Source organism: Gopherus flavomarginatus, chromosome 3, assembly GCF_025201925.1.
Source record: "Gopherus flavomarginatus isolate rGopFla2 chromosome 3, rGopFla2.mat.asm, whole genome shotgun sequence".
NCBI lineage: Eukaryota > Metazoa > Chordata > Testudines > Testudinidae > Gopherus > Gopherus flavomarginatus.
This window is the reverse complement of record NC_066619.1, coordinates 87,077,081-87,653,796: the sequence shown is the minus strand read 5'-3', so window position 1 is coordinate 87,653,796 and position 576,716 is coordinate 87,077,081. Positions and strand designations below refer to the sequence as shown.

The window sequence follows — 576,716 nt, the reverse complement described above, 5'->3', positions numbered from 1 at the left end:
ACAGAGCTGTATGACCCTGAGGATGTCACATGGGCTACAAGTAGCATTGGTGCAGCCCACAATGTTAAATAGGCTGAGAACCACTGCTACAGAAACTGAATCACACATGGTTATATCTGTAAATTCAATGGGATCAGCTTCCACGCATGATACTAGCCTGAACAAAAGACCTGCAATGATGTACACACAAAGAGCAAGCCAACGTTCCAAGAGCAAGTTACTAGCATGATTTACTTTTGTATTATGGAATCCATGAAAATCAGCTACTATGTTAAATTAGTAGTACATATTATAAGATTCAGTAATTCACATCCAGAATAATGAGAGGATAGCTGAAGTTACCAGAATGATCAGTGTAAATAGGCTGTGCCAAGACTGTATGTGAAAATTAATTATGGCAATCAATCAATTAGTAATGGACAAGTACTTTCAGATAGGTAACAACTTTTCATTAAAAAGGAAAGATAATTGTAGTACAAATGTCAAAAACAAAACTTTGAATTACAGAGCATGCAACTATGAACTCCTCTCTCTCACACTTCCCATTGCCATAAGTGGAACTAATACAGCTACATAAGAACTGTTCATTCACAATGAGTCAGGTCTGCAGGATCAGGCACAAAAGACTGTCATGCTTTCTAGATGGTAGTGCTCAGACTCTCTAGCAACATAGAATCAGATTTTAATTTATAAAATGGAAATGCTTCTTTGGTTAGTGGCTGATTACATATAGACATTTAAGGTTTTGTCTGTTTGATTAATCACCATTTCTCAATGTTGTGTCCAGAATGATTTTACTTTTTTTAAGCAAACATTTTTCCAGAAAAAAAATGCTATGGGAAGTTTAACACAGTCCTTGCATTTCATTTTTTAAACATCCAATATTGACATCTGATTAATTTCTTATGTAAGTCTCATTTGTGGCTACAGGTGAGCTCATAGATGTAAATGAATACTCTTTCCTTAACATTCACTTGTAACTCCTTCAAAATACAAGTGCAATCGTGTGAGCTTTTACACTATAGAGGGACACTAGTCAAGTAATATGCTCCAATACATCTGTTAGTCTATAAGGTGCCACAGGACTCTGTTGCTTTTTAGTCAAGTATTGAATACCCTTGTATCTCTATAGAACCACAGCAGTTCTGCACGTGTCTTAATAAATTAGCTAAGCATGCTTTTGAATAAAACTATTAATTTACACATATTTAATCCATTATGAAATGCTTTTCTAAAGCTGCAAGTGCAATGTTTCATTCTTATTAATATTTCAGTTAAGAATGTGGAAAGTAGTCAGCCTCCAGAGGCCATTGCCAGCACTGTACTGTCTGTATATCATCTGTCATAAGGAAAGCAGTGGTGTGATGCTTGTAGTACTGAAGAGGTTCCACAGACAACCTGGGATGCCACAAACAGCAAGAAATATTCAAGGACTCAATTAGAGGGGAAGTAATCTATCACCTGGGAAAAGCTTCTAGCCCCAACATTTTTCAGTATCCACAGTAATTGCTACATGCAAACAAAAGCAAACTGAACAGCTGGAAAAAAATCCATTTCAAAGCAAGGTGAACATTCCAAGTTAACAATTTGTTAACATTTCAAGGTGGGACAGCTAGGTCAAGAGATTCCATATGCAGGAATGGCCTTAAGGACAATCATAGCAAGCAATCACTTGTGGTCTTGCTCTCCTGTGTGTCTCCTATACCATGCAACTCATAGGCTGACCATATCTCCCTGGCAGACAGCACAGCGGGGAAGTAAGTATAGTATTATCAATAAACATGCCTTCACTCATATATAAAGATTAGCCACAATAACTTTACTCTTTATATAATGAAGACATCCTTTGTATATCAGAAGATTCCCTTGTATTGAGAGCTGGATGCCTCAGCTGCCTGCTAAAGGAAGTTTCAAGTGTCCTTTACTCCATTGGAGCAATGTAGAGGACACTTCGATGGGAGAGGATCAATCTCTATGGAGAACTTCTCATTAACTTCAATGGTGCAAGATCAAGTCCTTGGGACTGTCATAAACAGATAGCTAAGGGTTAACATCTCTTTCACCTGGAAAGAAGTAATCTGAACACCTGACCAGAGGACCAATCAGAAAACAGGATTTTTTTCAACTCTGGGTGGAGGGAGTTTTGTGTCTGTGTCTTTTCTTTCTGCCTGATGCTCTCTCAGCTATGAGGAGTGATTTCTATTTCCTGCTCTCTAATCTTCTGTTTCCAAGTTGTGAGTACAGAGATCATGTATTTACATGTCTATAGTTGCTGGAGTGCTTTGATTTGTATTCTTTTTGAATAAGGCTGTTCATTCAATATTCTTTTAAGCAATTGACCCTGTATGTGTCACCTTAATACAGAGAGACCATTTGTATGTATTTTTTCTTTCTTTTTTATATAAAGCTTTCTTTTTGAGACCTGTTGGAGTTTTCTTTTCTGGGAAACTTCAGGGAAATTGAGTCTGTACTCACCAGGGAATTGGTGGGAGGAAGAAGTCAGAGGGAGATCTGTGTGTGTTAGATTTACTAGTCTGATTTTGCATTCCCTCTGGGTGAAGAGGAAAGTGCTTTTGTTTCCAGGATTGGAATTACACAGGGTAGGCTCCCTCTGTTTAGATTCACAGAGCTTGTGTCTGTGTATCTCTCCAGGAGCACCTGGAGGGGGGAAGGGAAAAGATTTATTTCCCTTTGTTGTGAGACTCAAGGGTTTGGGTCTTGGGGTCCCCAGGGAAGGGTTTCGGGGGGACCAGAGTGCCCCAAAACACTCTAATTTTTTGGGTGGTGGCAGCAAGTACCAACTCCAAGCTGGTTACTAAGCTTGGAGGTTTTCATGCTAACCCCCATAGTTTGGACGCTAAGGTCCAAATCTGGGACTAAGTTATGACAGGGACTTCATCCAAAATTCAGGGAGGACAATGGAAACATCAGGCCTATAGTGAGAGTTGATGATATGGTCCACTGTCTTCTCTTTCAGGTGCTGCTATTCCCCAGCTATGTAAGCATTGATTTTAATTTTTAAAATTAGATTCTGCTCTCAGGTTTTTAAAGGGATGTACATGCTGCTGTGCTCAGTGTTGCAACACCTAAATCTCATTTTCAAAAGGGATGTAGGTACTTGGGAGCCTAAATCCTTTTTTGCAAATGAGCCCAGCAACACCTAAAGCCCTTTGAAAATCTGGGGTTGAGTGATTTAGGAGCATAAACCCCATTAACAGCTGTCACTTCCAAATGCATTGATCCCTCAAGCAGGGGAGATATTTTGTGACTCAAACCACCATGTTTGGATGTTTCCAAGTCACTTGTCCTGTTGAATGATTACCTATGGAGTAGAACTGCACTGCTATTTTCTCCATGAAGAAAATACTTCTGGAATGAATGACTCACATGTGCAAACTGTCACACTGAATGGCATATGGCATCTTCAAGTATTGTATGCTTTATTGAATAGAGCTGATAGTAGGAATTATTAGAACCATTTGTCAAGTAGTGATACAATCGCAAATTATACCTACTGTTTTAAGAGGCATTGATTAAATGTATTTTAAGTGTAACCCCAAATGCTTAACAAGGTCATAACATTTTATAAAGATTCAACCATTGAACAATCTTTTAAATACAGGGCAAACTTTTCCAACACATTTTTTCTGCATGAAAATTTTAAACTGCAAGTGTTAATATCTGGATCCCAAATTGTTTATTATGCCTTAAAATATGTATGTTTTAATTTCAAGGCTCATTACATTAGGCAAGGGAATGCAACTAGCCTTGTAGAATCTCTCCGCTTTAGGCTGCAGAAGACATTTTAAAAGAAGCAATAAATCTCTGGAGATCATACCAAAACCCACACAAATGATTTGAAATGGAACTTGTTAAAGGTCATTGAGCCTGAAAATGATGCACTGAAAGTCTATTATCAAAACTTTGTAATGATGGCCACTTAACCTTTTCATATATTAATATGAAGTTCATAAAGTCCTCCCTTAGAATGACTCTTAAAGCTAAACCAATCCTTATGCTTTCTTACATTTTCTGTCCAGGAATTTGAACATGCAAATATGTACAAAATTTGCACAGTTTTACTTCTTTTAAATTTTCCATATATCAATTCCAATAGGACTAAACAAAAAAATATGCCATGAACCATTTCCCTGCCAGAGGGATGGTTTCCTGAATAGCTATTCAGGGATTCAATGGGAGTTTTTCTCACTTCTTTTCCCCATGATGTTGAATACCATGAGGACAGACCACTTAAATACTGAGAATTCCTTTCTGTCCTATCTTAAAGGTTTACTAGATCATAATCATCAAAGTAAACACACACCAGTCTTGCTCTGCATATCCGGCTTTGGGAGGTTTAAAGCATTGCAAATTTTCATAAAGAACACCTAAATAAGTGGCTTGTGCTTACAATTCCAAATTTGCTGAAAGTTAGTTATCTAAGTAAAGTACCTGACTTTGAGCAGGTCTGGGCTGCTGTTGATGCAATGGGAGCTGCAGATGCTCAGTATCTCTCAGAGTCAGGCTAATTATTCATGGGCCAAAATGTGCATTGAGACTTGTAACTTTAAGCAAGCAACTATTGACTCTAGATACTGCATAGGTAACTAAAAAAGTTGTTCTCATTCTCATATTCTGCTTGCATGAGATGCAATTATTGAACTGAAACTTAAAAAGACAGCAAAGTTAGCTCCAAATACCTAGTTGTCATAGCTCTTCTCCCAGTAACTTTGGCTGAAAACAGTTGTACTGTCATACAAAAGTGTTTCACTGAAAAAAAGTATTCTACTAAACTAAACAAGCTTTTAAGATACTCTGCTAATGTCCATGCTATTTTAGCTGAGCTTCAGAAGGAAAAAAAACCCGCTATCAGCAGAAGCAAGATCTATTAACAGGATTAACTCCACTTTCTATTAAGCCAGAATTTAGCAGACCAGAAGGAAGTGTAAGATTACCATTTGGATCAAAGGGTTTGTGAAAGATAATACTAGAAATTTAATAATGGGAAGAAGTGTAAAAATATTCCGTTCAATCTTTGTCCTTTCTGAAATGTATGGTTCTGACCTGGGTAGCCTAATGTAAGCCATTAGGAGATTTCAGCATTACCTGTCCATACCAAAAAGGAAGATAAGAATATCTGTTAGTCCCTTGTTAAAAGTCTGAATTCAGTGGGCTTGGTGTCACAGAATTTTTAAATACATTTTTTTCTTCTGTGAAACTGGCTTTAAAGTTAGAAATAAAATGTGTTCATTGGTTTCAACAGAGTCTTTAATGGACCCATGCTTTTCATTCTCTACCTTATACAGATGGGACTGTCTCTGCCTATATTGCTAACCATCAGCACCCACAATTTCCCAAGATTACATCGTATGAAGAAAACTGTCTCCAGTGTCAAGCCGCTACATTTCCCCCTTGATGGAGTCCGCACTGGCAGCGAGAGGAATAGTTTTACAGAAATTTGAGATACTTCCACAAGAATCCCTGAATGCCATTTTGGGCATTGCTCTGAAAATTTCCCCAAAGTTCCCATTTTGAAGAACTCTGAGGGAAACAATGGGATACTGGTAGGTGTTTCAGGGAATCCCAGAATCCACTAATGCAAAAACAGCAGACAGGGAGAGCATCATTAGATGTGCCAAATTGGTTGTTTCAAAAGCTTAGTTGCTGTGGGGATGTGTTGCACTAGTGCCAAGACAACTGGAGCAACTGTGCAATCTATGTCCCTAAAAAGATGCACTTGCTTATTTTTAAATACCACCATACTTGGGGAGGGGGCAGAAAGAAATCTATTGGACCTTCCTTTTAAGGCAGTCAGGAAACATCTTCACATGAAGGCTTTAGGACTTCTTTCTACCAAGAGTCTTTGGGGATAGCTCTACGCCAGGAGTTGGAAGTGGTGTGCCGAGTCTTCATTTATTCATTCTCATTTAAGGTTTCGCAAACCAGCAATACATTTTAACCTTTTTAGAAGGTCTCTTTTTATAAGTCTATAATATATAACTAAACTATTGTTGTATGTAAAGTAAATAAGATTTCAAAATGTTTAAGAAACTTCATTTTAAAATTAAATTAAAATGTAGATCCCCCCTGGACTGGTGGCCAGGACCCAGGCAATGTGAGAGCCACTGAAAATCAGCTCGCATGCCTCCTTCGGCACTGCTCTACACCCTCATCTAACAGTGTAATTCCATAGTGTTTCCCCATTCCCTCAAGGTTAGGCAACAGCAGGCTCAAGGAGGAGTCTGGACCCTCTCTGCAGAAGGAGGTATTGCTAACACAGAGAAGGATCAGGATGTCATATAGGAAGAGCTGGATGACCTTGTAAATTGGAGTAATAGTAATAGGATAGAATTTAATAGTGAAAAGTGCAAGGTCATGCATTTAAGGATTAATAACAAGAATTTTAGTTATAAATTGGGGACACATCAGTTAGAAGTAACAAAGGAGGAGAAGGACCTCAGAGTATTGGCAACTCATAGTCATTCTGTTATCAACCAATGTGATATGTCCATTAAAAAAGCTAATGCGGTCTTGGGATGCCTCAGGCGAGGTATTTCTAGTAAAGATAAGGAGGTGTTAGTATCGTTATACAAGGCACCGGTGAGAACTCATCTAGAATATTGTGTGCAGTTCTGGTCTCCCATGTTTAAGAAGGATGAATTCAAACTGGAACAGGTACAGAGAAAGGCTACTAGGATGATCCGAGGAATGGAAAACCTGTCTTCTGAAAGGAGACTCAAAAGAGCTTGGCTTGTTTAGCCTAACCAAAAGAAGGCTGAGGGGAGATATGATTGCTCTTTACAAATATATCAGAGGGATAAATACCAGGGAGGGGGAGGAATTATTTAAGCTTAGTACCAATGTGGACACAAGCACAAATGAATATAAACTGGACACTAGGAAATTTAGACTTGAAATTAGATAAAGATTTCTATCCGTCAGAGGAGTGAAGTTCTGGAACAGCCTTCCAAGGGGAGTAGTGGGGGCAAAAGACATATATCTGGCTTCAAGACTAAATTTGATAAGTTTATGGAAGGGATGGTATGATGGGATAGCCTAACTTTGGCAATTAATTGATCTTTGATTATTAGCAGGTAAATATGCCCAATGGTCTGTGATGGGATGTCAGATGGGGTGGGATCTGAGTTTCTACAGAGAATTCTTTCCTGGGTGCTGGCTGGTGAGTCTTGCCCACATGCTCAGGGTTTAACTAATTGCCATATTTGGGGTCGGGAAGGAATTTTCCTCCAGGGCAGATTGGCAGAGGTCCTGGAGGTTTTTCGCCTTCCTCTGCAGTGTGGGGCACTGGTCACTTGCTGGAAGATTCTGTGCACCTTGAGGTCTTTAAACCATGATTTGAGAACTTCAATAACTCAGACATAGGTTAGAGGTTTGTTACAGGAGTGGGTGGGTGAGATTCTATGGCCTGCATTGTGCAGGAGGTCAGACTAGATGATCATAATGGTCCCTTCTGACCTTAAAGTCTGAGTCTGAGAACCCCTTTGCTAGTGTGTTTAGTCTCACATGAAGAACACTATCTGGCCTGAACCAGCTGTGATTAAATGAACATCACCGTAGAGAAGATAAAAGAAGGAAATTGCATTTGCCACACGGCATTGATGTACATGAATGTGCAATATTTTTAATGGTGTTGGGGCACTAGAGTCAAGACTACTCAGTGCTCTTAACCTATCAAGGAAGATATTAAACTCTTTGCCAGTCACTAAATGTGACTATCACAGTCAGATGTCTTACCTCATTGCAGTCAGTGCTTCTGGTTTTTCTGTATAAAGAAATGCACTGGGCGTCTTCTTCAGCAACTACAATAGAAAGTGCAATTAGGGCAATTAGTGTTGTAGAGGATATGTTCCCAAAAGATTTGCAACCAACCAGAATAATCAACCTAAAAATGAAATAACCTGAAAATCTGAAAGCTTTGATTGCAATTCGTAGAGAGAAAGTCTAATGGTACAGTAAACTGTTGTTTTTTGAGGAATTTCTGTAGTGCCCGCTGGATAGTTCCCTAGATGCTTGTTTTAATGCCCATGAGAGATTTTAGGCATGGAGGCTTCTTAGATAGGCTAGACACCAACACATCAGAGAGGGTCCTAGCGGGGTTATTGCTTGGATGATAGACACGTATTGAACATTTTTATTTTTTAATTTATTTTATTTTTTGAAGAATGTTCACAACTAAGGAAGTCTCAAAGTGGAGGATTTATGCAGGGATGCCAGACAGTTTGTATTTATTGGTTCCCTCTGGATACTAGTTTCATTCCTTGTTGCAGTTAATTAATTAAATGATAGTTCAGTGTTAAAGCTATACAAGGATTCTGTGTGAATTTTCTCATTTAATGTTGTCATTTCTTTAACTAAGGTTATTGACTGTTATAATTTTGGATGCATAGTTTAAAATCTGCTTGTTCTTTTATTAGGAAAACATGTTTTTTCAAATTTTCCCTCAGAGTAGGAGAGCATTATTCTAAATTTAGTTAGGATTAACTTTATCAGGCCCAATATTTTAAGAAAATCACATTTAATATTAAAGCTCCCATTAATTTAAGTGGGAGCATAGTTAGTTAGTTAGAACCCATTATTCCTCTGTTGTTTAGGACAGTGACAAAGCTCCTCCACTCCTGTTTGTTTCTGGTAAGTCTTTCAATGGTTCCTGTCAAGGTTCCTTCCCCACTCTGAACTTTAGGGTACAGATGTGGGGACCTGCATGCACACTTCTAAACTTAATTACTAGCTTAGATCTGGTATGACTGCCACCATCCAGAACTTTTCCCCCAAAAACCTTCCCCTCCCTGGGTAGCCTTGAGAGACTCCTTCACCAGTTCCCTGGTGAGTCCAGATCCAAACCCTTGGATCTTAAAATAAGAGAAATTAACCATCCCCCCTCCTTTCTCCCACCAATCCCTGGTGAGTCCAGATCCAATCCCCTTGGATCTAAAACAAGGAAAAATCAATTAGGTATTAAGAAAAAGGCTTTTAATTAAAGAAAAGAAAGGTAAAGAAAACCCTCTGGGAGAGAGTAGCATACCAGCTACTTTCACAGACAACAGATTCAAAACACAGAGGATGTTCCCCTGGGCACAAATTTAGTTACACAAAAAAAATACCCAAATACCCAATTTTGATAATTCCCTAATGATGCCAAGACAAATCGCAAAGAAAATAAACATAAACCTATTTATTCCTTTTTAAAGCTTACTACTCTGATAAGAGGCAGGTTCCTTGATCTTTTTCACTCCGGCTGAAACTGAACTCTAAACAAAGGAAAAACTTCCCTCCTTCCTTTTGAAACATCTTGTTCCCCCATTGGTTCCTCTGGTCAGGTGTTAGCTAGGCTAGGTGAACTTTTTAACCCTTTACAGGTAAAAGAGGCATTAACCCTTAACCATCTGTTTATGACAGTTCCCCAGCTATGTCCTGGGTTTTTCAGCTCAGCTTTTATAGCTCTTCGCCATGTTTTTTTGGGCGGACTCATTTTCACTTGCCTTCAGGTGTTCACCTTATTGCTATTCTCGTGATGGAATCAGTTTCCACCCAAAGCACATGGCCAATCCCTCTCCAAAGCCACTTGATAATGATGCTGCTCATCTCTTCTTGGCTGCACTGTTGGTTTGAGATTGTTCTGGGCCAAAAGATACGGAAGATTTTTCTGAGGTAGGTTGTATGGAATGAAGATAGTCTGGACATGTCATATTTTGTCATTCCCCAATATCCTGCACTATACTGTAGTGTTGAGAGTACCCAGCTGTGATAAATCTTGAGTTTAGTTTTGGTGTTACATTTTGATGATTTCCAGACTGTATTTAAGCTCCTGAAGGTGTTCCTGGCTTTATTGATTTTGTGGCGGATATCTTGTCTTGTTCCACCATCCTGGCTGATGGTGCTGCCAAAGTATATGAATGTTCCTACACTGGTGAGAACGTGATCCTCTACTCATACTGCAAACAACCCTGTTCTGTTTTTTTTTTTTTTTTTTTTAATATAGAAACAGTGGCAGAAATACCACAAGCACTATAGCAGGGAACAACAGGAGGTCAAACGACTTGTAAGAGTGGACAAACAAAATGATATTGTAAAATAAATAACATGTGGGAGCATAGTTTAGCTGAAAACTCTCGTTAGCTGAAATGAGAATGTCTTGTGCCCACATTTTAGTCAGCAATTGGATACTGGTTTAGATAGTGCAGGAGTTCAGCTAATAGACGAGTCCATTAGAATTGAGAGGAGGAGTCCAAGGAGGAGAGTTCCTGGGAATAAGCCAAAGAGCTGAAGACAAGAGATGAGTGAACTAGTCACTAGCACTCTTCAGATGTTGAAGGCCCTTAGCACACACTGGCTTCAGTACTTCAGTGCATAAAGATTGCTATACACTTTTTTTTTTTTAAAAGATCAATAGCTGCCTGTCATCCTAGCAAAAGCACAGCTATGAGCCACACAGGAGTTTTAGGCTTGTGCTCACATAAGATTCACTTAGTGGCAATCGTGGTAAGTATCCTATTATTATTAAAGTGTAAAAAATGAGTACATGTAACTCTCTAGTAGGAGTTGTTGGCCTAAACTGTTCATCAGAGTCAAAAATTTTACCTTTCATTTTACTATTTTAATTACATATGCAAATTAAAAGGTTTTTTTTTAAATAATACAAATAATGAAACCAAGGAAAAAAACCTAATGCTTAAGCACATTAGTTTTTCAGCACATCTGGTGACTTCAAACCAAAAATGAGTGCAGAGTTTAAAAGTAATAGATTGGGGCAGGAACTGTCTCTTACTATCTGTGTGTTTAGTGCATAGCACAAAAGGGTCGTATCTTGGTTAGGACCTTTAGGCACTACTATATTGAAAGTAATAAATAGTAGCTATTCAAGTATTCAGATGTATCCCAACAGGGAATATTCTTGAAACTTCACAATCAAGTTTCTCAACTGCTCAAGGATGTTACAAATTTAGAAAACATTCACAAGTCTAGGATGGTTCAGGGCAAGAAAATTAACATGAAGTTAAATGGGAAACCACTGCGGTCCATATGATATAGAAGGAGTCTTTTCCCCCTCCTCAAACACTGTGATGAGACCATGACAAGGTCTGGAAAGCCCCAGACTTGTATTGCTGTTTGCACCTGAGGGATGCTAACATGCAATGTCTTACAGAGTTGCTGACAGGAGGGTTCATTCTGCGGGAACAGTCTACACATTGCACAGTTTAGTTGAGATGCTGGGAAGATGGTAAAGTCTAAAAACTACATATACTGGGAATGGAAAGTGTTGGATGGTGGCTGGAGGGGACCACTTCCAGTATGGACCCAGGGAATGTTATTTTAATTGACCTATGTGCTGTTTCACACCTGAATTTCCTGTGGTGACAAAAACGTGATATCCCCTCACAATTTTTATAATGTAATTGAAATATTGGAAATGTTAAAATTGTACAAGGATACTTTTAGAGCAGTACTCAAGTTTGGGCATCCTGTTCCTCCTTTAAACCTGGACCTTAAAAGCTTAATGGCAGAACGTCCAAACACATTATTATTATTAATAATACATAATGTGTTCAAGGCTACTGCATGTGATATATCCAGTAATAACCTTTGTAATTTGTTTAGTTTAGGGAACAGAAGAAATAAAACAAGGGATTGGCAGAACACACTTTGGAACAGTTGATGCCCATCAACCAGGTCATATTTGAACAAAATAATGTGGTGGACTCCACCATTCTAAGTCTCAATCCTGTAGTTCAGACATTATATTTGTTTTTGATGGTTGTACAATTTGTAACCACCATTGTAGTCCTGGGTGTGTATTTTTAGGTAATAAACTCTTTTTTTTTTTTTTTTTTTTGGAAATGTAGGCCTTGAATGAACAATGAAAGGTAAGAGAGGCTAACAATGAACAAAGCATGAATTCATAAGTGGCCTTGTAAATAATATGTAGCTAGTAGATAAACAGTAAGAAGAGGAATGTGTGATAAGCTTGCAGCTGTGCATACTAGAACACTTTGTAGCACATGGACAGCTCATGATCTATACAGGAATTGGTTCACAAAATTAGTAAGCCAATCAAAGTGTGTGAAACAGTGTAGAATGTAACATGCATGTGTTGGTCTGTTTTATAATTACGTACTTTGGAGTTGTAGTGAGCCCTAACCCAGTCCCGTACATCTGAGCCTGGTCATCTGAGGCAGTGGTCCCCAACCTTTTTCGTCTGGTGGGTGCCAGACGATGAGCCACGGAGGACTGTGGCGGCGGACAAGTGACAACATCAATAGGCGTCACCGCCGAAATGCTGCCAACAAACGGCAACGTCAATAGGCATCACTGCCAACAAGTAGCGCCATCCAGAGGCATTGCCACCAAAATGCCACCGAAAATTGCCTTTGGATGATGCTGCTTGTCAGCTGCATTTCGGTGGATGCTTGTCTGCTGGCCAGTACGTGGGCACACTTAGACGCCCTGGCGAGTGCCGTGGCACCCGTGGGCATTGCGTTGGGGACCCCGATCTAAGGTGTAGCTTTATGAAATGTCAGTTAAAAAAACCTCAGTGATGAGTCTCGATTCAAACTGACATTCTGCATTCAAGAGAACTGGCTAAAGTGTTCTCCCAGAACTGGATGAGGTGTTCTGGATAACCCAAGTGTATCCCACCAGATGGGAGAATGGATTTAATTAAATTCTAACCCAAATCATACATAGGCCTGGTTCATTCTCCCAGTACAAAAAAGTAGCTTCTCAGAATGATCCTCTTCCTTGCATGCAATTAAAACGCATTAGACCAAGCCAAAATCATTTCAGAGGCCTGATGATTTTGCCAAGAAGTACTTTGCAGTGGTCAGTACTGATAGTTAACATGGTAAAAAAACTGATAATGAACATCAGTATCCAAATTAAAATATGAAGGCCAAAACCTGTTTGCAGGGATCAAGACTGTGATCCAAAGGCTATTGAACCACCCCTTTGTTGCCTGATTATAGGGGATTAATAATATTGTTTATATGATATTGGTCATATGCTCACCAATTAATCTGATCAGAAGATCAGATTTTTGTCCCAGAATCAGGCTACACAGAGTTTTGCAACGACCTTCGGGAAGTATGATCAAGACACTCACACTGAAAACAAAATACAGCCTTAAATACTTTTATTGAGATAAATTGAATAATAATCAAATGGAAAAGTAATCAATCATAATTTAAAGGCAATAACATTGTTCTAGGGGTACATGTCGTATTAACTTTCTAGATCAGTGGTCTCCAAAGTGGGGGAGCACAAGAGGATTGTTGGGGATGTGAGGCAGGAGGACCAATTTTTTTCTTTTTTTTTTCTTTCGCAGTTCGGGCAGGAGTCCTATTGATTTTTTTTTTATTATTTATTTTTTTTGTTTTGCTTTGGCGTGGCAGGGGGTGCATGCTCAAAAAGTTTTTACTGATAGGGGTGTGCGATCAAAAAAGTTTGGAGACCACTGTTTTAGACTAATACATTCAAACCCTTCCTTGATAATCTGGTAAGAGACAAAGAACCAGGTTTGCCTCTGCTATGCCAAAAGAGTCCTATGGTTCAGGTTCTTCAATTCTCAAGAGGGAGATGCAGAATTTAGGAGAAGCTAGAGAGCTAATTTATCGCCTGACTATAACTAACTAACTAGTTAACATGGTGGGTTGCCCATTTTATCAACCCTGAGCACTGTGTGCCCACTTCCCATGTCCCAAACTTAAGTTCCTCACCCACAAAATATCAGGGTATGCTTACTCTATAGGCTGGTATGACCATTAGCTCATTCTCACATCTGTTATTTCCAGCCTAATCAGTTATTTATATGTTCTTTGTGGTGTACCTGTTCAGATTAAATAGGGCATGAATTTAGGTAGCCATCTATTTATGCCAAAAGTCTAATTTGCTTTAATTCATCATCACTTATCTAAACTAAAGGTCCTGAACATATGTATGCTAACTTGCTTTAGCTCAACATACAGAATGTAGCCTGTAGACCCCTTGCATTATGGCCAAAATACTCTAGTACAAATCTATAATATATTATAACAAAACCAACAATCAAACCCAAAAGAAAAGATCTAAGTAAGCAAGCACCCCTTAACACACACAACAATTAATTCAGTGGGCTTTAGATCCAGTCCACTAAAAAGGTAGCCTAATAGAAATTCAGTAGTAAGTAAAGGAAAAGAGAAGGCAGGCCACAAAAAGACAAGGAGAGACAGAGAAAAGGGTTAGAAAGAAAATTAAACACATTGAAGATGTGTTGGCTCAGTCACAGCGAAATATAAGAGACAGATTTTGAAGAGTGAAGGCTGAAAATTATAACCTTATGGGGAGTCATCATTTTAGTTAGAATGGGCAAAACTCAAAGGATTAAATTTTAGTTTGTGGTCTAATCTTATCCCTGAACCTCTTTTTGTTGAGAAATTACACTGAAAATGTAAGAAGTCAGAGTGTTTTATTATAGTTCTAGTATGTCTTTGTTTCAGCCGCGCTAGGATATTATCTCCCTCATTCTCTTTTGGCAATTCCAGTTATACAGACACTGCAACAAGAGTGAAAATATTACCAAATTTAACCAAACTTCCTTGCTTTGCAGAAGTTTTAGTTCTGGGTCAAGGTTTAGGTCAGTTCTTATTTCTTCTGAAGTGACTGGTTTCTAGTTTATTACCCCCTTGAAGATCATTTCCAACGAAAAGTGACGGAAGAGTTTTTTCAACTGTCTGTCTTCTCCCGATGGGAATCAAATGTTTAATGTCAAGCATTGAACTGTTACATTTACAACTGTGTGGTGAGAATCCACTTCTCTTTAATTTTATAGTTCATATGAAAAAATGTTTTACATGTTTCACTTTGAGGTTCACTGGATGTTAAGAAACTGCAATACTATCTCCTTAAAAATTATTCAGTTATGTTTTTCCTCCACTGATGATGCTAGCCAGAAAAATCATAGAGGACTATTGCTTTATCTTCATTACCAATGAAGATTATTAATATATCTACAATTTATAAAATATTCTTAATGAAACAATAACAGAAGAAAGGTTTCCACAACATCCCAGCACTAGTGAACAAGACAATTAGAGGCATTTGGAAGTGTTTACGGTTTTTTGCCTCATTATTTAGATAGAAGTGAAAATCCTTGTTCTGTATAAACAAATTGGCTAGATATTTGTAAGCAGCTTAAAGTAGTGTTGACAAACTCCAGAGATTCAGAGGTTTAGTTCAACCAAGAACCACAAAATCCATATCTCTCTCCAGACTTCTCAGAGCATCGTCAAAGCATCCTGATTCATCAAAATAGTGCTGAAAGTCTCATAAGCAAAATTACAGGGCTTTCATGTGGTTTATGATGCTTCTTGTTTCTGGTTGGGGAGGAAAGGACATGATACAAGCCTCTTACAATATTTCAAATTCCTGTACTTCAGACAGACTCAGAAAGCGCAAGGTACAAACAACAAAAAAGTTTTTGAAATCAGTAAATCAAACAAGATTTCTAGACCACCCACTTATTCCTCCCAGCTCTTGGAAAAAAAAGTGGTAAGTGGAGATTTAAAAAGGGATTTGGTAAAAGATGCAGATAGCATCTTAATTACCCACATTAGTTTCCCCAGTCCAACTTATTATCTATTTTTAACAGCTGCCTTATTCCATCATCAGAGAGGTACAGACCTGCACGTGTATCCCAAATAAGTGCTGGTCTGTACCTCTCTGATGATGGAAGTAATGCAGCTGTTAAAAATAGATAATAAGTTGGACTGAGGAAATTAATTGTATATATCTGAGGAAATCGAAGTGGGTTGCAGTACAAGGGGGTGAGAGTTTTCCAGCGTAATTTTTTGGCAGCCTTTAAAATGTCAATTGTAATTGTAAATGTACATGACTATTAGTGATTTTATTCTTTCAGATATTTTATCAAAGTTCCATGGAAGTACACTATCGAGAGATGTGTAATCCACAAAAAGAGTGATAACCGCAAACAGGGAGCACTCCTGGAACAATAGTCAAACAGGTATTTTGTTGAAAGGAAAGAACAGTATGCTTTAAAATGTGAGATACAGAAGAGGGTAATGCCTGTTCACAATAAAGCAACAAAAATGTGGATTCTTTTCTGATACAAATAACTGAGTCGTTCAGATAGTAGCCGTAAGTCTGACAAGCATGACACTGGGTCAAATTCTGATTTAATTACACCCCCACCAAACTGTAGTCAGTGAAGTTGCCCTGATGTAAACAAGAACAGATTTTGGCTCATTACATGTATGGATGCCCCAAAAATGCATGACATTTGAACTGAGCCACAGTTAACCTGACCTGTAAAATGTTAATTCAATTGTATTGAAGTATTGTCACTCAGCAACCAAAAAAAGTATGCTTTTTACTTAGCAATGGTTTACTGCTAAGGATTTAAATGAAAGTTGGTGTTCAACAACTTGCAGAAGAGACTCAGAGTAGGCAGGATTGCGTTTTAATAATGCGGAGAAAATAGTGATACTAGAGACATGAGGTGCAGAAAGACTTTTATGTTCGATAGGTCTCTCAGTTGTATGGGTGAAGTCAGTGAGGTTACATTTGGAGTCAGAAGAATTTGGCACAATAACTAATGAATATTCCTACAGATCTAGGAAATGAGTGCTGGGGAATTCTTGCTCATGCTGGGAAAGGCCTTGGGTAAGCAGAGTAAGGAAGGCCCAGGGACAGGATTGGTCCCTGTGGTGAACTGTGGGGAAGAAAGGGGGAGAGATGTAGGGACAGACTGTGGAGAAGGCAGGACACTCCTGTGGAGGGAACCTTGCAGGAAGCAGAGTAGGCTCCTGTGGGAGTGAGCCGTGAGATATGGTTTCAGTAGCCCGAGTGCAGAATTATCCAGTTTTGTTTGGACTTATTTATGATATCCTGGAAGGTGTCTGAACTTAAGTGATTTGGTCAGAGGGCTGAGCCACAGATCTAGGGCTAGATGCAGGCAGCCTGCAGGAAGTGCTCGAGCCAAAGATAGAGGCAACAGCTCTGCAGTGATGCAAGTGGGGTGGTTCAAGTGTGAGTGAGCACTGCCCATCATCTCTTTCCTTTTTTAAAAATACTGACATCTGCTTTGTACAGTCGTAACTGTAGTGTAAAAATCTATCTGTTGGTAGGAGGTCAGTGCTTCAGCAGGGTCATCTTAATTCAGGATTGTCCAATCCAATTTGAGCAACTTTTAAGAATAAGATTTTAGGAGAAACTGTATCAAATGCTTTACTGAAATCCATTCTATTACATCTATTGCTTTCTTTTCATCCAGTAATAGTTTTATCCTGCTAGAACTCTGCCACAGAACTCTAACTGAAATTAATGGGATCTCCATGTTTGAGTGCTTCCCTCTTGTACTACAGGGTAAATGTCTGACTTTTAAGGGTATTAGCTCTAACACTCCCACTGTAATCAGAGTTAGGTGTCTAAATACCTTTAAAAATACACTAAAGGATTTAAGCATCATAACTTCTAACATTTATTTACCTTGCCACTCAGTGGAATCCACAGCCCTAAGTTAGTCACCTAGGGTCCTTACACAATGCATGGGGAAATAAGTCACCTAAGAAAGGGTTTCACAAAAGCCAGCATGCTCAGAATAGAGCCAATTAGGTGAGGCAAGAGAAGATACTGAAGAGAAGGGTTTGGCCTAAGCCTGGTGAGAGGCAGACACCCTCTCTACTTGTGATTCACATCTGTGAACCCGCTCCCGGTGTTAGGTGCCTGAGATATTTCAAGAAAGATAGAGAGTGCACACCTAAACACAACAGGTGGGGGAAGGCTGGCAGCAAAGGCCTCTCTGATAACCCTTATGCCAATAATTAGGGCCTTGTCTGGGATATGGAAGAGAGAGGTTCAATTCCCCTACTCTCTGATGTGGAGAAGGAATTTGAACTTGGCTTTCCCGTCTGTCAGGTGAGTGCCCTAACCACCAGGCTGTAGAATCAATCAATATATCTAGCTAGTTCTCGCTCTCTCCCGCACCCCCATGCATATTTAGTTATTTATATACAGTAGAATAGCTTCAACAAGAGAGACTGAACCCCTTCCCCAGCAGAATAAGCCACAGACTAATGCAGGGTCTCAAAGTTCTGGTCAATGGGCAATCTGCTGCCTGAGAACCTCCCCACTGCGGCCCACTGCGGGTCAGTCTGCTGCAGGCACCACCCCCACAGCTCCCATTGGCTGTGGGAGAGGGACAGAGATATCATCATTAGTTGCTGAGCCGAGTCAGCCATAGAGGCAGCATCAAATTTTTTCCATAATGAATATAAACAAGTCAAAATACCGAACACAACTATCTGAAGCACATCTTGCTGCAATCCTGAAGGTTTCAACTGCTCAGTCACTGAGGTCAAACATCAACAAACTGACAGAACTGAAGCATTGCCAAGTGTCTGTCTGGAAAACACTAAAAACTCTCTGGCAGGCAAAGAATTGTATAAAGTTGTATGACAGTTTTATTTCTAGAAATTAGAAATAAAAATACAATATAAACATTTTCTTTTCTGAACAACATCTTCAGTGACATTATTCGCCCATTGGAAGGATTTGAGGACTGGCACTGGCCCTAGGTAAATTGAGTTTGAGACTCCTGGTCTAGTGGTTAGGGAACTCATCTGAGAGGTGAGAGGCTCGTTAACAGTTGTGTTCATATTCTTTCACCACATCAGCCAATGGAACTGGAATCAAAGTGCCCAAGTTCCCTGGAGGTATGGTCACTGTGGGGACACAGGAAAACAGCAGAATGTGAGGAATTAGGCTGGAAGAAGCTCAGCCATAGGGACAGAGCAATGCACAGGGTTTGACAAAATTCCACTTGTTCAATTTTATCTGCACTCAGCTTCACCCTTTGCAAATGAAACATTGACAACTCTCAGCCCTTTCTAGACATCACATGACTCCTTCCCAGATAGTGTGATGATCAAATGCAGGTGGCTGGTCTGTAGCTTTTAAAGAGGCAGACCACTCTGTTACAGCTAGTTCTACATTTTAAAGGGACAATAGATTCCTAAAAACTTCAGTCCTTGCCCTAGGAATCCACAATTCCAGGTGTGGAGCATGACTAACTGGGATTTTATTCTTTGCCTTGCCAGGGATGGGAGTTAAGCTCCATCACAGATACATTTATTTTTAGTTGTTGTTTTTGTCAGAACAGAGGAGTTTCATCTATGTGGGGGGAAAAATCTTGAGTCATGTGTATGACATGACAGGTTAGAATATTGACAAGAGGACAGAAATGAGGCTAACAGTCCATGACAAAGAGATGCTGATAAACATCAATATGACAATTAGTGGAGAAAGCCAGGAATTGGTGTTTAATCCATTCTGATTCAACATAGAATCATAGATCATTAGGGTTGGAAGGGACCTCATGAGATCATCTAGTCCAACTCCTTGCTCAATGTAGGACCAACCCCCAAATTGCCCCCTCAAGGATTGAACTCACAACCCTGGGTTTAAGCAGGCCAATGCTAAAAACCACTGAGCTATCCCTCCTCCCACATAGCCATAATGATATGGAAGAGATACAGCCTAACTCAATCTGTAGCTGACATCATTTTAGGAGAAGTTGTGACAACCTGTGAGGACCAATAAATAGTTCAGGAGGATGTAGAAATCTTAGAATTATGGATAGACAATAAAGTGATATTTTGGTTGAAAAATGCAAGATTATATAAGAGAAAAATAATGGAAAATAAAAAGACTAAATGAGAGGGAAAAACTTGAAAAGCATTGATGCTGAAAAAGACCTACAAGAGAGGTGATGGTGACTCAATCTTATTACAAACCTTAAAAGTTCTAAACTCACCAATCTGACCCAATAATGATGACATTATTAAATGATTTTTATGCCAAGCAAACAACTTGCTATTTTTCAGCTTCTTCTCTTTTAAACTATAAAGAGAGTCTTTACTAGAGTGACCAGTTGTCCCAATTTTAGGGCCTTTTTCTTATATAGGTTCCTATTACCTGCCCTCACCCCCATCCCAATTTTTCACATTTGCAGTCTGCTCCCCCCTAGTCTCCATCCCCAATTTGTGTGTAATCATTTCAGATTCAAAATTCAAATTTTAAAAATCACACACAAAGCTGACCTTCCCTCTGTGGCAGCTTACAAGGGTACTTCACTTACCCTCTGCCTGTCTTCTGGGATGGGAAAGCAAAAGATTCCATCTCTCTTCCTTGTCACCCTCCTGCCTCACTGCACATTTTCCCAGCTTCTGTCCACATATTCAGCGATGTGTACCTCCCTCTTTCTCAGTCTCCGCTCTGTCTTGCCAAGTATCCTGCCCTATATGTCTCTGTGCCCCAGCACATTTTCCCACTCCCTACATCATCTTATTCTTCTCATTCTCTCTCTGTATTCCCCAGTCCTGCTCTTTTCATAATCCCCTTGACCCTACATGCTGCTTCTTCGCTCCTCTCCCCCAGGAATGTTCGCTGAGGGCAGCCCGTGGTTTGTTGCATTGGGAAGACAGGCACCTGGTAGCAATCTTTATTTTAGTCACAATAATGAGAACACTCCTAATATTCTTAATAATTAAAGAGGAAAAAACAACAAAAATCAACAAAACCCCTTTAAAATTGTGATATTTGTGATAACATTGCGACACTTGGCAACTCTGTAGACACACGTTTTCAAAATGCAAGAAAGTCAATGCTATTTCAGGCTGCACAGTCATGGAACAAGAAGGTAATGATTCCTTTCCAGACAGCTCTATTGCAACTATACCTCAAATACTATATTCACTTGTGGGTACCTTATTGTTATCTGATATTGGCAAACTGTCAGGAACTCAGAAAACAGCTGCAAAATTGCTCCGAGCTGGATGGATTGGTTTATGAGTAGACATGAATAGCCTGGTGACTTAATGATGGACAGTGAATATTTGTAAATTGTAAATGCTAAGGAGGGAGTGGAATTATTTAGGGTAGTAGTAGAGGGCATATATTAACTAGGAATAAATGGGATAAAATTAAGGAAAATAAGAACAGTTAGGTTGACTATCAGGTAAAACTTGTATGTTATGAGACCTATGTTAGGCTGTGGGGCTGTTTCCTAAGGGACTAGTGGATGCCCCATCACTTAATATATTTAAAACAGTAGACTGGATAATATATTAGAAAATATAGGCAATGATTCTGCATTGGCATGGAGACAGATAAGTAGGTTCCATTTCTACATTGATTTCAACTGGACTTCCAGGAATAAAGTTAAAGATAGGTATAAATCTGTGAGATTGGGCCCTAAATTATCCTCACATCCTAAAGCATGGCTATTACAATCTTTGAAACTGAATACTTGTTGTAGGCAATAAATTTATGGGCAGAGTCTAATCCCAGGTATCATCAGAGTAAATCTGGAGTTACTATCTGAAGTGGAATAACTCTGGATTTACACCAGCAAAACTGAGATCAGGGTCTGTTCTATAAGCTCTGAGACAAAAAAAGTTACCATTTATAAATTTAATAGGGCTTTTATTTTAGTGGTGGTGAAATTGTTCAGAGGAGACCTGCTGTGTTTTCTCCATGCATTAATCATTTGAATGTAGCTCTTATATGTATGAGAGAATATCATAACTTTATTTAATATTACAGGAAACCAGCAAATGATAATTTATTATAGACTGCTTTAACCCACAGCTTGAAACTGTGCACCTTTATTTATTATAAAACATTCTGCAATTTTCTGCTTCTCAGAGATAATTACACAGATAGTGATTTAAGTACAACGTGATATGAATAATTACTCTTTCCTTAATTTATCAAATGAAAGAATTTAAATAGTTTGGTTTTTTTGAAAGTTAAAAAAAACATAATTAAAGTCTGCCTCCAATTATAATATTTATAATAGAGACTAAAAGAAAAAGCATAGAGTGAGCGCTGACCTGTAAGGCTTAATTTGCAACAGCATTCTGCCACTCTTAGAATGACATGGCAGCTTCTTTTTCTTAGAGATTTCATGTGTATTACCATAATTAACAGTTGAGAGTATTGAATATCAAGGAAGAACTTACATTTTGTAATACATTTTTTCACTGAGCCCTCTGGAACTAAAGGATCAAGCTGGCAAATACCCCAGCAGGTAGAAGCTCCAAGAACTTATCTATAAATTTTCTAGCCATGTATTCAGTATAAATGAATGCACTTGACATTATCTTCGGATTATGTGAAAGTCATTCTTCTGTCTTATGGACAATTTGTTCTTAAAGGTAGATTTGATCTGAGCAAACTATACCTCTAATAAAGAGTTTCTGCTTCATTTGGATCCTGCTATTAAAGAACTTGGATGACAAATTCTGATTGTCTAGTCCTGCTATATTTCCTTAGGTAAGAAATTCCATTAACTGCAAAATAATATATTAGTAGAAAAATGGAGGGCCATATTTTTTAAAAAAGGGGGTGGGAAGGGGGGTTTTGGCTCCTGGGTCCATTTTTAAGCATCTAAATAAATAGCTTGATTTTTCAAATGTGCTGAGCATCTATCAGTTCCTTTTGAAGTCAATTGCCCTCACTGGTGCTTAGCATTTTTGAAAATCGCGTCTTTATGTAGGATCCTGATTTTTAGATGCCTACTTTTGAAAATCTTGGCCTTAGAGCTTAATTTGTGTCATCTATTTTGAACATCTTACATGAGATTAATTATTAAAGGTTAATATCTTCTGAACTTGAAGTCTTCCCACGCTGTCAAATATTGTTTAAGGCATGAACAAAACTCCACCATCCCTTTGTTTCTTGGGCTGTTTTTCCAACTCCTGTGTGTTAAATCTTGTAAGTTTTCCCTCTCTAAATATTGTTCAGAGGGATTCTTTCAGTTGGCCACTTTTACATGCCCCTCCAGCTGCCCACCATTGGCACACTTGTCACAGCAGATGCTCTGGCTTTGCCCTTAACATATGTCCCAACTATTTTCATCTTCTTTTCTGGATAGCTTTGTAGATAAGGAGTTGAACTTTCTAATAAGTTTTGGCATTGGTTATAAATTCATTTCATTTAGTACTTAGTATTTTCCCAAGACATTTGCTTTCAAAGGTATTTAGATGTCTCTCTGTACCACTGGTGGATTTCCAGATTGAATATCTATATCTTGAAGTGGAAATAACATTTGAGTTTATGATTCATAGTTGGATCTTTAAATTGTAAATTTTGTATGACCAAATCTTAAGCTAATGAATGCATATGCCAGTTTGCCAACCTATGACATTATTTTCTTCTGGACATCCACTTTACCATGGCAATAGCATGCAAACCATGTAAATTGGCTCTTCTCTTTTATACCTTTGCCTTCCAAGTAATGCTTGATCTGGGAGTAGCTGGTTCATTGTATTTGTATTTGTTCATAACTGCTTATATTTCTTATGATTCTGGACAATCTTTCAGTCGTTGCCTACATGCTAGTTGAACTGCCATTTAGAAAAGCTAGGTCATCTACCTAAATCTAATTTCATTTTGGCCAACATTAACATAGCAAAGTGCCTGCCTAGTTTCAAATTCAGATATTTGCTCCTTTGCTTCCACCAAATCTGCTGGAGATTAAAAGTTATTCAGTTTGAACATCTGGCCCTGGCCATTCAACAACTATTTTCCAAAGGTTCCACAGGTACTTAATATAGAGAACTCCTGAGTGGGAGAAGAGCTCATAATAAAGTTAGCCACAGAATACAGGGTCTAAAGGAAAAATTGAGGATGCATGCTTGAGAAATTGAAAATACTGCTTATTTCTTCTAACATTGATTTTTATCTATCCATTAATATTAATAGCAGTATTTGTAATGTGATATCACATACAGGCACCAGTCAAGAACTATGTCCTCCTTGTGCTTGGCACTGTTCACATATGAAACACAAAGATGGACCCTGCTTGCTAGGGTAGCTTCTGCAGTATTTAAGACTAGACAGATGATGAAGACCTTGATGTAGTTCCTATTGACTTCAGCGTGACCAGAATTTCATCCTTTTACTTTTGCTTTATTCTCGTTTTTTTTCTCTTCATAAATTTGTTGTTAGGTAGACCACTAGATCATAGAATGTTTTGAGGAAAAGTTTCATGGCATGTTCTATCTGAGAATTTCTTGAAGACCAGCCCAAAGAGGTAAAATAGCGGAAATTGTTTGTGGGGTGTAGTGGAATTTTTATGTTTTTGTTTTTGCATTTGAAAATAAAGACATATTCAACAATATTTTTTAGGTCCAGGATGTAATTTTGTGGTGTTTAGATGTTGCTTGAAATTATTAGAGCACTGACTGTTGGGAATCTGAAAGGATAGGAAACAGGAAGGAGAGGGGAGGGGTTGAGGAGGCAGAGTGAGAGTTACAGAGGGTTCAACAGCAGCTTAGAAAAGCGGTTTCCACTTTAAAAATAAAGTCCTGTTGAAGTTTGTTAGTACCTTGCCTGGTTGATACAACAAATTTCTAGTCAAAAATATGAGGGTGAGAGAAACCCTTGCTAGAGGGTACGGCATTCACTTAGGTTGTGGGTGCAAATCCCTGATCTGAATCAGGCAAGTGAGTGGCCTAATGGATTTTCTGGGCTGTCTCTATGTGTCTGTCCATCTCTTCTCCTCCCCTCACTCCTTTTCTCTTTCCCCTATCATTGAAAAGAAAAAATCAGAACAAAAACAAATGTTGAATATTCACAATTTTTCACAAACTGGAAATGTTTTCCAGCCAACCCTAAAAGTTGCTTTCCTCCTTGTTTTCTTTTTATGGGTCTCTGGAGAGTACTACTTTGGGACTTCTTGGTCAAAAACAAGTTAACTAAGGGGCCATTTCCTATAAGGTGTCTTGCAGTCAGACTGCAGTCCTCTGGATGTACAAGGAACTCGTCTATAGGTGGCAGATGAGAACTGATTTCAAGGGGCATAAGCTGACCATGCACTTGAGCCTTTTAAATCGAAACTTAGCTAGAGCTAGACAACATTTATTTTTAATTAAAAGGTATTTTCAATGGAAAATGGACTTTCGATAAAACATTCACAATAAAATGTCCGTTTTCCTTGCAATGTTTTGAGTTAAAAAAGGGAAAAAGATATTAAAATAATTTTCTTTTAGTAGAAAAATCATACTCACCTTTTTTAAAAGTAAAAATCTCACCCCCTACTGGAGAAAGAGGAAAAAGTAAACATGTCTGAGAGTTCATTTCCCCCCCTCTGAAATGAAACACTATATTTCAAATAAATATCAAACAAAAATTACAAAGTATGAAAAAATTCAAAGAAAATGATAAAAATGTCCCTACATTTCAAGATATATTTACTTCCCCTTCTCTCCCAACCGGCTCTAATTTATCTATACTTTTTCAAAACTGTTTTCATAGGAAAAGTTGGTCTCAGGGAATGTATCTTTTTAAGGGGTTGTCTACACTTGAAATGCTGCAGTGATGCAACTGTAGCACTTCAGTGAAGACCCTACCAGTGACAACAGAGGGGTTTTCTCATCCGCATAGATAATCAACCTCCCCAGGAGGCAATACCTAGTTTGATGGGAGAATTCTCCTGTCAAACTAGGTATTGCAATCAACCTAGCACTCTGGGGGTTAGGATGGTTCAACTGCATCACTCAGGGGAGTGGATTTTTCACACCTGAGCAGTGTAGTTACTGAACTAATTTCCTAGTATAGAACAGGCCTTATAATCAGAGCTAGTTAGGATGGACATGGTTCAATGAGAAATTTCACTCTCCTGCAGAAACTTTCTTTAACTCAATTGATTATCTCTACACCAGGCATTTGGTATAGTAAACAAAGTCATTGATCCTGGGATGATGTTTTACTATGTGCCCTGCTTTGAAAATAAACACTTCATCTTTGCAGTAGGAGACCATTGTCCCTTTTTATCATCAATTTAACACTCAGATACTTCTATTTGTGTGTGTGGGGGGGAAGGTTAAGAGTGTGTTCACACTAGAAAGATAAATTAAAGTAAATAGTATTTTTGAGTGAATTTTTTGTTTAAAATATCATTAAACTTGCTGAGGATCACCTCTAGACAACTGAACGACAGCCTGGAACCATTTTACAGGTGTTAAATCATGATTTTAAAAGTCCTATGTTGCCTAAGAAAGGATGATTTTTCTCCCCTCAGTGGTCTGGATTATATAAATTACCTCTATTACTTAACAAATTATAAACATATTTTGTGATTGTTGTTCCTTTCCTTTTAAAAAGAAATCTCCCTTCTCCCCCACTTTTGAGGAACTACCAGCTACTAAACCCGGTTATAATCTGGAATCAAAATTTTAAAAGAAAATACTTGAGTAAAACCAAAGTATGGCTGCTGGGAAATTAATTCATGGGGAAAAGGTGTCAATTTAGCAAAGTTCATTATCCTGTGCACTAAAATTCTCCCCTGTGCATGTCTGATGTAATTGGCGTGCTTACACTCTGCCCAAACTGCTTAGAGGTTCATATTGCAACATATTTTACAAATATTTTATCATTTCCCATAAGAAAGCCCAAGTCCATTCAATGACTCTCAAGACAACTGAATATTATGAAAAAAATAAATCTTGTCTTGAGCACACAGGCCCCAGTTCAAGAAAGCACCTAAGCATGTGGTCACATGTTTTTCTGAATAGGGATAGATTTAAGCATGTGCTTAACTGCTTTCTTGAATTTGGGCCACAGAAGTCAGCATTTGCATCAAGATCTTAATCTAGCTACACAGTGAGCTTTAATCTCTTTATTCTTTAGAATTAAGTGGGCAGCTGATTATTTCTATTCATTTTAATAAGAACTGAGGCCATGATCCTACAATGCTTTTCCGTGTGCTTAACTTTAATACTATGGGTAGTTCCTTTGATTTCTCTGGAACTAATCATGGTGCTACTGTTAAGTACATGTACATGTGTTTGCAGGATCAGGCCTGAATGGCAAATTTTGTTTCACGCCCTGATAAAGATTGATCATAACTGTTGAAATTTTTGAAAACCAATTATTTCTTAGATTTACATAGCTGCACTTGTTTTCTTCAGATTAACTTGGGTTTGTGTTAATCCTAATTCTTGTGTACACATTAGCCCGTAGTGACAGCTCCTCTGTAAGCAAGTACATAGTGTACAGTACTAAGAAATTAGAACAACTCAGTCAATACAAAATAAAATGTTTCACAATTAAAAACAAAATCCAGAGTATTTCTTATAAAAACTGAGTTTTGAGAGTCCAAAACTCTGATTTGTAATTTTAGACAAATCTTGACTTCTAAAAGGATCTGACATGGCTTCTGCCAGCACGTCATTGTTCCTTTATTAGCATATATTGTAAATGCTAAGAATTAACATGTTTTCTTCAAAGGAGCACTTTTTTTTGCCTGCATCCTTATTGGACTTGCACTATTCTATGAATATTCTATTTTTTTTTAAACAAGGTATTTAAAATAGTCATAATAAAGAAAGAACATTTCAGCCATGTGGAGATGTGGTTTCAATCAAAACAACCATATTAAGGAAGATTTATTATTTAAATGGTTAAATTAAACAAGACACAGTTAGGCTAGCTTAAATGCTTTTCCCAATTCAAAATTCTCATATGTATGAGTTTATAAACCATATAAGGTGGACCAAGCACAAAGATACCTTAAGACTTAAAGTTGTCTTAAAGAAGTCATGTCGTGTCTGTCATTTTCTAACTATGGAATAAATTTTGGAGTACTGACAGCTTTAAATACATTTACTTTAAGGAGGATACATTTTTTGTGGGAGAGGTGTTTGTTTAAATATTAGAGAGTAGCTGCAAAGGAGATACTAAGGTGAAATGGTAAATTTGCCAATGGGGGAACCTATTTGGAAAAAGTAGAATGATACTAACAGCAGCACTGCAGAATCTGATGAGCTTTTCCCCAAATTTTAAGTGATGGGTTTGAAAAATCTAAACAAATTGAAAAGTCAAAAATTAAACCCATAGGATTTGTTCCCCACCTGAAATGACCACAAACTCCATTCCCAATAGACATACCCTGCTGCCATATACAGAATATTCAGTATGACATCATTGCTGAAAAGTACGTGCAACATACAGAAAAATGATCAAAGAAAGGTTGGTTATATCTGCACACCAAAGTTAATTGGTGAATGTTATGTCAGACTTGTGAATGTAAAGACTGTTCCATTAGGGACCAATGTGCCTCACATGCACCTCAGATTTCTTTTTCTTTTGACTAATTGTCTCATCATGTGCAACTCATTCCTCTTTGAAGTGCACATCTACTCTGAAAAGGGACTAGACAAACAATATTGTGAGGTTCTGTGTTCATGTTGTTTCATTGATTCCAGATCACATTCTCCTATATTTACAAATTAAAAGTTGTTCCTCTGGCTAACTGCCAGCCCTGAAAACTGGGAACTCAGCCAAACTGTTTTTCTAATAGTTTCTGCTGGTTGAACAAGGCTGGATTATTGCAATACAATGTATGATTGCATGAAATGCCTAGAAAAAAGCTGCAGTAGTTCAGAAAGTAACAAGAGATCTCTTCACAGCTATACAGAGTACTGAGAACACATTCCCTTAATCTTTGTTCAACCAGCTCCCTGCTGAACGCAGAGTCTTCTTAACCCTTATTTACAATACTGTCATTCATTTTTTGTTCATTTCTATGTGGTAAACAGAAATGAAAGAAATGTCTAAGGGAAAAGTGCAAAATGTGAAAGTGAAATTCTAAATTTAAAGACTATAAAAAGTACTTAAGCTGTTCCTTTAAAAACAATATGTACAATTACACAAATTTTGATTCTGGCATGAGCATTAATGTCAAATCAAATTTGGGGATTACTTTAGAAAAACAATTTAGCATTTTTTTCCAGAGGTGTATTTCATAAACTGATAAACACAAAACAATATATGGAGCCTCAAGGAAACTAAAAGTAATAAAGCTTTTTTTATTTTTTTGAACTTTGGATTTTATTGTATAAACAGCTAAATATCCCCTTATTTCTTCCCATATTTCAGCTACATTATTGGGTTTATTTAATTAGCTGGACCCATTAAAATACTGTGGATGGCAATCATAAGGTTCATCTTGCAGAAAATATTGCTAAAAAAGCATTTCATATCCTATTACTGTACAATGATATAGTTGCAGTTTTTAAATGTTTGACAACTTCTGATCCAAGATTTATACTCTTTAGATGAACAAATAACTCTTATTATCACATATTCAGATAACGCCAATTCCAGTTTCAACAGGATTCAATTTGGAATTGATTCTCATTTAAATTTGTAGCTTAAAGAGTATACCATAATTTTGTGATAGACTCTAAAAATAGCAGTAGGCACCATTTACCATATGGATATTTATTTCGTTGGGAAAAAAAAACCCGAGGAGTCCTGTGGCACCTTAGAGACTAACAACTTGTTGGGCCTGTCTTGTAGTAGGTGACTTCTTGGTACTTTTCTGGCTCTGTCAATCTGTTTCTTCACTTTGAGAGCTTTGTTGCCTTGAGGCCCCATACTTCTAAGCTGATTTGATGTAGACACTGTATCACTGATTAGTATGTTCACTTGGCCAATCATCTGTTTTCTTTATTTTATAACCAAATTTAATATTTGTGTTTTTTTCAAACTTTGCTTCAGTTAATTCCTGTGTAATCTTTAAAGATCCAATACTAGCTAAAGGAGTTTTATCACTGACTTCAGTGGGAGTAGGTTTGGGCTCTGGATGGTCAGCTGCAAAGTAATTTGTAAACCTTTGCATGAGCTAGAGCAGATGTAGTTACTTCACATGGCTCAAATTTATGATGTTGGTCCATTTGAAAATAGATGTTGTTTGATACCATTTCCTATTCTCCTTACTGTTTGAGATCCCGAATCTTGCCTTTTAAATTTAGAAGTCTGGATAAATACTATACAAGGATTCATTTTCAGTTTTTATTTTGTGGACAATTTCACATGAATTTGTCAATGTTTATTGCAAAAATTTAAAATGGTGAAAAATCAGTGCAAAAAATTAACTTCACAGTTTTCTCGGTAAATATCAGAGGGGGATGAGAGGATAGAAAAAAGCAACAAATAGTATTACTTAAGAGTATTGAAAGTATAAAGTTTAATGCTGTGGTTTATTTCATGAACTGCATATTAATAGTATGTACATCTATGCACAAGCATGTGTATGCAGGGGAATCTTCTGCCACATTATCTTACTTTAACAGATAGCATCCCTGTGGCAGGGTGCTGCAGGGGAAGCCCTAATCAGCTCCTGCCACTCCAGCCCCAATCAGGGGAAATGGGTTGGGGCTGGGTAACTAGCTAGGACTGGCCTGGAAACTGGCCACACCTGCCAGCCTCATTAACAGGATCTAAAAGCTTGGGAGGAAGTGATTGCCCCGGGTTGGAGGGGAGGGGGATGGCAAAACCTGTAAATAAGCTGTAAACAGTTTGGCTTGCTGGTGGGGACCAGACAAGGAATAAAATGCACAGGCGTTTCACCAGCTTGAAGTTGTCCTGACTCATTGAGGAGCTGGGCCAGGAGGCTGAACCCAGCATGGCATGATGAGCACCCCTTTGCACTCACATTTACATGCAGACTAATTTATTATTGACATAAACTCATCTACCTAATGTACTGGATTTTCTTAACATAATTTTCATGTATTTGAGTGGTTCAAAATTCAAGTGAAAGTCAGTAAAAGCCAAATAATACCTGCTGTAAAACCCAGGAATTTTTCAGTAAAAACTGAAAACAGAAGTTCTTAATACCACACCAAAATTCCCCAGGAAGCCAACTTCCTTTAGTTTCTTCTAAGTTTCTCATTGACAGAAGTCCATTTGTTTCTGCTAGGCCAGATGAAATTCAATGTAGCATTCCAGAAACAGGGTAGCATAACATTTGAGGGCACCTCTGACCCTGGAAAGCTCTGAAATGTGCAGTATAGGAATATAACAATTGGTCAGAATCCAGCAGAGAGACTGCTAGACCCAAGAGTTAGAACCTTAATCCCTCAGTATGATACAGCAGTGGTAAAGGGCCTTTTGTGAATCAGAGCTAGGGAAGTATTGGGGTGAAAATTACATGACCTGAATCTATTCTGTATAATGAAATAGGGAGGGCCGTAAGCATGAACGTTTTCTCATGAAACTCTTTAAATATATAATTGAATTCAGTCCTATCCAGGTGCCACAGCAGGGGATATATAAAGCTATAATGAATTGCAATATCATGGTACTGTACATTCTTCAAAGCTTCAACTCAAGGAGCAAAACAAAAAAATGTGGCAGCTAGCCAGTGGAGTGCATTAATTACAAAGACAGTGGCCTCAGTGTGTTTGAAGTTGACTTACCAAGTTATATATCATACACATGTATTTTGAACAGCATCCAATTGATTAATCTTCCCGCCTCTTCTGAGCCTTCTATGCATCCAACTCTTTCTTTAGGAACACTAACCTGCTCCTTTCCCTGGCTCCCCACCATCCTCTTTCTTTATATTACACGGCAAAGCTCCATATAGCCCTTCAAAGAGCAGAAGGGAAGATTTGTAAAGGTCTTTATGCAGCCTAAAGATGCTGAAAGTACCTAGGCTTTTGAAAATCCCATTAGGTGCCTATCTACATCTTTAGGCACCTAAAGACCTTTAAAAAACTGACCCTGAGTGGGGGATTAGTTTTGCTTGCCTGACATTTAAATCAATTGCATTTCAGAGCACTCATCCCCTGGATGGAGGCATTCATTCACCTACAGGTTCAGGCCCCAGAGTAACTATAATGAAACTCCATTTATAGTGAAATGGAATGCAAGACCCATTTGATTTGCTGCAATGCAATGTGAAATTCTAGTTACAATGAACTAAAGTAGTGAATTTATTCCTTTTTAAGAGGAAGAGCGACTTCAAGACATTTTTGAATTCCATAATCTTTTGATCTTCTACCCTTGATGTGTATTTTTCCATAACTCAAAGCCTAGTCTCATCATTCTCGCTCAGGGCCTGATCTAACTCTCCTTAATTGAAAGACTTCCATTGGATCAGCCTCAAGCAGGAATGAGTTCAATAGGATAAGATCATCAGAGGGTCTATGGCCAGTAGCCATTGTACTTCTGTGAAGAGCATGGAAGATACTTGTCTTCTTTCTTTCTTATGAATACTGTGTGTCTATTTGGTGGAGCTCTGTGGTGTGTCTGGCTAGTAATTCCAGCTGGAGCTTTACACCTGTGACCAGGAACTAGGCAATGACCATAATTTAATTGCCAGAACTTGATGAACAATACAATGAAGTAATTGCTGGAAGTCTATCACCTGGGAAGATACATGCACTGGATTGATCAGGTTCAAGTACCAGAGGGTTAACAAAGGACTTTTATTTGAATAAAAGTCTGTATGAGAACTCAGGAAGAAAACTGATTGGTCATCAGACTTAGAGGTAGAGGTTGGATTGGTAAACTGCCTCTTCCAGCCCACTGTTGGGGGAATGGAACTCCAGATACTTTGATTACACAATGCATACTGCTTGCAGCACAGGATACAGGATGTTTGGCTGTACACAGATTGATTATGCAATGTTTGCAATATTAAATTTGGAATGCCTTTTTTGTTTCAGTTTTCACCAAAAAGTTTAGTAGTGATAGGACAACATCACTAGTTAGATACCTTCAACTAAACATAGTAAACATCACTAGTTAGATACCTTCAAGTCAGCAGGACCTGGCAAAATACATCCTGGAATACTTAAGGAACAGGATGAAGAGATCTCTGAGGCATTAGCAATGATCTCTGAGAACTCATGGAGGACAGGAGAGGGCCTAGAGGACTGGACAAGGTTAAACAGAATATAAAAAGGTCAATGAGTATAATTCAAGGAATTAAAGATCAGCCAGATTAACTTTAGTCCTTGGAAAGACAATGTAGCAAATAATTAAGCAATCTGTAAGCAACTTGAGGATAATGTGATGAGTAACAATCAGCATGGATTTGTCAAGAACAAATCACCTCAAACCAACGTAATAGCCTTCTATGGCAGGACAACAGGCCTTGGATGATGGGACGCATTAGATGTAATATATTTCAACTTTAGTAAGGCCAGGTCTACGCTACAGACCTATATTGGTGTAACTACTTAGCCCAGGGGTATGGATTTTTCACACCCCTGAGCCATGTGGTAATACCAACCTAACCCCCTGTGAAGATAGCATTATGTCGGCAAGAAAGTATCTACAGTCAACATAGTTACTGCCTTTTGGGGAGGTGGATTAACTATGCCAATGGGCGACACTCTTCCATTGGTGTAGTAGTGTCTTTACTAAAGTGCTACGGCCATACTGTTGTATGTGATTGTCATAAACAGATAGTTAAGGGTTAATGTCTGTTTTACCTGTAAAGGGTTAACAAACAGTGAACTGGACACCTGACCAGAGGACTAATCAGGAAACAAAATACTTTCAAATCTCGGTGGAGGGAAGCCTTTGTTTGTGTTTTTGGATTTTGCTTTGTTCTGTCTGGGTCCTGGAAGGGACTAGACGTGCAGCCAGGTTTCTTGCCAATCTCCCTGCTACAGTCTCTTATATATTCAGAATAGTGAGTATTAAGTAGAACAGGCGGGTATAGTCTTTTGATTTTTTTCTGTATTTGCAAATGTGTAGTTTGCTGGAAGTATTTTAAATTGTATATTGCTGGGGGGAGGCTTCTTTCTAGTGTCTATAAGCTGAAAGACTCTGTAACTTTTACCATCTAAATTACAGAGACAACTTTTACTTGTTTTCTTTCTTTTTTTTAAAAGTTTTGCTTTTTAAGACCTGTTTGATTTTTTCCCCTTGTAAGGTTCAAAGGAACTGAGTCTGTACTTACCAGGGACTTGGTGGGGGAAAGGAGAGCGAGGAAGGCAGGGTGGCGGAGAAGGTAAATTTCCTCTTTGTTTTAGATTCACGAAGCTTGAATCTGTATTGCCTCTGGGTGAGGGAGAAAGGGGTTTGAATAACAGTGATCTTCCAGGGTAACCCAGGGAGGGAAAGCCTAGGAGAGGCACTGGTGAGGGAAAGAGTTTACTTTCCTTGTGTTAAGATCCAGGTGGTCTGAGTCTTTGGGGTCCCCAGGGAAGGTTTTGGGGTGACCAGAGTGTATCAGGCACTCCAAGTCCTGATTGGTGGCAGCTATCAGATCTAAGCTGGTAATTAAGCTTAGGGGAATTCAGGCTGGTACCCCAACTTTTGGACTCTAAGGTTCAGATTGGGGAAATATACCATGACAGTGATGACAACCCTAAATCATTTGATACGCTCTCACATGAACTTCTCATAAGCAAAATTAGAGAAATATAGTCTAGACGAATGTTCTGTAAGGCAGGTAAACAACTCATTGGAAAACCAAACTTGGAAAGTAGCTATCAATGGTTCACAGTCATGCTGGAAGGGGATCTGCAGGGGATCTTTCTTGGGGTCAGTTCTATTCAATATCTTCATAAATATTGTGGATAATGGCATAGAGAATTCACCTATAAAATGTGTGGACGATACCAAGGTGGGATTGTTGGAAGCACTTTGGAAGACAGGATTAGAATTTAAAATGATCTTGACAAACAGGAAAAATGGTCTGAATTAAGTAGAATGAAATTCAATAAGGACAAATGCAAAGTACTACATTTGGGAAGGAATAATCAATTGCACAAATACAAAATGGTAAATGACTGCCTAGAAAGGAGTACTGCAGAAAAGGATTAGGGGAGGGGATAGTGAATCACAAACTAAATATGAGTCAACAATTTAATAATGTTGCAAAAAAACACCCAACCACCCCAAATATCATTCTGGGATGTAATAGCAGGAGTGTTGTAAGCAAGATACAAGAAGTAATTCTTCCACTCTGCTCAGCACTGATAAAGCCTCAGCTGAAATACTGTGTCCAGCTCTAGTCATCATACTTTGGGAAATATGCAGACAAATTGGAGAAAGTGTGTGGAGAGCGGAGAGCAATAAAAATGATTGAAGGTCTAGGAAACATGACTTGGGAGGAAAAATTGAAAAAATTAGGTTTGTTTAGTCAGGAGAAGATAAGACTGAGGGGTGACATAACAGTCCTCAAGTATGTGGAATTTATTATAAAGAAGAGTGTAATAACTTGTTCTCCTTAACCACTGAGGACAGGATAAGAAGCAATGGGCTTAAATGGCAGCAAGGGAGATTTAGGTTAGACATTAGGAACAACTTCCTAACTGTGAGGGTAGTTAAGCACTGGAACAAATTACTTAGGGAGGCTGTGGAAACTCTGGCTTTGGAGGTTTTTAAGAACAGGTCCGACAAATCCCTGTTGAGGTGGTCTAGCTCATACTCTCTCCAGCCTTGTGCAAGGAAATGGACTAGATGACCTATTGATCCCTTTCAGTCCTACATTTCTATGAGTCTGTGATTATAACAAGGCCAGTTTTGAGAGGGGGAGTTAAGTGCCTAAATATCTTTGAGGGTCTGGGCCTCTGATCTTCACTGCTGGCCATGCTTCTTATTTTACATTACAGAGAATAATTTTCACAGTAAAATTTTATTGTCAGGCTAGGATTTTAAAATCCCTTGTTCATGCATAATAATATCACTGAGATTTATCTTACTACAATAAAATGTATATGCTCATTTTGCTCACTATCTCATAACTCTGTGGCAGATTTCATAAACTACCAAACTTCAGATTAACTAAATGGACATGAAAAAAAATATAAAAAATTGACTGACTGAAATAAAGAATACCTGCTGGCAGGAACAATAAAGAATGATAATAGAGCAGGTTGAAACAAATGTTTTAAGTGAAAAATTTTGATGGAAAACAAAATCTTTTTCATTTTGGTTTACATTTTTCCTTGAACATACCAATGGTCCATCTAACCTGGCATCCTGTAATCTGATAGTAGTTGGTGCCAGATGCTCCAGAGGAAATGAACAGAACAGGGCGATTTTAGCAAGTGATCCATCTCCTTGCATCCAATACCAAATTCTTGTGGTCAGATATTTAAGGACACCAAAGGCATGACCATTTGGCTAATAGCTGTTGATGGATTTATCCTCCATGGATTTACCTAATTCCTTTTTAAATCCACTTATACTTTTGGCCTTCACAACAGTCATGACAATGAATTCCATATGTTGATGGTGTATTGTGTGAAGAAGTACTTCCTTATGTTTGTTATAAACTTGCTGTCTATTAATTTCCTTGTGTTAGCCCTGCTTTGCATGTTACTGAAAGGGAAAATAAGACTTCCTTATTCTTTCTCTACATCATTTGTAATTTTATAGATCTCTATCATATCCTCAGTCATCTTTTTTTCATCCAATGTCTGAACAGTCTGTCTTTTAAATCTCTCCACATATGGAATCTGTTCCATACTTTTTGTTGTCTTCCTTTGTACTTTTTCCAATTCTAATATACCTTTTTTTTTTAACTGAGGGTGACCAGAACTGGTTGCAGTATGGCAGGAGTGGGAGTATGATGGAGTTATATAGTGGGATTATGTATCAGAGGGTAGCCGTGTAGTCTGGATCTGTAAAAGCAGCAAAGAATCCTGTGGCACCTTATAGACTAACAGACGTTTTGGAGCATGAGCTTCGTGGGTGAATATCCACTTCTGAGGAAGTGCAGGCATCTGAGGAAGTGGGTATTCACCCACGAAAGCTCATGCTCCAAAACGTCTGTTGTCTATAAGGTGCCACAGGATTCTTTGCTGCTTTTATAGTGGGATTATGATATTTTCTGTATTGTTTTGCATTCCTTTCCTAAAGGTTCCTAAACATTCTGTTATCTTTTCAGACAGCAAATATTTTTCAGTGAACTAGCCAGGATAACTCCAAGATCTTTCCTGAGTGGTAACAGCTAATTTAGACCCCATGATTTTGTATAAGTAGCTGGAATCACGTTTTCCAATATGCATTACTTTTCATTTATCAAACTGAATTTTATCTTTCCTTTTGTTGCCAAGTCATGTAGTTTTATGAGATCCCTTTGTAACTCTTCATAGTCAACTTTGGATTTAACTTCTGTGAATTATTTTGTAACATTTACACACTTTTCGCCCTCACTGCTTCTCTCTTTTTCCAGAATATTTATTAATATATTGTACGGTGCTGGTCTCAGCACTGATATTTGAGGGGCCCACTATTTACCTCTCTCCACTGTGAAAACAGACCATTTATTCCTATCTTTTGTTTCCTATCTTTTAACCAGTTATTGATCCATGAGAGGCCCTTCCCTCTTATCCCATTACTACTTAAGAGCCTTTACTGAGGGACCTTGTCAAAGGCTTTCTGAAAGTCCAGGTACGCCATGTCCACTGGATTACCCTTGATCACATGTTTTTTGCACCCTCAACGAATTCTAATAGATTAGTGAGGCATGGTTTCTCTTTACATAAGCTGTGTTAACTATTCTCCAACATACCATCTTCATTTCGGTGTCTGATAATTCTATTCTTCCCTATAGGTTCAACCAATTTGTCTTGGACTGAATTTAGGTTAACCAGCCTGTAATTGCAAAGATCTCCTCTGGATCCTTTTTAAAAATGTGTCATCCATATTAGCTATCCTCCAGACATCTGGTACACAGGCTGATTTAAATGATAGGTTACATGCTACAGTTAGTAGTTTTGCAATTTCATATCTGAATTCCGTCTGAACTCTTGGGTGAATAATATCTGGTACTGATGACTTATTTTTTAATTTATCATTTTGTTCCAAAACCTCTTTGATCAATACCTCTATGTAGGACAGTTCCTCAGATTTGTCACCTTGAAAGAATGGCTCCCATGTGGGAATCTCCCTTTCAGCCTCAGTGATGCAAAGAATTCATTTAGCTTTTCCACAATGGCCTTGTCTTTCTTGTGTGATCTTTTAGCACCTTGATAATCCAGTGGCCACTGATAATTTGGCAGGCTTCCTGATTCTAATGTACTTAAAAAGTATTTTCTGTTAGTTTTTGTGTCTTTTGCTAGTTGCTCTTCAAATTCTTGTGTGGCTTCTTATACTTATACTTACTTACACTTTTACACATGACTTGCCAGAGTGTGTGCACCTTTCTATTTTGCTCAGTAGGATTTGACTTCCAAATTTTTAAGAATTGTCTTTTTGCCTCTAACCACCTGTGATGGAGTGCCTATCCCACACAGGCATGGAAGGGGTTAATGGAGGCCAGAGGGGCCAATTAACCTAGCAGACTGAAGGCTGAGAGAAAGCCCTAATTAGAGGAACAAGCTTACCTGTACAGGAGCAGACGGGGCCTGTATAAAGCCAGATAGCTGACTCCAATCACTCCCTGAGTGGAGGGAATGGTTAGGCTGGCAAACCGAGAGAGTAGGGGGGGAGCCAAATAGGTAGGAAGAAGCCTGGGGAAACAGCAGTTCAAACTATATAAGGACCATGGCTACTTGTTATAGGGTATTTTTTTTGTCTTGCTTTTAAAAAAAAATGGAGCATACATTTAGTTTGAACCTCTATTATGGTGTTTTTTAAAAAGTTTCCATAGAGCTTACATGCATTTTACCCTTGACTGTTTTTATTTCCATTTAAGCAGCTTCCTCATTTGTGTGTAGTTCCCCGTTTTGAAGATAAATGATACTGTGTTGAGGTTCTTTGGTATTCCCTGCCCTCTCCAAGGATGTTAAATTTAATTGCTTTAGGGTTGCTATTACTGAGTAGTTCAGCTATAGTCAGTAATGCTGTCTAGAATTTTATCTCTGCAGACCCATCCTGAGGTGACATATATCCAATCAATGTGGGGATAGTTAAAATCCATGCTCCCCTCCCCCCATTTTATTAGGTTTTCTGTTTTTTGTAGCCTTTCTAATCTCCATGACAATTTCACAATCACCTTCCCCATCCTGGTCAGGTGGTTGGTAATATATTTGTACTGCTATAATCTTATTGTTGGAATTTGCATCCATAGAGATTCTATGCTACAATTAAGTAAAACATTACGATTTTTACTATATTTGACTCTATGCTTTCTTCTGCATATAATTCTACTTCCTCCCAACCTGGCTTTTTTCTGTCATTCCTATATATTTTGTATCCTGATATTGTTGATTATCATTATTCCACCAAGTTTCTGTATTGCCTATTACATTAATGCCCTCATTTAATACCAGACACTCAAGTTCACTCATCTTAGTATTTAGACATCTAGCATTTTTATATAAGCACTTACAAAATTTGTCAATATTTAGGTGTTTGCCTTAATGTGATTTTTTTTTTCATTTGACTATTTCTCTTCAGTTCTTTCCTGTACTTTATAAACTATCTTCTCCTCTTTACTAAAATGTAGAGTATCCACTTCAATAAATCCTCCCTGAGGAACGGATCTGTCTGAACTGCTTGTTCCTCCACACCTGTTGGCTCTCCCCTAGCCCTTAGTCTAAAAACTCCTCTACAACCTTTTTAATGTTATATGCCATCAATCTAGTTATTTGGTTTAGGGGAAGCCCATCCTTCCTGTATAGGCTCCTTCTGTTCTAAAGTGCTCCCCTGTTCCTACTAAACCCAAATCTGTCATCCAAGCATCATTGTCTCATCTATGTATTGAGACCCTGCAGCTTTGCCTGCCTAACTGGCTGTGTGCTTGGAACTGGAAGCATTTCAAAAAATGGAGGTGCTGGACTTTAATATCTTATTTAGCTGCCTAAATTTGGCCACCAGGACCTTTTACTTACTTTTCCTTGTGTCATTGGTACGTACATGTATCACAACTACCAGCTCCTTCACTGCACATACCTATCTAGATGTTGAAAAATTTCAAGCTTTCTTTGAAAACCTTTAACCTGAAAAATGTTCACAGTATATTTTGAAAACATATGTTCAACTGGAATTCAACTAGTTTATAACTGAAACAGCAAATAAATATGAAATGATATACAATTAAATGGTATGGATTTTTTTATTTACTTATTCATAGGAAATATATCGTTAACCATACGTAAAAGATTTAGATCATATTAATAACGGCTTTGTTTTCTGTAGCCAAGGTACTCTCTAAAAAAATAATACTCTCCGCCCAATCAAGTAGAAATGGACTTCAGTTTCTCAGTCTGATCTTTGACAAATTTAAATCATAGTCCAACTCTTACTGTTTACAATGTCCCTTACAAGGGACCCAGTCATTCTAATATAAAAAGATCAAGTTAGGGGCTTGCTGCTCACCAAAATAAAAAATATAACACTAACCCCCAAACAAAGCAGAAAAGACTATTGGGGAGGTCTTTCTATGATTGTTTAATATCTATTATAATCTTTGATCTTCTAATATACATCCATTTCAAAGTTTTGTAGTTTGTATAGTCCTAATTCTTCATGTTTTATAAAATGCCAAAATAATCCAATCTAATTTATTCCACACTACGCTACTTGGGTCAATTGAATATATTAGTTACATAAATTTTCTGATCTTGAATGAAAGACACTTTTCAGAATGCATATTTTATAAGGTTTTAAATATATTTATTATATTTGTTTTTGTTATGTTACTAGTAATCTAAAGCAATTCTGCAATGCAGTCACCCACCGCAATCTCTAAGCGACCACAGTTAGTGCTATTTGAGAAATCTGCACATGGAATCATTTAAAGCACCACTTAATCTAATTTTTCTTCCTTCGACTGTTTCAAAACAATCTCATTGTCCACATTCTTATTGAAAGTCTGTTACTCCACAGCTGATTCTCCAAGCATGTTGACAGATGTCTACTTTATAAGTACATGTTTTTGGATGGCCAGAAAGTCAGAGAGATGTTAAAATATGTTGTCAACTGCTGAGATGTGCTGAGCTGCTAAGTAGATGTGAACATTGACTGCCTAGTGACCTTTGAGTAGCAATAGTAACGTTTTAAGGTCATGGGATTTATTCAAGCTCCTCAAAACTGTTGACATTTTACATAAGCCAGAAGAAATTCTGGACTGATTTTGTTGCCTAGGAAACATCTCCCTTTGGTAGATATTAATGTGGGTGAAAGTCATTCAGAGTGTAACTGCATTAAATCTAACGAAGTTACACCTTGAATGAATTTCTAGTGGTCTCCTAGGCATCAGAGATAAATGTGCCCCATTTGTGTGCTGGACAGTCATTGTAGTTGGTCAAAATGGGTATGTTTAGCTGAATTTATACTGTATTTGCTTTGATCATTAATTCAGTTCTGAATAATTTCCTTTTTTAGAACGTGAATTTCCTTTTTTAGAAAGTGAATTGTAAACGTATAATATTTCTTCTTTTTATCGTTTCCTTGCCCTTTGCACTTGTTCTGTTAGGGATTCTCTCTAATTTGTTCACATATTCTGGTTTACAAGGTTAAAAAAACAGAATCAGAAGTTGAGCCATACTCTGTTTCTGCATACATCTCCCAACTACTACTAACTTCAATGGGTCTTCTCCTCTCACATGTATGTGCACAAATTGGCCAAATTTTATTTGGCTGTGGATTTATTTGGCTGCAAACAACTCAGTCACTGGGTAATATCTGCTCTCATGTCCACGCATATCCCCATGTACCAATTAATATTATTTTTAACTGAACATGGAAGTGCCAGCTTCAGAAAGAAAGAAAAAATATTTTGGTTTGGGACAAACTGAACCAATCAAGAACCATTACGGTTTTTAAATCTTCAAAAAGCCATTAGCAAATTATAATAAAAGTGGCTTTGGTAACATCTTTTCTCGGTGGGTTATATAAATGTTTATGACCTAAAGACCTCAATTATTATCTTTCTAGCATACATGAGGGCCCAAGCCAAGGAAATTCATCTTCTCATCTGTTTTTTGACATTGCCCTGGAGCTCATTGTCTTAGTCATTAGGCAAAACAAACTCAGAATATATGGAACTCAGTACAACTAGCATGACTAAAACAGACTCTGTACTAATGGTATTTTATTTATAACAGAGCTTCAGTCTGTCCCTGGGTTTCTTCAACTTATTAATGAATTTTATCAATTTTTAAAGCATAAAATAAACTAAAACAATCCTGAGTTCATGCCCATTTTGGTAAGGTGCTTTACATCTCACTTTGTGGAGTTGAATTTTAAATGGGAGATGAATGTTATCTAATATCCTGGGATTAATATATCTACTAATGATAAATCTCTGGTAAAATTGAATCTTGACACTCCCTACCCTGAATTGGCCTCAGTAAAAATTGATGTTGAATGACAGGATCAACTGAATTTGACCCTTGAGAAAAATCAATATAATTAAAATGCATATCTTCCCAGGGCCATTGTATTACTTTATCTCTCTCGCAATACATGTTCCAAGATCTTTTTTTTTTAAACTTAAGATAAGAAAAAAAATGGGAAAAAAGTCAGTGTTTTGTATGCTAAATTTAAGCAAGGTCCCAAGCTGCCAAGTTCAAAACTCAATCCGCATATTAACTTTCCCAAAGTTCAGGGATATTGGGCATGGGGTTTTGATTACCTCAGTATAGAAATAGCACCCAGTTGCAAATTTCAAAATTTCCTCAAACATGAACATATTTGCAACAGAGACTTTCTTCTGAGCCTAACTCCATAAAAATGTTCTTGCCTATGGAGGAAAGTAGTTTTGAGTTTGTAATATCTCTGGAAAATCACAGATCTGAATGTTGAGAAATGTTAAGTGAGCCTCACTAGATCTAAAATCGAAACTAACAAGGCTCAATCAGTATCATAAAGACCACTGCCAAAATGGGAGCTCTTAGTCCCCAATCCTACAAACAGCACAATGCAAATACAGGGGTGCATCTATGCAGGGAAAAAATGATACAATATATGAACTATAAAAACTAGGAATATAGCAGGGAGCATAACTTCTCACCTTACAAAATGATTAGCATGGATATAACTTTAATTCTAACCTGTAACAGTGGCAGGAAAAATCACCTTGATGAGTAGTTGGTCGCTCATGCTGAAATGAGCTTTTAAACAAAGATCAAGTGTCTGTATGTGATACAGTCTGTAAAAGTTGAATTCAATTTTATTGTAATAAGATTCTTTATCAATTATTTTGGTTCCTAAACATTTAACACTTAAGTTATGTGGCAGCCTAAATTTAAGTTTCCAAGAGTCAGACAAAGTTTAAATATATTTGCCATTGCATAATCTGGTAAAAATGAGGCTCAATGAAAGAATGACACCATTATTTGTCTCATTATTATCCTACCATATATCCTGCCCTTTGAAGTTTAGCTAGAGTGCCTCCTGATGCATTTTTTGCTTGCTCCAATTTAATTTTCTGCTAGGGATTTAATTCCATATTAATCTTGATAAGTCTGTGCTGTTCCTCTGTCCCCATGTTTTTTTCACACTGTACAAGTTCTCTCATAATTTTTAATGGTTTCCAGTTTCTTTCTGGAAAGGCGATTACTGCTAAACTTTATTCCTTCATTAAATCCTGATTAATGTCCCTTATTTTAATCCAGATTCAGTGGTGGAAACATATTATTTGGCCCCAGTAAAGACTTATTTTTGATGCTCTGGCCAGAACTCTTGTTAATTTGATCACCTCATACATTAAGCTGAGGTGGGGAATTGTTGATGGAGGAAGGTATGTACCTCTTTAAGGGGTTAAAGAGGCATGCAGTGACTGTTACAGCAGCTGCAGAGCAAGTCATCATGCGGATGCTGACTCATCCCTCCACCCAGGTGACCCGAGGAGAGTGGGGGACTATATAGGCCCATTGCAGGCAGAATAGGCATTTGTTTACCCGGACTTGGAAGAGCATCACATACCCTCCCATTCATGGAAGAGGTCAAATACCAAGTTTGGTGAAATAGTATTGTGGGCATTGCACTAATCACTCCTTTCTCTGCAGGCTTGGGAAGGAAACTTTTCCCTCACCGCCAGATTGGCCAAGATGAAGTGGGGTTTTTCGTCTTTCCCACAGAGTGTTTTTTTTTTTTGTTTTGTTTTATGGAGAGGGGTCTTAGTTGGGATGAATGAGGAACTGATGTTAGTCTATGATGTTGTAACTCATTATGTAGGGCATATGTCCAGGGCAGGTACTCTGTAAGGAAGGGATACAGTGGTCAGATACAATGGATTTGTAAAGGAGTTAAAGGAGGTGTTTGAAATGAATGGAATGGGCATGGCTGGGATGCCTACCCCCTTCCTTTATAGCCCCAGCTTGTCTGGGATCCAGGAAAGGTAAGGGGGAGGACTGATGGAAGCCCCCGGGTATATAGGGTATATGATCATGGAATTACCTGCACTGTGTGCTCTTATCTGCTGTGTACGGTAAGACAGGTACATTTTGCCCTAATTAAATCACATCTAGTACCTTCTGTCCTCCTTCCAGCATAGCCGGACAAGTCGTCTTTACATTTTTTCTCCTCCTCCCCATCCTTTTCTCTTCCTCATCAAGTAAGACAATTAAAAGTTTTTATGACAATTAAAAACTAAAATTCTGAGGTGCAAATATTTCAATACATCAGGAACAAGGCAGCAAGGAAATGGAGTTTTAAAACTGGTTGGGAAAATAGACATCATTCAATTTGGACTTTGTCTGGAACAGGAACAGTAACTGGAACAGAAGCAAAACTCAGTTTGTAAAATATTAAAAGGCCCAGTTTCTTGAAAAAAATGGTGTAATAGTAGCCACAAAAGAACTCTTCTGTATTTACTACTTTTCACTGTAAATTTCTTGTTTTTCCCCAAAGCTCAGCCTTAGCTAGTACCAAGAAACAGCTCTTACAGCACAGCAAAAATCTCTCAGTTCTGTATTACTTTCCCAACTGTCACTGTCCTACTGACACCTATAATAAGGCAGCATATTGGGGTATTGTGGGAACACACTAAACTCTGGCAATCCCTAGCCAGTGTAATGGCTCCTCATGGAATGGTCAAATGAGTGAATGTAACTCAAAGCAAGCCAAGCCACCCTTGGGACCGGAGGGGCAGGAAGGTAGAGGACAGCTTTGTCCTTTCCCACCCTTTTTGGGTGTGCTGAGCACAGATCTGATGCACCTGATGATTGAAACCAAAATATTTATGAACCCAGTTGCTGATGATCCAAAATACCTCAGACCACTTTGCATGGTGTAAAAGACTATACAAAGTATAGAGCAACAATGAGCCAGTCCCACTGAGTGAGAACTATTTTTGTGTGTGTGAATTATTTGTACTTAACATGGAAAATAAACAGTGTGTTTTTGATTGGAATAGGGCCAGACTGCAACATTTGTAAACTGCCCTACTTTGATTGTATGTCGAGCTGTGGGAGAGCTCCAGAATGGATGGGTGGGTACACCTATCTCACCCCCAATGAATGGGTAAAACCAATAATTTTATAATTGTCATAAACAGACAGTCCAGAGTTAATTCCTCTTTTACCTGTAACGGGTTAAGAAGTTCACATAGCCTAGCTGACACCAGACCAGAGGAACCAATGGGGGGACAAGACGTTTTCAAAGAGGGAGATGGAAAATCAGTCTTTGTCTGTTCAGAAAAAGTTTGTGCTGGAGTGAAGGATCCAGGAATCAGCTATCTAACATTTCTTAAAAGTAGTAAGTATTTAGAGAAGGAATGTATTACATTATGTTTATTTTCTTTTGTGACTTTGTTTTTCATAAGAGGGAGACTCAAATTGGATTTCTTTGTGTAACTAAGGTTTTTGCCCAGAGGGACATCCTCTGTGTTTTGAATCTGTTGTCTGTGAGAGTAGCTTGCATGCTAATCTCACAGAGATATTTCTTTCATCCTTTTTCTTTAATTAAGTCTTCTTTTAAAGAACATGATTGACTTTTCCTTGTTTTAAGATCGAAGGGTTTTTTTGGATCTGGGCTCACCAGGATTTGGTGGGAGGTGAATCAGTCTCAATCTTGCCAAGAAAAGGGGGATAACGACTGGGGAAATATTTGGGGGGAGGCCAGTGTTTCCAAATGACTCTCCCATAAATGTTTGTTTAAACTATCGGGTGGTGGCAGCTATTAGATCTAAGCTGGTAAATAAGCCTAGGGGTTATCTCATGCAGGTCCCCACATCTGTACCCTAGAGTTCAGAGTGGGGGTGACACCTTGACAATAAGAGTTACAATAATAATCCATGGAATCCTTGTTTATATTCAGGCACTTGAGAAAGTTCATGTTCCTTTACTATTTTATGTATTTATGTTTGCCTAATCATCATTACAAAACATTACATAGCATTCTTTTAGCCCACTTTCTTAAAAATCCAAAACTAAATTATTTAAACAACACCTTCAATTTAAATATTTTGGCTTCAGAACATACAGCTTAGTTATCAGTGGAATACTTCTGTGTGAGCTTTAAGGGAGCTTGTTTTGAGTATTACTAAAAAAATCTTGAAGATTTCATGCTTCCCAGACACACAGTATTACAGTGCTTATGTAAATAAAGATTCTACTGATGTCAATGGGAGCTTTGTCTGAATAGGGACTCAGACTTTAGATGAAGATCTTCATCTTCGATGATGGAAGGAACACTAGTTTCTAGAAGATGCAAACTCATGTATGTAATTAATACCTTTTGGACTTAAAACAGATCAAGGTGTCCTTCAGTATGGCCATCGCATCAATTTTGAATATTTAGCTAATAGTGTTTGTTAATTGCATCATATAAACCCACCTTATTATGTAACAATTGCCTAAAGGAAGAGAATAAGTATAGAAAAGTCAGACCATTTCCTCAAACAGGGAATAGGTGAAACTTGGGAAAGAATGAGAATGTCGTCTTTCCCCTTGGTAGACATAGTGGGCAAAGTTTGACTCTCATTTGCACTCAGATAAATTCACTGATGCCAGGGGTATTTGGATAAGTGTCAGAAATTCACCCAAACACATGTGAGAGTATGTAGGAGAGAGATAAAGACAGAGAAGGGGGACACAAATAGATGTGTTTACTAGAACAGAATGGAGATTTACAGTAGCAGATGAAGCTGAAGATGTACAAAGTTTCTGTGGTACTTAAGCCATCATCTATGTAGTTTATTTACAGTACACATCAGACCACATAATAACAGAATGTAGCATTGATTTATATGCCATGACCTCAACAAACTCACCCAACCTTGCATGCCCTCTGTGCACGGATGGCTTGTGAAGTCAAGCCCAAAAGCTCCAATTCAAAGTGAGACAGTAGCTCTTAACTTATTCCCACTGATTGGATACATTACCTTGAAGTACTTTATGAATTATTCATCAGATTCATATTTAAATTTCCTTTATGCCTGTGGCTAACATCCATGCAGACTATGTAACATTTTGTACCGCATAGAGTGCATGCTGGTTGAGACAGAGACCATCTTTGTGTGCCTGAAGAGTGCCTAAATGGGGCCACTGGGTGTTACTGCACTATTAAAAACCAAAACAAACAAACCAACCTCAGCAATTTTTAAATAACAACAACAAAGTTTTCATTTACTTTAAACAAAAAATCCTCCTCTGGAATAATTCTGAGTGACTTCAGTCTGTTTTGTTTATATGTCCCGTGAAAGGAATTAGTAGGAAAGAACCTTGTTAGACAATCCATTTGGATATTACCTCAATTCTTGGCAGGAATTAGACTTTCTGTTTTATAAGATCATCATCAAAAACAAACAATTGTAAATAACCTGACTTTTTAGTACATTTTTTTTGTTTTATTCTGCCACCTATGGCAATTCATAATACCATAAAAATCATGTCAGAAAAATTAGCAGAGTTATGAGTCTAGAAATCACCTGCCATGACCCTTCAGTTTCAATAGCATCTGCAGCTCTATGTGAGCTGATGTCTTGCAGCTAGACACACTGTTTGCTAGCTGCCTGTGTGAAATAATATTGAGAAAATGAAACTGATATGTAAGGAAGTTGAATCAGTGATATTTCTTTGTCAATCTCCTCTTTGTCTTTTGTTGCAGATATATATACCTAATGGATGTGATTCTCCATTGTCTTGCGTCTTATCTACATCTGTGCAATGTGGGTGTTGAAGACGTCAAAAGGTGCAATGTAGCGATGTCTCAGGCCCAATATATTTTAAAAACCTGAGCACAGAAGCTCAATGTATAAAACATGCTTTTTGAAATAGCTCATCTTCAGAATAATACATTTCTTTCTTACTCAGAGGAATCAAAAGTACAGAATAAAAGCAGCATCAGATTTTCAGAATTTGGGAAAATCCTAGTATTCTAATCAGCATTCCTTCTCTCACTGAAATAGATTGTAATGCCTTGGGCCTTGTGTACTTCATTGTTGAGTGCATCATTTGGTCTCCACTGACTGTCTTTATCCATTGGTCTCTGCAGCATCAGAATTTAACTCAAAACTTTCTAAAGCACTTTTATGAATGTTGATTTTCAAAGATATTGCATATAATTGTACATATAATTAAACACTATTTTGTTTTTAACATTTTATTATTTCTTATTCATTTTTATGCATTTAAAACATAAAGGACCTTTCTTTTTCCTTCCAGCCAAAGGTTTTTTAGCCATACCAGTAGCATAGGCAATTGCATATTCAGGCAGATGCAGAAAACAAACCTACATGAGCACAAAAACAGGAAATGTGTAAGGCATGTAGGTGATTTATGAACCTAAATTGGGACCAAGATCCAGATTTACTAAGGTATTTAGGCACCTAAAAGATGCAGATGGGTGCCTATTGTGATTTACAAATACATGTGTAAATCTAGGATTTAGGGCTAGACTCACAAAGGATGACTTGGATGTCTAACTGCCACTTTAGGGGCACAAAACTACTTAAGACCTGATGGCACTGAGCTGCTCAACACCCTAACAAATGCCTAAACTCTGGTGGGATGCTCCAAAACAGATCAGTGAAGATTTGAACCAGGCTCTCCATATCCCCCAGGTCAGTGCTCTAATGACTGGCCTATTGGGTATAAGGACACCAATGTCAGTGCTATCATTATTTGTGTGAAAGAGCTGACACAGCTCTACGCACCTAACTCCAGGAAAGGGTTCACAGATGTGAATCACAAGTGGAGAAGGTGTCTAACTTCCTTTGAGAGGTGAGGCTTAGACCACACACACCCATCCTCAGTATTTCCTATTGGCTAACTTAGGCTGCTGTCCATTTAGGTTGTTGGTTTCTTGGAATCCCTTTCTTAGGTGACTGATTCTCCCCATGCATTGTATAGAGATTTCCATAAAGTGGCAGGGTGCCGACAAGTTAGACACTGAAATGCCTAAGTAACTTTTGAAACTTGCATATATATACCTGCCCCTGGAAATTTCCACTACATGCATCCGACGAAGTGGGTATTCACCAACGAAAGCTCATGCTCCAAAATGTCTGTTAATCTATAAGGTGCCACAGGACTCTTTGCTGCTTTTGAAACTTAGACGTTTAAGTTACTACAGGCGCTTTTGAAAAATTTTACCAACATGCTTCCCTCTTATATAAACAATAACTTACTATGTCTTTCCAATTAATGTTTGCTAGTTCATCTATCTAAATATTTAAGATGCCCATACCATCAGAAACTTGGCTTGTGCAATTCAAATGCCTGTGTTTGAAACTTCAGTCAAAAGTAACAAAGGATCAGTGTATCAGTTGGTGTAAATCTGTACAGCACCACTGAAGTCCATGGAACTACATGGATTTTCACCATCTGAGAACCTGGTCCAATATTTCCAATCTAAAACAGTAGAAAGTTGAATTCTCTTGTAGTTTCTGAAACCTAGGGTGCAAAGCCTTAAATGGCAGTGTACTCACTGTAAAAGTTTGAGCAGTTAGGGACACATGCTCCCATGTAAATCCTGTCCATAATAATCATGAAAGTCTTTTCTGGGGAAGTTATCTTAAAGTAACCACTAGGCCTTACCCATGCAATTTTCCCAGATAGCACAAGAGGAACAAATAAATGGAGATTGAAAGAATGATGGAAAATTTAAAATAATGCAAATTTGTGCAGAATCCTTCCTCTTGTGGCTATTTCCAAATGAGATTAGTAAAATTCATTTAACTTTTTATAAACTTAATTTAGTTTCCCTGTAGTGGCCTATAACATCATTTCCCTTTGATGTAATTCATTTTCTACTAGTCTTATGCTTCCACAACATTATTTTCTCCCACTTTGCAATTTAGGAATGTGATATGTATGTCTGAGGTTTTGTAATTAAAAAAAAATCTGCACACAGTCAGCTTTCCTTTATTCCACTAATGTTTAACTGGTTGGCCCAATGGCATCTCGAAGAAACACATTGCATTACTGATTATCAAACCAAAATTTAGGGGGGGAGGTAGTGTCCCATATCAAATAATTTTTCTATCTATTTAACAATTTTGACTTCTTTGGTTTAATCATTGCAAGGCCCTTTATATCTAAAGATGCTCTTTCCCCAAATCATTCCCACCTCATATCTTCCTTCATATTATATCAATATGATTTTTATACTTGTACTTCTGTAATTTATAAATGCTAATGGAAATAGCAGCATCCCTTAACTCACCCAAGTTATGGGTACACTTTCTAAGAGCAGGCACCATGACCAACGGATGTTTGAAACCCAGTGGCAGCATTAAGTCGGGGCCATTTCTGGGCAAAAAAAAGTCATGTACTAACATATCTAATTGTCATCATCTTCTTTAATTTCTCACACAAGATATCACCATCTCCAGAAGAAAATACCCGAAACAGCGTTAATACTACTGGCATTACTGCAGAAAACTTGCTCTGTTGTACCAGTGATATTGATGTCACTGAGAATGATCCATTTTCAAGACAGGTTGTGCTGAAAATGATTTTAGTCAGATCCAGATTTTTTTTCCAAATTGGCTTGCTTTTAACTACACAGGGAGAGAAACTTATAATGGTTATTTCAGATGGTTGTGCCATTTTCTTTTAAACTTTAAGGACCTACTTCCATATCAAGTGAGAGTCTTTCTTTTGCTTTTAGTCAGTATTGTATCAGTTTACATGTTCTAGATATTAAAAAAAACCACCACCACCAACAACAACAACAACAAAATAGGCTGAAGTCCTCATGCATAAATTCCCCTAGATTAATGTGCCCACAGTTATGCAGATAAGAGGTCAAAAACTTTCAGTGGAAACTGGCTTCTACAGAAAGTTGAGTTTCTGACTAAAAGTGTTTTTTTGTTTTGTTTTGTTTTGTTTTGTTTTTTTTATCTCTGTCTGTGCAAAACTTTGACTTTTGGGGGAAAAAAATCCCCCCAAAAACTGAACACTGAAAAGTTTTCAGTTAAAAATAAAACTCTTTGCTGCAAAACAAAAAATAGATATATATCCAGAAATGAAACCACAGTGTTTCATAGGAGTTCAAGTTCAGTTTTCCCAGCCTAACTCCCTTTGTGATGTTTCATTACAGCCAGGGAATTCCTTGAGACACTCCAGTGGCTCAGCATGTAGAGAAGATGAGAGCTAGTCTGACTAGAGAGTCTCATAGAGGCAAATGGGGGAATGAGGTACTCAAACTATAACTCGTAAGCAACATCACAGCTGTATTTCCAAACTGAAACATTGTGAAAAGTGAAAGATTTGGGCTTTCAAGTTTTCACTAAAAAATCAGAATTTCTTCAGGACAAAAATTTTCTTGATCAGCTCTGATAACATATACTTGTACAAATGTAGGCCTCTCCTCCTCCCCTCTCCTAAGGGGCTCAGCTAATTTCATTCTCAGTGATCACAGTAAGGAATTCAATTTATTTTAATTTCTGAATTAACTTTTAAAATACAGTTGCAAGTTTTGGAAAGGTCATAAAAATGATATGGCAACAAATAATGATGATAGAACTAATAATTGTCCAGAACTAAAACCGGAAGTGTTAACTTACTTTAATAAACTCTATTTGAGCAAGATTTTCAAACCAGTTTATGCATATGATACATTTGGATATGCTCAGGAAAAGCATAAAGAACACATGCTTGAGAGGTCTCTCACACTGCTGGGAGGTGATAGTTCTTAACATCACTCAGAAGGCACACAGGATTTTGCCAGATTGAACTCTACAGATTTTGGGAGCCTAGCAGAAGTGACTTTCTGAATGGGTCACTCCCAAGCCATGGATCCAAACACTGTTAGAAATTTTCAGTTGTGTGCTCACTTTGAGCCTATCGTATTTTGTCTCTACCTAATCTATCCATGCATAATTTTACAGCATGACTGGCAAAATTCTACTTGTCTAGTGTAAACAAACTGTTGCTGGGTCATGCATTTAGGAATTAATAATAAGAATTTTGGATATACGTTGGGGGCGCATCAGTTGGAAGCGACGGAGGAGGAGAAGGACCTTGGGGTACTGGTTGATAGCAGGATGACTATGAGTCGCCAATGTGATACAGCTGTTAAAAAAGCAAATGCGATTTTGGGATGCATCAGGCGGGGTATTTCCTGCAAGGACAAGGAGGTGTTAGTACCGTTATATAAGGTGTTGGTGAGACCCCATCTGGAATACTGTGTGCAGTTCTGGTGTCCCATGTTCAAGAAGGATGAATTCAAACTGGAACAGGTTCAGAGACGGGCTACGAGGATGATCCGAGGAATGGAAAAAACTGCCTTATGAAAGGAGACTCAAAGAGCTTGGCTTGTTTAGCCTGGCCAAAAGAAGGCTGAGGGGGGATATGCTCGCTCTATATAAATATATCAAGGGGGTTAACGTTAGGGAGGGAGAGGAATTATTTCAGTTTAGTACTAATGTAGACACGAGGACGAATGGGTATAAACTGGATATTAGGAAGTTTAGACTTGAAATTAGACGAAGGTTTCTGACCATTAGGGGAGTGAAGTTCTGGAATAGCCTTCCGAGGGAAGTAGTAGGGGCAAAAGACTTTCCTGGCTTTAAGACAAAGCTTGATAAGTATATGGAGGGGATGTTATGATAGGATCGTTAATTTGGGCAATTGATCTTGAATTACCACCAGACAGGTCTGCTCAATGGTCTGCGGGGAGATGTTGGATGCGATGGGTACTGAGTTGCTGCAGAGAATTCCTTCTTGGGTGCTGGCTGGTGACTCTTGCCCACATGCTCAGGGTTTAGCTGATCGCCATATTTGGGGTCGGGAAGGAATTTTCCTCCAGGGCGGATTGGCAGGTGCCCTGGAGGTTTTTCGCCTTCCCCTGCAGCGTGGGGCACGGGTCACTTGCTGGTGGTTTCCCTGCAGCTTGAGGTCTTCAAACCATTTTTGAGGATTTCAATAACTCGGTCCTGGGATAGGGGTTGTTATAAAATTGGATGGGTGGGGTTCTGTGGCCTGCCTTGTGCAGGAGGTCAGACTAGATGATCAGATTGGTCCCTTCTGACCTATGAGTCTATGAGTCTATGAGTCTATAAGTAAAATAGATTTAGTGTTGTTTTTTTTCTATATCTTAAAAACTGGAAGAATAGATTTTGTTCCTTGGTAGGTACCTTTTCATGATAACTTTACAAGGTTTGTATAGAGTCAGTTACCCTTGTGCAACACCACTACAATAAATAGGATCAGAATCTGGCACTTTGTGTTTGCTGAGGGCAGGGAATTGGTGCCTTTCTTTTATTCTTCAGTATGTTAAATATAGTAGACACTACTTGAGTTACTGTGAAAGAAAGTGTTGTTCAAAAGAATTCAGCCAAATCCCAGGAGAAAGTGAAAATAGAAGCTAATTAGCATAAATAATTCCACTCAAGCAGCTCCCCCCAGTGATATTCCTCCCAAATGAGCTGTAAACAATAATTAGCTATCTAGGCAGTGTTCAATTAGTGTACCTGTGCTTGTAAAAAGTTTTCTGGCATTCCTTTTAGATCAGAAGTGAAGGTCTCATTTAACTGTATAATCTTGGGAAAAGTTATAAATAATAATATAAAAATGAGTGATTTCGTATTAACTGGCAATATCTGTACCTCGCCATGCCTTCACTCCCAATTCAAACACAAATCCCAAACTTAAATGATGTGGTTTCAGCTATTCCCTAAGGAGACTACTTGTCCTTTGTAAAAGTAGCATGCATACTTTGGCACAATTTTCTGTGGTTTCTTAGAGAAGGCCATAATTAAGTTATGCTGACTACAGAGAATAGTCTCTGGGTCAGAGCTGAGGTTAATGGAAAGACGTTCATATGGCATTTGTGTGCTCACTGAGTCTTTGAATAAAAATGGGACTTCACTTCCTATTTCTTCCAGTACGCCTTTCAAGAGCAAACATGCACATATTTAAAACTGAGTAAAGTCTGAAATATTGCAAGAAATAGAAACTATTTCTTCATTACTCTAAAGAAGCTTTTATGTAAAATACATGAAAATTCAAACCACAACAAGGGACAAATCCTGTTTTTGCCTCTGTGGCTACAGAGGCTGCCTTAGCAGTGGCACCAGTGAAATTTGACTGCACAAAAGGGAGACTGGAGTTTGAGGAGCCTTACAGGGGGTACAATTGCCCTCTGTGATACAGAGCTAAGCCTTGCAAGGGCCTACGGCTTGGCAAAGCAAAGGGACAAGCGAGTGGTGAAGTATGGGTGGGGTTATGAATAGGGCAGGGAAAGTCACTGATAAATGTTTGTACCCATGGGATCAAACTGAGTATATAGGGGGGTTGCAGAAGCCATTAAGATGGAGTAGCCTTTCCAGGTACATCTGCCCAGAGCCTTATGTTTGTTGCTGGACAGAATTTGGTCCCAATAGAACAACTGGAATAATAATCATGTTAGGGACATGCTGAAAAAGGGCTGGGTCTGCTGTTTATATTTTGATTTTATATTCGTCACTGTCAAGGTAAAAAATTATAATATTCTAAATATTCCCTGTGGTGGGGACTCTTTCACAGTAGGCCCACCTCTTAGTAGTGAAGCCATCAATCTCATGGACCACATCTCCTCTTGCCTTCCAATAATGCTCAGACACACACATCATCCCTGTGCCCAGTTGTGATTGTATCGCAACTATAGAAAAGCACAATTAATAGAATGCAGTAAAATTCCTTGTTTGTCCTTTCTGAAAAAAGAATCTATCCCTTTTGTTCCTCTTTTCAGCACTCCTCCCCTTGCCACTCTCAGTACATGCTACTCCTTTCTCTTTCTCCACCCTTTCAAAATCAAGTCTCCCCCAAAGACAATTGTTGCCCTGTATACAATCAATTTCCTCCTTAGGCAAATCAATTCACTTCATTCCCCATGCCTCAGTAAAAACTATTTAATGAATAGAAAAATACAGGGATATGCACACAGCATCACAGGCAATTCCCTGACTCTGAAATTTAGTTCTATTTACTTTTCCACAATCACAAGCCATCCCCACTGTCACTATGCATCAGTGGGTCACAGCTGAGAATACTAGCTTCAGGACAAACTGCTGAGAAATGTAGACTCACTCCCAAACTAAGTTTTGTTCTACCATTAGATAGTAACAAAAGTAAACATCTGTCTCACCACACTGATTAACACAAAGTCAAAAATGCAGTCTTCTTGGGCATTCCAGCCCTTGTCCCACCACTAGATGCTGGACTTCATGATGACTAGCTACTGAAAACCAATTTAATCACCCATAGGGTTCTTCTAATCCCAAGAGATTAGCCACATAGCTATCTATAACTCTAATTTGACCCAATAATTATGCTGCCATCACTCCTTTAGTCACTAACATCTAAAGGTTTAATAAAAAGAATAAAGAATAAAAAGAAAGAACAAGAGTTAATAATGGTTAAAAGATCATATACATCAAAATATTTGCAAAGGTCTTATATTCATTTTTTAGCAGCAATGGCATAGACTGCTGGCTTGCAAAGTCTCTCTGGTAACTTCCAAAAGATTAGAAAATCCCCAGTCCATAGCTGAAATGCTTTTTGTTGTAAATCTACAGTCCATAGAATCAGGGATGGAAAGAGGTAAAATGGAGAGATTTCAGGGATCTTTTATATCCTCTGCCATGTGCCTAGAAATTTACTGTCTCAAACAAAGCTCAGAGCCCAGTATGCGGAAAGCTACTGGCTCAAGATGGTGTCCAGGGTCACATAAGCATATCACATATACTTACATGGCTTGATGACTCACCAGGGGTAGCCAGTGGCACCCTTAGATGCTGAGGCATCTACAGGAAGGCTTACTGGGATGAGTTTCTTCTATGGACCATTATTAAACTGAAGTGTCCTTAATGTGTAGGGCCCAACCAAATTCACCTCCCAGTATGATCAATTTCACTGCCATAGGATTTGAAAATTGGTAAATTTCATGTTTTCAGCTGTTTAAATTTGAAATGTCAATGTGTTGTAATCATGGGGGGCCCAACCCAAAAGAGGATGGTAGGGGATCACAAACCTGTTGTGGGGGGCAGGTCACAGGATTGCCACCCTTACTTCTGTGCTTCCTTTGGAGCTGGACTGTGAAAGCAGCAACCATGGAGCTTCCTGTAGCCACAGGAGGTTCCCGGAGGTGAGTTTGATCTTCCCCCATGCTGCTGGGCGCACCACAGCCAGGGGCACCTAGCTGCTAGTCATGGCTGTCTTGGGAGGACAAGACTTCCTCTTCCTCTGCATATTTGACTTGGATATCTCTCCCGGCTGCAGAAAAATCTGCATACCCTTCCACACTCCTTGGCTCCATCACTCCACAGCAAGGGGCAGGGGGTGAAGGAGGGAATGGCTCTGTACAAGGTGCACCTCCCAGTCCAGATGCAATTATTAGCTTGTTTCAGTAAAATAAAAAAAGGTCATGTGAACTTGACAGGATTTATTGATTGACACTTTACAGCAGCAAATAACACTCAGGGCTCAACTCCCTGATTGGTAGATTTGGGCATCTGAGACAGTTTTTTAGGGTTGTGATCTCAGCTGGTAGCCTCAAACTTGAGAACCACAGCCTTAAGTTAACAAAAACAAGTGAAAAAACATTCTTGTTTCAAATGTCCTTAATTGAATGTCAGCATGGAGCATCCAGCAACTGTGTCTTTCTTCATTCCCTGACTCTGTGCTGAAAACACTTGTCCATGTTTAGACACTGCTCTCTCTGCATCCACAGAGTTTGTTGCAATTGTCAGTTAGTGCTGAGCTAGCTTTGCAAGATGAGGGATTCTGTCTTCCACTGGAACTCAGTGCATGGCAGAATCCCCCATCTTGCCTTCCACTGCCATCTTGCACTGCTTTCCACTGAGCACAGGCAAACTACAGTCCACTTCGTTCATAATATTTTTGTAAGCAGGCATCTCCAGCCTACAATTTTTATCAAAGCAAGGAATTGCATTAAGCAAGGTTAAATGCACCACCAGCAGGTGCATTTTTGTTGAGTCAAAACTACACACTGCTTTTAGGACCCCTGCTGCAGGTTGTTGAAACTTTTGAGCCCCTTTTGCTACATTGCTTGACTCTTTCCCCATAGAGGTATTGTTTGAGTTTCTTTGTCATGCAAGAAAAACACCTTCTGAGTACTGGCATTTGACTCAGCATTGTCAGCGTGCTTTTCGTTTGACTGGGCTTCTGCCCAAAACAGAGCATCCATTGCTTTGTTGTACGCTTGATGGATTGTGACTTGTCGAGATTCAAGTCAAGCGATTAAGTTCATGAGTTCTGTGGCATTCTTGGCAATGAACTGACTTTCCTCATTCAGCTAAGCATTGTTTAGAAGAGTTGACAGTTCTGTTAAAACCTGCGTTTTCGGTGTCATCGTCAGCTCTTCTGAGACGAATGCAGCGTAGTACTTCAGGTGAGCTGAATGGTATTGTATAGCCCGAAACCAGGAAGTCTAATGAGTAATTACTGGCTCAGGGAAGTGCAATTTTTTTTGTTTCCCCCATTTCAGTCGTGTTTGCAATGTGCAGTGTATCAAAGTTTTCTGCTAGGGCCGAGCTTAAAGATCATTTTAATGTAGCCGACCAGGTATTAACTTTACCAAACTTGCATCTCCACAGCTCACTGACAAGAAATTCTATGTGCATTATATGTAATATGGACAGCATTTGGCATTAGATCTTGGAGAACTGATTTGAAAGATTTCATGATGTAAATTGCATTGTCACTTATAAAAGCAGAGACTTTTGTCAAAGTTCGCACTGTATTTTGAAACTGAGTGTAGTTTCTTGAGAAACTGTAGTGTAGTTAACAGCATCTCAATAAATGCAGTCAGCGAGCACTGTTATTAGCTTTCCTGACTGCTCGTCTTCGACCTTGTCAGAAATAAAAGCAAACAGAACATGCATTACATAATTGTCTTGCTCATCTGTGGACTCATCGGAAATAATTGCAAAAGACTCACATCAGTTAATCTGAGACTTCATCGCCTCAAAATGTGTAGCAAAAACTTTTGGAAAGTAGTCCTGTCATAGCTTGGTAAGCAACCGGCATTTTGTACATTCGGTTGAATGAACTCTCGCAGCTTTAGGTGATCAAGTTTTAAAAGTAGCTAAGGTGGGATGGGCCCTGCTCCTGTGGGATGGATGATTGGGAATGGAGGATGGTCAGATCCTGCCCCTATGAGAGGTCCAGGGAGGGGCATTGGAGAGCCACACTCACACCTAGGAGGTGGCGCCTGTTGTGGGGCTGACTGGGCTCAGCTTCCCACACTGGGTGCTATGACCTGGACTCTGGCTAAAATTTGGCCTTCCTGCCTCCTGTTACAATTTCAGCTGGCTAGTGGGACCTCTTACAATGTGATTCCTAGGTGTGAATTGGAATCTAATACACCTATTACAAAAAACAGGCACTATGAAAGCATAATGCAGCCAATAGGAAAATGTGACCTCATGGTCACCGAACTAAAAAATAGGCACCTACTGAAGTTTGTGGTGATGGATAGTAAGTACCACTGACCCATCTTGGGGAACACAGTGATACCAGCCATAGATCTGATCAAAGTGAAGTTCAGAATTTTTTCGCTGCAGTGCAAGGAGCAAAGGAGGGTGGCCCGTGGACAATGAAGACACCTTTAAAGTATATGGCATGTTTTCAGAGGTGACAGGTGCCTTGAAGGAAAGCTGTAAAAAAAAAATATGTATATATATATACCCACTGTGGCTAGCCTGTGTCAACTTACTCAGGCTAAATGGCTCTATAACTGCTGTGTAGATATTTGGGCCCATTCTGGCATTCTCGCTGCTCTCCAGCTCCTTTGGCCTCATCTGGCTTTGTCTCAAGTATCTTTTGACTCACTGATGGTGGATCTTTCCATGGTTTTCTCCCAAGTACTTAGCCATGCAGCATTCTTCATGGAGCTTAAACTAAAGAGTTGGACACCATTACTTTTTCCGTGTGAGATGATTCCTTGATGTAGCAGCTCAGTAGAAGCAGCAGCTTGTGGGTGGAGAAGACAATTATAACTTGTATGAAGCAACAGCCCTAGTGGCAGCTGTAGTACAATATAGTTATAGATGTAGGCTTACATAATTGAGGCCAAGTCAATAGTTTACACAGATGCCCACCTCTTCACAGATGAATATTTTACAATAGAAGGAAGTTTAAGTAACACTGCAGATACTGACTTGCCTGTATGTATTAATCTGAAGCTGTTCAAGCCACGGCCTGCCTGTTTGCACAGGGTCTATCACAACAACAGGGCCATGACCCTGACCCTGATCCCTGATGGGGTACTACTGCAACATAACATTGAAATAGATAACAAATAAAACCATGGCAATTTTGCCTTTGTTAAGGGTAACTACTGTATAAAATTGCTTCTTGAGCAACCTGAGAAAAAGAATGATCATCAAATACGGTATTCTTAAAGCACTAGAGATTTTCACTTTCTTTGCATTCTCTTTGTTGATAGCCTCTATTTCTGGGTTCTATTTTGGTACATCATTCTTTGAGAAATTATTGCTTCTGTTCATCTTTGTTATAGAATTTTTATAAAGGAAAATGTAGATCTATTTCTATGTGAGAGGTTGAGCTGAGAGAACACAAGATTTATAGAGTTACAAACAGGATGCTGAGGTAAGCAATTCTTGCTTTTCCTTGGCATCAGTGTTTCTTCAGCACTAACAGCAGCATCATTATGCTGTATTTGTTTCAAAAATATCTTTAGCTTTTAGGAAGCTCATATTGCAGCATTTCTAGGTTATGTGAGCAGTCTTTACACAAATCATCTCATTGATGGCAATGGACAGTTTGAATGGGTTAGTACTAGTCACAAGGAACAAGGGTTTGCAGGATCTTGCCTCTACACCTTATCTAGCACCCACATTGCTTATAAGTGAGTTACATTTTTCCATTGATTTAAATATATTTTAAAACTAATGACAACTTACTGGTTTCCTTTGACATTCCTCAATACTTTAAACTTAATTTTGTGCCTTAATTTTGAGTGAGCTGTCACCTTCAAATGGCTGGGGCTCAGTTGCCCCGTGCCAGATCTAACCCACAGCCCTAGCTGGAAGAAATTAATACTGTCAGGAGCTGGGAAGAATGGGAGATGGGAGAAAGGCAGTAGAAGGGGGAGAGCTGGCCTGAGAGGAACTCATAGAGGAGCAGTCCGAGGAGTTGGTTTGCTATAAGAAAGTCAGGAAAGACCTGCAGACAAGGATGTCTAACCCTAGAGGGTTGGAAAAGCCTGTCAGAAGTGAAGACGAGCCCCAAGAAGGAGGTCTATGAGTATCCTGTCCTAAGCAAAAAGGCATTTGAACCCAGGATTGTGTCTAGAAAAGACCTAAGGGAAAGGACTCTCCAGAAAGGATAGGCTGGTACATAGGAAGATGCCTCGGTAAAAAAAATGAAGTGAGTTTGGATTTGAGTTATTGGGCAGATAGCCCACTTGTTTAGCGTTCCCAGGGTTGTGGAAACCCAGAGCAGAGGGTGAGTGTAGGTTTCCCCTATACCACAGCACTGATAGAAGGTGCAGCAACCCCTATTGTTAATTGGAAGGAAGAAGAGAATGACTTGAGGTCAGAAAACATGGACGCTGAGCCCAGGGAAAAGAGACTGGAGACTTTATGCAACTGGAGAGCCCCTTAGAGGAAGGACTGCACCTGCCACACATCTGGGAAGGAAGGTTGATGTTTTTCCTTTCGATTTTATTACCCTGGAAGAAATGGACCTTTTTCTTAACTGAAATGCTAAGTCACCTCAGCAACAGATCCAGGCTGAGAGAATCATAGAAGATGAGGTGAAACTAATGTAGGGTGGCTGCAGTGCCATGCCATAATGGGGCATACTCTGGGCCTGCACCCTGCAATGTGCAGGGGATTGGACTAGATGACCTCCTGAAGTCTCTTCCAACCCTGATTTTCTATGATTCTATGATATCTGATTCTATGCCTATCCCAGGATTTTGAACGAATTCTGCTCTTAACTACAACTTCATAAATGACCTGCATCTAATCCACCATAACTACTACAGATTTATGTTTGTATAGTTAAGAGCATAATTTGGCCCATTCTCCCTACTGTTTTAAAGTATTTAGTCACTTCCATTTTCAAAAATGTTTAATGCATTTGGCATCACAACTGATTTCCTTATAAGATGCTCCATGCTAATATGCTGGCAAGACCCCATCTATCAGCCTGACAATCTTAGGAGAAGGAGTACCTTACTTTGTGAAAAATCAAAGGAATGACAGAGGGAGCCAGGTACTACTGAATATAAGGCAGTGTATTGCAATATCTTTCTTGAGGGAGACAAGACAGGACTTAGGTATAGTGAACACAACATAGATTTTTTTTACTTAGGATGTTACACATTTTCAGATCTGTATGCTCCTAGGCACTGTAGTTCACAGACTGAGCAATATAGCTTTGTGATGCCCACTGTTACCACACAAGAAAGGTCTCAAATCTGATCTGTATGGAGTAGATTATTGACTACACTACAGAACAATCTGGTTCTTTAGGAAAGAAGGTTGGAATTACATGAACTTACTGTGTGAGCTTCTTAGAGGTGAAGAACAGAGGACACAGCCCTGGGGCTGGTCTAACAGCTGGAATAGCCCCTGGCATAATGTACATCACCTTGAGAGTCAATCAGGCAAGGGGAATCTATTGTCCATGGGCTGGATTCAGTCTGTTGCTCAATTTCAACTGGCCCACACATGGACGGTGGGTCCCATAGGCTGGGGAAGGCTCCCCAAACAGCCAGGAATGGATCAACCCATTCTCCGCCCTGCCCAGACCCCACCCACCCTCCTGTTTTCCGCCATGCTGCAGCGTATGGCTCTTCCAGTTCCCCTGTGCTCCGTTTGGGGTTGGAGGGGCTGCAACAGTACCGCCCTCCTGGCACTCCGGGACTGGGGAGGCTAGCATGCTGCTCACCTTCCCGGTGCTCTGGGGCTGTGGAGGCTGTGGCCCCACCTCTTCCCAGAGGCCTCGCCCTGCCCTCTACTCACTCCAACCCACTTTCCCTCTGTCATTTGCTCTCCCCCGCCCTCATTAACTTTCCCTGGGCTGTGGCAGGAGGTTGGGTGTAGGAGCAGGTGATGGCTCCAGCTGGGGGTGTGGGCTCTGGGGTGGGGCCAGAAATGAGGGGTTCAGGGTGCAAGAGGGGGTCTCCTGGCTGGGGCAGGGAGTTGAGGTGCAGTAGGGGCTTCAGCTGAGGGGTTCAGGGTGTGATAGGGGGCTCCAGGCTGGGACAAGAGGCTGGGGTGTTGCAGAAGGTGAAGGCTTCAGCTGCAGGGCTAGGGCAGGAGGTTGGGGGTGCAGGAAGGGGTGTGAGCAAGGGATTCAGAGTGCAGTAGGGGGACCCGGGCTGGGGCAGTGGGTTGGAGTGCAGGAGGGAGTGTGGGCTTTGGAAGGGAGTTTGGGTGCAGGAGTGGGTTCTGACCTGGGGCAGGTGGTTGGCGGCTCCTGGTTGGTGGCACAAGGGGCTAAGGTACACTTTCTGCCTGCCCTTGCTCTGCGCTGTCCCTGGAATTGGCTGGCATGTCTGGCCCCTGGGTAGAGGCATGGCCAGGTGGCTCTGCAGAATGTGCACTACTCACGCCAGCAGGCACTGCCCCTGCAGCTCCCATTGGCCACAGTTCCTGGCCAATGAGAGCTGTGGAGCAGCCCTAGGGGGCATGCAGAGCCAGCATGTGGAGCTTCCCCTGCCAACTGGACTTCCAATGGAGCCACCAGGATTCATTTTCGATTGGGCATTCCAGTCAGAAACTGGATGCCTGGCAACACTGCTGGGATTGGGAGGGCTAGCCTGGGGCAGGCATTGGGGCCAGGGGCCGGTGGCCATGGTGGGGAGGGCTTGGGCTCAGGTTTGTGGCCCACAATTAATTTCTTCAGTCAGTCAGTTGCCTGTGATAGAAAAAAGGTTCTTCACCCCTGGTCTAAGTTATGGTAGTGTGTCTGTGAGTTGCAGAGATGCTTGAAATCTCCACTGCAATCCTTCCTCCTCTTGCCCCTAGTGCCACCCCAGCACTAGGGTTTGCAAGGAGGTTGCAGTGCAGTGCCAAGGGACAATCCTGTTCTGGAACCACAGCTATTAGGACCCCTGTATTATGCTCCAGCCCTTAGGGTCTCCAGCAGAAAGTGCTTGATACTCTCTGAATTGCACCAGACATATCATATACTTCCTGGCTTCAACATCTATTGACCAATTAAAAATCAGAAATTCGGAATACCATAAAACATTTTTCACTTTTAAAACATAACAAATGGACTTCAAAAGAAGTTATTTGTAGTCTACTTACTTTCATTCTGCTTTGTTTATAAACTTCTTCCAACTAGTTGTATTATTTAGCTTTATATAGGGAGCTAATGACTTGGCAATAAAGCAATAAACTACAACTCAAAAGACCACTGTTTTTATATGTACTTACCTCTGCAGAAAAAATCTAAAAACTGATCTGCTGAATCCCTCAATTTATTTTGATTTGATTCTTCACACTCAAATATGACTGATTTTGGTTGGTTTAGACATCTGCCACAGGGCCATATTCTGCTCTGATTTACAAAATTGCAAATATGAAATAACCCCATTGAGACTCCAGGAAGCTTCATGACTCCATCAATTCAAGGTTTAGTGACAGCTATTTATACTAAAGATGTCTGCTGTTTCTTTGAGGCCATTTCTAAGTTGTTGAACTTCAAGAAAGCACATGACAAAGTATTAGTTTATTCAGCATCACAAATCCAGGACAGGGATGCTCTTAGAAACCAGAACGATCAAATCCCTCACAAAAGAAACATTCCAAAGCTCCTTTCAAATTCTTCATGGGAGAAATTTTGACAACTTCCTGATTTATTGAACATTACAGTAGTTCAGTTCCCTAAAAAGATGTCTTTCTTTTTTTGGCTTATAAAATGGTTTGTCAAGTGGAACTGCTGTGTGCTGTATGTGGCATGCCCTTTAATATGGCCCTATTTTTGCTATTTAATTTTAACTTTATTTCTTAAACATAACCTCATATTAAGTTAAGAAAATTCTACCTAAGCCAGTCCTCATTCATGAAAAGATTAAATTTCTTGCCCATAAATGGTATACAGCATGCATTATTTTTGTTAGCATTTTAATACAATTAAAAACAAAAGAAATGGACAAAAACACTTGTGGAAGAAGTCAGACAATAATCCCATAACTTCAGGAATTCAGCTGGAAAGGTTCAGCTGGGTCATATGATTCCTGCTGGTAAATTAGGTTTTGGAAAATAACAATAGGTCCTTTGACCTACTAGCTCCTGGAGCTACAAAACTTCCAAACTAAAAGACTCTCAGATACAACAATACTGTTTATGGTATAGTATAGGATCTTAGCTATCTAGTTACCAACTAGTAGACCCTAACAGAAGCCAGCAGAAAAAGTCTGATAAATGCTATTGACATGTTGACCAGGTATTTAAAGAACAAAACTTTTTCCTCTCTTTTCGATTGTCCATTACTGACCATGTTGACTGTTCCCTTCACAACCTAACCTGTCCTAAAGGCATATTGAGGATTCACTCATTCAGCTCATACGTGTAAAGCAGCTATTATATAATCTCCAGAAAACAAAAATTCTGTCTTATCTAATAGGGTTTATAATACAGTCTTCAAGATTTCCTTGATAGTTTTATTTGTTTCAAACGTCTTCCAGCTCTTTAACTATGTGCCATAATATAACAGAGTTGTGAATCACCATCAAAACAGCACAACTACATTTCTATCCTAGGGGGTGCTTATCAGTATTCTTGTTTTGATAGTGTTATTGTGTAACTACAAAATAAGCCACCCAGTTCATGAGGTTCATTTTCTAGACATGAAAGAAAGAAAAACCCAACCAACACAAGACCCTCCACTGCACATGTTTCTCCCACAGGGGACAGGGTGAGTGAACAATCAACATCCAGAACTGGCTCCAGGCACCAGTTGAGGAAGCACGTACCTGGGGCAGCACATGCTAAGGGGAGACCTTCTGGGCATTCTTGGCATGGCATAGTCCGGGTTTTTTTGGTTTTTTTTTTTGATGGTGGGAGGGACAAAAATGGCAGAGCCAGTCCTGTCAACATGTGACAGATGTGTAATCATATTGCTGAATGCCTTATAGGCAGGCGTTCAGATACCATGGTGATAAGCACATTATAAAAACTTACATAGAATAGAGATAGCTAAGTTTACGCTGACCATGACAGAGTTTTTGACCATCACTCAGGATTTCTTATCCTTTAACAGAGAAGTTCCCAACTTATTATTTCTCCCCTCATGCTTAGAGTTTCCTGTCCCCTGCATGCTCCCTTGCCACGGGAAACAGGTGAGGGATCAATTGGCAATGCTGAGGAGAGTGGAAGGCACAGCGTGTTTGGTGCCAGGAGGTGGGGGTGCCTGTGGGAGGCAAGGGGCTGGCTGGCAGTGGGTGCATTTGTGAATGCAAGGGATTATAGACATTGGGTAGCAGTGCAGGGGGAAGACAGGGTCACCCCCAGTTCACTCTCACCCACTACACCACACACACCCTTGTTAGGAGTGGATACCAGGTGCCCAGACATCTCTATCTGCAGCGAACCCCAGAAACTATTTGCCACTCCTGGGAACACTCTGCTTCCTCCTTGTTGCTTCTTTCCAACAGCGTAAAGCTACAGCCCTCTCCTCCAACCAAATCTGGCACCTTTGCAGTGCACAGGAGCCTCAATGTTGTCACTGTGCCTACCTGACCCCAACTGGAACAAAACCCCTTCCTGGAACCCAGGCAAAATTTACAGCTGAAAGTGGCAAGACAAAGTCAAAAGTGAGGCACTTCTATGTCTCTGGGCCTGATTCTGAGCTTGGATCTCTGGGCCTGATTCTGAGCTTGGATCAGTGTAACTCAGGATTAGGGCCACTGAAATCATAAGAGTACCACCAATGTAAAGACAATCTGAGATCAGAATGAGGCCATGTATTTCATAATATCGTTAATGACTTTGTGGAGAAGGGAGTAAGAGGCCTCGAATGCTGAATCTTTTGCATGAAAAAATACATTCCCATTGTAATTCCTTATCATTTATTTTATGCCTAATGGGATTGGTCCTGTATAAACATAAAACAAAACATTTTTATTCCTTGTCCTAGTAGTTTACTATGTAATTCAGATAACGGTAATATAACTGAGACCAGAAGAAATAGCAAGCTTGAAGTGGAGTTGGTGTTATGGAGAAATTATCACTGAAAGGCTTAACAGAAGAGGTGAGAGGTATTAAGGATGGATTTGAAAAGAAGAAAGGGAGGTAATTTGGTTCTTGAGAAGATTCAAAGCGTTTGTCTAAGCATAACAGATGGTATGGAAAATGGCACAAGAACAAAAATGGGAGAAGCATACGAATGCATAGTTGCTGAGCAAAATGCATAGGCATAGAGCTGAGCAAATCATTCACAGTGGTTTAGTCACTGAATTTCACCTCATTTTTTTGCAGATGGTTCACAGAGGTCTCAGAGTACTCAAAACTATTTGTGAAGTTAAAGATTTAAATCATTGCGAAATGGAGTCAATAGGAGTTAAATGGTACTCAGCACTTTTGAAAAATCAAGCCATATATTTAGGTGCCTAAACATAGCTGTAAAAATCTATTTTTGAAAATCTTGGCCAGTGTATATACATACATTTTAGTGATTGTTTTAAGGCAAACTGCACCATTCCTCCTGAAAGCACTGAGAAGAAAGAACAGGAAATAGAACTAGACAGTATCAGTAAAAATATTGTTTGAAAAATTTATTAGTCAAATTTTTTGAAGTGCTAGGCTGGATAGCCCCGAATTGTACACCCTTTTATTTATCATGCCAGAGGAAGATGATGTTCCATTGTCACCTCTAAACTTTGTCTGTCTTCTATAATACAATTAGTTAATCTGTAGTTTAGATAATTATGTAGATACTGAATCATATATTGAGAAGGTAAAACACATAATTTCATTACTAGTAAATGAGTTTTCTATGTTTTCTGTGGGAGAGTTATGAATATTTTTATATATGGTGCTTTGATGATTTTCTAACTGATTTGATTGGCATTAATTGATTTATTTCCTACTTGTTGAAGAGTATAAAGGAAAGCAGGGAGTAGTTTGTTTAAAGGAAGAAGCACAGGGAGTGACAGCATAATTTGTGCAAATTGTCTGAGGTTGTGCTAAAAGACAGAGTTAAAATGTTTTCTGGTACAATGATTTGCTTTTTACCTTTCCAAGAAATGCTTTAAAGATTTAGAAACATGAAATCTGTTTGATTTTTTGTATTGCAACTTAAACAAAAAAACATTATTTTCATCTTAAGCACAAGTTGTCACGTGAAAAGAATAAGGATCATTTTCAAGTATATTAGCCCTTCAATGTGAAAGTATGGGTACTACAAATATTTTTAAAATAAAGATAGACTGGAAGGGATTAATCAACCAGTCTGGAGAATGGGGTGGGTGGGAAAGGGTAAGGAGAACTTTTCTCCTCTTTTTTTAAGGATGACCATGATCACAGATCATTAAATGAGATAAACAAGCTTCCCACGCCAACATAGCTTGGTCAGAGATACCACGGACTGCACTCTGCACGAGATATGGGTAGGGTTAGGTTGCTTGTCAAGAACAGCTTACTTGAGAAAAAATATATAAATTCAAAGCTTTATGAGATTGTTTTGTTAATTTTTAAGATCTGAGGACCTGAATCCGATCTTACATCAGTCTCACAATGTCATAACTCCACTGACTGCAATATAGTTAATTAATTGGAGTCGGAATCAGACCCCAAGAGTAAGTACACTAACCCAATAGTTCAGTATGTGATTGTGTTTGCTATAGATCTGAAGTTAAATTTTCTCCCTGAAGCTGAAATAAATCCAGCTAATATTTGCAGAAAACATTGTGAAGCACATACATAAAACTTATATGGATAGAGTATTTAGTCCCCTTAAGGGCTTTGAGAGCATAACATTTTTATTTTTTCTCCCCTCTGCACCGAGCAGCCTGCCAGCAATCATTTTATGGTCCTCCAAGTCACTTTATCTGAAAAGATGAAAGCAGAATTGGCCTAACAACGCATCAGCATACAAAATTATTTAAGAAGTTGGTTTCCTGTAGTTTGGCAGCCTTTTTTCTTTTGAGCTATGTTATTTGTGACTCCGGCATATGCTAAGAACTTTGCTTTGCCAAAAAACTAAAGCAAAGTTGAAAACAAATCAATTGTGGATTAGTTGAAAACCCAGCAATGTGCTTCCTCTGTAGCGTTGGTCTTGCTATCTGTGACCATTATCTAATTACCCTCTTTTGAAAGCTTTCACTCCTTACTCCTGTCTTATGTTTTAAATGTGGTATTTTTTTTAAAGGCCACATATACATGAAATGGCTGCAACAAATATCCTTTTTATATTAACTAGCATTCAGGGAACTTATCTGATGCTGCTTACCCAACTTTACTTTCTAACAGTTTATACAAATGGAATGTATTGGCCAACATATAATCAGGTTGCACAGCTGAATAATTTACCTCAGGCTTTGAAATCTGCAGTCCTTATGCACTTGTAATTCCAATTGCATTCAACAGGAGCTCTGTGTATATAACATCTTCAAGTTCAGAACCAAAAGGATTGGACTGTATTTTATTTTGTTTATTCTTCTGAAAAAAATCCCTAGTTTATTTTTTTCTGATCCACCCTGTTTTTTTATTCTCTGTTTTGCCACACTTATAACTTTTCCCCTTCCTACACTACATAAATCTTCTTTCCATTATTTACCATGTATAGATTGCAACAGTTTTTGATGTCTTCAAATAAGCCTAAAAGTGTTTCCACTTGAGACAATTACAAACATCTTCTGCCTCACCATCTTGGCTGTTTAATTCTTACATTCCTGCAGATAAGTAGGTTTTACAAAGAAATAAGATGATAACAGCTCTAAAAATACTCTTTTAGATTTTGTTGAGTGTTGATGTAAAGGTAAGGTTTCAGGCAGAAGGTTGGTGGCATGAATTTGAAGAGTGAAAAGTGGATGGGGAAAGGGTTAGGGAGCTGAAACGTGTGCATTGAACAATTCACGTAAAAAAAATCTACAGCAAAATTCTCTTTGGTTTGTTGTGTATTTAGATTATGGTGGAGGGTGTTACAGCCTATACCAGTCATGAATTCTCAGAAACATAAGTAAACAAAGACAAGAAGATTATTTAAATGTTCCAAACTAAATGAATTGTTATATTCTGGGAAAGACAGTAACTAGCTGATCTCAGTGTTAATCTAAAGTGTCAAGGCTTTGATACAAAATGAAAAGTCACCACTCAAAATACATAGTTAATACAAGATTAAACATGGATCCTAACAGTGCCTGGTACTGTCGCTGTTATATTGTAGTGAGCTGGGTGAAACATTGTTATGGGTTGAGTTAAAACCATATTGAAAACTGCTCCTTTTGTCCTTGGGTCCTTCTGGATTCAGAGACACAGGACTTTGTACATTCTTTGTAAATAAAACTGCATCAAAGAAATACTTATCACCAATTTCTACTTCCAACTTGAACATCCACAGGGAACCCATGCTCTCACTAGCCACATTATATTTTTTAAACATTCAGTTTCCCCCAGGCCTGCAGTATCTCTTGCCAGAACTCCTTTGGCACTCTAGGCAGAGGAAGACCACAATGCCCTTTTCCATGTCCTTTCTCTCTTCCTTTCTCAGTCTCCCTTGTTAGACCAGAATATTTTGTTTATTCAATGAGGTAGAGCTGATTGAAACTCGGAATTCTCATTTCACGGGAATTTTCAGCATTTTAAAATTACTTTTGGTGCCATTATTTCATGAAAAGTCGGTAGTAGTAGCACATCAGATACACTTCTGTTAATGAGATGTCAGATGTGACATAGTATAAGAGTTGAAATATTCAGTTTTTATCTTATTCTATTTTTAAAACATTAAGGGCAGCTGCTTAGTACTGATTGAAACATCTTATCTTCTTTTCTAGAACAAAGTGTCTCCTGTTTTGTGTGACAATGAAACAGTTTGACACCCACAAATGATTTTAAATGCTGCCTCTAATGGCCCTCAAAAAAGAAAAAAATAAAAATAATAGAGTATTTCAACTTATTATAATATAGAACAGTTCAGTAGTATGTCACATTATGACATACTAGTAGTAGCTGCTGACATGCAAAGAAATGTAAAATAATAAAAATATAAAAATTACAAAAATTAAAATGAAATTCAAAATGAAATCTTAAAATACAAAATTATGAATTCTCCCCACTCCCCAAAAAGATTCAATTCAGTTCCCCTACCACTTGCAGGAATTTTTGTCAAAGTCAACAAGTTTTTCAAAACATTGCAATTTTGACAAAAATGGCATTTTTCATCAAAAAACATTTTGAGGCAATATTTCTGACCAGTTCTACTCTGAGGCCACCCAATTAGTCAGCACTTTAGTTTAGATTTAAATGAAAGAGAATTTCATTGGCAATTGTATAGAAACAAATGCACAACATATAAAGAAGAAATATGTCTGAGTGAATAAAAATCACCAAAGCAGTACTAAACTTAAAGAATATCAAAAATTGCCTAGAATATGACAGACCGTTGCCTTATCACAGCCTAATTTGCTCTTTGCTCGGTGAAAACTTAAAGCAGCATGAAGGAGCCATTGCGGACCTGGATACAGCTCCCTCATATTCTGTCTAGCTCCACCCTAGCCTTGGCTTAGATTAGAGCAGCCTGGGCACTGCCAGCTGGACCATCCATTAGTTGGAGCACAGTGCACTCTTGACATTGCTCCTGACACTTGGCAGACATAGGTAGCATAGCAACCAGTTACATGCCTTCCTGCAACTCTGAAGGAAATCTTTCATATCTTTCATATCAAAAGGAGCAAGAGGAGTGGAACAGGACATTTAATCTGACCATAATTGCCAGTTATTCTTTTGTAGAGCTAACGAGTCAAAACTCTAAACCACAACCATATGATGAATCATATGGAGGAAGAGGCTTTGCAGTCAGTTTACAGTGGGTTCAAGAGAGCTGAATTATATTTGTAAGAAAAATTGCACGAAGAGCACCAATTATTAAAATGCTCAGTATTTGTACTGTACAGCCAGTCAAATTATCAGAGAGGCTGGAAAACTTCTGTCAGTCTGTCTGTATAAAAAATCTTCTAGTTCAGTGAAATCCGCTTCAAAATAACTTGGCAACTGTAGAATAATGGATTACAGTAGGCAAAACCTCATTTCCCAACACAAAAAGTTAAAGCCAGTATAATGGATTATAATAGAAAGAGACTTCAGTATCAAAGCTGTAAGAAAGACTGGAAGAACACTAGTGTGCCATTTAAAAAAAAAGGGGGGATAAATAGGATGACTGAGGTAGTTTTAGGCCTGTTAGCCTGACATCAATCTCAGGCAAGAGAATGGCGAGGCTGATATGGGACTCAATTATCAGAGAATTAAAGGAGAGTAATGTAATTAATGCAAATCATCATGAGTTTATGGAAAAGAAATCCTGTCAAACTAACTTAATATATTTTTATTTATGAAATTATAAATTTGTTTGATAAAGGTAATAGTGTTAATGTTAATAGTTAGACTTCTGTAAGGTGTTTGACTTGATGCTACATAACATTTTTGATTAAAAAACTAGAATGATATAAAGTTATCATGGTAAACAATAAATGGATTAAAAACTGGCTAACTGATAGTCTCAAAATATATTTGTTAACAGGGAAATGTAATTGAGCAGATGTGTTTCCACCCACAGGGATCAGCTCTTGGTCCTATAATATTTAACATTTTTATCAATGACCTGGAAGAAAACATAAAATTGTCACTAATAAAGTTTGCAGATGACATAAAAGTTGGAGACATAGTAAATAAGGAAGAGAACAGGTCACAGATTCAGAGTGATCCAGATCACTTGGTAACATGCATTTTAATATGGCTTAGTGTAAATGTATACATTTAGGGACAAAGGATGTAGGCCATACTAGATGGGGGATTCTATCCTGGAAAGCTGTGACACTGAAAAAGTGTTGGGGGTGTGTTGGATAATCAGTGGAACATGAACTCCCATTATGACACTATGGCCAAAAGAGCTAATGTGATCTTTAGATCCGTAAACAGGGAATCTTGAATGGAGTAGCTAGGTTATTTTACTTCTGTATTTGTCATTGGTGTGACTGCTGATGGAATACTCAGTCAAGTTCTAGTGTCCACAAGTCAAGAACGCTGTTGATAAATTAGAGATGGTTCAAAGAAGAGCCCTGAGAATGATAAAAGGATTAGAAAATGTTCCTTATAGTGATAAGCTAAATAGACTGAGTGCTCTGAGCCTAACAAAGAGCAGAAAAAGGTATAACATGATGCAATAGTTGGAAGTTAAAGTTAGACAAATTCAGACTAGAAATAAGATGTATATTTTTGATAATGAAGATAATTAACCATTGAAAGGTATATGGCTTCTGTATACACGAGGTCAGAACACAATAGTCTTGGACTCTATGAATCTATTCTTCTGAATCAAAGTTGAGTTTAATTTCATACCTAAATTCTTTATTTGGAACAAGTAACCTTAATGGAGAAACATAGGGTAGCGGTGGCGATGATGCATGTGTTCTTCTTGGCCAAACGCAAAGGCCATACTCATGTTGACAGACTTCCCCATAATATTTCATATCATCTACCATGGAGACCTAATACCTAGTCTTGGATGCATGGCAAGAGTTGGCAGGATCACACTGAGAAGGTTCCAGTCATTCTTCTAAGAATGCACCCACAGAGTCATGAAGGAAACCTTCTTCACTTCCAGGCTCTCGTCTGTTGAGTTCCACAGGCATACATGCTTTCCACAGTCCCATTCAACATCTTCATAAAGGTCTTAAGCAACATTCCGAATGGGCAAGTACTAAAATGCCAGCTATATGTAGATGATCTATAGCACTATCAAATGGAAATGGCACCAATCCTGCCTATATATGGCATAGCTGAGAACAAATACTGGATGAAAAGCAGTTGGCTGAAGTTCAATCCCTGAAAGAAAGCAGTGATGCAAGTAAAGATATGGAAGCACTTTGAAAACAGACCGCAGGCTTGGGGTCTCCTCATTTCTTCTTGATATCCAAATAGCAATGGCCTTTTTAACTGACAGCCAGCAGGAAGACTGTGCCTCCTCCTGTTGGTGTCATGGTCTCCAGGTTTGATTACCAGAACACCTCAAAGGGCACTTGTGATGGAGCAGGATTACACCTGATGATCTTTAATTTAGTCTGGGAGTCAAGAGGAAAACATTAAATTCTTGTATCAAACTTTGTTATTTTTTATAAGGCAGAGGACTGTGAGATTTGCAGTCATCCTGTAGAGCTCACTTTTTCCCATGTACAGTGAGTTGCAGAAGTCTAACATGATCTAATCAAGAATGGTGAGCACCATGTTAGAAATTAGATGGGATAGTCTCTTGGTCAGCTGGAGGTGACAGATGGCAGTCCTTGCCCCTGTTACAATATGCATATCCACAAATAATTAATAGTCCAGCCTGACCCAGAGGCTGCACACTATTTTGAAGATCGGAGATAACCTACTCTCCACCAGTGGAGATGTCAGTGTCTTAGCAAGTTCTGTGAATTATTTCCCCTTCCTTATGGCTTCACTTCTCTCTTCCCTGTATTAATGAACAGCTGCCTCATACTATTTCTTGCAAGCATTGATGTCCTGGTGATGCTGGAAGCTTCATTGCTGGAAGAAGAGGTATGTAGCTTGTCACCCACATACCCATTAGAGTCCATGGTGTCCCAGTGACACTCTCTCTGAGAATGCTCATATAAATATTGAAGAGGTGCTGCTGGAGTCTGCTTACCTCCACCTTCTAAATTAGTTTTGCAAACAAAAGAGAGTGTGGAAAGAAGACAGTAATTTGTGAGGTCAGGAGTAAGAAAACATATTTCTAAAATTAGCTTCATTATTACATGTGTCAGGGTGGCTGGTAGTTGCCTTCTTTAAAGGAGGCATTGATGAGAGTTATCATGGGGACCACTGGTCTTTGTTAGCCTTCATTAGCCATGTGGTACATTTTTGTGCACTTTGCGATTACAGTAGAAAAAATATCTATTTTTAATATTGACAGAGGGCTTGCCTATATGACAACTTAGTTTTCAGAAAGGGTGTAAATCTACCTCACAGCTAGCCAGCTGCACACTAATTCTTCGAGTGTACCCTGTTGTCACTCACTAACATTTCCCTAGTGCACTTTAATCTACTAATGTATCAAAGTGGGCTAGATCAAAGTGTACTAGGGAACTTTTAATGTGAAACAGAAGGATCCACATGGAAAGGTAGTGCATCGCAGACTAGTGCAAGGCAGCTTGCTGCAAACTAAGTGTTCATATAGGCAAGCCCTGAGTGTTGTAGTTCTCTGAAGATGTGGTTTAAGAAAAACATAGTATTTTTCTATGGCTGTATTGGAATAATATAAAGTATTAAACAATGTAAATATAATGAAATTATTCTTTGACAAAGTAGCATATGTTGGATTCTGTCATAACTCTGCTTTATAGTGTTGAAACCAAGAATGATATGCTAATTTTCCTTCCAAGATATTATATTAAGTTCTATGCAGGAGGGATAAATTCTGCTGTCAAAACTGCATGGAGGAACTTGACTCTCATATTCTACTCTTTCTACGTCTATAGACTTCTCATTTGTGCCATGTAGGACACTATATGTTTAATAAAATCCAAAATGACAGCTCACTGATGGCAACCCTTACTAGAAGAATTAAGTGATCCCAAACCATACTGTTTCAAGGTATATAAAAAGTATCCTGAGCCATTTCCTGGAATTTTCCATACCAGTGCTAGGATTTTTTAATCATGATTTACTATTCATTTTTACAGATTATACTATTAGCCAGGGAACTCACTGCCACAAGATGTTATAGAGGCCAAGAGTATACAGGCATTCTAAAATAGATTAGACATTTTATCTGTAAACTTAGAATATTCACACACAAACATTATGTAGGACAAAACATTTACAAATTCTCATACCTCAGAGCATAAGCCAAAAACAGATAAGGATTAGAAGAACTTCTTGTCTGCAGGGCCGGTACAAGGAAGTTTCTTGCCCTTGGCAAAACTTCCAACTTGCGCGCCCCCACCCCATCCATCTGCGTGCTGCCCCACCCCGGCAGCTAACCACTCCCACCATCTCTCCCACCAGAGTCGTCTCCCCGACAGCAGCTAACCACTCCCTCCCACCCCTCCAACCAGAGGAACCCCTCCTCCTGCCACAGCTAACCCTGCCCACTGTGGCAGCTAACCCAGCCTGCCATCCCCCCACCTGGGGAGCCCCCCCACAGCAGCTACCCCTACCTCTGCAGCTAACCCCGCCCAGGGATTCCCCTCTCCACAGCAGCTAACCCCACCCTGGGAGCCCCCCCCCCCGACACTCTGCAGCACCTAACGCCTCCTGGGGAGCCAGCTCCAGCTCTTCTCCTCTGAGCACGTTGGCACCACTCTAATTCTCCTCTCCTCCCAGGCTTGCGGCACCGATTGGAGGAGAATTAGAGCAGGGACTGTGTGCTCAGTGGAGGAGGCAGAGTGGAGGTGATCTGGGGCAGGGAACTGTTCCCTTGTGCACTCCCCCACCCCAGCTCACCTCCACTCCACCTCCTCTCCTGAGTGGGCTTTTAGGCGCCCTCTACCACTAGGCACCCTAGGCGGCTGCCTAGTTAGCCTAGGGTTGCACTGGCCCTGCTTGTCTACCTAGGTTATCCCATAACTGTCAACTATGGATCTTTTTGGTCCTTCTTATGAAGTATCTATCACTGTCAAAAACAGGGTACTTGACTAGCAAGACCACTGGCCTGATCCAATAAGGGAATTTCTGTGTTTCCTATAATTAGGTGTAATTAGGTCTGTGACCTTGTTTGATGAAATCATTTTCTTGTTAAAGTTAAATGGTCATTAAACTATGCTACAGTATCACTTTAGTGTTGCCCAAATGTATTTGTGCTCAAAGGTGTATTTAGGAGTCTAGAGATGCTCTGCTAATTACTTGCTCTGTTGAGCTACAAACTTTGTCCCTTTTTCTGCATGGCTGTATTTCAGCAACACTGACAAGTCAGAATCTGTAATCCTTCATTTACTTACAGAAATGACCTGACAGCACTTCCAGCTCAAAGAAGGAATTGTGTTGGTTCAAAAATTCATGGTACAAGGGCTCTCTGCCTCTGGAAATGTCTGTCATCTCAGAGTTTGAATAGCAGTTGAATAACAGTTGAGGCATTATAATCCTGTAAGCATGCCATCAGGCTACGCACAAGTAGCACTCAGAACTGAAAGTGAGCCTGATTGACAGCAACTGTAAATTGACATCAATGAAGCTATGCCAGTTAACATCAGCTGAAAAATCTGGCACTTGATCCTCTAACCCTTTAAAGTTTAAGATGTATATAATTTGGACTATTATCAAGTTTATTCTTGAAAGGGCCTCCATCTTTAACATGTATAGGCTTCTTCACAATATTTTACTACATCATATCTCTTTTTCTTCTTCTTTCATACTACTTCCCTATTTGAGGCCAGCAACTCTTATTGCCTTCTTCTAAAACTCATGATTGCATGCCTGGCTGTTGTTCAAATTGATCTTTCTAAGATCCACTTATTTCCAGTCCATGTACCAGATCTTTGGTCTCCCCCTTGGTCATCTTCTGTCCATGATCATTGCAAGGGCCAATGCAACTCTCAGGTCTCCTCTGGACATGTACATGCAATGTAGCCTAGCTCTCTCCCAACTTATCTTCGCTTGGGGCAATCCGCATTAGCCTCCTCACACTTTATTTCATTTCCTATCACAGATTGTCCAATCCTTTTAACATCTCAGCATTTTCATTTCCATGGTGATTTCCTTTCTTGCATCTGGCTAAGTCTCCATGCCATACAGTAGGATGGGTCAAATTGCAGTTTTATATATGCTACCTTTCAACTTTATTGGAATCTTTTTATCACAGAAAACTGGAGTCAGCTCCTGACATTTGTACCAAGCAGCTTTGGTATGATGCCAGATATCATTCAGGAAGGCTTCATTGTCAGCATCCATTGAACCTAGGCAGGGCCAGCGCTACCATTTAGGCAGCCTAGGCAATCGTCTAGGGTGCCAGAATAATTGGTGGGTGCCATTTTGCCGGAGGGGGCGGCAGGCGGCTCTGGTGGAGCTGCAGCAGTGGTGCCTGCAAAGGGTCCACTGGTCCGCGGCTCCGGTGGAGCTGTCGCAGTAGTGCCTGCTGACGGTCGGTTGCTTGCACAGCTCCCGTGGACCGCCCGCAGGCACGACTGCGGCAGCTCCACCGGAGCCTCGGATCACCGGACCCTCCGCAGGCACCACTGTGGCAGCTCCACCGGAGCCGCGGGACCAGTGCGTGGGGCGGCGAAATTGCCATGCGCCTAGGGCTCTCGAACCCCTAGTGCAGGTACTGCTCCTAGGTATTTCAATTGTTTCACTTTTCTAAGTTCTTTGATTGTAATATCCTTTATAGAAACATAGGACTGGAAGGGACCTCAAGAGGTCATCTAGTCCTGTTCCCCACGCTCCTGGCAAGACTAAGTATTATCTAGACCATCCCTCACAGGTGTTTGTCTAACCTGCTCTTAAAAATATTGATGATGAGTAGCAGAACATTTCCAAACATGCTCTTAAAAATCTTTCTGGTGAGTAGCAAAGAATTTCCAGTAAATATTGGCCTGCATCGGGGTCAACTTTGAGCTCTTTTTTGTTTGCAGTAGTCTTGGATGTGGTAAGTGAAAATATATGAAGTGAAATGTCTTGGAATATGCTGTTTGCTGATAACATAGTGATATGTGTGGAAGATTGTGAGACCCTTCACACCCTTTGAATGGTGGCAGCACAGTTTTGAGCAGGATGGCCTTAGAGTGAACTTTGGTAAAACTGAGGATAACAACTGAGCTGAAGGAGGAGGGCCCACCATATAGGATATTGTAGACAGATAATTTAGAAAAGTGAAAGAATTTAAATACCTAGAATCTTGCTGACTACTATAGTAAAAAGCAGAATTTGCCTCTTTTGTGTTTCACAAACTTTCATATTATAATAGTATGTATTCACATTAAAATTTCCTAGTCCTTCTCAATTAACACAGAGTTGCAGGCAGCCCACCAGGGCAGAGTTTTTACGTCCACATGAAGAATCTGCTTTTGTACTTTGTGGCCATGTTGGCCTAGATCAACTAGACTGATATGATGAGTGCTTGAAATCTAGTTTCCTTCAATGTCCCCGGTCTAAGATATCAAGTTACTTTCATATATTTTGTAATACTGTCACTTATATTTTTTTAGTCATTAAACAAGGATTAAAAAAAATATGAAGACTGTAAAAGTTGTCCAAACATCTGGTCCAATCTGGCCACACACAGCTGATCATAACTGATTCATTTCATACATTAGATTGTTGTCAGAGTTGCTATATATGCCAGAACAAAAGACTGCATAGTGTATTTTAAGAATCCAATGACTAAGAACCTTCAACTCTTCTTCCATTCTGTCTTTCCTGTCTTTGAGGATATTAAAAGAGAAGAACCTGTGATGTATTTAAATCAAGAGGAGATGAATCTGTTGCTTAGATATCTCTTGGGAAGATTTGTGGAAGCAATAAAAATGAAGGAAACTGCAAGATTATTGGATGTGGAAGCTGTTAACAGAACTAACAGCCCAGGGGCCAGATGAACACATTCAGATTGGATTTTTAACCACAGAGACATTACAGCAACTATTAGAATTGGAAGAAATCACACATTGACAGCATTGTAATTTCTTTTTCACTTGTCAGGAGTTTCTTTGATAATTTAGTGAACTGTGAATTAAATATGTGCCCAGTTTCCGGCTGAGGAGGCCTTATTCAATCATGGTTCATTGGGATATTTGAATCAGAGTTAGAGCTTTCTCTGAACCAGACAGTGTAACATATCATTTGGCTTTTAAACTGTAACATGAGATGAGCTTTCAAATGTCTTACTAAGAGCTGATACTGATATTCTCACATCAGGCATTCAGGGTATGTGTACACAACAATTATACACCCATGGCTGGCCCAGGTTAGCTAATGCAGGCTCCTGGGGTTTGAGATGCAGGACAGTAAAATTGCTGTGTAGATGCCGGGGGTTGGGCTGGAGCATGAGCTCCGGGACCTTGTGAAGGGAAGGGTCCTAGAGCTGAAGCTGCAGCCTGAGCCTGAATGTTTGCCCTGCAATTTTTAGTCCCATGAGCCTGCATCAGTGTTTGGTTGTGTTGTGGGTCTTTTATTCCAGTGTAGATGTACAGACTCCAATGGCCATGTACAGACTTCAATGGCCATGTGAACATCAGATTAGGTCCCATCTTGGGTTATCTGGTTGATAAATACTTGCCTGGTAGTCAGTGCAAAGGTGTCATATTTTTGGTAATATCAATGTACAGTTCAGGACGATTCCTCCTGGTACCACTGGGAGAGAGCAAAACTGGAAAGGACGGGCTCCAAATAAGAGATGATTTCAAATTTTAATCTTTAAAGGGAGTTCAAGAAGACATGGGGCAAAATACACCCTTGGTGTAACTACACCATAACCCTTCACTTGGGATGAATTTGGTTTTAAGTGTGAAACCAGAAAGTGTAATTTAGATTAAAAACAAGAATCCAAAACAATAAAAAATGCTAATGCATTACATGATTCATGACTTACATTACAGTTTTTATCAAGTCTGCAAAATCACTGTGATCTAATTTCATTTTTTCCCATTTTTTTCAGCCTGCTCTAGGACCCTATTCAGAACTCCATACTCACTGTTCAAGCAATGGAAGTTTAATCTGAGTTACAAGAAATTTAATTCATTATAATATTTATACACAGGCTTTATTCCCTTTACAATGGCCAATGTGCAATATAGTTTTTTCCCAACAGAAATGTCCTGATGGATGATAGAGAATAACAGTATATCTCTGTCCCATATCTAGGGATGGAGACAATGATAAAGATTGTCAACTATAGTAAGCTATATATCCAGCAATAAGTATTTTCAGGAGTGGACCTTGCATTGTAAGAACTTATTTAGAATATAAGCTACTTATATGCAACCTGACCTTGCGAACTTTTATGTATGACTATCTTAACTCATGCAAATAGTCCCATTAAACTCAGTGGGATATTCCCGCAAGTAAACATACAAACATCTCTGCATTATTTTGGACTTAGATTTCTAGCTCCTTATTTAGGACAAAATTCTGCTTTCCATGCTGGAGGGAGGGGCTATGTTATAGCTGGGGTTCCCAAGAAGTATTCCGGCTCCATTTGCTTTATTTCCTTTAGGCAGGGTGTACACTCTGGAGCATTAGCTATGGCAGCATAGGAGATGGCACAACATTCTACTTGCTCAGTAGCTGGCAAGCTCTGCTGGTTGATGAAGCTGGATGGCAGGTAAAGGCCGTGGTCTCACTCTACCTATGTTCAGACAGGTAGCTGAAAAGCAAGAAAGAACTACTCATCTCAATGGGATTCTATCTGACTGTTGTACAGAGGCAAAGGAAATGGGGAGAGGTTTTCTTTGTCCTTCGTACCACACTGATGCAGCCTCTCAGTAGCTGTCCCTAAGGTTACAAACTCCTGGGGGCAGGGACCACATTGTCTTTTTCTGTATAGCCCTGAGGACAGTGCTGACACTCAACAACAACAGTAATGATGTATACAGTTCATTACTGAACAGCAATAGTACAGGACCAGTAACTGTGATAAGAATGTGCTGTTGTACATAAGGTATCTACAGCGATCCCTCTGCTAAGGAAAATATTAAAAGCATTTTTCCCCCCCTCTACCCATTTGCTGCAGTAAAATTATTACTGAAGTTCAGATCTCAATGTCCAGTAATTCACAGGAGAGTTCAAAGCAGAATTCATTGGCATGTCTGCTTATGCACAGTTTATACAGACATATTGTTCAGACACATGCAATGTATTTTGCAATGAAGCTGAGTTACAGTTTTTCATAACCCAATCTTGAAGTTTTTCTCTACGTGGATTTTCTTTTTTTGAAAAATATTCTTGTGATAGAAGCTTTAGGGCTTGCTGATAAATTGGAAAACATGGATTTGGAGGAGTCAAGGGCAGCACATTCTGGAAAAGGAGGGGTAATTCAGGGATTCTAATTAATGGCTGATGAAAGTCTTGATAGTTATGTCAGTAATAAAAACCAAGGTGGTATAAATTCACTAGATTGAAGGACCATTAGATCCAGATCCTTGGCTATAGCTAAGGACTGCACAGTGCAACTTGGTATGTGGCCTTTATACTCTACCCAAGCCTTGGTTCCCCTGCTTTAAATTGCACCAGCTGTCAACAGTAACTGGGGATCAGGAAGATTTACAGAAATACTGGCAAAGCTCTCTTTTCCCCAGCCACATCCCTATCCTGACTGCAAAGAGAGGATGGGAGTAATGGGAGACACTACCCCAGAATTACGTCACCAGAGGTTCTTCCTGCTTTTAGGCCATCTCTCTTCAGGGCCAGATTTAGGGGCAGGTGACCCTACTATGGCATGAGGTTCCTTGAGATAGGCTTTGTATTTTCTAGAGATCTGCTTAAACCACACAGTTTTTTCAGCTCCATTAGTCTAACCATGCCTTAGGCCCCCTTTATTTTGTGACTGGGTTGGGGAATAGCCATGGGGATTTACTGAGACATTTGTTGAATAGTCACCAAATAGATCAAGTGGGATTATTAATTATTATTATTATTGCTTGTTTAAGGAAAAATGTGTCATCAGTCTGTGAAACACTTTAGTATCATTATATGTAGACTTCTGACAAGGAAGCATTTCAGCATTTTGACTATACTATATTGCACCAAACTGCATAAGTTACATGTTTAAAGAGCTGTCAGTGTTATGGGTATGGATGCAGGTTATTAGAAGTGCATGTCAGAGGTATAAAGCAAGAGCAAGCTGATAATCAGTAAATCTGCAGAAATGATGAAATATGGAATTAACCTAGTAGGAAAATAGATTAGAGGAAATTGTGTAAACGTGTCAAAAAAAATTTTTTTCATACACCTGCAGGGAAAAAGATTTTTCATTATAAATTCAAAGAGCATTTATATTTAGCATTACATTTGGAAATTATTAAGAGTGAAATGTGAATTTAGTCAGAGACGAATAGTATAAGCTTTTATTAAATTGAATAGATTAACCCAAAACATAGCCTTCCTTCGAACTGTCTATCAGAGCTTAATCCTTATCCATGTATTATAAAGGCAATGAAATATTTATCAAATGTCTTTTCAAAAATTATTTTTATAAGTGTATAAAGACCACAGCCTGTGTTTTTCAAAGGAAATCTTTGCATAAAAGGAATGAAAAAGATCATACACATTTCAGCTTTATGTGGTATTTTGCAACTATTTCTGAGTAATGTGTCCATGACTCAAGCAAATACTCGAGTTAATCAAAGGAGACATGGCCCTAAAGATTGGGTGTCATTTACATATAGAGCTGCAGAAAGCCATTTGACTGAATCTTTTCTTGTGGTTGCAAACTTACTTTTGCTACTGATGATGACAGCAAAAATAAATGCTACGTGCAGAAAAAAATTACATAGATTTACTTAAGTAGGAAAGCCTTCTGCTGAGAAATGTCTAAAAGAAGATTATCAAATCATGACTTCAAGGCATCTAGTAATATAGAGTCCACCATTTTCTTGAAAGTATTTTTCATTGGTCAACGTTGATCTTACAGTTACAGGTCTGGTTCTGCCATTCTGACCTACCGTGAATAGTACCTTACTCTGCAAGTAGTCCTATTAATTTCACTATGTTGGCCGTTTAATAATAAGGTGGTGCGGTTTTACTTCAACAGATGTTTTCGTCCTGATAGACATGGGGAAATATAGTCTCTGTCTCTCATCTAGAGATAATGGCTGTAATGGGCATTCCTGTGGAGAAAACTACTACTCAGCAAGGGTAAATTTCAGTCTTGTTGATATTAAATTCTGTTCAGTTTCTCAGATCCTTTTTTCTGTTCCTGTTTGTGTCTCCTGACTCTCCTTTCCCATCAGAATGCACCATGTAAAAGTCTCACAAGAGGTGCAGTACAGGGAAAACAAAAATATTTTTGCTTCAAGTTTTACATTTAAATCCTTAAGCCCCCATTTGCTAGATGAACAACTAGATCACTTGGCTACCAGTTGCCACTAGCTATTTCACAATAGCTCTTCTTCCACATTAGACTGGACTAACACTTTATGTATTCTATAATATGTATTCTGATTATTGGCTCTAAAGTGAAATTATATATTTCCTTCTACATGCAGTGGCAACCATTTTGAGTCCTTGCTTAAAATGGTCCTGGTTTCCCATCTGTTGTCAAGTTTTGGGTTTTTTCCGCCACAGATGTAAGGAGCTTGGTATTGCATGGGGAGCATGGAGCCAAGCAATAGGGACAAGGATGTTCGGTGTCACTTGCTTATTATAGTATTGTATTTACATAGTATAGTAAAAGGTTTTCAATATTATTACATACCCTTTGGGATGCAAAATAATAATATATATATTTTTTTCCTCTGACCCTTGATTGTTGTCAGTAAAATAGGAATATATATTTTCTACTCTCACAAAGCTTTCAAGTCTTCATTGAGCAAAAGAAAATAAACTATTTACTTAGTTCATGTGTTTAATTTTGTCTAGAAATACTTATGTAAGTTTGTAACTGGAACTGATCAAACTTTTCAAACTAAACTGAGTTTTGATGGAAAGTGCTGGTTTGCCAAACGTGAAATGTTTCACAAAAGCAAGTCAGGTTTGATGAACTTTTATCAAGTGGCAAGCAGACTCTACAGCAGAATGTCAATTTCAAACAGCTGCTGGTGGTGGTGGGAACATATTGTATGTATTGACATTTCTTCAGGAGTTCCAGCTCACAAGAAATTTTTAAAAAATGTGGTTTTAATCTCTATTTCTAACCTACTGCATGTATTTTTAAAGAGCATTTGTGATAATATCTGATATCCTCCTACTCTTTGCCTTTATACTCTGATGTGCCGGATGTACTTTGGCTGGAATAAGGCCAAAGAAGGCAGAACATCGCTAAATGCATTATTTGCATGCAAAGGATTGAAGCACAAGTCTCCTTAGACACATATATTCTCTGCCCATGCCTGCTCCTTCTTATCCTGCACTCTTGAGGATAAATGAATTGGGAGCAGGATGCAAGGAATCTGAGATTTACTTGTGCTCTGTCTGGAGGACTATGCTTAACATTGAAATGTACACATATACTCATGCTTGGATCTGAGTACAACAACCTTGGTAATTTGTTCCACTGATTAATTACTTGCACTGTCAAAAATTTACATCTTATTTCCAGTCTGAATTTGTCTAGCTTCAATTTCCAGCCATTCCTTCATGTTATATCTTTCCCTGCTAGATTTGTTCCCTATGTAGATACTTTTGGACTATAATCAAGTCACCTCTTAACCTTCTCTTTGTTAAGCTAAATAGTTTGAGTTCCTTGAATCTGTCACTGTAAGACATGTTTTCTAATCCTTTAATCATGCTTGCGGCTTTTCTCTGAACCCTCTCCAGTTTATCAACGTCCTTCTTGAATTGTGGACATCAGAACTAGACACAGAATTTCAGCAGCAGTTACACTTAACCATATTAAAACACATATTGTTGGCTTGTGCCCAGTGTGCCAAGCGATCCGGATCTCTATCAGCGACCTCTTCTCTTCATTATCTACCTCTTCCTCAATTTTTGTGTCTTCTGCAAATGATATTGGTGATTTTGTTTTCTTCGAAGTCACTGATAAAAACGTTAAATAGTGTAGGACCAGCAACCCCATGGGACCCCACTAGAAAAACAACCATTTGATGATGATTCTCCATTTACGAATATATTTTGTGACCTATCACTTAGCCATCCTTTAGTCTATTTAAGATATGCCATGTTAATTTGATATTTTTAATCATGTCATATGGTTAAATGCCTTACAGAAGTCAAAGCATCTTGCCTCAACTCTATTACCTTTATCAACTATAATTGTAAACTCATCAGAAAAAGATATTATTAGATTGATCTATTTTCCATAAACCCATGATGATTGGCATTAAATATATTAGTCTCCTTTAGTTCTTTATTAATCAAGTCCTATATCTGCTGCTCTATTATCATGCTGGGCATTGATGTCAGATTGATCCGACTATAATTTACCTGGGTCATCCCATTTACACTTCTAAAATATTGGCACAGCATTTCTGAAACTTTCCCAATGTTACAAGAATTATTGAAAATCAACATTAATGGGCCAGTAAGATACTCAGTCAGCTCCATTAAAATGCTTGGATGCAATGTTATCCAGACTTGCTGATTTAAAAGAGCCTAACTTTAATAGCTGCTCATCAGGATCCTTCAGATATATTAATGGAATGGAAAGACTTATAATATGATATGCCTACATCATCTCTTTTCCCCCCAATACAAACAGAAATATTTATTGTACATTTCTGCCTTTTCTGCATTATTATTAATAATTCTACCATTTCCATCTAATACTGGAACAATATCATTGTTAAAATTCCTTTTGTTCCTAATATACTTTGAACAACTCCTTCTTATTTTCTTTAAGTCTGCCGGCCAAAGAGTTCTCCTTGTGCCCATTTGCTTCTCTTATCAATTTTCTACAATTACTAGTTTCTAATTTATTTTCATTACTATCAACTCACCCTTTCTTTCATTTGTTTATATATAGCTTCTCTCACCCTCCTCTCTAAACCAGGATAGTTTTTTAACCAATATGACCAAAAGTTAAGGCTAGATACTGAAAGTTTCTGAGTATCTGGCACCACCATTTATGTGCTGAAGACAATCAGGACAAATTCTAAATAAATTAGAACCAGATTATAACCAGTCCAGGCACAGGTGGAGAAAGAAGGGAATTGGGAAATGGGGCACAAACCATTCTCATGAGAGCAACCACAATTAGAGCCATGATGGCCATGAGTGGTGGATAGGTAGTACATGGTGTAGCCCTTTAAGGAAAGTAGCACTCCAGAAGGTATGGTATCCCCAGAGCTCCTACTGTGGCTCCATATTATTGCCTATGCAGAGATGTATTTATGAGGCAGAACCCTAAATAAGGAACATCATAACTATTATTACATGAATTCACATAATGGAACATAAGAGATGCTATGAGAACCCAACAGCAATAGGCCCTTTCTGCCTGATGCACTAATGGCCACTTTGATTCAGAGGGTCTGATTCTCCTCTCTCTCACTCACTCACTCACTCAGGTTTTATATTAGGGTATGTCTTCACTACCGGCCTTATCAGCGGGTAGCAATCAATTTCCAGGGATCGATATATCGCGTCTCATCTAGACGTGATATATCTATCCCTGAACGCGCTCCTGTCGACTCTGGAACTCCACCAACGTGAACGGTGGTAGCGGAGTCAACAGGGGGAGCCGTGGACATCGATCCCGTGCCATGAGGACCATAGGTAACTCGATCTAAGATACTTCGACTTCAGCTACGTTATTCACGTAGCTGAAGTTGCGTATCTTAGATCGATCCCCTCCCCTAGTGTAGACCAGACCTCTGTGTAGCTCCACAAATGTTGCAAGAGTTAGCCCTGACTGGTATGCCTGTACAAGAGAGAGGAGATTCAGGATTCTAGTGTAATGATATACTACTAACTTTTCAACATCAGATACACCTGCCGCTATTACTGCTGTAGTGGAGCCAGGTACTGCTTGGGCCTACTTCTCTGAGGCTATTTTGATAAGTTTTCTGTCATTTAATTGCCTTTCCTTTTTTCTTTTAGAATGACAAAAACTTATTTCCTATAATGTCCTTCAATTTCCTTACAAACCAAACAAGAACAAAATAAAACAGTACCTTTTTAAAGCCAATTATCAGCACAGAAATGCATACAAGAATGAAAGATAAAGTCTCAACACCTCCATTAAAGAGATTTTTTTCTTTTTTTAGCTAGTTTTATTTTTAGCTTGTATTTACCTCCCCACGGGCAACTGGATGACCACTTTTCCTGCTTCCAAGGTCGTCCCTTTGGGGCAATGAGCAACATTTCTGATAATAAGGAAGAGACTTAGATTGCATGTAAGTGAAGCTGGGAGCTGAACTGTTACCTTGATTATTTCCCTTTTGCCTTGTACTGTGACATGCTGCTTTGGCTTTTGTATCTATATATTGGAAAACTGGGAAATGGCACTGAGAAAAGCACATTTTCCCCCTCAGACCTTGTGTGTGTGTGTGTGTGTGTGCTTGCGTGTGTGTGTGTGTGTGCATGCACACACATGTGCATATGTGTATTTTACACACACACACATTAAAGATAGCACAACAGACTACAATGGTGGTACAAACCTAATAATCTGCAAATTAGACTATATGCCCTTTGCGAAAGAGACTGTCTTCCTACCTTGCTATGTGTCTGAGCAGCATGTAGCATAATTCAGTCCTGACCAGAACTACTGCAATACAAATATTACCATAATTAATGACACCGACTACAATCATGCAAAATCACCCGAACAATGAAGTGTGAAACATGAGGAACTAGAGATGACTTTTGCCTTTGATTTACTGGCAGTGAGGCAAGAGCATAGTCACAGTAGGAGCAAGAAAACAAACCACCCCATGACTTGGAAAATATACTGTTCCATTGCTGGGGTTTCAGAGGAATTTTGGCAATTAAACCAGGACAGCAGATGACCCAGGATACTTGGTTTTGGTGTCATTTCTCAACTATTATTCAAGTTAAATGGGCTTTAAATCCTTTTACTTTGATGGGGGAAAATATAAGAGGGTGTTTGTTTTTTTTAATTAATTTTGTCTGATGTAGGTATTTCTGAGTTCTTACAATATCTTATTCTAACCCTTCCACCCTCAAAATCAGTTCTTTGCCTGTCTCTCTATGCTCTACACCACTCTATGCTGTAATGGCTCCAAAATATTTGGGGCGCGGGGGGATTTATTGTTACATTTGTTGTTTATTTAGAAAGATATGACTTATCCTGTACACAGGATGCTAATGCTAACATAGACCTCAATCATTCCTTAAAGGCAAAGGAGCCACAGCTCTGGGAGAGCTCCTGCCTCCAAGCTCCAGGTATGCAGGTGGGGTGTGGAACACTACTACCTCATTCTCCCTGGTCCCTGTTGGGATTTCTGATGGGAAGAGAGAGCAGTCTGCATCTGAGTGAGTGAAGGGCCTGAAGATGTGTCCAGCTGCTGTGCAGGGGAAATAAGACTCTCTTTCTCATACCCTACACCTTCCTATCAAATCCTGGAACAGCTGGGCACCATCTGGTCCATAACCCCTAAAAGCAATGTTGTGACTCCTCTGGGGATTGAATGCTAATGAATACAGCTGCATTGGCTCCTGAAGCTTATTGTTCTGATCTTAAACTTCTCAGGTGAGAGTCAAAGACTAGCTGGCTCTTTAAGGCAATGGTTTTTTTTTAGGTCACTTTCAAAACTTAAACAGAGAGATGTTATTGTTCACTATAAGCTGAGGACATAGAGCTTTTATACATGGGCTACTAAAAGGGCTAATTAAATTATGCGTCCACAATGCTTGATTCACACTTATGTAGATGTGACACATACCCCAAAATAGCACCCAGTAAACCCCATATTCATCATTCATATATGGTTCTGATATCTCATACAAAACATGCCATGCAAGATATCATATGAAAGGTCATGATCGGCCTAACCTCATTGTTCTGTCAAAATATGTATATTATTAGTATATATGAAAATATGAGATTTTGCTGTATGGTTGTTATTGAAATACATTATAAGTTTGGGACTCCTCAGCTGCTAGTGCTCCAGTGACAACAAAGGAAGTGATCCACACCCAGGTGGGTGTTAGACAACCATTAATCAGCAGGGGCATTGTAAACAAGGGATTTACAATTCTGTAAGAGATGCACCACACAATGGAGGTTGCTCAACCCTGTGACTCAGCAAGGGACACCAGGCAGGCCTGGGCCAGTTTCTTTCCAGGGACACGAACTAAGGTCATGGCCACACTGGCAGAGTTACAGCACCGGCAATTACAGCACCGCTCAGAAAGCGATGAAGGGAAATCCCTGTTGTGTGTTCACACTGTCATCTGCCTGCGCAATAGTGTGTTCACACTTGCAGTGGTATTCAGAGTGGTGCATTCTGGGCAGCTATCCCACAGAGCATCTCTTTCTCTCCTGCCACTAAGACTTGCAGGAAGGCAGAGAAAGTCACGGAGCATCCTGGATCCTATCCCAAAACCCCATAATGCATTGCTTTGCATCCCAGCAATCACTGTGCTTCCGTCCACATTTGGTGCCATCTTTCAATGGTTTGTGTACTGCGTGCCCTGCCTCTCCGGGCTGCAGGAATAATGCAGGTTGGTCCAGAAAGCTGCATGCCGCATGCATCTTTTGGCCTGTTCAGCAGATCACCATAGGGGAAGTCAAAATGCACATTGTGACCCTGGGAGACCCCCACCTACCCCTTAATGCTGTGACTTATGAAGCCAAACATGAGGCAACTTGACAGCAGCAAGGAGCAGTTCAACAACAGGCTGAGCAAGTGCAGAATGACTGTTGACTGTGCTTTCGGCCATTGAGAAGTCCGCTGGCACTACCTCTTTGGGAAGTTGGACCTGGCCAATGACAATATTCTTATGCTTATAGCCATGTGCTGTACACTCCTTAATGTTTGTGAAGGGAAAGGTGAAAGCTTCACTCAGGGCTGAACCGCAAAGGCTCAGCGCCTGGAGGCTGAGTTTGAACAGCCAGAGACCAGAGCTATTAGAGGGGCACAGCGCGGGACCATAAGGATCAGGGATGCTTTGAGACAGCAATCTGAAGCTGAAAGTCACTAACATTTGTTGCTATGCTCAGAATTGCAATGCTTGTAATGCTAGATTATTGGTGCAGCTGATGCAATATGTGGGTTTAACATAATTATATGTTGCTTTGCAGGGATCTTTTTGCTTTCAATTAATGGAATAAAGATTATTTTATTAAAAGACAACAACCGGAGGAGAGAGTCAAACAAACAAACAAAAACCCATCAGCAGGGAGAGGGATGTGGGAAGGAAAGGTCCCAGGAGGAAGAGGGGTCCTGGGACCGCTAAAGATTTGTGTATGTCCAGGGATCATATACAGCCTTCTCCTTTGGAGTACAATGCAGCTGGTACTCTACTTCAGCAGGGCCAAACTGCAAAAGGATGAGTGTTGAGTGTAGTGCGTACTGGGAGTCAGCAGGGCTGGACTGTGACACAGGAGAAGTGGAATGCTGCAGGTACAGATTGGAGCCAGGAAGTTGATAAGAGTGTGTTGGTGGTGTCTGAGGGGTACACGGTGTGATACAGCATGGCCAGAGGGCAGCAGGAGAGTGTTAGCAGGGAGCCTTATTCCCTGCAAGGGGAGGAAGGTTTGCTATAGATTAACTAGAGCACCTGAAGCCAATTAGAGCACTGGAAGCCAATTAGAGCACCAGCAGTCAGTTATGTGATTAAAACCCCTGCTTCAGTCAGACAGTGTGGGAGCTGAAGCAGAGAGCAGTTTGAAGAAGTTGGAAAAGAGAACACTTTTGAAGAGAGACAAAAGGAAAGTTTGGAGGAGTGCTGCGGTGGGCTGAGAAATCCAAAAGAAACCCTAGGTAAGGGGCAACTGGCTTATGTAGAAGGAGGGCTAGAAGCCACTTCACAAGCTGAAGGGCAGGAGAGGGAAGTAGCCAAGGGGAAGGAACTGCTAGTTCAAGTGGTTCACCACAAACCTCAGGGGCCCTGGTTTGGGACCTGGAGAAGAGGGCAGGCCCAGGTCCCTCCCTCTCCACTCTGCTCCTCAAGGACACTAGTGGGGTAATTAAAATACTGGTTCAGAGGCAAGCAATGGTGCCCTGAACCTTCCCCAAAGAAGAGAAAGTGCGAGACCCAGCATAACAGAACCAACAATTTACCACAAAGGGAAAGAGTTTTGTGACAGCGGAAGGTGAGCGGAGAGCTGCTGGGCTGGCAGTGCTAGTAATGCCTGAAGTGTGTCTGATTGGCGCTCCATAATGTTTAAGAGCCACTCTGTGGCCTCATTCTGGTGCACTGCATTCTCCTTTCAGTCCCTTTTCTTGTTGTCCCACCACTCCTTCAGTTCTTGTTTCTCAGAGGCAGAGTGCATCAAAACATCATACAGAAAGTCCTCCTTAGTTCTTCTTGGCCTTTCAGCTGGCAATAGCAAAAAAGGAGGCTGGGCTCCCAAGGTCATATCTGTGAAGTTTAAATGCAACATTTTACAGAAACAGTATTGTTTGCAACACAGAGAACACTGATTCAGTGATTTAAAACACAGCCAGTTAGTGACTCACACACCTGTCACTAACTGGCTGACCACAGGCAAGCACACATGAGTCACAAGACCCACAAAATGGTGGGGCAGGCAAAATCACTCCTCCTGGACACTGCTGTACATGTGGCTCTTAGGGAGCTCCAGTACTGTGGGGAAGAGGGGCAATAATCATTCCTGTCCCCACACTTTCCTCAGGATGTGATCATTATGGAAGATAGCTCACTGCTCAGAGTGAGTAGGGAATCAAGGGAGGGTTTTCTTCAAGACTTTGGCTTCCACCCTGGCCCTTATATGGCTCACCTATGTGCAGCAATGGTTCCCCTCATGATGGCACGGTGGTATGGGTAAGTTACCATTAATGGGGCACGAAACAAAGCAGCTCTGCTGAAGAACCTACAGCAGCAGATTGCCCGGTATCTCCACAAGAGTTTCCTGGAAATCTCTGAGGGAGATTCCCATGAAGAGAGGGAGTCAATCAATAGCCTGTTCCATTGCTCAGACTAGTCATGTGGTGGGATACAAGCCTGCTTTCTGCAACCCTCCTTCCCCCAACAACTTGCTTTAGCTTGTCCCAAAATCAAGTCCACTTACCAGGGGCTAAGTACCAGTGCACTAAATGGCTTGGCAGTGTGTACATCTTGGGAGTTACAACCCAGAAAGCTGCTTTACTGCGCAGAAACTTGCCAGTGTAGACAGGGCCTAAGGCTATGTGCTCTGCACACCTTACAGTGGCACAGCAGTGCTGCTGTAAGGTACATAGTGTAGCCACTCTTTGTTGGCAAGAGAGAGTTGTCCTGCCAACAAAATAAAACCAACCTCAATGAGAGGCGATAGCTTTATCGATGGGAGAGTGTCTCCCACCGACAAAGCACTGTCCACACCAGTTTTTTCACACCCCTGACCAATAAAGGTTTTACTGACAAAACTGCAGTGTAGATATAGTCTAAGAGTACAAGATAAGAGACAGCAGCATCATGAGGCCACCTTTCTCTTTCACCACCTACACTGCAGGCAACAAGAATGCTGGGAAGACACAGACTGGTGCTGAGGAGCCTGGTCCCAGGCTTAAAGGGAAAGCCTGTGCATTAAAGACTGTATCCTGTCTGCAACATCCAGTGGGATGAGAAAAACTGCTTGATCTAATTAATGCTTAGTCTAATAAGTTATAAGATTTAGACTGCAAGCTTACCTTTTATTCTTAGGGGTTTTTTGGTAACTATCTCTGACTTCTTGTGCCTACCACTTAAAATCATTTAAAATCTATCTTTCTGTAGTTAATAAATCTGTTTTATATTATGCTTAAAACACTGGGTTTGGGCTGAAGTGCTTGGGAAATTGCAGCACAGTTTACAAAGGTTAGTGTGTGTCCTCTCCACATTAAGGGAGTGGGCAGACTAGGTAATGAACTTACACTGATCAGGGCAAACAGTACAGTTTTGGGGTGCAAGGCTGTTGGTTAGGAAGACTTGCTGGAGCCTTTCTCTGTGTGATTTGTGAGCAGCTTGGGAGCATTCATGCCATTTACCTTGGTGTGCGGCTCCACATGCTGTTGTACTGAGTTACAGCACCTGAAGGGATTGCGGCTTGTCACTAGCATAGCCTTGTGGGAGACAGCCCAGACTGGAGAGTTAAGGGGTCACAGAACTACTCTCATTCCAGGTTGTACCCCAGGAATCCCATCACAGTAGGGCACACCAAAAAGTGCATTTTGACATTTGAAAATCTGAACCTAAAAGACCTTTTGTACTCATTTTTCTTGGTAGATGATAAAAAAAAATTAAATTTCAGAGGAAGTGAAACTACCTGGTTTTGATAAAAAATATAATGTGGTTTTCTGTCTGTCTTCTGAAGAACTAATACATTTTGTGTGTGTCTGTGTATACATTTTAATTTACACACATAGATTAAGTTTTACATTCAGAAGCACAACAATGAATTCATTTAAGGAAATGACAAAAGCAGCTAAGGTGATTGTACTTTTGAAGGGAGAGTTCTATAATACAATGTGTCCTCAATTAGCTGAGCGAAACAGTAAAGCCATTAATGTACATTGGATCCAGTCTGGACATTAGAGTGCACATTTCTTCCTGGCCATTTCTTTTGCTGTGTCACTGCCATCTTTTTACAATAATTATTTATATATCAGTGGCCTTGGCTGTTTAAACTGTTGTTGTCTTTTGGACCAGTTGTTCCTTAAGATAAACTCAGAGAGCACTCTGGAGAACCTAAAGGAAGTTTAAGATCAATGAAAATTAACCTCATTGTCTTTTGAAATCAAAGGGACATTGTTAAATTACTCATGCCTGCATCTTATTACAGATTTCACATAATATTACAACAATGGAAAAAGATTAGAGAAAAATGGAGGTTCTCTCATTTGTTCGCTTTGTGCATTTGACAACTTTTCACATATAGTCAGTTTAACTTCCCCCATTTTAGTTTCCTTTTCTGTCTGTCTGAATTGTTCATACAGCAAGATGGTAGAGAATTTTTGTTAAAGAAATAGGTAAATGTGAATGTAAAAAATCCTAAGTGTTGGCACAGTAATCAAAGACAAGTACCTGAAACTATTAACTCTTTTTTAATTGACCAGATTTTAAGTTGATGTTGTCCCTTTAAAGATAACTTGGCTTGTAAAAAACAGACATAAGTGGACGTTCTGAAGCATGATATACAGCCAGATTAGGAGTGGAAGGGGGAAATAGCATGGCATCTGACAACATTACAAACTGTTGTCAAATTATCTCTGTCCTTCCAGGCACATTCCATTCTACAAGTTGTGACCTTGTCATTTTACGTCTATAGGGAACCTTACTTCACTGTAATAAAATTGTTCAGTGAGATTCATTAAGCTGAATCCAGATTTAATAGAACAGAACCTGGATAAATACTTTTGATCTTCAGGGACAGGGGACTGGAAACTGGTTGATTGGATTCCTTTCCAGGCTATTAGTGTTATTTTGGCTTGGTTAGTAGAATTTGATGCTTGTTTGGAAGGCTTTTTGCAATGTATTTGTGGGCTGATTCCGGTTCTTAATAGATAGATGAACATATTACAAAACCATAATAACTGCAATCTTTTGGGTAAAGTTTAGTACTGAATGCACTTGGAGACATTTTTTTACCTATGTAAGGAGTAGTTTTTATACCAGTGGCCATTTCACAGAGCAAGACATGCTAAAACCATTCTAAATGTATTACTGGGCATCCATTCTGCAGGGTTAATAACACTGCTCTACAGCCAAAATGCTTCTGAAATAAATGTATTCCAACTTTACTAATTCTGGGTCACTGAGAACGAAAATGATGCTTAAAATTGTTGATTGGCTCTAGTTTTCAAGATATGCTATTGGGTCAGTATATACGATCCTTGACTTGGGAATGGCGGAGGATAAGTGAGTTATAAAGGGAAGGGATCTCAATTTAAACCAGAAATGACTAAAATATATCTTTGACTGGATCTATGAATAAATCTATGACTGGGTTTGGACAGTACTTGCTTTTTAGGCAAAACAATGAATGCTGCAATCTGAAGCTGCTATTGCGTCATACGTGATATGAATTGCATCATGTTATTCCTAGAAGTCATGGATGATGCAATCCTAACGAAGCTTACATCACTCTGCTGAACAAATTGCCCTATATCAGCTCTAGAAATCATACAGTGTCGTGCTCTCTTATTTGTCAGTGTTTGATTTTGCAAAGGGACACATTTCTGTTTAGCCAAAGTGAGCAGAGATGCCTTGTACTTGTGTGAACAGTGCAGATAACTTCTGCTATGTTTGTGGTGAAGTGACTTTTGCATCACAAAAGCGCAGTATAACCACTATGGTTAAGAGAGCCTATCACCTTTCTTTTGGCTGCAAAATTGGAGATCAGGACAAGAGGTGGGCCTCACACATGCTGCAACACTTGTGCAACAAATCTTCGCCAGTGGTTGAACAGGAAAAGGAAATCTATGCCTTTTGCAGTGCCAATAATTGGAGAGAGCCAACAGATCATACCAGCAATTGTTACTTCTGCATGGTGCCTCCAGTTGGGAAAGGTGTGTCAAAGAAGAAAAAGTGGACTGTGCATTATCCAAACATTCCATCAGCTATACGCCCAGTACCCCACAGAGAAGGACTGCCGGTTCCTGATGCACCAGAATCATTCTCACTTGAGTCACATGAGGAAGAGGAAGAGGATGAAACTTCTGGTCCTGAACCATCAATGTCACAGGACCCACATTTTCTCCCATCTTCCTCCTCTGAACCACACCTCATAACACAAGGTGAACTGAATGACCTTGTCAGGGATTTGGAACTACCCAAGAGTAAGGCAGAGCTGTTGGGCTCCAGACTACAGCAGTGGAATCTCCTGGCAGGCTATCAGGGCAAATGGAGCCCATCAATGCTTGCAGACTATTGCTGGACAGGGACAAGAGATGCTCCATTTAATGAATACAAGAGACAAGCCAAGAAGTGCCGAGTAGACACTGAATAGGACTAAACTATGTACATAATAGTTTTTTGCCTTTTGTTTCATAATAAATTTTATTTATATAACCCTTTTGCTGATTTTTAAAGTGTTACATAAACAGGACAGGTGAAATATTATCATGTAGAGCAACCATAAACACATGAAAAGACCTAGGTTTACAATTTATGATTAAAACTCTACTATCTACACAATATACATAGACATAAAATGTAAAAACTTAAATATCTTAGAAACAGTAGCCAATCAGTTGTTTTAATTGTCATATTTGAATTCAGCACATCAAAATACATAATAAATATCACATTTTATCTCTGAAGCAGACGACTTCTCAAAAATTGTAGACCAGTGTAATAAATCAAATCAATTATATCTATAAATATCCTTAAAGAAACAATGCAAGTGTATTAGAAGTTAAATATAACTGTTTCACAATTTACTACTTCCTAGAACTGTTACCTCAGTCAATATAAGGCCAATGTAAGATCTCTGGTAACTTTTTCAAATATAGGTGTCATAAACGGATAGTTAAGAGTTAATAGAACAGAAGTACTTCATGTCTCTTTTCCCTGTAAAGGGTTAACAAGTTCAGTGAGCCTGGCTGTCACCTGACCAGAGGACCAATCAGGGGGCAGGATACTTTCAAATCTTGAGGGAGGGAAGTCTTTGTGTGTGCTGTTAGTTTTTGGTTGTTGTTCACTCTGGGGGCTCAGAGGGACCAGACGTGCAACCAGGATTCTCTCCAATCTCTCCGATACAGGCTCTTATAAGTTCAGTATAGTAAGTACTGGGTAGATAAAGTGAGTTAGGCTTATGGTTGTTTTCTTTATTTGCAAATGTGTATTTGGCTGGAAGGAGTTCAAATCTGTATTTTGCTGAAAGGATTTTAATTTGTACTTGTATACTTAGGCTGGGAGGATATTCCAAGTGTCTATAGCTGAAAGACCCTGTAACATATTCCATCTTAAATTTACAAAGATAATTTTTACTGTTTTTTCCTTCTTTAATTAAAAGCTTTTCTTGTTTAAGAACCTGATTGTTTTTTTTATTCTGGTGAGACCCCAGGGGACTGGGTCTGGATCCACCAGGGAATTGGTGGGGAGAAAGGAGGGAAGGGGGAGAGAAAGGATTACTTTCTCTCTCTCAGGGAGAATCTGGGAGGGGGAGAGAGAAGGATGGGGGAAGGTGGATTTTCCTCTCTGTTGTAAGATTCAAGGAGTTTGAATCACAGTGATATTCCTGGGTCACCCAGGGAGGGGAAGCCTTGGAGAGGCAACGGTGAGGGAAAGGGTTTACTTTCCTTATGTTAAGATCCAGAGGATCTGGGTCTTGGGGGTCCCCGGGCAAGGTTTTGGGGGGACCAGAGTGTACCAGGCACTGGAATTCCTGGTTGGTGGCAGCACTACAAGTACTAAGCTGGTAATTGAGCTTAGAGGAATTCATGTTGGTACCCCATCTTTTGGACGCTAAGGTTCAGAGAGGGGAATTATACCAAGACAATAGGGTTCCTACTGACACATTCATCACCCCAAAGATGTCCAGCCAAGTTTCTCTGTAGCTGGGCCATTCTGTTTTCCCTACAGATGCACAAACATCTGTGCCTCACTATCATAACCTTAGTCCCAGATTTGGACCTTAGCGTCCAAAATATGGGGGTTAGCATGAAAACCTCCAAGCTTAGTTACCAGCTTGGACCTGGTACCTGCTGCCACCACCCAAAAAATTAGAGTGTTTTGGGGCACTCTGGTCCCCCTGAAAAACCTTCCCTGGGGACCCCAAGACCCAAATCCCTTGAGTCTCACAACAAAGGGAAATAATCCTTTTTCCCTTCCCCCCTCTCTGTTCCCAGTCCTGGAAACAAAAGTACTTTCCTATTCCCCAGAGGGAATGCAAAATCAGGCTAGCAATCCAACACACAGATCTCCCCTTGATTTCTTCCTCCCACCAATTCCCTGGTGAGTACAGACTCAATTTCCTGAAGTAAAGAAAAACTTCAACAGGTCTTAAAAGAAAGCTTTATATAAAAAGAAAGAAAAATACATACAAATGGTCTCTCTGTATTAAGATGATACAATACAGGGTCGATTGCTTAAAAGAATATTGAATAAACAGCCTTATTCAAAAAGAATACAAATCAAAGCACTCCAGCACTTATATTCATGCAAATACCAAAGAAAAGAAACCATATAACTTACTCTCTGATCTCTTTGTCCTTACACTTAGAAACAGAAGACTAGAAAGTAGAAACTACTTCTCCAAAGCTCAGAGAAAGCAGGCAGACAGAAAACAAAGACTCAGACACAACTTCCCTCCACCCAGAGTTGAAAAAATCAGGTTTCCTGATTGGTCCTCTGGTCAGGTGCTTCAGGTGGAAGAGACATTAACCCTTAGCTATCTGTTTATGACACTCACATAACTCCAATAAGGATGGCAGTGTTATCATCCAGCTTTGCCTTCCTTGGGTAATCCTGGTGCAGTCTTGATTTTTACAGGATGGTATAGGTCTTCCTTATTTCTCTCATTAACCTTGTACAGATGCTGCTTCTCTCAGGACTTCTCCTTCCTGGGTGATTTATCTTTTCACAGAACTGTTCCAGTTTCTATATTGACTCTACTGTTGCAACTACCCACACACCACATTAGGCACAGGAAACCAGCATCAGATCAACATAAAATGGAGCATCCCCTGGTAGCGTTCCATTTGAAAGCTTCATCTTCTTGCATCCTTTATAAGTTATGATGACTACTTTGGTTAAAAAAACAAATCCTTCCCCTTCCATCCTCTCACACACACACACACACACACTTTAACCAAAAGTAACATTTGCAAACATTTTCATCTAGAAATCTCAATCCTGCCTCTTGATAAGTAGCAGACATTTCGATGGTTTGCATATGCAGATTAGAAAACTTTTTTGCTTCAGTTCCTGCTATTACCCTTGCAGTAACTACTATTTCCTTGAAACCTCCTCAGTAAGGGGTTTAATAACCCTTATATCTAGATGTGATCCCTGCAAGTCAGGAGTAAAGGTAAATGGGTTTATTTCCCAATGCAGTCACTCTAGCACATTCACAGGAAATAGAAACATTGTGGTAGGTTTTTCAAAGACACAAATGGATCTTCGGCACCCAATAGCCATTTAAACTTACAGTCAATGAAAGTCAGTGGGAGTTGGATGCCTGTTTGCCATTTCTGCCTTTGAAAATCACCCTCAATTTTTATTATTTAAAAATAAATACAAAACTAAGATCCATTCATCAGCCAGAAAATTCAGTTCTCTGAAAAGCTGTCCCTTTAAGACCATCAAGCTTGCTCTCTCTTAACTTACATTCTCATGTTCTTTATGGCACCGCTGGTTAAAAAGTCACTGCTCTGGACATTTCCTCAAGACTGTCACTCAAAGGTCTTCTACCATATTTCCAACAGCACTAGCTGAGTTATGGAAAGATGCAACACAAATTATTTGCCACTTTCAGTTTTATTTTGAAAGGCCTCACAATAAAAAGCAAAGGATTCAAGTGTAAGATGGTCACAAGCCAAATATATACTGCTTTGAGAGGAAGATAGAGCTGATAGTTAAACCAAAGGCCTGGATCTCAGAACACATGGGCTCAACTTCCAGCTGTATCACCTGCTCTCTTTGAGACCCTGAACAAGTCATTTAATCTCTGTGATTCCGTTCCCTGTCTATAAATTTCCGAGAGTAATAATATCTTTTTGTATAACCTCTTCTAAGCACACACTGTCTCTTACTATGTGTCTGGTAGCAGTTAGCACAATGGAGTCCTGATCTCAGCTGCACCTCTCCAGACACTACTATAATATAAATAATAATGTATACAACATACGTTTCATATGTGACCATGGGTAACAAAACAACTTTGCAATAGAAACCCAGAAAGAATGATGAAAGAAGTAAGGTATAAATGCTCTTGGGGGGAAAAAATATAATCGGGCAGTTTAACCATCGGATATACAAGTATCACTAAATCTATAAATATGTTGACTATACTGCAAGCTATTTGCATCGGGTGCCGCTTGTGCTGTGGAAATGCTTTATGGAACTGAGTCTACTTGTTGTAGTCATAAATATTAAAAAAATAAAGTTCAGGCTTGGAACTTCGACTAATGAATTCCTATTCCAGTGTTTGTTGTTGTTATTTGCCTTCATGAGAAGGTCATGATATAGACCATAGACTGGAGCTTTGCAGAAAGTTTACAATATCAAATATTGACCTGAGCATTTCCAACAGGGAATTTATATTGGTGCCCTACCTTGAAGTTACTTTTGCTTTTATTGTGTTGCACATAATTTTACATTGTTGAACTAATACCATAAAACTTGATGTATGTCACTTATTAACACACTGCATCAAATCAGAAATTTAGGGCCGTATGTGCCATTTGCAAAGCTAAAGTGAAATGCAAGACTGGGTACGTGAGTATATTCATTGATTACCACACTTCATCTTTAATAGCTAATAGCGTGAGGGATTGTGACATCTAGAAACTGTGCACAGCAAAATCCAGCTGATGTTTGACTTGTGCTGCTGTCGTTGCCTGCAGCTCCTTGAAATGAACAGAACCTGCAGCTAAAAACTTCATTGGCAGAATGATGAGCAGCACATGACTGCAGGCAATATTTACTTGCTATTGTGTTTTTTCTAGACTTGACATACATCTATGCAAGACTGTAATTTCATTACATTACACTGCTTATTGGGTCTGATTCTAGTATCTTTACTCACATTGGGCAATACCTTACTCTACACATAGTGGCCCTGATTAAGGTGCTACTCTGGGGCTAGACTGTGCCATCTAGAGCAACAGATCTGTGCTAGAGGCAATGTAGAGCTGCACTGTCCCAGGAGGAGTACTAGAGACATTAGAACAGGTTTCAAAGGTGCTTAGGTGCCAAAAGCTGCAGACAGATGCCTTATGGCATTTCCTAAAATGCCCAGGCATTTTAGGCACCTAATGCCCACTGATTTCAATGGAAGGTAGGTGCCTCACCTGCTTAAGAACTTTTGAAAACCCTACTAGGCACTTATACAGTATACCAGGGGTCCCCAAGCTTTTCAGTATCGTGCCCCCCTTACCCCTGTCTGTCCCCTTCCTTGAGCTGGGGCCGGCAGTGGGGACCATGGCTCCTGGGGAGGGAGAAGCAGACAGTGGTAAGGGGGCCAAGACTGGGGCTGAAATTGAGGGGGGGGCAGGGCACGAACAGATGTCAGCAGCTGGGGATGGGGCTAGAGCACAGTGGAGCTGGATGGTGCTAACTCCCATCGGGACTGGTCTGGGCCCTACCACAGCCCCCTGAACATTCCTCCATGTCCCCCTACGAGGGCATGCTCCACTTCTGCTATAGACCTTTGAAAAACAGGCCCATTCTGACTCAAAGAGGAAGAAAGCCTCCTGAAAAGTCTCTGTCATATGGGGAGTGTACAAATGGCTACACCCCCTGCACAGGGTGCAACACGCTCTGCATAGCTGGCTATGGCTCTTCTACTGCCTGCCTCCCTTTGAGCACCATTTGTTCCCAGCGTGCACTTCAGTAACACTTTCGTAGGGAACTTGCAAATCTGGCTGGACATTATGTGGGCTGTGTATAAGAGTGTGTCAGGGTATGATTCCCCACTCTGAACCTTGGCGTCCAAAAGTTGGGGTACCTGCATGAACCCTTCTAAGCTTAATTACTAGCTTAGAAATGATAGAGCTGCCACCACCCAAAAATATAGTGTTTTGGGACACTTTCTGGCCCCCAAACCCTTCCCTGGGGACCCCAAGACCCAACCCCCTTGGATCTTAACACAAGGAAAGTAAACCCTTTCCCCCCACCGTTTCCTCTCCCAGGCTTCCCCTCCCTGAGTTACCCTGGAGAGACTATACAGATTCAAGTTCCGTGAATCTAAGACAAAGAGGAAATTCACCCCCCTTCTCTCCCCCTCCCAGACTGTCCCTGAGAGAGACACAGTGATTCTAACACAGAGAGAAATCAGGCTTTTCCTCCTCCCTTCTCTCCTTTCTCCTACTAATTCCCTGGTGAGTGCAGACCCCCTCCCCTTGGGTCTTACACAAGAAATAAAAAAAATCAATCAGGTTCTTAAAAAGAAAAGCTTTTAATAAAAGAAAGAAAAAAAGTAAAAATTGTCTCTGTAAAATCAAGATGGAAAATGTTACAGGGTCTTTCAGCTTATAGACACTGGAGAGAATCCTCTCCCCAGCACAAATACAAGTTGCAGCAAACAGAGATACAATCCTTCCAGCAAAATACACATTTGCAGATAAAGAAAACAATCAAAAGACTAAACCGCCTCTCTAATTGGTACTTACTAAATTGAACAGAAGAGGCTGTATATACGTCTGGTCTCTCTTAGATCCAAGAGAGAACAACAAACAAACAAATATCCCAAAACGAAGACTTCCCTCCACCGAGATTTGAAAGTATCTTGTCTCCTGGTTGGTCCTCTGGTCAGGTGTTCCAGGTTTACTGAGCTAGTTAACCCTTTACAGGTAAAAGAGACATTAACCCTTAACCATCTGTTTATGACAGGGAGGGATGAAGAAAGCTTTTCCCCTCCGCTTCCCGGTGCATCTATGGAAGGGGTAGCCACAATCTGGCCATATCTGAATAAAGTTGGTAGACTTTGGTGCTGAGAGAAGAAAAATGAGGGTATTGAGTGCTGAATGTATAGCATTGCAAACCCCAAGCATTCAAAAATTGTGAGTGAGGTGCCCCAAAATCATGAGGGTGGCTTAAAAATCATGGGATTTTGGGGGTTAGGGGGGTTATTTGCCTTCTGATTTTGAAAGTCTCTCAGGGTCACCTTTTTTAGCTCTTCTCCACAGATATGAGGGCTGGAATCTTCCTTTTTAAAAACACAGAAGTGAAAGCTGAGAATCTTGAGTAATCACCTGACTGCAAGAATGGGGCCTTTAAGAAAAACACCCAGTATCACGAGACTCATGGTAGACTCACAAGGAGCCAACAACACTAAGCATGAGGGTGCTGAGCAAGTCCATGTGCCTGTGAGATAAAAATGAAAGGCTTTGTCTTTATCAAGTCCTTTGTGATGATAGGCTATGGGGCTCAGTACAAGGGTAACTTGTTGATTATATGCTCTGTGTTATACACTAAGTCAGAGGTCGGCAACCTTTCAGAAGTGCTGTGCCGAGTCTTCATTTATTCACTCAACTTTAAGGTTTGGTGGGCCAGTAATACACTTTAACCTTTTTAGAAGGTCTCTTTGTATAAGTCTATAATATATAACTAAACTATTGTTGTATGTAAAGTAAATAAGTTTTCAAAATATTTAAGAAATTTCATTTAAAATTAAATTAAAATGCAGAGCCCCCGGGACTGGTGGCCAGGACCTGGGCAATGTGAGTGGCACTGAAAATCAGCTTGTGTGCCGCCTTTGGCACATGTGCCATAGGCTGCGTACCTCTGCACTAAGTCATGCTGCCTAATCTAATGGTCCCTACTGGCCTTAAAACCTATTAAATCTAATATTCTTTTTGTGAAATGTCATGAACTTGTATCCAAAGGTACACTTGAGTGTGCATATAGTGTTTGAGATAACTGACATTTACCTCTCCAAGTCCCCCATATTTATTCACTTTAATCACATTGAGTATGAATGTTTCATAAAGCTAAAGCAAAGAACTGCCAGAAATTCCACCAGGTTTTTGTTGTACACCACCTCCATTGCCCCTCCCCACCCTTGCACACCCATCTTTGCTTGGATGCTGATACTAACCGTCCCTGCCACTCAGATCCACTTTCACTTGTTACAAATATGACTGGCTATAAGGGTATGTCTACACAGCAAAGAAAAATCTGTGGCTGGCCCATGCCAGCTGACTCAGGCTCCAGGGCTGTTTCGTTGCTATGTAGATTTCCGGAGCTGGGCTGCTAGGTGCTGTATAGACATATCTTCAGTTTCTTTTGCATGCCTGGGATGTTGTTCTTGATTATTTCCTAACTAGAGGTTGCACAAATCAAGGTAGTAAGCTTCTGCAGTGAAATCTTGGCCCCACTGATGTTAATAGAGTTTTGGTACTGATAGGGAACCCCCCCGACCCCACCTTACCCAAGGCCCCAGGCTTTTTTGCTGAAAATAAAGTAAGAGTAGGCCCTTAGCTAGAAGCAAGAGTTTTAACTCCTGCTAAACTTGTTTTTCTGTACAAAGGCAAAAAGATGTGGTCAGGGCCCCAAAAAGAGGAACTAGAATTGGATAAAGGGGAACCAGGAGATCTGTTAAGTTATAATAGAACGGTCAAACCGCAGACTTGACTGGCAAAGACAATAACAGGAAAAGCCATAGATGGAAGATTGGGGTTTTGCCATAGATGGAAAATTAATTGGTCAGCTTGCTTGTTATCATTATATTCCAAATAAGGCAAATAACATGTGTAACCAGCGTGCTACGTTTTGCGGTTTTAACCTTTATAAACCTGGTAAAATTTGTAACATGTAGAGCAGCAGCCAGCCTCTTGCGTTTGGTCTATGCTGTCTTTCCCTGCATATATGCTTGTATGAAATAAAGGCACCTCAGGCTGTCTGATCAAATCAACTGGGTGGTGGTCTTTTCCCCGACAATTTGGTGCATTGGCCGGGAACCCACGAGAGGGCTTCTCCTGGATCGGAGGACCGCAGGCAGTTTCCTTCCAACCCCAGGGCCCAATTAAAAGGTAAGAGACCTTTTGAAATCTCTGAAGGGGTTTGGCAGGGGACTGGTCTGTAGGCTCCGGTTTGGGGTAAGTCACAAGCTGGGTTCGAACTTTTAGCCATCAGACAGACCTGACGCCCTTTCTCTGAGGTTTCCAGGTTATGTAAGTCTTAAAGGTATGACGCCTTTCCAAAGGCTCCTAAGGTTTTAAAGGTACCGCCGGCAGCCCACAGACCACGCTCCTTTCGGTCCGGAGAGTCCTGATCCGCTCCTGGGCTTCCATGCCCTGGGAGTTGATCGGGGATCTCCTTCCTACTAGGTTTGGTGGGGATCCGGGTTCTGAGGTTTCTCACCTTGACAGCTGTGTCAAGAAAGTGCCTGTGTGTGTGTGAGGGCCAAGCGGCCAGCGTGAATGCAGCTGTGGGAAGACGCCCAGAGCCTCCTGCGAAGTGAAATCTCGTGACCGGGAGTGTCTCGAAAGCAAGCCCCACAGCTGAGCTTGGAGAGATTGTGAAACTTCCCAGCTGGCAGACCTTGGTAAGTGGCTAGCCTGTTGGGTGCTTGTGTGTTTAACCGTCCTTTTTCCCTTCCCTTCCATGACCTATGACCCCGTGACAGCTCCTCGAGCACTGTCCTCCCAGGACCGCAGGGTCCCTTTCTTTGCCCACTGGAGCCATAAGCTCCCTTCCCTTCTCGGAGAGGAGGGAAGCCCCCAGGAAACCGTGCCGCTGGGTCCATAGCTTCAGAAGCATCGTTGGCTTAATAGCTGGTGCTCTGGACTGGCGACAGGCGTACGGGGACCACGGGTTATCCGGAGAGAAACCCGTCCCATCCTTTACCTCCTTCCTTGTAGGTACCTGCTGTATTGCGGGTCAGCAAAAGCCTACTCCTATTTCCCCTGCCCAGGGCAGGTAGAGAGGCCATTGGTGTTAGAACCGTGGTAATCCTGATAAGCGTTCCCTTGTGTGAGTGGCTTGAGTGATGGGGAGCTGAAGTAAGAATGGGGACTAGTGAATCCAAAGGGATTCTAATACCACCAAAAGTCACACCTACTGCTTATATGTATGTACATTATAATCTGTTGACATGTAAATATTTGCAGAAGTGGAATTGGTATACTAGGGGGTCTTAAGGACTCCCAGGAGAAGTTAAACTTTAAAAAAAAAAAAAAAACTTAGGAAAAACTAGTCCTTGTCCAGGGACTGTCGGGCCAGTCTGCAGCTGGTCCGAGAGCCCCTCTTTGGGGAGCGGCGGCCTCTAGACCGCTGCCTTTATCCCCACCAGATGATTTAAATGACTTATTTATAAAATATAAACAGTGGCCCCACCGGTAGCCATTGATGAAGGGGAAGGTCAAGCTACCTCTCCCCCTCCCATAATTGCAATTGTTTTGCAATTTTAGAAGGTATTTTAGCAGCTGCTGCTCAGCATTTTCATCAGCAGCTTAAAAGAAAGAAGGATGAAACAGAATCTAAACTTATGGTCCTGAAAATTTAAACCATGCAGAATTCTTATAAAAAGTTCTCCAGCCAGAAACAGGGTCTAGGAGCACCTGGGGTGAATCCTCGACCTAACTCCGATTCCTGCTTTTTGTGCGGGCAAGAAGGGCATTGGAAGGCTAAATGCTCGTGGAAAGAGCTGCGCCTACTGTAAGCAGGAATGCTACCTTATAAAGGAGTGCCCCACGCGCCCTAGACGGTCTTCTCACCCCGGAAAAGTGCCGGAGCTAGCCCCTTTCCCGAATTTCCAGTTCTTCCCTAATCCGCCTCCTCTGCAGCCAGATTGCTAGGAGGGTCCGGAGACTAGTAACATCATTGCCCCGCTTTTTTCCTGGTAATTGCCCTATTGTTTCCTGTGTAATAAATGGTACTTTTACCTCATGTTTGATAAATATTAAAGCCTCGTGTTTTACCCTGAGGTTGCAGAGGTTTCTGTCTGTACCCCTTTCTTAGAATATTGTTACGGCAGTAGGAGTGGAAAATGCTCCCATTCCCCACTCTGTACCGTTTTTGGTTTTTTTTTTGGTCCCCTCTCTAACCGACATGCATTTCTCCTTAGTCCGTGTTCTCCCGTCAACCTATTAGGAAAAATTTTTTTTGTATGAATTAAATTGTACAATCTGTTGTACCCAAATGGTGTGTATCTGGATATGCCTGATCCCGCTCACAATAAGGCCCTGGCAGTTTTTTAAAGGAACACTCTAAGGAAAAGACTGACCCCAGCCCTTCCTCGTTGCAACAGGAACTGTTGGTAAGGTCTCTCCCTCCCTGTGGGCATTGTGAGCCGATCATGCTCACCAGGTTGGGCACATTGGATCTGCCCAGCTGGCTGAAATTTGCCTGAACCCAGCAAGACCACTTCCCAAAAATATAGTTAAATCCCTCCTCTCAAACTATACCAAGGAAGGAATTTTATTGTGCTGTTTATGCTGTTGTTCTCCCTATTTTATTTATTGTTTGTAGCCCTGTTATTATTCTCTTTTGTAGTGCACCGATGCTGAGGGGTTGTTGTTGCCTCAGGGAAAGATTGTGTTGAGTCCAGACATAAAAAAAATGTTGATCGTTGAACAGGATGCCTCTGGATGTGGTGTGTGTATGTAAATGGGTGTGCGTGGATAGATAGAAGGGGATTTGGTTGGGAGGCCCGCTCTCCTTGCCAAATTGGTAGTGGGACAATGCTTGTGCCCATGAAAGAAATAATGTAGCAAGAAAAGCAGGATCGGGCCCAGGCAGGCAGGCAGGCAACAGACAGAGAGATTGAAAAACGGGTTGGAAACTTTGAGGATGTAGTGAAAGGAAGGAGTCAGTAAGTGTAAGCATGGGGATTTCACATACCCAGGACTTACTTTGGATGGTGACTTAAGTTGATAAAAGTGGCTGTTGGGAGACAAGCAAGTGATCTGAGGGAGAGTGAGAAGTTAACTCTGTAGTTGCTGGAGGAAACAGCAGTTGAATTTTGTAAAAACGCTAAAGAAAAAAGTTCTTGGTGTCTGTGAAATGTTTGTAAATAGATTCAGGCAAAGAAATTATGGAATAGCAATTATTTGATTTGGCTATGACCAATTTAGTTGAATTAGCTGAAGAATGTACACAGTGTTATGTAATTGAAAACCTGCGCTGCCTATAAAACAAATACAGGAAAATATAGGGAGTAATTTGAATAATTCCTCAGTTTTGCCTGCAATCAACAAGGATATTTGTAAAGAAAAAAAATATTTTAAGCAAAATAATTTTGTTTAAATGTTGTAATTGCAAGATTTGACCATAGATAAGGTCACAGACCCCATCCCTTGGACATTAAAGGCTAATAAGACTTTCACTCAGGTTAAGCATGTTCTGGCCTAAGCATTGGCACTGGGCCTCCCTGATTATAAGAAACCCTTTACTCTCTATTGTCATAAGAAAAGGAGGGGATGGCCCTAGGGGTCCTCACGCAAACCCGTTGCATATTTTAGTTCCTCTTTGGACCCAGTAGCTGATGGCTTCCCTCTGAAATTTTTTGTCTTTGTATGCTGCAACCTCTTTCTCCAGCTGCGTCCCCTCATGACCTGGCGCTATTGCAAGAATCAGCGTCTAAGGAGGAGAAGGACGGTTGGGACGAAATGGGTGTTCTCCACACCTTGTGGTGCACTCCAGATGGTCATCTGGTTGCGCCCCGGACTTTGTTCCCCTACCTTGCTCGCGTGGCCCATGGTTTGGCCCGCGTGAGAAAAGGAGGGATGATTGCATCAGGGGTGTGGCATTGGTATGCCTCAAAATTTTTAATCATGGCTCAACAATATTGTAATCCTTGCCCTATTTGTCTGGCACACAACAGTGGAAAACCAGTCCAGACTAGACCTGCAGCTCACCCCACTCCATGAGGATCCTTTGTAAATATTCAGATTGACTTTATAAGCATGCCAAAATGCTGTTCTTATCAGTATGTGTTAGTTTTAGTAATATATTTCCTTATAAAAAGGCTTATGCCAAAACGGTTGTGAAGCTTTGGCATACTTGTAAATAGCAACAGTGAATGTGAACCTAATTTTACTGGACAAATTATAACTAAGTTATGTGCAGCGTCACAGATCTAGTATGGCCAAATGCACTTACAAGGCCACTTCCAACGCACTCAGCCCTTATAAAATTTCTACCAGGGCACCCAGTGCAACTATCGACAGTGCCCTGCTGGCTTTGGCTCAGGTGAACATTTATTTAATAGATGACACAATGCGTAATTATCGCCAGGCACTAATAAAATGTGTTAAGTCTTTTTTAAATACAGTAGCTCTGCTGCTTGCTGAAACCAGAAGACTGGGTGTACATGGAGGTCCACCAGCGAGGAACTGCCCTGGCTCCATGCTGAAAGACCCTTATCAAATCCTGTTAATTACCAACACTGCTGTGAAGTGCCAAGAATTGACTACCTGCCCATGTTCCTCACTGTGATGACTCTCTGACTAATGATTGGTCTATCTTTCCTTCTGGCGTTGTTGCTCTTTCTGGACGGCAGGAGTGAAGGACAAGGTAAAAGAACTGGTAACTTCTCCTTTGTTTGCTGACAGACCCACTGAGCCTTTGAACTTTGCTAAGAAAACAACCTCTCCACCTGAGGACATAATAAAGCCTCCAAGCAAGCAAGGTGATTGTGCTAGTAACCTCTCCCTTGCTGCCTCACTGCTGGACAGCTAAGTGAATTAAGACTACGAAATCTCGAAGAATAGCTTGCGGAAGCTAGCCAAAACTACCTGAAAATGAGACTTTTAATGTTCCTTAACCTCTCCTCTTTAATGAACTTGGAATGGGGATGGAAAAGTAATATTTTCTGAATATTTCTCCAATTAGTAGCCTTACTTGTAAGCTCACTGCTGACACCACTAGTAAATAACCAAACATATACCCACAGGACTTGTCTGACCACAGGAATATTTTTCTACTTAAAGGCTATTTCAGTAACCAACAACATAGCCTGTACCCTGTTATAGTATTTTCTCTCCCATATAACAAACCTAAAGCCTCCTGAAAAAGTATCCGAGTGTATGACCAGCAGTTGTGGTATGGTTCTTCTAGGAAAAAGAAACCCAAGGGGGTTCAGATGGACCATACTTAATGCCAGGCTAGGAACTATCAAATTTGCCCTGCCCTTATCCCACTTCCAGATCACTTCTACCTGCCCCAATTGCTCCTAAGGGGCTACCCTCGGGTTGGTATAGACTTGGGGTGCATCCTCCTACCAAAGGAGGGATTTAACTGGCTCCTTGTGGGACGGGGCAAATAGTGCCGCTCCTGTCTGGAATATTTACAAAAATCAACAGCATGATGAAAATTGGGCCAATTGGCCCAGGACATAGGCTTATCTCCGGGGCACAAGTAAGCAGTATCTGGGCTGGAGTGGACGAATTACATGTTATCTCCACCCTTAGTTCTTTAACCCAAGATTTACTGCTAAAATGCTCTTAAGCATCGCTGAAACAGGCATGGCAATGTGGGATAAAATGGATATTGGGATTTATTCCCAGTTCAGGTGATTGCCATACAGGTGAGGTCCCCTGGCCATGCCAGGCTATTCCAGAACTACTAGACGAATCCCATTCTTCCCTTGCTCCCCCGACGGCCTCCCCTTTAGTTAAGCCTCCCGCAGTGACTCCATCCCTCAATATCTCAGAAAATCATGCCCGTTCTGAGCCCCAATCTGACCCATATTTACCCAAAACCTCGACTGTTATACAATGGCCCAGACCCTCCTCTTCTGGTGATTTATTCTCTTATTGAGCATCCAAGTTATTTTTCTCATTGCATAGCTATGTATACCAACGGTATGTTAAATGGAATGCGTTTGGTACAGTGTATCTCAGTTATCGTAATGTAACCTCTTATGTTACTTATGCAGCAGAACCTGAACAAGCTGAGATTTATATAGACACATGAGACACTGACCATAATATCGATCTCGTGCTAGTCCCAGGCACTTGTTGGCCATATAGCGAAAAGGGTCCAGAATGTTTTATACTCACTCATGCCACCCGAACTAATGTTACAGTTGAAAAAACATGCCTAACCGCTGTAGGATTTCTTTGTGTCCAGGATCTTCCCCTCACTGCAAATATCGCTTGTACTCTACTCCAATACACCCCTTCTCATTCGATTAACACTTCCGTGGCTAAGGAGGGCATTCAGGTCCAGGACCAACAATTATGGTATGAGCCTACAGAAAAACCTCACTTATCAGGATTTAGATGGATAATCCTAAATGCCACTTTAGGAACCGTCCATTTCTCCCTTCCCCTCACTCACTTTCAGATCACCGCCACTTGCTCTAAGGGCGCGGTCATACGCCTGATGGAACAACAAGCTCGACTTAAAGATAGCAGAAAAAGGAGAGATATTGTTGATACTCTGCTGCATGGTGCTAACACTGCAGCCTCAGCTTGGACTGTTTACAAAACACAGGAACATGAGGGTCATCTGGAACAATTAGACCAGGCCGCAGGGTTTATCTCTGGGGCTCAAATTACTAAAAAAAAAAAGGCCGGTATAGGCGCACTCCATACTATCTCAGCACTAAACATTGTTACCCAGGACCTGCTTAAGCAAATGGTCCATCAGGTTGCTGTATCAGGAAAGGCATTGCAGTGGGATCAGGCGTGTTCAGAAGTACAGGATTATCTCAATACCATCCTTTTCTCCTTACGTAAGGACCTCGAACAGCAGCACTGGCCCACTGCCCTTACTAATACATCTAGTGTACCTCCCAATTTGTGGCCATGGAGACATACTTGGAAGTTTTCTGGATGGAAATGTTGGCGCTCACAGTGTTTCTTCCGGGCTTATGGACCCGTGAAAGGATTTTGGGCTCCCACTTACCGTATTCTCCCAGGCCCTTGGGGTGGTTGCTTGTGGGACTGGGTAATCCATCGAGATGTTTGGGAAATTAAGCCTCCCATACCCTTTTGTCCGCCAATAGCAGTTGTGTTCATGTCAATTCATCAAGCATACATGATGTGGCCTTTAATCTCCTCACCAATTCAGGCACTCATGATATTTACTGGCCCGCAGAAAAGGATTATCAGGTTTATTTGCAGTTTCAAGTCCCTTTCGACTGGACGTCTGTTATCCCTGACCGATTTCACTCATTGTTATCCCTCCTGCCAGAAATCCAATCTATTTCGCAATTGCAAACTCAAATTCATTATTTAGAAACTGTTTATCAGAAAGCTATGAACGCCCTCCAAACTGTTCACTTAGTATCTTCCCTCTGTGTTAAAAGCGACATTCTCTGCCAATTCACAAAAAGTGTTCAGTCACCCCATCACCCCTGGTACGTATGGCTCCTCCTTGGCATTAGCACGTTTACCGTTGTGTGTATCTGCTGCTGGTGTTGCTGTTGTTGCTGGTCACATTGCACATGCCCTTGTTCAACTTCCCGTTCCTATACCCCACCACAGTTAGTACCCCTTAACCCATTAATGGAGTCGACTTTAGCCAATGAGGATCGCCTGCATTATGCCGCGTTGAATGCTTCCTTAGAAGAAGCCACCTATGCCAGCATTCCAAACTTAAAGAACCCTTATCTGGAGATCCAGGACTTAATGGATATCCAAAGTGAGGAGTTTGATGCCATGTAAGACAAAGGCATCAAAAAGGAGGGAGTTGATAGGGAAACCCCCCGACCCCACCTTACCCAAGGCCCCAGGCTTTTTTGCTGAAAATAAAGTAAGAGTAGGCCCTTAGCTAGAAGCAAGAGTTTTAACTCCTGCTAAACTTGTTTTTCTGTACAAAGGGCAGGCTGAGGCAAAAAGATGTGGTCAGGGCCCCAAAAAGAGGAACTAGAATTGGATAAAGGGGAACCAGGAGATCTGTTAAGTTATAACAGCTGAGTTATAAGAAAAAGTAATAGAACGGTCAAACCGCAGACTTGACTGGCAAAGACAATAACAGGAAAAGCCATAGATGGAAGATTGGGGTTTTGCCATAGATGGAAAATTAATTGGTCAGCTTGCTTGTTATCATTATATTCCAAATACGACAAATAACATGTGTAACCAGCGTGCTACGTTTTGCGGTTTTAACCTTTATAAGCCTGGTAAAATTTGTAACATGTAGAGCAGCAGCTAGCCTCTTGCGTTTGGTCTATGCTGTCTCTCCCTGCATATATGCTTGTATGAAATAAAGGCGTCTCAGGCTGTCTGATCAAATCAACTGGGTGGTGGTCTTTTCCCCGACAGTACCAAATGGGGTACCATCCAATCTGTATGTCATTAATCTGTATTCTAGTATTCACTGAATTTGTATCAAAGGTTTGATTTCAACAGCTTTTCCTTCTCAGATTCCAGCATTTCCTTTCCTGAAAAAGAACAGGGATTGGATCCAAAATCTTTTACTAGGATCCAAAGCTTTAGGTCAGTTGGGTGCTTAACTCACCCAATCTGCTTTTGAAACATATTTCTGCTGTTTTTCTTTCCAATGTATTACTTTACAATGGCCAAAAAAATGTGACAGCACAATAGTGGCTAATGCTGATCTGCTTCAGTGAGAAGGTAAACTTTTAGATGCTGTGTGTTCCTTCTAGGAGCAATAGAGTAAAAAAAAAAAAAAATCCTCCTCCTCCCCCTAGGATTCAAAGTACCTGTTAGACAAATTGGGCATTTTCATCATGAATCTTTTAAAAAAAAAACCTGAAAATGTATATTGTTAATTTACCTAGTAGTTAAACTAAGACCTAGGAAGTCTTTACATGGAAAAACAGACTGCACCAACACAGCATAACAACTAGCCTCTTGTTTTAAAATATTTGTGATGTTCGCTCATTGCAACCACAAGGCTCTTGTATTATTTGGAAGTGGTAGGCAAATTCATAGGACACCTTTTCCTGGCTGCATTAAAATACCCTGGTAATAGGGAGTGTGCTGAAGTCAGGCAGACACCTATCAGAGAGTGGAGGAAGGCCGGTATGCCAGCTGTAGAACCATAAAGGCCCTTTTTCCCTATGAGCTGAAAAGAGGCTACGTCAGGTCAATTAAAGAGACCTGAGTCTATGGCCTGGTCTACACTTGGGGGGGCGTCAATTTAAGTTACGCAACTTTAGGTACGTGAATAATGCAGCTGAAGTCGATGTACTTAGATCTACTTACCATGGTGTCTTCACTTCCGGCCGGATCGGCGGGCAGTGATCGATCCATCAGGGATTGGTTTATCGCATCTAGTCTAGATGCAATAAATCAATCCCCGAGCACTCTTCCGTCAACTCCTATACTCCAGCTCGGTGAGAGGCACAGGCAGAGTTGACAGGAGAGCGGCAGCAGTCAACTCACCATAGTGAAGACACCACGGTAAGTAGATCTAATTACGTCGACATCAGCTATGTTATTCACGTAGCTGAAGTTGCGTAACTGAGATCGATCCCCCCCATAAGACCAGGCCGAATTAAGGTCTGCAGACATGGTGGGGGAAGGACTGGTGCCCAGAAGCCACCATAGTAAGGCAACACCCCAGAGAGGGACCAGGAAAAGAAATTTCCTTTTTGTATTGTAAGTCTCTCTTGTTTGACTGAAGAGTATTTTTTGGGCCTACATGGGGGCCACCATGTAAATAGCAGAAAATAAACCCAAGCGAGGAATAAAACTGTCCAGAGTGGGACTGATTTACTCCAGGTCCCTCCATAGCTAGAGGGGGCAAACACTGAGCCTGCTAACGAGAAGGAGATGCCTTGCCACAGGAGAGGAGCAGGGAGTAAATCCAAATCCAGGGAAGAGAGTAGAGCCTGATTCTTCATCCTTCTAACTTCTATAACTAATATCCCAATTTATCCTTCTTTTCAGATACTTATCTTTTAAATACTGCAAAAAATGGTTGTTTTCATTATGTCACACTGAAATAGTTACATTTCTAAGAAAAAGTACCAACATAAAGTCTGAATTCACCTGAGTGGCTGAACATGAGCACACTGTAGATGACTGACACTCAACAATAATTACTCAGCCCTGGTCTACACTGGGGGTGGGGGAAATTGATCTAAGTTACGCAACTTCAGCTATATGAATAATGTAGCTGAAGTCAACGTACTTAGACTGACTTACCGTGGTGTCTTCACCATGGTGAGTCGACTGCTGCCTCTCCTCCATCAACTCTGTTTGTGCCTCTTGCGGCGTTGGAGTACAAAAGTCGATGGGAGAGTGCTCGGTGGTCGATTTATCGCATCAAGACTAGACACAATAAATCAATCCCTGCTGGATCGATCACTGCCGATCCAGCAGGTAGTGAAGACATACCCGTCAGAATAAAAAAAATAGATGTGCTTCTGTTCTCAAAGTGGGCAATAAAAGGGAAAGACCTTAATAGCCAGATGCATCGGAGCAATTGCTAACTGGATGTATTTTATTCCACCGCTCTACAGACCAAGGGTCTAGTTTGTGTTTCTACTACAGTAAAGAGATCATTGATTTCAATAAGGGACACAGGATTGGGCCTTAAGGTAGTAGAAAACACTTCTAGGATATAGACAGGGGGCTTGGTAGTGCCCAGGCTAAAACTGAAAGACATTTTCTATTACAATCCTGTTATCCCACATTCATAATGTATTAAAATATGTTTGACATTAAACTCTCCATATTTGTTGGGTGTTTTTTTTCCCCAAGGACAAGATTATGGGGATTTCAAAAAAATAAAATATTTTCCATTGAGGAAAAAATGGGGACAACCTACTCTGTTGAGGGGAGGGCAACTCAAAAATGACTATTCATTTCAATTTAAAAAAATTATGTTCCTCCATTAATTCATAATGAGAACAAGTTGCTTTGGGAAATTTGGAAAAAAGGTTATAAAAATTTGAAAATTCAATGCAGTGCATGCACAGTAAAATACACGTAACTTTTATGGGAATAACTTAAACATGCAGCAGCCATTTAACTATGTACCAAAATGGACAGTCAACTGAAATGATGTATAAAGGCAAGACATTGAAATGCTGGAAGAAGTTATGTCCTGTGTGACACTGTGATTTAGAGGAATGAGCATAGGAAAAGAAGCTAGGGACTTGAGTTTCCCTTCCTATTTCAGCCATTGATGAGCTTGATAGTACTTTGACGCGTATACTGCTCAGAGAGGTTGATTTGCCCAAGGTACACTGAAAGGTATTGCTTTAAAACATAGAGCTGCAGACTTCTATTCCCACGTCTAATTGGTTAGATCAAAATTACCAGTGGAGTTAGCTTTTGCACCGAGTCTTAGTTTTTCCCTCTGTAAAATAGGTATTATTTATTTACCTAATGTATGAATCCCATTGCCCACTTGTTTAATCCAAAGTTTAAACCGCTTAGTTTACTGATATTCTTATTTGGTGACTTATGAGTTGTGTTACAGATAATCCACTTTCCAACAAATGGGGATTGAGGTGCCAGTCCACCGATGCTATTAGGTACACAAGTGCACCACTGAATCAGCATAGGGAGAGAAAACTTGGAGATTGATTAGGTTTTCAATAGAGAGGGATAAAATATTTGCAATCAAAGTTTTCTTGGTTTTGGCTTTATGAGACTCAAGTGATTTTGACAATTTTTACATTGCTTTTCTATATTCTGAATTGGTTTAGTTCATTGTGGTAGGTCACATCAGCCTGGTAGTATTGATTCTGTGTCTTGATTGGCTGAACCTACCATGTGGTCAAGAGAACTAGTAGAAAGGTATTTTCTCACTTTTTAAAAGGGCACGACTGCATTAAATTGGAGAACAGTAAAGGTCTCAGCATCAGCAGGAATCTGTGAGTGGCAGTATAGCTAGCTAGCACCACAGCCCCCAAAAGATATTGCAGAAGAGGAAGTTCCATTTACTAAAAATCCGAGAGAGTAGCAGTCCACTAATCCTTGCTTCCATAAAACTCCATTAATTACATCAGAGTGCTAGGGATCATCAGGCACAGATTTGTCATAGATAAATGAATTATATGGCAACAGAGGGTGATATGTTCCAATAGGGTCCTTCATAACATGGTTCTGATATTTCAGATAAGCATCCAAACTGTGAAACTAATTAAAGCTGCCCATCACTAGCTGTATAATTTTTGTAGTTTTTTTTCTTTTCCTGATAAAAATGTTGTGTAGCTTTTATGTGTAGTTTAGGTATACTGCAATTCACTTAGTCATACATGTAGTCCGGCTAAACTTAGTCTGATGATTGCATATTTTGAAATGTATGCTTCTCATAGTCACAGGTCCATACAATTCAGTAATGGATCCTAGTAAGAAATAGAATAGGTTATCTTCATCTTCTGCCACTTTGCTGCAACAATAACCAATGGACTCTATGTCGTCGTCTTCTTAATTAAAAAGTGTCTAAATTAACTCTGAAATGACTTAATGGAAAATAAACTGCACATTATCTAATTCATCTTCAGAACACCCCCAGCTGTGAAGATAAATATTATAATCTTCATTTTCGCTAAGTGGGAAACTGAAACAGAGAAGTGAATTGCCCAAAGCCACATAGCAAGTGAGCAGCCAAACTGGAATGAGAATGTAAGGCTTCTTGAGTCCTAGCCACGTGTCAGTTCCTCTAGACAATGCCACCTCTAAAGTATCTATCATAAATCTTATACAGCAGAGACCAGAAATGGCTCACCATCAAAAGTTTTTTTTGGACTTTTATACATAATGTATACATACTTTTAGGTTTGGACCAATGCATATTATTTAACATATATGTAGAGTGCCTAAACATTGTTGCACTATGGACCTATGCAAGTCCCATTAAGGTCAATGCCCTCAGTCAGACTAAGCCCTATATTACTAAGAGCCAGATGTTTCTAGTCCTAGGATTGCTTAAGGAACTACTCCATCCCCAACACTTTGTGGGCACACAGTGCACCAAAAGGAATAGAGACTGATTGGGAGGATTCTGTGTCATGGGTCTACCTTCCCAATACACCAGCCTGCAGAACTGCCCAGTTACTCAAGGGGAGTAAAATGCAATGCCCAGAGTAGTATAGAAGCAAGTGTGCTGGATGATTCCACATACTCCTTCTTAGGTAAGGTGCTTTCAAACTGTCCCACTGCAGAGCTATATCACATAGGCACAATCTAACTCTAAATAACCAACTCAAGAATTGCTTTTAAAAAATCCTACATGTAATTAAACCTGGCATTGTTCTGGTACGCTCTGTATCTTGCATGTTATAGAATAGAATTTGATATCAGCATGCAAAGTAGCACGCACACCAGTATGAAAGGCAATGAGGCCTCATGGTGAGCAAATGCAGAAAGGCCAGTTTTAGCTATTGCCAATTAAGCATGTTTTACTGTAAATGTAGTTAGTTTAAGAATATTACCATGTATTAAAGGAAATTAAAGATGACTACAGCAATGGAGAAAGGACTGTTAATCCCTAGAAAGTGCCATACTGGGTAAACAGATACTACACAAGGGCAAAATTTCTATCACTGTATATATTCTGTGTCTCATTTAAAACATATTTCATTTCTAAAAATGTACCATTTATCTATCATGGGGTACAGAATAACAGGCATTAACTAACACTTTCTTAATTGGATTCTAATTAATAGGTTTATTTGTAATCATAAAATAAGACTGTCAAAGCAACTTATAAACATTTAAAATTCACGGTGTAATGGGGTACTGTTGCCCACTGTTGTAACTTTCGATAGAGGAAAATATATACTACTGTGCTTAATTTACACCTGGAAATACTTTATTGTGCCAAATAAATAGCTGAGTGTCAATCTGACAGTAAAAAATAAAATAAAAAAGCACATCTGAGCATGCTTTTCATAAATAGATAGATAAGGGTTAATGTCTCTTTTACCTGTAAAGGGTTAAGAAGCTCAGTAAACCTGGCTGACACCTGACCAGAGGACCAATCGGGGGACAAGATACTTTCAAATCTCGGTGGAGGGAAGTCTTTGTTTGTGTTTTTTGTTTTGGGGGTTGTTTGCTCTTGGGGCTAAGAGGGACCAGACGTGCACCCAGGTTTTCTCCAATCTTTCTGAATCAATCTCTCATGTTTCAAAATAGTAAGTACTAGCTAGAAAAGACAGATTAGTCTTATGTTTGTTTTCTTAACTTGTAAATGTGTATTTTGCTGGAAGCATTTTTACCTCTGTTTGCTGTAACTTTGAATCTCAGGCTGGGGCAGGAGGGAAGTCTATATGAATCTGAATACCCTGTAAGCATTTACCACCCTGATTTTACAGAGCTAATGTTTACTTTTTCTTTCTTTAATTAAAAGCTTTCTTTTTTAAGAACTTGATGGATTTTTTTTCCTTGTTTAAGACCCAAGGGGATTGGGTCTGACCTCACCAGGGATTGGTGGGGGGAATAGAGGGGGGATGGCTTATTTCTCCTTGTTTTAAGACCCAAGGGCTTTGGGTCTTGGGTTCCCCAGGGGGAACCGGAAGTGTGCCAAACACTATATTTTGGCTGGTGGCAGCGTTATCAGATCTGAGCTAGGAATTAAGCTTAGAAGGGTCCATGCAGCTCCCCACTTTTTGGACGCTAAAGTTCAAAGTGGGGGAAAAGACCTTGACAATGCTGTACAAAAAGAAATTGACAGATGTCCCTGACAATACAATTCAAATAAACATTGTTATACAAAATGAAAATATAACTATACAGAGCTTTATAAAAGAACACATTCCCAGAGCTGTTTAGAAAACAATTATCATAATAAAAAATGTATCATTTTGCGCTTTCATTCCCCTCACATATTCTGTGCTCTGGGAGCCCAGCACACACAACAAAAATACAGCAATGTACGAAACATCTTCTATAAAAATATAAAGCTATACTGTACTTCAATGCAAATCGGAACTTGGTGCATTTTTCAGAAGTTTGATATCATATTTTAAACTGAATCATACATGAAACAGTTACCCTCCAGCAGGCTTGACTGAAGAAAACTTACACTATAGAACTACTTCTTTTAACTTGCACAGGCATACATTTATTAAAAAAAAATGCATTTTCATTCTAAAAATTACTTTCAATGTTACTCAAGTGGGCATATACTATTTACTACTTTGCTGAAGAAAAAATGCACTCACCATCAAACATCTCCAGACTAGTGAACATACTAGTTTAACTATACCATGAGAATTATCACAAGCACATTGAAGCCATCAAAACTTATATGGTTACCAGTCCTAGCCCATATTGCTCCACCTAAGAATCAGCATCTGAATGCTGCCAATAAACTGGTCACCAAGGCACAGCAAATGTCACTTCCCAATGTCCAGGGATAGACAGTAAGTACCCTGCCACTGACTCCATAGTAGCAATCCTACCTGGACAGTGCTGCACACTTTCCATTCAGCTGCTATCATCTTGAGCTCATGCTGGTGGACCAAACAGGAGAGAGATGCTGCCGCTACCAGGAACTGTCACTAGGCAGTATGCACGGCTACTTGGCTTTGGGCTTCCATGCTGATTCTAGAGCCAGCCTAATGGGTTCAAGTGTAGTGTGGTTCACTGGGCCAAGACCAGCCCCCTGCTGTTGGGCTCCTTGGAGGTCTTCTCAAGCTGAACACCACTGACTCTGATTGGAGCAAGCCCATTTAGCAGTTGTGGTTCCTCCCTGTCCCCCCTACTGTACCCTAGCCTAGCTTGTCTTGCCCACATACAATCACTGTATAGCTATAATTTGTGCCCGTTGATGATAACAGATCACAAGTAATGGGCCTTCAGTCCTCTTTCTTCCAAAGATCACATTGACTTCAGTGGGAGGTATGGCTGTTCAAGCAATGCAAGATTACAATAGACATGAAAAACTGTGAAAACACAAATTGTTTTAAGTTCTTCCCCCAGCTACAGCATCACTATATCCTCAGTGGTATAAATCAGCATAGCCCCATTGACTTCAATGAAGGGAGATTTATACTGGCTGACATTAACAATTAGAAACAAGTAAGATATCACATACACCTCTGTCTGATAACTTCTGACAAATATGGATTCTTTTTATTGGTGGCCTCACTAAGTGCACATTTGTTATTATGATCAACATTTTAGAGCACAGTTTCAAAATATAGACAACATTAGCTTGCTGACACTATGTCGCTGTGTTAAAGGTAACAAGAAATGCTTCTTTTTGATGCAAAGATATCAGAATGTGCTTATGTTTAGTTATTTAATGAAAAGTGTTGTTGATGACATTTAGTGCAAGACATATGTAAGGAGATATGCAGGATCTATAATTTATATATGTAGAATGGATTTACAACTATTAGTTTACAGTAAAGCTTTTTTTTTTAAAAAAAGTGCAACAGTAAACATGGTAGAGATAATAAAGATCAGCCAGGGTAACTAGAAGAGTACTAGAAAGGGCTAATGAAGCAGACAAGAGGATGAGGGGAAGGAGAGATAATATCTGGGAGAGCTCAATATCCCAAGGAGCCTAAGAACATCCCGAAAGCTCCCCAGGTACCTTGAGTTGGACAAATTTCCTAGGCTAGAGTACACCTGGCTTAGTGAAGGAGTAATTTACTCATTTTCTACATTCGGTCTTGGCTAATTCTGAAATCTTACAGCTTCACTGCTAGTAGCTACTTTGTTGTAATGGAATTTGTGCTCTGCTTTGTGCTTATCTGTTCGCTTCAACTATTGCCCACTTACATGAATCTGCTGGGCACTAATTGCTGCTAACACATGGCAGGTGAGCATATTTCTCCTTATGCAATGGTCCAAGAATGATTTTTCAGGTGTGAGTCTGGCCTTATACACAGAATAGGAGAGGAAAATCAATTTAAAACAAGGAATAAACTCCTGAAACAAATTGGCTAAAAACATATGGGTAAACAACATATTGTTTAAAAGATTGATGCTGTGTTCCATTATAATAATATTTATCATTTATATAGTGATTTTCAGCTTCAAAGTGCTTTACAAACATTACTTATTCTACCTACACACAAGCCAATAAATATTTTTATCCCTATTATACATATGGAGCAGAAAGGTTAATGGTTTCCATAATGCCAGGAAGCGGTGTGAGGGGTAAAATCTGAAGTACCTGGTTCCTTGTCTAAGGTTCAAATCACACATTTATTTATTCACAGAAATATGGTGAATGTATGATAATTACTTTTGTCGCTTTTAAACAAGCACCTATCAGTTCACTGATATTGTAGCAGAGGGTCATGTTCAGTACCCGTTTTTCTTGGCCCAGTGTCCTTTATGCTGGATACTTTCTAGTTAATGCTGGCCACATCAACTGTTTGCAGCGTACACCTGTTTTCTAAAAAAACCAAAAATAACCTACCCCCCCACAAAACAAAACATGAGACTATGTTGTGAAAAAAAAATGCAGTGGGGGGGAGTACAAAACTGTATATTCATGTCTTCCATAGTGGGTATCACATCAGAATAGTTAGAGGATTCAAATGATAGGTTGCAGTGAGCATTGTGGCACACAGATGTTTGTATTCAAATCTGAAAATATAGCCCAACCAATACTCAGTTTCCCATGGTTGCTGCTCAGTGCTTGGCGTCTAACACAACAGCCACTGATTCCTTCATATTCCCTCTGGAATTTAAGGGGAATTGGGGTGGCTGCTTCTTTCTCCTCATGCAGGATTTTAGGGGCTTTCAGTAAAGCCCACTGCCTCACTTCATCTGCAAAACAATCTTCTGAAGGGAAGGCTGGAGATGCAGAACCCCCTGCAAATACACAGTTGATTGTTTAATAGAACTGTGCTTGAAGTAGATACATATACACAATCCATTGCATTTCTAATTGCTTGTTTGTCCAAAATATTGCAAGAATGTGGACTATTTTCCACTACATTACACACTGGACTGTCCATCATTTCACTCTTTCCAATCATTGTGTAAAGTATTAGGGCTGGTGTAGAGTCTTGGCCTTGGATCTGACTAGATGGTACAGGAGACTCACATACAGAAATGGAGTTTTTTCACTCTTAGGCCATGGGTTCATATTCTGCCTAGATCAGTAGAGACTGTGGGCCAGAACTCTATCCTTGGTTATCCCCAATTCAATCTCATTTAAAGCAATGCAGATGCACATGAATAGCTGAGGGCAGAATTTAATCACAGGTCAAAGAGAATGGACCTAGCAACTTATATGAAAAGAGTCATGGTTTCATTTCAGTTCCCCAAAACTATCACAACTAGCACCAGTTGGTTCCTTTCTTTGGCAATTGAAGCAGTGAGATAAAAACACTAAAAGGGCTGAGAAGTCACACAAGCCCAGATCCTGAAAGGTACTCAGGCACCTAACAGTCTCTCCTTTAGTGTCTAAATACCTTTGAGGATCTGGGCCATAGTCCCTCCAGAACAGGACTGGGGCAAACAAGCAGGGTTAATTAGCAGATCTTGCACCATAAATACTCCTGTCATATTCTGATGCTGGTTCCTTGTGCTGTCAGTTTGCCTTTATACAATTTTATCCTTTTATTTAAAACTGGTTTCTTCAGTTTTTCTGCCTAATAGTGCTTAATCTCAGTAAATGATCAGAAGCTCCAGGGATTCATTTGTGTTGCAGAATTAGGGCCTGATTAATAAAATTCTGATCACTTCAATTATGTGGCATTTTGCATGCTCTGCAACTACACCCCAGAGAGTCATGTTTTCGCAACATGGAGTTTTGTGAATTAAATTATTTTTCTTTTGCAAACAAGAGGACACATTTTGCTGATAAAAGCAGCAAAGAATCCTTTGCTGCTTTTACAGATCCAGACTAACACGGCTACCCCTCTGATATTTTGCTGATAATTACAATATGGCACTGCATAGCTCTGCATGGTTACAGCTTCAATATGAATGTGTGACCTTCCCAAGTTTTCTCAAGCTAATGCATTTTATTTCCAAAGTCACTTGTTGAGCTGTAATAATTATTTTGTTCATCCTGTGCCACAATTCATAAGTAAATATTAGCATCAGTGTTAATTTTTGGGCTGTATGACATGTTTCTCCTTAAATGTTTGTAGCGTGCTTTCACTGCATTTAGTATGTTACACAGGCTTGGGCAATGCACCAACAGAAGTGTTTGTTTGAAGATGAATTAAAAACAATTATTATTTTACAATGATTGACTAAATATAGAATGTATAAATAATTGCAGCCCTTATGCAGCCTTAGTTCACACAAAGCATTACAAATTTCCTCAGGTTTCATGCCACTGTTTACTCTCTATACAACTTAAAGAGGAGAGTATTTGCCATGGAAATGGGTCAGTGCATAGCAGACATGCTATACTAGGTCTACAATGCACAGCATTTTTATAAATAACCACACTCACCAGTATGTTATATGCACTTCTACTTTTTTTACTGCTTTAAGAAAAAAAAAGGAGTGAGAATCAGTATATTGTCTTAAGTTTTAAACGTTTTTATACAAATTTTTAAAAATATTTTCCTCACTTTATTTTAAAAATTGTTTTATTAACAGAGGGAGGCAAAAGATTGCACATTGGGATAAGAGAGTCAAGGAAGGGACAGCACAATGGTGTACAACGTATCAGTGCACTTTGGTGCCACCATTTTGTTGTACCCATAAGAAGGCAGCAAATAGTGGATAATGTTGTTTCATTGACTCTGAACCTGTATATACCAGACTCCATCTATGAATATATGATCAGTCTTTCTATGGCAGAAAATGTGCATTTATTCCTTCTGAGAGATGCAATTACTGTATGCTACTACAAATGTGTGGATGTGCATTCAACAACCCCCAAGCGTTTTTTCTTCTTCACACAGTAAAATGCCATAAAAGTTCTTAAACATAGTGTGCCATTCACACTGGGATTTTTTTTTCATACTTCATTATTTTGCGAAATGGGACTTTACTGAGCTATGGCCTTCCTGTTGCCTTTAAAAAAAACAAAAACAAACGAACAAAAACAACCCCCACACCCATCAATGAATAATGAAAGAATACAATCATTCTCTTGACAGAAAGTGAAAGGAAGTTTTTCTTTCCATTTTGATACTCAAAAACAAAGTTAAAACAAACAAATGGAGGAAGAAACAACAGGTAACTGGAATGTTAAATTTGTATCTTTCCCAACTTGTCCTGGTGTGGATACACTTTGGGTTCCTATTACAATCTGAAAAGTATGTGGGAAGTGCCCACAAAGTATAGTGTCTCTTTTATAATTCAATCAAATATTTCTTTGTGGTGGCAGCATCCAACACATTAAGACCCCCAATATCACAAAGAGCTTAGTCCTGTCCCATATGGTCACTGTTGCACCCTTGACTGGTAAAGGCATAGGTAGTTTAAACGGGGTTCTTACATCAAGTGTTTATTTGGAATAGCAATTGCACATAATGAATAGAGGAGGGTGGGACATTCATACCAGTGCTATGGAGAAGGGAAAATATTGGCAGAATCATTAGTGAAAGAGGGATTTGATCCAAAGCCCAGTGAAGGCAATGGAAAGATGCCCATTGAATTCAATACGCTTTGGCTCAGGGCTTTAAAGAGGGACAAGGTGCTTCCCTCTTTAGAGCACAGGTTTGGGGCAGGGAGAGAAGAGGGAGAGTTTAAACCAGACTAGATGCAATTGCAATAAAACAATGTTTAATGATTATGACCCAGGAAATGTAGGAAAAACTCAGCACTGAATAAAGAAGAGGGACAGAAGGAGGCTGTGTGCCCCAGCCTAAGGGATGTGTGATTGAAAAGGCTCCCAGTCTCAACAAGGGGAGAAATGTACACCTAGACATGAAGAGGAACTGTAAAGGGACTGTGAGACTCCAGTGAGGAGTCAATAAAAGCGAGGAAGGAAAACAAACCTAAAGGAACATATTTTCAAAGAGACCTCAACTCAACCTCTAAATTTACACCCATCATTTCTGTAAAGCAATTTTACACACACACATTTTTGGCCAACTGCCTCAGACTTTTGTGCTCAGATAATGTATTTGGACATCTAGGGTGGGATTTTCAAAAGTGTTCAGAGTTGAGCTAACCGTATTCCCATTGACTCAGTGGGTACTACCATTGGCTTCAATGAAAGCAGAGTTAGGTCAGCACTGAGTAATTTCTAAAATCCTATCCCTATCTTTTCAGACAGAAATGATATTTGCATTCTTAAATCCAGGTTTTAGACACACAACGCTTAGTAACTCCAGAAAAGCTCATGTTCCAGAATGGCTCAGGCTTAGAGGGCAGACTTTTGAAATTTTGTCCTAATGATTCTATATGTTTGGTTTTGAAGGGACGTTATTATAATTTACTGTAATATCTCACTGAGGTATTATTAGGTATTATTATGGAGTGCAGTGCAAGATAATTAGAGGATCAGGAAGTGTGCTATTTTTAAAATGTCTTATCTAACCAGGATCAAAAAGAGAAACTGATTTCCTTTATTTTATACAAATTAACCTCGGGACTTGGAAGATCATATCTCTGCTGCTTTCAGAGAGCATACCTTTTGTAGTGAAAGGAGACAATTACATTTAGGATGCATTAATAAATTTCCAATTTCCAAAATTTACCAGCCCAGGTACTCTATTTGTTCACCTTCTGCTGTTATTATTAATGATAATCAATAAATGAATGATATTTTACTCATCTTTACAAATAAGCAGCATTCAGAGGGTGCTGGATTATGCAAATAACGTGGTAACTTGCTGCGATCCACTGCTAAACACGTGATGAAAGAGCTTGTATAATTTACTGGCACACTTTGTGCACACTTCAGCCTGCACACTGATAGAACTGCAAATTTCAAAATTAAATTCAGTAGCTAAAGATTGCCAGCATGTCCAATTGAATGAAAAGGGCCAAATGGATCCAATTACCCCATTCTCCACAGCCAGGTTAGAAACTGATCTGTTAATGACATTTCACACAGAAAAATAAATAAGGGTTTTGTTTAGTTTTGGGTATCTGGCTTGATGGCTCACGAGTAGAAGTTGACATTGGCCAAAGGGATTCAATATCAGGAAGTCACTGGGAATCACTATAAAGCAACATAGCAGAGTTTCTCAAGTAAACATTACAGTTCAACTTTGACCTTGAACAAAATGCCTGAATCACAGATTTTAAAGAGCTGGATGGGAGCATTAGCTTAACAATTCTCCCACTTAAATACCATATTCAGCATTCACGTTAAAATTCAGTTGTAGAAGGTCACATCAGAACAGTTGGAAACTACCAACAATGAAATTGGTTACAATATCTAATTCACTGTTACATAAAATGCATTTACAGTATAATAGATAAGGAATGCATGTAATTTAAAGAGGCTTCCTATAGCAATCACTGAGACTGAACATATGCAGTATAATAGGTCTCAAATCCATTGCATTTACTTTGAGTGCAAGAGCTTTTTTGTCCATTGAGAGCCCCTGGCTTAGCAAGAAAGTCAGACTGTCACATTACTATATTAAATTAAATCATAAATGCCAATCAGAAGAAGTATTCCTTTTGATTTTCGTTGACTGTATTTTGCATGCTGAGCTCACATTTCAGGGCAGTCTCGGCACTGTCCTCATTTTCTGATCCTTTAGCCTCATTTTTTTTATATAAGCTTTTTTTTTTATAAATGCGTACAGCTATGGCAGTGATGCAAAGCAGGATGAATATCACAACTGCTATCACACCTGTGGAGGAGAGAGGAGGAGATAAAATTGATCAGATATACTAGACAAATTATAAGTGAGGTTCATAGCTCTGGTTCAACCAGTGTGTGCTGTAGAACCAATGCGGTGGGACCCCCAAGATGGGAAATGGAAGTGTGACAACAATCCCCCTGAAACTCCCAATGAAACTAGAACTTCAGAGCAAATGGGTGCAGCCCACAAATGAACAGGCCTGGCCAGAAAATGAAAGGAGTGAGGAGCGTTCAGAAGAAGTGCTAATTCAATACCTCTCTTGGACATCCTTTTATGGCATCTAGCCAGAGTATAATGTTTCCCATCCCCAGATATGATGGTGCCAGTACCAATACCTGCCCTCACCTCTTAGAAGAAAATCCTCATTCATATGCAGTTTCCCTTGGAAGCACAAGTTGTGGTGGGCAAGTGTTCACAGCCCTAACTTATGCCCCCTACTCTGAATCAAGCCCTACATCTATACTGTATCATTATAGTCTACTATTAGATGTTTGTCATAATAATCAAGACATGCTTGATTGAAAAAGAGGCTGACCATATGTTCTTTGGGCCCCTAAGTGGAAAAATGTGGGGTTCTTTTCCTTCCTGTAATCAGGATTGTGTCACTGTGTGTGATGGGTGAGGTGTGTGTGTGAGGTGTGTGCATGCCTGGTCCCTGAATGAACAGGAATATTTGCTCCATTGATAGCATTGGCTTTGCCACTTCTTCAGATGTTTTTGATTTAGTCTTGTCACACAATACCACCACCACACCAACCATCATAACAATAATCCAATAGTCCAGAGCCTGCTGAATGGAGGAAAAAGAAAAGGTGAGAAAAATATCTTTGAACACTTATAATTTGGGGAAGCACTCAGATACCATGGTGATGGTCACCATACAGGAGACTAAATAGATTGGGCAGATAGGATTTAAGCTGCCAGCACCAAAGATTTATAGTACAGTTCCGGTAACAGGGTAGGGCAAGAAAAAGAGAAATGCTTACAGTTCCATATCAGCCACGTAGTGTAAATGAAAACAATGCATTCGTTCTAAAATAAAAGCAAGGATTTGGCCATTTGTCATCATCTCATAAAAATCTACCATCTTCAAAATGCTTCATTTTATATGAAGTTATAAGGAACTTATTGTGCAATTTTTCTCTCTCTATAGAAATCTCACTGATGTTTTGAGTGCAGACTGACTGCATGATCTGGACTTTATTAAGATACACCAGGATGTACACTGTTTTGTTTTACTGTAACAGCACATACATACTCTGAGGGCTTATCTATGCACAATTTTCTAAAGCAATAGCATTAAGGTGGTACAATCCCTCATGTGTTAATGCAATTATACCTGTAGAAAGGTGCTTATATTAGTATTAGGGATTTAACGGATATAACTAAAGCAACACAAAAACTGTGTGTACACTAGAGCTGTGTGAATTATTGATTTTTTGGTTTTCTGGCACTTACAGTAAAACTATCTGCACTCTGATTGGCAGAGTATTAGAATAGCATACCAGTACTGAGAAAATTACAAAGCCTAGATAAACCAGACACCCAGAACCAATCAGAATGGAAGGAATGTCATAACTTGAAAAATCTGATTGGCTGAGACAATTCCATTTCAGTATCATAATAATCATAAATTTGTATTCACTAAAATGAAAAATTAAACTGTGTGCATAAGACTCCTCAAATGCCTCGATTGGACCTTATAATTGCCCTCCCACCCCCATTACTTTGTCTAACAAATTAACCTAGGAAAAGTGCTTGATTCAGAAGCACTTTTGATTGGGGTGACACTTTGGTTTGCTGGAGGGGCCTTTTGGCAGGGAGGGTTCTCAATCCCTTTTTGTCTGAATCAACCTTTCCTTGCAGGGCTGAGCCCATAAGTAGCATTTTTTCCTCAAATAAATGTTACTCAGTGACACCAAAATAACTGAAATTCCCATTGACAGAAATTATCTGTGGGTGGAAATCATCCATGGCACAAAGGAAAAAATATGTTTCTTAATCATGACTTTATTGTACCATAGGGTCCTGCATGAGGCTGTACAAATATATCTGCATACTTCTCACTTCCCACAAAAAAAGGGAATGAAGGTTGATGATGGAGTGGGCCACAGACGACCTAGGTGAGGGGGTTATGGAATTCATTTTTACATTAACCTAGTGGCCCCTTTGGCTAGAGTGGTGGCCCTATAGCCCTTGAATAGCAGTCATAGAGGGTTCAGCCCTGGGTTAAATGTTGGATTTCACCCCCTCGGCTCACTCATCTTCACACTCGTAGGCCATTATTTTTCAAACTTTGTGGGAGTGAAGCTAATTTTCTCCTATGAGAAGACATAATAGTTTGGTACTGAATAGTCTTCCTGATTTACAAGGAAATTTTGACAAATGAATGACTAAATACCAGAATAGAGGATAGTTCTAAGACCCTCTCAAGTTTGTGACAAATACGTATAACATGCTACGTACAATATAAATCTAATTAAGGTTGACGGTACCAATTTAATTTAAGGGTGAAAAACATTACAGGGATGTTGCAGTTATTCCCAAAACAGGCATTATTAACCTAGGAAATACAAAGTTAACGATTAATTTAAAAGAAATTCAAACATGTTAAGACATGGAAATGCACGATTAAGAAACCTAAATAACCTTAACTCTGCTCAGTAGTGTACTGTGAGAAAAAATGCGGGAAAAAAAGTTATCTATAAAAATCGATTTGATTTAATCTGGGACTGCAAACACTATGAGACCTTAACCATAATCCTTTGGTTACTGCATGTCAATATTACAAGGCAGAGCCAAGGTTAATGAAGTGACTGAACTGTGCCTGTCCATGCTATACAAAGTGTTTGATAAAATATGGAAAACACACTGTAAAAGAAATAAATATTTTGTATGGCTAGCTGAGGCCTGGTCCAAACCCCAGTCAAATCAACGAGTCTTTCTATTAATCTTAAAAGTACTGTAGTTGGATCAGGTCCTAAAGCCATAAGCAGAAGTATCTATTTTATTTTCTAGAATTTTTGGTTGAGAAGTCCTCAGATCTGATTACTATTCATTGAACCTGGTACCAATAATACTAACCTCATACTTTTTTCATACCTTTACCATGTATACAAGTATCCATTCATTTCAGGACACTACATATACTTTCAGGACATTTCTAATACAATTCTAATGTCATTTCAGGACATTTCTTGGCTCTCTCAAACATTAATAACAAAAGCAAAAGCACCATCAACCTTCTATATTCAACGTTGTTAACCAAAAGTGTTCCAGAATTTGCCCCAAAACTGCAGACTTTAGCACTACTATTTAAGCAGACAACCTTTGATCAATTGTTGTTTTAGTGGTTTTAAGGAAATGACTTGCGTGGACAATACATCATTAATCATCTGCCGTATTGGGTAGAGGATGTCATCATTTCAGTTGTTCTATATGTGACTGCAGATTCTGTTGTTATAAATCCCTTACACTTCGTGGGAAGATTTGGTAGTTTTATTCCACTAAATTTTGTACTTTGTATGTTCAGGCTCTTAAGGAGCAAAAGAAACATATTCAGAATTTAACCAGAGAAGACAAATGATGGACTCTCTTTTTTCTGTTCAAGTCACTAATTGAAATTGAATCACTGAATGATATAGCAGAAAAACCATTTTCAGGACCCAAGAGAAGTTCCTTCATCTCTCCTCTTCCAAATTAAAAAAAAAATACCATCAGAAAACTCTCACAGGATAGAGTCTCATAGGATAGCTATTTAAAAGAATGTCACTGTCATATATTTGTTCCAGCACCATTTGTGGAAACTGAAATTCTACTGAGAGTATTTTGTCCCCAGACTCACATTATCAGACTTGCTTGACTTCTCTGAAGCTTATCCTTCTGAAGAGAAAAAATTGTTAGGCTTTCTAGCAGCTCAGTTCAAAAGTTCTGAGAAGTCTGCAAGAGCCAGGAACAAAACCTGGATTTGCTGACTCCAAATCCATAGTACTCAATTTCAAGGTTTTCTATTGACAATACAATAATAAGTCTCAAAATAAATTGAGACTTACACAAGATAAGTGCCATTTTATTTCATGTTGAGTGATTAAATTGCGTACGATTCTCCCATTGCAGAACCTTTAATAAAAACAGATTTTCTTAAAAAGTGCTTAAACAAGAACTATATGTGATTTTCCTGAAAAGGCAGTAAGGAAGATCAGCAGAAATTGTAAGGAGAAGCAAGAAAAACAATACTCTGATCAACATTAACTATATTTTTAACATTTTCATGTGGATTTTATTTTCCAACTTTTTTGAAACACTGAAAATCAGTGCAATTGGCACTCAATCCATGAGTGCCTTGCACTGAATGGTAAACCAAAATGAAACCTGCCTTGTGATACAGCAGGCATTCAAGCCATGCAATTCTCCATTTTCTCAAGCATAAAGGCAAGGCAAAAGCTGTGCTGCTGAGATTTATTTAACAAAGGGTTTCCTCACTTTGAACATGCTCCATTGACAAAAGTGAATCATTTTAAAAGCCAAAAAGCCATAAAAATGCTCTTTCCTTGAATATATGCTGTATGCCCTAAGGTATCCAAGTAGGTATCCATACTTGCATTAAGCAGCTTAGTAAACTGTTCTTAAAATGCTGTGCATCAACAGAGTATTCATATATTTATATAAACTGTCACTACAAAAGCTAATGTAATAAGTAGATAAGAGTTACTGATATTTTAAAACATCATTTTGACTTTTGCACTTAGCACCTAACACTTTGTAGTAAAACAGAGCTTCTTTTAATTTGATACCGTTTTCCTTGTGCACGCAAAAGTTCCAATGACTTCACTTTAGCATTGAAAGATCCAAAGTTAATTTAAAAATGGCTCCAGTGAAGCCTTTATAGTCCCTATTACCTCCAATAATTGCAGAGTCACTTCGTATTGCATTAGCTAAGGGTTCTCCCTCATCTATTGGTCCAGAATGATCTGCAACAGAAAAAAAAGGAAAATGACAGACAAGTAGAAAGGAGGATTCTCAAGATACATATATATGGTTATGGTTCACACACAGTATGGAACTGTGAAGTTAGTGTGGGTCTACATGGTTCTAAAGCTCAATGTTGTAAATCACACCATGTGGAGGTGAACAGGAAAGTGAAAACATTAAGAGGAAATGACAGAGGCTAGAAAAATGGAAGAGAAGAAGAAACAGAACAGAGCACATTTTCAATCTACCCCTGTCATTTATACCCATATAAAAAAGACAGAAACTAATGAAGTTCTGAGAACTCTTCTTGTGTTTTAGAGGGTAAAACAAGTGATAGCCATACACTACCTGCAAATGAATGGGTTGTTTCACTTGATGTTGAGTCAGCTCCACTTGAAGTACCGCAGTTAGATGCAGTGAAGCGTCCCTTTACAATGACTGGTGCTGAGCTGGTATGGTGCAATGCAGCCTTCAAAGGAGCAAAGTGGTTGAATTGCACTGAAGAGAGACATCCAATAAACCCCTGAGAGTTTGCCTTCATTGTGTCCTGATCTATATCATTACTTTCTGTCAATCAAAAGAGAAAAAACACAATCATATTACAAATGTACAAAATAAAGTGAAAGGAGAATAATTAAATAATGAACCTGAATTCCTCTGACTATATTTATGCTACAACAACAGATGTAGTTTTGCTGAATTCCTTTCTTGTCTGTATTTAATGAAAAGACAACCAGATACATTCAACTTTTTTTTTTTTTATGGATGACAGTTGCTAGTCTTCTAGGGACATGCAGTTAACTCACTATAGTAAGTTGCAAAGCAAAAAGATTCAAATGCAACTAATATATTTAAATTAAAATGTATCCCTCTTTCATTCTGCAAAGAAATAAAGTACATTCATGAAAAATACATATTATACTATGCTATTACTCATAAATATGTACATTATTGGATCATATTATTTCTACAGATTCACTGTTCCTTTCCACCACTGGCATATCTGTCAAACAAAAAAACATTTGCAGACCTCAGATACTGGGAACTCATACAGATGCCTTGCTTGTGAAATGTTAAAAATGAAAATTGGTCCAATCTAGTGTACCTGTTAAACATGATACCTGTCCTTCTTCACTAAAGGGAAAAAAAAACAAACTACTAACTGTCTCTTGGGTTACCTTCATAAAAAGTATTGCCCTTTCAAAGCCCTTTGTCTACTCACCACCCAGCATTCCACTCTGGAATGTGGATAGAACTCATCTGTGCTGGCAAATTTAATTGAAAGAATGAATTCTGGGTAACACATAATATTAACTGCCCCAAAGATATGCTTACAGAAAATAAGTTTCTGAGCTCTGTCCAAGTTAAATCATACAGTCACAGTCTCTACATTACCAAATACACCTCTAACCCGATATAACGTGACCCAATAAAACACAAATTCGGATATAATGCGGTAAAGCAGTGCTCCATGGAGGCGGGGCTGCACACTTCGGTGGATCAAAGCAAGTTCAATATAACGTCGTTTCACCTATAATGCGGTAAGATATTTTGCCTCCCGAGGACAGTGTTATATCGAGGTAGAAGTGTATTACAAAGTTGATAGTATATATGCTCAGTCTAAGCACAGAAATTAGCTCATAACCTTTACAGTGCTGAAAGGTGTTACCATTATATCAGTAAATACTTGTACATTAGTTTGTTGCTATGTGGTGAATGGGATGACCAACTCAGTCTTACCTTGTGAAATGAAAACCTGGATAGGAGTTGGCAAAATATAAAACTTAACACCTTCATCAGACACTTTCTGCTTAATTCAAAAGAAATTTTTTTAACAAACATTACTGGGACATTGCTTGCTCATTTCAAATGACAGATTCTATAAAAGTGTGATAAAATTAACCACCTCCAGTAGAGACTTATCTAAAGAACATGGTGGTTAAATGGCCAGTAGCTGGTCTACACTAGTGTTCCCACCATACTAACATTGGAGCTGCATTGCTGGAACGGCAAATGATGGGAAACAGCCAGAAGTCATCCCTAGAGCTGCTAAAATGGGTGAATTTGCCTCACTGCTATGTGCTCTTTAATAGGTTTGGAGCGGTGTCAGCACAGCACCATCAGAATCGTGGGAATATACCCTTACCAATGAAGTTGAGCAGCTCGAGAGAAGAATCATACAGAGAAGCCCTTTAAGCTGGAGAGGGGACGACGATTGTCCCAAGATGCGTATGAAGGAGAAACCCTTTGTCTAACTGTGAGTAAGATGGAAAAACTGAGCAGGATAGAATACCTGGCATCCTTTGCCATTATAAATCATTTGGTGCTAAGCAGCCAATGTGCTTTTCTAAATAGAAATAGATTTGGATATTTAATAATCCTTGTGTGTGAATTTCACTCATTTACCCTCCTAAACAAAATAACGTATCTGAAGTCTAGACTTTTCTGACCATTTGTAGTAATGGCATGTTGTTGAAAATAATGTGTTGCGGGGGAAGGGGGGAAATTAGTTTTGTGGTACACTGTAGCTCTGCATTTTCATGTAGGTATTTTATACCAGCATTTCAGCTCATTTGCTAAATGTATTTTGAGATTATTCATAAAATAAAGATAAAGTTATCCCACCTACACTACCTCCTTCTACAAAGAGCTTGTTTTGAATTCTGCTTCATCTATCTGTCCTAAATAGAGTGCAGAAGGCCAGCAGACACACAGATCTTAAGAGAACACTTTAAAAAAGGAACTAGGGCAAACAAGAGACTTCTGTTTGACCTCTCTCCTGGACAATATCCAACTATGATGATGATAATCAAGGTTGCAAATTCCTGTCAAGTGTAATTTTATGTTGAATTATTTTATTTGCTTGACTTTTTACAGTCTGTCTAGACTTTCATGACTGTCACTTAGCAAAACAGAAACACTATTCATTTTTGACATTCAGAGCTACATTTAAATGGTGCATTAAAAACACACTTGCAGGGCCAGCTCTAGGCACCAGCGCTCCAAGCAAGTACTTGGGGCGGCACTTTCCAAGAGGCAGCACTCTGGCTGCCTTTTTTTTTTTCTTGGGGTGCAAAAAGTCAGGAGCCAGCCCTGAGCGGAAGTGAGCTGCGGTGGTGGGGGGCACGGGCAGGGCCACAGGAAGTAACCCTGGGGGGGGAGGAGGCAGAGGAACCGCTACCCCCCCAGCTCATCTCTGCTCCACTGCTGCCTGCTACCCGAGCGCACCGCCGCTCCACTTCTCCCCCCTCCCTCCCACACTTGTCGCACAAATTAGCTGTTTTGTGGCAAGCCTGGGAGGGAGGGGAGAGAAGCGGAGTGGCGGCGATGCCGCGCTCAGGGGAGCACGTGGAGCAGAGGTGAGCTGCGGTGGTCAGGGCGGGCCGCAGGAAGTAATCCTGGGATGGGGGCAGAGGAACCACTCCCCCCTCGCCAGCTCACCTCCGCCTCCTCCCCCGAGCATGCGGCCGCTCTGCTTCTCCCCTCTCCCTCTCAGGTATAGGAGGAAAAATGCAGTGCGCCTGGGGGAGGAGGCAGGGCTGGGGATTTGGGGAAGGGGTTGGAATGGGGCGGGAAAGGGGCAGAGTACAGAAAATTTTTTTTGCTTGGGGCGGCAAAAAACTTGGAGCTGGCCCTGCACACTTGTACAAAATTCTGCATTTGTACATAGTTTTGTGGGCACAATGGCTACATGCACATTTTTGCTAACACAACTATTATATCCTCATATGAAAGTGTGGTCTAAACAGTCAGCATTGATCCGCTAGCATGAGTGGATATATTTCTGTGTCTGCTGGGGTTACCTCTGGCTGCATGTCTGTAACACAGATATTTTCATTTACACTGTGAAATTTTGAAAACATTGAAACAACAGAATATATAGAATAACTAATATAAAGTTCTGGTGAAATCATTTAAATACAAGAATGTAGTGTTACTAAATATTGCGAAGTGGGTGGAGTATACTGGCCAACTATTCTGCTGGAACAGAAGTATTAGAAAGTTTAAAATATTTGTATTATTTATTACTGATAAGTAATGCTCAATAAGGATGCTCAATTTGATATTCTTTCATTGCATAATCATTTTCTGTGTCTACGACAATTCCAGAGCCCTCTTTCTTATCTAGTTACAAGGGTAAAACATGTTTACTTCTGACAAAAATCATCAGTAGGGAAAACAGGAAACAATATGATATTTCATGAAATTTCTTACTGCTTTCATTAACAATCTAAATGCCAAAGCAAAGAGAGTAACAAATAGTTACATGGCTTTATTTCAAAAGTTGTTACTTCCCACCCTCATGCAAATACTAGAAATAATAAGATTAAATTAAAACATAGCAAATAAATATTCTGCCAATAGAATTTCCCTTAAACTGACTCATCTTGGCTAAATTCCTGAATAGTTAGGTTTACACCCGGTACTACAAGTTTGTAGAAACTTTTCTCGAGATAAGTATCCTGTATTGTTCATTTGTTGCATGTGTGCCTTTGCTGACTAAAATAAATAAAAAATCTGGTGAAATATCTCCCATGTGAACTCTTTGGACTACACCTACATGTACAATAAACGAAGGCAGCTATATAGCAGACTCAGAACATATTTTACCAGTGACTGGGAGATGCACAGTAAAATTGAGTACTACATACTCACTGCAGAGATGCATTGAATTCCAATTATGTGAAAATTGCAAATTTTTGCCACAATAGTTTTTTTTTTAAAAATCAGCCTTTAAATGCCATTCTACTGTGGTTTTAAATAGCAATGCAGGGCTGGTGGACAGAAGTAGGATTTTTTAAGCAACTATTGATTAGCAGCTGTTTCACTGCAACATTTGTATAGGTGAATACAAACACCATGGTTTTAACAGGCTGATTTTATTAAGAGCTTCAATCCTTCCCTTGCTCTTCTCTTTAATCTCTCACTCTCCTCTGGCTTTTTCCTGTTGCAATACAAGCATGCACTAGGCTATCTCATAAGAAACAAAATAAAAACACACCCTTGACTCCACTTGTTTCTGCGACTACCACCCCAACTCTCTTCTCCCTTTCATCTAAGATTATTGAATGCACTGTCTACAAATTCTCCATGGAGTTCCTGTCCTGCAGTTCATGCTGAGACCCTCACATTCCAACTTCTGACCCTTGTCTGTTATTGAAACTACTTTCACCGAAGTCTCTAATGACCTCATCCTAGCTAATGTTCAGAACCAGTACTTCAGCCTCATCCCTCTTGAACTGTCAGCTGCCTTTGACACCACTGTAAATGATCTTCGTGAAATCATATCAAATTTTGGCTTCCATGACTGTTCTTTCCTGGTTCTCCTGTTCCCTCTGTAATCACTCCTTTTCTGTGTCCCATGGAGAATCCTTCTCATGCACCCACCAGCTTTCTGCAGGGATTTCTTTGGTCCTCTTCTCTTCTCCCTCTATGCCTTTTCTCTGGGTAATCTCATCTGCAAACACAATTCAACTACCATCTCTGTGCTGACGAATTACAGATCTACCTCTCTGCTCCAGATCTGTCTCCTGTCCAAACCAAAATGTTGGCCTGCCTAATATCTCCTTGTGGATATCAACTGTCAGCTCAAGCTCAATGTGCCTAAAATAGAGCGCTCCTAATAGTTTCGCTCCTGGCACACCCACAGCCCTCCTTGCTACCTCCTTAATCACTGTGGACACCACCACCATCCTGGCTGTCACCAAGGCCCTTAACCTGGATGTCATCTTCATCTTGCACCTGCCACTATTTCCTCACATCCTGGCTACATCTAAATCTTGTTGCTTCTTTCTGAGTACCTTTCTAAGATACAGCCTTTCATATGCATTCACATGTATCCTCTAATCTCTCAATCTCACATCTTGATTCCTGCAATATCCTTCTCTCTGGTCTTAACATATGCAATCTTGCCTTGCTCAGATCCATTCAGAATACTGCTGCAAAGTTCATTTTCCTAGCCTGTCCCTTGGGCACTACCACCCCTCTGTTTGCATCTCTCCAATAGCTCCTCTCTCTAGAAGCTATTTGTCTTCATTTTCAAGGACCGTTATGGTCTAGCCCCATTCTATCTCTCATCTCTCATTCAGATCTGAAAGATCAGCTCCAACCTATGATTGGTCCATGATATCAGCCTCCATCACCCACTTGGTAAATTTTCTAGCAAGCACCGTCGTGCTTTCTCCCATGCTGTCCCTTACATTTGGGAAGATCTCCCCATAAATGTTCACAAAACTAACTCATTATCCACTGTCAAAACCCTTCTCTAAAGTCTCCTTTGCTCTGATGCCTAAACCCCTACCCGCCGACAACACTTAGGGTGCTGGTGTGCTGAGCCTACACACTATCATGCTAATGAATACTGTCTCATCGTACTTCCCCATCAGTCTGTCTGTATCCATCTGTTGTATCTTGTCTTGTACTTAGACTATAAACTCTTTGGGGCAGGGACTGTGTTTTTTGTTCTATATTGGTACAGTGCTTAGCACAACGGTGATTCAAAGCCACTAGAAAATGGAGGAATTCCCCATCTCTGGTCCTGCACCAAATGCATGTTGGCTGAATGATAAAATCTGTCCCATAATTTCAAAATTTGATCAAAATAGATTGTTACTTCCACTAGAATTTATGTCTCACGCTTTAACATCAAACTGATTTCTGCAAATAAATGATCAACTCCTGAATATGAGGTTTTATAATGGAAAAGCTGTCAAATCTTTAATTCTTGTACCTCAATGGTGGCATTATGATACTATCATTACTTTGCAACTGAAGTGTATGTTTGACACTGGGAAATTACTACTTTTCAAAGACTTAGGTAATGATTCAGATGTGATGATTATTCGTCCTGTCGCTGTTTTTAAAGCAGAATCTATTTCCTGCATTTTTATCTCCTACTGTATACTTCTGCTAATGCTGTCTTCTACACAGACGATACTTTCAGAGTGCTCATGCCGCTTTTGTGCTTGTTGCCCAAAAGCATTCCTGCATGTTGAGTTTTACTGCTCTAAGATAATAATAATACAGTACAGGAAAAAGGTTCGGTGTGTCTCCAGGAAGGTGTCCTGTGCAGCGATGTTACATTCACCTTACACAGAAAGCATGCTCCCAAAATTACACATTTCAGCTGGTATTGTTTATATGATGATTTTACAAGTTACACATCTCTTTACATGTCTCTAAAATCAAACCCCTCAATTGTCTCAGTTCCCGGAACTTGTCCTGTTCCTTCCCTTACTTAGTTTTGGATACTAGCATTCCAGGTATTGGTCCATGAAGACTTCAGTTGTGTACTAAGATAGAGAATGAACATATCTTGATTTTGAGATGTTTCCTGTATGCCAAAGCTTACTTCAGCTAATGCAAGGTGTTATGGGATATTGACAACAGCAGAACAGGAATATAGTACATTTGGCCTATAAAACTATTATATTATTTGTGCTTAATGGTGCAGATAATGATATTATTAATATGATGTATGCACTTGCCAGCATATATTGGTCAACACTAATTATCACTATGGGTATTAGTATGCTTAGATTAATTATCTTCTACACAAGATTATTAAATTAATCACATAAGTGATGTCAAAATCAAATAATTCTGAATGAAGGCATCCACAAATACTATTGTTAGTCTATGTGGTTTTATGTAAGGATTATCCTGAACAATCTATCTTTAAAAAAATATACAACAGCAACCACCTTAATTCTGTCTCTCTATATCAACACATTACAGTGCAGGATTTATGGCCAACCTGAAGCTAGTATAAAATCAGTTTAGTCCAACAGAATCTATACAGTCCAAAATTAAACCTAGGGGAGGGCAGAGAACTAATAGTGTTATCAAATTAAGACCTCATTTATCCCAAGAGGATGCGGGGAACTAACTGCAGCTTTCACAATGCCTTTAATGTATGTAAAGCTTTTAGCTATGATAACCTGTGAATACATGTCTGTAGACAAATAATTATTTCCAAGCTTACCACACCAGTCCAATGGCAGAATGGACATTTTGACATCCAGGCTCTACCTCTCAGTGGAAGTTATTGTTTGTGTTCCATCTTCATTCTCAGTTAGTATTTCTGGATCTATTACTATTCCAGAAATACTTATTTACCAAAGCTGTGGTGTTATTCCCAGATGTACTGTACCACAAGGAGCACATTAGACACTAGGCAGTAAAATACCGTTAAACTAAGCCTTGTAAAACTGTGTTAAGAATCACTTTTTAAAACTTCTGTTTATGGGGAGGTAATGTGTAAAACACAGAAAGTGTTCCTATACCAACAGAAGGAATATAAAGTAAATATATCCCATATACTATTCGTGGGGGAATTCTGCACCACAGTGTGTGCGCAGAATTCATGTCCTAAGCAGATTTCTTTGCTTCCTCATCATTTTCTGCAGGGAAGCAAAGGCAAGCTGCAAGAGTGGTCATGCACCCTTCCCCAGCAGTGCGGGCACGTCATTTCCAGTCCAGAGAAGTCAGCAGAGAGGCAAATCATGGAGGTGGGAAGGTCTGGAGGTGCCCATGGGTATAGATGGGGGAGAAGGCAAACAGAGGCATGGGGGAACATGTGAGGTCATGTATCTCTACCCCCTTATTCTGCGAGTGCAGAGCTGCCCGAGTGGGGAGGGTGCTGCTGGGCTCACTGACTTGGCAGCTGCACATTGCCTCCTGAGTCCTAGTGCCAATCTTGCACCCCTTCTATGTGTGCTGGGCACCATCCTGTTTTCTGTACAAGGGTGAGTGCCCGCATGCGGCAGGGCAAAAGGAGCGGGGGTGGGAAGTGGGGAAGAGACAGTGGAGAATGATGGGGGATGTGGGAGTGAGGGGAGAGGGATAGCGGCAGGGAACAGTGGGGAGTGGAAGGGGAGGAGATGAGGCAGTGGGATGGGATGAGGAAGAAAATGGGGTAGAGGAATGGGGAGAGTGGGAGTCAGGTTGTGGAATCCCCTCAGCAGCTAGAGCTCCCCCATTAAGCAGGCCCATTGAAACCCCACTCTCATGAGCCCCCCCCCCCCCCCGCCTGCACCTGTACTACCCTACTGATCCCCCCACACCCATACCCTACATGCTGAGCCCCAACTACTTCCACCTGGACCCTCCTGTAGAGTCCCATTACCCCTGCACCCAGAACCCCCAAATGAGCCCCTGTGCATCCAGATCCCCAATGAGCTGCCTGCACACAGACTGCCCCACATACAACCTCAGGTTGCCAACCCTCCAAGATTGTCCTGGAGTCTCCAGGAATTAAAGATTGATCTTTAATCAAAGATTATGTCATGTGATGAAATCTCCAAGAATTTGTCCAACCAAAGTTGGCAACCCTAAGAGAATCCTCTCACCCCACACCTGGATCCCCTGCCCCCCACACTAAGCTCCTCCACACTTGGATCCTGCTGGGTTACCTACCTACTCATCCCTGCTACACCTGGAACTTAGGACCGGGTCCAGGGTCTTTTTAGGGCAGGCCCAGACCTTTTGCTGTGTCAGAGTCGCGTGCAGCCTCACTGCTGAGTCCCTGTTCCAGGGGAGGGTGATCTCCCACCTCTATGCAGCCAGTGGCCTGTGCTCTCCACTGCCATGCTGGAGCCTCCACATTGATTTTTTGACAAATAAAATTGGTAAAATTTTAAAATATTGTGTGCAGAAATTTTATTTTTATGTGTATTTTATTTATTTATTTATTTATTTAGGCGCAGAATTCCCTCAGGAGTAATATAGCAATCTGAGGTGAAAACTCAATTCCTCATCTGTTGAAAGTCACAAGTTTCTAGATTTAGGATCAGCCACACTTGCATCCCACACAATCAAATTTTAAGCAAATAGATATACTTCAACATTAATTTCTAAAAAAATGAGCTTTTAAATATGGGAGGTTGGATATTTTGAGTTAATCACAAAACAGTGAAAAAGGTCAAAGTGGTGTTATTTACTAAACAGTTCTGTTTCCAAATTGTGTCAAAAATTGCTGGAAGAGCAAGACATATACAAAACTAAACATCTCATGATAACGAGATATAACAACATTCAGTATTCTAACTGCTTTACTATCAAAGGAAATAACATTCCCTTCAAATTCTTCCCACTCCCACCCCTTGCTCTGTCAATCTGGTCTTATAACAAATAATATTATAAAAAGATTGTCTTTGAGAATGGTTATGATCCTTCCTAGCTTCTTTAATTAAACTGACAGGGATAATAAAAATGGCAACAGGGGTTAGGTAAATTCCATCTAGAACTTTTATTACAGAGAGAAATAACAGGCAGCTATTGACAAGTCACTACTGGATGAATGACTTGGTTACTCTCCATAACTTAATCAATTAAAAAAAAAACACTGGACATTTTAGCTTACAACACCTTAACCCTAGCTGCATTGTTCAAAATCAAATTGAAGGAACAGTCTCTGACACATCAACTAATTACTGATTAATCCTGGGTTTATACATATGATTTGATCGTGATTTCGTTTTCCAAGAGTGTAAGAAAAATGCCATGTTTCATTATGCTTGATTGCAAAATGAGAGAGATTTAAGTGTGAAATTATTTTTAATGGAATCCACTTGCTCATCTCGCAGGAAGCACTTACCCATGATTATATGTGCACTTTGACAAGACTGAAGTTTCTATCTTGATCGCCACTCACTGCGTAATTAAATCTAAGACAATGAATGTCTCTCAATAAGATTAGGGCTATTATTTTTTATGTGGCATGATGACATTTTGATCCATGTTTCAGAAAAAAATGTGTGGTGTTCTACTTACCTAAAATCTTGCCAAGAACAAGGGATTTGATTGCATTGAATTCTGTACCTGAAGACAGAACGAACTGCATCCTTTCGTTCTGGTTAATCTGAAAAATTGTTCAGCGAGAAACAGAAGTCACATAATGGAAGAGAATTCAATTGTAATGTGTAGGTAGGGGAGAGGATGAGAGAAGGTGAAAGAAAAAGACGAGAAAAGAACAACTTGTCATTTGTACCGCAAAGGTTAGGATAGCAATACTAAAAAGTGAATCAGCCACTAAAAGGCAGATAATTTTATAAACAACATGGCATAACTTCTTCAGAACCCTATGATTGTGGCTGAGATACATTTAAACATCCCCACCCTAGTATACAATTCTCCTTTCTCTAAACCATTTAGATAAAGCCTGTGTATTCATCTATAGGCAGAATATAATTGGTAAGCCCTGTGAAGAGATGCAAAAGGCTTTTTAAAAAAAAAACACTCTCACTTATCTCAAAATGAAATTTTAAACATGAAACAATTAAATGTTATGCAGTGAATGCTGTGCTCCCAGAGCCATTACATAAATTGCTTGCCTTGACATGCTGGTGACAGTGCATAACTGCATCATCCAGTTCTTATCCAAATATATTATTTGATTTGTAACATTCAGAATAATCAATATTTATTTTACAATAGGCCCTTTTTCCAATGCCAGTTTCTATAAATATGAATTGTGTTAGCTAATCTTCCAATTTCTCTAAAAATCATGAATCAATGTAGATACAAACACATTTTCCTAGCAAGTTTTCCCCTAGTCCAAAAGCAAGTGCTGAGCAATAGCTGTTGAAGAAAATAAGGGCTTTGGCCGCTCATCTTTGAAAACCAGACCAAATACTTTATTTTAAATTATTGTTAAATTGCTACAGTGCACTAATACTGCTCTCTTGTACCCTCATTAAAATAAACAAAACCACTGACAACTTTTATCTGTTGGGGTAATTAGTAGAGTGTTCCACATTCACACAATCTAGGTTGAACTAGAAAATATTTCATTGCCTACTGAAATGAAATGAGAAGGTGGAAGTGACCTTTTAAAACAGACAAGGTGAATGTCAAGGGGATCTTTTTGCCTAGACTCTCACTTTTAAAGCAAGAGTCTATTGTGTTTTGCTTTATTTCCTTGAGGTATTAAAATACAATTTATGTTGGGGGGACTCCTTTTATTGAATTTATTTATATCATTTTGCTTTGGGTCTTGTTCCATTTGATGACAACCCACTTTTCCCTTAACTGCATTACCTCTAGATAGAGCATTTCCTCCTCCCTGTTAATCTTGACATGATGAAGCAGCCCGTCAGCCATGCTTTGGAAATTGATGCTAAAGACATCCGGATCTTGATGGCTATCTAGCTTGTACCTAATCTGTAAACTTCCTGAAGGGATGGAGTAAGATATTTTAGTTTCAGAACTAAAGTATGTACAAAACAGCTAGTGTAGATCATATATACAATACTTTCTCTTTTGAGACATACATAATATGAAAAGTTGTACAAATGTCTGATTAACTTAAAGGAACATCTTAAATAACAGACACAAAAACAAACATGAAATGAATGAAAGAAATAGAAACAATGACTGGAAACCATGGTTGATCTGGATTACAAAATTAAGATATGCCAGTTCACAGCAAATTTCCACTATGTAGCCTCATAAAAGAGTTAATGTTGCAGTTCTTATCAACAGTGGTGCCCCAAATATAAGCCATAATACAGAAGAGGGCAAACTACAGCCTGCAAAATGGATCCGACCCATCAGGACATTCATTCAGGCCCACAGGATTGTCAGCTCTGTGGCGCAGCGGGGCTAAGGCAGGCTCTCCTGCACCATGTCCCTGCAGCCCCTGGGGAATGGGGGGACAGAGGGCTCCATGTGCTGCCCTCGCCTGCAGGCACCACCCCCCACTGCTCCCATTGTCTGGGAACGGGGAACCGCAGCCAATGGGAGCTTCAGGGGTGTTACCTGCAGGTGAGGGCAGCATGCAGCAGAGCCACCTGCCCGCCCCCCAGTAGCCACTGCCGTACAAGCTGGCCACTTCCGGGAGTGACGTAGGGCCAGGGCAGGCAGGGAGCCTGCCTTAGCCCTTCTGCGTGCCACTGCCACCCCGGAGCCGCTCAAGGTAAGTGGTGCCGGGCCAGAACTCTGCACTTTGAAACCCTCCTGCACCCCAACCCACTGCCCTGAGCCTGCTCCCACACTCCACAGCCCCTCCTGCACCCCAAGCTCCTGCCCTGAGCCCCCAAACCCCTGCCCATAGCCCCCTGCCGCACCCCACACCAACCCCCTGCCCTGAGCCTCCTCATGCACCCCGCCTAGAATCTTGCCCTGAGCCCCTTCCTGCACACCGCTCGCCCTCACAGCCTGCACCCCAACCCCTTGCCCCAGTCCTACATTCAGGGCCCTGCATACAATTTCCCTACCCAGATGTGGCCGTCAGGCCAAAATGTTTGCCCACCCTTGCCATAATATCTAACACTGTTCCTGAACCAATAACTGCTTTACAACCTCTAAAACTCATAGTGATTGATCATTTGGTAGGACTGGGAATAAAATCATGATATTCTCCTACACTGGTAAGTGTAATAGCTCTGTTCCTGTTTATCAAATGTTCTGAGCACAGTGGCCACCAGTTCATGGTTTTAAGAAGTGACAGAACTTAGGAACTTATGCTTCGGAACACAGACCTACACATCATTTGAGCTGGAGAACCTCTATTAGCTGTAGCAGTGGGGCTTTTTATCCAACAGAAAGCAATACAAGTCCCAAACACCTGAGCAGGCCTAATTTTTCTGTTCACTGAAGGGCAGTGGTATAACATTAGCCAATGTACTGTGTAAGGCAGATAAAATACTTAGAATCAGGAAAAGTAGAGCAAAGATTTAAAAACAAGAATACTGGACAAAATTAACTGCTGGCCTAAATGGGCACAGCTCAATTGATTTCAACTAATTTATGTCCATTTTGGCTAAAAGTGTATTTGGCCAACTGTATTAGCTTGAAAAATGCTTTGGGTCTAGCATGGCATAATATACAATTAAAATAAATAAACTGTAATATTGTTTATCATAAAACTACATATGTTTGTCATTTCTGTGCTTTGGAAGAATGTTATAGTAAACATCTGTCAAGCTTAACCAGACAGTTTATTTCAAAATAAACTAAGAATTTAATTTAGGATATTGTTATATATATTACCAAAGGGTTTCCAGCATTAACCAAACAAATACTTATTTCCTACATGGATTAAACAAATATTGCAGGAATAAATCAATTTAATCGGGTATTGCTGCAATAATTTTTTCATGTGGAAAGCATTTATTTTTTGGCCTTGCTGAAAAATAAATCTTGCACCTAAAGAAAGTGACAATGGAACAAACATGCTTTGGCTGGGATTTGGGTCTGAGAATCAGCAGAAATTCAGAGTTGTTCATTCGGTTTTGTTGCTGTTGAGCACTCACCGTTTTTGGCAAGAATAACTGAGAGGTACTCCTTGTAGAAGGAGCTCACATAAAGCAGTAAGCTTGGAGTCCGTGTTGTCCGAAAGGTAAATGAGATTACCTCCCTGATCAGAGTCATGTCAGCGTAGAAAGAAGAAGCATGAGAACTGGAATTTTTAGCTAAGGTGTAATATTCTTGAAAATTGTAGACCACTGAGGTGCCAGCTCCAAAATAGGCAGAAATCTCTGAAACGACATGTAATTTAGTTTTGTCAACATCCTACAACCAAATATTAAGGTTTTTCTTTTTTACAGAAAGGATTTTTAAAATATTCATAACTACTATGATTAAACTGGAAAAGAAATAACAGTAGCACTGTTGATCAGCATGGTAGATAAGAATATGGGCCAGGATTGCCCTCTCTGCAACCAATCCACACATGAGGGGACCCTCTACACACAGATTGCCCCTTCCTTGTGAAAGTGTATGTGTTCAATCATTTCTGCTGTACTATCCTGCCCTCCTTCAGACCCTGTGTAGGATGCTCTCTGATTTAGGATTTGATGTTGGAGGAGGGGGCACAGTGAATAGGATGGGGCACAGAATGTCCCCCTTAAATCCCTGTAGAAATTACCTGGTACAGATTGGAGCTATCTTCTCTTTTCCACATAGCCCTCAGACCTCAGAGACATTTTGGAAAGTACCATGACCCATAGCAGTAAAGTGACCTGGTCCACGGTACTTTTGATATAGTCAGGAGATGAAGAAAGCCTATTACTGTAGGTCATCCAGTGCTTTCAGCTGCAGCACAGAATTAGTCTTACGGTATACAGGCTAATGTAACCTTGTCTAGTTTAAAACATCTCAGTCAGTGAGGTTTCAAATCCTAAACAGGATAAAGAGCCTTATCTTGCGAACCTAACTACTGTTGTCTACTTCCAGGGACTTTGCGGGACTGGATCTCAGATGTCTTTCTTTGTCATAAATATTTAAAATGGATTTTGCTAAAAAGTTCATATTTCCTTCTACAGTGTATTATTTCTCCAATCTAAGAACTTAGTAATAGTTAGGTGCCATATTTTGGGAAGTTATTTAAAAAATAGAAATAAATGAAACATCAGGTGAAATAATGCAATAGGAATTTCAGGTTTACAAATTTTACTATTAAGAAATGAATTTACCACATATTGAAGGTTTTATGTAAAAGCAGATAATTTCTCAAAAATGGGTTTTATCCACTGCCTTTGCAGTTATATGTGACTCCCTTACTGCAAGGTGTGTTTGTGAGGATGCATTGGCTCCCAAATAATAGGAGTGGCAGGAGCACACAGAGCTCCATTTCTGCCTCTTTGGCCTAACCCTGTTAATGTGAGTGTGATCACTGATAATGATGGGAGTTGAGGTCACTCAGCACTTTGCAGGAGTCACTCATCACCTTGTGGGAACAGGTCCTTCATTTTTAGCTGCCTAACAGGATTATTAAAAAATAACAGAAGTATTATTTGGATTATTTTATTACTGAAAATTTAAACCTGTGGCCTTCTAATTGACCATCAGTGCACACAATGAATGGAAAATGCTAACAATTGTGGGCCCATTCATATTCCCTGGATCTACATGCAGTGGGAGCCATTTAGCTCTCTCCTTCTGGAAAACAACATAATTAGATCTTCCCCTTCTTCCCACTCATAATTAACCCCCCTTCTGAAATTTGGATTTGAAGGACAGAAATTAAGTAATTTGTTGACTGACTTTAAAAATACATCCCTTAACTACAATCTTACAAAAGGAAACCTGAAACACTGAAAAATGTGACGGCGTCTTTTAACACACAACTCCCCCAGCCCCACCTAGAATAAAATGCCCACATGCCCTAGTTTCGTCATTTACCAAGATTAACTGGCTTAACTATTTAGACTTCCTTTTGAAGTTCTCTGGTTCATTATCTGGAAGGTGCAGACAAACAGTTTTCTAAGCCCTCTTCACATTAGCAAAAGGCATTACCACAGCTAGCAGTTGTAATTTTTGATTCCAACAGCAGAGATGCATGAAGCAGGGAAGGTTACTGATGCTCTCAAGTAATGTGAGTATCAGCTTTAAAAAGTACATACTGAATATAATCCTTTGGAGACCCATAAGTGAACTATTCACTGGCTCTGCAGAAATATAGCTGAAAGCATATTTTTCTACATTAAATAAAGGTGAATTAAAGAGACATTTTTGCAAATAGAAGTTTGAAGTGTATAGACACATCTCTTCAGATAGTGGTGTAGAGCTTGATCCAAATTGTATGAGTTGGAATAGTTTGCAAGGATTACTATTTTCAATTATTCATAATGCCAGAAGAGATCATTTTATAATCAATACTCAGTAGTTACATGCTTCCACATGTGACAGATTTACTATTTATGCTTGCCTTTCTTACAGAATGGCCCGTTGTAAGCAGAAGAAGCGCAGTCACAAGAGAATCCATTGTATTTCTCTCTACATTTTCCTCCATTGTGACACAGGTTACCATAGCTGCTACAATGTCCAGGACAACCTGGTTCAACTCCTGGAGTTATTTTTGCTCTCTCTTCCAGGTCCAGGGCTATTCCATTTAACTGCAAAGAACGAATACATCCCAGAAATCCTTTCTGCCTCGATGCTGTTCCACCTGAAATAAATCCATGTGAACTTTTTAAATTTAAAAGAATTGTAGAACTGATAAATGAAATTGTTTTCAATTGTTCACTTTATTAATGTAACTTCTGTTCACCATTCACTACACTTGCCTATACTGTAATTTCTGTTCCATATTGTAATTCAAACTCCATTTTAAAACACTCACTCCATTTTGTAAAAGCTTCCTCCAACCTTCATTTTTGCAAACCCTGCTGTAATCTTATTAGTTTAGTTTAGATGTGTGAATGAGGTATGTATGAATGATGGAATCAACCTCCAGCCCCAGCCTGTCCTGATGAGATAAAGTTCAAATACCAACGGCTGAAGACCTAGACAACAGCCCTAAACAAAGTAAGAAGCATCCACTCTAAAAAGAAAAGGACAACAGAACAACAGAAGGAAGATCAAAGCCAGGTTCAAGGCTGAAAGTCACTCCTGCAATTGATGGGTGATCAATCTAAACCCGAGGCAGCGTGACACAGCAAGACCTATAGACTTTGAATCCAAACTAAAAGCCTATAAAAAAGAAGGGTGAGATGGGTAACATTCTGCTGCCAACATGGAAGAACATCGGTGCCTGCCCAACAGAGATCCAGCTCAGCCTTGTGCCCAGCTTTCCTGGCCAGTTAGCTGCCACAAGCTACGAACCCAAGCTGCAAAATCAAGCCATGAACTTAAGCTATCTTCAGGACTGGTAACCATGCAGCAGCTGCAGAACACCTGATGAATGTGGGTGTGTGTGTGTGTGTGAGAATGTGTGTATGTGTGTGTGTATAGGTATTAGGTATTATAATGTGAATGTGTGTGTGTGTGTGTGTGTATAGGTAATAGGTATAATGTGTGTGTATAAGAATTAAGATATTAGTTATTAGTCATAAATTGTTATCATAATAAATGTGGCATCTTTGCCTTGTCCCCTTTAATAAGATCCTGCTGGTTTTTATTGGTCTAATATAATTGGTACAACAGAATGGATGTATAAGAGTGTCTATGTTTTACAGCCCCAAACATTCCATTATGGTCTATGCAAGTGCAAATATTTATAAGTATCTCTGAATGTATATCTTGGTTTTTGTTTTTGTCAAGTAATTACAACAAACTCTTGAAGCTTTTTATCAAAGGAAAAGATTTGGCACAACAAAAGATACCAAGCAAAGATACGTTGTATTAATTCACAGAAGAGGAATATGTGAGTGTTAGATTAAAAAAATAAAATCCACAACACCTCTATGTTAGGACAGGAAGTATAGTCCAGTGATTAGGGCCCCAGCCATGGACCTGACAGACCCAAATTTGATTCCCTGCTCTGCTGAAGACTTCCTGTGTGATTTTGAACAAGTCACTTAGATTCTCAGTGCCTCATTTCCCCAACTATAAAATAGGGGGAGTACTTCCTTACCTTGCAAAGGGGTTGTGGGTATGAATACATAAAAGACAGTGAGGTCCTCAGGTGTGGGGGTCACATACATACTATAGATAGATAGTTTACTCTTCTCTTCTTTAGATTTCTCTGTGTTCTGACTTTTCTATGTTTGTCTTTAAGACTGTAAACTCTTTGGAGCAGAGATGATCTTTATGTGGAACACTGAACACACTATGTGGAGCAAAGAGCCATAAAGGCATAGAATCTGGTCCCTGAGGAATTCTTCTAGTACAGAGGGCATGCAAAGGTGCTTTCCTTGGCGAAAGGAAGCTGGAGTGCCTCTGGCTATTCCTGGCTAACAGAATAGCCTCTTTGGAGCTGCAGGCAGCCAGGTGAAAGTAAGGATAGTTCTGAGGCTGCTCTAACTTGTGCTAGGAGCTGAAGTGGTTCCCAACCAGCCCTAGAATAGGAAAGGTAAAAAAGTACCTAAAACAGCTTCTCCCTCTACAGTCCAGATAGTTCAGTCAGAGGAGCTAGGTTACATCCATTACTTGGGCTTTCTGTCTATTTCCCATTATCATGACAGTCTTGCTTTTTAAGTGGAATATAACCACTATTTTAATGCCCAGTACTCTATTTTTTCCATATATGTAAATACCATTGACTTTAGTGAGCGTATCAAGTAAGGAGCACTATTAGAACCCAGCCCTTTGTTTCTATCAGTAGATCTATCTAAATATTTAGTTACTGCATGCCTTCATTCAGCAGTCTTTTATATCAACATAAATATTCAGTTGTCACTGCTGCCAGGATTTTAACAGATACATATAGTCTTTAGCATTCTCAGCTACAGCTGAAAAAAGAGAGAGATGGGGTTAAAAAAACACCCTAAAAGAAACTTGACCACTGTGGTTTTTAGTCCTTTGATCTTACCTACAAATCTTCCTTTGTGGTCTCATATTTGATTGCCATTGTTTCTGTATGGTATGTCTCCTGATAGCTAACATCTTATTCATTATGGTATTCAGACAGATGAGGCAATCTACAGTCCTTGTGAGAACAATACTTGCCCATTGTTAATAATTGCTGGTCTAACATGCATCTAGAATTAGCGTCCTTTAAAAAGCAAAGACAGCAAGTACCGTACAAGTCCAATATTGTCTGCAATTTTTATGTAGTTCCAAAAAAATTATTTTTAGTTAAAATCCTATATCCAATTTTTCCTCAAACGTCTCTCTTTCTCTCTCTCTTTTTTTTAAGGATTCCAAGAACATATTTACTTCCTCCTTTGAAGAATTTTGGAACTTTAGTGGAAAAGCTTGATTTTCAGTGTCCATAAAGCAGAATGGGAGAGATGTGGGTTTTAGCTAATGAGTTACTATAACAAGAGCTTGTGTGAATTATTTTTATAAAGTTATTAGAGTTTTCTCCTGTCACAGTTAGAAATTTGGAGGAAAACTTTAGTTGAAATTTCGTCAACAATACTATTCAATACATATGAGAAACAAATACAATCAAAGGCCTTAAGTATGAATTAAACTTTATAGTATCCAGAAAGATATCTGTTACCTATACACTGGTTTTATGACTTTCTAATGTTATATACTACAATAATCAAATATTCTTGTGTAACACTAATTTGAAAGCTTGTTATTTATATACCATCCCAGTGTATGTACTTTACAAACAAATAAAGGATAATGTTTTTACTCTGAGATTACAATTTTAATACACAAGAAGATGACTCATAGGTAATTATGGCAGCTATTATGCAAATAAGTTGATACATTAATAAGGATTGACTCTGCTAATGCCATTCTTAAATCACTGATATCCACTGTTAACTAGATGTTTTCACTAGCCTATACAGGCTCAAAAGTAATGACAGATGTACAGTTAATAAAAGTAGACAAATAAAAAGTTTTATTATCCCTCCCCAAAGAAAAATGTCATTTGACTTAACAGAAAATAATAATGAAAAAATCAAACTGATCATATGAATGAGCTCGGAGTTGTTGAAAAGATACAGTATCCTACAGATTGAGTTAATTGTAAAACAAAATAAATTACAGATTCACATTGATCCATATGATATAATTAAAGCCACAAAACATAGACATTAGCTAAAGCATTTAATGAGTGTCAGCAAAATTTTCTGAAGCACAAACATTCACTGTATCAGATGTGGGAAAAACATTTGTGCAAGTAAAGTTAGTTTGGTCAAGTTCTAATAAACCATTTGTGTTCCATCAAACTTTTACTGTACCATTTGGATATTATACCTTTAAGCAAATGGCACTTTGTATGACTTCTGCTCTGAAGAGTAATTGCAAAAATCTTTGAGGGATTGCAAGGTAGTGTAGTATAAGAAATTGGGGAGGATAATGTAGTGGTTTGAGCATTAGCCTGCTAAACCCAGGCTTGTGAGTTCAATTCTTGAGGGGGCTACTTAGGGATCTAGGGCAAAATCAGTACTTGGTACTGCTAGTGAGTGAAGGAGGCTGGTCTCAATGACCTTTCAGGGTCCCTTCCTGTTCTAGAAAATATGTTTCTATTTGACCCAAATATCTAAAATGAAAGGAAGCAGCAATTTTTTCACAGAGCAATAATAATAATAATAAAGACATCTTACACTGTAACAAAAAAATTAAATGTTGTTATAACAGAAGTTATCCATATGTTATACCTAACTTGAAGAAAGCAAGCCAGGCTGCTTATTCAGATAAAAATAAAACCATTTTTTGACCTGCTTACCTCACAATATGAGATGGGTCTAAAGACATTTATGTAGGTGAGAAACTGTTTGGCTAAATGAATTACAAATCTCTCCACTCAGAGGTCAATAAGCTCATAAGTGAATTGCTGAACAGTGACATTGACTGGCACTGGAAATAAAGGCATAAACAGACACTGAAACAGTGAAAAATACTGGTCACCAATCTACCAATTTTACAGTGGCATGAGTTATCAGGGATGCATTATTAATATGTACCTCTTCTGGAGGAGAAGATTAATGTCTTACAAGGAAGAGTTTCATTTGTATCAAGTAATAAACAATTCATAAAATAAGTTGCACTTCTTGAATTGGTTCTCTTAAATTTCACCATATGTACAGGAGACCTATCCTCCATGAACTTTTCTCATTCTTTTATGAAAGCAGTTATATTTTTTGCTCTTCACAACAACCCATTGCAATGAGTTCCACAGGTTGACTCTGTGTTGTGTGAAGAACATGTTTGTTTTAACCCAGCTGCCTACTGATTTCATTGGGTGACCTCTAGTTCTTGTGTTATGTGAAGGGATAAATAACACTTTGCTATTCATTTTCTCCACACTATTCATGATTTTACAGACTGCTATCATATTCTCGCTTAGCCATCTCTTTTCTAAAATTAAGTCTTTAATTTCTCCTCGTATGGAAGCTGTTCCATTCTCCTGACCATTTTTGTTGTCCTACTCTGCACCTTTTCCAATTCCAATATACCTTTTTTGAGAATGGGTAACCAGAATGGCAAGCAGTACTCAAGGTGTGAGAATACAAAGGATTCATATAGTGTCATTATGATATTTTCCATTTTATTATCTATCCTTTTCCAAATGGTTCTTAACGTTCCATTACCTTTTTGACTGCTGCTGTAGATTGCGTGGATGTTTTCAGGGAACTATCTACAATAACTCTAAGATCTCCCTTTTTTGAGTGGTAACAGTGAATTTAGACACCATCATTTTATATGTATATTTGGGATTATTTTTTTCCAATATGCAGTACTTTGCACCTATTAATATTGAATTTCATCTGCCATTTTGTCACCTAGAGAGAATGTTGGTGAGGTATTATTTTGTTACTCAGAGTATGTTTTTTAGGTGTATCTTCCTCTCATACACCCTCTCTTGACTCCCTCAAAAACTTCCTATTTGATGCTTCTTTTTACTAGCTCCTCTGGTTGCTTAGGATCTGACTTTTTAAATCCCTGTTCTCCCTGAGTTAGCCCCAAACTTTTGTCAAGGGACAAGGGAACAAAGGATAGCAGGATAGAACCTTGTTAGTAAGCTCTCAATCTAGCTTAGCACACTCCTGCCACAGTCCAGATCCAGTGGTGCCACATTACAGAAGGCACTACCCCACCCCCACAACAGGTATCTTTGGGAGTCTTCTTATCTCTTACCCACACAGTTATTGAGCTAGTGCCACAAGGAATCAAGTTCTCATCAGACTGCCCTGCCTTCCACACAATCCTTGTGTACTAAACCCCAGTCTCTCCTCAATAAACTCACTCCCTTAATATTTGTAACTTTCACCTGGCTCACAACCCTGATCCCCTGTGGTTTAATTGTCTATTTCTCCCCAGTATGTAATCAACAAACAGATGAACAAGTTAACATTCTAGTGTGGACCTCACAATGCCACTTGTCTTATATGTGTCTGTCTTCGAGACTACATTTTTCAAGGCATTATATGAGTCTTACATTATCAACAAACAACATATAAATAATACTATGTATTTTTGAGTGAATGTTACTAATATTTATTGAACATGTATCATTTATATATATATATATATATTTATTAATTTCACTTATACAGTGTTTCTATGTTCAAAGAGACTCACAAACATAAATTTAAATATCTTAGCAGCAATTCTTCCATATATTCAGTAGAAGATGGCCAATACTAGGATCTTTCAGTCAAAATCCCTTCCCCAAAGTATGGTCATTTAAATAACGATCTGAACTGCTACTGGTTTTGCAAGACTCAATCACAACCTCCCCAGCTGATTTGCATATTAATTAAGCTCAGCATAAGTATTTTATTAAAAGTGCTAGTTAAAAGGCTGGTGACCACATCCTGCAGTTGTTACCACTAGGCAAGAGTTCAATTAGATTCAATGTGAATTTTGCCTGAGGAAGAACTACAGGCTCAAGCCTTGAATTTGTAAGTAGATTTTTGAAAATATTGTATTTTTCCCACTTTTGTATTAAGGTCTTCATCACACCATATTAATCATGTTTAAAAGCCACTGGTTCCTACCATTCTTCTACCCTCACATGAAGATAATAAGGAAAGAATGGGACACCCACCTACAAATAGCTGACTGTTGAGCTGCAAACGGATATGCCCATCAGATGGTGCAGTGAGTGTCTTTTGGGGAAGCTGATCCACTTGTAGCAATGCTTCTTTGATGTTTCTTTCAGCCTTCACACAGTGCCACTGGTTGTCATTTAAGGGAGTGGGTGACTGCACTGTAACTTCAAAAGGTCCATTTCCCACATCAAATGAAAAAGTCACTTCAGATGGAGCTAGAAGCAATACATAAGAAACACATAAGTTAGCTGTCACAGGTAAGAAAGTTTAGAATTTTAGTCATAAAAAGAAATTCATTAAATGGTAGAAAAGGTAAATTCATTAAATGGCAGTCTCGTGAGATGCATAGTCAATAGAAACTGGATGGCCACATGTATCTATTCACGTAAGCTTCCACTGCAAATCTAGGCACCAAGGAATGATAGTAGGCTAGAGCTTCTGCTTACATAAATCAATGTAGTTTCACTGAAGTATATGAGCTACACCAATTTATATTCTCTGCGTATCTAGACCATTATGTGGATTTGGGACAGTCCCTAGAAGATTATGGTTCCATAAACAATTACAGTTATTTTGACAGCAAGAGAGATATATAGTGGTTCTTTTAATACGCTGCTTTAAGAGAAACTACTAATTTTGTTCAAGCCAATACTTTGGTATGTCAAAAAAGGTTACTTTTAGCATGACAAAGATCAGAAATAGAATATAAATTAACATTAGAACTGATAAGAAAATTTTAAGATTTTCTGTGAAAAGATTTGTTTTCTTTTAAACTTTTCTCAAAACCCCAAAATGTGTATGTGTGTGGCGATAGATATCTCCACAGACAGGCACACACAGAATTTACAGTAATAAAATCAAATTAAAACTAGTAATCCCTAATCAAACAATTACCAACCATTTACATTACTGGGGATTTGATTAAAGGACTAAAGACCTAGACCAGAATCTAAGAAAATGAAAAGGTTCTCCTATTGACATGCAGGGGGTTTGATCTGGGCTCTAGGGGGAAAGCAATGATATTAAGGGCTAGTCTGCACTGGCAATGCTAAAGCGATGCTGCAGTACTGCTTTAACAGGCCTTGTCTGCTCGTGGCGCAGCTCTCCCAGCGCTCTAAAACCCCAACCTAAACAAGGGGCGTAGCTACCAGCGCTGGTGCACTGTCTACAGTGGCACTATACAGCACTGAAACTTGCTGCACTCAGAGGGGTGTTTTTTCACACCCTCAGCCAGAAAGTTGCAGCGCTGTAAATTACCAGTGTAGACAAGCCTTTAGAGTTGGGCAAAGGGAAACTGAAAAACTTCAAACACTATTTAAAATAAAACACTAGAGGTTTTTAACTCTTTAGGATGTAGATGGGATGAAGGTATCAGATTTTTTCAGTTTTTAAATTTGAAACTATCTTGAAACTTTTTATAATATCTTTAGATCCATTTTGACCAACTTTTCATGGACTTACGCCTCATATGTGGAATCCCATTGAAATCTGTGGTGTTGCATATAATGTTAATCAGCACAAAATTTGGCTTCTGTTGAGTACCTTGCATGGAGCAAAACAAACACCTGAGTTAAAGAAAAAGAGCTACCATAGTGTTTGCCTTGTAATTAAAAGGAGCCATATCTTGAAATCAATGTCTAAGCAGAACTCCACTTAGAAGGTAGGCCAGTTCTGCTTAAAAATAGTATATGGCACAAGAAGATAGGTGTTTCAAGACTGTTTCATATTAAAATGATTGTGAAGGTAAATCCCTTCCACAGCGACTATCTTATCAGAGCTCTCAGAATGAAAGGAATGCAGCCACTCATCAGTTACAGTTAATTAATCCCTGCTGTTAACAAATACAACACTGTCAGAGTATTATAGACCAAAACTCAAAGAAAGGGACTCCCTTATTTTTCCTCCAAGAACCAATTCTATGACCAAAGGAGCAATAAGATCAAGCAATCTTATCCTCAATGCAAACACAGAACTCTGTCAGATGTACAAGCAATCCTGATTAACTAGGTTGTTTACAACATGGAACTGGTCTGCTTACTGGCAGGGGCTGATTAGGGTTTTCTGGGGCTCCTGGGGCAGAGCAAGTCGGGGTCCCTCCCAACTCCTTCTGCTGGCAGTCCTCTCTGCCCCGCCCCTCAGAGCTCCTGATGCGGAAATGGGGTTAGGGCACAGGGGCTTGCCCTGCTCTGTCCATCCCATGCTTCAGCCAGGAAGCAGGGTCATGGCATGGGGGCTTGCCTCGCTCTGCCTGCCCGGCTCTCCAGTCAGTGAGTGGAGTCGTAGCATGGGGTGTGGCTGGAGCACCGGGCAGGCAGAGCGGGGCGAGCCCCCACGCGCTTACCTTCTCCCTGGCTGGAAGTACAGGGTGGGTGGAGCAGGTTGGGGTGCCGGCTCCAATTGGCCGGGCCCCCTGGGCACAGACCTCATTGTTCCAATGGCTAATCCATCACTGCTTCCTGGGTGTATGTGATGATTGTGGCAGAATTGAAGTTTTTTTTTAATCCTGCAAAATAGTGGAATAATAATTATTATTATTTTTAAATAAAAAGCCACTCTGTGTCATAATTGCTCCAATTCAGCATGGGTCTTCCACTACCAACATTCTTCCCTCTGGCTTCACTAGTCACAAGTCATCATGTGAATAATATGGACGTATACCAAACTTGGTATGTGTGAGGGAGAGTCATGAGGATGGTGACGGGTGGAGACAGGCATGAAATAGGTATGCATGAATGGAAGTATTTATGACAAGAGATAAAGAGTCTTATGATCTCCAATTGAATTGGATAGATTCTGCGCATGCAGAGGTGGTTGAATTTCTCCTTATTAGGCTGTGTCTACACTGGTAAGTGAAAGACAGAACTTTCGTCATTCAGAGGTGTTAAAAACACACACACCCCCAAAAGATAAAAGTTTTGTTGATGACAAAGGTTGGTGTGAACAGTGCTTTCTTGGCAGGAGAGAGAATGCTAATGCCACTTGTTGGGGGTGGAAGTTTTTTGTCAGCAAGACAGTGCTCTCCTGCCGACAAACAGTGGCTACTCTGAATGCCTTTTAGCCGCATGTCTGTAGTGGCACAGCTGTGTCGCTAAAAGCTGTGTAGTGTAGACAAAACCTTAGTATTCATCCAAATGCTTTCCTATATAGATGTGTATTTTCCACCTTATTATACCATTTGTTCTGAAGTATCAGCATCTTAAGCTTGGCACATCAACATATCACAAGAATGTCATTATTGCTTCTGAAAGTCTGCTTTGAAATGCTAAACAAGAGCATATTATTGAAGTTTTCTTTATTTCATGACTCTCTGGGCTATTGCACCATTGTATTTTACACCAAATCACACCCTTCGAACCAAAGACAATGCAATTATACTGTTGCCTAATATGAAAAAATATTAGGGGAAAATAGGTTCTCTCTCATTTGAATTCAGCATTACAAAGTGCTAATTTTTGACAATCTAAATGAAAGCAAAAACCAAAAATCATTTATTAAATATGACTTACAATGCAGCTCTATCCTTATGAAATCTTTAATCCCCAGGTTCTCTAAAAACATGCCAGAGGAAGCTGTAGTCTTAAAGAAAAATGACACATCTGCACTGAGTTCTCCATGGAAAGTAGGGAAATGAAGATATGACGCCTCAGTATTGAAGGAGGCTGAATTCCAAAACGTCCCTGGTTACAGCAAAACAAAACATTAAACGAAACAGCAATATCTAATATTGTTTTATATGGTTTCAATCTTTACAGCTAATGAAGCAAAGTACCCAGCGCAAGAAAACAGTTTGTAATATATGTTATTATGCATCTCTACTCTTAGAATTTATGTGAACTGTGATCATAGCCCTGCTATAATTTGTTACATGTGTGATTGTGGGTGGAATTGTCACTTATAATAATTGAGTAGTGGTTACAAGGTCAGATCCATAGATTCCAATGGTCTTATTTTTCCATCAGCTGATATTTCATTATAATTTGTTGAATTTTGCTCTCAACTATTCAAAAGCCTATCTAAAATCCCTAATAGAACTAAATCTAATGGGGATGTGCTCCATACTCATGAGGCCCAATTAAAAACACTTTGTTCTTATTACTGACTTCTTATATGTATATCTATCTTTTTAATAAGCTATATTGCTTTCTAAATCAAATGAAGCACCAATATCTTCTTATGTAATTGAACAAGGGCAGTGCATATTTTCCTGCTAATCCTGTGATTTAGTATGAAATAGATGCAAAAATATGACTTTAGCTTCAAGCACTCAGAATTTTTGAAAAAAAATCCCAATTTTCTAAATGTGTCTCTTACCTGCAGTAAAGATCTCTAGAACACATTGTGCCCTTAGGGACCTCGTTCAAACCCATTGAAGTTAATGGAATTACTCCCTAAGATTTCAGTGGGATTTGAATCAGGGTTCTGATCCTCACATAAAGCTCTCACTGATTTCAACATTTTCTGGGTTTTTTGGGAGGCGTGTTTGCTTGGGGGAGGGGTTGGTATGTGTGTTGGGGGCAATTCACCACTTTATGAATAAGAGCTCTGCATTTGGGCTTGAAGGGAATCATTTTGCTCTTAAAGAAAAATTCTACAAGTTAATTTTACTGTCTGCTATATCCATTGCCTCTTCTGTGAAGTAGTGGAGTGACTACATCTCACCTCATATTTTGCTTTCTCTCCCTCAAATGTGGGTACCTTAGATCTGGCCATTTGAGGGCTTTGGAGAGTGACACTTCCCCAGTACACAGTCAGCATGCAATCAAGAGCTAACCCCATATCTCATAGACTCATAGTCTCTGGGACTGGAAAGGAGCAAGAGAGGTCATTGAGTCCAGTCCCCTGCCCTCATGGCAGGACCAAATACTGTCTAGACCATCCCTGATAGACATTTATCTAACCTACTCTTAAATATCTCCAGAGATGGAGATTTCACAACCTCCCTAGGCAATTTATTCCAGTGTTTAACTACCCTGACAGTTACGAATTTTTTCCTGATGTCCAACCTAAATCTCCCTTGCTGCAGTTTAAGCCCATTGCTTCTTGTTCTATCATTAGAGGCTAAGGTGAACAAGTTTTCTCCCTCTTCCTGATGACACCCTTTTAGATACCTGAAAACTGCTATTATGTCCCCTCTCAGTCTTCTCTTTTCCAAACTAAACAAACCCAATTCTTTCAGCCTTCCTTCATAGGTCATGTTCTCAAGACCTTTAATCATTCTTGTTGCTCTTCTCTGGACCCTCTCCAATTTCTCCACCTTTTTCTTGAAATGCAGTGCCAGAACTGGACACAATACTTCAGTTGAGGCCTAACCAGCACAGAGTAGAGCGGAAGAATGACTTCTTGTGTCTTGCTCACAACACACCTGTTAATGCATCCCAGAATCATGTTTGCTATTTTTGCAACAGCATTACACTGTTGATTCATATTTAGCTTGTGGTCCACTATAACTCCTAGATCTCTTTCTGCCGTACTCCTTCCTAGACAGTCTCTTCCCATTCTGAACGTGTGAAACTGATTGTTCCTTCCTAAGTGGAGCACTTTGCATTTGTCTTTATTAAACTTCATCCAGTTTACCTCAGACCATTTCTCCAATTTGTCCAGATCATTTTGAATTATGACCCTGTCCTCCAAAGCAGTTGCAATCCCTCCCAGCTTGATATCATTTGCAAACTTAATAAGCGTAATTTCTAGGATACAACTGGGTGTCTTTTTGGTTGAAGGTTGCCTACTCCAGCTAACCCTGGCAACTAGAACTCAGCCTTTCACCCAGAGAGCCCAGGTGTCCAGTCTCCCTGTCTCTGGGAACTGGAGAGACAGAGAGCCCAAGTGCCCAACGTCTCTGGCCTGAGAGATGAAGGAGGCGTCTGAAAGCTGGGGAGGCACAGAGTGAGAGCGCTCAGCTTTGGCAGCCCTCCTGAAAAGCTTTTGTCAATTTCACTTTCTGACTGCTGGCAGAAAATGAAATTGACAAGGACCTTCCAAATGGTCATTCGTCAACCCAATGGAAAAACGGAATTTTTTTGATAAAATTGAAATTCTTGTGTGGAAAATTTTGGTTTTTCAAAAAGGGTCTTTTTGATGGAAAATAATTGCAATGAAAAAAATCCCAACATCTCTACTTACAAGATTCGCTAATTACTCCCTACACCTATGTGCACACCAGGTATTCTTCCTGTACAGTTCCTATTTAGAATGTGGAAGTATCTGTAGAAGCACCATTTCCACAATGACATCACTGCCATTGTTGCATTGTGCCAGCCACTCCATGTGATTGGTGTAGATGCCACAGCTGGGACAAAGGATTATCCCTGCAATCTGGCACACCCCAGCTGGCATAATAGATGCTTGGGGCTGTTGCCTGCCACTATAAGTTAGAGCAATAATCAGGCCAATATTATTTACACCAGAAGACTGGAGCAGTTAAAAGATGGCCCAGGACTGGGGGAGTAAGAATGGCTTTTCATTTGACTCTCTTGAGTTGTGTTGTGGGCTCCTGAGCTGCAGTCAAGAACCTCAATAATCCCATGCAGGGCGGGGGGGAACCCTGAAGAATAAACCTAACATTCTGGAGTCATTTCTTTTAGTCCCTTTTGTTTTTTCACTGTCTCAGGTCATATTGAACTTCACTGCAAATATGGTTAGTGCATGTACTAGCTATTTTATAAATAGTGGGCTAGCTGTTGCCAGTAATTCAACACAGTTGGAAATTTAATACTAGCAATTTATACAAAATGGGTTAAACATTGCTGGCAATTAGAAGGGAAAAAAAGACAATTGTCCAGCATAGAAATTATGTGATTAGCTCCAATGAAGCATTTGAACATATCTGAGTGGCAGTGGGGCCTTTGGCATGGGGGACAGATTCAGTAATTGCCACTCATTCATCATTTGGCAAGTGAACTAGAACATTTTAAGGTAAAAGGTAGAAAACTCCCCTTCTCCTTTGATTATGATAGCTCTGATCTCTTTTTGAGACCCTCATATGGAAAATGCCACTGAAGTCCAAAGTTGAAAGTATAATTCTTCCTATTCCTCCCTTACTCCACCTTTCTTTTCTTTTTACTGCATTATCCCAACCCTGAAACAGATACATAAAGTATTTATGAATATTAAGATATTAAAGGGATAGCCACAAAAAGACCCCCATTAGAAGTAAATATATAGTGCCAGATCCTCAGCTGCAGTAAATTGGTGTAGCAAAAAAGAGAGACTTTAGTGTACAATATCTGCGGATCTGACCCACAGTCTCCTGTTTATTAAGCTGAAACTAACATCATGGAATAAGGAAATTAACTATATTTAGCATCTTAGAGACTGTAACTCATGAAAGCTCATGCTGAAATAAATTTATTAGTCTCTAAGGTGCCACAAGTACTCCTGTTCTTTTTGCGGATATAGACTAACACGGCTGCTACTCTGAAACCTATATTTAGCATTTTATTTGAGATGGTAAGACTTGAATCTCCACAAGGGCTAAAGAAAAAGCAGAAGAAAGTCAGCTCTGTTTGCTATAAATAAAACATCCATATCCATATTGCAAATAATAGTTTGCTTTCAAGATTTCAGAGCTTCGTTAAAGAGAACATTTATTAACAAATCATCTTTTATCTTACCAATTTTAAATAAAATATAAAAAGACAGGAAGAAAAATGAAAATATGATAGTCAAGTTAGTAGTTTTGAACGCTACAAAGCTAATTAAAAAGGATTTCACAACTTCTTAGCTGTAAAAAGTCGTTGGAGCTATCTAACATTTGTGTCAGAACACGATTCTTTTTTTATTTGTAACAGCTCCTCTGCTGATACTTTTAAGTGCTGTATCACACGCTCTATGTGTGAAACTCCAGTAGGGATCAAAGTGAAGGGAAAAAAGTAAACAAAACCAAATAGCTTCCAGTGCAAAACAATTTACAGTTTTTAGTGCAGATCAATTGGCAAAAAGAACATAGTTTTCTGTAGATGTCTCCTGCGGATGTGTGTGTTGGGGCTGGGGGAGGCAAGACAAAATTCTGCCTGGCATGGCACAAAATTTACCCATCTCTTACAGATGAGTTTAGCTAAAACACAGAACTGGTAATCAGGAGATCTCGATTCTGTTCTCTAAGATGCCACAGATTTCCTGTGTGATAATGAGCCAGATATTTAATCTCATCCCAGTTTCCCTAGGTATAAAACGGAGATAATACTGTCCTGTCTCAGTGGGGTATAGTGAAGCTTAATATATTAACATTTCTAACACACCCAGAGGTCTCCCAATGCTCCTACTGTATATAAGAGCCAAATGCTTGTCCCACTGAAATCAGAAGCTTTGTGTTTCATCTAAAGTCAGATCCTTACCATGTTTAAGTGCACATTATTACTATTACTTATAAAGCTGTACTTTTATAGAAAATTACATATCCTGCCAAGCCTTATAGAACTAGTCCAACCGATTTCAGTGAAACTACCAGCATGAGTAGAGTGTGCAGGATTTAGCCTATAGATGAAGAGGCTCTTTGGTCTAGTCCACTCCATTTTGCCTTCTATCCTGATAGTTTGGTTTTGTTTCTATGTGGATGTGGTCGCTGCTTCCCAAGTGCCCCCTCATGGCCTGGGGTAGCTTTGTGGTACCTTGTCTCAGTTTCTCTTTCCATGGGGCAGCCCCCCATCCAATGGTATTCAAAATAGGGTTCTCAATCTAGGATTCAATTTATTAAATCATGCCAACAAGATGCCACCCAAGACTCACAACAAAGAAGTCTTCATCTCAATCTAAGGCTGAGCCCAGCCCCTTGCCCCTTTGGATCTGTCTTCCCTTCACAGTTCACACACACTTCTGTCTCAGGCCTAAACTGAGCTCAGCACCTCCCATTTTCCTGCTTTCTTGGTAGTAACTCCCAGGCCTTCTTGCCTGGAGTTTGGAATTCTTAGCTTTCTTCACAGGCCTCTGTTTTACATATCCTGGGCCTGATTGGTCACATGCCCTTCACTATTTTCTGCACTTGGGGACATAAGTTGATCTTGTCACGTATGGATCTGAGGTCCATCTCCGCTTAAGGTGGCCTCTATATAAAAGTACATTAGAAAAATGATTTTTCCTCATTGTGGAATATCAGAGGTGGTGGTGGTGCTGGTAATAATCAAACTCTGCTAGTTACATGTCTTATTCACATGTTTCTTTTCATATTTACCCATTTCTTTTGATGATGCAACATGGAAAAAATCCCATTTGCTTAGCACAGCAATTACTGAAAATCTGCAAATTACTTCTTCTAAACGGATCCTCCTAACATTCCAAAATCTGGCAACTGCTTGCCTTTGATAATGTGTGAGTATAGCTGACCCATCTGTATCACTACTAGTTCCTCTGTACTGCATCTTATTATACAATCCATAGATTATAAAGTCATAAGGGACCATTGTGATAATCTAGTCTGCCATACTGTATAACACAGGCTATGAGATTTTCCTGAATTACTTATTGTTTGAACTAGAGCAGTTCTTTAAACAAAATATCCAATATTGATTTAAAATTTTCCAATGATGGAGAATCCATCACTACCTTTGTTAAATTGCTCCAATAATTAATTACTCCTGCTGTTAAAATATACACCTTATTTCTAGTCTGTATTTGTCTAGCTTCAACTTCGAGTCACTGGATCTCACCATACATTTCTCTGCTAGATTAGTTAGCCCTATGTTGTCATTTCTATTCTGCATGAAGGTAATTATAGACTATGATAAAATCACCCCTTCACCTTTTTAATCTAAACAGATCAAGTTCCTTGAGCCTTTCACTATAAAACATGTTTTTCAATCCTGTAATCATTCTTGTGGCTCTTCTCTGAGCCTTGTCTAATTTAGCAATTTCCTTCCTGAGATGTGGACACCAGAACTAAACCCTGTATTCTACTAGGAGCTGCACCAGTACCAAACGCAGAGGGAAAATAACCTCTCTACTCCTACTCGAGATTCCCCTGTTTATGCAACTGTTAGCCCTTTTGACCACAGCATCGCACAGTGAACTCTTGTTCAGTGGATTATCATGATCACCCAGTCCTTTTCAGTCACTGGTTTGCAGGATAGAGTCACATATCCTGTAAGTATAGCCCACATTATTTTTTCTAGGGTGCACAACCTTAATTTGACTGTATTAAAACACATATTGTTTGACTGTGCCCAGCTTACCAAAAGATCCAGATGGTTTTGTATCAGTGACTTCTCCTCAGGAGCATGGATCAGCGTTCACATCACACTCCACATCAGTACCCAACCCAAGCCAGGGAAGATAGTGATCTGACCAGCAGACCAAATCTGATGATGAATCCTGACCACATGCCACCTGAGGTGCATTGCACATACACTAAGAAGTGACCTCTTCTAATTATTTACAACTCTTCCACTCATTATCTGTGATGTTTTTCTCTTTTCTTCCAGGTCATTGATTAAAAATGTTAAATAGAGTTTGGCGAAGAACCAATCCCTGTGGGACAACACTAAAAATACACCTGTTAATGGTTATTCCCCATTTACAATTATATTTTGAGTCTTATGAGTTAGCTAGCATGTAATTCATTTTTAATGTGTGCATTGTTGATTTTGTATCATTCTAGCTTCTTGATCAAATTGTTGTGTGGAATCAATAAAGCTGTGCAAATATCTGATTTTTTGGTTCATGGCCATACCAAGCAAACAAATAAAAATCAATGCACCAAAAGTTGAAAAATAAATTCTTTTCAGGTCACATGAAATGTTTCATTCAACCAGAAATTTGTTTAATGTTAGAGCTTTTAAAAACTATTTCAAATATAAAATTAAAATAAATTTTGAAAATGAAAAGTAATTTTGAATAGAATAAATACTTTGCTTCAAAAATGTCAAAACAAAATGTTTTCACTTTTTTTTTTAACTGAAACAATTTGGTAAAGTTGACAGAAATGTATGACATATTTTGGTGCATCCTAATCTATACTTGAGAGATCTGTCTTTGATAATTTATGAATTTTGGTTGATTTTATGAAGTTACTGTATCACTGAATGCTTCAGTGGATGTGGTGTCAGCCTTTTGTTATCAGGGCTGGTGTCCCATCTCTCCCAGAACAGAGACAATGGAGATGCATTAACATTAATAGCTCCCATTCGAATGGAAGCACATCAGGATAATGGGATGGCTGATGCCTAGAGGAATCAGGAGGAGTGGAGTCACACAGAGCGTCCTGGATCCTCACTCCCTCAAATCCCAAAGAAAGCTCGAGCAGTGAGGAAACTGAGGCAGAGATTTGTTTATAAGTGTTTCTTGGTTTGCCTAGATATGTACATCTCTTTTGCTGTCTAAAATAAAAAGTGATTGTGTAAGAAACCCTGTGAAAATTGTGTGTCTTCGCTTCCACTATCACATGTCCCTAAAGGGATAAAGCATAAATCAGAGTGCCCACAAAGTTGGAACTCTGGGAAGAGTGTTCTTAAGCTACTGGGGAGCCGGCACTAATCTCAGGATTTATGCAGTTGGGCTGTGGTACCCCAGCTCTCAGAAGGGGATGTTAGACATAGGATCTCTACTCCAAGAGTGTGTCTGGAGACACGAAGACAGAGGCAGTGCCTGGACTCTGCTCAGATTCAGCAAGCCAAAAGCACATAGGTCCAAGCATTGGGGTTCAAACACAGAAGCCTGGTGAGTATCCCACAGGGGGGAGCTTGACCAGGACTGTGACAAATGGCATTAATTATCTTATCTTCCTTTAATTCTGTATTAACAGAGACCCATATAAGCTGTTCCGGTATTCTGCCCGGGATCTATGCACAGTATTAGCTTTCTTCCACTTCTCTGGAACTTCCCCAGTGTTCCAAGATGTATTAATGGTCCAGAGAGCTCCTTGGCCAGCTTTTCAGAAACCCTAGCATACAAGTTATCTGGATCTGCTGATTTATAAATGTCCAGCTTTAGTAGCTGCTGTTTCCATTCCAACTGTAACTAAGGAGGATGTTTAAAGTGTTTCACAATCATCATATGATATTAACGCCCACTTGGCTTTTTCCCCAAAACAGAACAGAAATATGTATTGACACTTCTGCTCTGCTTGCATTATTACTGACAATTTTAACATTTCCATCCAATAATGGACCAACATCATAATTAGGATTCCTTTTCCACTCAATAATTAGTCTCTCTCTTTGCACTAAGCCCAACTACTATGTCAAATCTGAAACCAAAATCTGTGAGATACAATTTATTAGGTACACTATAATGTGCAAATAGAAATTTATGGAGGAAAATGGAGACAGCCAAGAGCAGATAGCCCAAGAATATATTGTCAAGAAAGAAAGGTGTGGCTTAGTGTTCTGAGCAGAGGACTGAGGCCTGGTCCACACTACAGCGTTAAATCGATTTAAACAGCGTTAAATCGATTTAACGCTGTACCCGTCCACACTACAAGGCACTTTAAATTGATTTTAAGGGCTCTTAAAATCGATTTCTGTACTCCTCCCCAACGAGAGGAGTAACCCTAAAATCAATATTACTATATCGATTTAGGGTTAGTGTGGACGGAAATCAAAGTTATTGGTCTCATTCTTTTACTGAGCTACCCAGAGTGCACCGCTCCGGAAATCGATGGTAGCCTAGGACCATGGACGCACACCACCGAATTAATGTGCCCTAGTGTGGATGCATAAAATTGATTTTATAAAACCAGTTTTATATAACCAGTTTTAATAATTTCGATTTTATGCTGTAGTGTAGACGTGGCCTGAGAGCTGTGAGGTTCCATAGTCTGACCATAGGTACTTGAGAATCCCATAACCTCTGTAGGTCAATTTCTGCATCTGTGAAATGGAGATAATATATACACCTTTATCAGGTGTTCGACAGAATTAATTAATTCTTGTATAGATAGATAATAATCTATAGATATAGATGTGGTAAGCATTATATTTATCTCTAATATTGTATTGCCTTGACATATCCCTGTCATACCTCAGCTTGACTTCTGGTCTGTATTAGTGTTTAGAAGCTATGGAGAAGCTAAATGACAGCCAATGAGGATAAACAAACACCTTAAAAAAACCCCTATTTTATTCACCATTCAGTCACACACTGTTTACGCCAATTCAGTGCACTATTTGCAGATCTACTTTATTTTGATGTTTGCCATAAACAATTATTTTTCATTATTGGACCATGAGATTTCACAACTTTCCAGCCTTTGAATGGACCATAGTGTATGTCTGTCAGGAATGGAAGTAAACATCTTCCCTTAGCACCTTCTGAAGAGTAAGTCAGTGAGCAATTATGATGCTACAAATTTCTGTCTGTTAAAAAAGAATAAAGGACATAGGTAAATAAGAGGATATCCCCTTTGAAGTAGAATCATATAATTTAGTGTTTGACAGTGGCAGAAACAGAAAGAAGCAATAATCTCTGGTGAGCACTCAAACCACAAATGTGAGTCCAAGAATATCTATTTTTCCTTGTTCAACAGCACTTCTGAAAAATGGGTATTTGCTATGAGATCTTACCTGTGTTGTTCTCCTGCCCAGAGGTGCAGAACAAAATAAATGTTACTACCATGCTTACAGTTAGAATGCCATGGTTTGCCATTGCATAGTACCAAATATTTTACTGGTACTCTGCATTATTCTTTAGTGGAAAAATATTAGAACTACTTTTTAATTTTTTTTTACTCTAAAAGATGTGCTGTTTGAGTTTTAAAAAAGAGTTTTCATTAATCTGTGTTCCCTTTGGCCTTATTTTGTCAGTGTTATCTGATTTCAAATTTAACACACTATAATATATGGAAAATTATGTTCAAGCATAAGGTGAAACTATGTCCTAGTCATAGCATAGTCAGTGGAAATAATATTCTTATAGGTCACAGCTGTTCATTTTTTCCCAGGAAATCAATTGTTCAAGAGTAATCTTTGATTCATTCTCTTTAATATTATCAAGGCAGAATGATTTCACTGATTAGTGATCCTACCCTGGTGTAGGAACTGGTAGTACTAATTTGGAACATAATATCCCTTAGCACAATTTTCTCAGCCACACCAGTAACCACTTTAGCTAAGTACTCATAGTATCTCGGGTCCTATAAAATATGATATGAAGACACCAGATAAAAGGAGTGGTGTAAATTAGTGGCCTGCACGTCCAGTAAGGGGTGTATTTCTCCCAAGACACTGTAGCACATCTTAATCATCTCTGCACAGTCGTGCTTTAACCAAAAATGGAACTACATAACACAAAAATCAAGAGTCACAATGTCTTCATGCAAACTATTCAAACTAGATCCATCATTACCTCTGGTCTACCTCCTCATACGTATAATACCTAACTGTAAATGCATTCTGCTTCCTTGAAGATGGAGCCAGGTGAAATTTTTCAGATGAAATATTTTCGAGGTGAAAAAATGCAGATTTGGCAACACCAAAACATTTTGTAAGGTCATGTCTATTTTCATCTTTCAACTTGTTAATTTGAAAAAGAAACATTTTTAAAAGAATTTGAAACATTTAGTTTTGACACATAGTAAATGAAAAAAAAATCAATTTTTCAGGTTGAAATTATGTTTCATTTCAAAATTTCCTTCTTATTTTTGAAAAACTGCAAAAATATGAAAAAGACATTCAAAGTCAAAATCAAACATTTCATTGGACCTGAAATGTTTTCGGGTTATTCTAACTTTTTGATTCTCCAAAAATTTGAAATAATGTCATTTGCATGTAGATGTAAAATTAATTTTTATTTACATTTTGAGAACTGCCAGCAAACTGAAAAATCTGCTATTTGAACACCTCTGCTTGAAGATCTTGTTACTCTCTCCCTCATTTCCTATTGAATTAGCCATTAACAGTTGGTTGATCTTAAAATACATTGTAGACAGTTGAACACTAAGGTCTGATCAACACTGGGCTGGGCGGGGGGGGGATCGATCTAAGATACACAACTTCGGCTATGAGAATAGTGTAGCTGAAGTTGATGTATCTTAGATTGAATTAAAATTACTTACTTTGCATCCTCGTGGCACGTCATAGCTTCCTTGTCAACTTTGCTTCCGCTTCTCACCACGCTGGAGTTCAGCAGTCGATGGGAGAGTGATCGGGGATTGATTTATCACGTCTACACTACATGTGATAAATTGATCCCCGAAAGATCGATCGCTACCTGCCAACCTGGCGAGTAGTGTAGACGTACCCTAGAAACTAGTTAATTATTTGTAGCTTGAAAGTCTCTGTTGTTATTACTTACTATCACCCCGACAAAGCAAAGGCCCAAGCTTGTAAGCTGCTTCAGAATTTGGTCGGTCTGTATCCGAGACAACAATTTCAGTTACTGGTAGATGCTCTTTATAAGAGAGGAATCCAGTATCATTAGTCCTGAAAAATTAAAATAGAAAACAAACATCTCCTAAATGTTTCTGACTAACAGTCACACAAGAGAATTATATTGTTCTTTTAATGGACTCATTGAACTAAAAAAAGAAATACATTTAGGAATAAATTTTCAAAAGTTATAGCTGTATTGTTCAGGTAAGATGGGTGATTGTGTGAATAAATGGGAGCATACTTACAAATACTTCCATATTGACCTCATGATCAGTAAGAGTATTTAAATCTACTGCAGGCCTAAGTGGGATCACAGAATAAAGTGTGTAGGTTTAGGGTTGTCAACATCTTCATAAGCATGAAATTTTATTTTCAGCATAATTAGGTACTTAGCTTCCTTTCTAAACCTAGTGTGCATTTTCATGTGTCAGTAATTTTGTCTCACAAAGAAAGCAGTGTATCTAAGATGGCTTGTTCTCTAATTGTGAAAAAATTAAGATACTTTGAGAGTGCAATTTTTAACCATTTTGACATTCTCTTCTATTTAATTTTATGAAGTTAAAAAGGCACACTGAAAAGACAACAAACCATGAAAGGACACAAAAATCAAAACAGAACTAGGCATGTAGAGTACAGAAATGACCAATATATATTGCTTAAATTATTCAGATAGGGAGACAAGGTGGTCTAGTAGTTTGAGCACAGGACTGATAATCAGAAGATCTTTTAAGCTTAGTTAGGCTATTGACAACATATCTAAGCTATTAATCGACTAATTTACATAGGAGCAGGACTGGACCTTTGGGTTTCATAAGTATTCAGTACTGGCTTAACTTTGTTCCCATTGAAGTCGATGGGAGCATTTAGATCATCAATGACCTCTTTGGAAAATTCAACTCTTTGATCCATTTCTAATTCACTGATAACATATTTATTCTGATAAATAGTTTAAGACTATATCCTACCTTAACTGACACAGAGACGGGAATCAGAAACAACCACAGCATCCACAGGTAGGAGCAAGGAAATGCCTTGTGAAACATTCTTTGCTATTATCCTGAGCTGTGTGAAAGTGCTAGATACACTTCCCAATATGCAGACCGTATCTCTCTGGGGATGTGATAAGCTTTTAGCTACCCATCTCTCCTAGAGTTCGATGGACTTGCACTGGTAGGGAGTGCAAAAGGGTTTGCTTGTAGAACTGAGTGAAACTGATGAATTTTTCCACTCCCTCCCCCCAAAAAATCTTACAAATTCTTCTGCCAATTTGTTTGGCATTATTTTGCACTCTAAAAGTGCAATCATTTGACAAATATCAACAGACTAAACCTTTTTTGCTGTGAAGCATGAAAACTACAAAAGCATCTTTTGCATGCTTTTTTGGCCAGAAGGAGTAGTTCAATTTTTGAGTAGGACTGCAAAAATTCACTCAGGAAAAGTTATTGTTTCCCCTCAAGCCATGTGCTGCAGTGGCCTAAACCCAATGTTGGGAATAAAGTGGTCTCGAGTCCTCAATCTACCCATCCCAGTAAGTGAACTTCATAACACTTGATACTTACATAGAACTTTACAAACACTATTTACCTGTGGGATAAATAAATACAGTTATCTCTATACTATGGACATGTAAACAGATTCAGAGGTTTTGACTTGCCCGATGACACACAAAAAGAATCAAGGTTGGAAGCCAGGTGTGTTTACTGCTGTGGTCATGCCTAATCTACAATGCCACAGTGTGTTCTCCCTAAAGTTGAGATTTTCAGACACATACATTAACTTGGGGTGATTTAATTTTGAGTTCTTGACAGTTCCCTAGATCCTGCCTTTGTAATAGAGCAAAACTGAACTATTTCTGAAACACCCACACCTCTCTGTGCCCAAAGATACATTTTTTTATAATGTATCGCTCCAGAACAAGTGAAAATGCAAACATTGCATTGTAAGAAAAAGATGCAGAAACACAATGCATATTTTGAAAAATTGTCAATAAGCCATTTCAATATACTTATGCAAATTACACTAAGTGGTTAAAACGGACACATACATGTTCCCAGTCTGTATCTATTTTGTCTTGTCTCTTTTATACAGCTGTATAAAGCACATATGACAGGGACATATGAATGTGAGTAGGGATTAAATGCCCAAAGTGAGCAAGAATATATTGCACATATTAGAAACTATTCAAAATCCTGTCTCAAAATGTGTTTACTTATTTATGTTTATTTGGCAGCTGGGGAACATAAGCTGTCTATATTTTTGTATGGTACAGTAATAGGGAAATTCTGCGCATTTGTTTAAGCTCTGCAATAGAAAAAAATATAGGCAGATATTACCATGTGAGGAATGCTCTGAAGATGCACATTCTTGGTGTTTCTAAGTACATTTGTAAATCTATGGAAACTGTACCCGGTTGTGACTAACCCTTTGTTGTGTTTTCATTTCTGCATCTGCCAGTTTTCCTAACCAGCTCTTCTTTTTTGGAGTATCAAAATTCCCAACCCTAGCCCACAGGCTATTCATTTGAAGGAGGGCTGAGTGCCTATTTTGAGGACAATGGGATCCATAGATTACTATTTTATGCAGCAAGGATAACCACCTTCTCTCTGCCTCTCATTCTCTGTCCCAGTGCTAGGAGGAACCACACCAATGCTCCTCATTTTCATGGTACTCTCTGAGACACTGCACCCCATATTATTCAAAGTGATATTATGATATGATTATAGAATAATTATAAAGTATTTTATGCAAGATAAGTCATGTGAGGTGTCATTGTAAAAGTTATGATTTGCTTAATATGATTATCCTATTTGTATGCATGTATCATTTTTGTATCTAAAGTTATGTATATTGACTATATATCTGTACTTCAAATGTAGATACACCTGGGTAACGCCCACTAGACAAGATGCTTTCAGTCTAGATAGTGGGTGGGAAATATTCAGGCAATGAGCCAGTAGAAAAAATAATAGGTATTAGGAGAAGCTTATCCCCCACATGGTAAGCCTTCCTGAGAAAACTCCAGATAGGCTGTAAGTAATGGTTACTATGACTCTACAAGGACATGTGACCAGGTCACATGATGCTGGACTCCATCTTGGGATGTCAGTATTTTTCCACAGACTGGTCTGGGAACTGAGTTTTGAAATATAGTGTCCCTGTCATGTGCTAAAGCTATATAAGGCAGGGAGTGACATCATGTGTGGCTCTTCACTCACCACACAAGAGGATTCCTGGAATCTAAGGAATAAAGACTGAACTGGCAGAAGTGCTGGACCCAGGCTAAAGGGATTTCTAGTCTGTGTACGAAACACCTGGGGATTCCAAGATGCAAGGCAATTGTAACTTGTGCCTTATGAATCTACAAGTCTGTCTGTACAATCAGTTAGGATGAGACTGCTATTCATACCCAATCTATTTAGTATATTAAGCTTAGTTTGCATTTTTTGTTTATTTGCTAGGTAATCTGATTTGATCTGTTTGCTCATTTATGATCACTTAAAATCTCTCTTTTGTAGTTAATCAACTTGTTTTTTTAATCTAAACCAGTGAGCTTTGACCGGAGTGCAAAGCCCTCCAGCCTGCACTTTCTCCAGCATTCACCCAGGCAGCGAACCCAAGTTACCTGTAAGCTGTGTGGCCACGCAGCAGTCTATTTAGCGCCATGCAGGCACTTAGGAAACCTGCCCGGGGACCTGCCATCAAGAGGAGGGGTTCCCTTCCCCAAACTCCCATCTAGTCTGACCTCCAACCTGCCGTGGGAAGGGCGCCCCTCCCTCAGCCCCAACTCACCCTGCAGCCGGACCTGCTGCAGTCGGAGTGGCCTGGACGCAGCCATGGCTGGATTGGGCCCAGGTGTGGCCAGAGTAGCGTGGCCCGGGTGGCCCTCCCCCATCCCAGACCTTCTGGGGCTGGGGGAGGGGCACCTATCCTGCAGCCCCAGCCCCAGAGCTCCCGCAGTGGGGACAAGTGCCTCTCCCCCACAGCCCAGATGCTGTTGTGGGGAGAGAACACTGGGAGGAGTCCTCTCTCCCTGCAGTAGCCCTGGAGCACCCTCCTGCATCCCTAACCCATCATCCCAGAGCCCGCACCCCCAGCCAGAGCCCTCAACCCCTGCACTTAGCCCTGAGCCCCTCATCCCCGGTCCCACTCCAGAGCCTGCACTGCCGGTCAGAGCCCTCACCCCCATATACACCCCAACCCTCTGTCCCAGTCCTGAGCCCATTCCCACAAGAACCCCTTGGTCCCATTCCCACCACATGAATTTTGTTATGTGCACCCAATATGAATGTGATTTGTCACACATCGCCTCCATACTAGAGCACATAACAAAATACATTCTGCACATGGGAAAAATAGAGGGAACATTAATTAGAGAGAGACACAAAAATTAGAGAGACACAGCCAGCTGCAGTTACACACAGGCTCTGTAATACCAGCTTCCCAGCCCAGGATGCCAGAGCAGTACCATATGCTCTGGTTAAATCTGGCCAGTATATGGGTTTACTGAGGCCATGCTGGACCCAATCCGGCCATGGCTGGGTCCGGGCCACTCTGGCCAAGGCAGGTCCAGGCCACAGGGTGAATGGGGGCTGAGGGATGGGCGCCCCTCTCATGAAAGGTTGGGGGTGAGGCTAGGGCACCCTTTCTCCTGCTGTGCCAGGTCCCCGGGCAGTTCCCTAAGCACCTGCACGGTGCTAAATAGGCTGCTGCGCAGCTTACAGGTTACTTAAGTCACTGCCTGGGTGAATGCTGGTGAAAGTGCAGGCTGGAGGGCTTTGCAGCTTGTCACACAGTACAGTGTGAAAGAGAGCCCAGGTTGGTGGGTCAGAGGGCTCAGTGGTACCTGAGTTCCAGGTGGCACCCCAGGGGGAACTTCCCACTGTTTTGGAGCAAGATAGGACTTCTAAGTTCAGAACATTTACCATACCTCATTCATAGTACTCCACAAAATTGATGCCTTTTGAAATTTTCTTTAGTGTATTTCCCTTCCTAACATGAACATATTGGCCAAATAGTCAGAAGTGACTAGTGATTTTGGATTCCTCAGATTTTAGCTGCTTGACTTCAGACATCATCAACAGGCCAGAATCTCAGAGTGTGGCACTTCTGAAAATCAGGCCTCTTTAAGATGTCTCTGTCTGGGAACCAAAAATTGAAGACCTCAAATTCAGTAGTAATTTTTTAAAATCTTGTTCTGTATAACTTTAAAAATGCTGTAAAACAAAAGGCCTTAGCAATAATATGTTTAGGTCAAAATTTTCAAAATTGAGTGCCTAAAGTTAAGCTCCTAAATACAAATTTAGATATCTAAATAAGTGGCTTCATTTTAAAATATGCTGGGCAACAAACAGCTGTCACTGAATTGAGTAGGACTCACTGGTTGCTTGGCCATACTGTGTAAGAATGAAACATCATGATCCACTATAGTCTCCCAAATGTGTGAAAAGTATGAAGACTTCAGCAAAAATGTAAATATTCACACACAACTGACACAAGCATAACTATAACACAAATCTGTGTCAATGCATTGCCTGCTAGATACGTGTTTTGTATAGATTAAACATACTTAAGAAGTTCCATTAATAAATTTTTTTTCATTCAAATTGTCCTAAATTCTGTCAATAATTAACTAAAATGGATTAGAGTTGTTACTGAAACAGAACACTGAATCCAACCCCCTACCGCAAACTTTGGAGAAGTCTTAACTCTGGTTCAGATCTAGCTTCATGGTTTCAGCTCATATCTAATTTGTACAGTATTTGAACTGGTGATAAATGATGCAACATGAATACAGAGTTTAGAAGAGGATCTGAGTTTTGCAAACTGAAATACCAGTAGAGTTCAGCTGTAAACTGCCAAGCTAGTCAGAACTCTGTGAAATCCCTGCTCTGCTGAAGTCAATTGCAAAATTCCTATTGACTGCAATGAGGCCAGGATTTTACTCTCTAAATTCTTAGATAAAGAATCTAGTGGAGTCTATTAAAGAACACTGCTAAACTCAGTCATAGAAAAAAGGATAATGAAAAATCTTAAATATGAGAAATGAATGCTTTGCTCAACTAATACATAGTTTAAATCCAATTAGCTTCAATATTTTAATAACTGAAATATATACCAAATGTAAGCCTTTAACCACTGGCAAAACAAGCAAGTTACTGAAAATTGGACAGTCTAAATATAGAAACATATCATCCTCAAATAGAAACTAAATACAAGAAATCACAGAAAAATATTATATATTAACCCCTTAATTTAGCTAATGATGGTGAGAAATCAAATTTTGAATTGGGAGTAGCAACATAGCTTACTGGTTTGTTCCTAATAGCACTGCTTGTCCATAGCTGCTAAATCCTATATAATTTTTGAGTTTGTTTTTCAACAGCAAAGAATTGAGCACAAGCAAACAATACAAAAATCACCATTCATTTCTGTCAGCATCGCAGTTGCAGTAATGCTGGGAATCAATGCAGCTCCTCTCTAATCCACAAGCACATTTCTGAATATCAGGCAAGGATCCTCCCCAGTAAGTTTGTGTTTCATTGGTTCTTCCAATCCACCAGCTCAATGGAATCCCATCTAAAAGACAGGTTAGAGGAAAATTAATATCTGATCCCAGTTCATGGAATGGTGTCCCTAGCCTCTGTTTGTCAGAGGATGGAGATGGATGGCAGGAGAGAGATCACTTGATCATTACCTGTTAGGTTCACTCCTTCTGGGGCACCTGGCATTGGCCACTGTCGGTAGGCAGATACTGGGCTAGATGGACCTTTGGTCTGGCCCGGTACGGCCGTTCTTATGTTTTATGTTCTTATGTTCCTCCTCCTCCCAATTTCCCTCACCCAAACAAATTTCCAAGCATTATGGAAAAAAAAATTTAAAAATGGCCTCATTTATTTAAGAATGCTAACCAATTATTCATTTTAATATTTTATTATCAGGGATTAAATGATAGTCACAGCTTTTTGCTTAGATTAGTGGAAAAGAGATCTGGTAGTCCTTGCTCAACCAGGCATGATATTAGAATCATTTATCTTAAGCAGTTCAGTTATGTACTTTTTTTTAAAATAGCACATAAAAAAAGAGATGCCATCACCCTAAAAATCAAGTTAATTTATACTCTGAGGCAAAGATCAATTTGAGATCATGGAAATACCAGTGAGGAAATGAGAAGAGTAAAAAGCATTATAAATGGATTCATTTCATCACTGAGAATACTAAACATACCTTTGCTGCATATTAAGCATCTGGTTTAGTACTACTGTGTGGTGAGAATCAGAAATGTCAGTAGTCATGAGTTAGATCACGCACAACAGCTGTAAAATTTATGTAGTCTGAGACTGTAGAAATCATTTTAATGGTTGTGCTACATAACCCAGTTGATGTATCCAGTGACTAAGAGCAAAGTTTCTCAGAGTCTTCTATATCTCTGTGCAATGCATCCATTCAGCATTGATTATAGTAAAATGATAGAGCTGGATGTCTTCTTAATTCTGCAGTACTGCACATTAAGTTTCAAGATGATGCCAAGTAAACAGAGCAGTAAAAGCACAAAATATACAGAAAAAGATAATTGCTAACGGATAAGAAGCATGAAGCTAATCCATCTTAAATGAGAGTGAAGAAAGGTGAAAGATTAAATGAATGCAAAGTCAGGGCATGAGAGGAAACAAGTACTGTCAAATGGTATGGTGCCTCATAGAGGCACGTGGTTTGTGCGTTGTTGAAGCTCTCATGTTTTCAGCAGTGGGCCCACACCAAGAGGCTTGCACTTAACCCAGCTTCAACTTTACTTGCAACTGCCATGGTTTATTACAACTCACTGTTAGATAAGACCTCTGTTATGCTTACAATCTCTCAGCTCCTAAATATATTGACTGAATTCATTACCGCACAACTGCTAGCCCAGCAGGCCTGAAAAACAGTGAGAACAGTTCCTAGAAAAGTCAGACATGCTCAGTGGCATCAATGTCTAGCATCAGTGTTTGTGTCTGCAGCCCATCACACAGGGAAGGAAAGCTAGAGAAGGTTTATAAATTATTCATGAGACAGCACTTTAAAAAATACACAAAACAAAGCATACGTATATAAAACCAGGATATTTCCCCTGTTTCAACAGCTCAGAAACTCTGGTCCTGTAGTTCTGAGTGAATATTCCTTTTCTTTAACTGGGGACACTGGACTATTTTTAAAAGCAATCCTGACACATTTGTTTGCATATTAGCATGAGAGCAGTATAGCTACTAAAGGATCATAATGATTAGCTAGCTTTGCTCCGGCAGTGAATATTGTTAATCAAAGTGGTGGTGGGGGGGGGAAGGATTTGATGCAGCTTCTTCAAAATGAACACACAAAATTATTAGCATAGCAATTCTTCATTGGAATCATTTATATTCTCTACACAGTGAAGACTGAGTGCAATACATTCCTAAGAATTGTTCCAATAAAAATTACTTTTTATACTACACGTCCCAAAATTATTTCACATAACTTTCATCAAATGCTGCACTTGTCAGACATGCCCAGTGGAGATTATGGATCACAGTAGTGAGAGGGATAAAATTATGTGGACAATTTGATAATGTACTTATTTGAATTTCAAAGCCTTATATTGTATTGTGTTCATATTGTTCAATGAAAGAGAACATGCCATATTTTTCTGCAAGATGTTATATGGATTTTGTTTAAATGTCAAGAATGATATAGTAGTTAGCTATATGTGATTGGAGTCTTTTATTTGGTAATTCCAACGATCCAAGGAAATGCACATACAAAATGCATTCAATCAGGGAATGAACAGTTGTGATCTTAAATAGGACAATGTTTGATAAAGAAGATCTTGCAAAATCATATTCAGTGGGCAAGAAAAAATAGCTAATTTGAGAAGATACATGCTAAAATTGCAATCATGTTGATTAATTTTGCCTCCCTAAAACTCACCCTGTATTTTCAGTTTGCTACAGTATTCCTCTTCGCTTCTCAACATATATTCTACTTGGGGAATGTATGATCCTCCAACAAGAGTCATTATCTTTGTGCTGTTCTGCAGTAGAAATATATGGGACAACAGAGGAGTCCTCTGTGGATAAGAATCCTGGGAATAAAAAGCCAAATGGAGCAAACACAACTCCTACAAGAAGCTTCTTGAGAAATCATAGAATATTAAGGTTGGAATAGACCTCAGGAGGTCATCTAGTTCAACTCCCTGCTCAAAACAGGGCCAATCCCCAGACAGATTTTTGCCCCAGATCCCTAAATGGCCCCCTCAAGGACTGAACTCACAATCCTGGGTTTAAGCAAGCTAAAGCTCAAACCACTGAGCTATCCCTCTATGTCAACTATAGCCAACAAGAAACTCAGTAGAAGTTTCAAAAGGCAGTGGTTAGTCAGAGGAGGATGATCACATACCATTGTGGTAGCTGACTTGTGCTCCATCCTGCTACCAGAGTCTTTAGGGACCATACCCTTCAAGAGTTTGGGGAGTTCTGCCTGTCCTTCACTAGAGAGTTAACATTCAGGAGTGGAAATCCTGGCTGATGGTATCTTTAGAGACATGCCAACACTTGGCAGCAGGTTGGTGACATATGAAATTAGTAGACAGTCCTCATTTAGTATCTAAACAAAACCATAGAATCCAAAGTCCTCTGAACTTGTAGGTTTTGAAATCTGATCTTGGATCTAAACATAAATTTTGTTGCTCTCCCCTATATCTGTAATAGTCTGCACAAAACTGTGAACATGCCTGAACTTTGTTGGAGTTCTAAAGTCAGCAACAGGGGCAGTGCTGGTTTGCATTCATAACCCTCTGGAAGCAGCTGCCACTCTCTGTATGTCCAGCTCTGAAAGCATAGTGGAGAGAGCAGCAGCTGTTAGCCAGGCACCCAGCTCAAGTAGAAGCAAGACGGAGGTGTCGTAGAATAGCCTCTGACCCATGTCCCCGCCCACCGAGGTGCGCTGTCCAGGGCAGGTGGAGGATCTAGGGCTCCACACAATGGCCTGACTGACCCATTGCAACCTGGGCTCTTGGGCTTTCTTCCCCACAGTTGTAGCTCCCCAAAGGCTCTGCCAGCCCCAGAACCAGTCCCCCCACCTTGGTAGCTTTTACTGCCTGCAAGCAGCTGGTACCATGCACTGCCCAGCTCTGACTTTCAGACTCTGACCTGGCCAGAGGGCGGGACTACGGGGGGCAGGAGCTGAGGCCCACCTCAGTCCTCTCCCTGTCGGAAAGTGGCTGGCACCGCCCTGGTCATGGTCTCATTTCTAATTCTTTATGGTCACTAATTATAATTCTTTATCACTAGAAATGTGCACAACTCAAAAGATGCAGAGTTTATTTAAGATAAGCATGTCAAAGTTTGTATGCTTATTTGATCTATGCAAATCTTGTGTGTCTATAAAACTAGAATGTATAGGTCTACAGATAGGTCCTCAGCCCAACATCTGTTTGCCTTCTGCTAGAGAGTACATAGTTGGAGCAATTTATATGCTGACAATCCCTGAGTTACACAGGGGGCTTGTGAGTTAGATTCACCTTCCCCGCGCTTCTCTGAGTTCAGCTCAGGCAGATATGAAGATTTGGGCCCAAGACAACAGGCCTCCTCACTATATTTCTGTTACTTTCTGTTTCCTAGGAGATCAGAAATAAAAACAGTCTGCTCCATGAATGCAGAAATGAGGGGAGGAAAAGTTAATATAACCCTAAAAAAAATAATAAAAAGTTGGGTTTGGGTTGGTTTCAAGGAAGGATGAAGTACAAATTGATGCTCATTTTTATGGAAGCTGTTAGTTCATCCTTAGTGTCTACATCATAAAAAACAACTATGACAACTGGTACTTTTATTAGTAGTCTCAGCACAGAAATCAAAGACTGAATGGGCTTGGAGGCTGATCTACCTTCTCACCTGTAGAAATGTCCTTTCCAGAATAGAGTGAAAATGCATTGTGTAGAAACATGGGAAACTTTATCTGATATTGCTCTTGTTAGCACCATTACAAGTGATCTTAAAAAGCCCTACAAATTCTGCAAAACACTTTCTCGCTGAGTTTTACTACTTCTAGCCTGAAAAGATTTAAAATGAGACAGAGTCTAATACAACCAAACGTTTTCACTGCATTAACTTGCTGATCAAACATATATATGTAACCCTCACCAACTCTGAATACTAATATATAGAAACCTAGAGTCAAAGCGGGACTGTTCTTTTTCCTTTTTGTACCTGTCTAACAGTCTTGCATTTTTGCTCAGCAAATGAGTCTAGCAAACACTTTCATCTCTCATAGTTGCTTTAAAATTGTCAGTTCTGAAATGATTCTATTAATCCTAGCAATCCTAACTGAAATTTAAGTCAGACATTTGGGAAATCTAATTGGGCATGATCCTGCATTCAATCCTTCAATATGATTTATTCCCCCTGAAGTCAGTGGGAATTATGCATATGTGTGAAGAGAGGGGCACCTTTTGGGTACTTTGATATCAGATTAGAAATGTTTGGCCATTTAGTCAAGAAAAGATACTGAGTTAAGATATGTAACTTTGTTGTACTGTAATCCCTGGTGATTACTGTAGTAATATTCATATAAAACATATTGTGAGTCAGATGCTTGTATACCATGGAGTTGGGGCTCTGTATGTCAGAAAGGAGTTTGGGAGGGAGGGAGCAGTAGTGTCAGGGAAGCAACACTTTATGCAGGAGGCTCACCTGTAAGCCTGGTAGATTTCTGAGCAGCAATTCTCATGAGAGTTAATACTACTCTCTGCAGAAATTCATTGCATTCCATACCTCTTTGAAGGGAGGGTAGGATGCAGAGAGGAGAGCTAATGTCTGCTTACCTCTTGACAGCCATTCTGCTAAGAGAAGTAGAGCTCACAGAGCACGGAAGGAATGACCAGTTTTCTGCTGTAGCACCACTAAGTCCCTCGATAGGAGAATGGCAAGTGTGGTCTGTGACATGAATCTTAGAATTTCTAGTGGACTATTCGTATCTCACAGATTTTTGTAACAGAAGAGACAATTGAGGCTTGATTTACAACATCTACATATCAACAGAGGAACCAGGAATATAAGCTTTCTTTACAAGTTATTTTTTTAAAATTTAGAATACATTTTCAAAATTAAAATCAACTGAATAGATTGCACTCTACCAGGTGAGAATTAAAATATGACTTCAACACAACAATCTAGTTATGATATTTTGTTAAGATTTCTTTAACTACATCAGAAGGGCCTGTAATTTCCTTCATAAAATAACTTATTTCCTATCTTTTCAGCATTTTACTTTAGGTCTCCTCTGTGCTTGTGTATTTTGGACACTGGCATATTAATGTCTGCGATACTTTACCTCATGCCATTTGCAAATTCGACCACTACACGATGCCCAGTATCTGAAAGACTTCAGCTGATATTTATGCAGTGTATTTTGTTCCTTTTAACAAATGTTTGCCCAATATTTAACCATTTTTTGACTAAAATCTAAAAATCCCCTAGAGGCAGGTCAGGAAAGGCTTTGTTATAATTTCTATTAAATTGTAGGTTTAAGGAAGACGTTGGTTTTGAAAGTAGTTAATGCTTTGAATGAAGCTCATTATGAACTGACCTTGGTTTTTTTCTGGTTCAAATCCCACTCAACAATTTATAGATTTGAGATTTGTTTGCTAGATATTTAAGGATTTTACAAACTACAGTGGCAAAATGCCATAACCTTTGCTAAAGTAAATATCTATAGTATCATGAAACATAATAAAATTTGTCTGCTTTACTTACCTTGCTTATTTAAAAGCCTTGACTTTTTGCAGTGGTAAGCAAGCTCCTGTTCACAGTGTTCTGCGTAGTTAATTGTAGCCTGAAGCTGTTCTAGGGTGGCAGTATACTTGAAGAACACAGCATGTGGGTTCTCTCGATTAGCATTTTTGACTCTGGTTAAATCCGTATTGTTGTGCTGTATAACTGTCCAAGTCGTGTCTTATAAAATAAGGAGGGAAAAGGTAATGCAGAATGTGAAATAGCTGCAAAAGTTAGCAATGGAAATAAAATGTGTAGTGAGGTACACCTGGGATTAATGTGATTTTTCCTGTCCTTTTGGGGATGTGAAAAGGAACACAAAATGTCTGGGTAAAATGTTCCGCAATTAAATACACTTGATAGGATATCAATATTCCCTTTTCTGAAACTTCTGTACCGTGCATTCTGTCCTGTACAATTACTAGTCAAAGAAAGACTAGATAAAGAGAACCAAATATCTATTTTCCAAACAATACACAAACTCTAAGCTAAAGTGTAATGGAGTAAAAATCACAGACCCTAAGCTAAAGTGTAATAAACTTTTCCTATGGTTATTTCTCCAAGGATACCCTGTTTATAAACTGAAACCAAGTTATATCCAGGCTTTCATTATCTGCACAACATTTCACACTATTCTTTTGAATAATTGATTTTGTCTTAGAGAATTTATAGCAATGGCCAAAGTTCACCTTTCCACTGTCCTATACAAAAAAACAATACCAGAAACAAAAATGGACAAACTGAATAAATCCAGGCGTTATATTTATTGTGAAGCAGAGAGGAAGACAGGTGCTTCCAGCCACCCCCAAAATCAAATGATAACTATAATTTCTGACACGTGTGACTGCAATTAAAATATCATCTGTATTATCTACACAAATGTACGATGTGTACTGGGGCTGTTTTTAAAACACAAAAAGTCTTTCTTTCCTGACATTTATTGGGAGAATAAGTGTAAAACCTTAAGTAAAATAAAATAAAATATGTATTTAATTAATAATAAATGATAATAATCATGATGATGATGTACAAACACAAAACAAAAATACAGCCTCTACCCCAAACAGTTTACTATCTATATAGAACTCACAATGGAATGGTAATTTTGGTGGTTAAGGAAGGTAGGTTCCAAACCATAGTGCCAATTCTGTCTTCTCACATGGGCACGAAAGAATCCAAACACCTTCAAATTAATTTGTTAGAACTAACAAAAAGACATCAAGCAATATGATTATTGGACTGAGGCACAAAGAGGGACCATGTGTCAGAGCAGGAGAGTTTAGACATGGAGCTGAATTCCAACATCCCCTAAATTCAAAGGGGTTTGAAGCCGAAACACCTGAACTGGATAAATTATAATGTATCTTATGCAAGACTCTGCAGTTTCACAAAGGAAGTAGGGTGACTGGAGAGCCGGAAGCAATGAAAGGGAATGAGCAGTGGTACTATGCACAACACAGCCTTTTTACTTGCACATTATTTATAGCTCCAGGACCTGACTTCATATGAACAAAGAATCATAGCAATTAGAGATGAAAAAGAACTATTAGCTTTTTCCTGTAATATGGACTCTTTCCAATTTGCACCCCTCTTTTGTACAAAGGTGACAAATCGGGAACATCAAGAACATTCATAAATATTCTTACATTAATCATTGTAAAACTAATCTCTAGTTTCACAACAATTGTGGCAGGAAAACAGTTTTACTTAGAAATTGCAAAAGACATGGTAAAAGTTGCAGCAAATAAATTAAAGAACCTTAACGTTACAAGACAGATATAATAAAATCATATCTTTTATAATCTATTTGTGGCAACAGGGTAATGCTCTGGTTTGCTTGTGCTTTGTGAAGTTAGAAAAGACAGTTTTCAGCCACATTAACAAAACACAAGGAGCACAAAGAGTCCAACTGTCCATAACTATAGCACAGGTGACCAGGAGAGAAAACTTTATACACACCACAAAATGTTAAGGACAATAGCAATCACTGTGCTTAGAGAGTGCAGAGTCCCTCCTTCATGTTCCCCTAGGGATGGTAAATTGCTTTAAACAGGGGCTGGAGGTAATGCAGCACACTGTTCTGTCTACAGAATGACACAGCTTGCATATTCCCTTCTGTGCACTGGGGAGAGACAGACTGGGATTGTGCCCTCAGCTGGCCCTATTAAGGTCTGTACAATCTAACCCAAATATCTAAAACTATTTTTTGAGAATAAAGATAAGTGAACTGGTTGCTTCTTAAATCTGATTTGTCTCAGATGAGTCAAATTCAGAATCAGCAGTTCAGCAAACTGTTGGGACTTTATACCCAACTTAATTCTAGTAGACATTGGAAATGTTAATCACCCTCTGTCATTGCTGGCTTTGCACCTTCTGTAAGAGCTGACTTTCGTAGTCTTAACCATTTTGTTCACACTGAACATATTTGTAGGCTTCAATTCTCCTTGGGCTTCAATCAATATTTTCCTTCTAACTCTGTAACAGTTCTGCAGACCTGTGCCCCCTGTACTTTATTTCCTATCTTTCTTGCAAACTGGGTATGACTGACACTAAAGGGAAATTTAGAATAGAAAAACAACTAGTAATCACCTAGAGGATAAGCATGTAGCAAAAAGCCTATGGGAAGCATTCAAATGCCTACTAAACAAATATTGAACTTAAATTAATCTAGATATGCAGATTTATTACCAATACTTGTAAATGTTTTGCTAGAAGAAAGGATTCACACTAGTGCTGTTGGGAAACTGGGAGCTAAAAGTGAGAGCAAGTTCAAAGCTATTTTTCCTACACAGCTCATAGCAAATGGAAAGAATGAGAGAGAAACAAGGCAGCTGTTACATCTACTTCTATATCCCCAGAAGGGGCAAAACTAAAAGAACAATATTTCTGAAAAAAGTTTTGTCACCTTGATTAGCTCTTTGGATCCAAGGCTTATGATTTTGAAACTGACCTCTAAGAACGAGAGAGGGTAAAGGAACCTCCCTCCTAGCTGCCAAAGAATAAAGCCACATGAATGTCAATAGCAAGGCAGCACTGCAAGAAATGTGGGCATCTGCCTTCACAGCCTCTAGTGGGAAAAGGGAATACCAGTCATGAGGAAACTGGGAAGAAGACAAATATAGTAGATTCATCCTGTCAGGCTGCATCTCTAGATGAGGAACTGATCAATGAGATTTGCTTAATGTGTTGAATAAAGAATAATTAATAGAAGCACTAGCAGCTGTTCATGGATACACAAGGAAGGATAAATCAGACACTAAGGTGTACCTCGGAGAGTTGGTATCCTCCTGAAGCTGTTTAAGGACACTAGAGTCTTTCTTCCATGAGCTTCTTCTTTGGTTCAACCTCATATTAATTAACAATGTAGCTAGCTCTCTCTGATGTCTTTTTTTTAGGGGCCAGATAGTTATATTGGTGATCTCACTAATTGTTAATCCAAAGTATGTTACCAATATCAGGTCGACCATTTTCTCAAAAAGTCAAAGCACAGTCTTTGTTTTTTCAGGTGGTTGAGATTTCGAGTGTTATCTAAATCCCAGCCGCACTGAGATCAAAGGAAGTTTCACATTCACCTTCCATTATTTTGATGGAAGATATGTGTAAAGCCCCTTACACTGTTTTGAAAACCACAGCGAGTGGCTTTGCTTAGAGGTAGACTTCTATCAGTCCTTCAAGAAATAAACAAGATTATTACAGATCAGTAAAATATCTCTTTATTTTCCCTCGGTGTAACTACATTCAAAGAATATCAGTATGGTTGAAAAATCAAGCACTCAAAGTTTCAACAGTACCAGAAATAAAGTTGCTCATGTAAACTGCCTTAAAATTTAGGTTTTGTAAAAATATATTGTTATAAAACATGAGACCAAAAGAAATGTTTCTATTATTTTTTCCTATTGTTTCCAAAATAAACAGTTATTTTTTTATTAAAAGTTACCCTGAAATGCTTGTAACCCTAACATTGCAACACTGGAATAGTGCTGGAAAAACTTTAAAGTGAAAATTGCTAGAAAATGACCACAAACATAAGTAAAATTAATTAAAATGAAAAGAACACAGCATAAAAATGAAAAGCATATTAGATTTTGAACTAATTCAGCATCTACAATCTATGGTTAATTGCAGGCACACATAACAGTAGGCACAATTAAGATCAACTGGATGTCTAAATACTTTACTGATCCACTTATTGGGGTGCAAATAACAGGGTGCAAAAAATAAGGCCATATTTTGAAAATGAGACTATATGAGCCCAATTAGTTAAACCAGATCTACCCAGACCAATTACAAATAATACACAATTCAAAAGAGAAGGTTTAATATCAGTATTTGTCCCACCAACTGAAAGTCAACTCTGACTTACAATCTTTCATAAGGGTGGGGGAGGGGAAAATCAATAATTTTCCTCCAAAAATTCACTTATATCTCAGTTTCTTAAATGCCTGCAGAGAAGTAAGATCTAACTTCATGAAACCAAAACTGTGCAGAAAATGAACTAGTCTGAAATCCTACACAAATAGGGCATATGTCCCATTTATGCAGAGCACAACAGGAACCCAGTGTTAGCTTCACAGTCTGAGTCTTATTATTCTAATTTCTCTGGTTAATTCTTTGTCAAATATTCTGAGCAGAGGAGTCACCTTCACTTTGCTGTATACATGTACATTAAACTCTTGAGATACAAAACTTTCTACTTTGCTTCGATATAATGAGCATGCATACAATCCCAGCTGTGAGTTAAGGAAGTTTATCATCTCACCTGTCATATTGCAGTATACAAGAAACGGTCCCAAGGGGCCACTTCCATCTGAATCGATATAGTAAAAGCCTGAAGTGTTCCCTGTATGCTTATAGGCTTCACATGATTGCTCATAGATGGCTGTAAAAGAACATCTTCCATCACAAATGTAATGGTATCATTTTACCTTTTATTTGGGGCAAGGAAAAAATGTGGGAAGTTAAACAATATGACATGCATTCAAAGGTGAGAAAAACAGGGAAGTCACACAGTAAAAAACTGTACTATTATTTGCATCAGTAAATAGAATTTCATTTCACTGGGGAAAAAATCTGAAAGGGTGTTTTTATGGATTTGCTTTTTGCCTCCTAAATTAGGGGTCTTAGGGAGGGACAAATGGCTATGAAAACCAGTCATTTAAGGTCAAAATGAGTAATAGTTAGCAACTGACTAGATTATAAGGAATTTGGAAACTGAACATTAACCTTTTCAATTTAATCAGATCACCATACAATTTGGCAGAGGTATAGTATTTCCAGCAATTCCAGCTGAAGTATTTATTTCATAACATTTTTACTCATGCTTTTGGCTGCTGGGAAGATCTTGTTTCTTCCTCAGTTTTTTTCAGTATCAGGGTAAGCTTGTTGTCAAAGTCTGCAGTCCAAGAGTAAATAAGCAGCACAGAGAAAATTTTGTCTCTTCAATCCCACATAATATTGAATCTACATCACTCAAGAGTTAGCAATCTGAGAAGGCTTTACATGACCAAACCTTTAGAAACTGGGCTCATGAATCCAGCTCTATAATTAAATGGCAACAAACTACTAAGTAAAATAATATTGCTGGGTAATAATTGCACATCTGAAGTGCATCAATTAAACCTTCTTAAATTATCCATTGCTATCTAGTACAGTTGTCCAATTAACTGTTTGTTTTTTAACTTGAATTTACTTTATCAGAAAGGAAATTTCCTTAACAAACAAAGATACAAGGTGGATGAGGTGGTATCTTTTATTGGACCAACTTCTGTTGATGAGAGAAACAAGCTTCTACTCTTGCACAGAGCTGTTCAATTCTGAAGAAGAGCTATCAGTAAGCAGGAAAGCTTTTCTCTCTCACCAGCAGAAATGGGTCCAATAAAAGATATTACCTTACTCACCTTGTCTCTTTAATATCCTGCAATCAACATGGCTGCAACAACACTGTATACTTTAAAAAAAGACATTTCTAAAAAGAATACACAAAATAAAACAAAAACAAAGAACAGACACTTTTCAATATCCTTTATAAATGGGAACACAACACAGTATGAATTATGAACACTGAAGGAGGCTTTTATCCAAAACATTTGTCTATTTAAGCTCAGTTTATTCAGATTTACAACTGGGTATATTATTACACAAAATAAGGTAAAATTCTTGAAAAGTGCTAGTATTGACAGCACTGTAGCTAAAATCTAATGTTAATCCACAGAGCAGGTTCAGCAGAGGCAGAAACAACGTAAATTTCCGGGATAACTGATCCTGAATTGGTGTGGAAAGCTGGTAGGCCAATCTACTTGTCTATTTGTTCTTTTGCACCTCTATCAAGTAGGGTTCCACAATTTAAATTGTGATGGTAGTTCTGTGATATACAGATCTATCTGGTATGACAGTCTGAGAGCACTAATTTTAAGGCTGCCCAAACTGCTTCATGTTGGAACAACTTTCAGGGCCTGATTCAACTCCCAAAGCTAATGAAAACCTCCCAAACAAAGAACCTGGGGTTAGGCGAGTGTCATTTTTTTCCAGTTCTTTTGCTGATGCATTACAATATGTCAGCCATATTGAATTGGGTCCATAACACTGAATTATAAAGTAAGGAAAATAAACATCCTCATTAGCTAAAGATTACTAAATGGACCATTTTTGCCACTGCTGGAATATCCAGTAGGCACAGTCAAGGTCACTCACAAGTTTCAAATTATAGCTCCTTAGGGTAAAGAGCCTTAAATCAATTCTCAGTATAAAATAAAAGGATAAAAGTACTATAGAGGCAGTATAAAATAGCATATCATTATATCCATTTTGAATTTTATACTAGAAGTGACAGCATGGGAAATTATAATTCCTCTAAAGCAGATTTTGGGAGTATGGTTTCATGCTTCACAGTGTTGCCACTGATCAAGAACTCATTGCTAGGCCTATTACATCAAGAGTCTCAATGTTCATTCAATAACTAAACAGCCATATTATCTTTTTCTGTAATTGCACAGAACTCCCATTGAAGTCAATGAGAGTGTAGTTCATAGAATAAGGGAAGGATACGGCCCTTAGCTTTGAGACTATTGACAGAACAGCAACATAAGACTATACAGTTGGAACCATTACTAAACTACTGTAAACAAATTTAAAGAGACAGAATGTTATACTGCTGCAACTACTATATCACATCTATTGTATACTTCACAGGGCTTTCTTATTATTAATAAAAAAACTATACCTATTTTTCAACATTAAAAAATTGAGCAGGGAGACTTTCATCTACCTTATGGGCTCTTGATGAAAAGTTAGAAAATGGAGTCCAACCATTTTTTTTACATCCTTCATCAATTGATTAAGTAGATAATTTATACAAAAAATTATGATGCTTAGTCTTGTCATCCTCTAATAGAATACAACAGGAACAGCTCACAGTGATCTTTGAAAAGCTTGTACCATTAATGTTCTTCCCTTGCTGTAAAAATTTTACCTTATCCATAAATCTTGAAAGGCTAGCTACCAATTCATTTGGAGTTCATATGGCACAGAAATAGTAATTATTGTACAGTCTTTATAAAGCTTTGCATTCAATGTAAACAAGTAGTTTTTCCAAAATCTGAAATTTTTCAGAACAGATCAGAAGCCTACCGTCCACATGATTCCCAAAAGGAGTTTTGAGGGCAAACAACTTAACTTGCTTTCAGAGAGAGAGAGAGAGAGAGAGAGATGGACAAATTATGAGTACAACTGTATGACCAGGTTGTTTGTGGCAGTAGCGGGCTTGGCTTAACAGCCCTGGGACTCATTCACGGTTTATGTCTTATGTTCCTAAAGCTCATGCTTCAGGGTTTCAGCTGGCCACTGGCATATGTTAGGAAGAGATTTCTCCCCAACACAGTGAATTCTGGCAGGCTTTTTGGATGGCCATGGCTGGAAATGGGACACTGGGAGTGGGGGTCAGGGCTTTGAGGCAGCACTTGGCTTGGCTGGCTGGGTTTTGCTCACATGCTCAGGGTGTAACTGATTGTAATATGTGGGGCTGGGGAGGAATTTTCCCCCAGGTCAGATTGGCAGTGACTTGCGCAAAGTTTTGCCTTCCAGTATATGAGTGTGGCTCACTTGTCAGCATTATCTGCGTATATCTCACTTAATCATTTCCCTGCCATTGCAGAAGAATCAAGCACTGGTGCACCTCGGTCCCTCCTATTTTGTGCCAGTGGCACATAATAGGATTTAATGTGCGGGTGTTGGGTGGTGTTGGTAGTCTGTGTTGTTACAGGAGATCAAACTAGATGACCTATTGGTCCCTTCTGGCCTTAAACTCTATGAAAGTCATGACTATTTTGAGACAGGGATTGTATAAATTGTGTGAAGATGAGTTTGTTTTAACCACTCTTTTTTTCTTTTGGCTATAATACTGTATAGTCTTTTTGGTATTTTCAAAATTCCTTTGATAGTGCTTTAGACAGATTTTTTTTTCAAGTATACATGCTGAGAACCGGAGACTAATGACTTTCCTTAATAAACTGTCCCAGTAAACAGAAAAAAACTAATGGGCTTTATGCTCATCTCACATATCCCAGTGTAAATCTAAATCACCTCCTGGGAAATCACTGGAGTCATATTAAACTAGTGAAAGTAAGACAAGAATCCATCCACGGGTGTGAAACTCATTCAGTTACATTTATGGTTAGGCTGATATTTTCTGAAGTTCTCTCTTATATAAGCTGATCCTGAAAGGACTCCACGTGCAAAACTCCTACAGATGAGTGAAAGGTCAGTGAGGTGCCTGCTAGATTGGGTTTACAGGGCCTTATTATCTGTTCACATACACCAGATTTACCCCACTGTCACTCCCTTGAAGTTACTCCTTGAAAATTACTTAAGTATATGTTAAAGTTTAAGTATATGCTAAACCCCACTGATCTTCAAAGTTAAGCATGTGCTTAGTCTTTCTCTGAATAGCGTTGAAGTTAAGTACATACCTATATGATTTGATAAATCAGAGCCTTATATCAGTGTGAGAGAAGAATCAGGTCCTCAGTAAGTAAATCATGAAATCTAAGAACTAAGGGAGGAATATTCCAAGACTCATAAGGGATTTAGGACCACAAGTCCCACTGACTTGCAATAGGACTTGTGCTCCTTAATCCTTTAGACAATTTTGAGACTCTTTCCTTGAATCAACCCTTTGTGAATATTAAGAAAAGTGACATGCCTTTTAATAGAAAATTGTTTCTTGTAGCAGTAAAATAACTCTTAACTAAAACAGTATAAGAAAGTGTCTTGGGCTTACAGGAATGGCAAGTAGCCCCCATGTAACCTGTATTTGCACAGTTGCAGTAGAAGCTGTTCCAGGCCTGTGTGCATTCACCACCATGTTCACAGTAATTAGGCAAACATCTAAAAGGACAAAAAGAAACATTTTCACCTTAGTACAACTACGTGACATTTACAGTAACCATAGTTACTACAGCATGAAGGTGGTCTTTATGACAATGATGATAACCGAGGTGCAAAGGTGGATGTTGTATGTAAGGTCAGAGACCTGCAATGAAAATACATAAATCTTGTAGTCATATTGCAGGAAGATATCAATTGGACTGAAAGAAAGTTGGGGAAAAGGAATGTCCCCTTTATCTTCCGTGACTACACCTAGTGTCTGCTCCTAAGGCTGCTAATGATGCAATAAGAACATGAAACATATCAATAACAAAATTAAACATATATAATTTTCATTTGTGGCTGCCGGCAATGAAAGTATGGTACTGATTGATACACCAATAATAAATTAACATTGATAATTCACTGGGAAATTTTGTAACAAATGAATTTTCTTCCATAAGATCTTTCATAACAATAATTCTGTGGATCATTGTCCCTATACCATGAGACGTATAAAATACTTCTCTTTTCAGGAAACTATAGGAATACGTAGTGGTCGCCATCAGAAAATAAATATTTACAGACTGTTATCATATATTAGTATCTGAGATACTTGATTTATTTCCTAGTCTAAGTACAGGCAAACACTTAAGTATCTCATATCCTACAGTGAGGTAACTATGGATGAATCCAGACGGTTAATTGTGCTTTCAGTTGCATGAGTGAAAATCTGGAAAAACTCCATTATTTCAGTGGAATTACTTTTGATTTACAATGGCGTACCTAAGAAGAAAATTTGGTCATAACTATTCAATGGTGAAAACTGCATGACTATCCCTAAGTATAAAGTACAAACTACTACATGATTTGCAACAATAACAGCTTCCTAGATAGTATCACTGATCAAGATAGTGTATGACATTTCAAAATGCTGTGTAAGGACAGAAAGTAGAGAGACTATTTGGTTTGATATTGTTACTCAAGTGCAGCAGGAATGCATTTTAGCATCCCTACTTTTTGGCAACATCAAAGGAAAATACAGGAGTTACGTGGAGTGGAGGAAAACTTCAAGATTTTGATTTTGCAGATGACATGGTTTGATTGGACAAAGACGACAATGCTATGAAAAAGACCGCTATCAGTGTCAAATGTGAGGCTGCCAAATTTAGATTAAGAATCAGCCAAAAAAAAAATAGTGTCATGATCATTGAAAGAGACGTCAGTAATGATGGTGCATATGTGAAAGATAGCGAAGATGGTGGCATGGTTAACAAGACTGTGTATCTTGGAAACACAATCAGAGCTGATGGTTAATTCTATAAAGAGGCAGAAGCAAGAATTGGGAAGGCATTGGAGCTTTTATGAGACAGGCAAACATCTGCAAAAATAAGTAGGTCCCCACAAGAACCAAGATAAAGTTATACAATGTCATCGTGACACGTATAGTTTTATGCACTTCTGAAACTTGTCTAGTTCTAGAAGCTCACAACAGAAAACAATACAGTCTATCAGAGATGTTGGTGAAAAGCAGTTGGTGTCCGCTGGTGGGCTAAAGTAATTAATACTGATATGTTACAGAGGACTAGTCAATAGACTGCAGAGACAATGACTCAAGAAAGAAGGCCGAAGTGGTTTGGTTATGACGTACAGATATCAAAAAACATTCCTAGACAAGCCCTTGACGGGATATCACCTGCTGAAATGTGGAAAAGAAGACAGTGGATGACATGACATGCTGCTGCATAGAAACAGACTATGATGGAGCAAGAAACAGCACTAGAGAGACAGAAGTGGATTCTGGTTTGCCTCTGGTGTCACTAGGCATGGGGATGTCTAATCTATTCTTTCCCCCACTCTGTCCATGCGTTGCAGGAAAAGAGAAAATGGCTTGTCAGATCTGGAGTGTGAGGACCTGTCACTATAACAATAAGAATAGCACTCCTATGCTTTGGCAATTAAGGGGCAGTGGAGATAGACATGGGAGGGAATGAGAAAGAGGGAGAAGATACAGAACAGAAAGAATGGAAGAGCAGAGGTAATGGATGAAGTAACATTGGATAGAGAGAGTGAGGAAAGGGAAAAATGAAGAGAAAAATTGGAGAGTGAAAAAAGAAAGGAGATAGCAGGTAAAAAGCGAAACAATTTGGATGGAAATTATACCCTTCTTTGTATTCCATAGCCATAAGGGTCCAACAATTCAGAGGGTGAATCTTGACCCCACTGAAGTCAATGTGAGTTTTGCCCTTGACTTCAGTGGAGCCATAAGTGTACATTTACACTGCAGAGAAAGAGACACACCAATCTACACACTTGGGCTGGAACCTGGGCTCCGAGACCCAGAAGGAGAGTGTGTCTCAGAGCCCAGGCTCCAGCCCAAGCCTGAATGTCAACACTGCTATTTTTTGTTTGCGGCCCAAGCCCTCTGAGCCCAAGTCAGCTGACCTGGGCTCAGAGATTCAGTGCCACAGATGTTTTTACTGTAGTGTACACATATCCTGAGTGTGCCTGTCCCTCACTCTAGCGCTGGAAATTTGAGAGGTAGGATTAATGTTCTATATGGAATAAAATACCAAGGGCAGAAATAGAAGTTATAACTAAGGCTATGATTTAGCCATGGGTATTTTTAGTAAAAGTCATGGAGAAGTCACGGGGCTGCAGAGCCATGCCAGCAGAGGCCAGTGTGGCTGTTCCCTGGGGTCAGCCACACTGGCCATTGCAGAAGTCACAGAGGTTGCAGAAAGTCACAGAATCTGTGACTTCCGTGACCTCCATGACATACACAGAGCCCTAGTTATAACTATACATTGTTTCAAAAAGGCATCAGACCACTATTTGTGTGTTTACCAATTCTAACTTAATTGAAGTGATAGAGTTTTAAACAGACGGTCTTGCATTCTTCCATCTTTGAATTTTTCCTCTCTGTAAGTTTATTTGTAAAATTAGGAAAAGGACTACAAGAATAAAAGAGCAAACTCCCTTCTTATTATCAAAAGGTAGAAATATTAGTAGTGACATCAGAATGGATTAAAACTGAACCCTCTTAAAAAGATGGGAAGCAATTTGTAGAAATGTATACACTTGCTCAGTCCTGAACCTACTGTGACAAACCCAAACCAGTGGAGTACAGGAGTCTGGTTGAGGGCAAATATACTGGTCACTGGATGAGTAGTTTTCTGTTCCCTGAGTGACCAGAGCAAGGGCTGCACTAGAGTAATCAGGAACCTGCTAGAACCAGTTAAGGCAGACAGGCTGATTAGAACACCTGCAGCTAATCAAGGCAGGCTAATCGGGGCACCTGGGTTTAAAAAGGAGCTCACTCCAGTCAGGGAAGGTGGGAGCCAGAGGAGAGGAAGTGTGTGTGAGGACCTGGGAGCAAGAGGCACAAGGAGCTGAGAGTGAGAGAGTGTGCTGCTGGAGGACTAAGGAGTACAAGCGTTATCAGACACCAGGAGGAAGGTCTTGTGGTGAGGATAAAGAAGGTTTTTGGAGGAGGCCATGGGAAAGTAGCCCAGGGAGTTGTAGCTGTCATGCAGCTGTTACAGGAGGCACTATAGACAGCTGCAATCCACAGGGCCCTGGGCTGGAACCCGGTGTAGAGGCTGGGCCCCGGTTCCCCCCAAACCTCCCAACTCCTGATCAGACACAGGAGGAGTTGACCCAGACTGTGGGGAAGATCACTGAGGTGAGCAAATCTGCCAATAAGCGCAGGACTCACCAAGGTAGAGGAGGAACTTTGTCACACTACCCTTAACAGATTGTCAGCTATGATGAATCACAGCTAATGTAGGTTTATGATAAACTACAGTACTCTAGGGCAGTGGTTCTCAATCAGGGGTACATGTAACCCGTGGGGGTACTCAGAGGTCTTCCAGGTGGTACATCAACTCATCTAGATATTTGCCTAGTTTTAAAACAGGCTATATAAAAAGCACTAGCAAAGTCAATACAAAGTAAAGTTTCATAGACAATGATTTGTTTACACTGCTCTGTATACTATACACTGAAATGTAAGTACAATATTTATATTCCAGTTGATTTATTTTATAATTATATGGTACAAATGAGGAAGTAAGCAGTTTTTCAGTAACAATGTGATGTGATACTTTTGTATTTTCATATCTGATTTTGTGTGTGTTTAGGTGAGGTGAAATTTGGGGGTACGCAAGACAAATCAGACTCTGGAAAGGGGTACAGTAGTTTGGAAATGTTGAGAGTTTACTCCCTAGAGCAGTGGCTGACACTACTAATTTCATGTATTAATGTTCTGAGAAAAAAAATTAAAAACCCAATAGTTTTATATGACCTGCATATACGTATCTGTTTACTTAAAATTAGAAGGGGGAAACATTTTTGTTATTTTTCTTTATTATGCAAATTGAAAACATCAATCACCATCAGCTTTATTACACTCCAAATCTGCACATTTATGGTGAATTTCCTCAGCCTCTAAAAAGGACCTTTCCCATTTTCACAATTCCTTGCAAGGAACAAATACAATAGACTACACATTACTTTTTTCAAAAGCACTCCACTGCAATGCTCAATGAGGACAGCATTAGGAGTTTCAGTTACAGAAAGGAAGTTGTTTATTCCATAAATTTATAAGATTTTACAATAAGTCAAAACCACAACAAACGGTTCTTAACTATATTTACTGTAATTTTATTTGTAAGTACTGACTTAATACAACTGAAAAGATCTCGTCATTGAAATGAGTACGTTGCAATTGTTCTAGACTTTAGGGCATATGTGGAAGAGTCAATCTTCTATTTTCTGAAAGCTCTATTCTTGAACTCCAGGTAAGTGTGAAAACAACTCATTCATAAAGAAATAAAAATAAACAGACTTTCCTTACCTGTCTATAATACCACACAAGTCTATCTGAAGGTTACTGAAGTTACTAAGGGAATTTTGCTGTACTGAAATTAGATCCACTGCTTTACTACCAATGGTAATAAGTCTCATACATCCTTGAAAACCAGCACATGGACTTTTACATTCAGAGCTGTTGCCATTGTTAGGACAACCTGAAACAAAAACAAAAATAACTGATTTTGGAAAAGACTGATCTTACAAAATCAATTTGTATATTTCAATCCATACTCTAAAAGCAGATTGAAAGCTGCTGATTTCCTGTCTCTGAGGGCTTTGTGGAGAGAGTTTAGCCACGAGCTCCTTTGAATGACGACTTTGAACCTCTTGGCCTTGTAGTGTAACACTATAATTCTCTTTTTGTTCCTGTGCACTATGTGATTTTTATAAGGAATTACATCAAAGAACTGGGGTAAAAAATAACCCAAACATCAAAACCTAAATTCAAATGAGGTTTATCTTTACAGAAATAAGCTGTTCACAAACACACTGTTGTTATCAGTGAAAATATTCAGTGAGTGTGACTTGGAAATGTTACAACTCTTACACAATCCAAGTTAAAATAAAAATAAAAGGAGCTACTGAATATACTGATGTTTAATTATTATTGTACTTTTTGTTTTGGTAATTTTTAAAAGGTATACATATATATTATCTTTGAACACACAAATATAGTGCCCGTAAAATATATAAATGAAGTCCTTTGAAAGAAACCTGATCAGCAGGCATATTGTGAAAATGTTGCTGCAGGGGAAGAAAAGGATATAATGAATAGATCATAGTAAATGAATACTATATGTAAATCAGTTATCTACTGTAGTATTCAGGTTGTTTTTGGAGAGAAGGGGACTTCCATTTAGGACTCATTCACTTTGATATACAAAGCAGTAATAGGTTACTGAGCAGCTACATGACAAAATATGCCTCCAATTTATTTGTTTGCTGGCTTTCTTCCAGAGGTCAACATTACAAGAGGAAGGATGCACAGGGATGCTACTTTGCTCTTAATCAAATAATATAGCCTCCTGGGTGAGATCCAACAAAGAGCTTCTTGTCTCCTAATGTTTGCATGCAATGACTTAAAGACACTTCCACATTCCATTGAGCTAACAGGTATTTTCTAAATCCTGCAAAAGGATGGTGGCATTTATTGTATGGGAAAATGAAAACTAAGGAATACATTGAAGTGAGGGAAAAACAGCACTGAAAGCCTGGAGAGATTTTCAAAAAGTACTGTATACTACAGAACATGAAGGAAAACAAGAGCTTCTTCTCCGGCAAGGCATTGACTCCCTTAACTCTTATTGTTTTGTATAGGAGTTGAACGTGCTTAGGACTTCATCAGTATTGGAACGTAAGAATTACAACATTTTAATCATATACTACTCAATGGGACTAAAGATTTTATACATGGAAAAAATAAGCAGTTCTGTCCTAATTCACATCCTTGTATGTCAATGGATTTGCAAGAGTCCAAGGGAGGGCAAAATTACCCCCCCCCAGAACCTTAAAAATCTATTTTATTATAATAAATAAAATATTATGTGTAAAATAATAACCCACAAGAACCTTAAAGATCTGTTTTATTAAACAGGTTTTATGTAACTTGTGGTAAGACGATCACTAATTGAATATTTACAATTAATTGTGCATTTTTAAAAGAACTAGCTCACAGATCATTAGAAGTTTAATTAATTTTGCAGTTACTTCTTTTCCTCATAGCATTCTGAAGTTCTATTATTTTCTCCAGAATAAATTTAATCTAGTCTCATATTCTTTCATAACCTTTTGTCTTTTGAAATATTTTGTCTTCTCATCATTCTATATAAAGAATAAATATTTTACATTAATGTTAATGAAAGTGGTCTTCAGGCTTGTGGTCAGCATTCTAAGTAATATATCAAAGTGAAAGCAATAATTCCATAAATCATGCAATGTTCACCCAATGTGAATATGTATTTTTCATTAATTTCTCCTCGTCCTTACAGTTGCCAATCACTACTACCATTTCCAAGTACAAGAACTGGAATATTTGGCATTTTCTTGACTCCTGTGTGATCTGTGCTCGTGTTTGCCGACAAACCTAAAGAATTTCCAAACAAATTAAACAGATTCTTAGCAAAGATTAAATCTCTCTCTAATATTTTGTATTCCCTATGAAAATACATTCTTCTACTGGAATGCTTCTCTTCATATTTATACAGGTGTACAGAGACACACTACATATTTCAACAAATTCCAACATGACATGACAAAAAGAAAGGGTGTTCCAAACTCCGTTGATTTTCATCAGCTATTTCCCAAGTTTGGATGACATTGTACAGGCTGCTGACTTGATCATAAAACTATACTCAGAGAAGCTGAGGGGTGGTTAGTCAATTAGAGATTTCAGTGGTTTTGGCATTAATTTTACCCCCAAAAGATGCACAGAAGTGTTCTGTTGTACAGCTTAATTGGTTATGTCATTTTTTACAACTGCTCATGTCCCTTCTGACGTGGACACCTGTGCTATTAGCTCTGCAGTGTTCACCGGTGCAAAGCACATAATCAGATGTGAGAGCCGAGAGCCAAGAGCCGTGCAGAAAATAAAAACATGAAACAAGATTTTCCCCTTGTTTAAACAAAAATATAACAGATATTATCAATCTCTGCCTATTTATTTAGTTTTTTACATGGTGGACCTCACACGTTGGTATCCAAAGAAGCCTTCATATTAATCTAAGTCACTTTTGAAAATGGGAAGTAGGTCCTTCTAAAAATGTTGCCCATGATGATCATTATGATCCCTTCTGGCTTTAGAATCTATGAAATTTGTATTTACAGCAATTAGCCATTTAAATAGTTACAGTGAGTATTGCAATTCCTAGATTCATAGATTATAAGGCCAAAGAGATCATTGTGATCATCTAGTCTGACATCTTGTATAACACAGGCTACAGATCTCCCCTGAATTAATTATCATTTGAACTAGAGTACCTTTTAGGGAAAAAAAACAAAAACACATCCTATATATTGATTTTAAAACTTCCAGGATGAAAAATCCACAAGAGAATTCATCATACTAAGTACAGAAAATATTGCAAATACCACAACTACTATATAAATAGTAAAAGACAAGTTTTTAAAGGTGCCAATTACACAATGAATATACATAATCTTCCAGGGGATAGTTCCATTAGTAAGTAAGTATGCATTTTAACTAAGAAATTAAAGTACAACTTACTGCTGAAGCAAACAGAACTGCCAAGAATTAATTATTTTTCAAATGCTCTCAAAACTTCAAGACACCAAAAACTTCAGTACAGCTGTACACATTAGTTACCACCTAAGTGAGAGTGCAGCAATGAAAATTAACACCTGCAGATAATAGCCATTACTATATCTCAACATCATAATAATTAGGAGCAGAAAAAGATGCTGCAGTAAACCCAGGCTTGATTATTTCCTGTGACAGAGCTCCTCTTCGCATGTTTAGGTGGGAGGGGATAAAACTTCCTGATTCTTAGGGCCAACCACAGCCCTAATTGTTATAACAGTGCAATATAGGGGACTATATTTTCAAAAGTGCCTTATGACTTTGGGTTCCCAGACTGAGTTTTAGAGAGTGCTGAGCAGCCACACTTGAAAGTCAGGCCTCTTTAAGGAGATTCAAGTTGAGAAAATGAAACATGAGGCAAGCCAAATGATTAGGCACATTTGAAAATGTAGGCCATGAATAACAAGCATTGCTTTTTTATAGGCATCGCAGCTCTAAGCCTATGCTCAAACATGGCATCTGTATGGCCAATTGTCGGTCAAAAGGTCACATTGGTACCGTGTGCAACACCATAGTGCGGTGTGCTACATTATAGTGCCGTGTCACCTAAGGGTCAGGCTAGTGCCTTGTGCAAAAATACCAGCGTGCCGTGTGCATAAGGGTAGTGTGCTGTATGCAGATCCTGTTTACATGGAGGGCTCCAGCTTGGAACCTGGAAGGCAAAGGAGCTGGGGACCAATCAGATGTTGACACGAGTAAGAGAGCTTTCGAATAAAACCATGTCTCACGCCAAGATCTGCAGGAGTATCCGCATGTTAGCTGGAAGGCCTGGATCCCCCTTCCAGCTAGAAGGGTCTCCTGCAGATTTTGCCAGCTCGTGTCATGTCAGGATTATTTCCCGCCAATTCGTCATGCCCTTGGTGTCTGTACTGCTGGTCAGTTGCGCCTGGAGTATGGTATTTGCATTCTAATTTCTGTGAATATTCTGTTTGCTTAGCCTCTTTTCTTTTTCCCTTCCTTATTTGGTACAGAACTGTATATATTATTGTTATTTGGTGCAAAGTTGTGTATATAGTATATGAGAGTTAAATTGGTGTATTAATTGCTATTGTGGTTAATTGTTGTATTTTACAGTATTTGGTTAATGTGCGCACAGTTTATTTAGTTTTTGTGTATCTGTTCTGGATTTTAGTAAGCAGTTAATTATAGATTGTTTGATTTCTTGTTGTTGGATGTAAATAGATTGTTTCAAGTTGTGTGTAGATTCTTGTTCTGATAGTATTGCTAGTTGGTAAAAGTGCTCCTCCCCAGCCCAAGTTATAATGTATCCCGTTAATAAACAGCCACTTGGTTCGAACTTTCAGTCTGTCACATTTTGATTTTCCTCACTCGATCAAAAACTTACTCGAACCTGCATTAGTCTTGGACAATAGGCTGTTATATATAAACAGAAATAGCATTTTTCACCTCCAAAGTAGTAGGTGTCTCCTGAATAAATATGTGTAGGTACAGCAGCATGAGCAGATGAGGTTACGTCATTGTCCACCATTAGGTTCATACGACTTCGTTTGGCAGACAAGGAAACTGAATGCCACTGGCCATTATTTAATCCAACACCTAGGAGGAAAAACAAGAGTAAGCGGAAACACCTACAAGTACTATTTGTTAAAATAGTTTATCTTCATAGGTTTTAATTGGAAAGAATATGATCAGCATTTAATAAACTACAGTTACTCAGATATACAAAGAAAGAAAAAAGAAAGATGGGATATCACTATATCGTGAAAACACAGAACCTTCTTCCATTCCTTTTCCTTGCTTTTGATAGTTAAAATACCATCCCTGGATGGCAAGTGATGTTCCTAATTATCAATAACACATCTCTTTAAAGTTAGTGCCTATTTTTGTGTCCTAACTGAGTAGGGGCTTCTGAAAAGAAGCACACAGATGCTTTATACAATTTCAGATTAAGATTCCACAGACCCTGCCGTTCACAGAACAAAGCAAGCAGCTTCTCTAACCATGACTAAATGAACTCTTCAGTAAAACTCCCAACCTGGAATGAACTCCCATGATCCAGCTGCTATAATTAATACTCTAACAGAAAAACCTGGCATGCATAATGGAATGAATTCTCCATAAACACTACATCAACAGAAAATGCCCCCTCTCAGTCTAAGAAGGTTACAGTTAAGACATAATCATGGTGTCTGATACAGTACTTTACAGATAGCACACAACATTATGGTCGCTATTACTAGGACATTATTTAATCTTTGAAAATCAAATGCAGCCATTACCTGGAAACCCACAACAATATCAAAATGTTGTAAATGCTGGGATTACTAATGGAACTGTCATGTCAATGTTACATTATTTATTTTTGTTTGGTTGTCTGTTTTATAGGGACTTTGGGGAAGATGTCTTGAGATTGTTTACCAAGAGTTCAGGCATACAAGACCAGTTGATATTAACTAGAATTGTATAGGGGAATATATCAGGTAACAAACTAAAGCCCCCATCCACATGCTTAAGTGCAGTCTTGAATAAGAATCCTCTTTTGAATCAGGACCAAATGATGTAGCCCTTGAAATATTAAGGGCTCTTTTCTTCACTTGTATACTCTGCAGAGAGATTAGATTTGTGTGTTATTTGAGTAACTGGTTTTCCTATTTATTTTCATTTATTTCTACAGAATGTAGAATTTGGTGTGTATTCTGGGAAAAATTGCAAGCAATTTGAAGCATGCATTTATGCTAAAAACAGAGAAAGGAAAACATAACAAAAAGGAAGAAAAGGTTCAGATGGCTAAATTACTCATAAACCAGGATTATTTAAAGTATACCTCTACCTCGATATAATGCTGTCCTCAGGAGCCAAAAAATCTTACTGTGTTATAGGTAAAACTGCGTTATATCGAACTTGCTTTGATCTACCGGAGTGCACAGCCCCGCCCCCTCGAAGCACTGCTTTACCGCGTTATATCTGAATTTGTGTTATATCGAGGTAGAGATGTATTATAAAACAAGCGCATAAGAGAGTTTTAACTCGCACAGCAGCACACACTGAGCATATAAATCTGTCTCACAGACCTTGGCAAAATGACGAGAGGTGTATATCCACATGGATATATTGTCTGTGAAGAAGTTCTCTAATATATTGGACACTAACATGTTGTTTCTCTACATTAGACTTACCTATCTTTTGTCTTTCCCTATTTGTTTTTCCACTCCAACAAGCACATTTGTTGTGGACTCTAAAAGGAGAAATGTATTCTCTATTCAAATTAGAATTCTGCTATATCCTCTCCTTAGGCGGAATCTCAGGAGAACTGGGGCTATAGATTGTCTTGTCCTGCCCTCATGCCTTGTCAAGGAGGAATCCTTTCCAAAACTCAGTGCCAGAGAGCAAAAGGGGTTGTTTACTGCCATTCTGCCAAAATCCTGACACTGATTCTTTGGACCAGCAATGTTCAATGGAAAGAGGGTATCTGAAGATCTAAAGTGTGCTCCTCCTTACTTCCCAAGAAAAGGGAAACAAAATATTTAAGTGGCAGATCTGGTGGCTCTAGCAGTAGTTAGAAGCTCTGTTACATGGTGGCACCCACGTCTCATGAGCAGCCTGTGACCAGGTGTGTGTCTGCACCTCTCTTAGTCTGTGGTGACTCATCAGAGATTTCTCAAGGATTTTGGGTACTCAGGCCGTGTGAGACATAAAACACACCCCTTCCAGTGTATGAGTCCAAGAGAGCCCTTCTGGTGTCCTCAATGATGTCTTTATACAGTCCTAGCCCTGGTATCAAGCTGTACTCCAAGGCTTTGTCCACCTGAGTCACTATACAGTTCAGTTTCCCTTCTGGGAGATGTATCAAAGCCCAATACAGTCTAATCCCTGATCCTCTTTGGGGTCTTCAATCTCCTTTCTGAGGTTAGTTCAACTCCCCTCTCTGGGAATAAGGTCATTCCATCTGTAGCTGGTGAGTGGGATCCAGGCCCAACTACTATTCCTGCTGGGGCCCATGGACCCTATGAATAGAAGCCATGTGCTACTGTGTCCCCTTTAACTCTTCACTATGCTGCTACAGTTCCCTGGGCCACTTCCCTGTGGACCCAGCACCTTCACAATTGCTTCACCCTTACCATAGGGCTGACATCTTGTGCTCAGTCCCAGCAGTGAGCCAAGAACTCCTTCTTGTTTCCCCAGTCCCTGTCAGCAACTGCTCTGTCTGTGGTCCTCAGCTAGCTGGGAACACCAGTCTCAGTCCTTAAGCTCCCAACAACAACTGACTGACTCTAGCTCTGCAGCTCCTTTCATGTGAGCCTGCTGGGCCCTGATTGGCTGCCCCTTGCAGCTTCTCTTTAATTGGCTGTTTCCCAAGCAGCCTCTCTAGGCCACTTGGAGGACTCACCTCCACAGCTCCTTTCTGGGAAAGGGTGTGGTAGGAATTACAAGACTCCAGCAGGGGGCCTCAGTGCCTGGTCACAAGCATAAATAACATTATCTTGCAGGATAAACTGATTTGTGAATTATCTTCTTCAGGAAAACTTCCTATTAATGATATTTACAGAATGTGTTATTTTTCCCAAGGGAAATATTAGAAGCCTTAGCCCAGATTCTCCCTTGTGCTGCCACAATGGTAGACACAAAGCAGCACTAAAATAATTGTACCTGACCATAGAAAGATCATCTCACTATAGTGGGATCCTTTGGTAATAAAGAACTGTCATAGCAACCACTGTTCTTCTCTTGCCAGTGTAGCGCTTCCCTGTACTCTAATGATCTCCAGATGACAAAAAAACAAACAAAACAAAAAACAACCCTTGGGACCATTGGCAGACAGTGTAATTGATAGCAGCCTTCAGGGGGTTGGCTTAGTTTAGGGTTGTTCCAGAATAAAGGGAGTACAAGACTGCCTTGGCTACTGACAACTTTAATATTTGAAACTGGACTGGACAAGGCACAAGAAAAATATGACTCTTATATAGACAGTTATGTAGCATCATGGGGCTGGATTTATATTGAAGTATTTAGACCAGTCGTGGGCAACCTGCGGCCTATCAGGGTAAGCTGATTGTGGGCCGTGTGACATTTTGTGGATGTTGACCACCTACAGGCACGGCCCCCCACAGCTCCCAGTGGCCGGGGTTCACCATTCCTAATCAATGGGAGCTGCGGAAAAGCAGTGGGCCACAAGGACATGCTGGACACCGCTTGTCCCAGCTCTCATTGGCTGGGAATAGTAAATTGCAACCACAGGGAGCTGCAGGGGGCCTGTAGATGGTCAACATCCTCAAAATGTCTCACAGCCCGCAATCAGCTTACTCTTATGGGCCACAAGTTTCCCACCACTGATTTAGACCTATCAGGTGTTATTTTCCATATCTTCCATGATATTCTTAGTACTATTGCACAGATAGAACTAATCACATGTATCAAAGTGTTTTATAAACTTCAAATAAAAAACACCAAAAACCACAACCAGATAAAACAGTTCTAAATGTAAGTCTTTTAATCTGCTCTTGCAAACAACTGAACAAATAATGCAGGATGTTTCTATCAAAGAAGAGCTAAGTATGCCAAAACATAGGATTTGGATCATTTAAATGAAGACATCAAAAGACAAAGTTAAATCTAAGTAAGAATGTTTCCCATTTCCCAGGAATTTAATTAGTTCCCTTACACTACCCACTGTAGGGCTGCCCTTCAAGTGACGGAACAGAACATAAATAGCACATATTCTACAAAACTTCTGTTCGTCATACCACGTTTTTATAATGGCCAAACACAAATGTTGAAAACAAAATAATGTTTGCATATAAGCCATTTTCCCATTCATCAAAGAACAGCATAAGGCCTTGAGGGCCTAAGATAACAGAAATGAAGAAAACATAACAGACACAATCCTTTGACATAGCTCAAGTTCCTCAACATGTCATGTACCCCAACAGCCTGTTGAGTTGTCCTTTCGGCACTGCCTTTTGCCATGCTGGGATGATTTTGGGTTCATGTCTTCATTCAGACTGAAACAGATTTACAGTCTAACAAACTACATCAGCCTCTAATCCTTGGTATAGCATGCAGCCTCAATAAACTTTCTGCTCTTATAGGATTCCATTTTCAAAATATTATCAATGAAAATCACAAGTACTTGAACAATGCAGATTACAGAATGTTCTGTCACAAAGAGGCAGCCTGCATGAGTGACTAAAGTAGAGGAACTAATTTGGTCAATTGGAAATGGGTAATAGAACTTTCACAACACCATCTACTCATGTTTGACTTGTTTATTGTAATTTATTGGGCATGCATAGAAATACACAAAGTTGTCTGGAGATATAGCTCATCTCCACTTTGGACAGAATGCCATCCAGAAGGATGCTATTGGAGTTGCACACCCATTCGGCCCACCCTGGAGTAAGGTCAATAAAGTCCCTTGATTAGACCTGAATGCTATAGAATGGCAGTGGGAGAGGTAAAATGAAACAGTCCAGAGAAAGTCCTCCACTGCAGATATTGACATAAATATATTCAGTTCATTAATCTAGTTATTTGTGTAGGAGGGGTAGTGTAGTGCTGAATGTCTGCAGCAGAGGTCAAGTGGCCACCAGTGTAAATTTTGCTGGTAGAAATGGAATGTTTTTGGTTTTTTTTAAATCTCTCTGTGGAATTTTGACAAGAAACATTTCACAAAAAACAAACAAATCAACAACAATCCCCCACACACAAAAATGAGGAGGAAAATGGTGATTTTAATCATGTTATTAGGGCAATAACCTTTAAAAAAATCCACATAGCCATGTAGGTGGTCAGGTAGGCCACCAACATGGTAGTATGGTAGTATCTGAGCTCTACAATTACACTTTCTACAAAATATCACCCAGAGTTCTGTGTGAGATCACCCGTGACAGAAGGAAAATCACACACACACACACGGCAGCGTGCATGGCTTCTAGTAAGTAATGAAAGACGTTGAGCAGGTCTAGAAGATAATAATGTGTAGATTAACCTGAAGTACAGCATCTGAATGTAATGGTTTTAAAAATCATTTAATTAAAATTACATATTTAAAAAGGCAGTACACATTAATAAACTGGGTAGTAATATCTCGAACATTCATCCATATTGTAACTCAATTTGGACTCATCATTGAACACAAATTAACTTTGTTTCATTTCTTCCTTTCTTCTTTAAACTGTGTTCTATTGCTTTCTGAACATTTGATGACCAACTTGCAAAAGAGGCTTCAAAGGAAAAAAAGATATGAAACAACTCGTCTGTAACAGAAGGCTTTTGCTTATTATAACTTAATCACTCATGAATTTAATATGCCATTCTCCTTTTTATATGACTCAAAAAATCTTTAAAAAACTCATGGTAATGAATTCTGAGAACTATATTGAAACTAATATGCTCTGATTTAATTATCAAATTTTGTATGTGTGAAAACCAGGTCATAAGTCTTTGCCTGTAGGGGAACAAACCTGTCCAACCATCCATAATTTAATTACTCAATCTCCAAATGCAGACTTGATTTGCTTCAGTGAATGTAGCAACAACAAACACTTCAAAAGCTCAAGAAGAAGTTCACAGTATGGTTTTATTAGATAATTCCTGCTTTAGGAGAGAATAGGAGTTGTAGGTTTGTTTATTTGTTTAAGAAATGCAGTAGTGTTCTGCATTTGCATAGACAAATGTTATTCCATATCTCAGACCATATGGAGGGCTTGTTGTATTCATCACATAATAAAGCTAAATCACATTTTAATATAGCATTTCAAGATTTTTTGTGAGGATTTTCAATCAATCGGGAATATGTTATGTATTTTTACTGCCACTTTATAGTTTACTAATTTGTCATACATACATGTCAGTAGTCTAGTTAGAAGTCATACTACCTTTAGCAGGCCTATTAAAGTGACATTGCATTGAAGCCATTTCATTAACATGTATCATATAATTGAGCTGTGATTGAAACAGCTTCTGAAGAAGTCTAATATATCTCAGTAAACTACACATCATTGCCACTCTTACTGTGGAATTAACATTTTCTGATGGTGAGCTTGGGGAAGCATGGTAGTAATTAAAATGGTGCTCTCTGTACATCATTTATTTTAGTTTAAAACACACACTGGACTGATCCTGCTCCCACTGATATCAATAGCTAACCCCCACTTCTTTTCAGTAAGAGCAGGATTGTCATCTTTATGCATATTTCAACATTGCTTATTACCATTACTGGCATGCAATCTTTTCCTGAATTAAAATAAACAATTGTTTAAAAATTCTTATTTTCATCATTATAGACATGTGAAGAGATATTGAGCTGTAGAGTTATATTTAATATTTCCTCACCCCCACACCCAGGAATTAGCATTCTGTATCAGCTGGCATAGATAATGGAGAAGAGGGATCACATCACAGACAGAGAAATGGTGTGTCCTAGTGGACAGGGCACTGAGCTAAAATTCAGGAGACCTCGGTTCCATGCTCAACTCCGTTGCTGACCCAGTGGGGGTCTTTGAGAAAATCTCTGTTTCACTGATTGCCCTCTGCTTTGTCTGTCTTATCCATTTGAACTGTAAGCTCCTCTGGGCAGGAACTGGCTCCTACTACATGTCCACCCAGTACCTAACAACTTTTAAGTGGGACCTCTATGCACTGCTGTAATACAAATATTTTTGTATCAAAAGGAATCACATAATCTCTAGTGAGAACATTGCCAAATATTAGCTTCTTAATAGTCTAATAGTCTAACTGATTTCCCTTTCCCAGATGGAAAATAAGATAAGATGCTCAAATTCTACAGTTAAGGGATTCATGTAAGTACCTGCGGACTTAGGTCCTGATTCTGCAATGCACAGTCATGCAAGTAATTTGTTTCCTGGGAAATTTGTCAGTAGTTTGAAATGTGCACATATGAATGTATGTCAGAAAAGGGAAAAAAAAACACTGCTTTGGAAATCTTCAGGCGTAATACTCACATGAGCAAGGATTACTCATATGAACAAGAGTTCCAGGACTGGACCCTTGGAATGGATCGTTGATCCAAATATAATAGCTCACGCGACACATTTATGCATAGAAATTAATTTTCTGTTACCTGCAGTGATGTCACTTTGTGCTTTTCCTGGTTTATAGATGCTCATTTTAACTTTCCCATCACTCAGATAAAGGAGGAGACCACCGGAAGTCTGGTGTAGTTTAGTGGACAACAAAAGTCCCTCCTTGTTCCAGGTGCGAAACTGAAAACTGATGGACACTTCATCTTGTGCTGATGTGCCAGGCAATGCTAGGTAGCTACCGGAGCTCAGAAAAGTGACAGGAACCATCTGTGCCTCTGAACAAGAGAAGGACATGTTGCCCTGAAAATAAATAAAATAAATGCAGCATTAGGGAATGTTCTGAGAAACACAGTTCATTCTACATGTAGTTGCATGAAATTATGTGTGGATACCATACCACTTATGGTTCATCATGACAATAAACAAAGGCTATTGTTGAATTCATATTCATTTTGGATGTTTTAGTCCAAAATTCAAGTAGGACTATGAATAAATAAGAATATCAGACATCAAAAGAAAAATTCTCTAGGTTCTTCATCAGAGCATAGAAGTCAATTCCCTTCTAGGTAATCACAGAGTAGACAGAGACCTGTACCAGATAAGGTAAGATCTTGGGTTACACACATGACAGAATAACATACCAGGAAGTACAAAGAAGTACTCTATTTCTGTTTTATTTTGGACTCGGCCTCTGGGATTTTCAAGAGCTTAGTAGGACTTCCAGATGCCAGATAAAATTCCAATGGCAGCAAGAGCCTGCTATGAGGTTTAAAGGAAATTAAATGCTTACAGGGAGGAAGAGGTGTTGCAGAGGGGCTGGTAAGTGCTATATGGTGTTCCATATTTGGTTCTTGGGAAAGGTAGTTTATTGGACTGAAAAACAATCTTTCCAATTCAATGTGATTTGAATTCGGTATTGAACTCACTCTGGCGGGTGGGGAAATGCAGATATAATTGTAATTCACCCAAATAAGAAGCACAATTTTAGTAAAGCAGATGACCTCACTGCACATTAAGCAGTGGGGCTCTTTGTCTGGCTTGTTGGAGAAGGTGACTAGAGAGCCAGAGAATTACTGCTAACGGAGGCAGCTCCATATCAGCATTCCCACACTGACCCATCCCCCCACTACAGCTGACCAGAAGAGAAGGGACTATTTATGCCCACAGCTGTGCAGTAAAAGCTCTTTCTTCAGCTGCACCAGGCTGAGCAGCACCCAAATAAGAAGCATGAATTTAGTAATGCTAAAGGCAATGTGCCCAGTTGGCAAACAGGGATCCTACAGTACACATACAGTTATAACTAGAGCTACAAGATATGTGGATCAGAATAGCAACAGCAGATTTCCACAGATTAGTGAGAGAGCTAGTTAGAGAACATTTTATGACTCTTGATACTCATACAATACGAACTATATGATCTAAAACACTTGCTGGCATCTTTCAAGCTGTAAATAAAAATCACACTATATCAGGGGTTCTCAAACTGGGGGGTCGGGCTCCCTCAGGGAGTAACGAGCTGTCAGTCTCCACCCCACTTCAGCATTTATAATGGTGTTAAATATATAAAAATGTGTTTTTAATTTATAAGGGGGCTCACACTCAGCGGCTTGCTATGTGAAAGGGGTCACCAATACAAAAGTTAGAGAAACACTGCACTAACCGATTTTTTTCCAAGCAATTAAACAACTTTTTTTTTCCTGGTTGACACAACAACCTTTACATTTTCTAAGGTATATAGAACTATGCCCTACCATTGCCAGGCTGTAACATCTCTTTAAGAAAATATACATCCCCAAATCAGTAAAATATGTTTTCTTTTGAAGAATCCAGAGAGAAACTGGAACACACACTTGCTTCTGACCTTGGCAATATTATGTCTAGACAGCAATTAGACACCCATGCTTGGGCTATAGCATGTTTCATTGATGTGTAGATATCTGGACCTGCAAGGTGAGAGAGTCCCAGAGCTCGAGCTCCAGCCTGAGCTGGAAGTCTACACAGCAATAAAACAGCCCAAGTCAGCTGCCATGGGCCAGCTGTGGATTGTTCTTTGCTGTGTAGACATACCATAAGTTTCTCTACTCTGTTTTTTACTGTCAGTGGGGGTGGGGGAGGAAGCTCTCTGTTTATGAATGCAACCACAGAAAAGTGAATAGTAAACTGAGTTGACCCACAGTGAAAAGGCAATCATCAGACTAATAAAACTTGTTAAAAGCTAAAAGCTTTACCATCTGCAGAGTCTCCTTTCACATCATTTGGACAGCTGCCTGATACCATATCAAACGAGCACACTGCCTATTTAGCAGGCATTCTGTTATAGCCCATATTTTCTAGCACTTTTAAAACCCTAAGACACTTCCTAAATATTTTTCAACTAAAATAAAACAGCAGTTTATATTATTTGAGATGAAGCTGATGTAATTTCTGATCTCTTGTTCAATTATTCTGTAACTGCATCTTACTAAACAAGTTCCCATAAAGAGGCAATCAGAAAGGATACTACCTACTTATTTGTTTTCTATCATTTGTTATTGAACTTCTGGAATGTTTTCAGAACAGGTTCATGCAACAAGTAAAACAAATTAAAGCCGAGAAGGGCTCAAATATTCCAATTTATGGGACAGAGAGAGAGGAACTGACCTGATTGTTTAGCCATATTTTGGCCCCAACTCAAAGAAAAACATTATGAGGTTGGAAAAATCTTTTATTTATTTATAGCTATTTTCTTTTTCAATTCTTTGCTTCTGGCTAACATTGGAAGTGGAAATTCCAAAAACCTCAAAAAAACTGCTCATGTGATATTATTGCCCTGAGAAGCAGCAGTAATTATAGCAACCCTTGCAAGAAAGCATGCAGCAGTGAGTTTTGCAGTCCAAATATCTGGATGCTACAGGCTTGGATAGGTCAGATAAGTTACTGAAACCAAACCTCTAACTGGTTGCGGTTTGTCTAGTCACAGCTCTTGGTTGTACCATGGCAAATAAATTAAAACATACCAGGCTAAATTATCTCTCTTCAGACACAAGGCAGTCTAAAATGGGGAAAAGCATGTGAATGCCTACGTGCTGCAGAAGTAGCTTCTGTAAGACAAAATGCTCCTGAGTGCTGGTGAGGAGGAAAAAAAAACATAAAAAAACCCCTTCTGGCACTTGCTAGTAGGCAAGTGGTGAGGACATGGCCACAACACTGCTGTACTCTGACCTCTCTACAATTCTATGTGATAGAAGCAGCACCGTCTGACTTCAGCATTCCCAGAGCACAAATACCCAAATTCTGTTTGCCTCTAGGAAAAAAGAACTGAGGATGGAAATCCTCAGCCTGCTGAAATTCACATGGAATCAGCCATCTTCTAGCCCACATTACTTGATTTAGACTGTGATTTGATTTTCTATGTATCAAAAGTTGAGAAGCTTTGGGTTATTATTACAGGACACTTGAGACTGACTTTTTCTTCCAGTAGGAATCCTTACCATAATGTAGATCTGAGGTTTACGTCTCTTTGCCAAATCAATAATGTTTACTCCATTGTAATAAAGGTTTTCAAAACACCCATGAAAGTTCTTGCGTGGTAATGACCTTGATTTTCCAGGTAGTGGGATCCCTCCAAAGCTGAGCTTAGAAAGAGAAGAGAAATCAATAATACTATTAAGTAATTTCCTGAAAATCTGCTTGCAAAGCTGATGATAAATTTTAAGAACAGTATAGCAGCAGCAGATAGAAATTGGCCAATTGTGAATCAACCTATTTTTTTTAGCTCTTTGCTGTCATCAAATCTATTAGCTTAAAATATAGGTTAACAAAATGTAAACCATATAAAATATGTATGCATTAAAAAATAATTTAACCTTAGAACCTTTATTTTCCTGAAGAGGCTCTTCAGGAGTTTTAATTGAAAAAAAAAATCAAGAAAAAGTAACTTACTTTATAACTCAGAAAACCTTTACATTTTTGAAGTATATGGCATATATAGCAAACAGCAGGAGTTTTCAAACTTTTTCAAGCGTGAATTATATTTTAATATAGAGATTATTTCTTGGCCAGTTTATCCTTCCATTTTAGATCTTATAACATCCTTGTAACAACTACAGCAATCATTTACATGGAACAGTAATAATTAGAAACATGCTTATGCATTTTTAGCCAACTTAATGAAAAAAAGTATTTTATCAGACTGTCAGCTAAAACTCTTCATTTTGGGCTAGATCCTACATGGTGCTGAGCACTCTGGCTTTGATCCAATGAACTTAAGCATGCAAAGGCTTAACTTTAAGCATCTGAATGATCCAGTTGAAATAATAGGATATTCAGTGCTTAAATTTAAGTATGTGTTTAAGCACCTTGCTGCATTCAGGCCAGGGTGTTAAACACTTAACAGGATCAAAGCCCTTTATTGCCCCCATTCATCTGTTTTGCTTCTCTCAACTGAAAATAGGAGGGGAGCCAGCACTGTGAGATCAGCCAGCACTCCACAGAACTGCTCCAGGGACCAGTGTTTGAAAATCTCTGCAGTACTTTATACACACTCCTTTAGAAAAACCTGTAAATTGCAGAAATGAGAAAGATGTGTGGAAGATGTGAGGCTCAGATGCTTGTTCATTTCTAGATTTGCGGTAAATGGAACTTTAAAACTAAAGATTTCAGAGATGGACCTTGCCAAGTGAATTTTCTTTGACCACACCTTGTGGTGTGATTTTGGGGATGGGAAATCATACCTCCTTATATGTTTGTACAGGATTTTGGATATTACTAGAAACCACCATAAAAATAATAATGAATATAGAAGCAAAAAAGATGATCTATGACACAGTTTTGACATTATTGACATAAACTGTGACCATACAGATCATTGTTGCAACCAGGGTCCTATAGTTTCACCAGTTCTTGTACAGAGGAAGCCCGGTGGGGTGTCTATGGAAAGGTTGTAGTTTGTTGGTTATGATTATGCTGTCTGTATGTGTGTATCATTTTTGTATTTGAAGTTATGAATATTGGCTATGCATTTGTTTGATTCTAAGTAGCCTCAGTGAAGCATTTGGTCAGCTTCTTGAGAAAGCACTATTCTCAGTAAGTGCCCTATCAAGAAACGCTTAACTGATAATGGACTTTGGGAGATGCCAATCCACATCTGAGCTTTCCTGGGAATGCTCAAACTAACATGTGAACAATGGCGTTGGCCTGCAAAAAGCTGAATCATCCATAGATGTGTGACTTTCTCAGGTGCTACAGACTCCATCCTGTTGCTGTGATTTAGCACAAGAGAACAAAGGGATTTCTGCCCACAAGAGAGAGAATATAAAAGGCTCAGGAAACCCCTCCATTTTGTCTTTAGCTGGCTCTCCACCCCAAAAAAATGCCTGAAAGAAACTGGAACAAAGGACAGTAATTCCAGGGATGTGATTGATTGCTGGATCCAGACTAGGAAGGAGTCTAGTCTGTGAAAGAAGCTCATTGGAACATCTCTGAGGATGAGATTTACCTGCATTTAGTTTCCTATCATATTAGGCTTAGACTTGAGTGTTTTTGTTTTATTTTGCTTGGTAATTTACTTTAATTTGTCTGTTATTACTTGGAACCACTAAAATACTACTTTTTATATTTAATAAAATTCTTATTGATTAACTCAGAGCAAATAATTAATTCCTGAGGGAGCAAACAGCTGTGAATCTCTCTCTATCAGCGTTATAGAGGGCGAACAATTTATGAATTTATCCTGTATAAGCTTTATACAGAGTAAAATTGATTTATTTGAGGTTTGGATCCCATTGGGAACTGGTTGTCTGGGTGCTAGAGACAGGAACACTTTCTAAGCCATTTTCAGTTAAATCTGCAGCTTTTGGGGGACATGATTCAGACCTAAGCCTGTGTTTGCAGCAGGCTAGCGTTTCTGGCTCAACAAGACACGGTACTGAAGTCCCAAGCTGCCAGAGAAAATAGTCTCAGCACATTAGGTGGCAGTCCTCACAGGATCTCTGTGACCCAATCCGTCACAGTAGTGTCCTGTAAGGTTTTGCAGAAGTATGGTAAGAAGACATTTCTCTGATCCATTTCTCCCAAATATAAACTTCACCAACATTTGAATTCTTATAAAATTCCCTAAACAGTTCTGTTCCCTGCACTTATTTCATTACATTTACATAACAAAGGTAATAAATGTAATAAATGAAAGGTAATTTTCACACCTCATAATCAAGGTCCAAATAATTGAGTTCCCCCTTTGCATGAAAATGATGACTGTGTTTATCCACTGTAAAGTTTACTTGATTGTTAAAGTGTTCAATGAGGACTGAATGCCAGTGCTGATCATCCAAAAGGCTGCCCAGGGTAATATTAGCAGAATGAATTTTAGCATCACCTTGAGATGAGAAAAAGAACAAACTGTGAGAATCATTTTATAAAAGAATATTGATATTTAAACGGGCTCCTAACTTATGGCATACAATAGGTTAAAATAAGCTTAATATACAGGAATTTTTGACACAACAACATCTAATGGGTGCAGCAAGACTATACACCCCATAGCCATTACCTAAATTAATGAATAAAGAAAGTTTTCCTTTTACTAATTCCAATGTGATGTGATCTCCATTCTGTCCTCCTCTGTGCAGTAGAACCCCATCGCTTTGCATTGTTTTAAACTTCAGAGAAATCACATCTTTCAGAGCAGTCATGGATTTTTGACTGAATCTGTAGAGCAGGCAACTTTTCCCATCAAAATCAGCCACCTCAGACCCTAGCAATAAAGAAATTCAAGATAACTTGTAATTGTATGTTTAGACAACAAGGGATTTATTTTGCTTCATAGTGCATGCATAAAGTGTGAAGGAAGACTTCCCCTCCCCACTACACACCAACTCAGGACCCCGTTAAAAGTGGTACTCCTTGTTCTCCCAAGTGCCAGGACTTCTCCAAATTTGCACCATTGCTGGCAGTAGACTCCTCAGAGTGAGTGGTTCTGAGGGGGCATAGCCTCTAAATATTACTAATGTTACTTAAAGTACACTCTGAAGCTTGCAAAAAGGTAGCACTGCAGCCTTGTGACCTGGAAGTTTTGGGCCTAATTCTGATCTCATAGTATTCTGACACCAGTGCAATTCTATTAAGTTCAATGCAATTGCTCCTGCTGTATACTAGTGTGAGAGCAGCATCAAGCCCATTATGTCTTACTGAGTGAGGGACAGGACTTTCAAGCTACCCCAAGATGGACTATAGCTTTAAGCCACTATTAAGGGCAATCTGTATGGTTTAATATTCATTTAAATTATTATTAGTTCATTTTATTCTGGAAAATGAATAAAGTTAATCTTAGGAAAGAAAACCCACTAATTATGATGTAGTTAGTCAGCCCTGGTTCTTTTCTCACCTAGTGTAACACTGACATCAAAAGAAATACTTTTTTTCTACACCAGTGAGATCAGTATCAGGCCATTTAGATTTAGAACTAGAAAAGGCTGCTTTGCTATATCCCATTGGTCATTTCTCAATATAAGAAATATTTTGCTAGAAATGGGAACATCTTGCATACATGAAAAGTCATTAGAAATGCACGAAAGAAAGCAAATGCTCTCTAAATTTAACAGATAAAGAACACAGTGACAGTAGGGAGATTCATGTTTTTATATTTTTTCAGTTATTTTGTTTAACATTCATAGTCTCAGTGACTTTTTATAACAGGTGCATTATTGCAGCTGCGTGACAGCTGCCCCAATGAAGTCTACTTTCTGTCTTGTGAAAATTTTTATCTAGTCTCTTTCAAGGTCACATACTTTCACTTCATCTGAAAAAAAGTGATTTTAGATATATCAAAGAATATCTGTCAAAATCAGTTGTATATTGAACAAGAAAGACATGAAGGAACCGATATCACCAAGAAAAGCTCTTAGAATAGTCACACCTCATAAGTAAAGAAGAAAAAGGTAATTGTCCTTGAAAGATACATTTGTGAAATAAATGAAGATGTAAAGGGCACCCAATAAAATACGAAGTTACTTTTCAACTAACTGACTGATTTCTTCCAAGTCACCAGAAACACATTATCTGTTTACTAACTTTGATCAAAATTTAATTTGATCAAAAAAAAAATTGCTCCACATTGTGGCATAAAAATGAACTCAATTCAAATTATCCATAGTATTTAAAGTTAGCCATTTATTTTCACCAGTCAAAAATCCTTGTCAATTTAATGCAGTTATGTTTTGAGAATGTAGTCTGTTGATTTTCTCCACATCTTGTTAATGTACTTTGTTCTTATGAAGAATTCATTTACCAAGTGCACAATGAATATGCAATACATTCTGCCTAAAAAGCATTTTCATTTGAGTATTGTCCTTTGTTATTCCACTGAATAAATGTTGAAAGTAAAAACATAAATCCATGGCAAATACAAATGATGTGCTTTTATGTTTATTAGATTGCAATAAACAAGTAGGAGTGTCAATAAAACAGGGCTTTTTTTTAAGCTTTCACAAATGTAACAATGCAGTTAAAACACTCATTAGACATATTCTTAACAGGCACTGACAATAGTGTGCTTTCATTATTGGTAACACACATGTATTGGTATTAGCCGTTGAGCAACAGAGGAAGAATAATGTATATTCCTGCTCTCCAAAATCACTTCACTATTCACAATGAGCTTAACCCTGCAGTGCAGTGGCTCTCAAACTTTTGTACTGATGACCCCATTCACACAGCAATCTCTGAGTGTGACCCCCCCTTATAAATTAAAAACACTTTTAAATATATTTAACACCATTATAAATGCTGGAGGCAAAGCGGGGCTTGGGGTGGAGGTTAACAGCTCACAACTCCCTATGTAATAACCTCGCAATCCCCTGAAGGGTCCCGACCCCTAGTTTGAGAACCCCTGCAGTAGTGTCAAGTATCAGAGGGGTAGCCATGTTAGTCTGGATCTGTAAAAGCAGCAAAGAGTCCTGTGGCACTTTATAGACTAACAGACGTTTTTGGAGCATGAGCCTTCGTGGTATTCACCCATGAAGACTCATGCTCCAAAAACGCCTGCTGTAGTGTTTCCTCAGTCCTTACTCGGGAAAAAAAACCTTTAATATGAATGAGTGAAGACTGTGAAAAGAATGTAACTATTGATCATAGACATTATTAACATTCTTGTGCATCTACCATTTTTACCATCAATGCAATCCCACCAAAGTGTGAGGAACAGGGGGCGGAAGAGGAAGAGAGAGAGAGAGAGGACAAAATGCATTCTGCTCATCAGGGTAGAAGTTTATGATTCTAATTAACAAAGAGTGTTACTACTTTTTTCCCCTTTACTATAGTCATTAACTCATATTTCGGTGAATTTGTTACCTGAACATCAATCTCAGTAGATTTCTTCTTCTGCCCTTCAAGTAAAAATGTTATAAGGTAAATGGAAAGGCTGATTCACTTTGGGACCACAAATCTTTTAATTATCATTTTTCACAAAGTCAAAACACAGGCATATTTTCAGAATTATTTAGTCCATTATTTAGCTATACTCTCCAAGATACAGAAGGCTCAAAATACAGCAGCGCCATCATAAATCACAGAGTGCTGCAGCTCCCTGCATACCACAGAAACAAATTTTTCAGTGGGTCTCAACCAGAAAGTAGAGAAGATTTTGATAAAGCTAGTCAAAGTATTAGTTGCAAACAACAGGTTTGAGTTTTGGAAATGTGTTCATTGTCTGAAGTTGTCCAATGAACACTCCATAGAAATAAATTTCAAACTCTATTGACTGCCTGTGTTCCTTAATTGTTATCACTTTAGTTACATGCATTGTTCCTGGTTAGATAATTGTCACTGTAAAAGAGAAGGAAATGAAGATCAAGTCACTAGGCCTCTGTTTCTTTTAAAGAGAGAGGATGGGAACAGTTTATGGAGTCAGGAGGAGCTAGGTTTGCTACTTGAATCAGGCCTTGCATGAAACAAAACAGTTGGAGAAATTAGGTTACTGTAATATCATAGATAATGGGCCACATTTAAAAATATAGTTTTGTCATCACATTTGCACAGAGTTCTTGCAAGTGTATATATTATCCTAGCTATACAGATTGTGGACAGACCTTTGTCCAGCTTACTTTATTGTTCCAGAGGTTTTGTGTAGCCCTAGTATAAAGGGGGTCATCACAAACCCTTTGCAGCAATCACTTAACAGTAGTAGTGCCAGGGCTCTGACCTGGAGGTTTGAGATCACAGTCCCCATGGTGTTATGTTGCTGCCAAGCATTGTCTCCCATCATAATTAATGTGTCTACCAGGAACATTTCTTGAATTTACTAGTGTCCATTTCTTAAATTCCGTCTTTATAGAGCACAGCCATTGTCATAAATCCATTAGAAATTTTAACAACAATGTTTGTGTCTGGTCCCATTTAGGAAGGGGATGGCTGGACCCCTATAATGGCCTACAAGTCAGGGAAACATTTCAACATATCTGTCCTTCTGTTGTGTGAAATATGAATTGTTTGTAGCTGCATTTACTGGTCACCCGCAGATGGACTGAGCAAGAGAGGTAGTAGTTGAGGGAAAAAAGGAGTCTGCCAAAGAGACATATTTAGGCTCCATGCAGCTGCCAGGGGATAATTCTAACACAGAAACTGGCAGTATAGCTTCATCCTCACAATCTGACATTTCAGCTAGCGACAAAACACAGGAAACTGCTGCAGAGATATATCTAATTTGCACACTTTGAATAGGAAGAACAAGCAGCCAGGAGCTGAGAGGCATTATTTTTTGTAAATACAGAGGATATGTTGCCCAATCACAGCATGATGCAGATGAGGTCAATATATCTGCGGAAGAGTATTCATCTGCAGCTGGCAAATACATTTTTTCTTCTTCTGAGGGGAGAAAAAAAACAATGCCAGTTACACTTAAGGAGAATGAAATGGAGGAATTTGGCAGAGACAGCAGGTAAAAAAAACTCTGAAAATGGAGGACAATATTTTGGAGGGACTCTTATTAATATAATAAATATTAAAATAATCTATAATTTCATAACTTATTATTGCTATTTGTGTTGCAGCAGTCCGTTAGAGGCCAAGCAGGTCAGGGCTGCTTTGTAGTGGGTAGTGTAGAGAAAATGACAGTCCCTGTCCAAAATAACTTATGCTCTAAAACATCTTGTGCGGAAAATTTACAACAACTGCCTTACTTATATGGATATCTTTTTTGGAGATCATTTACTTCAGTTAGTTGATAAGCTGAAGGCACCACAGCATGAGAGAGATCGAGGATACTCGCTATCAGTACTTGGTAGCTGTCACTTGGATGACAGATAATACACCAGACAATTTAGAATTAGTGCTAGCTATGATGTGTGATATGATATGTATATGTTTCCCCAAAAATATCATTGCTGTTCCATATGTTTACATGGAAGATGTACTTAGGGGTGTCTGGCCTTCTCTGAAATCCAGTGTAGAAAATGTACAGAGGGGGATCAGTTGGGCTACAGCAAGATTTTTGAGCAAAATTAAACCTGCATGGAAGAGAAAGATGTGAGATCTTACAAAAGAAACTACTTCCACTTCCCCACACATATGCACAGACATAGAAACATGATTAGTCAGTAGACTTTTCTTACTAACATAATCTGGGGGCCTTTGGGATGTTTTCTTTAAATAAGTAAAAGTGATTTTTTTGCATAGAAGCGTAAGCGTCCATGCTACAGAATTCAACAACTAAATATCCTATGGTTTCATGTTGTGAGCTGCATGTGCTCTCAAGGCTTTGGAGTACCTCTGAAAAGAAGAGATGAAGAACCATTATACTGGGCATCATAAGTGACATTTGCTCATCTGCAGAGGGCCCACACAAGGCTTATGCTACACCTATGTTACACCTATAGGGCTAAAGTGAGACTTAAGTGGTGTATAGACCCTACACTGGCTTTCCCAACAGGGACAGATTTCACCTTTTTTAACGGTTAGCTCTTCAAAGCAGGGATCTTGTCTGCATATCTGTGCATAAAGCACCCATATTACCATACTCCTTCTATTCACTGTATAAATCACAATTGCTTTGGGAGGTGAAAATCATGCCAGTGAGGGTTGAAAGAGTGATTTAAATGGATCTATACTGACTTATACCAGTGGAGGATCTAGCCTATGGTTTTCACATATTAATTCAACAGCCCATCTTGAATGAGTTGCCACCGTGGAGGGTTATATTAATAAATGGAGATATACACCTAGCTCATCAAATTGGAAGGGACAAGTCCAGCCCCGTGCCTTCACTAGCAGGACCAAGCACTGATTTTTGCCCCAGATCCCTAAATGGCCCCCCTCAAGGATTGAACTCATAACTCTGGATTTAGTAGGCCGATGCTCAAACCACTGAGGTATCCCTCTGACTCCAGAGTATCAAGACAAAACAACATCCTGTAACTCAGTTATTAGCTAGCAGTACCAATCAAAAAAATGAATAGGTCACATCACTCCAGATTTCATGTGGTTGTAGAATTTGGGAAAATATAAATCTAACTGAGAAGTAAATATTCTATGAAAAATAGTATATGTTAACATTGAATGTTGCATAATACAATATATATGATTTCCAGAGTGTGAATGGAACTATAAGAAGGGAATTGAGAATTAACATAAGGCTGTAACTGGGGAATGTAAATACAATGTAATTTAGTGACTGAGGAATCATTATTTTGGGCATTATTTCAGAATCTATAGAAGGTGGAAGTGTTCAGCACTTTGCTGCATACAGAAAGAGAATATTTGATTATAAGGTTTGATTTAAAAGAATTATTGTCATGAGTTTGAGACAGTTGAATTAATTATGATTAATGATGCTATTGCTATAGTCAGGCAGGTACAGGTCATCCCAAATGAGCACTAGTAAAACTCTTACCCCACATCATAAAATCATATATTGTGTAAATACCGAGTATGTTACTTATAAACTATTTTTAAAACGCTTTACATTGTCATTTTTAAATGGTATTGGAGCTATTGCATTCATATGTTAAAAGTAAGGATTGTAAAGCAGTGTTAAAGTGACAGAACAAGTGGAAAATCCCAACCACAGCGGATAAATCTTGTTTTTTATGTGTAGACTGAGCTTTTCTTTTGCTTTAAGGTAACTGTCTCTGATTTTAAAAAAAATCCTGCCAATTGTTTTTCTTTTTAATGTATTCTCCCATTTTTCAGAGTATAGAGGACAAATACTGCCTGGTTCCTTGTAATTTGCCCATTGCTCCTGTTTTTTTCCTGAGTTGGGAGAGGCTGTGTAATACTTGATTAGAACTTATTTATATTAATAACATTTCAAATAAATTATATTTCTTTATATTTATAAAGCGAAATTTCAACGCCAAACATATTGTGCGTGAGACTCTTATGTTCCAATAACTACTTGCCCATAAGGCTGAAAGTTAATTGCAATACACACATCCACACATCATATAAAAAAGGTAATTTCACTTAAAATAAATTTAGGTTTAAGAAACAGAGCAATAATTCTAAACTAGACATTAAAATCAACAAAATATTAAATGATATCTAATAGTGCTTTGCAGTTCTGTGGGATGACCAATTAATCATTTAAGCCCGATAATATCCCTGTTAAGCAGGGTAGCAGTATTAAATCAGACTTATGGACATGTAAATTGAGGCACAGGAAGCCAAGGTAACAAAAGTGAGTCAGTGGCAGAGCCAGAAATAGAATCTAATTGTCGCAACTCCTGGCTTGGAGCTGTTACCTCATTTTACACAAGACACTGTAGCCTTATCTATAGTTATGGGTTACTTTAATTACGCACCCCAAGGTGAGTGTTCTCATCTACTTTCATCTGTGAGAGTTCAGCCCCAAGATTAACTACAGTAGCAAGGTTATCAGTAGAAGTTAAAGTTAACATTTTGTTACAGTTATTTTTAGTAAAAGTCAGGGACAGGTCATTGGCAATAAACAAAATTTCATGGAAGCCATGGTGGCTGATAGTTCTGGGGCCCCTGCCACCATTGTGGCTGACAACTCTGGCCCCCACTGCAGCGCCGGAGGCTCAGAGCTCTGGAATCCCTGCTCCCTGCAGTGGCTGACGGCTCTGGATCCCCACCGTCCCAGGGGCTGGGAGCTCCAGGTGCCTGTAGCAGCTGGGAACTCTGGATTCCCCTACTGCCCACAGTACCTCGGAGCTCCAGGGTCCCCCTGCTGCATGCCTAGGGTTGCCAACTTTCTACTCACACAAAACCGAACACCCCTGCCCCACCCCTTTCCCACCCCTCCTCCAAGGCCCTGCCCATGCCCCTCTCCATCGCCCCTCCCTCTGTCACTCGCTTTCCTCACCATCACTCACTCGCTCATTTTCACTGGGCTCGCTCAGGGGGTTAGGGGGCAGGAGGGAGTGAGAGGTCTAGCTGGGAGTGTGGGCTCTGAGGTGGGGCCAGAGATGCAGGAGGCGTTGCCCCGGATTTGAGGGGTGTGTATACCCCAGAATATGATCAAGCTAATTGCAACCATATTAAGTGCATTCAGCCACCCTAAATTAATAAAATAAAACACCACATAGTTAAGGGTTAATTTGGAGACAGGCTTTCAGAAGCCTGGTTAGATCTAGCAAGCAGTTTCTGCTAATCAGAATGGGAGGATGGGAGAAACAACTAAACAACAAACTAAAAACCTTAATGGTTAAAAAATCTTAAGTCTAAACAGCTCTAATATTTTTTTAAAATGAAAATTTTAAAAAATAATAATACAGTAGGGGTTATTGTAACCTATGTATTTTATAAAAATAGTTATTAAAAAATAGCTAAAGCAGTCCTATAAAACCATTAAAAAAAAAGTTTTTCCCAATACCTTTTCTCCCCCATGGGTGAGCAACTGGCCACTGCAAACCTACTGTTAATTACTCAATATCTTTCCAGATATTAGGTAAATATCTGGGATGTTCTAAACCTACTGCTTATGTTTATGGGTGCTTAAATTTAATAAACTGCAGTTTTAAATAAAGCACACTTCCTTGCACAAATCTTATCGATGGAAGTGCTGTAGTTAATTTATTCCTTACCCCACCTGAAGTAAAATAGTTAAGTTGCCTTTGTTGGGGGTTCTGAAAATCCAGGGTAACAGAGGGGCCTTTGGGCTGGGAGGTGAGGGATTCAGAGTATGGGAGTATATCATAACCTAGTCCCAGATTTGGACCTTAGCATCCAAAATATGGGGGTTAGCATGAAAACCTCCAAGCTTAGTTATCAGCTTGAACCTGGTAAAGCTGCCACCACCCAAAAAATTAGAGTGTTTTGGGGCACTCTGGTCCCCCCAGAAACCTTCCCTGGGGACCCCAAGACCCAAATCCCTTGAGTCTCACAACAAAGGGAAATAAACCTTTTCCCTTCCCCCCTCCAGGTGTTCCTGGAGAGATACACAGAAGCAAATTCCGTGAATCTAAACAGAGGGAGTCCACCCTCTCTATTTCCAGTCCTGGAAAACAGAAGTACTTCCCTCTTCACCCAGAGGGAATGCAAAGTCAGGCTAGTAAATCTAACACACACAGATTTCCCCCTGACTTCTTCCTCCCACCAATTCCCTGGTGCTGCAGACTTAATTCCCGGGAGTTCCGCACTAAAGAAAAAACTCCAACAGGTCTTAAAAGAAAGCTTTATATAAAAAGAAAGAAAAATACATAAAAATGGTCTCTCTGTATTAAGGTGACAAATACAGGGTCAATTGCTTAAAAGAATATTGAATAAACAGGCTTATTCAAAAAGAATACAATTCAAAGCACTCCAGCAACTATAGACATGTAAATACAAAAAAAAACATATAAATCACTAGCTGATCCTTTGTACTTACAACTGGGAAACAGAAGATTAGAAAGCAAGAAATAGAAAAATCCTTCTCATAGCTGAGAGAGAGTCAGGCAGAAGACCAAGAACAAAGGACTCACACACAAAAAACCCTCCACCCAGATTTGAAAAAGTCTTGTTTCCTGATTGGTCCTCTGGTCAGCTGCTTCAGGTTACTTTTTTTCCAGGTGAAAGACACATTAACCCTTAGCTATCTGTTTATGACAGGGAAGGGGCTCTGGGCTGAGGCAGGGGGTTGGCGTGTGTGAGGGGATACAGGCTCTGGGCTGGGGCCAAGGATGAGGGATTTGGGGTGAAGGAGGGGGCTCCAGGCTGGGGCTGAGAGGTTCAGAGTGTGGGAGGGGGCTTTTGGCTGGGGCAGGAGGTTGGTGTGCGGGGCTGATGTCTCCAGCTGGGGGTGCAGGCTCTGGGGTGGGAGCAGGGATGAGGATTTGGGATGCAGGAGGGGGCTATGGGCTGGGACCGAGGGGTTTGGAAGGTGGAAGTGGGATCAGGGCTGTAGCAGGTCATGGGAGAGGGAGGTGAGGGCTCCAGCTGGGCTGTGGGCTATGGTGTGGGGCTGGAGGTGAGGAGAGTGCTCCAGGTTGGGACCGAGGAGTTCAGAGGGCAAGAGGGGGATCAGGGCTGGGGAAGGGGATTGGAGCATGGGAGGCGGTCAGGGGTGCAGACTCTAGGCAGTGCTTACCTCAAGCATATCCCAGAAGCAGCGGCATTTCCCCACTCCCAAATCCTCTGCTGGCTGCCCCGTCTGCAGGTGCCACCCCTGCAGCTCCCATTGGCCACGGTTCCCAGTAAATGGGAGCTGCGGAACCTGCGATTGAGGCGGGAGCAGCGTGCAGAGCCCTGTGGCTGCCCCTATGTGTAGGACTGCATGGGGGACATGCCTCCGCTTTTGGGAGCCACGCAGAGCCTGCCTTAGTCCCGCTGTGCTCCGATCGGACTTTTAACGGTCGGAGCTACCAGGGTCTCTTTTCGACCAGACGTTCTGGTTAAAAACTGGACACCTGTCAACCCTATGCCTATGTTGGCTGAGAGCTCCTGGTCCCCTTGCTGCTTATAGTGGCTCCAAGCTTCAGGGCCACCACCAGCTGACAGCTCTGGCCCCGTTGCCTTGGGGCTCAAGCAGAAAATGTCATGCAGGTCTCTGAAAATCACAGAATCTGTGACTTCTCTGACCTCCATGACATAATCTTATCTCTACTCATGGTGCACAACAGACTATAGTGCTCTTTCTACAATATTTACTTTTATTAGCCAACCAAATAATACACACACTGCAATCTGTTAAAGGAGAGCGAGAGCAATATAATACACATAGTATTTTCATTATTTACAGCATGGCTTGCAGAAAAACCTGAAGTGTTTGTCATCATCCGCACCATCATCAGCACCACCTGTGGTTGTCATCACAGTGTCTCCCCCACCACGGCATGCAAGCCAGGATACAGCTATTGTAATGTGTTATGCATACACCAACTGGAGTTCAACTCCTTTTCCTTATTTGAACACCTACACCTCACTACTTTTGGAGTGCCCTATTTTTCCTGTGTTATTTTCCTTTTATTTATTAACATTTCATAGAATCATAGAAGATTAGGGTTGGAAGAGACCCCAGGAGGTCATCTAGTCCAACCCCCTGCTCAAAGCAGGACCAACACCAACTAAATCATCCCAGCCAGGGCTTTGCCAAGCCAGGACTTAAAAACCTCTAAGGATGGAGATTCCACCATCTCCCTAGGTAACCCATTCCACCACCCTCCTAGTGAAATATTTATGTCACATTACCATCATAGTAATAGATAAGGAAGTCTAACATTTCACCCCAGCTAACAACAGTCATCTTGCGGTTTCTACTGATCTCTCATAGATATTATTATTGAACACTCACTGATATTTTCAAAACATCAGCATATCTTTAACATAAATACAAAGTCAGCAGGTTTATTAATTTACTTATCCTAAATTTTCTTAGCTTCTTTATCCTAAATCCTAAAGCCTAATTTGGCTAAGCTAAATGTCTTACAAGCCTGAGTCCTACAGGCCCTGTTACTATATTAATTCTTATATATTATATGCTTTTATATTTTATTTTAAGAAATAGTATTTATTTGGTAGTGTGATGACCCAGGGGATGCTTAGAAGGCAATGAAATCCCAGTGAAGAATATGAGGACAGTGTGGAACTCTCTTGGAACTAGAATTGCAGGCTGTCCACAGACTCGGGGAAAACAAGGCCCCCTCGCTAGTCTGTGCTCAGTTTGAGTTGGGGACATGGAGTCTGCTGAGCTGTGTCCTAAGGCGCTCTCTCTCACTCTGTCTCTCTGTTCCCAGGGCCTCCAAGGAAGAGAAATGGACAAGAAGAAGGAAGCCTTGAAGAAACAGCAAGCAAATAGGAGGAAAGAAAGCAAGTCACTGAAGGTAGAGGAGAAGGAAAGAGTCCATAGCAAAGGCTCAGGTTACATGAGACTAGTGAGCCTTTTAAGACCTTGAGCAGTGTGACCTCCCTGTAATTAGGGTTCAGGTCTGTGCTCTTTTGGGCTCTCGGCATTCTGCTCCTTGAGCTAGCTAGTGAGAGTGACTTCCCTGTAATGAGGGTTCAAGTCACAGCCCTGTTGCTTATGGGGGATACTGAGCTCCTTGGAACCTTGAGCAGTGTGACCTCCCTGAATTCAGGGTAAAGGCCCTTCCCTCTGTCCCTTTTGGCCTTATGCCCTGTTGGCAGTCTAGTCAGCATGATAACCCTCTAACAAGGGTTCACATCATAAGCCTCTCTCTTTTATGGTACAGATTGAAGGCTTTGGTACCTTGAGCTGTGCGGCCTCCCTGTAATTCAAGTAAGGTTTCTGTCCTTCAGGCTCTTGGCATTAGGCCCCTGTAGCCAGATAATGCTAATGGACCGCCCTGTAATTCAGGTGCAGGTTGAATCCCTTTCATTTAGAAGGGATTAGGGCTATCTTTGTGCCATTGGCACTGTGACTGTCTTGTAAGTTGAGTTCAGGTCTCCAGCCTCTTGCCCTTTTGGTTTTGTGGGCCGTTGGCAGTCTAGCTAGTGTGAACCCCCTGTAACTAGGGCGTAGGTCGCATCTCTCTTGTTGATAGGGGCTTTAGAGCCAGTTTCATTCCATGGCCCATGTGACCACTCTGTAGCCAAAGTTCAGGTCTTTCCCCTTTTGTCAGTTGCAGTTATGCTTTTTTGTTCAGCCGAGTAACTCTGTGTGATTAGGGTAAAAGTTGCCATCCTCTTGCTTAGGTGAGACATATCTTTGAGCCGTTTGACCGCCCTGTAATGAGGGTTCAGATCAGCCCTTTTGGCCTCTTGATATTATGCTCTTGTGGCTTCCTAGTGAAAGGGACTACCCTGTAATGAGGGTGCAAGTCACGCGGCCGTGGTTTATGGGGCATATTGAGCTGTTGGGAATGCTGAGCAGTGAAACCTCCCTGTAATGAGGGCTCAGGTCTCTGTTGGCAGTCCAGTCAGTATGACAACATCGTAATTAGGGTGCGTGTCATGAGTTTCTCTCTTTTATGGGACATATTGAGGCCTTTGCTGCCTTGACCTGTGTGACCTCCCTGTAATTAAAGTTGCGTCCCTCCTTGACCTACATGGAGGATTGGGGACATTTTAGTAATTTGGGCAGCGTGACCTCCCTGTACCTATGGATCCAGTCCCTTGCCCTTTAGTCTCTTGAAATGATGGTACCATAGCCCGCTGGTCAAAATGAGAAAGAACTTATATATTGCCATTGTACACACTATTTACACTTCTCCCCAGGGCCACCCAGAGGGGGGAGCAAGTGGGGCAATTTGCCCCAGGCCCCGGGCCCCACATGGCCCCCCATGAGAATATAGTATTCTATAATATTGCAACTTTTTTTTTATGAAAAGAGGCCCCTGAAAGTGCTTGGCCCCAGGCCCCCTGAATCCTCTCGGCAGCGCTGTTTCTCCCTAATCCCAGCCCATAAGGAAAAAAAAACAAACCTCTTTTAATACCAGAACAATGCCATAGTTATGTGACGTGGAATTCAACTAAATTTCTACCTATTTTGAGATGCTGGCCAATTAGAAATTGTCAACAGAACTGGAGAATTTCCATCTAAATGTTGACATCATCTTGATAAGTAACACAATATTTCAAATGTATATTTAATTGAGGTGACTACTTGGTTTTAGATGAAATGGAACTGAAAAGTGAGAAGAGAATGCTGACAGGGATAGAGTCCTGTGCTTTATTCATGAATAATGGGAGACAAAAAAGGACAACCTGTCACAAGACCCATTGAAGAAAAGGCCAGAGACAAAGAAGGAGAACCAGTAGAGAAAAGTAACACAAAAAACTAAGGGAAGACAAAGTCAAGGAAAAGTTACAGTGTCCAAAAGGTGGCTTATAACCAACCATAACACACACTACTGATATCTGCAACATACTTGTAACTTCTATTAATCACATAATAATGCTGCACAAACTATTTATAAATGTACCCTTAATATAAGCAATGACCTTGAAGCGTTATTAATTTATGACAGAGTCCAAAATTTCTGCAGAGAAAATGCTTTCTGTGTAGCCAAGATCAATAATCTTCTAGGGGACTTATGAGTCCCAATTAGTGAAGAGAGAGCTACATTTATAAGGGAAGTATGTAACAATAGCAAATAGGAGTTTGGAGTGAACTGGCATAATTGAATTACATCCATCTACTTGATACTATTGAGCTTAGGATGTAAAGAGCGGGATAGTAAGGAAAACATTGCTAGATGATGCAGAAATAGATAACATCTATGCATAAAAATATTAAAATCAATAACCTTCAGATAATTAAGCTGACAAATCTACCTCCATTTGCAGTTTAGGTAAAAAAAGGCAATGATTGATAGTCATTTCATTCAGATGATTCACAAATACTTACTATATATGCAGCCGTAAACCTCAATACGCATTCCAATTCTACCATTGGGATTCCAGTCCAAGGGGACAAAACGGAGAAATCTTGCTTTGATGGAATGTTGAAGCTTATTGTGCACAACACTGTCTGCATTTGTGTTTCCTGAAAAAGCCTAGAAGAAAACAAAAAAGGATAACAATATCCATACTGCATATAGAAGTAAACAGAAGTGTTATTGACCTACTGTTCATTTTAGAGCCTTACCCTACAAACACTTATGGATGTGAGTAAATTTACTTACGTGGGTAGCCCCATTGAATTCCATGGAAATACTCACAAGAGCAAACTCACTCAGATGCTTAAGTGTTTTCAGGATAAAAAAAACTTAGTAATGTATCTATCCATCCAACTATTTGAGTGCTTTCAATCTTTTATACTTTAAGTGAAACTGTTTTTTTAAAAAATCCCCTAAGAACTCTATGTTGTGATACCCTTATGCGTCAGGGTATTATGCCATCTAAAATTCCTTGTATATATCATGGATAGGTTATTGTTATACCTCAGAGGGAATTTAAAATCTAATACCTTGTTGCACTTTGGCTGTGAACTGTAGTAAAACCCAAGAATTACTGTTTCTAGAGAGAGAGCTCATCTTGCGAATAGGACTTTAGGTTGCCAGCTACTTGAGACAACTTTTTATAAGAAGAATTTAAATACAGCAATTTTGGAAAAACAAAAAGAAAATCTGCACGTGTACTTTATTTTATAGGTAAAGGGAGAAAACAGTTCTTTTTTAAAAAAAGCTTGTATTGGCAACAATAATTTTATTTTTATTTCTTGCAAGGTGTACCATTGCTTTAGTTAATGAAAGAAAATAAGTGAAACATCTCCTCTACTAAATATTACAAACTTAGGTATTTTAAAAACCAGAAAAATAAAGTCTGTTTTCGGATGCTTAGTTCCATTTTTTTTTAATTACTGAGGTTTGTGAAATAAAAACATGCAACAAAATATTCAAAACAGATAAATTTTGGGTTTCAGTGTTTGACAATTTAGACAGATTGCTATCCCTGAAATATGTTGGTTAACTGAAGCATAGCAAATAGGATACATTTCCATATGAGGACCACAGGAACATCTTAAATTTGAATGATCAGTACATCTCCATTTCCATTATGTTTTGATTGCCTAGGAGACATTTGCTATCACTGTATGCCATGGATTTGTTGTGACCATAGAATGAGATTTTAAAAAGGAACATTCTGGTTTACACTTCTCATCTCCTCTTTATTTTGAAGTGGAGGCAATTCATCATGAGTCTCCCTCCATAAAAATAAAGCTTCCCGCTTTCCCTCCCGCATCCTAGTGGAATTTCAAATTAATTGTCAGTTCAGAACATTGAGTATGAAGAAACAGCTAGTGAACAGGCTCATTAGAGCTAACCTATTAAGTCAGTAATAAGTAATGAGAGTCAGCAACTTTAAATATCTAAACCATTTGCAGCTTCATGCTCGATAATCTCACTTTCACAGTAGAAGGCAGAAACACTCTATAACAAACACAGGAGAACTACTACTATTTTTAGTATGAGACCCTTCCTAAATTCTTGTCCCTTTGAATTGTATTTGTAGTCACTAACAGAGGTAACTGCTATTGAATGTGCCAATTAATTTGCTGACTGAACCAGAACCCAAACTCCAGAAGTTTAAGTGCTATGAGCAAATTAAGTGTTCCATTAAGATTTCAATTTTTTCTAAGATGGTTTCTTGAAGGCATGCACCTAGCAAAAATGAGTTGTTAAGTTTTGAATAAAGTATGTAAATGCCTGATTTGTTACTTCAGGGGATACTTGAGCCATGTGCTCTTAATTTAAAATTAGGTTTCTGATAAAAATAATCTAAAAGTGAAACACATTCTCCTTTACACCACTCTAAATGGTTAGTTTTGAAAATAAGATTTTCCAGCTGTTTTGCAACACTTTTAGCCAGGAATGCTGCCCGCTTCTTTGCTGCCTTATGCGGCAAAAGGTCCTGCCCCTGAAATGCCACCCCTGACAGAGGCGCAGCAGGTCCCGCCCCTGAAATGCCACCCCCGACTGAGGCGACGGAAGGTCCGGCCACTGCAGTCATCGCCGCCCAAATGTTAGCGCCCTAGGCGACTGCCTAGGTCGCCTAATGGGTTGTGCCGGCCCTGCTTTTAGCTGGAAAGAACAAATTCTAAAGTATATTTATTTCAGGCTCCTTGTCCCAATCTACTTCCCTCTCCCTCTCCTACCCTCCAATCACCTCTACACTGCCTGGGCCTGGAGAGGATGTGTGTCACTGAAAGTACAGGAAATATTGACTCCCTGATCTCAACTCAGGTGTCTGGAGCCAGACCCAGAATGGCCAGTTGCAACCCAAAGCTAAAACTGCAGCAAAACCGTACTCAGCCCTGGGACAGAGCATGCCCAGCATGAATAGAATCTTCTAAAACTGAAGTAATATCTACTGAACATGAGTGAACTGAAATTTTTCAAAGTCTTATAAACTTGGCTAAATTCTGGTGGATTTTCATAGGGACAGCTAAAAGCACATCCTTCACACAATGGCCAACCCCCCTAGACATAGAAATTTTAAGTCTATGTTTCAAAGCACAGGGAAGCTAGAGCTTTTCAAATAAAGGTCACCAGAATTTTTTATTGTGGACAAAGTAACACATTTTACTCTTGCCTAGTTACTGGAAACTGCTGAACTGTTTTGGCTGAAAAATCCTTCCTTAGCCACCATTTTCCTCCTGAGGCAAATTCCTGGCCTGAAAAATTTCAGCCTGAATGATCAAAGTTTGACAAAGTCACAAGCAACTGAAAACAGGATTGTATCATGAGAATTGTGAGCAACCTCAATAAAAGTCAAAATATGCATCTTTTAAAGAATGTGGCAGGAGTGTAGAAACCCAGTCAGTGCAAGATTACAGCAAAGTGTTAACACGGACGTTCCTTCTGCCCATCTCTGTTGTCTGCCCAGATGGAAGTTAAAAATCATTTTCTAAAACACAAAAGGTACAATTCATACCCAAAATTCCTTTTTCCAGTAAAGTAAGTTTCAGTGTGCAACATTGTGGGCGAGATATTGGTGTACTGAAGCACTGATTGATCTGTTCTTCAGGACCATGAGGGTTAAAAGATACTGCTCCATAAATGCAAAATTTATTAGCATTATTTAAATACAAATTCTAAGTTGATTTTCAAATAGATAAATATTGCATTAAGGTCCCAATATAAGGCCAGACCATTCCTTAGAAGAGAACAAATTTGCAAAGGGGACTCAAAACACACTGACTCTAATTAAAATGCCCTTCTTCCCAAAGTCCTAAAAACACTAGCCCTTTCCTCCCCTGAGAACTGTTAGTGCATGAGTCAGGTAAAAATCAGAGCCAAAAAAACACATCAAGATATTTAAAACTGAAACAAAAAGAACAGTTAACAAGACATACCAAAAGCTTTACCGCTCAATTATACTGCTTTTCATTAAAAACAAAACAAAAGAAAACAACGAGGAGTACTTGTGGCACGTTAGAGACTAACAAATTCATTTGGGCATAAGCTTTTATGGTCTAAACTCCAGTTCATCAGATGCATGGAGTGGAAAGTATAGTAGGAAGATATATATATATATATATATATATATATATATATATATATAGTGGCAGAGCTCTGACCTTGCCCCTGTGGGTCCTGCACTTCTAAGCGGTTTATGCTAGCCTCAGTGGCTCACTGTGACCCTCCATGTAGCCCTTCTCTCTCTAGGGCCAGGGTTACAGTCTACTGAGTCTTTTTCATCATAGTCCAGCAAGGAGGTTGGTGAGAGAACTTCCATAGTCTCTGTTGTCCCTGGGAGTTTCTTTCAGAACAGTTTAGCCTCCTGTCCTGAGAGCAGGGCCGCCTGGGGAGGGGAGGGGGGGCAAGAGGGGCAATTTGCCCCAGGCCCCGGGCTCCTCAAGGGCCCCCACGAGAGTTTTTCAGGGCCCCTGGAGTGGGGTCCTTCACTCGCTTGGGGGCCCCAGAAAACTCTTGCGGGGCCGGGCCCTGGAGCTTCTTCTGCTCCCGGTCTTCGCTGGCGGGGGAGTCCTTCCGCTCTGGGGCAGAAGGACCCCCCGCCATCGCATTACAGCCGAAGTGGGACCTGCCGCCGAAGAGCAACCCGGTCTTCGGCGGTAATTCAGTGGCGGGGGGCCCTTCCGTTCAGGGACCCGCAGCCGAAGTGCCCCGAAGACCCACGGCGGGGGCGCCCGCCACCGAATTACGGCCGAAGAGCGGGCTGCACTTCGGTGGCGGGTCCCATTTCGGCGGTAATTTGCCGGCGGGGGGCCCCCGCTGCGGGTCTTCGGGGCACTTCAGCGGCGGGTCCCAGAACGGAAGGGCCTCCCGCCGCTGAACAGGGCCGGCTCTAGACATTTCGCCGTGCGGAGGGGCCCCCTGCCGCTTGCCAGTCCCACGGCTCCGGTGGACCTCCCGCAGGCATGGCTGCGGAGGGTCTGCTGGTCCCGTGGCTCCGGTGGACCTCCCGCAGGCGTGCCTGCGGATGCTCCACTGGAGCCGCGGGACCAGCAGACCCTCTGCAGGCACGCCTGCGAGAGGTCCACCGGAGCCGCCTGCCGCCGATGGCCCCAGGCCACCGGAATCCTCTAGGCGGTCCTGCCTGAGAGGGGCCTGACTTCCCCTCCCAGGAGATGTTCCTGTAGTGGTGGGTTGGGGGGAACCCAGACCCACCCTCTACTCTGGGTTCCAGCCCAGGGACCCTAATAGTAGCAGCTGTTGGCAGCCGACCTTTCACTGCCAGAGCTGCTACATTTCCCTGGGCCACTTCCCCACAGCTCTCCGGCTTCTCCCTTCTTCACCCTTACCTTAGGGCTCCCTTAACAATGGTTTGAGGGTGTCTTCATTAACCAGCCCTTCAGCCACACTTCCTCTCCTCTGGCCCCCTGGCTCTCCTTTGCCTGACTGGAGTGAGCCCTTTTTATAGTATCAGTGGGGCCTTAATTAGAATCAGGTGGTCACATTAGCTTAATGGCCTCACCTGTCCCTTTGCAGGTTAATTAGAGTCAGGTGTTCTCATTAGCTTGGAGCAGCCCCTGCTCTGGTCAGTCAGGAACAGAAAACTGTTAATCCAGTGGCCAGTATATCTGCCCTCTGCTATTCTGCTGTACTCAACTGGCCTGGGTCTATCACAATACACACACACACACACACACACACACACACAACATGAAAAGATGGGTGTTGCCAGCCAACTCTAAAGAGACAAATCAATTAAGATGGGCTATTATCAGCAGGAGAAAAAAAACTTTTGTAGTGATAAACAGGATGGCCCATTTCAAACAGTTGACAAGAAGGTGTGAGTAACAGTAGGGAGGACAATTAGCATGGAGAAATCGTTTTTAGTTTGTATAATGACCCACCCATTCCCAGTCTTTATTCAAGCCTAATTTAATGGCGCCCAGTTTGCAAATTAATTCCAGTTCTGCAGTTTCTCGCTGGAGTCTGTTTTTGAAGTATTTTGGTGAAGAATTGTGACTTTTAGGTCTGTAATTGACTATCCAGGGAGGTTGAAGTGTTCTCCAACTGGTTTTTTAATGTTATAATTCTTCAAGTCTCATTTGTGTCCATTTATTCTTTTGCGTAGACTGCCCGATTTGGCCAATATACATGGCAGAGGGGCATTGCTGGCTCATATCACATTGGTAGATGTGCAGGTGAACGAGCCCCTGATGGTATGGCTGATGTGATTAGGTCCTATGATGCTGTCTCTTGAATAGATATGTGGACAGAGCTGGCAGTGGGCTTTGTTCCAAGGATAGGTTCCTGGGTTAGTGTTTTTTTTTGTGTGGTGTGTGGTTACTGGCGAGTATTTGCTTCAGGTTGGGGGTGGAGGCTGTCTGTAAGCGATGACAGGCCTGTCTCCCAAGATCTGTGAGAATGAGGGATCGTCCTTCAGGATAGGTTGTAGATCCTTGATGTTGCGCTGGAGAGGTTTTAGTTGGGGGCTGGAGGTGATGGCTAGTGGCATTCTGTTACTTTCTTTGTTGGGCCTGTCTTGGATTAGGTGACTTCTGGGTATTCTTCAGGCTCTTTCAATCTGTTTCTTCACTTCAGCAGGTGGGTATTGTAGTTTTAAGAATGCTTGATAGAGATCTTGTAGGTGTCTGTCTCTGTCTGAGGGATTGGAGCAAATGTGGTTATATCTTAGAGCTTGGCTGTAGACAACGGATTGTGTGATGTGATCTGGATGAAAGCTGGAGGCATGTAGGTAAGTATAGCAGTCAGTAGGTTTCCTGTATAGGGTGGTGATTATGTGACCATTGCTTATTAGCACTGTAGTGTCCAGGAAGGGGATCTCTTGTGTGGACTGGTCCAGGCTGAGGTTGATGGTGGGATGGAAATTGTTGAAATCCTGGTGGAATTCCTCAAGGGCTTCTTTTCCATGGGTCAAGATGATGAAGATGTCATCAATGTAGCGCAAGTAGAGTAGAGGCATTAGGGGATGAGAGCTGAGGAAACGTTCTAACTCAGCCATAAAAGTGTTGGCACACTGTGGGGCATGTGGGTACCCATAGCAGTGCCACTGACTTGAAGGTATACATTGTCCCTAAATGTGAAATAGTTGTGAGTGAGGACAAAGTCACGAAGTGCAGTCACCAGGTTTGCCATGACATTATTGGGGATACTGTTCCTGATGGCTTGTAGTTCATCTTTGTGTAGAGGTTAGAGGGCTTCTACATCCATAGCAGCCAGAATGGAGTTTTCTGGAAGATCATCAGTTGTCTGTAGTTTCCTCAGGAAGTTAGTGGTGTCCCGAAGATAGCTGGGAGTGCTGGTAGTGTAGGACCTGATGAGGGCGTCTACATTGCCAGGCAATCCTGCTGTCAGGGTGCCAATGTTTGAGATGATGGGGCATCCAGGATTTCCAGGTTTATGGATCTTGGGTAGCAGATAGAATACCCCTGGTTGAGGTTCCAGGGGTGTGTCTGTGCAGATTTGTTCCTGTGCCTTTTCAGGGCATCCAAATTCTCATCTTTCATCTGCACTTTGTTTGTTGACAGAGGTGACCATTAAAAAGTCACCAATTACTTGTACATTAATTTTATTAACAAATCTACATTTCATCTGTAATTTTAACCAGAGGGTTTACAAAACTGCACCAGTATAAAAAAAATACAGTTTCTGTGTGCATCACTTTGTTAAATATAAGGCTGCCAGAAAAAAAACATGTAGTTATAATACTTAGCTCTCATATAATACTTTTAGGCTATAGATTTTATAGCATTTAAAAATGATGGTAAATATCATCATCTCTATTTCACAGATGGTGAAACTGAGAGACAGCTGGTTAAATGAGTTGCCAAAGGTAACACAGTAGGTCAGGGAGAAAGTCAAGAATAAACCTATATCCCCTGACTCTCAGGGTTAAAATATTTGCAATACCCCTTTGCAAGTAGTTATGTAACCATGATTTTTATGTTGCTCCCTAAATTTGTATTAAAGAATAAACCAGATGTTCCCTATACTTAAGCAAAAGATAAAACGTAAAAGATTTGAATGGTGACCACCATACTTCAGGATTGAAATCTATTTAGACTCTTCCACTTGAATCTTGTATTATCAGCCATCTCATTGCATTACTTATATGTGGTTTGAAAGCTATATTTAGTCATGTTCATGTTTAGGATCATATTAATACTGATGTATTATTTTCAATCAGTTTGGGCATGTAATTTCACCACAGCACAATTACCAAGGATTTAGATGGACAGTCTGCACACTGCTATTAGTGCCATCTTTCCTGTCACCCTTTGACAGACTCTCTTAACTCCACTTTTCTTGACAATAATGCATAAAACCCTCAAAATAGCATCAAATGCTTAAACAGACCTTACCAAAAAGGACTATGTGGATGGAAGGTTTTCATTTTATTTTTGTTAGATTTAGATAAAGATACCTAAGTGCCACACATATATTGAGGTGCTCTCTGATGTCAGTTCAAGTGCCTGGATCCCACAGCAGCCCAGAGCCAAATTAGGGTGAAATTTCATATGAACAGCAAATGTCATAACACCTCTGCCAAATATCAAGACAATCTTCCAAAACATGTGGTCACTAGAACTTTTCAAATAAAAGGTTACTAGAACATGGGAAAAAACAACATTTTTTTCCTAGCTTCTCTCAGAAATAACTGAATATTTGTGGCTGAATTGTTAAATAAATAAAATCAGCCCAAACCAAAATTTAAACCTAAATAGTTAAAGTTTGGCAAAATTATAAACACCTGAAAACAAGTTCTTATCATGGAAAGTACTGGGTAAACTTAATGATAAACGGTGCTATCAACCTAATCTATAATAGGTGATTCTATATAATATAAATAATCGTGCTAACTGCAATTTTGATCGTTGAAATTACAGTATCCTAGGTGAACTGATCATAGTAAAAAATTACTAAATATGTCATTTATTGTCCAAAATCCAATACAGACCAAAGTGCCTTAAAAAAATTCTTTAAAATGTACTCTGTTGAAGAGACACTACCAAGTTTAATAGTCCATATATATTTGCAAGCAATTCTTTCATGTATATATTATAAAAATACATGCTTAATTGAGAAAACCTACAAAAATAAAGCACTGTGCAGGTGTTGAAGAAGAATTTTTAAAAAGTGACATGGAAAAAAAAATAAACTAAAATTTCCCTGAGTTGACAATTTTTAAAATGCAAGAGAAGGAATCATGTCAGCCATTTGCTGCAGACAATAATCCTCATTTTATTAAACTGAAATTTACTAAGTGTCTGATTCAGCAACAGTATCTAAAGCCTTTTGGAACATGCAAGCATTGGAAAGTAACAACAGCTACTTATTCCATGATGGGTCAACAAAAGCTTGGTTCACTGCAGAAAGCAATTAAAATCTTCAGCTCCATAGTGAGGCATTATGTTGCTGCTTTGCAGTCGCAGAGTTCACGTCAAAATCAACCCAATTTCCTGGACACAACAATTCTTGATTCTTAGAGCAGTCCATCTTGCGATTCAGTTGACCTTATAATCATTGGGCACAAGGGTTCTCAAACTTAGTGCACTGCGACAACAAAATTTCTGACATGAAAGATCTCTACACAACACCAGGAGGGGGTGTCATGGTATAATTCCCCACTCCGAACCTTAGCGTCCAAAAGATGGGGTACCAGCATGAATTCCTTTAAGCTTAATTACCAGCTTAGAACCTGTAGCGCTGCCACCAACCAGGAATTCCAGTGCCTGGTACACTCTGGTCCCCCCAAGACCTTGCCCGGGGAACCCCAAGACCCAGACCCTCTGGATCTTACCACAAGGAAAGTAAACCCTTTCCACCACTGTTGCCTCTCCCAGGCTTCCCCTCTCTGGGTTACCCTGGAAGATCACTGTGATTCAAACTCCTTAAATCTTACAACAGAGAGGAAAATGCACCTTCCCCCCTCCTTCTCTCTCCTCCTCCCAGACTCTCCCTGAGAGAGACAGTAATCCTAACACAGAGAGAAATTAGCCTCTCTCTCCCCCTTCCCTCCTTTCTCTCCACCAATTCCCTGGTGGATCCAGACCCCATCCCCTGGGGTCTCACACCAGAATAAAAAAACAATCAGGTTCTTAAACAAGAAACTTTTAATTAAAGAGAGAAAAACAGTAAAAATTATCTTTGTAAATTTAAAATGGAATAGGTACAGGGTCTTTCAGCTATAGACACTGGGAATACCCTCCCAGCCTAAGTATACAAGTACAAATTAAAATCCTCCCAGCCAAATACACATTTGAACTCCTCCCAGCCAAATACACATTTGCAAATAAAGAAAACAAACATAAGCCTAACTCGCTTTATCTACCTAGTACTCACTATTTTGAATCTATAAGAACCTGTATCAGGGAGATTGGAGAGAAACCTGGTTGCACATCTGGTCACTTTCAGAACCCAGAGGGAACAACCACCAAAAACTAACAGCACACACACAAACTTCCCACCCTCAAGATTTGAAAGGATCCTGTCCCCTGATTGGTCCTCTGGTCAGGTGACAGCCTGGCTCACTGATCTTGTTAACCCTTTACAGGCAAAAGAAAGATGAAGTACTTCTGTTCTATTAACTCTTACTTATCTGTTTATGACAGGGGGACCAAAGCCTGAGTCTGACCGAGACTCATTGACCCAGCCGGGGGACCAAAGCCTGAGGCCTGCCACCCAAGGCTGAAGCCCTCGAGCTTTGGCCCTGGGTACTGCGGCTCAGGCTTTGACTTTGGGCCCAGGTGCTAGCAAGTCTACCACCATCCCTTCCGATCCCATTAAAACAGGGTTGTAACCCACTTTGGGGTCCTGACCCATAGTTTGAGAACTGCTAGGCTAGAATATGTTTTCTCCTGATGGGGAGATAGTGAATCAGAGCCCAGGCCTGGTCTGGGTAAAACAATTCATCGGGAAGAAGGACCTTTTGTTTCCATTTACAGTGAAGACAATCTCACATAGTTGGAAACCTGTTGGAAAGGTTCCCCCTGAGCTTTTTTAAAGCTGGTATATTTATCTTTGGGCTGCACAACCCTTCTCAATCTCCTAGGCTGAGTTTTACATTGGTGTTATCAGGAAGTGGGAACCAGACACATTCAGGCTGGAGTCCCTTTAAAATTCATCCTTAGATGCTTAGTCATTTGGGGAAAAACCCAGCCACACATTAGGACACCGAGCAACTCACAGAACATGCTCAGTGAGCCCCAACGAGAGGAGTCTTTCTCAGTACATTAAGACATTGGTGTTAACCTAGAGGGAATTGCACCTTGGAATGAAGTGCTATCTCAGTGACCGTATAACCTAGGTGGCCTGTACAACTTTCCAGCAACTGCCAAAGCTCCTTTTCAGCTCAATAGGGACCTCAAAGGAGTTGATCTAAAATTAATAGATTAAAGTTTGGAGTTTTAAACTATGTATCTTAATAGGCTTACAACTGTTGGCATTTATAGTTAGTGCATTTCACACTGTAATTATCATGTTTATCTTGTAGCATGCTCTTGTTAGGTTCTATCTTGAGTAAATCTGTTTAACAAGGTGTTTGATCTGGTAAGGCCAGTGTCCTATAGAGAATGCTTCTGACAGGCTCACGAGCATGCTCAATAGATCTGAATGTATGAAGAGGAACTATTGGCATGACAAGGCTTCTATATGGGAAACTATTCATAATGGAGGTTATTTAAGCTTCTTCAAGACCTTACTGACCTGAGGATAGCATTTCCTGGGGGACTCAGCGCTCACTCTCGCTGCTTACATACAATATATCTTACTGCAGACATCCAGTGACAACTCTCTGTTGTATTAATGCAGCAGTCACCTTGTGTCCTACCTCATTCATTCTAATGCAGAAATGAGTTACAAAATAAGTAAAATAATCTGCCACCATTAAGGGGATCCCTTGTAGCAATACAAACATAACTTTATACTACATGTTACATCCCCCCTTAAAAATCAACACAATAAATCTAACCAAACTTCATTAATTTCTAGCAAGATGTGACCATGTAACTATGAAAATATCATGTTTTGTTTGTTCACTGTAAATTAAAAAAAACATATTGTGACAAAATTCCTCCTCTACCTTGGTGGGTCCTGTGCTTATTGGTGGATTTGCTCACCTCAGTGATCTTCCCCTCTGGTGGAACCCACAGTCTGGGTCAGCTGCTCCTGTGTCTGATCAGGAGTTCAGAGGTTTGGGGGGAACCTGGGCCCGTCCTCTACTCCGGGTTCCAGCCCAGGGCCCTGTGGATTGCAGCTGTCTATAGTGCCTCTTGTAACAGCTGCATGACAGCTACAATTCCCTGGGCTACTTCCCAATGGCCTCCTCTAAACACCTTCTTTATCCTCACCACAGGACCTTCCTCCTGGTGTCTGATAACGCTTGATTGTCTGATAATTCTCCAATCCTCCAGTAGCACACCCTCTCAGTCTCAGTTCCTTGCACCTCTTGCTCCCAGCTCCTCACACACGCTTCCTCTCCTCTGGCTCCTCCCTGCCTGACTGGGGTGAGCTCCTTTTAAAACCCAGGTGCCCTGATTAGCCTGCTTTGATTGGCTGCAGGTGTTCCAATCAATGTAGATATCTCCACTGCCTTCTAGAAAGATCTTAATTGGCCCCAGGTGCCTTGATTAACCTGGAGCAACTGCCATTTGGTTACCACGGTCCTAGGGATTTCTTTAGCCTGGGGCTAACATACCTGTTCTTCAGTACTTTACTGTAGCCATCTGGCCTTGCCCCATCACAATATGTATTTCTCTCTGTGAATATATGGACATTCAGAGAGCCTGTCAGATCAAAAGATCAAAAGCTGAACTGAAATTCTGTATTAACACTCACAACATAAGAATCTTTAATTACCTTTGCCTTTGAACAAGATCTTCAAGGATTAGCTAACTCTAACTGATACAAATACAGGTATCTATATTTTAAAATATAGAATCAACTAAGAACCACAATAATTTGACTTTTGATGTTCTCACAGAGAACTATGATGATCTTTGAGCATAACAACCAAAATATTGTTTATTTGAATTAGGTCAATCAAAATATAAAATTTGTGATCAACCTATCCTCTATGTAGAGAGCACTTTCTAGATCTTGGCTGCAAGGCCTCTATCCTTTCTATTTTCAAATCCCCTCCTGAAGTCCAACTTGTTCCACAGTCCTTTGTAAAAGAAGCAGATTGATTAATAGCAGCAGGGGGTGAGAGTAAATTGAGATGTTCTATAATATACGAACTAATAAACCCCAAGACATTATCAAACGTTTTATCTAAGGGTATGTCTACACTTACTGGGTATCGACGCTGCAGTGATCGATGCACCAGTGGTTGATTTAGTGGGGCTAGTGAAGACTCCGCTAAATAGACTGCAGATTGCTCTCCAGTACTACACTGGACCGAGAAGCATAAGGTAAGTTGATGGGAGAGTTTCTCCCATCGACCCAGTGTGGTGTAGACACTGCAGTATGTTGACCTAAGCTATGTCAACTCCAGCTCCATGAATAACTCATGTAGCTGGAGTTGTGTAACTTAGATTAACTAACCCCCATAGCGTTGATCAGGCCTAAGAGTGGCCAGTCACTCTATCTGTTTATTGTACTGATCTCCAATGCTCTTCATCTAAGTTTGTTTTCTCTTTTGTCCTCCAGATTGTGTGCCCTCCAGATCTTTAGGGAAGGGACCTGATTTTTATTACTTTGCAATGCCTCATCAGAGAGAGATAATAAATAAGAATATATTCCAATGAAGATAATAAGGGATTAAAATATTTCTGACACAATGCAGCACTATGCCTATCAACACCAACAGATACCAATTTGTGGATAGGAATATAAAAAAAAAGACTGTAAATTACAGTACTTCATTCACCTGGCAAACAATCTCACACTTTGCTCTGGAAATGAAATTAAATGACCAGAGAGAATCTCATTACCTATGCAACATAGAAATCATGGAAGAAATGCTTTGTAGCTCTTAGGTCCAAAGGATCATAAGTAATATAATAGTGCACTACAAAGGTTTCCTATTCAATTTATTTCTGTGACCTATCATTTTCCTAGATCAAGTCTCGTAGTTATTGGCTTTCAAAAGAAATGCCAGTATACAAATAATTCTGTAGATCTTAAACTTGGTCTATACTTAAAATTTAAATTGACATAATTATGTTGCTGGGGTGTGACACAGCTACACCCCAGAGTGATGTAGCTATGCTAACCTAACCCCCAGCATATGCACAATTAGGTTGATGGAAGAAGGCTTCCCTTGACATACCTATTATTAGATGGGGAGGTGGTGTTCCTACACCAACAGAAAAATTTCTTCAGTCAGTGTAAGCTGTGTCTACACTATGGTGCTTTCTGGCATAGCTGCAGTGATGTAGCTATCCTGGTATAGTCCCCATAAGGTAGACTTGGCGTAACCTGCCATGTTGAACTTACAGTGCTATACTACAAAGCATGTTAACAGTAATTATGGTCAGATCCTTGTGTTTCCACAGCTTCAGAACTGGCAAAAGAATGCACCCTCTTTCCAGTGAAGAACTTGGCTACAAAATGTAACCTTTCATTTACATTTCTAGTCCTCCTTGCTAAAATGCAACCTTTTCAAAAGTAAAAGGTTTCCACGTTGTTCTCTTGATTGTGCTGAAAACAATATGTTGAAGTGACAGCCCTAAGAGAGGTCTGAACTGCTTCCATCCATCTCAGTGGGGTGTTAACAGTGAAGCCCAGTGATGGCAGTTTAATTGTGGACAACTGCTCAGTAATTCACCACTGATAATTTCAGCAAAAATATCTATCAAATATGTGTTTACTGCATTTAGTGCCAGATATGGGCAGACAGGGGAAAGAGAGGACAACGGGGCAACTGGTTTGCAAAGGATACCTGAGGTAGCAAAGCAGAGGTTTAAACCCCCAGAAGTGTCAAGTCACATGTGTAACTGCTCTCAAAAGAGAGGGAAGGAGGACATACATCTCCTTTCTCCTGCCAAAATCCTCAGGAAGCCTGAGATGCATTAAACACCAAATATCTCTTACCTAGCTCCCCAAACCTCTAGTTGATCACTTTTACACTGAAATTATGCTTTTCTGCTACAACTTTCTACACTCCACTACATCCCTGAAGGCAGAGTGAAATCAGAACTATTCAGAACTATGTTTTGTATTGAAATGAACATTCAAATCAGCAACAGGAGAAAATTGTGACTTACCTACAAAGGAGCAGGTGGATAAAAGGAATCCATAATCCCTCATTGTGGTCTCTGTACATCACTAATCAGAGCAGGGGATGCAGTAGGCTCCACAGGGAAATGATTTCCCACCCCCAGCATTTCTGAACCAATTAGGACTGAAAAGTAAATAGTGTTGGCAACTCTTGAGATTTTATCATAAGTCTCATAATAGTCGATGTTTTCTTAAACTCCAGCTCCTGATCCAGGTGATTATGTGAGAGTCTCACTGGCTAAAGGCAGCAGAGGATGTCTTGGTATTTGTTTGTTTGTTTCTTAAACAAATGTCTTGCTTTCATGATTTCAGAGAAAAGCTTGAAAAGATGAACGGTATGTACCATAAATACTCAAAAACCAGAGATCAAACAAAAAGAACTTTTTTGCATTTATTTATTTATTTGAAGTCTAATGAATTTTAAGCTAATTGCTTGATTGTGGGGGGTCTGAGTCAGGATTTTTCAATGCTTGGGGTTGGCAGTATTATATGCTACTGACCAGTAGAAAATTACTTCCCCCTGAGAGCATGGTGGAACTAGGGAAAGAATTGTGACTCTGAATCACCTTTTCTTCCCTTGTCTACCCCGAGCTGGCTCAACTAATGGAGCCACTTATTTCTGGCCATGGACAAAGTCACAATGTTACCTCAAATGGATAGTTTACTCTCTGTATCATTTGCCTTTATATTTAATTGAATAAAACCTCTTATTACTACATTCACTGGAAGCAGCTGCATACATTTCAACATTTCAGATTTCAGCACTTCTATGTCACAAAATTCAGGAGGCTTTGACTGAGATTTTTGATCTCATGTATCGCAAAGCATACAAGACCCTGAACATAATCTAGAAACATTGTCATGGGATCAGGCAACATTTAGCACAAGACAACAGTTTAATTAATGCTATGTTTAAAAATATCTGCAATACAAGCACAACCAAGGAAGAATCAAAGATAGAGTAACTATGAAGCAAATAATGTTCCACTTATGAATGTATGTCACTGGATGGATTAGTATCCTCATGTTGTAAAATAAAAATAGAGTGTGGTTTGATCTCCAGAATCAAAGACAGGCAGCCTAAGTGACCCTCTGAGCAGTCACTACTCGTAAGAAATACTCTACTGAAGAAAGAGGTAGGAATTTGAATTATACAAAGGAAGACAAGAGTATTTGAAAGAAAGCAACATATACCATATATATAACAGAGACCATTTTTAATGTATTTTTCTTTCTTTTTACATAAAGCTTTCTTTTTAAGACCTGTTGGAGTTTTTCTTTAGTGGGGAACTCCAGGAAATTGAGTCTGTGCTCACCAGGGAATTGGTGGGAGGAAGAAGTCAGGGGGAAATCTGTGTGTGTTAGATTTACTAGCCTGACTTTGCATTCCCTCTGGGTGAGGGAGGAAGAGAGATTAGCTCTCGGTACTTCTGTTTTCCAAGGCTGGAAACGGGGAGGGTGGAATCCCTCTGTTTAGATTCACGGAGCTTGTTTCTGTGTATCTCTCCAGGAACACCTGGAGGGGGGAAGGGAAAAGGTTTATTTCCCTTTGTTGTGAGACTCAAGGGATTTGGGTCTTGGGGTCCCCAGGGAAGGTTTGGGGGGACCAGAGTGCCCCAAAACACTCTAATTTTTTGGGTGGTGGTAGCTTTACCAGGTCCAAGCTGGTAACTAAGCTTGGAGGTTTTCATGCTAACCCCCATATTTTGGACGCTAAGGTCCAAATCTGGGACTAGGTTATGATAGCATCTAAACTTCTTTATTCTGTATTTAAAAAGTGGAAGAGATGCAGAATCTTCAGTTTAGATTCAATAAGCACAAAGGAGCAGGGATTTATTTTTCTCCTTTTTAATTTTCTATTATTTCTACATGCCAGCCACTGGAATAAGGGCCCTGGGCCCTGTAAAACAGGCATTAATGGGGTGAAAATTTTAATTTAGCCTAATATCCTGTGGGATTTGGCTACTGCTTCTTCCTAGTTTTAACAACTCATTCTAATACCTGTGAGATACTGACTGTGACACACTTGGAATAAGACACAGGACAACTTGTGGCTCAAACTAAAACGGTTGAAAGCAACCCACAGACCCAGCTGCTTGGCAGCAGCAAACTCATCATATCTGCTAGCCTAGGAGAATCTCTAAGAACCCACCTCAGGAGAAGGGGAGGAGAGAAAAGAACCAATCAGCTGATGAAAGGTGACGAGAGGCCTCATATGTGTACTTCAACACCACAAGGAAGTCAAAGTGGGAACACAATCCTACTTATACACAATAGGCACAGGAAATTTTAGCATGAATTTCAATGATATATTTTAAAATGTTAGATAATCAGATGATGCTTATGATTGCAGATCACACTACGCCTGATTTGTCTCAAGATATATACTTAGTCAAAATAGTTTGATAAAATAATGTATTCCAATCCAACTCACCTTCTTTAGTGTTGATGCAAATTTGACTCAAAAATCACATTGCCTCATTAATGTTTGCAGCTAGTCAAGAACAGAGATTACAAAGATGTATATATAAATCCTACTGTAAACTGCACATAATAAAATGACTGTGTTTTCAAGACATCCAGTCTCTGTGGCTTACGGTCTTGAGACCAGGAACCAGATTCTCTTGGTATAAACTGGAATAATGCCATTGACTTAAATGGAGATGCTCTGATTTAACAATAGTTGAGGATCTGTCCCCATGTGATTAAAGTTTGGGAATTGTAGTGGCAGCTTGTAATTCTGATCTCTTTGGTTATGTAGTCACATCAGGCATTAAATTTGCATCTCTGTGTGCACAGCAGTCTGTGAGGATAAAAGCTAAAACACAAAGCAATTAAAAACAGTCCTGAATGGCTGGGCGTGCTTTTAGGTTGCAGATGTCCATGCTATCAAGAGCTTTACTCATCTAGGCATTCACAGTTCTTTATATTAAAAATGATCTTCCTTCAATGAAAGATTTGGCAACTTCTTTTTTCACTTGCTCAGCATGGTGCCCCTGGAGGGATTCTTTCAAACTAGCAACATGTTTATGAGACAAAATCAAAGCACTGCAGCCCTGCTGAAGTACAAGTGTTGCCAACTTCTATTATCATGGCGTTCAGCATACTTAATATCTTTTATGTCTAACAATTATCACATAGTTTGAAGGATGAGATGCAGTCAGAGACACTTAAGTTGTGTGTTTCAAAACTGGAAATTGTGGTTATGTGGCTGGACATAGATGGGTGTCCAGATCTCACCAGCTAAATTCATATGTCCTCAAGAATCATTAAGAATTCAAGGCTGGTTATGACACTAATCTACAATACACCAGAGCAGATGTACTATCAAAGGCACATCAGAGTTATTCTGTCTAGAAGGATTAGCATCTTTCCAGAATGCATTTGTAAACCTATTCCTAAACAAAGTCAGTTGTTGAAGGCAAGTGTGTAGAGTGGCACACCAATACTGAGAAAAATTTGAAACATGCTATCCTTCCCCGCCCCCATGCAACCATTCCCAAAGTGCTTAGGGTTATGTAAAACTTGTCCTTTACCCTATGGGAGTTTTACTAGAGTAAAGACAACAGGATATGGCACAGTGAATTCAAATTCAAACCAATTTGTAATTGTAATGCTGGGAGGTATTTAGATACACGCAACCCTACAGAATTTCTTATTCAAGCTCAAAAGATTATTGCACTGAGCAAACTCATCACATTAGGTCTGATCCTCTACTGCCTTACATCTGATGCAGTTATTTACACCTAATATGCCAGATACTCATTCACACTAATACCATTTTACACTGCAGTGTAATGGCACCATAGGGAGGGTGTAAATTAAACTCATCTAAGTGGGAAATTCTAATTTTAATAATAGATATTAATTTTTTTTAGGTTTATTTAACACAATTTAGCACAGGGGTAGGCAACCTATGGCACGAGTGCCGAAGGCAGCACGCGAGCTGATTTTCAGTGACACTCACACTGCCCGGGTCCTGGCCACTGGTCTGGGGGGCTCTGCATTTTAATTTAATTTTAAATGGAGCTTCTTAAACATTTAAAAAACCTTATTTACTTTACATACAACAATAGTTTCATTATATATTATAGACTTATAGAAAGAGACCTTCTAAAAACATTCAAATGCATTACTGGCGAAATCTTAAATCGGAGTGAATAAATGAAGACTTGGCACATCACTTCTGAAAGGTTGCTGACTCCTGATTTAGCAAGTAGAAAATAAGGAGGAGAGTTAGCACCATGTATCCGTCTAGTTGTTCATGGTTCACCAGTCAGTGGCCCATGGAACACTCTTGAAAACTTTACTGGTACATCCACAGGCAAACAGTTTGCCCTGTCATATCTAACTCCTGTTAGCAACTCTTCGTATTTGATCAATGGATCTATCTATCTATCTCTATATATGCAACAGTATAAACTCTGCTCCATTTCCCAAGAACATCCAAGCATAGAAACAGATAAATTGTGTAGAAGCTCAGGCAAGAAGGTTGTTGTCCATATCACAGCAATGTAAATATGAAATACAGCATTTGAGTGCCAAAAGAAAGTTCAGGTCAAATACAACAACTTTAATAGAAATGAAACATATTTAAACAGAGAAGTAAATTAAAGCTTCAACAACAGTCTAGTACACACAATAAGAAGACTATTTCTCCAAGTGACTCCAAAATAGAACTGACTCACCAGCATATGTTATAGATATTCTATATAGAACAAAATTAGCAAAGGAAATAGAACTCAGTTTTACCACAAACCATTACAATCAAGCAGTCCATCTCACAGTTAATGATAGAGATTGCGTCAACTTTAAACCACTTAAAATAGTCCACAGAAGTCAATTTAATCATTATCAAGGTCTGCGTCTCGCACACTGGACATATAATACAATTAAAAGTTTGTCACTTCGTCCTTTTGAAACCAGCCATATTATTCTTTCACTACTCCTGATTTCTTGAAAAAAAATGTACATTCTTCTCATTATCAATGACCATTGAGCATTTCATTAAACCAAGAGCTGTTATTTAATTCATTCAGTAATACCGGAGTCTGGCTTTTGTGATAGGAGCGTTACCATTGAAATATTGAATTGTTTGCTCTCAAACAGCATTGCCATCACTGCATGACTTATACAAGAGGACAAAGCTGATTATAAAGGAAGAAAGCTTGTTCCTCTAAATACGCATCTTGGCAATGAGCAATAATGTCACAATAAATACAGAAACAGTATCATGACGATTTAATAAAGTGTCAATTGAATATATTTTAGGTCTGCCAAAATATGAAATCACTCTTTGACTATCAAACTCTACTTCAGATTATCTTTATTGTACTTTCCCCCAAGATTATATAGAATGACTAAGAGACTTCAGTTACTTGTTAACCGAAATGTCGTTCATATTTCCGCGTTTAAGATATTAATATATGTCATATTTTGAAAATTCATTTACCTCCTGACAGCAGTTAAGAAATCATGACAAGTTAACTCTAAACAATAGCACGTAGTTTGGTACTTTTTTTTCTCTTTTTTAAAGAAATATGCAATTATTGCCATGTCAATTTGGAATAACTACATGAGAAGAAAGGGTAAAACTAGTAAAGATTTTTGGAAAATACGGAATGGGTCTGAATTAGTTGTAAGAATGGTTTTAATCTTTCTGGAGATTCTTGTCTACTTCATGCGATTTGTAAAATTAACCACTCATTTTTATTGGGTGTTATTTTAAGTTAAAATCTCTACATATGGTATAATGGAAAGTATGTCTGTAGAAATATTATATGGAGAAAATAACTAGCATGTTTATACATTTCTATTGAAATATTACACTAACTGAGAAATCAGGCTAGAAAGTCCAGCCATATATAATTATGGCTTTTTAAAACTCTGTTTTCTGCAGGGATATTTGTTGATTATTATTATTACTATTAGGGTATTTACAGCAAGCATACATAGGCTTTTTTTAGAGTTTGTATAAAGCTAACTAAATACTGAGATTTAATCTGCCATGCATCATTGCAGTAGCAACATGACTAGCATCCCACAGATCTTCTTGGCAAAAATATTAAGTTTTAAATTAAGTTAAAAACCAAAAAGAGAGTCTGCAATGGAACTTTGATAGCAATTCTGTTGATTATGTATAAGCCAGAACTGACCAGGCCAACTCTCAAAACCATATTTACTTTGCAGTGCCAACAGGGATAAATGGTAGCCCAAAAAACAAAAACAAAAACCTTAGTCATTAAATTCAGCAGCTGTGACATGGAATACATATAGCATTAGTCAGATGCTCACCTGGTGTAAGTTGTCATGGCTCTACTAACACCAGTTGAGCTACAATTATTCAAACAAATTGAATATTTGACCCCATATCACCCCACAAAATGATGGAGAAGGAAGACCCCATTTTTACATGGTCACTTTTCTGAGGAGAACAGTCTAAGGGATATTAACTTTTGCCACATAAAAGCAATATACAGTAATACTATGTAAAACATATGGCAAGGGTGGGGGAGAACAAAACAAATGGAAGTCATCAAGACAAAATAACAACATATCACACACATGCACCAATATGCTTTTCCAAACTAAGGACAGATGTGTAAGAAATGAAAATACTACCCTAGTCCTCTAAATCTATTTATGTGTGATTTTAAGGAAATTATGTTTGGTTACTTAATCCAGTCACAGTAGCAATTATTTCTTACTGAAAAATATCAATGTTTCAGTCTAGCAAACTCAAGTCTAGTCTTTCTTGTAGTTATTTCTTTGTATCTTTACTTTTTCCAGATAATTTTCACTATTTTTGTTTCTCTTCTTTTAACTTGATCTCTTTATTTATTTATTTGTTTATTTATTTTTAAAAAATCTGTCTCTGGTCTGCACATTTTGCCATGAACAGGAAAAAAAAGGGATAGAAACATTTTTGAAATAGTCGAGTTTGCATTTGCCATGCAAACATTGTAGAACAAATATTAACTTGACTAGTTCCAAAAAATAGGCTTTTGAATAGGCTACTTGTGATGTAAATAAGTATACTTATCATTGAAACCATGAACCTGGAAGAACTGAAGCTAAAGAAAAGTCCCAAATAAAGTGCATGGTTCATATCAGCTTCTGCTGATTTTGGATAGCTAAATCTGTGCTGGCTTAATCTTCAGCCAGAAAGCTAATGGCTATCCTTGCTTCTCACATAGCTCAAGTCACAACTGACAATAGGACTCTGCTATTCAAACTACTCTAGCGAGCATTGTATGAACAAGTTTCTGTAACACTGGACTTTCCCTGCATATAATTTAAATTCTAATTTCCGCTTCAAAGTAGGGTTATGTTGTATATGGAATTTAGTTTCTCAGTAAGCAAATACATATTTTTTAATTTATAACTGTGTGAAAGAGCTCTCAGTTTGTACCAAGATGGCATCCAAAAGTCAATTGCCTGAATATGACTTAAAACATATTAAAGACATTGTCATAAATGGGAACTGAGGGCTCACAACATCTCAGAAGACTAGATGCTGACACTGGGCTAGTATCATTCCAGGAGATGATTCTTTTTATTTTAGCCCTTATCTACATGTACGGAGTTTGCACTGACTTGCCACACATTAGTTGGCGTGCAATACGCAAGCCATACAAATAGTGCACACACATGACAGCTCTGCCCACTTTCAGTTCACATGGTATACATATGATGTGGGCTTGTTACGCACCAAGCACATGGCATTCTGGAGGGTATCCCAGGGTCCTTTGCTTCCCTGCTGCTGGGATTTTTCTCACTGTGCATTGTGGAATACACAATAGAAGCCAATGGAATTCTAGGATTTTGGACAAATTAAAAAAATCCCATTATTCTCCTCTCTTGGCTTCATGCTTCTCCGGTTTCTGAATTGGCTAACACAAATTTCAAATTGCTGTTTGGGTTTAATTTGAATTCTCGGACTTTGCCCATTGTACCACTTAGCAAATGTGATTGCAGCAACATCTTCCTCCTCCAGCAGCAGCAATGGAAGTATAAGGACAAGACTGAGTAACTGCTAATACAGGAGCTGTTTCTGGAGCAGTTTTACACACAGCACCACCATTTCTGGGCTCGGGAAACCAGTGTTGATTGGTGAGAAAGGATCATTCTGCAGACATGGGATAACCAGCAGTGGTGAGAAAATTTCAGGACGTCAAAGGAAACCGTTTTTGAGAGATGTGCTGAACTAGTCCTGGAGTGGCAGCTTACTAACATGCAGTGTCCCATACAGATGGACAAGCTGGTTGCCGTTTCCATCTGGAGGCTAGCCAGCCATGAACATTACTAGTCTGTAGCCAACTAAACAATCTGGCATAGAGAGATTGCCAGTTGGGGCCATTGTCATGTAGGTGTGTAATGCTATGCATAAGGTACTGTTGCACATGGTTATAAAACTTGGAAATGTTCAGGACATAACTGATAGCTTTGCATACACAGAGTTCCTAAACTATATTAGGGCAATCAATGGTCCCATATACCTATCATTTGCTCCACCCCTACCTGCATACCAGGGCTTAGAGTTTAAAATCTGAAAGATTTTTTCCATGGTGCTCCAAGGCTGGTTAATCACTGTGGGGGTTCACAAACATAAATGCAAGATTGTCTGGAAAGGTCTACGATGCTAGGAGTTTTTTTGGGGTGGGTAGCAGTAAGGGGGTAACTCAGGTCTATTTACCTTAATGGAGAAAGGAGCGTTTTCCCAGAGGATCACTGTTTTGGAGATTGCTCTGGTTATTCTGGGAGATCTGGATTGTCCTCTGTTTCCCTGGCTAATGAAGAGGTCACTTGGACAGATGGAAGGTACTGTTTAACTATGGCCTCAGCAGTTGCAGAATGACAGTGGGGTGTGCATTTGGCCAGCAGAAAGGAAGGTGGGCACTCTATGGGCTAAGTTGGAAGCTGTAGGGGAAAAAATGCTTGCCTAAAATTACAGCTGCAAGTTGTATTTTACACAATATTTCTGAGAATAAGGAAGAAAGCCTTCATGATATGTAGGCAATTGAGCTGCAGAGACTCGCTTAGGAGGCTAAGCAGCGAGCAAAGCATCCTCTAGAAAACAGAAACAGACAGAAATGCCTATGCTCTTAATTTGTGTCTCAAGCATGAAAATGTGCAGTTGTACATCCAGCTGTTATCCCAGGGTGAGTGTGGGGTCTGTGAGCATTGCAGTGTCATTTATGGATGGTACAAGTGGCACATTATGACCATCCTTATTTTATCTTGTGTCTGTGCCTTTATACTTTTGTAATAACCTAATGATTATGCAAAATTTATGGGGGGGGGCTCTGTCTCCCAAGCACTGAAGAGTCTTTATGAATGAATTTGTAATGGTTTTTTTGTTTTTAAACAACAAATGTATTATATAACCACCAGAAATAAAACTTTAATTAAAACAACCACAAAACAAAGCTCTAAAGTGAGACAGTGCACTGGAGAGCAGCACACAACAATGCAGGGGCTGCATTTCACTGGTGATTACACACCTTGCCTCTGCTTCTTCTTGTTCTTTTGCCTTCCTGTGCTAAGCATTGGGACTCAAAGTTATCAAAGCTGGGTTCCAATATGCAACTGTTCTCACTGCACTGAGCTTTGGTCAGGGATGGGAATGGCATCCAGGAGTATGGCTGTACGGTACAGCATGGAATATGCTGGTGTTCCCACTACCCTGTATTGTCCAGGGGCTGTAGAACAGGGTTGGGTCCTCGATGGAAGTACTGAATTGTCAGGATGTCCGCTTGCAACATGTGCTACATCAGAGCATTCTGCTTCCATATTGCCTCTTCTTGTATTCCAGAGAGGCTATGATACCATTTTTTTAAACTCTCCCTGAGGTTATTCCCAGTCTTGGAGAGACCTCAGAGATGGTAAATGGTGTATCTATATCAGGTCTAAACTGGGATTTGGGGTATTCAGTATATGCTGTTTGTGTTTGCAGTTGTGCCCTGGAAGCTGTTGGGGGTTGAGATTTGTCTTCCTGGTCTGACTTTGCAGTTTTGCTCTGTCTTGAAGATGCTTATATGGTATCGGAAGGGGGCATCTGGGGGCGAGCTGGATGGTAATCCTCTTGGCATCCTCTTTAGGCCGCCTGGACTCTTAAGGAGTGTAGCTAGGAGGCAGAGAATGGCCTTATTAAAAAAGGCAAAGGTCAGTCACCAGCAAGATGTGCTGTGAAGTTATTCATCAAGATGGTCCCTGTAGAAGTGTTGCAGGAGTGGAAGGTAATTGTGAGCTCTGCTAGGGGCAATGACTGTACATCTAGCCTGCAGAATGTCTAGTCCAAAATCAAGCAATTTTTCAGTCTTAGATTCTGCTTTATCTTCCTTGCAGATATGCTGAAAGTGCAGAGAAAAACAGATTGAGTTCTGCACTGATTGTTTGAAGACTTAACTGCTTCCAGTCTTTTTCTATGGAAGCTTGTGAAAAGCCATTCAGAGCTATAAAGCTATGCCATCCCTAAGATAAACTTATTTTCCTATATGAATGCCTCGTGAGACATGACAGTCTCATAATCAAACTAGGGAAATGTAGTCTAGATTAAATTACTATAAGATGGCGCACGACTTGTTGAAAAAGGAGACTCAAAGAGGAGCTATCAATATTTGCTGACAAACTAAGGGAACATATCAGTGAGGTCCCTCAGGGGTCTGTCCTGGGTCTGGTACTAATCAATATTTTCATTAATGATTTGAATAATGTAGTGGCTTATAAAATTTGCCCATGACACCAGTGGAGATGAGTTTCAAGTAATTTGTAGGACAGGATGAGAATTCCAAACAACCTCAACAAAATTGAGAATTGCTCTGAAATCAACAAGATAAAATTCAAAAAAGACAAGTGAAAAGTACTATACATAAGGAGTAAAAGTCAAATGGACAAACTACAAAATGGGGCATAACTGGCTAAGCAGCAGTTGAAGAATCTGGGGATTATAGTGGATCACAAATTGAATGTGTGTTAATGATACAGTTGCAAAGAAGGGTAATATTCTGGGGTGTATTAACAGCACTATGTAAGACACTCTTACTCTACTTGGCACTGGTTGTGACACCTTGCGGACACTTGATTACCAGTGTCCACAAACACATCTTTATTCCTGCAGCTGGCCCCAAAAGCTTGCTGCACCAATGCTTCTCTCCAGCTATTGTTAACTATTGTTATGATAGTAGGTGTTAATTGAGGGTCTTTAATCTAAAGACAATCACTGACCTTGTTAAAGTTAAGAACCTTTCTTTCAGGGTAAATAAAAGGAGCAATTAAATTCTGGAAACAGGAAACCACCACCCAAGGCAATAGGCTGCATGGCGAGGACAATCAGAAGCTAAGCCATGTGGGATAAGAGCTTTCTCTGGGACTGACTGAAATCACAGGGGCCATGGGATTTCAGGTGTGTGTGAATGAGCTAGGCATCCAAGACTCTTTGAAAAAAAATCAGTGTGTATTGGGCGCCTAATTCCTTTTGGAGCATTTAAAAAACCCCTCACATTACATCCTTTGCTAGTTCTAATTTGTGTAGTAGGTGGAACAGAAATTCTCCATAAGTTATTCTACAGCATGGTAAATGAGTTTATTCAGCAAGCATCACCATCTCATCCAGGAGCTTTTCTCTCCGTGATTTTGTTTATTACCCTTTCTCTTACAGTACTCAAGGACATCTTTTCTAGTTTGAGGCTTTTGGTGGGCTTTCACACTCTATTAAAAAAATCCCATGGTAATGGATCAGTTTTTTCCTTCCATTCATGCTATTTAGACTGGTCTTTGATCTATTTAATTGTATAACTAAAATAAATACTGACAAGGTTGGATGGTGCATAATTTGAGCTAGTTTTTCTTTTTAAAATATGCTTACAAACTCCATGTAATTCTATATGTATTTTTTTGTTCAAAACAAATGCTTCAAGGGGACATTTATTTATGCCCTCAGAATCCTTATAAAAGCATTAATATTGGGCCACAATTGCTTTATCTATGGCTTTCACATAAAAAAAACAACACACCTCTGTCTTTGAATCATTTCCTTCCATGGTGCTGCTTCTCCAAGGAAGTTCCTTCTCTTTAAGGAGCAAGCAAGCCCATCAGCCCCAAGATCTGCATTGGGGAAAGAGAATGGAAGATGACCCCTCTCAAGAATTAGAGGCAAGAAAAGGGAGTTTGGAAGGGCACCAGATCTCCCACAATAAAATAGAAAAGGGAGACGCTCAGGGTCTTTTGATGGGAAATGAAATCCTGAACTGACCAGACCCAAATAAAACCAAAAATTAGGCCAAATATGAAAAAAAAAACAGGCTTAATCCCCAAATTTCCTTCTCATCAAAAGGAATTTTGGAAGTTAGCAAACCTCTAGAACTTTCACCTTCATGACAAAGCCTGATATGTGGTTTCAGATTTTGTTTCAAAAGGTTTATATGGCTCTAGCTGAGAGATAAATCCATCATCAGAGAGTGAGAGGAATAAATATATGGACTGAGATCTTCACTAGATGTTAATGCAATCCTTTCGGAATTCTGCTGAGAAGATGAAGATTTGATGACAGATACAGTACTCCAGATAACACAAAATGAGGAGTCTGTTGGGTTTCTGTGGAAATTAGTAGAGCAAAGCTGTATTAGGGTTTCATGGCTAGTAAAGTGAAGAAACTTTTGTTAGCGTGCGTGTGTTGGGTGGGGGGAAGTAGCAGAAGAGAGCAATGAAGGGGAAAAAAGCAGTAGAAAACAAGAGGAAGCAAAAGACATTTAAATTATAAGAGAGGTGATCCTACAGCCAAGGGAAACAAATGGGAAAATTTAAGAGTATTCTTTTAAATATTTAAAAACAGTCACTTCCAAGTTTTCATTGTGTAAATAAAACATTTAACTGGAAATCCATAAACTCTCATTTCCACTGTTTAACTTGTGAGAGTCATAAGCAGACACAGCTGCATTTGTGAAAAACAGAGACAGCCTAGAATTTATTATTAAAAAAAAGAGATCTCTTCTGCTAACATTATTCTAGTTCCCCACGGTTTTAGGGGTTATCATACTGCTTTTCAAATGCACTGTTTTTCCTCAAGATCTGAATCTTCTATTCAAAGAACAGTTACAACATAGCACACTATCCCACTACTATGTCTCACACCAGTCCAGAGGCACAAGGTTAACACCCCAGCTTGAGAGGTTATTTCAGCATTCATACTTATTGAATCTTTGACCTCTCCAGCTAGACTGCCAAGTTTGATGTAGACGCCTGTGTGCTGGGAATAAGAGTGAGATTAACCACCCACTACATATAGGCCATTAGACTACCAACCAAATGGTAACTACCAATCTAGGCCACAACTGAACTGGTATGATAAGCGTAAGGTGAAAAGTGACCAATCCTTTTGAAAGAGGCAATTTCCAGGATTGGGATGCATACAAAATATTATGCTGAAAATAGGAGACAATCTGAATGTGAGGTAAACTAGTACTAAATTGGGAATAGACATACAGAAGAAATTATCAGGGAAAATAATTAAAGTGAAGAACATATATGAGTTCAGGCAACACCATAATTTGTTTTGAAGAATGACATTTCAGGGGCATGGCAAAAACAAAAAAAACAAAACAAACTCTACTACTTATGATTCAGAACATTTTAAATAGCTACATTAAGACAAGGAGCTTTTTATTCTTTATAAAATATCTTTCTTTTGAAGAGACAGAAATGCATTTATATGTGTTTATTTAGAAAGTTAAAGGCCAAACAGCCCACAAAATGAATGTGTTTACAGTAGATGGACATCCTGAGAACTTCTGAGGTCTGAACCTTCAAGGAGACCTCAGTCATAGTAAGTCTAATTGATCTCAGACATTTGTTGAAAAAAAAACCAAACAGATAAGGTAAAGCACTGCAAGCTACTCAGCATTATCCTATAACTTTTATGAAGGAAATAATTGTTTACTTTTGTGTTAATGAAGTAGAATAAATTTTAAAATTTATTTTCCCTGCAAGATACATTTGCTGTATTTCAGAGTGGCTGTTCCACAGCAGAGTGTGGTTATGGAGCATGACAGTCACTACAGCTTAATCTCATTAACCCTTGTATAAATTTCTCAGTAGTAAGAATGAGTCTACTATATTAAGGCATAACCAGACTCACATAGGGGAACCCCTTGAATTTAATTACCACTCCATGGATAGTGTTTCATGCATCTCAGAGAAATTTCCCGTTACAAAAATCTCAATGGCTCAGGGTACTGATAATAAGATCAGCAAAGAATCCTGTGGCACCTTATAGACTAACAGACGTTTTGGAGCATGAGCTTTCGTGGGTGAATACCCACTTCCTCAGATGTATTCACCCACGAAAGCTCATGCTCCAAAACGTCTGTTAGTCTATAAGGTGCCACAGGATTCTTTGCTGCTTTTACAGATCCAGACTAACACGGCTACCCTCTGATACTTGATAATAAGATGTGCAACATTGTACCTTAAGGGCACTTATTATAATATGTACCATTTTCTTGCTCCTGCTTCAACTCTCAATCACAAAAATCCCCTGACTTTAATGAGTGCAAGAAAGTAATCAGAAACAAGGTGCTTGACAGATATACTTCATTTAGTCTCTGAGTTCTAACTGCATTTCAGTTGTATAGCACAAGCTTGTCTGCAGTGTTGTTACATCCATGTTGATCCCAGAATACGAGACACAAAAAGTAGGTGAGGTAATATCTTTTTATTGGATCAACTTCTGGTGGTGGAAGGTACATGATTTCAAGCTACACAGCTCTTCTTCAGGTCTACTTCCTTCCCCAGCTTCCAATGAGCTTCTAAATTAGATAACATGAGCCTCCTAAAGCTACAGTTTCCCATAGTAGTGATGCTCAGTCACCTTCTGATGGATGTGTGAGGGCCTAAGTGAATTAACTCAGTCATCTCATTTTAGTTACTAGAGGCAGAGCTGGATTCAGATATTATAGTCCTGTTTCTAAGACCTCAGCCCCTGGAGTCAGGTGATTACATTACAATCTTCTGGCCCACATGATTGGGAAGAAAAGCTTGAAAATATCACTCATGTGTAATTCATGTAGTGACCTGCCTGAGACTGCAGAAAGTCTGAAAGAATAGCTCTGATACATGTGAGTTTTCCCATTCCAAACAAAAATCCATTGTAGTTAGCAACCTTGTAGGCTGTTTCAGCAAAGAGTAGAACAGGAATTGATAGTCAAGTAGACTGAATTTCATTCCTAGAGGTTACCATTCTTTCTGGCAAGTCAGGGTTGAGGGACAGTGAAGATTTCTTTTGGAGAAATTTACATTGATGCTGCCTTTGCTCTACCTTTTCTGTCAATAAATGGAGGAAATTTGGTTTCAAGCACTTTCAGCCTGGCTCTTCACAGGAATCATGTTCTTCTTGATTTAAAAAGGGAAAGGAAAGAAAGAAACTTCCTGGTAATTTGGATCTTAAATCACAAACTTTGGTTATCACAAATTATAGAAGTAGAGCACCACAGAAGAATATTTTCCACTAAATACTATATGGATGCAATTTTAGTTGCAAGGGGAAGGGTCATGCAGCACTGGAGAGAAAGTCTTCAGGCTCCCACTTGGGATCCCACAATGTCCTCTGGTAGTGTGGAGAAGCAATTCCAGTGAAAGTCCTGCTCAGTTTCTGAATCTCTGAGTTTGAACATACTCCATGCAAATGGGATTTTCAAAGAATTTCATGCCAAACTCTAACAAGTCTCTGAGAATATGCAAATCGAGATTTTTCAGAGGCTTATAACTTCACCAAATTTGAGTGGTGTTTTTCATGGGAATCACAAAAGTCACATCTATGCATTACCTACCTCCCCTATCCCCTGCTAAAATTGCCTGCCCTTTCTCCAAAGCATGGAGAGCCTAAAGCTTCTCAACAAAATGATTACAAAAAATGTGAACATGAGCAAAACAACATATTGTTACCTTATTTCATTATAAAAAATGGCTGAATAGTTATAAGTAAAACTTTCCTCAAAATTTCTGCCTGAGGCAGACACCAGGCACAGACTATATCAGGCCAAACAGTTAAGGTTTGGCAAAAAGTGATCAGCAATAGAATACAGGGTCTTATATTGGGAAGTGTCAAGGCAACCTTCATTATAAGGGGCACTACCAGCTATGCCTCTCACATAGGGAAGAGATAAAAGCATCAGATACTTAAAATTTGTACCCACTAACTACAATATGTGATCTGAGAAAACAAGAACAACGATAGGTCTCCCAGTAGAATTCCAATGACAAATTGAACCCATGATATAGGTGGAAGCAGAATCAAAAGCAGACTGTAGCTAGAAAGTGGAACATAAAATACAGTGCAGAATGGTTTCCATCTTGACCAAAGCTGAAGAATAGCTTTTGTTTCACAATATATCATTTTTATCGTAGAACTCTCTCAGCTTCCAGCACATCTCTCAGAAAAAATCTTGAGCAAGTACTCAAGTAAATCAACAAAAATGAACTATAGCCTGATAAAAGTGCCTTTTACAGCTTTACAATTATTTTCATAACATTTAAGTCATTCCTCTCAGTACAAGTTGTGTCTGTCAGGAGTCCAATTAATCCATGTACTGAAAGCATCATTGTTCAACACACCTGACCCAGGACTGAGATGTTAAAATTCCAGATGACTTGAGACACTTAGGAGAATGGTAATGGAGCTTTTCACTTCTAGGTCACCAGTCTGAATGCAGCCCAAGTAAAGTAGTGCCTGAAAATCATTATCTGAAGGCTGCTTTATGACTTATGTGGAATCCATTGTTAATCTCACTCCTTTCAGTGTCAGACATGACTGGGCTTAGAGACTGAACTATAGCATCCTCCACAGAGGTGATGTACACTAGGACAAGGTGGATGTGAAAACTAGCATCTCCTCTACCTATTTAGTGTGTATTCTGTGGCAAGACAGAACTTCCATTGGCACCTTTAAGGAGCAGAGAAATATACTTTAAAATAAAATTCAATTTTAATTTAAAAAAATCTGCACAAAAACATTAAGAAATCAGTCTTCTAAAGAGGAAGACTGATCTTGTGGTTAAGGCATTGGACTGGGACATAGGTTACATGTTCAATGCCACTTGTGTGACTGTGGGCAGGTCACTTGGTCTCTGTAGCTCAGTTCTGCAACTGTAAAATGAGGATGAAATAATACTTTTTTTCTCCACACTCTATTTATCTTGTTTATTAAGACTGGTTCTTTGGAGCCAGGGCTCTTTCTTCAATGTGTTTTTACAGCATATACAATGGGATCCCTAGGCACTATTGCAATATATATAAATAACAAATGTAAAACAAGAAACTATTACACTGGAACACAAAACAAGAACTCTTGGATCCAAAACCAGCAAATTTATCAATCAATCCTACCAGAGAGGAGTGGGAGAGGAGTAATTAGACGTGTAAAAAGCATTATGTGAACACTAATCATCATCTTCTATGGGCATATTAAATCTCAGTTATGCAGCAGAAACACCAGAATTACATGCCACAGTGCCCATAGTCTCTCTCCTTTTCACTTACTCCTCACAGCAGTCAATGCATCCAGTATCCCTTATTATTTATTTTGATGCTAACGTCTGTTGTTCATACTGTCCCAACATTTTCAATATTCTGCAGATCTCTGTATTGAAAACATAACTCTGTATCATTAGTAGATAGATGGAGACTTCAACCGTTGTGGTGTTGGGCCTTCTGGCACCCAAAAATGCAATTAGGGATTTTTATTTATTTTATTTTACTTTTTTGCACTTTGAAGGTCATGTGTGGTTAAAGATGACTGGGAAATGTAATCTGGATGCAACTCAATCATCTTACTTCTGAAAAGGCAATGAAATTCCAGCTAGTGTGTTGAGTAGCAAAATAAGAAAAAGTAGTGAGTGACTAGCCCTGGTGTCAGCTGCCTCCAGAAGGTAGCAAAAATGACCACTTCTTACTGCTAATCATCATCATGTTCCTATTATGCCTTTGGCATTTATGGTAGTGATGAAGCTCTTCCACTCCTCTCTGTTTCTGGCAAGTCTCCCCCAGCTGTGCCCCAGGTTTTTCAGGTAGGCTTCCACTTGTTGTTTTCGGGCAGCCTCGTTTTTGTTTGCCTTCAGGTGTCCATCTTACTGCTACTTTGGTGATGGACTCAGATTCCATCTGAAGCACATGACCGATCTATTTCCAGTGCCTCCTGTCAATGATGGTGCTCAGATCCTCTTGGCTGCACTGTGTCAATAGAGCTTGATTTGAGATTGTTCTGGACCAAAAGATACTGAGGATTTTTCTGAGGTAGGTTATATGGACAGTTTGGACATGTCATACTATCTCATTCCCCAGCATTCTGCACTATAAAGTAGTGTTGAAAGTACGAAGCTCTGACAAATCTTGAGTTTGGTTCTGGTGTTGTATTTTGATGATTTCTAGATTGTATTTAAGCTCCTGAAGGTGTTCCTGGCTTTATTGATTTTGTTCCGGATGTTCTGGCTTGTTCCACCATTCTGGCTGATGGTGCTGCCCAAGTATGTGGATATTTCTACAGTGGTGAGAACATAATCCTCTATCCATACTGGTGATGGTGAGGCAATATTAAAGGTCATGATATCTGTCTTATTGCAGTTGATTTTCAGTCCAATTTGCTGGCTGAATGCATTTAGTCAAGTTGTTTTTTCTTGTATATGGTGTTGGGCATGTGATAGGAGAGCAACATCATCTGCAAACTCCAGGTCTTCAAGGGATGAGAAAAGTGTCCATTTAATGCCTCTTGGCATGTCTTCTGTTGTATGCCGCATTACCCAGTCGATGGCAATGTTGAAGAGGACTGCAGATATGACACACCCTGATGTACTCCTGTTTTGACTTCAAAACTGAGCTTTGATCAACACTGTATGTAAAGTTGAAATAAAATCTGTTGATGACGTTAATTATACGGAAAGAAATTCCATATTCCCTCAGAATGTGCCATAGGCTGTTAATGCTACCAAAAGCCTTCTCAAAGTCTATGAAATGTATGTAGAGTTGCCGTTGCCACTCTAAGCACTGTTCTATTATGTTTTGTAGAGTGAAGATCTGGTCTCTGCATCCCTGCCCTTTCCTAAAAGCAGCTTGCTCTTTTCTGAGAAAGTTAGCAACTACCTCTGATATACGCTGGATGGATGATCTTACATAATACTTTGCTTGGCACAGATAAAAGTGTGATACTAGGCCAGTTATTACAATCACTGAGAGTTCCTTTCTTTGGTATCTTCACTATAACCCCATTGGCCCACTCATCCGGCACTTTTTCCCTTTCCCAGACTCATGTAAATAGAGGGGGGCCAGGATAGATGCTGCTAATTTAGGAGTTACCTCGAGCAATTCTGCATTCAAGTTATCCTTGCCAGGAGTTTTCCCATTTTATAAGGATTTAATGGCTTGAATGATCTATTCCTTACTTGGGATGTCTGTGCTGATATCAAGATCTTCTTCTGCCTCCTGGATGTCTTCTTCCTCTTTAGGTGGCTCTCTGTTCATCAATTCTTTGAAATGCTCTGTCCAGCGCATTTCTTGTTCTTTTTCGGTTGTTAGTAAGTGTCCTTGTTTGTTCCTGATGAGAGTGTTCGTTGGTGTCTGCCGTTTACCACTGATAAGCTGCGTCATTTTGTAGACAGTTCCTTGTTCACCATGAGCAGCTGTATCCTCTGCTTGTGTGCCAGATTATCAAAATAATGCTGTTTTCCTGCTCTCACAAGGCATTTGACCTCCCGGTGTGCCTTGCTATACTGCTTGTGGTATTTGTCCTTTAGCTTCCTGGATTTTGTGTCTAAAACTTTTTTCTTCAAGGCTCGTCTGGTTTCTACGGCATTCTATGTCCTAGGTGTAATCTGCTCCTTCCTTCTCTTCTGCTATAGCCTAGACAGGCTTCACTGGTCTGTTTATAAATTGCTGTTACTTTGTCCCACTTCTTGTTGATCTCTTCATCTGCATTCCCCTCCTCTTCATCAAGGTCTGCAAGTGCTTGAAACCTGTTCTTTAACTGCAGACCGAAGGATTTCTGTATTTCAAGAGACTTTAGCTTGTCAATGTCATAACATCTATGTCCCTTGTTTGGTGGACCCACACTTCTCAGTTTTAGCTTGATGGAGGCTGTCACAAGGTGGTGGTCTCTGCCAACATCTGCACCCCTTCTCTCTTTCACATCTGACAACAAGCATCACCATTTGCCATTGATCATGATATGGTCAATCTGGTTCTCATCTCTGCCATCTGGAGAACACTGTCAGCTTGTAAATTTCATGATGTTCAAATAGGGTTTCCGCCAATGACTAGGTCATTCATATTACAGAAATCAACAAGCCTTTCTCCATTTTCATTTACAGTGCCACACACGCCTTCCCATTACTCTGTCGTTGTTTATGTTGTCCTTACCAACCTTGGCATTCAGGTTTCTGCTGGATTTGTTAATTGGTCAGATAAGCTTTAAAACGGACATATACACCAGTTTGAACATACTGGGTGAGATTCAACTCAGGATGTACACCAACTTTTGATGGCAAACATCCTGCTGGCAAAAAGTCCACAGAGGGGGTACACTGTAACCTCAAAAATTAGCTACAACCTTTGGTTTATCCAGGGAGGTACTGGAAGATAAGGGTGATTGACAGATGCAATTATTTAGGTCCAAGCAGCATCCATAAGTAAGGTCTCCTATACAGCCCTGCCCATAAACTGAAGATGAAACCCCAAGAGCTAGCAAGGAGTTTCACTCTCCATTAGGCTGACCAGCACAGGGATATAAGCCAAAGCAGCAAGGAATAAATTTCACCTCCTTATCCCAAGATCAGTGAACATGGCACAATAAGGACGAAACAGGAACATTTTGCCTCAAAAAATGAAACAAACTGAATCACAATTTTGGTGATGTCTGGAACATTTGTGTTTGTTTGTTTCTGGCTTTATTTGATTTTTTCCACTCCTCTGCACTTACTGGTTTACATCAGGACTGGAAACAGAAGTAATAATATACTATAAAAGCAGATTATCTTTGGGTAGATCTACACTGCAGCACATACCCAAGCTAGCTTTAATCTAGTTATCTTGGCTACTGGTATCAGTGAAGGCACAGCAGCATGGACTTCAGCATAGGCTAGCCGCCCATGCAATCATTCAGGGTTCCGGGTGGGCTGCTACAGCCTGCACTAAAGCCTGTGCTGTCACAGCTTCCCTATTCTTGGTACTAGCTTGTGTATGTCTACACATGCTGAGATCACACACCCCAAATGCAGTGTAGACGTACCTTTTTGTGATATTTTTAGTCTGGATGAAACAATAATACTCTAAAAATACAGGGCCTAACAACTCCCACTGAAGCCACTAGGGGTTCTTCTACTGATTTGAATGAGAGCGGGATTAGACTCATTATGGAAAAAGTCTGATTCTCATGAGATCCACTCCAATTTTGGAAGCGGCTTGTATACATTTGGATAAACATGGACTTTGGGGGGTTGTGTCTAAACCAAACCTGAAAAAACTTTAAAGGAGTGTTCATTACTAGTGGTAATCCCTTCAAACAGCCAAGTCCTTGGAGGATAATGAGTTGGCATCCCACAAAAAAGCAGGCAATAATAAGGTTCTCCATACTGAAGAAATATGTTAGCAACTGAATGTGTCTTTTTAGCTACATCTACTTAGATGCCCGTACAATATCTACAATGTCCATCATCTTCTGTGTTCAGAAAGGTTTGAACTTAAAAATCACCATCTCTTTCCAGAGCTTTGATCACTAATATTCCTCTTTTGCATTTGAGATACTGGAATATAGTATCCTTAGTCTTTGGCACATCATTGTGTCTTACAGTACTTTTTCTATATTCCATTATTTCTATGTCACATGCCTGACACATACGATCAAGAGAAAATTAGCTCTAGTAAAACATAAATGACATCCCTGTGGGTGTGGGATGATGGCTTTTGACCATGAGGGTCAACTGGAGTTTAATTTTGATTTGCTATTGGTATAAGGGCTTTAACTAAGCATCTTCACCACTCTATTCCTTTTTTTTTCTATTCTGTTTCTCAGATTTGTTTCCCTTAGTGAGCTTCAGGGTTTGATAAAATCGATCTTGCTTTATAAGACAGCAGAAGTGTAAAAATTTGACACCCTATGGTATCAGTTATTCAGTATTGTGACAAAAAGTAATACATGCAGCTTAAATGCTATCCTGATCAAAGGAAACTGAAATGGTTCATAAAGCTTTTGAAAAGTGAAATGTTGCTTATGGCAAAATGTTCCATATGTCCTCCTCATATATAACGCCTTCCTCTTACAATGAATGTCTTCTGAGAATTAGAAAGGTTTCACTAGAAAAGTTTTACTGCAGTTCTTTTTTAAATAGCACTCTGTAGGGCAGTGTATTTATGCAGTAATTCGGTACTCTTGATAATTTATTATAAGAAATTATGTCAAATAATTTACATCACCTTCCAAGTGCATAACTCTAATATAATGGTAATTTTCCTTCCACACGGTATTATGAGGCTTTAAATCTCCTAAAGAGACAGTAAAATGATGTTCAGAAAATGTGCAGTAGAGGCAGTACAGTGTTTATATGGATATATTAGTGCAAGTGGGGAGTGGGAATCAAAGGGAGAGAAGACATCTGTTTTCTAATGGGACATATTGCAATCAAAACAACTAGCCTTTTGAAATCAAAGACAAAGTAAAATATCTCTGTATAAAATAAAATGGAAGCAGTGTCCTTCCCTTGATGAAATTACTGACTACTACATGTGGAATTTATTGAAACACTTGTGTATGTAGTTTGTTTACAGGTAAAGAGAATCTCAAAAAATATCACACTGCGCTATTAGAGATGACCGATCACAGTTGACTGTGGCTTTGACAATGATTAAGAATAGCTATAACAAATATCTACAGTACTACAACATAGTTAAAATTTACATAGACAATGAAGGCAAGCTCCTAAAGAAACAATGGACCTGATTCTCCACTGATTTTCATCTTGTATATTCATTTATACAAGTGCAAACTGTGTACAATTGCTATTAACTGAATGCTAGCAGTTCACTCCCATTCTGTACTAACTTGCATAAGTGTGAATGACTACACAAGGTGTCTGGCAGCATAGAATCATGCCACACGACATATCTTGACTTAATTTTCTAAATGTGGAGTAAGAGTTAGATCTAGTTACACTGCTAATTCAGTCTCTCACTTCTCAAAGATTTTTGTTTTCACTGCCAAAAATATGTGGTTTTACTGCAAGATAACGTTAGCCATCCTGCTGCAGAGAAGCTAACTGTACTCTGGTTTTCGACCAGTGTAACTGAAGAAAGTTTGGCCCACAGAATCTATTAACTATTGGCAGTCTTTTTTTTTTTAAACAAAATAGTATTTAGCCAACTAAAATAACTCTGTAATCCATCACAGATATTAGATATTTTCACTGAGAAAACAAGACAATTAACAAAAATGCTAGGCTTTTCTGTGGAATTGTTTTTAATAGCCAAGGTCAAGAATATATAATAAAAGATAACAATTACAACCTCTGATGTGTAGACTGTTTGTGGTCCCAGAAAAGGAAGTGGTCACAGAGTTCTGCAATCTTATGTCATACCCTGGTTCTATTTTTCCTCCCTGTAATAAAATTATCAGTTGGTAAATTAGCCATAGTCCTGACATTTATCTGTGGGATTAGCTCCCAGGGCAGATAACAATCTGTGGCATGTTAATTAAGTTTGTCTTTTGCAACTCTGAAAATTTATATTAGGCTTTCTCCTTAATTTATATCAACTTTCCTTAACTAATCCCACATATAATATAGAACTATGTGAATTTTTCAATTCAAATACAAGAGACTTTAGATTTGATACTGTATTCTCATCCTTTGGTAATATTTTCTGCTTATTTCCTCAGTACACATTTTCTATATCATACATTTTAATATTTACAGTATATTGATAAGAGACAAATCAGTTTTAGGATAGAAATTTCTGTTTCTGTAGAACGATTAATAGTTTTTAGACATGTGATACTTCTAAATAGCACTAACTTTAAATGCTATATTGTAGTCACATTACAATATCTGTCTCTAAACTGCTGTTTACCCCCTAAACTCAAGCAAAACAGACTTCAGAAAAGGGGATATTTCCTCTATTAGTATATTTTAAGCAAGCAAGAAAGAATAAATATAGGTGAGAAGTGAAATGCGAAGGTGAATTAAATTGTTGAAGTGTAGGGCTGTGATTTTAAAACTCTCTCTGCTGAAATTAATAGAATTTTTAAAAAATCAGGCACACTTCTCCTTTTAAAGAATGAACGATAAAGCAACCACAGCAACAAATTTATTCCTGACATAACTCCACTGAAGTTAGTTATATCAGGGATGAATTTGGCTCTTTTCCCTTTTTACAAAATATGACATTTATTCTTAGTGATTTGAAAATAATGAAGATTAGATGAACATTTTTGACAGTGTTTTATCCATAATACAGATAATGCCATTTCTGGTGCGATAGGATCCCCTTTAAAAAGAATGTTAAAGGAGATAAAGTTATTAAAAACATAGAATTCCAAACATTTGAATTCTGATGCTGAACACATTTCTAGCCATGGTACCTATTTAGTTTTCTCAAGGCAGTTTAACAGCTTGAAATGTGCACTAAGGTTTCAATTGTGACATTTAACACCTCCTTATGTAAGCAAGATGCTACACCTCCCCATTGGGAAATCAGGGTGGGATTGTGTTTTGCCTTAGTCTGGAAGAAGAATGTGACTGCTGCATCCAACTTTCATGATGGCTCTGACCTATTCCCATTTAGAATGATGTGCATCCTGAGGATGCAGACCTTGCATGGAGGTTCCTTGCAGTCCATGGACAGCCCATGAGCAATCTGGGTGAAAGTAATTTGGATGATTATCTCCTGAGCCTCTACACAAGGTAACTATATAAGAACCAGCCTGAATATTCCTAGACAATATACAATTAATGTAGAATTTCTAAACCTGATTTGCCAGAATTATTTTCCAGGCCAAAGGAGAACAGGAAACTTGTATTACAATCTCATGATTGTACCACAGAAAAGTTATCAAAGAGCTCCTTTTTCCACACTAGCTGTTGGGCTAAATAATGGATTACTTAATCTTAGAAGTTTCTGTTGCCAAGTTCAAGTGTACTTTGTAGATTATAGCTATATCTATGGCATGAACACACATTCTGTAAAAGAAGTGCCTATCATCTGCTGCTTAATAAATCTTGAAATACAATGGACAAGTCCAGGAACCCTTCCCATTTCCTCACTAATTAACATATATTTTATCTAGTGAGTTCTATCTCTCTCAGCCATCCTAGAAGTCCCTCATAATGATGGAAAACAAATGTGCCCTGCAGCATGCCCTGTAGGTTGATCAACGAAGACTATTTAAGACTTGGAGCCCGTATGGTTCAAAGCTGAGGGGTCTTCACAGACAGAACACTTGTCCAGCTGTACATTTTTTTTTGTCTCTACATTAGTGAACTCTAGATCAGGTGCTTCCACTGATCTGAACCATACCCATGACACAGGAAGTGAGGGAGTCTTTAAAATTAGTAATATACTTGTTCTTTTGTTCCAGGGTGTGAGAGATTCAGATTTAAATAATCTGTATTAAACAATTCTTTCTGAGTTTTTTTTTAATTTATTTTAAAGGATAGCTGTAGCCTAAAGAATTACTAACGGAAGATATGATGGGAGTACACAACCAATCTTGGTTCTGTTGCAGTTAATGGCAACCTTGCACTGGTTTCAAAGGAACCACAATTTGGTCCTGGTCTCTTTTAGGATTATTTCCTTGTATGTTCCTTAGCGTAAATTATCCTACTTTGAAATTTGCTGTCTCTTGCATCACCATTTTAAGGCTAAAGCTTGATTCAAAAGAAAATTAGTTCTAGTTAAACATAAATGACATCCCTGAAGAATAACAAGACGGGGGGTATGGGGTGATGGCTTTTGTCCATGAAGGTCAAATGGAGTTTAATTTTGACTTGCTATTGGTATAAGAGCTTTAACTAAGCATCTTCACCATTCTATTACTATTGCATTATTTTTCATTCTGTTTCTCAGATTTGTTTCCCTTTTGAGTTTCAGGGTTTGGTAAAATTGATCTTGGTTTAGAAGACATCAGAGGTGTAAAAATATTACACCCTTATTGTTGTTACCAAGCTGTCCTTCAGGGACTCCAACTCTCATCGCAGTATCCGTCCATGGGGAGGTGAAAGGATCCATTTCACTACCGGATCCATAAATCAAACTCCGGATTGATCATCAGGGAACTGAAGCCTCTCTTTAAAGTATAGCACTGGGTGATGCTTAAACTTCAGTATTGTCCAGTTTTCCTAACTGTCTCCAGAAAGGGGCCCTTAAATTGTGTAACTACTTATGCTTAATAATCTATTCCACCTTGTATTTATCTGCGACACAGAATACCTTTTCCAGACCTGAAGAATAGCTCCAGGTAGCTCAAAAGCTTGTCTCTCTCACCAGCAGAAGTGGGTCCAGTGAAAGATGTTATCTAACCCACCTTGTCACTCTAGAAAGGGAAAAAGAGCTGCTGCTTATTAAACCCTTGCCTCCAAACACACCACAAACAGCATCCCACCCCAATCAAGCCTAAATGAGATGAGTTTGGAAAAAGGTAAGGTGTTTGCTGAAGAAGCATGTGGACAGAGAGTTCTGTAACCTCCTTTGGGCAGCAGCAAAAGTCAGATTTTGTCATCCGCTGGCTTGGTGTTGCTCCAAAAAACCCAGTCCTCTGCATTATCACAGGAACAGAGCAAAGAAATTATAAAATACAACCATTTCCCCATGGTAAACAACAGAAGTTTTTACAAGAACTAAGATTTACCTCACACCCTAGAGAACCCTATTATTAATACATATAAAATCAAGTAGTAAGCCAGACTGCTGTGTTATTTATTGATGCTGTTTTAATGCAAAGCCAAGTAATTTAAGGCAAACATGTTTGCCCTCCCCTAAAATATTTATAAGCTCTGAGGAGCTTTCTCCACAGTAAAAAACTCAGTTGAAAAAGCACTACTATTCCTGCATCCTATAATGGCTGGACACCTTACACTGAACATTCTGGAAGGGGGAGAACAGAAGAAGTGGGGAGAAGGAACTGGTGGCTGGAAACAGGCAGGCTGGTGAGCAGATAATGCCATACTGGACAAGGAAACAGATGGACAGGTTTGTGACGAGATGAAATGCCAGCTGGAGAGTTGGGCCTGCTAGTGAAGAGCTGAAGCTGAATGTTGTAGCTGGCTTGGCTGGCTGTCAGGAGAGACAAGCAGAAGCCAACAGGGAAAGAGGAGCTACAGAATCACAGCGCTTTGTGTGATCAAGTTGCTTCATGATGTGAGCACCAAAATGCTCTGTTGAGTGATACTCCACTAGAATTGTCTAAAATGGAAGATCTAAAAGGAGAGAGGTCAAACAACATAAGGAATTTGCAACCTGTACTGAATTCTACCTGGACTACTTAATATAAGATTATTCATATTATATTTATTAAAGACAAACATAACTATTTATGGCTGAGTAATCCCTCAGCCATATTGGTTTGATGTTTCCTCCAAAATAATCAGAAAACTACTTGACATCCCTGAGTCCTATATTTTTCATCTGAAGCTCTCATTCAGCTGACAGACATAGGAAATGATATCCCTCCGGATCTGAAGAGATTGGTGCTTTGTTTATTCAAATAAATGCCATACATAGAATATTATGTTCATTAAATATATTCCAGTTACAACAGAGACAAATAGAAGTTTTCAAATAGTGCACAGGACTAAATCTAAAAGCTTTTTGATCACAACAGACAACTTTTGCTCTGTTTGACCAGAATGCATTAAGCATACTTAATTATGTTTTAGGATATATAAGTAACAGCATTATTACTGTGGAGCAATTGTTTTGTATGGAAGACGTTTCTAGCTCCTCAAACACATTTCTTGGTGTTCCTCCTGGACAGCTATGAATACTAAAATAATAGTCTGTAAGCAAAGTGAGATTTCCCAACTACTTCAAACAGAATATACACACATTTTCTGTGGTGCAAACTAATTTATTTCCTAGGATTTCCTTCACGCACACACTGACCCTATTCCTAATTTCTTTTGCTGTGAAAGATGCTCCAACCCCTTATATCCTGAGCTGGAAAAAAATAGGATCTACCTGCCAGTCTAAGTCAGCAGAAATTACTCTGCATCTTTAAGGGTTCTAGGATCTGACATTAGGGTGACTCAGGAGACGAGCCCTTCCACCTCCTACTCTGTTAGAGTTCTTTAGAAACAATCCCTTATCCCAATAAGGATTAAAAACCTATTCTACTCTTCATTTCTGTGCAAAGCTCCTTTTGGTGTCTCTAGATTTTGAGAGTCAAAAGGCAGCAAAATATGGCTGTAAATTCATTTAAAATTTCATTTTTTAATTTGCAACTTTTTACTGGAACTGTATGAACTATAAATCTAAAATAAATCAAATCAGTATCTTAGATGTCCGCATATTAATGTGAGAAGTATGGGAAATAAGCAGGGAGAACTTGAAATGCTAGTTAATAAACACAATATAGTTGGCCTCACATATGTTTGGTGGGATAACATATGTGACTGGAATATTGGTATACAAGGATACAACTTGCTCAAGGAGGACAGGAAGGGAAAAAGGAAGGAGGTGCTGCCTTATGTGAACACACTTGGACTGAAATTGAGATGGAAACAAAGAGAAAATCTCTGGGTAAGAATAAAAGCATGATGTCGTGATAAGGGTCTACTACAGAGCACCTAACCAGGAAAAAGAGGTGGATGATGCTTTTTTAAAAATAGTTAACAAAGTCATCCAAATCACAGGACTTCAACTACCCAGATATCTGTTGGGAAAATAACACGGCAGGATACAAATTATCCAACAAGATATTGGAGACCTTTTTTTTATTTCAGATGGTAGAGAAAGATACTGGGGGGAAGGCTGCTCTAGATTTGATGTTGAGAAATAGGAAGGAACTGGCTGAGAATTAGAAAGTGGAAGGCAGCTCAGGTGGAAGTAATCATGAAATGGTAGAGTTATGATTCTAATGAATGGTAGCAGGGAAAACAGGTCCAGTTCTGTTCAATAGCTTCATAAATGATTTAAATAATGTCATAGAGAGAACATTTATAAAGTTTGTGGACAATACCAAGTTGGGAGGGTTTGCAACTGCTTTGTAACCTGTCAGGAATGGTCTAGATAATACTCAGTCCTGCTGTGAGTGCAGGGGACTGGATTAGATGACCTTTCAAGGTCCCTTTCCAGTCCTACAATTCTATGATTCTAACTGCATTTTAGTGGTGGTGAAATGATGCACTATTCAGGTGCCCACATTCTGCAACTGCATCCATGCAGCCAATTTATAATTCTGTAAAGTGCTTTGACACCAACTGAAAGTGCTACATGAATCAATACATAACCACAATACGAACAAAAATAATCAAGTATCAGAGGGGTAGCCGTGTTAGTCTGGATCTGTAAAAGCAGCAAAGAATCCTGTGGCACCTTATAGACTAACAGATGTTTTGGAGCATGAGCTTTCGTGGGTGAATACCCACTTCGTCAGATAATCAAACCACTACAAATGTGATACTGTTTTTAAAAATTAAATCACATCAGAACAGAGATATTGCAAGTGAAGTCCCAGATGAAACTAAACTTTTATAGCCAAAATATAAATTATAAAGTGATCAAAGGTTTCTGGAAACAAACCCTTAACTCTGTTAGAACAGTCTCTATAAATAAGTCCATCCTAGGTAAAGGACTGTGACAAAGTTCCTCCTCTACCTTGGTGGGTCCTGCTCTTATTGGCAGATTTTCTCACCTTAGTGATCTTCCCCCCAGTCTGGATCAGCTCTTCCTGTGTCTGATCAGGAGTTGGGAGGTTTGAAGGGAACCCAGGCCTGCCCTCTAGTCCGGGTTCCAGCCCAGGGCCCTGTGGATTGCAGCTGTCTATAGTGCCTCTTGTCTATAGTGCCTCATGACAGCTGCAGCTCCCTGGGCTACTTCCCCATGGCCTCCTCCAAACGTCTTCTTTATCCTCACCACAGGACCTTTCTCCTGGTGTCTGATAATGCATGTACTCCTTAGTCCTCCAGCAGCACACTCTCTCACTCTCAGCTCCTTGTGCCTCTTGCTCCCAGCTCCTCACATGCACTTCCTCTCCTCTGGCTCCTCCTCACCTGACTGGAGTGAGCTTCTTTTTAAACCCAGGTGCCCTGATTATCCTGTCTTGATTGGCTGCAGGTGATCTAATCAGCCTGTCTGCCTTAATTGGTTCTAGCAGGTTCCTGATTACTCTAGTGCAGCCCCTGGTCTGGTCACTCAGGGAACAGAAAACTACTCATCCAGTGACCAGTATATTTGTCCTCGACCAGACTCCTGTACTCCACTGGTCTGGGTTTCTCACCGGACTTAAAACTAAATTACTGGATCTAGTTTTTGCCTTCTATACAAGCTACCTCAGAGAAGAAATTGCTAAAAAAAAGTTAATATATCTATTTCAGTAGTGGGTAACCTGCAGCCCATGGCCTGCATGCGGCCCATCAGAGTAATCTGTTTGTGGGCTGAAAGACATTTTGTTGATGTTGACTGTCTGCAGGCACAACCCTCCGCAGTTCCCAGTGGCTGCGGTTCATTCTTCCTGGCCAATGGGAGCTACAGGAAGCAGCAGCCAGCATCCCTGTGGCCTGCCACTTACCGCAGCTCCCATTGGCCAGGAACAGTGAACCGCGGCCACTGGAAGCTGCGGGGGGCCATGCCTGCGGACAGTCAACATCAGCAAAATATCTCACAGCCCGCAATCTGATTACCCTAATGGGCCACACGTGGCCTGCAGGTTTCCCAATACTGATCTATTTGACTCATTTCTCTTTTAAGACTTGATCTTGCTCCAATTGTCTTGGAATGCATTCAGCCTAGGACACATTTATTACATTGTAAGCAGGAAGCACTATCAAGTTATCTTTATAACACATGATTCTCACTAACTTATGCTTTCCTGCATAACATAAGAACACAAGTCAGACTGGGTCAGACCAAAGGTTCATCTAGCCCAGTATCCTGTCTTTCGACAGTGGCCAATGTCAGGTGCCCCAAAGGTAATCATCAAGTGATCCATTCCCTGTCGCCCATTCCCAGCTTCTGGCAAACAAAGGCTAGGGACACCATCCCCGCACCCATCCTAGCTTATAGCCATTGATGGACCTGTCCTCCATGAACTTATCTAGTTCTTTTTTGAACCCTGTTATGGTCTTAGCCTTCACAACATCCTCTGGCAAAGTGTTCTACAGGTTGACTGTATGTTGTATGAAGAAATACTTCCTTTTGTTCATTTTAAACCTGCTGCCTATTAATTTCATTTGGTGTCCTCTAGTTCTTGTATTATGAGGAGGTGTACATAACACCTCCTTATTTACTTTCTCCACACCAGTCATGATTTTATAGACCTGAATCATATCCCCCCTTAGTTGTCTCTTTTCCAAGCTGAAAAGTCCCAGTCTTATTACTCTCTCCTCAAACAGAAGACATTCTATACCTCTAAAAGCCATTCCATACCCCTATTAATACATACCCCATACTTACTAATTTTTGTGAGCCTCAGCTCAAATTTTGTAAAAGTGACCTCAAAATGGAAACCTAAAAAAAGAGAGGGAGGAAGATTTCCAGGGCTGTGGAAACCTCTAGTAACTAAAAAAGAATCCATATGAAACATCTGTTTTAAGCTGAACATAGAAATAGAAGTAGTAGTACTAGGTTTCATATAAAATCTCTTTTGAGGTTTATACACCTTCAGCAAGCTGTATGTTTAATCTTTCCTGGTGCAAATGTTGTAGAATTGTTTTCAACAAAAGGGTTCATACTGAAGGAACAAAAAAAAATAAAAAACAAAAATAAAAGAAAACGCTTGTTTTAATCGAATTCAATTATTATGAAAGAAGTGGCTCCAAAGTGAGTTTGTCTTAAATTCAGTCAATCACAAGAATCAAATGGATGTTACCAGATCACAGAAATTAAAGGATGGAGAGATCTGAGAGTAGAGAGAGGTGACAGTACAGTGCTATATAGAAGGAAGAGGCCAAGCTTATCCCTTCAGTAGCAGTCAGTCTTTTTGACTGTCCTTTTTGTGGTACATGAATCTATTTTTTCTTATTTGTAATAACAGCAGCAGCACCTATGAACTCCAGTCAATGATTAGTGCTCCATAATGCTAGGCACTGTATATGCATGTACCAAAAAAAGAGACATCCTGGACAGGTAAATGTGACTATGATGGTGAGGATGCAGAAAAAGAGCAAATGAGGTTGGACCCTAATGCAAATTTTAGTCATTAAGGTGATTGCTGTCAATGTCCTGGGTAATGAATTATGCTCAAATCTCTAATCAATTAGTCCTCAGATATGAAAGCACAAATGAAAATTGGGGCATTTTTTAAAAAAAAGTTATTTAAATGATTCAAGAAAAAGTAGCATCTTGCTTGTGTCAGCAGATGGTTAACTGGGGTCGTCAGGCCAACAAGAAGCACAAAAAAATGTTGACAGATGCTTATAATTCAGAACCAACATGAGAAGAGAGCGCACTGGTTTACCTGACACCACTGTAAGTTGTATCGAGTGTAGCAGATATCCCAAACCCAGAGAGAAAAAATGCTTGTTTTGGGCTTAATTGGCTTGTGAGTTTCTTGTTGGCTAGTTTTTGGCTTACAGCTTGTTGCTTCTTTTTTTGATCAGCTCCTGGCAAGCAGGGGCAAGGCGGGGAGAGAGTCAGGGGTGCTCAGCAGGCCCATCACAGTCCCAGACTGACACCGGGGGAATGTAGTCACATAGAGTGTTGGAGCTCTTAGGGATTGGCTTGTTTTGAAATAGGATTAGTTTGATTTTTGGCTTATTGTGAAAGTCGGAGCGCTTATTTACCGCATGAAAGTTGGCAACTGTGAAGTGTAGTGGCTTTAAAATTTAAGATGAAAAATACTAGAGGAAAACAAATTGGAGACTAACCCTCAACTGATATGGAAACAGAGCAAGATCCTGCTCTTGTGTCAGGAGTTCTGCCATTTACTTCAGTGGGAGCAGTATCAGACCCTGGATGATGTTAATATCTTCTTTCTGTAAATGCCATGACTGACTGACAGATGCAGTTCTCTTAATATGGAGTAGGTTTGCAAAGTACAGAAAATATAATGCACAAAATTTTTCATAAATAGAAAATAAAATGCATATTAGTCACTGTAAATTTTAAAATAATTTTATCTTTACATCCATTTGTGCAGTTACCTGCACACCCATTTGTGCAGTTATCTGCAGTTATTTTCAATCTACATTTTTACAGAGTGCTCATTTTACCTCTTTTTTCCTTCTTTAAATGATTGGCACCAGTCTCTATTTTCTGTGAAAAAAAGTACATTACATCTGGTAATATTTTCTTTAATAATGCCACAACAGTGAATTTCACAGTATTCTCTTTTGCTCTTATCTGAGTAGTAATTCTGAATTTAAATATAGCAAAAAGTTCCAACAGCAGTGTGTAAAGCTAAAGTAATTGTGCCCAATGAATATTGAAGCGTAAAACAGATTGAGATTGGAGTAACTTGAAGGCAAAAAAACTAATAGGAAATGGGCCAAATGAGGATCTACAACTAAAAGTGACACTTGATTGCTTCAGCTTGACTTCACTATTGAGAAGTTTCAGTGGTATCTAGCTGAGTATCTATGCCAGATAGATTCTTAAAAAGCCAGTGCTCATACCTCAATAAGCCTTCTTATCATTGGCTTTGTTTGTTTGTTTGCTTGCTATCTGTTTAGTCCAAGTGAAGAATAGCTATTGCTGAGTAACTCAATATAGTACCTTTGGGACCCTCTTCTATGACTCTCATCCATTTCCTTAAAATAAATATATTTTTTTTCTGCATCTGATTTTTGTCTCTGTGGGAACTTAAGCAGATAAAGCTATTGCAGAAGTGTAACACAGTAGTACCCTAGAGATCCTGTTCCATTGCTTCAGCGATGTTCTGATTTGTATTTGTATTTTTTATAAAAGAAATGTATTAAATACAAAAAATGCTTATGGCTACAACAGAAAAACAAACAAACATTCTGTTCAACATGTTAATAGATACATTAACTAAAATAAAAAAAAAGAAAAAGAGGACAGAGTAAATTCAAAACAAATTCTATTTGCAGAGAATAAATTAAATTTAAATTCCTTTGAGTTGTCTATCTGTACTGCAAATACTGCTGTATGAACAAAATAGTACACTTGCTCAATGATCCTCCAAAAGATTCCTATACTAATGCTCTGAGGACCTGATTCCAATCCCATTATTTTATAGCCAGTGGGAGTTTTGTCCATTTTCCAGATGAGCAGGATCAATCTCTAAACTACTCCTGACCAAAATCTGACTTTCATTGACTCTAATGGAATAGAGGTGGTTATGTTTAAGAGAAATGAGTTTTACTGTATCATACCTATTGCGACGCTCTGTACTTTGGAGGAACACCCAGCATCCCCAAGTTCATCCTTGTAAAATGATTGCGTGGTATGCAATGAAAAGTTTGTCATTTTGAGTGCCTTCGGAAGGCTCATGTTGCACTGATCATTGTTGTTACAGTAATGTTATTGGTTATAATTTCATATATGTAGTTATGAGGCTGAAAATATATCTTCATGGCTTAAAATAAGCCCAGGCAAAAACTCTTCAAGAGCAGAGAGGCAGTTCATACCTCATCAAGGCAGGTCTGGGACAAACCAAGCCCAGCCTCACAGGAACAAGGGACAATGGCCTAGGTAGCAACAAAAGGATCTGTTGGACTCTCGATTGAGTCACCTCCTTTTCTTTGGCCAGTCTGGGACTGCGATGAGGTAAGGCTCACCTGACTGTGAAGGGGGGTGGGGGGACTAAGCCAAGAGGGAAGAAAGAACATGATAAAAGGGAGAGACTTTGTCATGTTCTTCCTCTTTCTTCCACCTACATCTACAGACACCAACACCAAGCAGCTGAAACGTTGATCAAAGCTGAAGAGCAACCAGCCAGCCTGTGGTGAGAAGCATCTAAGTTCATAAGGGCACTGAAAGTGTTAAGATCAGCTTAGAATGCATTTTGCTTTTATTTCATTTGACCAAATCTGACTTGTTATGCTTTGACTTATAATCACGTAAAATGTATCTTTGTAGTTAATAAATCTGTTTATTCTACCTGAAGCAGTGTGTTTGGTTTGAAGTGTGTCAGAGACTCCCCTTGGGATAACAAGCCTGGTACACATCAATTTCTTTGTTAAATTGACGAACTCATATAAGCTTGCAGCATCCAGCGGGTATAACTGGACACTGCGAGATAGAAGTTCCTAGGGTTGTGTCTGGGACTGGAGATATTGGCTAGTGCCATTCAATTGCACAATCCAAGGAGCAGTTTATATGCCAGAGGCTGTGCATGAACAGCCTAGGAGTGGGAGTTCTCACAGCAAAGCTGGGTAAGGCTGGCTCCACGAGTCAAGGATTGGAGTTACCTAGCAGATCACCGGCCCAGATAGGCCCAGAAAACACCAGAGGGTTACACCTTTGTCACACCTATGTCTCAAGTGTTTTGATTGTATTGGTAAATATCCATAAACTATCCAAGCGTGAAGCAATTGATAGGCAAGCAACTAGAGGCAAATAAAGTGATAAATACACAACATACTTTGTTCCATTTTCAATTGTGCTAAACAATTTGTTTTTTGGAAGAGTAATTTAATGGTTAAGGAAATGCAGTAGACCATGGGACAAAGGTTCAAACTGAAGGGCAAAGTTCAAACATTTATGCATTATAATGTGCTTTTGCAATTTTTTTTGACTGCAAGAACAATGAGAGCTGGATTTCTACCACAGTTGCTGAAATGGGAAACATGTTTAAAATTCTGTCCCACCAACATCATGAATGTGTAAGGTCCATGTTCGAAAATTTCAGGAAACTCACAACTAAGAGGTAGAGAAGGAGTTCCATAAAGAAATAGGTAGAGGTTTCCATCAAACATGTCTACAGATGACAATTAAATGAACACTCCCAGACAATTATGGTTTACAATCAGTAAAACTTTCCAAAAAAGTCATGCTTGCAGAAATGAGAGAGAGAAGGATCCTGTTCTCTTATTAAATTGATCCTAAAACAAGAAGCTATTTTCTGGAGATATCCCCTCCAGCCTCCTGATACTGGAACAATTAAAAAAAAAAAACTACAGTGACTGTCCTCAAATAATACATCACAGGTCCTACACTGAGTGCACTGTATGCCAAGACAAGACTTAGGAAACTCTAGTCAATTTGGCACAGGATCTGTCTGTTAGTATGTATATGTATATGTACGGATTCTTGAGGAGTTACTGTAATACAAATGATGATAATCATCAGCAGCACTATATGGATACCCATGAAATGTAGTAAACAAAAATTTTTTTTATGAACCTCAGTGTTGAGTCTCAGTAGCTTGATTTAAAGAAGTCCCAATAATTTGTGACAAAACTACTGTACTGTCAATATGAATCAATAGTTGTAGTGTATTTTGTCAACTTCCCATTATATTACTTTTATTGAATGTACTATAGTAACAGTCATGTATCATACATGGAGTAGAACATGGGTTCTATGCCTTGTACACCCAGTGCATCTCAGAGCAAACAGAATCCTAAAGTGGCAAGATCCACAGTTTTCAGGCAAGACCACAAAGATGACCTAAAAAGAGCACAGTCTCTCCCTAAGGATGTAATTCACTTCATAATCTGCAACCAGTTTAAGAACAAAGCTTGGTAAACAAACAAAATCCATTTCAGGGTGATATTTATACATTTTCAATTCTATTTTGCCTTTCTGTGTAGTATATAATCCTCCTTGCTTGCTGACAGTTGAAGACACATTTACAATTTTTTCCACTCACAATAGTTTGATATTAACATCCCTCAGCCAATTATTTACTTAAAGTGACACAAATGCATGCTAAATTCTTTACTGTTGTCTCCATAGGTAGTGATTTTTCCCCCCACATGCTGCTGACAGAAGCCGCTTCCTAATCAATCAATAAAATGACAGCAAAAATCCTTAGTGACATGTAGTATTTCTGCCTAATTGATTACACTGTGTCAACTACTATGCCACTGGAGCATACCGTACTAACTTCAATTACATGCAGGTCAACAGCAGGACAGAATTCAAAAATATAAACATAATAAATGTTCTAAACCAGCATGCTTTGCCTATCAGTTGCCATCTACTAATTTGCTGTGTGTACGGCATGGTGGGAAAGAATAGTGCTTGGAATGAAAGAAAAATAATATTGTTTGACAAAATCCTAAACCCACTCTATTTATACCCTGTGTTATATAGGAGGTCAGACTACATGATCACTTCTGGCCATAGAATCTATTAATCTATTATTATAGACCTTACCATGAAGTTTCGATAAGCATCCAAAACTTCAGATACTTATGCACAGTCTCACTCAACTTCTGTATCTATAGAGGTCTCATGGCATACAGAGCATTCCTACTCAACATATACTGCTCTCCCATCATCCATCATGCCTACCATAGATTTCATGTCCTCATTCACACACATCTGCTCAGCACCAAAAGTCTACAGATTAACAATACAGCTTTCTCTAATTCTAACTAACTCCACATTTTACTCTGCACTTCTCTTGACTTTCAACTACAGTTTGAATGATGGCAGTGTGACCTTCTGGCCCAGATCCAGCATTGAATTTCAGTAAATGCTTTAAATATGTAGGTAGTCCCACTGAGGCCAAAGTTAATAGTCACATAATTAAAACTGAGCACATGCTTATGTGTTTTGCTGGGCCAGGGCCTCTGTCATGCAGAGTGATACTGTTTGCATCAAAACCCAGCCAGATCACCTGGTTAAGAATTTCTAAAGCTAGCAGTCATAAGTCATCTAAATGTGTAGCAGATGAACAACTGCACCTTTGGATGAATGTTATGATAAAGAACTATAATCAGAATCTAACTTTTGCCTTCTCCCATGGAGGTACATTCATCCCTGAGGTGAAGGGAGGGTGTGGAAGCATGACACTGGGACAGAAGGAAGGGCATATTGTACCTGCTCTATTCAGAAGTTGCAGGGGGCCCTGAGGGTTGCCTTAAAGTGTATTTCTGAATCAATAGCCCCAATTTCCCTAGCAATGCCTCTTCCTGTCTATTCCTTTTCCACTGCAAAATGTCTCTTGAATCCCTGACTACTACACTGGCAGCACAGCCTTGGAAGAGCTGGCTTTGAATCATCTGAGGGGGTTCTCTGTGTCAGGAATATTTCCTGGGGGGGGGGTTATGGGAGAGGGGCCCTACAGTACCTTTGTGCCCTCCTACGTGGTACAAATTGGCCATAGCACAACCATGAATTAGGCCAATGGATATTACGGTCAGATGTGAAAATACATTATATTATATACTTTCTCTGTGCTGCAGGAATATTGAAGAGACTTGTGGGAAGTTAAACAACAGTGTGACTGTAGTGCTAATAGAATCTCAAATGTCATTGTTAGCAAACAAAACTGCAAATGGCTGTAAGAAAAAAGGGGAAATTAGTCATATGTCCTAGTACTGAAAAGTACAGACAAGAAAGATGTTTTGTGTTGCCCTTGCTATTTTGTTTGTATTATTCCCTAACTAAACTTTGGCTTTACATAGGCAACACGGTAACAGGGTCATTAGTTTAACTATAAATTCTACCATGGCACAATTTACTAGTACAAGAGCAAAAGAACATAAGAATGGCTATACTGGGTCAGATCAAAGGTCCATCTAGCCCAGTATCCTGTCTTCCGACAGTGGCCAATGCCAGGGGCCCCAGAGGAAATGAACAGATAGGGGATAGATCATTTGATGATTACCTATCACCCATTCTCCGGCAAACATAGGCTAGGGACACCATCCCTGCTCATCCTGGCTAGTAGCCATTGATGGACCTATCCTCCATGAATTTATCTAGTTCTTTTTTTTAACCCTGTTATAGTTTTGGCCTTCACAACATCCTTTGGTAAAGAGTTCCAGACTGTGCTTTTTCCAGCATTGGATTAGACATTTACATAATATTTTAGGACATTTTTTTTCATATAGTATAAGTCATTTATTATACAATGGTATCTACTGATCAAGGTATTCATCATGTTAGCTGTCAGACAGATTTTTTTGTCATAACTCTAGCTAGCATGGTTTTCTATTCCATGTAATATTTTAAATGTAATAAACTCCCATTTTATCAAGTAATAACTTTTTACCTTTTAGTTATCATAGCATTCAGTATGTTATCTGCAGCATCAGTAAAATAATAAAAGAACCAACATCCAAATAAATTTAAGTTGCATTTACATATAGATTAAAAACAATTTAGTATTTTGAAAATATGTAAAATATCTATTTGTTCACAGCTAAATACATTCTCCTTGCAGAAGAATTCAGCAAGACTACAAACTGAACTAGTGACCTATGAGGTATTTCAGGAACTTTATTTTCCTGATCATTATAAACTATTTCTGAAAGCCATTAAATTTCCGAACTAAGCAAAGCCATTATATTTCACCACCTTTGCAAACAATAAAATGTAACAGCTTGTGAAAACTGGAATAAAGAGTTCCAAGCTTGTTATTTTTAGCTTTTATTGGCTGCCACATTATACTCATGAGGTTTTCAATATATACTTGTACTGAGGCATTAAAGGCACAATAATTTGTTTTAGCTTTGTACAATATATACATTTAAATGTATATACTTTATTAGAGCAAAATACACTGGACACCCTCTTCAAGATGAATTCTCTTAAAATATGTGGCCTGAGAGAATCTGACACCTATTCTGGATGTTGAAGAGAAGGGGGGTAATGTCACCACAGACAATGGCCTCCCCATAAAACTTAATGAGCAGGATGAAAGGTAATTAAGAATAATTAAGATTTGGCAGGATAAGCTATTCTATAAGATAGAGTTATTTATTTTGCATAAAGTTTTCTTTGTATTGACAAACTTTATTTATTTCTTAAGACAAGCAAATTCATTTGCCACAGAGGCCAGGCTGCTTGATATGAAATACATAGATTAAGTGATTCCAGCAAACAGATTAAATAAAAAATATATAATGAACAGATACTGGTAACTGATGTTGAAAATTTACAGCAGTGTTTCATCTGCTGCTGCTGCACCATCTTTAGGACCCAGTCATACAAACACATGAATCCTAGATAGTGCATAACTTTGCTCATGCGACCAGTCCTATTGATATCAATAGGATTAGCTATATGAATAAAGTTATGCACATGCTTAGGTCTTTGCAAGATCATGGCATTAATCTGTTGGAGAACAGATGACTCAGTATATATATTGTTGTACAATGAACCTTGAAAAGACACTGCAATATCAGAACACATGCAATGACACAGACATTCCCTTAGACAAATAAATGATGCCACTTTGATCAGAGGAGCCCCATGGAAGCTTTGCAAAGATTACAAGTGCAAACAAAACAAGAGATATCAGTAGAAAGATCAGAGTAAGTGTTCATCAGTTCCATAAAACACTAATTCCAACTGAAGAACTGAGATGGCCCCAGCATGTCGGCTTGTGAAGATTTATTGACATTTGGTTTGGGGAATACACACAGGAGTTAGTGTAAGCAAGTCCATAAATATCAAGCCACAGGACAGATACTGAGTTTCTTGACTGCTTAATGAGAAGGCAACATTTATATACAACTCATATTCCAGTTGATGCATTTGAACTCTTAACATGAAGTATAGTAGATGATCCACATCTGCTCTTCAAAATGAGAACCAGTCAATGGGCAAACTATTAAAAGGGAATAAAAGAAGCCTCCTATTTTTATAGCACTTCTCACTTACTCTCAAACTCTCATCCTATCCAATAGTTTTGCCTTAACTGACTGGCCAGTGAGGCCCCCTCTTACTCATAAGAAATACTTATAAGCAAATAAGTACCTTGTTAATGCTATTTTATGTTCATCAGAAAGTCTTAAGCTGTGAAACCAAAAGAAGAGCACAGTTTGAAATAGGAGCCTGTTTACACAAAGAAATTGACCAGAATTTCTATTGCTGAGTAAACTATTCTGCAAGAGCTTCCCATGTAGAAAGTCTTTATTACCCAGTAAGTGTGTCTATAAGGGGAGTTATTCCAAAAAAGCTATGATACTTTAAACTCACACCCTACCTTACTCCAGAATAAGTAACAAGGATTTATATACACATATTTCCTTGTCTCAGACAGGCAGGAAGAAAAAGAGATGCAAGAGATGTAGTTTAATTAGAATGCAAATTTATTAACTTATCTGAGAACTGTCTGGAAATAATTCTACAGTGCAGGTCTTGATTCCTTCCTCAAGTGTTTCCACCTGGAAGTGGTTTGCTGTTGCCTGGAACTCACTGCCGTTCCCTCATATGAACATTAAATAACTGAAGGAGGAGGCTGTTTCCTCACTGTACTAGTCACGGGGAGCCCCAATCCTGCTCCTCAGCTTCTTCAAGGAATGCCTGCCCCTAAATCCAGACCAAATAACCCATACCCACCTTTGAGGTTACGGGGGTTGCATTCTACCTAGGTGACAAAGGGTTATTCTAAGTTAAATGCTTTTCATGTAGTACCCAAATTTTATTAAAAAAAAACTCTATAAATAACTTAAATATGTATTTTGTGTTTTTGTTTCACAAATTTCAGATGAACTGTTCAGCAATAATGTTAAGTCAATAGCTGATTAAGAATGTTGATACTGGAAAATCAACATATGAATTTTTGATCAACCAAAATTGTTTCATTAACTCTGAATAGCACTACTTCTACAGGAAAGAATTTACTTTCAGTAAAAAAAAAAAAAAAAAACCTGAAAGAAAGCACAGTTCAGTGCTTAGAGAAATTACCATCCAGTGAATTTTCAGTTAAATTATTTACAATGTCAAAAGGAAAAGACACCTTCTTAGACATGAGACAGAAGTTTGACATAAATGATTTGCATTATTAACTAATGAGTTTACCAGTTTCAACATTTGCTTTGAGTAACTTAAGATCTTAGAGTGAAGATTTGTTTCATAGATTACCTGTGATTACAACTAATGAAGAGAAATCAGAACTAGCTTTGAATTATCGATGGAGAAATTCACCCCTGTGCAGAAGAAAAACACAGGAAGAGAGATTCAGGCAGAAAGAACAGTTGACTCCACATCTCCTGCCTTAATCACCAGGATACAGAGATGTTCTCTCTCTCTTTCTGACCCAATGGATATTTAAGTACTTATACAAAGTGGAAAAACTTTAACAGGAAAGATAGGAAGCACCCCACTCCAGAATAGCCTATAACCTGGTGTTTAGGATGCTCACCTGTAAGGAAGGAGATCTGAGTTTCAAGTCCCTGTTCCAGAGCAGGGATTCAAACCCAGGTCTGCCACATTCCAGGAAAGTTTCCTAATCAGTGGGGTAAAGGTCTTAAAGGCAGATGTATTTTGGTGACAGATTCCAAACATTTTTGGAACAAAACAAAATATTTTTTTCTGATTTTTTCATTTGCTGATGAAACTGAAAAAATTCAGTTATTCATCCAGCTCTAGTGAGGTCTCTCACATGTTACCCCTTGTGGCACGTGGATGAGCTATCACTCACAATATATTGTACAGATCTGTGGCACTCCCTCTCTTCTCTTACATGAAGAATGAAATAGTTAACACAAATTGTCATCACTGGGCACTTGAACTAGCATCTCAGAGGAATGGGGCAGTTCACATATCTCTGAGTTATTGCCCTAGGCTCTCTGAAGACTCAAAGGGATCTCTGAATTCAGTACACTTGCTTCACATTTTTTTGATTTTTTTCACAACCATAACAGCTACTGTCTTACTTTTCATTTACAAAAACAAAGCTGAAATTCTGGAGAACAAGAATGTTCTTTCAGAGAGGTGATGATATGGGTTATGGATGTGTACTGGCTGTTTCTGATTTGTACAGTCTCCCAAACTCTTAATTATCATAGTAAGCTTGACTATTATGTGTTGTAGGCTTCTGGTTTATTGTGGTTGCATTAATTATTTGTTGATAAGATTTGTCATTCTATATTAAATTAATTAATTTAAGTTTTGTAAACTATTGTAGTTTGCTTTCTGAAATGCCTTAATTTCACATTTTATTTATAAATACATAAATATATGCATTTATAAGAATGCTATTTTAAAACAAGCTAATCTGAAGTTTAATAGTTTTATGAAAAACCTGATTTGGTTACTTATTATTTTACTATACGTATCTATACATAGCAATCTTAATGTTCACACATAGCTCATGAGAAGCAGAAATTTCTAGGTTGTTTTTAATGTAATGCTTGACTGTAATTACTCATTAGACCATAGGACTTGAGGACTTTGTATGATAGCAAGCTGGATCTGGCATCTGTGGTGACTACTCTGCTCCAGTCCACAGGAGCAATGAAGCTATATAATTGGCAGATCTAGCAGCAAGGTGGATGCATCACTAATATGCAGGGACCAAAACAACTACAAAAATATTACAAACATATAATGATACGTAACTCATATATAATGTCAGTTCTTTAGAAATGCAGTTGCACTGGATTTACTGCGCAGGCATGCAAAGTGGCATAAAATCAGTTATAATGGATTGCCACTGTCCACTTTAGTCTAGATTGTGACTAAACCATATTTGTAAGTTAGGATAAAGATAATTTCTTAAAGTTTAAAAGCATTATGTGCTAGTGTTCCTAAATAATATATGCAGCACTGTGACATGTTCCATATCAGCCTATAAAGCTTTACAGTACACCTCATCCAAAGTCCATTGAAATCAAATGAGCTTCAAATGGGCTTTGGATCAGAGCCCTAATGATTACTACAGAGAATGGTTTTTATACTAGTGAGAACATTCACCTTATAGGCCTAATTTTCCATGGCCTTTCAATCTTGTGTTGTCTTTTAAATGCATATAAAGTAGAGATAAAACGTGATAATTTTGTTCTTTGCACTGATGTATATGAATACAACAGGAGCGTGTCAGTGGAGATTGACATATTCCAAAATAAACTCTCGTTTCCTATCACTGACTTTTCAAAATATTGCAATGTATAAGAAATTTGGTTGTTACAGAAGTATAAACAGACACAAAGGAAAAAGTTTTGTTCTTATGTCTTTATGATACACTGAGCCCATGTGATGGAAACTAAAAATCAGAAATATAACATTGATAATGTGATAAATCAATACAGTATGTTTACACTACAATAATGTAACTGTCTGATTATGTTAACTCAGAATTTCAAGGTGAGAACATGAAGTTATAATCAGTCTGTTTGGTTTTTACAGTGATCCATTAATTTATGATTTGAGTGAAATACACTTTCTGTGCTGATGAAAAAGAAAATTAGGATCCAGTAAATGTCACATGAAACCCTGAGTTTGCCTTCTGTGATAAAGACTGTCACAATGTATAGGTACTGGGTTTATACAGCAATTGAATAATCTCTGACCCTTTGCCATCATCTCCAAAGCACTATACTTTTCTAGTTTCTGAAAGGCCATGTACAAGGATTAAGTAGCTTCTCTTGACAACAAGATGGAAGACTTCTAGAGCAAGGCAGTTGAACTATGGATTATCTGCTTTAAGAATGATATGGAAAGCCTTGATGCCATAGTGGCTGTAAAGTACAACATAAAGAGGACAAGTAGATATATCAATCTTAAAGGCTTGGGGAACAGAAGGGCTGGGTCTGATCTTATCCTGATGTAAATCATAAGTAATCATTCTGAACATAATTAAGTTGTGGAACTACATTTAAAAAAGAGATTAAAGTCAGGTCCATAGTTTCCTTAAATATCCCACCCCTACCAATGAACCTCCAGCAAAAATGACAGAACACAGAAATTCTGGGTTTTTAAGGCCTTAGTTCCCCATCTTCAAGCAACTCAGAGATCCCTGAGGATGAACTGGCAATGTGGCATTGAACCACACATCATTTTAGTCACTTGTGAGAAACTTCACACAAGAAATCTAATTTGATTGTAAAGGTAACAGCTGTATTACCCTCCTTCCCCTCTCAAAACTCTGAGAGATGGGTCTGAGGGTATGGGAGGGATAGCTCAGTGGTTTGAGCATTAGCCTACTAAACCCAGGGTTGTGAGTTCAACCCTTGAGGGGGCCATTTGGGGAACTGGGGTAAAAATCTATCTGGGGATTGGCCCTGCTTTGAGCAGGGGGTTGGACTAGATGACCTCCTGAGGTCCCTTCCAACCCTGATGTTCTATGATGCTCCCATTCCTGAGCTCCAGTTTTCCACCAGTGACACTCTACTGAAGTCATTGGAATGCAGAAACAGGACTAGATTGTCTTCTACGGCAAAGAGTTCTTTTAATTGGCAGTGGTTAATACAACATGGATTTTTGGTGTGCTGGAGTGGCCAGCGATATCTAGATTATGTATTACCGAGTCTTGATGAAATGTATTTTTGTTGAAAACAAGAAAACATAAGAAACTCCCAAAAACATTTTTCAGATGACTCAAACAAAAATAGGAATTGCTGCAGCAAATTAGACCAGTGATCTATCTAGTTCACTACGCTATCTGACAGTGACCTTCACAGCTGCTGTAAATGATTCCAGATTCTCACAAACCCCAAGGGGACACTTTCAGCTTTGGAAAGCTTGCACTCAAAGAGCTGCAGCCATGCTCCTTTTTCCCCAGCCATAATGTTATGACAGGAAGGAGGTTAGTGAAGATGCTGCTATGTTAGTCCTACACCACCCAGGGAATCCTCAGGCAGCTAGATCTGCCAATTATATAGCTTCATTGCTCCTGTGGATTGGAGCAGAGTAGTCACCACAGATGCCAGATCCAGCTTGCTATCTAGAATTGCAAAACTCTATTTTAATTAATCTAAATCATGCTAATTATTAAATTTAGTCCTGAAGAGGACATGTGTGGATGACAAAAAATTAACTACTAATGCAGATTAGCCAAACCAGAGAATATTTAGTATGCTTGATCTAGGAATTTAAAAAAAAACAAACAAAAAACCCCCAAAACCCTACAGTATGCATGACCCTCATTCCAAAAAGATCCAAGGACTTGAAGACAAGACACATGAGGAAAGACAGGCAAACAGTTGTATAGCTGAGAAAACCCAGACTTTGAGGGATGTTATCATAGTCTATAACGAGGTGGCCAAACTTACTGACCCTTCGAGCCACATATAATAATCTTCAGAAGTTCGAGAGCCGCAAGGCATGCACAACCTGGTGCCTGCTAGGGCATGGGGTTGAAGCCACACGCTGTACCATGTGGTAGGCAGAGAATGGTAGGTGGTGGTGGAGGGCTCCATGAGCTGCACTTTAACTGTAAAAGAGCTGCATGTGGCTCATGAGCCATGGTTTGGCCACACCAGGTGTCATAACATTTTTCCCAGATCTGGACCTTAGCGTCCAAAATATGGGTGTTAGCATGAAAACCTTCAAGCTTAGTTACCAGCTTGGACCTGGTAAAGCTGCCACCAGCCAGGAATTTATACAGTGCCTGGTGCACTGTAGTCTCCCCCAAAACCTTCCCTGGTGGACCCCCAGACTCAGATTCCTTGAGTCTCACAACAAAGGGGAATAAACCATTTCCCTTCCCCCCTCTGGGTGTGCCCTCCCTGGAGAGATATACAGAAGCAAGCTCTGTGAATCTAAACAGAGGGACCCCACCCTCCCTGTTTCCAGTCCTGGAAAACACAAGTACCGAGAGAGAGCTAATCTCTCCTCTTCCTCCCTCACCCAGAGGGTATGCAAAGTCAGGCTAGTAAATTTAACACAAAGAGATTTTCCCCCTGACTTCTTCCTCCCACCAATTCCCTGGTGAGCTGCAGACTCAATTCCCTGGAGTCCCCACTAAAGAAAAAACTCCAACAAGTCTTAAAAAGAAGGCTTTATATAAAAAAAGAAAGAAAAGGACATAAAAATGGTCTCTCTGTATTAAGGTGACAAATACAAGGTCAATTGCTTAAAAGAAAAATGAATAAACAGCCTTATTCAAAAAGAATACAATTCAAAACATTCCAGCAACTACACACATGTAAATACAAAAGAAAACAATATAAACCTTATTGTCTTACTATTTTTGTACTTACAACTTGGAAACAGAAGATTAGAAAGCCAGGAGACAGAAAGATCACTCTCAGAGCCGAGAGGGTCAGACACAAGACAAAGGACAAAGAACTCACACCCAAACTTCCCTCCACCCAGATTTGAAAAAGTCTTGTTTCCTGATGGGTCCTCTGGTCAGGTGTTTCAGGTTACTCCTTTCCAGGTGAAAGAGACATTAACCCTTAGCTATCTGTTTATGACACCAGGTCTATAAATACTTTCAATGAAACCGTATAAATGAAAGAAAGGAATTATTCATGGTCTCAGAAGATAGTCAGAAAATGGTCTGAAGTTAAGGGAGAAAAAGTTTAGACTACATCTCTGGCGAAAGTTCTTAAAAGAAAGAACAATCAGGCAACTGAACGAGAAGCCAATATAAGTGATTAAGTATCTTTGAGAAAGATATAAAAAGGATGCACAGACTAGCGATTGAAACTCACAGGTAGAAATTAGGAATTTCTGAGTACTAATTATGAGTAAAAGTCACTCTCTTTGTAACCTGGGGCAAGTGGCCTATTTCCTCTGGATGGGATTTTCAAAAGCACCTAACTGATTGAAGAGCACAAGTCCCATTAAAAGTCAGTGGGACTTGTGCTCCTAAATCAATTAGTCCTGGGAAAGTTTTACCACTTATACCTACCCACATTACCCAGTACGGATAATCTTATTCCAACATAATAGTGGTTTGGGGAGAGGGGTAAGGAGTAGTTTAAACCTAATGCCATACAACAGAAGCTAAACCAAAAAGGACACTCTTGTCCTGAATAAAAGAGTATGCACATGGGGTTATACCAGTATAGCAATATCATTTACATTTATACTTTAGCTCATACTTTTCCTGGGTAGATATTAGTTTTGAAAATCCCATACTGTTCCCACTATCCCCATCTTTAAAACAGCAGTACTGCTACTAACAGGTTTAACAGTCCCTACCACAGACGGCTACTGTTTTGGAAGTTACTTAAGCAATTTTTGGAAAACACTTGAAATATGAAAAGAACCGTACAAATTCTAAGTGTTGTTATTTAGCGCTAAACATAATTTTAGTGAGCATGGTACAATAAATACCACAATGCAGGGGGCAACCTGGATGGCCCACAGCCTTTTCTCTCCATTCAGTACTATTTGTGCAAAGTGCTACCTTGCAGCACTAAATCTTGCAGCCCTCAGTCCGAAGAATCCACCATTACATTGGATAGGAGTTTTGCCTTAGTAAGGACTGCAGAATCTGGCCTTGAATACATAATGTAACGAGCACAAGTTTTATACCTGGAGAAATAAGACAATACTGACTATGCTGCATCCACAACAAAGATACATTCTAACAATGCCGGTGTAAGGTCAGGTCTTTTCTATCTCCTGTTACTCACAAGAGTTTACTGATATCCTTATTGTGCCTTTTATCAAGTACTGGCAGTAATAAAACTGAGGCTTCAAGGACAAACGTAAGAACATTCAAAAGCCTTAACTGTCCTCTTTTCTTGTTTTTATTTCAGGATTGTATATTGCTATCCAAATTCTTTAAGTTTGACATTTTGCATAAAAATGTAAAGCAAAACGTAAACCTTTTTAAATATACATTTATTTAATGGAATTTTAATCTTGCTTCTGCATAGAGGCTGATAAGCAAATTTGTTTTTGTTCTCAGGCACTTTTGAATAATCTTTCAATTTCAGCATATTTTTAAATAATAGTGAAGCAATATTCCTAATATTAAAGATATGGAAGTTTCTTTTACTATGGGTGAATCCCAAAGCAAACTGCTGAATACATCTCAAGCAATGACAGCTCTTCTAGCTACTTAAAGAATGCTTCACATAGCTGTTTTTCTGTTAATATGCTCATCTCCTAATTACACGCAATCAGTTTTATGGCCCAATCATCAGGTTTTTTTAAAAAAAGTTGCCCATGTGAACAAGCTCATGCCTTTTTTCCTTCCCTAACTATTTGAGGTTTTGCACATTTTAATCAGCATCCACAAACAAAACATGACTTGATCCACATGCTAGCACAAGGGAGAGAGTAAAGCTATGTGGATTTCTGCAGGAGATAGAACCTTCTGATCAGAGCTCAGTACGGGCATTTTCATGTGGCTCAGCATTTTGAAGTCTCCTAGTCATCACAGGGATCTATTTTGTTATTCCCTCTTTGCCGGTGAAAATTTAATCCCGGTGTGAAGGGCCCACACAAATACTGACTGTTAGAGGATATTTGCACACTAACAGAACTGGATGGCACATAGGCCACTTTTTATTTACATAGACAAATTAATTACTAGTGAGGATAAGGAGTAGTTCTTGCTGTAGGGGTAGCATTAGCTAATCTCCAGATTATAGATGGTCCTTTGTTCTGACTGACAGTCCAGAGACCCCAAAATTCTTGAAGGCCTGCTTCCAAATGGTGTTCCAAACAAACTGACAAGATATAGTAAATAAGCCAGCCAATTCTCTATCTTCATAACAAGAGCTAGACTGTCCCAAGTCAACGCCTTGGTACTTTCTGCCTGTAACTTTACTGTCCTGGAGCACTGCATTTCCAGTTGCCAAATTGGGAGATATCACCTCCCTCTAAAATTTAAATGCCAAATACCTTGCAAATTTCTCCCACAGCAGCTATTCTGCCAACCCAAGGTTGATAACCTGAGAAGCCAAAAGGCTCCATTCAGTAACTTAACCATAATATCAAATTCTGATGCAAAAGAAAATATGCAATGTATTACTAAACAACTGCTCTACTTTATGCCACCTGCCAACTTTTTTTATGCAACCGGGATGCACTGCAGTTCAGAGGTGTCCCAACTATTCTCCCTGTGTCAGAGTCCCAGAGGATGGTCTAGAAGCCATTACTATGGCTCTACATCATGTGAGAATTCCTCTATACAAGGGAGATTCTCACATAGTACCCTACAGAATTATGGCTGTGTTGGGGTGTCTGACTAAATCGGTCCCAATATTTGTGTGCATAGTTATACAGAACACTGTGACATAGGAGGTAAGATCCTTCCCTCTTGGCCTTTTTGCAATGCTGCTTACATTCCATAGTTGATATGAACAGCCTATATGTGAAACAGAAAGGAAGATTTCTGCTACTCAATTTTCTTTCTTTGAACATCAAAACTCACCATTACTTATTAATAGAGATGAATCAAAAATTAGGAGAGAGAAGGAGGAGTCCATTGTCCTAGTCCCCTGCCCCATGCAATTTCTGATTTCTTCTCAATTCAAAATTATATAGCCCAGTGAATACTATGTTGATATTTTACCTTAATAACTTGTGACAGTTCTCAGGGAACCCAGGACTGAGAGTCATCTTGTTTCCTGCCTCCAGCGACAGGGACTCTTTCTTGTGATGGCCGGGTGTCCCTTCAGCCTCTCAACCACCTTCCTCTTGGCTTAAGACAGCTCTCCTTCTCCTTGCAGTTTAACAACAGGTGCCCCTCAATCCCTGAACCCTTTGAATTGTTCCCCTGTGATGTCCGGTTACCAGCTATTCACAGAATTTCCAGATCCTCTGCACCCAAAGATGCAGCATGACCCAGCTTTACCTTAAGCCATCGCTTCAGTAAACCACACAGCACATGTAAGCACATATTTAAAAAGGTTTATTTAAGAAAGAGTACAAATTTAACTGGAATCAAAAGAGAGAGGGTGGAGGAAACAAGTTGTTACAATACAAAATAAAATCATAAAATGCAAACCTGGGTCTATCTTATCAATAGTTAACTTTCTTATCTAAGGGCTTGTCCGCACTAGCAATTTACAGCGCTGTAACTTTCTTGCTCAGGGGTGTGAAAAAACATACCCCAGAGCACAGCAAGTTTCAGCTCTGTAAAGCGCCAGTGTAGACAGTGCACCAGCATTGGGACCCATGCTCCCAGTGCTGGTAATTACGCCCTCGCGGAGGTGTTTTTTTCAGAGTGTGCTCTCCCAGCGCTGTGCCACGACCACACAAGGCACATTAAAGCGTTGCCACAGCAACACTTAACCATTGCCAGTGTAGACTAGCCCTAATAAAGCAGATTTACCCCCACAGTTCAGCTCACTGCCCACTCATCTGGTTTCTCAAAAACCAAGATCTAAAGGTCATCAAAGCACACACACACACACACCCCACCGGTGTTTTCCTTAGTGAATGAATCCAGAGTGCCTTTCCATATAGTCTGTTATACTGTTTCTATTCACAGGCAGTCCCTTGCCTTGTTGCAGAGGGTTTTTTTGTACCTTTGAAGTAGTTTTGATTGTTTGTCTTTGTCTCCAATGGTTTTCCATTGACTTTCCTGGGATTTGCTAGGGAGACAATGGAAACTTACATTACCCCCAAGGCTGACGAGGGACATGTAACAAGTACCTACTACTTGAATGTGTCATCCAGACACATTATCGCCAGATGACTAATTTCTACTCCAAGTCCACAAAGCATACTTTCAATATAGTTACATTATTGCTTAAATATTATCCGTGCATTCATCTGACAATGATTATGAGTCATGATATGTTATGACTTTTCTGTAGATACTCTTTATGGATTATATGTACTGTAAGACATTTGTTTGGTGTAGTGAGTTTGTCAGGTCTGAAGCGAGAGCTGTTTGGAAAGAGCGAGGGATCCAAAGGCTTTTCTGTCACACTTATCAAAGCCATGTTATATTGGTAGGTATTTTGGACTCTGTGGAGAATCACACTGTTAGAGTTTAAATAATTAATCCTGTCTCATCATTAGCCAGATATGTGATTGGGAGAAGGATCTGCCTCTAGAGCACAGCAGCAAATCAGATCCTGCATTCTCTAACTCTGTATGGGCTGGTAATCAGCTGCATACCAGACAGAGGGAGGGGATGGTTGTGACTGGGAGGTGTTTACTCCTCTGGCACATCATAGTCTCTGAACCAGTTATCAGTTCTTATGGGAGCATTGGCTGATAGACGACCCCCATGCCTACATGCACAAACCTCCAGATTTCCCTAGATGAAGAGCGTATGCAAGTTAACTGAAGAGCTACACCCTTCAAATCCTCCTAAAAACTTTCCTGAGCCAGGATGCCTACAAAAAACTTGACAACAGTTACACTGTTGGTGTTGAGATCACTGCCTATCATATTGATCAATACTGTCTCACTGTTTACTTGAACTCCTCTATCTGTCTATATTCATCTGTTGTCTCTTGTCTTATACTTTAGACTGTAAACCTCCTGGGGCAGGGACTGCATTTTTGCTGCTGTTTGCACAGTACCTAGCACAATGGTAATACAAATAAATAATAATAAATTCACTGCAGATATCAAACCTTAATTATATCTTGATATGTGCCACAGCAAAACTACAGATAAGTGGCACATAACACACACACACACACACACACACACTCACACATAACTGTATGTAGATCAGTGGTTCTCAACCTGTAGCCCAATCAGCAAACAGCTGCGGCTTATGTGACATCCTCAGGACCATGCAGGTAGTATATATATGGTGTGGATACAGCCCACATAACACACAGAGAGCTGCATATGCGTGGCCCACAGTGGTAAATAGGTTAAGAACCACTGATATAGAAGCAGCTTCCAACAAACTCAATATCCTCTGCTGTCATTTCCATTGCTGTTAACAGTGGAAAGCATTGTTATTTTACTTAAGTCTTACGATATGTACAGCTATATAAAGAGGGTTCTTACTGGCTACCACGTGTTACTTGCCTGTTCACCTCCTAGTTTTCTGCAGGGACTTTTTGGGCATAGCAGATACCCACCATTCCCCCTCTAAGCTGCAGTAAGATGTTGGGAGAATTGTGGATGATGCACAGGTATTTGAGCCTGGTGAGTGCTCTGTGGCCTGACATGCCTCTTTTCAAATCCTGACACATCCTCTATGGCCTGGAACAGGATAGGAGCTTGCAGGAGAACACAAACTGAAAGACAGAATACTCACAAATCTGAGCATCTTAAGGATAAAATGGAAAACTCACTTCTGCTGCCTAGTTATCCCATAAATAACTCACCTTTCTTACCACTATTATTTCTGTCTACCCGAATACAGCACTAAATCCTTTCAGAGTCAGAAGGTCATCTGTGCAACCTCATGAGCTAGAAATGAAAACAGAAATTCTGCAGATAAGTACCCAATGGAAGAGTACTAGATCCTTCCAATTTCTAAATGTCAAGAGCCAGATTTAGCAAAAAACAACCAACCATCATGATTGTATGCAGAAAGCAGGTATAATTGTGTGAGTAGCTAGCTAGACTTTTGTGACTTCAGGTGTAAATTTAGGGTGCACATTTTTACATAGATCCAGGCTTTCATTCTGGAAAACTTGGCCCCAAAGTTTCAACTATATTAATAAAGATGCAATATTTGATACTCTGTCTGTTTTTCTCCTTCATATGATGATAGGTTATGGCTTGTCTTTTACAGACTTGGAGGAAATAAAACAAAAGAATGGATTTTAAAATGGAATACCACAACTTTATTCACAGATAACTTTAGTGGAAGGGGCTATTCCTCACTCCCCTTGTCCTCAAAAAATTTCACAACAAAGAGCAATCTATTTTGATTCAGTGCAGTTCTAAGTGGCATCATGCAAACAAACTATATCCAGAGTTTCCGCTGTGCAAAATAACCTCAGCCTGCCTGTGACGACTCTTGCCCTTCCTGTCCAAGATGGACTGAGGACACATACAAATTGTTCCTCAGTCGGAGAAAACGTAACAGTCTCTCTCCCTCTTCCTCAAGGCTAATACAGTTCATCTCCTGGGTCTCTCCATCATGTTTACTTTGGAAACTGGTGCCTTTGAGCCTCTCACCCACACTGGACACTGGCTATAATTTGCAACAAAATTACAAACTTGCTTATAAACTATAACTTTTAAATCCAGGACTCCAGGATGTTGCAAGGAAAGGGAAAAAACTCACTAGACACTTTGTCGAGAATTCCTTCCTGGTTTCAGAAAACTGTCAGTCAGATCTGCAGCATATTGGAAACAGAGATCAGACTACAGTTCTAATAGGGCAAGAAGAGCAGGACAGTAACTGCAGCAGGATGGCTTCTGCATGCCCTGAGTGTTTTGCTTATAGGAAGGGGAGCATGAGAGAGAATCCGGCACTGCCCCTTTCTCACAGCCTAACCCAGGTGGTGAGGAGAAGCCAGAAAAAACTATCTTGCTCATCCCCCTCCCCTCTGGGTATGATCTCAATGTACATTTCTGCTTAAGGAGGAGGAAGGCAGGCTCCAGAGCAGTCTGCTCCTTATCTTTGAGGGCCACAGAGGCTCGCTATGCCCTACCAGACTGACCAAACATCTACCTGCTGATTCAAGGAGCCCACTTTTAAAGAACTGATGTGTATTAATATGCAATATTGTCATCTGAGAACACACTGACATTTGTGTTTTAATTAGAGCTTACTGGAGCACAAGTCTGTTTTGAGGGGTTTTTTTCATTCCAATTGGAACAAAACCAGAAACTTTGCAAACATTTTTTGCAAAAATAGACTTGTGTTGAAATGCTCATGTTCAAATTGAGAACCTGAGGTTTTCAATTCTGGAAGAGATTCTGAAATGAAGCAGCGGAGCTACATCCAGGTTCACGCGCCTGGAAAATGAAGAGATTTCAAAAGTAAATGGCTATTTATTATACCATTGTACATTTGAAACAAATTTATTCCATTGATCCAATAAACTGTCTCACAGAGCTGTTATAGCTTACAGTTTCAGTGGCATTCACAAGCACGTCTTTTGACATAATAAACTGTCAAATAACGATATTAATCTGATGATAGAGAAGTGAATTAAACCCACAAATCTAAGTTCAGAACTACTATTACTATGTACTTACAATGACTTGGGTAAAGCCTCAGATGGCATAAATTAACATAGCTTAATTGACTTTATGCCAGCTTAGTATCTGGGTTCTTAACTGTAGTTATTTCAGAAACATATTGTAGCAAACAGCATTTGTTATAAATTTTGTACCTGTGCACACAACAGGTTTCTTAAACTTTTAAAGGGACTTTATCCCTCCCCACCACTGGTGTCTTCCTATCTTAGGACAAATTGCTCCTCTCCATTCTACACTGCAGGTCTCTTTCTCTCTCCCTCTCCCTCTTGCCTACGCTCCCTTGTTCAATACACTGAATCTATATTAAAAACAATGAGGAGTCTTTGTGGCACCTTAGAGACTAAAAAATGTATTTGGGCATAAGCTTTTGTGAACTAAAACCCACTTCATCAAATAAATGGAGTGAAAAATACAGTAAGTAGTATATATACACACAACAAATGATAAGATGGAAGTTGCCTTATCAAGTGGGGGGTCAGTGCTAACAAGGCCAACTCAATTAAGGTGGAAGTGGCCTATTCTCAACAGTTGACAAGAAGGGATGACTATCAAGAGAGGGACTCAAACAGGTGGGGAAGGGGGCTGCTATGCAGGAAGTGTAGAGCGAGGTGGGTAGGGGGATGCCATGCAGGAGGGCTGCCAGCAGGTCTGCCGGGCTGCTCCCATGCGGCCACAGTGCTCTTCTGACCTGCACTCCCAAGTGGCCTGCTGGAGTGAGGTTTGCAAGTCCCTTGGGGCTGCTCACACTGGCACTGAGGTGGGAGATCAGCAAGTGATGGGAGGATTGGGGGGACAAGGAGAAAGCAGGGACAGGGCTTCAAGGGAAGAGGCAGAGCAGAGGGTCTGGTTTTCAGACATTAGAAAATTGATCACCCTATCTCCTCTGCACCCTTAAGATTTTTGTTAACATCAGCAAATGCCTTTGGATTATGTGGTTATCTTCATAATTTCCCTTCTCCACAGTTGGCATTTGCCAACGCTTAGACAATCAGCTTGTAATACTTTGAAAATGTATAGAAGGATGACCAAGTGACAGCCTTGAACATCTAAGAAGAAAAGGATTTTTCTATCCATGAAGTAGTAATTCTCTGGGTCTGACAACCTTTGATGAAGACAACGGAAGTTTGACCTTTCATGTTGAATGTTTCTTTTATACAATACTGAGACATCGGACTCTCAAGAATTTGGATGCATTTCCTTTGACTGCAGGAAGGTATAGTACAGAGAGAGCACAGGATATTCTCAGTGGTTTTGTCCTAGTTGGGTTGGTTCTTTCTGCTCTGCATATCCTAGAGCATTGTTTTTCTTTGAGATGAACAGGATTTGGACCAGCATGTGGAGTGTAATTTCTTGTAAGTTATAGAAAAAAAAAGAGCTGATCATATGTTTGAAGAAAGGACCCAGATAGAAAAGGTAACATGTCTTGTGCAATACCAGGAACCCAAATCTGCAGCATCCCAAGAAAGCAATCACGCTAAAGGAGCAATCTCTTTAGCTCAAGTCAACTGAGTCTATTATAAATTATGCAGACTGCAGTGCACACTCCATGCACTCAAACCAAAAGTTTATTTTCAAGCTTCTCACAGATAAGGCAATGAGCTGAAAGAGCCTAGTGTGGTTACCACTGGAATAGTGTCAGTAATGCCCTTTAGCATCAGACTTGATGTTTTTTTCCCCCCTCAGAATCACAATTTGTTTGAAAGCAATGCATTTCAAACCAATGTTAGATAAATAGCCTATGTGGTTAATATGATAGCAAATGCAAAAATCTATGCTAATGAATGTTAAGGAAGAACAGCTGCAGTCAAATGTTCAGGAAATGTGATTGTTAAGGTCCCTTACTAAAGCAGTATAAAATCAGCTATGTTGCACACTCTGTATATTTTATGGAAACCAGTTTTGGACAGAAACCAAAATACAGAAAACACTATAATGATGTGTCAAGGTATTTCTTCCCCAGTTTGAACTTTAGCATCCAAAAGTGGGGACCTGCATGGACACTTCTAAGCTTAATTCCTAGCTTAGATCTGATAGCGCTGCCACCAGCCAAAATATAGTGTTTGGCACACTCTCTGTTTCCCCAAAACCTTCCCTGGGGAACCCAAGACCCAAACCTCTTGGGTCTTAAAAACCACGAGAAATAAACCAGCCCCCTCCTCCTTTCCCCCTCCCAGACTTTCCCCTCCCTGGGCTACCCTGAGAGGCTCCACTGATCCAAACTCCTTGGATCTTAAAACAGAAAGGAATTAACCTTCCCCCCTCCCTCCTTTCCCCCTACCAATCCCTAGTGAGTTCAGACCCAGTCCCCTTGGGTCTTAAACAAGGGGGAAAAAAATCAATCAGGTTCTTAAAAGAGAAAGCTTTAATCAAAGAAAGAAAAAAGTAAAAATTATCTCTGTAAAATCAGGATGGAAAATGTTTACAGGGTAGTCAGATTTATATAGCCTAGAGGGACTCCCTTCCCCCTAGCCTGAAATTCCAAGTTACAGCAAACAGAGGTAAAACTCCTTCCAGCAAAATACACATTTGCAAGTTAAGAAAACAAATATAAGACTAATCCGCCTTGCCTGGCTATTACTTACTATTTTGAACATGAGAGACTGTTTTAGAAAGATTGGAGAAAGACCTGGTTGCACGTCTGGTCCCTCTTAGCCCCAACAGTGAACAACGAACAAAACAAACAGCACAAACAAAGACTTCCCTCCATCAAGATTTGAAAGTATCTTGTCCCCCCATTGGTCCTCTGGTCAGGTGTCAGCCAGGTTCACTGAGCTTCTTAACCCTTTATAGGTAAAAGAAACATTAACCCTTAACCATCTGTTTATGACATGATGTTGTATACCTGTAGTGCACGCTAGAAGTTTTAACTTTTGCAGTCTTGACCTTGTCATTTTAGCCATGCAAACTTAATATCCCAGAGGGACAGGTTTTCAGCTTGTGCAAATCAGTTTAGCTCCACTGACTTAAGAAGAGCAAAGCATTATTAGGTGCAAAATGGAGGAGTCAAAATTACTGTTGATGCTTTAATTTTAGCTTCTTCTAACACGTTTGGTGAAATGCACACTTTAATGAGTCACTCTTCTGTGCAGGACTTGGTGCTGTGGAGTTGCAAAGGGGCCTTAGCACACCTTATCTGACAGGGAGATAGGCCAGGGATCGGTAAGGATAGGCTGCTGTAGGATCTCCAATGGATCTGTACATACACAACATGGCGGCAGTGGATGAGGCTGGCTGGTCAACTTTCACCCCTGCACTGCTTCGAGCTTTCCTCTTACACTTGCAACTTCGCTCCATACTCAAGCATATAGTACCTCCAAATAGTACAGTTCCATAGTGCACCGGTAAAGTTTGAGTTCTCTGTAGGGCTGCCCATTGATATCCCTTTCTCAACCTGCCTAACAGGCTTCACCAGTTCTGCTGTCTCTTGGTCAGTATGTGGCAACACCATAAGAGGGAGGATCTGAAAAGATTTGGGCCACAGTTTGTATCCCATTTTTCACCTTCATGGCCACCAACTCACTTCTCCTCTGTGGTCTTTTCACTTCTTCTCTATGTTTGCCCAGCACAAGCCTTGTTGTTACACCTTGATTTGAGAGGACACATCTATTTATACTCTTTTGACTAAAACCTCAGATGCGGGGGTTAGGTGCCAGAACTTTCAGTACCAATCCCTGGAAGTTAAAGAACTTTACTTCCTTTCAGGGCTGCCTGCATGAAATTATCCAGTGCAACTGCAGCATTCTTTAGAAGATTTATTTCAGTACAGAAAATGGTAGTAAAACAAAAGAAAAGGTTTTCCACAATATATCTCAACTGATTGCTTTGCAAAGGCCAGTGAGGTAGGCTCCCCTTAGCTTAGTTATCAGAGAGGCAGGAGAGAGGGGAGCATTGCAGCTCTAGAAAGTAAGTTCCTTCTCCGACCTTTCCTTGCTCAGGCTGAAAGTCTCCCTCTGCTTTGGGCAGAGTTTGCCCCTTGTCTTCCTGGAACCACTTTTTAAGTCCCTCAATCTAGTTCAGCCCTTGGTGAAAGACTTCATCATCCCAGATGGTTTTCCCCACATAGTTTTCTGAAGGTAAATATACATAGTAGAAGTTAAGCATCTGCATTCTACTTCCTCCTGGATGTGGTCTAGTGCCAGGAAGGAGTTTTTAGCCATGTTCAGTTGCAGACTTTCAAATACTTACCTACATGGGTCAAGTACAGCACTTCACAGATAATTATCCAGGCCTCTTAATAGTGCATATTGGATTTTCCTGTCTACACATTTCTCTAACTTAGCTTCATTTGTTATGAAATATAACCCTGCCTCACACCCAGATCCTCTGTCTCATCATTCCTATATCTTATCTTTCCCAGCCTTCTCTCCTGGAACATAATGGAAGATGAGGTGAGAAAATATCAAGCAGCAATACTAGTACATGTAAATCCCGGGCCTGATTTTCAGAAGTGCTGAGCACCCAGTCCTTTCGCTGACTTCAGGGCAGAGTACCAGGTGTCTGGCACTTCAGACCCAAAACTTGTCTGTTGCCAGTGTGAAGATATTACATGATGTCTTCCACAATCTATTCAGTAAAGGGGAGTTTATGACAACAAATAATCATAACTCCAGGAAGTCAGAACTTCTATTATTAAGCTGTTCTATCTTCTCATTGACTAAGTGGTTTCTTCCCTTGGTTAGCAGGTTTTTTTTTTCCTTGGTTATTCACCCAACATTTCACTGCAGAATATGAACTCCCTTAATTATTCTCATCTTTGAGGATCAATTGCTTTGCCATTTAGTTGGCTCTCAGTATGATTTTTATTTATGTGCTGCATTTCATAAATTGAGATTATTATTTTAAGCAATCTGAACTCCTAGATATACATATTTTGTATTCCAGTGTTGACTGCTGATAGCCTACTCATACTCATTTTATATTGACAAAGTATTATCTGGCATAATAGTTTGCTTTATCCTTAAAGCAAGTCTTTATTCTCAAGGTGCCTGAATACTGTTTACACACAGTGCTCATCCAGCAAACAAGGAAGATAGAATTAGCTATTTCTCCCTTGCCCTCATCCCCATCCACTTCATTTAATTAAACCCAGGGGAGCTAAGAGGCTGATCCCAGCTCTTGCTCTATAGTTATGAAGGGTGTCTCTCTGGAGCAAAATGCCTGGAAGCCAGAAAAGGAGGAGGGTGGGGTTTGTACCAGGTCCATGGTATGGGTGGGCTAAGAAAGAAGCAAGTGTTTTTTTTAGAAGAAATCAATGCTCTAATGGATTCACTATAGCACAAATAGTTGCATGTAGGTATTGTAGATGTGTAAGAAAAAAAATATATTGGCAACTTACAATGGTAGATTCCCTCTAGGGTTGACAGTGATCAGCTTTAAAACTCACCCCATTTTCCCAGTCTAGATAAGAAACATAATGTCCACCAAGAAACACGGCCATCTCAGCTTTTGACCACTTACCACCTTGTCAGCCTACCTATCTCCCCAGATCTTAAATAGCATTTAATTTAAAAGAATTACTATCAGTGAGTGGAGGAGCAGGAAGGATAAACGACATAGAAGTGATAAAAATTTTGCCAAAAAGAAAATAATTGAAATTTCAAATTTGAAAAATTGTTCTCTTTTTCATAAGAGACAAAGAAACTTCTGTGAAAATGTCATTGTTGTTTGACCAGCTTTAACACTAAGGATACCAGAGTTAGTAAATATGACAGAGTTGGAATCTCAGGCCATCATGTTTGTTGTGGGCATATGGAGGTTGACTACTGAGGTAAGTAGCCAGTCAGACTAGATGGATTTTATAGTTCACAGAGTGCACAGGTGAGAGAATGGAGAGAACCTTCTGTTTCGTTATGAAAAATTTAAGTGGAGAGTGCTTCTGGTTAACTCGTTAATATCAATACCCTGGGCTAAGAAGCACTGAGGTGGTCCAGGATACACATTATTACTGAGCTAATAGGAAGCACCTTCAAGTTGTCATTGAAATACTGACGTTAGAGGGAGGGGGAAGGGAGAATGAAGAAAGGCTATCAACCAAGCAAGCACCTTCATTTCCCTATTCTACAGTTTACCAGAACGTTGATATTATTTTAACAGAGTTGATCCTATCTAACGAACAGTGCAGGGTGCTATTACACTGAGCGATAGCCAAATGTTTTAAATGAGTCATCAACTGCAGTGTGAATAGGAGTTAACTTTTAGCAACAACACATGTCATCAACTTGATGGGCTTTATATGAATTCTAAAGAATGTTTTATTAACAAGGGTTGTAATAATTCATGCAATGGTATATGTAAATATGTGTCTAATATTCAGCAGCCATTGTTTCAAAGGCTATTATTTCTTACACTTCTGGATCAATCATGGTTGATGCAACATTTTCATTTCAAGAATGAATTACCTCATTTGATAAGTGCAGTTTGTTATTGTTAGTTTTCTACTTTTCCCATTTCTTGATTCCATGCTCTAGTACATAAGGTATTGGAACTGGGAACTAAAGATTGACAAATACTATAATAATCATGCTTTATGTGCTCCCCAGATGCACCGTATTATATCTGCCTTATCTGAGGGTATGATGAACTCTAAGAAGCTGCTAGGCTAATTGACCTTGAAAAAAGGGTATATACATCAGAAAGTGACAATCAGCAGCTAATCAGCACTGACCAATGCTGCACCTTCTCTCTGGGAAATAACATTCCCAGAAAGCTCTACTTTTTCGGAATAATGTAATTCACCAAGGCATGGTGTATCATCAGATGTGAAGATATGATCCACATGAATTCATAATACACAACTGTTGATGCATCTGAGCTTCCATAACCAATCTGAAAGGTAAAGGGGGATAAAAATGTTGATCGGCTAACATAAAGAACATAGACATAGATTATTCACTGAAATGTGAGATTGTTCTCAATACAGCCAGAATGCGTCCCCGGTAAAACAATATGGATAAAACAATTTGGTTTTCTTAAAAGGTCAGCAAGGTGTTGTCAAATTGTCAATATTTCATTCCTGAATTCATGACTTTGACAACAGTGTGTTAACACTGTGAGCTGCCTCTCACCAGTTTGTATGCATCACTCATTTCAAAAACACTTGACTCAAAAAAAACAACGAGGAGTCCTTGTGGCACCTTAAAAACTAACACATTTTTTTGGGCATAAACTTTTGTGGGCTAGAACCCACTTCATCAGATGCATGAAGTGGAAAATACAGTAGCAGGTATAAATACACAGCACATGGGAGTTGCCTTACCAAGTGGAAGATCAGTCTAATGAGACAATTCAATTAACAGTAGGATACCAAGGGAGGAAAATCACTTTTGTAATGGTAATGAGAGTGGCTCATTTCAAACAGTTGACAAGACAGTGTGAGTAACAGTAAAAGAATAAATGGACACAAATCTGACATCAGGAATTATAACATTCAAAAATCAGTAGAACACCCCCTAGTCACTCAATAACAGACCTAAAAGTGGAAATTCTTCAACAAAAAAACTTCAGAAAGACCCCAATGTGTAAGCGCAGAACTGGAATTAATTTGCAAGCTGGACATCATCAAATTAGGCCTGAATACAGACTGGGAGTGGATGGGTCACTACAAAGCCTAATTTCCCCTGTACTCATTTCCCCCTACTGTTACTCACACCTCGTTACACTGACCTCCCATTTGGTAAGGCAACGTCCATCTTGGCATGTGCTGTGTATTTATACTTGCTACTGTATTTTCCACTCCATACATCTGATGAAGTGGGTTCTAGCCCACAAAAACTTATGCCCAATAAATTTGTTAGTCTCTAAGGTGCCACAAGGACTCCTTGTTGTTTTTGCTGATAGAGACTAACAAGGCTACCACTCTGAAACTTGACTCAATGTTTACGTTCTTTGTTTTAAATCAGTAAACATTTTCATCTGTTCACACATATTCTCAGTTTCCTCTGTTTTTTAAACCACCAATCTTGACCCAGTTAATTGATTGCATTCAATAAATAATTCAGACTGTTACATTATATAAAATGCTAAATATGTATATAGTAATAGTCATGTGATGAATGATATTTACATGTCTCTGACAGTTTCTGTTGCACTTTTTCCACTAAGCTGTTTCTAGCATTTCTAATGTCTGTATTATTTAAAAGCCATCAGCTTGCTAAAGAAATGTTTCCTTATTTCTCCCAAACTGGGGGATTACTATACACATTATACATACTCCTTTAGTCCTGATCTTAGTCTCTAGAAGTAGGAAGTACAGACTGGTCTTTCCCCAGAACTCCTGTATACCACACCTTTGTGGAGTTAAAGGAAAATTTAATCTATGGGAGAAAAATAGTCAAATGAAGACACTTGAGTCCCTCCACCTTGGAAGGAACTTGACAGAGAACTGGAGGAAGTGGTTGCAGAAATGTTCCTGAAAGCAAGCTGCATTTCAAAGAGACCAGGAAGTGTGAAATCTTTAATATTGCTACATGTGGCACTAACAGAGGCACTAGGCATAACTGCTGGAAGTAAGGGTGCTGCCGAACCCCCTGGCTTGAAGTGGTCTCCATCATATATGGTTTTTACAGTTTGTTTCAACGGCTCTCAGCACCCCCACTATACAAATTGTTCCGGCACCTCTGGCAATGGGGACGTCATAAACAGATAGCTAAGGGTTAATGTCTCTTTTACCTGTAAAGGGTTAAGAAGCTCAGTGAACCTGGCTGACACCTGACCAGAGGACCAATAGGGGAACAAGATACTTTCAAATCTTGGTGGAGGGAAGTCTTTGTTTGTGCTTTTTTTTTTGTTTGTTGTTCGCTCTTGGGGCTAAGAGGGACCAGAAGTACACCCAGGCTTTCCCAATCTTTCTGAATCAGTCTTTCATGTTTCAAAATTGTAAGTAATAGCCAGGCAAGGCGGATTAGTCTTATGTTTGTTTTCTTAACTTGTAAATGTGTCTTTTTGCTGGAAGGATTTTTACCTCTGTTTGCCTTAACTTTGAATCTAAGGATGAGGGGGGTCCCTCTAGGCTATATAAATCTGACTACCCTGTAAACATTTTCCATCCTGATTTTACAGAGATATTTTTTACTCTTTTCTTTCTTAATTAAAGCTTTCTTTTTTAAGAACCTGATTGATTTCTCCCCCTTGTTTAAAACCCAAGGGGATTGGGTCTGAACTCACCAGGGATTGGTGGGGGGAGAGAAGGGGGGATGGTTAATTCCTCCTTGTTTTAAGATCCAAGGAGTTTGGATTGGTGTGAAGCCTCTCAAGGCAACTCAGGGAGGGGAAAGTCAGGGGGGGGAAAGGAGGGCAATGGTTAATTTCTCCTGGTTTTAAGACCCAAGAGGTTTGGGTCTTGGGTTCCCCTGGGAAGGTTTTGGGGAAACAGAGGGTGTGCCAAACACTATATTTTGGCTGGTGGCAGCGCTATCAGATCTAAGCTAGGAATTAAGCTTAGAAGGGTCCATGCAGTTCCCCCACATTTGTACTCTAAAGTTCAAAGTGAGGGAAAAAGACCTTGACAGGGGAGTTGTAATATGATTGAGTGACAGCACTAAGGGGACTGCAAGCTGCTAGACCAGTGGTCCCCAACCTTCTCCTCTGGTGAGTGCCAGATGAAGGACCGTGGCGACAGTCAAGCGTCTGCTGAAATGCCGCCGAATTTCGGCGGCACTGCCTCTTGAAGACGTCGCTTGTCAGTAGCATTTCGGTGGATGCTTGACCACCGGCCAGGACACGGGTGCATTTAGATGCCCCTGCAGGCCCCATGGCGCCCACAGGCACCGCATTGCTAGACAAAGTTATTCAGAAATGTCAAGAATAATCACTCGGAAGAGGCACATCTTCTTTATAAGAAACTCTGTCATATGAGACTATTGATTATTAATGTTACAGACTTGCAAAATAAAGCTGTCGTGTGAATATAAACATATATGAAGTTATATATAACGCTAATGAAAATATGAACATATGGACTCATTAGAGTCAGAATTATTTGAGATATAAAATAACCACATAAAAAAAAGTGAAATTAAGCAGATACCACCTCAAAGAAACAAACGTTAATACAATGCTAAGTATAAGAAGTCAAAGACACAAAAGTTGTCTCTTTTTAATGCAGCTCAGACAAACTTCAGTCTTAATTCTGCCCACTTATGCTTTTGCCTAAAATATACTCTCTCTATACCATTAGAATGTCTTTGTGAAATAATACAATGTATGATACAAATGGGAACTTCTGATAGAATTTTACACTTAGAAAGGTACATGGCATACTGACATTTGGCTGGTTTCTCAAGAAGATCTACAAAACTAGCCAGGAACTTGATTCAATTTTTATGAAGTAATACATTTATTCTATAGTAATAATATGCTGATTAAGCAGCAGTAATTGCCATTTAGTATTATCAGGTAATATCAGCTTCCTGGGAGATGTTCCAAAAGAACAGTCATCCTAATTCAGCTTGTCCCAATTAAGTGCATTGTAATATTTTACATTTAAATAGCACCCTTCATCCTGAATATCATATACAAACAGCATCACTGAAGTAAAGTGGGCTCTGGGGTAGAGTATCAGCATCCAATCAATATACAATAGGCTGTACTACAATGAAGTGAGGAAACACTTTGTACATAGACAACGGGACAAACTGTCTTCCAAACCATCTCTCTAAAGATATATATCTTAACAGAGAACTTCCAAGACATTACTTTTCAAGATCTTGTCTGAAAAATCCACACAGTAAACTGCATGACACATAATACATCTACCTGGGGGATAAGGAATTGAGCCAGCTTTGTATAGATTTGAAACTCTGGGAATAGATTCCAATCCTTCTGTTTAGTCTTCAGTCTAAGCCATCTTCACCAGTGGAGTCTAACATCATTAGTACTAGTCTGCACAACAAGTTACACTCACCGTTAGGGTGCCTTCTCCTGGCTGCTTGGGAGATTAGCTCCTTCTACATGCAGTGCCCCATTCTGTCGTTCATTCACATGCCCTGCTGCCTCTCTTTCTGTGATTCAGGGTGCTCTGTCTTTGTGGCTTGGCCTTTCAGCCAGGTTGCTATAGCCCTCTCCTTCCAGGGAATCAAAGTCTCTCCATCCAAAATGGTAGTCTTCCCTTCACTGCCTAGATTGTACCACTTCTCCAGTGGTTGCTAGGGGAACCTGGTCCTGCCCTTTACTCTGGTTTCCAGTCCAGGAATTATATGTCCAACAACTATGGCCTGCTTACTCGCAGACCCTGTTGCTAGTTCCCTGGACTTCTTTCTGCTTCTTGGCTCAAACTTCTGGCTCCCCATCTCTGAGTTTACCAGCCCAAACTTCCTTCTCCCAGAGAGTAACTGCAGACTACTTAACTTCATAGCCCCAAATACACCTCCCTTCTTCCAAGTAGTGATTGCCGACTACTTCTCCAACAGCACCTTTCTGCTTTCTACCAGCTTCATCTGTTCCTTCTCAGCTGGGCTCAATCAATCAGCCTTTCAATACCTGGCTCTCCTCCAAGTACAGACTATCAGGTTAATTAACCTCATTTAACTTGCTCTGCCATGTACGAGGTGGACACCCCATCACAGTCTGTGTATCCTTTCTTCTTCTTTACTTTTTTTTTGTATTTGCATCACTTGCAGCAAAATATGCTTCTACCAAATATCCCTCCACAGCACCAACTTCACCCAATCTTTCCCACTCTATACACATATAAGAACATCATCTGAACTATTCAGGCTTTGTGAAAGTCAATGAAGCCTGTATACAGCAGGATTCTTCTCTGTGCAGTGCTGTTCTCTCCTCCTCCAAGAAGCAAGAGGCTAATAAATTAATTGTTGTTGTTATTATTAAATAGCATTTTATATTTTCAAACATTGCTTCTTTACTACTCACAGCCCAGTGAGTAGTAACTGTGATATTGTCTCCATGTTAAAAACTGGAAAAAGCAAGGTACATATGGGATAACTGACTTGTTCAAAATTAGATGGTTATTATACAAACCATTTTTAGACTCCATCTCCTCTCTACTAGTGTCATGCTTTCTTCACTAGATAAAAATGCCTTCCACTCAGGACTTTGTTCATTCTTTGTTAACAAACAAGATTGCATCAACGACAATACCTGACTCCATCAATTTCTGCTTCCAACTAGAACATCTCTAGGACCCCAAACTTTGACTAGCTGCTTGAGCCAAAAAGAGGCAACAGTCCCCACGCTACTAATAGCCGATAAGTGTGGAAGTGATCTAAAAATGAATAATATAGCATAATATTTCTCCAGTGGAGTCAAGTGACATGAAGCTTTTTCTTCTAACAATAAATAACTTTTCCCGAAACTTTTTCAGAAAAGTGACTATTTTCTATTCAAAACCATCCAATAAATAAAATAAACAAAAAAATGTCCAAATTCAATACTATTGTAAATTATTTACAGCAAAAATTCCCCCTAGGGCAAAGGCAAAAATACGGTCTAAAATGAGGAACATTAATCATAAAGGATAATTGAGATGTTGAGTCAAACTCAAAAACCGTTTCTATAATATTGTGTGTTAGAAATTTTCTGCTCTTATTCAAGATCTGCTTTTAATAGCATTTTGTGCAAAAGAAGACTGTATTCTTCAAAATATAACAAATATAACAAAATATAACAAAAGAAAACAGACCTGACAGTTGCTGTCGCTATCACATGACAAAAATACAAACTGAACTGGCATCAATCTATACATAAATTAAAATTAAAACAAAAAGAAGGTAGGTTGATCATGAATGTTTTGGATTCTTGGCAGAAAAATAATTCAGATCAGCAGTAATACTGATCCTCAGAGTCTTATTTTTTTACTTTCAGTGAATATACCTCTCAGTCTGCAGCCTCTGAACCTGTCTGGAACACAGCCAACACACTCAGTTAAAACATTGACATAACTGTTATCAGAGATAGAGATTTGAACCCCAGTGCTTCTGATCACTGAGAGTAACTGTGACAGGTAAGTATACGTTGACTGAGATGGACCTATGAACTTCTAATTCCAGCAAAGCATTCACTTCTATAAATTGTGGCACGAAGTGTATTTTGAACATACACTATATTCTCTGTCATTTGAATCTGGCTTCCTTAGCTGTCTGACACATACAAGTTCTCATGCATGTGAATTATCAGAATCTGTACACTTACAGTAAATAATAATTTGCGTATTTTGCATCAGTCTTTTTTTAATCCATCTGTTACCACTCACCTAATCTGGGTTTTCAATTAAAACTAAATTACTGAATCTATATAAACAATATAATGTTTTCATCTGAGTTAAGTATTTTTTTAAAATATTCCAAACCATATTACAGCTGGGCTAGGTTAAATTTGATGTATGCATTCATCTTTTCACCTCTGCTATTTTATACAAACTATCAATCATTGTGACTGATAAATCAGACTTATTAGATGTCTGTTAAACATTGTATAAAAATAGCAATGGGTATAGCGTTCATTTCAATTGGCAGTCGAGCCATAAACCTGGCTATAGAAAATCAGACATTTTAGATAAATATTATAATACCCCAATTTGCATACTGACAAATGTACATTAAATCTTTTACACAAATTTCCCCACCAACAAATCCTTCACTTCCATATTGCTGACCCTGGAGTTTCCCTTCCATCCTGCATCCTACCTCTGGCTTCCTAGACTTGAATTTCCCATTACCTCCCCTTCGAGCCCTCCCCCCTTAGATTCTCCTACATTTAGTATTCTCCATAGCCCACTATCGCCCCCCTCACCATCAAAAAATAAACTTCACTCCCCCCTAACTGCCTACAGACACTGAGATATGGACAAGACAATACTCTATACCACACTGTCCACATCAATTTAACCATTTCCTTCTGGTCATGGGCAGGATGGGGCTATGCTCTAGGCAATAGCTATAAGGTTAGAGTCCTACTACAGTGAGGTCTCTGGAGTGGACTGTGCGTAAAATTTTTATAAGTGATCAAGTTATTTAAGTCACATTATAGTCAATGGGGTTTGCATGCCTAAATCTCGTAGGCACTATAGTAAATTTTACCCCATAACCAAAGAGATGTGGCATATATCACCTTACTTCTCCATACCACCCAGCACTGTTTCTCTCCCAATTAGGAAAATGAATCAGCTGCTGAAGGAGCTAAAGAGTAGACACCTGAAACCAGGAGTTTCTTGGCCAACCAAGGAGATTTAATAGGCATAAATATACATCAAGTTATTTTCCTCTGAAACAAAGTGAATGCTACAGAAGAAGCTTCCCACTTAAATTTGTCCAGGTTTTAAAAACAATTTGAGTTTCGTCATGTCTACTTTTTTTGTTTCCTTTCCAAGAACATTTTTACAAACATGGTTACTGGCTGAAATATTCAAAGTATTAAGGATTGTCACAGGGTGCTCTATTCACCCCTAGGAGCGCCTCCTTTTTGCCATGTCTGGGAATTTGCTCCAGTCAGTTCTGACACCCCATTCTGCTGCTCACTGCATGCCCTGCCATTTCTCTCTTGCTCTTTGTGACTCAGGGTACTCTTTCTTCATGTCTTGGCTTCCGGCCAGGTCATTTTAGTCTTCCCTTTCCAAGGTATCAAAGTCTTTCTCTACTAATAGTCTCTAGCAGCCTTCTCATGCATTGCCCTAATTGCACTTCCCCATTGTCTAACAGAGGAACCCAGGCCTGCCCACTATTCTGGATTCCAGTCCAGGGACTCTAGAGCTGGGCAATTGTGGTCTGTTTTCCCTCATATCTTGTTGCTCTTTTCCTGGACTCCTTCCTCCAGCTTCTTGCTTCCCCTGCCTCTCTGGGTGTGGGAACTAAAACTCCCTCCTCCAAGGGAGTGACTATAGACTACTTTCCCCCAGCCCCTTTCTGTTGCCAGCCTCCTGGTTTTATCCTAGTCCTGCCTGTCCCTTCTCATCTTGGCCCTGACATCATTCAGGGGATTACTCAGGCCATTTTATTCCCCTCAGCTGTGGCCTACTGGGTAATTGGCCCCTTTACAGCATGATTAACTCCTTCCAGGCTGGTGTGGGGTGAACACCGCATCACAAAGACATTATTGCAGAACATTTGTGTATAGTGAATTTCAAACTTGCTATTGTGAGCATTAACACTAATCTAATCAGGGAACAGAAATATAACATTGTGATCTATACATCCAATCAAAACAACTCAGACACTGAACACCTGCAAGAAACTCTTTATAAATGGAGAGCTAGAAGCATTTGCAAAAAGTATTATCCTGCAAATACTTTTAAAATGATGGATTCACATGCATGAATCACAGTCTGCTCACGGACAATTCACAAATGGAAAAAGATGCAGAAATTCATTGAATAAATTATTTGTAATGAATTATTCACCTGGCTCTGCTCTCCTCGTCATTCCACCTGAAACAACAGACTAAGCATATGTTACAGCTATCTGAGTACAGCACAAACTTCATTAGCCAGCACTTCTCCACTGGCAGGTGTTGGTCATTTGTATCTCAGGTGGGATTTTATATTCTAGCTTGGTCCCAACTTGGAGAGTTTTAAACAGATGATGATACTCGCTTCACCTCTAAATCAGCAAAGGAATGAACATATGCTATATTAAGGGCAGGAAAAGAGCCTATATTTTTATTATACATAAAATGTTCGGATCATTTATTTGTTTCTGCTTTTATGCAATTTGTGACATAAATAAAGAGGCCACGTTCTGCAATATTTCAATAAACTGCTAAGTAAAAATAAATCTCCATCTAGAATTATTTTTACTTTTAAAAAAAGTTTATTTCTAAATTCATCTCAATAATAAAATGCAGTGAGACATTTTTTTGAAGGCAAAAACCTTTAAATACAAAATCTTTATTAATATATTACCTTCAGGTTTTCTTTCAGTTTCCATCACCTATCTGCTTCCTTTAAGACACCACTTTTTTTAGTCTCCTGTGTGGCCACATAATATAAGTTTCAGGTTACATTAAAGCATCTAGGGTCTGATCCTGCGGATCGCTTAATTCAGTTTTAAAAGTTCCACTGACTGGAGCAGGAACGGGAGCATTTCTAATCTATTTCTGCAGCTTTAGGCTTTACACTGCCACTCAGCACCATAGCATCCGACCCCTTTCCACATAATATTGGTATCAGTAACAAAGTCTCTGGTGGACTTAATGGAGTCTCTGGATCTACTTTTTCAAATACAAACTACGTAGTTTGTTCTTTTTCTTTTTTCTTGGTTGGTTGAATTGTCTCTTTGCTACAGGGTGTTTGTTTTTTGCAGCAGGGGAGAGTAGTGTTGAATAGATGATGGCGTCAGAGTTGTGACTGCTATTCTTGCTATGGAAGATGGGCATATTCAAGGAAGAGCTAAAAACTCATGAGCTCATTAAAAGCAAAGCAATCAATTGTCAACATATAGTAGATTTGTGACCAAGGGCATCTATTTAGGATTTTTTGTTGTAGTTTTTTTGTTAAAAACACATAGTATGTGCAAAAGGTTATAGGGATTGTTTTTATTTAAGATAGCAATATCCTTGCTATGATAAACACTAGTTCAGGCTATATGAGTGTAGCAATTTATATGCTAAATTAGAGCATATTAAATACATTTTCTTGCCTTTCATGCTGGGGTTTTTTTAAACATAAAAAATGCAGATGTTTTAAACCATAAGGAATCATTCTGTAGCATTTTAAACATACTCTCTAAACTTACTGAAAGATAAATTACAAAGATTACTGCTAAGACAGGTACATTTTGTATGTTATGCATGAGACATACAAACTGATAGAGCCTGAATGTTTTCTTCTTGAGAATGCTATGGAGACCCTGAGGTCAGTTGCAGTTTAGTTATTATGCATAAATGAATTATGCAAAGTTAATTTGAATCAGACTGTTTCTGGTATCTTGAAAAACAAAATCAAAATATCACCCAAACACCTGATGTGCAAGCCAGTGCAAATGCAGATACTTCAAAAAAGAGACACATTAAAAATTTACAATGGCAGGCTGTCCTGCTGAGCCACATGAAGAGAAGAATGGGAAAAGTTGCCATTTCTGGAGACTCTCCACTTTGTGTACTGGATCCACGAAGGCTGGAAATTTGTGCATGAGGTGATGCAAGGGTGGCTGGGGCTGGAAAAATATCTATGCCACATACATAGTCCCCACCACCAGACTGACAGGAAATCTATTGAAAAGATGGAGGCTGGCAGTGGAGGCCATGGAACTCCCCTCCCCTACCTTGGAAAGGTCTGTGGAATTAGACTTCAGGAACGCTGGAGTGAGGATCAGAAGCCAGGGCAGTGATACTTCCAGTTATAACATGAGCCAGGAAAAAGAATAAAGGAAAACAGCACGTGGAAAACAGGCCCCTGAATTTATCTGAAAAAATATTTTTACATTGTTTTAAGAGGCATTTTCAAACTGTCTTCCACTGTATTTTCAAGACAGAGCTTGCTATTTGTGATTTCACTGTGTGTAACAATCTGAATGCTGAACATTGGTAATTTCTGATGTCACTTCTCCACTTTAGGCTTATAATTGAGAAGATAGTTTAATAAATATTAATGGCACCTAGATCAAAGCTTTGTAATGGATAAAGTGTCATGTCCTTGAAAAACAATGAATTTTGGAATTGTAGACATTTCTCACATTGTATATCAGAAAAGAACACAGGCTAGCTGTAATTGGAAAATAATTGCAATTTTTCCCTTCCAAATTGACTGCATGGCATAGTGATGCATCCTTCAGTGGGCCATGTCACTTGTGTACTATGCCATTCTCCCCCACATCGGTTGTAGTTGTTTGGAAGAATAAGTATAGAAAAGATGTTTATCCTTCCAGGGCACAAAGCTAGAACTTAAATATGCACTCAGATTTGCAACACAGATCACTATACAGAGAAAATGGGCCCCGTTGTGTCTGTAATTATATCCTAAAAAATAGGAAGATGCAAGCAGGTTGAAGAGTGTTTTGAAAGACGTATAGTTTCCACTGTTCAAATGCATTAACTGTGTAAAGTAATATAAAGAAACATCTAAAATTAATTTGAACAGAATTAATCTCTTCCAAAGATTAAATGAACCCTTTATAAAAGGTCAAAGTCTTATCAAAATATGTATTCTATTATTAATAAGAGCTGCTTCATTAAGAATTGCAGGCTGGTTAGAATTGTACCAAGTTTCAAAAAAAGATTTTAAGATTGATCCTAGGCATTACAGAGATGGGCAAGTCTTATTTCAGTATCAAGAAAAATAGTTGAGAAAATAAAGTACAACAGAAAAAATCTGCCCAGGTTGTGCAAAGGAAAATTGTGACTGACATATCAGAATGCCTTGAAAAAGTTAATCAAACATAAGAGAACAGAACTATTAGCTATATTCTCTAGTCTTTCCAAAAAGCTTTTATTACAGAATCTTTAAGAGTAAACAGAATGCAGAAATGACAGTAAAGTATTGTCATGGATCAAGAGATAGCAAGTAGGGAATATGTTTAAGTAGTCAGCTGACAGAGTAGGAAGAGATCAAGGGCCAGACTGTCCCCAGCCCTGTATGGGTGGACAAAGGGGACGCATACCTACAAGCAAGTCAGCAGTAGTGCTGAGAGCACAATCCTAGTTCTTGTGCTCAACAACCACAACTCCAGATACCTAGCTCATCAGCGGTGATAGTCTGCTCAAAATGAATGGAGATAGAGGGGAGGAGTCACAGACCTAACGTCCCTTGGCAGATGAGGCCTTTCGCTGGAGAAGACAATGCTGCACTCTTTCAAAGAGTGTTCTCAAGGTCGTATGCCCTTTGCACTCCCCTGCAAGAATCTCTGTCATGGTATAACCCCCACTCTGAACCTTAGCGTCCAAAAGATGGGGTACCAGCATGAATTCCCCTAAGCTTAATTACCAGCTTAGATTTTGCAGTGCTGCCACCAACCAGGACTTGCAGTGCCTGGTACACTCTGATCCCCCCAAAACCTTCTCAGAGGACCCCAAGACCCAGACCCCCTGGATTTTACACAAGGAAAGTAAACCTTTTCCCCCACCGTTGTCTCTCCCAGGCTTTCCCTCCCTGGGTTACCCTGGAAGATTACTGTGATTTAAACTCCTTGAATTTTAAAACAGAGAGGAATGCACCTTTCCCGCTCCTCTTTTCCCCTCCCCAAGAGGTAATACAGATTCAAGCTCCATGAATCTAAAACAGAGGGATTCCACCTTCCCTTCTCTCTTCCTGTCTCCCACCAATTCCCTGGTGAGTACAGACTCAATTCCCTTGAGCCTTAACAAGGAAAAAAAATCAATCAGGTCTCAAAAAGAAAAACTTTTAATAAAAGAAAGAAAAAAAGTAAAAGTTGTCACTGTAATTTAGATGGTAAATGTTACAGGGTCTTTCAGCTTATAGACACTAGAGAGGAGCCTTCCCCCCAGCACAAATACACATTAAAATTATTCCAGCAAAATACACATTTGCAAATAAAGAAAACAATCAAAAAGACTAAACTGCCTTTGTACTTATACTCACTATTTGAACAGAAAATTAGAGAGCCTGTAGGTACATCTGGTTACTCTCAGAATGCAGAGAGAACAATAGACAAACAAACACCACAAAACAAAGACTTCCCTCCACCGAGATTTGGAAGTATCTTGTCTTCTGATTGGTCCTCTGGTCAGGTGGTCCAGGTTCTCTGCTTGTAACCCTTTACAGGTAAAAGAGACAGTAACCCTTAACTATCTGTTTATGACAATCTCAGACTTGTCACCAGGATGCCGAGCCTCCACATCAGCCCCAATATCAGTTGCTTTGCAGTTCTATTTAGACTCAATAGTGGCTATTCTATATTAATAAACAACAATTAAAAGGAACCAAATAGTGAGACATTAAATTCTATTGAAGGAATAAACATATTTATTATTCAAGATTAGAAAGAATTTTCACAAATCCCAGAAACACTCAACAAACATAGAACAACTGGGCAACTTGATGGGAGCTATAATAAGATACAATGCAGGGTAATAAATATTAAAACAGACAATGTACTGCAAACTGTTTGCACACACTGATGAGTTCTGATTTACTTATAAAATCTCAGGGGAGGGGTGTGTGGGAAGCAAACTGTAGGAATCACCATGAAAATCTCAATGAAGCTGTTTCCCAATGCACGGTGGTAGTCCAAAAGGAAATAAGGAATCACGTAACCTGTTCTCCTTTCTCAGATGAGACGTTCCAATGATTTTAGAAGGGGATCAATTGTTTTCAGAGGACAGAAAATAATACCGAAAATACAATGAAATTATAAATTGATGTGATGAACTTAACTTGAATCCTGCATTTAAAGTTGGTCCCTTCATCTGAGAAAAGTCATAATAGAACTCTAAAAGGTCAAGAGAAGGACTACACAATAATTTGAGGCATGAGAGCTTCCATATAAACACCAGAATTATGTTACTTAGTTTGGAGAAGAGAAAAGTAAAAGTTCTGCTAGAAATAAAGCATATAAAGAAAGAAAGTATTAGGAAAAAAAAGAACAGTGTCCCTGAGTTCTGCATCACTCCTCCCTCAAGCCCTGCTTCCAACTTTTGGTCCAGCACATTACAATCAGTAGGGTGTCCCTTATGACTATGTTTGAGGAATGGAAATTGATGTCTTCCTTCTTCACCACAGCAACAATTAACAATTAGCTTCCTACATGGTGCCCCAGTTCCAATATCTGCAACTCCACTTAACAACCATGGGAAAGAGTTTGATGTTTCAGTTATAATGATCACCAGTAAAATAGTTACCTTCACTGACATTTAAAGTAGCCCTGTCAGGTTTCAGAATCAACACCTCACTGAAGTGTCCAGGCAGTTTACACCATTCAGATTTATTGTTTCAGCCTGTCCATAGACTCCAAAGACTTTGTGCTCATTTACCATTTAGATTCCCCTCCTTGTGAACATACAGACTAGAATATATATTTATTTTCTTATTATGTAAACACATGCTGGGGACCAAGTATGCAGCAAATTCAAAAAAGATAATTATGCAACAACTTATGCCAGTGCATAATCACATTATACCATACACAAGGCCTTGGCAATAATAGAATGAAAAGAGCACTTAAAATTGAAAGTTAACCAAAAATTAAAATGTATAAGACGATATACATTTTAACAGAATGTTTAATTAACCTTTGACACTCCCTTCAGTAAGAAATTATTGAAGTGAGAAGCTTAAGAAATTGAAAAATGAATCAAACATGTACATGTATAAGAAGAGATGGGCGTTACACTAGGCAGGATACAATTGCAGTACAAGGAGTATCAATTTTCTTGCTTCATTGTACAAATTGATAACCACTGAGAATCAAGAAAAGTTCCTCCCTTTATCAAATATTACAAAAATGCACACGTGCCATCGGCTCTAGAACCACCTCTGAGGTGCTGAGCATCCTCCACTATCACTGACCTTGGTGGGAGTGGAGGGGCTGAGCAACTTTTAGGATGGTTTTCTAGTGGGTTAGGGCTCAAAACATCAGAAACAGGACTCAATAGATATTACCACCAAAGGTTCTTGTGCTTACACTGTTTTTTAAAAAGTCATGGTTTCCATTTGTTTTTCTTTTTTTAAATCTTAGACCATATGATCCAAAAATAAGAACAGTAAAATATTTTCAATTTTAATACAATAAAAGTGACAGTGAAGAAAAACCACCACTCCACTGTACAAAACAAAAAGGATTGTGCATTACCTTTTTATTCCTCAGATCTTTTTAATGGAATAACGTGAATTATAAAAAAAATTATCTTGTAGCTATTTATTTGGATACCCCTTTCAAAGTAATTCTTTAAATTCCATTGTTTATTTCTATTGCACATGCTCCAACTTATCCACCAAAACTCAGTGCCTATCATTAAAGAAACATACCCAAATGATTTCTTCTTGATGATATTGTTTCCAGTTCCTTCCACTGTCACTGAACATCAGGAGGTAGCTTGTTACCCAGTCCGAACTCCCATATCCACCTTGGGTAGCAACCGCAGTGATCTCAGTTCTCTCACCAAGATCAATCTGGAGCCACTGATATTTGTTGGACATAAGAGGAGACCAACCACCAGCTCCTTTGAGAGTAAAGGTGGAAACAAAAGGAAAAAAAAATAGAATAAAAGTTGTAGAAAGATACATATTATTAATTCATAACAGGAGCAAATATCAAACCAGTGTATACAAAGACTACACCTCTACCTCGGAAGCCAAAAAATCATACTGCTATATAGGTGAAACTGCATTATATCAAACTTTCTTTGATCCACCAGAGTGTGCGGCCCCGCTCCCCGGAGCACTGCTTTACCGTGTTATATCCAAATTCGTGTTATATTGGGTCGTGTTATATCGAGGTAGAGGTGTAATTAAATTCACACTACAGATGAGCTAGAAATGATATATTCCTATTACTTGTGAGTGGCATTAAAAATATAAATCCCTAAAACAGTTTGAATGGAGGAATCTGAGCAAAAAATACTAAGATACATTGTGATTTTGATTTACTGCCTTTTTTTCCCCTGTCATCCTGTATCCCTCTTTTGCAATGGACTTTTCAGTGTACAGTATATGATTGTTAATTATAATAAAGCTCTTCACTTAGACAATGTCTTCATGCCAAGGTCTCAATTTGTTTACAAACCATAATTTACAAACCATAATAATGTTCCCATGAAGTAAAGATTTATGTCTATTTTTTTGTTGAGTAAACTGAGGTAAGTTTATGGAGGGAGTTTATATGATTTTCCAAAATCACCAGTAAGTCAGTAGCTGATTCAGGAATACAAACTAAGGTCCTGATCCTGTAAACACTTATGCACATGCTTAATCAGTAAGGCTACTGACAGGAGAAAAGTTAAGTATATACATAATTGTTCCAGGATCAGGGCCTACACCCTCTCCACTCAATCAAGAAACTAGTACTATATAAATAGTAGTAGTAGTCATTCCTAAACCAAACAGTTGATTTGAAAAAGAATTAAATTTATGTTGGCTTTTTTTTCCTTTACTTTGAACTTTGGGGTACAGGTATGGGGACCCGCATGAAAGACCCCCAAACTCATATTTTACCAGCTTAGGTTAAAACTCTTTTACGGCACAAGTTTTGTTTGTTTGTTTTTGGACGGTATTGCTGCCACCATCAAGTGATTTAAACAAACATTTAGGGAAGGACCACTTGGAACCCTATCCCCCCCCCCCCCCAAAAAAAATATTCCTCCAAGCCCTTTGCCCCCTTTTGAGGGAGGGGGGTACTTGAGAATAATATACCAACCACTAGGTTAGCAAAGTGAGCACAGATCAAATTTTTATTTTTTAGGACACTGGAAATTAATTAAGTTTTTAAAAGAAGAATTTTATTTAAAAAAAAGTAAAAGAATTACACCTGCAAAATTAGGATGGAAGAAAACTTTACAGAGTAAATAAAAAGATTTAAAACCCAGATGATTTTTTTTTTATTTTGCTTTTTAGTTACAAAACAGGAATAAAATCACCTTTTAGCATAAGGAAAATTTACAAGCTAAAACAAAAGATAATTTAACACTTTTTTTTTGCTATTACTTACAATTCTTGTAATTTCAGATGCTTATTTTAGGTATGGTTTTAGGAGATTTTTTTTTCTGCCCAGGTCTCTATTTGTTTGAGAGAGAACAACAAAGAGACCCCAAACAAAAACCTCCCGCCACAGATTTGAAAGGATTTTTTTTATTGTTGTTTTTTTTTGGTTAGGTGCCAACCAGGTTATTTGAGCTTTTTAACCCCTTACAGGTAAAGGAGGGATTTTATGCTACCCTTAGCTGTATGTTTAGGACACACCTTGAAATTGCAGATGGTGCTGGACAGCCTGTTTTACACAGGCTGTGATTTTTTTTTTTCTGGAGCTTTAGCAGAAAACAGCATTAATAAGAAACATGCACCTTTAGCTATACTACTGATTATATAAAAACTAACAATATTTTTCACATTTTAAGGATGATTTTAACCAGTTGATTTTGGAAAACTTTTACAGGAGAGTGCATTAGCCACTTCATTAGAAGCTTTTGAAAAGTTTGTATTTTAACATTAAAATTTTGGAGAGCTAAACTTTACCGAAGAAGTGTTTATTTTTGTTTGTTTGTTTGTTGACGGTATGAAGTCACTTTAGCGCAGCATGGTTGATTTGCAGGTGGAAACGCTGTTTTTAAATATATGGGCGTAGCTTCTTTAGAGAGTACACAATGGTGTAACCTTTTTTTTGTTGTTGTTATTGACCAGTGATCACTTTTTTTGGATAATTTTTGCTGAGAAACATGACAGGGTGAAATTCCCCCCCCCTTTTTTTGGGGGGGGGCATTAAAACTGCTTCCACACCACACTTGGATGAATTTGTGGCTACTAGTAAAGGTTAAAGTTTGGGGCCCTTAGCACAGGGTTAGACATGAGTGTTGCTTTAAGCTGGTTAAAGGTCTTTTCACACTTTTGAGTTTACTGAATTGCATTTGGCTTTTTTTGCGGGGTTAGGTTTGTTAGTGGTGTGGCGATTTGGCTGTACTGCAGTACAAATTGCCTGTAATATTTGGCCAAGCCTAAGAAGGATTGGAGCTTTTTTTTTTTTTTTTTTTTTATTTAAACTTTGGGACAGGCCACTTTTGGATAACATTTACTTTGGCCTGTAGGAGGTTGATAGTTTTGTGACCCACCTAGTGCTTAAGGTAAGTTACTTTCTTTAGGCCTATTTGACACTTTTTAGCCTTAACAGTTAGTTTTGCCTTTCTTACGTGCTCAAAGACTTTCTGTAGATGCTTTAGGTGTTATTCCCATTAATTAGAAAAGATGGCCACATTATAAAGGTAAGCGACTGCAGATTTTTTAAATTTCACTAGAAGAATAATTACAAGTTTTTGGAAGGTGGTGGGTGCATTTTGCAGCCTGAAATGGAGCACATTAAATGTATATAGCCCTACATGGGTAATGAAGGCTGACCTTTTTTTGGCGGATTTATTTAGTGGTACTTGCCCATACCCTTTGGCTAAGTTTAAGGTAGAGCTAAACAGGGCATGTTCCAGTTTTTTAAATAGCTTATTTGTGAGTAGCATTGGACAGTTGTCTGGGTGAGTTACAGCATTTAGCTTATGGTAGTTCACCCAAAAGCGTATTTTCCCATCTGGTTTGGGAACTAGATAAGGTGTTTGGGGGAGGTTGGGGAATGTAGGTGGGGCCGTGGGCTGCCCCTGGTGGTAGGCTGTTGTTTCAAGTTGCCCCTTCTGATATTCGCTTCAACTGCTACTAGCTTTTTTTTTTCCTGCCACCTCCACCCATTTGGTTCTGATTTCCCCCACCTCGATTACAGTTTTGGGCTTCCCATCGAGGATGTACCTTTTTATTCTCTCAGGAACACCCTCTAAGAACTGCTTTATTTGCATTAGGAAAGCCAGATTTTCTAGAGATTTAACGTTTGTATCTGATATTCAGGCATCCCAATTTTTTACAATGTGGTAGGTGTCTTGGGAAAATGCCATGTCTGGTTTCCACCTTAGGGCTTTGAACCGCTGACGGTCATGCTTAGGTATTAGCCTCATTCTAATTCTGGCCTTTTTTTAAAAAAAAAAAGTTTGTAGCTGTTTGTGTGTTCCTTAGGCATTTCAACTGCCACCTCCGCTAAGGATTCACTGAGCTGTGGCCTCAGCTTCAGCATATACTAGTTTGTAGAGATGCTGTACCCAAGGCAGGCCCTTTTGAAATTTTGTAAGAAAGCCTTTGTATTATTGCCTACCTTGTAGGTGGGAAATTTTTTGAAATGGGGAGCAGTACCTGGAGAAGGATTGTTAGGGTTATCTGGTAGACCTAGCTTAGCCCTTTCCAGATCTAAACACTTCAACTTTAACTCTGTATCCAAGCATTTCACCTCCATTTGCATCTCCAAGCATTTTGCATGTTTTTTTCTTCTTCGCTTCCAACTTTAAGTGCTTTAAGGCCATCTGTCTTATGGTTTTCTTTTTTCTCTTCAGCTTCCAATTTGGCTAATTCTAGTTTCTTTTGGATCTCACTTTTCATCATCCTTGCCTTCCTACACTTAGCCTAGCCTAACTCAAAAGCTAGAAAAAAAACAAATCATACAGCTTGCGAATTTTCTTGCTGTAACTTAACTTCTCTACCTCCAAGCAAGAAAGAAGACTCCAGCTGCAATCAGCTTAAAAAAATAAAAATAAATAAAAGGGTCCTTAAAAAAAAATCCCTGGTATTCAATCAGCCAAAAGAAAAAATGTTTTTAAAATCCTTAGGTCCATGCTTCTGGTTCAAAATGATCCCACCGCTAACACCACATCAGGGTTCCCTCCCCACTCTGAGGTACAGATGTGAGGACCTGCATGAAAGACTCCCTAAGTTTATATTTCACCAGGTTAGGTTAAAACTTCCCCAAGGCACAAATTCCTTTCCTTGTCCTTGGTGGTGGCAGCAGTACCATCCAAGTGATTTAAACAAACATTCAGGAAGGGGCCACTTGGAGCCCTATCCCCCCCAAAAAAATCCCCCCAAACCCCTTCACCCCCTTTCCTGGGGGGATTTCAAAATAATATACCGTTAGGTAGCAAAGTGAGCACAGACCAAATCCCTGGTTTTTAGGACACTGAAAATCAACCGGGTTCTTAACAAAATAATTTAAAAAAATATATATATGAAAAAAGTAAAAGAATCATACATGCAAAATTTGGATGGAAGATAACTTTACAGTGCAAATAAAACAACTTAAAACCCAGATGATTCCCCTCTGATTCTGCTTCCCAGTTACAAAACAGGAATAAAAGTACCTTTTAGCACAGGGAAAATTTACAATCTAAAGCAAAAGATAATTTAACAAATTTTTTGCTATTACTTACAATTTTCATAATTTTAGATACTTATTTTAAGTAGGGTTTTAGGAGATTTTTTTTTTATGCCCTGGTCCCTCTCTGTCCGAGAGAAAACAACAAAGAGAGCCCAAACAAAAACCTCCCCCCACAGATTTGAAAGGATTTTCTTTCCTTATTGGTTCTTTTGGTGAAGTGCCAACCAGGTTATTTGAGCTTTTTAACCTCTTACAGGTAAAGGAGGGATTTTTCACTACCCTTAGCTGTATGTTTATGACAGTTTATAATGTGTTTCACTGAAATCTACTAATAATCAAAATCAATATTATACTTTCAGCACCAAATTTCTACATCTGTTTAAAAAGGACTCAAACAATAAAACGTGTGGAAAGGACAATTGGATCCAACCTGTTCTTCGTTATCACATTCTTCACTATCACCCCAACTGACTTACACAGCCCAGCCCATCCTAAACACAAAGGTGCAAAGAACAAATTATTAGGAAATTAAGCTAATAAAATAGGAAATGAAACTTTATAATCTCTCTGAATTTATCAGGACCGCTATTTTTATTTTTTCACATATTAGTGGACAAAGTTATGACGTGGTGGGCAGAATTACTGGGGTGCAGTGACAGTGAATGAGGAAGGGTTATATTTTATTTTATTGAATACAGTCAGATAAAAAGAGCCACTTTTCCCAGACGCTAGACATCCTTGACAAATGTTTAAGCAACACACTAAATAGCAGCAATTTCCACCATATGCAGCAAAAACCAATAATGCTTGAGAATAATGATATATCAGTTCATCTCCATACATTTTTACATTTATGGGGAGTTTAATGTGCACAATGTTTTGTAATAAAAGTGTATTATTGAGTTTTAGAGTTTGCAGGATTGTGACTCACAATCTCAACATTAACTCTTTTTAAATTACTTTTTTTTATGCTTTTCCTTGTTTTTTGAATGAGCCTTGAACATTTAAATCAGTTTGGTGTATATGCTCTGCAAGAAGAGAGCTCTGCTCTGGCCGATCATGGAGGGCACATCCGTAATGCTATAACCCCCATTTGCAATGCATTTATGTACTAGTTCAGCATAACAGCTTCCCTGGTTTAAACTTATATGGTAAAATTTAAAAACCTAGTTGCCTAATATTAGTCTACTAAACAGATGCTTTTGTCTAGACCTTAATTAGGATTTAGAAGTATAAATGTAGATACCCAGGTTGGGACATTTTGGCCTTAATTCCTAAGAGGCTTGACTTTGCCACCTTTACTTATTGTAAGCAGTACTTTACCCCATAAGTGGTCCCATTGAAATCAGTGATACAGAATAGAGTAGGAGTCTACTTGACAAGAGCAAAGGTGGCAAAATCAGGGCCTAAATGTGTCACTATAGTACTATGCTTTGAATATGATTACAATTCAGCATTTAAAGACTGGCTGGCATCTCTCCTTTTATTTTATTTATTTATTTATTTATGTTTTCTCATCTCAATTTCTCCATTATCTTACAATCATGAGACTTTTTTTTTCCCATTTAAAAATGTACTCAATTATCAACGAACAGCTTAAGAAGAGGGGTAAGAAAAATTCAGCAGCCACATGGCGGTATGCTTCCACTATACTAATATTGAATCACCACACCACGCCACATGAATGGAAGCATGAGCTGTTGAACACTAAGTGCTAGAGTCTCTTGTGTGCCAGAGAGCCACTTCTCACAGATATTGGGAGAAGGCAGAAGGAGGATAGTTACTTCTCCCCAATTTTCAGGACTCGCCACAGACCTAACCCAATTTAGAGCTGCTGCTGGGCTGTTCCAAGTTGTGCTACTGGTATAGAGTCCTTAATGCACCTTTCATCAGAGGAGATTAGGTATAACAGAGCTTCACTACACTTTTGTCCTCACCCCACCCTACCTCCTCTAACATGCCCACCGTTGCAGGGGAGGGGGCAAAGGACATAACAGTGGCACACCTGTTCCAGTAGGAAAACCTCGCTGGCAGAGGAATTCTCTACTGGTCTTTTCTGGCAGATATGACTGCTTTTTAGTATCTGAGTTGCACAAAGGGACAATAGTTGCATAGAGAATCTGGCCTTGAATTTCCCTTTTAATCACAAGAAGTGATGCATTTATATAGTGGAATCACGTGAAGATGACTACAGTGACTACCAATAGCATACTTGTTCAAATAAGTAGAGAATTCATTTTTTAAATGTCAGGACTACTAAAGAGAAATTATCTTGATCATATCTGCAAAAATATCCATAGTATATAGTACAAAAACAGTTTTTACAGGAGTAATTCTATAGTTTTGTCATTTATCACATTTTCCCTTAAGCAGGTATCTCTCAATTATATCAAAGGAAAACATTATACAATGTCCAGTAAAGAGACAGTCAGTGATCAGCAAGCATAGAAGGGATCATTTGCATAAGACATGCATATAGTCCATGAAAATGGAATTGTCAAAAAGAGTCTGTAAGATAGGTTAAGAGTGCAGATGCAATTGCATAAGTTTTGTCTCATTGTTTCACTAAGATTAAAAAAAAAAGTCAATCTCTATATTGCATATAAGCTTTCCAGAAATTCAAAGCACTCTTGGTGAAATCACAGAGATTGTTAGAAAACCTATCATTACTTATTTTTATGAATGAGTTGTTTTGTTATTAATTGAAGACCAAAAATATTTCATTAAATCAAAAACAGCTATTTACTAAGTCAACTAAGGCCAAGTGCCGCTTATATCCACCTCAGTTTACTGTAATAGAAAAGCCACTGAGTTGAGAGAAATGTCTGTTTTGTTTGAAAATAAATGTTTGGGGGGTTGTTCAGTGATTATTTGAATTTTTTTCTGTGTAGTAACATTTTGTTATTCTTTGATAATAATCTATTCTATTGGTATTTCAAGTTGCTGGCCAGAGGTTCTGTATATAAAACTCACTGTACCTCTAAAATTACATTAAGCAAATCAGGATCTTCCTTCATTTAGTTCATGTGAAGACTTATTCATGTTTCCAGGATTCTTGAAGCACGGGCCACATACGATTACAAAGTCTCCAGTTTGAATCTGGCCACATAAGCAGTAACTGAATTTGGGGCTAAATCATGCCCTTTAAGGAAAACACCAAATGACAGCTAAAAAACTCTACGTAATTCAAGATGTGGGATTTCCTGTGAGGTGGGCAGTCTTGAATTTAGAGTTGTGACCCTAACCAACGCATGAATGCCTCTAAACCCATTGGCTCAATGTCTCCAATGTTAGTCCATGGGCATCCTGACCCTCCACCAACCACGACTGCCTTCTCAGCAGCTATAACCCCCTTAGGAAATTTGTAAGTGTGGAACTATGTTCTGCTTCATTAAAAAAAAAAAACAGTAAAATTAACACATTGGTATGCACGTTGGCAATCTCAAGAGACAGATCAAGGACTGGAATGATCTCCTGAGGATAGGAATGAGGTGTATTTAGTGAAACAGCGTGGTGGCATTTACACTGTAACGTAAAGAGTTAATAGCTCCAGGATCTTGGCCTGAAGCAAAGCCTTTGAAAGTGTGTTCCTTAGTGCTTGGTAAATAGGGAGGCAAATAAGGAGCCACAAAGTTAGGGAACAGAGGTTAAGAGTACATATCAGTGTGAACATAGAGCTCATATCTCCAATAAAGGAACATTTAAATTTCACTCATTTGTGTGGTAATCTTTGTTATGTGCCCTGGCCCAGCAACCTCAATTCTGTCATTTCCTAATTTTTGAGTTGCTGAATTTAAAACCTTGATAATGTTAATCTAACAGATATTTTTGTTTTGCATATTTATATTAAGACACATTTTGTTTCAATCATTTATCTTCTGTTGTATTTCCCACAACCTCTCTTTTAAGAAGGGGTGGGGGGGTTGGGGAGGCAAAGGCATTCCCCCCCCCATGGACAAACTCCCATAGAAAATAGAGAGAACTGGTATGCATTGTTCTGAATTAGGAGCCCTAGGCAGGTTGCTGTTGTCTCCAATCACTTCCTGAACACTTGTCAGAAAAGATTTCTAATATAATTTTCTTTACTGCCCATTGTCCCTTGCTACAATTGTCTCCATTGGGATTATATGCACAGAGTGTGCCTGAGGGATCTACGGTGAAGTTTCAAAAGCAAACATAACAAAAGTGGTGCTAATAACTAATAAAAATAATCCTGAATGGATAATCCTAAATGCTACTATTTGTAGTATTAATTACAGCTATGAAAAATCCCTTAAATATTTATTGTGTGTTAAAAGTTGGGATTCTCATTAAACTTTGCAATTTTAGCCCAACGTGAAAAGCTACCATTCCTTCCGCCTCTTCAGCCCCAAACCGTTTCCCTTATGAATCTGTGTTTCCCATTTTGCTCTAGCAGCAGGATCTTTTGAAGCCACTTGACAGGCTAATAGAACGTCCCCTGCTTTGTACTCTTCTGCTCATCAGTCTGCCAGGGACCACAATGTGGTCAAACACCACACAGTTGCCATCAGCCAGCTGTTGTACTTACTGAGTTCCAAACACCCATGCAACACTTACATATAAACCTGCTAATTAAGCTATAGGATATAAAGTCATTTTAAAATGACTCCTTTCTGAAAATTTTTAGATAAGCCTAATTCTTTTTAGAATACCTCCAGCAAATAAATTTCTGAAATGTAATAGTTAAATACTGAGACTCATTTGAACATGATTATAAAAACTAAGAAACTGACCATATACTTACATATAAACCTGCTAATTAAGCTATAGGATATAAAGTCATTTTAAAATGACTCCTTTCTGAAAATTTTTAGATAAGCCTAATTCTTTTTAGAATACCTCCAGAAAATAAAATTCTGAAATGTAATAGTTAAATACTGAGACTCATTTGAACATGATTATAAAATCTAAGAAACTGACAATTTTCAACAGTTATTAATATGCAGACATTGAACTTATGAACTCTCATTTATTACCATTTCTGTCAATTTCTGCAGTGCTTGTCATCTAATATTATTTGTAAAGTTAATTTGATGTCAAATGTGTTTTAGGTTGAACTTCATGGAATGCAATACATTTTGCATTATTTTTTAAACAGAGAATGCATTGTGCAATGTATTTTTGCAGGATAAGCCAATTTAGGGGATTGGACAGAAAGTCTTCTTCATCAAAAGAACCAACTTATAGCTCAATCAGTTATTTAAGCAAGCATTTCAGTGACTGAGCCATAAGCAAGGCCCATGCCTGCCGCTTGTCTCTAGACCTTGGGGAAGTTCACAGGAGGGAAGTTGCTTTTTTTTTAAAAGCATGCAGGAGAAGAGCTCCCCTCCTGTGCATCTCCTATAACATAAAAAATGTAAACTGCTCAACTATCCTGCCTGCAGGCCGCTTAGCCCCAGCCTTCCCATCTTCTAGTTCACTGTGGTCCTCTCTCCACTACCCTATGCAGGTTTGGACTTCTGAACACACACATTTTAGATGCATATTTTTTATGTATATTTCAGTAAGTATAACAATTTTATGTTTAAAACATTATAAATAGAACAACATAAGTATGAACAACTTAAGTGAACAGAAGAAACTTGGAGTGGGCTGAGAAGAGAGCCAGGTAGTGGGAGGCAGAAGGTGTCTGTTTAGGATTTAGAGCAGATGACAGTAGCCGAAGGTCTTGAGAGTGGAGCTGCCCAGGGAATTAGTGAAACAATCATATTCACTGTGTTTAAAACTTCACATTCCCAGCAGAGAAAGTATGAAATGATGATTGAGCTTTCTCACCTCACCTCACAGCTTGTCAGGCTGCCAGGCCCCTGCTGCTTCATGTGAAAAGCTTTTAGAAATCTAGAACAGAAACTGGAGCACCACTTAAAGTTTCTCTCAGGTGTGCTACCCCATTATTTTTTATACTGCTACACTACTTCCTTTTGCTGCGTTGGTGTGTAAATTAAACCAATTTACAGCAGCTGACAGAAATGTATCCTCACTCACACCAGTTTATTAGTGCATAACTTACATCATATTTTATGTCACTGCTTAATGTGGTCATATTATGATGAGTCAAACTTTTAACAAACACGTATAGTATATGTGTCTTTTCTCTGTTTAACAAAGCAGCATATTTCCCATATAGAGAAATCCATGAAAGTTGACTTTACACTGAATTCAATAGTTAAACCGGGGATGAATTTGGCTCCACATGCTACAACAAATTTTCTTGACAAAACCTAGTGGTGATTGTGATTTAATGTGCTTAGAAAAGTTAATTTCATGAGTTAAATGAAATTAAGTAGCTTGCAATGTCAGTGGAGATAAAACAATGACAAAACACATAGAGAAGTAAATACCTTGTTTTGCTTTTCAAGCTAAATAACAGAATCATACTTTAAATAAATTAAATGTTCATACAACTGCAACTATACTTGTAAGCAAACTAACTAAGCAAGGTTTTTATAGAATTGTCTACTGAACAGCAGGAACCTGTATGCTTGCACTAAGATAGTAAATCACTTTTATAAAGGACTCAAAAATTCTTCTATTGATCAGATATTAACTCTGTTTAAAGACATAAGACATAATAAGATCAACAGTAAACTGCAGCAATTCCAAAAACAGCAAACAAGACACTGAACAGTGATACGAAGCTTTTTAAAAACTGTGTCTAAGGTTTATATCTAATTGCCACTTGAATGACCTTAATATTTTTGCCTATGCGGTCTTATCCTATAGTTATGTTGGGGGTTGGGAGAAAACTGGTCGGAGTTGGTGGACATAACAGCTGCCTTCCATTCAGGCTAAATAAAGACACAATTGAATACACCTTTGATTAGTTCAAGATTTTGAATTATGTAGGTAGAGGCTTGGGACTCCAGAATCCTGTCTTGTTGAGCTAGACACGTTAGCCTCTGCAACGAATACCCAGGGTCTGAACCATGCCCCCAAAGCCGCAGACTTAACTCAGCAAGTACTCTTGTCTCCAGCACCCAGCCACCCATCTCCCAATGGGATCCAAATCCCAAATAAATCCATTTTACGCTGTATAAAGCTTATACAGGGTAAACTCATAAATTGTCTGCCCTCTGTAATTTGTATATTCACATTCATAATGCATATGGAGTGCAACATCACAGGAGGCATACCTTTGACCTATATGAATGTGAACAGACATCTCCAGGTGCCTGAATCCCAGTTATAACAGTTACATTTACATACTCCACTTGGAGAACCTTTTAGCAGAGACAGACTGACCCTGATTTTATCTTTATATTCTACAAAAAGTCTGGGGAAATCGCAGAAAAGTTTGGTCCTTAAGAGGCTTCCTGGAGATGAAAAGTATGGAGCCAAACCTCCCTCAATGTGAACAAGGAATCAACATGGAACTTCTCCTATGGCAAGAAAGATTTACAGCTGTGAAGTTCATCAGGCTCTAAGAAATATCATTTGTGCTCTGTTGAAAATGGATTTTGATTTGTCTACGTGAAGCCACATGGACTTGACATGGCAGGCATTTGGTGAAAATCCTCATTGCCACAGAAAGACTATAGGATAGAACACAACACTGGTGGAGATCTTTTTATAGACAAGACTAGAGGTATATTGTTGGGAGACGTACAAATTGAGACTTGCTGCTTGGAGCTGAAAGCAACTGACAAGCTGCTCCCAGTAGTAGAAGAAAAGTATTTCTGAGAAGAATCCTGGCTTCCTAGATGTTGAGAAAAGCTCTACATCTGGCAACAGAAGGGAGTGGGCATTCTCTTTTGTTTTTTCAGGAGCTGATCTAAATGAGTCATATTTTGCCAGCTCTGCTTTATAGCTGTCAACACTCAAAGATAGTGTGGTTGAGGAAAAAGCCAGAAGCCTCCAAAGCACTGTAGCCTACAGGCATTCCTCATAGGTACTCACAATAACTGAACAGTTCAAAGGACATTCGAACAATGCAGAACATAGAGATGTTCCAACCATGCACTTTTCCTCCATATACACCCTCTACCCCAGGGCCAGTAAGGGAGCTGGGCCAAGACACCAGTTCAGTAGCCCAACATCAACAAGTGGGACCAACCATGATTCAGATCACTTAGTACTTGTGAACCAGTGCAAAAGAAATGCAGCATGACTAAGAGTCGAGCCAATGATTTTAGTCTCAGTAGAAAAAAGAAACAGATGTTTTTATTTCACTTTCCATTTTGGGCTGTCAGACTCATGCTCAGCATGTCAAAAATTTAAATTTCTAAAAAGTGGCAACATTAGTCTTACTAGAAGAAAAGTTAAAGTTACTCATAAACATGTACAACAAGTATCGTGTACTATGCCAAATCTCAGCTAAGATGTTTCAGAGCCATTTTCAATCTAACTCAAGATGATAGCACGGCACTGGAAAATGATACTTGTAATCAAAGGGCCAATTCAGTGTTCACCTACCCCTTGAAGTCAATTGCATGAATGTAGCTAACCTTATTTTGATCCCAATCTTCTGTGCTGACAGTTATTCAGATGTGTCCCATTTTGCTTTCCATCTTCTGAAGCCTTTAAAGACATCTTTTCTCAATCAATCATTATCTAAATATATTCCAGTGGGCTATTTCATAATGCAGTGGCTGACATGATGCATCAAAAGGACAGGTATTTGGCAACAATTCAAAGAGTTATCAAAGCCACTATTCTTTTTTCAGCTTTTCTATCAGCATAACACTGTAAAACGATATGGACTGACTGCCTACACTAGGTGGCTTCTTTTGCATTATATGGGAATATACTATACCATAGTTATACTGTTTGATACAATTAATAGTATACTCTGAACTTTACAAGTAGATTACAAAAAAAAGTAAGATATGCCAGACAAATACCTCACAATTATAAGATATTTTATAACAGTTTGTGAAGATAATACTATGAAATTGATTCACCTCTACTAACTTGCTAAGCCTTATCCCCAAGGAGGGCAAGTATTTGCACCAACAGCCTCTTATGCGGATTCTGCCAGAGCAGGGCACTTTTAAACCTCATCAATTTCTCCCTGGGAGCCCACTGGTGGACACTACTTTGGTAATATGCCAATTCAGTGCTCCCTTTGGCTGTACCTAATGCCCAGCCAGCACTGTATGTTTTTGCTCCTGTGCTGATCAGCTGCAGATAAACTTTTTTTGAGCACATATTCTGACTTCTTCCCAGGGCTGAATGTAGAACAGATTAAATTTTGGGAGGTTGCCTCCTTCATAATAATAAGTGGTGGGCAACCTGCGGCCCATCAGAATAATCCGCTGGTGGGCTGTGAGACAGGTTATTTACATTGACCATCCACAAGTATGGCCGCCCGCTGCTCCCAATGGCCGTGGGTCACAATTTCTGGCCAATGGGAACTGCAGGAAGCAGCACCCAGCACCTTTCCGCAGCCCACGCCATTTCCCGCAGCTCCTATTGGCCAGGAACGGCGAACCATGGCCACTGGGAGCTGCGGGGGGCCATGCCTGCAGACAGTCAATGTAAACAAATTGTCTTGTGGCCTGCCAGCAGATTACTCAGATGGGACGCAGGTTGCCCACCACTGAAGTAAATTGTATAACTGGTGTCAAACCCATGAGGGTAACTGTGCTTTTGATCCCATTGTAGCCTCCTCGAGAGCACCCTCACTCAGATCTCAGGCTTCTGCTGTAACCTATCTTGGAGTAGCAACTTGCATTCCTCTCCCTCCCTCCAGACTGAGGGTTTAGGCTGAAATTTCCTCCTGCAATCATTCCCTCACTGTGATCACCTTAGCAAGTCTGAGTTCAGTTCACTGGCTGTCCTGTTATTTCCCAAGGATAATGACAGGGTTTACCAGTGACCAGACAGCCTTCGCAAAGCATAGCATGTATTTAGAACAAAATAATTACAGAGAAAATATATCTTGAAAGCAAGAAACAGCTTATCTGTGCACTGTTTTACCAGGTGGCACCCATCTTTCACATGGAGACCCTGATAGGTTTTCAAGTCCTTCAAACCTACCTAGTAGGGTTTTCCCTTCCTGGATAAAGTCGCATCTCAGTTCTTGATAGAGTGAGAGGGAACCTTCACCTATAACAGGTTTCCCACTACAACTATTCTAAGTTTTCTGAACCCAGTTAAAACCAGTTAATGCATTTCCTCCAAATTGGTAGTACTTCTGCTAACCTGTTTACCTGTCTAGAAATTTGCAGTAATTACCCCCATGATGTTAGATTCTGATAGCTCATTCTTGCTTAGTGACATTCCTTCAATCACCGTGTCGTTTCTCTTGTTTCAAGAAAAGTTAACATCTTCACACCCAGTCGGTAGCAAAATCAAGGGAGCGAGAAACTGAGTCACACATTGGGGTGTGGTAAATAATGAAAAGGAAAGGCCACTAATACACAAAGTTAACTTTGAGTGCAAGCAATTGATGTGTTTTAATATAACTAAATGTAAATATATACATCTAGGGAACAAAGAACATAGTCATACTTACAGGATGGGAGAATCTATCCTGGAAAGCAGTGACTCTGAAAAAGATTTGGGGATTGTGGTGGATAATCATCTAAATGAGCTCCTAGTGTGAAACTGAGGCCAAAAGGGCTAATGTGACCCTTGGATGCATAAACAGAGGAATCTTGAGTACGACTAGAGAGGTTATTGTACTCTCTATTTGGCACCAGTGTGACAACTCCTGGGATACTGAGTACAGTTCTGTTGTCCACAACTGAAGAAGGATGTTGAAAAATTGGAAAGGGTCAGAGAAGATCCATGAGAACGATCAGAGGATTGGAAAACATATTTTTTAGTGATAGACTCAAGAAGCTCAATTTCTTTAGCTTAAGAGAAGCTTAAGAGGTGACTTAATTACAGTCTGCAAGTAAATACATAGGGATCAAATATTTAAAAATGGGCTCCTCAATCTAGGAGAGAAAGGTATAATACTACCCAGTGACTGAAAATTGAATCTAAAAAAATTCAGATGGGAAATAAGGCATATACTTTTTAACGGTGAGAGTAATAACCATTAGAACAATTTACCTGGGGTCATGGTGGATTTTCCATCACTGATTATTTTTATATCAAGGTTGGATTTTTTTGTTCATGGAAGATCTGCTCTAGGAATTATTTTGGGGAAGTTCTATGGCCTGTGTTATACAGGAGGTATTACTAGGTATCTACTAGATGATCACAATGGTCCCTTCTGGCCTTCCAATTTATGAATCTATAAAAATTGTTTCATAAAAATAAATCAGAAGTTTCTCAGTTCTCCACAGATGATAACAAGAAAAAAACAGAAAAAAAATATGCTTCTCTTCATCATCTCTCATTGAGTTGCTGGGCTAAGTCTACCACACTCAGACTTCTGAGCTGGTTGCTTTGTATAATATCCCATTTCTGGTTCCATATCTATTGATGTGGTGATAAACAAACAAAGGAAGCAACCAACATTCAAAATGGATCTGCATATTAATCACAGGAACTGTTTTCTCTCCGCTTAGTTATCAATGAATTCTGAATGTTGTTTTATCCATCTATAGGAGTCTTAGCAACATGCCTTACTCGTTGCTGGCCCTTGAAGTTTAGGCAAGCAAACTGCCACAACCCAAAGTGATCTTTTTACCTGTCACTGCTATAGATTTCAGCTACTTTCCACCAGCATGTAAGAATTCAGTTCCTTTTATGCTTTCTTTGGCTTCTTCTTTCCTCATCCCTGAGGACATGAAAATCTGCACAAAACAAACCATCGTCCAATTTAAACTTTGTCCTTTTTTCTAGCCTAGCATTGGCCTCAAGGCAGGGGACTGACACATTATTTCTCAGAGTATACGTGAATAGTGCAAAAAAACAGTCATTTGGCTTCCGTGCATATTATACAGAGAAGGAAGAAGCTTGTAGACCATAAATATTCACTACATGCTACTTTGACATTTTCCAGCTGCGAAGCTGCCTTGGAAATTAAATCAAGCTTCTGAGCTCATGATGTAAGCCACTGCTTGTGACTAGTGAGGTGGATTGTGGATAACTTAGAGGGTTTAGTATATAGATCAAAATTCACTTTTATGATGCATGCCCTCCATTATGACTTGCATTCTACTGTGCTTACATATTGATCTCCCATCAGTATCTACAGCATAGTCAATGGGAAATCTATGCACTTAGAGAGAGCAGATTGTCATAGTCTTCCAGGAAGACCTGAAAGAAGATTTTTCCTCTTACATTTTGCTATAACAGCCCTTATCAGTTTTCTCCATGTGGAATCACTCTGGGAATTTTCAGATAAAACAATTATGATAGCTGAAAGGATTATATCAAATTAAACCTCTAAAAAGATTTTGTATTGCATCAGTTTTGCTATGAAGCTACAAAGAATGCCGGCAAAATGTATACAGTATTTGTCTTTAAAAAGGAGTAAGGTGTATACTGCAGTACCCTATTGCTTACTGGGTCTGTTGCTGATACCTCTAGGTATATGAGTAAGTGTGTATTTCTGTCACTTCTATTACAATACTGTAGCATATGTCCAAGATGAATCACTTTCTGATTATGGCACTCTAGTAAAGGCATTTCAATGCTGGAAAAGCTGATTCACTAATTTTGGCATCTTTCATAGCACAGATAGTATGGTGCAGTCAGTACGGTAGGCAAACAAAATGTTGGCACCTGCAGTTTCCCAGCAAAAATACTCCTTCTTATATTTAAAACTAAAATGCTCAATTTTGTTTCCATTATTATAGATGTAAATTGCTATAACTAGCAGCTGGGAATATTGGCCAACTCCATCTGGTTACTGGCCTGCACACAGATCTGACATACACAAAAGGATTATGATTTTGTAAGAAAGAAAACAAGTGAAATGTCACCTTTATAGTGTTTAAATCCTAATTTTTGTGTGCATATTTTTAACATTCCATGGCAAGCTAACATTTCTATGTATCAACTTTATGAATATTTCATTTGTTTTCAGTTCTTACTCTACAGCAGTGATTCTCTCTCCTTTGAAGTACTATGGTATTTGTGTGTGTAATTCTATATTCCACACTGTAGAACCCAGCCATGTAGGTATGACTTTATTTGTTCAAACATTATTTCTGTAGTATAGTATTCCAGAGTTATACCTATGATTCTTAGCACTCTGTGTACTTATCTAATTGCATCCCCTAGAGTAGTTATTTTCAAAGGTACTTACATTAATAATCAGTGGCTCCTTTAAAAAAAAAACTGTATGTCAGTTAGCATCCTGTAATATCCCAGGATATAGAGGTTCACTTATGAGGCTCTATAGACATACTGTGCCAGATTATCTGCTGTTGTACATTGGCATAGCTTTATTGAAGTCATTGTATTTAGTTTCCCTGCTAATCATCTTCATCAGATTAAAATCAAATGGTCCAGCATTTAAGCCAGAAAAGACATGCAAGAAATTACAGTTAAACCAATTCATGAGTTTACTTACATTCTATGATTTTGCAATGACTAATACGTTTTATAATTCACATTTTTATAGAGTTAGCTTGCATTAGAATCTATCTCAATTCTCCTCTAAATCATGGAAATTTCTGCCTCACTAGATACTTCATGTGTCAGAGTTCATGCGTTCTGATTTATATTACGCTACTGTGGAATTAATAAAGAAACCCTTCTTGCTGAGAATAAGCAGTACAGTAAGCACTCTAGAGCTGAGAAAAAGGACAAAAAGTATGTACTTCTGATTAGCCAATTTTAGATTGCTGCCAGCAATGTGAATCTCATCAACAGCACTATATTGTTATATCATGCTAAAAGAGGAGGGGGTATAACTGTGTAGGGTTGGAAAACAGCATTATAGACAATACAACTGAGTGAGATTAAGGGAAGTTCACTTTTAGCAAATATAACCACATCTGGTTGTCATAACCAATTGATTTCCATAACCAATAAGGCTTTGTCTTTGGTTCTTTTTTTAGGGTATGTAAAACATATTACATGTAGATTATCAAGGTAAACTTTTTATTATTAACCAACCTGATCTCCTTCTTTGAGAAGGTAACAGATTTTTTAGACAAAGGAAACGCAGTGGATCTAATTTACCTCGATTTCAGTAAGGCATTGGACATGGTTCCACATGGGGAATTTTTAGTTAAACTGGAGAAGATGGGGATCAATATGAAAATTGAAAGGTAGATAAGGAACTGGTTAAAGGGGAGACTACAACGGGTCGTACTGAAAGGTGAACTGTCAGGCTGGAAGGAGGTTACTAGTGGAGTTCCTCAGGGATGGGTTTTGGGGCCAATCTTATTTAATCTTTTTATTACTGACCTTGGCACAAAAAGCAGGAATGTGCTAATAAAGTTTGCGGATGACACAAAACTCGGAGGTATTGCTAACACAGAGAAGGACTGGGATATCATACAGGAAGATCTGGATGACCTTGTAAACTGGAGTAATAGTAACAGGATGAAATTTAATAGTGAAAAGTTCAAGGTCATGCATTTAGGGATTAATAACAAGAATTTTGGTTATAAATTGGAGATGCATCGGTTGGAAGTAACAGAGGAGGAGAAGGACCTCAGAGTATTGGTTGATCACAGGATGACTATGAACCGCCAATGTGATATGGGCGTTAAAAAAGCTAATGCAGTTTTAGGATCCATCAGGCGAGGTATTTCCAGCAAAGATAAGGAGTTGTTAGTACCGTCATACAAGGCACTGGTGAGACCTCATCTGGAATACTGTGTGCAGTTCTGGTCTCCCATGTTTAAGAAGGATGAATTCAAACTGGAACAGGTTCAGAGACGGGCTACTAGGAGGATCCGAGGAATGGAAAACCTGCCTTATGAAAGGAGACTCAAAGAGCTTGGATTGTTAAGCCTAATCAAAAGAAGGTTGAGGGGGGATATGATTGCTCTTTATAAAAATATCAGAGGGATTAATACTAGGGAAGGGATGGAGGGAGAGGAATTATTTAAGCTTAGTATCAATGTGGACACAAGAACAAATGAATATAAACTGGACACTAGGAAGTTTAGATTTGAAATTAGACAAAGGTTTCTAACCATTAGAGGAGTGAAGTTCTGGAACAGCCTTCCAAGGGGAGTAGTGGGGGAAAAAGACATATCTGGCTTTAAGACTAAGCTTGATAAATTTATGGAGGGGATGGTATGATGGGATAGCTTAATTTTGGCAATTGATCTTTGATCATCAGCAGGCAAGTGTGCCCAGTGATGGGATGTTAGATAGGATAGGATCTGAGTTACTGCAGAGGATTCTTTCCTGAGTGTGCTGGCTGTTGAGTCTTGCCCACATGCTCAGGGTTTAGCTGATCGCCATATTTGGGGTCAGGAAGGAATTTTCCTCCGGGGCAGATTGGCAGAGGCATGGGGCATGGGTCACTTGCTGGAGGATTCTCTGCAGCTTGAGGTCTTCAAACCACAATTTGAGGACTTCAATAACTCAGACATAGGTAAGGGGTTTGTTATAGAAGTGGATGGGTGAGATTGTGTGGCCTGCATTGTGCAGGAGGTCAGACTAGATGATCATAATGGTCCCTTCTGACCTTAAAGTCTATGAGTCTATGTGACTTCGAAGGAAAATTTTATAATCATCAGCTACAAGTGAAGGAAAACAGGAGTTCAATTCAGTTAGCATTTTCTGCTTTGGAACACAACTTCGTTGTTCAGGAATCTGGATTTTTCATAGATAATTATAATAGTCTTCACTTATGATTTTAGGAAATATCATTATAATGTTCGTGAAACTAAACCAGACAACTTCAACAGCCAAATGAGAATTTCTTCTGGCTTTATATTAGCATTACGTAACAGCAATTTTACTGCATCTGGAGTATATATAACTAATGCCCAACTAGGCTATATTATTTATAAAGCTATGTTTAACTTATAAAAAAACTCTTTCACATTTTAAAATTGAGTATTTATGCATATTTGGAGCCTATCTTTTCAGAACATTATAGCCTCTTATATTTAAAGACAAATCACTCTGGACAGAATGCCCCCCTACTGAAAATGTGTAGTTTTAATAAAAAACAACAGAGAAAAACCTTTAATAGTTACAGCATATGAAAGTTTTTTGCAGGTGTCAGAAAATAATATTCCTCATTATACTTACTGCCAGAAAGGCAGTGCGATTGGACACTGTAGAACCTTGGGACGCACCAGCCTAAAATTTGTATTTGTCACACTATTTAAAATTACTGTGAGACTTCAAAGACACACAAATGGCCAACGTTTCACCAATCTATGTATCACCTAATAATAATCATAGAATCCCTTCTGATTATTATAAACTAACTGAGGTATCTTGCAACAATATGACATTTGTTTGGCATCAGTTTGGCAATTTAGAAATTAACCTGAGATCAAGATGATAAGCAGATTGGCAACTGTCTGTTCAAAAAAAATAGTTTGGAATAGTCTCATCTAAATTGCAGATTATTCTCAACCTCTGGTAATGCATGGGTAACTAAAATAGTAATAAATAACTAGGGTGACCGGAAGTCCCATTTTTAAAGGGACAGTCCCATTTTTGGGGACTTTTTCTTATATAGACGCCTGTTACTCCCTGCCCCCCCCCCCCCGTTTTTTTACAGTTGCTGTCTGGCATTCCTATAAATAACCAAGACACAAACTCTTAGACAAAATGAAAGGCAATCGATAAACATAAGAGTAAATATAATGTGATCAGATTATATTTGTGCTTCATTTACATCTCTCTTTGTAAGTAATTACTGATAACACACATCAGGACTAATGCTTTGGATGTATAGTGTTTTCTGGTTGGTTGGTTTTAAAGGACCTTAGTGAAATGTGTGTCCAGGCACAAAGATATGATGCTTGCAACTTTACTGAAGTATTGATTATATGGCCAGAATCGTTGCCCTTTGTTATATGCAGGAGGTATGTAGATCCTAACAGTAGTTGAACAGTTTTACTGGATAAAGCAACAAAGAAAGAGGTTTCATCTATCGTGCATATTGCCAAAAAGTCACAGCTTCCACAGTTATCCTGCTACATCAGAAGATGTGCTGTGGCAATTGATAAGAAGTGGCATTCCTCAGTGGATTCAGCAGCAGATCAACTGCTTTTATTTGAAACCCTGGCTCTATTCATTTGAAGATTTGGGAGGAATGTTTTGATCTGAAACATTTGTGTTTCTGTCTGTCCCTGTGTAACTTGGTATGAATTCTGCATAGTTTTAACATTGTTTGTATTATCACTTTGATTTAGACATATGGAGTGTTTAGTATCTTTTTCTGGATGAAGTGTATCTAAATACCTTTGGAAGCATTTATGAGACCAAAACTGTATTTATTATTTGCATTGTGATAGTGTCCTTTTGTCCTTGGCACTGTACAAACCCAGAACCAATTACAGAGATGACCCATGAAGGAAGCCAGCTTCAGCAGTATTACTGATCATGCTCAGTAAAGCTAAGCAGCAAGCCTCGGGAGGTGGAGAGTTGGGGAAAAGGCACTTGACCTCCACTTGCCTGCCCCCCACGAGTCACCATTTCATCCCTGCCCGGAAGAGCTGATGTATATTTAAGACCTTAAACTCACATCTGTAGTATACTCTACCTGTTTGAGATTGTTACATATTTTGCTGCATTAAGTTCCTATGAGCTTACTAGTGTTAGGCTTTGCCACTGAAGTTTATGGTCTTATAGTAAATATGAGTGGAAGTGGGTGAGTGTGTATTGTGCTTTGGCATTTTGTGTTGCTTTGTAGGTGTGGCGAATGAAGGGTGTGTGCTGCAGAGGACTGTTTGAGTTTGGAGTTATTGTAGGTGGGTCAGCCTCATTGTTATTGTTCCCTGGAAAGCTCTTTGACCACATTTTGTTTGGTAGAAGGCAGCTGCTCCTCAGTGGACACCACTGTCCACAGTCATTAGGTTTCACTGTTGGACAGTCGACAATGGATGCTGTCTTTACCCTCTGGCTTCTGTCTGAACTGCACCGTGAATTTAAATGCCTGATTCATGTGGCATTATCAACATCAAAGATGATTTTGGTTCAGTTGACAGGTTCGCACTTTAGCTCACACTGAAATGAGTTAGCGTCCCAGGTGTTCTGCTAAATCTGGTGTATGATCTTCACACTGGTACTGGTGCAAGTGCATGTATCAGTTCACTGCTTTTACTGCATTTCTACACAACCACAGGTGTGTGGCAGTGATTTATTTTTGCCCTGGCACTATTCTGTCAAGCTACTGACTAGATATTTGGACTTGCCACTCCACATATCAGAATCAAGGGTGGTTAAGAATTGTTCATTGACAAGACTATGCCAGCAACATTACCCTGCTTGTGGAGAGGTCAAAGAATTTCAGCCCAGTCCTTCAGGGTGCAGCCTACATAATGAGGTTGAATGTCTAATGATGGAAGACCAAAATCCAGAACTGGGTCACCAGAACCCTGGTGTGGGAGTGGGGGCTATCAAGTGCCCTGGAGAGTGCTGATGAGTTCACCTACTTAAGCTGCAAGCAGAGTTCAAACAGTGGAAGCAAACCAGATGTTCTTCAATGAATAGGTCTCACTGTCCCATGCACAAAGTCCACGTCTTCAAAGTCTTCATAGTTAAGTTGAGACAAAGTTCAGGATCTATCAGACTTTTCCATGACCAATATTGCTATACAAGTGAGAAACCAGGACCCGCTTACAGGCAAACCTGGAGCAGCCAGAGGCCTTCCATATGCACTGTGAATGCCAAAACCTGAGCATAAAGTGGTTTGACTTTGTAGGAAATGTCAATCTAAGAGAGATCTGACCCTCCTTCAGTCGCGCATTACATCCAAAAGTGGCATTGTGTGCTCGTCAGTCGTGTTGCCAGGATGGACAAAAACACCGTAGCACACCCGGCTCTCAAACTTTTCATCAATATGCATAAGGAACCTTTCTGGATGTTGCCCACAGAGCCTCCCCAGAAATGTGTGGATTTGCAGGATTGAGTCAGATCTGAGAACTTCACTACATGATGCAAATTTGATCAACCATGTTCATTCTCACTGACGCAATGGTACTCACTAGACTACGCATGTTGGTTATTGTTAAGGATAGGATTCTGTCAAAGAATCCGTTACTTTCCAAGAGCTCCAGAATTTCTTCTGAGGCAGGGTTGGAGCAGTTGTCAGCTCTGGGGCTGCCAGAGCAGCAGCTTCCAAAACAGCTGATCAGCAGCCAGCCTCAAGGCTGAGGAGAAGCAGCTGCCAGAACAGCTGGGTAGTAGTCAGCCCGGGGGCGGCCAGAACATCTGCCAGTCCCAGAACACAGGACCTCAGAATACCTGGCCAATGGCAAGCCCCAGGAACACAGGAGCCGCAGCCAGCCCTGGTCAACAGTCCCAGGAAAAGCTAGCCAGTGCCCAGTCCTGGGGCTGCTAGAGCAACGGCTAGGGCTGGGTCAGCCTCCCTGGGGCTAGAGCAGCAGTGATCAGTCCCTGCCACAGGAGCAGCAGCAGGACTGGAGCATCTGCAAGCTCTGGCAGTGCTTTGTTTGTCCCAGCACGCATATTTTTAGTAAAAGTAATGAGCAAGTCATGAGCTTCCATTAAATTTTTGTTTATTGCCTGATACCTGTCCCTGACTTTTACTAAAAATACCCATGACAGAATCTTAACCTTCTATTGTGTCTAGTGGTTGTGTTGATTTGTGTCTGGGGCTTTGGGGTGGGATCTGTGTTGATCTGTGGCAAATTAGAAGTGCGTGCTGCAGTTACGAGTTGAGACAGAAAGTCTTTCCAACACTATATTATGTGACTGCATTCTTTTCTTTCATTATATAATGACTGGATGTCATAGTGAGAGAGAGTTGGCAGGTGTTTTCTAACTGATCTGATTTTAAACTCTTGCCAGGATATTACTGTTACAACTGTACAAAGCCAGTCAGTTTCAATTTTCAATAATTTTGGCATAATGTTCTAGTGGAGTCAATTTTAAAAAAAAAGTGTCCAATCCCCACTTTAAATTCATAAGAAGAATCCAAAAACTTAGTCTTAAACTTGGCCCAAACCGTATGCCTTTGGATCCATCCCAAAACTGATGATTGTATTAAAAATGGGGCCCGCAAGTCAGAAGGAATGAAGATGCAGCACACAAAATCCCAAAAGGAAGATCAACAGGTTCCAATTTACTCATAATTAAATGTAGTTAAAGTTCCCTGCAGACAGAGAGGAAATTTTCACACTCTCTACAGCTCTCTGTCGTACATATGCAGTGAACCTGAAGCTGCTCTGTCAGACTGCAGCAATGTGATACTAAAAGCAGATGGAGCCTGACTGAAAGAAGGAAGGAGGAGGTAAAAAACTAGGGCCTTGTCTAAACTACTGGGTGAGATCAATCTCAGTGATGCAACTTCAGCTATGTGAATAACATAGCTGAATTTGACGTACTTAGATCTACTTACCCCGGCGTCTACAATATGCTATGTCAACAGTGGAGTACAGGAGTCGACAGGAGAGCGCTCTGTGGTGGATTTAGCAGATCTTCACTAGACTCAGTAAATCGACCACCGATGTATCGATTGCTGTGCGTTGATATCCCGGTAAGTGTAGGCAAACCCTAGGTTGTCTCCTTTGTGGTAGACAGTAGTGTTGGTAGGCCTCACAATTTTATCGTGACTAGTGCACTTTTGGCCTCACTGCAGGCAATCTTGAGACGATTCAAAAACTTGTAGCCTTCACAAATTTTGAGAAAGCAAATCTGTAAAAGTGACTTCAACTGCCTCCATCCTATCCCAATAGCCTTTGGTCTAGGAGACAAACTGCAAATCCACAGATTATGAGTTCTGGTCCCAGTGCTTCCTGTAGTTAATGTTTTTCTGCTCTTCACAATCCTCGTTGTAAATCAAAGCCTCATGCTACTGCCTTGTAGAGGGCAATTATAATTTACACATTTCACATATAAGATATATGAGAGCTTGCATTGAGACAGAGTTGGGAATAGTACTCAGGTCTCTAACAGAGTCAAGTCTCACCACTTTCCCAGTCTTTCAGAAGGAACAAGCCAAAGTATGTGATTCTGTAAACCATGGTAATAAATTGTGGCTCTCTCTCATCCTATAGCAGTTAGACCACTGGTAGAGGCATGGCTTCTCCATAGCATCCCCTGCTTGCAAACATGGCACTGCAGGCTCTCCCTGCCTTAATATTCTCCTCCAAAGTGGGCCCTTTCAGCCTTCCGCACACAAGTTGGAGTGAGTGACGTGATTTAACCCTTCCACCAAGTTACTAGCCAAAACTCAACCCCTTTCAGGATAACAAACATCCACACAAACAAAAGAGTCTTCCCTTTCCCTTAGAGAATATCTTATGAGATGTTCCGTCATAAGTACATGAAGCTCATTCACCCCCCCGGCAAAATAATAGCTATTAGAAAGACGATCTTCTGACTGAGGCTTGTAAGGAAAATTCTAAGAGAAGCTCAAGGAGAGCCTCAGAAAGACTAAACTGAGGTCCCAGGCAGAAGCAGATTCTGTAACTAGTGCTCAATAACTTTTTGAGAAATTTTGGTACCATTGGGTTTGAAAAGATAAAGCTGAAGAATGTCGTAAGGAGGATCTTAATGGAGCTGAGTGAAAAGATGCCTGATTTCAGTACAATATGTAGTCAAGGATCTTCAGTAATGGGGCCTGGACCAGGTGTAGATTATATTGGTCTGCCCATATCAAGAACCTCTTACATTTGGATGAATATGTTTTCCTGGTGGATGTTTTCCTGTTCTGTGTTAGAATTTTCTGTAAGAACAGTTCTCTGTCCATAGTACAGAATTAGCTATAAGAGTTTGCAGATCTCAAACCTGGACCAACATGTTTCTAGGCCATGCTCAGACCATGATTGCCACCCAGCAGCTCACCTGAGCCAGTGGAGAAGAGGTCTACCCAAGCTCTAGATCACAAAAGGCCCCATTCACGAAACTCCTAATTAGGAGAGACATCCAGCCCCTGGGTGGGGCTTGGACATACTATCTAAACCAGAAAGAGGCACAGGAAGTTGCTATGAAACTAAGTGAATCCCTGGCTAGCTTCAACTACTGACCCTGCCTACTTGCCTGGCTCCTGAACCCTGCCTTCCTGCCTGTTCCTGATTCCTGCCTTCCTTATCCCAGATGACCATCTATTCTTTCTGCTTTCCTGCTTCACTCCGGATTCTTGCTCCTATGCCCTACGCAGATGACTCTGGCTTCAACCCCTGGTCCGGCACCTAACACTGTCTCTCGCTCTGACCTTTGGTGGGACACCTGATTCTGACCTTGGCTCTGGTTCCAGGCTTCTGACTCCTGGCATTAGACATAACCACCCATGCCCTGGTCCCTACATCAGCCAACTTGAAGCCCGCCATCATGTGCAATAACTTTGGGTCTGAATAGAATACCTGGCCATGTTGTTGTGAGATCACGTCCAAGCAGCCTTGGAGCTGGATGGACATCTGTCTACTGTCTGTTAGCCAGAACTGCCTTAGCCCATACAGATCCACCAAAATGATTATTGCTTTGTCTCTCTCGATTTTGGAAGTCACCCTGGAGTTCAAGGGAATCAGTAATAAAGCATACAAAGGGGGCCTTGAGACCACTATGCAAGATAGGAGTCTGGTAATGACCCCAGACTCTCATTCTCTTTGGAACAAAAGTTCTGGCATTTGGTGTTGCCCTCAGTGATAAACAAACAGACCTATCACTGCAGTCCCCATCACAGGAATATAAACTCTGTGATGGATCTCCACAGTGACAACTCATGAGTGGTTACAGATTATCTGTTCAGAAAGTCTGCCAAGTTGTTGTTGACATTTGGGAGGTGAACAGCTATCAGGGTTATCCCATATTGCTAGCATAGTGTCCAGAGCTTGGCATCTTCCATGAAGAGAGATGAGTTTGTACCACCTGGATGGTTTATGTAGAGCATCATGGAGATATTGCCCATCAATATCTGCACCATGGAGTTTTGAAGAGCAGGTATGAAGACAATGTAGGCTAGTCTGATGGTTGTGAGCACCAGGACATGGATGTGATGCCCCGTGTCTTCCGCAGATCAAGTGCTTTGCATTTGTAAATGCTCTAGGTGGCTTCCCCAATCTGTACCTGCTGCATCTATGATTAAAGTTATTGTCAGGGAGGGGACAGAGAATGGTACCCCTTAACGAACATTTCTGGGTGCCTACTATCAGCTCACTTCTGTGACAATGTGAGGTGGGGCTGTCTGGTCTTTTGCTGGGGAATACACCAGAGTTGTAGCAATCACAGGTCAAGTCTGGCAAGTTACATAAATGCATACTTGCATCTGGCCAACCATCCCCAAACACAGCCATACTATCAGTCGGGTCTGATTCTCTCCGGCACAGTAGCAATTGCATAGAAGAAACCCTATCTTTTTTGAGGTTCTCTCTTTCTGACTAGAGCTATTATGAATTCTATCATCTCTGATGGGATAAGAGATAAGAGGAGGCTTAGCTGAGAAAACACCAAGGAGGGCATATTTTAGCCTTGCCACCATTGCCAATCCCATCATGGGATTTATGCTCCTAAGAACCTAAACTCTTTTGAAAATGAAATTCAGGCTCCTAAATCAGTTAGGCTTTGCAATTCTGAGCACAGTAACACCTAAATATCTTTAAAAATGTAGGCCCTTGTCCTTAGGAGTTTCCTTAGTGGACTTCAATTTTTCTTGCACTGCGGAGATGACCAAGGATCCTAGATTTGAATGAGAATGAAAGTGCTTAAAACTTCTGGAGGCACTTGACACTTTTTCTTCAAACATGTGGAAGAAGAGTGGCTGGGATCTGCCATAGCCATTTGGATGTTTCCAGGATCCCTTCGTTAATGAGAATGATTCTGACTGAGAATGTTATGCTCAGAATGTTATAAAGCTTATGAGGCTTTTCTTGTAGGAACACAGTCTCAGTATCCAGGGTCTTCACAATTTGGGATAGGAGGTCTTGAAAGACCTTAAGATCATCTGTGTTTGGGGCAAGCACTGGTATAACTGCCTGATCTGGCCATGAGGAGGATTCCTTGTGTGGAGATGGGAGTCACTGTCTCTCTATTGTCTCCTGTTTCTGTAGGCCCACACCTGGTTCTCATGTGGTTTGCCTCGTCTGACAATCCATTGAGAAACACGAACTCCTCCTTTTCCCAGAAATTGAGGAAGGTGACTTGCTTATCGACCTGTGGATGGACAGTCACCAGTAAGGCCAATGTGGCCACAGTGACATGCCATATGTATCCTGATTGAAACTGCTAGGCCAGTGCCAGTCTGTGCCCTTTGGAGTGGCCCTCTGAAAAAGAGGCTCCCCAACACCTTCCTTTAAGTTGCTCTCTGATGGGAAGAGAAAGACATTGCTGCTCAATAGGTGCAGGAAGAAATATGTTGGCAGTGGTGAGCAGGAGTGTATTGTCTGTTCAAAAGCAGTGCCATAGAGTGGCATGGAGCCAGTACTGGGTCCAAAGCCTGTTGTCCTATGGTACTAGGAATGTCTTCAGAGGAGATATGGATGCCTTTACTGCATATTTCAGGTCCTTGATCAGCTCCATTATGGGCTTCAGTACCAGGATCAGTGCTAGGTCTCTTGTCCTGCCTGATTGCTTAGGGGCTTTGCCCTTGGAGGACTGATGTCTTGTGTCCTCTCTCTCAGACCCCCTTCCACTCTTGGAACTATGTTTAAGCTCAGTCCGACTCAGCTGGCATCTCATTTACGAACAAGCCTATATCGTGATTTCCTGCCTGGTAATTGGTGTGGATGCAGCAGTACAGGAGCTGTAGTCATCAGTACTGGGGCATTCATGATGTTGAAATGGTCAGCATCTGTGTTGTCAGTGCTGATTCTGCCAGCATTTTCTTTGCTTTCTTTCCGCTGCCCTATCATGGATCATCATTTTTTTTCTTTTAAATAAGAAGCATTCTTTAGGTGAAAGTGTGAAGGTAAGGTTTCTTCGCCAAACAGATTAAGAATTGGTTTAGGGTCTCTGAAGACAACAGCAGGTCAGACACTGACTGAGTTCCCTTTTTCTTCCATGGGTGGCAAGAGGGAATAGAGGGATGCCTGTGGTTCTCCTGCCATTTACAGGTGCATAAGGGGACACTGGGAACATGCGTGATCCTGAGGTACATGGCTATTAAAGAAAAATCCAATCTCATATGCATGAAGCGCATCCACACTTATAGTGGGATCCACACTGACATTTACTCGAAGAACCAAAGGTTCCAACCCTATTGATGCCCCATGTGGGTGTCGATATGATGCCACATGATAGCATTCCTCTTTCCTTCAGCCTGCAATCCCAATTCATCCCCAGATAGGTCCATCCTGTGCACTGAATGAGGCAGAGGTCCTATGGAAAGACTAGTATGTGATCATGTAATTAAAGACTTATTATAATGCACATGTACTGGTGGTAGTGTTGGGGTGTATGTGTGTGTGTGTGTACGAGGGATAATTAAATTGCATGGGTAATGTAAGGCTGAGGACAGAGATCTCTATTTAAGAAACAGAAGTACCAAGATTCCTTTTCATATATTTCCAAATACTCTTCCACAAGTGATGACTTAATTTAAAAATGTTTACATATTACTAGTTACTCCATCATGGGAGAGTTTAAATGGCAAAAATGTCTCAATATCTTTGCAAAAACCTTTTCCGGTTTTTTTATATATATATATATATATATATATACATAGAGAGAGAGAGAGAGAGAGAGAGAGAGAGAGAGAGAGAGAGAGAGAGAGAGCCATCTCTAGTTTCCCAGTGGTTGAAACAATCATTTTAGGAAGCACAGAAAATAGTGCATTGAGCTGTGAAAAATATGTGTTTAATGGGTCATTTCATTCCTTGGTTCTTCCTGAATTGTTGGTACATGACTATTCTTTTAGGCCCACCAATTTCAAAATCAGGTTTATATCAAACTCAAGCAGCTGGCCATGTGAAATGACATGGAAACTAGTTATATGAGCATAAGTAGAAAATGCTTCTTAGAGCTGGTCAAATTGCTCCCTCACAATGGATTTTTAAACTAGTATTATTGATATTATTTAAGAAACAAAACAGAACATACGAATAGCCCAGGCTGATCTTTCGGTTTATATAGGGAGATCATCCTCCTTCAAAATGACAATGTTAGAATTCTGGAGGGCAAGTTTATTCACCACTATCTTATAAAAAACAAAGACCTTGAACTTCCCCCATTTAAAGTACAACTGGGTCAATTCATCCCTGGTATAACTCCAGAGAAACCAATGGCATGAATCTGGCCTCCGGATGTTTTAGCTCACATGGGAGATGCATATTTAATTGGAGTTGAAAGTTCTTCATTCTGATCTCTTTGCTAAATGTGGGCAGTTTACCAAAACTGTATCTTATATGTACATGGCCATGGATTGCTACATTTTGTATGTATAAGATGAAGAGGCAGCCAGAATACTTAGATTTTAGTAACAAACAAAGGAAACATGTCAGCTGTGCCCAAAACAAGTCACCCCATAGAAAGATGCATGGTGCTTGTTCTGCCACTGTCACTTGAGTATCCAGCAGAAGAGCGACACGTTACATTGTTGTGAGTGCACTATCAGAGCTCCACGAGACAGAGGTGGCCCAAGGATGTGCAGCAAAATGTCAATTTAGTATTTCCCTTCTCCATCCAGCACTGCTCACTTTTGAGATTGTGCTGGCCAGCTGCAACACCCCTCACCACAGCAAGAGTCTGCAAGCACTGCATGCCATTATAGTCTCCTCTATTAGGAGACCAGTTTTAAATCAGCAGGACACAGCATAACTCCTATGCTGAATTGAGCCCAGAATGCATTACTTTTTGAAATGACAAGTATCACAAAACTGAATTATCTATAGAGATCTGCTAATCTGCCCTTGATGATCTTCACACTTCACAATCTTAAAAAAAAACAAGGAAGGCAACAAAACTGTGCTCCTCTCCCAGCTAGGGTGGCCAACTTCCTAATATCTGAAAACCAGACCCTTGCTCCACTTCTTTCTTCAAGGCCCTGCCCCCATGTTCTCCTCTCCACCATCACTTGCTGATCTCCCACATCAACTCCAGTGTGAGCAGCCCCAATGGACTTGCAAACCCCAGCTCCAGCAGGCAGTCTTGGAGTGCAGGTCAACATAAGAATGACCTGGGTCAGACCAAAGGTCCATCTATCCCAGTATCTTGTCTACTGACAGTGGCCAATGCCAGGTGCCCAAGAAGGAGTGAACCTAACAGGTAATGATCAAGTGATCTCTCTTCTGCCATCCATCTCCACCATCTGACAAACAAAGTCTAGGGACACCATTCCTTACCCATCCTGGCTAATAGCCATTAATGAATTTATCCAGTTCTCTTTTAAACGTTGTTATAGTCCTAGCCTTCACAACCTCCTCAGGTAAGGAGTTCCACAAGTTGACTGTGTGCTGTCTGAAGTAAAACTTCCTTTTATTTGTTTTAAACCTGCTGCCTATTAATTTTATTTGGTGACCTCGAGTTTTTGTATTATGGGAATAAGTAAATAACTCATTATTTTATATACCTCTATCATATCCTTCCTTAGTCTCCTCTTTTCCAAGCTGAAAAGTACTAGCCTCTTTAAGCTCTCCTCATATGGGACCCGTTCCAAACCGCTAATATTTTAGTTGCCCTTCTCAGAAGAGTGCTGCAGCTGCATGGAAGCAGCCAGGCAGACCTGCTGGAAAGCTAGGACACTGCTCTGCCACATGGCACCCCCTGCCTCCCTCTGCATTACCTGCATGGCAGCCCCCTTCCCCACCTGCTTCAGTCATCCCCAGCCCACAGGTGCCTGAGAGCATGGCCGGGAGAAATGCTGACTGGTGGGGCAGCTCATGTTCCTTCCCTCCCTGGGAACATTCCTTGTCCACTGAGAGCCCCTTACCCTGTTCACCATAGGTCCCTGCACTCTGTCCTCTGCCGCAGCCCTACAAACTGTGCTTCTCAAAGTGGGCGCCCCCTCACCCCTCGTAACTGGACTTTTAGTGTCCAGTCAGTATATCTGACCGGACATTTCCAAGTTCCCTCTTCAACCGGACTTTGCAGTTGAAAACAAGACATCTGGCAACCCTGCTCCCCAAGATTTAATATCAAAGGCTGTTGTGAGTTGGTCTATTACTAAGACGTCCTAGTTATACAGAATATACGAAAGAATGTTTAAACAAAAATAATTAAGTAAAGAAATAAGACTGAATTATAACTATGAAAATAATTGAACATACCTTTTTGTATATTTGGTAATGTACTTTTCTTGTATTATTGTATTGATTCACTTAAATGTTCATTTGCAAAATTTAGACATGTGCAGTGGGTCTCCCTAGCATTACTGAAATTAATGAGATTGACTCTAATAACAAAGTTTACAACAGTCTTATTTCACTATATATATATAGTGAAATATATAGTGAAATATATATTTCCAGTTTTCAGTATCATTTGTAGCCCTTAAAAATCAATTATCACAAGAGAGTTGTTCTTTAAGGCTCCAAATCAAAGCCAATTGAAATTAATGGGAATCCTTTCATTGACCTCAACAGGCTCTGGATTGTACCCTAGCCACTAATTCCAATTTTGTCACTTTCTGTTGTTGTAATAGGCAACACCTGGGACTCCAATTATGTCTGCGCGCTCATATACGCTTGAACACCTGATATAGATCCCAATCTAGTCAATGGGACTACGGTGTGCTTAAAGTTATGCAAGTGTAAGTGTTTCGCTGAAAAATGCTATTGATGCCACTCAGATTAGTTCTACTTCTTTTCAAGACCTCACCACTCACCAATATGTCAATCTGACTATTTGCCTATGAAAAATCTTAACTGACATTCCACTTGTTCAGCCTTTGAACCTTCCAATATTTTTGATATTACTAGTTCTATTTAGACCTTGTCTACACTGAACATTTGCCTTAATTTCAGCCATCAGGACCAGCCACAAGAGTAGCTGCACCAGTGCAAGCCTCTGTTATAGACAAGATAAACCACTATGAACTGCAATTCACATTGTGGCAGTTTACCCTGGTTCCAATCAAAAGTGAGCTCTAATTCGCACAAACAGCTGCTTTGTTTTCTACACTAGAAATTTATACTACTGCAGCTGCACCAGTGGCTAGTCACCAATAGCTGTAAATGGGGCTAATCTACAATGTATACCAGTAGCTCTCAACCTTTCCAGACTACTGTACCTCTTTCTGATTTGTCTTGCGTACCCACAAGTTTCACCTCACTTAAAATCAACTTACTTACAAAATCACACATAAAAATAAAGTGTCACAGCACACTATTGCTGAGAAATCGCTTGCTTTATCATTTTACCATATAATTATGAAATAAATCAATTGGAATATAAATATTGTACTTACATTTCAGTGTATAGTATATAGAGCAATATAATCAAGTCATTGTATGTATGAAATTTTAGTTTGTGCTCACTTCACTCATGTTTTTTATGTAGCCTGTTGTAAAACTAGGGAAATGTCTAGATGAGTTGATGTACGCACTGGAAGACCTCTGCATAACACTAAGGGTGTGCATACTCCTGGCTGAGAACCACTGATGTATACAAGGCTTTAAGTGCACTTCCTTCTGTTGCTCTGTATAATACCGCCAATCATCCTCTACTTTCTCTACCCTACACTTTCCACTGACTGCATTCACTACAATCTGTCTGGCTGTCAATTAAACAACCTTCTCAGCCAACTCTGAAGTACGAGTATTCCTAAAAAAGGATGGCTTTACTGCAAATCCCATTGTTCACCGCAGTTCTGAAAGGAAATGGGCCTGGGGGCTTCTGTCTTAAAGTGTCACAGCATGCAATTATAAATTCTATAATACAGTTATATGTTACAATAAATACTTTGTATAAAATATTTTTTTAAAAATCATATTACATCCTCTTATGCTTCCTTTTCTATCTCTTTCATCTTATGTTGCTCCACTTCTCTGTTTCCTTCTTCAGAATTCTTCATAATCTAATATTAATTGCTCTCTTCCTCCCTCACACCATCCATAACACCTTGCAAAGAGTCTAAACCTGAAACTGGATTCTTAACTGAGAACTGTTTGTTCTAAACATAAATTAATTATTTTGAGGCTTATTTCTCTCTCTCTCAAAAATGACATTTGAATGCTGGACAGAGACTTTTGTTCTTTATGTTGTCTAGAGGCCAATTAAATGTGTCCCAAACTGCTGAGTGATGTGGCTTTCACTAGCTGGAAGTCTCACTTCAAAACCCCTCAACTCATTATCGTTCGACCTGAACTAGATTACAACTAGGAGTTAAACTGGGTAAAAGTTTACAGCAGTAACTATGAGAACCACTGATGTATACAAGGCTTTAAGTGCACTTCCTTCTGTTGCTCTGTATAACACCGCCAATCATCCTCTACTTTCTCTACCCTACACTTTCCACTCACTGCATTCACTACAATCTGTCTGGCTGTCAATTAAACAACCTTCTCAGCCAACTCTGAAGTACAAGTATTCCTAAAAAAGGATGGCTTTACTGAAATCCCAGACTAGGAGTTTTTCCCCTGGAAAGTAATTTAAGAAATCTAATGAAGTGTGATGTATATGCAGCAATTTATAAAATTTAATTCTGTGTAATTATATGTACACTTTATAAATTAATAACTGTGACTGGTACACAAGGGAATTGTAGAGTGTTTTATTTCTAATCTGTCATATAGCACCAGGAAGGACAGAGTCCATTTCAAGAAGATGTAAACATTCAATTTACATTGAGTTGCAAGTCAAATGGTAGTTGACTGGGACACAGCGAACCTACTACTTTTATGGAGGGTAAAATTTTCAAAAATACCTAAATTAATTAATCTCTTAAATCCCATTTTTGAGCAGAGATTTAGTGCCAGATTTACAAAGATATTTAGGTGCCTAAAGATGCAGATAGTCACTAAGGCTATGTCAACACTACAGCCTATGTCGGCAAAATTATATTGCTCAGGAATGTTGTCATAGTATAAACCCCCACTCTGAACCTTAGTGTCCAGAAGATGGGGTACCAGCATGAATTCCTCTAAGCTCAATTACCAGCTTAGTACTTGTAGCGCTGCCACCAACCAGGAATTCCAGTGCCTGGTACACTCTGGTCCCCCCAAAACCTTGCCCGGGGACCCCCAAGACCCAGTCCAAGGAAAGTAAACCCTTTCCGTCACTGTTGCCTCTCCCAGGCTTCCCCTCCCTGGGTTACCCTGGAAGATCACTGTGATTCAAACTCCTTGAATCTTAAAACAGAGAGGAAAATTCACCTTCCCCCCTCCTTCTCTCTCCCCCTCCCAGACTCTCCCTGAGAGAGAAAGTAATCCTAACACAGAGAGAAAATTAACCTTTGTCTCCCCCTTCCCTCCTTTCTCCCCACCAGTTCCCTGGTGGATCCAGACCCAGTCCCCTGGGGTCTCACCAGAATACAAAAAAAACAATCAGGTTCTTAAACAAGAAAAGCTTTTAATTAAAGAAAGAAAAACAGTAAAAATTATCTTTGTAAATTTAAGATGGAATATGTTACAGGGTCTTTCAGCTATAGACACTGGGAATACCCTCCCAGCCTAAGTATACAAGTGCAAATTAAAATCCTTTCAGCAAAATACAAATTTGAACTCCTTCCAGCCAAATACACATTTGCAAATACAGAAAACAAACATAAGCCTAACTCGCCTTATCTACCTAGTACTTACTATTCTGGACATATAAGAGACTGTATCAGAGAGATTGGAGAGAAACCTGGTTGCATGTCTGGTCGCTCTCAGAACCCAGAGAGAACAACAACCAAAAACTAACAGCACACACACAAAAATTTCCCTTCCTCAAGATTTGAAAGTATCCTGTCCCCTGATTGGTCCTCTGGTCAGGTGACAGCCAGGCTTACTGAACTTGTTAACCCTTTACAGGCAAAAGAGACATGAAGTACTTCTGTTCTATTAACCCTTAACTATCTGTTTATGACAAATGTGAATATACCACTCTCCTGAATGACATAAGTTACACTGATAGAAGTGTTTGCATGCACAGTGCTATGTTGGCAGAGGAGCTTTTCCTGCTGACATAACTTATGCCACACATGGAGGTGAGTTTTTTTATGCCAACAGATGAGTTGCATTGGCGCAGCTGTACCAATACAGCTGCAGTGCTGTTCTTATAGACATACCCTTAAGTCAGATTTTTGAAACTGTATAATGCTTAACTCCCATTGATTTCAATGGTCTGTTAAAATCCCTTAACTGTTTGTTTCCAGGCTGTCAATTACGGGGTTCAGGATTTACTGTTTTGGTTTGGGGTTTGATTGGACTCAATTAAATCACACTTTCAATAGTTACTCTCTTTAACCAAAGTTTATCATCATTTGAGAATGTTCCTAGATTTCTTATTATTAAAATATAAATATTTATCCATAGTTACTGCTGTAAACTTTTACCCAGTTTAACAATATGCCACCACGTGAGATAGGTAAAATCTTTTCAAATGTCAACAACAAAATTCTTTTCTGAGCCCAGGTGAGAGGACACAACTTGCAGGCCCATAACGGTTCATGAATTGCAAGCTCTTTCCCCCTCAAAATGAGCAAATACGCTTCCCCTCAGATAATATGTACAAATAAAAGAGGCTTCTCCCTGAACTCTTTAATGACAGAAAACTCCCTCTTGTAATCAGACTCTTATCAGAACCTCTTGAAGATTTCTGATAACTAATTAAGGTACTGCACAGTGACCCAGCCTTTATTGAGGCAAAAAAAAGTACATTCTTAGTTTTAAAATGTCTGAAAAAGGATAAATAGCAATATGTATAGGTAAAGGCAGCGGGATTTCATTGTATTACGTTAGAGTACAGCTCAAGCAATAGCATAAACAACTTTCATTCATATTTGAAAATTTATTTTGATTTGATCTTATTCATGGTCCTTTCGTGTTCATTTTTATCGAAATTTGAGTAATCTACCTTTACTGACAGCAACCCTCCTACAGATCCCACATGCCCTGCTCCCAGCTCTCTTCTCATTCTGTGAAATCAAGCTGTAGGTGGAGAAACAGCCCCAAAGGATTTCGAAGGTAACAAGCCCCACCTGAAAGATGTAGATTTGTGGATGAATGGAGTTCTACCAGTTGCTGTATAGGCAGATGCTGCTACCTTTGAGGCAAACTCCTTGGTCCTTGTTCATAAGGAACCTCCTTCACTCCATTCCTACAGTGAGCCGAAGTGCCCACCTTAAACTTATCATCTGCCTTTCACAGAATTTGCTGGTTGGAAGAGTCTTGCCCTTTACAACTGCTATGAAATTGGCACAAGCAGGTAATAAACTAGCTCTCTGTATAGCCCTGACTCTCCTCTTCTTCTATGAACTGTCATTTATCCTCCTGTACTAACCTCACAAATAAAATTCTAAACTAATCTGTTCCAGCTGAAACACATTTTAAGTTACTCAATGGATTTTGGCTGTGGAGTTGAACGTTATGTTTCAGGGATAGTTGTAGGAACAAAACTTTGTTTCCAGAAATGATTATGAAGAGAATATAAAAAAGGGTGCAAATAATAGGACGTGCTATTAAGTTTCAGTTCACATTTGTGAATGATTTTTCCCATTATTTACACATTTGCAAAACTCCCATTGACTTTAACTGAGTCAAAATTACATATCTGGCCTCTAGTACTTGCTTCCATGTCACCCTGAGCATATTTAAAATATTTCGCATATAGACACTGAAGCTATATTATGAAACTAAAGCCTGTTGGAGGTTAGTCTTCTGAAAAATCATTGGTGATTATTCTATTTTGACGAACTAATCAGTCCAGTATTTGCGGGGGGGGGGGGGGGGGTGGCGGTAAGTGGCATAGGAATGTCTCACTCTCAATGAATTAATATGCATCATCCTGTGCCTCTATTATGTATTAGTCATTGTAGCATTCATGTATTCAATCCAAATATTAAAGAATTATATCACCTTTTTGTTTTTATTTCACCTATTCAGGTCAGGTAAGTCACAGAGATACAAGCTTTGCTGTTAGCTGGATCAACTTAGATTTGCTGTTAATTTATTTCCATCAGATTGCATCATTTTCATTCTACCTTCATTTTCTTACAGCTTGTATCAGTGTGAGATATCAGTCTTGATGAATTTTATTTGCATGCTAATAAAATTGAAAAAGTAAGCCAATTTTAATTATCTTCTGAGGACTGTCAACCTATTTGTTTACAAAATCAGTGTATTTATTTGTCTTTTGTCTTTTCTTCTGTTACTATTTATTGGTGGTGGGAACTAGGACACCACCTCTTGCCCCCGGGGCGCCGAGAGTCCAGCTAGTGGCTTGGGAAAGTGGTAGAGGAGGGAAGTGGGGAAGAGGTGGGTTTGTTCCTCACTGTGAGCCCCAGCCCCTCTCAAGCCCTGCAGGTTTCTTACCCTATTCCCCCTTGGGTAGGATTACACTTGATCCTTGACGCTGGGGGAGGGAATCTCCCTTCCCTGATGGGTCAGTGTCTCCTTTCCTCTGCTTCTCTGGTCTTTCAATTCTCAGCAACACACATCCAAACTCCAGTCCTCTCTCCTTCCTCGCACACACTCTCTGCCTGAAGCAGGGTTTTTTTATTAGGTTCCTGACAGAGCCTTAATTGACAACAGGTACTCCAATTAATCTGTAGAACTTTCCCTAGTCCACACCTTAATTAACCTAGGTCTTGTATATCTCCCCTCTACCATTCTCCCACCTCAGGATCGGAGACCTCCTGGACTACGACCGGCGGGGACTGGGTGGATCCCTATGCACTTGGCTGGTGCATGGAGCTCTCTGCCCTTGGCACCACCTGGAGAATACTTCAGGAGGTGGAGACAGCCTTATTGCCCACTTCTCAGTCTTTCCTCAAGTGGGTCCTGTGACAGAGTATCCCCCGCCTGCACCTCACCCCAGGCCCTCCGGATCTCACTGTCAGGCCCCTGCCCCATGAACCCTCTCGGCTCCCACGCCTTTGTGCCCTGACCCAGATGCTTTGCAGACTGTTCACTTCCAAACCATGCCACGGGACCATCTTTACATGCTTGTGCTCCACACTCTTCATTTCCTCACCCTCGTGTCCCGCCCTGATACCAAGTGGCGGGACCTTCAACCAGCCACAGAGGGTGAGCGACCCCGGTGGGCCAGTTTCTATTCCATCCTATAGCCCGCCAGGGACATTAGCTGGCGGCTCCTTCATGGAGCAGTGAGCATGGGCGTGTACCTGGCACGGTTCACCCCTCTTCCCACTGTCTGTCCTTTTTGTGGTGTGAGGGATGCCCTGGCTCATATCTGTCTGCAATGCACCAGCTTGCAGCCCCTCTTCCAGCTCCTCTTCCAGAACCTCTGGTTGAGCCCACTTCCTGGGACTCCATATGACCACTGTCTCACTGCTCCCTGGCCCTGCTGTATCACAGATGACTGTCCCCAAGCATTGATCCCTGCCTCAGTACTTAGCCAAACTACAAACACTTCCTGCATGTTCTCGGGCTGGAACATGTACAAAATGTCCCTAGTTAAAGAGACTTCTCAGGTGCTTCAGTTTCCACTCTTTTATCCCATCTAATCTCCCCTGAATGTTGTCCATTCAGAGTTGCTGCCTTTTAAAAATCAATGGCTTTCTCATTCTCCTAGTCTCTCTGATTCCCAGTCCCTTCACTCCTAACTCCAAAAGGCCAGTCTGTACTGGTTGGCTTGGCAAACATTTCCGGTGTGAATATACTAATTTGTCTGCAAACACGCACATTCCTGAATATATACTTATATTTCCTGATTAAATTATCTTCCTCATATGTTCACCTACACAGCATTACAGAAATGTTCATTGAAAAGTACACATCGAAGTTTAAAAAAAAAAGTCAAATCCTGATCTATAAACTGTGAACCTGTTAGTGGGAAAAAAATATATTCACTAGTGGCCCAGCCTTGATACTGAATCCCTACAGCACTCGAAAAGGAAACATAAATTAAAGCTAATTTATAGAAGGCTAGAGGGCATTTTCAGATTTTTTTTCCCCTCCATGTCCAGGAAGAGTTGGATTATGCCATGAAAAGGTGGCTAACCAAGCTGTCTGGTCATGAACTACTACATAAACAAAATGTCTGAGCATGATGGATGAATAAGACATTCAGATCTGTATCCTGCTGGGTACTGTGACCCTCAGAGGTAAAGAACGAGCAGGCAGAGAGCTAGCAATCTTCTAATTAGATAACCCACTGCTTTGGATGTATGTGTAATAGAAAGATGCCAGAGATAAAGCTATGATCATTACTAATGCCTGAGCACATTAGGGAGTAGGAAGGCAAAGGCAATTTAAAAAGTAATAATGCATTCTACTATGATGCTGAAAGATTTCATAGTTTAAGAGATATAGCTAAATGAATTAACATTTTTTGGGAGTGCACCTTACTGAGACAATCCTGCCATCTTCTCACAAAAAAATGCAAAGAAGGTCCTAACGTAAGCAACCTTAGGAACACTTCAGAATACAGTCGATCCCTCTTATAATGAAGTCATTTTATTTTAACAACTTTATTCTAAGCGGAGGTTCACACTAATCAAATTTACAATTTACACATTGTTGTAATGAAGTAATTTGGGACATTCATTCTACTTCACTACAAATAATTTCAGAGTGCAACAGGAGTTCCAATGTACCATGGGGATCCAAGGATAGAAAGCTCTCTGGAAGTATCAAGTATTATTACTTCTTATCTTACATACTTATCAATATATGCAAATTCTCTTTAAATAGATAGGGTGAGTTGAATGCATTTGAGTACCTCTTATAACCAGAATTTTTTTCAGTGTCTGAAATAATGATGTATTACTAAGGGCTAGATTGTGATTTTAGGTACCGCCCAGGTATAGCCCTGGAAGACTCAGAGAGGCACACGGCCGGGCCACAGTTTCTTCCCCACTTATTCCTTGCTGCTGGAGTAGTAATTTACTACAGGCACAGACCAGCAGAAAATTCCTACCTCCTGCCCCAAACTGGATCAGCTACTCTGCCCATTGCTTGCCCATCTGCTCCAGGGAGACAGTAAACAGTTTGCTTACTCTTATGCACCTGGTCCCAAGGTTCAGGTACATCACAGAGGGGTGTAACATGGGCTCTTACTTCATCTTTAGACTTGCACATGAGTGCAGTCCAGGTCTAGTCCTAAGTCTGAGGCAATCTCATCCAGAAACAATACAAAATTCTGTTGTCCACTTATATTTTTAGCTTAGCTAAGAGTTTGGGCCCCACAAAGTAATTATAAAAAGAAATATTTTTAGCAACTTCTGCCAATGGGCTTTTGTTTACCAATAACTCCACTTTCCATCATTCCACTTTACTGCTGCTTAAAATCTTTTCTGAAGGTTTTTGTTCTCCCTCATCAGTAGCACTTTGATGGTAAGATCAAGAACCACCTTGGCACAGAGGAAAAAAGAAAAATCGCCTTGAGTGCATTATTGACAAGAATGACTGATTTCCTGGATACATGTCTAATGAGGCTGATTACTGCAATTTCTTGGTATTTCAAAGTTTTTCCCTCTTCAATGCCCTAAATACTTACATTTATTTTTTAATTTGGCTTTTGAGTGTAATTAGTCATTACTAATATGCAATTAGTACACAATGTCAACAGTGATATGTCCTTGAATGAATTGTCTAACTCATTTTTCTTTCTAGACAAAGAATTCACATCATGTCACAGATACTGTCAGAAAGCTTCAGAATAGTTGTCCTTCACACAAAGTATTTTAATAGATTTTTGTTGTTAGCAACAGAAAATATGTTTATGGTAATTACAAAAATTTCTCTTCTCTCAGACAATTCCCTTTTCATGACACAATAGATCACTTAACATTATACTGTAGTAAGTTACATGGCAGTTAAAGAAAATATTTTCAGAATCCTCTGTTACAACCTAAATTAAATAAATCTTCCAGCAATAATTCAGCAAAGTTTTTTCTAAAAAAAATTCTAATTTTAACTGTATTTTAATTAAACAATAAGATGTACCATAAAATCCAGTTAAATACTTTAATTCCAGAAATTAACCTATCTGATATGGAAAACATATATAAGAATTAGGTATGGAAATTGGGTAGATATAAAGGACACGCTGTCATTACAAGAGACCAAAGTTCAGTACATATTTGCACACCTACATTTGCTTGCATAATTCCTAGTATTTTGCATGCAAATGTAGATGCACGATTGCATGCTCACCTAAAGTGCAACTGCTTGCTGTCCTTCACTAAAAAAGAAAAAAAAGGCCCGAAATATCAGTAGTTGCACTTTTTGTCATTAGCTTCCAGTGTAAGTTAGGTGAATGCACATGGTGCCATTATTAAATGGTCAAAGAAATTAAAAATTTGAATTTTCATCAAAATTTTGAATTTCCACAAAACAAAATAAATTTTCATAAATCTTTTCATGACAATATTATAGATTTTTCAATGACTTCTTGCAATTACCCATATTCCCAACCAGGTAACATATATTACCAATGGTTATCCATTTGCCCCCATATTGGTATATATACACCTTTGCACTTCCTTTTATCTTCCAGGAATGAAAACACGTGTGTTGGAAATGTTGTTATGGAATGTAATCCTGGCACCACTGAAGTTAATGATAGAAACAGAGATACTAGAAAACGAATGACAAAGCCTTTTCTTGAGAGATTTCCAGTCCAATTTCATGAATTCGAGTATCCAAACATTTGGATGCTTATCCAAATAGATTTTCTGAATCAATTCAGCTTCATCTACTATTAGTATTAAATGAAAATATTACAACTCCTCCAGTAGTATGTATGCAGCTATGTCCACAGCTCTTCTCGACACTTGTATATGACACAATGGTCTAACTCCCAGTGATAAAAATCCTATGTTTCCTAAAACTTTAAACATTTTTTTTAAATGTGCTCACCCTTTATCATTTCAACATTCTGTGCAAGATAAAGTTGAAAATACTCACTGACCCTCATTTACTTTTTTCTATATAATAAAATGCTTTGGAAAAAATGAGGAAATTTAAGCAGAAATCAATAGAAAATAGACTCACCATCTCTTCGATTAAGCCTTGCAAAGCCAGGACTATGACTGCTAGACAGCTCTGATGAACTGCTGAATGAAGACTGAGGCAAGGCAGACACCAGCTGATCATCACAATTATCTGTCAGGGAAAAACATCATGTTCAGGTTAATGTACTGAACACCGCTTACTGAAAACCATCACCAAGAACCAACACTGGAAAAAATATCTGAATTGGCCTTTTGTTTGAGGAAACACATTCCAGAATGTGTGTCTCTGGGTCTATTATATGTACCAGATTAGTACTGAGCTGGCACTTTTTATCTCACAAATATTTCATCAGATTGCCATGGCGTAATTTGCTGTATTCTCTGACTCCTTATATTCCCCAAGTTCTAACCTAACTTTGCAGACAGACTTGATAAATGGCTCACAGCTCACTAGCTACTATTTACAGGGATAGGTACTGACACCTGCCAGTCCTGCTTTAGCTTGAGCAGCATGAAGCTTTGACCTGAGAACCCGTTTTATATTTCTAGGTGTTGAATAAAATCACATTAAATCCAATTACTATGTCAAAAACAAAACAAAGTGCTACATTAAGATGGATGCCAGAAACAATGGTACCTTGAGTTTGCAAAGCGTGTGTGTGTTTGATGTAGAAGCAACATGAAATCACTGTTAGACAATTACTAGAATGTGAGTCTCAACTTCATACAGAACGAAACCACAGTGTTTCAGATAAGGGGATTAACTGCAGTTCACAATCAATGGTGCATATGTAAGCAGATTCTAATCAATATTTTGGATGTTAAATCCCTCTCCAGCTCAATTACTATACAGGACATGTGTTCATTCTCCATTTATATTGCAAAATATAAATTGAGAATCGATATCTGTTCTAGTTTTAGCTGAAGGACTGACTTAAAACACACACAAGAAGTGCAAGCAAGTCTTTTCCTAACTATGCTATGCTGGTATTTGTTGCTTAGAAAAAGAGGAGAAATTATGTAGACTAACACTCTTTGAGACGTGGCTTGTATATCTGAAACCCTTACTGTGATCATGAGCATCTTTTAGATGCAAACAAGAAAAGGAGGATCACTAATAATTCCTACTCCTATCAAGAAATGTGTAGCATTAAAACTAGAGGAAGACTGATGAGTCTAAGACAGCTCTCTCACTTAAAAAAATACTAATACTATGTATGAAAGACTAAAGAAATAATTATCTACATCTAAGGAATAATTATTTGTATTGTCTATTAGTAGTAGTTCTTTTTTACCAAATGTACAGTCTTGAGTCTGTTTTTTTCATTATCTTCTAAATTTAAACAAAGAATAATTTTTAAGACATTCTCCTAAGAGGTGCTGACCATATCTGCCAGGAGATGAATTCACTCAAATCACATAATCTTCGCTAGACACACTTAGCATACTGCATGTCTGCAACCAAAATGAGTAACACTACAACTGAGAAAATGCAATGTGCCACACAGAAACATCTAGTTACAGCAAACATGTGGCTACAGCCTGCTTGATACTGAACTCCTTACTTGTGCCAAGTTTTCATTGAATTCAATGAGAATTCTGAAAGCAGGATTGGACTTAGTCATTTATTTGTATTGTTTTTCTGTGTGGGATAGACACCCACAATAATATGACATGCAAAATTACATAACTATATATACTGGGGCTGTCAAGCAATTAAAAAAAATAATTGAACTCTTAAACAATAGAATACCATTTATTTAAATATTCTGGATGTTTTCTACATTTTCAAATATATTGATTTCAATTACAACACAGACTACAAAGTATACAGTGCTCACTTTATTTTATTACAAGTATTTGCACTATAAAAACCAAAAGAACTAGTATTTTTTCAATTCGCCTACTACAAGTACTGTAGTGCAATCTCTATCATGAAAGTTGAACTTAAAAATGTAGAGTTATGTACAAAAAATAACTGCATTCAAAAATAAAACAATGGAAAACTTTAGAGCCTACAAGTCCATTCAGTCCTACTTCAGCCAATTGCTCAAACAAGTTTGTTTACATTTGCAGGAGTTAATGCTGCCCACTTCTTGTTTACAATGGTACCTGAAAGGGAGAACAGGTGTTTGCATGGCACTGTTGTAGTAGGCGTCACAAGATATTTATGTGCCAGATGCGCTAAAGATTCATGTGTCCCTTCCTGCATCAACCACCATTCCAAAAGACATGCATCCATGCTGATAATGGGTTACGCTCAATAACAATCCAAAACAGAGCAGAACGACGCATGTTCATTTTCATCACCTGAGTCAGATGCTACCAGCAGAAGGTTGATTTTCTATTTTGGTGGCTTTGGTTCTGTAGTTTAAGCATCAGAGTCTTTTAAGACTTTTGAAAGCATGATCCATGCCTTGATCCTCTCAAATTTGGGATGGCATTTCAGATTCTTAAACCTTGGATTGAATACTGTAGCTATTTTTAGAATCTCACATTGGTAATGTGATACAGCATGGCCAGAGGGCAGCAGGAGAGTGTTAGCAGGGAGCCTTATTCCCTGCAAGGGGAGGAAGGTTTGCTATAGATTAACTAGAGCACCTGAAGCCAGTTAGAGTACCTGAAGCCAATTAGAGCACTAGCAGTCAGTCATGTGATAAAAACCCCCTGCTTCAGTCAGACAGTGTGGGAGTTGGAGCAGGAAGGTTTGGTTGGAGCAGAGAGCAGTTTGAAGGAGTTGGAGAGGAGAACACTTTTGAAGAGAGACAAAAGGAAAGTTTGGAGGAGTGCTGTGGTGGGCTGAGAATCCAAAAGAAACCCTAGGTAAGGGGCACCTGGCTTGTGTAGAAGGAGGGCAAGAAGCCCCTTCACAAGCTGAAGGGCAGGAGAGGGAAGTAGCCCAGGGGAAGGAACCGCTAGTTCAAGTGGTTCACCACAAACCTCAGGGCCCCTGGGTTGGGACCTGGAGAAGAGGACGGGCCCAGGTCCCTCCCTCTCCACTCCCCTCCTCAAGAACACTAGTGGGGTAATTAAAATACCGGTTCAGAGGCAAGCAATGGCGCCCTGAACCTTCCCCAAAGAAGAGAAAGTGTGAGACCCAGCATAACAGTACTGGCAATTTGCCACAGTACCTACTTTGTGTTTTGTTGAATCTGCTGAGAAAGTGTTCTTAAAAAGAACATGTGCTGGGTCATCATCCGAGACTGCTATAAAATGAAATATATGGCAGAACGTGTATAAAAGAGAAAAGGGGACATACAATTCTTCCGCAAGGAGTTCAGTCACAAATTTAATCATGACTTCTTTTTTTTTAACAAGCATCATCAGCATGGAAGCATATTCTCTGGAATGGTGGTCAAAGCATGAAGGAGCATGAATGTTTAGCATATCTGACATATAAATATCTTGCAACTCCAGCTACAAAAGTGCCATGTGCATGTCTGTTCTCACTTTCTGGTGCTGTAAATAAGAACCAGTCAGCAGTATATCCCGTAAATGTAAACAAACTTGTTTGTCTGAGCGATTGGCTGAACAAGTAGTAGGACCGAGAGGACTTGTAGGCTCTGAAGTTCTACATTGTTTTGTTTCTGAGTGCAGTTATGTAGCAAAACAGAAAAAAATCTACATTTGCAAGTTACATTTTCATGATAAAGAGCTTGCACTACAATACCTGTATGAGGTGAATTGAAAAATACGATTTCTTTTGTTGATATTTTTTACAGTGCAAATATTTCTAATAAAATAATATAAAGTGAGCACTGTACATTTTGTATTCTGAGTTGTAATAGAAATCAATACATTTGAAAATGTACAAAAAATCCAAAATATTTAATAAATTTTAATTAATATTCTTTTGTGTAATAGTGCGATTAATCATTAGTTTTTATTGTGATTACTTTTTTGAGTTAATCATGTGAGTTAACTGTGATCAATCAGCCTTTTTTATATATAGCTATAGATAGATATATGCACACACATACACGCATCCATGTATGAGGGCTAAAAACTTGTTTTCACTGTCATGTATGTTTGTTGAGCAACATTTTTAATCAAATAGTAAATTCAACAAAACTGTAGTTCAGGTCAAATTCAGCAAATAGTTTTTGCTGAATAAAAAATAAGATTTCCCCCCCCCCCCAAAAAAAAAAACAATTACAGCACGTGTGTGCAGGGTAATTCCCTTGAGGCGCTCCAGTGTGCCTGTTGTTCAGGTTTTGGAGAGGGAGAAAATGTAGATGAAGGGAACCTCTGCTCCCTGCTGAAGATGAAAGAGGCAGTCATAGCTGTGATGAGGTGATAGGATATTGGCTTTTTGGCAAACACATCAGCATAGTGTTGATATCTAAACAGGAATTCCTGGAGCCATTGAGGAGGTCATGAGGGTTGCCACATTGCCTTTGGATCCTCTCTTCACATCTCTGAATTCTCTGGAGGACCGAGTAAACTGCAAAGGATTGTGGGTTCCAGGTCAGCTCTCCGGAAACAGGATTGTCAGCAAGATGAGGAGTCAAAGCATACTGTGCCTAACTACCAGCAGATGCATGGGCCAAGGACAACTTGTGAATACGGTATATAAATTAGCACAAGCTGGAGGACTTCTTGCTGGCCTGGAAGGGTTGTCTGGTGGGTGACTGGTCCCGAGTGACCCATCTATGGACTTCAGTAACTCAAGAGAGTCCTTATGCTGGGTGGGGGTATTGTGTGCTCAGATGAACTCCAGATGCCTTAGACACTCAAGTCCACTACTGCCTCTATACTCATGTCAGGCATCACAGAATGCCAGAGCTAGAGAGGGAGAGATGGATGCTGATCTGCTATTACCTGGATATTAGTAGATAAGTGTTGGAGTGGCCTGAGTGGGAGGGGGAAGTGTGCCAATTCAGCCTACTATCAGGACTGGGAATTGGTGTTTCCTGACCCAGTTGCAGCTTGGATTTTGCATCAAAATGGCCTGCTAAAGTGTCCTGGTTCCCTGCAGTATTGGCATCAGCAAGATGCCCTGTATTGATTCTTCTTCATATTGGAAAAGTGGGGACAGACTTGGTCAAGCATGGGTTCAAGCAATGAGGAAGGGACTGATAATGTGGAGACTAGAGTGGGCAGGAGCTCGGAGAACCATTTTTTTAATGGAAGCGTTTGGTCTGGTAGTTGTAAGTCTTGATACGTAGGTTAATTACTGCATCCAGGCTGAACGGGCATTCCACCCATGCTAGTTATTGTCATTTAGGTGGAGTCAGAAATGATAATACTGGATGGCTTTGTTCCACTCGCTGTCTATTACTGTCAGAACTCCACTGCATATTTAGAAACTGCACTAGTTAGATTACCTGGAGACTTGCTCTGTTGCAGGCCCTGATTCCTCACAGCATGTTACTTCTACAGAAAACTGAGCCCCATCTGGCTCAGAAACTTGGACCTCAGCTCTGTAGAAACCATATCCCTTTAGTGCAGTGGTGCCCAAACATTTCCTCTCACTCCCCCCCTTACCTGTAATGGTATGTGTTTGCATCCCTAGCCAAGAGCGGAACCCGGGCCCCTCTGCGTCATTTGATGCTCCTCCACACCCTCCTAAGGGGTGCATTCTACTGTTTGGGGACCACTGCTTTAGCGGAAGAAAAATCACATTGGCTTTGGACAGGCGTATCAGCTGCCTTTTAAATGTCTGTGTCTGCTGATTACATTATCCATTAGGTACCCTTCCCCTGTAGAAACCACTGAGAATATTCAGCAATGCTATTTTATTCTATTTAGAAGATCTAATAAGAGCTTTACTTTGATAGCTGCACAATGTGCTACATGCACAATGCTCTATATGTGACATTCCCAACCATGCTCATTAAGTATATACACCTATATATTCTGCATTGTATTATATTTATATCTTGTCTGTCTCTCTATATATTAGACACTTACACAGATAGCTGAATATACATAAGCTATTATTCAAAAATACAATATTGTAAGACAAAAATGGTTTGTCTCATACAATGCATTGACTGAAAAGAAATGAGCCAATTACTGTAAATACATTTATGGGTAATCATACATTTATTGTACAGCAGCTGTGGGGAATTTTTCTAGGAAAGAAACCTGACACTGCCTTGTTCTCTATAGCTTATCAAACCTCGCAAATATTGAGGATCCGGGGTTGCTATTCATTTTAACCCAAAATTTAGTAAGAACTCCTGAACTAAAGCCAAAACACAGCTTGCAAGGGTTGATAATGGTCAGATGGTCTGAACTGATTTATTTATTGCATTTAATAAAAGATATTGCATACAGATCATTTTCATTTGCTAGCTTTAGAACTGAAATACATATTACATGCATGAAAAATTTGTTTACATGCATGAAAATTTGTTAAGTTTCAATGTAGTTTCCATGGCTACTATTCATTACTTCTGTAGGGTCTGGTGAAAAAACTACTTTGTAATGTCTGACAAGAATACTCCTCCACATTGGCTATTGCCAAGTGCACCAGCCTCTTTTTTTCCCCTTACTTCAGCGGTGAAACAGAAGTCTATGTAAGTTTAGGCCTTCCTGCCAGCCACTTCCAGACTGATACTAATAAAGAATGATGTACCTAGGGAATATATTTTCAGCAAGGCTGTAAACTGATCGCTTTTATAACCATATTACTTTACTTTACTGGCACTACTCTTGATATACTGGAGTCTAAATGACAGGTGATGTAAACCCTAAGTTTAGATCTTGCAAGAACACAGATATAAGGCGAAAGAAAATAAAGAGTCAAGTAATATTCTGAGACTGCTTTGATCTATGAATAACTCTTGTTGGTAAAAACGAGGTTTAGGGGATTACGATTGTAGCTAACGTGAACGGGAGTGTTAATGCAGGGAAATTAAGGTGAACAAGGAAGTCAGAGAAGAACCAAAAGAGTCAGAGCAGTCATCAACATAAAGTTCAAGGCCCCAACTGACTGATTATCATAGGTGCTAAGCATATGCAGCTATCATTGACTTAACAAGAGTAGTAGGTGCACACACTGAAAAATCGAGTCACAAATTTTCAGACAGTCCTCAAGCTGCCCTCAATTTTTCAGCTACAATGTTATGTACATAATCATCTGAAGCCACAATTAATTTGGACTTAAAATGATAATTAGATGATGAATAAATTACTTTAAGTGGCAAAATAGTGTAAATTTCATTGATATGATATTCATTACATGTCCAAAACAAGGATAAATTACACCAATTTTGTATTCACTGAGGACCGTATTCTGCCTCTGGTATAAATAGGCATAACTCCTCCCATTTGGCCTAATTCTGATCTCACATTGCTGTCACATTAGTATAACTCTATTGACTTCAATAACATTACTCTTGATTCACAGTAATGTGAAATAGGAATCTGACCCAACAGGAGCAATGCCCACTTTGCTTAAACTCACTTGGCCCTGGGAGTGTTGGAGATGGTGATTCATAAGTTAATGGGGGCATATTGGACTTGTTTAGTATGCCTATCACTATTCATTTATATTACAGTAGCATTCAGAATCTCTGAGTTAGTATCAGAGTGAGCTCCATGTGTTGGGCTTTGTTCAAACAGATGAACAGCCAATCCATGCCCAGGAGAGCTCACAGTCTAACTGAATACCTAGCACTGGAGTTACACACAGTTTGTACAACATCTGAAAGCCAAGTAAGTGAAAGTTACACTATTATACCCATGGACATTGTTTTCTGACCAACTTTTCCCTGACCTATAAATTATAATAGAATATATATTACCATTGAATTGGCCTAGAACTTTCTATGGGAGTTTCATTCACATACTCCAGACTGAATATGCATAAATGTATATCTTCAAGAGGCCTGTACTTACACCAGTTATAAATAAGAGGGAAAATGAACTATATTTAATAATACAAATCATCTTTGCAATACTGTTAAATTCTTGAGATAGATGGTCTAATTTGTTAAACAATATTCAACGATACAGGATGCATAACTGCATATCCACAGTTTCTGTATTATTCACACACATCTGGCATTGAATAAAGCCTACATGAAGAAAGAATGTGCGTTTGATGAAACACTAGCATATTGTGATGTTAATGTTTAAACCTTGTTCTGGAGACATGCACAGACTTTCAGATTTCAGGCCTACAGTATGAACAGGTTGCAGACCTAGCACAATCAGTCTCCAGAGAGGTAGTAGAAGAAGATATGCAGTTGGTTGTGGTACCAGTACTGCCAGGGGCTGATGGAGCAATATGCTGACTTTAGTCATAATAGCAGCTATTTAAAAACCAGATGTCTGAAAATGAGAAGATCAAAGAGAGACAAGAGAGAACAGTGCATGTTGCGGGGGAAAGTTGAAATACAATTAAAAATAAAACCCTGAAGCTACAAGACGTAAACAGAGGAGAGTGTATCTATTAGCAGAAAAACAATATTTGCTGTGTCAGTCACACTGCACAGTTCATTCCAGTTATCTAAAGCCTTGTCCTTCAGTATACCATAAAGTCAGTGCAGATTTAGTACAATCAAGTAAGCAGCAGAGCCTTCTTATAGAAGCACAGCTGAGTTCTGCATATGCAGAATAATCTGGTTTATTCCCCTCCCCACAACGTTAAATACTGACAGTATGCTACTTTTGAGAATTTCAACATGCACCTTCCAACTAAACTAATGTCAACTCACAGACAGCATTTGTACTGCCATGTCATAGAATCGTAGAACCACAGGGTTAGAAGTGACCACAAGGGTCATCTATTCTAGCCTCCTGCTGAGATGCAGGATTTGTTGTCTCTAAACCATCCAAGACCAATGGCTATCCAGCTTCCTTTTGAAAACCTCCAGTGAAGGAGCTTCCACAACCTCCCTAGTCAGTTCATTCTGTTGTCCTACTGTTCTTACAGTTAGGAAGTTTCTCATGCTTTACATGGATCAGTTAAACATGACTAGCATGTCACATTGTAAAACAACTATTGTAGCCTTGTTTATAACATTATGTTTTATGTATTTGGATCACACCTTTGACCCCAAATGCTGGCTAAGGGGTGCTTGAAGGAGACAGCATTCAAACAAAAAAAAGTTAAAGACTGTGACAGCTGCTTCAGGATATTGTTAGTACCCATTTCAACTTTTATGCAATAAAAATCTATCATTTATATTGAGCTCTTTCCCCAATACATTCTTTCCCCTGTATCATCAAGAATATATATGGGGCATTAATCTCACTGATTTCAGTGGGAATCATCAACTAGACTTCTGTGTGCCACTGTTAAAAACTCAGGTCAAAGTTTTCAGCCATTCTCTGCTCAGCCCTCAATATTGGGTTAACAGATTTTGCATGGGAACCTATTTATTTGTGCATGTGTGCAGAGGTTTGGGTGCAATAGCAGTCCACAGGATAGTTCTGATGCTGTAATGAGCCCTCCCAAAGTAGAGGAGAAGAGGCAGGAAAGATGAAGTTAAAGTCACTGATCCATCTTCCATTCATAAAGGGCTAAGTAGCAGATGCTGTACAGAGGAGCTGTGCAGAGGCACCCTAGCACAATAGCTGCACTCCTGTTTACACTTCCCCTCTACCATGGGCTGTGGATTTAAACCATTATTGAGCCATGTGACTTTTAAATCATTCATCACCCTATTACTCTTAAGCTTCATTAACTTTTGGAATCTCTGTCATTTTCTACATCCCAGTGATACCTAGGCCTCCCTGGAATTAAACATAAGCACCATTTCACTTAGCAAAACTCATACATATTTTAATGGTGGTCATTCTATCTTAGGTCCATATGCTGCCTTCAAATGACATTTGGAAGGTGCTCTGAAATGAATGGAAATCATGAGACATGCATATTAATTCACAGCAACCTATCTGCTCCCCCACCGCCCTGTATTCTTTTGCTGGCAAGTATAGGCAGGGTTGGAAAATGTGGATACTACTACTTAAAGCTGCTTTGTAAAACAAACATTCTGGATCATGATTAGGTATTCCCATTATAAAACCTTGTTTTAGTTGCTTATAACCTTTCAAATGTTAACCATTCAGGCTGAAATTTTCCATGCAGATATCTGCCTGAGGCTGATTTCTTTTTTTTTTTTTTTTAATAATTTCAGCCAAAACGGTACAGCCATTTCCAAGAACCAGGGAAAACATACTTTTTTTTGGCCAATGTTAAAAAATTCTAGTGCCTTTTCTTTGAACTGCTCTAGTGCCCCTAGACTTAACATTTGGCAGGAGGTAGCTTTTTTGTCAGGAAGATGCCTTTTGCCAACTCTGAGGAAATCTACCAATAATGTGACCAAATTAAAAGCTTTTGAAAAATTGCTATTAGCACATGCTGAATAGGGGCTTATTCTATTGTAGCAGCTAAATTCCCTAAATATTCTCTCTGTGCTAGGTATGCTCCAGCCTTTCAGCTCCTACTTGTGAGCAGACTGTGCATGTGCCATGCCCACAGAATGGTTGAGCATGTTCCATCCCCTCACAGCCCAGGGCTACAGGGACAAACATGGACTTTTCCTGTAATGGCTGTTCCCTGCTGTTCTGCACCAGATACTGGAACTGAGAGTAAAGAGCCTCTCTGTCTCCTCTGCTCTTAATGGCACCCAGGCAGCATGGAAGAGCAAGCTGTTTAATTCAAATGCAGAGGGCACAAAAGCCAGACAAGGGAAAGAGAAAGGAGTAGATTGGACAAGGAATCTGGTGAGACTGAGACTGGAGTAGGGAGAGAAACCAGGACTGGCTGGGCAAGGAGACATTGACTTACTGGGGAAGGAGACTAAGAGCCAATGTCAGATACAGGGGCGGGGACTGGGAGCAAGTTGGCTGTGGGGGAACACAGGTCTGATGAGAGGCTGGAGAGTACAGGGGAGACTGGAATTGGCTGAAAAAGGAGACTGGGACTAATTACCAGTGTTGGGGAGAATGGAGGTGACAATGAAGTGAGACACAGCTGACAAGAAGGTGTGTGGAGAAGTGGAGGGGAACTAGGATTGGCTGGGTAAAGAGGCTAGGCCTAGGAGCCAGAGATTGCAGGGACTGTGGTGAGGATGTGAGAGAGAGAGAGAGAGAGAGAGATTGAGATTGGATGAGGTGGCAGAGGTAGGACTGGAACTGGCTGGGAAAGGAGACTGGGACTGGGAAGAGAAACTTGAAGAGAGGGGATTGGGACAAAGTTGGCAAGCAGAACAGAACTGGGATAAGTAGCCAGGAGTAAGGAAAAGACAGGACTTAGATGGGGCAGAAAGGGCTGTGTCCACTAGAGTACACTCCCTCCTAGAATCTAGAATGGAAACCAAGATTTCTGAGCATCACAATTCATCTGCTGTCAGCAAATACCTATGACACCCACCGGCCAAGTGCGTGTCCCATCCCTCTCTAGTGCTTGTCCACATGCAGGATGATGAGAACATATTATTGCTGTCTGTGACTCCATTTGCTCAAGTAGCAGAGGTCTGTATAGTGGATCTAAAGGTTCCAACCCTCCTGAAAACCAATGTGGATGTTAATACAAAGCTGCATGGTGGAATTTCTGGTTTTTCAGTTTAATTTATTAAAACTCTCTGAAATTATACACAGAAAAACTATTATAAAAGACATGCAATCATGTAACTAAAGACTGTATCATAATGCATACTGACAAAGAGTATCCAAAACTGTTTCCTATAGTTAAATATAAGGGGGAAAGGCATAGTATATTTAGGAGAAATAGGAAAACTTAAAGGCCACCATCAATATCAATCTAAATCATAAGTAGGTGGAATATGTGGAAAGGGCTCAAAATCTGGCCCATTATTTCTTTCTCCTTCTCTCTTTCCCCACTTTCATTAGGTCTGAGATTGAGATACTGAGTTTAATTTACCATGGCCACCCATTCTGTAGTTTAAAGGTCTTGCCTCATTTGGTATCTGTTGCCCTGCAACTCTTATGCAGTAAAGTATTATGATGATGCATTCATTAAGATATAAATTCATCTTTGCAAAAATAATCATGCAAATGATCACACATTACATTATAAATGCATCATTTTGTATTTTAGTAATATTGTGAGGTATCCTTAAAAAAGGATTTTCCATTTTAAATTTTTTTCCTTCGCTTTACTAGGTGGTCAACTTAATTTTGAACCATGCTGACAGGTGTAGGAAAATGTGTGAAAAACAACCACTAGTTGTTTTATTAGCCTGTAATGTAGTGAAATGAAGGAACTGCCTGGTCTTTGGAATTGGCCTGGGAGATAGTGGGGGGGACCAAGGGCCAACACCTAGCTCCTTTGTTGCTTCCAGAGACCATCTGAATCAGTCCTTTCCCTGCTGTCCTGTCTATGCCTCCTTTTCAGCTAGTGCCATCCACTTTTGGGTTATGTTGCCTGCATGAGAGCCACAGTACAGAGAGAGAGGAGGCTTAGTATTGAATCTGACTCCTAATTTTTTAACTGAAATAGGAACAGATCAATGCCCTTTGAAAGCAGTAAGAGTCCTTCCATTGAGCTCAATGGTTGTTGGGTCAAGCCCATATTTTTGTAGTTTTCAAATTGTGACCTTATGGTAGGTTGCTTGGTGTCTGATCTCAGTGGTGAAAGATGGAATATCAATCACCAGTAGAACAAAATATAATTGTAATTTGATGGGAAAATGCACACATTTCTGATCAAATACTAGTTATTCACTTTAAATGTACACAGTGGTAGCTCTTAACTTGCTGACTATCTTAGATAAACAAGTATTTTGCACATAGATAACCACTGTATCTGAAGTATTCAAAGTATTTTCTATGGTAAATATAGGAAAGTAGAGGGACATACTATAGGCATGAGATAAAGTTATCTGTCTGTCTTTGGGAAAACTTAAAAGGCAACCACTAGTCTATATCAGAGCCAAATCATACCTAGCAGGAACATGTAGAATGAACAATAAAGTATCAATAGAATCTGAAACCTGTGGATCTTGTTGTTCAATAGTACCTGCTTGGTAACTTAGTTTACATATCTCTTTTTAAATGTATTTTCTGTAAGTTAACATGCAGATTGGAGACATTTTTAATATGAATAGGGGATAACATTATTTATCTTAGCTATTTATCAGAGTACAGTTACACTGTTATGAAGAATGAGTTTATTGGCATGAAAAACATCACCAGCATTTAAAGACAAATGTATACTGTGTTCATTTTGTGAGGCAGCATGAAAGTTTAATACAATATATAAATCCCTGTAATGCAGACTGGAAGCATTAAAAATGGTAATAAGTGGTAAGATAGTAAAACGGCGAGACCTTGAAAGAGAGCACAGTAAGTTTATGACCATATGAACTGAACTAAAAATGAATGTGATTTAAAAGTAAAATGATATTTTAATTCCCTGATATTGAAGAGATATATTTTTAAGTCGATATTAAAAGGTTCCCTCCATCATGTAGGTAGACTAATTTTGTAACTGCTTGGAATGTCATTTCCTATTAAATAAGACTGCCTTATAACTTCTCACTGGATTATTAAATTGTCACTCTTCTTATACTATCCCATTATGTTTTGAAATTCAATATATTTTCATTATGTTTTTCATTTATTTTTCAGCTGAAATATAAACAGGGATGTTGGTGCACATTTTGTTAGGATTAATATAAGTATTTCTCTGTAAAAAGTCAAAATATTTTGTAATGCATAATCAATGATGTTGTAGATGTCCTTTCTCTCTCTTCCACAAGAGCTTCCAGATAATTATAGAAGTTTTTTAACAGTTTCCATTCAAAGTACTTTATTTTTTTTTGCCCTTATTAAATTGAACTTTGTTTAAAACAACTTTTTCATTGGGATATTTGACTGTGAAAGCAAATTTGTCAGTTTGTGTGGAAAATTATCCAAAAACAACATCTTTTTTTTGTACTAAATAAAAATTTTCTGAGGTGTTTTAGAGACAAGAATTAAAGTTTCCTGCATCAAAAATGTACAATCTAGGACTCTGATTATGAAACTGAGACAGTTGGTAAACTGCTGCATCTGTTCAGAACCCCATCAGTCAGGCCATGTGTTATTAACTGCAGGATAGATGCCTAAATGGAAAGAATTGGCCTAATTCTGCTCATTTAAATAAAATAAACCCAGAGTGACCCTATTGAAGCCAATTGATTGAAACCAGATTTACATCAGTGTAATCAGAATTTGGACCTATGTTTGTATACGAAAATTTAGGACCTATGCACTCAACATAATTACAATGATCATATTTAAAGAGTGTTGTGCATTTTGGAAGAGATTACGTGTTCCAGCTATATTCCCCATTTTAAACATATGGAATAACTCTCAGATCAATAGAATATTTCAAAACAAACAAAACTTTTAAAGTGCAGTCACTAATACTCATTGAATTCAATGGGAATTATACACATGCAACACATCTTGGGATCTGGTAATAAAGCAACCATATTTTCTGTGAAAGTTAATCACTTCTGCTAGCCTCTGATCCAGTAATGAAATATGCCAGCACAAATCCTTACAAACATTGGGAGTTCCTCTGAAGTCAGTGGGATTCCACGACAATTTAAGTTTCCACAATGATGAATCCCTTGCAGGATTTTGGCCCTAGTTATCATACTTCAGTCAAATCAAAAGGAGAATGATCTTTATTCTCCTTTCACATATTCCAGTTCTCTCGTGTTGTAACTCTGTTGATTTACATGTAGCAGCTCCTAGTTATCACTTGTATGTGAGGTGTATATTTAAATACAATCCATAGTAAGCCTAATTTGCTTTACTTTGAAAACCTCCAAGCCACTAAAATGAATTTCACATATGGTTTGTGCAGGCTGAAAGCATAAAGTACTGTTAAATGAGAAAAAAATAACCTCTAGATGAAAAAGGAGGTGAGGAGTGGAGAATGCCTATGGATGTGAGATATTTTACTGCTTTTATTAGTATTCTAAAATCTTCCCAGTTTAATATTATTTACCAATTCAATTAATATGTTGTTTATTCCTTCAGAATTGTTAATTAAGATTTTAAATATGACCGACACTATTACCTGTCCTTAAGGTTCCATGCTAGACTCATCCCTAAAACATGACATATCACCATTTATTATTATTCCACCTTTTCCATTTCATATCCTAACCAAAACAATTTCAATTAATTTTTGAAGTTATATTTTTGCCAGAAACACCATCAAATACTTTACTATAATCCAAATACTCCAGTGTTCCATTCATACTCTAATACATCAATTTGTAATTTGAGAGTGCAAATAAAGAAAAACAGCTACCTTATCTTGTGGACTGAAGATTCTGTGTGTGGCACATGCTTCACTTTAAAAAATCTCAATTGCTGATCCATATCCAGAGTCCAGTCTCACACCACTGTAAATTAGATAAGAACCGCATATGCAGTTCATTATCAAATATGTATTGTGCTAAATATATATATATATATATATATATATATATATATATATATATATATAAGCAATAAACTAAGAGGTTTCTCCTAAACCTACAGGACCCAGTAGATGCCTTGAGAAATACTGGAAAAGGTGCAGATTGATGTGGAGTTGTAAGGAGCTGAGAGAACTAAAACTAAATTACTTGCAATAAAAGAACACTGGAGAAAATAAAAAGGGACATGGAGAGGTGTTTTAATTTTCTCTCTCTTTTTAATCCCTATCCATCAGTTGTATGGCAAAATCTATAAATATAGCAGATTCATATTTTTGATAAGGAACCTTGTGTTCGTACAGAACAGAAGGTCAGTCATCACTGCCTATAACTAGGAATGTGATATTTTTACTACATTTTTTAAATATCCTCTTTTTAGGTATGTCTTGAGAGATAAAGCTATATAACAACTTAGGCCATGATCCAGCAAAGAGTTATGCATGTGCTTAACTTTATGCATGTGAGTACTTCTATTTATGTACATAGAGAAAAGCACTTTGTAAAGCATCAGGGACTTGGCCACAAATTAAAAAAAAAAGATCAGTAGATATTTTCCTTCTAGTACTATGAAAGCTTGATAATCTTTAGGTTCATCTTCTAGCATGACTGGTAAAAATCAGACTTCACTCAGGAGCCGCAGTAAAAACCCCCACACAATATTTGATAGGACCAAGTAGGAGAGAATGGCATTTTTAGAAATGCAAACCTTTTCAGACTTCAGGAGGATGTTGGTGTGGGCTTGCTGAGTTCTGAAAGAGAAGTGTTCACAGTGTGGAAAACTTAAAAACAAAGACAATATTTGCTAATATCTCCTGGCATTATTTGTGCTATAATGAGCTCCAGGGACACACAACTGGAAAAATAAGTCAAAATATATAAATAATGGCCAATTACAAAACACCCATTTCATCAATAAGAACTTCTCTTTCACCATCAGCCATAGGGTCAAATTCTCTGCAGCTTTAGATATATGGAGCTTCAAAGATCCCAATGGAGTTTTGACCATTTACACCAGCAGAGAATTTGACGCATTATCTTGTGTTTATGGTGTCATCATTTGATTATACTGAAGTGATTTTGAGAAAAACTTTGCAGTGCAGTGCTACATGGGAGGAAAGGCTGTGAGGGTGTATTTCACTCCTGCGCAGAGCAGCAGCAGAAGGCTTATTCATGTACCACTTAAGTCCTCACAATAAGTGTTGTCCAGGCCTCATTCTGGCTTTGCACACAGTGAATTTCCCCCTGTGAGAGAAAGCACTTTTTAAAATACAAATACATCTTACACACAAAAACATTATACAATGATTTTCATTCTAGGACAAAACAAATCACTAATTGATGGTAGGCATGATCTGCCTTGATACAATCTATGGATGTAGTATCAGGACCGGTGCTAGGGGTTTGAGCGCCCTAGGCGCACGGCCATTTCGCCACCCCACACGCTGGTCCCCCGGCTCCGCAGTCCTGCCTGCGGATGGTCAGCTGCTCCCGCGGCTCCGGTGGAGCTGCCGCAGTTGTGCCTGCGGGAGGTTCACCGCAACTGCGTGAGCAGCCGACCCTCTGCAGGCAGCACTGCAGCAGCTCCACCGGAGACGCCTGCCACCCCATCCGGCAAAATGCCACCCCCTAATAATGCTGGCGCCCTAAGCGATTTCCTAAGCCACCTAAATGCAAGCGCTGGCTCTGTGTAGTATGTACAACAGAGGAAGAGGATTACCACCTGCCAAATCCTTACCCCTTTTTCAGGGATTACTGAATCCCAGGAAAGAGGCCAAAAGAAAGCATGGTGCTTTCACTTGACCCACATGGAGCATAGCATTACTTATACTGACCCTGCTTCAAACAATCACAGAATCACATTACCCTGTCTTCAGTAACTGAAACCCTATTTTCAGTGCAGGCTTTTTCCTGTATCAAACAGCATTTTGGCATGGTTCTACTTTAATATCCACAAAAGGAAAAAAAAGAAGAAGAAAGCATGCTAATATGGAAAAGAAATGACTGGTCAGGCCTTTCTATAAGTCCTTTCATAATTATCACAGCTCCAAAATCTCTTATGTTATCCTAACAGGTAGTTTATTTCTATATCGGTCACAAAGCAAAATATAGTGCAACACAGGAAACTGTGTTAATAAAGGACAAGAAAAATATTAGAGTCTAGTTTGTGCCGTGTCTCCTTTGCATCACCTAAACAGCGATTCAGTGTGGTAACAGCTAGCTGAAAATTTCCCTTGCAGTGAGGACCCTCTCTGCTGGCATAAACTGAGATGATGTACTGCTGAATGCCAAATAAAGATACATGAGTGATGAAGGCTGGAGTCAAACTGACTTCTTGGGAAGCCAAGTGGAAAGAGATCTTGGAGGGAATCCCAACGAACACTAGAAGGAGTCAGAGATACCATTAGCCACTCAACCCAAACCCCAGTGTAAGCCTGTCTGCACTGCAATAAAACACCCACAGCTGGCTCGTATCGGCAGACTCTGGCTTGCAGGGCTTGGGCTCTGAGGCTATACAATTGCAGTGTAGATGCTCGGGATGGAGTGTCCTGGAGCCTGGACTCCTGACCGAGCCCGAACATCTACAATGCCCCACTACCCAAAGCCCAAGTCAACTGACACATCTGTTTGATTGCAGTGTAGACATACCCTAAGAGGCACGGTGGAGCTAAGCTATACCACACCAATCCTCTACTGCAGTGTAGACCCTCGAGGACCTTAAACCAAGGGCATTAGTTAAAGCAGCACTTAGGCTGATCTCACAGGCATAGGGCCAGGTGAAGCAGAATCAGGGGGCTGTAACCAATTCTTTGAGAACCACTCCCCTACACCAAGTGAAATTTGGCTGCAGTGAAGTATATAGCTCATTATTTCTAACAACAGCGCAAACAGGTTCTATAATGAGTCAGCTCGGCACATTTTTCTACAAATATTACCTGTGCTGAGGAGGAATTATCTTCATTGCGATAATTACATATTCTAAAATGTTTCCAAATCTGGCCCTGAGTTAGAAATAAGGGGAAAAAAGTATCATTATACAGCTGTTCCTGCATTTCTCTAATGTACTTGTACCTAGTAAAGAACAGACTTTAAGGAAAAAGATATTTTTGTATACTGAATCACAGACCAAGCCTTTTTAAAAGCTTATTTCCAACACAATATGTTAAAGTAGGTAAAATTGTTTTAACTGATAGGTTTTCTTTGAAAAGACAATTTTGTAATGTGAAAAGCAAATCATTTTTTTCCCTTTCACGTATGCTGTGAAGCAATACAATGTACAGATAGAAGGGATGTGTCACAGTGAATGGAATACAATTTCAGGATTTTGTTTTGAAAACAATATATTCATGCCTCTATATGGTTGCCTTATTGTGGTAATGTAAAGATAAGGCATCCTAGGTATGTAAAATGGTATGCATCAAGAAGAGGTAAATATAGGATTTGAAATATACTGAAGATCTATGGTTCAAATTCTGATCTCACAATACTGTAAATCCAAAGCCACTTCACTGAAGGCAGCTAAATTCGTGTGGATCTATAACTCTGTAAATTAGATTGTAATCTCACCTTATTATTCTGGCAGCCTACATTTCAGCAACAATTCAGCAAATTTGTCCATGGAATTCAGGCTTTTCCTGCTCACAGTATAATACTGGCAGATTGAAATTTATGAGAAAGTATTTTTATGAGGTATTTGGCAATTAAACAAATTAGATCTATGAACTGATCAGAAATAATTATCTATATGTATTTGAGTTTTGGTATTAGAGCTGTGTTGGTAAATTTGAGAAGTAATCATCTGGCATTGTTTCTATTCATTGAGTGGAAGAGTTTTTTGAGTGAAGAACTTTTGGTATCAATATTCATGTGATTGACTTTGAAATTCACTCTCTATAAACTTCAGTGATAGCAATTCTGATGGCAATTGAAGATTACCAGGATGCAGTTATGCCCTGGCCTCATCTCATATCCTCCAAACATGGCCTCTCTGCTGAGGGCTGAGGACAGATGAGATGCAGGACCAACAATGGCTGCTCAACGGCAATAAAAATTCTGTAGGGGAGAAGAATCCTCAGGAGGCCAGATCCATTGGCTTCATGGCTACTTTATTACCAGGGTCTGGCCCATAGTATTGTAAAAGTACACACATAGATATTTAAGGTCTGTTTTTAATCTCAGAGGAGAAACTGCAGCTAAATCAATGGAGTTACACTGGCTAAAACCACTGTGAGAAGAATCATGTTTTTAGTTTCCACATTAAAGGGTATTTTAGTCTCCTGTAGTTACATTTCTAAACAGTGTTTCAATCAACAGTTTCATATCTAAAGTAATTTTACTTACGAGCCGTAAAGTTACAGCCAATATACTGCAGGTTCGTATTCTGTTATGAATATGCTCCAGTAATTCCACTAAACCATAATCTACAGCTCAATTGTCATAATTGAAACAAAGCACCGTATGAAGCACCTTTCAGTTTCCTCACTTTTTAAAAAACATGTTAGGGGAAATTAAGATTAAAGTTTGAAATGTTTCATGATAATAAGAATTAGTCATGGATAATTATAACATACAAGATTGGCTAAAGAACTGCACCATCAAAATGTTTCCTTCTCACTGAAAAAGCATCTAATCAAATAAAATTTATATCATCTAAGCAGGACTGAGTTTCAAAAGGTGTTGAGGGCATTAGCAACCAACAGCCTTCATTTGATTGGCTACAGTCGTTTTTCTTCCTCAGGATATTACTTTAAAAATATCATATGATCCAATACTGTACCACCAATATTTATGAGCACTTTTATTTAGATTTCCCAACATTATGGCTAATAAAAATCCTTTTCAGGGTGGAAACATCATTTCTCTAAATAATTAGAGTTGTTTAGAACTGAAAGGAAAGCTTGGTGCATTATAATATGTTTAAATCAATACTGGACATACGGCAATTGCTTATGATTTATGCATGATGCAATTTACCATGATGTAAGTTGCTGTAAAACATTGTACAATAAATCTGCGAAGTAATTATTATAAAATACTTAGTAGACAGCCAAGCAATAATAGATATAGTTACAATATCCATTATTTACTCCTAACCACTGGATGCAGTCTGAATTCCTCCCAGAAACCAAGATGACAACAGGGAGTACAGAGGTCAGCTAAAGACTCACTTATGTGTGTTTGGAACAAGTACTACTGTGTGAGGGAAATTCTAAAAATGGGGATCTTGTGAGTAGATGTTGTTTGACTAGGAGTTCAGTTGTTATTCTCAGAACTACTGATTTAATACTGGGAAACTCTCTTCTTCAGGATGAAAGGCAAGACCTATATTTTTTTCTACAAATTACAGTCCTCTCCCAGTAAAATAATCGAATCAATGTATGATGCTGGAGGAAACACAAGAGAAAGAAATAAAAAGGAAATGAGAAAAGAACAAGTCATTCTTTTTTAAATACGCACATATCTCTCCCATCCCTATAAAAAGGTTTGGGATGGATGCATAACTCGAGTGATAAAGACAAAAGTGCCAAATAGTTAGTTCTGTTGGGTCGAATAGCCAATGACAAGTAGTGTCTCTCTTTTTGCTTTCAGGTGGTAGAATAGGAGCAAGTTACTCCACGAAATTCTCCATTTAATTTCCATGACAATTTCCACCAAGACCCCATTATTTCCCTTATCAAGAGACAAGTTTTGTTAATCATAATAATTTGCCATTGTTTAGCACCCTTATCTAAAGATTTCCTGTAATTTACAAATCTTATTTAAGCTTTGCTGCTCTTTTTAGGTTCAGTATATATTATTGTACACATTTTACAGCTGAGAAACTTGAAGCATAGTAAGATGTGATTTGTACAAATTCACACACACAAAAAAAAAAATCCATGGCAGAGTCAGTAACAGAACCCAGGAAGTCCTGTTCCTCAGTACCCGGATCTAAACATTAAATATTCTCCCTAACCATAAAGACTGAACTATAAAGGCTGATCTAGAACAGATCTTTTTTTCTGGCTTCCCAAAGGAAAAAAAAAATCCTGCTTCATTTGTTATGTATTACACATTTTTAGGATCACATTTTCCACTGATTTACACCTTGTGAGCCCTATTCTCATTTACACTAGGGTCCCTTTACACCGTTTTGTGTAAAAGATTCTTTAAGTGGGTGCAAATGTGATTTACTCCCGCTTCAAGGTCCCTTTATAGTGCCAGAGAAGTGTAAAAGGGTCTCAATTGTAAATGAGAATCAGGTTTAATGACTTCAAGGGAGAGGGATAGCTCAGTGGTTTGACCATTGGCCTGCTAAACCCAGGGTTGTGAGTTCAATTCTTGAGGGGGCCACAGGGATCTGGGGCAAAAATTGGTTCTGCTAGAGAAGACAGGGGGCTGGAATTGATGACCTTTCAAGGTCCCTTCCAGTTCTAGGAGATTGGTATATCTCCAATTATTATTATACAGGATGTAAGATTAGGCAGCATCTAGCTCCTAAACATCACATTTATTTGAATAAAGAGTGTTTCATGCTTTGTTCCTCTCCATGAAACCACCCAAAGTGGAAATAATGATGCTATCAGATTAAAATCAAATAATATATTGAAAACCAGAAAACACATTTTCATTAGGCCTAAGAATGGTAATAGGAAGAGGAAAATTAATGTAAACTGCTATCAAGCTTGCATCTGAAATAAATTGAAAATAATTACTTTATTTATCAATTAATTTAATCCACAGCAATATACTCTAAAATGGAGGTAATTGCATTATTAACAACAACAAAAAATTCTGTTCATATAATATGTGGACAAACCTTTGTTTCAAATCCTTTTCATGCTGAATATGGGTGAAATTCTGAGATAAAGCTTCAGTCATCGAATATATTCCAAATAATAAAATCCAAGAGGTGATGGAGAAACCTTGGTGGAATAAGTGCTTGTCAAATAAAATAGTGTTTCTAATGATCTGTCACACATTTGCTTCACTGAGAACAATGTGAAGGAAACACAAAGAATGTAGTTAATTCATGCTGAAAAATCTGTTCAGTGGGTCATCTTCCTTTCATTTCATGCTTTCATCCAGTGATCCTCCCACTCCACATGTATTCAGACAGTTCGTGTTCTGCATAATGTGTGAGTTAAGATATGCCACTTTAAAATTGTTTTACATACACAGTCTAATTTGGCACACACAGCTGGAGCAATGTGTGTCTACAAAGGGACAAGGTTTGTTTTAATCCTTCATGATTAGTATAATTGCTGCCACTTCCACTTTAACATGTTTTCCAGGTACGTGATTTCTATTAATACAGTCAACCTGTGGGTCAATACTTTTAAACAAACATCAATGTACTTCAGAGCTTACCTACAGCTCCCATTGACCTCTACTGAAATTATCTATGGCTTAATATTCCTGAAAATCAAGCCCTCTTTTTGAACTGAGATGAACCAGAGCCAAGGTACAGGCTAAGAATATAGTGCAGACAGGTTGAGAAGACCAGATGTCCCCAATTTCCCTCCCTCCTAGCTAATCCCTGCTCACCCTTCTAAACTCCATATTTTGATGTGCCTAGGAAGGCAAAGATTGATCAGGCTCTCTCCTGAATCATTGCTTTGGGGGCCTGGTTTGTCCTTTTTGTGAAATGGAGAGAGGGAGTGGCCTTACAACCCTCCAGATGCCCCAAGAGACCCATGAGAGATCCTTCAGCTCCTGCAACTTATATGGAAAAGGGGGACATCATATGATCAGTCTCCACATTCCTCTTCCCACAAGACCGACAACACACGTGTGCAAAGAGGAAGAATGCATAAGATAATGCTGAGAGGATCAGCATTAATATATGCATGGCAATCCTTGAAGATGTGATAATGATTGGAGGGTGAGGGCACTAACCTAGACTCCATCCCCACAACTCAGACACTCCAAAGACGCTCAAAAACACAGAAGTTGCACAGAGGGATTACTACTGAGTAGCAGAAAGAGAGATCTCTAAAATAGACTCATACACTTTAAGGTCAAAAGGGGCCATTATGATCATCTAGTCTGCACAACGCAGGCCACAGAATCTCACCCACCTACTCATGTAACAAACCTCTAAACTATGTCTGAGTTACTGAAGTCCTCAAATTGTGGTTTAAGGACCGCAAGGTGCAGAGAATCCTCCAGCAAGTGACCTGTGCCCCACGCTGCCGAGGAAGGCGAAAACCCCCCAGGGCCTCTGCCAATCTGCCCTGGAGGAAAATTCTTTCCCAACCCCAAATATGGTGATCAGTTAAACCCTGAGCATGTGGGCAAGACTCACCAGCCAGCACCCAGGAAAGAATTCTCCGTAAAAGCTCAGATCCCACCCCATCTAACATTCCATCCCAGGCCATTGGGCAAATTTATCTGATAATAATCAAAGATAGCTTAACTTTGGCAATTAATTGATCTCATAATACCATCCCCTCCATAAACTTATCAAGCCTAGTCTTGATGCCAGATATGTCTTTTGCCCCCACTACTCCCCTTGGAAGGCTGTTCCAGAACGCACTCCTCTAATGGTTAGAAACCTTGTCCAGTTTATATCCATTTGTTCTTGTGTCTATATTGGTTCTAAGCTTAAATAATTCCTCTCCCTCCTTGATAGTTATCCCTCTGATATATTTATAAAGAGCAATCATATCTCCCCTAAGCCTTCTTTTGGTTAGGCTAAACAAGCCGAGCTCTTTGAGTCTCCTTTCATAAGACAGGTTTTCCATTCCTCGGATCATCCTAGTAGCCCTTCTCTGTACCGGTTCCAGTTTGAATTCATCCTTCTTAAACATGGAAGACCAGAACTGCACATAGTATTCCAGATAAAGACTCACCAGTGCTTTGTATAACAGTACTAACACCTCCTTATCTTTACTGGAAATACCTCACCTGATGCATCCCAAGACTGCATTAGCTTTTTTAACGGGCATATCACATTGGCAGCTCATAGTCATCCTGTGATCAACCAATACTCTGAGGTCCTTCTCCTCCTCTGTTACTTCCAACTGATGCATCCCCAATTTATAACCAAAATTCTTATTAATCCCTAAATGCATGATCTTGCACTTTTCACTATTAGATTTCATCCTATTACTATTACTCCAGTTTACAAGGTCATCCAGATCTTCCTGTATGATATCCCAGTCCTTCTGTGTTGGCAATACCTCCCAGCTTTGTGTCAGCTGCAGACTTTATTAGCACATTCCCACTTTCTGTGCCAAGGTCAGTAATAAAAAGATTAAATAAGATTGGTCCCAAAACCCATCCCTGAGGAACTCCACTAGTAACCTCCTTCCAGCATGACAGTTTACCTTTCAGTATGATCCATTTTAATCTCCCCTTTAACCAGTTCCTTATCCACATTTCAATTTTCATATTGAACCCCATCTTTTCCAATTTAACTACTAATTCCCCATGTGGAACCGTATCCAATGCCTTACTGAAATCAAGGTAAATTAGATCCACTGTGTTTCCTTTTTCTAAAAAATCTGTTACCTTCTCAAAGAAGGAGATCATGCTGGTTTGGCACGATCAACCTTTTGTAAAACCATGTTTTGTTTTGTCCCAATTACCATTGACCTCAATGTCCCTAACTACTTTCTCCTTCAAATTTTTTTCCAAGACCTTGCATACTACAGATGTCAAACTAACAGGCCTATAGTTACTCAGATCACATTTTTTCCCTTTCTTAAAAATAGGAGCTATGTTAGCAATTCTCCAGTCGTACGGTACAACTCCTGAGTTTACTGATTCATTAAAAATTCTTGCTAATGGGCTGGCAATTTCATATGCCAATTCCTTTAATATTTTTGGATGAAGATTATCTGGGCCTCCCAGTTTAGTCCCAGTAAACTGTTCGAGTTTGGCTTCTACTTCGGATGTGGTAATATTTACCTCCATATCCTCATTCCTACCATTATCCCTAAGCTCCTCATTAGCCTCATTAAAAACTGAGACAAAGTATTCGTTCAAATATTGGGCCATGCCTGGATTATCCTTAACCTCCATTCTATCCTCAGTGTTTAGCGATCCCACACCTTTCTTTGTTTTCTTCTTTTTTATATGGCTATAGAACCTTTTACTATTGGTTTTAATTCCCTTTGCAAAGTTGAACTCTACATGGCTTTTAGCCTTTCTCACTTTATCCCTACATGTTCTGACCTCAATAAGGTATCTTTCCTTGCTTAGCTCTTTTCTCTTACAGAACTTTTTTCAATAGTGGGGGAGGAGTAGAGAGGATTATCTGGTTCTTAGTGTCAGAATCAAAAGTCTTTAATACAAATTGTATACATACAGAAAGACAAAAATCATGCACTGGTAGAAAGACTGTATAACAATTTGGCAATTTCCACCTCTAATTTTTATGACTATATACACCAAAATTGTCAAACTCATTTTACAGAGTGTGTGACAAATTCCATTCTTAGGATTATGTATTACCCCAGCTCCAGAACAAATCCCCTCTCAATATCAATGGGAGGTTTGTACTGAGATAAAATGATCAGCAATGAAATAGTTAACATAGACTTTTGAAGTAACATCCCCCCCACACACACACAACCACACACCCCCTCAGGAGATGAATGGGGGAGGGGGAGATCACAACTCTAAAGACATTTTTTCAGGATATCTGCAGACTCAGGCAGACGTATCTGTTTACAACCCCTTCATATTGGAAGTTCATCTTCATCATCATCAGAGCTAGAAGCTCTGTCTGATATTGTGTCAATTTTGGTTTTCATTAATTGCATTTTTAAGTAGTTCATGTACCTAAGGAGAATATATTTTATAAAATTAACAAATACAGTCATAAATATTTAATAACTCCACTGACATATTTTACCAGAGGCATATTTTTATAACTAAATCCCTCTTAATTATGTAATTACACTCCTATGAGGGCTAAAAATATATGTAGCCTTTTTGTGCATCTGAGTCCTGATTGATTAGACACACTGGTTCAGCAAGGACAAAATGCAAAATTGGTTAACTGGTTATCTAATATGAAACTGAAAAACTGCTCAATGGAAATTCAGAGTTTAGATAAATCTTCCCGCCTCCTATGCTCATCTCCCTATCTGTCTAATGGGTCCACATAATCCAGCAGGCATCACTAAAAATCTAGTGGACTAGAATAATCTCCACTAAATGGTAACAAAATTGAGAGGTCAAAAGGATCCTGAACATGCATATCTAGTATTATATAACATGAGGTGGTTCAGGGAAATTTTGAATGATCATATTGTTCTATGATGTAATTACGGTTAATAGTAAAAATATTTATTTCTACTAACAAAATAAATAAGAGGAAGATCTTTCTGGTCAATATCATTAGTACACAGAATGACATTTAATAAGTAAAATATATTATATTAAAGAACATCTCAAGCATTACTATTGCAATATTTGATTATCTTTATCATATATCAGTCCAAATCCTGTTAAGTTTACACACTTGAGAAGTTTCACTGAGCTATATCATTTCATATATTTTTAAAACGGACTACCCACAGTTAATAATGAGATTATTAAAGTTGGGTGCAAATTGGAATTTCCATCACTTTGGATATTTTGATATTTGTTTTGTCCCAAATTCAGAAGAAAAGTTGAAATATTGAAAGTTTTTATGGAACAAAACATTCAAAAAAAATTAAATTTGGAGATATAGAAACATTTCACTTCTAGTCAGTTTGATGTTAAGCTGCATCTACTTATAGTGCAGAGGTGCCTCATGCCCTTATTCTTCCCAGGGGGTCAGACGCCCTGATTGGACTACCCCTCCTGTGATGCAGCACTGTCGTGTGTTTCTCATGACGCACCATGCAACTCAGTCAGGGGAGACATGGCAGCGCATCATAGATGTACTCCAGTCAAAGAACCCAGCACATAGAAGAGAACGGAGACATGCCACACCCAAACTACAGCTCTTAGGGCATGGTGGCACTTTAGAATGATACAGTTTGAAGTAGAACTGACCACAAATGAAATGTTTTGGTTTATTTAGAATGATACAGTTTGAAGAAGAACTGACCTCAAATGAAATGTTTTGGTTCATTTGAACAAACTGAAATTTAGATTCAGGTCAAACTGAACCAAAATTAAGTATTTCTTTTTGCCTTTTTTTTTTGATGAAAAACATTGTTTTGGCAAAATCAAAAATTACCCAGCCAGCTCTAGAGATGATCTATGTAAAAAACAAAAGTAAAAGGTAGCCCAGTGACTTCACTGGGATTACTTATGCGTGAGGTAAGTGGAGTTTGGCCCTAAAAGGTTACAGATTTTAACAATATTGGAAAAAAATAAATGAAAAAAAAAAGTTAAAAGCTGATTGCAGAGGAGATGACTGATTTGCTCAATACTAAAAGTATTTAATTTATGAATGAATTCAAGACAACTACCCGAACTCCATTATAGCCCATACTGTCTTCATCCATCATTTATTTATTCATTTCAGGTGATTATTTTAAAATATTTATTTTTTGCAGGTCTAACATCAATTTGAATGGGAAGTTGAAAGGAAGCAGCATCTGCCAGCCTTCCTCTGAGCTGTTACAACACTCGTAAAATTCAGCTATACCTGTCAGCTGAGCTGGAATGGCTGTTTTTCAATATGAGCCCATGAGCTCCTACAATCCACATGACAATTTGCAGCACAACAGATCTATGAGGCCAGATTCTTCTCTCAGTTACACGGATGCAGCCCCATTAATCTCAATACTGCAATGATAGCTTATCCAGTATAATTGAGAGCAATATTTAGGCAGTTATCTTCAGGAGACTCTGGCATAGAGTAGTACAGAACACTAAACAATGCTACACAAGTGATATCTACAGCACAATTGTAGAAAAAGGTGTCTGACAACACAGAAATAATATGCGACTATGTCATGTACTAAAAACTGAACTGAACATACATCCCTAAGATAATCAGAGATGTAAATGAGGGCAGAATTTGTCCCTCAGTAACACAACATTTTACTTCCTAGGCATTAAAAACAAAGCCTGAATAACTGGTTTGATATGGCAAATTTCAGAGGCAAATGGTGACTGGTTGTTCCACACCCTGTACTTGGGATCCTAGACTGACATAAGCAGATGCAGTAGTTCCCATTCCAGATCCTTGTCACTGGTCCCATTCACATCAACGGTTAAACCCAGAAGCAAGCCACCACTTCTCCTCCCCATGGAACACCCATTCATGTTTGTTCTGTCTCCTCCCTTTTTAAGGGAGGAAGGTGGTTAAAATAGTTTACATGGCCTTTTGTGAGGGAGAATTTCACTCCTTGGAAAGAGTCTTATCTCATTTAACTGGATAGAAAACAAGTCTCAGTATCAGAACCTGTGTGCTTCTATGGTTATTCGTAGTCTTACCATGAGGGATGTTTGTTATTATAAGAGATACAGCAATAAAAATAATTTTTTCATAGAATATCAGCATTGGAAGGAACCTCAGGAGGTCATCTAGTCCAACCCCCTGCTCAAAACAGGGCCAATCCCCAGACAGATTTTTGCCCCAGATCCCTAAATGGCCCCCTTAAGGATTGAACTCACAACCCTGGATTTAGCAAGCCAATGCTCAAACCACTGAGCTATCCCTCCCCCCAACTATAATAATGTACTATAATAATGGAGAGACTCAAGAAGGTAAGAATTAAAGAATGGTATATGGTATGATCTATTAGCTAGAGAGAGAGAGAGGCGGCTGATTGAATGCGCTAATGGTGCCATAAACATTAGTGGAAAAATCCATGCTTGGAGAAGGGCTATTTCAGGACTGAGATCTTGCACAAAATGCTGTAGTTTTGGCTGCCTGTAAACAAGTTTTATATTCTTCATTTTGCAGGGTCCTAAGATCCCTAGCTTTTGGAGAAAGGAATCGCAGAGCACCTGCCAGGAAAAAAATAAATAAATGAAAAGTTGGCTCCCGTGATCTGGTAACTCTTCATCTCACAGTAGGACTTATGGCAGTCATGTGCTTAGTTTCCTTTGTGACACACTGAATGCGTATCCATACAAATGTATTCTTCAGAGTTTATGCATTTTTCAAATAATAAATAAAAACACTGAAAAATGTGTTTTCAACAACAAAACATTCTAAAAACTGATAGCAGTCCAGTCAAATTCAATTCAAATGGTAACTTTTTTAAAGGCAATTTTTTTAACTTTTAGGTTTTCTTCACTTTCTAGTGTCCTATCACCCTTCACTGGAGAAATCTGCTGCTAGCAGTCACAGATGAACTACATGCCAGCCATTATAGGATATCTCATCATACCATCCCCTCCATAAACTTATCAGCCTCAGTCTTGAAGCCATTTAGGATTTTTGTCCCCACTATTCCCCTTGGAAGGCAGCTCCAGAACTTCACTCGTCTGATGGTGAGAAATCTTTGTCTACTTTGAATCCTAAATTTGTTGATGACCAGTTTATATCCATTTGTTCTTGTATCAACATTAGCACTTAAATAACTCCTTCCCCTCCCTGGTGTTTATCCCTCTGATGTATTTAAAGAGAGCAATCATATCTCCCCTCAGCCAGCTTATGGCAAGACTAAACAAGCCAAGTTGTTTGAGTCTCCTCTCAAAGTAGTTTTCCATTCCTCAGATCATCCTAGTAGCCCTTATATGCACCTGTTCCAGCTTGATTTGGTCTTCCTTAAACATCAGAGACCAAAATTGTGCACAGTATTCCAGATGAGGTCTCATCAGTGCCTTGTATAATGGTAAGAGCCACACTTCTCTGTCTCTACTGAAAATACCTTTCCTGATGCATGCTAAGACTTCACTAGTCTTTTCCACAGCTGCATCACATTTGCAGCTCATAGTCTTCCTGTGATCAACCAATACACCCAGCTCTTTCTCCTTCTCTGTCACTTCCAACTGATACATCCCCAGCTTATAGAAAAAATATTGCTATTCCCTAAATACATGACTTTGCACTTTTCACAATTAAATTTCATCCCAGCACTATTAAATGACAGAATTTGTATTCTTGTTTAATGTAATTGTTAGCTAAAAGTTGCTAAAATTTACACAACAGTACCCTAAAAATTGGGAATGAGCCAAAGTAATTCTCAAAAACCAGTCATTCCATTTAACTCATTTATTCAAAATTATAGGCCATTACTGATACAATGATGGAAAATTTAATCTTTAAAAAAATTATATTGTGGGAAAATACAAAATTAGATTGCTTCAACCTAAAGCAGTGTTTTCCCAGGATTCCCAACAAATAAATATACATGTATATGAATAACTTAACTACAGCTTGTTACTTTTTTACATATATAAATTTTGGCTTTTAGAGTTTGAAACCTGATAAGATTTCATATGGAAAATTACCTGTAATGGTTTAGAGCTGAATTAGCTTAAGTGAACACTTTACACAGTACAGGACATAACAAAAAAGCAATCATGTTTCAGTCAAACTCTACTCTGGAACTCAGTGACAAGGGAAGTCGTGAATACTGCAGGGCTCTAAGTTGGTTTTGTGGGATAAGTGTCCTAGTTTTGATGTACTAGTTTTACTAAATTCAAAGCACCTATTGATTCACAGCAGTACTATTATGGTACTTTATCTAGATTTCACAAAGATAGATAAGAAATTTATATAAAAATCAAAGTGAATCAAGAGAGACTGAAATACGAAATAGAATTATTCTTCCAAAATACAATAAAAAGCATGTAATTCATTATACATCAAAGCAATTTCCAGAAACAATTGGAACATTTCAAAAGCAAACATTAAACATTTATAAAACCTCATCACTTATTACATGAGGTAATTTAAAAAAGAACTCTGAGCACATACTGATTTTATAAAAACCCATTATTCATTGACCAGTTATTTTTAACATGAACATTGTGGATATGATTATTGATAAGATATTTCACTTATTGTAACAACAACCCATTTCTCTTTAAAGTAAAAAAAAAAGTTTGTTAAATATGGATTTTCTTTGTTTTCTCTCATATATAATTTTAGCCTTAAACTATAAAGAATATGTTTTATACTCTCTCTCAAAATATGGTTTTAATAAAACCTGTATGATCTTGATATCTCACAGGATCTGCAAAGTTGAAATAAACCACACATTGATAAATCTTATTTTAAAGGCATATTATAACACCTATAAAATCAACATGTGGCATTTGTCGTTAAAGGGGATAGACATAATTCAAGTACACTGTGCTTACATGGACCAGATCCTCCTCTGTACCTTTACAGGTAGAAAAGAACAATATGCATGGAAGTAAGTGTGCTTATAAACAACAAATATAACTTTGTTTTGGTATCCATGTACAACATTGCATCAGGTATGATGTATCAAAAGCTATACAGAAAAAGTAGGAAAGACACTTAAAAGATTTTGCTATATTACGTACATATTGTCACAGTTATAATGCTACCTAGCCATGCAGCCCAACACGAATCATCATCATGCATCACATCACTAAATAGTTTTAGAAAATTAATAGTTCCTTTGAGACATAATTTATTTTGCAATTTACTTGCACAGCAGAAGTAACCCTGCAGTGTTATAACTGTATTTCCATAAGAAGGATTGGACAGTGGGAGAAATTTGCCTGTGTAATTATGTAGCCAAACCCACTCAGCTCTAACATCCTTGGCCAAATTATCAACTCTCTTATCAATATGTCAATAAAATAATAAAACTAGAGGGGAAAAATCTGTATGACTTTTCACTGCTTCGTATATGCAGGCTGTGAGCAGGAGTGATTAGTTGAGGATGGGGATGACAATCTTATTCCTCAGGATACTACTCAGGTTTGTAACTTTTCATTAATGTTGTGTCCCCATCCTCTGTGGCTTTAGCTAATGTAATATTCATTCATTGACCATGCCCCAGTCTTCCTCAGTCCCACACCCAAAAAATCACCATGCACTGATGTGGACGGAACCACCTGCTGAATGCAATTCCATTCTACATTGTTTCCTTAGATCTCCCTACATGCACATACTCAATTTGGAACACCAATTCTGCTTTCTGTTATTGATTCTACTTTATACTATGTGATTAACTCACTCAAAAAGATTTCTAGTAGACAAGAGAAGCACAGCTTTCCATTACAGAAGATATGATAGGGACAAATCAGCTTAAGTATTTATACAAAACTACACCGCTACCTCGATATAACATCACCCGATATAACATGGTAAAGCAGTGCTCCAGGGGGGCAGGGCTGCACACTCCAGTGGATCAAAGCAAGTTCAATATAACACAGTTTCACCTATAACGCGGTAAGATTTTTTGACTCCCAAGGACAGCGTTATATCGAGGTAGAGGTATATATTTCATTTTTGTTTCAACAAATTATCCAATGTTAAAGTAAGGCTAAATAGTTTTTAATTCCTGGGATCATCACTTTTGGCAGTTCTGAAGACATACTATATTGGTTACCCACCCACCCACCTGTCAAAGTGAAATTCAATAAGAGATCACATATTTTTATATTAGGTCAGCAACCTCATTTTTCAGCTCCTTCAGGACCATTGCAGGGAAACAACAATTTGTTTTAGTGATTTGTTGCATGGGATACTGTCAGATATAGGAGTGTCAAAAGGAACAAAGGACAATTTAAATAGCAACATGTCACCCAAATCAATGATTCCAAGAAGTAATCTTTTATGCGGTACATACAATAGGGCTATAATCTGGCTGCAAATGCCCAGCAAAGAATTCTTCTGTTTGCTCAAATGTGCTTCAGAGTAGGTAGCTGTCTTGGTGGAGGGAAGGGATATGGAACCTACCCTACTGGCACAACTCGGAGCAGCCCAGAAGTTGCTCCAAATTGTATTGTACCAGGCCAAGCCAGAGAATAAAGGAGCTGCAATGAGTCTTTTGATATCTCTCACTGACTCCTGCACAAAAGATAGCTCTGGCACAGGGCAGAATATAGCCCATAGCCCTCATCACTGCCATATCAGTTTCTGCAATGTTTTTGGTAAGTATATGGTATAACCAGTGAGGAACAGGTAGAGTATGATCATTACTAGAGCCCTACCTTTGCTTCATTTTGGTTAATTTCACAGTCATAGGATTTTAAAAATCATAAATTTCATGATTTCAGCTATTTAAATCTGAAATTTCATAGTGTTGTTATTGTAGGGGTCCTGATCAAAAAAGGAGTTGTGAGGAGGCTGCAAGGATATTGGTGGTGGTTGTGATAGGAGGGAATTGCAGTACTGCTACCCTTACTTCTGCACTGCTGCTGGCAGCGGCACTGCCTTCAGAATTGTGCAGCTGGAGAGTGGCAGCTGCTGGCTGGGAGCCCAGCTCTGAAGGAAGAAGCACCACCAGACACAGAACAAAGGATGGCATGGCACAGTATTGCCACCCTTACTTCTGTGCTGCTGCTTGGGCACCGCCTTCAGAGCTGGGCACCCAGCCAGAAGCCGCCGCTCTCCAGCCACCCAGCTCTGAAGGCAGTGCAGAAGTAAGGGTGGCAATACCACAAACCCCCAAAATAACCTTGCAAGCCCCCTGCAATTTTCTTTTGGGTCAGGACCCCCAGTATGAGAAATGCAGGTCTCCCCATGAAATCTGTACAGTATAGGGTAAAAGCACACAAAAGACCAGATTTCACAGGGAGGTGGGGGAGGGAGACCCCATTTTGCGATCTGTAACGTGTTTTCTGTGGCTGTGAATTTGATAGGGCCCTAATCATGACTAATCATGAACAGCAGGAAGATAAACCAACATATCTGTTGGTATACAATACTAGAAACAAAAAGCTGTACTGGAAAACCAGGTGGTTGCCTCTCAGTTGCTCAGTAACTTATGATCCCATGAATCATAATTCTAGCCTTGTTCAACTGTAGTTCTTTCCACAGCTTTGCTGGTGCCATGCTACGCCTGTAAGCAACAGTTTCTAAACACAAATCTAGCAGTGTCAGTGTGCTTTATAACGTGCTTCATTCATAAACCCATGCAGAGTGATCAGGAAGCTTTTCCATATGGGCACCTGCCAGACAGTGTACATGAAATTCACCAATCAACTTAAAAGGCATGCTAGTCTCACTAGAACTGTTAAAAATAACAGACGCCTTCCTAAACTGTTTGTCATGCCTGCACATACTCTGCTGAAATGAATTCACATTTTCAGAAGCTGAAACTCCTGAGTTATGAAGCGGAATGGCTCTGTTCAATAGTGCCACATTAGAGTAGCAAGGAGTGAGCAGATCTGCCATTAAGATGAGAAGTAAGCATTTTTTAAAGCTAATAAAAATTGTATCTAATTATGTTGTTTGCCAGTGTAGAAGTAGGTAAAACAGCTGTGATTGTTCTCAAAATGTAAAAAATCTGCTTACATCTCTGTATATTACTGATCCTTCTTAGGATACCGCAGTTGTACATTTCGTTATTGTGGATAAAGAACAAAAAGCTGTTGATTTGGGGAACTGTCAAGCAAAGCTTACAGTATTTGTAGACGACTTCTTTGCTCATCTCTAAACAGTTTACTAAAAAACAGCAGTGTATCTTATCAACTTAGACATAGTCAAAATGGAGGAAACTTATGCTGTGTGATCCACACTAGAGATCTCTTATCCTCACCTTATTTATCCTACACTCAATCATTGTGCACAACTATTCATTGACCTCAATGGAAGTTCCACGTGCATACTGAGCATGGAATAGAAATCTGCATTATAGATAGCGGAACTGCAGTGTGGATCTGAGAACATGAATATAGTGCGTAAAACCACAGAAAATCTAGGAGTTTTGTTTTTGAACAAGGCTACATGCTGATTACTCACAAACATACCTCAGACTAATTTTTCAAATTCTGGCTTCTAATTTAGCATGCAAAACCATCTGCGGTTCACTATAGTTTGCATGTGCAGTCCTGCCAACCCCTGGGTATTCAAAACATCATGAGGCCAGTTTTAAAATCAGATTTTTTTTAATCCAATGAATTGAGTTCTTCTTATTTGCTCCCTTGTTACTGAGCCTTTAGGGTGTATTGATTTCATGCTTTCTGGCTTTCCTCCACAACCATATGGGCTAGAAGCTTACTTTTTTAAAATGAAACCTGAGATTCTCAAGCAATTGTTTGAAAACCAGGACTTTAAGGAAAACACCAAATTATCATAAGACTCATGATAAAATCATTAGATTTGGCAACACTGCAGCTGCAAATGACATTTACATGCACAAACACCCTTTGCATTTTAGTCTATTTACCTGTATAAAAGATGGTGCCTGCAAAATAGGCCATCAGGTTGAAGTCACTTTTAAATATTGGCTCTTAATATATTTTAAGTTAACCTTTGGTCACTTCTTAAAATTTGTCAGCACTCCTACTTTAATACATTCAAATAATCATAGAAATCCCAAGTGAATAACTACTATGGCAGGCTCTTTCTACAAGTATTCAGTACAATGGGTGGAAAAATCCAGATTTCTTAGAATTAAAACCACCACACAGAGCACAATAGCCAAGGCAGTTCATCAGCATCCAAACCACATGTCAGAGCCACAGACAATTCTAACCATTGGAGAACATGCCAGGAAAACATTGTTGCTACAGGAAAATCACACAGTCTGGCATTTGGGCTTGTGATTTATATCAGAGGAGTAGGGGGAGGGGTTATAAAATATACTGCCTAAGTAACTCAGAGCAGTGGTTCTTCAAAACTTGCTTTTGATTAATCATGTACATTTTTTCCTTAGCTTCCTAAGACATTCTGCACTTGATTAACCCCCCCACACACATTTCTAAGCAGCAAAACCAATACCAAAAACACTCTACTGAGACAAAAATGTTAATACATTATTTGAAATGAATTATCTGTATATTTAAATGTTATTTCTAAGCAAACACATTGATCTAAGTTTGATCAAGCCTAATGCTGCTACACACATTTCATATTTGCATCCAAAGCTCTGAAGAGAACATTTTATATTAAGAGCTAAAATATTCTTAAAAGTTAATATATTAACATTAAGAAATTACCAACCTTGTGTAGGGGAGGGGAAATTAGAACTGAAATAATTATCATCCATAAGGGAGGCCTGACTAATGTCTGGGTTTCCCCTCATTTAGATTTCCCCCCCTCTCTAATATTTGAATAAGTGGGAACACTTTACTTAATGCTATATTTTCAATATTGAGCTACTGAGGGCTATAATGAATGCTTCCAAAATCTGCTAGAAGTATTCCTGCATGGTCAATTGGGCAGAGAAAGACCACATGGTAACTATCTCTTACATGGCACATTAAGTGACTGCTACTTTCTGATTAATTATATGCTCAATCACGTAGGACATGGAATTCCTCCTGAATGAGTTACTGAAAGGAAAGCAAAATTCTCAGGAACTTTCTTAAAGTGATTGAAGTGGATTCAAAAAGGCCTCCTTACGCATATCAGCATTTCAGTAGGCGGGTGTCTATCCTTAAAGGAGGCTCCAAAACAGTAACTTTTGTATGTCACTTCTCTTTTTAAGATACGCCACATAACAGTAAAGAATATATGTACTCAGTGATGAGAAGGGCACTTTTTACAAGGGGTTTTCACCTCAGTGGTTGACAACTGATGAATGATGGTACCATGTAATGAGATAAACTGTAAAACAGAAGGTTAACATCTTTGTGGGATTGTCATAAACACACAAGAGCTGTTGGGGGGGGGGGTCTTGATAGAGTTGGCAGTAGTTCCAAAACCTAAGAAATTGACTGGAGGTTCCCAACTGACAACAGGGATTCAGACACAAGGTGTACATCCAGAGTGCAAAGCTACCTGCCTCATAAGCCACGGACAATGCCTATACTCTGAGAAGCCCCAACAAGCTAAGGACATTTGGGATTCAGCCAGTGCTTAATTTGTGCCAGGGCTTGCTACGACTGAGCCCTAGCTCCTCTAGCCTTGGCAGTTCATAGCCCCGGCACCTCTTGGCTTGCCGCATCACTTATGAAAGTAAAAAAATTGGATGAGCCTCAGCACCTCTTTCATTACAAATTAAGCACTGGATGCAGCAGTTGGATCCCCACAGCAGTCTGACAGGTGTCTGACCAGGAGGAGCTCAATCAGATCTGTGACAGATGGTTCCTAGTATAATGGTCAAAGATAGATGAGAAGAAAACTGAATATAAGAGGATATCTCAAATATTTTGCAATATGACAGGGCATAATCTGGGCACTGTGCAAAAACTGTACAGTTCGCAGCTCAGCAGTTAATTAAATTCAGAACAGCAACAAATATTATTATTAAACACTGAGGAGTGAAACAGTGGGCATTCTGGTGATGAATAATATGCTGGGGAAGTAGAATCAGGAAGAACAGCTTTTTCGGTGTATCCCACCATCATCTTTGAATCATACATGGACACAGAAAAACACTATTTTATCATCTTCTTCATCCCCCCAGCATTCAAACCACTAGTGCCTGCATTATATTCCTTATCACCATGATCAACACCACCCATATCAACGTCAATCTGCTAGAGATTCTTCTCTCATACTGATATAAATCAGGAACATCTCAAATGACATCAATAAGATTACACAGTCTAAAATTGGTGACAGAGAGATGAATCAGGCCCATTGTTTTAAAGGGCATTGTGATTTCCTGACTGATTTTCTTCTGAGTCTAAGGTTAAGTTTTTGGAAATTGAGTTTTGTTCACATCTCAAGAAAAAGCACATTTCCACCTCCTTACCTATGTTCTCCTTCTCCAGTATATGCAATGGAGTCTGATTTGATTTTTTATTTGAATCAGAATCAGGAGAAACTCACAAATTGTCAGACCGGAAGAAATACAAATTTCAGGATGAAGAAGATGGAGATTCAGATACTGGTTTCCATGTACTTTCACTAGCAGCTTGCTTAAGAGAATAAAACTTGTTTTTTTTTAAGGCTGAAGTTGGGAAAAAGGCTGAGCACCTGCTCTAAGAGCTTGAGAATCTTTAACCATCTCCCGTGTTTGTTGAAGAATCTCAATACAAGAAGTGTTCACCATCTTATAGGACTGTGCTTTGAAAAGGTGCAACATGTGCTTCCCTTTACACAGGATCTGATCTGCTGGCTGTAGAAGAGGGTGAATGGATCTGTAGGCTTGCCTTTGTCTTCTCCCATTTCCATTCAGGGCTGCTCATGGCCTCAAGTATTGTTCTAGCAGCTTGCATCACCAAGGCAGAGGGTCACCCACTCCCTGATGCTAGTAGCTTGAAGGGGCAGTGATGTAGAAGCCACTACGAATCCTCTAGGGGCCAGATCTGCTAGCTATCAAGTTTGCTTTGTGCCAGGGACATGGCGCAAAGCATCTTTACCCAACTTCAGATTTGGGATCTCAACATTTATTTCTATCATGCTGATAAATAATGCATTATAGTTTTCTAAGTGCAGACACAAGAGACCATAACATGTCTGTTAAGGACATACAAAAAGCACAGATGTGAAAAAGTCATAAATCTCTCATTTTTAAAAAATAATCTATTGGTTAATTGTTTCCTGGAATATCTGTGACACTATGATACGAATAGCTCTAAAGGAATCATTCCAGTCTTTCATATAAATAACACAGATATTCAGCATTCCCTAAATATACTGAGTCATTATGATCTGCCATTCTAACAATATACTCATAATATATCACTGATAGATCTTTTAATCATTCTTTTCTATCCATAATGCTCAAACAGGCACTGATGAACATTGAAGCTTAGTATAGTAGATGCAACTTGACATACATTTTCAGCACCTGGGGGAATATCTTAGAAATGCATCCACTGAAATAATTTCATTCTCTCACCAAATATATTACACACAAACACATACATTCCACTACAGATGAATATTAAATCAGGAAATTCTAAATGAAGGTTTTCCAATCTGTGTTTAGGTATACTATTGTAGATCTCTGCAGAGTATTATCACAGTGGTAGAATACCTCACTTCCAAGAAATGTAAAAAAAACCTAAAGCAGACTCTCAAACAGAATCTGTAACATAAGGTAGAATTGGAAACTGGGAGAGAAAAAAGCACAGTTCAATCCCAGACAGTAGTGACTCTGCAGAGAGTAATACACAGGAGACTAAAACAGACACACTTTCTACTACAATTTCTAAAGGATGAAAGAGTGCAAGAAATATTTTCTCCAGTTATTAGATATAATATAAGACTTTACTTAAAATATGAACTGTACCTAACTCTGGGAGAAAGGAGAGGGACAGCAGAGATGGCATCACTTTACATAGCAGCTTGTCACCAGATCAGGAATGAACAGCACTAACAAATGGGCACATGGAATAAAAACCTATGGCATGAAGCCCTCTTCTGGGCAGACTGTAGCTAGTTTGAACAGATACATGAGGTGTCTGACTCATTTGCACATGTTTACCTTCTCACTCCAATAAAACATTTTTAATGTAATTGAGTTGTCTTTAGCTCAGCCCATTGTGCTTATATTATGTAGAATCCTGTCCTTCCAACATATATGACTTCACTTTCAAGTTCCTTCTGTTCTCTTTAGTGAAGACCACTGTACAATAAAGATCTGAGTTTGAAATCCCATATTTGATAAAGTGAAAAACCTTAAGGAATAAATATAGTGTGTATACAAACACACACACACACAGAGCTATGTGTTTATATTAGAGAAGGCAAGGTCAAAGAAATGCTCTTTACACTTGGAGTGCAAGATGGTGAGGTTGTGACGGTTCTTAGATCCTGTGAGGTGTCATTCCACAGTCTTGGGCTGCCCCCCCGAGTGTCATTAAAAGTCAGTGGGACTGGGCTCCTTAGTGTCTAAGACACTTTTGAAAACGGGGCTCTGAGTCTGAGTCTTGGGCTCAGCACCACTTAGGGGCTATTAAAAATTCTACCTCTCAGAGAGCCACTGGCAGTTTTTTTGTTTCCACACATCTCAAGAGAGTGATTTCATAAGCAAGGGAACAAGCTAAAATTCTTCCAACAGTTTCCTCCCCTCCTCCAGTTTCTCTTTAGTCAGTTTAGGTAAGTGGGTAATTCATATCAGCTACCTAGCTCTGTATCTGAATCCTCTGAACAAGGCAGGAAGAAAAAGCATTTACCCATCACACTTTCATATAGACAGGTGATGAATAACTCAGTTACATCCAAAGGGTCTTGCATATCATTGCTTGCTAGTATGTTTGAAGGCTCTTATTCAATATTTACTTAGGCAAAAATCCTGTTGATCTCCATGAGAATTGTGCCCGAGTAAGGACTTCGGGATCCGGTGCACAGCTTTTCACTTTTTAACAACAACATTTCTTAGTTACAGAAATGTGTGAATGTTTCTTTAAAGAAAACAATCAGTACCTCTTGGCATGATTACAAAATGTTTGCCAACTGGACATTTTGATTTCCTCTGTACAGTAGCTAGGAATCCCTTCATTGATCAGTGAAAGGAGTTATAGTGAGACATACAGTTTACTGGCTTACAGAATATCAGGTCTTTCCAGACTGTATAAAGATCCATAATGGCACTGAGAAGCTTTTCTGCTTTATCACTGTGACATAGAAGGGAATGTGAAGGCTGTAGTATATTACTGACTATTCACACCCCTTTTTACACAACTTGCTTTCAGCTATAAAGAAAACCATCAGCACAAAGACAACATTAAATTCTAGCAGGCTTTGGGTTAAATCGTGCCTTTAAATCACAGCCTATAATAGGGAGTGGGCAGAAAGGCAGCACCCTAGTATGAGTTCCAGAAGGAACTGTGCATCAGATATTGTGGTCCCACTGAAATCAATGAGTTTGCCATTGATTTCAATGGAGCCAGGATTTCACCCAGTGTTCCACTGTTCCCACTCAGTGGCTCTGACAACTATGCCATTACCCACTCCCTGCTTTGTTCCCTCTGGGGCGTCTAGGGCCAGCATCTGCAGTAGCCTGAGTAGTCCTTGCACTTAGAAGCGGTCAGGGTGTGCATCTGTGTCCAAATACAGCACAGGGGAACAAGTAGGATAGAAGACTATTTTTGGTGTCCTTCAGCTACTATGCACCCACACTTGTTAACAAGCTGATCAATATGACATGGCTTCAATAACTGGCCTTTCTATGCCATGAATTTATATTGTGACACTGTGTCTACACAGAAATCAATAGAGGCCACCACATACCTTAAAAATAAGGCATACTAGATAATTAGTGATGCACAGTGAGAAACTGGAAAGATTACAACCTGTGATTTTAATACTTCTATTTAATTAGTTTTAAAGGAAAATTTCTGGCAGTGTAACAAAAATCTTTTTATATTAATATTACCTTATAATAAATATAATTAGTTTTACTTCAATATATGCTACTGTGAAAAGAACATGTGGAGTTGTTGAGTTTTTTGTCTCCTACAGTAATTACAGATAACAGATGATAATCACATTTAATCAAACCACAGGAGACTGACACATACACATTATATTGCAGGTGAGTTAACTCAGATGTGTTAGGCTCCCAACATGGAATGCAATCTATCTAGGCCATTATGTTTATCAATGTGAAATATCATCTTGAGGTCTTCTTGTTGCCCAAAGCATTGTCCTACAGACTTGTTCACATATTAAAAAGTTCCATGCAATCTGCTAGTTTGGTGTTTTGTTCAGTTACTCAGCATCTGAATAACACCATAAATCTCTTATTGCATAAGCCACAGTGTGTTGTGAGATTTCACAGATTTCTCCTAAAAACTGCATTTTTGCAATAACATTGAACAGGTAAACCAGTTAAATTCAGCCACAGCCAATGGAGCAAAGTTGAGTACATTTCAACAGTTTCATACAACAGGTGATTTTCTTTTTTTAACATTATTGAATAATATCCTCATGGATAAAGGACTTGTGCTGAAATAGTTTTTCCCCTATAAAATTATATTTTAAAAATCTTCTCTCTTTAAATCTTTTCTCGTTGGTATTTTACTGTGGACTAATTCAAACGTCTAAAAGTTCAAGATATAATTTACTGGTTAGCTGCATAGATAATGGTATTTAGTAATGGGAATAAATTCAAATATTCCAACATGCTGTTTCTAATCTAATTTTCCCTCAAGATCACACATGTAAATATACTAATTGCACAAAGACTCTTATAGAAACAAACAGGCACTTTACCAGTTAGGAACAAGCAATATCTTATTACTTGATATTGTTCAAGAATAAGATATACTTAATAAAAAAGTAATTAGACCCGTTACCCAGCTGGATAGATTTCCTACTACACTGTTTTTCTTTCCTTTGTGATTTAAAAACTTAGAGGTAGTTTTCAGCACTGGTCTATTAAATAGGTATGGCATTTAAACAATAATTTTCTAGTTACTAATTTAAAACTATTTAAAATGTCAAAAGTTTCCAGGCTTCAATCACTTTCCAAATTATTGCATTGAAAATACTCATTAACTGGAACATGAATGGTATCATTTTTTATCTGCCAGTTCACACTACTCTCTGCTCATTGTAAGCAGAGTAGTAGTTTCTAATGAACCATGAAGAGAATTCACTCTGAAAAACAAACAGGGTTTGGAGCCCAATCCTGTTCTTATTGCCATAAATGTATGGTGTCAATATGATTGGGATAAGGCCACTGTGTGTCTTACTAAAACATATTAGAGACACAAGGTGATTAAGGTAATATCTTTTATTGAGGCAACTTCTCTTGATGAGAGAGACAAGCTTTCAAGCTACACAGAACTCTGTGACTTGAAAGCTTGTTTCTCTCACCAAACAGAAGTAAAAGATAATTACCTTATCCACCTCGTGTATCTAATATCCTGGGACCGACACAGCTACAACTACTCTGCATACAATATATTAGACCTCAAGAGTTCTATTTGTGTGCGTGTGCATATGTGCACGCACACCCCGTATACTATAAACCCTCCCTGTCCAAAATTTACCATTAGCTTATTTAGGTTATGCCCCAAGTGCACTACTTACATAAAAACTCTCCCTCCTAATACCTAACTTATGGGGGCGCTCTTACTGGATCCATAGTTATGATTACTTTAAGATATGCAGTTAATTTATGAATCTTTCTCTCCCCATCCACCCATCTGGATGGGAAAGAAAATTCATAAATGGATAAATTCATAAACTGAAACAGAAAAAAAGTATAATACTTGAGAGTTTGGAAGCTGTGATATTATTAATATTAATATTTGCACAAGTTAGCAGTGAACTCAGGAATCCTGACAGGCAAAGAGAAAAACTACTTTAAAAGGAACATATACAATAGTCCCTAATGTGTGACACCAATTGATAGTATACATTATATAAAATCTACTGTATTCTACTTAGACAGTTAATTTCATTGTATTTTTAGATTTTTTTTCTTCTGCTTTTCAAATCCACTGAATATTCAACTATGAAAGACTCAGTATCATTAAGGTACTACTCTAATAGTAAAAGAAAGGTTCTGTACTGCAGCGGTAACAAGGAGTTCCAAAACGAAGACCAGTTGACTGACTTACATAAAGTATGGTCGTTATCATATGACAATGCATTTTTGAGTTCAGGGGTATACCTAGACTGAAAATAAAAAACTTTTGTAAATATGGAAGACTTTGGAAGCAGAAGTACATCCTTTCTGTCTTCACCTATATACAGAAAAGAGATTTTATGTGAGAATTCTTTAATTTGTTAGCAGTATTTCCATTCACTCCCCAAGTCATCCTTAATTGTTTTGGTCACAGTTGAGCTGAAATGTGTGAGAGATTTAATTATGTTTCATGCAACACTTCATTTTCAGAGAGTTTCAATGGAAGTACTGTACCTATCAGAGTTTCATGACCAAGTTTCAGGCAAGCATCCAGGAGCTAATTTACCAACTGACTAATTTACGGCTGTGAAGCCGGCTTCAAATAAAATCAAAATGTTTGCTCAGCCCACGAACAAAACTTTACAGGAGTACTTGCCTTGATCGTTACTTTAAAATTCCTGTATGACTTTTCATGGTTTCTGATTTATGGCTGTATAGGTCAATTCCCTTTCAAATGCTTTAGGAGTTTTAATTCTTTGGGAAAAGCTAACTACTTTCTAAACCTTTACCTGAAGCAACTTTGGTACAGAACTTAAAATGTATGAATTCCCAATGACAACCATTATCTTACTGTGCTAAGCTGTTTAGTGTGTCATGCTTCAGAAAAAGACATATACCCAGAAAAATCCCATGTTCAATTTTAAAATGATAGGTTTTTTCAGTTTCCAATATGGTGTACTTTAAAACATCCTTACTCAGTGAAGGAATATTTCAGAACAATATGGATAGAAGAAAAACTTCAGAACAATTCAGTTTGTGTCAAAAAGGGGAATTCACAATCTAGACCATAATGGAACTCAGAAAAAGTTGCTACTAGAACAAGCAATTCAGATTTGTGAATGTACATTTTGTGGTGAACTCCAGATCTCCTTACTCAGGTGTTTTTCTATTCATTTCAATAGAAGCTGAATAAGGATGAAGTAAAAACTGAAGTATGAGCTTCAGTATATGGCATTAAAGTAACACCAGAAAGAGAGGGGGAAAAAAAAAGAACAGTAGATTTAATAGAAGAATGAAAATGTCATCCCATTTTCTCTAAGAATAACTGTTTATCATATAAAAACAAAGAAAATTCAAACTAAGAATCTGATTTTGTGATAGCTGTTTATTCTAAGTTATTTGAATTCATTAATTCAGACAGGAGAGTCAAGTTCTGAAAGGGATTTCAGTAAGTGAAGTACCGGTATGTTAAAGGGAGGGTAGAATTACTGCTGCATAGCTTTGCAGTAATTGGGGGACGGGATACAACACTCCTGGGACCAGGACCGGGCTCTAGCAATTTCGCCGCCCCAAGCACGGCGGCACGCCGCAGGGGCCGCTTTGCAGCTCGCTGGTCCCGGGGCTTCGGTGGACCTCCCGCAGGCGTGCCTGCGGATGCTCCATTGGAGCCACGGGACCAGCGGACCCTCCACAGGCACACCTGCTGGAGCTCCACCGGAGCCATCTGCCACCCTCCTGGCAACCGGCAGAGCGACCCCCGCGGCGTGCCGCCCCAAGCACGCGCTTGGTGCACTGTGGCCTGGAGCCAGCCCTGCCTGGGACATTTGAAAAACAAACAACTTGCACTTATGGGATACTTTTTTGTTAAATATATAGTCTGCCACATCAGGTGTAAAATGCCCTTTTAAAAATGATTATTCATGTGATATAAGTGACTTTTCAGGATTATGTTTTGTGTTCTTGTGTGAAATGAGGGAGAGGTACAACCTAGTGGAAACAAAGAATTTCAAATTTTATTCCCGGCTCTGACACTGGTTTTCTCTATGGATTTAAGCTAGTTATTTATCTTCTCCAAGCATCAGTTTCACCATCTGTAAAATGGGGAGTAAACTTATTTCCTTACTTCAAAGGGGTGTTTTGACTATTAACCTACCAATATAGGGAAATCACTTTCAATAGGAAAAAATAAAAGTGCATTAACATAGCCATTCATTTACCAACATAAACTTAGCTTGACTTCTCTCTGAGAAGTATTAGAGAAAAGGCAATAAATGTGGTTCACGCCTGATTTATTTTACCCTTCATAATTCTATACTGGGAAAAATTTGATTCCCCCTCACCCCCCCCCCCCCAGCCTCGTTTCTTAAATTGTAAGAGTGACCTCTAGTGCTTTACTGTTTTGTTGCATTTTGGAAGTTCTATTTTGCAATAGTTTTAATATGCCTTTCTGATCAGATCTAGTCTTGTGCATACTGCCATAGGCTATTAATGTGTGATTCAATTATCGTCGTCTTGTGAAAATGGTTGTATTCATAAAGTATACAATGCAGAATGATGAAGAGAATTAACGCTGAGGCTGGATTGTAGTAGAGTGTTTTACCAAAGGAGCTTACTATTCATGTTTAGGGCTACTCTATACACTTGAGTATCAAATGAGATATTACTGAATGACAGCACAAGATCATTTTGGTGCTGCAGTGTGATCATCAGGCTCATGGGAGCATGTTTAGTTTACAAGATGTCCACAGGAAAACTCTTCAGTACACATACTACATAGCACTTCTAACTTCTTTGTCATGGCTTAAATGTTTGCACGGAGCTGTTCCCTGCTACAGTGCTGTAAAGTTATTCCTGAACATTCCCAGTAGCACTAACATTCACATTCTTAAAATAGAGTCACTATTTCAGCCTACCCCACTCATATGCTGCACAGCCAGCCCCTTAACTGGATTAAAAACCAAAATGAAACAGGTTGCTCATTTTAAGCATCTGACATTTAGGCAAGTATTCTGCAGATAAGAATATAAGAATGGCCCTGTTGGGTCAGACCAAAGGTCCATCTAGCCCAGTATCCTGCCTTCCGACAGTAGCCAGTGCCAGGTGCCCCAGAGAGAGTGAACAGAACAGGTAATCAGCAAAAGATCTATCCCCTGTCGCTCATTCCCAGCTTCTGGCAAGCAGATGTATCCAAAATAAAAATGATTATGGTCCATGGAGGCCAAAGTACAACCAAAGGAACTCCAAACAATTACTGTACAGGTAAAATGCTTAGAAGTTAGTGTCTGATGCATTTGTTTAGGGTGAAAATGGTCAGACTTGATTCAACATTGAAACCAAAGATCCCAGTGTTAAGTCACATATACATCAGATGTGCCTTCTAGAGGACAGCTTCTCTTACACAACGTGCAATATCACCCTATTGGCTAACTATGGCTTACTCATTTAAAAAAAAGAAAAAAAAAACTTTCTGCTGCTACTGATGGTGCCCTCTTCCTTAGTCATACATGAACACTATTCTCTAAGCAATCAGCGCACATCTTGTCCTCAACATTTTTTCTTTGTTACATTTGCTTTGCTTATGAACCGTACGCTACTGTGCATCAGATTTATTTGAGTGCCTGCTTGTTTCAGGAGATGCAGATACCAGCCTTCCAAATTATAAATTACTAAAAGCCAAGCTGATGCAGCATACAGTAGAAATCTTCCAGTAATTTCAATGTAAAACACAATGCCTTGTAAAATGCAGCACTTCTCAACAGGAAACAAAAATTAAAATGGGGATGGAACTTGCAATTCCTTGGTAAGGTATTAATTTCAGATTATACTGGAACTTGAACTTCTCAATAGAAATCTGTATATAGATTCGTATAAAAATGTATAGGACAGATTTTAGAAGTTAAAAAAATGACATTTCTCAGCCAAGGAAACATTTTCAGCCAAGCTATTTGCTGTCATGTTTTCAGAAGCATTAAGCATTTATTTCAAGAACAAGATTTATTCCAAAGACAAATAAAATAGCCCAGAAGTTTTCAAAACAGTCTGGTTTGAGTTTTAAATCATTTGCAATACTTACATTTATTTCCTGCCACTATTGTGTTCCAGTTATGAACAGGTAACAGAAACAGCATCTTGAAGAAGATTTCAGTGACAGAATCCATGTTCACATTTATTGAGGCACCCAAAAGAACTAGAGTATTAGGAAACAGCTGCTCTGCACTTCAGTCCTATTCTTGCTTCCTCTTCTCTCTGTCTTTCTTCTTTCAGTGCTTCTCAGTAGTCAGACTCCTCAGTGAAATGCACTCTGCAACTGCTCACACATGCATACGCACCTCCAAATCTGTTTTTTTTCTCCCCTAACAGCAGCAATCCCTTAAGAGCAGCAGCAAGAATCTCTCCTCCAATTTCACAGAATCACTCAAGGCTAAACTGCAAGACTACCCTGTACAGCTTGCTTACAGAAGCTACACATTCACATGTGTTCTGGACACCCCTTGTGGTGATACATAGGAAATGTGAGTCTCTGATGAAAGCCAGACAATATGAATATATTGCACATGTGCACCGGGACAGAGTCTTTGCTGGGTTCTCACTGTGCTCCATTCTTTATAGTGATTTTTAAGTATGTGGTGAGTATGTATTTGTTGTACATCCTGCTTTTCCTCTTCCTTTATACATAGTATCTAAAAAGAACTTTCAGTTGCTAAAGCATTTTGAAGTACTGGTTTTGGAGAGAATATATTACGTTTCTCAAGCATTTGTGGTAGGAACTTTAAGAGTAGAGGCAAAAGTGCATTTCACCTTTGCTTGTAAAGTAAATGTAGGAACTAATAACCTAGTCTCCATGAGAAAAGAATGCCTCAAAAAATGCATTATGGATACTACTTTGACATTAAGTAATAACCCATAAACGAAGAAGCTTCAATAAGATGTATGTCACTTGATTAAGATTGTGACAGCCTTTCCTGCATGCTATAGCTTATTCTGAAGGTTAAAATAAATACTTTGGGTGGATATTTAGCACAAGATAAGAACTTGGGATTGCAGTGTTCTATAAACTGTCCAAAGGTTTGTTATAGGAGTATAAAATCTTTAGCTTAGATCAAATTTTCAGAAGGATTTTGATTTGTACATTTTAATATATATCCCCAAAAATCTATTTGCAAAACAGGCTAAAGGGGCTGTGAATGGTAAACAGAGTAATAGATACAAGCCTGCATCCATGAGAAATGCTATCAGTTATTAGGGCCATTCTTGCATCAGTCAGGGATTTTGTGCTACAATGATCATTCACCTCAAAGAAGGGCAGGTAGAGCTTCTATCATTACCACTTCCTCAGAGTTCCCATGACAGAGGCTAGATTTACACTGTAGAGTGCACCAGAGGCTACTAAAATGAGGTGTAGAGTCACCATGTTCCCAGCTTCTCTAAAGCATGCCCCTATTCCACCAAATACCATCTTATTTTGGGGCTCTCCCAATATGACTCCCCTAATCTGGTGGGAAGGTGGTTACGACCATCCTGTGTGATCACATCTTCTCCCTGATGTTTTTCTTCCCCCCATGGGGGCCTTCGTGCAAAGGTTTATGGTAGGATAAACCAGCCATAACTATTGGTGAGTTCAGCCTATTTGGCCCAAATCCTGCCCTCTCTGTTGCAAGCACACAGTTTGAAAATGCAGCAGGACCAAGGACGCTCTCCTGTATGAGGGCCAGACTGTGGAGGGAGAAGAATCCTTATAGAATCATAGACGATTAGGGTTGGAAGATATCTCAGGAGGTCATCTAATCCAACTTCCTGCTCAAAGGGGGGCCAAACCCAATTTAAATCATCCCAGCTAGGGTTTTGTCAAGCCAGGCCTTAAAAATGTCTAAGGATGGAGATTCCACCACCTCCCTAGAGAACCCATTCCAGTGCTTTTTAATATCCAACCTAGATCTCCCCCGCTGCAACTTGAGACCATTGATCCTTGTTCTGTCATCTGCCACCACTGAGAACAACCTAGCTTCATCCTCTTTGGAACCTCCCTTCACGTAGTTGAAGCCTGCTATCAAATCCCCCCTCACTTTTTTCTTCTGCAGACTAAATAAGCCAATTCCCTCAGCCTCTCCTCTTAAGCCCCCTAATCATTTTTGTTGCCTTCTGCAGGACTCTCTCCAATTTGTCCACATCCTTTCTGTCATGGGGGGCCCAAAAATGGACACAATAGACTCATAGACTCATAGATTCTAGGGTCAGAATGGACCAATGTAATCATCTAGTCTGACCCCCTGCACAAAGCAGGCCACAGAACCCTACCCATTCACTTCTATTACAAACCCCTAACCTATGTCTGAGTTATTGAAGTCTTCAAATTGTGCTTTGAAGACCTCAAGCTGCAGAGAATCCACCAGCAAGTGACCCACGCCCCACGCTGCAGAGGAAGGCGAAAAACCTCCAGGGCCTCTGCCAATCTGCCCCAGAGGAAAATTCCTTCCCGACCCCAAATATGGCGCTCTGCTAAACCCTGAGCATGTGGGCAAGACTCACCAGCCAGCACTCAGAAAAGAATTCTCTGCAGTAACTCAGATCCCATCCCATATTCTGCTATTCTCCTTTCTTCCTTTTGTCAGGATCCTGAACTCAACCATCTCATGGTCCCTACCAGGGCTTCCAATGGCGGGGGTGGAGAATGCAAAGGGATGATTGCCCAGGGGCCTGGTTGATTTAAAAGATCCCTGGGGCTCCTGGATGCTGCTACTGTGGCAGCAGCAGTGGCCAGGAGCCCCAGACTCCTTTAAATTGCCCTGGGGGACTGCAGGGGTCGTAGGCCCAAGAGACTGCTCTGAGCCGTGCAGGCCGGCGTGATTGGCCAGCGCATGTGGGTGGTCCCGGAAGTGACAAGTTCATCACTTCCATGCCGGGCTCTGCCCCCCCCAGGGATGGCCCAGTACCTGGTGCCTGGAATTTCTGTCGGCAGCCCTGGTCACTGCTGCCCAAGTTGCCACCCACTTCTACTTCCCCTACCAATTCTTCCCTGTTTGTGAGCAGCAGGTCAAGAGGACCATGGCCCCTATTTGATTCCTCCAGCACTTGCACCTGGAAGTTGTCCTCAACACTCTCTAAAAACTTCCTGGATTGTCTGTGCACTGCTGTGTTGCTCTCCCAGCAGATGTCAGGGTGACTGAAGTCCCCCATGAGAACCAGGGCCTGTGATCTGGAAACTTCAGTTAGTTGTCTGAAGAAAGCTTCATCTACCTCATCCTCCTCGTCTGGTGGTCCATAGCAGATACCCACCACAAGACCACCCTTATTGCTCTCACCTCTAAACTTAACCCAAAGACTCTCAACGGGCTTTTCTCCAGTTTCATACAGGAGCGCTGAGCAATCAATCATACTTCTCTTTTACATACAGTGCAACTCCTCCATCTTTTCTCCCCTACCAGTCCTTCCTGAACAGTTTATACCCATCCATGACAGTGCTCCAGTCATGTGAACCCTTGCATGCTTCAGACCACTACCCCATAGAACTCAATACAGGTCAACATGCAGAGGTGTTTGGTGATGGGAGCAGACAGCAGGGAGGAAGTTTGGATAATGTTCATATAATCTGAACTTTTGGTTGCTTATTAAACCAAGCTTCCAAACATCTTGGGCATTCACTGCTTTAACTAGAGATGGGGAAAGTTGGCTGTTTTGCTTTTACACAGCCCCCACCACTTAAGTTTTGGTTTTGCAAAACAAGACCAGAGGTGGCTCAGATTAGGGCATTACTTTAGCCAAACAACATATTAAGAGATATTTGGATAAAGGTTTGGTTTTATTCCATTTATAATGGTGAACTAAGGTCATTCAGATTAGGAACTTCTTTTATCCAAACCACTAAAGTTCAGACGGAGGGCACAAAGGAAGTTCAGATAAGAATCCGATTTGGGCCCTGTCTGGATCAAATTCTGCTTTTATTAATATGGTGTAAAGCTGGAGTAACTCCACTAAAGACACAGAGATCAGAATTTGCCCCCCTAATTTTAACCTATACTACTTCTTTTATATCTATTTACCTAGTTGTGTTTGCAAATGCCTTGTTTTAACCTGGCCACTAGACTGAACTTCTTTGTCATTTAATTCCTCAAAATAACATTGACCTTCTGACAGACTGAACATCAGAAAAATTTTCTTTCAACTGCATCCCAGCAGCTACTTCTAAAGAGCAGTATCCCATGAGAGAGTCTTGAACTCTATAGTTAGAAGAAATTTCATATTTAGCAAATAGGGCAAACAACATATAAAATCTTGGCAAGGACTCCCTGTGGAGTAAAGTTCTTTAGAATTAGCTCTATGCACCCTGGGGTTTCAGCATAGAAAGAATAATAATTCTGATAAAGTAGTAAAATGGTCTAACATTTGTGATAAATATTTGTTTTGTAAATACCACATATAGTGGCCAAAAAGGGGTAATAGATTTCATCTGTTTCTGAACTACAAAGCAGTAAGGATTAATCTGATCTATTCCTTTCTTATAACTGCAGAAATGCCTTTTTTGTTTTTAGCAACAGAACATCATCCAGGGGTATATTTTATACAGTGATTCAGAGATGTGTGTGTAAAGGACATATCTGGCATTTCAGGTTAACCATCATGATCTTTCCTCAGATACTGTATGATTCATTGTGATGAGGTTGGCCACTAAAAAACACACAAAATAATAAAATGTGTCTCACCTTGAATACTGCAACCTTCTCTCTGCCTTCCTCTCATGGCACCCCCACGCTCTCCAACCTATTTAAAATGCTGCTGCTCAAAACAACCTTATTCTGTTGCTCTGACTGTATCACTCCTGTATTTGAGTCCCCAGCAGTGGCTCACTTTTCTCTCCCACATAAAATTCATGCTTCTCATTAAGTTCTCAGCTGTACCTTGAGGGCCCTGCACCCACTTTGTTTCAGTTAATCTGTCTCCCACTCCCATCCAGCTGCTTATGCTCTTCACAAGCCTTTCTGCTCATTTGTAGTCCTCTCACTCCCATCATCCTGGCCTTTTCCATGCTATTCCTTATTCTTCAAATTGTCAAACAACCTCCTTTTCATTCAAATTCCTCCTCCAAACATACTCCTGTAATGCAACACTGATTTTCCCCAGGATACTATATATGTGTAAATTGTATGTTTTTTATATTATACACACAGAGGTATATATGATTTAGAGCAACTATAAGTTCTTTGGAACAGGGACAACATCTTCTTTTATTTTTGTACAGTGTTAAGATCACAGTGAATCATCTGCAGCATAGTATGGACTACAGAGGGTCTGGGATGGCTTGATTTTATCAAAACTTTAGTCATCCACTTTTCATACTACCATTCTCCACTTTCCAAGTGTTCCCTGCTCTCTTTTGACAGACTCAAATTGAAATAAAATATTCCCCTGTAAAATAATTCCCCTGGTTCTTTGGCTATGAGAAGAATACAATTTTAAATCATACAAATCCTACTCCTGGCAATGCTCAAACATGCATAGTAGTGTTAGAGGCATCAAAAAGATGGCCAAGCTCTGTTAATGATATAACTGTAAGAAAGAGAAGGAAAGACACAGCAACACATAGATGTAGCTGCTTCTTCCTTCCAGTTCTCTTCAGTCAGAAAGCAAACTTTACATAAGAGATTTCAAATTGCCTTTAAATTTCCACTATACTACAGGCATTCACTACACATTATTTTATTAAAACAAATATTACAACTTAATATTTACAGCATTTATCGCCTAGAGAATGAGAATTACAAACAAGCCAAGTATTCCATGCCTATGCAGTATGAAGTATTACTATAATCCTCTATATTAACTTCCCTAGCTCCCAGAGGAATTCCTCTTGTAGCTTGTAGCTTCCTTTAACCACAGGACATGCTGTGATAATTGGCCAGCTACCTCCGTGTCTTATGCCTCTTGCTTTTAACTAATCCAGCACTAATGCATGATTCTTCTATCTTCAACAAATCAACATTTCCTGTAGCCAGATACAATATCAAGGTTCTCTTATGCTTTACTAAATGACAAGAAAGGAAAAAGAAACACAAGTTTAAATGCTTCAGCTCTCATTTAGTCAAAGGAAAATGGACCTTATTCCTTGTGTTGCGACCCTGGGTGTAAACCTCTATCTATGGCCACCTGCTACAGTTGTGGTATTATAGATTCCTCTTGACACTAGTATACTGTAAGATGATGCATGTAGAGCAAACCTCAACTGTTTATTGCAAACAGAGCTGTCACAAGAGCATAATCTCCCTCTCAACACTGCTAGAAATCATGCAAATCCCTGCCCTAAACCTTGTCAGAATACATATAGGAGCATGCAAGAAAATAATCCCAACATGTAGAATAGTTTAGCACTTCACAAGCTAAAATAAAACCCATTCTCACATAAAGCAATTGAATATATTGATGTAACTGTAGAATTTTGTAATAAATATAGTATACAGTAAAAAGTACTTGTCAAAAATGAACAGTCTTACCATTAATTTGCCCAACAGGGGCAGAGTTGTTCACTTTGTCTGTTGATTGTAAAATAACAGGCTGCAAGTTTCTCTTCCTGGTGTATCAGTGGAAAAAGAAGAAAGGAAATGTTCTGTCTATGAATAGCAAGCTTTGCTGTTATTTTCATGATAAATTATTTCATTAAAGGATAAAACTCTAATCCTTTCTCAGATGAAATGAAAGCCTCAAGTAGGGTGGCCAGACAGCCAACATGAAAAACCAGGACAGGAGGTAGAGGGTAATAGGAGTCTATATAAGAAAACGACCCAAAAATTGAGACTGTCCCTATAAAAATTGGGACATCTGATCACCCTAGCCTCTCATCTCTATTTTAAGAGATTTATTCCATGTTTTTTTTGTGGGGGAGGGTGGCACATAAGTAATTTTCTATCAATATACAAGAAAGACTTTGGATATAAAACTAATATTATTTAGCTCTTATAGAAGGCTTTTCATCCAAAATTTCAAAGCATTTTTTGAAATAAGCGCAAGTATTATCCCCACTTTATGGATAGGGAAACTGAGATACAGAGGTGCAGTTATTTTGCAAGGACACCCATCATATCAGTGACACAATCAGTAACAAAACACATCTGAGTTCTAACCCAGTGTCCTATCTGCTGGACCATGATGCTTAACTGAGCATGGACACTGACCAGTTACAATTTGTTCATTATTCAATTATTTACTATTTAGTAAAAATACTTATGCAACTCTAATCAATACAGCCCAAAAATATTTTGAAACTATGTCAGAGGATGACCTACTCTAACTCAGTTTATCAAGGAACAAGCTGAGAGAGAGAGAGAGAGAGAGAGAAATTGCTTCATTGTCAAAAATCACCAAATGCAAAATCAGTATTCACCAGCATCACCAAGTTTGACAACTGCAAGCAGCATTTAAGTAAAGACACATCCTTGTCAGTGGATTGTATCCTCAGAAAATTGCCAAGGTACATAGAGAACGGAAATTAACTATAATTTATTTGTACCATCAACGTAGTGGTGTGTGTACTAATTCTTGTTTTATGGTTCCCCCAAAACAACAGGAAGGATTTCTGATTAGCCCAGCAGGGATGATGTACGGTGCCCAGAAGGGAGGTGGAGAAGGGAAGAGCACATGATTGGCAAAGTAAAAGCAGACCCCTCTCCCTGGGGTCTTCTCTCTTTTATTTAAATTCAGCTTCTCTCCTTAGTTGTAGTACAGGAGCTACGTTTTTCAGGATGCTGCCGGTCTGGCTGATCACTTATTTCAGGATCAGGAAGGCAGTTTTTCCCATTGAGCCAAACTGGACGAGGTTTGGTAGGTTTTTCACCTTTCTCACAGCATCATGAAGGCACAGTTGTGTTGAATGAGATAGGACTTTAAAGTTTAATATTTGGAAAAGTAAAACTGTTTAGCTTGTCACAACTTTCAGCCAGTGTCCAGTGAAAATAAAGGGTAAAAAGGCAGTTCCCAGAGGTAAATGAGACCCTGACCTAGGATTTCACTGGTAAACCTTGTGCCCATAAGAGAAGGCATAAAATCCTCAAGTTCCTGAGTCTGGAGGTCTTCGGTCCCTAAAGTCTTCATGGACTGAGGGTCCCCCAATAGTACCCTCAAACCCTCCCTCAACATGAAATGAGGAGAAGAGGATTCAGAAGTGAGCTGAGTCCTAGGGGTAGGGCAAGAGTATCAATCTTGAGATTTTCACTGCACTGGACCTGATTAAATTCCTGCTATGTGAGAGCAGAGGAGGGCATATAGCCCCCTTCCACAGTGTTAAATTAATAAAGTTGTGGGCTGCCACTTAAACCCATCCCACATCTGGCATCATTCACTCGCATGTCCTAATCAAAGATCCAAGCATGTCCAGGGTGAACAACATAGTAAGAAGAAAAGGAGTACTTGTGGCACCTTAGAGACTTACACATTTATTTGAGCATAAACTTTCGTGGGCTACAGCTCACTTCATCGGATTCCACTACATGCATCCGACGAAGTGGGCTGTAGCCCATTAAAGCTTATGCTCAAATACATTAGTTAGTCTCTAAGGTGCCACAAGTACTCTTGTTCTTTTTGCAGATACAGACTAACACAGCTGCTACTCTGAAACATAGTAACAGAAGACTGAGCCAAGCAGAACTCATTCAGTTAATAAAAATTGCACTATTTTTCAGCTGAAAATCTGACTTCTAAATGCTTACTAAACCATGCACTGATCCTCCAGTGTAAGAGGAGTCTGAACTACTGCCTTACATAAAAACTATAGCTCAGATTGAGAGGGGAGGCAAGGGTTTCAAGCCTAAAGAAGGGGAAATCACTTATTTGAAAATCATGATCTTTTGAAAGAAGCATCTGAGTAAGGAAAATAAGGATTTTTCTACATTTCTGAAGTGCAGATTTTCTTGAATGAGAACTTCAGTTTCTCTAGATACTAAAAGTGAATTGAAAAAAACCTCTTTTGGCTTGACTACATCCAAGAACAATCACATCCAGCAGCCACCTGAAAACGTTGAATTTACAGGGTCATCTGTACATTCCAAGGCTGCCATTTTATCTTCTTTCAAGATGCTCATCCTCATTTAGCCACTCTTAATCCCCACTATAGAGAAGTGATTATGCAATTCATCATGGAAATTGATATGAATAAAAACTAGATTCAATCACCTAGTGAGCAGATCCAAAATTTCTTGCTAATACTCTATCACTGTCACCTAGAGTCAGGAAACTATAATGCAAGTATGAAACCTGATTTTATTTCTTTACATGGAAAGCAAAAGCCCTCCCTTTTAGGAGATGTTAGCAACGTAATTATGAATGGATTGCCCACATAGGATTTGGTTAGACCATTTGAAAGGATTTGCAAGACCGCAATAGTTTAATTCTATACAATTGTTTCATGTTCAAGGTCTGACACATTAGTGGAAAACAGACAAGTGCTCTGTTGTTATGAGATAGTCAGTATATCTTACATAAGCTTAATTTCCACAGTGTTAAGGTGGAAGGGGTAGGCAATGTGGCTTCCCAATCTTTAATTTGATTGAAATTGTTCTTTTACCAGCAGAATTTTTGACTTGGGATACAAATCTGGTGTGTTGTCGAAGAATGTGCAAGAGAGAGAATGAAGAAGACAACAAACCAATTTGTGCAAGTTGTGCAGTCACAAATAAAAGACTCAGCTCTTTCAAAAATCCAGCTATGTATGCCCTGTCAGTACTGAGTTTATACAGCAAATAGCCCACGTTTCATTCATGCAGATAGCTTTTTACAGAGCAAGGTCAATCTTTGCTTACTGTAGGTTAACTCTTGTTGAAGATCCTCTTCAATGTGTTAGGCACAAACTTATTTCCCTAAAGACAATGATTTTTGTTCCATCTCTTTTTCTTGAGCAACTTTTCTTTGGGGGTGTAATATAAGGAACACCATATTACTTTTTTTTGTTTATAATTCCCTCATACTTCTGATGCATTGTCACAGAGCACACACTAATATGGTGGCTAGCTCAAATTAAAAAGATGCAGACATATACAGTCTATATGTCACACATAATAAAGATAATTCTTAATACCTATCGCATCTGTCTGGGGAATAAGCAAGTTTATTATTTTATGTAGGTGTCCAAAAATGTTTTTTTCCCTCTTTCCAAGGATTTCCCTTTGTTTGTTCCTTACTGACTAATGTATATTATACATTACAATATATGCTTATTCTATATACTTACTATAATGAGTAATCTCTTTGTAATGTTCCCTAGTGCATTTTAACACACTACTGTTTCAAACCAGGGCTTTGGAGCTATGCTCCGGCTCCGCTCCAGCTCCAGGCAAAAACCTGCAGCTCCACTGCTCCGGAGCTGCTCCACGCTCCAGCTCAGGGCTTCACTCCAAAGCCCTTTTCAAACAGCACTACATTAAAGCACCCTAAGGAATCTTTAGTGCACACCAGCAGGTTCTACCTGTACCAATTAATGTACCAATTAATGTAGTTTAGAAACCACATCCTACTGCTCTGTGTAGACAAAAAAATCCATGTCTGTGTAGACAAACCATTAGATATAAGTAAGGATTTCTGCAGTTTGTTGGATAAATACTGATTTCTTTTCTTTTTTTTATTATATCAAGGATGGAGTTTTTTTGGTGCTCATCAGTTAAAACCAAAGATAGAAAGCCCTATAATATCTCGAAGGCATAGGCTAGAACTAGTGGCTGCATGTTATAATGATCCCTTGAAGGAATGCAGTAGAATTTCTTCACATAAATCTGAGAGGCGGTCTCCCCTTTTCTCTATTGCCCAGCAGCACTACATGGAGAAGACAAATTTGGAATATTGGCAATGGCAGCATGATTAAGAACCACATGAGCAGACTGAGCTGAGGCATTTCTCCCAGTCAATACCATGAAATAAATAAACAGACATTTGTGGAGGCTGTATCATTCTGAATGTAAAATGACCAGTTGATAACACTTGTACAATTCTTTTTCATGAAAAAGAAAAGGAGGAATCCTTGTTGTTTGCTGCATTATTCTGGATGTAATTGGCCAAACAGTTTTCAGACACACTTATGTAGGCTGTCCTTTATGTTCAATAGTCTATAATGCACCTTCTCTTTCTCTTTTCAGCACAGAAGATTCATAGGAATTTGATCTCCCTCATGAAACACAGCATCTCCTGCCTCAGAGAATAGCAGGTAAACAAGATATTAGTGAACTAGAGGTACTTAGCAACTTTCTCCAGCTACTATTCTTTTCTTTCTCCCACCACCACTGTTGTGGAAAGATTTTTTCTTATTTTTATTTTTTTTAAGATCACTGTCCTTTAGGTTTCATGCACAAGCCCAGATGTGATCTTTTCCATCTGTCCTGTAGCAACCATCTCAGAACTCAATATTCCAGCCATTGAATGGGGCAAAGCAGAATAAAGTTTTTTGAATATACCCCAAATAGGACAGGGAAGAAGGTAAGAAGAGGCTGCTCAGCTTTCTCATCCGAATCTCTAATTGGTGGCAGCCCCTGCATACAAATATTTCATGTTATGGGCCCTTTGAGATTTGCATAAAGCAGCATTAACCTCTGGTTAAAAAATTCTACACTCTTAGGAGCAGGAGGTGAAATGTAACTGAGGAGACAAGATCAGCAGGTCCACTAAGCTTACCATGCTGTTAAGGTGAGGGATGTCTCCCAGGAGCACAGTGAAGGCAAGGAATTCATACTCTCGGACTTCAACCCAGGATTCACTTCAGATCCAAACATTAAACAGAATTAAAAGGAAGACCACATTCTTTACCCCCCTTCCACACTGTCACTCTTCAGTCCCCCTAAAAATAGATAATACACTGAGTTTTCCAAAGGTTGAATTTTTGTAATATTCTTTTCCAGTTCCACAGTTCTGTAGCTGATGATGATTTGGCACATACTCGAACCTTGAAAGATCAGTGCACGTGCCTGCTGATTGCAGCAGTAAAACTGGCGCCCAGAGAAGTAAGGGATGCTTTCAGATTGTTTTGAGAAGAGAGCCATATAAGTAAATGGCAGACAGACAAACATTTCCTGATTTTTTAGAAAAACAGCAAAACACAATGGGGCAGATTCTGTTCTGCACCTTAAGACACAGAGCACAGGTAGAGAAAAGCAAGGATGTCCAGATTTGGGGCACTGAAATGTCTCCCAGTGCAAGTTATGCAGTATTGCTTTGTGGAACCCACCTTCCATGCAGCTGCCTATGAGATGCACGTTAATATTCTCCATAGTATTGAACTTGATAGACATGTGCCCTCAGTTAGCATAGGTGCTGGAACTAGGAGTGCAGGCGATGCTGCAGCATCCCCCGACTTGAAGTGGTTTCCATCATATACAGGGTTTACAGTTTGGTTCAATGGCTCTCAGCACCCCCACTACAAAAATTGTTCCAGCACCTCTGCGTCAGTACTCCCAGCCTCACCTGCAAGAACAGGACTTATACTGCTCCTGCACCTGGGGAATTCTCCCCATTCCTTGCAATTCCCTTTACAGACCCTACAGCCAGGCATACACTATAAACTTACATGAGTATAACTACATTGCTCAGAGGTGTGAAAAATCCACAACCCTTAGAGAGACAGTTGTTGTAACCTAACCTTCAGTGCAGACTATGCCATGTCAATGGCAGGGCTTCTCTCATCGACATAGCTACTGCCTCTCGGGGAGGTGGATTAACTACACAGATGGCAGAAACTCTCCCATCAGCATAGTAGTGTCTTCACCAAAGAGCTACAGTGGCACTGCTGCAACTTTTTAAGTGTAGATCTGCCCTAAATGTGACCAGAGTGCAGGGCCGGCTCTAGCCATTTTGCTGCTCCAAGCACGGCGGCATGCCGCTGGGGGGGGGGGGGGGCGCTCTGCCGCTCGCCGATCCCGTGGCTCCAGTGAGCCTCCCGTAGGCATCCCTGCGGAGGGTCCGCTGGTGCCGCGGCTCCGGTGGACCTCCCACAGGTGTGCCTGCGGATGCTCCACCAGAGCTGCGGGACCGGTGGACCCTCCACAGGCACGCCTGTGGGACGTCCACCGGAGCCGCCTGCCGCCCCCTGGGCAACCGGCAGAGCACCCTCCACGGCATGCCGCCCCAAGAATGCGCTTGGCGTGCTGGGGCCTGGAGACGGCCCTGCCAGAGTGGCATAGAGAAGCCTGAGCAGGGGGGGAGTATTTTCCCCAGAGTCTGATAAATGGAGAATGGTAAAACTTGTAAAGAATTTTTCTGATATATAAAATCCATACTATATTTTTAAAAGATATAAAATTTGATAGGCAGAAGTTTCTTTACATAACATGGTTGATCACTTTGGTTTGATTAATTTATCAGTATATTATCCAGGATATAATTTAAAGTTGTCCAATCTGTGTATGTGCCAATCTCAATATTTCTGCATAATATGTTATATTCTTATTTATTTTGCTTTCTCTTTCTTTAATATTATGGAAGGATCAAATTAGGCATTCAGCTAGCTTTTTTATTTTCAAATCCAACTTCATCATGCGCTATCTGAATGCACCATTATACTAGGTTTTTTATTTCTTATTTAATCTACATGGGTGATATGGATAATTAAAAGATGAGGCTTCATATTGAGATACAGTAATGAACACACTGAATAACAAACTGTTTGCTTTTAGGGGATGCACAAAAAAAATTCAGTTGAATACTGATTTCATCTCTCATTACTTAATTGCTAGAATTTCACAAGCTGGTCTCCTTTTTATGCCCTCAATATTTGGCCACAAAAAAGGAAGATCCAGTTAAGTTCTTAATGAAAATCAGATTCAAAGAGACAGATTCCACACTTCATTATGCTGAAGCCAATGGAGTTACACTGTAGAAGCAAACTGGGCCACTCATGTCCAAAGATAAAGTGCACAAGACATACTTCGTTAAAATCTAGTACAAATTTTCCCCAAATGGGTGCCTAAAATGAGGTTCTATATCCATATGCAGGCACTCAGGTGGACTTCAGTGGGAACAGTTGAGTGCTCAGCACTTTTTCAACATCAGGTCACTTATTTAAATGCTTAACTATTGGTTTAGACACCTAATCTTAGGAATTTTGGTTTAATTTTGGCCCTAAAATACTGTTTCTCCAAACACTAGGGAAACATAAGTCTTTTAGGCCATGTCTACATCTAAAATTTTGCAGCGCTGGTTGTTACAGCTGTATTAGTACAGCTGTATAGGGCCAGCGCTGCAGAGTGGCCACACTTACAGCAACCAGCGCTGCAAGTGGTGTTAGATGTGGCCACACTGCAGCGCTGTTGGGCGGCTTCAAGGGAGGTTCGGGGAACGCGAGAGCAAACCGCGGCGAAGCTGGTCTCCTTTCCCAGTTTGCTCTCTCGTTCCCCGAATCCCCGAGCAAGCAGGTCTCCTTCCCTGCGGTTTGCTGGGTGGTTCCGGGAACGCGAGAGCAAACCGCGGCGAAGCTGGTCTCCTTCCCCGGTTTGCTCTCGCGTTCCCCGAACCCCGAGCAAGCAGGTCTCCTTCCCTGCGGTTTGCAGGGTGGTTCGGGGAACGCGAGAGCAAACCGCGGCGAAGCTGGTCTCCTTTCCCGGGTTTGCTCTCGCGTTCCCGGAACCACCCAGCAAACCTCAGGGAAGGAGACCTGCTTGCTCGGGGTTCGGGGAACGCGAGAGCAAGCCGGGGAAGGAGACCAGCTTGATTACCAGAGGCTTCCTCAGGTATGCTGGGATACCTGCTTATTCCACGGAGGTCAAGAAAAGCGCTGGTAAGCGTCTATACTTGATTACCAGCGCTGGATCACCAGCGCTGGATCCTCTACACCCGAGACAAAACGGGAGTACGGCCAGCGCTGCAAACAGGGAGTTGCAGCGCTGGTGGTGCCCTGCAGATGTGTACACCTCCTAAGTTGCAGCGCTGTAACTCCCTCACCAGCGCTGCAACTTTCTGATGTAGACAAGCCCTTAGTCAGCTTTGCAGGAAGGAGAGGCAGCACACTCCAGCTTGGGCTCAGTAGACTTAATGTATGTCTACAAGGCAAAAAAAAAAAAAAAAAAATGCAGCAGCAAATCTCTGAGCCTGGATTCATTGATTCTGGCTTGTGCTATGGGGCTTAAAGGAGCAGTGTAGATATTCTGTTCTGAGGCCATCACCAAGTGTCGGAGCCTGGGGCTCCAGCCTGAGAAGGAATATCTAGTCTCCTATTTTTAGCCACAAGAGCCCTAGTCACTTGACCTGGGCTTTGAGACTCATGGCTGCAGGTGACTTTTTTATTTTAAATGTAAACATACTCAAGTTTAATTCCCTGCTCTACTACAGACTTCCAGTGTAATCCTGACAAATCATTTAGTTTGTCTGGGCCTCATTTCCTCATCTTTAAAATGGGAGTAAAGGTACTTCCATATGTCTTGGGACTGGTACGAGGATTATAAGGTGCTAAGATACTAGGATAATAGAAGCCATAATTGACTAAGATAGATATACTGATGCTATTATTGAGTCAAAGTACTTGCTACACCTTTGTGATAAAAGGTATCCAGTTCTGATGACTTACCTATTTCGCAGACTATCTACAGATATTCAGATCAGATATTAATAGAATTAGCTATGCAGAAAAATACAAGAATTGGATCAACAATTGTCTTTATAGTTATGGGGCAGCCTTCATTCAATGTAATTCTCTCTCCTTCTGACCTTTGAAATCTTGCATTTTAAAAAGCCCTTTGCTGTTGTCTATGATTGATATTAAACCCTATTCACACTTCCCTTCTCTCTTTTACCACATCTTTGTGTTATTTTGTCATTGTAACTAGTAGGAATGGATATTTCTATCCATTCTTTGTCACGTTTAAATTTTGTCTTTTTGCATTAACTAGTCTTTTGTTTTTTCCCCCCCAACTGTATGAGATTCACTGAACACAACTCTATATAACAGCCTCTCTCTACTTCTCTCTGACAATAGTTTTGCAATACTTCAGATGAAGGAAGCTACATTAAAATAAACAGTTTTATAATTGTATTGTTACCATCTCATCAACATTCATCACCATTACCACAGGATAACAAACAAGCAACTTAAGCACATGCCATGCCATAGTGATACACACATTATAAATATCAGAGAAAGGTAAGTAGAGTAATAAGACAAAATATTGTATTGTACAGTGAGCTCTTAAAGCTGAGAAAAATACTGCAAAAAGTGTTCTATTATATAGTTAACATATATGCACATTCGCATTATATATATATATATATATATATATATATATATATATATATATATATATATATATATATATATATATATATATATATATATATATAACTTTTTAAAAACCAAATTCACTGTATGTAAGTGTGCTGATTATGTTTGTAATCCTCTAATACTCATGGAAACTGGCTTATGGGCTGCAGTGGTCATGGAACCACAATTTTAAATAACATACCGGACAATATTTTTTTCCCCCTAAAGTGGAAATATTCACATTAGCAACCTATTTTAAGAGCTGTCTATACCAAAAGCCTTATCCAAAAGCAACTGAAGTCAACTGGTTTCCATTGGCTTCAGTGGGTTTTAGATTAGGCCCGCAAGGTGGAAGTTTACCATGCAATATATATGTCTGATCAAAACTGACCAACATGATCCAAATTTGTTCAATTTACAGTCCAAAATTTAAGCCTAGAAATTATTATTATTTTACACAAATAAATTTGAGAAAAAAATAAATGTGTTCAAAAACAATTTGTGAACAATAAAATAAGTAAAATTAATCAAAGTCTGAATTACTTGCCAAAGTCCACTCTTGAGTGACTAGTGATTAAATCCTATGCAGGTTAATTTAGAGATAGTGTAGACACTATCACTTTGAACTTTCATAGAAGAGAGAAACTTTCAGTGGTTCTAGCTAAAGGTAAAAAGATGCCTTTTCTTAAATACAGAGTGGATGACATCAGAGATTAAACATGTTATTTTAAAATGACATGTATATTCTATAGTAGAAACAGAGGTACAGGCTTCAAGCGAGAAAGAAAGGCTCACGAATGAATGAGGTTCTGCAGCTATCTGGTTGTAATGTCACTGAGAGCCTATTGAGAGGCAGGATTAGCCTGATTTGAAGAACTTTTTCCATTTAAGTATTTTGTGCAACTTGTTTTTATTGGCATTTGTTCTAGATTGCTTTATATACATTTAAAAAATCACACAAATTATGATTTATTAGCTTGAAATAAAACACGTAAGCAAATACTGCATGGGGTACAAATTAAAGAAGGGAAAGAAAAGGAAAAAGAAATGAGAATAAAATTTCAGGGATGGACTATAAACCATACTGGTACTGCCTGTGCAGCTTCAGGGCCATATTATTAATACTGCATGTTTTTCTAAAGCATCCATCACCATAATATCAGGGCAATCTTTTTCATACATTTTTATATCCCAGGGAACCCAGGAAAAGAATATAGTGCCCTTTCTCTCCTCTGCCCATTAGAACCTTTTAATTTAAGGATCATGGTAATATGTGGCAACAGACTCCAAGTGGTAACAACACACTTGTGAGAAAATGTAGAGGTGAATATTCTACAGTGCTTTAAATGGGAGAAGACTGTGTTTCAGTTTCACCTCTGGTGGAAACAAGTTCCAGAGCCTTGGGTCCTCCAATTCTTTATCCCTAACCCCAATGTGCTGAGTGCTGTCTTACGTCAGTCAAAGTTTCTCTGTTTATCTCAGCTGCTGCTCTAGCGAATGGATAGTGGGGTAGTCTCTGAGGTAACTTGCACTCAACCTCTATATCCATTGCTCCAAAGGACACCAGCAATATTTGAATGGACTTTTGGCCTCTATTCATAGCTAGGATCAGATTGTCCATTAGTGTCATCAATCTGCTGTATTGGAGCCTGAAGGGAAAGGATCTAGGATACTTGATAAAGTCAGGCGCCATTGGACTCAATGTGTCACCAGCATTCTCAATAATCTGTTCCTGAAGACACGAATTTGAGATTGAGATAGATAGAAATATGCAGAAAGATGCCCAACCTCCCCAAAATGCATTCCTTCTGAAACTAGGGTGAGGAGGATAAAGCTGATGACCTGAAGATTTTATTGATGGTGAAATGAAACAACAAGCAAGTCACTATTAATCATTCTAGGAAAGGAGAAGTACAAGCAAATAATATGGATGGGTGCATTTATTTCTGATATATATTTTTCATTTTCTATGCAGATTAGGCCTTGCATGTTGGGCAAGTGGGCAAGTACAGCCCATTTTGTTGATGCGAAGTATGACTGTCTGACATATTTATATAGTCCAAGGATAGTGAATAGCATATTCTTAAAATAATTGAGTTTGGCCATGATTTGAAAGCCAGTATTTCTAGCACAGGAGATTTATTTTTCCCATATATAGGGGTAGGAGATTTTTTACAAATGTCTTTCATATGCAGCATAAGAAACTTGGTATGATTTATCCCTGTGAAGTGTGTACAGGTTGAAAAATTAAAAGAAATGCAGCAAATTTATGTGCAAGAGAATAAAGTCTGGCCTTTTGGAACTACTATGATTTAAAAAAAAAAGAAAGAAGATTATTATACCTGGGAGGGTGGTCAAAAATTTCAAAAACACCATATTTCAATCTTTTTTATTTATTTATTTTCCATTTTGTTTTTTCGCTGAAACCATTCACTGTATTTGATCCACATTCATGAATAGTTTCAGCAAATGCTGCTCTCAGATACATATGAACAACCCTATTGAGGTCATCTGTTCACTTTTCTTTTATTGTGAAAAAAATTGGCTTCAATTCCCATACAAATGTGCCTTCTTTGTGAGATTTACATCATTTCTTGCTCTGAATTGGGCAAGAATGCACTGCTTTCCCCACCATGTTTCATTTCTGGTTGCGTAAAGCAGAGGTTCAGGGAAGATGAAAACAATGAATAAAAAAGTAACCAAGCATTTCAGAATTTTCATACAATTGTTGTTCCAGAAATGAGCAAATGTTTGCATGGGTTCTTATGTTTTCTGAACTGTCTTCCTATTCCTAATTCAAATGCGCACAGCACTCTGTATAAGTGCATTCATGTGCTGCGCTTACAGAGCTTAAACTATTCCCAGCCAATAATTTATTAAAGAAACTTAACCCTTTTTAAGACCTAAGCTTAGTTTAAACATTTACACATTCAGCATTGACTTTACCACTGACTTCAATGGGAGCAGAGTGAAGTTTTTATATCATACTTGTCATTCTAATATTTGTGTGTCTGGGCTGAGAAAAATGTTGTCTATATTGACTTTTAGTGTTTTCAGTACTTCATGTACCTATGATGTTATAGTTGGTGTTGGTAAATTAAATCATGATGTAAGTGACATAATGCAGTGCAGCAGAAATTGGAAATGAGAAAGTCCAGCTTTTCATATCAATTTTAGATGGTATAGTTGTGTGATCAGACTCACTGCAGTAAAAAATAGTTCAAAAGGCTGAACTACCATAGTATTCACCGTAAAAAGAACAGAAGCCTTAAAAGCTGCCTTTTTAAAAATTCTTTATAACTGCAAATATGCACCAGTAACAGGGGCACCAGAGAGTACGGCCATATGGTGCACAGACCTATAGATTGAACCCTGCAGCAGCTAGATTTTTTTTTTTGAACAGAGGAAGGAAGGAGTTCATATAAAATAATCAAATAACCAGAAATACAACCCTCCACTATAATAATACATACCACATATGTGACGGGTTGGATTACAGAAACCTCCTGGGAGCTGCCATCCAATGTGCCAAGATTACCTCTGCCCCTGCTTTCCTGCCCTGTCAGCTTAGGACTTCAGTGCCCTGCCTGGTTTGAGCCAGACTCGCTATCCTGCTGCAAACCCAGACCCAGGTCTGAATCACGTCCCCTAACAGCTTTAGGCTTACCTGAAAGAGCTAACAGAAGTGTTCTTGTTTTTTTAACACTCAGATGCTCAACTTTCAGTGGGATCTAAACCCAGATAAATCCATTTTACCCTGTATAAAGCTTATACAGGGTAAACATAAATTGTTCACCCTCTATAACACTGATAAAGAGATATACCCAGCTGTTTGCCCACCTATGTGTTAACACATACTCTGAGTTAATTAATAAGTAAAAAGTGATTTTATTAAATACAGAAAGTAGGAGTTAAGTGGTTCCAAGTAGTAACAGACAGAACAAAGTAAGTCACCAAGCAAAATAAAATAAAACACGCAAATCTATGTCTAATCAAACTGAATACAGATAAGATCCTCACCAGTTCCAGAATGTTCCCTTTTACAGGCTAATCTCCTTTTAGTCTGGCTCCAGCAATCACTCACACCCCCTGTAGTTACTGTCCTTTGTTCCAATTTCTTTCAGGTATCCTGGAGGGGTGGAGAGGCTCTCTCTTTAGCCAGCTGAAGACCCTATGGAGGGATCTCCCAGTGCTTAAATAGACTCTCTCTCCCCCTCCTCTCTCCTATGCAAAGTCCATCTCCAAGATGGAGTTCTAGAGTCACCTGGGCAAGCCACATATCCAGGCATGACTCACAGTTTCTTACCAGGTAGCAGCCATGGGTCACATGCTACCTTGAACGTCCTCAAGTAGACTTCTTATGTGGATTGGAGCATTCCAAGATTCATTGTCCTTTAAGTGTTTCTTGATTAGGTACTTAATTTCAACACTCTTTTCTCCAGAAACTGACCAAATGCTCTACTAAGATTGTTTAGAAATCAAGCCAGTACACAGCCAATATTCATAACTTCAAATACAAAAATGATACATGCATACAAATAGGATTGATATATTCAGTAGATCGTAACTTTTACAGAGATATGTTACATGGCATATGTAGCATAAAACAAATTCTAGTTATGTTACATATATACATTCATAAACATATTTCTATAAAGCCTTATGGGAGGTACCTTCACAACATATATTGACTGTGTTTTCTTAAATATCCAAAGCACTTTACAAACATCTAATTTACAACTTCAGCTTTTTAGGCCCAGCCACTACCTTCATTTCCTATCCAACTATGTGTCACTATAAGCTATTCCACTGAACGGCAGATTTTTTGGGGAAGAGATACACAGTCTTGTGTAATATTGTAATTCTCACAGGATTCCATGTCTAACACATATTGCCTAAAAGAATTATTGTATGAGTGAAGAAGGAAGCGACAGTGCTGCAGCCCACAGTAATAGTTTCAGTTTTCTCGAGTTAGCATTCAATACTGACATCTTGCTTCTTTTGAGAAACTGCTCTTTAGTGACAGTCAGCAGAGCAGCAGCAGAAGAGGAGGGAGTACAAGCCACATTAACTAGACTTTTTGATTGATGTTCCAGAAGCCATCAAACCCTGCAGGAGCCAGAACCATAGGAGTGGCTCTTCAGTTTTCTTTTCTTATTTTTCCCCAGACTGTTAGGATATGTCTACACAGCCAGCAGCAGCAAGCCTAAGCCCAGGTCCACAGACTCACGCTTGCACTACAGCACTAAAAATAGCTGTGTAGACGGTTTTAAAGTTGAGGTTGGGCTGGATCTTGGGCTCTGAAGCCTAGAACAGTGGTTCTAAACCAAGGGTACATGTATCCCTGGGGGTATGCAGCCGTCTTCCAGCTGGCAGGGGGAGGGGAGACAGCTCAATGGTTTGAGCATTAGCCTGCTAAATCCAGGGTTGTGAATTCAATCCTTGAGGGGGGCATTTAGGGATCTGGGGCAAAAATCAATACTTGTTCCTGCTAGTGAAGGCAGGGGGCTGGACTCAATGACCTTTCAAGGTCCCTTCCAGTTCTAGGAGATAGGTATATCACCAATTATTAAAAAAAAACAAAAAAATCTCATCTAGGTATTTGCCTAGTTTTACAACAGGCTGCATAAAAAGTACTAGCAAAGTCAGCACAAACTAACATTTCATACAGACTATGACTTGTTTATACTTCTCTGTATGCTATACACTGAAATGTAAATACAATATTAATATTCCAAATAATTTATTTTATAAGTATATGGTAAAAATGGGAAAGAAATATTTTTTTCGGCAATAGTGTGCTGTGACACTTGTCTGATTTTGTAGGCAAGTACTTTAAGGGAGAAGAAACATGGGGCATGCATGACAAATCCGATTCCTGAATGGGGTACAGTAATCTGGAAAGGTTGAGAACCACTGGCCTAAACAGATGGATGGGCTTCAGAGCCCTAGATCCAGTCCATTCCACAACATATACACAGGTATTTTTAGCACTGTAGTACAAGTCCAAGTTTGTTGATCCAGGCTCGGAGGCTCGCTGCCAGGGCTTTGTAGGTTTAACCTTAAAAGCTATTAACCTATGGTCACGGATTTGAGAGACAAGGGTCTGCAGAGATAGAGAACACAGACGAAGGAAAAGTTTTGGAAATTTCAACATAAGGCATTCCTTGGTAATTTGTAAGTCTATGTCTACAGCTGCGCCACTGTAAGATCTCTCATGTAACTGCTCTATGTCAATGGGAGAGAGAGCTCTAGTCAACAAAATTAAACCACCTCCAACAAGCGGTAGATGCGTCAGCAGGAGATGCTCTCCTGACAACATAGCACTATGCACACTATCACTTATGCAAAACTTACGTCACTCATAGGGGTGGTTTTCCACACCGCTGAGCAATATAAGTTTTGCTGACATAAGTGATAGTGTAGATATGGCCTAGGTCTCTGAGAAGACAGACTCCTGAATCAACATCAGTTGCAATGTCAGAGACCACCAATCAATGGAATAATGTGGGACACAGACCATAAAATGTGGGATACAATATGGATTCATCCTTGCTTCTCCTCCATCCTCTTGATCAGTCTTTATCTTCTAATTTTGCCAATAGTGCCTACTTTGTCCCTTTTTCTTGCATTCTCTCTTTTTTCATACCAACTCTCCATAGCACCCAGGCCTTGCTCATACAAGTCCCATGCTTACATAGAGACTCTTTCTGCCTATGGAATGTATTACATGTACGGAGTGGAACAGAATGCTAATTACAGTCTGAAATATTTGAGCAAGAAAGAAGAACTTAAAGTGGGTTGGGTCATATGTGGTTGTGAATACAGCAAAAAAAAATCAGAAAAAGACTTCTGAAGTAATGGTAAGAAAAGGAGATCACTACAAAGAGAACATGGATGTCTTTTTTAAAATAATGCATTTAAGCTAGAGCTAGTCAATAATTTTTCAATGAAACCTTGTTTCCTCAGAAAATGCTGATTTGTCAAAAGCCAGACTTTTTTGTAGAAACTTATCTGTTTCAATAAAACATTCCTCAGACCCAAGATGAAGTGATTGGGCGGGAGACAAACTCCAAATATAGAAAATAGCTCAATGGTTAGGGATGGGGATGTGGCAGAGCAAGGTTTCACTCCCCACTTTGAATCAGGCAGAACAGGGATTTATACTTGGATTTCTCTTTTCCCAGGTGACTGCCCTAATCACTGGACTATTGACTATACTTCGGGGTGAGGGTGTGTACTTTTTTCATGAAAAAATTCAACAGGTCTTGGTTTTATTCCACATCAGAACAAAAACTAAATTTTGAAACCTCCTATTTTTTCATGAAATGAAATTCTTGTTTTCCATCCAGCCCTCGTTCAACTCCTAAGAATTTGTCAAATACTAATGAAAACCCATTTGGGAGCAATCACAAACCTAGCAACACTTTGAAATTGCTTGAAGCCTTGAGAGTAATATAGACAGTGCTCCAACATCAAGCAGTTTTGTGACAGCGTGGCAAGACAATGGGACATGGTTAGAAAAAGTTACCAAAAAATGAAGTTCTTTGCAAAGTACAGGAATTTTGAGAGGTCTGACAAGACAGGTAGCACTATAGTATTTTTGTGAGGTGCCTGATAAATCTACAAGGTCCAACCAGAAAAGCACATCATCAAAATTATTTATAGGTCAAGGGGTCCATTGAGCAACTGAGGCAATGGAGGGGGGAAACTATGTCAACCCCTGTCCTTAGAGGAATTTTGAATCTGACAAGCAGGCAGAATGCCTGCAGGGTAGGACAAGGGAGAATATTTGTGATTCTTCTTTTCAGAAGAGTAATACATGCTTCCTTCAGCACTGGTTGAAGCTCTGCACCATTTGGTGCAGAAAAAGGCATGGTCCCCACAAAGCCCTTTTCCGTTGTCTAGAGGTGGTGGCAGTGTTAGGATTTCCCGTGTCCTTGTACTCAGGAAGTACAAACATTATAATAACGGCTTCCCCCTGAAAAAATGAGGCGGCTTACTGTGTCCTTTATCACCTGTGTACCTATACAGGGCCAATCATGATCTGCCCCCAAACTACCTTAAAAATAAAAGGAACCAAACATGATAATTTGGAGTTTGTATGGTAAAGGTGTGAACTTCTGTAATCTCTTAGGTAGATTTGACCATTTATGATATTTAGTATTCCTTTTCAGCAAATAGAAAATACAGAAGCTGTTGTGTTATAATGCAAATCATTTTTAACTTCACAGATGAAGCCAAAAATGTCCAGTCAAAAGAATAGTAGAATCACTCCTGCCAGTTAAATACAGTCCCTGTTTCTGGCTTACCAGTGCTCTATTTGTTCATATTTGTGATCTAAGCAGATACTTTACTAAGAGCTGTGGTCTTGAAAATCAATAATAATTAAATTTTTGCTGATTGGCTCTGCACTATTTATTGATATTTAGGGGGGAAAAAGCATTATGATCATATAAACAGTGATTGCCTCTCTGAACTAGTAGACTTTGTTTTTAATTGAAAAAAACAACAACAAACAAACCCATCTATGAGAAATAATTTTCTGTCTTTTTAACAAAGTAGTGAATGTTTTTAACATGTCTTGGGTGACTATAATGGCTAGAAAATTGCTAATTTAGATGGTTTGCCTCTTACAAAAAAACAGAGTGTGTAGTTTGTAACTAAGCACCACTTCCTCATTATGTTGTGTTAATGTTCCTCATTATATTGCTCTAATGTTCTTCATTATACTACTCTTAATGCTTAAAAGTAAATAATAATATAAGCCTTGTGGAATAACGACTTCACCTTACTGTTTAATGTAAGAATGAAAGCAAATTACACCCATTTTATAAGCAGAAGTGGTTTTAAAACTCATATTACCAGTTTGCAAAACATAGATTTTTACCATGCATCCCATGGAATAAAATAAATATCTAGCTGCACAGTCCAAAATGTCAACAAGACCAGAAAGGACCTGATTTTTAGGTTTGGAAATAAGCAGTTGGATATTTAAGCAACAATGTGTGTGTATGCATAGGCATACACTTAGCTGGTTTGTACATGCTCTTGAAGTTACTCAAGGCATTTGGCGCATGCAAATATAGGTCTAAAGATTTTGAAAATCCAAATCAAGGATTTTGTTCCTTAGCAATGTCTTGTTCTACACCGTACACGCAAAGTTGAGTCAGATGTCCTGATGGCTAAGGGCAGAAAGGTAAAGCCAGTGTGAGTATCCTCACAATAGCCAGTTCAGGGAGAATGGCTGGAGTGTCCCTAGACCCAAAATGTCTTGGCTGCTCTACTTGCTCTATAGGGCATAGGCTATAACACTAAAGCAACTCTCAAGTTATTCACAATCAGAGAAACATAAAGATGCCTTTACATTCCCTTCTCATCTACTACAGCTGAGGATTTGGTCGAACAAGTTTTGAACTTCAGCTACATCCCAGAAGTGCAGTGCAAAATATTCTCCAAAGCTAACTACTGTATTTATTTTAAAGCTATGCACATTCAAAAATACTATATACACACAAATCGATATTTGATATAGACCTAAAATATAATAAATTACAAGCACAAAAACAACTGCTAGGGATAGCTGTGCATGAGCAAGACTGAAGAAACAGCTGATACATATAGATGCGAAGCCATAGCTTTGCATGAGGTAAATGATAGCATTTCCTTATTTTGCTTCCATATTTTTATATTATATTATATATATATATATATATATATATATATATATATATATATATATATATGTGTGTGTTTAAATTGCCTATAGAGAAACCAAAATAATCCCAACAGAGTAAAAAGTTTCCACTCTAATTTAGTGATAAATTCTTTAAACAAAGATCAGTTGTTACAATTCTCAGATATAAATGGCTTTTTTGGTATTTTTCCTATTCTGACTATCTGATTTAGAGCAAACAAGTCTAGAAGTTTGACAAAACTGAACATTTTTTTTAAAAAATGTCCACTATTAGAAATTCAGCAAAAACTGAACAAAAAAATGTGCGTTTTCACATAGTTGGGGCCAAACTAGCCACAGATCAGGAAAATAGAACTAAGAGGCAGTTCAGGATCTTGCCCTTTAAAAAACTTTTTTTGGAAATTTTAACTTGGCACACATAGCGTTAAACCCTGGCTTACATGTACCAAAAGGTTCATATGGTAAAAGTTGAGGCAGAATGCTGCATAGAATTATTCACAATAGTTATGACTTGCATTCAGGATCTCAAGCATAGCTATCTAGAGACGCAGCCACTTCCCTCCAACATTTGAACATTACCACTGTGACCCAGAGAGTATCAAAGGGAGAAGGCATTGTCATGCAAAAAATTGAGTGATTGCCATCCTGGCTCCTTGTCAAGATGAAGATGGCTGATGAGTATCTTCCTAAATGAATGCCTGTCACCCCCATTAACAATAACTATTAAATGGATATATCAAGAAGAAACAAGGCTCTAGATTCAAGATGAAAAGTTTAATTCCCCTGATCACCCGGAGCAACACAAATAATTTGCTTAACTTGCTCAAGGGAGATAATATTGGATGCTATAAGAAAATAGGAAACAAGTTAACCCTTCTATATTGTTCCTTGCTTTATCAGACCATACTTCAATTTAAAATCAATTCACAGTCTGTTGGAAGAAGTAGTGTTCAATTAAATGGGAACAATTAGACAAATGGTGCTTTAAACTTCAGATGTGCCAAGCTATCCAATGGCAATTCTATTTAAAGATGCATTAGGATGGAAGGCTAAGAATTTTGAACAATAGTTATTGTTGAGTGAGTTAAATTTGTACATTCAAGATCATAACAAGGTAAATTGTCACAGCTGGGCACAGTGTTTTGCACACAGCTCATGTTTTCATTACTGTGATTTGTGAATGTATCTTCCTTCACAAAATAGAAACTGTGTGTCCTCTATCATCTTCATGCTTATCTCTGATCTCTGCCTTTTGCTTGCAGCTGGGAACTCCCAAGTAAGGGTAACTGAAATAGGTGCCTTATGTCTGAAATAGTATGATGCAGGTATTTACACCCCTGGTTTACAGTGTGAGATCACAAATGGTTAAAATGTAAGTGATAATTAATAAAAATAACATATTTAGCATTTTTCATCCTGAAAGATAAAGTAGTACTTTAAAACTTTATAAATTATAACCCATATCCTTAAGCCCAGCATGCAGCCCAAATGGCTGGCTTGTGTAGGGAGGACTCGGAACAGCAGAGTTGTTCCATAAACCTGCAGTAAGGGCCATATTTTCCAAGACCCTTTTCCACGTGTTTGAACACTGTGGAACCTATGTAACAGCTAGTCCATCAAACCCACCACCTTGGGTTATCCCTGCCTACAATCCTAATCACAGTGCACAGTACAAATCAGGGAGCTTCATGGAGCTGTGATCTATATACATCACCTGGAGCCTCAGTACTGGGTCCACAAATCCTGCTCCTCCAAACTCAGCCAAACCATACAATTTTTGTTAGATGTGCAGAGCTTCATCAAAAGATGTGCCCATGGGTCATACCCTGCTATTTTTCAGTTACCCTGAATCAATGGGAAATATTACTGATTGTAGAGTGAGTAAGACTTTTTGTAAAATACAAACATACATACACACACACAGCTATCATTTAAAATACAACTTGAATACAGCCATCGAATTCTAGGTTGAAAAACAGCATATTGTTAAGGATCATTCCACAGAACTATGAAGACTTGGTACAAGTAATTCCATTTACACCAAGTCTGAATTTGGCTGACAATGGTTTTAAGTATCTTGATATATTGAAAACATTCTCAGAGTACCCAGATTTTACCACTGTATACTAAAGGCAACAAAAATACACTGCTAGAATATTCAATCAATGCAACAAGGCAGAAAACTATGCAAAGTGCTGGTATGTATTAAAATCCTTGTGCGCAACTCCTTTCAGCCAAATCCAGACCTAGTATAAGTCTGTATAATTGAATAACATCCACTTCACCCAGTGGCAGAGCTAGCAGCACTATCATCACACCATTGGAATGCAGAAATTCTCAGGTTTCAAATGGGACACTCAATACTTACTCTCTTATTTCTGAAGGTCATGAGATATTGGTCTAAAATTGTGACTTTATGCTGACTAGAAAAGCTATTCAAGTCATCTTTAATGGTTTCTAAAACTTCCTTAGATTTTTTTTCTTCATCTCACTCCCAAACAGTTGGACTCGTGAAAGGAAGCCTGGCTGTATAGGGGGAGATTTATGAATAAAGTAGCAATAAACATTTTAAATCAATTTCTAAAATATGTGGCATATACAGAATACATGAGAGTATGCTGTGCAAGGGCATGAATGTCTTTTTGGCACTCATTTAGGATGACCAAGTCACTCTTAGTTTTCCCAATCAAGTTATATGGTCATCCCAAACTCATGCCTATACAACCTTTATACCATACTACATCAAGTATCAGAGGGGTAGCTGTGTTAGTCTGGATCTGGGCCAACAAAGTGAGTATTCACCCACAAAAGCTCATGCTCCAATATGTCTTGTTAGTCTATAAGGTGTCACAGGACTCTTTGCCGCTTATACTATATCAAGTTTTCCATATTTTGATATATTCATATATATTTAATAAACAACATCTTTTGTTTTAGAAGGATCAAGGCTGATCAAGATTACATTCCCTAAACAAACATGCTAAAAAGCAAGGAGATGCCAAATTATGGATCACCATTTGATAGCCAGAGTTTCTTCTCCCCCTCCCCTAGTCTTGGTAGTCAGTAAAATATCAGACTTTAAATCTGCTACATTATCATCCATAACAAAGCTCTTATCGGTGAGTTTTAATGGTTCTAAAGTGTATTTATTCATATTTTCACTCTCACACTGACGACTGAACAGCTGGGTTCACAATAGTGAAGTAATCTGGATTTAGAGGTGGAAATATACAATTATTAGAGCTGAAAGGAGAATGATATTCCATTTTGTGAAGGATTTTGATATTTCAGACTTTGGTTTTGTTCCAATTTGGATTGAAAACCAAAAATTTCAACATTCTTGGTGAATGAGAATGGAGCCCCACCTCCAGGGCATTCTGCCTGCTGGGCTGTTCCAAAGCCACAGACCCTGGAAGCCCTAGAGACCCATAATCTGAGGCAGTCCACCTGCTGGCAAGCCCCTATGGCCACAGACCCTGGAAGCCCAGGCTCTTCGGAAGCCTTCTTGGTAGGCAGCTGAAGAGCCAGATTGGCAAACAGCCAAATTTTGAAACCTTTTTGGAGGAATTTTGTCTAAATCTATCTTCACAAAACATTTCAATTTCAATGAACCCACAAAGTCTGATAAAAAAAAAAATCTTGTGTGACTTTTTCCAACCTGCTCTAATCATAGTACAAATAACATTTAACAATAAAACCAAGCAAAGCATTTAGATATTTCTAAAACAGATTTTTGGCAAAAAAAAATGTGGCATGTAGAGAACACATGCTTCTGTCTTACCAACATTCATGACCTGAAAAAAAATTCACTGATAAGTCATACTTCACTATTCACGAAAGAGACTCCATCTTTAACATGGCCATGACTGCCATAGCAGATACTGTGATTTGTAGAGGGTTTTCATAAAGTCAGTGTCTTTTTCACCCTATCATTCTCATTAACAAGCAAGCGTCTTCCATGAATTTTTACATATTGGCTCTTTTTCCGGTGTTTTGTTATCTTTACATGCTTTACAATTATTAATTACATGTAACACATTATTTAATACTTTCAAAATGAAAACAAATTTCATCAAGGTACCATGACTTCTAATTTATTATTTTTTTTACGACAACACTGTATTGAGTATTCCAGCCATTCTAAACTCATGCTAATAATTTTGTGGAATATCATACTATCAAAACAGCAGGTGAAAGATACAGCAGTAGTGTAAGCTTCCCCAAACTATCTGAACAATGTGTCACATCCCTGCTTTGAGAAGGCAGTTCAGTTTCTACAGTCAGTCAATGCTAATCTCTTTGCTAGGAATAGGAGTAATGGAGTTCTTTTGTGGAGGAGGTACGTGCAATTTGAACTCCTCTCCAGTCCAAACTGGGCTGAAACCAACATCTCATTTCACATAGGTCACTGACTAATCATCAAATGGCAATGATTTCCATTCACTATCAATAACATTTCAATCAGTGACCTAGAGCTGAAAGGTCTAGGTCTCATGCCTTCTGAGATATCCAGACTAACCATTATTCATCTACTTAAGAGTTATAAAAAATGAATCTAATGATACTTAAAGTTTGTATTTTTATAAAGGGAGATCAGATAATTTTTTATTGTCTTAGTAAATATTTCATTTCATATAATATTTCAGTTACTACTATAATCATTTGTTAACACAGAGGATATTTATTTCAGTTTATAAAAGCAAAGCACTCATCCATCAAATGTTCATGGTGTGATATCAAAAGCATGCATCAAAAAACTATACAATTATCATGGCATAATTCCCCGCATTCAAAAGATGGGGTACCAGCATGAATTCCTCTAAGCTCAATTACCAGCTTAGTACTTGTAGCGCTGCCACCAACCAGGAATTCCAGTGCCTGGTACACTCTGGTCCCACCAAAACTTTGCCCGGGGACCCCCAAGACCCAGACCCTCTGGATCTTAACACAAGGAAAGTAAACCCTTTCCCTCACCGTTGTTTCTCCCAGACTTCCCCTCCCTGGGTTACCCTGGAAGATCACTGTGATTCAAACTCCGCGAATCTTAACACAGAGAGGAAAATCCACCTTCCCCCCTCCTTCTCTCTCCCCCTCCCAGACTCTCCCTGAGAGAGAAAGTAATCCTAACACAGAGAGAAATTAACCTCTCTCTCCCCCTTCCCTCCTTTCTCCCCACCAATTCCCTGGTGAATCCAGACCCAGTCCCCTGGGGTCTCACTAGAACAAAAAAACAATTAGGTTCTAAAACAAGAAAAGCTTTTAGTTAAAGAAAGAAAAAGTAGTAAAAATTATCTTTGTAAATTTAAGATGGAATATGTTACAGGGTCTTTCAGCTATAGACACTTGGAATACCCTCCCAGCCTAAGTATACGAGTACAAATTAAAATCCTTTCAGCAAAATACAAATTTGAACTCCTTCCAGCCAAATATACATTTGCAAATAAAGAAAACAACCATAAGCCTAACTCGCTTTATTTACCTAGTACTCACTATTCTGAATTTATAAGAGCCTGTATCGGAGAGATTGGAGAGAAACCTGGTTGCACATCTGGTCCCTCTGAGCCCCCAGAGCGAACAACAACCAAAATCTAACAGCACACACAAAAACTTCCCTCCTTCAAGATTTGAAAGTATCCTGTCCCCTGACTGGTCCTCTGGTCAGGTAACGGCCAGGCTCACTGAACTTAACCCTTTACAGGCAAAAGAGACATGAAGTACTTCTGTTCTATTAACCCTTAACTATCTGTTTATGACAACAATAAAATAGACTGCCCAGATAACGTCAGAGAGGTGACAGTATCTGATAATTAGTAAGTCAGACTCAAGAGCAAAAATACTCTTCCTCTTCCTCTCTCCCTCCAACACTCTGGAAAACAGATGTGTTTTGCTGTGCATACAGCAAGTTAGAGTGGGTAGTGCATTCCAGAATTAAAGGACCATCACAGATAGCACCCTACAAGCACTTCTCTTGTGTTGAATTTTAATGTGTGTGCTGCTGCTAGGCTGTAAGATTTCTCAGGTAGCCAGGTCCAAGCCACAAAGGGCTTTGTGCATTAAAACCTATTTTTAAAACTCAACCCAGAAACAAGCAGAGGGTCAAGGGCGGGGCTGGTGAGTCTGCAAATACAGATTAATCTGCCAATTCCCATGCCTTTCAGAGGCTAATGCAGCCTTGAGACTTAAAAAAATGATTTCAAAGTGTCATCAGAGGCAGTATTTGGTTGCTGCCCTGCAAATTGCACAGAGCTCCTTTGCATGCCACGTATTTAGGGATCAGAGTAGTCCATATGCAGGGAACAGAATTTGGCCATTAGGTAACATTAATTAAAATATATATTCATGTATTATTCAGAATTCATAGCGCAGGACCAATCTATTACTGTTACTTTTGTTGTTTACTAGTCAAGCATTTGTTCAAGCAAAAAACCCTCAATCATTCATTGTATCTTTTTTTCTCCAAAGCTCTCACTCTTGGGAGTGCAGTTAATTTGGGGATTCATGTCTCTGCTCCATCTCCACATATAACTTTCACTAGCATCAGTGGAACAAAGACACATTACATATATATTGAGGAGAAAATAAGGCCCCTCTTACTGTATCTTATTGTATTCCCAATCCAAAATACCCTTCTTTTGCAGCTTTGAATTGTGCAAATCTCCAAGAATAAGGAAATGTTGGGTCTTGCTTGATTGCACAAAATGAAATAGAAGTATTTTGAGTTCTCTTGCAAGTAATCAGCCAGGAAGATATCAGAATTGTCACAACCCATTAGGCAGCACATACTTCTTTAGATATAAGGAGGTGGAGTTTTTTGTTTTTTGTAAACAAGAAATGTTTCGAATAATAATTAATTCAAACAAACCCTCTATTTATTTTACTGAAAATAAAGTATTTTCAAAAATTGAAAATGTATTAATTTCTTAGGGATACTGTATTGGAATGAATAAGTATTCTTTTGAAATAATTAAACATTTAACAATTGTTTAATAAAGCAGATTTAATTTAATTACAAGGCTTTTGGTTAATTTAGATTCTGTTCATAGGCTACTGGAATAAGTAGTATTTAATTAAATAAGAACAATGGTGTTCTAATCTAGAGAAGTGCTAAACTACCAGATGGAAATTTGACTACATTTCTCTGAACATTGAGGTTTCTTGCCTACAGGGTACTTTTGTTTCCAGGTCACTTATGTCTATGGTTAACAAAAGAGGAAGCCCTTTACTGTTACAGTGCACTGCTTTGTTGTACATTGGGCAAAGATATCACTCCTTTCAGAAAGGAAGATGTTTACTTTACTAGTTCACAAATATTAAAATAACAGTGATGTTAGTTAAGGGGTAATTTTTGTTTCCTGCACACAGCCTACATTATTATAAGCTGTCACAAGGAAATTCACTTGAGGTGGGCAGAGATGCCGAATCCTCCCTCTTAGGCCACACTGCATTTCTGCAGCTTCAAGACTATAGTATGTTCTGATGGGTTGTGGGATTTGGCAGGCAAATCCACAAGATCAGAACTTCACCAGCTCCTACTGAGCAACATGGGAGTAATGACCCAGGTAGCTCAGTTCTGTAGAATATAGGGGCACAGACCCCTGTATAGTCTCTCTGCATTCAGTACAAAGACACAGTTTTTTTGTGTTCAGGGCCTTCCATGGTCTTTACTTAGGCCAAAGGATTGGCCCTGAAGAACGGAATTATTTGCTTGCATCAGTTGTCAACATTTCTTTAGTTTGGTGTTACATAATTTCTGAAATTCAATGGCTTCATAAAAAGGAGGGTAAACATTCATGCAAGATAAACAACATAAATGGTGGGATATAGCATAACAGGTAGGTAACAGACAAAATAGTACTGTCTGCTTGTCATGGGGTTGTTGGACCATTTAAGGGGAGTCTGGCCTCAGGCTAGTGGAATCTCCATCACTGGAGATTTTTAAGAACAGGTTGAACAAACACCTGTCATTGATGGTCTAGATAATACTTAATCCTGCCTTCAGTGCAGGGGACTGAACTAGATGACCGCTCAAGGTCCCTTCCAGTTCTGTGATTCTATCCATGATAAACTAGTTTTAAGAGGAAGAAGCCAGTCTAGGTAGTTATTGAATGATGATATAATGAGCTCCTAGGCTTGATAAAAAGGCCATCAGGGCTCAGTTACAGGGAGTAGCTCCCACAAACAGAAGCTCCCTTTAGGGAGAGAAGCTCTCAAAGAGACACAGGCCCCAAGGATGAGGGCTGTGCCACCCCTGAGTCCAAGAGGAGAGATTTTATTTAACATTTATTTGTATTTAATAAAGTAGAACCCTAGCAGAAGAATTTTGTCTTACATCCTTTTATACTGTGTGGTGTTCTAATCAAAATATACTTTATTTTGCAAGGAAACCATAGCACTTCTATAGCACATTTTGCCCACGTACCTCAAAAAGCTGGATAAGAATCATTAAACAGCCACAGCACAGAATTCACAAACCAAGCAGGCTAAGGCAAGCTTTAAGCCATCTTTATACCCTCATGATATTTGCCACTATAGGGACTGGTGAAGACCTTGGTGTAACTTGGACAACCCTGGATACTTGTCTAAGTTGTGGCAACCTGCCTTAACTACCCTATGAGCCACAGCAATGCCTAGAATCTCCACAGTGCTGCATGCTGAAACCTATGGGAGATGCCCCTCCCACTTCATACAAACCCTGGTACAGGGGGTAGGGCTGAAGGACCTTGAGGGCCACCTTATGGCTGAATTCTACAGCGCTTGTGTCAGGGTAATCTTCCCAGTCACAAGGTATTCTTCCCAGTCACAGGACTTAAAGGGTTCCATTTTCCACTCCAGACCTTTTACCTGGCACAAACCAGCTGGTGCAGGGATGAGGATCTCATCCAAGGCCTCCCAACTCCCAGTTCAGTGACCTATCTACAAGATCATGCTGCTTTAACTCTGATAGTGCACAGCCTTCAGGATCAGTCCTACAGCTCCAGCGGTGCAAGAAATGGGGAGGCAGAGAAACACTGCTGTCTGTTTTTCTGCACTGCTTTCCCACTTCATCCTCTGGAAAGGCAGCAGTAGCAGCAGCTCTGGAAAGATGTATATTAAAAACTAGCTGTATACGCTCTGTGTCTTTTTTCCCTGCTGAATCTCACATCCCTGCTACTCTGTGCCAAACCACCAGCTCCAATTATGACATTCCTGTTCTCTCTCAGCCTCCTAGGAAGCCCAGGTTTTAAGCTGGCAGCTCAAAGTTCCCACTGAAACTGGTTCAGCTGTTCACTATCTCATCTATGGTAGCTAGCCACATGAAGAAAAACAAATCCAAGTATCAAAAGCTGAGGATTCCCCCCCCCCCACCCCCCGAAATCCATGACTTCTGTGAAAGCTGTGACAAAAATGTAAACTCACTCATTACTATTGCAAATCTATTCAGCCCCTTGTCAGAAGTGCATAACTCTTATTCATGTTAACAAAAGGTAGAAAGGAAAAGAAAATAAAGTCCACTGAGCAAAATCAATCCCTGACAGACAATAATGCAATATCAGTGCTTCTTAACTGGTGGGTTGAGTCCGCGGGGGGGAATCACAAAAGGCAATCAGGGGGGCATGAAGCATGGTAATAACATTTTCAGTCTAAAGCAAAGAAAACAGCACTTCCCCACTTCCCACATATCCTTACCCTTCAAGGTCAAGTACTCTGCCAGCCTCGTGAAACACACAAATACATTATATAGGCTTATTGTTGATGCTTTTAAAAAAAACTTCTTTTATAGTAAATGTGAGAGGGTTGCAAACATTTGTGACTTTGAATAAGAGATCACCAACCTTAAAAGTTAGAGAAACATTTGACTAAACCATACATTTTAGCCATAGTCTAGAATAAGGGGAGGTGCATATCCATACTGTCCCAGGGGCAATACAGGAGACATTCTGAACTCCGTGATGTAAAGGGAAAGAATTCCTGCTCCTACTTGCATGTAGTGTTATAATCAAGTGGACACGAAGTCATGGGCTAGACTCCTCAGTCTGAGTCAACATATGGCCTTGGTGAAGAAAGGAGGAAGTAGTTCCTAAATACAGGCAGAGGCATTGCAATTCTAGGCAATACAAGGGCGTTTCGAGGTTCAGTGCATTGCCTGTTGCATCCGGAAAGTTAAATGTTTTCTGTATCTCTAAGCAACTCATTATACAGTATTTCTTTTTACCCATGGTACAGGTTTCAATCAGCTACTTAGGACATGAAGGATAGCAATTTTAAGAAATGGCTGAAAATTATGTTAATCTAAAGCCATGACAGTATTTGTAATGTTATGCCAAAAATGAAAGATTATTTTTTTTTATATCTTAGTAATCAGGGCAAACACTTAAATGAAGTAGAGCATATGGGAAATAAACCTAGCAGATGAACTTGTTATCTCACAAGTTAATAGATTCGCCACATGAAGCAATGACAGAAAACAGCATTGGTACAGCTAGTACCCAGAGATTATAGCACAAAAGTTGTAGTATGAATAAATTAATGATAGCCACATTTGTGATTTTATCGGAAGAATTAGGTACAGGAACATTTATGCTACACATGAACAGAAAAATGATCTTTAATTCTGAAGATAATGGCTATTATAGAATTATGAGGCTTTACTGTTCTACATCTTTATTCTATTTTTTGGTATGGTTTATAATTGATTGTCTCTGTTCCATCCTTCTCCAATGGATTAGTGAAAATACAAATCATGTTGACGCTGCAAACGGTTGTGAGAGAGCAATATATTTGCACTGATTTAATACAATAGCTATATTTCTATCTTCAATAAATATGTTCTTATACTTTTATTCCATATTAAATTTGTTACAATATAAGGCTCAAGAGTGACTAATTCTGTGCAGGTGCCAGTTCATCTTGTGTAATGGGGAACCAGCATGAAAGACCAGAAGTGCACTGTGCCAAACATCCAATTGGAAGATTGACAGGAGGTGGTCCATCCCTCTTCTGCTTAAGTCATCAGGACACCTTCTGTGGTTAGATCTACACAGCAAGCCGCAGATAATAGCAGAGAGTCTCAGAGCCCACGTCTACAGATTCAGGCTTGGACTACAGTGCTAAAAATAGCCATTGAGCTTGGGCTCTGAAGCCTAGGTGAGCTCTTGCCTGAGCCTGAACACATACACAGCTATTTTTAACATTGTGGCATGCGTCCTGTAAGCCTGAGTCTGTAGACCCAGGCTCTGACACTGGCTACTGTGGACTGCTGCTTGCTATGTAGCTGTACCCTCTATGCTAGTAAATACTTCCAGGGACAGTCACTGGCACAGACCATCTTTACATATACCCCTCTCTCCATCATTGTGGTATGAGGAATGGGACTGGAGAAAGATGGTCAGGTTTCAGGAGTGACCTAGTTTGGAGTGACACCTCGCACTCAGGAGTGTAAACTGATGGCTTAGGTACTACTGGGAAAACACAGGCCTTAGTGTGTATTACGGACCTCTCCAAATGGTCACGAACAGCATTGCCAACTTTTCCATTTCTATAGTGAGTCTTGTGATAGCTGGTGTTTTATTGTTAGAGCTCCGTCTGTGGGAATCAGGTCTTTACCTGAGAATTTCAGCTCTCATGGTAAAAAGAAAAGTAATTTTCTAGCGATCATTAGTGGTATGAACCCTAAATATTCTAACAAGGGAAGGCAAATAAGAATATCATTTTGTAAAAATCTTTTTTAAAGCAAATCTTTTGATTTTGTGGGTTTGACTTGTGATTTTTGAATGCTCGGGGCTTGCAATACCACAGTAAAGATCTTTCTTTACAATTCTGCCTGCCTGCTGCAATACTTACTGCTAATGAAACAAACTAAATAGGCTTCAGCTGAAAGGAGAGCCAGTACAACACATCATATAAGAAGGTTATTCACCTGGAATACCTAATTATGCTACAGGAAGGTATAATTTAATGCAGGTATATTAAATAGTTTGTACCCAAAAATAGTAGTGATATATGATTACAAATATTGTAATTATTGTAGGAATACAGGAAAGCAGGACTGTGCTTAACCTGTCCCAAATGAGGGGATCACCCTCAGTTGAAAGAAACATTAAGCAATGGGCTCAAATGTGAAAGTAAGGGCAAGGGAGAACAGCTATCCCCAGCCCAGAGGCTGCACATCCTCACCCTAGTCTGGTTTAACCTGTTCCTCCCCACTGTTCAAATAATAGAACTAAATAGTTTTCATTAGGAGCCTCTTGGTTGTTAAATGTCCAATCAGATCTGAAATCATTTGTGGTAGGTCTGCGTTTCTGTCCTGCCTTCTAAGAGCTAAAAATCATTGATAGCTGAAGTCACTTGAGATGGGGCAGTGTTTCTGCCCAGCCTGCAAAAAGCCAAAAAATACTAAGAAACTGATGTGAAACGGTCACAGCAGAGAGGCAGGTGGCAGCAGAAGGCAACTGACAGTCAGCTGATGAACGAATGGCTAGTGCAGAGGAGAGGTGCGGCAAGCGAGTGCGGCTAGTGCAGGGTGGCTGGCAGAGAGGGGTGGCAAGCGAATAACTAACTCTTTACCCCACTCAGGGGTGGAGGTGAACTCTGCAGATGCACCTCTGAACTCTGGGTCTGCACTGACCAAGAACAGCAACTGTGAGTGGGTTGCAGAGAAGGGTCGGGCACATGAAAGGGTCTTTTGAGTTGTTGGACTTAAGAACTTGAGGGGAAAAAGGACACTGTCCAACTTACTTGAGGGTGGGTCTTTTACTCATGGTTTATATTTATGAACCCCGTTTGTGGTGTTTTCCCAAATTAACGCCAAAGTACTTCCCTCCTTTTAATAAAAGTTTCTCTTCTACACTCAGACTCTGTGCTTGTGAGTGGGGAAGTACTGCCTCTCAGAGGCACCAATAGGTGATGTGTAACTTTCCCAGGTTGCTGAGCCAGGTCTGTGTTGTATCAATGGAAACGAAACCCTAGATATTGAACCCAGCCCTGGTTGCTGCTGGCTCCACCTGGCAGAAGGGTTACAGTAGTTTCACCACGTATTTCCTGGTCAAAAGTGCTATCTCTTGTGGCTGACCTACATGCAGGTGCAGATATGAGGGAAGGGAGTAACAACTCTTTTCTCTCCCTCATATTCATGCTGGGCCACAGTACTCAGTGTTGTACAGAAGCTATCATTCCCGCCAAATAAAGCTGGCAGTAAGAGAAGTGGTCAGTATGCAGAAGTGTGGCTCCATCCCCCTAGGTCATGTCAGCAAGTGTACTATAGAAAATCATTGTCTCCATACTTACCTATGGAAATCCAGACGGTACTGTGTCTGTCGAAGCTGAAAGCCTCCTGATGTTCCTTGTGGAGCTCTACACCCTCCCTTTCAATAGTGTGGGCCTAACAGATTTAATCAATCTGTCACCGGTTTCTGTTATTACTGTTTCTACTCTGCTCATTTTTAAGGCATTCTTAAGGATAAAAGATAGAAATACATGCTTGTAGTGGACATTCTTCACTGTGTGTTATGGAACACAGTTGGTAGTCAGTAATATATCTCATAGTGAAACAGTCAACCAGAATATAGAATACTGAATAGATCAAAGATCTACAGACATAATTCACAAACCACATCCCACAATTATTGGTATTCTGTGATCATTCATTTTTTGACAATTAAATCAAGAGAAGAAAAAAGGAGAAATTAATCAAGTTATGTAATAAAAACTAAAACGAAACTGGGACATGGTGAGATAACCCACTTCCAATATAAAATTAACCCATTTTCAATGTTTATGGCTCCATTTACTATAATTCATACGTACAGTGTTCCATATCATAGATATCTGTGAATACTGGAAGCATGCTGATCTGCCATGTAATTCTAGCCATAATAGCAAGAAATTCAGATAGATAATTAAAAGCCTTCATCCAGCCCCCCCCCCACCTGCAGCTGTAGTTTGCAGATTTCTCCAACAGAGCATGGCTCATGGAAACAGTCATCTTTATAAAACCTTCTCCTTTCCACAAAATACAAGTTGTAATCCAGTAGTGCCAAAAAGATTCCCACGGAAGCTGCTTTTGCATCTTTAAAATTATCCCACAGCTGTAGTAGGTATCATATATCCATAAAGATAGGAAGCAAAGAAACTTGTACATACTGCCTTTTCAATTTGAATGTCAAAATATTGGCATTGATACTTTTGAAGAAACTTGATGTATATATACTGTTTATTTCTGCCTCCCTTCTTTAACTACAGTATTCTAATGCCATGATTCAGGACTGTGGTGTAATCCCAAATTTATCAGAGTTTGCATGCCAGTCAAATATATAGTTATTTTAGAACATATACAAGACACAGCAAGAAGATCTTTGTAGTGAAAAAAGAGAAAAATTATAAATGATGACCACATTTTTTGCATATAGTGTGGATAACAGCCCTACAGCAGCAACAAATGCCTGCCTTTGCTCTTCCAACCTGTTTCAGTCTTAGGCATTTAGCAAACAGAAAGAAAAGGTATTTCCACTTCTTCAGGAGGATCAGTTACAGGCCCCTGCACATTCACTTTTTTGTTGAAGATTTCCACTCACTGAATCTTACAATACAATCTGCTATCACGAAGTGAGGGGGTGAGAGGAAGGGAGAAAATAGAAAATCGGCATACAGAAAATAGCTTTACCCTTCCAGAATTACTGAGTAGCTCCAACATCCAATCATCATTTCTCCTCTGATGTTGGATGAGCAAAAAGGCATTATTCAAGTCTTCAGTTCACATAAAAAAACATTAGAAGCATTTGATTTAAGAGAAGGTAAGTAAATCCCAGTTCTTTAAGGTAGTTCATGAACTATGAACTAAGTCCTGAATTGCTTCCAAGGAGTATCCAGCACAGCTCAAGAGATGTGTGCCAAGGTGCCATTTGAAAACCTTGATCCTTGGGTGGCTCAGTGCTGGGGAAGTTCTCACTTAGAGCAACTTTGGTCAGTTTCCAGTGGCCCATAAAGTACATTCATACAGCTCAAGATCATTGGTGTGCCATGTCTCCTTCCCCCCAATAACTCACTTCCTTCACAGGGGACACAGACAAGGGGTAATGTAGGAGTCATTTCATTTGCTCAGTACCATCGGAGTATTCTCCTGTATAGTGGGATTCCTCTAGCACAGACAGGCCAGTTTCAGGGCAGCTGTGTCTCACCAGAAGATATGGGTCATCACAGGGACCTTTTAGGTATTCATATAGGTCACTAATCTCATTGATTGTAATAGTTGATTTTTCTTACTGACTATCCCTTCAAATTAAAATGGGAGAAGGAGCTAAACATCTCCATTTCCTCTAATGGGTGAGATAACATCTGGCACAACATGTGCAGAACATCCAGTTCTCTATTTTTGCATCTTTTTTTTTTTCAGACTGAAGTTCTTACTAGATTCTATTGGATTCCTGAGCAAGTGCATAAAGCTGAATTTACCCCACATAGTAAATGTTGGAGATTGACAGCTCCAATGGAAGCCTCTTTCATATAGTCTTTGAATGTCAAATTATGTCCACATTTTGGAAAGAAATGCATGGAACTCTAAGGCCACCAGGAGTAAGGGTTTCACCTACATGAAGTCTCCGTGTTTTAGGCATTCTATAAGATCTAACCTGTTCACGTAATGCCAGGAAACTGCTTGCTTGCTTCACTTATAATGGCCAGAAGAGCCTTTTTACAAAAATGGAAATGTGCTATTCCCCCCACATTTTTTTTGGTTGGCTAAGTCAGCTAACTAACATCACCCTCATGGAAAAAACTGACATTAATTGACAGAGGCACAGGATCCAGGAAGGAAGACATTTGGTCTTTCAAATTGATTGCAGGTAGATTGGGCTTCTGATGCCCCCCCCCCTTTTTTTTGGCATGAGAGGGGGAGTGTTAGGAAAGTATTTATCTTTGAACTCAGGAGCATTCATGAATATTCTATACTGTGGTATTGTTAATCCCATTACTCTGCCATTGTATTTGAATATGTCTATATGGATATATTAAAGCTTCTGGAGGGAAAAAATCCTGCCACACAAAGCTTTCACTGGTCTCTCATGGTATGTGAAACAATTTTGAACTGAAAGGGTAAATCATTTACCTGGTGGAAACAAGCATGTGAATGCCATTAATAAGAGGAGTTATGTGTATAATGTTCTTCCAATCAAAATAGTTGTTTGTTGTAAAAGTGTTTGTGCCAGTGCCAGCCTATTTGGATTTGTGTCACAAAATGAAAAAGAGATATACAAGTGAAAAGCGAGCCTTTATTTCCCAAGGGATCCTACCATCCTGAAGGTCCTCCAAACTTTCTTGTTTAGTCGTTTTAACTTTGGGGAAAGTAGACTGTTCGATTAGCGTTCAGAAGGACTGGCATTTATAGCAGGATCTAAACCAGACCTTAAAAATGACTTCTTAAAATTGCCTGTGGGCTTGAGGAAAATCAAATAATTCACAGTTTCCAGACTTTTACTATAGAAATGATTGCTGGCACTGATATTCTGTTAAGTCATACTTGCTTGGTGTCAGTATAAATATGACATTTTATGTTTACAGTTTGATTTCTCTCATTCATTTATCATAGACAGATATTGGCATATAGCTTATTCTACATTAATAGAAGCTGGATTTGCACTTTCAGTCTGATAAAGACATGAAACATAATATTATTAAGCTGACTCCATGAGTATATCTTGCAGTTTATAGAAATCCATTCTGGCTTCTACTCTTGTCCTGTAATTTTGCCATTTTACCTTAATTTTTTCCCAAAAACTCAAAAACAAGTAAGTTGGTATGTCCATCTGCATTTGGACCACATTAGAGTTAAATAAAAGTGCAGGTTCCAGGACCTAGAACAGAGCCAACTGATTCCTTGAACTCATATTCAAAAGTATGGGAGGAGGCAGGGATCACAGAGGTGGTCAGAATGGGAGTAAAGGGGGTTAAGAGCATGTCAAGCAATGGTCACAGATGCTTTAGTGGGAGACTGGAGGTCATGGGCTAATGGAGGCAGAATATATATTAATTCGCATTCTTACCTTACCTCCACTACACTCTGATTCTCTCTCTCACACTGGTGGAACCAATAAAAGGGCAGGGGAAAACCACGCTGCGGGATGCCTTTTGATGTATGTGTGGCACCTTTTCAAGCCAATAGGTATAGTAGAAGGTGGTAACTACTCACATCCTAGTTGCACCACTGCTTAAAGCCTGGCTCTGCTGCAGACTGGAGAGCTATCACAGAGGTCTGAAGCAGCACACTGTTGGACTCCCCTCAGCTAGTTCCATAAAGATGAGTTTATATTGGAAATACTGACATCATTTTACCTACAGTGGTGTGAACACTATGTTATGGTAGTAATTAGTAATAAACCACATCAGCAGGCTGTCGGTAATGCTGCCAACTAGATATTATACATTGTTATTTACAATGGGTGAACATATGAATGGTTTAAAAATTAATCTATTGCAGAGATTTAATTTTAGTGCATTAAATTTGCTATTCATAGCAAGTGTGATGTTTATCTTGTAAAGGAGAAAGAGCATGTTTCATGTACAGTAGAACTTACTTTCTCCCAAATACTGACAATTTATTTAGGCTTTACAACATAAAGACTATACCAGCATGAACAGTCATTGTGACATTGGTTTTAATTTTGGACAAAAAAAATTGAGAGCAATCAAAGATTGTAGAACTGAGTCAATATGTTTAAGAAGAAAGAGAATCAATAAATTGCATAAAACAGTCAAACTAGACAAATACTCATCATCATTATAGTTAGATGAGTGAGATTTCCCACACTTACATCAAACTCAATAAAGCAAGCAGGGAATATTGCATACCTTCCAGCCTTGAAGAGCTGTCAGGTGAAATAAACTCTGAGGTATTTAAATGAAGGGGCATATCCAGTGACCTATAAAGTATTTATGAGACCTTCTATTGGCAGTATGCCTGCAATGAAATCAACACATATTTACAATATGTTAGACTCAAACTTAGGGACAAGTGCATTACATTACTAACAGTAAATAATAGTTCTTTAAAGCGTAGGTACCATGCACATTTCAAGGGGTTTAGAGGATGCAGTTGTTGAATAAGTTATATGCAAAGGCCCAGATTTCCTACACCTACACACAAAACAAGCCAGGCTGCGTTTTTCATAATCATTCTTCCAAGCCCGTGAGTTCAGTGAAATCTCTCTGTGCAGCCCTAAGAACATGGGGGCCCCAGCTGTCACTACTTTCCCATGATGCAGTAGACACCAAACAGATCATCCTCATGGTAGCAAACACATAAAAATGGACAGACGAGGTCAGACCAATGGCCCATCTTCTCCAGTATCTTATCTTCTGACAGTGGACAGTGCCAGATGTTTCAGAGGGAATAAACAGAACAGGGCAATTATCAAATGATCCATCCTGTTGTCCAGTTCCAGCTTCTGGCAGTCAGAGGTTTAGGGACACGCAGAGAATGGGGTTGAGTCCCTGACCATCTTAGCTAATAGCCACTGATAGATAAGTTCCTGGAGGATAGGTCTAATTTTTTTAAGCGAATTATACTTTTACCCTTCACAACATCTCACAACAAGAAGTTCCACAGGTTGACTGTGAATTGTGTGAAGTATTCTTCCATATGTTTGTTTTAAATCTGCTGTCTACTGATTTCATTGAGTGACCCCTGGTTCATGTATTTAAAGGGATATCAAAGGTTTATCCCATTTAAAGGGATAAATAACATTTCCTTATTCGCTTTCTCCACATCTTTCATGATTTTGTAGACCTGTCAAATTCTGCCTTAGTCATCTCTTTTCTAAGCTGAACAGTCCCAGTCTTTTAAATCTCTCATCATATGGAAGCTGTTCCATACCCCTAGCCATTTTTTTTTTGCCCTTTTCTGTATCTTTTCTGAAATGAGGTGACCAGGATTGCAGTATTCAAAGTGTGGGCATACATGGATTAATGTAGTGACATGATATTTTGTGTCTTATTATGCATCCCTTTCCTAATGGTTCCTAACACCTTAGCTTTTTTTTTTTTTTTTTAACTGAAATTTCCCATTGAGATTTGTGAGATTCCTTTGTAACTCTTCCCAGTTACCTTTGGACTTAACGATCTTGAGTAATTTTGTATCATCTGCAAACTTTACCACCTCACTGTTTAGCCCATTTTCCAGATAATTTATAAATATGTTCAACACCACAGGTCCCAGTACAGATCCTTGGTGGACTCTGCAATTTATCCCTTTCCATTGTGAAAGCTGACCATTTATTCCTAGCCTTTGTTTCCTAGTTTTTAAGCAGTTACTGATCCACAAGAGCACCTTCCCTCTTACATTTGATTTACCAGAGTTTATTACTCTGTACTATTTTGATCAGTAGGATTTGACTTCCAATTTTTAAAGGATGTCTTTTTGCCTCTAACTGCCTTTTACTCTGCTCTTTTCCCATTGTAGCTTTTATTTTATTGATTGATTGATTGAGCCCTCTTACTGCAGCACAGGAGCACAAGAAGAGCTCGTATGTAGCTGGGTTCTATAGCGTACAGAAGCTGCAAGCCTCAGATTATGTACCTCACATCTGCTTAGCAGAACTGCAGTGTTTCAGCTGTGCCTGAAGCCCTCCATGGCCACAGAGAAGGAAGCAATATTTGGCCTAAAGAATGCTGCAGAATAGAGTTTCCAGGCAAATTACCGAGAAATTATTTTACATTGCACAGCTTTTAAAGGAGAGTGTTATATTGATACCATTCACTTAAACATTGCAGAATAGTATAGCTAGAGACATTACTGACATACTCCAAAGATTACATGAGATTTTAATGTGAAAACTCATTGTTCCGAGTCAATCTGATCCAGACAATAATTTTGTCATTTCTACAACTAAGCACCACTTTTTGCAAGAAAAGCACTGAGTTCTCACCCCTTTAGGAGCGATTTAGACTTTTTTTTGTCTATTTGCCTTGGGAAGAAGTTCATCATCCAGCACCTTCAGTATAAATCCAAGTGATGAGTTGCAGTTCTTTATATCATCTAGCACTAGCAGCAGCAACTACCAATCAACACAAGTAGTGTTTGGCACCACTCGATGGTCTCTCTTCTATGACACCCCACTGCCACCTGTTCTTTCCCTTCTCATAATGGCAGTCACAGTAAATCTTTCATGAGGAGAAATTTTCCTACAAAAAAAATTATAGACAATATAAAGAAGTGTCTAAACCAAGTGAATGACATGCTGCCCAGCCTCTGAAGAGAGGACTGCTGTGCAGAATATAGTGGTTCAACTATTGCATGAGATTTCTTCACCTGCAGCACATTTCAGTAATGCTCTGATGAGCTGCATTGTTTGTTTATATTTTTGCCTGCAAGGTCTCACATGCTTTGGGGCCTGTCCAACTGAGATACTGCCTCTCTCCTACCGTGATGGCAGATGTGATAAGAAGGATCACATGAGCAGACAGCTTCCTCCTGGAATGACTAGGAGAGGGCTGATTGAAAGTCATATTTGCAGATTGCTTATTGCATTATTTGCCCATCTCCAATATGTACCAACTTAAATACTGTACCTTCAATCAATCTTCCTCTCTCTCTCCCCACCCCCCAAAAAAGATATTGGATGATGTTTTTCCTGCCTTCTAAGAAAAGGTTCCCACCTTGCTCTAAACAAAAATATACAGAAGTTCAAGCTTATTCCACTTTTGGTTTTGCCATAGCATAATAAAGCAATTAAGCTTCAGCTGAAACCCAAGTCTGATTATTCCCTTCAAGCCCCCATGTCCCAGATCCTAGTTCACTGTACCACTGATAGAAGCTACAAAAACTAGGCACATCTTAGTTGAAGCAACTTGAATCCACCTTTTAATATGACTCAGCAGAAATTATGCTATGCGGTTAAACAGGCTTTTAAAACCTCATAGCAAGGTGCCTTAAGTAAGAAGCCTGCACCATACACAGTGTCCTAGCATCTACCCTCAACTACAGAGACAAAACCAAGAAGAGCCATATTTTGCTCTCATGTACACATCATCAACTTCCCAAGAAGTCCACTGAAGCACGTATCTGAAAATCAGAATTTGTTCTAAAATTTTCTCCTTTTTTGACCACTCAAAGACGTTATTTGCATTTTTTAAAAAAAATAATATTTTATACAGAATTATAGTGCTAAGCTATTCACTTCAAAAACCCATAGAAACAGCATCCTATATTTCATTGTGCTGAATCCCCACTGTTTGAGGTAATCTGTACATATGTGGTAGTTTCAGAAATGGTATTTCAGTGCCAGAAAAATGCTGATTCCCAGGCACTGAAATGTTATTTACAGAACTATCACCCCCACGAAGGCATTAGGTAATGTTCTTTCTTTGCCTCCTGTTACTTTTCAGAGCACTGCTATTCAAAGGATACTATAAAGCAAGACTTACACTGTAAGTGCAACTACAAGGTTACCAGTCAGAATTATAAAAATGGAATATTGTTAATTTTTAAGAAAGAAAAAAGCCACTGAAACATATTCAAAGCAAAACAACTACAGAAAGCCAATAGATACCTTTGGATCAAATTACTATTTCTTGAATAAACTATTCACCCAGCCTCCATTAAGAGTATTTATTTTTTATGTCTACTTCACAATTAAACAATTTTTTTTAAACTTTCCAACAGTCAAAATCATTTTTATCAGCAAGTAAACTTAAAAAAGCAATGGAGTAATTTACAACACTTTGAGAGATATGATGTGTCTATTTCATTATGTTTTACGTAAATTGAGAAGCAGAGTTTGCACATGATGTTTTAATGCCTCATAGTACTAAAAGCTATAAATCCTTCCCCAATTTTAAAAATGTGTGCTTCAAGTGAATATAAACAAATGTTGAGACTCATGGTCTGGATAGGAAGTGAATGTTTTGGTCATAGCGATGTATTAGCAAAAAGTTCTGTCAGGAAAAAAGTCAGTGGCAGAAAATATCTTTGATTTTCCAAATGTGTACTACATTTGCTCTAAAAGTGATCACAGATTGGATTTGATTCTTGTTTTGCATTTAACAGGCTATTACTGTAATACTTCAAAAATTGTAATCCATTTTGCCTTAGAAGTCTAGTCCCTGTTTTAGGCTTTCATGAACTAGAGAAGAGCCGATCTCACAACTGAACAAACTTAGCTTCCACAACTGATTCAAATGTGACAGTCTAGATATTTTCCATTTCTATAGGGTATTTTTTTAACCTTATTGTCGTTATTCTTCATATCATGAATTGTCAAGGGTATTATGGTGGCTCATTTTTAGAACTTTTTCAGTTTCCATGTCACATTCTGTGGATTCTTTTGAACTAAACTGAGAAGATATTTCTCTTTGATGTATATTATACTAAAACAGTCAAATATTTGCTGGGTGTATATTAGGACTGACTGACTTTCAAAAAGATAATCAATGAACGTACCAGTTGCCAGAAGTGAAAGATATTGGGTAGTCCTAGGAAGAAATACACTTTTTTTTTTTTTAATACTTTGGTCTCCATGTTAACAAAACAAGTTGAAGATGATTAAAATTGTACACTATGCTACTATTCCCTGAAACATTAGACAATTCCATTATCTAGAAGCTGAAGTGTTTATTTTATATGCACCAAACACACATACTAATCTATCTGTCGTTTGCGCTGACAATAATACAATTTCTTGTTAATAACAGAGTAAAGAAGTAAAGTAATTAGTCAAGCAGAGAGTTCCTTTAGCATTTGTGTAAGAAAAAAAACCATATGGTATCATCCAAGCTTTCTTTTACATGTTCCACAATTTACACTAATAATGCATTTCTAATGCACTTGCCATATTATCTGGCATGTCAAAAATGTATTGTACATTATACTGTGGTAAGTCTCCATGCTGTATTTATATATTAATCAATCTGATTGCAAGAAGCAATTCAAGCTAACCTTATATTTCTACATTTTCATTATGTTCTTATATTTGCATCAAATAGACATGACTAGGCAGCTAGTATTCATTACATATGGCATAAAGAAAGAAATCATTTTGAATTGAAATATTCCTTATACATTTTGTTTTGATATTATCAAGAGTTGCTACCATCAAAAGGCAGTGTAGAAAAAATGTGTTTCCCCAAGTTTATTCATTTCTTCACATTTCTTTAAAGAGGGCCTTGACCTTACTCAAATTCTACGTGGTTGCACCAATATTTAATTAACTAAAAGTTGGGACAAAAGTTCCCCCAAACAACATAATACCCCAAAACTTGAAATGTAAATCACACCATCAAAATAATACACACTCACATATAAGTGAGCAAGTCACTCAAATTCACAAATCAGGTCAAATTAAATAGAGAATACAGCTTCATGTCTCTCTCTCTCTCTCTCTCTCTCTCTCTCACACACACACACACACACACACACACACACACACACACACACACACTAAAGGCACTATAATTCATACATCTATGTTAATGATCCTAACAGCATCCTATATGTTTTGAATGGGAGACACGATGAGATATAATTGCACTACTCCATTGTAGCCCACTGCAATCATTGGAAAGCTTCCAATTTACTTTAATGGGCTTTAGATTTGGGCCATGATGCACACAAAGCTAGGCATGCAAAATGAAGACCAGAAGAGATTGTGCCCCTTGATGTCTGAAGAAGCCAAACTTCTCTCACTTCACCTCCCCAAACCTCTGCCCTCAGACACAGAGGCATGAGTATACAGATGTTTTTTTAAAAGGTGAAGTATAAAACAGCTATTTTTCCTCTTTCATTGCCATATTATGTCTTTTCTTTCTCTTTTAAGTTTTCCTCTTCTCCCTCAAAGCCATAAAAAGTGTGGATATACATGAACATGTGGATAACAGAAAAGTGGTTCCCTTAGCAACAAAAGCAATGTGGAAGCTCTTCATAGTCAAGATTTATTTATTATTTGAGATTCAAACGTTTTGGAAAATGTTAGTTAATACATGGTCTAGCAGATGTTACTATGCAGTGATATGTCAGACTTTTGAAAGTAACTATGACAACAGTTGCAAAACTTCACTTTAGTGTTCCAGGTTCTGAAGGCCCATTGAAAGTCCTGTGTTTGAGATATATCTGCTCACAGTTAAACTCAGAATCTGAATGTGTTTACTGGAACTCTCCAAATCACTTAACGTGAATCACAATTAAGAAATTTTCCATGTTGCTATTTCTTTTGACAGAAACCATTTTCTTGGCATCCACACATCACATTAATCTGTGTTCTAAGTTGGGGATTCTACAGTGGAGATAACTGAGATGCATTAGAAAGAGAAAGCATAAAGATCAGGCATAGAAAAAGAGAGAAAATGCTGTAATTTTAAAAATATCTGTAAATTTCCATCTTGTGGTCTGGGATGAAGAGAATTAAATCTTGCTTGGCTATTGCTTTACTCAGGAGACATTCACTGCTGGACAGCATTACTATTAGGGCATCTCTGCTCCCTGTTTTTCTACTTCCACCCTTAAAGGTGATAGTCCTTTACATTTTATTCCAATAAGATCACAATAAAGTTTTCATCAGCTTTAATTGAATCAGAAGTTTCTTTTCCATCTAGTACTCCATGTACTATTAATGCTGTTTAAATTAGTTGACTCTGCTTCAGCACAAACAGCAGTCAATGCATGGCAATGGAGATTTCAGTTACCTACTGCTGCACAGAAACTGATTTAAGCTCCCTTTGTCAATACATGGACAACCCAACTCTGTACAATTTAATTTTTCTAATGTTCAATGTTTGGTTATTTTTCATATGCCATGTATGGGAAAATGATAGGGACTTACTTTTATTTCTTTGCCCTTTCCCCTGGTGGGTCATTGTTTTTTGTTACATATGTCCTGGAGCTGCCAGCATTCCTCATGGTTAGATCAAGGGGAACTGAGAGATGTACATGACCATGAGCATATTGAACTTATGTAAAACATGCTCTTAAAAAGGAATGGAAATGTATCAAGGACTCATTTTCATGACCTATTCTTGCAGCCATATAGGACAGTTTAATTGCATAATCAAATATTGTAATATAATTGGAGGAACTTGTCTCAGGTTTGGTGCTGAATGCAACTCCCATGAAACTTTGCAGTATGGTAAGCATGAAAAATTACCAGTGGGATGCACATGCTAGCAAGCATGATGCCAGATAGGGCAAAGAAGAAATATAGTTATTAGGAAAAATGTAATTAGTTCAGTTACTTGAGTAACAACTTACAAAATTGTAACCAAAACCACAAAAAGAGGAATACAGAGGTAAACATATTGTAAACAAGTTAGGTATAAATAACCTGGTTAAGAGAGTAAAGTGAGACCAAAACAGGTGATGTAACTGCAGTGGGGCTGTTCTCCAAACTGATAAAGTCATTCCTTCCTGCTTGTGCTGACATTATAAAGCTTAATTGATTGAGCTGAGCTATCTGGAGTGTCAAAGTCTAATAATTACAAATTATGAACCTTAACATACCTGTGACTTGCTGATGCAACTACTTAGTTGCAACCATTTCCATTTTTGACTCCAAAGACATTACAGAATCTTTTAAGTTATCACTCCTAGAGCAGCTCCTTAGAATCCTGCAGCTAATGTCCCATGTTGTAAACTCAGATCCCAAAGCTATGCAAGATTAGGTACAGTCAGTACTTACTGACTATGGAAAACCACGAAGGAATGCTTAGGTTCTGCTCGAAGCAGTAGTAGTGATTCTTTAGGGGACATTCCACCCTCTGTTGCTAGTGTGCCATTATCCTGACCCAGAAGGAAAGAGAAGCGTAGTCTCCCTGCTCATTCAATCCTGTCCCTTCTTCTGTGACTGTCAATAGGGGTGCCAAATAGGAGAAGAGAGGGGCATTTTTGAAGTGGAACTAGACTGAGACTACCAAATTAATATCTCATAGAACAATAACTGATGGTCACAGTTCTCATCCACCTCTTACCTGGGCTGGATTTGAACCCATATGCTAAAAGTGAGGTTCTGTATATCTGAGTAATTTAGTGACCCACTGAAGTCCATTCCCCTCCCTCAAAGGAAGATGCATAGGCCAAATATTCAGAAAGAATAGCCTGATGTGTATATTCAGAAATTGTAGCCATGCTCTTACATAGTTATTCCATAATTATTCCAACTAGGTGCCTAACAAGCTTTTGTATGAGTGTATGGTCATTTAGATGGCTAACTAACCATATGCATCCATGGATGGGTAGGATAATTGTGTATAAAAAAAAAGTGACAACAGGTTTCTCCTCATACAAAACTGCCCCATGCTTTATCTCATCCCTCAGGTTTTCTATTTTGTTTATGAGGACATTATGTTTAATTTTTCTTATCTGTGTGACTGGATTAAATTCATTCCTTGATATATAGTTTATTTTACAAAATTAGTGTTTCTTCTAGTTTCCACTCAATTTGAGTCCTGGCAAGATGTCAAAACAAGGGCAAAAGGGTCACAATGAATAAAATTGGTACCTACTGAAGAACAAAATCTGATACCATTACTCATGTTGAGCAACAACATATTATGCCTCTAGCTTCATTGACTTCACTGGGACTACTTATCCAGAATGAGTAAAAATATCAGAATCTACCCCCCAAGATAAATATATTCTACACATGTACTGGGAGATTGGTTAAAGTTTAATGAGACACTATTATAGAAGGCGAAAGGATTTAATGGATATTCAGATGAACTCTTCTACAATAACCTTGATATTTCTCTTGTATCATATAGCTCTGGCCCCACACAAAGGAGGAAGTTCAGAAGTTATCCTACAATATGTTTAGTTATTTATGCACTTTGGCCAAAATGATAAATTAAAGAGGTTGCAGAAATGTCACTTTTTTTTTAATTGTTTTCATGTCTCTTACTACTAGAGCTGGTTGGGAGCCCTAGAAACCAGCTGACCCTCAGAGATTGGAAGGCTGTGGGTCCCTAGTCCTAGGGTAGTATGAATGGTGGGTGGCCCAAGAGCCACCGAACCAGGGAACCCTCTCAGTTCTGGGATGAAGTTGATCTGATTCTTTTCGGTTTGGCCACTGCTATTCATATTTTCTTGCAGAAACACAGCAAGTCAATGTTTACAAAAGAAAAACTTTTCAGAATTTCTGGTTTATAGGAAATTTTTAAAAAATGAATTTGTGCCAGATCTGAATGAAACCAAATTTTGAAATATCAAATTTTCCCATAAACTTGAGATCCCAAGTTTTACTCAGCTCTTATTGTTTCCACAAATTCCATATGGGTTAACCTGCCCACTTCATTTTTATTTTTTCAGTCTAACAAAGTACTACACTTAGACTATATGCCGGGTTGGCAACCTATGGCACAGGTGCCGAAGGCGGCACGTGAGCTGATTTTCAGTGGCACTCACACTGCCTGGGTCCTGGCCACTGGTCTGAGGGGCTCTGCATTTTAATTTTAAATGAAGCTTCTTAAACATTTTTAAAACCTCATTTACTTTACATACAACAATCGTTTAGTTATATATTAGACTTAGAGAAAGAGACCTTCTAAAAACATTAAAATGTATTACTGGCACGCAAAACCTTAAATTAGAATGAATAAATGAAGACTCAGCACACTGCTGCTGAAAGGTTGCCGACCCCTGCTATATACTATTCTGCTTTTACCAAATCACATGTAACTATCTAACCCATTATTTACTGTCAGAGAATGAGCCAGGGAGAAATTAAAAACAAACAAAAAGAAGTTATCAGCTGGAGCAGGTGATCCCAGTAAGATTGAAATTTCCAAAATTAGGTGATACTGAAAGTAATCACTTTGAAGCAATAATGCTCCTCTCTCTCTTTTTCTATTAGGCGATTCTAATATAAGATGCAGAGATTGTTATGCCATCTTCTCAAAGAAAGATATCATGCCATTTGTATTATACCATGCTCATTTACCAAAGGAAGAGATAGGGCATGGCTGTCAAATGAAAGGCATTGTATTAGTACAATGCAATTTACTGAGGTCTTGCATTGTTCATACAAAGGCAAAAGACACTTAAAAATTGACTGCAGTCAACACACATAACTGTTCAAATACAGGTAAACAGTCATTATATTTAGCACTTATATAGCACTTTACAAATGTTAACAAATCAATCCTGACAACACCTCTGCCAGGTAGGTAAGCATTATCCCATGTTGCAAAAGGGGAATTGAGAGATAGTTAAGTGACTTGCCTAAAACTACAGGAATTATTGAGAGATATGGGATTTGAGTTTAGGAATCCGTGGCTTCTAGACCCTGTTTATCTTGATATAATAAACAGATGTAGCATTTTTTGAAGTATTAAACCAGCTCCAGTACATGTTGTGTGGAGAGCAATCCACTCCATGACTGCATGATGGATCTGCTAAGCATAGGAGTACAATTCCCATCAGTTCCCTCTCTACTACACTTCCATTTCCTCTGGCCAGGTAAGGGGATGGGTCCTGAAACAGGAAGTTGCCTATCTCTGTTGGGAAGGAGCAACCACATAGCAAGCCAGAAGCCTGATACAGAGAGGAACTGCCCACGTAGAGCAATATGTGGAACAGGCGATGACTGCCAAACAATAGAGCATGGTGCAGGTCTGTGTGGTATATATGAGGGAGCAGCAGCAGAAGCTGTGCAGGGAGCCCATGCAGAAGAACTCCAAAGGAAGACATGCCGTTAATAATCCTAGAACAGAAACCTGCAAGCTTCTATTTGCTTGAATAGAGAATGGATTGGAGAGGGCATCCGAGGCACTAGGCCTGAAGAGCACTGACTCTCAGTTGGATTGCCTCTGGGGCCCAAACAAGAACAGCTGTTGCTCACTTTGAACTGTAACAATTTATGCTTCTGTACCTAGATTGTTCGAAACCTATCCCTTTCCTGCCTGCCATAGTAAAATACATTTTCCTTAGCCGTCCACTTACTCATTATTGATACCAGTGGGGCTACTGCACCTACAATTCTTGCCTCCAAGTCACACTATATTTGGTCTTGCTATTAGTACCTTAGGGTTTCATGTACTCCAGCACTGAACAAACTCAATGATTACAGCTGCTTAGTTCACATCTGTCATAAACAGATAGCTAAGGGTTAATGTCTCTTTCATCTGAAGCACCTGACCAGAGGACCAATCAGGAAACCGGATTTTTTCAACTCTGGGTGGAGGGAAGTTTGTGTCTGAGTCTTTGTTTTCTGTCTGCCTGCTTTCTCTGAGCTTTGGAGAAGTAGTTTCTGCTTTCTAATCTTCTGTTTCTAAGTGTAAGGACAAAGAGATCAGATAGTAAGTTATATGGTTTCTTTTCTTTGGTATTTGCATGAATATAAGTGCTGGAGTGCTTTGATTTGTATTCTTTTTGAATAAGGCTGTTTATTCATATTTCTTTTAAGCAATTAACCCTGTATTTTGTCACCTTAATACAGAGAGACCATTTGTATGTATTTTTCTTTCTTTTTTATATAAAGCTTTCTTTTAAGACCTGTTGGAGTTTTTCTTTACTTCAGGGAAATTGAGTCTGTACTCACCAGGGAATTGGTGGGAGGAAGAAATCAGGGGGAGATCTGTGTGTGTTGGATTTGCTAGCCTGATTTTGCATTCCCTCTGGGTGAAGAGGAAAGTGCTTTTGTTTCCAGGACTGGGAACGGAGAGGGGGAGTCACTCTGTTTGGATTCACAGAGCTTGTGTCTGTGTATCTCTCCAGGAGCACCTGGAGGGGGGAAGGGAAAAAGGATTATTTCCCTTGGTTGTGAGACTCAAGGGATTTGGGTCTTGGGGTCCCCAGTGAAGGTTTTTCAGGGGGACCAGAGTGCCCCAAAACACTCTAATTTTTTGGGTGGTGGCAGCAAGTACCAGGTCCAAGCTGGTAACCAAGCTTGGAGGTTTTCATGCCAACCCCCATATTTTGGACGCTAAGGTCCAAATCTGGGATAAGGTTTATGATATGAGTAGCAGCGGTGGGATGATAGACAGAATCCAGAAGCCAGTAGGAATATTATATTTTTCTTTTCTCTGCTAAGGGCTTTTTAGCAGAGAGAAACAGTTGGTTTTAAAAGGGAACCAAAGAGAATTTTTTTTTCTGCTCTCTCTGGCAGTTTGTGGCTTGCATCTTAAGCAAGAAACCATTAAGGTGCTATTAAGAGTCTTTTGTCACACAATAGCACTCCCATTGAGAGTCATTACCAGCACTATATATATGCAAATAAAGTGGTTTTTCAGGTTTACTTAACATTGAAGATTAGCTAAAGGCTCTGTTGCTAGGCAGACTCCAGGAGGCAAGGCAGACTCCAGGAGGCAACAGAGCCTGCAGTTCAGAATATAACCACCGGAGGGCACCCCAACACAAGAAAACCGGAACCATGACTTCTAAGGCAAAAATTGAGGCCGAAAAACAAGTCAGAGAAGCTGAACACAGGCTACAACTGGAAATAAAACAAACAGAGATGGAAATAAGAGAGAGAGAAAGAGAGGCAGCCTACCAAAGAGAACAGGCAGCCAAAGAGGCGGACCACCGCCGAGACATGGAAAAACAACAAAAAGAAATGGAAAAACAACAAAAAGAAAATGAAGAGAAGGAAAAACAGAGAAAACATGAACTGGACTTGGCAAAAGCTGGGCTGCATGTGCCAGCCAACCCTAACAACCCAGCGCCAATTATTGCTCCACAGCACAGGAAATTTCCCACCTACAAGGCAGGGGATGACACCGAGGCCTTCTTGGAAAATTTTGAAAGAGCCTGTCTTGGGTACAGCATCCCCGAAGACCAGTACATGGTAGAATTAAGGTCACAGCTCAGTGGACCTTTAGCAGAGGTGGCAGCTGAAATGCCTAAGCAGCAAATGAATGACTATAAACTTTTTCTAACCAAGGCCAGATACAGAATGGGGATAACCCCAGATCATGCCCGTCGGCGCTTCAGAACCCAAAAGTGGAAACCAGATGTGTCATTTCCCAAACACGCCTACTACGTTGCAAAAAACTATGAGGCCTGGATAACAGGACACAACGTTCAAACCTTGGAAGAACTGCACCTCCTCATACAAATGGAGCAGTTCTTGGATGGTGTTCCTGAAGACATCACACAGTACATACAAGATGGAAAACCCAAAGATCTCGCTGAGGCGGGGGAGATTGGAGCCAGATGGATGGAAGTGGCAGAAAGCAAGAAAGCTACTGTCAAGGGGAACGAATACCCCAGGGGGCACACCGACCATAAACCCTACAACCGAGGACAGCCAAAAACCCCACATACAACCCAAGTAAAGCCACAGACGCCCTACTCTTCCACCTCACCAGTCTCCAGTAACTCACCTCGGCCCAGTGACCCATCAGATGGAAGATGCCTTAAGTGTAATGAACTGGGACATATCAAGGCCAACTGTCCCAAGAACACCATGCGAGTGCAATTCATTACACCACCATCACACCAAAGATCCCCAGGCCCAGATGCCTCTCAAATACCCTTGGAGCGAAGGGAAAATTTGAGAGTGGGCGGAAAGAAGGTTACTGCGTGGAGAGACACGGGGGCACAAGTGTCAGCTATCCACCAATCCTTCGTTGACCCCAAATTCATCAACCCAAAGGCCAAAGTTACAATTTACCCCTTCATGTCACAAGCTGTAGACTTGCCTACAGCTCAACTGCCTGTCCAGTACAAAGGCTGGTCAGGAATGTGGACTTTTGCAGTCTATGACAATTATCCTATCCCCATGCTACTGGGGGAAGACTTGGCCAACCAGGTGAGGCGGGCCAAGAGAGTGGGAATGGTTACACGTAGCCAAACCAGGCAAGCTTCCAGACCCATTCCTGTTCCTGAACCGTCCACAGACGCCCCGTCTGGGTTACCAGAGACCCAGACAGAGGTAGTGGACCCGGATTCCATGCCAACCACTGAAACAGCCACAACACCTCCAGTCCCAGGCCCGGAACTGAAACAGCAACCAGCACCAGCAAGTGCAACCACATCTTCAAACTCAAAGCCAGAGGGCGCCAACGAGCCAGAACTGGCAGAAGCAACAGACAGCCATACCCAAAAGGCTCAGCCAGAGCCTGAAATAACCTCAGGTGCACCAGCGGAGAGCGGTTCACCAGCACCGGAAACAACCCCATCACCTACATTGCTTCCAGAGGGACCAAGCCCAAGTCCACAGTCTGAGGAAGAACTGGTGACCCCAGCCTCAAGGGAACAGTTCCAGACTGAGCAGGAAGCAGATGACAGCCTTCAGAAAGCTTGGGCGGCGGCATGGAGCACCCCACCGCCTCTCAGCTCTTCTAATCGATCCCGGTTTGTTATAGACCAAGGACTTTTATACAAGGAAATTCTTTCTGGTGGACACCGGGAAGAATGGCAGCCGCAAAAACAGTTGGTGGTTCCAACTAAGTACCGGGGGAAGCTCTTAAGCTTAGCCCATGATCATCCCAGTGGCCATGCTGGGGTGAACAGAACCAAAGACAGGTTGGGGAAGTTCTTCCACTGGGAGGGGATGGGCAAGGACGTTGCCAAGTATGTCCGGTCTTGTGAGGTGTGCCAAAGAGTGGGAAAACCTCAAGACCAGGTCAAGGCCCCTCTCCAGCCACTCCCCATAATTGAGGTCCCATTTCAGCGAGTAGCTGTGGATATTCTGGGTCCTTTCCCAAAAAAGACACCCAGAGGAAAGCAGAACGTACTGACTTTAGTGGACTTTGCTACCCGATGGCCAGAAGCAGTAGCTCTAGGCAACACCAGGGCTAACACTGTGTGCCTGGCCCTAACAGACATCTTTGCCAGGGTAGGTTGGCCCTCCGACATCCTTACAGATTCAGGGTCTAATTTCCTGGCAGGGACCATGGAAAAACTGTGGGAAACTCATGGGGTGAATCACTTGGTTGCCACCCCGTACCACCATCAAACCAATGGCCTGGTGGAAAGGTTCAATGGAACTTTGGGGGCCATGATACGAAAATTCATCAACGAATTCTCCAATAATTGGGACCTAGTGTTGCAGCAGTTGCTGTTTGCCTACAGGGCTGTACCACGTCCCAGTTTAGGGTTTTCACCATTTGAACTTGTGTATGGTCATGAGGTTAAGGGACCATTACAGTTGGTGAAGCAGCAATGGGAGGGGTTTACGCCTTCTCCAGGAACTAACATTCTGGACTTTGTAAGCAACCTACAAAGCACCCTCCAACACTCTTTAGCCCTTGCTAGAGAGAACCTAAAGGATGCTCAGGAAGAGCAAAAGGCCTGTTATGACAGACATGCCAGAGAACGTTCCTTCAAGGTAGGAGACCAGGTTATGGTCTTGAAGGCGCAACAGGCCCATAAGATGGAAGCATCATGGGAAGGGCCATTCACGGTCCAAGAGCGCCTGGGAACTGTAAACTACCTCATAGCATTTCCCAATTCCTCACTAAAGCCTAAAGTGTACCATGTTAATTCTCTCAAGCCTTTCTATTCCAGAGATTTACAGGTTTGTCAGTTTACAGTCCAGGGAGATGATGCTGAGTGGCCTGACGGTGTCTACTACGACGGGAAAAAAGACGGTGGCGTGGAAGAGGTGAACCTCTCAACCACCCTGGAACGTCTGCAGCAGCGACAAATCAAGGAGCTGTGCACTAGCTTCGCCCCATTGTTCTCAGCCACCCCAGGACGGACTGAACGGGCATACCACTCCATTGACACAGGTAATGCTCACCCAATCAGAACCCCACCCTACCGGGTGTCTCCTCATGCCCAAGCTGCTATAGAACGGGAGATCCAGAACATGCTACAGATGGGTATAATCCGCCCATCTACCAGTGCATGGGCATCTCCAGTGGTTCTGGTACCCAAACCAGATGGGGAAATACGCTTTTGCGTGGACTACCGTAAGCTAAATGCTGTAACTCGTCCGGACAACTATCCAATGCCACGTACCGATGAGCTATTGGAGAAGTTGGGACGTGCCCAGTTCATCTCTACAATAGACTTAACCAAGGGGTACTGGCAAGTACCGCTAGATGAACCTGCCAAGGAGAGGTCAGCATTCGTCACCCATGCGGGGGTGTATGAATTTAATGTCCTTCCTTTCGGCCTTCGAAATGCACCCGCCACCTTCCAGAGGCTGGTAGATGGTCTACTAGCTGGAATGGGAGAATTTGCAGTTGCCTACCTCGATGATGTGGCCATTTTTTCAGACTCCTGGCCCGAACACCTACTACACCTGGAAAAGGTCTTTGAGTGCATCAGGCAGGCTGGACTAACTGTTAAGGCCAAAAAGTGTCAAATAGGCCAAAACAGAGTGACTTACCTGGGGCACCAGGTGGGTCGAGGAACCATAAACCCCCTACAGGCCAAGGTGGATGCTATCCAAAAGTGGCCTGTCCCACGGTCCAAGAAGCAGGTCCAATCCTTCTTAGGCTTGGCCGGATACCACAGGCGATTTGTACCACACTACAGCCAAATCGCTGCCCCATTGACCGACCTGACCAAAAAGACCCAGCCAAATGCCGTTAAGTGGACTGATGAGTGTCAAAAGGCCTTTACCCAGCTTAAGGCGATGCTCATGTCTGACCCTGTGCTCAGGGCCCCGGACTTTGACAAGCCATTCCTAGTAACCACAGATGCATCTGAGCATGGTATAGGAGCAGTGCTCATGCAGGAAGCAACAGATCACAACTTCCATCCTGTCGTGTTTCTCAGCAAGAAACTGTCTGAGAGGGAAAGTCACTGGTCAGTCAGTGAAAAGGAATGCTATGCCATTGTGTACGCCCTGGAAAAGCTACGCCCATATGTTTGGGGACGGCGGTTCCAACTACAAACTGACCATGCTGCACTAAAGTGGCTTCATACTGCCAAGGGGAACAACAAGAAACTTCTTCGTTGGAGTTTAGCTCTCCAAGATTTTGATTTTGAAATTCAACACATCACAGGAGCTTCTAACAAAGTAGCTGATGCACTCTCCCGGGAGAGTTTCCCAGAATTCAGTAGTTAAACAGTGTTCTTAAAATGTAGAAGTCTGTTAGTTATATACTTAGTGGTATATGTAAAGGTACATGTGTTGTAGTAATCTGTTTATTTTAAAGTTCTAGACGGAAATCGCCGCCAGTGAGCTTCCCCACTGTCTGCAATTTGGGGGGCGTGTCATAAACAGATAGCTAAGGGTTAATGTCTCTTTCATCTGAAGCACCTGACCAGAGGACCAATCAGGAAACCGGATTTTTTCAACTTTGGGTGGAGGGAAGTTTGTGTCTGAGTCTTTGTTTTCTGTCTGCCTGCTTTCTCTGAGCTTTGGAGAAGTAGTTTCTGCTTTCTAATCTTCTGTTTCTAAGTGTAAGGACAAAGAGATCAGATAGTAAGTTATATGGTTTCTTTTCTTTGGTATTTGCATGAATATAAGTGCTGGAGTGCTTTGATTTGTATTCTTTTTGAATAAGGCTGTTTATTCATATTTCTTTTAAGCAATTAACCCTGTATTTTGTCACCTTAATACAGAGAGACCATTTGTATGTATTTTTCTTTCTTTTTTATATAAAGCTTTCTTTTAAGACCTGTTGGAGTTTTTCTTTACTTCAGGGAAATTGAGTCTGTACTCACCAGGGAATTGGTGGGAGGAAGAAATCAGGGGGAGATCTGTGTGTGTTGGATTTGCTAGCCTGATTTTGCATTCCCTCTGGGTGAAGAGGAAAGTGCTTTTGTTTCCAGGACTGGGAACGGAGAGGGGGAGTCACTCTGTTTGGATTCACAGAGCTTGTGTCTGTGTATCTCTCCAGGAGCACCTGGAGGGGGGAAGGGAAAAAGGATTATTTCCCTTTGTTGTGAGACTCAAGGGACTTGGGTCTTGGGGTCCCCAGGGAAGGTTTTTCAGGGGGACCAGAGTGCCCCAAAACACTCTAATTTTTTGGGTGGTGGCAGCAAGTACCAGGTCCAAGCTGGTAACCAAGCTTGGAGGTTTTCATGCCAACCCCCATATTTTGGATGCTAAGGTCCAAATCTGGGATAAGGTTTATGATATACATCATAACCATGGAAGATTCTGAAAGGTGGGTAATCCTATTCATCATGAGCCATATTAGACATATAACCTGAGTTATAGTGCTAGGGAAAACTTCTGTCTTTGTGGTACAAACATGGGGTTAAGTAAAGGCAGCTGGACACAAACAAAGTTCTATCTTTGCTATAGCCTGCAAGAGCACTACAAAAGGGAAACACAGTAATTAAGTTTCAGAGAGGAGGAGTCACCATGGGGAAAATGGGAAGGTTCAGAGAGTAGGATTTAATTGTTTTATGAGATAGGAAGATTTAGTTTCGAATCTCAGGCCAAGAAGAATTAAAATAGATTTTGAGATAGGATCTGGAAAGAGGAGTCATTTAGGCATTGACTTGTGAGACGTATCCATGTCCATTGTGGCTGATTACAACTTGTAGAAAATGATTGAGTCTGTTATTGACAAAGAGAATTGCTAGTTGCTTTTCAAAATACAAGCTGCCAACCACAATTAAACAATTGGTGATTAGGCCTTGCTTTAGAAATCATCTTTGGACACTTCAGAACTTCTAGTGCATAGTGGTAGGGACCACATGGCCAGTTAGCCTGCAGGAAGCTAGTGTGCTGTAGATTCACACCCTGTCTTGCCAAGCACTAAGTTTCCTTGTGGATGTGCCCTTATATTCCACAGACTTCTTTGGTACCTCAAATCTACGGTGCTGATAGTGACTCCATATAGTTTCATCAGTTTTTTTCCCCACTTAAATACATGTGAGCCTACACCGATGAGAACTGATGGACATGGGTATGTGTGTTATACATATTAAAATAATCTGCACTGTAGTTTTTTTTGGTCAGAAGGAAATAGGGAAATAGCATCTAAGCCAAGTCAAGAAATGTAATATAAGAGAAATAAAGGAATAAAACAAATCTAAACTAACATTTTCAGTATCTCTTTTCATCTTAGTGGGGAAAGGCAACACTGTATTTCTGTCCATGTAGTGCAGCACAAGTCCATAACATCTTAAAGTCTGGTCTCATGATTCTAAAGTGGCACCCTCAAACAATGAGCAAGCTCTGCTTCCTTCTTTTGGTCCTCCTGTGAATTCAGGACACACTAAAATAGGTGAGTGATCATGTTTTTATTTCTATAATGTAGCGAGGAGGAGAAAGAGGGAGTCTCCAGCTTTGATCTGGGCACTGGGCATTTGGTTTCTCCTTGTCTCCTTCTCCCGTGAGTGGTTCCACATTAAGTTGCAGGAAAGGAGTTTGAAATAGTTATGATACCCTAGTTTAGCTTTTATCTGATTGTCTGTGATTATTTCCTGAATAAAAGTGATTATTTAATGCTACAACTTGAAGGTGGGGTTTTGTAATATATTATTTTAGTACTTTGTAAAAATACATAAAAATACTGAGCTTGCCACATTAGTAGGTACTCTATATACCCATTGGTAATAAATAACAACATCATGGGGGTTATTTCAGATGACAAAAGTTGAAAAGGATTTTTAACAGAACAGACAGACAGGAGGGAGTCTACCAAAAAAATCTTAAAGACTAGGAAGGAATTTTTTGATTGGATTATAAAATGAACAAGAATATTTTCTGATCACCTGATTTTATCTTTTATGACCCAACCTCAAACAACGCTAAGAACCAAAATGAGCATGGCTGATGTGTTCATGGACTCATAAGTGAAATTTATAATAGAATCTGATCCCTCCACTTAGCAATGTACAATTGTTCCCTATAGTACATTTTCTAGTATTTTGTTCAGTTTAATTTTATTTGTCCTATGCAACAGAGCTTCAGTAACTGTCCTTGGGAGACATACTGTATACTAGATCACTAATCAATCTAACAGATTCTAATAAAGTCATTCCCTTCAGATCCTTAACTTTTAGTACTCTTCTTTAAACTCACTCCTAAATGCAGCATCCCAGCTGCTTTTTCACTGACGATAATTAAAGAAGGAGACACCAGAAGGTACTGTGACTGAGGTGGATGCAGGTTGCTTGAGCTCTGAAGCGACCTACAGGGAATTCCCCAAACATCATCCCTGAAAATCCACCATCGAACCTCAAGAAATGTTGCACCAAACTACTGAAACCCCCAAGATAACCTTTAGCTCTGCAGCTTCCTCTCCTAAACTGAAAGCACAAAAACAAGAGAAGATCTGCCTCCCGGCCTTCTATGAACAAAACAGTGCTTGAGGCTGGTGGAACACAGCTGATGATTGTACAACAGGTTGCTGCAGATATTGTTGAAATTATATCTACTTTTTTCAGCCTACAGACTACCATGACTGATATTCAGAGTGCACTACAAGCTCAATCCAGAAAGATGGGTGAAGCAGAACACAGAATTTCTAAAGTGGAAGATGATTTCAAAGAGAACAAATTACAAGTTTTGAAGAAATGTAATTATATCGAGACTATTAAAACTAAGCTACTTGATCTAAAAAGCCACTCAAGATGATGTAACATAAGAATAGTGGGTGTCCCTGAAGGAATAGAGAAATTTAAATCCTCTGAATTTGTCCCTAAACTGCCAACTAAGTAGTTGGATATGCCAATAGATTTTTGTTTGGTATAGATCAGGCACACTGAGCCCTTATCCCCAAGACAGCTCCAGGAGGTCAGCCTAGAGTATTGATTGTGAAGTTTCTGAACTTTACTACTAAGAGCTTGTATTGAAGAAATCAGGGTTGGGTGGAGGCACTATTTATGGTGAAAACTAGCAATTAAAATACTGCTCTTTCAAGATGTGGCTGCAATAGCGCTGCTTTTAACCAAGCAAAACAATTAGCCAGGAAGATGGACTTGAAAAATTTTGTTAAATACCCAGCAATGCTCCGTATTAAGAATGGTGAGAATACACTATCATTCAATTCTCCTCAGGAGGCAAAAAAAATACCTCAAAAATCTGCAAACTCCACCCTCACAAGACATGTATGAAATTATCTGACTGTTTGGAATTTATGCTTTCTGATATCTGATATGATTGCTCTAACGTTGATGGGTGCTAGTGGATATTGATATGTTACCTTTTTTCTCTCTGTCATTGAGATTAAAGAGTTATGATCATTTAATTCCTTTTGCCTTATCTCACAGGAAAGAATCATCAATGTAAAATCTATCATTTCATTATTAATTACAGCTATATCTATGTTATCATTGCTTTATTAGATGGTGCTTTCCTATGGACTAATGTATCAAGGATCTAATGGTAATAGGTGATTACTGTATTTATAATGTTTGTGGGGCCTCAGGGGAGTAAGGATCTCCAAGTTTTATCTGATCAGGCTGCCCACTCTGGGTGTCAAGTGTGTATTTTTGGACTTTTAAAAATAGATTCTTCTTTTTGATTGCATGGTACTAAATGTGTATTTCTCTCTCCATTTTCTTCTGTTTTGCTCTTTCACTTATTTAATTCCTCTTTCTGTCTGCCTCCTGTTACCTTCCCATGCTGAGCATGTGACAGGTTTGGTCACAGAGACCCCATTGGGACTGTCACCTGATGTGCTGAAACTACCTCGGAGCCCATTTTTTTTTGTCAATTTGGGACTCCATAGCCCTGTCTTGTTGAGCCAGACACGCTAGCCTGCTGCAACACAGACCCAGGGCCTGAACCATGCACCAAAGCTACAGACTTAACTGAAAACAGCTCAGCAAGTACTCTGATCTCCAGCACCCAGACACCCAGCTCCCAATGGGATCCAAACCCCAAATAAATCCTTTTTACTCTGTATAATGGTTATACAGGGTAAACTCATAAATTGTCCACCCTCTATAACACCAATAGAGAGATATGCACAGCTGTTTACTCCCCCAGGTATTAATCACTTACTCTGGGTTAATTAATAAACAAGTGATTTTATTAAGTATAAACAGTAGGATTTATGTGGTTTCAAGTAATAACAGACAGAACAAAGTAAGTTACCAAGCAAAATAAAACAAAACACGCAAGTCTAAGCCCAATACATTAAGAAACTGAATACAGGTAAATCATATCCTCAGAGCTGTTCCAATAAGCTTCTTTCACAAACTAGACTTCTTCCTATCCCCTGGTACAGTCCTTGTTAGTTTCAGATCATGTGGTAACTAGGGGATTTCTCATGACTGGCATCCCCCTTTGTTATGTTCCACTCCCTTTTATAGCTTTGGCACAAGGTGGAAATCTTTTGTCTCTCTGGAGCCCCACCCTCTTTCTAAATAGAAAAGTACCAGGTTTAAGATGGATTCCAGTTCAGGTAACATGATCACATGTCACTGTAAGATCTCCTTCATTACCTAGTAGGTGGAAGACAGGTACATAGGAAGACTTGCAGGTAAACAAACCCATTCACAGTTCATTGATTCTGAAGCACCTTTAATGGCTTCCACTTAACATGTTTACATCAGTAAGACAAGTTTATAGCTTATTCTCCTAACTTCAAACATAGAAATAATACATGCAAACAAACAGGATGAACACTCAGTAGATCATAAACTTAGTAATGACACCTTACAAGAGACCTTTTGCATAAAGCATATTCCAGTTACATCATATTCACACAAACATATTTTTATAAAGCATATGGAGTGCAAAGTCACAGGGCATTTCCTTCCTGCTCCTTTGGTGACACCCTACTCCCAGATTATGTAACTTTTGCAGCTTAGATATGCAAGAACGGTATGCTGTTTAGGAAAATAGGCAGTTTCTCATTTATTTACAGTTTTATTCATTATATCTTAACAATGATGGCTCTGATAATTAAATGTGTGCCCTAGAATATAAAGGGTTTTAATAACTCTATTGAGAGAAAAAATAAATACTCAATGCTTAAAAAAAGACAATGTTTATATTGCTGTGGCCCAGGAGACACATCTGACAGAACTTGAGGCTTTTAAACTGATAGAGATTGGGTTGGCCTCTCAATTTCTAGCTGCTTTAATTTTAAAGCCAGTGGTATTGCTATACTAATACATAAAAAGTTGACTGTTAGTATTCTGAGCACAAGGTCTCACAGTGGGGGAAGATTCAGTATTCCCAAGGCTGCAATTGGCAATTCTATCATCATCTTTGCCAGTCGCTATGGGCCAAACTATGGTTACCCCGGTTTTTTTCATGAGTATAAGTGACATGGGCAATCACACTTATATTATAGCTGGAGACTTTTATGAAACTGTAGACCAGTCCTTGATAAATCTTCTCCATCTCCATATAAAAACACTAATATTAGTCAGGTACTTCATACATTGATGGCTGATTGAAGTTTACAAGATGTGTGGAGATTTGGAAATCCTATGGCCAAAGACAACATTTCTTTTTCCCTGCAGCTTATTCAACGTTGGACTGTATCTTAAAGTCACAAGACTTGATTAGTTCTGTCACTGATTGTGGCACTGGGACTATCATTATATCTGACCATGCTCCCATGGTCTTTTAGGCCCAGGGTATTCACCCCCAACTAAAATGTGGAGACTAAATACCTTTGTGCTGTTTCATGCCTTTTAAGTCATCATAAGAGGCCATATTGTCAGAGGGCTTTCCCTCCCCCTTCAAACTTCCCTGGTTCTTGTCACGCAGTAAGCAGCAAAAGACCAGAAGCCCAAATCCCAGACAATGCAATGTTTATTGGGGTTAGTTTCCAAGCAAACATTCTGAAGCCCTTCACACCATTTGGGCTTATACACCGGTAGAGTCTGTTCCCAGTGTTCCATACCTAGCCCTGACAACGCAGAGCATTTACCTCATGTCCCTCTTCCCAGCTCTGATACCAAAAAGCCTTGCCTATGTCCCTGTTCCCATCCCCCCCAGCAAGTAATATTCCAATTTACCTTCCCCCCACTTCCTGTTTGACTCCAGTTTATATAGCAATATTCTCAGCTATAGCTTAACCAATCATTTTACTGAAATTTAACTAACCAATCCTAACATAATTCTCTAACCAGTTATATCTCACTACCCTAATTAACTTACACCTAGCAAAATTAATTATACAGCAGACAGAAACAATTAGAGAACCAGATTAACAATAGAAAGGTAGGTGCCATAAAGATAAAACTACAGAAATGAGAGTTTCAAAACCACAAATGAGTGATTTCTTGCTAGACTTGATGCTATCACTTAAGATCTGTTTCTTTATCTGGTGGTATGGGCATTATGATGATAGGCTCGTCTTCCTAACAGCCCAAACAGGGGTGGCTCTAGGTATTTTGCCGCCCCAAGCATGGCAGGCAGGATGCCTTTGGCAGCTTGCCTGTGGGAGGTCCCTTGTCCCACAGATTCGGAGGCACACCTGCGGGAGGTCCGCTGAAGCCGCGGGACCAGCAGACCCTCTGCAGGCATGCTGCCGAAGGCAACCTGCCTGCTGCCCTCGTGGCAACTGGCAGAGCGCCCCCTGTGGCTTGCCGCCCCAGGCACGCGCTTGATGTGCTGGTGCCTGGAGCTGCCCCTGAGCCCAATACCACCTTATTTCAATGTCACTGGTTTGGAATGTGAGGGTGTAACCATACGCTTCCCAGCTTATGGCTGCCTCCGCTACTTAGCCAAAGGCCTTAGCCTAAGAACAAGACGTCAGACTATCCAAGTGAGAGAACGCCCAGACACAGGCAGACTGTCATTTTGATTCTTTGTTTTTTATACCTCTGTAACTAGCTAAGTGATAAAAATACACAGAAGTTCTTAAAGCATAGGCCTTTACAGGCAGGCCTGAATATCTATATTCTAACATGTATCATCTCTTATGCCACCTTTAATAAGAAATAGAGAAAACATAGAATTGATACCTTTGCATAGGAAATTAAGGCCTTGTATGTAGACTATGTTTCTGCCCTCTCCTCTGAGAAACTCAGACTCCTCATCACTCTAGGATATGAAATCAACAAATTTCTGTCCCAAAAAATTGAGTTTGCTCTATTTTCTTAGAAGCAAAACTACAGGCAGTTTGGTGAGAGAGCTAGCAACTGTTGGCCTATAGATGTAAGCAAAAGGCCAAGAGAAATAAGATTGTGGATACAGTATTTGCAATAGTAACAATAAATTATATACAACACATTAATAAACAATTAGCAGTTTTATTCAAAACTATATTTAGCTGAAGGAGGAATCAGTAAAGCTACCCTATAACACTTATTAGTGTATTGTCTCTGCCACAGATCTCTGACTTTCAAAAGGATCTTTTAGATGCCCCTGTAGAAATTGTGGAACTGACTCAAGCTATAAAAGAAATGAAGGTTGGAAAGACTCCTGGTGCAGAAGGGTTCCCAATTTCATTTTACAAAAAGTTCTCTGAAATTTTAACACCTATGTTATTGAATACTGGTTCAATGAGGCCAAAAATTAACAAATTATCCCACCTACACTATGAGAAGCTATACTTTCAGTTATTCCTAAACCTGGGAAAGAACTTGGACTATGTAGTAATTACAGGGCAATTTCTTTAATCAATTGCTCTCTCATGTTATACACATAAATCAAGTAGGCTTCCTTCTTAACAGACATGGTTCAGATAATTTGCATCAACTAACTGATATTATTGCTGCTTTGAGAGATTCTAAAGAACCCTTAGCTGTCATTTCTTTAGATGCCAAAAAGGCCTTTGCCTGCATAGACTGTGTTGGCAAAATTAGGATTTTGTAACCAATGTATTGCTTGGGTTAAGCTTTCATACTCTAACCCAACTTTCAAAGTAGATACCAATGGTATTATTTCTGCCCCATTTCGATTACAGAGAGTTATGAGGCAGGGCTGCCCCCTTTCCACTCTGTGGTTTGATTTACCTTTAGAACCTTTAGCTATTACCATCCTAGCAAATCAACATATTCATAGTATCAGGGTGAGCCAAACAGAGCACAAAATCATGCTCTATGAAGATGAGGCACTTGTGTATGTGTATCTAAACCTGAGGTCACCAATCCTTTCCTTCTAACCACAATTAATGTTTGGACTGCTGTCTGGATATAACATTAAATGGAGTGTGTAATAGACAGTAACATCTCTTCTATAGGCTTGTTTCTTAATTTGTTTTGTTTTTTACATAATTCCTATAGAAGAGATATGTGATATCAATTTTGGAAGGAAAGAAAAGAAAAGACATTAGGTAAAATCCTGGTACCATCAAAGTCAAAGGCAAAACTCTTATTGAGTTCATCAGAAACAAGTTATTGATCATCATTTTTGCTTACATTCAATAGGACTGACACAAAAGGGTGGTTTGTTTTTCAGCCTAGTTCTCATGCACTACTAGGACAATTTTTTTTTGCTTTGATTTCCACAATTTCAGGATAACATGTCATAAGGGGGCAGGAGGTAGGTGTGGAATTACATAAAAAATTGGAAATAAAAGTCAAATATATTTATACAAGATCAGATTTTACACTGTCTCTCTTTTTTATATATAAAACCTAAAATTTGAGCTTTAACTATTTGATCAGTGACCCATTCATAGAATGTTTTATAAATTGCATTACATCTCTTGATTACATTAATGGGTATAACCCCCTTTCCATAAGTAATATTTTTGCTGCTGTACAAATACAAGAAAAAGAAAAGAAAGAGTCAGTTGACTATTTATAACAGAAATAAAAGGTATTAACAAGTATTCTCATTTTGCAACAAAACAGCCATTTTTTAGAATAATCTTTTATTCTCAGTATGCAGGGGCAATGTTAATTCAGTTTCAGCTCAGAATGCTGGTCACAAGAATAAGAGATACTGATAAAATGAACTGACACCAACTTCCTCCTGTTGGTATGCCACAAACAACTTGCATCACATTTTGTATTACAAATGCTTTGTATTTTGCTGTAAATCGCCCTCTGTGTTTTTGTTGAGTACCATAAGATACCAAACAGTCAGAAAATAGAAATTGAATCATGATACAGAGCAATGCCAGGTTTCTATAATGCAGACTGTAGCTGGCGTTGCTGTTCTATCCCTTCAGTAAACTGGATGTGTGGGAGTGTATTTTTAATTTCAAGAGTTAAAAAAATAGCCACAAGAACATTTTTTCTATTCTAAATTATCACAAGAAAAAATGTCATATCAACACATTTTGTGAAAGGATGAATGCTACAGAACTTGAGTGGGTTTTTTTTTGGTCAATTTAATGTATCAGAATCTGAATTTGAAATTAATTCAAAAAATGAAGCTATTTGATGCTCCATTAAGTAGTGGCACAAGAACAAAAAGCAACACAACTTTATCCCATTTTGTACCTCTACTTTTTCCCTTCTTAAAGTGAATCAACTTGCAAAGTAAGCTGAAGTCATAGAATATTCCTACATATTTCGCCAGCGGTTCCTTCTTTTAGGTCTATAAACTACAGATTTTTTTTAAAAAATAACAGCTTTCTTAGAGCCTTCCCCTGCACCCATCAAACCCTTAGGGATTGTGCTGGCTGTTCTGGACATACAGAAACCAGAAAGTACTGTACAGAAAGCAGAAAGTACTGCTGAAATGAAAGCCATTTTCTGAGGAGCAGCCCCAAATCTCCTGCTCTCTGGGCTAATAATAATAGGAGATATACCTATTTCCTATAACTGGAAGGGACTTTGAAAGGTCATTGAGTCCAGGCCTGCGCCTTCACTAGCAGGACCAAGTACTGATTTTTGCCACAGATCCCTACGTTGCCCCCTCAAGGATTGAATTTATAACCCTGGGTTTAGCAGGCCAATGCTCAAACCACTGAGCTATCCCTTCCCCTACCCCAAGTGGGCCAGTGGAGGTACTGCAGGTATCTTCAGAAGTGACAAATGACAAATTCAGTTGCAGAAAGAGGTATTGAAGCAGAGCTAAGCACTGGCTTATTCATAGAAGAAAACATGGGAGTAGAGTTAAGTGAACAATAGAGTAGTTTTACAATAAGCAGTGTCTATGGGTTCTATCATGGTGCCAGATTCTGACACCCCTTTCCTTTTAAGACATTCCAAAACACCTGGAAAAATCCCTTGCATAAGTACAACCACATTACAAACAGAGCCCTTCAAATCCATGGATATTCACGTTATAGCCACAGATATCCGAAAAATGGTCTGCAGATAACTGATTAGATGTGGATACAAATTCTGTAACTAGCCCTGCAAATCCATGGACCACTTTTTCAGATCAAATACGGATGCACATTTAGTAACCATGCAGGGCTCTAACTATAAAATCTGTGTCTGTAGAGCTATGCTAGCACAGACCCGTAGTGCAGACTCAGAGTATGCCAACAGAAAGTTTTTCCTTGGGTATATGCACAGCCCCACCTTCCCAAATGACATTAGCAATGCTGTCAGAAGCATTTCTTATGTCAGCATTACTGACTTTACACTGGGGGTTTTGTCAGCATCGCTATGTCACCAGGGAGTATGGTTTATTTCCACATCACTGACTGACACAGCTATGCCTGTGTAAGTTTAAGTGTAGATGAAGCATAAGATACTAAATGTAAATAAGCGTACCAAAATCTGACCCGCGACATCATAACTTCTGTCTTTAACTAAAACTTGCAAATTCCTGTGAGTCTTCAAAGAATATCTAGACAAATTCAATGTATTTTGCATTTTTCCATGAGCATTGCTTTATCCTTGTGTGTGATGACTTATTTTCTCTTTCTCCTCTGTTTTTTTCTCTTTTTAGTTTTTATATATGTATTATTGTAGAGATTAAGTATAAACTTATGTTTTTTGTTAAATTATCAGTAAATATTGGTCTTATCCATAAACTCTAAAGGCTACAGCGCTAGCTCAAGCTATGATTCAAGTTTGCCCCTAACTCGACTCCCATCCACACACAAATGTCTAGCTGGAGTAGGTAGGGGAGTGAGTGCTGAAGCTTGAATGCTGCTGAATCTTGAGCTAGTAATGTAGTGGAAATACAGCAACTCGACCTACAACTCATCCTCAACTGCTAATCTAGTCCCTCTTATCTCACTTGAGAGTTGTTTCATGATGTGGTTGCTCTCATTTAAGCTAGGCTAGCTCAAGTGGAGTAAGACTTAAGTATATTAACTCAAGCTAATTGTTGCAGTGAAGTTAAACTTTAAGAGGACAAGATGATTCTTCTGTTCCTGTCCCCAGTACTTTCAGAATAAATGCAAAGGCCAGCAACACATATTCTAGTAGCCCAAGTGCTCATCCCCAGCCTCTCAGCTATGAAACCAACATACAAGAACCCCAATAAAACAGAATCAACATGATTGGATGTTTTAATGAAGATGTAATCTTACAGAAGTTTGTACTAACCAGGGGATCTCAAAATTGCCCAGCTAATCTGTTATCAACTAGAGTTCTAATGATTCACTTTAAGTATCTGATTAAGAATGTTCCACTCATTCCCTCACAGGTGGGAGGAATCAATGTAATATTTTGTTATTGTCCATGCTAAATTAAACCTTCTTCTGGTTAAACATGAATTATTGAGTGCTCCATAGCTTTATAACATGTTTACAGTCCTCTGGAGCCTACCCCTCTTTGTATTAAAAATGCTGTGACTATTGCACTTTGGGTGAGAGAACTCGCTTCACAAATTTATTTTCCCAATATGTCAATATAAAATGGCAAGGAAGGTCATGTGGATCTAAGGAAGGCAGATACCATCAATTTTACTTATGCTTCACCTCTAGATGCCAAGAAGCAGGTAAATATAGTATCCATGTGGCCAGTTATTGTGTGTTTTGTTTGTACTACAGGCTTTTATGATATTCTAGTGTTGAACTGAACTGACCTAGCTGTTATTGGGTTTCCACTTGACCTCCTCTAAGCCAGCTGCACATCAAGCACCTGATCTTTGGTCAGGAACAGAATTAGTGTTGCTGCCTGAGCCAAATTAGAATGGTTAAAAAAGTATCAAAATAGGAGCTGACATTTTCTGGGGACTTGGTTTGAATACAGATGATATTAAGATTGTGGATTTAGCAAGGTACTCGAGCATGGACCTAATTAAGTATACGAGTCATTCCATTGAAATCAATGGGACTAGTCACAAGCCTAAAGTTAACACATGCTTAAATACTTTGTTGTATCAGAGCCTAAGAGCTCAGTAATTATCACTGTATTCCACATTCCAAGTACTTCGTACAAGTCTTACACGAATGCTACAATAAAGTTAGTTTTACCTGAAAATGGTATTGAGTTGTTGGTGATCACTCTATTTCTGTGGCTGCATTAGTTTTCAAAACATGGCAAAGGACTGAAGTAAGTAGTTTGAAGGATTAATTTATCCTTATTTTAGAGTACATATACAGGTGTTCTTGAAAATATAGCCTTCTCTCTTACAACAATATATCTGAACCTATTTCTATCTGGATTTCTCTGATTATGGAGTACAGAAAACATTCTACTCTGTGTTGTTTTCCTTTCTGCTGTTGACAGCGCCTCCTATTCTCTCATTCTATTCAACCTCAGTCCAGCCTTGACACCGAGTTACTCCAACCTTCTTGATCTCCTGCATAGTTTTACAGGTATCTAGTCTCCTTTCTTTCCATTGTTCCTCTTTCTTACTTATCAAGCTACTCCATAACTGGTGGGTCTATTCTATGATAAGACCCCTTTTATCTACATCATCTCCCTGGGTTGTCCTTGACCTTACGATTTTTTGCTACTTACCTTCTTCCTCATCCCATATCTCTAATTACTTTTAATCTTAACTAGCACTAATACCGCCTTGACCAAGAAAACATAGCCTGTAGTGATGGAGCAGACTGCAGTTTTCCCTGTCCCCCTCCATTACCACATGTGCATGGAGAACAGGTACAGTCTACCTCGTGGTTCCACATCACCCTCATGCCATGAACTAGCCCACTGTAGACTAATATTTCATATATTATATTTGTTTCTGACAAAAATGTGAGATTCAAGGATTCAGGAAAATGTACAGAAATGTTTTTCAAACAACAAAATATGTTTGGATAAGTTGAGTTCTGGCTGAGAGGCATTCAGGCTGATTTTTATTTTGTCAGAATCAGTTTACTTTTCCTCCCTGGTTGTGACATGAACACAATGAATTGCTCATATTGGTGCTAACAGCATAGAGCATGTCAGAGGAATTTTTCATTATTCCCATGGCATAAATGTTTGTTTTTATTTTATGTGAGCAGATTCAAGCAGGACTTTGGTTTGTGAAACCAATCTGCCTTGACTATCTTCACTTTTGAAATGCATTGCTTTTTTTTTTAAACATATATAAAGGCACTACAAATATTATCAACTTAGAAATACTGATAAAACTCAGTGTAAGCGCAACAGTGTACTACAGGATAAAGCCATCACTAATTTAGTGAGGAATTATTTTTGGATTCATAGAAGGAATTTGTTTCTTCCTGTTTCATATAGCTGTCAAAACTGCCTACAACAAGAAGCAACTGATACTCATTTCTTCTCTAGATTGCTGACAGCAGTACAATGCATGTATGCTCACTTACACCAGTACACCCCACCGTATCAAAATATAAAGCCCAAGGGAATCTCAGCTAACTATTTCAAATCAAATAAAAATAGTATGTCAACAAATGACAACATTTCTGATAGAACATCATCTTTAGTTATCATTGAACTTTTTTCTTTGAGGGCTTACTTGCAAGATATGTTTTTTCTGCTGACCAGAACCTTATGCACAGAGTTGGCAGAGAATACAAATATTTTGTTTATCCTTTCATATAAGACTTTTATATAGGGTCTCTCACATTTTATGATCCTCTTAGGTTTGTAGCTTTATGTTGAGTCATGCAGTCTTTGTCCGTTTTTATGTTCCGTTTGAGACTAACTTTCCTGTTTATAAGGATCAAAAAGTAAACTCTTAAAAATCATTAGAAATCTGTACAAACTATCTTAATAGCTACTATTTTGTCTTACTCTTCTCTGTGTGCATCTACACTTTTTTCCAACAGTTTTCTGGCAGAAAACTTCCACATTACCCTTGTTCCAGTAATAAATATACTATTTTTAAAAGGTATGAATGTAAAGTAAATTTAGCGCTGTCTTTGTTGGTTATCAGTTTTTCTATAAACCGTATACATCTAACTGAAGGAATTTGCAAATTTTCAAAGAGAAGACAAAGTGAGAGAATGTTATGAAGTTATTCTGACTTTATCAATACAGTAGCAGAACCACACCCAAGCTTGTTTTATGATCTGTGACTGTAGTTAATGGCTGCTTCATATACTAAACCAACTGAAATGATTTTAATTTATATCAACAAAGCCGGGTCACTGAATTTCAAGCATAGCAAGTTATTTGAAACCTGTACTTTTGTACCCCATCAACTTACTCTCTTTTTTTTAAAATAACTATGATAAGGGAAAAAAACAAGGTTGATTCTGTCACGTGATTTCTTTTCAGGTTTGGTGATGCACTGAAATTTCATCAGTGCCTCCTCCACTGGCTGAATGCCGGGAAGGCAGAGTGCCTCACAGTCCACTCATACTTCAAAACTTATTCTGAAATAAATAGAAATGTACTAACGAAAATGTAAACAAACAGATCTGTCAAACCTCACTACAAAATGAGTTGGTGATTACAATCCAGGTTCTAGTGGACACATGCATGCATATTACACGAATCACCATCTCAAATTGCATTAATTGGTAATTTCAGAAGAACGGTAGAAGAACTAATGGGTATTAAGACTCATTCCTGCAGAACAGGGTTGTAGCACATTTCATGAGTGGGCAAGGAAGCCTGTACTACCGTGGGTCCATGCTGTACTTTTCCTTTGCATAGAAAAAAGGAAACACGTTAAACTTGTTCTGCGTTAGTCCTTTTCCACAGATTTACTGTGTGACCTTGGGAAGTCAGTTAGGTCTAGATTCACATAGATACTTTGACACTAGGACACTGAGCATTGTAAAGCCTAACTTCTAGGCATCTTGCTTCCCAATGAAATCCACAGTTTGAAGTCAGGTGCTCAGGCTCCCTATACAGTGCCTGTGGTGAGTTAGGCAACTAAATAAGGGGATATACAAAAGGAGCCAAATGTCAAAATATCAAAGTGAAAAGTGTGGCCTAATCCCTGCCCTACATCATTTCCCTGGGTTGTCCTTGACCTTATGCAGAGGGAGGTATCTTTCTCTGCTAGGCATTCTTAGCTGTGAATTCACTCCCGAAGATACATACCTAGACATTGTTGCAAGAAACATAAAGGAGGAGGTGGCAGCTTATCCTATAACTTTTAGCTCAGTGATTAGAGTTCCAGAGTTCAATTCCACCCTCTGCCTCATGTAGAAAAGGGATTTTGGGTTTCCCATCTCTAAGGTGACTCCCTAACTACTGGAACAGTCAGTCATTTTCTCTCTCTCTCTCTGTGGCCCAACGCACATACAATTATTTACACACCGTAGAACAGTTTCAATAGAAGATACAGAATAGACATACCAGAATAGCTGAAGGCCCAGTAATGTGGGCAAGTGTAAAATGCAACTGTAACCTAGAATTCCCAATATAATAAGCATGATATGAATTAAAAACAATGAAATATATTGAACTAAAAATGAGAGATACAATACATGCAAATAAAGAATTTTCCAGAAAACTATAACTTAATAGTCATAATAATCCACTGAAATCAAGAGTCAACTATGTGCACAGAATAAAAAAAAACAAAACAACAGAAGACAGTCCATACCCCAAAGAGTTTACCATCTGAAATCTATGGAGAAAATAAAATGTATGGGAAACCCAGAGGAGGAAGTTTTTAGTAGATTTTGTATTGCTGAATTGTATATTTTGGGTTTATTCTGATTTAACTCATTTCACTTCTAATATGACTTTGGGGCAAAGATTGTATTTAAGATGGGTTAGTGTTTGCATGATCAGTAGAAAAAGAGACATGTTAGGAGATATCTGAAAGAGAAGTGAGTAGAAGCTTAGGGCATGAGAATTGGAAGTCATTCCATGAGTAGGGGGGAAAAAGGAAGGAGGCATGGAGACCAGAGTGGGAAAAGAAATTAATGGAGTGTTGAGACTACCATTACAGTAAAGTAGGATGTGATGAAATACAGTAATCAAGATGTAGGGTGGAACAGAGTTCTATAGGGCCTTACAGGTAAAGAGAAATTTAAAGTTGATGCAGTGGATAAATGAAATTCAATAGAAAATACAAAAGAGGCAACAGCATGGTCTGGTCAGTATAATTGATCTTGGCCACAGCTAAAGCTGCTTTGCAATACTCAGATGGCCCAAAGCAGCCCTACATGTTTTGGGCAGATTGGAGACAAGCACTATAGGTGTCAAAGTCTGGATATGTCAGTGTCATAACCTAGTCCCAGATTTGGACCTTAGCGTCCAAAATATGGGGGTTAGCATGAAAACCTCCAAGCTTAGTTACCAGCTTGGACCTGGTAAAGCTGCCACTACCCAAAAAATTAGAGTGTTTTGGGGCACTCTGGTCCCTCCAAAAACCTTCCCTGGGGACCCCAAGACCCAAATCCCTTGAGTCTCACAACAAAGGGAAATAAACCTTTTCCCTTCCCCACTCCAGGTGTTCCTGGAGAGATACACAGAAGCAAGCTCCGTGAATCTAAACAGAGGGATTCCACCCTCTCTATTTCCAGTCCTGGAAACAGAAGTACTTTCCTCTTCACCCAGAGGGTATGCAAAGTCAGGCTAGTAAATCTAACACACACAGATTTCCCCCTGACTTCTTCCTCCCACCAATTCCCTGGTGAGTACAGACTCAATTCCCTGGAGTTCCCCACTAAAGAAAAACTCCAACAGGTCTTAAAAAGAAAGCTTTAGGTAAAAAGAAAAAAAATACATAAAAATGGTCTTTTTGTATTAAGGTGACACTTACAGGGTCAACTGCTTAAAAGAAATATGAATAAACAGCCTTATTCAAAAAGAATACAATTCAAAACACTCCAGCAACTACACACATGTAAATACAAAAAAACATATAAATTCCTATCTGATTTTTTGTACTTACAACTGGGCAACAGGAGATTAGAAAGGCAGGAAACAGAAAAATCACTTTTCATAGCCAAAAGAGTACAGGCAGAAGACTAGAACAAAGAACTCAGACACAAACTTCCCTCCACCCAGATTTGAAAAAGTCTTGTTTCCTGATTGGTCCTCTGGTCAGGTGTTTCAGGTTACTTCTTTCCAGGTGTAAGAGACATTAACCCTTAGCTATCTGTTTATGACAGTCAGACAGACAGTCTGAAGTGTGGAAATAGAGAGGAAGGGCCAATGAGGAGGTAAAATTAAGAATCATGAGCATAGGTGGTCAGCTAGGTATCAAGTGAAGGACAGAGTTCTCAGGTATTCCAATGGTGAGTGTGACAGGAGAGGAGCTACCACCAAAGCAAATGCTCTGAGAACAGGCAGAGTCATGAAGATAGCAATAGATAATTTGGTGGGTTGAATATATACTTATGATGGCATGAAAAAAATGTGGACACTTCCAAAATAAAGGTCATAAAAATTCTAGCTGAGCAGCAATAAGAAATTTCTCCCCAACTTGAAAAGTTGCCTCTCAAGTTTGTGAAATGACTTCTTATAAATGTTCAAGGCTCATGAAATACCAGAGAAGTGCATCATCATGTCCAGAAATATTATAATAGATAATCCTTTAGGAATCATTTCACCAGGAAGCTTTTCAGCATACCGTGAGCTCCTTCTGCATATTCTCAATACCTGTTTGACATGAACAGATCTCAAAATATAGGGCTGTATTTTAGGGGTGTTCCATGAATAGAGATCTATAAAATATACTTTACCTCTGTACCTTTTCAATGAGTTGTTTACTACATATTTGGAGATACTATTATTTCTGCAGACCTGTTCAGACCTTCTATCAACTAAATTAAATCACAGATCTGATTTACACTGAAATATCTATAATTTGTTTGGAGACGGTTCTCTGGCTTCTAAATATATATTTAAAAAGAAACATTCTCTTACTGTAAATAAATACAAGGATACACTACCCACTGTTTATATATTATTCTGTAATATTTTGGTTTATTGGATTGTAAAAACTGATACACTTATGATGCCATAATGTAGGTTAGTACCCTGCATCTGTCAGTGGCCTGTACTTGATGCTTCAGAAACAGATAATCCAAATTAGATACCTAGCAAATTGCTGGGGGAAAAGTATTTCCCTCTGATTCCAGCCATCTAGCAAAGGGAGCACAAGCTGGTTAACAACCCCAACTTCCAAAGGTTTGTAGACATCACGGATGCTGAAAAACAGTATGTATGTGTATGTGTGTGTGTGTGTATGACAGGATGTCTACAAACCTTGGAAGTTATTTAGAATTTATTTAGAAATTTAGAAGTTATTTAGAAATTATTTAGAATTTTTAGAATTAAGGATATGATAGGACTGCAAAATGAAATCTTTTGTGCTTAAGACACTGGACTGGAATTCAGGAATCTGGATGGTTCTGCCAGAGACTTCCTGATCCCCTAGCTTTAGGGCTGATTTGGGTCACCTCAATTTTGCAGCGTGGCCAAGATCTGACCCATTGCTACAGATATTGCCACACTCTAAAGAGTCATAATCTAGATAAGACAGGAGAAACAACCACAAGAGAAAACAGAATAAAACATCAGGGTAGGAGGGAGAGGTGGAGAGCACTAATGAGATGAGGGGAGGAGGAATTTCTTGAAGAGGGAGATTTTTAAGAGAGGAAGAGAGCACTATATTATGCTTCGCAGGCAAGACACTGCCATAGCTTCAGCGAATGACTGACACCTTTTTCATTTCTAGCTTAAAGCAAGACTTGGCAGATTTGAGAGTCTGATGATTTTATTTTTCTGAGCAGTTGTAAAACAAAAGAGGGAAGAATTCTGATTACTTTATATTTAGGGCGAATATTCTTATTTTAATAAGAAGGCACTTAGAAAAAGCTTATGTGAAATTTTTTAACTAGATATTGATATCTAACTTCTACACAGTAAAATCCCAAAGTTATTTAGAAAGCTGTGTCTGTGGGGATAAATATAGATTTCCCTACCTAGGTGACTATCCATACAATATATGTTTTGGAATTTTACTCTGTGCCTGCATCTCCTCTCAGTTAGCTATTATTATAGCAATGAAGAGAGGTTTGAAACAACTGCAGTCCATTCCTGCGTCAAATAGCAGCAGCTCAGATGCGTAAACATGAATTTGAGTAGCAAGTATTACTTAGCTGGCTGAATAGCACCAACATTCATGCTGTTTATCAAATTAACTATTCAGTTCACCAGTTAGTACCTATTAGTAAATATTAATCCTTTTAGTCCCCTTTTGGAATATTACTTTTATATACATATTAACTATTCTCTCAATAATAAGTAATGAGGTAAACAAACATGTCAAACTTACAGTGAAATTGATCGTGGAAAATTTTTATTCCATCCACCAAAGCGGTTTTCTTTGTCTCACAGCCTGTAAAAGACAAAGGCTTGAAAGTGAGCTTGGAAAATGCAAAATTGTCAGCATCTCACCAGACACAAAAGGGAGAGACACAGAGGCCAGCTCTTTACCTTACTCCAAGGAAGGTAATGTTTGTATTCTTTCGGTATTGTGCTGTACTAATCTCTGATTAATAATCTTTGATTAAATAATTCCCTTTGAGCCTGTTATTGACAATCTTGAATCTAATTCAAACACCCAACACTACTATTTATTCTCAAAATCTGCAGCAAAAGAGAGTCCTTAGACTTGAAATTTTTTATCCTTAAATGCTATTTGGTAGACATTGCCAGCTTTCCAACACGAGTAACATCCTCAGACCTTTTTATATTGAGCTTAGGCCACAATAGCAGCATCCAGCCAAGGCACCTCTACCTCTCGCTTTTGAAATATCATTCTTGGTCAAATTAACCAACAGGGGTTATAATTCAGACTGGAGAAATAATTTTATTAAAGGTAAAACCTGCTTGAGAGCTGCTGTCTCTAGTGCCTGGATTATGCAAATACTTAGGCAAATGAGAGACTTTACCCATTGAATTCAATGGGACTATTCACATGCATAAAGATAATTGTGTCTAAAGCACATGCAGGATCAGAGTCTAAATTGGGACAGATAACAGTGAGATTTGAATTCTGCTTAGTTCTGTGGTTCTATTTTTCAAAAATTATGTATGCACAAGCTTTCAAGATTACACAGACCAGATCTGAAGAAGAGCTCAGTGTAAGCTTGTGTCTCTTACTAATAGAAGTTGATCCAACAGAAGATATTGCCTTACTTGCCTTATATCTCTAATATTCTGGGATCAGCACGGCTACAACAACACTGCATACATACCTAGAAAGCGGCTCCTTTTTTTGTCCCTTTCCATGCCCCATTATATCACTTCCTCAACATATTCATGATTTCCTTTACCCAGTGCTGTATTTAGCTTATAAACAAACATATGATTCATTTCTGCTGCATGCTCGACTCGTTAACATATTCTATATGTATTTAATGGGTGAGCTGGCTCCAATTTATCTCCTAGAGCTTTTCTGCATTGATCTGTTGCACCAGCTGTCTCTACTGTTGTTCTTTGGGGGTTTCTTTATCTATTTTTGCCAGTTTCATCATTGTTGATGCTTGTTTTGCACATCAGTCAGACCAGACAGTGCACCATCTTGAATGATCCACTTATATGTCAGCTAGCTAATTAGGGAGGCTCAATTTCTAAGGCAACAGTTTGCAGTGTCTGAGGGAACTTCTGCTACAGACACCATAATAAATCATTATTCAGAATGACATTAATGAATTGATCTCTGCCCAGGATTTGTTTAGTTTTGCAAAGGCATCAAGGTCTTTTTCTACACTAACCTCTCCTTGTCTATAGCCAGCTCAGTCAAGGTTTCCAGCATTTTCCTTATTCACACCCAAGACAGATAATTTTATTGCTTGTTTCTGAATTCTTCGTGCAGTGCTCTGTCACAAGCATGGGACAAGTGGAAGGGGGCTGAGGCACCAACCAGAGCTGGATGTTTGGCCTGGCCACCCATCTGTCATGGCAGGGAGTGACCAGGCCAAATTTGAGTATTTGAGACTCTATATGCCATCTCCTATCTTTACAGTTCTTCTGGTGCTGATGGGCACCGTGCACCTCTAGTCCCTGCAGAAAAGCAGAGCAAGGGGTACTGGAACCCTCCAATTCTCATGAAAGGTGGGAGGATTGGATCCAGGCTGTTGATGCTTCCTTCCTAGGGAAGCAGAAATGCAAGAGGATGGGGTCTGAGGCTCCCAGAATAGACTGGCCTATTGTAGGTATGAAGCTCTTCAGCCTTACCACCTCCCTGGGAGAAAGCTTGTGTCTGGCTTGGGGATCATGGCTCTCAGTGGGGGACAGCAGGAGGAAAACGTGTGGAGCTGAGTGCAGGGTTGAGAGCAAAGGGCTGGGAGCAGAGACAGCATGAGAGCACTCAGGACTGGTTATGGGGGAGAACTTGAGGCTTGGTGCAAGGTGGAGTGTGTGGGGCTGGGTATGGGGGAGGGAGCTTACAGCTGAGTGCAGGTTGGGTGAGGAGAGCTCTGGCCTCCTCCTTAGGAAAATTCTGGTTGTGCCACTGGTCATGGGCCTGTAGTTCTGTAGCTGCTGGGCTGGCTCACTCCCCAAGTTATCTCATAGTTGTCCATAAAGACTTTTCATGAAAGCAGAAAGGTTTTCTGATACTGTATTCAGCCATTCTAGTGAAATACATTTGTTTTTCCTGGGACTAATGTATGACATGTCCACCTCATCCTCTATAGCTTTATAAATGCTGACCTTTGAGATGATTGCTAAGTCTCCTTTTATTTATTTATTATTATCAGGCTTTCTTCTTTAGTATTTATTTTCAAATCATTCCCATATCCTTTACCTCCAGGCAACTGAATAATCTGTTTCTGTAATTTGTTTAAATATTTTAAAAGGCTAAGAATTATAATTTGCATTACTTTCAAATATTAAGAGATCAGTGGTACATATTTTAATGTAATGTCTTTTGGTATATATTAAACACACACAGAAAAAAAAACCCAAAATTCTTGGGTCACAAATATTTTTTTTACAAAAAGACCTCTTGGAATATACAAACTCATCCCAATTTCAGGAACAGTTCAGTAACTGCCACGATCAATAACCAAACCTAATTAATAAATTCCCCTATTTACAGATAGGTTGGCTACTTTATTTCATTGATCTACATACAAGTTTATTAATAATGTTGGTTCTTTCAACCAATTGGTTAGTTATTAAAATAACCTACAGAAAGGTACATAAGAACATAAAAATGGCCCCACTGGGTCAGAACAAAGGTCCATCTAGCCCAGTATCCTGTCTTCCAACGGTGGCCAGTACCAGGTGCCTCACAGGGAATGAACAGAACAGGTAATCATTAAGTGATCCATCCCCTGTCACTCATTCCAAGCTTCTGGCAAACAGAGGCTAGGGACACCATTCTTGCCAATCCTGGCTAATAGTTATTGATGGACCTATCCTCCATGAATTTATCTAGCCCTTTTTTTAACCCAGTTATGGTCTTGGCCTTCACAATATCCTCTGGCAAAGCATTCCACCAGTTGAAGTATTTCTTCACACAATGCACAGTCTTTTTATTTGTTTTAAACCTGCTGCCTATTAATTTCATTTGGTAGCCCCTAATTCTTGTGTTATGAGAAGCAGTAAACAACACTTCCTTATCTACTTTATCTACATCAGTCATGATTTTATAGACCTTAATCATATCTCCCTTAGCCATCTCTTTTCCATGCTGAAAAGTCCCAGTCTTATTAATCTCTTCTCATACAGAAACCGTTCCATACCCCTAATAATTTTTGTTGCCCTTTTCTGAACCTTTACCAATTCCAATATATCTTTTATTGAGACGGGGCAATCACATCTGTACACATCATTCAAGATGTGTGCATACCAGAAGGCCAACAAAAGATGGAGCTGGATCACACTATACATGAAGACAAAAAATGAAATTGATTACTTTCTGATCGATAGACAATGCATCATGCAGGATATTGTAATGCCATAATTCAATATCAGTAGTGATCTTCGCCTACTGAGAGCCAGACTCATGTTCACTGTGAAGGTGGAGAAAAAGGCACTGTGTATGGTGAACAGAAGGCACCAACTGGTAGCTTTCGATGAGGCAATCCTGAAGGAAAACATTTCTAGGGAAGATTGGAGCCTCATGAATGACTGTGATGATGATTATGAGAACTTCAGTAAGAGACTGAAATGGTGTGTGAAATCAGCTGAACATGAAAGAAGAGCTAGTGGAAGAATCTCGGAGAATACAAAGACTTTATTAGAGAAGAGGAGGAAAATGAGAAGAAATGGTAGTGACAGGCTTGAGTACTCCCTTCTCTGCAAGCTTATACGAATGAATTTGAAGGAAGACTTAAAGAAATTTTGAACCAAAAAGCTCTTAAAGGCTGCTGAAGATTGTAGAAGTCTTAAAAATGCAAACGAGAACTGACGTTGTAGAGGTCATCATTATCGGCTTTGAAGAACAGGGACAGAGAATCAGAAACCGATCGAGCAGAGATGGAGGAAATCTGCAGGGATTTCTATACCCAGCTGATTGCATCCTATATAGACGTCCCAATGCCATCTTTTCAACAAACCAATGAACACATACTCCTGGTTCTCATTAGCAAAATCCGCCACACAGTCCATCAAATGAAAGAGGGGAAGGCTCTAGGTAAGGACAGTATGACAGCGGAAGTGCTTAAGGCAGGAAGTCAGGAACTTTGGAAAACTCAGCCACTACCTGGAAATCCAGAAGATACCGTCCAGTTGGAAAGAGTCCAATACCATCTTGTTGCATAAGAAAGGCAATTAAGAAAATCTAAAAAACTATCACCCGATCGGTTATCTATAAATTGTTCACTATGACGAAATCTGGATGAACAGCAATCTAGAGAGCAGGCTGGCTTTTGAAGGAATTATATCACAATACACCACCTCTTCACTCTAAACCAACTTCTGGAGCATTCAAGGGAATAGAAGTTCCCTTTGTGCATTGCCTTCTTGGACTGCGAGAAGGCGTTCAACAGCATGGAGACTTATTCCATTCTTGAAGCTCTTTAGAACAGGGCATAGGTGTGAAATATATCACATTACTAAAAGGAAGCAAACTCTGGCTATAGCATGGACATATCACTGTTTGATTATCTCCTCTGAATTCCCATCAAGAAAGGTGTGAAACAAGGAGATACAGCTTCACCAAAATTATTCACAGCCTGTCTTGAATTGGTTCTTCAATGAGCAGCCTTGAAAGGTGGGATTAATATCAATGGCGAACAGCTAAACCATCTCAGGTTCGCAGATGATATAGTACTGATAGCTGAAGATAAGCATTCTCTCAAGCTGGACTGTAAAGAACTGAACGCGAAAAGTAGTTAAGTCAGATTAAAAATGAATCGGTAGAAAACAAAATACATGAGATTAGATGTTCTGCCAAGAACTCAAATAACTCTTGGAGGAGAGCAGATCCAAGAAGTTGATAAATCTGTTTATTTGGGCCAGGAAGTCAACATGTGCCACGATCAGAAAGGTGAACTGTCGCGCAGAAAAAAAGCTGGATGGTGCGCATTCAACGACATCAAGGACATCCTCCAAGGAAAGATCAACAAAACAACTTGTGTGAATCTTTTCAACTCAACCATGCTTCTAGCGATGTTATATGGCAGTGAAACATGGTCACTGAAAAATATTGAAGAACATCAACTGTCTGTCACATAGAAGGTGCTGGAACGAACATTTCTGGGTATTTCACTCCACAATCACCAGCCAACAAAATAATTGGCAACAGTCTCAAGTGCGAGCCGTTGTTATTGAAAGCAGGCTCAGCTAAATGTGGTGGGCGGGACATGTGGCCCGACTCAGCGACAACAGATGGAGCACAGCTATATCTGAGTGATATCCACAAGAAGACAAATGGTCACATGGTTGGCCTCCAAAGAGGCGGGATGATTTCCTAGGAAGGAGATATTGACAAGGATGGCAAAGGATGGCCAGAGTGAGAGAAGATTGGAAGACATGTTGTGATTGGCTCAGTTTCAACTGATAAAGGACTGGCTCTCTATGCAGTCAGGATTATGCTTTCGAATGTGCATTACTTTGCATTTATCAACACTACATTTCATCTGCCATTTTGTTACCCAGTCACCCACTTTTGAGAAATCCTTTTGTAGCTCTTGCAGTTTGCCTGGGTCTTAACTATCTTTAGTAATTTTGTATCATCTGCAAATGTTGCCATCTCACTGTTTACCCCTTTTCCCAGATATTTATGAATGTGTTGAATAGAACTGGTCCCAGAACAGATTCCTGGGGGACATCACTATTTACCTCTCTCCGTTCTGAAAACTGACCATTTATATCTACCATTTGTTTCCTATCTTTTAACCAGTTACCAATCCATGAGAGCAGCTTCCTTCTTATCCCGTGGCAGCTTACTTTGCATAAAAGCCTTTAGTGAGGGACCTTGTCAAAGCTTTTCTAGAAATATGTGCTTTCTCCCATATTGGCATTTAAAAATCAGACTTTCAAGCTGTACGGAGATATGGTTTGAAAGGCATGATTTTGAATTATTTACTAACTCACCTACTCTTTTATTTTTTAAGCTTCCCTGGCTCCTTCACTTCCAGAGCACAGAGATTGCATTCCAAACCTAATGATGTCTGTTGAACTGTAAGACCTGCATTTATACAACCTACCAGACTTTTGTGTGGAAAAATAATTTTCAAACATTCTGCCAGCTGTATTGCATACCTAAATATCACATAATCCATTTTTGAAAATATATAAAAAGGGTACCTATTTTAATATGACAAAAGGCAGAATATATTGTAGACCTGGAAAGTAAATTGGATCGCCTATAAGAACCTTGTTATAAGCTATTTTAGACAGAACAGATTCACATATACATAGTCGGTTTAAAATGAAATACACTTGATTTTAACAATAAAATCTTTCTAGTTTTTTTTCTAATACCCTATGTGGTATACCACCATTGAAACCTGTGTTCACATGTGTGAAATAACCTGGGAATTATATATGTATTCATTTCCATGAACGTTAGAGAAACTTGGTGGTTATTGTGTTACTGGCTAAAGGGTAACTAAGGAGTCAAATCAGTTTGTGCTAGTTTTGGACTTCAGGAACCCAAAATCTACTAGGTGTAGATAGCCATATTCAGAGACACAATGGAAGTGATAATTCCTCTGAAATTTACTTTCTGAATGTGGAATAAGGATTTGGCTAATCTGACTATGGAGAGGAGGAAACTCCCAGGGTTTGAGCTGGAAACCTCAAAGGCTTTTAGGTGGGGACCTTCAGACAAAGGGCTTGGAATCAGTAAAAAATGCAGAGCCTTGGAATAAGTAGATGAGAGAGAGAAGGTCTGCAGAGAAACAGGCTAACATGGTGCCCAAATGCAGAGGCGACAGGGAAAAGAGGGTATCTACCTAGAGTTGGTCAGGTAGGTCCACGGTAATAAACATTTAGGCTTTTGTTACTTTTAACCCACTTCTCTCTGCTTACAATATTCCTTGGGATAAATAAATCATATTCTGTTTTGAAAAGTTATTTTCAGTCACTGTTTTTACCAGCACAAGATCATAGGTCCCAGAGAGGATTCCAAATCTAGGTGGGCCTGCTGGAGGTAAATACAGTGTATAAACGTGGTGCAGTAACCTGGTGATCCTGTCTAAAGTAGAGTGAACTATGGAGTTCCATTCACAGAAGTGCAGGTGTAGGCCTGACATTTGAAAGAAGTGCCCACAGGCAACAGAAAGAGGGACCACAAATGAAGCTCACTCCTGAACTGTAACAAACCAATGCAATATGAAATAATGGCTAGTGGTTATAAGGTAAATTATAACGGCTTCTTAAGCAAGCAAACATTCTCCTAGGCAACACATGGCAGTTACTGAAACATCTAGTCCACATCCATTATCAGAAACACCAAAATACTAACAGGTAATCTAGTCATCTGATGTATTGAATACTTCAAAGATGCAGGTTGGGTGTGCAGCATCTGAAGAAACTCTAAAAGATAGCTAATACTCAAGAGTCAGATCTTTGAATAGTTTTCAGATGAAAATCTACATTTATCTGGTCTATTTGATGCTTCTCAGAGATCTTCTGGGAACAACCCACTTCTTCCTCAATTTCCATTTTCTTTTAGCCTCTGGCTATCTCCTCATCCTTAACTCTTCTCCATTCCCAACACTGAAAGGTTACTGTAACAGCCTAAACTTTGACCAACTATGCCCTCCAGAATAGCCCATTTGGGTTTGTCAAAGGATAAACCCATGCCCTACATTCGCTCCCCATTTCTGTATTTCAAGAGTTTTCTGAGAGATCTAAAGGCCCTGTTAGTCACTCAGAATTTCTCTTATGATTTTGTAAATGCCTCAGAAGCTGATTGCAAACCTACTGAGAGACAAACCTCAGAGGGGAGGACAGAAGACTGTTTCTCAAGATTCACGTACATATTTATTTTGTATTCTACCTTTGCTTGTTTAAATTCCTAGTGCTGAGTTGAATTTTCATTGTTCCCCAATTGTACCCAGACATGAAAGTAAAGCTGTTCCAATGGTTAATTATCCTAAGTGGTAAAAAATGTGCATTTTATTTCTATTCTGAATTTGTCTAGCTTTAACTTTCCCCCTGGATCATGTTATATTTTTGTCAGCAAAATCAAATAGCCCTCTATTATTGAATTTCAGTTCCCTATGTAGGTACCCATAGGATACAATCAAATCACCTCTTAACCTTCTTCTTGAGAAGATAAATAAATTTTTCTTGTGGGAGTCTATCACTATAAGGAATGTTTTCCAATCCTTTAACCATTCTCCTGGCTCGCCACTGAACCTTCTCCAATTTGTCAGCATCCTTCTTGAAATGGGGATAAAATAACTGGATATACTAGTCTAGTAGCCATTCACGCTGGTACCAAAAAAGGAAGCAACTTCCTTACTGCTACTGTGGAATGCCATTTCAGATGAGGAGGCAGGGAGTAAACCCCAGTGATGGTGCAGAGTGAGACAACCTTGCACTTACACTGCACAGGTTCAAGTTCCATGAGGCAGCCCAGCACCCCACTCCAGCCTGGTTGGCTCTCATCATAACATGCAGGCAGGGCTCTTTCTCCTCAATGCCCTTTCCCACCCCCACTCTGGTCCTGGCACTGCCAGATCGCCTACCTTGAGCGGGGCCAAAAAGTGGTCAGGCCATGGCCCAAGTGACTTCCCCAGCTTCAAGGCTAATGCCTGTTTATACACCCAATAACATTATTTCTTTTGGACACTGACTTGCAGTGGGAGCTCATTTTCAGCTGATTATCCACTATGACACCACCACCACCACCACCTGGTCAGAGTGACTGCAGAGTCATTACTTCCCTCTGGTTTCCTTCTTTTTCATTAGGTTTGACTATGAAAAGATCATCTTCTGAGACATTCAGAAATTTCAAGAGATTAACAGATGGAGGGCCTTGGGCATCTCTGAAAGCTCCTGAATCCAGAGATGGGGAGCGAATGCTGTGCACAGGGTTATCCATTGAGAAAACCAAGCTATGGGCTGCTCTGGAGGGCCTACATTCATTGTTCCTAGATGCATAACCTTACATTTGGCTGTATTGCAATATATATTGTTTATTTGCCTCCAATTTACCAAACAATCCAGATTGTTCTATATCAGTGACCTGTCCTCTTCATTATTTACCACTGCCCTAATCTGTGGGTTACCTACAAACTTTGTAAGGATGATTTTGTGCATTTAGTTAATATAAAGGATAAAGAGATAGTATGAAAACAAGATAATTGAGAAAATAGGTGGAGTGTAAAGGAGTTTGAACAGGAAATGTCAGGAATAAAATGATTGGTTACAAAGCAGCGTGAACTGAGCAGGACAGAGGTAAACGAATGATAAAAGATGCAGACTGTATATGTGGTGACAATGTGAGGAGATGGCTATAGGACATAGGAAATAACTCCTACTGTGTGAGAGTGCAGATATCAAAGAAAATCAGCTTCAGGAGAGAACTAATTAAATGGAAGATGATATTGATAAAAGGGGAGTGGCGGAGGACAGGATCCAAGAGTATACATCTCCTCCCTCTGAGGTGGCTCTTAATCTAATATAGAGCAAATAACTAATTTTTTGGGTTGAATTAAAACATTTTATTCTTCCCAAACAAGTGTTTTTTCCAAAAAAAATAAAATTAAATTAAAAAAAAAAGTAAAATTGCAGTGAAATTCTAAACAAAAGACGGTGTTTTGATCGTAACACTTCAATTTTTCAGTTTTTTTATCAAATTTTACTTGAATTTACCAATTGTTTTGGTTAAATCAAATCTACATTTTTCAGCAGAAAAATTTTACCCTGTTCTAATGTAATCTTCTACTGCTATTACACACACAATTAACACTTTTGCAATGGCAGTCAATTAGGTATATGATCGCTTTTATTCAATTTAGTACTGAATGAAAGTTGGTTCATCAATTAAACTTCAGAAAACCTACAGCACTGGGAAAATACAAATATGCTTTACAATCTCTGTCCAAAGAGCCTATGAATCCTCTGCTATACAGCATTCTTAAAACCTTAACACAGACAGCAAAATATTTGTCTGAGTATTCTAGTTTAATGACATGTATCCTATCTGTAAAACCACATATAGTTATGTAAATCTGCTGAGTAGACTGCAGAAATGTGGGTGAAGTGCTGTTATATTGTTTACCTGTATCTGTACTGCCATGTGATAAAGAGTTATGAAGACATGTATAAATTACATAGCTACAACCTTCAATAAATTTTTTTTAAAAAGACATTGCTTATTTGTTGCTGTATTAAAGACGTCCCTTCGTTGTTTGTGATATTATACTAAAAATTCAAATGAAATATTAGTAATTGTATCAGTTGCTAAATGGATACAGAGTGGATGGAGCTATAGTTGTGGGCCAGCTGTCAAAGGACTGCCTATATGACAAAACCAATTTCCGGAAGCTAATAGTAATTAAAGAGTGGTAATGTTCACTGCTCGGTTTGGAGATGTCAGTTTCCATTAACTATCCCCAGGGACAATCTGAGTCATTGCCAGTAATTCTCATACATGTCCCCTGTCCTATCTTCAGGGGTGATCAATAAGAAAAAAAAAAGAAGGGATTCTACTTCTCCAACTGAGTGTGTGCGTGTAGTTCGAGGGAGAGGAAGTTAGTCCAACAAAATTCAGTGTCTCAGTTTTATCCATTACAAATTGCTCTTAGCTATCCTCCTTCTATTCCAAGTCTGCAGTATTGTCAGCAAGTGCTAGTGACCTCTTCAGAAATTTGTTTTATATAGCCCAAATCCTTGGCAAGAGCATGCCTTCAGAAATCTAGACTTTGCACTACTCTACTTCATGGTGGACGCAAGGGGGAGAAGAAGATGTATCACTGGAATGGGATCCTCCCTCCTAAACAAAAGAGCAGCAGCAGTAGCTTCCATATCCAGTTCTCACTCAACCACATGGATCCTTTGGTCCCAACTCTCTTGGCTCCACCTTCTGTGCAGGTGCCCTGGTATCTTGCCCCATGTGGCAGTGGAAGGGTATAGAGTCTACAGTTAATGGAATCTTGGTGGTCATAGATGCTGGGCAAGATTAGCCCCTTTATTTGTAAAGCACAATACCTCATTATCTTATTTTTATGAAACAGTAAACAAGAGTGTGACCGCTGATGTTTACTATACGATAATTGGTAGAACAGAATTAATATTAGGTATGAATTATAGAATCAAGTCAGCCTGTATCTCTAAAGCAGCTGATTGTTTTAGGCTGTCACTCTAGTTAAATCAATTAACATGTCAATACACTGTTAAGGCCAGCAGGAAAAGTTTGGCAATGACATGGAATGCAGATGACTTAGAAAAGGAAGCAGGAAATCCCCAGCTGTGAGGATTTATCTTCAAAGGAATACTTTCAGGTACTAGGAAGCAAAAGTGGAGCAGAAACAGGAATTCAACACAGTCCTGAACTACTCTGAGGGGATGGCGTTGCTGAGGGGAGAGTTGATATGATTGTGAACAAGGACACCAGTTCACATGCTTTTGAGAGAAATGTGGAATATTATAATGGGCAGGGTAATAGCATTAAGCTCAAAAGAATCACAGCCAATAAATAAGGCATGGACTTGAGACAAAATTCAAAAGAGCTCGCAGAACAGGACTTTGAGATGCACAGAGGCATCAAGTGGGAGAGAAGAAAGCTCTGTGATAAAATAGAATGCAGTTTCTGTATGAACGGTAAGAAACCTGAAAGGTACTAACCTAGCTAAACTTTTATCAAAAGTCAGACTAGATGCATTATGAATGAGGTTTCTTTTGTTTTAATCTGATCTTCTCTCTCCATTCTTAACAAGTTTTGCTTTCAATTGCATCATATGAGACTGAGTGAAATTCCTCAAATGTCTAAAACTGCCCTGAAGAGATGAATAAAACTCCAATCTCTAAGAGGAAGTGGCAGTGAAGAAGGCTTTCTGGAGATTAAAACTGCCTGATCCCTGGAGTGCCAGTGAAGGAGCCCTTTTCCATAATTTGTGCCATTACCAGAGCTGCTGTCAAATAACAAATACTTAAGGACCACTTATGAGAACTGAGATGAAGGGTGTGAAAGTGAAAGAGAGAGAAACAAAAGACGTACTGAACACAGCTAGAAGTGTTTGTAATAGAATATTTGAGTTTTCCATGCAATACCAGGTTGTCTCTGAAGTATTGTGTCAACTTTCTACATATAGATCTATATAGACAACATTTAAACAATGGAAAGTTGTGAAGAAGCAGTGGACTAGGAAAGTTGTTGATGTTATGCCTTCTATTACTTTGTAGCTATGCTGAAAAAAACCCTTCATGAGGAATTGAACAGGATACATTTTTCACAAGGTTATATTTGTGACTGATGCCTCAAAAAAGAGAGTTCTTTAGAAAGCAACCTAAAATCGATATGTGTGTTAAACGTGATTTCCAAAATCCTGGGATACCTGCATACAAAATGTGAAAACCTGGGGCAGGAGTGCTGGAACTGGGAGTGCTGAGGGTGCTGCAGCACCCCTTGGCTTGAAGTGGTTTCCATCACATACAGGGTTTACAGTTTAGTTCAGTGGCTTTCAATAAAAATTGTTCCAATACCTGACTTGGGGCTAAGTGGTCTGTTGAAATATTCAGTTCAAATTTCCAGCATTTGGAGAATAAGTGTACCTAGGCATCTGACTTAGTCAAGTGATTTCAGTGATGATTCATTTAAAAATTAGAAAGGAGACAAGGCAAGAGGTTATTTTGCTTTTGGTAAAAGTTAGTTTCACAAACCTAAACCCACTCCTAGTTTATGTTTTACATTCATGGAGGAAGAGTACAGTGAAAGACCCCAAACCCTAGACAAGAATGAGAATGGACACTGTTTCTGAAGATATGGCATACATAGCGCAATTCAAGAAAGGATGTGGGATCATTTGCGTGAACTAATTGCAAACTGAGCCAAACTGGCAAAACAAGAGTTAATCCAAGTATTATCCTTTCTCTACTCTCCAGCACATTAAGGGCAAGACTTGGGAGTGAATAAAGGATATTTGCAGAAAGCACACAGAGGCCACTGGTGCTCAGATAGGACATCCGTTTCACAGCCATGGCAGTCATACAAAGTAACCCACAGAGGGAAGCCATTCAACAGGGCTGCCGAGAGGATGCAGGGGGCCTGGGGCAAAGCAATTTCGGGGGCCCCTTCCATTAAAAAAGTTGCAATACCATAGAATACTATATTCTTGTGGGGGCTCCTGTGGGGCCTGGGGCAAATTGCCACACTTGTGCCCCTCCACCCCTGGTGGCCCAGCCATTCAATTCATGTTTTTCAAAGGGACAATATTGTTTCAAAGAAACAGTTTGTGTTTCTCATGCCTCCCACTGAAACAAAGAGCAATACCACCACCATCTCAATACATACATTTTAAACAGCACACTGAATAGTGTGGGTATGTTTCAAACTTTAAAAGAGCAAGTACAAATGTGGCACTTAATCACAGTTTGAAAGAAGGTTAGAACTATACAAGAATTTGAAGTCTCCTGCCAGGTTCTATCAGACAGCAGCCAACTACAACATGAAGTCAATATGTTTTAGTATCTGTGAGTAAATATAACAAGTATCCTAGTGTGAAAGAAGAACTCAGTCCCTGAACTCAAGGCTAGAAGAACTTTAACAATCCCCCTGCACCCAGATCACGTCAATTCTGGTGGTAGCTCCTCTTGTTCCCTGTTCAGAAGCTAGAGGTTTAAAAGGGGGAAAGAAAGGGATAGGCCCAAAATTATTAGAACAGAAATGACATGCTTTGGGTCATGCTTCCCTATGCCAACAATTGCTTCAGAGCTAATTTTTCCATGATCTTGGAGGGGGAGACAGATCTTTGCTCTAGCAAGGAGTTAGTTCTAGGACATCTCTTCTTTTACTGGCATGCATTCACCATGAAATGATAGATTAAAGGAATACCAAGATGTTCTTACTGTCTTCTCTTATTCACTGGGGTTTTACACAAAGAGCATATGTCATAATATTTATCATGTGCATCATGGTAATAGAAACTTCAGCCTGATCAAGAGTAGTTATCTATCACATGCCATCATTCATTTCAGCTGTTTACTATTCTAATTCTGCATCAGTAGGACATACTGCCATTACTAAATGGCTCCATTATACACAATGAGTTGTGTCAGTCATGGATCATGACAAAGTATGAACTATGGAATTTGCTGCCTCAGTAACTTTTTGAAAAATCACTAGCATTTGGAGCAGCTGGGAGAAAGACATTCTCCTAGCTAAATAATTTGCCTACTTTCCCCCCAATTTTTCCCACAAGACATGCAATTAAAGGCCTGATGCTAAGTCCTTTTAAGTCAATAACCAAAGTTACATTGACTTCAAATGGAGCAGGACTGGGTCCTAAGTAAGATCACATTTCCTTTCAGCATTCTATGACACTAAAACATGTGCCTGTCACCAGAAAAAAAAATCATTCCATGGTAATGCTGACACTGCTCCTGCTATTGGAGATCAGATCTGCTTCTTTCAATACTGACAAACTACTGTTGGTGGTTATTGTAGCTGCTATTTATGATGAGCTTCTGATTCTTTCTTTGCTGTGCTTCCTCTTAGTAAGTGCTAATATCTCTAAGACAAACTTAGAAAGCTAGCGTTTCTTACTTGTTAATTTGAATTATTCTAGGTGCAGGACTTCTGGTCCAGACACATTACACACGGTAATCAATATGATGCAAACAAAAAAGAGGGACTCTGCCCATTCTTGGACAACAAAGAGGTTCATGTTACTAGGCTACAGAGCCTCAGATAGTGTAATAAATGTAGTTATGTTACAGACAAAGGCATCACACCTGTTTATACTAGCTGTCCCATGATTCCGTGTGCAATTGTTTGGCATAGGAATCTTTGTGGAGTTGCTGGATTCTAGGTTGGATACTCTCACAAAATACCTTGGGTGAAACCCTCTCCCTATTGAAGTCAATGGAAGTTTTTACATTGACTTCAGTGGGGAAGAGGATTTCCCCCCCTTTTTCTCCCTATAGTTTATCTTCCTTCTCTTCCAGTTCAGGATCCTTCCCCAGCTGGGCTGTTAACATGCTCATATTGGTCCTCCAGCACCACTCAGATGTATGTTGCAGTAGCCTTACACTAGCAGAGTGTTCTACAAAAGCAGATTTTAATAATATTTTAGCCTATAGATATTGGAGATATCATAAGATCATCCTGTGCCAGCACCACAATCCATTGGCCAAACAATATATTTCGTGAACTTCTGGCCAACATCCAAAACAAATATGGATTATGTAGTATGATTACCCAGATCCAAACCCTGATCGAATAATCCTCCTTTAATCCTGTACTTGACACCTAGCCAATAAAAAGAACTTCAAGTCTACATCATTCATGTTTGTTGGAAAGAAACACAGCAAAACGTGACCTCTGTTACTGTGGTGAAAATTTCACTTGCAATCCAAAGGAAGGACTATATATTTTTATATACTTATTTTAGGCAGCAACATTGACATTTTATATAGTAAAAAAAAAAGTCTAAAAATAGTTTACAATAACTAAAATCAATTTTTTGTAAACAAAACCCAAGCTATTTATTTATTTATTTTCTGGAAAGACAATGTTAAGGTGGTTTTCTTTGCGTTTCTTTTTTCCATATTAGATATCTAGCACTGGTATAGAAATTCTATCATTTTAAAATAAGAGTTAAGTACAAAAACAGGAATTCATTTTCAGACACCTAAGTGTTTTGTTGTTATTCTGACTCTTTCGAAAAACTCCATTTAATCAGGCCTGTCTCCAGGCCTGCGGAGAGGCAGGAAGGAGTCCCACTTTCCCACTCATTCTTCAAAGCCTTCATAAATATGTAGCTATTATAGCCTCAACACACACAGAGAAACTAATTTTCTGTCATTTCTATTTTTGTTTGGCTCTAACTTAAGTATTGAAAGCTCAGAATAAAGAAACACGTTGGATACTACTATTAACAATCTGGTAAGATCTACAGAAGTGCTACAATAGCAACATTTAATTAGAAATGAAACAAAACAGGAATATTAAAAATAATTGAAGTCAGAACAAAACAAACAACTGAATATATGGGAAGCCAAATTTGTCACTGAATTTCACTTTGGACATTGCTTACAGCACTTCACAATGTTGTTACAGAAATATTATTTAACTGTTGTTTATTGGCATGGACCTAGATGAAGGCTAGAATGGGCTTAATCTTAACATTACCACAAAGATAAAGGAGTAAGAATTATCACCTTGCATGACCACATTAGAGCTATCTGGATCTTAGTTATGCAGTGTGCCAGTACTGTACCATGTATCATATGCTCCTCTAGCTGCAAATTGATGGATAGGGTGGTGAGTGAAGGGTTCCATGGGTCTGTCTCACAATGTGTTGGCCAGTAGAACTAGCTACAGGCACCGGAAAAGTATGTTGCACCCCACAAAGGAGTGTGGCAAATTTCTCCCCTACCACTGTAGTTCAACAGGACCTTCAGGAACCAGTGTGCTCCTGAGTGTGGGGCCTATATGCACAATCTAGCACACAGGAAATAGGTGCTTGCCATATGACTCACTGTTACAGGGCTGCCCAGAGGATTCAGGGGGCCTAGGGTCTTCAGCGGTGGAGGGCCCCTGCTGCTGAATTGCCATTGAAGACCCATCACTTCGGCGGTGGGTACCAGGACGGAAGGATGCCCCGCCGCTGAATTGCCGCTGAAGTGCCAGGAGGACTCCTCACCGCAGGTCTTCGAGGCACTTTGGCAGTGGGCCCCGGAGCGAAAGGACCCCCCGCTGCCAAATTGACGAAGACGACCCGGAGCAGAAGAAGCTCCGGGGGACCGGGCCCCAAGAGAGTTTTCCGGGGCTCCCAGAGCAAGTGAAGGACCCTGCTCCAGGGGCCCTGAAAAACTCCCATGGGGGCCCCTGTGGGGCCCGGGGCCTGGGGCAAATTGCCCCTCTTGCCTCCCCCGCCCCTGGTGGCCCTCCACTGTTAACTCCTTACTTGAACTGATGAGCAGTTGGTCAAACAAGTAATTTCACTGAAGAATAAGACTAAATGGTTGCTTTTCAGTCTTCACAATAGAGGGCCTTGGGATATAGATATGTACTCTTTTCAAGCAATAAAGTGGAGAAGGAAATGTGAGGGTGACTAAAAATAATTAAATGTAGTTTATTGATAATCTATACTATGGTAAGACAAAAAGAGATGGTTAGAATCATGTCACACCATTTATGATTTTATCATATTCCCCACTCAGTTGTTTGTTTGTTTTTTCTAAGCTGAACAGTTCCAGACTTTTAAATCTCTCCTCATATGGAAGTTATTCCATACCTCTAATTATTTTGTTGCCTAACTCTGTACTTTTTCCAATTCTAATGCATCTTTTCTGAGATGTGGTAACCAGCACTGCATGCAGCATTCAAGGTGTGGGCATACCATGGATTTGTATAATGGCATTATGATATTTTCTACGTTATCTTTTCCTCTCTCAATGTTTCCTAAGATTGTTAGCTTTTTTGGCCACTACCACACATTAAGCATATGTTTTAGAGAATGATCCATGATGACTCAAAAAGGTCTTTTCAGTTTTAACAGCTAATTTAGACCAAATGATTTTGAAAGTATAGTTGGAATTCTGTTTTCTATTGTGGAATATTTTATCAACATTGAGTTTCATCTGCCATTATTGCCAAATCACTCTGTTATGTGAGATTCCTCTGTAACTCTTAACACTCAGCTTAGGACTTATCTTAAGTAATTTTATATCATTGCAAATTTTGCCACCTCTATGTTCCTCCCCTTTTCCAGATGATTTATGAATATGTTAAACTGCACAAGTCCAAATACAGATTCTCATGCGACCACAATATTTACCTCCTTCCATTAAGAAAACAGACCATTTTTTCATAACCTTTGTTTCCTAGCTTTTAACCAGCTACTGATCCGTGAGAGGACCTTCCATCTTATCCCTTGACTGATTACTTTGCTTAAGAGCCTTTGATGTGGGACCTTGTCAAAGACTTTCTGTAAATCCAAGTACACAAAATCAATTGTTCAACCTTGTCCCCAGGCTTGACACTCGCAAAGAATTCTAATAGATTGGTGAGGCATGATTTCCCTTAACGAAAGCCGTCTTGACTCTTCCAACATATTGTGTTTATCTAGGTGTCTGATAATTCTGTTCTTTACTGTAGTTGCAACCAATTTGCCTGGTACTGTACTTAGGCTTACCAGACCGTATTGCCAGGACTGACACTGGTGCTTTTAAAAAAAAAAAATGATGCCACATCAGTTATCCTCCAGTTATCTGGTACAGATGCTGATTTAAATGATAGGTTACATCCCACAGTTAGTAGTTCTTCAATTTCATATTTAAGTTCCTTCAGAACTCTTCAGTGAGTACCATTTGGCCCTGGTGACTTATTATAGTTTAATTTATCAATATGTTCCAAAATCTCCTCTATGACATCTCAATCTGGGACAGTTCCTTAGATTTGTCACCTGAAAATAACGGGACCGGTGAGGGAATCTCCATCACATCCTCTGCGGTTAAGACTGATCCAAAGAATTCATTTAAATTCTCGACAATGGCCTTATCTTCCTTGAGTGCTCTTTTAGCACCTCTATTGTCCAGTGACCCCACTGATGAAATCTTGATTTTAAAAAGTAATAGAGAATCCACCATGACCCTTGGTAAGTTGTTCCAATGGTTAATTACCATCACTGTGAAAAATGTATGCCTTATTTCCAATATGAATTTGTCTAGCTTCATCTTCCAGCCATTGGATTGTGTTATACCTTTCTTTTCCCATTATCAAATATTTGCTCCCCGCATAGGTACTTATAGACTGTAATCAAGTCACTCCTTGACATTTTCTTTGTTAAGCTACATAAATGGAGCTCCATTATTCTAGCATTCTAAGGTATGTTTTCTAATCCTTTAACCATTTTTGTGGCTCTTTTCTGTGCCCTCTTAAACCTATCAACATCTTTATTCAGTCATGAACATCAGTGTCAAATACATATCCATCTTGCCAATTCTCTGTCCCTACTTGAGATTCCTCTATGTATGCATCCAAGAACTACATTAACCCTTTTGTCCACAGTGGTGTTCACGTTCAGCTGATGATCCACCATGACCTTCCAACTCTTTTTCAGAATCACTGCTTCCCAGGATAGAGTCCTCCATCCTGTAAGTATGGCTTGTTCCTAGATGAATACATTTACATTTTGCCACATTAAAACACATTGTTTACTTGCACTCAGTTTATCAAGTTTGCTGTATCAGTAGATTAAACAAAATTGTGACAACTATATCTTTAAAAACATACAACAGCCTTTCATATAAAATACTGTAGTCATAACTTGACAGTTCATACTAAAATCTAATTTTATGTATTAAATGATTTTAAGCGATTAAGCAGATAGTGTAATTCTGAAAAATCTTCAAATCACTATTGAACTACTATTGGTGCTTGATGCCCAGTCCTACCACTGTGCTCTAACTCCACAGAGTGGCCTTGTTACAGGGCTAGGTTAATGTGCACTAGGTATGTTTAGTCTGTGTCGGCAGGGTTTATGCGGGGCCATTTACAGCACTCTACAACTCACACCCCTCTATTTTGCACTATGATGCCATGTAGACATGCCCATGGAGACTGATTTATAATTACTCACTGTTTATTGAAAACTTTATTTTATGATCTGGAATCATCAGATAACAAAAAACTCATTTCTGCTGTTGTAGAATTTCCTCAGAATAGAGAAGACAGCACTAGCACAACATGCTACTGAAGCCAACAACTCCCAGATCTAGAAATGCAGTTGCTAAACATCTGGCTTAAGTGCCTAATTATATGGGATATGATTACAGAATCCTTGAAACAAAACTCCAGCCTTCACTATCAACATGCAAAATGCAGTGTTAAATGATTTTATTACCTATAATAGCCTTGTTTAGAAGAGAATATAAAATTCCAGAGAGGATAATTCATGTAAAATGTCAGGCACGTGTTCTTTATATGATTTTTCAAAGCTTTTTTTAGTTAGATGAAAAAACAAAATACCATACATAGTTCTGGGAAATAATGTCAAAATATTAATGATAATAAAAACTGTTAATAGTGTAATAGCATTGATGATGTTACTGCAAAGTACAGAAGAGGAAGAAGCAATTATAGCAAAGATGACATGAAAAAAGCATGTATCTGACTAATGTGTAAATATATGAAGTTTTTTTAAATTTGATTTTAAAATTAGTCAGTACAGTCCAGGCTCAGCTCTGCATATTTCAAAGGACTATAAGGTATCTTGTATGATCTTTCTACTTCTTTTAAAAAACCCACAAATTTCTGTAACAAAAAGCAGTTTTGTAAAGAAAAATAGAATGTTTCAAGTACATTCATTTCCAGCTATCTAACAAGACATTGCAATGAGACTTGTATAAACTCTAAAACCTACATCTACTATATTCCTATTAAGAACATTTTCCAGGATCATTAAGCTTGTGTGCATCATGGGAAAAGTCAGACAATGTTCTGAAGTTTGATAATGGCCCTTGGTCAATGTATGGACAAGATTCTACTCAGGTATTTTTGCATAATTTTTTATTTCTGTGGCTCTCTCCACACAGGCAAAGAAAGGATTGGTGAAGGAAGTGACGCCATCATTCATTTTTAGTAAATTTAATTAAAGATCTAAGGTAGGACCTAAGGTAAAATTTTCAAAAGTGACTTGGGTACTTTAAAAATGGCCCAAAGACATTTTGGTGTCCAAAAATGCAGATAGGCACTTCTGAAAATCCCACTAGAAATCTAAGTATGTTAGTTGCCTAACTCCCATTTAACTCAAGTGCTTTCTGAATTTTAGAAAACTCAGAGAGCATTTTAGGTTCCTAAATATATTTGAAAAATCTGGCCCTTAGGAGCTTATGACTTTTAATTAGACTTAGATACCTAAGTGACTCAGTCAATTTTGAAAATGTCACTTAAACACTTTTGAAAATTGTACTGTTAAATGTATTGAGAATCTCCATTACTATTATGGTGGTTGCAATAGAAAATAACATTTCCAATAGTGGATCAGACAAGTCATCTATCTAGTCAGGCTCTCTCTTTCTGGAGGTCACCAATATTAGATACTTCAGAGGAAGCTGAAATCACACTAGCTTCTTAAGAAAGAAATCCTTTTTAATGCTTGAAGATGACCAGTTTATTCTTGTACTCAAGAAAAAAGAAAACCTGCAGTACACATCTAAAACACTGCACAATTTATATTGTAAGATGTAGTGTTTTCATAATGGCTGGTGCAGAAGATTTGGTTACAATGATCTTTGCGTGTATAATTACAAAAGTTATTAACAGTCATAAAAAAAAACAAACAGTTAATAACAACCCATTTAAAAGTGCAGCTACATTATTTGACTAAAATATAAGGTAAGAATATAAGAACTGCCATATTGGCCCAGTATCCTGTCTTTCTATGGGAATGAACAAAACAAACCTCTCACTGTATGAAAGTCTTGACATATTACTAAACAACTTTGTTACCTTTCTCTGGACCCTCTGGATAGCTCTTCATTTAAACTAAGGCTACTAAAACGGGACACAACTCAAAAAGGCAAGCATATCATTATACAATACCAATTTGATAATATCTTTATTTTATCCTATCCTGTTTTAAAAATATCCACATATGCTATTTAAATTTTTAATTTCTGTGGCAAACTATGCACACATCTTCTCTGAACTAGTTATAACTCCAAAATCTCAGAGGATCTTGCAAATTCAAAGCAAGTCAGCATATAAGAAATTCAGACTATTTTTGCTTTTGCATCATCATACTCTAATTCGTGATATGTTTCTGTTAATATTTTGCCTGTCCCCCGGTATATTCCCTCACTTCCACCCAGGAGTTTTTCAAAATCTTTCTTGTTTTTAGTAAACATAATCGTTTGGTGACATTAGCAAATTTCACCAACTTCTCCATTTAGGGGCTCATCAGGCACCCAATAAAGTCAACGAAAAGACTCCCATTCATTTCAGCAGGCTTTACTCTTTCAAATTCAATAGATCCATGTATTCTATATTTGTCTGTTTATGGTCCACTTGTGCTTCTCAGCAGGACAAGTTATTTCAAGAAGGTTAGGATTGATGTTGCTCTTTCAGTTTTGCTTCTATTTATTTTATAATTATGAAAATGGTCTACTAATGGTATTTCACCATTCTACTATACTAAAACTGGGCAAGGATAGAAGGTTTTTTGGGTTTTTTTAAGCAATAGCTTCAAAATGAATAGTAAAGGACATGTGGATCTTCTCTCCTTGCAAAATGGAGAAAGATAAGAGATGAAATTGTTAATAATAGCAAATGTTTTCATAGAATTATACAAGTAAATGTTAAAATCAGTTAAATGAACTGATCACCTAATTTACACTCATGCTGGAGCTTCCATACTACTCTGCCAAAAAACTTACACCCATCTAAACAAGTCAATAAGGATTTAATCCTATGTTATCCTGAGACAAATTTAATAGTCACCTTGTGTTGTTGCATGAAAATCTTCATTGAAAAATCCTGTTTCAACAACCGAATGAAGGTAGTGAAATGTTTTCAGAGCTTTTAGCCACAACTTTCACAAATGTGTTTTAGCATCTGCAAAATAAGTGGTTTGTGTGACATATGATCGTCTAATCTTAATATCATGAGAAATTAGATCACACAATTTTGGGAATAACCATTTGCACTTAGAAGACTGCTGAGCAAAGTTGTGAGATTGAAAAGATAAATGTGACAATTAAGTATTCTGAATTTCTTATTTAAAATATAATTAAGTTAAATTAGAATTGGATAACTGGCAAAAAGAGGCTGTTAAAACCATTAGCAACTGGATTCTTCTCTTTCTTCATTTCACTAGTCTTTCCTATTGCTATTTCTAGTAAAAAAAAAAGTGGTGGAGGGCATTATGGAATTGTCATAAATGAACTAGTGGCTGCAATTAAAATACAACCTGTTCAAGCATGTAATATGCCTTCACTGAATTTTAAAATACTCTAAAGAGTAGACAAGAACAAAATGTTGATTTTTTTCCCCTCCATATGAGTGGTCTAGATGAAAGATCAACAAAGCATTTGGACACATTTGGCTCATTGAGATCTGTGATTGAAACTCCAGGAATAAAGTTCACAGCTGGGTTTTTGGCACAGCCAGTACAAGGGAATATAGATCATTAACCACTCGTGGGTTTCTTGGCTGCACAATCACATATACTATGATCTGTCAACACTGAAAGGAGGGAAAAAAAATAAAGGTTCTCACTCTGAATTATTATGTAACTGAAGTTACGAAAAAGACCCATTTTTAAACAAGTTGGCCTGGATATATTTTTTAAAAAGCCTTAAATTAGCAGTTGATGACTAGATAATAAAGTAGCTATTTCTCTTTAAACTAAGTACAGTACATAATTATCCAGATTAAATGTGTAGGAGGAGTTATCAATAATTGAACAAACTATTGAGTTCTCTCAATCCCCTGTTCTAGTAGCATAAAGGAACTGTAAACAGGCCATTGTAGAATTCCTCTGGGATACAGATGTTCCACAGCTGGAGTAGAGGTGCTAAACTGGCCTATACCAACTTTTCTCTCAGCCCCTCGAAAGGCAATGTGCTGTGGGCAAGAGGGGATATAATTGCACTCTGATGGCTTATCTTCACTAACGGAGAGATCAGCACTGCTGCAATTGATGCAGCAGGTGTCAATTTAGCAGGTCTAGTGAAGACCGCCTAAATTGATGGCAGAGCACTCTCCGATTGACTCCGGTACGCCACCTCCCCAAGAAGAGTAAGGTAAATCAAATGGAGAGCATCTCCCATAGACACAGTGCAGTGAAGACACCGGGGTAAGTTGACTTAAGTTACGTCAACACCAGCTACATTATTAACTTAGGTGGAATAGTGTAACTTAGGTTTACTTACCCCAATAGTGAAGACAAGCCCTGAGTACTCTCAGTTGTCTGGAAGCCCAAGAAAGCCATTGCAGTTAGCAAATAAATTACAGGATCTCTGGGGCCACTTAAATGTATGTTAGAGGGTGGGCAGGCTCACATCAGAGTTGCTACTTCAGGAGCTATAAACTTGATTTAAAATCCCTTTGCCTCCTTGTAAACCTATTTCTAGGATGTGGAACAGTCATACAGAAACTTGTCCAATGGCACTAATAAAAACACCCCAAAACCACGTGCTGCTGTTTTTTCTATACTCTAGAAAGTTATTTTAGGAAAAAGCTGGAAGGAATGTTGTCTCACTAATTATGGTGCTCATTATAAAACACCAAAATGTTTTTTCCTAAAAGTTGTTTTAAAATCAAGTGTTTATCAGCAGTGTTATGGTCACAATATTAAATAAATTGCATAGTCATTTTCACTGAGAGTTTGTTTTATTACTACATTTCACTAATCTCCTTTTCCTCTAATTAGTCATAAATTAATGCAAGTGGTATTTAAAGATTTAATCATGAATGAATAATTTAAGCATTTAAAATAATTAATATGCATATAAATTAGAACCAACCTTTGTCTTCATCAGTGTTTTACTGGGTTGCTTTATTTCCAGATACTGTTGTTACAAAGTAGAATCCGATTATTGGCTTAAAGATATCCATAAGAGAGACTATCTAAAAGAGTTTAATATAAAGTTATCCAAGATCTGATCCATCTATACTACAGTTATAGGACTAGGAATGTAGAGTACTGTGACTTGTTTTAATTTGCTCCTTTTTCTTACTGATGTCATGAACAGCCATTTAAAATAGCATCACATGAAGATGAAGATGGTGTAAGGAGATGAAGGCTAGTAGTGAAGAAGTCAGTTTTCAAGTTTTTGTAATCTGGAATTGGTCCTTGGTTTTTATTCAGTGTAGCCAGGTTATCTGGCTAATTTTCTTCTGTTAAAGAAATAAAACGCAATAAAAATAAAGCCATGGAAAAATAGACTTCGTTTAGAAAAAATTGAGTGGAGAATTAAAAATTGCAATATAAAGCTACAAGTGTGGGGGGAAAGTAATCAAAGAACACAGAACTATTAAGTCTAAGACAACCTATGAGGTGTAAGAACAGGTGCACTCCATGTACATGTTTCATTACTGTGAGTAGGATGTCTACTGAAATATGCATTAATACTATTCTTTGAACCTCTGTTCCATTCTTTTCACCATGCTGGAAGGGGAATGTGAGTATTTGAGTTGATTGAAGAATTGATTTTTGGTTCAGTGGCCAAAAACATTTTTTTTAAAAAGTTCTTTTTGTTGTTTTTCTTGAAAAAAAAGTCTCATGCCAAACAAAAATGTTTCTAAACAAATATGGCAAAACAAATGATTTGGGCTTTTTTGAAAATCTTCCATCCCCAACTCCCAATTTGTATTCAGCTAGAGTTATTTACAGAATTCTACCTGAATTCACACATAGTTTCAATCACATTTTTTCAGTAGAGTTACTATTTGACCAACAAAAACAACAAGGAGTCTGGTGGCACCTTGAAGACTAACTGATTTATTTGGGCATAAGCTTTCATGGGTAAAAAACCTTACTTCTTCAGATGCATCATATTACTTGATATTTGACCAACATTTTTCTCCCAGCTGAAGTGAGAATCTTGCTTTGTGAGGCTTAGAGGCTGGATGACAGAGGAGAACTGCAGAGAGCCAGTTCCCGCCCCTGCAAACTGAAGTCATCCAATAACGTAATTTTAAATTCAATTTTGTGGCAGTCAGTTATGAATTTTTGTGAAAGGAGAGGGTAGAATGAATATTTCTGATTTCTAAGATACAGAAGACCTTATCAAAATCAAATCAGCTCTAGTATTTTTATTTTTTTTAAAAATATTGTGGGCTGGTAAACATAAGATTTATTTTCATATGCCTCACAAATTTCACAGAAACCATAAAACTGACAATTTGAAAAAAATACTCCATGAAAAGTGTAAAAATTATACTTTTCAGCCAGTTTTTGCATTAGATTTATGAGAATGTCACACATATGAACAACTGTAGAGAAATATAGTTGAAATAGATGCTGCTTAACACAATGCATATAGTTTGCACAGAACACCTGGTAAACTTGTTGGGGAATATTTGGATGAAAAACTGATACTGTAATTAATCATGCTGAGAAAAGAAAAATGCATTGACAGTTACTCCTGTGAGGAAAGCCAAATACAAGCAGTTTTTCTAAGTTCAAGGTAAATTTTCAGTATTATCTCCCTTACTAATAATGAAAATGTGGACATGTTGGATTCCTATTTCCTACTGTGATGGGTGTCCCCCCTCGGGGTGCCACCTGGAACTGGGGTACCACTGATCCCCCTGACTACCAGCTTGGGCTCACTCTCACATTGTACTGCTGTAACAAGCTGCAAAGCCCTCCAGCCTGCGCTTTCACCAGCATTCATATAGGTAGAGACACACAGAGCTGCAGTTACATGCAGACTTTCTGTCTAGCCCCCGCAAGGAACCAACAATAGAAAGACTACAGCTAAGGCAACTCCCAGCTCCCCAGGCACACACCCCATCTGAAGTATAAACCCAAAATTTTACAGTCTTGTGCTGCACAGTGAACTATACAGTATAAGCTCATAAAGTTTGCCCCCTACCTCAATGTGGAGAGGAATACGCAACAGCCTTTGCCCCTTGAGCTATGATTCCCATGCACACCACTCCAACTCACTGGTTTAGATAAAGCAAAAACAAGTTTATTAACTACAGAAGATAGATCTTAAGTGATTACAACTGATAGCAAACAGATCAAAGCAGATTATGTAGAAAATAAACTAAAAACTAAAAACTAAGCTTAATATACTAAATAGATTGGATATGAATTAGCAGAGTCTCAACCTATGAGATAATACATGCAGACTGCAGATTCTTAAGGGGCAAGCTGCACTTGCTTTATAGGTTGGAATCCCCAAGTGTTTCATTCATGGGCTAGAAATCCCTTAAGCCTAGGTCCAGCACTTCCCCTAGTTCAGTCTTTGTTCCTCAGGTGTTGCATATGGAGGTAACCCTTTGTTCCAAAGCTTGGTTCCCAGATCAGTCTATGGAAAAACATTGACATCCCAAGATGGAGTCTAGAGACATCTAGTCTTATAACCTGTCCTTGTAGAGCCATAGCAGCCATTACTCACAGGGTGTTCGTAGCATTCTCAGGAAGGCTTCCCAGGTGGGAGATAAGCTTCTCCTAATGCCTATTGTTTTTTCCTAATGGCCCATTGGCCTGAACAGGCCCTTTCCCACCCACTATCTAGACTGAAAGCATCTTGTTTAGTGTGTGTTACCCATGTGTAACTACATTTGAAATACAGATAAATAGTCAATATTCATAACTTCAGATACAAAAATGATACATGCATAGAAATAGGATAATCCTATTCTGCAAATCATTACTTTTCCAATGACACCTCACATGACTTATCTTGCATAAAATGCATCATAATTCTGCTATAACCATATCATACCATCATCACTATGAAGAACATGGGGTGCAGTGTCACACCTACCATGCAGAACATTTAGAGAACTACATCTCCTTTATCAGAGGGGTAGCCGTGTTAGTCTGGATCTGTAAAAGCAGCAAAGAATCCTGTGGCACCTTATAGACTAACAGACGTTTTGGATCATGAGCTTTCATGGGTGAATACACACTTCCTCAGATGCATGTAGTGGAAATTTTCCAGGGGCAGGTATATATATGCTAGCAAGCATGCTAGAGATAACGAGGTCAGTTCAATCAGGGAGGATGAGGCCCTGTTCTAGCAGTTGAGGTGTGAAGACCAAGAGAGGAGAAACTGGTTCTGTAGTTGGCAAGCCATTCACAGTCTTTGTTCAATCCTGAGCTGATGGTGTCAAATTTGCAGATGAACTGAAGCTCAGCAGTTTCTCTTTGAAGTCTGGTCCTGAAGTTTTTTTTGCTGCAGGATGGCCACCTTAAGGTCTGCTATAGTGTGGCAGGGAGGTTGAAGTGATCTCCTACAGGTTTTTTGTATATTGCCATTCCTAATGTCTGATTTGTGTCCATTTATCCTTTTCCGTAGAGACTGTCCAGTTTGGCCGATGTACATAGCAGAGGGGCATTGCTGGCATATGATGGCGTATATTACATTGGTGGATGTGCAGGTGAATGAACCAGTGATGGTGTGACTGATCTGGTTAGGTCCTGTGATGGTGTCGCTGGTGTAGATAGGTGGGCAGAGTTGGCATCGAGGTTTGTTGCATGGATTGGTTCCTGAGCTAGAGTTATTATGGTGCGGTGTGCAGTTACTGGTGAGAATATGTTTCAGGTTGGCAGGCCAGTCCTTGCCCACAGACAACCTGCCAACCTGAAACATATTCTCACCAGTAACTGCACATAGCACCATAATAACTCTAGCTCAGGAACCAATGCATGCAACAAACCTCGATGCCAACTCTGCCCACATATCTACACCAGCGACACCATCACAAGACCTAACCAGATCAGCCACACCATCACTGGTTCATTCACCTGCATATCCACCAATGTAATATATGCCATCATATGCCAGCAATGCCCCTCTGCTATGTACATCGGCCAAACTGGACAGTCTCTACGGAAAAGGATAAATGGACACAAATCAGACATTAGGAATGGCAATATACAAAACCTGTAGGAGAGCACTTCAACCTCCCTGACCACACCTTAAGGTGGCCATCCTGCAGCAAAAAAAACTTCAGGACCAGACTTCAAAGAGAAACTGCTGAGCTTCAGTTCATCTGCAATTTTGACACCATCAGCTCAGGATTGAACAAAGACTGTGAATGGCTGCCAACTACAGAACCAGTTTCTCCTCTCTTGGTCTTCACACCTCAACTGCTAGAACAGGGCCTCATCCTCCCTGATTGAACTGACCTTGTTATCTCTAGCTTGCTTGCTAGCATATATATACCTGCCCCTGGAAATTTCCACTACATGCCTCTGAGGAAGTGGGTATTCACCCACGAAAGCTCATGCTCCAAAACGTCTGTTAGTCTATAAGGTGCCACAGGATTCTTTGCTGCTTTTACATCTCCTTTAACAACAAAGCACTTCATTTTGTGAGATATGTGAATTTATTGCAGTTTATGGTTTAAGAAGTTGCTTATGTTCAATCTGTTGCTTTATAGTGGTTACTACACCACCACCACCTGCCTCACATAGCTAGGATATAGTAGGGGCAGACTGCCAGACAAGAGGAGCAGATGTGATTTCCTTCAGGAGCTCACATACTCAGTGAAAAACAGTCTCAGTCAGAAGCCCTTTTCTTTTTAAAAAAAGCAATTTTTATGAAATAAGAAAAGCAAGATACATATTTATGTGATAGTTCAGTTTAAATATATTCAAGCATTCAAAAAGTTCAAAGATTCAGAAATATAAAAGTACTCTTCTTAACATGAAAGTGCTGTATCAAGTAAAAACTGTTCATGAAACTAAAGTTTAAGTCTTCTTGGATAGCATCTGAATTCTTCACAAAGACATCCAGGTTGAAGTCAAAACACTTTCATATGACAGGAGAATTAGGTTTCTCTTACTTTCATGGGTCATGGGTGTGATAACATTCTTTTCATGTTGGAAAAGAAATTCTCAAACTGCAGTTGATGCTTCCAAACAAGACCATTTCAAAAACACCTGGGAAAGCCTCTTTTAATTTCTTGGCAGCAGCACCTAGAACTTCTTCAAATTCTTGCAATTTCCTTCAAAGCTTTAAATATAGCCATTTCAGTTTTCACCTTCTCAATACCTAATCCAAGCAAGTCAATGAAAGCACTCAGTGATTTCAATCTTAGGAAGTCTGGAGAACTGGTGGAATAGATTGCTATTGAGCTTTTCTATAATGTAGTCTTCTCAGAAAATCTGCTTCTCAGAAAACCACTGATTTCATAGACTCAGACTTTAAGGTTAGAAGGGATCATTATGATTGTCTAGTCTAACTTTCTGCACTTCCACCCACTCCTGTAATAAACCCCTAACCTATGTCTGAGCTATTGAAGTCCTCAAATCATGGTTTAAAGACTTCAAGGTGCAGAGAATCCTCCAGCAAGTGACTCATGCCCCATGCTGAAGAGGAAGGCCAAAAAAAAAAAAAAAAAAAAAAAAAAACAGGGCCTCTGCCAATCTGCCCTGGAGGAAAATTATTTCTCAACCCCAAATATGGCAATCAGCTAAACCCTGAGCATGGGGTCAAGACTCACCAGCCAGACACCCAGGAAATAATTCTCTTTAGTAACTCAGTTCCCACCCCATCCAACATCCCATTACAGGCCATTGGGCATATTTACTGTTAATAGTCAAAGATCAATTAATTGCCAAAATTAGGTGATCCCATCATACTATACCCTCATAAACTTATCAAGCTTAGTCTTGAAGCCAGATATATGTCTTTTGCCTCCACTACTCGCCTTAGAAGGCTCTTCTAGAACTTCACTCCTCTGATGGTTAGAAACCTTCATCTAATTTCAAGTCTAAACTTTCTGATAGCCAGTTTATATCCATTTGTTCTTGTGTCCACATTTGCACTGAGCTTAAATAATTCTTCTCCCTCTCTAGTATTTCTCTCTCTGATATATTTATAGAGAGCAATCATATCTCCCCTCAGCCTTCCTTTGGTTAGGCTAAACAAACCAAGCTCTTTGAGACTCCTTTCATAAGACAGGTTTTTTATTCCTAGAATCATCCTAGTAGCCCTTCTCTGAACCTGTTCCAGTCAGAATTCATCCTTCCTAAACATGGGAGACCAGAACTGCACACAGTATTCCAGATGAGGTCTCACCAGTGCCTTATCTAACACACACCTCCTTATCTCTACTGGAAATACCTCATCTGATGCATCCCAAGACCACATTACTGTTTTTCACAGCCATATCACAACTCTTAGTCATCCTGTGATCAACCAATACTTTGAGGACCTTCTCCTCCTCTGTTACTTCCAACTGATGAGTCTCCAGTTTATAAAAAAAATCTTGTTATTAATCCCTAACTGCATGACATTGCACTCTTCACTATTAAATTTCATCCTATTACTATTACTCCAGTTTACAAGGTCATCCAGATCTTCTTGTATGATATCCCAATCCTTCTCTCTGTTGGCAATACCTCCCAGCTTTGTGTCATCCGCAAACTTTATCAGCACATTCCCATTTTTTGTGCCAAGATCAGTAATAAAAAGATTAAAGAAGATTGGTCTCAAAACCAATCCTTAAGGAACTCCACTAGTAACCTCCCTCCAGCCTGACAGGTTCAGTATGACCCGTTGTAGTCTCCCTTTAACCAGTTCCTTATCCACCTTTCAGTTTTCATATTGATCCCCATCTTTTCCAATTTAACTAATAATTCCCCTATTTAACTAATAATTCCCCATGTGGAACTGTATCAAATGCCTTACTCAAATAGAGATAAAATTAGATCCACTGTATTTCCTTTGTCTAAAAAATGTGTTACCTTCTCAAAGAAGGCGATCAGGTTGGTTTAGCACAATCTACCTTTTGTAAAACCAAGCAACTGATCATAAATCTGGGACCACTGATGTTCATTTATACTTTGGCACCCTGGAAAATGCTCAGTGCCTATGGAATCTTGAAATTTTGGGGGCAATACATTGGCTCTTTTGGTGGTACATTTTAATGTTCATGCTTCATCAGAAGCATCTCTCAAAAAAGAGTGCTTGGATGAAATCTCTGAGAAAAAAAATCTTCAGATGTCTCTTCCTTTTTTGAAGTTCTTCCCAGGCAATAGTGATCAATTCAACTCTTTTAGCAAGATGCATTAGTTCCTTTTATTCAAAGGAGCAAAAACTTTCAATCATAACCTCAGCTAAGACCAAGAATGTGGATAATTCTGTAACTTCCAACAGCCCTTCATTAAATGGATATGTCAATCTGTCCATCCACAAAGTTTGACAGACTACTCCATCTTTTCCAGATTATTGAGGATTTATTTCCAAGGCAGTTGCTGGCCTTAGTATAGCACGTCATGCCATCACAAATTTTTGTATAGAGACTAACAATTTGAGGACATATCTGCCATTATTGAGTTCTTCTTATGCACTAATAGCCATTAGTTGTAATTGGTGATCCAAGCAGTGTGTGTAAATTATGTTTGCTTGTTTAATTTCTATTGGAAAAGCATTTGTAGACATCTTTTGAACCCTGCCATAACTTTGGCACCTTCAAAGCACAAAAAGTATGTTGAGGCTCAAGACCCAGTCCATGGAACTATTTCAAAATTAGTTGTGTAACATCTTCAGCAATGAGGCCATGCAACTGGGCTATATATATAACCTATGTTCTGTATTACCTTCTGAATTAGAGGGTGAGCTTGGTCAAGTCTCTTTATGAGATGGATGAATCACAAATATGTCCATTTTGAAAGCTACTTTTTAGGTCCTATTCCACCATGTAAAAAAAGGGCCTAACTGCAAGCATATATGGTGCTGTTATAGCAATAGTATGGAGAAGCTGTTGGTTCTATGCAATGATCTAGTGGCCAAGCTACAGATCTTAAGGGAAGTATGGGAGGAAGGGAACCTGTCTTACCATGGGCCCAGCCAATGGGGGGCTTGGAATCAGATGGGAGATTTGAATTTCAGCCCCAGAAGGAGAACAAGTGTGTAGGCAGCTGCATGCTACACCTACTGCCATTCAGAGTGTCTCTAGAGGGGCCAGAGGTGGTGGTGTATTCTCCTCCACTGTGTGTGTGTGTGTGTGTGTGTGTGTGTGTGTGTGTGTGTGTGTGTACGTACACATAGAGGTTTTTACAGCTAGCAGAGCATCCAGCCCTTGTTGGTCTTTTGCAGTCTCATTATACCTTCCCCTCAAAGATAAGTGTCTTTCAGCAAGACTCTGAGGCTGCTTCCCTGACCCCTAACCCCAAAACAGAAGCAGCTTAATTTCAACTCAAAAAAGACATTCACTGGTGTGAAGGAAAAGGAAAACAAAATAGAAAGAGAGCTTAACAATCCACAGTCTCTGGATGAGATGGTACTCACAACCCTATTGCCAGTCAATCTAGCAATTACCTTTGACCATGTGAAGTAGAATCTTAGCCCTTGACAATCCATGTAAGGTTTCTTCTGGACTCTAGAGCAGCATACCAGTTCTAGTCAATCTATCCACACTCTCTCTCATGCACTCCAAGAAGAGCTTGCTCCTTTCTCAGTTGGAAAGAAACTCTCTTCTCCTCCCCTTCTTTTTCTTCCAATCAGGTAAGCAGAGTGTGATCACAGAACATCTGGCATTGAGCCCTGTGGCTTCATTTTGCAATCCTCCCTGCAGAGGCCCTCTCTGCAGACACTTCTCACCAGTGTTACACATCCTTTAATATGGCAGCAATTCAATGCAGTCACCACACTTCACTTAGCTGAAACACTGTCAGTAACCTGTCCCTACCCCAGGCTTCTGATGGCTACTGGAATTATGACTACTACTCTGTAGCCTCATCTCACTCATCTGAGAAAACAGACAAACTTGGGGAACCCCCCCCCAGAAATACATCTTATTTCTACAGGGCACACAAAGAACTTTTCAGGTGGAGTAATGCCTCTCATGTCCCCCCTCCCCTTCTTTAGCTATGGTAAGTCAGCCATCATGGCTTCAACTCTGTGTACGTGTCTGTGTTTCTAACCAGGGATTCATGCTATATTTGCCATACACAACACAATATTTTCTATTAAAAATCTTACAAAGTAGAAGTGATCAAAACATGGATGAAAATTCTCTCTCCCCTTTTTAAAAATAAAGTTACAGAATTTTCCCCCTGCTCTATTGAAGTCAGATGCAGATACTATATAAGATATTGGATTTTACTACTTCGCCAGTGGAGTTATAAAAACCCTACTATTGCAAGATTATTGGTTACAAACAGATTTACTATATAAAAATCACAAATACACCAACTATATCACAGAAAACAGGAATTTATATCTAAAGGAAGGGCCACAATCTATAATGAGAAACTGATTTCACACAAAATTTCAAATTGGTTTCCATTTTGCAGGTTTTGAAATTGACCTATTTTTAGTTTTGTGTGAAATTTTCTGGTTATGTATTAAAGTATCATTTGAAATTTTTCCATTCACTTTTTTTTTTACATTAACAAAAATTTCAGTACAGGAAGTAATGTCAGAAAATATTAGCAACTGTCAGGTTGTTTTTTTTAATTGTTTTTCCTTTATTGATTGGGGTTTTTTTGCGTGCAAGATTTCTCTTTTGGTAAAAGGTTCTTTTCCAAGCAAAATCTTCTCTCAAAAATCAACTCTAGTTATTACATAAATCAGACAGCTGGAATTATAACCATGATCATTCAACTCCAATAACATAAGCTTCTTCCAAGGGACTAAAATTACTTCTTTAAAATAGTAAAATGTTTCTTTGCAATAGTAAAAGGTGTAGTGACTAAACGGTGACACCGCACACACTCACACAGATACATTACAGCAGATGGTGCCCAAAAGCTGTGCGGCTACATAGAACAGTATGTTCAGCTTTTTGCGTGTGTTTTTTTTTAAATCAATCATTTGCACAGTTCTTTGAAAATACGGCTTTAATTTTTCCAAGGTGCAATTGACTGTTACTAAGACAGGATCATAGCTGGTGCAGCATATCAGACTTGAACAACAGTATCCCAAAACAATTTTGATTCTATATGTGCTAATTCAAGAAATCAGCTTTGATGGACCACATCAGAAGAACATCGTTATTAAGTTTTGGCAGGAAAAATCCAGAACTCTTTCCAGATTTGATCCATATTGCAGATGGTTATCTGTGTTTCCAGGACCACAGTACATATGCTGAAAGTGCCTTTTGACCTTATGCTGAACTGAACAATAGAACAAATGCAAGAGCAGAGCAAGGAATTTAATTTTGGTGAGAGGCAGTCAGTAAGAATGATAATATAGGGGTGGATGAGGATCTATTTCAACCTTTTATTAAGAATGCAGAGAAGAATAGTAAAAAAGGTTAAAAACGGGAAATAGCAGGAGGGACTATAAAATGTCACCGCTCAGAAAGAATAGGCTGAACAAAAGTGATTACAGAGCTGGAGTATATGACTTTAAGAGGCAAGGCTGAGGGAACTGGGATTGTTTAGTCTGCAGAAGAGAAGAATTAGGGGGGATTTGATAGCTGCTTTCAACTACCTGAAAGGGGGTTCCCAAGAGGATGGATCTACACTGTTCTCAGTGGTACCTGATGACAGAACAAGGAGGAATGGTCTCAAGTTGCAGTGGGGGAGGTTTAGGTTGGATATTAGGAAAAACTTTTCCACTAGGAGGGTGTTAAAGCACTGGAATCGCTTACCTAGGGAGGTAGTGGATGATTTAGTTGGGGATTCATCCTGCTTTGAGCAGGGGGTTTGACTAGATGTCTTCCTTAGGTCCCTTTCAACCCTGATAGTCTATGATTCTATGATTCATAGAATTCTATGATTCTATGAACTATTTACCTTGATGTCAGCCAACCTTCCTCTCTATTCCCATTTAGAATCTAGATTATTTGGGGGGGCACCTGCATAGACATGGTTGAACCTCTCTCTCTCTCTGACAAGAACTTCCATGGACTAGATGGGTGGCCAGGTGTCTGGTTTTCAACCAGAACACTTGGTTGAAAAGGGATCCTCCACAGCCCAGTGCAAATGAGCAAGCAAATAAGGGTAGGGGAGAGCAAGTGATGGAGGGAAGGGGGATGGAGTGAGTGAGGTGGCTGGAAGGTGAAGAGCAAGATGATCTTGTTATTTCTTCACACACCTAAGAATTCAGGAATGTCACGTGCCTCTACCTATCCAAAGTGTTAGGAGAGCTGGGGTCATAAGCAACCCAATGATCCTCCCCAGGAAGACAGCAAAGTGTGAAAGGCTGTAACAGTGCATCTCTATGGTCTCCCTTGTTTACCTTCCACTATAGAGTAACTACAGAAAGGTTCAAGTGCCTTCTAGGTAGGATCCTGGAGATCTGTTTCAGGATGAAGTAACACAAAACTTGGCAGTTTGAGCTGAGCTTTGGGTTTTGTTCAAGCCAGAAACTTAAAAGTGACATCCAGGGGATCTGAACTCATGCTTCAAACCTGAAGTATGTGTTCCCATGAATTCTTGCCCACCATTCTGATCATGTTATTCATCCACTCACTTCCAATTTCATTCTGAGTCACAAAATCTCATCAACTTTAACATCAAGACAATCCAAGTTCCAGTCCCGACAAAGCTGCTACCCAAGTTTCTTATTCTATATCACTCATGCTCTTTACAGCCCACTTTGCCTGTCTCACTAAGGCTTTCATTCTCTTTCTGCTTATGCCTCTGTGCCTTTTTTATGTTGATCCCTATGCCTAAAATAGCACAAATAATTATATAACTATTATTTTATAACTATCTAGAAAAACAACCCTGGAACTGCAAGAGTTCAGCAACACACTAAAGTGTCTTTATAATGTTCATTCTTATACATGCACATTTTCAGGCAATCTAATTTATACTGTGATTTCTTTGGGTGGGTGGGGAGCTTGTAGTGTTGTATTTCTTGTAATGTCATGCACACCTAGAGTGCTGCAGAAATGAATAACAGTCTTTTAAAAATTAAAACTACAACATGCTAACAGCTTTGCAACTAAACATCATAGTCATAAGATGACAAAGTCATCTGTTGAATAGCAACTATGATTTAAAATGAGGTCTTCCTTTTCCCCCCTAACTGCCCAAGGGTTCATCCCTGTTACACCCTGTTGCATTAATTTAGAGAAAATATATAGGCCCTGTCACTGTCCAACATTAAACAGCATTAAGCAAGGTTTGGTATAACTGCCTGCTTGGTACCCTGGTGAACAAATAATTAAAAAAATCTTTTAAACCTTTTATTAATGATGCAGAAAAGAAGAGAAAAAAGTTAGAACACTGGAAATTAAAAAAAAAGTATTTATTAGAGAGTCTTTAGAAGGAAAAAACTGACAGTCTCTTAGAAATGGTCTTAAAAATTATAACTGTCCTTTTGGGGCAAAAGAAGAAGGAGCTGCTGTTGCTGTTGTCATTAAAGTCAGATCTTGTTTCTTAGGAGACAAAATAAACACATGCAGGAGGGGAAAGAAAAGAACAGCAAAGAGAAAATGCAGTTTCTATCTTCAGTGTTGACTTTCACTTGTGATCTCACTGCTGGAGAAACACAGGCATGGTTTTATTAGCAGCTCCAAGACCTGGTAAACTTGTACCAGTGTCAGGTTGTTTAAGGCATTGATTTTACTTTTCTTTCTGGTCACAGCTTACAGCAGTATTGCAAATTATGCAGGCTTGGCCAGTTAAACCAGACTCTTATGGGCAGAAAATAAAAGGAGGTGGATAGGAAAAAAGAAATAAGGTAGAGAAGAAAAGAGGGAGGGGGAGAACAAAATCTCACATTCCCAGTGGTGTTTTGGATTCAGCTGGAGCCGGTGATGTCTTTGGGGTCCACCTCTTTGGCCTGTTCAGGACATCTCCTAGGATTAGGGCAATGAAACCCCAGCTGTGTTATGGCAGTTCTCAGGGCCTGAAGAAGCAGTGGAGGTGGCAGCTATGATGATGAAGCTTGCTCCTTCCCAGTCTTTTAGTGGGCAATTGTTCTATTCACCTCTTCTTAATTTGCCCCTCCCCCCATAAGTCTCTTTTTGAGGATGACCAAAAGGATGTGATGGATCGAATATCCCATCCCCTCATCATTTGATTAATCAATTAGGCTTAAATCCAGCACACCAATTTTGGTTAATTGGTTTCTGATCCCACACTTTTCTTCTTTACCAGCTATGAATTTAATGTAGCCCTTTGTCAATAGGCCTTTTTGTTTGTACTAGTTCAGTCTGTTTCCCTTTTGTACCTTTTCTCCATTGTCATTGGTTGTTATAGACAGTGAAACTCCATAAAATGTCACATTACTTCTCTCAGTTGCGCTCACAATTAGGGTGAATATGTTGGCCCAATACACCTTCTCCTTCACCCCCCCTACCCCTCCAAAAAAGTCAGTAGGACTGTTCACGTCATGGCTATTGACAGGAACAAGTTCTGCAGGATTCGGGTTCTTACTTAGCAATGAATCTTGTAATAAAGTATATGTCTGAAAACTGTTAAGGCACAGCTTGAAGTGAAAATCAATTAGCTTGCCCAGTTCTCAAACCCCACTAAGGGTTTGGGGTTTTTTTGGAATTATATTCATATTTAGGAGAGTCATTAATAAAAGGTTTTGCACAATTGAGAGAGCCCGAACAGTCTTGCCATCAGTTGAGCTATATGCATCAGCTTAAAGAAGGAGAGAGGGAGAGATGAGGTTTCAAAATTGTCTACCCAGCAACTTTGAAAACTGAAATGGAACCATTATTTTTTGGGAAAAAAATATTCAAGATTAGTTTGGCTTTTGCTGTCATTTTTGAGGTTGTCATTTCCCATAGCCTATTTGATTTGAAATAAATTATTTTCTGACATTTTACCAAATGAACAAAATGAGAATAAAGTATTGTGTTTCCTTCAATAAACTTGATACAATGCATTTATTATTTATTATTATTATAATTAATATTTTACTTTTTTTCAGATAGTGGTGGGGAGTTTTTTTAAAACTCATTCTCTCACACACATTCTCACACACACACACTATTACCAATGAACTTTCAAAAGTCATTTTGTTTTTATACTAGTAGACTTGTACAGAAAACTCTCTAAACATAAAATAAAGATGACAATGCAAGTTTTATCGCTCGCCATATTTTACCTATCCTGAAGTAATTATATGATCTGATGAAAGCAGTTGCCAAGTTTTTCTTTAAAAAAAATAAAAGCACTACTCATTTTTAGGAGCCTTTTTTTTTTAAATGGCACTTTCCCCCAAAATATGTTCTGCATTCTCTACTGGCTCAGTGATGTTTATACATCTGCATATTGGTAACATGGCGTGTGAAATATATTCTATACATATTTGTTTTTAAACAGAAGCTAATGTCTAAAGGCAACACACACACAATGGCATGCAATTGCTTGCACATGAAAATGGGTAGTGCATGCAAATACAATTTCATATATAGAGAAAGGAATATTTTGGATATGAAACAAAGCATCTGTCTCAAAAATATTTATCCTTAATTTTAGTTCCATTCTCACACAGGAAGAAGAAAAAAAAAAGAAGTATACTTACCAACTGGAAAAACTCCCATCTAAACATAAGATGTTGTTCTACAAGAGTTTCCTCAAAGAAAAGCTTCAGACTTTCTCTTCAGATTTTAGTATTATGTATGCATTACAGATCCAGGCCCTTAGCAAAGGTAACACTGGCAAAATTGCCACTGAAATTTTATAAGGTGGACAACTAGCAGTTACTTCCCAGTCTATGAAGTACTGTATTGCCCAGTCTGCAAGAATTCATTTAAAATGAAAATAAATTCAAGTGCTTAATAAAGCATCAGTCTACTTGCTCTCAGTTTCTTAAACTCAACTTTGTATACAAAACTTATGCTCAAGAAAGTATCTTACCACGAGGTTGATTCTGATGCCACTTGATGCTGGTTTAAACCAGGAAAAACTCAACCAAAGTCAATAAAGTTATTTACAATATTTCAAGCATATCTTTTAATGTTGGGTACCTCAATTTGGGCATTAGGTTGGACCCCCAAATATTATTCACTGTGGGTAAAATTTTCAGAAGCTGTTAAGGCAGTAGCAGCTTCCATACCAACTTCTCACTCTACTCCATGGGAAAGGAAGGAGGAAGCAAGCAGGGGATCCTGCATAGCAGTGGATATTATGGCCCCAACCATTGACCTCTGTCTCAGCTCCACCTTCTGTGCAGGTGCCCTGGTATCTTGCCCCTGTGGCAGTGGAAAAGTACTGATTTCACTGTTAATGGAACTTTGGTGGTCACAGAGGCTGGGAAAGATTTACTCCTTTGTAAAGCAAACAGTAAACAAGAGTGTTACAGCTGATGTTTACTATGTTCATCATTCATAGTTGGTAGAATAGAATAAGTAAGCCTGCCTCGCTAAAGCAGATTGTTTTTAGGCTGTCATTCTAGTTAAGGAAATTAATATACCAATACATTGTTGAGAGAGAAAGTAGGTATGCAATATCTTTTATTGGACCAACTTCTGTTGGAGAGAGAAGCTTTTGAGCTTACACAGAGCTCTTCTGCAGGTCTGGGAAACATTCTTAGAGTGTTACAGCTAAATATAAGGTGGACCAGATAGTTTAGCATATGCCTGAACATTTACACAGGCCAGCCACGGATGTTTAATTGCAGTGTAGACATACCCGTGGAGACCAAACAATTAGTAAGCTTATGAAGAGATTGTGGAGTGTATTTAGTCCTCCCCACCTCTGGGAAAGGAACTCAGACATACAAAGTTTATTATCAAGAAAGAGGAGATTTAACCCAAAATGATACAAGGCTTACTAGCCAATTCTAAACAAGCATTTCCCTTCCCTGGCTAGCTTGGCCTTGTTCTTGTCTTACTTCCTTTGACTCAGGTGATTACCTACATGTTTTAAATAGAGCTTGGCTAATCCGATTCTCCTAAAGAGGCAGACCACCATATGACAAGGGGATAAAACTGTGTCATTCATAATGAAGTTTTAATCCATACCATGAGCCCAATCCAACAACCATTGAAGTCAAGACTCATCAACTTCAACAGGAGCTGAATAAAGCCCTACAAAGTACAAAGTACAAATCTCAACACAACTTTATTAAGGAGCTGCTCTAGCAGTTTTGTGTAATATAATATTTCTGCAAAGTGATTTTGCCAGGAAAGCAATATCTCATTTGAGCATACAATGGGCAACAATTACAATAATTAGTCCCAATTTTAATTAAGTGTCATTTATTGTGCTAGTTTTAAACTATTGAATCATAATAAAGATGCAAAACACATAGCTAATTTACATATATAACTACATTAGCTTTTTATTGCCTTTGTAGCTAACTAAATTCTGCTACAAATTACACAAAGTTTGGTTATGCAGTAGATTCACTTCCAACATCATGAAATATCAGCATTTGGACTAAATCATATGTTTTCAGGAGACCATTCATGAGGATCTTATGCCAAATTACAAAATATTCTTATTGAAATAAAACAAGGAAAGTTATTTGTTAGATTATATAAAATTCCAAAACTCAGCAATATGTGTAAGTGGTTTTGAGACATGAAACACATGCTGCATTTCCATTCTTGGTGTTACAATTTTTGTATACAACTATTGTAGGGTCTTGTGCTTAGTCTAAGATAATTTGTTCTGTGATAGTCTAACTGCAACTTCACTCACAGAATATTAACCTCAACGGTGATGAGTGTCAAACAGTTTTTAGTTAACCTACTCTACAGCTCTTCTGATTGGTATGAGCATCAACAATCAAGTGTAATATAGCACACTAATGGATAGCCCAGCTGCTAGATTAATTTAGCAGGCACTTGCTATGTTTGACTTGTAACAGTTTCAGTATGAATTTTTCTTTGATCTACCATGGGCAGAATAAACTAATTACTCATCTTGAATAAGGACACATTCAGTCTTTAGTTCCCTTATTGCATTTCCCTGATGAAAGCTGAAGTCAACTCAAATTATTTAATAAATGTGCAAAGTATGTAAGTGTACTAGACAATGCAATTTAAGGACTAAATTATTCCTCTGGGAATGCTGGGGAATGTAGTAATTGCCATACTGAACGAGACCAGTAGTCTATTTTGTACATAATTGTGTCTCCAACAGCATACAACATCAGATCCTTTAGAAGATGGTGCAAGATACTCCACAATAGTGACTTATGGAACAATTGCCCTACAAGGAAAGGAGTTTTTCCTACCTTCCACCTCACCAACAACCACACACAGTTAGTTTGCCCTGGTATATGAGGGTTTCCTTTCTCTTCCAAAGCACTTTAAAAGAAAATCCTTGTTAAAGTAATGCTGGCTTTACATGTAATTTTCAATACATTACTAAAAGGATCAAGATCACATGAGACCCTTGAAGCTCCCAGTTTATTGAAAAAATTAAACAACAGGAGAAATTTTTTTTTCCTCATAGAATAAAAAAAAGTTCTATCTGGCAGAATTTTACTAGTTTAAACATTTCAAATAAGACTTTTTCCTCAGCTTAACCTATTTATAGCTATTATATCCATTGTGACAGGGTCAGGCCAGATGGCTACAGGAGAGTGTTAGAAGCAGCTATGTTAGTCCCATATTAAGTAGATTCCTTTTCCCTGGGTAAGGTAACAAGGATAGTTCCAGAACAAACAGGAACTTGCTGGAACCAATTAAGGCAGGCAGGCTAATTAGGACACCTGGAACCAATTAAGAAGAAACTGCTAGAATCAATTAGGACAGGCTGGCTAATTAGGGCACCTGAGTTTAAAAAGGACCTCACTTCCTTTTGTAGAGTGCATGTGAGGAGCTGGAAGCAAGAGGCACTAGGAGCTGAGAGAGGGAAGGCATATTGCTGGAGGATTGAAGAGTACAAGCATAATCAGACACCAAGAGAAAGGTCCTGTGGTGAGGATAAAGAAGGTGTTGGCAGGAGGCCATGGGGAAGTAGCCCAGGGAGTTGTAGCTGTTGCGCAGCTATTCCAGGAGGCATTCTAGACAGCTGCACTCCACAGGGCCCTGGGCTGGAACCCAGGGTAGAGGGCGGGCCCAATTACCCAGTCAAAGGATTGCATTGTTTCTTTGTGGGAAATTGTACTTAACAGGTACCCATCTCTTCCTTCTGCTCTCTGCTCTTGCCAGAGGTGGTATCATTTAGAACATAAGAACAGCCCTTCCGGGTCAGACCAAAAGTCTATCTAGCCCAGTATCCTGTCTTCAGACAGGGGCCAATGCCAGGTGCTTCAGAGGGAAAGAACTCTTACTTTGGACAACATCAATAATTTCTGCATCATTTAATGAGCTATATCCCTGATCTGCGGGGTCAGCCAAAAATAAGGAAATATAGTGATTCTTTTACAAAGAGTACAACTTATTTAGAACTAGGCCAGCATACTTTTTTGCTCCTCTCCCAGCTGTTGTCATCACGTTGCTTTTTGTCAGCTTACCACTATTATAGTATCTATTCATCTGTTAGCATACTGTTGTCTAATTTGCCATTTATACTGTCTTCACAATATACTTGCAACTGCGCCTGGTGATGTCAGCATGCCTTTAAGAGTCACAGAGGTTGTTCAGTATCAAATACACTTCTTTTTAAACTGCCCAGTGGTACTGAAGGGACAGACCTAAGCCATGTTCTGATCTACAGGTTACAGGCCTACATGGCTAGTGTAGTTTCCTCACTGAAATCCCCGTTGGCACCGATGGCAATTGAAAACATTAAGGAAGAGCAGAATAAATAGCAATTCTGGCAGGATTGTAAAGCTCATGCATAGATTACACCAGAATGTAATGTTCTTTATGGAGTTTGTCCACATGCTCTGCATGGCTAGCTATTTTTAGTGCTCTGGGAAAACTACATTTTATGCATTTAGCCATATGGAACAGAGAGGAAAATTTAGCTCTATGTTAAAAGCACAACCTTTGTCATTTACCTCCTTTTTAATACAAACATTGCAAAATAAAATAAAGTTGGAAGATCTACTTCAGTGAGTAGGGAAAAGAGAAAAGAGGTTAAGAGCAAAATTCACTCTGTGTAATGTATATATGTGACAATTTTATAAAAGTTCTGATAAATTAGACTAAGAAAATGTACTTCAGTTACAAGTTCTTACAAGGAGATTATATAAATATCAACTAAATGGTATCATGTCTGCTACTTACTATCATTTCAGATAGTAAAGCTCCCATCCAAATACCAGAAATCAGCATCTACATTTGTTTTATAAATGAGCACTTACAGTTCAAAGCAGCAGGTGGTTTTGTACAGTATGCGTCCTTATCTTATAAGTAAATGAAAAAGAAAAGAAACATTCTTCCAGATGCACAGAGCATTATGGTTAATCAATCTTTTGGATTAATCAGTAATTTTTATAAAGTTAAATGTTACTGGAGAGGAGTAGTACTTTAAAGGATAACAATGATGAAAGTATGAGATACTTGATATTTCATTAATGCTTTTTAGAATGAAGATAACCCCCCCCAAAATAATAATAAAAAACCTGTACACAGTACTCTGATTGTGGCCTACCAAAGCCTATATGAAGGGGAAAAAGTACTCCTAGGTAACTGTGAAATGGTTAGGTAAAATAAAAGCCTGTCAGATCTTTTGCCATTTCAGGAAATGAACTCAAGCAAAATCTTGAGGTTTCAAAATAGTAAGTTACTTGTTGCCTCTGAACTGCTGAGTTTTGCCTGGGACCAGAACTAAAACTGTCAAAATACTATCAGAAACACTGTTGTGCACATATATTTGTTCCAATCCTAAGGAAAAGGAAACCTGTTCTCATGAGACTTCCAACCAAATAGTATAGAATCAAGAAGTTTGGCTAAATGTCTGGACTTAGGCACATTTAGCCAAACTAAAATATGCCCATCATTAATTACTACATGTCAGATTCCTTTTCATAATGGATTGGGCAAACCAATCCATTGAGAAGAGTTGCCTTTTGCCCAGATAAACCAAAAGCCTTAAGGGATTTCATTAGCCACCCTGCTTTTGGTTTCCTTTTCACATGCCTGTTCATTTTTTTGTTTTGGCTCAGAGAAGAATTAAAAGTGCCAAAATATCACAAGAATCTATGTCTGTGGTATATCATCTGATTTTTAGGGCAAAGAGGTTCAGCTAAGTGCTGGTAAGCAGCTGAACTTTTATAAGCTTATCTAAAGCTAACATCCAAATTTTTCAAGCTTCACTTGCTGTGAGGATACAAGTATTTTTCTCTACAAGAGTAGGAGGAGGTATGGTAGGGAGAGGACTGGGGAACAGGACAATGAAGCAAACAAGAATTAAATTACTTCATTTAAAAACCAAACTTTTTAAGGATAGTAATTTAGGGATACTACTATTTGATTTAGTCTAATGAAGTTCCTTGTTCAGTGTTAGATGAAAGTGACATCATATCTTTTGTATTGTCACAGGACACTGCTATCCCAGAACTGCATTCAGGCTGAATGCTGGTCACAGGAAAGGGGGAATTTTACATCTGTATCCCACTGTGTCTAACTTAGTGGCCATCATCATTCCCTCAGATCCTTTTCAGCACTGGTGATTTTTAGCTAATATTCTTTTATTTGTGCTTTTGCTTAGCATTAGTTTTTCCTTTTATTTATCCAAATTAATTTTTATGCTATTATTTTTACCCAGTTCTCTAATGTTTTAAGATAGTATTAAAATTAAACTCTCCTTTTCTGCACTCCATTGTGCTCATAATGTCTGTTTGTTTATTATCTGTAAGTGTCAATTGTACAGTTTACAGCTCTTTTAAGTTATCTATGAAACTATTCCAACATTATTGGACTAATGTAGAATTCTGATAGCTCATAACAATATTCAATTCTGCCATTTATGTGCAGTTGAGCCAGGAGCAGAGAGAGAAACAAAATACATTCTCTGCCATGGCTCATTGCTAAAGATAGAGATGGGCTATGAATGGAAATTGCGACGGTGCTTGATGTCAGAACTGGAATAGTGTGGCTTTGTTGACTCAAAAGTTTAAGTAAGACTAGATCTCAAGTAAGTATCCTGAACTCAGGCATTCCTTTTGGAAAATAAACCATTGTGTCTTTTGCAGGCAGACATCTAATCTGCATTTCACATAAAATCCATCTGAAAATCCTATTAAACTCTTCAGAATGTGAAGATATTCCCTGCTTGAGTTTAGATGCGACTTTTATTAACATTCTGAAGCCAATTTCAGTCTTATGTAAAACTTCTTAGAAATTGCTGTCACACCAATTGAAGTACAATTTTGTATTGGCAAAGATGAGATACATGTGCAAAGTGCTGCAGCTGTATTTCTCACTGACTGTGAACAAACATTTTTATTGAATTTATTTATTTTTCAGTTTCACGTGAGACCTATTTTTTTTCAATGAAGAGGAATAACAAAACAAAAACTAAGCCTAACTTATTTTTATTCATTACCGAAGAAGTGCTACAGTCCAGGAGGTTTCCTAGCAAAGCTTTCATTTCTCACTGATGATACTAAAAATCTTTATCTTTTCCTCTAAACTACTTATGTATCTTTACAGTGATAATAAAGTGTCCTTTCCAAATTAGGAATAAAACCAGATTCTCTTTAATCTCTAAAGAACAGAAGCTAAATAGACTAATTGTTTATTTTCTATCACTATCATTACAAATCAATTAGTGACTGTAATTTAACCCAGCTGTCGAGTTGCTATAGCAATTTAGAGAGCATAAAGTGTTTAAAGTTTAAACTTTTAACCTTCTTGAGTAGTATAAAAGAAGCAGAAAAAATTTAATTTACCAGAATCTAATGAGGATCTAACTAGTCCCATAAAACGACAGCAGGATAAAGGATATTCACTTGTGCTATAGTACTCTAAGGCCATGTCTACATCTAAAATTTTGCAGCGCTGGTTGTTACAGCTGTATTAGTACAGCTGTATAGGGCCAGCGCTGCAGAGTGGCCACACTTACAGCAACCAGCGCTGCAAGTGGTGTTAGATGTGGCCACACTGCAGCGCTGTTGGGCGGCTTCAAGGGGGTTCGGGGAACGCGAGAGCAAACGGGGAAAGGAGACCAGCTTCGCCGCGGTTTGCTCTCGCGTTCCCCGAACCACCCTGCAAACCGCAGGGAAGGAGACCTGCTTGCTCGGGGGTTCGGGGAACGAGAGAGCAAACCGGGGAAGGAGACCAGCTTCGCCGCGGTTTGCTCTCGCGTTCCCCGAACCACCCTGCAAACCGCAGGAAGGAGACCTGCTTGTTCAGGGGTTCGGGGAACGAGAGAGCAAACCGGGAAAGGAGACCAGCTTCGCCGCGGTTTGCTCTCGCGTTCCCGGAACCACCCAGCAAACCTCAGGGAAGGAGACCTGCTTGCTCAGGGTTCGGGGAACGCGAGAGCAAGCCGGGGAAGGAGACCAGCTTGATTACCAGAGGCTTCCTCAGGTATGCTGGGATACCTGCTTATTCCACGGAGGTCAAGAAAAGCGCTGGTAAGTGTCTATACTTGATTACCAGCGCTGGATCACCAGCGCTGGATCCTCTACACCCGAGACAAAACGGGAGTACGGCCAGCGCTGCAAACAGGGAGTTGCAGCGCTGGTGGTGCCCTGCAGATGTGTACACCTCCTAAGTTGCAGCGCTGTAACTCCCTCACCAGCGCTGCAACTTTCTGATGTAGACAAGCCCTAAGTGACACTCAACTCCAGTTGCTCAAGGAAAGCAACAGTGTGGGATCCTCCCCTCTCTCAGTCACCTGAAGACTGGCAGTAGCATCCTAGGGCATCCAGTTCTACAGTAGACACTCAGAGAAGCAGAATAACTGGAATGAGGGCCTCAGCCCCAAGGAAGTCGTTGGGGCCCTTTACTTCTCTTTAGGCACCAGAAGGCTAGAATTGCTGACTGATCTCTAGTCATCAGAAGCCCTTGACAAATAGCTAGAGGCCCTTCCCTACCAGGCATGTAGAATGCCATCGATAATGAAGGCATTCTTCTTCCTAGCCTTTACAGGCCTAAAAGAAAAAGCGATTGCCTAGGCCTCCAGTCCTCTGCTTCCAAAAGGCCTGTGGCAGCAACTGAACTTCTCCCCAAAACACATATCTCCCTGATGACTACTGGATTGGCTGCTGAGGTCCCTATCTGTGCTCCTAGAAGACAGATGAAATCCATGACCCCTCCTTCCTGGCCTGGCCACTAGAACAGCAGTGGCAACAATAGCTGAGTCACTCACCTCCCTTTATTAGCCACCAGAAAAGTAGTGTAACTAGCAGAAAGACAGCTCTAGAAAAGAAGGTTCTGTTATTGGGTTGGGGGAGGGAGAGGGATACTTGGTAACTTCGTTTGGCTGGCTCAGCCTTCCTCATTTACCTATGCAACCTCAGTTGAGACTAGAAAACTCAGTCTTAGTGGAGGTAGTGTGGCTGGTCAATCTCACTTCACCATCTCCACCTCTTCCCCAATGACTTTATGTGAGGAAGCAGTTACTGAAGCTCTTCCCTCCTCCTCCTGTGCAACTGACTACCATACTTCATTCGCAACTGACTACTTCATTCAGATAATCTGTTCCTCCCCCTTAGGCAGCATGTGATATCAATGATGTCATCACTCTTTCAAATATAAAAGGCACAAGCCATTTGCTAATTTAGCCCTACAGATACACAATCATCAAGACATACTAGTAATTCAAAAGGCAAAACTAACATTTTAAATCCAATGTCAGAGTGACAACTTTTGACTGTATATTACTGTTTTATTGTAATAAAGACATAACACTTTTCTTAACAATCTGAACTTCAAATTATGCTCTCCAGTTTGCTTGAAAACATCATGGAGAATGGACTTCCATGTATCTCTTTATAGCAGCCATTAACATATTTGAAGACTTATGTCCCCTTCTCAGTCTTCTTTTCTCAAGACTAAACATGCCCATTTTTTTAAACCTTTCCTTATAGTTCAGGTTTTCTAAACCTTTTACCATTTTGTTGCATTCCTCTCCAATTTTTCCACATCTTTCTTAAAGTGTGCCCAGAACTGGACACAATACTCCAGGCTGAGGCCTCACTAGTGCCAAGTAGAGTAGGACAATGACCTCCCATGTCATAGTTGTGCATTTGATTTTTTTTCCTTCCTAAGTGCAATACATTCCATTTGTCTTTACTGAATAGAACATTGTTTCTAAGTAGCTGCCAGCTCTCCTGAACTCTTTTCCCCTTAGCTTTTCTTCTTATTGAACCCTACCTACCAGATCTCTGCTTTTTTCAAGTCCATTGTCCTTATTCTGCTGCTCTCAGCACAGGAACAGCAGAAGATGATTTTGCAAAATCTGCCATGAAAGTTGTACTCTTTTTTTATAAAATTAAATCTGCCGTGATCAGTTCAATGAAAGAGACACAAAAAAGTACTACTGAACTACTAAAATCAGATATATTAGCCCCAGTAGAAAAGTTAAAAGTGTTCACATAATTATGTCCCCTCTATATATGCTGGAAGGGATGTGGACAGAGTGTTTGTATTTTTGGTTGTGGTGACTGTATCTTAAAAGTGCATGCTTCTCTGGGTCTCAAATTAATTTGCAGTAATAAGCTTAGACTGACATTTTGAAACTGTGAATTCCCCTCCCAAAACATTATACCTCATTTAAGTTACTGTGATTTACATTCACATTTACTAATGCAGACAAAGAAATGGATGCAGGTTAACCTTTCCTCTCTTAAGTGAATAGACCCAATGCACTTTGTACGTCCTGTCAATGGAAGAGTTGGCCAAACATTTAAAAGACAGATACCAAGATTATGTCGCTATTTGGTCACCTTAATAGGACCTCAGTGTGATTAAATACCAGCTATAGCCAATAATTTGAGTAATTTCTTCCTGCTATATGAATTTGCATTTATAGTTAGTATCAATGAGAGGTCTATGGGCTTGATTCCAAAAGTTGAAAAGGACTCACAACTTCCATTGTTTCATGACTTCCCAGAACCAAGTGTGTTTATGGAGAAAAGAATATATCCTTGAGGAGAAGCAGCAAATTGTTGGTTAACCAATCCAGTTAGGAGGGCAACTACTACTTCTTAGCCCTTTCATAATGTATTCCATCAACGTGTTATAACAAACATTAGGTAACCCAGTCCCAAACACCACCTTTCCAGTTGTAGTGAAGTTTTATTCCAATTTTATAGGTCAGCAAAGATTCATTTGCCCAAAACTACACTCAGTCCCCTAGAGCATGCAGCACAATATCTACTGTGCCATTTGAATTGCTCAGTTACATGCTTTATTTTGCTATGTATAATAATACTCTACATTATGCTATAAGCTATTTTGTAGGTTTTGATGTGTTTTCTTTTGTTAATTATTAGTAATAGAAAATGTGCTATAAGTAGAGCTGATTTACTAAAGAAATTGTTGCTGGTGGATCTGCTTTTCTGTATACTGTACTGTAATGTGCCTAATGTCAATGATTTGGCTGAATATCCTGTAATTCTGCATAATTGCTGTATGGTACATTTGTTAATAGAAGTAAAAGATGACAAATAATTAAAACATAATTTATAATGTATTTGGATATTGTTCTACCTAAGACCATTACTTTCTACTGTCTTAGAGTAGCCTGTACACTCAAATTTACATGAGTTGTTTCATTCTCTCAAACCGCCTACAGTAAGCAACAATCTTGATAACTGAACATGTATAGTATAGTATAATATTCAATGGTATTTTTCCATAATGGACTTTATGTGAGATTCCAGGGTACTGTGCTACAGTGTAGCGTTATTATGGAATGGTCCCTTTTCATGAAAGATGACATTGTCTATTAAGTAGGAAGTTATTGTAAAGTACATAGCATGTCCAGCTGCGACCTTTAAACACTGAGTATATAAAACTCAATTAAACAGAATTCATTTTAACAAAGGTTTCACAGCTCTCCAGAGCTTACAACATCTTTTCCATGGCACTTAATGCTCTACAGTCAAAAATATGTTTAAAACAATCAAAATTCAGAACAGCTCCAATACTCAGTATAAAGGGCCAATTTTAAAATGCAGGTACCAAACATACACCTGCAAATATTCACTTCCTTCCATAAAAGGTGAACCAAATACTCACCCCTATAGCTGTCCATATGTATACGTAATTATATGATTTGGGAGTACAAAATATTTATTGCTAGTGCAAGGGGTACAAGTGCATTATGTTGATATATTTGCTGCAGCCCATAACTGAGCCTTTGGCCCTTGATATTTCAGGTATTAAAGCTACATAACTACAGTGGAGATTGGCCTCCTACAAATGTTGAAGTCAGATTAAGAAATATAAAGTGTTACCTAGTATTGTAAAGCACTTTATTGAAATTAAATAATTGTGCAGAAATTTCAATTTTAAAGCTCTGTAAAAAATAGTATAGAAATAAAGGGTTTATCAGTCATTCTAGTCTAGCTGTTTCGTCAAGTTTAGTGGTTTGATTTGAGCTGGAAAATTTGTTTCAATCAAGAGAGAGTTTCCCATTGGAATACAATGTTGTCAGGCTTGTGGGAAATCTTTTCTGTATGTGAATCTTTTGTTTACAAAACAACATTTCTTGATAAAACAGTTGTGGTGACTGGTTAATGCAATTCCACATCATCATCATTGTGTAGAAACAAACAAGGCCTGATTGTGATCCAGTTTAGCACAGGACCCATAAAGATGTCAATAGAAGAGTTATTCCCTGCTGCATCTTCCTGTAACAAATCAGATCTGCTTCATCAGACTAGGGCTCTCAGCCAGTGAATTACAGGAAATTCACTGTCTGTATAGCTGGTGGATAAGCTATACTGTGAGCTGTATTGCTGAAAAAGCTTCAGTTATCAGTTTTCTGCCTCCAAAACTAAGAGAAAGCATGGAAGATGGGCAGGGGAGGAGGAATAATTCAGAAATTGTCTCAGAAGCACAGTTGACATCTCAGTTTCTCTGGCATCAGTGCATGCTGTCTGCTTTCCTATATGGCTGTTGGTGATCCAAAGGTTGATTCCCTAAATGCCAACTTCCCACATATAAATCCAAACAATGTCTAATAACTTCTCATATTTTGGGTTATGTGCCTTAACTTTGGTATCATCACACTAGATCTCAGCTAGGAAAACCTACAGTTTTTTTTTCTCTTCCTCCTCCTCCAACACACTAAATGAGGAATAAGGGGAAGAGACATGGCCAATTTGGTAGCTTGATAAACACCATCTTTTATAAGGACGTCCCAGATCAGGAACTCCTTCTCCAAATCATTTCAAAATTTCCAAAAATACTGTATTCTGTCCCCATACTTAATTAACCATTCTTGAGACCACTCTGGCCTTTTCAGTGTATTTAGAATGGGTAAGAGGCATAAAAATTAGACAAAGAAAACTCAGCTACATCCTTAACTATGGAACAGCTATCCATGAAAAGCGCCTTCGGGTCAAGCGTATTGACACAAGTTAAGTCATTAGTGAAGACACAGCAACTCCACTTTTAACTTGGATTAGCAGGTCAAGCTCAACCTCAGACTTCTCTACAGGCTCGAACTCACCCCAGGTTAAAAGGAGAACTGCTGTATCTTCACTGCTATTTTTATCCAAGTTAGAAAATGTGGGTTAGTTAACTTGGGGTAACATCACACCTTTTATTTGCAGTGTAGACAAACTCAAAGTCCGTTTTGTACTCCTAGTGGGGAGCAGGAAGAAGCAGTTTGTGCACCCTGGACCACAGAATTACTATTGTTGGAGGTCTGAGCTACTACACAATGGGAAAAGGCTCCCTGCATGCACCTCTGTGGCCAAACTAGGGCCCCTCATGATCTGACCATGAGGGAGGAAAGCAATAAGGTCCTTGAGTCAATCAAAACTCAATGAGAGGAAGTGATTGCTGAAACCCAGCCCTTGTACAAAGTCTACCTCTCCCAGAAAACCAGTGCTACCTTACTGAAGAAAAATTCTGCTCAGCTTAAAACTTGAAATACAAGGATGAATTGTGATAAGCTTTCAAGACTCTAGTTTGCAAATAACTAAACAGCCTAGTAACATGGACTTGGTCACAGAAGATTCTATTTTATCATCCTTATTCACACAAGGTGAAATTAATCTCTGTGCAGAGGGCTAGGTGCAAGGTCTATATGCTGTTTAAGTCCCAGATAAACTCTATTTTTGAGTATGTAAGTGCTGTACAGGTCTTTATGGGCCCTCTGCTTAGGAGTGCATGTCTTGCACACTGAATAGTGCCTACTCTGCAAGCGGTTTCACTGAAACAGATTGAAAAAAAATATTTATTTAGTAAGGTACTATAAAGCATTGAAACGTAGCAGAATTAGGGCCCAAGAAGCCAAAGGGTCAGAATTTCTACTCTGTTATACCAAATTTATACCATTTCACTGACCTCATCAGAAAACTAGTATACAGGAATGATGAATCACGTCCAAGATCTCTGCAGTGCTAGTATTGAAATTTGTTGAAAATTTGCCATAATAGGTCTCAAGTGCCAAAAGACTACATTATATAAACACTGTCCCTCTGTTGCTACTGATGGACATGTAATTAAGAACAGTTTAGCTGTTTTCCAAGGTAGCAGAAACAAGGGTTTGTGAACAAATGTGAAATTAATGAAAGTTCTGGTTACTAGTTTAATTAGCCTGCCTCCTTGCTCTATTAATTGTTTAGATACTTTACAGTAGTAGCACACAATATAAACACATTCACACAGACATAAAAGGACAAAAGTTGGAATATGCAATCCAATAAAAGACAACAGTCTCAGGAATCATGAAAAAAATCACTCACACCTGAAGAATGTTAAAGTCAGAACAAGTCAAAAATGTGCATGAGCCCTTCAGTAGTTAAACCTTGAGGATTAGAGTTGAGGTTTTAGTGCAGGAATCATCTAATTTAAGTTAAAATTGAAATGTATAAACTGCCAGGCTGCCTGAGCATTCATGTCTTAGGAAACCTCTCCAGGATAAAAAGAGGAAGAAAAGACTTTGAAAAGTCTCTGCTTTTTCAAGTGAGATGCCACAGTGAGGAGGATGTGAATTCATTGGTTCATTGCACAGCTAACAGGAGATAACACAATGCAATTAACATGTATTACTAAGTAATTACAATTGTTTCAAATAGAGTTACTGTGTTGTTATGCTGCTATTATACTGTGGTCAGCAGGTATCTTCACAGTCATTGCAGAAAATTTACAAGGGCCTCTTCAACAGCTCTAATTAAAATGTTTATGTCCCCAGTAAATTCCTGTTCAAACCCTTGATGAGAAATGTTATTGAACTTCAGCCAACAGAACAGTGTTCTTCTAATAATTAAATATACATGAACTGACTTCTCTGGCAAATTTTGGATAAAATACTACCATTGTATGATTTTTAAATATCGTTGCAGCACGTACATGTCAGAAGGATCAGCAAAGGACACGTAATATAACTAAATAATATACTTTGTGTTGTTTCAGTTGTAAAAGCACACATTTATCAGGAAAAGCATTATTGATGCTGGACCTGAAAATTAACCAACCTTTCAGTGGTCCCTCATTGGTCCATTGCTGACTATACATATCAGAAACATAACTTACTTCAGTACTGCACTCCCAGAGTCAAAGTCTGTCTGCCATTTACAAGGATGTGCTAGTGGAAAAAATGTCATCCCTTATGCAGCCTGTGTAAGGGCTGGACTGAACTGTGGCTCACACACTCAAGGGCATGCAGGGACTGTTCCCTTCTTAGGGATACCCAGCTAAATAAAGAGGGTGGGTGGGAAGAGATTGGGCCATGGCTCTGCATTAGCCAGCATTTCTGCACTGTTGTATCCAAATATGCCAGATGGCTGTTACTTCTATATTTTCTATGACACAATAGATCAACTGCCAACAGAAAAGAAACAAATTGGAAGCTACTATATTAAGTATCCTGAATCACCAGTTACAGTGCTCGAGTGAGTTAGGTAAAGTCAAGAGTGGAGGGAGGCAGATGTTGAGACAAGCTCGAGAAAATATTTCTGCTTACTATCAATGGTAAAGGGCCCAATCATCCCATATTGCTTTAAAAGAGCTGTACCGGGAGATGAGATGTGGGCAGGGGTGTGGGGAAGTAAACACTAACTGTGCCATTGAACCTCATTGAAACAGTCAGGTGCAGAGACACCAGCACTAAAGGAGTCCATGACCAAGTAAAGAAATGGAGTTGTTAGAAATATTTTTAAAATCAAGAAATATCATAAAAACATGGCCCTGGATGGATCATAGTGGCAACACAGAAATAAATTGAAATATAAGCTTTTTACCTTGTCTGTCTGGGATACGAACTTATAAGGGCAGTTAATAGACCCCGTAGAAGGCAGATCTGAGTGTAGGCTCACATGCAAAGAATATGCAGTATTGTTGTAGCCTCATTGGTCCCAGGATATTAGAGATACAAAGTGGATGAGGCAATATCTTTTACTGGACCAACTACTATTGATGAGAGAGGAGCTTAGATGGAGTTCTTCAGGTCTGGGAAACTAACTCAGAGTATCACTGCTAAATGCAAGGTGGAATGGATTGTTTAGCATAAGTAGTTAACACATATTACAAGGGCCCGTTCCAGATGAAGTGGGCTGTTAACACACCTCCAGTCACAGGGGTGAAAGAAACCGGAGTGGGGATGCTGTTAGTGGGTTACAGATTGTTGTAATAATCTAGTGTATCTATTCAGTCCATGATTTTTAGTATCTAGCACAGGGATCGGCAACCTTTGGCATGCGGCTCGCCAGGGTAAGCCCCCTGCAGGAAGCAGCGCAGTCCAATAGATGTGCTGGCCACCACTTCCCACTGTCCCCATTGGCCTGGAGCGGTGAACCGCAGCCAGCATGAGCTGCGATTGGCCGAACGTGTGGACGTAGCAGGTAAACAAACTGGCCCGGCCCACCAGGGTGCTTACTCTGGTGAGCTGCGTACCAAAGGCTGCCAATCCCTGATATAGCAAAATTATGAATTTAAGCTCCCAAGCTTGACTTTTGAAAGTGTTGTGCAAGTTAAAAAAGAATAAGTAAAGAAATAGACAAGAGAGGTACCTATGCCTCTTGGGCTACACCAGTTTTGTATAGCACCTATTACAATGGGGCCCTGGTCCATGACTAGGACCCTTTGGAACCAGTGTAATACATATTATTATTAAAAATACATCTCTGCAAATTATTATATATCTATTTATGGAATGTAGTTTAATACCTTTCCCATCCAAGCAGCCATACCTTCAGGTCTATGAATGAGAGAGTAGAGTGTAAGGGAGAGTGTAGAAAACAATATGCAATCATCATAGATGATCACAACTGAACCACTTATTATGAAAATATAATTGGCTTATGTTTCCTACTAATACCCTGGACAATATGCTGTAGCTGTATATTTGCAACACCATGCATGATTCACCCTGCAGTCCTGGCAATATGGCCTGGCTATGTTTACTATATCTGTTATTATTCTGTGTGCAGGGCCGGAGCTACCATTTAGGCAACCTAGGCAATGGCCTAGGGCGCCAGAATTTTTTGGGGGTGCTATTTTGCCGGGGGGGGGGGGCACGCAGGTCCAGTGGACCTACCGCTGTCATGCCGGCGAACGGTCCGCTGCTGGAAAGGCTCCAGTGGAGCTGCCGCAGTCATTTCGGCAGATGGTGCACTGGTCTAAAGGCTCCGGCGGACCTACCGCAGTCATGCCTGTGGCAAGTTCACCGGAGCCTTTAGACCAGCAGACTGCCCGGCGGCATCACTGCAGCAGCTCCACCGGAGCCTTTCCAGCAGTGGACTGTCCGCCGGCATGACTGCGGTAGGTCCACCAGACCCGCGGGGGGGCGGCGAAATGGCCGTCCGCCTAGGGCGTCAGAAACGCTGGCGCCACTCCTGTCTGTGTGGCCCGTGTTTGGCTATTTGCACTAGGACCCAATACATCACTACGCAGTCTCATCTTTATAATACAGTTTGTAAAACTAGCCCAAACCAAAACCCTGCATCTCATTAAATCCAAATTTAAAGAAAACTTGGATACAAATGTGGCAACTTATGGGTCAGGCCTATTTCTATCCATTACAGACCTCACTTACATACTAACCTCTAAAATTAACTTTCAATTGGGTTCTGCAGCTCTCTCTATGTCTATGAACCCTTCTATTTCTTATGAGTCACTTAAGAGTGACTCTCTACTGCCAGACTCTCCCTTTGCCACTACAGTCTATCAATACTCAGTGTACATTGCTATACCACTCTTCTCATGCTCGTGGATGCCCTCAACTTTGTGACAGAGTGTTGTTTTTTAAAACTACCCAGGACACAGTTATTATACTCTCTTGCTCGTATTTGTAATGCATGTTCAAGGGAAAGAACTTGTGAGGTAGCAAATTTTGGCATGACTGTGCTTGCTTTTTCTTAGACTTTATTTTTAGCTGTAATCTTAGCTTAGCTTTAATAATTTCCAGTGGCAATTGTGTGCATGAATGGTGCCGTGGTTTTGGAATAAATCTGCACTGAAGCAGAGAAAAACAGCACAAATCACTTAAGCATGGGCTTAACTTTAACCATGTGAATAGTCTTAGTTGTGCATTTCATTTAGTAAAAGGGCATTAAATATCGAATGTAAAGGGAAAATTATTGTTAGACATTTAAGGTTAAGTAAAATGAGCTATTAATATATAGAGATACTGGTGGAGAACAACAGGAGTTATAGTGACAATGGTTCATTGCCATCTCGCTCACGAGTGACGTACAGTTGACCAGTAGCCAAGCCTTGATACTTATAACCGCATATATATAGTTCCTTGGAGAACTTCATCCCTAGGAAAATGTGCCAATGACTGGGATAATAGGAAATTAAAGTGTTAAAAGCCTCACAAAAAAACAATTTGGTATACCTTGAGAGCAAAACAAAGCATCTTGTAAACAATAATCTTGGCAATCTAAAAATAATAAAGAATTCCTTTATTGGTGCATACACCTCCTTTGATTAAATCTCTCTCACTCAGGAGTAATTTATATTTAAGGTAATATTCCTAATAATATCTATTGACAAAGCTTTGCAGTTTACACCATGGATCATATTATCTTTTTTTTAAAATGGAATTTTTGGCATTTTCGGAAGTAATTTAGGATATCATTTGATAGCATTTCTTTCAAAAGATATGTCACTATAATACTGTTAATTTACAGTGTTTTTGTTTTAGCCTTATGTGATACAGCATGGCCAGAGGGCAGCAGGAGAGGATTAGAAGGGAGCCTTATTCCCTGTAAGGGGAAGAAAGTTTGCTATAGATTAATTAGAGCACCTGAAGCCAATTAGAGCACCTGAAGCCAGTCACATGATAAAACTCCCCTGCTTCAATCAGACAGTGTGGGAGTTGGAGCAGAGAGGAATTAGTGCTGGAGCAGAGAACAGTTTGAAGGGAAGCAGAGGACAGTTTGGAGAAGTGCTGCGGAGAGCTAAAAAGTCCAATACCCTAGGTAAAGGGGCACCTGGCTTGTACAGAGGAAGGGCAGGAAGCCCCCCACAAGCTGAAGGGCAGGAGAGGGAAGTAGCCCAGGGGAAGGAAGTGTCAGTTCAAGTGGTTTACCACTATCCTCAGGGCCCCTGGGCTGGGACCTGGAGTAGAGGGCGGGTCCAGGTCCCTCCCTCTCCATTCCCCTCCTCTAGGACACTAGTGGGGAAGTTAACATTCCACTGCAGGGGCAAAAAATGGTGCCCTGAACCCTCGCCAAAGAAGAGAAAGCGCGAGGCCCATCAAAATAGTGCCGGCAATTTGCCACACTTAATACATGCAGAGTTTATTTGGATAGACAATTTACTTCATCAGTGATAACTGAAGTTCCTTTTTCAATTATATACATGGAACTAATACTGTTGCTAGAAGTGTTTGCTTGTGACATTTCAAGATCAGAATAATAATTTTCAACATTACAAATGCATGTGAAAGGATAAACTAGAATAGCACATAGGCCATGACCTACATGTCAATTGAGCAATAATATAATTCCAATCTGTTACATTTCACCAATTTTTTTAAAATTCTCCAAACTGTCCTCTGCTTCCCTTCAAACTGTTCTCTGCTCCAGCACTAATTCCTTAGTACAGTTGCATATTCCTCAAATGAAGAATGTGTGTATGTGAATATTATAAATATTAATTGCTAATTTTCCTCCTAAAACAAACACCAAGATTCCTAAATCACATAACAAGACTTGCCCTCCCAAGCAGACAAACATACTAGGTTTGCTAAAAATGCATGCATACAGAAGAAAACAACTCCATAACCTTCCATATAAATACTATGTAGTATGCAGATAAGTAAACAAGTCCACCAAAAATGAAAAGCTGATATGTAAGAATGTAAGAACAGACATACAAGGTCGGAAAAATGGTCTATTTAAACATAATATCCTGTTTTCTGACAGTGGCCAATACCAGGCAATTCAGAGCCAATCAATAGAACAGGAATCAGGAAATCCATCCCGTCCTCCACTCCCAGCCTTTGGCAATCAGAGGCTAGGGACACTCAGAGCATGTGGTTGCATCCTTGACCATCTTGGCTAATAGCCACTGATAGACCTATCCTCCATGAACTTATCTAGTTCTTTTTTTATCCCAATTATAGTTTTAACCTTCACAACATCCTCTGGCAATGAGTTCCACTGGTTGATGAAGTGCTTCCTGTTTTGTTTGTTTTTAACCTGCTGCCTATTAATTTCATTGGGTGACCCCTGGTCCTTGTGTCATGTGAAGCAGTAAATAGCATGTGCTTATTCACTTTTTCTAAACCAGTCACATTTTTATAGATCTCTATCATATCCCCTCTTAGTCGTCTTTTTTCAGAGCTGAAAAGTCCCAGTGTTTTTAATATCTCCTCATATAGAAGTTGTTCCATACCCTTAATCATTTTTGTTGCCCTTCTTTGTACCATTTCCAATTCTAATATATCTTTTTTTAAATGGAGTGACCAGAACTTCACATGGTATTCAAGTTATGGGTGTACCATGGATTTATAGAGTGGCATAATGATATTTTATGTCTTATTATCTATCCCTTTCCTAATATTTTCTAACATTCTTAGCTTTTTTGGCTGCCACTGCACATTGAGCAGATGTTTTTAAAGAACTATCTCCAATAACTCCAAGCTCTTTTTCATGAGTGATAACTGCTAATTTAGACGCTATCATTTTGTGTATATAGTTGAGATGTTTTCCAATGCATATTATTTGCATTTATCAACACTGAATTTAGTCTAACATTTTGTTGCCCAGTCACCCAGTTTTGTGAGATCCTTTGTAACTCTTTTCAGTCTGCTTTGGACTTAACTTTCTTGAGTAATTATCTTTTGATAATTTTGTATCATCTACACATTTTGCCACCTCATTATTTACCCCTTTTTCCAAGTCATGTGAGTGTGCTGAATAGTATTCTCATATGAGTAATAGCTGGGGAGCCAAACTATATGCCCACTCTTTGAGATGTGCTTCATAAGCAGGGGTTTGGTTGCTCCTTCTGTCCATGCTCAGGATAGAAACAGGCTTCTAGGTATGTATGAGCAAACCTAACATAAATAAATAGGTCATATGATACTGGCTTTATTTTTGCCTTGCATATTGGTATCTAAACAATCTAAAATCAAAAGGAAACAACAAAAAGACAAATTCTCTTTTCTTTCAAGTCATTGTTCTATTTCTTTAAAATCCAGTTTATTACAGAAGTATAAAGAACAGAGGCAGAGAAAGAATAAGCTTAATACATTGTAAAAGTACAGATCGAATGAAAGCCAAGTGGTTTAGATATAGTGAATATTTCCAAAGATACTTGATTAAAAAGTTCAAAGACCACATCCAAAGCCAATCTTAAGAATATAAATGAGGGTTTCTGTTTCAATTTATTACAACCAATCCTTTCCTCCTGACTCTAAGGATATTTTGAGCTGGGCTACTCATGTTATGCGAGTAAAAGTACTCAACACACCAAGAGTAGTATGATTTGTACCCTAAGTACTCAATTCAGAGTCTTCCATATAAGCATATGCACCCTGCAGATTGCTGCAGGACTGCACCCTGCAGATTGCTCTTTCAGTACTGCTGCTTGACAAAGCATTTAGGCAGCCTACGAACTTTCATGGGGTACAGTGTGCTACATAAGTTAACACTGTAGAGAAATGATACGCTGCTTTATGCTACCCAGGTGGAGATATAAATTCTACACACTATTAACTTTTAAAAGTTTGATGGAGTCTTTGATTACTTTACCCTTGCAGGTTTGATTTCTCAGATGGGCCATTTTATTTATCTATGTCCTTTTCTTTACAGGCTTTGTACTAAATTGTGGCTTTGAACACTGTATAGTTCTGTGGAAGAGAGCTCAGTGTGAACGTGGAGGGAGACACAACTGAATGTCATATTTCTTCACAGATATTGGAAAAGAAGAGTGATGTGTAGCCTCCTTTATCTCATGCTGTTACTTCAGCTTTCCAGTGCTCAGAATCAGTGGTACGCATACCCATGGGTGTACTCAGAGGTCTTCCAGGAGGAACTCATCGAGATATTTGCCTAGTTTTACAACAGGCTACATAAAAAGCTCTAGTGAAGTCAGTGCAAACTAAAATTTCATACAGACAATGACTTGTTTATACTGCTCTATATACTATACACTGAAATGTAAGTACAATATTTATATTCCAATTGATATATTTCATAATTATATGGTAGAAATAAGAAAGTAAGGAATTTTTCAGTAATAGTGTGCTATGACACTTTTCTATTTTTATGTCTGATTTTGTAAGCAAGTAGTTTAAGTGAGGTGAGACTTGTATGTACGCAAGACAAATCAGACTCCAGAAAGGAGTACAGTAGTCTGGAAAGGCTGAGAGCCACTGCTCTGAACTGTATCCCTATCCTCTTCTACTGTAACACCCAGTCCTATCAGCCTTGGATAGTTAGCACTTCTGACAGCCCTAGAGGCTCCAGTTGTATTTCCTAATGGTAACAACCAAACCATGACTGTTTCCTGGGTGCTCGCTGCAGGGGGTGGGAGGTGGAGCACTTCTTGTGCCCTCTTTCTATTCTGGCACACCCATACAGTTCCAAGCATACTTTGTTCTTTATTATTTAGGTTTCCATCAGTACTGAATGATTTCTGTAGAAGACATCTTTCCACTTACTTGAGAAATTTAGATCTAGAAAGAGAGAAGAGTCCTACCAAAAGTCCAGCATAGGAGAATTGTTAAGACCTTTTCCTTTTTAATGCTCATTGTAATCAGTTCAGATTCCCTCTTTGGTAAATGAAGAGGCAATAAGAAAGAGCTATAAAACCCCACAAAAATCAGCCGTGTTTGATTTTTATCTCTCTCATACTCATGAAGTGCACTTTCCTATACTTGACTTTCTCAGTGGAAAAGAGTAGTTGTTCATTCTCAAATAGATATTTACAGTGATAGTTAAGCTTTTAAAGCCATACAAATGGTTCCGTGGGACTTTCTATAAAACCTCTAAGGAAAAACAAAACATCCTTTATGTCCATTAGAGAGCACATAGATAATGCTTGTCTCAAGACAGAATAAAAATGTTAAATTGAAAGAATAAAACAATATAATAACTCTTAAGTGTAAGGGATACCATCAATGAAAAATCGGTCTGGAAAAATATTAGAATCAATCCAAACCTTAGTTTGAAATTGTTCGCAAACTTTCTGAAATGTGTGTATTGTTTTTGTTTATAATTATCTTTTCATCATTGTATGCCTCAGAACTTTCTGGTCCTGGCCAGAACTGGAAAGCAAGCTTTAAAATACCCTGAGTGAAGCTGTAATTGTGATATTTCCAGCCTGACTGAAAAGAGGAAGTATTAAAATAAATCTTGCTGGAGCCTGTTCTTCTGAGATTTCCAACCTGGTCTGCCAGACTTAAGCTGTCTGATAAGTTTGGACACAGTTCTTAAAACCATCCAGTATGAAGCAGCAAAGGACAAGACTTGTTCTCATTTACACTGGTTTTACACCAGCTTAACGGGTGGGTTAATTCTGATGGCTCACCAGCATATGAATCTTAAGATTCATCCATCACAAGAAACAATGAATAGATTACCCTCTGTCACTGCAGAGATCTTCAGTTTCTGATCATGAGTAGAGCTGGGTGAAATTTTTTTCAGCAGATGCAGTGTTGATCAACTTGAATGTGTTCACAAATGCATGTCAAGTTTGCCTAATAGTTTTGACTGAACTGAAAAATCTAGGCGCTGAAACATTTTTTTAAGCATTTTGACAGAAACAAAGGAGGTCTAGATTCACAAGACCCCAGGGGAGTGGGGAGAGAAGTCCTCCCTGATGATCTTTAATCCAGTGGTTAGGGTACTCCTCTGAGGTGAGATATATCCAGGTTCAGTTTTGTCACCCCTCTGCCTAATATGGAGAAGGGATTTGAACTTGGGTCTCTAACCCTGCAGAACAGTATCCTAGCCATTGGGCTATAGCATATTCCAGTACAGCACCTCTTTCAGTCTCTCCTGTTGAGCTTTTCCAGTTTGTAGAATAATTAAGTAGCCATTGGAATAGGGACCTGAACATGGGTCTCCCACAGTCCAAGTGAGGGCCCTAGCCACTAATCTATAGAGTCATTCTCTCACTTGCTTTCCCTTTCCCAATGACTATTCAGTACCATTTATAGTGGCAATTCATAGCCATTGGGCTTGGAGAGTATACTAACCACTGGTAAAGGTTATACAGGAGGATCACCTCCTCCTCCTCTTCCCCAGCATTTTGGAAATCTAGTCTTCCTTTGATTTGGTCAAAACATAACTATAAGGCATGTCATTATATGCCCATATAGTTAGCCGGTGTTGTCAACGTGTTCAGAGTTATATGATCACGGGATGAAGGATTTGGTCCTAATGCTGTGAAAGAGCATTAGACCTATAAAATTCTGTTTTAACCTTTTACTCTCATGGCTCAATCTGAACAGAATACTTGGATGAATTTACAGATTTATGAAGTAGAGTTAAAAAGGCACATTATTCCTTTTGTCATACAGAACTGTTTATTGTTCCTGGTCTTAAATGATCAAAAAGGAGGAGAAAAATCAGAAAGAACTCATACCAAAACCCCCACTTCCTTTATGGTTTAAAAACAAACACCTGAAATGATATTTCAATTGCAGCTATGACAAACTTCAGAAACAGATAATTAAATTCCCTAGGGAAAAAATCACAGAAACCTACAGTCAACATATATTTTGTTATATTAATATTACTATGAAGCAAAATTCACTCACTCGCAGAAGGGACTACAATATGTGGTTGGGTTGTTTTAGCCAACATGCTAAAATGAAATGTAAAATAAAAAGATTTTCCCTTGTTTAAATGCAGTTTATTTGTTATGGCTATTTATTGTCCTAAGGCTTGCTTTCAGTTGTTCTGTATACATCTTACTCATATTTTGAGGGTCTTAACTAAAATGAGCATACATTTTACCTATTATGTCCTTCACTGGGGAAAAAAATACCCTGCGTATATAGAACAATGGCCAGGAATCATTAAGGATTTCCATCTCTATACTTAAGAATATGGAAGTCATATTATAATTTATTAACAGCTTCTATTAATTTACTTGTCTTGGGTTCAATGTACATTTTAGTTTTTCTATAAAACACACATACTTTAATAAAATGGCAATGCACATTAGCCAGAGGACTATATTTAAAAAAAAGAGAGAGAGAGCTTCCATTTTCTATTCCCATGCGATTCAATGGATCCTCCCTTCTTTTCTCAATTCATCCCATGTTGAGGATCAGAAGATACAGAATATAGATATGGATGTCATTCACACCCTGAAGGCACTGCCAATCTTTCCTCTCCACTAATGTCCTGCACAATTCTAGATGCAGCAAACAAAAGTTGAGATAAGATGAAAATCTGGGCAACCCCACATGACAGAGCAATTGCCCAATCCTGGGGGCCTCTCAAAATGAAAGGATCATAGCCACTGAAAGTGGACCTTCTGACCCCTATAGAAACATCAATGTTACCTTTTGATCAACAGTATTGTAGGCAAATGATTGATCTATAAGAATTAATATAGGCTTTAGAATTTTATCCCTCACCAGGAGAAGGATTAGCCACCTGTACTCTCCGTGCACTTTTTATACTATATCCAGGCCCAATACAAAATTGACAGAGGTCAAAGAGATGTGGAAAATCCAGATATTGCTAAAGGTTTTTTTGCATGAATCATTTCAATAATCTTCTCCAAAAATGTGGAGATTTAATAGGAAACAATAATTACGGAGGTTGTTCATGTAAGACAATGAATTCTGGAGCAAGGACCTAACATTAGAGGTTTTTTAAGAGAAGCTGGCATTCTCCCTTCTCTTTAAGAGAGGCTGCCAATGAACTCCTATGATGGTCCCCAAACCTCTCCATTGTTTTTTGCTAATCAAGAGAGAGAACTTCTAACTCACATGTGGTAGCCTGTACATTCCCCAACACCTCCAGAATTTATCACTGAAAATTGAAGAAAACTCCACTTACACAAAGCCAACAAGCTTATTCCTTATGCAGCTGCAGCTATACCTGGGAAATCTGGACATCTTGGCAATCCCCAGATGTCATAATAGCTCATTGGAACTATTTGACTGCCAGAGTAAATTAGTGCAGCACTCAGGCTGCAGTAACATATTCCAGGACACACGGCTAACCCAAAAGTTTGGGAACTGCAAAAGTGGCTTAAGCCAACTGCCCAACCTACCCTTTTAAAGTTAAACAGTACATTCCTTGACCATAGCCAAGAATCATGGCCTCTAAAGTCTTCCTGATACTTAGCCGTTATCTTTTTTGAATACAGAAGATATTGTACTATCCAATTCAGTACCTAATATGATTTGAATTGTGAGCTATATGTTGAACTTATTTTATTTTAAAGATGAGGAGTTACAAATATTCACAGTCATGCAACTTTCAGGGCTGCATTGCATGCTTGGATACAAATATGAATACACAGGTGAAAATGTCCTGAAGTTCTAGAAAATAGGTATCTGGGACAATTTAGTACATATAGACCAACCTGAACAAAAAGGCAGTTTATCACCCTAATTGCCAATATACAGAGATCATGCACAGGCTGAGCTGGCTGGGCTTTGGAGGCCTCAAAAATTCAGAGCGGCAAAAAAAGAAAACAGAAAAAGCTAATGGCTGTGAGGTTTTCTAATCCCTGGTTTCCTAGGCTTAGATTCTTCACTACCCCCAAGAACTACACTTCTCTGGTAGCTTAATATGGGCTCATACCATATGACCATATCTGTATAGTAGTTCTTAGTGTTCACTCACCTCGTTGTATAAGTTACAGTCAAGAAGCTCAGTGTATAAAAGCTGTACAGTGTTACTATGTATCTTTCATATTTGCATTCACTGGTTTTTACATTCAATATAGTAGAAATTGCCCTGATTCTTACCTTCTTTTCCTATGAAGCAACAGAACCTCCAACAAAACAGTTACTGGGAGATTTTGCAGCAGAAATAAGCTTCTGATTTTCATCAAACAACGATTTCTATACACAGCATAGACTCTCCCCCAGAAAAGCGGGAAATTTTAATTTTCATTAAGCCATTACCCTAAAGCACATCCTGTTTAACTGCAATGTCATACTTGGCATTGTTTGCCTGAAGGATTGTTATGACATACAGTAGGGAATCCACCTGGTGTAACTATTGCACTGATAGGCGGTTAGGTGTCTTTTTTCCTCCTGTCCAAACAGCTTATAAAGTTTTAAATGAATAGCTGAAGACCCTGCATACATACACATTCATGTTTATTACATTGCCCTGAATAAAAAACAATATCCAGTGCTTGAACTATATATCTTAAGACGCATATACCATGCTTTCACAACTGACAAAAGCAACTGATGCTGGGGAAGGAGATTTTAGGCCAATCTATTCTGTAAGCATATGTTTAACCAAGATGAAATCTTAGCTGATGTGTAATTTTTAAAAAAAACTGCAATGCAGATAGAGCCTGGCTGTGTAAACTGCAGGGGCGCTGGACTGTGTGCTGATTGAGCAAGTGCAGAAAATCTAATTTAAACCACGTTCACAGTTATAGTCACATAATTAGTGATTACCCGTTTCACATTTGTCTACAGAGATATTTATCTTTCTTCCCTAAATTTTCATCATAGACTTCTGTTTTTAAGTTGCTTTACAAGCGTGGCATTTTATTTGTGGAAAACTAAGGCCTGCCTGGGGTCTGACTCTCGTTACTCAAGCGATCACCAGACAGAAAAGAACAGAGTAAATCTACCACAATATTTTCAGCAGGGAATGCTTTAGTGTAAGGTTTCTGTTATTGTAATTTGAAGCCCTATCTGATTATGCTGTACAGCTAGTGTCTGTTTGTAAGGTTTAGATACAAAGGCCATCTCATTTTTATGAACTTGCATCTTGTCAGAGCTGAAAAACAACAATGCGCATATTCTGGCATAATAACAAAGGTGAAACAATTTTCCTTTACTTGCAGAGGGAAATGATAGTGTATCACCCTGCCCCATAAACACAGTGATTCATGATGAACCTAGTCTGGTATGTTCACAGAGTGACAAATGTCAGTGAATAAATGATTGATTGAATTCAGATCTTTTTCTCTTAATTATACAATTTCAACTAATTGTTCATTATACACATGGATCTGTTGAATTATTTGCATTAAATTCTCATTTGTAAATTCGTCATTAAAGTTAATATGCAAAATTTCATATTTGAACTGTATGGTCACTTAATCATATGAAATTGTTTCTGTCCTATGATTGGATAGATAACTTCTGAGGCTAACCATCAGAATAAGTCACAGAAGTTTTGATTCTCTCAGGTAGAAGTCCTTTGGGGAAAAATAGAAGGAGATAGAGAGGACTATGGAATTTTAGAAAATAGGTATACTACAGAAAAACCTAAGACATCTTACTCCATATGGAAAGGCAGAAGCAAGACCTCCTTTATGCCAAAACCCTACAAAGTGTGCAGACAGGAAGTTCTGAATTTGCTAATAACTTATCCCTTCTTCTGTTCTCTTTCCCCTCATCATGGATTCAGAGCTTTGAGACATCCCATTCATGGTCTTTTTGATACCCACTATCCTAGACAGCAAGACCTTTGAAGTTGCTCTTCATATCACAACAGATTTTGTCAAATCAAATGAAACATCAATGACCATATACTTCACTTTGCAATCAGAATCTTTGCAATAAGCAAGTGTGATAAATTATATAACAAAGCCTTTAAGGATTTTGAGTAAAAGGTTTCTGGCAATCTTCACTGTGCAGAAAGTTGCCAAACACTGGAAAACCTGCAGAGAGAAGACTGAACCTCACTTGTTCTGTTGACATGTTGCTACTTCTCTGCAACTGAATACAAAGTTCTTCAGCTCTCCTTTATGTGGCTGAATATGGAGAGGAGCATGGCTTGGGATGGGAAAAGGACAGGCAGCTACAATTAGTCTTCCAGATAGAATTCTCTCACAGAAATGGCCAAGGTATCTTAGTCCTTTCCTTCCTCTGAGCAAGTCACTCCCTACTTTTGGATCTCATCAGTCAGCACAGCTGGCAGGGAAATAATACCAGTTTCAGGTGTCTCTGCTGGCTCATCAATGTCCTCAATCACCATAAGCAGTAATCCCATTTTTCCACTACACCACCATCAGCTGTGCCAGGTTTTAGTAGCCCACCTCCAATTTGCAAAATTCAGATTCAATACTACAGCTTTTCCACACTGATTTTCATTTCCCCTTCAAGTACATTGACAGCCTCCAGAAGTCCTCCTTCCTTCCCTCTACCCAGCAAATATGGACACAACCACCTTTTCAGTGCAAGACATTTGCTTACGTTCTCCTCTTCAACATACATGTCCCCTTTGCTGGCTCTGGTCTCCTTAGAGTTGCTAATTAGAAAAAAATATTACACCCTGAAATCTGCAAATCTGAGAAGGACAATTTGCATAGTTAATAACTGGTATCACTACTAAATATTTGCACTGCCAACCCATATAATTAAGTGAAGCTTAACTACAGATGGGGAAATGTATTTAGATTAGATCTATTACTTTGAAGCAAGCCTTTATGAACTTGTAAATATCAATAGTTAGAAAAGTTAGAAGTTAGAAAAAGTTTGAAAAGAGAGCTACAGTTTTAAAAGTCAATGCCTTAGTGCCCAAGCCTGGCTACCACTCTGGCAGCACAAAGGGGCAGAACTCTATCTCAAACAGCCAGCTAGGGATCCCCTGCCATAGAAAAGATGACTCATTCACTTCTATTTGTCTGATCTGTTAGGAAGTCTTGCCTACAGTCAGAATCTTACAGGTTATAAAACAGCAGTATAGTAAATAATCCACCACCTAGATTTCCATGAGAGCCACTCTCTATAGGGCACTGTCCTTCCCTTACAAATCCAGCTGAGTCACATATAGGGTTTACAGACTCACAGCACACTGAGCTGTGCCTTTCTTCTTTTTCTTATTAACAATTTAAAGTGATTAACAAGTTGCTAAATGTTACTTCAGTAGGGTTCCCATTCTTTAGAAGTAATAAAAGTTCCTCTCCCAACAACCTCCCTAGTCCCATTAAATACTCTGGTAGGACATACATTATTTTTATTAAGACCTTCTCTAATAGGTAAAGGCTAGGATAACATTTACCTGGAACCCAATTTTGCAGCATTTGAAACTTCCAGCCCTGGCAGCAACCACATTCCCAGACCCTCTATTGTTCCTCATGCAGCCAACTCTAAACAGAATGTTGATTAGCTCCTCTATATATAACATCTGACCCTTTGCCTCCTCCCACCTTGGTTCTGATTGGATCCAATCCTGGACTGACCTTTTGAACTGCCTTTAATGATAACTTCTGCACTGGCTTCAATAAACTATTAAGCATGCTCAATAATTACCATCCCTCCATCCTCTGCTTTTGAATATGGTTTTCCTTTGGATACTTGTGGATGAAATCTCTGCTCTGTGAACATCTTGGTCCCACAAATCCTTTCCTTTATTCAGTTTCTGGTCTTCCTTTCTTTGGACACATGGATTATATTTACAATAGCCTTTGCAGGAGAAGCTCCAATTGTTTTGCTTGCAGCTCCACTAGTGCTAGCAAAGGTGAACTAGTCTAAACAATGCATGGACATTGCCTGGCACTATTACCAGTGTCATCTAGACTTGCTCTGAGCAAATTTAGATGACACATGCTAGTGGATGGTCTCACTGTTGCTACCCCTTCTGGAGCTGCACCAGCAGTAGTGAAAAAATGGGATATTTCACACAAAAAAGACTTGTGTGGATGTGGCCTTACTCTGGTTGAAATCCATGAGACTACTATTCAATATGATTAAGAGTCACAAAATTGTGTCACTGATGACAAATACAATACTACTTTCATAAATGTATGCATGTATATGATCTGAACTTTCATTGTGGAAAATATGTTAGACCCCCCAAGACCTAAATTATGTAAGAGGCGAGGGAAAATTCCCCATTCCCATCAGAGAAATCAGGCAGCTAGAGAAGGAAACTGATTAAGAATCATGTATGCATCTTTCCCACAAGAAACCTTCCAGCCTGAAGGTGGGAGGGAGCATTGTATAGGAGCTTAAAAAAATGCACCATGCTTGTCTAGAAAGAATCATATTAACTTTCACTGTTTTACAATGCAAGGGTCAGAGAAATAGAGTCCAGCCACACTTTGAAATCAGTCTGAGAATCTGGTACACATATTTTGAGGCAGATTAGTTTAGAACTAGATGAATCTGTCTGCTAAAGGGAGTGCATGATAGTGACAGACACTTTATTGCCTTTTCAGGTTTTCAGTCTTTGCAGATATTTCATTTCACGTTCCATCCTTGCAAGCTTCAAATTAAATATTCCTCCTATTAATAACATTCTGAACGACTTTGCAAGATCTCCAGATTTGTGGCTAAACTATTTGCAAAACATTCCTGCTGACCCATCAATACCATGTTTTTGCCCTTTGAGGAAGCTGTGTGTATGCAGTGTCCTTTGCATTGCACTCCATTTGCTTCTGACAGATTATGTGATATTAGCCAAAATACCAAATAAGAAATGTAAAGGTAAAGAAGCTCTAATTTTGATGAAAGGGGGCAGAAGTAATTCCCTACAAACATTCAGATACCCCCAGAGACGTATTGGGTTAATAACAGAAGTTAGGTGAAATAATATGTTTGTGCACTAACCTTTCACCCTTAGTGTGCCCCAACTTCCCATCTGTAAAATGGCAATAATAATATACCTATTTTTCTATCCTTTTCTATCCTGTCTATGTAGATTGTAAACTCTCAGTGCAGTGAGTGGATCTTACTATAAGAAAGCACATTGCCTAGTTAGGACAATTGGCCTCTGATCTTGGTTGGAATCCTATTATATCACTGCTGATAAACAATGAGAGATCTCAGATTCATACTTGGATTATAAATGAAACTTAGTGATGTTGTGCAGGTATATTACTTGGCTCAAGTTGTTACTAGAAACCTCTTGTTACTGTTATAACATTGAATGGTTATTTATGGGTTTATGAGTCTTATGTAGAGGGACTTTTGCTCACTTTTATTATAGCAACCTCCCCACAGATATTTGTTTAAACATTTACTAAACATATGCATAAGAAAGAAGCAAAATAAAGAAGACATATATTTAGAATTCAAATGTAAATTCCCCTTTCTTTCTTTTACATTCAGAAATCCTTCAGAGGAAAAGCATTATTTAAGAATTTTCTTACTAAACAAAATACCTTTCTTGGGAGAAAAAGGAGAGCTGAGTGAATTTTGATTTTATTCTTCTTCTTTAGACCAACACACACAAAAAAGGAAAAAAAGAACAGCCTGATCCAAAGCCCACTGAAGTCAATAGTATTACTACTGACTACAATAAGTTTTGGATTAGACTCACCAAGAAAAAAGGAAAACATTGTAGAGGATGGAATATAGACAAATCAGCCATGAACAGGTATTCTATACTTCCTGGCCCCTGGCCTACTTCCCCAATCTTGGACAATTTCTGTGCTAGGTGCTATAGTCACCTTTTTCTGGGACAAAGAGTCTCATGCTATCTTAGCCTATCATACTACATTAGCGGGTTGGTAAATCTCAATGCAATTTGTTAATGTTCTGGAACAGTGTGATCATGTTGCACCAAACATCAACAAGTTGTGACAATGTAATTTCTAGTTTCTTGGTATGGGGTATTTCCTTTAAGAATATAGTATGGGATCAAAAGTTCATTCTATTCATATTTTAGGGGAGTTCCCATTTACTGTTTATTAATGAGGCTGACTGTAACTGTTCTCTTCTGTACACTGGGCTGGCCTCTTCTAGGAGCTGTTTAATAGATATGAAAATTAATCCAGGTTCTGTAAAAAATATTGCTAAAAGACAAGTACAATAGGGTTGGGAGCATGTTAGGATGAAAAGCTGTCAGTTATTCCATCTATGGATAAAATAATTTCTATCATATAAAGCTGAACTCACTTTAGGGCATGCATGAGACCAACATATACAAAATATAAGTAGGTTTATAGAAATGAGACAGGTCTTTAATACAAATGCCTTAGAAATAGAACTTTAATTGAATGATGTGTTTTAGTTTTGGGGGGTTTTAGGTTAAATGATTCTTCAAAACACTAGGAGGTTTAGGTCTGTTGTATGATAAAGCGTAAAATGAAATTAAATCTATCCTTTCCAGGTTGTCAGTTCAAATCTAACATAGATCAGTACTAGCTGAAATTGTTGTCATACTATCTGATGACAATATTTTGGCCTACGTAAAATGAGTTTTTTGGTCCCAATCCATTTCCCAGGGTAGAAATATCCACAATACAAAAACGATCCTGCCTCTAACTAGTAATCTCAGCAGAGACCTTGGACTGAATATATCTTCTCTGCTCTAGAGATGCACATTCCAAGTCAAGTTTGGCATATTGGGGGAACTGTGGGAACTTGCACTTCTTCCATCTGTGCGGTACCTGCTTTATGGGAAAAGAGAGCTTTAGTTTTCAAATCTGTCAGGTAAGCACCTTTTACCAAATTCATACAGGAGAGAAGGGAAGAAAGGTCAGCTAATGATGCCTTAGATATCGTAACATGGCAGAGAGCTAAAAACTCCAGCATTTTATAATGAGTGTGTCTTAGACAGTAAATATTAAGTACATGGGGAATGTGGAAATGACTTGTTTGAGTTGATTATATTACCCCTATCATTGTTTCTTGTAGTGCGGCCCGGCCGTGCTTTGTCCCTCAGCGGGGCTGTGCGGGGGATCCCACTGCCTCGCTACCAATAGTCTCCCGCCCAGCCCTCGGTCAAGGTGGGGCAACAGACACAGCGTTAGTAGGCTCAGGCCCTCAGGCAAGGCTGAGCAGCTACAGTCTTATCCCCAGCCCTAGGTCAGGGTGGGGCAGCGAGTGCAGAGTTAGTATGCTCAGGCCCTCAGGCAGGGCTGAGCAGCAATAGTAGGTTTCGGCCTCCTCAGGCCAGGGAAAAGGGGGAGTCTGCCACCCTTGGAAGGGTGGCAGGGGGAACACAGGCCCTCCCACTCCACTGCGTCCCAGCCTGGGGCCCTAGCAGCGGCAGAAACTCGCTGCTGTCAGTGGGGATCCTGGCCGCAACACACTGACGTTGGTTCTGGCAGTGCTGCAGCCAGACTGGGGTCGGCTGCCCACGGGCTACTTCCACTCTCCCTCTCATCAGGTACCTGAGTCGTCGAAGTACCACCAGCAGTCTCAAACACCATTGGCTCCTCAGGGCAAGTGTGCGAGGGTGGGTTTGGCGGCTCCTCAGGGTAGCTGGCCAGAGGCAGGCTAGGCTCTTCGTCGGGGTAGCAGGCAAGAGGCAGGCTCGGCCCTTCCTCGGGGTAGCTGGCGAGGGGTAGGCTCGGCCAGTCCTCCTCAGGGTAGTGGGCGCGAGGCAGGCTTGGCTAGTTGTCCTCGGGGTAGTGGGCGTGGGGCAGGCTCAGCCAGTCGTCCTCAGGGTAGCGGGCGCGGGGCAGGCTCGGCCAGTCGTCCTCAGGGTAGCGGGCGCGGGGCAGGCTCGGCTGGCTGGGTGTGAGCTCCAGCTGGCAGTGGCCGCAGACGTCTGGTCCTGGCGGTGGCTGGGCTCCTACTGAGCTCTGCAGGTCTGCTTTTATACTTCCAGGTCTGCGCCATAACCAGTGAGAGGCGGGCGCAGGACCCAGTGGCTCTGCCCACTGCGGGGTTGGGGAAGAGTTGTCCCTTAGCGGGACTGTGGGGGATCCTACCGCCTCGCCACCCCCCCCCCCCAAATACTGACTCCCGTCTGTGGGGGTCAGCTCCCTCTACGTCCCCCAGGCGGGACAAGAAGTCTGTGTTAACATGGTCCTTACCGGCCCTGTGGTGGACGGTAAAAGCATACGGCTGTAGAGCCAGATACCACTGCGTGAGCCGTATATTATTATTCTTCATCTGAGCTAACCAGCGAAGCTTGGCGTGGTCGGTGACGAGTATGAAGGGGGCCCCAGGAGGTAGTACTGCAGGGCATCACAGGCCCACTTTACCGCCAAGGCCTCCTTCTCAATCACGTCGTAGTGCCGTTCTCGCGGAAACAATTTCCGGCTGAGATATATGACGGGATGTTCCTCCCAATCCACTTCCTGGGACAGGACCACTCCTAGTCCCACCTCTGAGGCATCCGTTTGGAGGACAAACTCTCGGGAAAAGTCTGGACTGTACAAGATGGGTTCGTGGCAGAGGCCGTCTTTGAGGACCTGGAAGGCACGGTCACATGCTGCGGTCCACTCTACCCATCGGGGACTGGTCTTAGTCAGAAGTCCCGTTAAAGGGGCTGCAATGGACGCAAACTCGGGGATGAACCTCCGATAGTAGCCCGCCAGTCCGAGAAACTGGTGCACCTGCCATTTCGTGGTGGGGGGTGGACATGCAGCTAGGGCTTGGACCTTTCCCACGAGCGGTCTCACTTGTCCTTTTCCGATAGTATACCTCAGGTAGGTGGTCTTCTGCCACCCGATAAGGCACTTCTTTGGATTGGCAGTCAACTCTGCGGCCCGTAGGGACCGCAGGACTGCCGCCACATGCTCCAGATGTCATCTACAGCGATCGCTGGGAAAAACAACATCGTCTAGGTATGCAGCTGTGTACTCTTGATGTGCACAAAGAAGGAGGTCCATGAGCTGCTGGAACGGCGCCGTGCAGGGGCACCATGGAGACCGAAGGACATCCGGGTGAATTGGTAGAGGCCCGAGGCCGTGGCAAACGCAGTCTTTTCCTGGGACACAGGGTCGAGGGGGATTTGCCAATACCCTTTGCTGAGGTCAAGGGTCGTGAGGAAGCGGACCTTGCCTAACCGGTCCAGCAGCTTGTCTACCCGCGGCATCGGATACTCGTCAAATTTTGAAATAGAATTGACACGGCGAAAATTGATGCAGAAGCGCTGGGTGCAGTCTGGTTTGGGAACAAGGACTACAGGGCTGCACCATTCACTCTATGACCGTTCGATAACGCCCAGCTCTAGCATCGCACGAACTTCTTCCTCGATGAACTGCCACATCCGATAGGGTAAGGGCCTAGTTGACTCTCGGATCACCACTCCCGGCTCAGTCTGGACGGTGGGGTGCTCGAGGATCGTGTAGCCTGGCTGGGCAGTGAAAGTTCTATGGAACGCTTGTAGGAGGCACCCAGTCTGTTTCCGTTGCTCCTCCATTAGTGACACCCCGAGCTGGGGTGTCGTGGGGTCTTCGGGCGGCGTAGCCCAGGGCCCTAACTCCGGCTCTGGTGGACAGGGATTGATCAGGAGGCCTTCTCGCTCTTGCCAGGGTTTCAAGAGGTTAATATGGTACCTCTGGGTCTTCTTCCGGCAGTCGAGCTGGTTAATCTCATAGGTGACATCACTGCCTCGCTACACTTCCCCTCCATCTCTGGACCCAGTCCCATACTGAGTGCAGCTCAGCCAGACCAGGGACATCTGTCTGAAATCATTAAAACACAGAGAAACAGAACATTTATATATTAAAAACAAGCTAAAATTATTTTTTTTTAAATTCTGCTTCCAAGGGATTTATCCTAATCATATTATTGGTGGTTCTACAGTTTCTCCTTTAACATTAAAAAATGCAAAACAGTTTTTACAGCTAAAGAAATTTCCTTATTCACTTGATTATTCCTTTCATTGTCAAAGGACCCTAAGTAGACATTAGAACCCACTGTATTGAGCACAGTAAGAACAAATAACACAAAAAATAGTCCTTGCCCCAAAGAGCTCCCAATCTGGGATTTAGACAATATGATACAAAAGAACAGACAGACCAGTGGCATTTGGTAGATAAGAAGGTAATAGAGACAGGAGCCAACAACAAAAAGACCCCCAACACCTCCTCCAGCCACACCTGTTTATCCAATGTTATCTCATAAGGTAATGTATAAATCAAATATGGCATGACCTTCTTCACAATCATGGCTTTATATATGCTGTTCAGAGCAGAGTTCTTTATCCACTCATGGTTTGGTTTCATTCTGCCACTTGTGACTGATGTGTCTAATATTTCAAGGAAGGTCATGCTAGCGTGCCATATATTCTGTTTTTACACTGTATAAAAGATATATAGAAAGTACTCAGATTTGATGTTAGCATGAAAAAGACAGTGACTCCTGTGAAGTAAGATTTTCTAGTGTGTTTTTTAACTTGTGAAGCTTTATATAGTTTATAATTTAGGATTTTATTAATAACAAATTAGTGTAATCATTATCACCTACACAAACTTCTACTAAATCTTTTCATGGAAAAGCAATAAATGGTTAATCTGGTAGCTATTGTACTGATACCAAGTCCCAGGATTTTTGAAGCATCCAAGTGTTTCACATAGGTATTCAAACATGCACCCTGGCAATAATCTAAATGCACAACAACCTTGATCTATTTGTCACCAACACAAAACATTTATCCTAAACCCCATACACCCGTGCCTCAACCCCTGCCTAAATTCCTATTAGTCTCTCTCTGTCTCCCCTTCTCTTTGTTCTCCCTGCCCCAAGTTCCCACTTGTTCTACCTGTCGTCTTAGAGAACCAATAGTTTCCTCCCTGTACTTTCCTTTGATGTGACCATAGATCAGTGGTTTGAGCACTGGCCTGTTAAACCGAGGGTTGTAAGATCAGTCCTTGAGAAAACCACTTAGGGATCTGGGACAAAAATCGGTCTGGGGATTAGTACTGCTTTGAGCAAGGGGTTGGACTAGATTCTATTTTTCCTTTGCAGAAAAAGTAGGCAGCTTCAGGGCCTGAAGGCCAGTTTCAGAGGTAACTAAATTTGGATGTGTAACCTACACATTCTTCATGCATATGTTACACCAACTCAGATTCCCTCTGATCTACACCCACTTAATGTGTAACTTACAAACCCCTCCTTTCACATCACCTTTGAATTTGACCCAGTGAGTGAAATTTTGGCCCCATTGAAGATAATGGGAGTTTTGCAACTGATTTCAGTGACACCAGTTTTTAACCCACTAAGGTGTCTAAGGTAGTCTGAGTTGAAGTAAGACACATGCTGCGGGACCCAAAGAAGGAAATGCAGGAAGGGGAAAGAGTAAGAAGGTATAAGTTTAAGCATCTTCATTCTAATTATACAATGCCTTCTTACAACTTCTTCTGGCACCTCATGTAAATTAAGTCCATATGACCCTTGTACAAATCTAGTTAGTATAGGGAGTCTAAGGCCATGGTTACACTACCAATTTGTGTCACTAAAAGTGATGTCGGCACCCAAAAGTCAACATAATAAAAATCACAATTTTGTGGTCTCATTTGCTCCCTTTGTTGGCAGATCACACCCACAGTGGGGGCACTATCATTGACAGTGTGAGCAATGCACTGTGAGTATCTATCCCACAGTCCTTCTGTCACTAGGGGCTGTGGGACAAAGGAGTGGATTGCCGCACATCTTGGGACAGTGCTAAATGTCCCATGATGCATTGCTTTCTGTCCCAGCACTCCATGGGCTTCTGGCTTTCTTTTGTGGTATCCCTTCTTTGCGGTGTTGATTTTATAGGGACTGTCCCAATTTTGGGGTCTTTTTCTTATATAGGCTCCTATTACCCCCCCACACCCGTGTCCCAATTTTTTACATTTGCTGTCTGGTCACCCTAGCGCGTGCACTCTGATTGGAGCTCCTAATTATGTCCATAATACTACTATTGTCACATAATTAAGAGATCATTATTTATGTTGCAAAATCACTCACTCAAAAAGTAGGAAAAACTAGAATTAAGGATGTCTGTGCAAAATGAGAAAATTAGATCATATAAATAGATAAACAAAACATGCATGCTTCACTTGCATATGCAGTTACTGAATTTGCAAACTATTGCAGTGACTTTATTCACTGTCATATTTTATGATACATACATATATGCCTATTTTTTAACAGTCACCAAGAAATAGTCAAATAACTCCTGACTAAAAGTGCACATCGGGGTCAGCACCATTAATCTTTAGAATGTTGGCAAATGTACAATGTGAACAAATCCCATAATACTGTGTACTTCATTTTCTTATTTTCTTTGTAACTGAGTCTGTATCACTCCACAAGTACTGAAATCTGTTGGATGTACTCAATCCCAGGTGGCAGGTCTTTGCCCCTGCAATTTTCAATGGAAATATTGCTAGACTAAAGCAAGAGATTAACTCAAATGTTATACTGAGTAGTGCTTCCAAGGTTGGAGTCATCCATCATTATGCAGATTGCTGGAGAAAAGAGCATCTGAGGACCTGTATCATGAGATGCCTTCCAGAAGAATTGTTGCCATATTGAACCTCTCCAAATAATATGAAGCAATGTTCACATTTCTCTGCATCTACTCTAAAATCAATCTGAATTGTTAGGGAAGATAATTCTCAGAAAGGTTTATATAACATTAGATCTGTTTGGAGGTTAAGACTAATAAATTTAGAGTTTTTAAGGGTTTAGATTTAAATATATTTGTTATCTTCTGATTCAGCAGGGCACTTAAATGTGTGCCTAATTTTATACACTTGAGTCCCATTTACTTCCTTGAGCTTCTCACCTGCTTCAGGTTAGGCAACTGCTTAAGCATTTGGTGAACTGCATCCTGCATTCCCCAATTTTCCATAAGGGTCACAGAAGAATGACAGAGAGACTCAAAGAAGGATCTGTGTGAGTGTGTGTGTTTGTTTTTTAAATGGAGTCTCTTCATGAATTAAAATATAATCTATCTAATTTGCCACAGATTGGGAAAAAATACTAAAGCAAACACTACACATATTTTATTACAAATGAATTCTGAAATAAAGCCACTGATTCATATTCATCACTTAAATGGCTTTTTTTCTGCTGTCTCATTGTCTGCAACAGTTTCTTATCATATGAGGCAAGTGCAGAAGGTTGAATGCATAAGGAGATTGTAAATACTGTAAATCAAAAACAAACATGTTCCCCATAAAGCCAAAGATTTCATACCCAGAGCTCATGATTCAGTAAAGCCTGAATGCAAGCATTTGCTACTTTAGTAATAGTATTAAATATCTATTTTTGCATTTTTACAATACCTAATTAGTCTTAATGCAATATTTTATAAACCAAGAACATTTTTAATGCACAATATAAAGCTTAGTTAAAGCTTTTAATTTTTGACATATCTATCTTGGACACAATTTGCATATTGATGACATTTTATAAAAGCAACAATAGCATGTGTATCCCCCATCCTTCTACATCATGTACTATTCCCATGCTTACACAAAGGAAATTCTGAAAGCATATGGGATGCCTGCTACATATAAGGAAGTGATTGTGTAAATCATTCTTTGTTAAAGTGGTACATTTAAAGTTCAGGATTCCGTGTAGAAATAGCTAGAGGAATTTTTGTCTTATGGACAGAGCCCTGGATGTCACAACGACCACACTTTTTTAACCAACATCAACTGTAATCAAAAAGATCTCTGTGGCTGATTGACAAAACTTCTGTACATCTGAGCCAAATGCTAAGTGGAAGGCCTTTGGCTAAAGAATTTCTACCACTAGAGATAATGTGAAAGCTAAAGTTTTCTGGGTTTAGTGCCCATCTGGCAAAAGTGCAAGATACATCCATGAAAGGATGATGCACGGAATATAATTCCTTCCAGTGAAGAAACCTTAAATAACGGATCCTTGCATGCCTTTTATGATGTGCAGATGAGAAAGATGAGAGGTATTGTCTCTGTACTCATTACTAGTGCACCATCTCCATAGTGGCAACATGGTCCAGATCCTCAGACCTTGATACAATAGCAACTGCAAACTGTGTAATGACCGGGTGAGAGCCTTCATTAGTTTTTGCAAATTAGAGTAACTCCAAGATTGCCTTAATTTGTGCTAGGAGATTAGCAGGGCCCTGCTACCCTAGGATTGAGGCAGTAGAAAAGTAACTGGAAGCTATGTCTGGTCCACACCCTTAGCTCCTGAACCAATCACAGATTGGCCAGATCCCATTAGGCTGGTTAGCATAATTAAGTTAAACACAATAATGACTAAAAGCACTTTACTCTATATGTGTAAATATATATGTGCCTTGTTACATGTTGCTTGTGATTTTTCTAAAAAGTGTTTCATCTGATTATTTATCTTCAGAGAAATATTGTCATTGTTAATTCAGGAAGGCCTATCAAAAAGTTTGTGTCTCAATTTTACACACACACACACACACACACACACACACACACACACACACTCTCTCTCTCTCTCTCTCTCTCTCTCTCAATATCTCTCAATATCTCTCCCTCCCATCTCCATCTTCTCCCCTCCTCTTCCCTGCCCCCAGCAAAAGTGTGAAAATAATACAAGAGATGGAAATAAATTATTCAAAGTTATACCAAGAAACATGCTTCCATCTAGTTAGTCAATGTTATCATCAATATTACATTATCTGTAGGGGCACTAAGCCAGTAATGGCTTTCATAGTAATTTTCAAAAACATCACACTTCCCTAGAATCTGATATCAGTAGGTCATTAGCCAGAAGGAAGCCAAAGGACTGTCTCAATTTTTGGGAGGCTTGAAGGACTCTCCAAAATTCTCTGTTGGTTTAACTAAGCCAGGATAACATTTTATCAATCAAATCTAAAAAAACACATACATTAGTCACAGCAATGCTAAGTCAAGTAGAAAATTATTTGTAAATAATATCTGCATGAACTGTATTTGCGAGAGGATTAGTGAGTGCCTGTGCTAATCTACTGTTGGAATTAAGTTATTTTCTATTTTGAAAAAAGACACCAAGCTTTAACTTCATTATCTGCAACATATATTTAATATAATTCTGATAGTTTATTTATACATAGCAATTCAGCACTGTCTAACCATGAAGCTTAGAATGTACATAACACAAAAAGCAAGGAAATGAAAAAAAGTTAAGGTATTTAATTGTACATATCACTCTTACTCATCCTACAGATAAACCATCATCATACATCACAAATAGTGCCCCACAACCATAACTGTCCCAGCAGGGATACCAGACATCCACTACCTCCTTCCCTAGACTCACCACCACAAATTGACCAGGTTTCACACCCCACCTCCCAAAACTGTCTTTTTCTGCACAGTTCTGGAAAAGTCACTTGCTCAGGTTTAGACAAGGGATGCTGGAGCAGCATTAAGATCTGTGGTGCGTGGTAGCTGCTGTAGTGAGGAGTTGTCTCTCTCTGGGTGGAATAGTAGAGGGCATACACTGTAAGAGGTCTTAACTTTTCATTTATTAGTCTTCGTGCACAAAATTAATTATTATTATTATTATTATTTAA

General features: G+C 39.3%; 1 protein-coding gene across 1 annotated transcript; it reads right to left on the bottom strand.

Moving 5' to 3' along the window:
- Positions 1–123,911: 123,911 nt before the first annotated feature.
- Positions 123,912–414,467, bottom strand: CNTNAP4 (contactin associated protein family member 4). The gene is made up of 24 exons (XM_050946065.1): positions 414,115–414,467; positions 366,450–366,560; positions 322,521–322,714; positions 230,869–231,016; positions 216,679–216,882; positions 216,332–216,504; positions 213,623–213,766; positions 210,191–210,452; positions 202,558–202,707; positions 197,818–197,989; positions 192,874–192,980; positions 188,359–188,478; positions 183,582–183,779; positions 177,243–177,399; positions 170,747–170,874; positions 159,031–159,201; positions 155,521–155,739; positions 148,831–149,070; positions 146,435–146,659; positions 144,219–144,352; positions 142,953–143,040; positions 132,528–132,746; positions 132,107–132,178; positions 123,912–127,196 (listed from the first exon to the last, which is right to left on the bottom strand). Exons 1-24 carry the CDS (start codon positions 414,197–414,199, stop codon positions 127,003–127,005), a joined length of 3,915 nt encoding a protein of 1,304 aa, XP_050802022.1. The 5' UTR covers positions 414,200–414,467; the 3' UTR covers positions 123,912–127,002.
- Between the last annotated feature and the right edge of the window lie 162,249 nt (positions 414,468–576,716).

Excerpts from the sequence above, each read along its gene's own strand:
- CNTNAP4 (XM_050946065.1), bottom strand. The coding sequence starts at position 414,199 with ATGGATTCTGTCACTGAAATCTTCTTCAAGATGCTGTTTCTGTTACCT. Across the intron at positions 202,708-210,190 it reads ACAAAGTGACATCACTGCAG|GTGTTGGATTAAATAATGGC; the intron begins GTAACAGAAAAT and ends TTTTCCTCCTAG. Across the intron at positions 127,197-132,106 it reads TGACTCTGCAATTATTGGAG|GTGTGATAGCAGTTGTGATA; the intron begins GTAATAGGGACT and ends TCTCCTCCACAG.